Source organism: Carcharodon carcharias, chromosome 25 (assembly GCF_017639515.1).
Source record: "Carcharodon carcharias isolate sCarCar2 chromosome 25, sCarCar2.pri, whole genome shotgun sequence".
In the NCBI taxonomy this organism is placed as follows: Eukaryota; Metazoa; Chordata; class Chondrichthyes; order Lamniformes; family Lamnidae; genus Carcharodon; species Carcharodon carcharias.
Window position 1 is genome coordinate 33,232,468 of NC_054491.1, and position 576,716 is coordinate 33,809,183.

Consider the following 576,716-nt stretch of genomic DNA (forward strand, 5'->3'; position numbering starts at 1 on the left):
CCCACTTTCCAGCACCTGGTCCATAGCCTTGCAGGTTCCAGCACTTCAGATGCAGATCCAGGCACCTTTTAAATGAGTCGAGTGTTTCAGCTTCAACCACCAACTTAGGCAGTGAATTCCAGGTACCCAACATCCTCTGGGTGAAAACGTTTTTCCTCGTGTCCCCCCTAATCCTTCTAGCAATCACCTTAAATCTATGCCCCCTGGTAATTGACCCCTCAGCTAGGGGAAACAAGTCTTTCCTGTCTACCCTATCTAGACCCCTCATTTCAATTAGGTCACTCCTCAGCCTCCTCTGTTCTAAGAAAAACAACCCTAGCCTATCCAATCTCTCCTCATAGCTGCAATTTTCAAGCCCTGGCAACATTCTTGTAAATCTCTGCACTCTCTCCAGAGCAATTATGTCCTTCCTGTAATCTGGTAACCAGAACTGTACACAAAATTCCAGCTGTGGCCTAACCAGCACTTTATACAGTTTCATCTTACAGCCCTGCTTTTGTATTCAATACCTCACCCAATAAAGGACAACATTCCATATGCCTCTTGACCGCCTTATCCACCTGTCCTGCCACCCTCACAGATCTGTGGACATGAACTCCGAATTCTCTCACTTCCTCAACCCCTCTCAATAATTTCCCTTTATTGTATGTTCCCTTGCTTTGTTTGCCCTCCCCAAATGCATTCCCTCACACTTTTCCAGATTGAATTCTATTTGCCACTTCTCCGCTCACTCACCCAAACCATTGATATCATTCTGGAGTCGACAGCTATCCTCTTCATTATCAACTACATGGCAATTTTTGTGACATCCAAAACTTTCCCAATCATGCCTCCCACATTTAAGTCTAAATTATTAATAAGTACAACAAACAGCAAGGGCCCCAGCACTGAGTCCAGTGGAACACTACTGGAAGTCATTTTCCATTCGCAAAGACATCCATCGACCATTGTCCTTTGTTTCCTGTCACTGTAGACAACATCCACTGCACCACCCTCATCAATCCTCCTTGTTACTTCCTCAAAAAACTCTATTAAGTTAGTAAGACACGACCTTCCCCTAACAAAACCATGCTGACTATCCCTGATCAACCTGTGCCTTCCTAAGTGATGGTTTATCCTGTCAAATAAAACCCCCCTATTCAAGAAGGGAGGGAGGCAGAAAACAGGAAACTACAGGCCAGTTAGCTTGACATCTGTCGTGATGCTAGAGTCGATCATTAGTGAGGTTATAGGTGGGCAGTTTGGGTTCCGCCAGGGCCACTCAGCTCCTGACCTCATTACAGCCCTGAACAAAAGAGCTGAACTCCAGAGGTAAGGTGAGAGTGACTGCACTTGACATCAAGGCCACATTTGACAGAGTGTGGCATCAAGGAGCCCTAGCAAAACTGGAGTCAACAGGAATCGGGGAAATCACTGGTTGGAGTCATGCCTAGCACAAAGGAAGATGGTTGTGGTTGTTGGAGGTCAATCATCTCAACTCCAGGATATCACTGCAGTAGTTCCCCAGGGTAGTGTCCTTGGTCCAACCATCTTCAGCTGCTTCATCAATGACCTTCCTTCCATCATAAGGGCAAGTTCACTGATGATTGCACAATATTCAGCACCATTCGCAACTACTCAGGTCCTGAAGCAGGCTATGTCCAAATGCAGCAAGACTTGGACAATATCCAGGCTTGGGCTGACAAGTGGCAAGTAACGTTTGTGCCACACAAGTGTCAGGCAATAACCATCTCCAACAAGAGAGAATTCAGCTATTGCCCCTTGACGTTCAATGATGTTATCACTGCTGAACCCCCCACTATCAGTATCCTGGGGGTTATCATTGACCAGAAACTGAACCGGACTAGCCATATAAATCTGTGGCTAGAAGAGAAGGCCAGAGGCTAGGAATCCTGCAATAAGTAACTCACCTCCTGACTCCCCAAGGCCTGTCCATAATCTACAAGGCACAGGTCAGGAGTGTGATGGAATACTCTCCATTTACCTGGATGAGTGCAGTACCAACAACACTCAAGAAGCTTGGCACCATCCAAGACAAAGCAGCCCGCTTGATTGGCACCACATTCACAAACATTCACTTCCTCCACCACTGATGCACAGTGGCAGCAGTGTGTACCATCTACAAGATGCACTGCAGACATTCACCAAGGTTCCTTCAACAGAACCTTCCAAACCACTACCATCTAAAAAGACTAGGGCAGCAGATAGATGGAAACACCACCACCTGGAAGTTCCCCTCTAAGTCAATCACAAGCCTGACTTGGAAATATATCACCATTCCTTTACTGCCACTGGGCCAAAATCCTGGAACTCCCTCCTAACTGCACTGTGGGTGTACCTACACTACATGGACTGCAGCGGTTCAAGAAGGCAGCTCACCACCAACTTCTCAAGGGCAACTAGGGGTGGGCAATAAATGCTGGCCCAGCCAGAGAAGCCCACTTTCTATGATTGAATAAATGAAATGTGGAAAAGATATTTCTTCTTGTGAGTGCATCAAGAACAAGGGGGCACTGTTTTAATTTGGACAGAGATGAGGAGAATTTTTTTTCTCTCGGAGAGCTGTGCAACTTTGGAACTCTGTGCCTCAGTAGGTGGTGGAGACAGGGCCATTGAATATTTTTAAGACGGAGGTAGATACTTGTTAGGCAAGGGAATCAAAGGTTATCGGGGGTAGATGGGATTGTGGAACTCGAAACACAAACTCAGAAAGCAAAATAAAGTTTCAGACATAGAAATGGGATTATGGTAGAAGCTGAAATACCATAAACAAACTTGATTTTTAAAATTATTTTTTAAAAAACATGGAAGTTTTGTTATGACAATGAGAAATCTGGCATTCTGCAAGTATAAAATTTGTTTCAGGGCCAGAGAGGTTGTTCAACCATAATTATGGCTTAGCATACTATTAAAATCACAGCTACACCTCTTTCACTAAGGCATAATTTTTTCAATGATTTTTAAAGCAAGGACAATAGTGTAAATGTGTAAGTTCACATCAATTTAGTGATTTTAAACTGATGCCCATCTGCAAACACTTCAACAGTGCACTCTGTGGAGAGATGGGGAATCAATGACAACACCTACCAGCTTTCCAGGGTTCACTGTGCATGTTTGGATGCCAGAAGTTGCTGTCAGTTCCACAGAGTGATGGCCATAACGGCTGACAGTTTTGCTGTCATTACAACTGCAAAATCCGAGCCAAAATAAACAATGAATGCCCTGCTGAATTGGACTGGTGTTTTGTCAGGGCATAGATACATGCAGCTAGGCATCATCGTGTGCTATATCCAGAGGTCCTAGTCTTATTAGCACATTCCCCTTTTAAGGCCTGTTTTCATCCTTTGGCTGAAAGAGCCTGCTGAGTGCTTACACAGTGGGAGACCCAAAAATAAAATCTCTTGCAGATACTTCTGATCGAAAACATCCTCAATATGTCAAATGCAATTGTTCTGCTTTGCCTCCCACTGCTGATAATCTGATTTCCCTGTGATACCCACTATAATTTCATCAGAAACAATGAGCATGACAGTTTCTTCCCCTGACAGAGTGACATAAATAATTTATTGTGTGAAGTATTTTCAGATATTTTGACACGTTAAGGCACAGATACAGAGTATGTATATTCTTACCTGATCTCAACTGTTTGAATGAATACCCTCTCTGAGGATCACTTCTTTTTAGGCTGTAATTTCCTCCGGTGATAATCCAACCCAAATTCAAAGGTGAATCAAAGTGCTGGCCTCGTGTGTTAAACAGAAAGTTCACTTTTATTGAGCGTGAGAATTTACAGGCATGTGTTTGGAACATTTCATGAGCTCAAGACATCTCATAGCACCATACAGCCAATGAAGTACTTTTTGAAGTGGACTCACTGTTGCAGTCTGAGAAACATGGTATCCAATTTGTGGACAGCAAGGCTACATAAAGAGCAGTGAGATAATGATCAGATAATCTATTGTAGTGATGGTTGTTGAGGGATATGTATTGGTCAGGGCACTGTAGAGATCTCCCCTGCTCTTGCAAATGGTGATATAGGATCTTTTATGCCCACCTGAGATGGCAGGTAGGACTTTTGTTTTTAACATTGCATCTGAACAACAGCACCTCTGATAGTGCAGCACTCCCTCAGTACACCACTGGAGCATCAGGATTATGTGCTCACGTCTCTGGAGTGAGGCTTGAATCTACAATCTTTTAAACCAGAGGAGAACATGCTACCACTGAGCCATAGCAATTTATTTTAGAAGATGATGACTTTGTTCATTTATAAGAGAAACATTAAAATAACTTCCCTTTACAAATTAAAACGAGCCTCACTTCAAATGTGTGACATTTGACATTTCATGCGTAACATTTGACATTTAATTCCATTCTATTTTAATGCTGCAGTTTGTATCTTTAAACCACACACAGTGTGACTCTGTAGTAGACAATCCCTCAGTATTGTCAGTGGTACTCATGAGACTGTTACTCAGCATGAGTCCTGGTGAATTCTCTTGCCTTTCCAGGCCTATGTTTGCTGACATGTATTGACTCTTATTGGAAATTGTACACACATGAGTATCAGATAAGGACGGGCTCAGACTTCCTTGTGATGTCCTCATGATCGCACCCAGAATCAGAGATCACTCCAGGAAACATGGCAAATTGAGTCCGGTGGAGCCATGGTGTAGTGCATGCAGGAGCAGGGAGTAGAAAATTAGCAAAACTCACTAAAATAAAACTTAACGAGGAGTGAGACAAACAGAACAGTTATTCCCTATAGCAGTGCTCACTTGTGGCAAAGTTCAATAAAGAGTGCCAGATAGATTGAGCTGCACACCAGGAAGCCATTGTCTGATTGAAACAGTCTTCCATAGTAGCTCTGTCAGGAACTGTACTAGCCACTGGGGGCCTGGGCCACACGGGTTCAATTCCTACTCTATGCAGGAACTTTGATCAGTCAAGGAGGCAATAAGAATGCTACAATTAGGCTGGGGCTAGGGAGTGGAAAGCATAGCCTAGGATTTCTAATTCCTGTTGAAAGGTTTGTGGTGGATTCAGCTGCTTAGATCCTACTCTTTAGAATTCCCTTCCACCCATCTTTTGTTAAGATCCATCTTCATAATCGAGAATTTGGTCAACTTTTCCATTCTCTCCTTGTTTTACCACCAGCATCTGTGATGTGTCTTTGGAATTTTTTTTTATATGTAAAAGGTGCTGTATAAACGCAAGTTAATCTTAGTGTCTGCAGTGTGTTTCAATGGCCTGCTGATGTCCATTGTCTATGGTCAAATGTAATGACCTGACGTACCGGACAAGTTTCTACTTGAAACAGTTAACTTTCTCATAGAGAGCTTTTCAGACACTACTTGCTGAATCAGGTCCTCAACAAGAAAGTACTCCCCCTCCCAGATTATCCTTCCTTAGGGCTCATTGATCGGAGCCTCCAAGGACAATCACGTAACCCCTGACAGGCAGTAAGAAAGGCTATACCTTCAATTACTACAGCCACACATAGAATGAGGATTTGGAGGATGGTCCTTGTTAAGGGGACTATGTTACAGCACAATTAAGAGGTGGAAGGCAAAGTGATCAAACAAAACTGAAGTGCTACACGATGCCTAATGCCCTCCCTTGCCCACCTTCTCCTCAACCTTCCACCCCACCCCATCAACTCCTCACCTCCGTTTCTGCATTAAAAATATTGAAGAGAAATATAAAATGACTCTTCAAACAGTGGTACTGGAAGGCTCATGGGAGGCTTCAACTCCACTGCTTTTGGATATAGCCAAGCAAGTGGTTTACTTATGCTAGAAACCTGTAAATTATCAGATATATAAAAAAAAGACTTGCATTTATATGCTATCTTTCACAGCCAAAGTGCACTTGAAAATCTGTGGGATTTTTATCTTGTACTTGAAGTGTAGTCACTGATATGGTGAAGGAAACACAACAGCCAATTTGTACACAATAAGGTCCCACAAACAACAGTTAAATAAATGATGAGAATCTAGATCGAGAGATAAATATTGGCCAACACACCTGGTTATAAAACTCTCTAGCTCTTCTCCTTTGGGACGATGGTGGCATAGTGATAATGTACTAATACTAATAATCCAGGAGCTAATTCTCTGGGAACACAGTTCAAATCCCACCACAACAGTTAGAATTGAAAGCTAGTCTCAGTAATGGTAACCATGAAATTATCACGTTTTGTTATAAAAACCCATCTGGCTCACTCATGTCCTTTAGTGAGGAAGGAAATCTGCCGTCCTTACCCGGTCTGGCCTACATGTGATCCAGACCCACAGCAATGTGGTTGATTCTTAACTGCCCTTTCAAATGGCTTAGCAAGCCACTGAGTTCAAGGGCAATTAGGAATGGGCAACAAATTCCATCCACATTCCATGAAAGAATAACAAAAAGCACCATGAGACCTTTAATACCTACAAGAAAGAGCAAATGGAGCCTTGGATTAAAATCACATCTAAAAGCCAGCACCCCAAATGACTCTGTACTCCCTGGTGCCAGCCTAGATTGTTTGCACAAGTCTCTGGAGTGAAGTCTGAAAACAAAGCTTCTGACTCAGTGGTAAGGATGCTACCAACTGAGCCAACGCTCAGCCCCTATAAGTTTCTGTATTATGAGTCCTTCATTACTGGTTAAAGCTGGTAAACTTAAAAAGTAGTGTGAAAACATCTTGACGAGATGATGAAAAGGTCAATGACCGATGCCCTGATACCTCCCTCCTTGTGGATAGAAGATCCTGGGGGTTGGGCTGTTCAATGTATATTTATATATCCACTTTGACCTCCTCTGTACAGCATGTACTGCAGCATGGAAATTGAATTAGTAATGATAGCTTGAATAGAATGTTTGTAAGGACCTTGAGCAAGCTTGGACAGTACGAAGATGGTTAATAACGGGCTGGAATCCATGACAAAAAACTGCTCATAATTCAACTATAATTGCTTCTAATTTCACAATCTTAATCAAGCCACCATATTAGACTAATTCCTTAATTATATCAAAATAAACTTTAATCATCATGTAATATTTAATGATATTTTATAACATCTCATTCAAAGTTAGAAGAGGCAGTAGTGTAGTGATATTATCACTGGACTGGTAATCTCATGTTCGAATCCCACCATGGCAGATGGTGGAATTTGAATTCAACAAATATCTGGAATTAAAAGTCTAATGATGACCAGGACACCATTGTCGATTGTCGTAAAAACCCATCTGGTCCTTTAATGTCGTTTAGGGAAGGAAATCTGCCTACATGTGACTCCAGACCCCCAGCAATGTGGTTGACTCTTAAAAATGCCCTCTGAACAAGGGCAATTAGGGATGGGCAGTAAATGCTGGCCTAGACAGTGATGCTCACATCCCATGAATGAATAAAGAAAATTATTTCATTTCATAACCCTCTTTTGTAAGCTTTTAAAAAGACATTATTCAATCCTATTGTTCCTCTTGGCATCAATGGGCACTCATGCAGAGCGAAAGAAGAACGAGAATTACATAGTAAGTAGTTATGTTTTAATTTTTACACTATTGTAATATTCTGCATCTTTTATTGAGCAATATTATTGTGCACTGTGTGGGAGAGGGGCAGAAGCTAATGAAGACAGAATGCTAAATTACCAAGAAATTGTGTCGGTTACCATCGCTCAGAGAATAACTTTTTATATTGAGCAACTTGACATTGAGTGAATAACAGTTGGGTTTAACAGGCCACACCCTGTGAGCAGAGGTGGAAAGTTAGGGGGAGGTCAGGTGGGGGGGATGGTGGATTGTGGGTGGAGAAGGAAGGCCATCCCTCCTTACAACCTACCTCCTCGACAAAATGTTTTCTCATCTTTCTTATTACCTCCTGTAGGTGTATGGAAAGTATAAAGGTGCATTTCTTTATAACATATCTGAATTGACAGGATTTTTCCCTTAAATAAGATGACAGCTGCTGTGACAGTATTATATCTGAGTGCTGTGTCACATTATGTGACACTGATAAATTACCAAGTGTGCTATCAAATTCTGTGACTGTATTATAACACTGAGAGCAGATTCACATTCTGTAACAGTGTTATATCACTGAGAGCAGTATCACAATCTGTGACAAAGTTATGTCACTGAAAGATGCATCATATTCCGTGAGAATGTTAAATCAGTGAGAGCAGTATCACAATTCACAGTCTGTGACAGTGTTATATCACTGACAGCAGTATCACATTTTCAGTGTTATATCACTGACAGCAGTATCACATTTTCAGTGTTATATCGGAGAGCAGTATCACATTCTCAGTGTTATATCATTGAGAGTCGTATCATATTCTGTGATAAAAACAGAAAATGCTGGAAAAACTCAGCAGTCTGGCAGTAGCTGTGGAGAAGGAAACAGAGTTAACATTTCAAGTCCATATGAGTCTTCTTTTGAGCTGAAGAAATGTGATAGATTCTATATTGTTTAAGAAGAGGTGGAGCAGGTAGAACAAAATAGGTCAGGGATAGGTGAGAACTCAGGAGAAATTTGACAAAGATTCCATTGACACAGTATAAAGGGTGTGTTAATGGTGGTGTTAAAAATTAAAGAAGGTGCTGCTAGCAGGATAAAGGTAAGGTTGCAAAATGCGTTAATAACAGAACAAAGGTCAGTGCTCTATGAAAAGTAGTAAAGATGGAGGAGAGAGTACTTGGTATGAAGTTGGTGAACTCATGTGCCTAATCAGAAGATGAGGTTCTGTTCCTCAAGTTTGCATTGGGCTTCACTGGAACATTGCAGCAGGCCAAGGATGGAGATGTAGGCATGAGAGCAAGATGGTGAGTTGAAGTGACAAGCAACAGGAAAGCTTAGGTTTCGCTTGCACTGCTTCATCTGAAAGGAGTGTTTGGGCTCTTGGGTGGTGAGGGGGGAGGAGGTGAAGGGGCAGGTGTTGCACCTTCTGTGATTGCATGGGAAGGTGCCATGGGAAGGGGACGAGGAGTTGGGGGTGATGGAGGAGTCGACCATGGTGTCCCGGAGAGAATGGTTCCTACAGAATGCTGACAGTGGGGGTGGGAGGGTGGGCAGGGTAAGATGTGTTTAGTGGTGGCATCATGCTGCAGTTGGCAGAAATGGCAGAGGATGATCCTTTGAATGTGGAGGCTGGTGGGGTGAAATGTAAGGACAAGGGGGACCCTGTCATGGTTCTGGGAGGGAGAGGAAGGGGTGAGGGCAGAGATGCAGGACATGGGTTGGACATGGTTGAGGACCCTTCAGCCACAGTGGGTGGGGGGTGGGAGTGGTGGGGGGGGGGGGCGTGCGGGATCTATCAGTTAAAGGAAAAGGAAGACATATCAGAAGCGCTGTTTTGAAAGGTGGCATCATCTGAACAGGTCTGACGGAGGCAGAGAAACTGGGAGAATGGGATGAAGTCCTTCCAGGAAGCAGGGTGTGAGGAGCTATAGTCGAGATAGCTGTGGGAGTCAATGGGCTTGTAATGAATATTGGTGGACAGTCTATCATCAGAAATGGAGACAGAGAGGTTCAAGGAAGGGAAGGGAAGTGTCGGAGATGGACCATATGAAGGTGAGAAAAGGGTAGAAATTGGAAGCAAAATCGATAAATTTTTCTAGGTCCAGATGGGAGCATGAAGCGACACCGATAGGGTCATGGATGTATTGAAAAAAGACTTGTGTGAGGGAGCTACATACCCCAAAAAAGACTCTCCTCTGCCTGGATGAGATTGTTCTCTCATTGAAGAATTTCTCCCTTTATTTGTCCCACTTTATCTAAATAAAAGGTGTGACTATGGACAGTGGTGGTGGATGGGGAGTAAGCGGAGAGCCCTCAGACTATCCTGGTGAGGGATGGAGTTGGAGGGACTGGACGTCCATAATGAAGAGGAGAGAACTGAGTGCAACAAGTTTAGAAGGACATAGGTTAGAGTGAGTGAGAGGAGCAGAGCAATTAAGACAGCCAATGTCATGAAAAGATAAAGAGCAGGTAACAAGCCAGAGGGAGGGGTCCAGGTAGAGGCAGAACACTGGAGGTGGGTGAAAGGAGCCATTGAACTCCTGCCCAAAGAAGTGAGCACGGAGACAAAGGCAGCGGAAGAAGAGTTCAGCATCATGCTGAGCCCGAAATTCATTGTGTTGAGGGCGTAAGAGTATAAAACTGAGTCCTTTGTGGAGTACAGAACATTCAGCATCAGAGATGGGAAGGTCAGAGGGTATGGTAAATACATGACAAGGGTTGGAATTAGAAGAAGGGGTGGGGTCAGGGAGACTGGAAAGGATGGAGGGTCCCAGATAGGCGTTGGTATTAATAAGTTATTGAAGCTTGCGTTCCCTAATGCCTCAAAGATAGAGAAAAAGTTTATTGTTAAGGCGTCGGATGAGTCAAAGAATGAAATGGAACTTGAGACAAGACAGATTTGAGATAGGTTGAGTCAGTGCTGATGGACAGAGAGATCAAATATGTACATATGGCGGCGCATGGCACTGAGAGTGCATCTCAGGATACAGTGAGAATAGCAGTGCGAGGGATGTTGCATGCCCCAAAGATACATGTAATCCTGCGTGGATTCAAAACATGAGGGAAGAATCTTTTGTTGGAATTCTCGTGGGGTGCATTGTAGACAGAGGCAGTCACTAAGGAAGGAAATATGGCTGTGGAAGCAAGTTTTGGTCAACACCTTGTCAGACTCTGTGACAGTGTTATATCACTGAGAGCAGTATCACATTCTCAGTGTTATATCACTGAGAGCAGTGTCACATTCTCAGTGTTATATCACTGAGAGCAGTATCACATTCTCAGTGTTATATCACTGAGAGCAGTGTCACATTCTCAGTGTTATATCAATGAGAGCAATATCACATTCTAAGTGTTGTATCACTGAGAGCAGTGTCACATTCTCAGTGTTATATCAATGTGAGCAGTGTCACATTCTCAGTGTTATATCACTGAGAGCAGTATCACATTCTCAGTGTTATATCAATGAGAGCAATATCACATTCTAAGTGTTATATCACTGAGATCAGTGTCACATTCTCAGTGTTATATCAATGAGAGCAGTATCACATTCTAAGTGTTATATCACTGAGATCAGTGTCACATTCTCAGTGTTATATCAATGAGAGCAGTGTCACATTTTAAGTGTTATATCACTGAGATCAGTGTCACATTCTAAGTGTTATATCACTGAGAACAGTGTCACATTCTCAGTGTTATATCAATGAGAGCAGTGTCACATTCTCAGTGTTATATCAATGAGAGCAGTGTCACATTCTAAGTGTTATATCACTGAGATCAGTGTCACATTCTCAGTGTTATATCAATGAGAGCAGTATCACATTCTAAGTGTTATATCACTGAGAACAGTGTCACATTCTCAGTGTTATATCAACGAGAGCAGTATCAGATTCTCAGTGTTATATCAATGAGAGCAGTAATCACATTCTGTGTTATATCAATAAGAGCAGTGTCACATTCTCAGTGTTATATCAATGAGTGCAGTATCACATTTTCTGGACTTATCTTCCTTTCACCAGAACAGTTTCAAGTTTTGACAATCCGTAAGTGATACCTTAGTTCCTAACAGATTTGCAGTTAGAGAGCATATTCCAATCTCCGATTATATCTGATATTGGCCGAGAACGGTCACATATTTTTTTTAGCTCTTTCTCTGGCTGCGCTTTCCCTCCTCCTGCAGATGGTGCTGTCTGACGCTGAGGGGGTTATTCTCTGGTTACCGTCACGTTCAGGTATCTCATCAAGCGCAATCGGGCAGGTGTAACCGAGACAGTGAGTGGGAGTCGCTATTGGACTCTGAATTGTGGTGCTTCTCCAACTGCCCTGTCCATACAGACTGCCACCTACAGATAGATTCCGGCAGGGGCCGCCTGGATCATGCCCAGGAGCAGGAATACTGACTGCTTTACCTTGGTTTAAATCAGCTAACTCGACTTGTGAACCTAGAACCTGTGAACTCTCTGGGCTGAAGAGCTCAGTATCACATTGGGCACCTGGCGACCCAACTCGTGGCAGAATCCTGTTGTGTCTTCACTTGTACCCCAGTGACTTTACCCTGACATTTGTGGCATAACCGTCGATTTTACTGGGACCATCCTAAACATCCTCACACTGGCTGTAGTCAAGAGGGGAGCCGGGCGAAGCGTTCCCTGCCTCTTTATCCGCAGGGATCTTTCCCAGATTACTTGATCAACCTGATCCCAGAGGGGATGGGGACGGAGTGAGGGGTGGGGTTGCAAAGAAGGAGTGAGTCCCAAGAGTGAGGGACAGAATGTGCCGAGCTCTGGGCGGTGGAGGGAGGCGGGCTGGAGTGCGTGACGGAATCAGCTGGGAAGTTAGAACAAGTTAACAGGAGGCAACTCTGTGCTGCCGAGAGGTGGTGGGAGAGGGAGAGGGAGAGAGAGGGAGGGGGTGGGGGGCAACGAACGAACGAACGAATGAATGAATGAATGAATAAGTGAGTGAAGGAGTGAATGAGAGCGGCCTGGATACATTGAGAAGAGAGAGAGAGACAGGGAGATCGGAGACACAGCAATCGCTTCTTGCGTTCACGGGGATATGTGGGGATGACACTGGGGAAGGTTGCTGAACGCCTGTCGTCAGTCTCAGCCGGAGTTTGAGTGAATTTGACCGAGTAACCGGGAGTTCGGATCCTGGATGCGCCACTTCTTTTCTCGCTCCTCCTGTTGGGTTGGATCCAGAGAGGAGGATTCTTACCAGGAAATTGTTATACTTTTTTGTATTGTAACGATCTGGGACGGGCGTTTTGAGGAGATCCGCGATGCCGAGTGTGCCCGGGACACTGCACTTTCTCCTGCTGCTCATTATCGGCTGGACTGCGGGTAAGAGACAAGCAAATTTACAATAATGAGTTATTGTTTGTAAATGTTGGATTCAGACTAGAGGCAAAGCTGGGGCAAGCAGTGAAACTAATTCACCTTTGTGCCGATTTATCACTTTCAAATTCTCCTAAACCGGTTACTGACATATAAAACCGGGGCTGTAAAAATAAATCTAGAGGCCTTGCAAATATGAATTCCTACAGGACCGAACTGGACGAGCAATAATGGAATTCATTACAGGAAAGGAGCTTTGATTACTTTTCTATAGGTTCAGCGTTCACAGGGCGAGGTTGGGGGTAGAGAAAGGATGGAATATTTGATTCAATCAGAGGCAACATCAAAAAGTTGGTCAATGTGTAATACAGATGTGTGCGGTTTACTGGGGCTGCTTGAAAGGCAGCTGCCAGGGCTCTAGAATAAACTTTGCTTCTACAAAAACAGTGTGTGTGGAGAGGGTTTCTGGCAAATTTAACCACACAAATCTCTCCTCTCTCCCCCACACACATCTCTCTCTCACTCACACACGCATCTCTCTCTCACTTACACACACACATCTCTCTCTCACACACTCATCTCTCCTCACACACACATACTCCTCTCCTCTCTCCCCCATACACACATCTGTCCCCCCCACACACATCTCTTCCTCCCCACACAACTCTCCCCCCCGCACACACATCTCTTCCCCCCGACACATCTCTTCCACTCCACACATCTCCTCTCCCCCACACACACACATCTCCCCCCACATACACACATATCTTCTCCCCCCACACACACATCCCCCCCACACACACATCTCCCCCCACATACACACATATCTTCTCCCCCCACACACACATCTCTTCTCCCCCCACACACACGCATCTCTTCTTCCCCCCCACACACACATCTCTTCTCCCCCCCCACACACACATCTCTTCTCCCCCCCCCAACGCCCCCCCCCCCCCCACCACAGACACACACACATCTCTTCTCCCCGCTCCCCACACATACATCTCTCTCACACACACACACATAAACAAAGGGAATCGCACTTCATATTTTACGCTAAAGACAAGTTAAGCAAAAATCCGGGCAAAGAGTAAAGGAATATACCCTGCGTAAATCTGCCCAATAATTACCACCCCACCCCGGTACCCTTTAAAACTCGCTGCTACCCCGCCTGACCTGCTGAGGCTTATCGCTGCAAAGGGGGAGCTGAGACTGTACCAGGGATTGGAACGGAGTACACACACATTGCAAGAGGTAACACAGGGAAATCGACCCGTCACTCCGACATGAAGCATTTGGCCAAATGTATTAAAAAAATCGATAGCTTAAAATGCCTGATCTTAATTAGATGCCAAAAGTTTAATAAAATGTGTTGCCGAAGAACAGCTAGCAATCAGAGGAGGGATTTCAATATGTTGTGTTAACTCGCCGTAAAAAGAAGTGGTCCTATATTTTTTGGTGCGGCTGAGTTGCTGTCGGATCCCATCAGAGTGGGTGATGTTAGGCGGCTTTATGATATTTTACACAGAGCGAGCGGATGGGGCATCAATATTGAGAGTGAGGCGGGTCTGGGAGCACAAACACGTGGTGGAGCTGGGCAGACACGAAACCCAAACTGAGAAGTGTGTGTCACCGTGTGTGCTTTCAAATAATGCAATGTCCAGTCCACACAGGAGTCACAAAGGAGCTGTCATCTGGAGGAAATTTGAGACCCGAAGAAAGAGTGGAGTCTTGAGAAATGGCGAATTTATTTGTGATTTTGGTTAAAATTCTAAACTTGAGTGCTGCAATTACCTCTGGCTGACCAAGTGAATTGTGTTTTATTTAACTTTTTCACTCCCTTTGTGAGATGACTCGCCATGTAGCATTTTCTCTCCTCAGTTGTTTTTTCTATGTGTGTCAATACCGGCGGGGACGGGGGCGGGGGGGACGGGAATACAACCCGTGTCTATTCGGACAGTTCTGTAAGCATTTTTTTTTTAGATGATGCAGACCCCAGGGGTGACCCTGGATTTGATTCCCCCCCTCCCCATATTAGCTGACCACCCGTTCAGCCTGCTTTTGGAAGTGTCTGCTCAGTAATTTGGAGATATGCAAATTCTGGCCTTTTTTTCCTCTATAAAAGCGGTGCACTTGCAAAACAAGAGATCCAATCGCGTCTCCCCATCGGGAGTTCGAACTGGAGCGGCTACGATAGGAATTCAGATTGTGACAACTCGCATTTTCAGATCAAATCAACCTAGGACATAAATCCACAAATTCACCGCACGTTAGTTCAGGGTTAATCCTCCCAACTGCCTGCCCTGCCTCGACCTTTGAATAAAACGCTTAGGAGCGTTTTGTTTTGAAGTGCCCGTGTTGGTTAATTAGTGGGTGCAGATTATTTTTTGCCCCTTTGGCCTATTTCCTTGTTTACATGTTCTAGTGTTTTTTCCTTATTTGTCCAGGGGCTTAGTGAATAGAACGATAATAGCGCAGAACATTGCTTGCTGTGAATTCAGCAGGCAGCCATTAACACTTCAATTAAAATGTTCAACACAGGAACGGGCATTCTAATTATTTCACCAAAGACAGGATTACAAATTTAACCCTTGCAGAACTAGAGTTGATTGGGTACCACCCTCATTGTCAGTCAGTTTTCACATTCTTTAGAACAACCTCAGCATCATTATTAAACTCTGTTATAACACTGTCTTACACACCTCGCCTTCATTATCAGCCCCTTGGTAATAACACTCTATGTTACACCTCACTATCATCATCAGGCGCTCAGTTGTAATCTCCCTCTCTTACACACCTCCCACTCATTAACGGACCCTTGGTAATAATCCTCCCTCTGGCACACCCACTGTCATTATCAAGCTCTCTGTTACACACCAGACCCTCACTGCAAGGCTGTCTGTTCCACACATCCCACCCAGGTTCATTCTGCGACACCCAGGACCCTCCCCAAAGTCAAATCCTCCACAGAACATTTTGGAATTCGCCCATTGCCAGGAAGCAAGAGAGAGAGGACCTGAGAACCGGCTGCCAAAACACGCCAACAACTTTACAGTAACATTGGAGTTTGACTGTAAAACCTGACTGTTGTGTTAGTCGTTTCTCCCATTCTCGCCTGGGCTGAGCTCCCGATCTATTGCTGCTCTCACTTTCCCGCCTCCTTGGGGACTTCACGTTTCTGCTGAAATGACAATCTCTAAAAGTCAGCCCATTTTCATCAAAAAAAAAGAATTAATAAAGAAAGAAGGAAAGATTTGCATTTATATAGCGCCTTCCACGTCCTCAAGATGACCCAGAACCTTTTACAGCTAATGAAGTGCTTTCTGAAGCGTAGTCACTTTTAAGATGTAGGAAACAGGGCAGCCGATTTGTACACAGCAAGCTCCCACAAACAGCAAGGTGGTAATAACCAGATAATCTGTTTTTGTGATGTTGATTGAGGCATAAATATTAGCCAGGCTCCCAGGGGGAAAAAAAAATCTACATGAGGACAGTTATGTGTGTGGGATCCTTGTTAATGTCTTACTGAAATCACATTGTCTTGCCAGAGAATCTTGGTGGGTTTGGTGTAAAATACCTCCTAATGCAGTAGAATTGTAGGGATGCTGGTTACAGCATTCTGGTATTTACCCACTTTCCCTCTTAACCCCTTGGTTATGGTACTCTTTGACACAAGTTCTGCAATCGTTATAAGGTTTTTAGTCAGAACACATCTTAAGTTTAAGTTTTATACACACGCACACACACTTCCAGCCTCTTGCTCTCAGGCTTAATACTACTGGACACAGCTTCTATACTTTTGAGCTTGTTTTGTGTGCAACATCATGGGATGTTGATAATAGGGTTCACCTTCCTTTACTTGATTCCAACAGGCAACAATCTGGTGATAGTCGGTTGCAGGTTGGTTTTGGCAAGATCTCAGTCATTACCCATTCCCATCAGAGCTGCACTAAACTCCTCCAATTAATTGGAAATGAAATAATTGGGTCTGGTTGACAAGGTGCAGTGTTTTTTTTACAGATCTGTCCAGCAGCCCTCCCACCCATTTCTCCCCCTCCGAGACTGCTGATGGATGCCCATCTTTATTGCCCCATCTGGCCTTGTATGCCCTGCCTGACCATCTAGTTTGTCAATTGTACTTTGTTATGCTGTTTGCCAGTTAGCAAAATACGAGCGATCAATATCCAAAATGCCAAAAAAAAAATCACCAGTCAGTGCCTGGGGAATGATTGATGCTCTGTGGCAGCCATACAAAGGACAGAGTGACCCAGCAGAACTCCAGAATGTGTGAGGAAATATTTTAAGGCAAAGTGGTTGTCACAGAAAGTGATAGTGTCAATTATTGAAATGTTTGGATAGGAAAGCTGGAAGGGGAAGGTTGGTGGGGGTGGGGGGTGGTGGGGGGAGCATTTTAATTCCTTCCACAATTCAACTAGCTGATTCTTGGCATTTGCTCCTGGCAGCTGCTGTGTGCCTTGCCAGGGTCAGTACAGCCTGGATTTGCTTCTCTTAATCGGATGTCAGCTCAAAGCTGGAGACGGCCCCTTTCCTGATGTGAGCTTGAGCTGGCTCTCAATCTGCAGAGTGCTGAAAGAGTAGAGCGAGCACAGTTTTCAGTGCAGCCACCTAGTCGGCTGCTTCCGGAGCCTGGCATGGCTCCTACTTGTTGAGCAGATCTACTGGGAAAACACCTCAAAAGATCTCGAGTCAAATGTGGCAGCCGAGAGTCAAAGTGAACCTCTGACTCCATTGGATCACAATCAGGCCGGACTAACTCAACCTTCTGCTTGTGCCCTGGCATACAATGATAACAGCACAGAGAGAGACTGTTCAGCCCATCATGCCCATGCTGGCTCTTTGAAAGAGCTATCCAATTAGTCCCTTTCCCCATAGCAATGCAAATTTGTCCTTTGGTAGTATTTATGCAATATGCTTTTGAAAGCTACTGACCGAGTCTGGCTACCTATATGGAATGTCAAGCTGTTTTGTACATCCTGATAAAGTGACTACCAGGCTGGATGTGACGATTTCATCAATCCCCCCTCCCATGAGGTTAAATAACTGGATGAAAATAAAAGGCCTCCACATTAGTGACAGAGTTGGTCAGGATGCTGGACTCTGAGACCTGTATTCGAATGTAGACCTTTTGATTCAATGAAAGACTTCCCTTTTGTCAGCTGTCAGAATTCTAAGCAAATGACTATGGACAGTCACAACCCAGTCTCTGTCTACAATTTGCACAAGGTGACACCAAGTTGTCAATATAACTCAGGCCACTTGGATACCGAGTGTGGGGAATGAAAATATCACACAGGTATAGTAGCACCTCTCCCCTGGGGCTGGGGTTAAGGGAAAATGTAAGGCTTAGTATAGAGGGAACTTTACCATGCTTCTTGCTTGTACCAGATCTGACTGGAAGTGGCAGTAGGGAGAATGTCCAGGGACCTTTACTCTGTACCTAATCCATACTGGACTTAATGAAACCACTTGCCAATGAATGCCGCCTGAAATCCATCCAGCCGGTGGATGTTATGAACTGGTTATGCCATAACCTGAAAAATCTAATAAGGAGACATTTCTTTACTCAGGGAGTGGTGAGAATGTGGCACTCGTTATCACATGGAGAAGTTGAGGCGAGTAGCATAGATACAGTAAAGAGGAAGCTAGTTAAGTACATGAGGGAGAAAGGAATACAAGAATGTGCTGATAGGGTGAAATAAGGTGGGACGAAGCTTGTCTGCAAAAGGCCTTTTTCTGTGCTGTAAAATGCTACTTAATTCTGAGTGAATTTAATTTCAACAATATACTTCTAGGACACGTTATATGATTCCCAAAATCTTGCCTAATAATTAATAATTGAAATAAAAACAGAAAATGTTGGAAAACTCAGCAGGTCTGACAGCATCTGGGGAGAGAGGAATAGAGTTAATGTTTCGATTCCATTTGCCTCTTCTTCAAAACCTTGCTCAAATTAATAAATGAGTTGATCCAAAAACAATTGTGAGATATAGATGCCAGCGATTGAGTATACCAGCTGTAGTCAGCCTTTACATATTTATTTTGTACTGGAAGTTATGTTTACATGAAACTCTTGGCAGCATTCTTAACTTGTTTTACAGCTGTGATTACAACATAAGAACTAGGAGCAGGAGTAGGCAATTCAGCCCCTCGAGCCTGCCCCGCCATTCAATACAATCATGGCTGATCTCATTTCGGCCTCAACTCCAATTTCCCATCCTCTCCCCATAACCTTTCAACCTGTTACTAATTAAAAATCTGTCCATCTCCTCCTTAAAAATTTATTCATCGTCCCGGCATCCACTGCACTCTGAGGTAGTGAATTCCACAGATTCACGACCCTTTGAGAAAAATAATTCCTCCTCATCTCTGATTTAAATCTACCACCCCTTAGCCTAAAACTATGGCCTATCATTCTAGAATGCCCCACAAGGGGAAACATCTGTTGTCATTGTTAAGTGTTAACTGGGGATTGTTCCACCTTTACACAGTCTTGGCACAGGCTTAACACTTTGTGCCTCCTGAACTATTGAATGAATTACAGTTGAATGGTGGGACTTGCACAAACTCCGGCTGAGGTGTAAGTTCACTTGTGAAGAAAGGCCCAAAGATAGAGCATAAGTTCAAGGTTTTAAGGCTGAAGTTAGGAAGTATCAGAGGGTGGTCAACAACTGGAGCAGGTTACTAAAGAGGGTGGCTGAGACCAGGGCACTGGACCTATTTAAGAAGAATGTTCTAACAAGAGGATAGTAGGACTGAAGACTCTTCTTCATGCAAACGTACCTTGTAAACTTAACAGAATGAAACTCCCCTTATAGTGAAGCTACTGCACACTCACAGTGAATAATATATGTACATTCAATGTAATGGTGTACTTAATTTGAAAAGTTAAGAGACAATGACTTAGTTTAAAATTGCCAACAGATTTTACAAAAGGGGCAATAAACCTTGATGAAGCACTGGCTGGTGGCTTTGTTGATAAATGTAGTGACTGGTGTGGCACAGCAGCACTTGGAAGAGGTCCCCTTGCTCAATCCTTGGTCTGTACTTAGCTGATCTCACATTCAGAGCGACAGCGACTACAATGCCCCAGCACCTTTGGATGTGGGTCATTCAGAAACCCTGTTTCGAAACATTGGTATTAGAAGATGCGCAGAGTGACTGAGAACAGGATTGGGCTTAACTCTGCTGCCCCCAGGTTTGAAAAGTTCTTGGTAGACTATTCAACCATGGAAGCAACAAAGCCAATCACAATGCTGCTTACTGTGTAGGCTCTGACACAAATCGAGCAATTTTAACTGGACATATTTGTAAAGAAACTGATGGGATGGGGTGCTACACTCACTTTAAACACCTCCTGATTTTTAACTGTTCTTTGAAGAGGATGGAAAATAATATTGAGCGGCGTATGGAACCAGCAGTTCCCCCGAGCCCACTTAGAGGTTTCCCACTCAGAGAGTTCTGTTAAAATTAAACCCCAATGTTTCAGGCCTTGGTACTTGATAGATCTGTACCTCCTTTTAAAACGCAGGTTCTTCTATCTCTACAGATGAACCACTCCTCTCGGAGTCAATCCATAATTTTCAAACCCATTTAAAATGAAAGCTTCTTGGATGCTTTTTGCATAGGCAGAGCTGATCTTCCATCAGGCTGCTCTTCCACCAGTAGAATTCAGTGAGCTTTCTGCTCATTCACTGCAAGAAACTGTGGTGGAGGAGTCATACTTGTGACAATTGCCCAGGCTCTAAGTAAGATACAATAGAGAGGAAGCTTTCTCAGTGATGCATAAACTCCTTATAGATGCCTGGTTTATTTTTTGCTCTTTGTGTGAAAAATGTCAGAGATTCACACCCATTGCCTGTATTGTAAAGCTGTCCTCCACAGCCTCCAGTGAGGGATATTTGCAACTGAATTCCCATGCCTTGCTCTAAAGGGGTAGGTAAGGGGTGGGGGTGGGGGTGGTGAGGGGAGGAAGAATGCCCTTGGAAACCAAAGGAGTATTATTCAAGCTCCCTTCCATTAGAAAAGGAATTGGGATCAAGACTGATTAGCGTCTTAGGTGTTCTTTGATGCAAGAACTATAGCAACAGACGCAGGCAGGAGCAGAATGCGAAAGGTCCATGGGCAGAGTGAAAAAAACAGTGCCAAACAAATTGAAATTTACATGGGGCTGTGCCTGGGTCGAGTAATGAGTAAACTGGGCTTTTTGTTAGGGGCTGTTGTGTTTTATTGCTGTCCTTTTTAAAGAGAGTGCCCCATGATTCTCCTTTTGAATCTCTGCTCCATGTCACAACAGCAAGTGGGAGCTTCATTTGGACCTATCCTAAAAACCTGGGATAAAATAAAGTGCAATGTTTACTGTCTGAACTTTGGAAGTTGCTCAGTCTGACTAACTGCTCCCTGTCCGAATAAGTATTTGTGTTCAATACTTATGAACTGATAAACCCTTTTCAAAATGCAGCATAACTGTGAAATCTTCTTCACAGTCTCATTAGGATTTTCTTTGTCCCAGTGCACTTGGACATTTTAGGGCATATTTCCCACTTGTTCACTGTCTTTCTTGCTGGAACCTCCAATCTGGAAATAATTTAATTTCTTGGAAAACCAGAGGCCATCAACCCACTATTTTCCCAATATCTGCCCCATGTGGGAGGCTCCGTGCTGGGAGCACGTAATCGAAAAATATATCCTTTTGGTCACTGTATACTAATAGAGTGGGCATCATTTCATGAGACTATGAAGGCAGAAATGGGACTTGATTCTTCAACCTTTTCTCACCAATACTTCCACAGCAATGGCAAATTGGTTGAAATGGTCATACTAATAGGTTAAGTGGTGCATTTAGATTCAGATGTTCAGTTGGCAGTGGCAATGAATGGGAGCTAATTGGTAGTTACACATAGTTTTCACCCTCTAGGGTTATTATTGAGTTCAATGGCTCCTTACACCTACAGTGCATGACTACTCCCATTTACCTTTTTATTTTAGCATCACTGTTAGAGGGGGAATACTGTGAAGATGGTGGAAAAGGGATCTTGGATTGGCTTCCCTAAAGGGAAGTCCAGGTTGCCTGATGCTTTTCCAGTTCTTTGCTAAACTGAAAATCACTTGGTCTGACTTTTTCCATGTCCATGTGTGCTTTGTTCACATACTTAGGTAGGGTCACTTTGCCCAGTTTTGATACGACATCTTAATGCCACATATTTAGTTTAATGTTCTCCTCTTTTATTTGATGTCCCTGCTTCATTTGGAACTTACTGCTAGGCCTTTGTCAAAGGGTGGTGTGGGGATGGGGAGGTTTTAGATCCAGACAGAAAGTGGCTCAGGACAAAACCAGACCTCCCTTTGGGGAGGTTACTACTTCCATGGCAATCCACTGACACAGTACAGACCATAGAAATAGAACTTAAGAATTTGAATGAAATTACAGCCAAATCTCACTGTTGCAGATTTGTAGGAACTGTTTCTTTTTATTGAGAGTCAGGCTCCTCTGTTTACTGACAGTGCTTCTACTTGTATTTCATATAACACCTTTCCAACAGACTCTGAACCATGTGGACGAGTTAAAAGCAGTGGCCAACAGCTCAGGATGAAAAGATGGGTTTTTAGGTGGCTTTTGACGGCTGAGAAGGGAAATAGAAATGGTGCAAGTTGGGGACTAGGGGGCTGGAGCGGGGGTAGTTCTGAGGGTGTATGGCCAAACTTTCACCAAATTGTGCAATAGAAACTCATGGACACTGGGGCACTTACTGAGTTTCTGGCTGTGTCAGTGAATTGACTAGATGGTTAAAAGCAGTGATTTACCTATTATTACAATGGTCCATTTATTGACTGTGTTGAAATTAGCCTAAGCATGCTGCTTGTTAAATTTCAGCTTTGTGAAATTAGTTTATGATTAGCAAACTGATTGTTGAGAAAGGAAGTTCAGGGGATTCTTGTTTGTTATTTGTTGCCGTTATTTGACGGTATCCCAGACCCTGCACCGTGAGAGGCTTCTTCAAGAGAATGATGAATGACAATGGCCACCACCGGCAGCCTTTACCGTTTCCTCTCCCACTGATGTAGAGATGATGTTTCCAATTTCCAAAACTAGGGACCATACATAAAAGGCAGTCACCAATAAATCCATCAAGAAACTTCTTTCACCAGAGGACTGTTAGGATATGGAGTGGTTGAGGTAAATAGAATAGCTATAGGGAGGGGGAAATTATATAAGCATATGAGGGGAAAAAGGAATAGAAGGATAAGCTGATAGGGTTAGATGAAGGCAGGTGTAGGAGAAGGCTCATGTGGAGCATAAACAACTGTCTAGACCAATTGGGCCCAATGGCTTTTACTGCTGTGAATTCTATGTAATCCTGTGTCTCCTGACAGTGCTGATTCATGTTAGGTTATGGTTCCATTACCAGGGGAGCTGGTAATGTTCAAATACCTGTCAAAATGACCATTCCCAACAGGCTGTCCTAGACAATGAGTATTAGAGGATTGCTCAACTACATAGGCCATGATAGCCCAACCTGAAGTTGTTGTCATTCTCATGTGTGAACTATCTAACAAGGGCGTCATTTATTGTGTAAACCCTAGCTGAGGCTTTCCTTCTTCTCTGGCTCAGGGATACTCAAAGGCATTTGTAGCACAATAGCTATTAGCCCATTGAGATTACCCCAGTTGAGATTGGGCATACCACATTGAGCATTTCACCTTTCTCAATTAAATAGCTCAGTATTACACTGGATGGTGCCTTCACTATAAGTGAAGGAAGAGTGAACTTGCGTTTATATAGCACCGTATATCATCCCCAGGAATCTCAAAGTGCTTCACAGCCAATTAATTACTTTTCACATGAAGTCATTCTTGTTATTGTAGAAATAATGCAACCAATTGCAACACCCTGAATTACACAGAACTGTGTGCAATTTTGGTGTCTTTACCTGAGGAAGCATATACTCTCCATTGAGGGAGTGCAACAAAGGTTCAACAGACTGATCACTAGGATGGCAGGATTATCCTATGAGAAGAGATTGAGGACAGCGGGTCTATATTCTCTAGAGTTTATAAGAATGAGATGTGATCTCATTGAAGCATACCATATTCTTACAGGGCTCAACTGGGTAGATGCAGGAAGGATGTTTTCCCTGGTGAGGGGTGGGGGGAAGATTAGAACCAGGGGACACTGTCGCAAAGTAAGTGGTAGACCATTTAGGAATGAGATAGGAGGAATTTCTTCACTCAGCATGAATCATTGGCGTCCTCTACCACAGAGGGCTGTGGAGGCTCAGTTATTGAGTATATTCATGAAAGAGATCGATAGGTTTCAAGATATTAAAGATATCAAGGGACATGGTGATAGTGCAGGAAAATGGTGTTAAGGGAGAAGGTCAACCATGATCTAGCTGAATGGCTGAGCAGGCTCGAGGGGCTGAATGGCCTACTCCTGCTTCTAGCCCACAATAATGAATGAGTAGAATGAACAGTTAATATCTTTGGGTGGTGTATGAGGGATGTATATCGGCCAGGACACCAGGAGAAATCCCTTCAAATAGTGCCATAAGATAGAAAAGGCAGATAGGTCTCGACTTAATGCTTCATGTGAACCAGGGCACCTCCAGCAATTTAGTACTCTCTCAGTAGATACTAGATTGTCCGCCTAAATCATAGGTTTAAGTCCTAGAGTGGGTCTTGAACCCACAATTTTCTGACTCTGAGAATAAACTGTTATCACACAACCAAGCTAACACATAGCCATTGGTGAAACTCTGACCACCTGCCATCTCATTTCAACAATAGTGAGAAGCTGATACAAGTGTTAAGGAAGAACTCCCCCATTCCCTCAACTCATATTCACTTGTACCATGCCCACCTCCCTCACCCAATTCCCCTTGTCTTCAACAAAAGCAAAAATACCTAGAAAAACTTAGAAGGCCTGACAGCATCTGTGGAGAGGGATACAGTTAATGTTACGAGTCCAAATGACTCTTCATCAGAACTGTCGTCAGAGTTCTGATGAAGAGTCATTCAGACTCGAAACGTTAACTGTACCCCTCTCCATAGATGCTGTCAGACCTGCTGAGTTTTTCCAGATATTTTTGTTTTTGTTCTAGATTTCCAGCATCCGCAATATTTTGCTTTTACCCCCTTATCTTCAACTGGCTACCTTGCTTTGCCTTTGAACTTTGAGAGGGCACAACCAGGATTTGCACTGGGGGTGAAGAGGGGGAGCAGGAAGGGAGTCAATGGGAAAGCGCTTTTCAGTGCACTTTCCATAAACATTCCCAGTTTTCCCTGCTGGATTCCCATTCCTTTCATTACTGGCATAATGTAATTTTCTTGTCAATTTTCACCTATTGTCTCTTTTCAAACAACCTCTTCCACATTGACTTTATCATCATTGTCCTGTCAGAACCATCAGGTACAGCTGCTCTCAGCAGCACCTTATAAAGGGTCAGTTCAATCTGAGTCTCCATAAAACCAGGGCAAGGAGTGACGGGACTCATTTCACACAAATATTGTTTTGAAAAGTTTAATCTTCTACCTTCCCTCGGAGAAATGCATCAGTGTGCATGAGTGAAAACCTGGTTTTGTCCCTACATTATCTCATAAGGTGATTTCCATCTGTAAATTTCCTCACTCTCCTTTCCCCAATGTTGATCCATATCTTTGTCCCAGTGGTGAAGTTGGCTTGCTTGTCGACAGTCAGTCTCAATGCAGCCCTGTGTTACAACCCTACCACAAACGAACCAAGAAAACTTAAAAGCCACAGCAACGCAGCTTTAATTTAATTGTTTGCTATCTCCAGCTTTCTGTTCTCCTGTCCTGAACAACTTGCATTTATATAATGCTTTTCACGAACTCAGAACACCCCGAAGCAGTTTCCAGCCATGAAATACATTTTAAGTGTAGTCACTGCTGTATTGGGGGAAGTGTAAATGTAGTTCCCACAAACAGCAATTTGATACGTACCAGATGTCTTTGTGATTAGGGTTAAGGATTAAACATTGGCCAGGATACCAGCAAAAACCCCTCTGTTCTCCTTTGACTTGTCATGGGATCTTCTGTATCCACCTAAGAGGGCAGATCCTCAGTTTAACATCTCATCTCTATACAGTGCTGCACCCCCTCAGTACTGCACTGAAGCGCCAACTTAAATTTTGTGCTCAAATCTCTGCAATGGGGCTTTGACCCCAGAGCCTGCCGAGTGAGAGGTGAGAATGATACCCACGGACATCTCGGAGTTATGGTGCCTCGTCAAAGTTTTTTGTTATTTGACTAGACAATGAGCATTACCAGGGGATTGACATTCCTAATATCCCGAATATTCACTTTCCAGAAAAAGGCTGTTGGACAGTATTCCGGTGTGGAAACAGTGGCTGTGTGTTTTTTCTCCTTCACAACTTGGGTTGCGAAGTTGATTGGAGCACCTCTGTCTCCGCCCCTCTTGAGATCAACCTACTGGCAAATAGAGCCCTACCTGGTCTGTCGGATTTTGTGCTACCCATGAGAAGCATCTTCACTCATTGTTTAATCAGACGACCGGGTCCTCAGCTTCCCTTACAGTGTTTGCATGAAAGCAGCAGAGAAATGAGACTGGACTGAGAGCTCAGTACTGCAGTATTGACCAATTATTGAACGGTCTGCAGTTACTGTGCCATTAGAATCACTGCTGTGGCTACCAGGGTGAGAACAGCAAACACTATAACACATAGTGAAGCTATTTTGAAAGAGCTTTTAATATTTTCTCTACATACCCACACCCCATCAATATCATGCTCCAATTAATGCAGAAGATTCCTCAGATAAGTAGCACAGATGCACTTGAGCAGTTTTATCCGTCTCTTTACATTGCAAATTGTAGCTTGTGCCAGCATAAGAGAGAACTGAATCTTGAAGCAGGAACTAGCAAACACAGTGCTAGGCTGCCAGTGCAATTATCGGGTGCCATTTTTCACGAGCTTCCTGGTGTGGAGAACGTCAGCATTGTCAAGCAACGTTTTACTTAATTCAGGACAATCGATAGCACAATGTGCACATTTAGTCATTAATTCAAAGTGCGCAGTGTGACAACATGTGCCTTCACCCCTGAGGCCTGGGTTCAACTTAAACCAGACAGATGGGGTGAAAGCTGTTACTTTTTGCATTTAAATACTTTATTTATGCAGCCTCAGTCTAGTTTGCGTTGATAAAAATCTACGATATAAGTGCATTCCCTTCCCCCACCCCACTTCTCCTATTGACTATTCACAATAGAAGAGAGAAACAACAGAACTTAGGTTGCCAACCCTCCAGGATTGGCCTGGAGTCTCCATGAATTGAAGATCAATCTCCAGGACATTGTTGTGTGCAACCCTGGTGACAAATCTTTGAGACATTAAAAAAAAGATTGTTTTTTTTGTAAAATTTTCTTTGATCATTTCTCTTTACCAGATATAAAAATATTGAAAATGGGGAGAAAAAAAGACTGTTTGGCTGACAGTCAAGCATCATCCACTTGCATAATGAGTCTTTTTGCTTTCCAATTGGCGTAGGAAGGCCATACGTCACAAGGATAGATGTGATGGCCGACTAATGGCTGGAGCTCGGGGCAGGTCATGTGGGGAAACCTTCAGGAATACATTTAATCACAGTTGGCAACCCTAAGAATAATTCAGATTTCAACAAAGAGGTTTCGGCACTAAAATGTTAGCTGTGGATTATTGGTCGTGCCCTCACTGCTGAGCTGACAGACTGCAGGTTCAAGCCCTGATGCATATACTTGTGTATATTTTCTTGCTTCAGTGCAGTACTAGAGTGTTGAACTGTCGGAGGTGCTATCTTTCAGGTAAATAAAGGCCACTCTGCCCTTTCAACTGAAAGGGGAAGATCCAATGGCAATATTTGTGAGGAAGAGTAGGAGGCTCCCTCCTGGGAGCCCTCTGGCCAGTATTTACTCACAACCAACCCTTCCCCAAAAAAACGCAAAAGCAAAATGTTGCGGATGCTGGAAAATCGGAAATAAAGCAGAAAATTCTGGAAATATTCAGTTTGTCTGGCAGCATAAGAGATATAATTATCACATTGCTGTTTGTGAGATCTTGCTGTGTGCAAATTGACAGCAACATTTCCATACCTGACAATGACTGCACTTAAATGGCTGTAAAAAATGTTGGAACAGAAACACTCTGAAGTTGTGATTTACAGTGCAGAACGTTAGAGGACGAGGCCTTTAAAAGGTGGACCCTCAAATATTTATTTATGCGTTGCACCAGTACAGGAGTCATTTTTTGATCATCTGCTGCCATCAGGAAGCCCCGCTGCTGGGAATGAGTATCAGAAATTTGAGCATGCAATTTTCAAACCAATTGCTTGGAGAGTTATTCACAGCCAGTCCCTCCGCTTACAGAATGTGCAGCCAGTGCCTGGTGCACCCTGCCACCAGCACAAAGACAGAACGCTAGCTCTGCTGTGCAATGTTCTTGTCAATAGATGGCTCCACCACTGACAGCAGCCATTCTTCATTCTTCTTCAATGGACCATTTGGGAATGAGGGCCATAATCCTGATCTTCACTCACACTCACTCACTCACACGCACACACACACACACGCGCACACACACACACACACACACACACACACACACTCTCACACGTTAATAATCAGGAACACAGAGTCTTGGTTGAGTGTCTCACTACCCCATCTCTACTTTCAATAAACTCAGTTAATAAAGGATAAATCAGAGATGAGGCTTGGTAATGTGCTGGTCAGTATGGCTGTATACTACAAGTTGAGGACATGGGGTGGGTTCAGGCTACACTATCCACAATTTCCTGACTTCAGTTGTCTAGGCCAGAACTTCTGGGCTTCCTTCCTCTCTCTCCTCTCTTAAGACACCCCTTAAAACTAAGCACAACTTTTTAAACATGTTTTTGGTCACCTGTCCTTCAGTCTCCTTATTTGGCTCGGTATCGGTTATTTTAACTTGATTACTCTCCTGTGAATGCCTCAAGGCGTTTAACAGCACCAGAGGCGCTATATAAATGCACATTGCTGTATTTATTTGGGAAACAGCGGGCACTGTACTCCTGAGTTTCTGAAGAATGCTCATGATGCCAAGGATCCCCACTGGCAGTGCAAGTTTGTGACATTACTTTGAAGGTGAGCAGGCTGCTCGCTCCTCATAGCAGCTTACAGATAAAATATCCAAAGACACCTGGGAGAATGCGCTCAAGGCATGTGATAACCCTGTTGACATGAGGCTGCTGATGCTGCATGGCTACCTTTCCCCATGTGATAGCGTCTCTCATTTTATAAGTAAGTGCCGATATGAGTTGAGAAAGATAACATTAACAACCTGTAGAACCCGCACCTCAAATCCTGGTGACCATCCAACTCTGACCAGACCATTCTATGCTGGGGTCAGTGAGAAGCCAGTAGTTTGCTGGCCGATGGATTTAACAGGAGGATGGAGACATTTTTAATAAGCTAGCCATTCAATGTACGAAGGGCAAACTGCAAACATACTGCCAGCATGGAGCACCACAGGTACTACCACCACAGTCAAATTATTGAGTAATGTGCAGGATCCTTTCCGGCAGGGAGACTGACAACTCTGAAGATGATGAGCAGCGATGGCCTCAATAATTGGGAGTGACTTATATCTGGATCAGGAATGCCTGTAATTGGGAATGCTGAGACATGTGTGCCTTCCAGACTGGATTGCCTTGGGATGTGGCACTCATCGATCTGGATCAATAGAAGCTAAAACATGGGGGTGTTCGCTCTGTCCTGTTTGTGATTTGCCTTGAAAGCAAAAGCCCCGAATTGTTCCAGTTGTGAGGGGAAATTGCCAAGCAGCCGCACTACAAGCCGAGGAGCCCATAAATATTCTGGAGCTGTGTTCTTCGAGTATAGCTGTGGTTAACTTGGGGTGGGGAGGAACACTGTTTAATGCATATGTATTGTACTACACACAGCCAGTGTTCCTTGGGGAGTGTTTGTAGTGTTGAGGTCAGCTGCAAGCCTCTGATTTCCATTGAGATAATGAAGAGACAACGATACTCAAAATTTAATTTAGAGACAGAAAATCTGCTGAATCTGAAATATTTGTGTGGTTCATTTATGTTCTTAGGATTTAACCCCTTCACATTTTTACAGTTCTGAGTCTGATAAACAACAACTCGCATTTATATAGCACCTTTAACACTGCTATAAGTCCCAAGGTGCTTCACCGCAGCATCAGAGGACAAAATCAGAGATGGTACTGAGATTATATGTAAGATATTGGGAGAGATGATTGAAGGCCTGGTCAAAGGGGTAGGTTTTGAAGAGCCCCTTAAAAGGAGGAAAGCGAGAGGTTTAGTGGGAGAATTCAGACTTAGATCCTGTCAGATGAAGACACGGCTGCCAATGGTGTAGCAAAGGGAATCAAGGATGCTTAAGAGGCCAGAATTGCAAGTTCTTGGAGAGTATGTAGGACTGGAGGAGGGTACAGAGACAGGATGTGAACACCCCATTGTGAGAATTGTTAATCTGAAGCATTTCAGTGCCAGACTGGGTACGTGTTAGGGTACGGGTATCAGGGATTTGGATAAATTGAAGTTTACTAAGGATGGAAGGTGGGAATCCTACTTGAAGTGCATGGAAGAGTTGAATTTTGAGGTGATAAAAGCATGGATGAGGGTTTCAACAGCTGATGTGCAGAAGCCATTTCTAATGCCTTGGTGAGGTTGGAATACTTTTCTATGTTAAAGGGTAATGTATAAATGTGAGCTGTTACGACATTTCTACAGACATGCCTCTAAGTCGGGCTTCTCCCATTGTTGCCCAGAGTTAGCAGATCAGTGGCAGTTTCCTTACGGGGATTTTGGGATGCATTGCTGTCTGTTTTGTTAAACCTCCTTTCCTAGGAATTAAACAGCTTCTTCATGCCAGAAGTACAATTGATTCAGAATACTGTAATCATGAACAAAGCCAAGCAGGGCCCAGAGGGATGCTGTGCAGGCTGAGGTGCTTTTACTGATGAAACCTCCACGGATTAAAGAAATAAAGGGGTTATTAGGCAGCAGCCATGAATAGGTGTAACCAACTCATTAGTATGTGTTGGGCAATGCCACTTTTTCCTGTTATTTTGAACTGTTCCATTGCTTTGCCTTTGTTCATTCTTTGAGATTTCATGCTCATCAACATGATGAATATTATTGCTGTAGAATTTCTCACTTCAGGCATCCAGCACCAGTTTCTACTATTGCCAGGTTAGGAGGCAGAGGCTGGTTCAGTTGCGTAAAGACTAGTTGCTGTGTTTTCACCATGTCAAAGCGCCTTCCTCCCCCTACAGAGAGATCAGTAAGAATTTAATAGCTGACAATCTGTCCAGCTTGAGCCAACCCCATCCAGCAAAAAAAACTAAAGTAGCATTAGCATAGAATTCACAGCACAGAACAGACCACACGGCCCAACTGGCCTCAGCTGGTGAGTTTATACCACCTTACGTCATCCCACTCTATTGTCACATCCTATGACTTCTTTCTCCCTCATCATCTTATTGAGCTTCGCCTTGAAGGCATCTATGCTACATTCACCTCAACAGCTCCATGTGATGGTGAGTTCCAAATTCTCACCCCATAAAAGTGAATGGTGAGGTCCAATCCAAACACCCTCCTCATGGAGAGTGGCACCCAGGTAGTGGAAGACATCACCAATGATAGGGTGAAGGAGGAAGAACTACGAGTTAGTTTGCGGGGGATGGGGGGGGATGCGATTGGTGGTGGGAGGCGGGATGGTGCGCAGGGGGAGGATTTGTAAGGCTTTTGCAGGTTCGGTGGGAAGGGGACCAAGGCCATGGTGGGATGAGAGGATTTGAATTGAGGTATAGGGAGTTGTGAGCACAGTTGATTGGACATTATGCTCTCTTAACTCTGGTTCACTTGACTTAGTGCCATTGTGTAGGAATCAAACATCAGGAGAGATGTAAAATTCATCTTACGCTATGGCACTAATCTATCCCACTAAGTGCCTCAGCCCCAGTGACAGGAGAACTTCTACCAGCTTTAGTTATCACGTCAGCTAACCTGGGGTCTCTATGAAGCAGTCTCTTCTGTGGTCAGTGGGATGTTTGGACATTCAGTGCCAACCGCAAACCTTGTCCCACTGTCGACAGACCTGGTGACCACATGCAGCAGAGTCCATTTTTCACCAAGAGGGGAAAATGACTCTATGTTTTAAATTAGATGAAATTCAGAGAAACGCTCCCTTTTGGTAGCACAAAAGCAAAATGGATACATTTTGTTTATATTTAATTGCTTTTATTTTTCTAGTGCTCTTGACACAGCAGTAATTGGGAGGATGCAGATGAAATGTTTGTACTGTTGAGCTCCAGAGCTCTGAGTGAGCTCATACTCCTTGTTTAGTTCTGTCTGAGTGTGTGATTAAAGGCTGCTGGTGATCTTTGAAAGTTGGATTGCCGGCTGTTGCAGCTGCTGATTAATTATTCCCACTAATTTGTTTGTGTGTGAGCCAATCCCTAATGGCACTCTTGACAAGTAGTTTATTCTCTGTTATAGTTTTTGTGTTGATTCCTTCCTTCATTTCCAGGGGCCTCTGCAAAAGCATTGACCCAGAAAGCTGCCTCAAGTAGCCTGAGTGTCAGAATCCATGTCTACAGCTCTTAAAATAGCTTTTACACCAATGTCAGCCATGGCTCAGTGAGTAGCCCTCTTGCCTCTAAAGCAAAAGGTTGTGGGTACAATTCCCACTCCAGAGACTTGAGCACATGATCCAGACTGACACTCCAGTGCATTTACTGAGGGTGCAGTGTTGGAGGTACCATCTTTCAAATGGGGTATGAAACTAAAGTCCAGTAGATATAATTGATGTTGGATGTAAGTGATCCTATTACACTATTTGGAGCAGAAAGTTCTCCCTGGTGTCCATTGTTTTTTGCTGGTTGGTTGTGAATTGTATTTCAGAGCAATACAGAGATGACACTAGTTTCTATGTGTGTTACAGGTGTATTTATGAGTTTCAAAATATCTCTGCAATCACAAAATGTCTGCAACATGCTTCTCCCAGCTCTTGCAACTTTGAGCAGCTTTCTTTACTCATCTCTGAGTCAATGCCCAGGCTTAGCCAATCAAGCACAGTGAGGATAGGTCAGTTACCAGGCTCTCGTGATCAAACACAGAACAATTGAACACTATCCTGATCAATATTTATCTTTCAACCAACACCAATTAAAAACATATGGTTTTGCTATTATCACATTCCTCTTTGGGAGATCTTGCTCAGTGCAAATTGGCTTGCGTGTTCTACATTACAATATTGATTATAATTCAAAAGAGCTACACTGGCTGGAAAGCACTTTAGCACCTCAAGTGTCATGAGAGACACTTCATAAATGCAAAACGTTCTTCTATGTCTCCCTGACATAACATGAGAAGTCTATGTGAGAGTGAGTGGGCACCTCCATCCATGAATTCCCATCCCACCATGTGGGAAAATGCCTAGTTAAGGGATGACCGAAATTAGCAACTCGGAGGTCACCAAGGAAGCAACACACAATGTGCTTGGGGCTTCAGTGTGTGTTGTGCTATAATACTCTACGCCTTTTTAAATTGAGAAGCCTAGATGAAAGAACAAGACCCCAAAGTACAGCACACCACAAAGACTTAAAGAAGGCTCAAGTAGGTACTTGTCATGTAACTCACGTTTGTAAGATGTAAGTGGAGAGGAAGACCTGGGGAGTTGCACATGTTAGAGGTCCTGGGAAAGAATGCGCTGGAACTGATTCAATCGTAAGTCTTGATTTCAGTGCAGTAAAGTTACCAGAAAGAGGCAGAGCACGGAAGGTAGATTATTTAGAGATTAGCAAGAAGAAGAGAGGAAACATCAGAGAAGCAATAACTGTCCCTCCAGAGGAATAGGCACAACATCCGTTCATCTAAACAAAACAGAAACACAACGTAACCTTCCCTTAATGACTAGACTTGGAATTGTAACATTTATTTTAGCCTTGTAAGATGCAGGAACCAGAAGCAGACACTGCTGCAGCTTAAATAAAGTATTGAGCTGTGTATCGTGCTGTGCAATGCTGGCCCAAGCACCTCATGTAGTGGCACCTCTGTCGCCTTCAGTGAGCAGTGCATGGCTCACTGCCTCTCTCCCTATTAGAACTGTCATAACCTAGAAATTCAGATAAATTTTCACATTTGCGCTTTGCTGCCAATTAGTAACTTCTCCTGTTCTGCTCTGGTGATAGAGCAGGGGAAAAGGTGCAACACTAATCTCTCCCACACCGGAATCCAAACAAACCCCACTGCACTAGAATCTGATGATGAGGGAGTTTTTAACTGCATTTTAATCATACATTTTGTGACATTGGTTGAAATATCGGAATATAAATTTTAACAAAGGGAACATAGATGATTGATGGCCTCTTTCTTTCATCAAATCCCCTTTGAAATGCTCGTCCTCTGCTCTAACATGTTTTAGGAAGGTTGCTGTTTTAAACAGAGAGAGATTAGAATTTGATAGATAATATTATGTACAAAGCATGTCCTTGGAGGCCTCACAGAGAGGGTTTTGCAGTGAGGGGTATGTTATAGCATGTCCTTTTTACAGAGGAAGCCATAAGTATTGTGTGCCACATCGGTGGAACAAACATGAATATCATTAATAGAGTGTGCTATGTGGCTCTCTCTGACTGAAAGCAAATACAAATTATGTGTTTTATTATAATGCAGCTGTTAATGCATGCCAGGCTGATCAAATCCATGAGGGAAACTTGATCACGCTATCCACAACAATTTTGCAATTTGTATTTATTTCGAGATGCGGGCCCTGAATTCAGGAATAATAAGTCCACCAAGACTTCAGAGATCTTTTTAAAAAATTAATTAAACATTTATTAACAAAAGAAAAGATCCAGCACATACATGGGACTACAGATTACTACTATAATAACTCCTAAAACTCCTAATTAATTTGGTTCCAGTTACACCCCCGTTAAGGCAAAAAAATACATTTTAAACAGATCCAAGCAAGTCAACACAATGCCCTGGACTGTAGAATTCATAGTGGCTTTTCCCAGCTTCGGTTTCTGTAGCCAGCAGGCTTAATGCACAAGTACTGGAGGCTTCTCACACTTCTGGTAGATCGTACAATGCCTTCTCTAACATACAGCTTCATTCTCCTTTATACATGTATCTCTCTTTTAATGTAAATTCCATTGTTCCCATATGTCTTTGGAATTTTACCTTTCTCATAATATAAATATTTTCATGGTGCTAATATTGTCAGTAACCTTTGGGAAAAATAAACACACTGCTTGGCCTAGCTTCTCTGGCTAGGTGCAAACATCCTATCATCTCTTAGAAATTCAAACTGCCCTAATTTATCTAAATATGCAAAGTCTCCTCACCTCACATTCTAAGATTTCAGCCATGTTTACATATTTAGCATTTCAAACCTAGCTTCTTTTGATGACTCAAAAGCCTCCAGAACAGCTGTCTCCAATTCAATTAAATCCTCTCCCCCCACCACACCCCCCCCACACAAACACACACACATACACACACTATCCAAACCCAACTATTAACCTACTTTTACAATAAATCATAATAATTTTGAGAATTTCGTGACAGTTTGCTGAGATGTTACAGTGGGGTAGGACAGTGATCCTTTTTAAGGGGACAGGGAATATTAGGGAGAGTAAGAGGTGTATATTACACCGCACATGAGTTCAGGGGGCTATATGACCTTCTTACTCATACAGAACACTTAACGACCTACCTCTGACTACTTCTTGCTGTAGCAGAGAAATATACTAGGTAAACAGGGACATTAAATCCAGATAGAAAGTGGCAGGGGACATAGAATCATAGAATGGTAGTGAAGCTGTGGGGCATTGAAGCTTGTCAAAAGAGTTTGCTTCAGGTATTCCCATTAGATAATGCTCAGGGCGGGTCAACAGCAGCAACTTGCATTTATTTAGCACCATTAAAGTAGTAAAACACCCCAATGCACTTCACAGGAACATCATCAGACATCATTAGATGCCAAGCCAAAGAAGAAGACATTAGGAGGTGGTGATCAAATGCTTAGTCAAAGAGGGAGCTGCTAGTGTTATATGGTAGATATGAATGGTATCCTGAATTGTCTCTAGCCTAGATCCAGTACATAGAGCATGCACAGGTGCAGTCCCATTAACAGACTCAGCAAATGCCAAAGTCCCTGTTATATTTTGTATAACGCAGTGGATGAATGAAACTCAAGGTTGCAAAGGTCTCAGGTCTGTTTTGAGTTAGCTGATTTCATTACAAGCACTTATATTGTCTACAGTGTCCTGAGATAAGGAAGGGAAATGTCAGCCTGAGATCATGGTCCTGATCAATGATTGAAACAACCCACATTTGAATAACTGGTGACACTCATTGTCCTGCTATACATTTGTGGAATGGTTCCATAAGTGAGCACTGGAGAGCTGCTAACACCCGCTGAACAGTACAGATCTGTGCCAACCTGTAGCTATCACAAAGCAGCTTTTTACAATAGCTACAGTGTGGGCAGTTTGAAATGTGCCAATTGACACCAGCCACGTTGTTGCACAATGTTTACAGAGTCTGTGTAAAATTGCATCATCAGTGGATAAAAGCACTCAAAACCTTGCTTAGGAAGATAGGCTTTTTTTTTAGAACTCGTGTGTGCTGGCTTTTTGTGAAAAGCTAACCAACCAGAGAAAACACATCCTAACAGCAAATTCATGTCTGCTCCATTAATGACTCTGTTGTGTCGTGTGTTACTGATTGGGGGGGGGCTGTCATGGGTTTGGTGATTGGTTTCTTAGTTACTGTCAGCCAGGGCCATGGTAGGTGAACCGTAGATGACTGTTGTGCCCATAGGCTGGCGGCTGGGGGCCGGGGGTGGGTGGGGTGGGTGTGTGGGGGTTGGGGGGGGGGGTGGTGGTGGAGGGGCGCTAGTGGGGTGGGGGGGTGGGGGGGCAGAAATAAAAAAATATCAGCCAAGTTTCCCACTCCTGATCATGTCCCTGCCCCACCATCATCAGAAGCGGGTGCATTAGGGCAATAATAAGAACATGTAGGTATTTAGTGTATTTTATGTAGTAAACTGTCCCATAGTACTACACAGGAGCAGTGTCAGACAATATGTGACACCAGCTAAGGAGGTATTGGTACAGCTGACCAAAAGTTAAGAAGATACCTGAGGTTTTAAAGGTTGTCTTAAAGGAGGACTGAGATTCAGAGAGATTCAAGGAGGAATTCCAGAGCTTAGGGCCTAGCTAGCTGCCAATTGTTGGGGCAAACAATATTGGGGATGTGCAAGAGGCCCGAATGGGAGGAATGCAGCGTTCTTGGCGGACACTGGGTGAGGCTGGATCAGACTCGACTGTGATGCCATCCAATGTGATGCGGCCAATGCTCATTGTCTAGGCTCAACATGGAGAAGTGAGGGAATTGAAGGCTGTTGGACCGAAAGAAACGATATCCTAGTCTCAGTCAGTGCTGCAACAGGAGAGGGGAGAAAGGAGGAAAAGACAGGGAAGTCACTCCAGGCACTCTGAGGGGAACTGGATGGAGGGGTCAGGGGAAGCTGTGCCTAACAGATGGAGCCAGAACACAGAGAGGCAAGTGACAGCTGGAAATTGCCATCTGGCAAACCTGTGAGCTTATTCAGCCTCGCCAGGGCTCAGCAGTGTCTGAGTGGCACTTCCCAGTTCAACATCCCATCAGGCCAGTGCACATGCCCATAACCAAAACTGTACTCATGCATGGTGAGCTTTTGATGTTTCAACCAGACCCTTGTTAATTTCAAAACCGCAGAGTAGTTTGTAAAAGGAAACAGCATTGACTACTCAATATTTAATCATAGTGGGTGGTTGAGTGACCAGAGATAGCTCAGTGCACTCTGGTGAGTGTTTAATCAGGATGGCTGATTTATGATAATGCACTGAATGGATGACAGTGGCAATTTAAAAAAAATACACAGGTTGCTTCGGGCTTTAAAGAGCGAATGTCACCATCGGGACCCCTCGTAAAAAAGTCAAGCAGTTGCTAAGAATTATTATTGTTCACATCCTTTTTAGCTTATTTCTGTTTCTTTTAAAACAAATCTTAATAGTTTGAATAGTAGTGAGTGCTAATGGCGTAACTAATGGGAATGGATTGCAGGAGTTACACAGTCTGTTATTGTGGTGGAGTTAGATTAGCACCACTGAATATAGTTATTAGCAATGGTTGGAGGAGTTATTGGATCTGATTGCATGAATGAGTTAGATTCACATCATTAAATATATTTTGCAAATTCCAAGCTCCAAATGATTGAAAGGTCACATTGAAAGGTAGGAACAAGATAAAGATAGGCCATTCAACCTGTTCAACCGATCAGTTAGATCATGGTTGATTGATATTCCAATTCCATTGACTTTCCTTTGCTCTAAAGCCCTTGATCTCCTCAACTAACAAAAAATCCTATTTATTTCAGTCTTGAAACTTTTGGTTAACCCAGCATCCACAACCTTTTGGGGTAATAAAGGCTTTGGTCCACACTGGGGTCGTAAATTCAAAAAACTACCCTTCAGTCAGTAACTCAGAGCGCTCCCTAAGACAAGTTACTGAGCCCAATAGTGTGAGTGATTAACATTAGTAGGGATGCACATGGTGAGTGTAGATGTCCAGCAGTTCTTCAGAAGCACACTAGCAAAAAGTAGTTTAGGCTATAGAGGGTAAGACACGATGAGTGCGCTTCATGACTTACTGTGGTCTTCTCCATGTTGTTTCACTGCTTTACCAGGATGGAAAGGGACTGCCTAGTGTTTTCCCTAAATTGGCTTCAGGTTCCTCCCATTCTGGCCTCTTGCACATCCCCAATATAGTTTGCCCCAACAATTGGCAGCTATGCTTTCAGCTAGGCCCTAAGCTCTGGAATTCCTCCCTGAACCTCTCTGAATCTCTGTCCCCCTTTAAGACAATCTTTAAAACCTCAAGTATCTTCTTAACTCAGCTTTTGGTCAGCTGTACCAATACCTTCTTAGCTCAGGTCTTAAGGTGGAAGATTAGGGGGCTGGGGGAGGGTCAATGGCGCATGAGTGCCTCTAACATGTCTCTGTTGGGTAGACTGAATGGACCAAAGGGTCTTATCGATTTTCCTGTTCATTTGTATGAAATGTTGTCTTTCAGCTTCTTATTTCCACTTGACTGAGTAACTCCAATAATTAACAGCACTAACCAGTAGAACACCAGCATGCTGCAGCTCTGATTATTGCTCATATTGCTGAGTTTTACCAGGTAAATTCCAATGATTTACTGCTCCTGGGAGCCATAAATTGGCAATCCAGCTGTGGAAGACTACATGCCTGATACATTGCTTATGCCAACCTTATGGACAAATTCCAAAACCATGAGACTTTGTTCAGGAACGCAATATCATAAAATTACCCATTAGTAGACAAAACATCAAGCCAATCAGCAAATTAGCACACTGACCTCAGGCTTGAATTATTAATATTTGCTCCAATTGGGTAAAGCTCCATGTTGGGCTTGCAACACTGTATAATTTACTACAAGATAACAAGTTCAATGACTGCTGCTGTCAAGTGTGTTGGGCAGTAGCTTGGCACATCCCCAGAGGGCAAACAGGCATTTTCCCCAACCAGCATTTGTGTATCTCCTTTCAATTTGCTGAAAGTGGTGTTGGAAGTCTCTTGGCCATATTTAGCTATGGTGATCAAAAGACAATCGGAAAAATTGACCCATATATTTACAAACGTATGACAGTATCTACTGCCTTGTACAAAATGTTATTTCCTGTTGATATATTTTTATAGCACTTTTATGCCATTGTCATTTCCTATATCTGCATTCATAATGATAACTCCCTATGTAAACATTGGAGGTGATAGCATAGTTATATTGTTGTTGGACTAGTAATCCAGAGACCCATGTTAATGCTCTGGGGACAAGGGTTTGAATCCTGCCACGGCAGGTGGTGGAATTTGAATTCAATAAAAATCTGAAAGTATAATGATGATCATTGTCAATTGTTCACTAATGTCCTTTAGGGAAGGAAATCTGCCATCCTTACCTGGTCTGGCTTACATGTGACTCCAGACTCAGACCCACAGCAATGTGGTTGACTCTTAAATGCCCTCTGAAATGGCCTAGCAAGCCACCCAGTTGCAACAAACCACTGCAAAGTCTCAAAAAAGGAATGAAACCAGACGGACCACCCGGCATCGGCTTAGGCACCGGAAATGACATTGGCAATCTCAGCCCCGTCAACCCCGCAAAGTCCTCCTTACTAACATCTGGGGGCTAGTGCCAAAATTGGGAGAGTTGTCTCACAGACTAGTCAAGCAACAGCCTGACATAGTCATCCTCATGGAATCATACCTTACAGATAATGCCCCAGACACCACCATCACCATCCCTGGGTATGTCATGTCCTACTGGCAGGACAGACCCAGCAGGAGAGGCGGCACAGTGGTATACATTCGGGAGAGAGTCGCCCTGGGAGTCCTCAACGTCAAATCCAGATCCCATGAAGTCTCATGGCATCAGGTCAAACATGGGCAAGGAAACCTCCTGCTGATTACCACGTACCCTCAGCTGATGAATCAGTGCACCTCCATGTTGAACACCACTTGGAGGAAGCACTGAGAGCGCCAAGGGCACAGAATATACTCTGGGTGGAGGATTTCAACATCCATCGCCAAAAGTGGCTTGGTAGCACCACTACTGACCGAGTCCTAAATGCCATAGCTGCTAGGCTGGGTCTGCAACAGGTGGTGAGGGAAGCAACAAGAGGGAAAATCATACTTGACCTGATCCTCACCAACCTGCCTGTCGCAGATGCATCTGTCCATGACAGTATCAGTAGGAGTCACCACCGCACTGTCAGTGTGGAAACGAAGTTCCACCTTCACCTTGAGGATACCCTCCATCATGTTGTGTGGCACTAGCACTGCGCTAAATGGGATAGATTTTAAACAGATCTAGCAACTCAAGACTGGGCATGCGTGAGATGCTGTGGGCCATCAGCAGCAGCAGAATTGTACTCAAACACAATCTGTAACCTCATGGCCCGGAATATCCTCCACTCTATCCTTACCATCAAGCCAGAGGATCAACCCTGGTTCAATGAAGAGTGCAGGAAGGCATGCCAGAAGCAGCACCAGGCATACGTAAAAATGCATTGTCAACCTGGTGAAGCTATAACAGAGCACTACTTGTGTGCCAAACAGCATAAGCAGCAAGTGATAGACAGAGCTAAGTGATCCTGCAACCAACAGATCAGATCTAAGCTCTGCAGTCCTGCAACATCCAGTCGTGAATGGTGGTGGACAATTAAACAACTCACTGGAGGAGGAGGAGGCTCCACAAATATCCCCATCCTCAGTGATGGAGGAGCCCAGCACAACAGTGCAAAAGATAAGGCTGAAGCATTTGCTACAACCTTCAGCCAGAAATGCTGAGTGGATGATCCATCTTGGCCTCCTCCAGAGGTCCCCAGCATCACAGATGCCAGTCTTCAGCCAATTTGATCCACTCCACGTGATATCAAGAAATAGCTGAAGGCACCAGATTCTGCAAAGGCTACGGGCCCTGGCAATATTCAGGCAATTGTACTGAAGACTTGTGCTCCAGAACTTGCCATGCCGCTAGTCAAACTGTTCCATTACAACTACAACACTGGCATCTACCCAGCCATGTGGAAAATTGCCCAGGTATGTCCTGTACACAAAAAGCATCAGTCTACTCTCGATCATCAGGAAAGTAATGGAAGGGGTCTTCAATAATGCTGTCGAGCAGCACTTGCTTAGGAATAACCCGTTCACTGACACCCAGTTTTGGTTCTGCTAGGACCACTCAGCTCTTGACCTCATTACAGCCTTGGTTCAAACATGGACAAAAGAGCTGAACCCCAGAGGTGAGGTGAGAGTGACTGCCCGTGACATCAAGGCCACATTTGACTGAGTGTGACTGAGCCCTAGCAAAACTGGAGTCAATGGGAATTGGGGAAAAAGTCTCCACTGGTTGGAGTCATACCTCAGCACAAAGTAAGATGGTTGTGGTTGTTGGAGGTCAATCATCTCAGCTCCAGGACATCACTGCAGGAGTTCCTCAGGTTAATGTCGTCAGCCCAACCATCTTCAGCTGCTTCATCAATGACCTTCCTTCCATCATAAGGTCAGAAGTGGGGATGTTCGCTGATGATTGCACAATGTTCAGCACCATTCGTGACTCCTCAGGTACTGAAGCAGTCCATGTCCAAATGCAGCAATACCTGGACAATCTCCAGTCTTGGGCCGACAAGTGGCAAGTAACATTCATGCCACACAGTGCTAGGCAATGACCATCTCTAACAAGAGAGAATCTAACCATCGCCCCTTGACATTCACTGGAATCACCATCACTGAATTCCCCCACTATCAACATCCTAGGGTTTACCATTGACCAGAAACTGGATTGGACTGGACTAGCCATATAAATACTGTGGCTACAAGAGCAGGTTAGACCCTAGGAATCCTGTGTTGATTAACTCACCTCCTGACTCCCCAAAGCCTGTCCATTGCCTAAAGACACAAGTCAGGAGTGTGATGGAATACCCCCCACTTGCCTGGATGAGTGCAGTTCCCACAACACTCAATAAGCTTGACACCGTCCAGGACAAAGCAGTCCGCTTGATTGGCATCACATCCACAAACATTCATTCCCTCCACCACTGACACACAGTAGCAGCAGAGTGTACCATCTACAAGATGTACTGCAGGAATTCACCAAGGCTCCTTAGACATCATCTTCAAAACCTACGACCACTACCATCTAAAAGGACAATGGCAGCAGACAGATGGGAACACCACTGCCTGTAAGTTCCTCTCCAAGTCATTCACCATCTTGACTTGGAAATATATATCGCTGTTCCTTCATTGCCACTGGGTCAATATCCTGGAACTCCCTTCCTAACAATACTGTGGGTGTACCTACACACATTGACTGCAGTAGTTAAAGAAGGCAGCTCACCACCAACTTCTCAAGGGTAATTAGGGATGAGCAATAAATGCTGGCCCAGCCACAGAAGCATTCACCACCATGTAAATGAACAAAAAAAAATGGTCACACTGATGGGATCCTCCTACCACCAGTGGCATTGTAGTGTCTCAGTTTTGCATCTCTCAGATCAGTCTGTACAACAAAGATAGTCTTATCTAACTTCTCTAATTGCTGCAACACATATTATTTGATTATAAATAATGACACAAATTAAAAGTGTTATATAAGTAAGGCCAGAATGTATGAATGTAAAATGCAAACCAACCCCACTTCACTGGACGATTGTGTTTGCCTTTAACTGGCTATTGGCAATGCCACAGGTCATCAACTTGTATTAAATAATCAAGTCTTGCTTTGAAAATGATTTTTTATTCTAATATCAACCTTCATCATTCTTTAAGGTATGCCTAATGCATTAGTTATATATTCATTGAAGATCTTGGCTGTACAATTTGCCAGTCTATGCCATAAAGCTTAGTTTACGGGCAAAGAGGGTCAAGTTTAATTGTTTGGACCTAATACTGGGTGGTCACTTGTACAGCTGTGAAGTTAGCAGCGGAATGTATCTGTAAAATGAGCCTCTCCCAGTGGCTCTTTCAACATGCTGCAGTTTAGTCACACTAAACTGAAAGGATGAGGTAGGAAGATTTCCCGTATGATGCTTTGCAGTAAAATACTTTTTTCTCCTCTACTTATTCCTCCATCAAGCTTCTGGGTAAATGTATCAATGCTCACCCTGCAACCAGGTTGGCAATGGGAATGTCACAATTGGTTTCAGAGACCTAAGAAGGGGATGATTCAGTCAATGAATCCAACCACTGACTCTTGCTGGAATGTGAAGGTCAAGTAAAGATGTATCAGGCTCCAATGCAGCTACTTACCCCATCCCCCGCACCCCCCTGCCACCACCACCACCACCACCACCACCCCTCCCCTCCCCACCCCCCTGCCCCCACCCCCAGGGTGATCAGGACCCTCTCCCTTCATTAACCCAAGGGAAGTTAAACTTAGTGCCTTTTGTCCTTCCCCCAACTCTTCCTCCATTAATGAGATAAGGGAGACAGCCTTGCATTCCTATCGCAGTTTGACACATCTTTCACACACATCCTAAAGCTCCTGATTTAAGATAATTACTTTTGGAATTGTTGGAGTTGGAATGTTGCCACATTGATTAAATGTAGCAGCTATTTTGTACAAAGCAAGATCCCACGAGCAGTAGTTAGATGAGTGAGCACTTTGGTGATATTGGTTTAAGGGAAGAATTTTGGCCAGGTTCCCAGAACAAGTGCCTGCTGTCCTTCAGGTGATAATGAGCTGCCAGTTGTGTCTAAGTGGTAACACCCTTGTCTCTGAGTCAGATGGTTGTAGGTTCAAGTTTGAGTGCCAAATCTAGGCTGATAACCCAATATGGTACTGAGGGAGTGCAGACCTGTTGAAGGTACAGTCTTTCAGATGTGTTGCCAAACCAAGTCCCTGCCTGCCCTCTTAGGAGGATGTAAAATATTTCATGGTGTTATTTTGAAGTACAGCAGGGAAGCTCTCACTGGTGCCCTGGCCAATATTAATCCCTGAACCATCAACACTAAAATCAGGTGATCGGACCAACAATGATCCCTGTAAACTTTTGTTGTTGTGCACGACCAGTTTTTTTCAGCACGCGGTACCTGGTTTTTTTGTGTGCAACTGCTGTCGCCTGCACAGTATTGACCACAGAACAAGGCCTGGGTAGAACTTTTCAGGTGGTTGTGGAGCCATGCCCACACACAGCTTAGTGGGAGCATTGCTGGTCAATATTGCATTGTACACAGCAAGCTCCCACAAAAATCAAAGTGCCTGCCCCTTTTCCTACATTACAACAGTGACCACACCTGAAATGTACTTCCTTGGCTACAAAGTGCATTTGGACATCCTGAGGTTTTGAATGGCTCTATATTAATATAAGTCTTCTCTTTCTTTAGACCTTAATTTCCAGACAGACAATTTAACATCTCAATGAATGATGGCACCACAGGCCAAAAAGCACTCTTCCAGTGCCAGTCTAGATTGTGTGCTCAAGTCATGCAGTGGGATTTGAACCTGCAACTGAAAGGTGGTTAGGTAACTCGGCACAGAATGGGAATGAAACCTGGAATCTGCATAGTTGGCCTCCTCAGTCCATGAAACCGCAGGCTGACGCTTTAAGTAAGACAACAGTGCCCATTTTAAAATTTCCATTGAAATACAAGCACACATTTTATCCAGATACAACATAAAGGGACCAATGCTTTAGTTGCAGGTGGCTTGCCCCACTTTCCCCAAGGTTGTATAACAGGAATGCCAGGGGTGCACGTTCCAGGACTTTCCATCCATTACATCTCACGTTTCAATCTTCTCGACACTGATGTGATATCAATAACAAGAAAATCTGTCAGTTTCATCAATTTTACATCAATCAGCTAGACCGAAATTCACTGGAAATTTGGAAATGTATCTTTGCATCAGACAGAAAGCTGATAAAACTGTGATGCCAGCTGATTGTGTCCAACTTGACATTTGACCAGTGCAGATCACACACACACACGCGCGCACACACACACGTATATATGCACATGTGTGTGTGTGTAGGTGTATATACATATACACACACACTTTTTTTAATTCATTCATGGAAGTGGGCTTTGCTGGCTGGGCCAGCATTTATTGCCCATCCTTAACCGCCCTTGAGAAGGTGGTGGTGAGCTGCCTTCTTGAACCTCTGCAGTCCATGCAGCGTAAGTACACCCACAGTGTGTAGGGGTGGAAGTTCCAGGATGCACATGCAAATATATATGTACACACACACATTCTCACACACACACACACACACACATGTGCGCGTGCACACACATTCACACACACACTCACGATTACAATTCAGAACCTAGTTGTTTGTGATCAAGAACATATGCAAGCTGCTCACCCCCACCATCCCCTCCACTACTGCCCACTACCCCCTGTCTGCTGTCACCCTCTCCCTCCCATGGTTTATTGAGCATTAGTCAGTTTGGTTTTGAACCTCGCAGTTGATCACCGATTGATGCTGCTGGGAGTTGGGATTGTTCCAGTTAGTGACAGAATTGGGGCTAAGGAGAAATCAGCATCGACAAGGGCTTCTACATTTGTTATTCAGTGTGAACATGTGGGATCAGGCTGAACTTTGATGAGTTCACTCCCCTACCCCTACTTCCTTCACCCCATCATCCAATTGCCTGCAAACAGGCTCTAAGCTCACAATTGACCACTTTGGTATTGAAGTACAGTTGGCATCCACGTGACCAAATTTTACATGGCACAGAAAAGGACAACATTTGGGCCTCATACCTACAACTAGGCACCATAGCAGAATCCATCAATGGTGGATCAGTGTTGGTGACGGAATGGAGAGGGAATGAAAGGCTGGTAGAAATCTAAACTTCCCTTTCTCAAAAGACTGTGATTGCTGGTATAATTGGAGCTTTGAAGTGTGAGAGTGGTAGGTTTCTGTTAGTTAAGTGTATCAAACAATTTGGAGATAGGTGGGTAAATGGAGTCAAGGTGCAGATCCACCATTGTCAAGTTGAATGGCAGAATAGGCCTGAAGGGCTGAATGGCCTATTCCTGTTCCTGTGTTTCTGTAGCCATGTGAAATGCATGAAATGTTCAATTTCCGCGGTCTACCACGGCAGGCTTAGCTGCTCTGTCTAAGGTGCTGAAAGTACACTTGGCAATCTGCTGGAAATGAGACGTGCACTTCAAATATGAGGCGCAGAATCATTCACCACACTCAGTCAACTTGTACTTAAGCAGTTGATTAGGGAGTTGCTGCTTTTTCATTAATTACATTTTGAGAGGTGATTGTAAATGTCAATCACTGAATTGTTCCTGAGAGTACGCTGCAACATGAGTGTTTCTTGGTCATGCTACACCAGTCACGGAGAGACCCAAATTCCAAGGTATCTGGCATTCCTGGAATGTTTGAGCCATCCACATGCAGTTAAAGTTTACAATAGGAGCCAGTGTCATAACAAACACTGTCCAGCAAGACAAAATCTGGTCCTGCACCTCAACCTTCTGTGTCAACTCTGAAATGCCCCACACAAGCAAACAGCAAAGCACACCTGTAGTCTTTGCTGCCTGCGAAGCATTTCCCCATTCGGAAGGAACAGTGTCCCCTCACCCTCACCACTTTAAGATCAAAGGTGTTGGGTTTCCATTGGTTTCATCAACTCAATCTGGGCAGAATCTGTTGAAACAATGTGAAAGATTGAGGAATTTTAAATGGAAGTTACGCCAAATAAGCCACTTATATCTGTAACAAAAACTGAAAATGCTGGAAAAACTCAGCAAGGTCGAACCGCATCTGTGGAGAGAAAAACAGTTAACATCACAAGTCCTTATGACCCTTATTCAGAGCTCAAAAGGACTCATAAGTCATAAGGACTCTAAACGTTAACTCTGTTTTTTCTCTCCACAGATGCTGTTAGACCTGTTGAGTTTTTTCAGCATTTTCTGTTTTTGTTTCAGATTTCCAGCATCTGCAGCATTTTGCTTTTCCCCCCACTTACACCTGTGTTTTCTGCAATCATTTCCATTGCTTCAAGATATAGTTTGGCCACATCAGGCCCTGCCCACAAAACTGGCCATTTCCCTGGGTGAAATTGAAAGCTTCTGTGGATTGCTCTCTATTTTCTTTGGCATGTAGGTGCCAGGCTGTGGATCTTAAAAGTCTTTTCATAAAACAGTGCTTAATTTACTATAAGAAATTGACTAGTGTACCCCAACGAACCTATTAAATGGTTCAGTATTTTTTTTTAGTCACTTTCAGTGATTCTTGGTCCATGTTGCTCACAGTGGGAGGGCTGGACACCCTCATTAAAATAATTATTTTTGGTGATAAACCTGTTTCCAGCTCTATTAATTAGAATTGCACCAGGTTGCCACTCTTCAATACATCAAAGAATACTTTCTAATGGTAAGGGGAGAAAGGAAACCAATTATGTATTATTACACTACCCAATCGTACTGGTTCATTGAAGAATTTATGTTTGTAATTGTGCAAATGAATTTTAGTGGAAGTCTCATCCAACGGATGTAATTTCAAGCACATTTTGGGCGCAGTTTCCTGATTGGACTGAAAGTAGAAACTTTACCCACGACTCAGCCATCATGAGCAGAGACAGTGGCGGACTGGTAATATCACTGGACTAATAATCCAAAGGCCCAAATTAATGTTCTCAGGACATGGCTTCAAATCCCACCATCCATCTGGTGATGCTTAAATTCAAATAATTAATAAATCTGGAATTGAAAGCTAGTTTCAGTAATGGTGACCATGAAACTACCATTGATTGTCGTAAAACCCATCTGGTTCACTAATTTCTTTCAGGGAGGAAAATCTGCCATCCTTACCCATCTGGCCAACATGTGATTCCAGACCCACAGAAAAGTGGTTGACTCGTAAATGGCTGAGCAAGCCACTCAGTTGTACCAAACTGCTAGCACCGTGGGTGTGCCTGCATCACACAGACTGCAGTGGCTCACCGCCACCTTCTCAAGGGTAATTAGGGGTGGGCAGTAAATGTTGGCCTTACCAGTGACGTCCCACATCCCATGAAAGAATAAATTAAAAACAATTACTGGCTCAGCATTGCAGCTAAGGCACTATTATCTTCAGGAAACTGTGTCTTTTCAAGGTCAGTAGCTTCCACACTCCCTGAGAATTCCAGCTTCATCCTGTTGTGACTCTGTTTATTATAAAGCAGGAAAAATTGGTATAAATATATCCTATTCTCAACACAATCTTTCCTGAGAATCACACATGCCAAGGAGAAAACACCAAGGTAAATACTTGGGCTCCAAATAAGAGCACTATGTCCTGACAACACATGTTAGGAATGTGTCTGTTGTGCCCACGCCAATTTTTCCATTCAATTCTTTCAAATCACAGGGTATGCATGTGTTATGTGATCCAATGCATGGAGCTCTGCAGTGGGACCACTAAGCTGACAATGAGGGTGGAAGTGTAACAGAGTGACTCTTATTACTAAGTGTTTGACAATGACGGTGAGGTGTGCAACAGAGAGAATGTTGCAACCGAGCATCTGAAGTTGAGAGCAGGGTGCAACAGAGACGGTGTTATAACTGAAAGTCTGATATGACGGAGAGTGGGGGTAACATTGAATTATAACTGCAAGCCTGTTAATGAGGCTAGCTTGTGTTTTAGATTACAACTGTAAGCATCACCATGCACAGTCCATAATATACCGAATTGGGTACCGAATCCTCAGGAATCTTGGACCATACAGCCTAGACTTCTGTCCCAACAGTGCTGATTTTTCAATGGATGTTGAGCAGACAGATATTCAGTGGTGTAATCTGCTGTGCCCCTGCCATTTTCTGTGGTCAGATCCCAACAGCAGACCCTGATGTACACCCCACTGACACCCATTAATCAGATGAGGTGAACACAGTCTTTGCATTGGTTTGCCCTCAAAGCATAAAGTTGGGACATCTCGGAGTGTGATGGCACACAGGTTTCATCACTAACATTTAACATTTTCAGTCCAAAGTGAGTGTTCTCCACAGGAAGTTGGAAACCCGCCACCCATCACTGAGGATCACTAAAGGCTCTACCCGTAGACTGGCATGAAAAGTGGAGGCCAGAAATACAACCAGAACCAGGGGCATCTCCTGGACTTCACTCCCACAGGCAGCAAGCCTTGGCTTCCAGTGGTTGTCATGTTCTAGTATACATTTCAGAAGAAAATTGGATAAATACTTGAATGGGAGAAATTTGCAAGGCTTTAAGGAAAGAGTAGGACTGATTGACCAATTCTTTCAAGAACTGGCACAAGCACAACTGACTATGGGCCGGGGGCAGGAAGGTGGGATTAGAAAGGGCACCTGGGTGTCCTCGGGCTGGCATGGACATGATGGGCCGAATGGCCTCCTTCTGTGCTGTAACTTTTCTATGGCTCTAAGCACAATGGGCTGAATGACCTCTTTTTCTGTGCTGTAAAATTCTACCATTCCATATCTAAATCTCCCCTGGCCAGGATACACTGTGACCAAGTTTGATGGACTGCAGAGAAAGTACAGCTTGTTCTCCTTGCCTCAGTGCGCACAAAGCCACACAGACCAGAGTTGTCAACTCTGTTTGGATGTATTCCTGGAGATTTCTTCACATGACCTCCTGCCTCCCAATGCCCCACCCTCAAGCTCCCACCATTGGTTACTGGCTTCATCCATCCAAGTAGCACACCACCCTCCTACACCAATTGGAAAGCAAACAGGTTCTTAATTACACAATCGGATGGTGCCTGATAGTCAGTCAACCTTTCTATTCCAGATCCAATATTTTTACAACTAATAAATTAAAGAAAATGTTTAAGAGCAAAAGAGATACATGAAATTGTTTTTACTATCACTGTACTTTCTCTCCTACAGTTGTTTGCAGCAAAGTCCTGGAGAATAATCTTTAATTCTTGGAGATTCCAGGACCATTCTGTATCTGGTATTCCTAATACATAGTGGGTTTGAAAAGTTGCCCTCATTGTGACAGAGGTCAAGTTATAATGAGTATAGGGTCCATTAGATGGATAGTGTTATAACAAGGCTGAGATATGCAGTCTAACTCTTCACTTTCACAGTAATTGACTTTATGCACTGTTTGAAAAGGGCACATTGTGAGTGAATATGCTGCGTTCCGATATGATTAAATGGATAATATTAGCATAAAGATGTATTTGCGTGAAGGATTCAGGCTTGGGGAGATAAGGCGAACATTCCTGAGAACAGAATGCCCAGTTTCCTACTGTTGTACCTGTAAAACCTTTTGGGGTGGGGAGAGATAAGTGCAGCTGATTGTGAAATGATTAATCTGTCTAACCACAGAAATGGGATCCGCAGTAAGCGGAATATACATTGAAATTGCAGCTAGTCGCCCACGGACTGAGATAAACACACAGCAGCAGCCCCAGTTATACCAGGGGAAATGAAGCCATTTCCCACAGCCATGAACACGGTTTTGTCTCTCCATCTTGATTTAAAGTGATGATGTAGGGTAATTAGAGGGGCACAGTCTGGCTTAGCAAATGATTTTGTTTGGGGAAATAGTTAAACTGCCAGTTGACTCCATCGACTGTCACTGTGCCTGTGTTTAGCCAACCTTTTCCAATTTTCTTTTACGTAATCTTTCTATGATCGTAGTACTCCTTTAAAAGATGTCGAGGTGGGGGTTACACCAGTGAAAACAAGTTGACCTGCAGCTCCTCTTCTGGCACGCTTTGGCAAATGTACTCCCGCTGTGGTGCCGAACAGTGCAGCTTAGCAAGGCTCTCAGTTTGATGAGGGGCTGTGTAACGTTAGCTGATCCCAGTCAAGTTGTGGTCGACCTCCCGTCTTCCCCTTCCATAAACTCAAGCGCATCCTGAACTCTGTTGCCCTTCTCCTAACTTGCATCAAGTCCTGTTCACCATTGCCCCTTGCTCACTGACCACCTGACTCCTAGTCACTGTTTCCATTTTAAATTTCTCACTCTCATGTGTCTCCAAGGCCTCAGCCTTCCCTGCCATTTTAACCCTCCTCCAGCCTGACAACCCTTCAAAACCTCTAACCATCTGAGCACCCCATTGGCGACCATTCCTTTAGCTGCCAAGTCCACAGACTTTGAAATTCCCTCCCTATATCACCATGCCTCTTCATCTCTTTCCTCCTTTAAGGTATTCCCTAAAATCCACCCTTTGGCAACCGACATTTGGTCAATTGTTCTAAAGATTCCTTATGTGGCTCAGTATAGAGCAGAGAATATTGAGGAGAGATTTAAGAAAGATGCTCTTGTAGAATGATGCCATTGATGTCTGTAGCGTACAGTGGTGGGAAACAATCACCCATTGTTGCTACTCTTTATTGCTGTTATTGGAAAATACAAAATGGATGCATAGTTCCATTGGAAGGGACCTTGATAATTTTCTTCTGTTATAGCACCACTTGTAATGCCTGTTCTATCTGAGGTCTAAGGATATGGGCAATACTGCATCTCTAGACTATCCCTAGGAGTCCTGAGAAGGTATTGGTTGTGTCTCTCCTTAAATTGCTGCAGATCCTGCAGTAATGGTGTTCCTGAAATGCAGTTAGGTAGAGAATTCCAGCACTACCACCACATGATAAGTTACCCGCTGCTCCAAGACAGAGCCCAATATCTAATATAATGAGGTGATTGTTAACAAATCTTGCAGTGATGCCATTGGCTTAGTAATGGGGCTCACCAGACTGGGTAATCACAACGGCAAATCAATTTTTTTTCATATATATATAATTTTTCTTTTCAGGTTCCAGGTTGCGTCTGGAAGACTCTGCGCCCCGGGTCATCGAGCACCCCTCAGACTTGATTGTGTCGAAAGGAGAGCCAGCCACACTGAACTGCAAAGCAGAGGGGCGGCCCACCCCCATCATTGAATGGTACAAGGACGGAGAGCGAGTGGAGACGGACAAGGATGACCCTCGTTCCCATCGCATGCTGCTCCCCAGCGGATCGCTCTTCTTCCTGCGCATTGTGCACGGGCGCAGGAGCAAGCCAGACGAAGGCGTCTACGTGTGTCTAGCCAGGAATTACCTCGGGGAAGCGGTCAGTCGAAACGCATCGCTGGAAGTAGCAAGTAAGTGACCAGATGAAAAGAGCCCCTCGTCCCTCTTTGGTGATGCGCTGACCAACACCTACCCTCCTGGTCCAATAGGCCTAAGGCTAAACACATGCCTTCGTGAGCTGTCATTTGGGAATTGGGCAGCGCTGTCTCACTACATGGTGAGGCTAGAGAAGCTCTTCTCCTTAGAGCAGAGAATATTGAGGAGAGATTTAAGAGAGGTGTCCAAAATAATGACTGGTGTAAAGAGGGAGAAATAATTTTTAATGGCAAGTGAGCCAGCTTCCAAGGACACAGCTTTTAAAACAATTGACTAAAGAACCCAGGCTAAGAGGAGGAGAAATGTTTTTATTCAGCGATTTGATTTGCCTGAAAGGGAGGTGGAAGCAGATTCAGTAGCAACTTTCAAAGGAAATTGTGCAAATACTAGAAAAGGAAAGATTTGCAGGGTTACAGGGGAAAGAACAGGGGAGTAGAGAGCTAATTTGATAGTTGTTTCATAGAACCAGCACAGACATGATGGTCTCGTATGGTACAAGAATTCTATGATTCTGTGAATTCAGCACTATTTCTTTGTTCTGACCCCAGGAAATGTTTCTGGTCCCATCAGTTTGTTTAAACGTGGATAGGACGTGGACTTCAATCCCTCCATTTAGAAGAGGAATGCCATTCGCTGAAGGAAGCGATGCTCAATTTCCAATCCATTAGAGTTGGCAGTTATGAGCGATATAATTGGAGCCATCCCCTTACCCTGAGCACCCTCAAAACCCTTTTCATGCCGAGTGTTTATCAAATGTCGTTTGGTTGAGTTAAGCCATCGATCAGTCGATCAATGCTGCACGGCTGAGCATTGCAGCTTCCAGCTAGCAGATGCCAAAGGTCAACGCTCACAGAACATTAACACCCGAATTGCAATGTCAGTGTTTGCGAGGTATTACAGCCCTGTGGGCTGCGATTGACAGGCCTGTGTCATTAGGACAACCTCAAGTCACAGTTTCCCATTTTGCTGACAGCTCATGTCAAAACCCTTTAACTCTTTGAGGATTGCAATCTGTTTGCCTCAAATTGACAAGACGTGTCACATTTATATTTATTATATAAGCTGCTCAGAGCTGGACATTTGTCGGTGTGGACATGTATTGAGGGTCCCTTTGACAATGCTGCACCTCTACGCCCCTCAATTGATTTTCCAGGGTTGGAAGGTCAATGCTCAAGCACCAAGGGGGACACTACTGCAGCGCCCCGAGAGGCAGTGAAGAATCTTAAAGTAACACGAGCCTCTCTCTTGTTGGCCCTGGCAGAGATTCAAGGCTGAAGCAATTAATGGAATGGGAGCTATCTTGGAGGAAGCGTAGGCTCTCCCTGGGTGCTGTTCCTTCATTGCTGAACTTCAAGATACAAATGCTGCTACCGCACACCCACCATTACCTTCATCCCTAGAGAATGCTGGTAACCAGGACGGGCCACAGGGAAATGAGGTGGCAGGCTGCCCTTGCCCTTCCCCCCCCCCCCCACCCCCAACCCCCACACCCCTCACCCATTGGCTTTTAGATAGTAGGTGGGCAGAGAAGGGGCATCACAACAAGAAAGGGTAGTAAAGCCTTGGGCGCGGTGAGGAATTGGCAGCTGGCCTCAATGCTCAATTTTCCCATTACCTCCACCATTACCCATCGCAAGTGCCGGAACGGTAGCAGAAAATAAATTCAGTTCTCAGCGTCATAAGAGAGTCAGTAATCCCCAGTTAGTATGGAATCTTTGAATCCTACAAGCACAGCAGGTGGGGGGTGGCGGGGGTGGGGGGGGGTGGGGCCTTCAAACTGTGCTAGCTCCACAAAAGAGCAGATCCAAATGGTGTCATTCTCTTGCCCTTTCTTCAAGGCTTCCCAGTGATTTGGGATGTATAAGGCAGGAAGCCCTGAGCTGTTGTAATATTTATGCCACAGTCCTAGTGCAAGTTTGTTGCCTTGTATTATACTGCTCCCCATACCATGCACTCTTCTGGCCTTTATTATGAAAAGACCATGTTCATACCCAAAGACCTTCTGTACAGTGAACTGGCCACTGGGTCACTACCTCCTGGGTGAAAGGTGGCAGACGTTGACACTGACAACTGGGAGACAGTCGCTGAAGGCCGTGACCTCTGGAGACTGATTGCATGGAAAGGTATTGGGAGAGGCTAGCGGAAACGAGCAGCTCAGCTGGCCACAAAATGGGCCCAGAGAAAACAAGAGGCCAGTGAACCATGCACTTTCTCAGCCCACTTCGTCTGCAGCAAATGCGGCAGAGACTGACGTGCTAGAGCGGGGCTCGTGAGCCCCAACAGGTGATGCTTAGCATAGACCCCACCGTGGTGCCAATGTCTTTTGAGAGGGAAAGTTGCCACAGTTATCATCGAGGTACTGGAAAAAGCATACACAAGGATGACTGGAAAGGCTGAATGAAGTTGGGGGTCTTTCCCCCAGAAAATAGAAGGTTGAGGGGTGACCTGATAGAGGTCTTTAAAATTATGAAGGAACTTGAGAGGGTGCGGAAGATGGGCTGAATTTTCCCTGCACACTGGCATTGGGAAAGCATTGGGAGAGGAGTCAGGCCGCCACTTGAGCCACTCGAGGGCCCAATTAACGACCACTTCCCACCCCTTCGGGCACTTTGCCCGGTAAACCCTGGTAGCCTCACAGAGGGTACCTGGGGTGAGCCTTTTTTATGAGCACATTTCAAGGGCCCACTGGTGGCAAAAACACCACTGTTGCACCATGACTCTCACTACCTCCACCTCCTCCAATTGCCTTGTGCTGCTTCCAGAGAAAAACTCACCACTCTTCAAGAGTGGCCCACCATCAAGACACACTTATCCTTGTGCTGCAGCCTCAGCAGTGGCTACCACTAGTGGCGGTGGTGTCGAGGCTGCTGACTTCAGGCCGCCTGATTGGGCAGCCTGCTCCAGTGAGCGAGCTGCCATCTGTGACGGGACAGCAGCCTGTTTATTGGCCTCTTCTGGCAAAGTTCTGCCTCGGGATCCTGTTGCCTGCCAGAGCAGGGTCTGCTCCCACTTCTCTGGCCCCAGCAGCAGGTCCTCGGCCTCCCCTGAAAAAATCCACCCTGATGTTTCCATCGGAGGAGACCAAAGCCAGGGCCTTAAGTGTAAAAGCTACTAATAAACTCAATAGGGAGTTCAGGAGAAACTGAAAGAACTCCCTCGCACGTGGAGAGGTCAAGGAGAACAAAATAGATGCATTTAAGGGGAAACTAGCTGAGTTCACAAGTGAGAAAGGAACTGAGGGTTACACTGAGGGGGTGAGATGAGGAGGGCTGGGAGAAGGCTCAAGGGGAATATAATCTCCAGCATAGGCCAGTCGAGCTGAATGGCTGTTTCTGTGCTGTCTCCTTCATGTAGTTCTGTGTATACTGAGAGTGATTACTAATGTACAGAACTGATTGTGGCAGGAGGAAGGTAGGTTGGTTGGTTGCAATTGCTCCAGGAGTCTGAAGCTGCTGATTGTACATATTCAGACTGTGCTATAAATACAGAATCCTCCCTTGTGCCTGCACCTCGTGCTTTAGAATGTTCTAAGGAGTCAGCATTTGCTATTTTTATTTTTTTTTCCACTGAACATCATTTTTTAACTTCAATTTCAGAAAGGTTTAGCCTGAAAGTGACACTTTGCAACGTTAAGAACAAATGTGTTAGTCTGTTTGGGTGAAATTCTTCTGTCCACCATTTTAATCTAACCAGCCTTTAACATAAAGGAAGGAGGAACTTTTGAAGTGTAATTACTGTTTCAATATAGGAACCCTGGCAACTTATTTACACACAGCAAGATTCCACAAAGAGATAATAACCAAGTTATCTGTTTTTAGTGATGCTGGTTGAGGGATAAATGTTGGCCAAGTCACCAGGGAGAACTCCCCTGCTCCTCTTTGATATACTACCAGGATAACTTATACAACTGCCTGCGAGAGCAGATGGTGCTTTGATTTACGCAAAGGATGGCACTTGACAGTGCAGCACTCCCTCAGCACTGTACTGGAGTGTCAGCCTAGGTATGTGCTCTGGTCTTGGGAGTCGGACTTGAATCTAGGATTTTCTGACTGAGAGGTGACAGTGTTATCATTGAATCCCTTTATCTGGATAGTACTGATTACCGTGAGTCCCTTTATCTGGATAGTACTGATTACCGTGAGTCCCCTTATCTGGATAGTACTGATTACAGTGAGTCCCCTTATCTGGATAGTACTGATTACCGTGAGTCCTTTTACCTGCATATTACTGATTACCGTGAGTCCCTTTATTTGGATAGTACTAATTACCGTGAATCCCTTTATTTGGATAGTACTGATTACCATGAATCCCTTTATCTGGATAGTACTGATTACTGTGAGTCCTTTTCCCTGGATAGTACTACCCCCTGTGACTCCCATTACCTGGATTGTATATACCTATATATACCTATTATGGTGTATAATTGTTCCTGCTGAAATCGTGGCATTTTGTTTAAAACCATAAGTTGCAGTGAAACTTGCTCGGTTAAAGGAGACCATGGGACCCCACATGGACTAGCTGGCGCAATCCTTTGTAGCATTTGTCTTTTCAACAAATAGAAAAGCATCATTTACCTTTTGAACCTGTCTCTGACAATTCTTAAGGATAGGTGAGTGTATGTGCGTGAGAAAGAAGAAACACATATAAAGCAAGAGGCAGACTTTGCTGGGGATGAGGAGGGAATTCATGCACAAACTGACAGGGAAAGACCAAAAGAGAGAGATACAGTCATAATTAAGAGAAATAAATATCAGCATGGACAGGGCCTACAAGCAAGTTAGGGGTGAACAAGACTTCATTTTGTTAAATAGTATCACAATTTCCATACTATTCACTTGAGAAAGTCCAGTGGAAATGCCTCAGGGGTCACAACGGGCAGCCAGAAGTCAAAGGTCAGAAGTTGTTTAAACCAAGAGGTTTGCTATTTCCCTGACCCATCACCGCCTGACAGCTAAAATGTCCCTTCTGAGGTGACACATGTCACAGCTCCTTCAGAATGGAGGAGGTCAGTGATGGATAGGAACTGACGGATATGTTACAATAACACTGAGGATGGGTATAAAGTGAGCACGAATCGGATCATAGCTCTGGAGAGAAGCCATTTGAGCAAACAAAGAGTATTGAAGGTACAATGTAAAAGGGAAATAAACAGAGTGACTCTCAGAGTTAGTTTTAACATTTGCATAAAGGACAAATACAAAAGTTTCACTGTGATGGAACAGTTCTTTTGGCTCAGGGGTCTGTGCATTGCCAGGTCTGGAACTGAACCCCACAGGTCAAGAATCCTGGTCTGTGGTGGTTGGTCCCATTCAGGGTGATGGTTGGGATGACCTTAGCGGGTTAGGAAGCGGAAGATGTGGCCAGGATTCCTGCACTGGAGCATTATCCAGTAAACCCTGATTGCAAATAGGTTGTGTGTGCACGTTGGCAAGAAACAGGATCAGGCTCAGCTGTGATTCTTCTTGACCGGGCCCCACATTCACATAGTTGGAGAATGCACACGTGCAGGCTCACACAGGAAGAATAGTTATTTGGGCAATTTACCACAGAGCGGACAGCACTTACAGGAGAGGAAGGGGGTACTGGTCTGTGTTACCCGAGTGTGGATACATGTGTAATTTTGGAGGGGTGACAGTGTAAAATTTTACATACATAGCTCAAAATCAAGACGTGAATCGGGCAAGCTGAGTTCCCGATATGACTTCCCATGTGACAAAACTCTACTCTGGGAGCATTAAATCGTAAAATTTACCCCGATGCTTATTCCTCTAACATTTGGGGGGGAAAATTGATTAAATTCATTTTAACTACTTGGAAATGTAGCAATTAAAAGCTTTGTAGATCTGGGCCTAATTTTACTCGTGATAAATACCTGCTATTGTGGAAGCCTTATTAAACCTCTCCTTGCGCAGTCGATGGCTTGCATTCCCAAGGTTACTCAGCTGCTCCTTATCTGTCCTGCCCGAGTCCTGATTGCACTTCCAGAGTTGAATGAAGCTGTTAAGCCATTGTATCTGCTAATGGTTTTATGGAGGCTCAGCCTTGGCAAACACAGGAAAATTGGTCCTTATCACCTTTTAAGATAAATTGTTGTACACCTGTGACCTACGTCGGTGCCCAAGGCAGAAGCGCAGGGCTGAGTAGCGCAGGCACAGTCGGGTGGCACACAGCGGTCCAGCAATTTCTTTGTACCGAAGATAATACTGGAAACTCTCTTCCCTCGAAAGGTAACCCAATTGGGGTCCTTAAAATTCTAAAGGGGTATAAAGACAACAAGAACATATTTCCACTTGTGAGGAAGTCCAAAACTTGGAGTGGTAAATATAAGATACTGAAGTTGATGATAAGTGCAGTAACAATTTAGAACCGGCTTGTCCAACCTGTTCATGTGGTGTTGGGCGGGCACATTTCACATTTTCTCACACTCAAGCTAATGAGCAAATTTTGGAATGATAAGATTTGGCACAACATTAAACATGAATTTCAAAAAAATCCGACATATGAGAAGAAACAACTTGCTGAGGAAAACAAAAAGTCACAATAATATATTGATCATTTTTAAAAATGTGTATCAAGTAAAGACAACCATTAGTGTGTGAAAGGGTGAGAGTATGTGTCCAGCTCACTACCAGGCTCGGGGTATGTGAGATCAGGTGAGAGTGCCTGTTGGTGTGTGGTAGTGAGTGTGCGCAAGAACGCTGAGACTGGGAGTGAGCCAGACACACACACTCCCCTCTCTCTCAAGCATGCACACCCCTCTCTCACACACACCCATCTCTCTCACACACATACACGCACTTACCCCCTCTCTCACACAATCACCCCTCTCTCTCTCACACTCACCCCCTCCCTCTCTCTCACACACAAACCCCTCTCTCTCACACACACCCCCCTCTCTCACACACACGTATAGCACTCACCCCCTCTCTCACATAGTCACCCCTCTCTCACACATATACTCTCACCTCTCACACACACTCACCCCCTCTTTCTCACACACACTCACCCCCTCCCTCTCTCACACACAAACCCCTCTCTCTCACACACTCACCCCTCTCTCACACACACATATAGCACTCACCCCCTCTCATACAATCACCCCTCTCTCACACATGTACTCTCACCTCTCACACACACTCACCCCCTCTCTCTCACACACAAACCCCTCTCTCTCACACACAAACCCCTCTCTCTCACACACACACATACATGAACTCACCCCCTCTCTCACACAATCACCCCTCTCTCACACACACTCACCCCCTCTCTCTCACACACACAAACACATCTCTCTCTCTCGCACAATCACACACACACTCCCTCATCTCACTCACACACATAACTCCCACCTAACTCACGTACACACACACTCCCATCTCTCACACACACAAACTCCACTCTTTCTCTCACACATGCACACACTCCTCATGCACACACACAGTCAGCCCACACACCCCCCTCACACACACACACACACAGACACTCCCCCCTCACGTCACAGATACACACCCCCTCGTGTGACACACACACACACACACACACACACACACACACAGAGTCAACGCACACCCTCTCCTCCCTTTCTCACACACACACACACACACACACTTCTCTCTGACGCACACACACACTCCCCCCTCACACATACACCCCTCTCTCTTCACTCACACACACAGACACACACCCCCTCGTGTGTCTCTCACCCACACACACACACGCACACAAACACGCCCCCCTCTCACACGCACACTCCCCCATCTCTCTCACACACACAAACACACACGCACCTCTCTCTCTCGCATGCATAAATGAACTCCCTCATTTCACTCACACACACAACTCCTACCTCACTCATGCACACACGCTCCCATCTCTCACACACACACACTCCACCCTTTCTCTCACACACGTACATACACTCCCCATGCACACGCACACATACTCCCCCTCTCACACACAACCCCTCTCTCTTATACACACGCACACACACACAGTAAACCCACACTCTCCCCCTCCCTCTCTCTCACACACACACTCCACCCTCTCTCACACACACAGACACTTCCACCTTGCACACACACAACTCCCTCCCTCTCACACACGCACACTAAACACAGTCCCACCTCACTCACACACACGCACACATACAGACACACACACACCCTCTGTCACACATGTACACACACGTTCCCCCCTCAGACACACCCCCCTAGTCACACACGCATACACACACACACACTCTCCCCTCTCTCACTCGCACACACACTCCCACCGTGCGCTCTCTCTCACTTTGTCTCTCTCTCTCGCTCTCTCACACACGCACACACACACACACACACACACACACACACGCTCCCCCTCTCATGCACACACTCTGCATCTCTCTCACATGCACACAAACACAAACACATACATACACACACACACTCCTTTGTCTTATGCACACACACTCCTCCCTCTCTCTCACACACACATAATACCCTCTGTCTCATTCTCACTCACACACACCTCTCTCTTGCACACACACACCTCTCTCTCTCGCACACACACAAATACACACAAACACACACAGTCAACCCACACACACCCCTCACACACAGTCCCACTTCGCACACACACACAACCCCGTCTCTCTCTCACACACACACACATACACACACACATAGACATACACCTCTTCGTGTGATACACACACACAGTCAACGCACACTCTCCCCTCTCTCTCACATACACACACTCCCCCTTCTCACTCACACGCACAGCTCTCTCTCACACACACACACATACCCAACTCTCTCTAGCGTGCACACACTCCCTCCGTGCGCTCTCTCTGTCTCACACACATACACACACAAACACACACATTCCCCCCTCTCATGTACACACTCCCCACCTCTCTCACACACACACAAACACAAACACACACATACACACACAATCCCTTGTCTCACGCACTCTCACACTCACCTCTCTCCTCATGCATGCACGCACACACTGTCCCCTCACTCTCTCACTCACATACACACACCTCTCTCTTGCCCACACACAAACACACACACAGTCCCTTGTCTCACGCACTGTCACACTCTCCCCTCACTTGCACAAATACACCCCCACATACAGTCCCCCCTCACTCATACACACACATTCTCCACCCTCACTCACACAAACACACACCCCCCTCACACACACCCCTCACATACACACCCCTCTTGCACATGCACACATAGTCCCCTTTCACACACACACACACTCACTCACACCTCCACACACACACACACACACACACCCCACTCTCTCTCTCAAACAAATACACACACACCTCTCTCTTTCATTCCCTCATCTCCCTCACACACACAACTCCCACCTCACTCACATACAGACACTCCCATCTTTCTCTCACACACACACACTCACTCCTCATGCACACACACACGTACTCCCTCCTTCAGGCACACAACACCCCTCTCTTCTCCACACACACGCACACACACAGACAGCCAACCCCCATGCTCCCCTCTCTCAAACACAAACACAGTCCCCCCCTCACACACATAGACACTCCTCCCTCACACACAGACACCCGCCTCACTCACACACACACACACACACCCCATTGTGTGACACACACAAACACACACACAGTCAACCTACACTCTCCCCTCTCTCTCACACACACATCCCTCTCTCTTGCACATGCACACACACTTGTTCCCCTTCACTCACACACAGATACACACCCCCTCATGTGTCTCTTGCCCACACACATGCACACACTCCCCCCTCACACACACGCTCTCCCCACTCTCTCAAACACAAACACACACACAGTCAACCCACGCTCTCACCTCTCTCTCACACACACAGTCCCCTCTCTCACACACATAGACACTCCCCCCTCACACACACAGTCCCCCTTCAGACATACACACCCTCATCATGCACACACACACATGCACACTCTCCCCTCTCTCTCTCACACACACACTTCCCCCTCCTACACATGCACACACACTCCCCCCTCCTACTCACACAAACACACACATTCCCTCATCTCACACACACACTCCCACCTCACCCCTGCACACTCCCACCTCACTCACACACACCTCTATCTCTCATGCACACTCACATCTCCCTCTGTCTCTCTTGCACACACACACACACTCACATGCACATGCACTCCCCCCTCTCACGCAGACACAAACACTCCTCCCTCATTTGTATGTGTGCACACACTGCCCACCTCACGCACACACACTCTTCCCACTCTCATGCACACATGCTGTCCACTCACTCACACGCACATCCCTCTCTCTCTCTCACATACACACACACTTCTCATGCACACACACACACATGCTCCCTCATCTCACGCATACACACTCCCTCCTCACTCGCACATACACACTCCCCCTTCACTCCCACGCACACACACACTCTGCTCTCTCATGCACACACACTCCCCACTCTCTCACACACACAAACACACACACACCTCTCTCTCTCTCTCATTCCCTCATCTCACTCACACACACAACTCTCACCTCATTCACGTACAGACACTCCCATCTTTCTCTCACAGACGCACACTCACTCCTCATGCACACACACACATGCACCCTCCTCTCATGCACACAACCCCCCTTTCTTCTACACACACACACCCATACACACAATGAACCCCCATGCTCCCCTCTCACACACATGGACACTCCTCCCTCGCACACTGATACTCCCCCCTCTCTCTCACACACACACAGACACTCACCCCATCGTGTGACACACACGAACACACACAGTCAACCTACACTCACCCCCCTCTCTCACACACACTCCTCCCTCACACACACCCCTCTCTCTCACGCACACATACATTGCCCCCCTCATGCACACACATGCACACTCCCCACTCTCATCTGTGCGCGTGCACACACACACACACGCACAGACTCCTCAAGCGCACACACACACACTCCCAACTTTCATACACATGTATACACAGACATGCACACTCCCCACTCTATCTCACACAAACTTCTCCTTCTTACACAAACACACACTCCCCCCTCTCACACACACACCCTGACCCCCCCATGCACACACACGCACACTCACCACTCTCATCTGCGTGTGCACGCACACACACTCCCTTCCCTCTCACACTCATCCCTCACTCGCACAAATACACTCCCCCCTCACACGCACATACTATGCATGCGCACACACACACACACACACACACATCTCTCTCTCTCACATACACATGCCCTTGTCTCACATATACACACTCCTGCCTCAATCACACTCTGCACTCACACACACATACTCCGCATTCTCTCACACACACACACACCCTCATCTCACGTACACACACTCCTCCCTCAGTCACACACACTCCCCACTCTCACACACACTCCCTACCCACTCTCACACACACCTCACTCACACACACACACCCCTCACTTACTCACACACACACACACACACACACACACCCCCCTCACTCATACACACACACACACACACACACACCTCACTCTCTCACACACACACACCTCACTCTCACACACAAAGACACCCACCCCCGTGTCTCATACACACATTCCCACTCAATCAGACACACTCCCACCTCCCGTACATGCATCCTCCCCACTCTCTCTCACACACACACACTCACACACACACACCCCACTTTCACACACACAGACACACACACACAATCCCCACTCTCACACACACTCCACCCCTCCCACACATACAACACTCCCCTCTTCCCTCGAAACACCACAGACACATTTCCCCCCTCACACATGTGCATACACACATACACACACACACACACACACACACACAGACCCACACATACACTCTCCCCTCTCACGCACACACCAGTCCCCCCTCTCACGCGCACACACACAGAGAGTCCCCCCTCACACACACACAGGCTTTTACACACACTCACCCTCCTCACGCACACACACCCTACTCTCACACGCATACACCCCACTCGCACATACACACACACACTCCCCCTCTCTCACACACACACTCCCCACTCTCACATACATAGACACTCTCCCTCTCTCAGAAGCACACACTCCCCACTCTCACACACATTCCACCTCGCTCATATGTACAACACTCCCCCCTCGCAACATCACACACACTTCCCCCCTCACACGCAAACACACACACACTCCCCACTCTCTCTCACTCACACACACACACACGCACACACTTATCTCACGCACACACTCTCCCCTCACTTGCACATACACACTCCACCCCCTCACTCGTGCACACAGGCTCCCCCCTCTCACGTGCGCACACACACGCTTCCACCCTGACACTCACACACACACTCCCCCTCACACTCACTCTCTCTCTCTCTCTCTCTCACACACACACACAGTCGCCTCACATAGGCACACTCGCCCCTCAATTACACACATACTCCCCACTCTCTCTCTCACTCACACAATCAGACACACAATCTTTCACACACACTCCATCCCCTCACACACACACACTCTCCCACCACACACAACACACCCCAACCCCCACAGACATACACACACACTCACTCCACTCCCTCTCACACATACACTTCCCCTCTCATGCACATACCATGCACAGACACTCCCCCATCACACGTGCATGCTCACACACACACAGACACACACTACCCACTCTCATACATGTGCGCACACACCTCACTTGTCATGCACAGACACGATCCCTAATCTCGCACATGCACACACACTCCCCTCACTCGCACACATACACTCCCCCCTCACTCGTGCGCACACACATGCACACACACACACTCCTCACGCACATACACACACTGCGCCCTCTCATGCGTGTACACACACACCTCTATCTCTCACACACACTCACATGTCTCACATGCACACAATCCCTCACACACACACACACATACCTCACTCTCACACACAAAGACACCCTCCCCCCATGTCTCATACACACATTCCCACTCAATCACATACACTCCCACCTCCCGTACACGCATACTCCCCACTCTCTCACACACACGTGCACACTCTCACACACACTCCACCCCCTCACACTTACAACACTCCCCCCCTTCTCTCATAACACCACACACACTTCCTCCCTCACACACACATAAAACATACACTCCCCCCTCTCTCTCACACACACTCCCCCCTCTCATGCACACACACACACACACTCACCCCTCACACACACATACTTTTGCCTCTCACACATACACGCTTCCCCCCTTGCACTCAAAAGCTCCCTTCTCACACACGCACACTCACATCTCTCTCTCTCTGTCACTCACACACACAAATGCACGCAGGCATGCACAAACACACAACACACACTCTCCCCTTTCTCACACTCACTACCCCCTCTCACACACACATTCCCCCCTCTCTCTCTCACTCACTCACTCACCCTCTCACTCCCCCTTCTCACATGAACACACACACACTTCCCCCTTTCTTATGCATGCACACGTCCCCCTGACATGCACACATGTTCTCCCCTCTCTCATGCACACACAAGCCCCCCAACATGTGCTCATGACTCTCTCTCTCTTTCTCTCACACACACACACTCACAACCCTACCCCCTCTCACGCACGTGCTCAAACTCCCTCCCTCACCCACCCTGATGCTCACTATCGCCTACCCTTGCACTCGCACACCCACATTCAGCCGCCCACCCTCCCTCACCCTGCTACCTCCCACACCCACCCCCTTTCATGCACACACTCAAAGCTCCCTTCCTCCCTCACACTCTCAACCCTCCCTCTGTCACGCATGCGCTCAAACCTACCTTCCTCATGCACTCACCCCTCCGTCACACACTCACCCCTCCCTCACGAGCTCACCCCTCATGTGCTCACCCCTCCCCCATGTGCTCACCCCTCTCTCACGCACTCACCCCTCCCTCACGCATGTGCTCAACCCTCCCTCCCTCATGCACATGCTAACCCCTCCCTGCCTCCTGCACCCTCACACACACCCACCCTCCCTCACCCACCCTCCTTTCCACACCCACCCTCATTTTCCACACCCACCCTCACTCACCCTCAATCCCTCATCCACCCATCCTCACCCACCCACCCTCATTCCCTCACTCCCACCCATCCTCACTCCCTCACCCACCCACCCTCACTCCCACCCACCCTCACTCCCTCACTCCCACAGCCACCCACCCTCACTCCCACCCACCCTTACTCCCTCACTCCCACAGCCACCCACCCGCACTCCCTCACCCACCCACCCTCAGTCCCTCACCCACCCACCCTCATTCCCACAGCCACCCACCCTCACTTCCTCAGTCCCTCACCCACCTAACGTCATTGTGGGAGTACCTTCAACAGTGTGTTCAAGAAGGCAGTTAACCCCCCAACTTTCTCAAGGGCAACTCGATACTGGCAAGACTAGTGGGGCCCACATTCTAAGAATTAATTTTAGAATAAGGAGAGGAGATCACTGAAGGTTGGGCGATGGGAAACGGGAATTAATAAAGGGGATATGATGCAAAGCGTACTCCAGGAGGAACTTCTTGTGAGCTGTATTTATACAGTCGCAATCAAGACTGAGAAGCTTTGCACTGTGGATAGCACACAATCGGTGTCAGTGATGAGTAATTACTGTGCACAGTCAGTAACCATTGACTGGCAAGTGCTTTGTGAGCATTGGGAGAGAAACTGTATACTTTAGTATTGATTCCCTTAAATAGTTTAAAACTGCTTGAGTGCATTCTGTTTAGTTAAACCACACAGGAGCACTACTGGTAATTGATAGCTGGTCAACATTTTATCCAGATTTGTAAAAGATTTAAACCGAGCATTTTTAAATATGTGTGTGGAACTGTTGCTTTAAGCGAGCATTTTTAAATATGTGTGTGGAACTGTTGCTTTAAGCTGTGGTGTTGGGCTCTGATACTTCTCCATGGTTCCAATGTGCTGCATTCTGTCATTAAATGATAAGCTATACACTCCCAATCCACTACCACTCACACTGCAAGCTCCCAATCTTTGGGATCTAACGAAGGGATGTTCGACGCTGTCTCTAAAGGTAACAAAGGCAGAAAACAGCTGTGCCAGCATCTGTAAATGGCTGTTAAAAGTGTCTGCTGTGGCTCAATGGATAACACTATTGCCTCTGGCTCCGAGAATGGTAGGTTAATGTTCGACTTCATCTTCAGCACATAATTAATGGTGACACTTCAGTGCAGTACTGAGGGACTGTTGAACTTTTGGAAATGCTGTCTTTCCAATAGATGTTAAACCAAGCCACATCTTCCCTCTCAGATGGGAGGAAAAAGTTTGCCTTTAGATCATTTTATTTTCACGACCACAGGACGTCTCAAAGTTTTGCAGCCAATGAAACACTTTTTGAAGTGTATTCACTGTTGTAATTTAGGAAGCGTAATGTATGGATACAAAAGTACCTATGGCACAATTTGAATAAAAGATGAAGAGATCTCCCTGGTGTCCTGGCAAAATGGTTGTAAAACAGTGTGGGACATCCTGAGGATATGAAACGTGCTATATAGATGCAAGATTTTCCTTTCAGCTTCTGGTTTGAGTCGCGTGTCCCAACGTTTCCTGTTTTGATTTTAGATTTCTCAGTTTTACAAGTTTTTTTTTTCCCCTTAAACTCCTGAAATGAGAATATTTCTGAAAACCAGGCGGGTTTGTTCCTCTTGCACGCGTCATAGCACAGGAGGCCACTGGGGCTGATGTGTAGGACATTTAAACCCCCAAAGGGTCCGCAGAGGGGGATGTGGATGGTGGGGGAAGTAAGAAGTATATTTAAAATTATCAACGTGAGAGTCTACACTTTTATTTAATTTTATCCATATCAGTAGTAAACTACAAATATCAGCTTGGCTCAACTGATAGCCTTTTTGCCACTAAAGTCAGATGGTTGTAAGTACAGTGTAGTAGTTAAAATCACTGAATTTGTAATCCTGAAGTCTGGGTTAATAATCAGCTATCAATATCCTGGGGGTTACCATTGACCAGAAACTGAACTGGACTAGCCATATAAATACTGTGGCTACAAAAGCAGGTCAGAGGCTAGGAATCATGCGGCAAGTGACTCACTTCCTGACTCCACAAAGTCTGTTCACCATCTAAAAGGGACAAGTCAGGAGTGTGATGGAATACTCTCCACTTGCCTGGATGACTGCAGCTCCAGCAACACTCAAGAAGCTCAACATCACCCAGGATAAAGCAGCTCGCTTGACTGGCATCCCATTCACCACCTTCAACATTCACTCCCTCCACCACTGACGCACAGTAGCAGCAGTGTGTACCATCTACAAGATGCACTGCAGGAATTCACCAAGGCTCCTAAGACAGCGCCTTCCAAACCTGCAACCTGCACCAACTAGAAGGTCAAGGCAGTAGATACATGGGAATACCACTACCTGTGGGCTTCCCTTCAAGCCACACACCATCCTAACTTGGAAATATATTGCCGTTCCTTCACTGTGGCTGAGTCAAAATCCCTCCCTCACAGCACTGTGGGTGTACCTACACCACATGGACTGCAGCGGTTCAAGAAGGTAGCTCACCACCACCTTCTCAAGGGGACTTAGGGATGGGCAATAAATGCTGGGCCCAGCCAGTCGTGCCCACATTCTGTGAAAGAATTGAAAAAAATCCAGTAATTGAGTTCAAATCTCAACATGGTAGTTTGAGAATTTGAAAGTAATTGCAATAAAAAAAATAAAAATGACCATCTTTGTAAAAATCCAAATGGTTTATTGGTGTCCTTTAGTAAAGGGAAACTTGTCTTTCTTACACAAGCTGATTTATATTTGTTTCCAGTCCCACAACAAAATGGTTGCCTCTTTGGTGCCCTTTGAAGTGACCTAACAAGTTACTAGGTTGTCTCAATCTTCTACCAGCTTCTCAGGGCACCTAGGAATAGGCAATAAATGCCAGCATTGCCTCCAATGACCATATTCTGTTAACTCAGTTTTGAAAAAGCCCCAAATCAGTGCATGGCTGTAAGAGGTGTCTGAGGTGCCACCTTTTGCAAGAAGTGTTAAACTGAGGCCCTGGATGCTGTTTAGATGAATGCACAATCCCATGTGAGCAAGGAATTTTCCAAAACTGGATTAATTTGACCATTGACCATTTACCTCATGGGGTGTGTGCTAGTTGGTTTCTGCAGGTTCCTACATGGCAACTACCTGCAATTCAGAAGTGCTTCTTTGGTTGTAAAATGCTTTGGGACATTCTGGACTTATGATATATGTTTAGGCAAATTCTCTCTTTGTTAGTCGGAACTTGCCTGTCACTACCAAGAATGCAAAAGCTGTGCAGGTTGAACAGCACAAACATGCATGGTCAAGTGCGGGGCTTTTATGTTGGGGTGAACCCCATGCCAATAGACTCAGCAATTTCTAGGAATGTTGCAAGCGAAAGAGAAATGGGCGCTTGAATCCATCCAGGGCAACTGTCTGTTCAACCTCTAGTTTCAGAGCAGCCAGCTATGAGCAGGCTGTCATTATCCAGCCCGAAAGTTAGGGTCAAGGGGGCAGAGAGCTGAAATTTAACATTTTGGGGGGTGGAAAAAAAGCCAGCGGGAATGAACATTAAAATAATAGCTAATGTTCTGGTCAAAATGTGGGAGCTGGTGGGCTTAAAATTCAATTTTTAGCTGTTCGATGGGAAAGGGCTCAAATTATGATTGTTTTTTTCTTTTGTCTGATGCTCTTTGGTTTGACAATTATTATTGATTGGAGAAATGCTTCTGAGCGAAATGTACTTTTAATAAGTGTCGTCGGCTCTGCTTACACTGTGCACTCTAGAGAGCTGTCTCTTTCTGTCCACAGTCTGATGAATAACAAAAGCTCAAAATCTATTGATTCCAAGCTTTAAAAAGTGTTTCAGATCCTTCCACATGGGCCCAGTGTGACTGTGAGCCTTTCTGTCTTTGCTGAAGTGATTGAGGATGAACAGGTGTGTCGGGTTTCTCTTTAATCTCTTCGTATCATTCCAGGACAAATGTTTGCTTTGACCTATTCTGCTGACTGTAAAGACCTCTCTAGTGAATCAAGGCCACAATAAACGAGAGACATTTTACCAGGAGAGTTTTGTTCCCAGGACCCATTGTGTACACACATTCAGTGTATAAAACCACTCAACAATGTGGCATAAGGAATGCTGTTTCCGGGTTATGAGACATCAGATCAAGGCCAATCCTCTAATTGTTCTAGAAATTCATGGGGGGTGTCCAAGGCAGAACTCAAAGAACAGCACAGAGTCCTCCCTATGAAGTAATTCATAGGACACATGGCTCATTTGCTGCTAGAATGTTGTCCTTGGAATGTACGTAGCAGGCAAACACAAGGACTGGGGGCAGGAGTAGGCCCATTGAGCCAGATCTGCCATTCGATAATATCATGGTTGATCTGATTGTAGCCTCAGCTCCACTTTCCTGTCTTCCTCCCTCATCACCCTCGACTCCCTTGTCAATCAAAAATCTATCTAACTTGAATATATTCACTGACCCTGCCTCCACTGCTCTCTGGACAAGAGAGTGGGGAAGATGAGGATGCGCAAATATATACAGGCTTTTAATTTATGGCCCTTGGGATCAGGCGTGCTCTGATGCAGGTTTTTCTCAACAGAAGAAAAATCTGAAAAGAAAAGGATTGTACAGAGATCATGTTTGGCTGGATTATATATAGTCTAAAAGGAGGAGTATGCTTGACATGGCCATTCTTATTCTGGAGTTTCTGTCTATTGCTTAGAGATAAATGGACTTTGGTTCAGGATTCAGAGCAGTTATTTAGGCTGTGGCAGTGAAAAACAGCTCCCCTAGGTATTTTTTCTCCTACTTAAGTAGAGAAGAGGTCAAGTGGAGCCTAAACACCTGATCAATAGAGTCCAGCCAAGTCCATCACAAGGTTTTATACTGCATCTCAGGACTGATATCTGAGATTGAACCCACGGCTCCCACAGTGAGGTTAGACGTGCTCCACCACAGTGCAAGGCTGGACTATTGATATAAATTTTAAAATGCAGCAAACCTCTGTCCTCTTCCTCTATCACTAGTTATTATTCTGGGAGAAATCGTTCACACCTCACAAATGCAGCTGAAACTTTCTCTCCACATGTGGCAAACTGTCCACAAGATACTAAAGTTATGAGAAACATAAGATTAGATTTTCAACTTGCCCATTATAGAAACTGCTCACTTGTCCACACAATTGCCGGAATTTTCCAGCCCCGTGCCCCCTCGCCGTGGCAGACTTACCCGTGGTGCACCTGGCGAGCCATCCCAATCTCCGTTCACATTGGCGGGACCAGAAGATCCCGCCGGCGTGAGAGGCTGGAAAATTCCGGCCAATGTAACTGGCACTTCCTGGCGCTGAAGCAGAATTTCCTGCTCTCCTCGGTGGTGAGCTTGGAAGCAGGAAGGACATTTAATTAGGTGGTGTACCGGAACCCCGCTGCCTCCCTGCCCCTGCTTGAATTAAGCTCCAGGTGGGAAGGCCCATGGTCGACCTTCCTGACCTGTCATATGATGAAGCCGTTAACCGGCCAATTAACGACCGCATAAGGGCCCCGCCCCACCACCACTGGTATTAACTGAGTTGCAGGCACGCCTGTTGACATACAACAGGTAACACTGTATGGTCAGCTTGCCACCCCTGGGGATGGGAGTTGTGTACGGGGTGGGGGGGTTTGTGGGGGGCGGTGGGGTGGGGTGTGTGGTATCCCTCAATCAAAGGCACTCAATGCCTGATCGAGGGACTCGACATCAGGAAGTAGTTGGGTGGGCACAGAGAGCCAGATTCCCTCCCTGTTTAAACCTGTGATTAGGTTGAGCAGCTACCAAAGCAGTAAAGCGAAGATCATTTGCACACTTTGGCTTCATCAAAATGATTCCTGAGAATGTTGAATGACACAACAAGACTCGCCCTGCTCTTCACTCAGACCCTGTGCCTAGACGTACCCTGTTGGAGCTGCTCATTATTAAATAGTCTTGCTTTCTTCTGCTGGCCTGAAACGGTCACTTTGATTGATCCATCTGGCTATGGTGACAGCTGAGCCACCCATACAAGAACCATTGCTTTGGTAGCATGTAGACTTGTCTTTCCATTCAGGAGGACATGTGCCGTAAGTATTCAGGGCAGCTCAGTTTTGGGAAGGGGTCCTGAGACAGGCATTAGACCCCAAAGCAAAAAGGTTTAATGCCATGTTGCAGCCATGTTGTTTCTAGTGAAGAATGTGTGCGCATGCATTGCTCTCCATTTCGGACACAAAGTTGCTCATTTTATCTTGTAAAATAGGCATGGTGTCAGTGAATTTCTCAGTCCATGTGTCTTGGCAGCTCTTGACCTTTAATCTACACTTTGCCCACAGATGCTTTAGGCATTGATCTCTCATTGTAGCATCCTGGATCATTTACAGTAACCTAGCTAACCAATCTCTGTCCAAATTAAAGCCTTCAGTCGTAATCTCTTTCTCTCTGCCTGTGTTTCTCTAAAGTACCTGGAATGCCAACTGCTCTAGGTGGTATCAAATGTGTTGGATTGGACAGGATTTGGAGGGGTTTGTAGGGAGCTGCAGTCTGAGCACATCAGTAGTTGAGAGCTGAAGATAGTCTCAGTGGGACTCTCATTGCTCTTTTTCACCTGGGGAAATCAGAGTGAATTCAGGCACAGAGAGGCCAGGCATCGATTCTGAGGGATAGATGTTAAAAAGAACATCTGCCTTGATAAGAGTTGGCAGTGAGAGACATTGCGCGAAGTAATTGCGATGTCCTGACCGACGTGCAAGAATGCCACTGATATGAAAGAATGGATTCTGTATCGATTGCCATCACTGCAATTAGTAACTGTCAAGCCAGGGAAACATTAGTGTCATTTTAGAGAAAGATACTGACCGAAAAATTTCATCAAATATTTGATCATCCTCCTGTTATTTGTTACTCTCATGAATAGTGAGCTTGGTTACTGACCAAAGCGGGTGGTAAAGCGTCCTGTTACCGGATTACTGCCGGGTTGGTCAATAAGGTAACAAGGAGGGTCAGAAACATTCTTGACTTATCCTCTGCTTGACTTGGCAATATAAAGCAGCAAAAATGTGCAGGTCGAAGCCATATTCTGCCACTTCCCTGACGCAAAATAACAATGATCTTTACCTCAAGGCAACTTAAAAAATGATTAGGTTTTCAGATTTTAGACTCAGTTTGTTGTTTTTTTTCTCTCCTTTCCCCTCTCAAGCCGCGGTACAATTCCACAGCCGCTGGATGTTCTCTGGTACCTTTCCCTAGCGCCCATAGTTTACATATGGACCTAACCACTGTCACCAGGCTATTTTCAGTTAAGCCTGCTCCTGAGCTCGCTCGCAAATGTGAGATTGCCAGAGTATCATAAAATTCCTGGCGGATTATTTTTTCCCCCTTGTTCGCAGACCCCGAGAAGCTGAGGCCAGTTGGAGTGAGCCCAGTGCAACCCTAGCTGAGATCATCTGGCTCAACACAGACTAAGGACTGAATCTGGGATCTTCTTATCCACCACATTGACCAGTACAGTTATTAAGTGAGCCATCAGAGGAGCTTTTAACAAATGAACACAGATTGAAAAGATTTAGAGCCCAGCATAATTTTGAGCACTACTTTCCTCGTCAAATGCTTTGTATTTTTTTCTTCTATTGAAGCAAATTAAAACAGGAAATAAAAGGAAACACTGGGATAAAAACCACAAAATGCTGGAAATATGCAGCAGGTCTGGCAGCGTCTGTGGAGGGGGAAGTACAGTTAACGTTTCAGGTGCATGACCTTTCGTCAGAACTGGAAAAAGTCAGAGACATAACGATTCTTAAGTAAGCACAGAGGCAGGAGAAAAGGGCTAGAGAAGAACAAAAGGCAAGATCGATGGTGGGTGGAAGGAAGCCAGGCAAGATTGAATGACAAAAGGGATAATGGTGCAAGGCAAAAGGATACGGTAACAGAGCAAGACAAAAATACATCATAACATTCAAGGCTATGGGCCAAGTGCCGGTAAATGGGATTAGGTAGGTAGGTCAGGTGTTTCTCACATGTCGGTGCAGACCCGATGGGCCGAAGGGCCTCTTCTGCACTGTGTGATTCTGTGAAAAAGATGTCGCCAGAGGAAGTATAAACGGCAATAGCAAAATCGCCACCAATAGCTGTCATCTGAGAAAACACGTGTAGAGGTTAAATTCAGTCCTGAATGCTGTAAGGTGCTAATTGATAGCTCCACGTACAGCACCTCACCTTATAGTGAGCTTCATTGAAATAGTGCAGGAGGCCCAAGGACAGAGGGGTCAGAGTGGAAGTGGGGTGGAGAATTAAAATCCCCAGCAACAGGAAGCTCTAGGAGTCATGCTCTCGGACTGAATGGAGGTGTTCTGCAATGGGATCAGCACTCTGCATTTGGTCTCCTCAGTGCAGAGAAGATCACATTGTGAGCAGAGAATACGGTATACTAAATTGAAAGAAGTACAGGTAAGTTGCTGGTTGGAAGGAGTGTTTGGGGTCAGTGGAAAGGGAGGAGCTAAAAGTTGCATCACCTGCACAGGATGGTGCCATGAAAGGAGAGGGGAAATGCTAGACCTTGCTTCAATGGATTTTACACAATTAAGTAAACTGTTGAGGGTCTGTAGGGCTCGACGTTCCCACTTTGTGTGGACAAATGATGAATGACTTTGTGGTGAGCCGCAGCAGGCTTGTGATTCCTAATTGTAATGTTTCGGCTCTAATGAAATCCCAGGTTGAATTGGACTAATCATATTTGCCCTCCAGGTTCCTGTCAAGAATTTAATAATCCTCGAGTTGTATTAGAAATAGATTGTTCCATTAAATTTTGAGCAGATTGAGATGAATATCCTGTGAGGGAAATGTATTGAGTGAGAAGTGAAGGGAAGTGAATAAAATTTCCTCTTTTAAAAGGGATATACTATCTGGGACCTACAGTCAGGTGAGTGGGTTAAGGCTTAGCTGTCTATTAGAAAGAAGTCATGTATTCTGCCCTGTTTGTTTTCTGGCCAGGAAAGTACTGCCTTTATTTAAATATTCTCAATTGATGTTGGCTGTGTGTGGATGTTTAACTCACTCCTGAGAAATTGCATACTGGCCTAGTAACAGGACACAATCTGGAAATCTAATTTTGCTTTTTAAGAATGTCTAGATGTCCTCACATCCCTTTATGTGACCCAGACTGAAGCCTAGCAGACCGGCTGGGAATGCTCTTCCTGTTTATAAGGATCATTTCATCTCTTGAAAACCAAAAGTTATACAAAAAGAAGTGTTTTCTTCCTTCCTTTGTTCTGCACAACAACGTATGGCAGCTCTCTGGAACAGTCAGCCATTCTTTGCACACGAGCATCAGCAGTGACCAGACTCATCTATTGGTGTAGGCCGCATGGCCAAACTCGGTACCGCGCGCACATTCCAGCAAGCGTCACTGGCTGCAATCTGAGGTGGAAAGCCTGGTTGGTTTTTCAGAGGCCCTTGGGCCAATTGTAGTCCCACTGCTGCCATTCTGGCTGACCCAACACAAACTGAGGATCAAACTTTGGGCCCACCTGCACTAAATGATTCAGTTACACTGTGGGCATTGGTTTTGCCAGCTTGAGCCATTTCAGGTCCACCCCAACAGTGGTTCTCATTTCAGGCTGGAAAATTAAGAGTAGGGTGCCTACTTGTCCACAGCAGTGATGAACTATTACTGCTCCTTTGGGGGAAAAGAATGGCATGCAAACTGGTATAGCTACCGAGAAGCAGAGCAGTGATCAAACCATTCACCCGGGACTGCCGCTGACTCAACACATTTTTTTATTCATTCAGGGGATGTGGGCTTCGCTGGCTGGGCCAGCATTTATTGCCCATCCCTAGTTGCCCTTGAGAAGGTGGTGGTGAGCTGCAGTCCATGTAGTGTAGGTACATCCACAGTGCTGTTACGAAGGGAATTCCAGGATGATGAGTGTTCCCATCTATCTGCTGCCCTTGTCCTTCTAGGTAGTAGTGGTCGTGGGTTTGGTAGATGCTGTCTAAGGGGCCTTGGTGAATTCCTGCAGGGCATCCCGTAGACACTTACTCAGATATGGCTCAGGGGTAGCACATCTGTCTCAAAGTCAAAAATTGTGGGCTTGAATCCTCCATAGACTTGAGTACGTATTCCAGATTTACACTCCCAGTATGAGTGCTGCACTTTTGGGGATGTCATCTTTTGAATAGGATGTTAAACCAAGACCCTGTTTGCCCTCTCAAGAGGCAACACTGGCATTTTGAAAGGTAAAGTACAATGGAGAGTCCAAGAAGGTAGTAAGTTTTAAAACAATGGAATGTCAATTTTGTTCAGAGTATTGTCTTAATGGTTCAGTATCCTCTTTGATAGAGGCCCTGATGATGGTGATTCCTCCCAAATTATAGCACAATTCCTACAAAATAATGAACATTGTTTCCAATAGGGCAAGTGACAAACAATGGCTCAGTGGTCACTCAGTTGTCTCTAATTTAAAAGTTTGTGTGTTCAAGCCCCAGGGGTTTGAGCACAAAATTGATGATGGCAGTCCAGTGCAGTAATGATGGAGTCCAGCGCTATTGAAGCTGCTGACATTTGGGTGAAACGTTAAACCAAGACCTCATCTGTTTTCTTACGGAAATAGAAAAGATCCATCCCATGGCAAAACTGGAAGAAGAGCAGGCGATCTCTCCCAGTGTTCTGACTAACATTTATTTCTCAACCAACATTGAAAACAGATGATCCAGTCTGGTCTGGATCATCAACCATTGAACTTGTTGATTTTTACATTAGTGACCAGACTTCAGAAGTACGTAATTGGCTGTAAAACACTTGTAGGCACCCTGTGGTTGTGAAAGGTACAACAGAAATGCAAGTCTTTTCTATTTTATTGAAGATGCAGGTAATGGTAGGGCAGATAGCCATTTACTTCAGCAGTAATAGCGGCACTCACAGCTTCTCACTGCACACAAGGGACATTTGCTGGTTTGCGGCCAGTAGGAGAATGGTTTAAAAAAACGTTTTAAATCAGCCTGTACTAACATTGCAGATCTCTCCTTGGTGTCCCCCCCAGTAGCCTGTCTTTCTCACCAATATAGGAAGAAACTCGAGTCTTGCACTTCACAATCTACTGGGTGAATCTTTCAAGAAAGCTTCTTTCTTGGACTAAACGGCACATTTACTGCCTCTAGCCTCCACGCATTTTTGTGTTTTTCTCCGTTTGCATTAAGAGGTCACAGAATGGGCAGAGTTCATCAAGTGTCAATATGTCACTTCTCCAATTCATTGTAACTTTAATCAGGGACCAGTGGGTGTGGCTTTTAGGAGGAGGTAAAAGGCTGGCCAGAGAATGAGAATCAAAGGAACTGTTTCTAGGAGGAAGCGGGGGGGATAGGATTAGAGTTATACTTTGGCCAGCAGTCAGGAATACATGCTAATTGCATCATTCCAGTGTGTCTACTTTAGGGGCAGAATTTTCTGTTTGACATGTGGGGGGTTAGTAAAACGACGCGCGGTGATGTGGGGCGAGCGTCCTGATGTCACCGCGTGCCATCACGATATTTCGTGGGCCGCCGCACAACCATTAATTAACGGGCTATTTAAGGTCCTTAACTCGTCAATCGACACCAATTTTCAGGCGCCCGTGCGATCTTCAGCTCGGCACACGGGCGCAACAGGCAGGCAGGTAAGAGACATTTTAATCAAACTCATCCATGGACAGGATAAGAGGGCTGTGGGGTTGTCAATCTGGTCTGTCAGTATTTATTGCAGAAAGTGTTTTAAACTTGCCTGTGTGATCGGTAGCAGTTCAGAACGAATTCCAGCAGCTTTCTCTGTACTTTGAAGCTTCAGCTCACCAGTCTGCAGTCAGGAATCTTTATCGGGCCTGCAGCTTTCCGGAGGCCTCGATTTAGCCTGGGTATGGGTTCTGACATGTCCACTGGAGGCAGCTCCTCTGTGGAGGAAGGGAGGGATAGAATAAGGAGGAGGCCAGGAGTGCACAATCAGCCTCCAGGGGAGCCACTTTGGGAGGCCAGGCTCAGGCACAGGGGGCGCAGGGCCAAGAGGTAGTCCAAGGTGGAAGGGGCCGCAAAAGACTCCACTATCCTGCTGCCAGGGTATACAGGCGGCGAAGCAGCTACCTCGATATGTCTGAGGTGCAGTGCAGAAAGAGGCTCTGACTGTCAAGCGAGACAGTCAACTACATCTGTCAGATGATTAGTCCTGAGATCTCTCCTAACTGTGTGGGTGGACACCCCATGCCAGCGGCTCTGAAGTTCACAGTTGCCTTCAACTTCTATGCCTCTAGCTCCTTCCAGGGCTCAGTGGGTGAGCTTTGCGGTGTCTCCCAATCAGCTGCTTGTGTCAAGCAGGTTACAGACGCTCTGTTCAGACGGGCATTGACCTTCATCCACTTCCGCTGCGACCAGGCAAGTCAGGCACAGCGAGACAGAGGCTTCGCGGCCATTGTTGGCTTCCCCCATGTCCAGGGTGCTATAGACTGTACACATGTGGCCATCGAGGCGCCAGCAGGTGAGCCCGGTGTCTTTGTCAACAGGAAGGGCTTCCACTCCATGAACGTGCAGATAGTGTGTGATCACAGGATGCAGATTCTACAAGTCTGTGCAAGGTACCCAGGCAGCTCCCACGACGCCTACATCCTCAGACACTCCCTGGTGCCGGGGCTCTTCAGTGCTCCGACTCGACTGGATGGTTGGCTGCTGGGTGACAAGGGCTATCCCCTCAGAAGGTGGCTCATGACCCCTCTCCGCCGGCGAAGAACAGAAGCTGAGCAGCGGTACAATAGAAGCCACGTCTCCACAAGGGCTGTGGTGGAGAGAGCCATCGGTCTTCTCAAGATGTGCTTTCGATGCCTGGACCGCTCAGGGGGTGCACTCCAGTACCCCCCAGACTGTGTCTCTGTGATAGTGGTAGCATGCTGCACTCTGCACAATCTTGCACTGGAAAGGGGGGATGCAGTGGACGATGAAGAAGTTGACGCAGTGCTTGCGGCTGCACACGATGAGTCCAGCAGTGAGTCTGAGGATGAGGAAGCACAGGGCAATGATGAGGGGCTGAACGCTGACCTGGGACTACACCAAGGTGGCAGGGACACCTGGGAGACTTTAATCCAATGAACCTTCAGCTAGAGCCACACAAATGGATCAGGAGGACCGGCCTTGCCTGGCGCTTCCATACTCAGCACCTAAGTGCTAAATCTGCCACTTCATCAGCTGCAACTATGGGCTTTGGACATAAACCTCAATGTCCACTCAAACACTCATGATGTGTCTGTAAAACATACAAATGCAGCACAAGGGAGCCACCCTCAGCTATGGTAACACATCTGGTTTTAATTTTCACCAATATAAGGTCACACAAAGTGAAAGCAAAACATTTTTCAAGCATGAACAAATAATAATTTCCTAATCTCGGGCCAACACAGAAGCACCAGTGAGAAACCCGTGGAGTGCCTAAGGTGCCTTATGCTTATGTTTACAGGTGCTGTGTCTAGGTGCCGCCTCATCGCTCAGAATGGCGTGTGAGACAGCCTGCTGACTCTGCTGTCCTTTTGGTCTTGATGACCTTGGTGGATGTCCTCTGGCCTCTGGAGCCTGTGCTGGCCCCGCCTGGGAGGGAGCTGCCAGGTCCATAGCTGTCATCTCCCCAGTCATCGCAGCCTCACCCAATTATGTTCTGCCATGAGGCTCATTGCATCAGTGATGCTCCATGTGGACTCCTCCACCATGGACACCAAGTGAAGCATAGCCTCATGTATCACTCCCAGATGCTCCTGCACACCTGGCCGCATTTCTTGCAGCTGCTGCCTCGCAGACGACTCCAGAGGCCCATCATCAGGCACCGACTGAGCATGTTCCTGGTCCCCTGCAGTCCTCCGGTTGCTGGCACCATCGGCACTCTCTGTCCGTGCCATCTCCTCTAGCGATTGTGAAGAACCCTCTCCACTGTGCCCCGGGACACTAGCCGATGTTGCAGTGCCCACCGATATGCTAGTATCTGCGCTGGTGCCTGCCTCACAGAAATGGTGTGATACAGGTGACAGTTGAGGGCCCTCAGATGTGAGAGGGGGCATCTGGAATTCTGGTGGACAGGCTCTGGTGATGCTGAAATTAACAACAAGGACAGTGGATCAGTTAGTGTGCACACAGTGACACACTTCATCCCTTTCCCCCAGGCTCATTATGCGCTCAACCTTCCAGAACCTAAGGAGATGAATATTCGTCGAGTGGCAAATAGTCAGGAGGAGACCCAAACATTACAGGCGGATACGGACGGGCTGGTCAGATGGCCTGAGGAATGCCAAATGGAATGTTATGTGGATAAGTGTGAGGTGATGCACTTGGGCAGGACAAACAAGGTACGGGAATACACGAGGAATGGTAGGGCCGGGGAAAGTAGGAAGGATCAGAGGGACCTTGCTGGGCATGTCGACAGGCCCATTAAGGTAGCAGGACAGGTACATAAGATGTTTAAGAAGATAAATGCCATACTTGCCTTTATTAGCCGCGGAATAGAATATAGGAATAGTGAGGTCATATTGCAAGTGCAGAAAACGCTGCCTAGGCCACAGCTATAGCTCTGCGTGCAGTTGTGATATGAACTTCACGGGAGGGATGTGATTGGAGTGGAGAGAGTGCAGAGGTCGCTGACCAGGATGCTGGCTGGGCTGGAGAGTTGAAGTTATGAGGAGACACAGCATAGACTGGGGATATTTCCCCTGAAGCAGAGGAGATTGAGAGGTGACATGATTGAGCTTTATAACATTATGAAGGGCATAGATAGGGTCGACAGAAAGGAACGTTTCCCCTTGGCGGAGGGGTGAGTAACCTGGTGGCATTGATTTAAGGTAAGGGGCATGAGGTTGACAGGTGAGGTGATGAGCAACTTCTGCACACAGTAATGTGGGACACACTGGCTGTAAGGGTGGTGGATGCAGAAACCCCCCTAACAGGTAATAAGTATTTGGATGTGCAGTAGCGATGCCATGGCAGACAAGGCCAAGGGGATAGTGGTCAGAAATGAGATAAGGCGACTTTGGAAGGTGCTTGACATGCGCATCTTCGAAGGGCCGAGGGACCTTTGTCTATGACCCACACCCCTGACTCTATCAGTCTGAGCAATGTTGTAACAATAACGATTCCAACAATCATCAGCTCTATGAATGGTGGGAGAACAGAACGGATCTCACTGTTGACCTCAAATACCTGACCGTTCCACCCCAGCCTCACTGATACCAGTGGACCTGGGCACATGGCGCCTCTCAAGTTCCAGGGCCTCCTGCTTGAAGAGGCTTAAAATCATGAGCTGGGCCTGGCCGCCTCCAGTCTGCAAACACTCACATACATTGTGAGCATTTTTCCCCTGAAAAACAGAGAAGACCATTCATTACGGCTGATCGCACATGGACTCTGCACGCACACGCCACACCCCAACCACAGTGACCTATACCAGGCCTCCAGTGCCTCCTCTCCACACTACTGCTGATCAGTCACAAAAAGATAGTACGACTGCTCCCAACCTCCCCAACAGCCACCTTGGACACATTCTGCGTACATCACTTTAACACATGGTCTTTACTCCCATAACAAGGAGGCACAACTACGTGCAGCATTGAGGGCAGCAGATGGCTCTTGGCCACGAGACCTTGAGGCTCCTCTTCCACAATCTCATCACCGTGAATAGGACACGTGTTGGAGTTCTGAGTATGCGCCGAGCTACCTCTCCTGCAGGTTGCCCACAGACTAGTCATGTGCGACTAAGAGCAACGCATGGTGCAGGAAAGAACCCATCTCCTCAAGAACCACTCAGGCTGATGTAAGCATGGGCACTATCTGCTTGGCCATCCAGTGTACGAGAAATGGCCAACATGATTCAATGCAGCCACGACAGTAAGACTTGGGGAGTGGGGTTGGGGAGGTGGGGGGGGGGCCTCAAAGGCTAAGCTTATCTGCTGGTTAAATGGCCAAGGCCAACATTGTCTTCACACTTCCAGAGCACAACAAATCGTTGAAGCGCTTACGGCACTGGATCCAGGTGCACTGTACCACGTCACAGGAGCTCACCGCCTCCGTCACCTCCTCCCAGGCACGCTCATCATGTGGGGGGGGCCTCCTCCTCCCATCCTGGGGGACCAACTCTCCTGCTGTGCTGCCACCTCCTCGAGGAGGGCAGCAAAGCAATCATCAGAAAAGCGAGGGGCACATTGGCCCCCCCCCCCGGTGGCCTACCCTCCAGCCTGGCCTGCTCCTGGGGCAGACCCTGCAGCCTGGCCTGCTCCTGGGGCAGACCCTGCAGCCTGGCCTGCTCCTGGGGCAGACCCTGCAGCCTGGCCTGCTCCTGGGGCAGACCCTGCAGCCTGGCCTGCTCCTGGGGCAGACCCTGCAGCCTGGCCTGCTCCTGGGGCAGACCCTGCAGCCTGGCCTGCTCCTGGGGCAGACCCTGCAGCCTGGCCTGCTCCTGGGGCAGACCCTGCAGCCTGGCCTGCTCCTGGGGCAGACCCTGCAGCCTGGCCTGCTCCTGGGGCAGACCCTGCAGCCTGACCTACTCCTCTGCCTTTCCCTCCAGATTGCCCTGCTGAGCAGACCCCCTGCGGTTGGATCTCCAGGTGGCCATTGCGAGCAGCCTACAGGAGGCTGCCAGGCTTTCTTTTAAACAGACTGCCGGGTTGCCAATGGACCCAGTGGTCAGGGCACACCTGCTGCCACCTGTTATCCACGGGAGTCGGAAATGCGCTGGGCGGGCCTTAATTTGCCTGCCCACGCAAAATGGCGGCACGGCCCCGATTGTGGGTGCCAATCAGGTCCATGGTCGCTCTGCTCCGCCCGCCCACCAAATGGAAAATTTTGGCCTAGGAAACTGAAATAGAGGATTAGAAAACTGTTATTTAAAATAAACTGTCAACTGTCAAGCATTCATTAAAATGCAACTACTTGTACCTCCAACCTATATTTCCCCCTGATCTACTCTAGTCCCTGAATTTATTCTTCCTTTAAATTCAACATCCAGTTGAATACAAGCTCTCAAATATGCTTTGTGGGTTATTTTTAACATCAGGCTGTTGTCGCTCCTGTCTTCTGGTCTCCCTTAATGTCCAGTGTACCCATCAGGCTGTTACCTAATCAGGTTGACAGCGATGAAAAAGTGTGAAAGAGCAGAGTAAGTTCATGTTCCATGATTAGAAGCAGTGACACTCCCAAACCCAAACCAATCCCTTTTGAGTGAACTCCAACTTCAGAGATTCACTCATCTCATTCAGATGGTTCCAAATAAATTGGAACTTTAGCTCAGCAAGTTACTAAATTAATGCTAAATCTGTAATCATTATCTATATATTGTGTGTGTATAATGTGTCTGTGTATGTATGTATATATTTATATACATCTACCACAATAGTGTGTATTTTTTGGTAAGTGTCACATTTACTCCCTGTCACACTTTTCCTACAAGACTTTGCTGATTACAATTTATAATTGTGACTCATCATAACCAACATCAACTGATGTATTTTTATACATCAACTTGTATTTATACAACAGGTTTAATGTAGGAAAACATCCCAAAGTACTTCACCAAGGCCTAAGACCTATATATAGATATATAGAATTGGATAATTTGGCTTCAGAGAAAGGAAAATGGAAGTATTTGGCACAACAAAGGTTCACTAGATTGATTCCTGGATTGCTCTATTAGGAGAAATTGGGTAGAATGGGCCTATATTCTCTAAAGTTTCAAAGAACGTGAGGTCATCTCATCAAACCGTATAAAATTCTTAGAGGGGCTGACAGGTAGAAGCTGAAAAGCTGATTCTCTTGACTGGAGAGCCTAGAATTAGGGGTCATAGTCTCATGTTATGGGGTCAACCATTTACGACTGAGGTGAGGAGAATTTTTTTCTCTTAGATGATTGTGAATCTTTAAAATTCTCTATCCTAGAGGCCTATGGCTTCTCAGCCATTGAGTATATTCGAAACTGAGATTGATAGGACAGGAAGGTGTGGTTGATGTAGAAGTTTGAATAGCCATGTGAAAAGGCCTCATGGCCTAGCTCCTGCCCCTATTGCTTTATGTCCTTGGAAACAACTGAAAAAAATCTTCAAGTATCAGTCGCTGTGAAGAATATAAGAGGGGGCTAAGTCTGTCAGCTACGTTGAATTTCTGGTTCTTATCTGAAAACATATCATTTTCATTCCCACTCAAATCCCACCACTCCATGCTCAGTTTGATTCAGTAGTTGATTGAGCGGCATCGGTATTTTCCAAGTGATTTTTGAGTCAGGTTTGTTGTATTATTTCTTTCTCGGCTGATACAAATGAAGCAGAAGGCAGGCGTAAAGTTGGAACACAAATCTTTAGGGAGGCTTCTTTTTATACGGCTGCTATGTGCACTGCTCACTGTGAGACTAACTAAGATGGCTGCTGCATCACATGACATTCCAGTGATAACATAACTATTTACGTAATCATATGCTTAAATGAGTATAATATGCTTAAATGAGTATATTTTACATAATAGCAAGCACACTTTCACATCAAAGTTATTGGGGTGGTAAGTTTGGATTTGTGTTACTCTGATTCCATTACTGACAGCATAATGCCTGTCGGCCTGTTGCTTAGCAGTTGTTCCCTTGTTTGGATGAGACAATGTGAGCACCTGACTGGATACAATAGAGGCGGTGGCAGCAGGGAAGGGTTTGACTATTCATTCCCGTGTCATGGGATGTGAATAAATCCACCAGAGCATCAGCAGATGTCCATGCACGCCAGCACCAACATTACTCGGAATACAGGGCAGGATTTCCGAATTTATTACAGGCATGACCCAGGTTGGAATCTGGGTGTGCAGGAAATTGGAGAAATTTGCAAGGCCCTTAGTCGCAGTAGTCATTCAGCATGACTAGAGGTCAGACAGACTTGGGTTTAGATTAATCACTTCCTGTGCTTATTTGTTGCAGTTATTCATGGTCTCTGCTGAATGATTTCTCACTAGATAGTGCACTGTTTATATTAAAGGTTCCACACGTTCACACAGGACTCTTTCGTATCAAATGTAATTGTCACCTCACTCAGCCCACAATGTTGTATGGGATTAGTAGACCACATGTGATAAACTAGTGTTGATCCTCATTGATCTCATATCCCTGCACCACTGTGTTGATGCATTTAAGAATGTTAACACCTTGCCCACTGAATTATTTAATGCTATCAGTCACTGAAATATGAAAAAAAAGTGCCTGTTTTTTTTTTGCCTCCAATATTTTTCCTTCTTCCTGGTTCTCACTGGGACATAGTTCCACAGATTCTGTCCATGCTCAACTAAGTAGCCACACTTCTTATGGGAGCTCCGACAGACTATTTTGATCATGCTTCACAGCCAAGTCTCCTCCAACATGCTGGATTGTGATTGTGCAGGAAACCCTTCCGATTCCCGTGACTTACCCAGGATCTAATTATTGAGGTTTTGATTATTGATCTCCTACTGTTGCATCTCTCTCTCTCTCAGCACAGACCGGAAGCTGAACTTAGGACCTTTCATATAAATAGCTCAGTAACACACAAGGCAATGCAAGCCATTGTCAGAGACGGCTGCTTCTATTCATCAATATGTCAGGACTATCTGTGGTTAAGTCAGCCGTTAGATTTAGTTTGCATCGACACAAGTTGGGCTTGCAGCCTCCAAGCCTGGCTGTTGGATAGATTTCATAATTATTTGATATTTCAAGATTTGCTGTCAAAATTAATTGAGAAGAGATCAAGTGCCTATGAACAGACTGGATATGTTTGTTCATGAAGGATCTGACATTGTCAGTTTCATTAAGTCAGAATCATTATTTTGAATGGGTCACTGACACGCCAAGTGTCCAAACTACTTTTCAGGAGTGAAAACAAAATATGGAACTGATCATCGCCAAATAATAGAGGCTTTTGTGAATATGGATGTGGAGCATCCATTCATAGCAATGGGCCCAAACATTTCCATTAACTCTGGGTCTCCAGATAGAACGAAGGCTCTTCCCAATTACTGTCTGCCTCATGATTCCCTCAATTTGACCAAGCCAACCCCCCATTATAACAAAATGACTGGAACAGAATGTGTACCAGTTAGGTGTCAGATTGAGATGCAAGGGAGGAGGACTAAAGGATGACATCACAGCCAAAGTGGAGCTAACTCATGGTGAAGCCAAAAGAAGCATGGTTTGTTCTATAGCAGGATCAGAATTCAAGGAGGCATTATATATACAGTGGATCTTTGATTACCATACTCACATTATCCATACTCCAAATATTCTGCAAAAAATCTACTGGGAATTGCTTTAGCAATAAGCAGCTGACATGTAATTCAGTGCTTTCTAATTGATTTTTCACAGAATCTGGGTTCTTGATCCAGCATGATAGAGGCTGTACCTGGTAACAATTACTCTCCGTGCAGCTCTGATTTTAACAATGGGCTGGGAGAGCAGCAGTAATCGGATTGCCAACATTTTTCTAAGGATAGCAATTTTCATGCTTAAACTGGAGAAACGGGACTCATATCGGGCACTCGGTGAGTTCGATTAAAGAAAGACTTGCAGTTAGATTGCCCTTTTGTGACCTGAGGACTTCCCACTGTCAATTAAGTATTTTTGAAACATAGTCACTGTCATAATGAAGGAAAGGCAGCAACCATTTGACACACAGCAAGCTCCCACAAATAGCAATGAAATAAATGGCCAGACCATCTACTTTAGGTGTTGGATGAAGGACAACATTGGCCAGGGCACTGGGAAGAACTCCCTTAATCTTCTTTGAAATAGTGCCATGGAATCATTTAATTTCACTTGAGAGAACATATGGGGCCTCAGCTTAACATCGCATCTGAAAGATGCCACTTTGAACAGTGGAGCACTCCCTCAGTACTGACCTCAAGTGTCAGCTTTGATGATGTGCTCAAGTCCTTGGAGTGGGACTTCAACCCATGACCTTCTGACTCAGAAATCAGACACTAAAAGCTGTCTGCGTTTGATGAAGATACATTACTGGTTAGTTTCCATTGCCTTTCCCCTCCAACCACTCCCTACCGTTATGATTGATAATGAGGATTCCTTTGTAAAATGGAACTCATCACTCCCAAAATACCAGTTTTGTTGAGATTGTTAATGCTGAAATGACAACTTCAAGCAGTTGTCTGTTGATAAAGGGTCAATTTCCAATTCTTTTTTGTTTCTTGAGTTACTTGCAGCAAAAGCAGAATGCTATAAGCAAATAGTATTGGTGATGCCTTTGTCCACAGGCATTCAGATGAAGATGCCACTCAGTCTGTGTGAGGGAAAGCTCTTGATAGGCAGAACCTTCCCAGCCCTGTGGAGGTCGATTTGAAGCCAGGGTGGGAACAAACTTGCAGACCCGGGCATCAGACCGATGATCTGACGCAATCCTGCCTTTGGGCTATCTTGTAGAATGTGGGTGAGCAGTGTGGGGTGACTACCCTCCTGGCAGCAGCAGGTACCTGATAATTAGCAATAGGAGACTAAAGAGGGGAAGGGGAAGACTCTGCCAGAACCTTCCCGGATTTGGAGCGGACCCCCGCTGTGCTGTGCCAGCAGCTCTGTGAAGGCAACCTCCTAGTGGTAGGCCAGTGGGGCCTTCAGAGCCAGAGGCTTCATGCCCAATGACCTGCGGGCAGGCAGGCAATGCCACATCTGCGGCACAAATGAACCGTCTGGAAGGGTTTCCTGTCACTCCAAGGGATCTGCCTGCTTCAGCCCTCATCATTCATGAAGTTGTTGCATACTTTTGAGGGTGCCTCCATTTTGAAGCATCCTCACTCTCTCCTTACTGCCTGAGCAGCCCCCACCTCTCCCGGTGTGGCTGAGGGCCGTCTGACTGGGCCTACAGACTAGGGAGCCAGCCTGTCCTTAATTGGATGGGGCTTCCGGAAGTGGTCTCCTAATTGGCTGCATCCGGGAAGATTGCACAAGTGGGTGGGACTTGCCGACCATCAGGCCTCGGTAGCCAGATTTGTCCCCAAACGTTTTCAAAGATGGTAAGATTCCATCCACCGTGTTCAAATTCCAAAGCCTGCTTTCAGAATTCAGAGAAGTCTCCAGAGTGAAACTGTCAGGTGTCTGGCAGTGTCCTCCCCTTCCCCTCTTTAGCCTCCTATTGCTAATTATCAAATACCTGCTGCTGCCAAGAGGGTAGTCACCCCCACTGCTCACCTAAAAGATAGCCCAAAGGAGGGAACTGTCTGAAGTGGAGCAATTATAAATATAATACATACTTGTTAATTGAGAGACTTGGCGGAAAGGCCAAGGGTCAATGTGCAAGATGCCACCAAGATTGACAAGGTTCGATACAGTGAAAACACAGAAAGAAGTAAGAGCATCTAGGGTGCTGTACTTTCAGTGTAAGAGAAGAGAGGAAGAAAAGATCAGAGGCAATGACCAAAGTGGCATTGATGACACCGTGAGAGGCTGGGACAACATAAAAGAGGAGAAGATCACCCATTATTTAAGATTTTTATTGTATATTATCTGAGACTTTACGTTATAATTATGGAGTCTTGAGTTGATGGATGAGTGGATGCGCTGATAGGAGAGGAACCTCATCCAGGAAGCATATATGTAGTAGTGCACATGGCATATAATTCTAAACTAGTGACGATGCAGGAAATTCGTGTTGTCTGGTCAGTTGGATGATGGGTGGGGGAGAGGGGGTGGGCAGGGAGAGCTAAGTGGAGTTTTGGCAGGAGTAGGTCCAAGGATGGCAGAAACAATTGAAGATATTGACAGGATGTTTTAACGTGAACCCGGTGAAAATCTTTTAAGCGTTAATTTCCTCAGGAAAATAGAGCACAATTCTGCTGTTACGCCACAGCTATGCTGAAATGTTCCAGGAAATTCCTGGGCCATTCCTGCCTGTGGATGACCTATTTTGAAGGGTCATGAGGACTCGAAACGTCAACTCTTTTCTTCTCCGCCGATGCTGCCAGACCTGCTGAGTTTTTCCAGGTAATTCTGTTTTTGTGTAAGATATGTGGATGTTGGCTCTGTGACATCAATACTAATGGTTTGCTCGCTTGACTGTTCTATGATTCTGTGAAAAATGATGTCACTGTACAATGGGTTAACAGCTCCTTATCCCTGCCTGGTAACGTTGCCGGGCTGGGTACAGTGTATCTTTAAATTATAGAAACAATGTGGCCACTTAACGAGAGCTAACCATCTCACTGGCCATTTCATTACTCATTTCAGCAAACCGAGTGACCAACATCGAACTAGGAAATGCCTTGAAGTGTGCCCATTAATAACGCTGTCAATGGAGTTAGTCTCTGTGAAGACCCTGTCACCACCTCTCACATATTTGTTTTCTTTTCCCAATCTCTCTTGATTATTTTCTGGAAGGTACTTAACTGTCAACGGTGTTAAGGAAGGGAAGGCAGGGTGAGGGGGTGGTGGTTGGGGGGAGTGTGATTGTGGTGGCAGGGGGCTTTGCAGTTTGAGAGAGGGTCTTTGCCTGAGGCTGATATCACTTTTGTTCTGCTGGGATACAGAAGTCCACTCAGGCATCCTGTCAATATGAACATTTTTTTGAAGATAATTAAAATGAGTACTTAAGGAAGAATTTTCCTTTCCATTAGGTAAGGGCAAAATTATTGGATGATTAAAAAAGGATTCATTTATGATTTTTCTACACAGGGAAACCCTTCCCCCAAAGAGGTTGATTCCTGTTAATGATACTGATTCAATGAGTTATCATCTCATTTAAAACGCACCATCCTTGCCTTAAGCAGGCTTTTGTGGAAGTGACAGAGGAATATTGTGGATTATTTAAGAACCATCATCACATAACATTTGGGCTCATTTTGATATTTATCATGTACATTTGTGTTTGAAAACTTTCAGTATCCATTTACAAGTGCCTGGTGAGTGGTCTCACATTATAGGGAATGTTTTACACACCCACACTCCTAACATGGGGCTTTATCTGCTAAGAGACACTATGGGGAATTCAGATAGCAGCTCCTTCACAATTTCTGTCCATTTATCATCCCAATATTCTCACTCCAAGACTAGTCCCCTTGGAGTGGCTTCCACTGAGATGAGAGCTAGGGAGCAGAGTAAGTATCAGAAAGTGACACATGGATGTAGGAATAAAACTATTATGGAATCAAAATACTGCAGATGCTGGAAATCTGAAATAAAAACAGAAAATGCTGAAAATACTCCGACCATCGATTTAAAACGCCAACTCCTGTTTCTCTCTCCGCAGATGCTTCCTCATCTGCTGAGTATTTCCAGCGTTTTCTGTTTTTATTTAGGATGACAGCTGCCTTAATGTGTTTGCCCCTAGGGTCTTATCCAAATTAAATTATTTGTAAGCAGTGGGCACGGCTCTCAATGTGATTATTAATTCTACCAGAAATACCTTTGGGCTCTGCTGGCAGAAGTCAGATGTCAAAGAGCTACCTCGGGTTCACTCAAAACTAGAGGGGAATGTTGGGAAACAGGTGACTCCTTCTGCCCAACCAAGACAGCTGGCCATTGAGAATTCTGCTTGTAGACAGGTGCTGAAGTGAAGAGCACTCCCGGCTGTCGCTAGAAGATGAGCGATCACTCTCCCGAGCAGGGGCTCCCTATGGGGAGCAGATGATGGACCATTTGTAGAGTCCAAAGATTAATTTTGCAGCTGTCTTGGACCAAATTAAAGTTCAAATGTAAAAGATTAACCCCACCATTTCACAGCGGAAAAAAAATCAAGGAAAACAAATCCTTCACTGATACGCAAAGGTCACACTGAAAGCAGCTTGGGACCTAATTTGAGCTTTAGTTTCTTGTGGCAATTGTAGTTGGATTGTAATAACCCATTCCCTGATTCAAAATGCCATCTAAACTTTACTGGAGGAGGCTGCCTCTTTCGCCTGTAGTCATCCTGCCATAAGAATCCTAGAAGATCCCGTTGTTTTGGTCAGGAATTCGCCCATTTATTTTAAATGGGTTAAGATCAGTGTTCCATGCAAGCTGAGTGCATGCGAGGTTACACAGAAACATGTAAGGTACCAAGTCGGCCACTCACAAGTTGAGCTGTTTAAGAAAACATACATGCAGCAACGGAAAAAATATATATAGAGGTACCGTGCATTAAAATTAAAAGGTCGAGTAGAGGAAAAATAAATTACAGGGAACGTTGATGAACAGCTCTGCTAAAACAATGAACAGAGGAATGTCATATGAAAGTGTTAAACATTCGGTCCATAACTGTCAGCAACAGCATCTCCTGGGCTAAAAGTCAGTAATTTATGATGTTGGCGACATGAGCGATTAAAAGGCTTTCAACTGATTTATCATCAGCTTTAAAACAAGCATCAGAATTCAAGCTGTGATCCCAGCCTTTGACCTGTCCCTTATGTTGTCTTCTGTTCAGTTTTGAACTTGGCAAGAGCTGGCAATTCTGGTCATACCAACTGGATGATGGAATATGTCAGCTGTCTGGAGTATTGTTTCCAGACTGTGGAATAATAGTGAGTAGAGGAGCTTACTGCTCATGGAATTAACTTTTCATGCAGATATATGGATTGTCACTCGGTCCACTGCTTCTCATGGTGGTCTGGGTGGGATACGGAACACATTTAGATTCCTTTAGGACCAATGCCTGTACCAGACCCTTTAGAATTTTGAAACAACTTCCATATATATGATGCCCTTCATGACTTCAGGATGTCCCAAAGTGAGTGGTGCCAGTGAGTAGCTTTTGATGGACATTCGGTGTTGTTATGTATGCAAGCCCCACAGTCAGATTGCACACTCAAGGTCCCACAGCTGTGGAATAATCACCAGTTAATACACTTTTTGGTGGCATTGGTTGATAGATAAATGTTGGCCGGGACATCCAGAGATCTGCCTGGCTCTTACTGAACAAGTCCCATAGGATTTTTTTACATCCATCTAAACCAGCAGATGGGACTCGATTTGATGTCTTAACCTCTGATTATCATTAGAGAGCAGAGCAGAATTATTGATGCCTGTGGTTGATAGCTCCACGTTCTATCACCAAGATATAAGTCTTCAGGGTGGACATCACAATGGAAATGCCGTGCCTGGGAGAAGGTTTCCTCTGCTGACTGTTACTTGTCCCATGTTTTTATATTTAGTTTCACATCTTTAGTTTTACTGGAAAAAGCAAACACAGAAATCGTTTCTTGCTATTGGATGTCAGGCTTCAGTGATCATAATTATAGCACATCACTCTTAAGGCAATGTTACCCAAAGTCCCCCATCCTATTCAATGTCTTCATCAGTGATTGGACAGTATTGTAGGGGGTGGCTTTGGGACATCTGCTGCAGATATTTCTGAGTGTGTTCCACTAGAGGTTGCAGATTTGTCAAAGAAACGTTGATGAGTTGTTTCAGTGCATCTTGTAACTGGTACACACTGCAGCCATAACTTCCCGTGCTAATGGAACCATACCTCAGTTCATCACCACCTGCAGCAGAGGAATAACAGATATAAATCAGAGAGACCAGAGAAGCTTTTTTTCCATGTTCCCCATCTTGCATCTGGTAGCATAAAGGTTATTTAATTTAACATATTTAGTAGCTTTCAGTTGTGGTCAGGGCTTTCATGCCTGCACTTGCTGTCAGGAGATAGCAGACGAAAGGAACATCTCAGCATCTGAGAGGAGGCAAGATGTATATGACCACCATTTGGCAATGACAAATTAATTAATTAAATGTGCTTCCACTAATGAGCTCTCAGCTGGCTATGAACCGCCTTGCTGTGCCCTATATCAACAGTACAGTACTTTGGTGTGAATGTAAGGTAGTTGTATGTGTGGGGGGATGGTGAGTAAAGGTCGATAGGGAGTCCTCTACAACAGGCGCGAAGGATTTCAAGGAGGCCTCCTATGTAATTATCCATCACTTTCCTGTTGGTTGCATGCAATTGGCAGGAAGGGGATTGGTACGTTGCAGCTGATGACACACGATAGTGTAAACCAAGTGATCTTTGCACTTCCAATGTTAAACAAGAGTCTCTTTGGTGAGGAACCCGAAGCACACAGGAGCAGTAAAAAACTAAAGCATTATGTGGAGGTCATGGGTCTCTGAGTGCTGATTTCCCACTGCTACAATAGGTAGTGGCTTCACAGAGAGAATCTTTCCATCAGTAGCCATACGAAAAATTAGGATTATCATAGAACCATTAAATCATAGAATCATAAAACTGTGAAATCATTGGAGTTTTTAGAAAGGGAAGTGGGAGAGTTATATAATGGGTGGCAGATCTGCCGGTGCCAATTCTACACTAGCCCTAAAAATTAAAACAACTGCTACATGATCTAATAACACAAAAGAAGGCCATTCAGTATCTTGATCCTCTCTGTAGGCCAGATTCAGTCAGTGCCTTTGGAGAGGAGAAGATAAAGTGGCAAACCCCAGTGTTCATTGTTCACATAACAGGTAGGACAAAGGATTATGATTAGCTCCAAGATCTTCTCTTACCAACTTGATTCCATTGTTCCAGCAAGCCATGGGAATTTATTTGGCAGCAGGGAATAGCAGTGCAATGTTTCTGGCCTTGGTAAACACTCCATGGTCTTGGGCACTCAGTGCACAGAACCAAAACTGAAGTTCTGCCTTCAGTTTGCATTCAATGAGCAGTTACCAAATTGTACATGTTAGCTAAATGTTCATTAATAATTAGGTGTCAGCTATAGCTCACTTGGTAGAACTTTTCCTTTGAGTCAGAAGGTTTGTATGTTCAAGTCCCACTGCAATGACTTGTCATCTCAGTTGGGGATAAAAGATTGCAGTCTTATTTCGAAGAAGAGCAGGGTGTTCTCCCCAGTGTCTTGGCCAATCTTAGTCCCTCAAATAACATCTCAAAACAGATTATCTGGCCATTATTGAATTGCTGTTTGTGGAAGCTTGCTGTGCACAACTTGGCTGCCCTGTTTCCTACGTTACAACAGTGACTATGTTTCAAAAAGTACCTTATTGGCTGTGAAGCACTTTGGTACATCCTGATGTTGTGAAAGGCTCTATATAAATGTAAGTTTTTTTTTCTCTGATCTGGGTGCTAATGGCTCACTGTGCAGATTGTTGACTGGATGTAAGCCAGCGATGATGGGATAGAACACCTGTTGGCTTGTCTAATGCCCCTCAATATTTGCCGAATTAATTCAATGCATCATACTACATTTGGTTACTAAAAAGTCGTCAGTCGACAGAAGCTTAGGAACAAATGAGTTCGCTGAGCACAGATTGTAGCAGCAGCAGTTACAACAAGACTCAGACATCTGTCTATCATCAGCTTAATTGACCAGCGCTTGTTATTGTTTGAGTGAAAGAAGCTGTTTGAACAGCTCGCTCTTGCTCTGTCACTAACGATGATGGCAGGGTTTAAGCACACTGTGAAGGGGCAGATGTTCCGATATTTAGAGAGGCTTTGTTACCCTAACAAGGTTCTGTGCAAAATCTCGGAGGAGCTGTTTATAAACATCAATCTGAATGGGGGTTTTCTTCCACACCCTGCCTCTCCCCTCCTTATCATTTTTCCTGCATTCTCCTATAAGTATTAATAAGTAGTTGCCAGGTTCCCAATTCTACTGGGGCCAATGACCCTTTCATGCCTGGCCCATGTGATAATTTTTCACAAGACACCTTGGCATTGAGCATTGGCAACACTTGTTCAACTATAAACGGTATCACAATTAAGCCCAATCCTGCCCTTGCCCCAAAACCTACACCACCTACTTTCCAAGAAAAGCAAGATAGTTAGACCTGGCTTCCTCCCCTGCTCTCCCACCATCTTTCCTTAGCCTAAGTACCCTGCTTCTGAGTAGCAACACCCCCCTTCCTCCCCACCACCTCCCCTTCCTCCCCTCCAATTGTTGCCTGGACTGAGCTTGGCTAACAACACAGCATGGGTGTTGATTTTAGGGTGTTTTTGGACTATGTGGCTGATATTGTGTCTTTATCCTGTTGGCTACTTGAGGAGCTACAGGGGCCTGTGACCACACAATGGTACTTTTCATATTGCAATGGCATTGTTTGTGTTAAAAATGCCACTTCCATGTGATATTGTAACCAATCTGGTGACCAGTCTTTATATAAAAACAAAAAAACTGCGGATGCTGGAAATCCGAAACAAAAACAGAATTACCTGGAAAAACTCAGCAGGTCTGGCGGCATCGGCGGAGAAGAAAAGAGTTGACGTTTCGAGTCCTCATGACCCTTCGACAGAACTCAAGTTGCTGCCGATGCTGCCAGACCTGCTGAGTTTTTCCAGGTAATTCTGTTTTTGTTTTGACCAGTCTTTATGGTTGTTTTGAATGTTTGGTGCTTCAAGACAGTTTGTACTTATTTCCTCAGTTTATGGTTTCTGTAGTTAATTATGACTATTTGTGCACTTTGCTTTGATGCAGACAAAACCAGTAAAGCCTGAGGATTATTTAAGAAAAGCATATTCTGAATAGAATGGATATTATCTCTTGTTATGGGTCTGCTTATTCTGACAGCGCAGCACACTACAGGTCTTTTGGCACTGCCTTCCTCTTCGCTAAGAGCCATGCTGTGTGGAAGGCTTGCAGAAGGAAAGCCTGGCTTTTTTGAATGATTTGTCCAGAGTTGCCTGCACATCAGGATCCAAAAGAGCTGGAAGGTTTAAAAATAGCAGAATCCTTTCCAAGTGAACAGATTGAGGATTGGTGCTGTGAGACTGTGCTGCCTTCAGTCTGAGTGGGGGTCGGGGTGGTGGGGAGAGGCAGTGGAGTTGATGTTGCTGACCATAACCTTACACACAGCACAATGCTGTCGATTTGGTTTTCCGAGATTGCAATTACTGTGCCCCTCAGACACATTGACCAAGCACTGGCTCGGAATCTAGGCTCTTGAAGCATGCCAGCTGTTTGCTGTTAGTCTCTAGAAAATCACCATCAAATATCTATGGAATGAAAAACTACTTTAGGAGTTAGACAGAAATGAATAGGGCATCAGATAATGCAATTTCACCAATTGTATTTGATTGTTTAAGATTCTGTTGGACTTTCCCCACCTATATTATTGCAAGTATTGTTGCTTACTATTAGTGTGATTTAACTTAAACACTGCTCCTTGGTTCACCATATCTTTTTTCCAACTCTTTTGACGCCTTGGACAATGGGCTGTCATCCTTTATTAAGGTTTCTTCATTTCACTGTGAAGGAGTTGTCCAGGGTTGATATCTTACAACAGAAGTAATTCTACAAAGGTAGATTTCATCCAAGTAGCCAATGTGACTATGGCCTGCCTGTCAGCAAACAGAGAGCCCAAATATGGGGATGAGAGGGGTAATTTTAACCTAACTCGCTGGGTGAGAAACTCATGGGATTGAGTGGTATGCTGGGTGTTACTGCAGTTCACTGACTTTAATATTGGCGCTCACCACTACCTTCTCGAGGGCAATTAGGGATGGGCAATAAATGCCGGCCTGGCCAGCGACTTCCACACCCAGTTAAAGAATAAATTTTTAAAATGGAGAGGGAAATTGGAAAGGGTGTAAAACGTTGTTCCCTGCAGATGGGCTAAGTCAAAATTGCCCTCCATGCTCCAAGCTGACAAAGTCACTTCACATGAAAAAGTCATTAAACACGTGGTGTATGAATTTCCGCCCTTGCTTAATTCCACAGATTATGCCCAATTCACCTAGTTTATACCCAAGTTACCCAAGGGAAGCTTTCTGTCTGACCCATAAGTTAGCAAATACCAAGATGGATCATATCGAGTCTCCTTGCTGGCTGTGTTATGGAGGGACTTTTCTTTCTGTGACACATGCAGCAATCCACCATCATGCTTCAGATTCTTCAAACCAAGTGACTGAGAAATTCACACAGCTGGAGTTTTGGGTTATGGCTGATATAAAGTGCTCACTGTCTCTCAGTAGAGACATCCGTCACTTAAGTAATTCCATCAAAATTTGTCATGAGTTGTCAAGACCCAAGGGAACCTATGTGTCTGCAAAGCCACTACAGGAACCTGCACACTCTACCATCCCAGAGCACCGAATTTCTATACCATGTCCAACCAGGCCTGCCCATTAAAGCACTAGTTTGCACAATTCCCTGGAGCTGAGTGGGAAGACTTCCAGCCCATCTTCATAGGCCTAACCCTCCAGGTCTTATTAATGAGCCATGCTGACTTGCTAATTATCAACAGTACCCTGGAGTATTGCATACAGAAGGTTATGGGAGAATTCTCCATTAACAGAATCCTCTAGAAAAGGCAGATAAAAATGCTACAATGTGTAGTCTGAGGTAAACTTTCTCTTTCTGATGATGTATTTGCTTCTTTAATATTGGAATGGTTATTTCATGCTCTCAGTCTCAGTGCAGTGCAGGAATGCCTAAAGGTTTCAGGAGCACATCCTTGGAAACCTGCTGATGATATTAAATATATGCCTGGATTGTGCCTGCAACTTCCAAATACAGCTAACAATTACTTGTGTTTTTGCAACTCTCAAAGTTAAATTGCCTCTGTTAATAAGTAATGTGGAATGCCATCATAATGTGCCCTGCGAGGCCCTGAATATCACAAGCTTTAACTAGTCAATAAATGTGGAATTTGCATTGATCTCGCCTGTCTTTGCATGCTTTATTAATTTAACTTGGCACGTGCAAACTGCCAAGGAAAGTGCAAATTCTCCGGATTTTGATTAATTACACGTCTTATTCTTTCCCTTCCCTCTTTCCCAAGGGCACCGACTCATGTTGGGGTGGAGCTCCAGTGGCCTAGACAGTCAACTTTAGTAGGCTACTCCACCATGCCTCCCCACCACTCCCCTAGCTGAAATGAACTAAATCAGCAGAGTTCGGACTTGTGTGTGTGACCGAGCTCTGCACAGCCCACAACGTTTACCTAATGTGTATAACCATGTGCTTTTGATCCCTTGTGCACATTCTCTTACCATATTTCCAGGTATAGAACCTAAAGTGGCACACAGACTGATGAGATAAAACCCTCCCTTATTTCTGTCAGCTTCGAGGCTCCAACATGAAATATTTTTTAGGATATCGCAACCTAATTCCTAGTGCAAACCACTCTCAAGTTACCAACAATGGCACGAAATTGGCAGTGTCATTCATCAGTTATTGTGGGTTAATTTATTGGCTTCTTACTCTGGAAGAGATCTTGCTGGAGGCAATGGTCTTTTGTTCAAAAACATTTATTTACATGCTAACTATTTACAAAGGTTAAATAAGAGCAAGACATAGCAGGAGCTACTCTCCGAAATGCTTCACACTCACCTCCTTTTAGTGAGTGGCATCACTGTGACATAGCTCCTTACGCGCATGCTCATAGCTATCATTAGACTCAACACTTTACAATCCAGAGAAGCCATGGGAAGTGCAAATGTCAGACTGACACAGTGGAACTGGGTCTGAGGCTAAGATTATGACAATTCGAGGGGATTTATGCTTGACTATAACCCATGCTACATCTTACCTGGGTATAGTAATGGGGCTGTGCAGAGGGCGGTTTTCCCTGTGGCTAACAGGGATTAAGCTGTGTCTACTTGTGGCAGACCTACCTGGGGTTGATTCTCAACTTGCCTCCCAGGTATAAAAATCAGGATAAAATCAGTACAGAAGCTGCCAATTTTTATTTATCTCAACAGGAATTATTGGAGATGGTTTCAATTACAGCCATGGGATCTGCAATGTGAGGTTTACATGCGGGTGGCAAGTTGAAAATCTGATGCCAGTGTCGCAAAATAGAAAAGCAATGTTCAGTTTCCCAGCACTGACAACCCTCACCATGAGGAGCAAAAGAAGGGAAAGAAGCACAAAGCTTCTCAAAGGACGGCCAGTGGGTTCTTCGCTCCGCTGAATGACAGATGTCTTTCAGGCAATTTCTGTTTACCTGAGTTCAGCAGCTTCTATTAGCCCCTTTACCCTCCTCCCCAATAAAAGGCCAATTGGAAGATTAGCTTAATCCTCTTATTCCTGAGCAATTACACAGTTAGTGCTGATACTGGAGAGGGCCAACGCACAAACTTCCGAAAGCAGCAATAATAGGCTTAATGCTGCTTACACTCCGCACTCAGCGATGGGATACAGAAGCGAGGCAGGAGTTTGCTCACAGCTTAAGGTTCTGATCCAGAGCTGTCGGTCAGGATTACGTGAGGAATTTGCTTTCTAATCTGAAATAAACCTGGAGCAACCTGCTACTTCGAATTCCTCTCCCCTCCCATATCAAAGCAAGATGTACCAGCTTTTTCATTCTTGTCCCATAGCTGGTAAAATGGTAATAATTTGATCCCATTTCTATTTATTACAGCTTCTCAAGGTGTCTGCAGAACATAAGTAAAAGTGAAATCCTTTATAAGGCAAAATATCTGATGAACCAGTTTTAAAACCTCCTCCAATGCTCCATTTTTCAATTTAAAGTCAATTTTGCCATTTCATGGATGAGACAAATCAAATGGTAGTGTAAATCTGAAACTCTCTCCCAAAAAGGCTGGGGATGCAGGGTCAAGTGGAATTTTTAAGACGGAGAGCGATAGATTTTTATTAGTTCAGAGTATTAAGGGATAAGGAGCAACAGTGAGGAAATGGCGTTGAGATACCAATCAGCCATAATCTAATCGAATGGCAGAACTTGAGGCTTGAGGGGCTAAGCAGTCTACTCCTCGTCCTATGGTCCTAACCAAGTGAGGATGTTGTCCTACTTCTTTTTGATTAAAAAGCTAGTAGGTTAGGAAAAGGCAGTAGAGTCTAAACATTGCTTAAAAAGGAAGAGTTCAGTCTCAATAGCTCAGCTCGCTGACAAAAATGGGAGCTAAGCCTTGTAAAGAAGAAAGGTGCAAGGTTTGATTGCCACTCTGAGCTGAGGTCACTGGTTTCAGCTGGTAACGATGACTTATTTAGACTTGGTTCCTCTGGTCCAGTGGAGAATAACAGGCATCAGGACTTCACCACCGGCCCCGCTGCATCTCCATCGTAATCTCTTATGGCCCCGTTGTCTTCCGCCTGGTGGTCTACTGCCACTGTGGGGGAAGGGTGTTTTTCAGGTAGGCAAAACACATGTCCAGTCAGCCTCAGTCATTGCTCCTTCATGATGACCTGCAGGCACTTCTGACCAGTCCTCTAGCACTTCATTGGTAATGCTGTCTCTCCATGTATTGTCCAGGATCTTACACAGGCATGCACTGGTGAAAGACATCCAAATCGCATGATATTTGCTGTTCTCTTCCATGTCTCGCTGGCATAGATTGCGTTGGCAATGATGGTCAGGGTGGAATAATTAACCTCAGTACCCACGGCTTAGGGAGTTGAAAACTGACTAGGGCACCTGCTGCTGTTTACGATCAGTTGACTGTGGCTGGAACTCCTTGTAGCTGGACATCAGTTAATGAACACTGTGTGTAAATACACTTTGATAGCCACTGTCTTGGTTCATACGTTAGCGCTGAAAGGTCATGGTACCATATCCCAGCATGGAGTTAATGCCTTCAGTAAAGGAAAATAATTAAACATGATGCAACAGTAACTTAAGCGCTTGAACTTAATGATTATATATTTGAGCCTTTGCTCGCTGTCATTCTAGAAGATACATGTCTGCCATACAAATCTACCTGCAATCTATCACTCAATTTCCTGCAAGCCAGATAAACCACAGGTTAGAGACAGAACCAAGTTCCATCTACACTTTCCCATTAAACACTCCCAGATTAGGTACAGCACAGATTAGATGTAGAGCTAAACTCCCTCGTCACGTCCCATCTAACAATCCTAAGTCAGGTACAGTATGGGTTAAGTCCAGAGTAAAGCTCCTTCTACAATGCTTCATGAAGCACTATGATCAGTCTCATTGAATTTATTGAAACTTGACTGCAATTAGGAGAGTAATTTTGATTGTAATGAGGTTTAAATAAAGCAAACATTGATCTGCAATGATATCTTGGTGTTAAAAATTATTTTCTCACTGAATAAGTGTTGCTTTGTTCCAGTTCTAGCAAAGGAGTCAAAACTTTAATAAGATTAACAGGAAGAGTTTATATTGTTGACCCTCATGTGATGAAGCCTAGTTTTCTTTCGCCAAAAAGTAGGTTTGTGTAAGGATTGAAGAGAAGTGTCAGACTGGTTTGAATGGAAGACAAGAGGGTCATCAGAATTAACTCACTACAATTCTGAGTGTTATCTTGACGCAGGCTCTGACTGAGAAACTTGTGGGTTTAAGTCCCTTACTAAGGTTTGATCTTCTCACAATATGACACACTAGTGCAGTGTGAGTCAGTGTAACACTAATCAAGGTCTCAGCTACCTGTGCGAGTCAGTGCCAAAAATCTGGTGGGCCTAGTCAGAGGTCAGAAAGTTAGTTCTTATGTGTTCTTCCTTCAACCAAAATCAACACAAAGATTAATCGGTCATTCATCCTGTTGATGCTTGTGGAATGTTGTTGATGCAAAATAGCTGCTGTCTTTGTTTACATAACAATCCTGCAGTTTGAAATAAATCACTATGGGGTAATTATAATTAACCTGCCCACTTTGCAGCTGACAGGATGGGAACCAGTCCCCGTTTCATTCTCTGGAAGAGGAGAGATGTTTCATGGGTTGTGGGAAGTAGAGTTTATAAGGCTAGGTAGTGTTCAGGTGACACTTAGAGCTGGATTCCAGTGGAAACTCAGAAGCTGGGGTGGAATGAACAAATCATACAAGCAGGGTCCAGTACAGCTCCTAATTCACAGTTGTTTCTTTAAAATGAACTGACAGTTCAGTTTTTTAGCAATAGTTCTTTAAACTGCTCAATTCAAATTTGAATCCAAATCAATTCAAAATTGGACAATTCAATTTTCATAGTGTAATAAATGACTTTAAATTGTCAGTTCAAAGTAGAGCATATTGCATGTCAGTGCAGGGAACAGAGTGGCCAACATGGCAGTAATGAGGAGGTGTGGCCTGAGTACAATAACTGAGCACATACTAATGAGAAAACTGGAATGCCCGGAGCATATGTAAGTATAGCTGAAGCTCAGTGTCTTTGGAAAGTGATGGAATGAGTCCCAGCTGTTGCAAGCTGACAGGAAAGGCCAAAATTAAGATGATGAGATCTTATTTGAGAAGACTGGAATGAAACATTGTTAACCCAGGCTGACAATATAATACAGCACTGAAGAAGTGCCGCAGTGTCAAAGGTACTATCTTTCAGATGAGACCTGCACTGTCAGATGGAGGTAAAAGATCCCACAGCTCTATTCAAAGTAGAGCAGTGGAGTTCTTCTGGTGTTGTGGCCACCCTGCGCCCCTCAGTGAACACCAAAAAAAAGATTATCTGGTCATTTATTTAATTCCTGTTTGTGGGAGCTTGCTGTGCGCAAATTGGCTTTCAGCTTTTATACGTTACAACAAGAACTTTACTTCAGTAATGTACACCATCGGCCGTAAATCTCTTTGGGATGAGGTTGTGAAAGCCACTATAAGTGCAAGTCTTCCTTTCTAATGAACACAAAGGGCATGAGCTGGCAGCAGGAAGCGCCTAATAGCTTAGTCTTGTGACTATGCTAACTGATTTAGTGACTGCTGCTCTTTTATTGATAGTTCAGGAAACAATGAATTAGCATTTTTGCAGGAGAATAAATTGACTTCAGACACTGACCAAAATCATAGAGGATTAAATTATGGGGATAGGGTGCATTAATTTGACTTGTATTCACTTGAGTATAGAAGATTGACGGGGTGATCTGATTAAGCTGTTTAAAATGACGAAGGGATTCAAAAGGATAGATACTGAGAAACTGCGTACTCTAAAATAAAAGCAAAATAATGTGGATGCTGGAAATTTGAAACAAAACAAAGCTTTGTTCTGATGGAAGAGTTCTGAAGAAGAGTCATATCCAACACAAAACGTTATCTCTGTTTCCCTCTCCACAAATGCTGTCAGACTCGCTGACTATTTCCAGCACTTTCTGATTTTATTACAAACTATTCGCTCTGGTGGAGCAATCAAAAACAAAGGAGCGTAGTCTTAAAATTTAGGGCATGGCCTAAAGAGTGAAACTGGGAAGCACCTGTTCACACAAACGGGCAGCGGAAATCTAGAATTCTCTCACCAAAAGGCTGTAGATGTTGAATCAACATCTCAAAACAGAGACAGGAAGACTTTTGTTGGGTAAGAGACATGGAGCTAAGGTGGATATGTGGAGTTAAGATAGAGGTCAGCCAGGCTGAAGGGGCTGAATGACCTACTCTGTTGTATTTTGATGTACGTGTATCTTTAAGGGGACGTATCTTAATCTGCTAATCACTATCCACTATGAAACAGGATGTGATGTATAACCCCATTAATGGCTTTATTTGAATGGAATAGAATGATAGTGAAAGCTCAGCAACATGCAGGTCCAGCAGCTGGGACAAGTCCATTTGAATCCAATATTTTTGGACTGTAGCCTAAATAAGAAAGAAAAAAATCACTTGGAACCTTTCCACAAATTTTCCAAAACATTGCTTGAAGATCTTATTTGATTTTGAATCATGTGATAAGGACTGTGTTTTTCCATCCATAAAAGAGCGACTGTTGCAAAAATAATGTGCAATGAAATCTAGATGAAGCTTTTATTTGTTCTGAGCTGATGGTCTCGGTTTGTACTGCAGGAGTGGTAAAGGCTGGAAAACTGATTTCTGCAGCTATAAAGCCATAGCGTGAATCCTTTAATGGTACAAAATCATAAACAGAAAAGCATCACATCATTAACCCTTCAGTTACTGAATGACTACTGCTGGTACTGCAGATTTGCTGACTTCCAGGCTGCATCCAAAAAGGCAACTCTTGGACATACCTCCATAATACACCGAAAATTTTGAAATCTCATCTGTTAAAAACATATCTCTTTTCTCCCTATTTTGATAGAAGCGACATCCTAGGAGGCTTATTGGCTTAGTTGGTAAGAAATCCGATTTGAACTGAATTATTAGGGCATACAGAGGGCACTCCACAAGACAGATAAGAACATCATAACATCAGAAATGGGAGCAGGAGAAGACCAAATGGCCTGACAAGCCTGTTCCACCATTCAATACGATCAAGGCTAATTGCTGGCTTCAACACCATTTTCTTGCCCACTCCCTTCACTCCATGAGAGACCAAAAATCTGTCTATCCCAGATCTGCCTTAAATATAGTCAAAGATGAAGTGTCCACAACTCTCTAGGGTAGAGAATTCCAAAGATTCACAACCCTTTGAATGAAAGAATTTCTCCTCATCTCCGCCCTAAATGATTGGCTCCTCATTCTGAGACTGTACCCCCATGTTCTAGATTCCCCAGCCAGGGAAAGCAACCTTACATGTCTACCCTGTCAAGCCCCTTTAGAATGTTTCATTGAGATCACCTCGCATTCTTCTAGACTCCAGAGAAAATAGACCCAATTCTCTTATCAAAGGAAAACCCTCTCATCACAGAGGAAGGAGAAGGAAACCAACCCAGAGGCATGATTTCCACTCCCCTGTGCAACAATGTGCCCCCACTGCGGAAGGACATGTGGATCCAGAATTGGGCTCCTCAATCATCTAAAATCTCACCAAGACTGATGGACGTCACCCTCAATTCTGAGGGACCACCGTCGATGACGAGGGACCAATCTAATGAACCTTCACTTCACTGCCTCTAATGCAACTATATCCTTCTTTAATAAGGAGACTAAAATTACAGTCATTTAATCAGTAAAATAAAAATCTTAAAATGTAAAATCTTTTAATTTCATTCTTTCAGCTATTAACTGGAAATCTGCTTTTTAAAGTTATCCATCTCTATAAAATTCATAACATAAAACTTCTTTATCCTTGCACTCCAATCCCCTTGCAATAATGGCCAACATGTCATTTGCCTTCCTAATTGCTTGCCATACTTGCATGTTAACTTTTTATGTTTCTTGTACGAGGACACTCAAGTCTACTCCAAATGTCAACATTTACAAGTTTTACACCTTCTGAAAAATATTCTGCTTTTCTATTCTTATGACCAAAGTGAATACTCACTCTTTTCCAGATTATACTCCATCTGCTGCCTTGTTTTTCATTTATTCATTCAAGGGGTTGTGGACCTCACTGGCAGGGCCAGCATTTATTGCCCATCCCTATTTGCCCTTGAGAAGGTGGCGGTGAGCTGCCCTCTTGAATCGCTGCAGTCCATGTGGTGTAGGTCTACCCACAGTGCTGTTAGGAAGGGAGTTCCAGGGTTTTGACCCAGCAACAGTGAAGGAACGCAGATATATTTCCAAGTCAGGATGGTGAGTGACTTGGAGGGGAACTTCCAGGTGGTGGTGTTCCCATGAAACTGCTGCCCTTGTCCTTCTAGATGGTAGTGGTCATGGTTTGGAAGGTGCTGTTGAAGGAGCCTGGGTGAATTCCTGCAGTGCATCTTGTAGTTGGTGTACACTGCTGTGCGTCGGTGGTGGAGGGAGTGAATGTTTGTGGATGTGATGCCAATCAAGCGGGATGCTTTGTCTTGGATGGTGTCAAACGTCTTGAGTGTTGTGGGAGTTGCACTCATCCAGGCAAGTGGGGAGTATTGCACCACACTCCTGACTTGAGCCTCATAGATGATGGACAGGCTTTGGGGAGTCAGCAGGTGAGTTACTTGACTAATAGTTCCTAGCCTCTGACCTGCTCTGTAGCCACAGTATTTATATAGCTAGTCCAGTTCAGTTTCTGGTCAATGGTAACCCCCAGGATGTTGATAATGAGGGATTAAGTGATGGTCATGCCATTGAACATCAAGAGGTGATGATTGGATTCTCTCTTGTTAGAGATGGTCATTGCCTGACTTGTGTGTCAACCCTGGATGCCCACTGACTTAATTCAGTGGCTTTACAGCAAAGGCTCACAGGGTGCATGGCAGGACACAGAGCATGGAGAGACTGTTTACTGAGATGCACACAGACAACCATGATCTGAGACAAGGATGAGACGGTAGACAGAGAGAAGGAATTGGTGAGGCAGGCAAGAGAACAGAGGAAGGACAGAGAAAGCGAGTCAGACCGGAGCATGCAGGGATATGAGAAGGGTAAAAGAGGGTAATAGAGCTACTGGAGAATCCAAGTTGATGGAGGAGAAGGGTGAATACGGGGAGAGAGAGAAAGATTTAAGGGGACTATTGGAGATGAAAGAGGGAAGAGAGGAGAGATGTAAAAAATATCTGTGGGAATCACTGAAGACTGGCTGTATAACTATGAAGGAATCATTACTTGTGAGGAAACCTGTGGCTGTTTTTAGGGTTGCCAACTGTGATTAAATGTATTCCTGGAGGTTTCCTTTCATGGCTTACCCCACTCTCAGTTACCAGTCAGCCAACGCATCGATCCTTGTGGCACACTGCCTTCCGACACCGACACAAAAACAAAAAGACTCATTACCCAATTGGATAATGCTTGCCTGTCAGCCAAACAGCCTTTTTTGTTCAGAGCTCTGAAGAAGAGTCATACGGACTTGAAACATTAACTCTATTTCTCTCTCCACAGATGCTGTCAGACCTGCTCAGTTTTTCCAGCATTTTTTGTTTTTATTTCAGATTTCCAGCATAAGATAAAAGATACTGCTTTTATCTTAGCCTTGTTTTCCCCATTTTCAATATTTTTATATCTGGTAAAGAGAAATGTTCAAAGTAAGTGACAAAAATAAAAAACTTTTTTCATCCCCTGGTGATATTTCTTCAGCGTTCCACCCAGCAGTGTCCTGGAGATCGATCTTCAATTCCTGGAGACTCCAGGCCAGCCCTGGTCCGTGTGCCACAAAGGGAAACTAGCACCTTTCCATCCTATTTGTTTTAAGTGCAAAGGGATAGATATGAAAACTTAGGACAAGGTTGTAGCGTGAAGGAGTTGAAAAAATTGCAACTGTCCCAACAGGAGCAGTTGGCAACTGTCAGATTGAAGTCAGGCAGCTTGGCTAATGTTATCAGCGAAGCAGGGGCCTCTTCTTCCAATTCTTATCCAGATTAATGATACATGGAGCAACATTTCATCCATTCCAAATTATTCACATATACTTGGATGCTTCTGCTCACTGCTAATCAGTACTACAAGTGTCTTTGCTTTTGAATCGATGGTATACATATATCCAACAAACGGTAACAGTTGCTCCATCTGAATATTGTCAACTTGATCTATTCTTTGTCCTCATATTAATTGATTAACTTGGTAGTCCAGTATTGTGCACATTATTGATCAATTAATCACAAATTTAGATGCAGGAGTCTCCCTAGTATTTCCTGAGTAGAGCAGACAGTAAAATATAAAGGAAGAGAGAGATGAGGGAACAGACTGAGTGGGAGAATTGGGTAAGGAAAGACAAAGCAAGTCAACAGGAGGGAGAGGGAAGAAAGATTTATATGCAGATAATGGTACAGCATCCTATGATATGAAGTTAGGTAAATCAGAAGATCTCACTTTGGTTGTCAGGCTTGTATTGAGTTAACTGATCTTCACCAACTTATGGCACGGATACTACCATTAGTTTTAGCAAATCTATGGTAGGGAAGGGCAATCAGATAGGGTTTTCACTTCTGTTACAGGTAGAAAAAGCTCTAAGAAAAGCAAATGAGAATCTCATTTTCCATATGGGACTTTGAAAATGAAAACAAGGGAGTTATATTGAATCTGTACAAGATGTTAGTTAGACCATGTTCAGAGTTGGAACATTGCGTGCACTTTTGGGCACATCATGTGAGGAAAGATATCAGAGCCATAGAAAGGGGACAGTGAAGATTCACTAGAATGGTACCAGGAAATGAGAGGTTATAGTTATGAAGAAAAGGCTGAAATGGGCATTTTTTTCCCACTGCAACAGGGAATAATAAGGGGGTGTTTAAAAGAGGATTGCAAAACTGGGAGAATTTGAGAAGATAAATATTTGAAGCTTTTTCCCTCTGGCTGGTGCATTACTAACAAAACAAAATGGACAATTCTCACTAGAAGAACAATTAGTTTGTCCACAGTGAGAGTTATTGGGAGATCCTACTGCCAAGATACGTATAAACCGGAAGGGAATTGGCTAAGTATTTGAAAAGAGAGAATATAAAAGGATACTGGGAAAGGGCAGGGAAATTGAATGAGAGTAGAGAATTGCAACTAACGAACGAGCACCGGCACAGGCCTGATCGACCAAGTGACCTCCTTCTGTGCTGTAATTTTGATGATTATGATGACTGGTTCTTGTTGGAAATTGATCCATTATATGGGGACATCAGGTGAGGCTAGAGCCCAGCTCAGCTCTGATTGACCCAACTTAATTGGCCACTTGGGTGATGCACTGAAGAGCTGCTGTCTCTTGTGGAGTCACAGCCCAGTGTGAGTTGGTGCATTCAGGAAAGGAGGGGGGAAATCTAGAAACAGAAGTTCAGATAATACCACTCGGTCCTTTCCCACCTCCAGCACCAGCCCTAACCGTTGCACCCCTGGTCGATCCCACCCTGGCTGCTCCCCCATCACCCACCAAGGATTTAAAGGAGTGCAATGCCAAAACGGAGATGGCAGGATGGATTTGACATTGTCATCAGCAATTGGAAGCACTAGGTTGTGAAAAGTGTGAGCTGGCAGCAGGAGATACCCAGATGCTGAGAGACATTGGGTTGTGTTTTATGTGACCCCACAAGTGTTATCAACAGGGGGTGTCATGTAAAATAGGGCAGATGCCCACCCCACCACCTTTCCACCCACCCTTGAGCTCACCCCATAATACAAGGGAAGGGGCGGGCACCGAAATTGGCAGTCAGCCCACCATATTCACATATGTGATCGAGGGCCAATTAGGCTTGTTACCAAGCCAAATGACCCTGATAATGCACTGCCCATGCCATAAAACGACTGATGTGGGCAGTCGGGAGGGAGCAGGAAGCCCAACATTTTTAACGAAGTTCTTCCTTTCAAAGGGCAGGAAGGAAGGGAGTGTTCAATCTTCGGGGGAGTTCAATCTTCAGGAGAGACCCTTTGCCGATCAGGAGATGGGGGCCCAAAACCTTCCTGCTCAGGTCCCCAGACTTACCTGCTCTGGGGATCCATCGACCTTCCTCCTTCTTCTCTTGCAGTCCTGGCAGATGCCGGGGACGCACACTTGACGCTGCCGGGACTGATGGAGCTCCAGAGGGTGGAACTCCCTCCCCAGTGAGGGGCAGAAGCCCCATTTGGCCCTTGTTTAGCTGCCCAGCTGCGTTTTATAGCTGTAGGACAGGCCAGCATGGAGCATATCAGCTGACTTTGTTCCTGTGGGACTGAACCATCCAACCCCCCAGTGTTATTCAGCCCATTGGCTCAAACACCCTCAGGCCTGTTCTGAAACCAAGTTCATGTGAGGTGAGGAGAGAGGCCATTGGCCCCACTGATCATTTCGTCAGGGGTTCAAAAATTGTGCATCTAGTGCAAGAGACTAACATCAGAGTTTTATTATGCAGGGAACTGCAATTTTTAATTATTTTCTTTTATATTTTATGACACTTGGTGATGAGGTGGTAATTTTGGCTTTGTGTATAACGGTCTAGATTTCAGCTCAGCCATCAGTTTTACATCTCTTCCCATTGGCATCAATGTTGATGATAATCAGGAAGAATGTACAACGACAGCTGTTCTAATATTAATCATTTTACACTATCGAACAAGTCAATATTACCTCCTTGCTGTGATGATTAAGTCATTATTTGGTATGGTAAATCCTACAAATTACCACACTACTGACTACCACATGCATTCTGCCCTAGTACCTCAACTCTACATAGAAATTCTGAGTGAGATTGACAGTGCAGGTTTCTGAGTGATAGCAAAGCACTTTGTCCTAATATAAAAGCAAAAAAACTGTGGATGCTGGAAATCCAAAACAAAAACAAATCTCCACCTATCACTGGCCCCCTATCCAGCTCTACCTGTTCCACCCTCCCTCCCCCCCCCCCCCCCCCCCCCACCGGCCAAACCAGCTTATATTTCACCTCTCCTCTATTTTTCCTCAGTTCTGTTGAAGAGTCATACGGACTCGAAACGTTAACTGTGTTCCTCTCCGCAGATGCTGCCAGACCTGCTGAGTTTTTCCAGGTATTTTTTTTTTTGTTTTCACTTTGTCCTAATGATAGGAATCAACTGTATTAGATGAATAGGACCTGGGAAGGCTTCTGCAACAACACCACATAGTAAGGTTGCAAATGTAAGGCTTTTCTTTTTCGGGTTAAAACTAAGGTAGGACTTTTACATGCACGTTACTGGAGAGTGGGGATGTGTGTATCTCTGTGCAGTGAGCACTCGCTGACTGCTCTCCCAGCCTGTCTCAACTGTTTATCCTAAACTCTCCAGTGCATCTGCCTCTCTCCAGGCCCCACTCACCTGTCCCTTTGCCTGTTGCTCATTGCCTGTTCACAGCTGTGGGAGTACATGAAACAATCAGTGTGCATTAAAATCAACAATCAACATGCAATTGTTCTGGAAGCGGCAAAAATGGAGAGGGGTGGCCGGGGGGGAGGGGGTGATGTGGGTGTGGTGTAATTGGGCATAGTTTCTTTTCAGGATTTTTATCTAGAAAGTAGAGTGATTGTCGTGCAAGAGAATCCATATGATACCAGGAACATGCACTCACATTTGGATTGTCTTTGTGGAATGCATAGCCTATGTTTTCAGAAAACTTTAAAACAATTCACCCATTTTTAAAAAAATATAGGAAGTCATCAAACTATCCTTCATTCGCTCCAATTATATTATGTCTGTTAACAATCTACACTGTTGTTCTTTGTTAAGTGAATATTGGCTTCACTATATTCACTATGGTTTGCTATATGGAAGAAGTTTGCTAATGTCTGAGTGAAATTGTAAGTGAGCTTTTCGTCCATTTGTGTAACTGGAAACAAAGGAAATCTTGTACTCTCTACCTTGTATGCAATTCAATTTACTCTCTGCTATTTCAATTATCTACTAAACTATCAGTGACCCCTATGTTAGACGTAAAAGTATACAGGAAATTGTGCAGCAGATAATTTCCCCTGATGTTTTCGCGGTGTAAAATATTGTGGTGGCTGGGTTATTTATTGAACAGAAGAGAATGAAGATACCAGAAGCAGACAGCGCCATGCAGAATGTGCGCCCTTGTTCTGAGGAGATTTGTGACTCTGGAACTACAGACTGCGTTTCAGTGCAAAACCCTCAGGCAGTCTGAGGTGTTCTCTCCACTCAGTCCCGGTCTTCATAGACTCGATCCTCATTATTGATAATGCCTTTGATGTTCAGGGACAGGGTTGGGGGGTGGGGTGGGGGGTTCAGTACAAGGAGTAAGCGAGTCTTCAGTGTTAGGAGGAAGTGAATGGACAGATGCAGGGACTCACATACAGCGTGTGCCTTTTGTTTGGACGTGCTGTGCGATGCCTCAAATTTTGTTTGTTGTACTCTGTTGGAATGCCACTGTTTGTTCAAACCTTTATTGATGTCTGTCCTGTTAATTAAGGGTTCCATACCCTTGGGGATGGGGGTGGGTGGCAGGGTGGGGGAGGGGGCTAGAGCTTAGCTTCTATCTCGTAATGTGAAGCATGCCAGGTCCCAGGGGGCTGGGGGGGCCATCTGCCACTGTGTCCCCACTAATGAAGCCCTGTTGCTGGGACAAAGGCACATATTGATCCACGCCTAATATTCACACATAGAACGACCTTTCTTTCAAACAGCCTCACGCCTGCCTGCCTTAGGGCCTCAATGTAGTATCAGTGCTGCTTTATTTTAATTCCTAACATGGGCTTCTAAATTACAGCTGGCCGGTGACAGCAACTGGAAACTCTTAAATCTGAGAATATATCAAGTCAGCAAAGCCACAAAATGTCCCTTCTTCAGCATTCACCCCTTGCATCCTCCTGATCTGTTGCACCCTAAATGTTTTAAATTTATGCTGATTGGATGATTCGCTGATGGGATCAACGTGGTTGCTAGGACTTTGTAGTTGTCAGCAAGAACAGGACGCTGGGGACTTGTCAAGGGTCAGGGTTCACAGTCATAATCTGCCAATAACCAGAGGGTATTGTGGGTAATTGTAAGTACCTAATCGGGAGTTAGCCTAATATATTTTTGATTAGTACTCTCTCAATAGAAAATCTGCAGAGCATATGGTCGACATATTGTATGTGACAAGCGCGGGAGACATGACCTTCAACCTAGTGTTCCAACTATAAGATTTGATTAAGATAATTTTTATTGGAAGCGTACATAGTTGGATTGATGGCTTCAGGCATCTCAGTCCCAACAGTATGCAGACAACAGAGTCAACGAGTTTGTGACAAACAGATGCAGCTCCAAGCCTTTTGCTTTAATAATGCCCCTCTATCTCCCTCACCCTGTCTGCAATGTACAGTGATGATTAGATGTTGAAGAGGACACCCCTCCATCATTAAAGGTGTTAAAAATCAAATTGCTGCAAAGAATTCACACCTTTGTAATTTATTTCCCTCCTTTTGTTCCTCTAATTTATTTTATTGAAAAACTAAGTGCAGAATATCGTAAGTGCTACTGATTATCTGAGCAATTGAGCACAGTGATATGAGCGAGCTGGATTAACATCAGTAGAGGTACAGTTAGTAACATGGGGCAGAAAAGACTGGAAATTCCTGCCCAAAGTCAGCAGACATTTTGCTGGTCCGTCAAATTTTCCATCCTGCTTGCAACAATTCACGCAGCAGGCAGGATTGGAAAACTTGGGCCGTGGAGTGTATCAGTTTGAATAGTCGATGCTTATTCTGTAAAGTTATGAAATCCAGCAAACAACACCAACTTGCCAATAACCTGATCACCAACGCTCAGTTTGAGCTCTGCCAGAGCCACTGATTCCAGAGAGGTGAGCGCGCTAGTTTCAAGGCAACATTTGACCAAGTATGGCACCAAGGAGCCTTAACAAAACTGATGTCCATGGGGTCAAAAAGAATGCTCTCACATGGCTGGAGCTATATCTAGTACAAAGGAAGATGGTTGTGATTATCAAAGGCATAATCGCAACTTTAGGACTTTGTTACAGGATTTCGTAAGAATGAACGTAAGAAATACAAGCAGGAGTAGGCCACTCGGCCCCTCGAGACTCCTTGGCCCAGTTATCTTCAGCTGTTTCATCAATTACCTTCTTTCTAAGATCAGGAGTGAGGCTGAGGATTTCGTTGGTCCATTCACGACTCTTCCAATAATAGTGCAGCCTATGGCAAGACCTGTTCAACAGCCTGGCTTGGGCTGACAAATAGCAGCTAGCATGTTCGTTATGCCAGTGCCAGTCTAGAGGAAACCCTGACATCTTTGACCTCCATTGGCACTACTATTACCGAGTTCTCTGTTTTCTTCCTCCACCCCCACAACCGCTTTTGCCCATTCCATCAATGCCCTTGGGGCTACCTTTGGTCTGAGGTTTAAATGGATCAGTCATATCCACCTCGATTTTCAGGTAGCAGAAGTCGTGAAAATTCCTATCTTGACTTGCCTGCCTCAGGAGAAAGTGCCTGCAAACGGTGGGATCTTTGTTGCTGGGGAAGGGGGCGAGGGGGTGGACGCCTGCAGGTGTGGGCTGGAGTTGGGCCAGGTGAACCGGGAGGAAGTTTGGAGGCAGCCACAGAGGCTGCCGGGTGCAGAGGCGGGCTGTTTAAAAGTCCCACCTCTATGTTGTGGGACTTTGTCCCAGTTAAAATAAAAATGCAGGCCCCTCAACCCCCCCCACCTCTCACACCCACTCACCCACCAAACACTCCCCAGGCCCCATCCATGCCACTTCATGTACCCCACCCAACCCCCCCACCACGGTCTCTCATGCCCCCTATGCCAAGCTTTGCCCTTCCATCCACGTTCTACGGGCCCTCAAGCCCCCCATGTTAAACCATGGCACTTCCATGTCTATTGACATGTCTAGAACCCTGTAGTGGCAGTAGGATGTGTAAAAAAAAGTTTTTTTGCAAAAGGTAATTTATTCATAACGTTCTCTGTTGAAAAAAAAGCCATTTCACTACAAGCTAATAAAAGTGTCAATAACAAAACCCACAAACTCATGAAACCACTTAATCTTGTGTGAACAAACATTGTGAAATTAACAGCAGAGCTCAGAAGCCTGAGCTGTCAATCAAGCAATGTTTTCTCTGGGGCACAGGTGTTTTAGTGCTGTAATGGTTGTCTGGGCTCTCAGCCAAGCATACATAGTGAGGCTTGATCAAGAGTCCAGACATCATTGTGCTTGTGAAACAGCTATGCCCTCATGCAGACTAGAGTTCATGACTACTCTGAGGCACTGTGAACCACGACTCTTTAAAAACTTGGCCCGATTCCATGAAAATTGAGAAGGAATTGGCTATGCCTATCTCCGCAATGGAGCTGGCCTGGTTGGGAGTGCCAGATGCGGGCTTTTGATAAGAACCATCCCGCACCCTTTAAGGGCACTCCCAAGAACCAGAGCGTGGGAATGGGTTGGGAATCCCAGAATCAGGACCTGCCTGCCATTTTTAAAGGGCCCTTAATTCACCCTGACTCGGTGAAAACCCAGGCCATCAACACTGAGGTAGGATGGAAGCTGGGTGCACTGCAACAAGTGGCTCACCGCCTCATCCGTCACCACCTCATCCGTCACCACCTCATCCCTCAACACCTCACCTCTCACCACCTCGCCCCTCACCACCTCGCCCCTCACCACCTCGCCCCTCACCACCTCGCCCCTCACCACCTCGCCCCTCACCACCTCGCCCCTCACCACCTCATCCCTCACCACCTCATCCCTCACCACCTCATCCCTCACCTCGCACCACCTCATTTCTCATAGCTTTGCAAATTGTGGAGAGGCTCAAATCGGCTTGGATGGGTACAACTGCAATGACGTTTAAGAATACTGATACCATCCAAGGCAGAGCAGCTAACTTGATCAGCTCCTCAGTATCCGTCTGCACTGTGGCTGCCATGTGTATGATTTAGAGAATGTAAAAAAACACTAAGAAAGAATGAACTTGCATTTATATAGCACTTTTCACAATCTCAAAATATCTTAGTGATTTACAGCCAAGTAAGCATTTTTTGAAGTGTAGTCACTATTGTTCACCAAACTAATTCCTGGGATGGAGGGATTGTCCTTGTTCTCTGGAGTTTATAAGAATGAGAGGTGATCTCATTCAAACATACAAAATTCGTGCAGGGCTCGACAGGATTGATGCAGGAAGGATGGTTCCCTAGCCTGGGTGTTCTAGAACCAGGGAACACAATCTCAGAATAAGGGGCAGGCCATTTAGGACTGAGATGAGGAGGAATTTCTTCACCAGAGGGCAGTGAATCTTTGGAATTTCTTGACCCACAAGGCTGTGGAGGCTTAGCCATTGACTATGTTCAAGACAGAGATCAATAGATTTCTACATATTAAAACATCAGTGCACATGGGGGTAGTGCAGGAAAATGGTGCTGAAGAAGAAGATCTCTTTGAATATTGCCGTTCATTCAGTGTCACTGGATCAAAACCCTGGAACTCCCTCTCTAACAGCACTGTGGGTGTACTTACACCACAGGGACTGCAGCGCTTCAAGAAAGTAGCTCACCACCACCTTCTCAAGGGCAATTAGGGATGGGCAACAAATGCTGGCCTAGCCAGCGATACCCATATCCTGTAAATTAATTTTAAAAATAAATGTGGAGTTGGCTCAAAGGGCTGCTTGGCTTACTCCTGCTCCTATTTCTTATGTAATATGTATGCACGGCAAGGTTCCAGGAAAAGAGATATAAATGATCAGATCATGTTTTAGTTGTGATAGTTGCATAATAATTGCTGATTCAGAACCAGGAGAATTCTCCTGCTCTTCTTGGGATCTTTTACGTCCACCTAAGAGGACAAATTTGGCTTGGTGTCTCATCCAAAAGGCAGCACCTCCAATAATGCAGAGCACGATGAATACTGTCCGTGCAGATTATGTGCTTAAATCACTGGAGTGGGGTTTGGACCCATGAAGTACTGACTCAGGCAAAACTGCAATGATTTAGTGGTGGCTATCTGAGGTTATTTGAGTACCACTTCCCTCGCCTGTGATCTCTGGCACAGAGTGACAATGCTGTGGGAACATTATCACATACAAGCTGCCCTCTTAATTCACACAATATATATATTGTCATTTCTTCATTGTTGCTGGGTCAATATTCTCAGGGCAAGTTGGGAATAGACAATAAATGTGGTTTTGACAGCATGATCCACATTCTAAGCACAAAAATGTTTTTTTTAGTTCCATCTCGCTGTTGGGCGCAGTGTTCCAAGAAAGGCAGTTTCCTGAATTTTATTTATCAAACTTCTCCAAAAAAAATTAATTTAAAGCTGAAATAGACAAAAAGAAGTAAATGTTAATCAGAATTTTTTGGCGCAATTTGATTTCAGGATGTCTTGAGTTAAATAGTCTCCTTGGATGTCAACATATTTACATTACTTATTTATGTAATCGTGAACAGTGCATCTGCATCTTCCCGGATTTTCCTTCCCTCAGCCGGCTGGGTTTAATTTGTTCCCCTGTCACTTTAATGGATGGAGTACCAGCATGGAAATGGAGCATTGCATCATGAGGGTGGGGGCGCAATGGGAAGCTAAGCTTTTCAAATTGGCTCACCCTCTGATCGATCACTCGTGGTACTGTGTTGGTCATGGAGTGACACTGAGTCATCTGTTTCCGAGAATGAATGCATGTCCAGGAACTCTGTCTCGTTCTCCAACATGGGGCTGGATTTTATCCCCCCCCCCCCCCCCCCAACCAGCCAGGGGTGTTATCATCTCTGGTGGGGGTGCAGGAGGGGAAAAACGTAAAATATAATGGGGAGGGGTTAGTGTGGGAGGGGAGGGGGGGTTAGTGGGAGGGAACAGGTAAAGTATGATGGGTGACAAGCCCACTGCCTACCCACCTGCTCCTGAACCCAGGCCCCATAATACAGTGGGCGAGTAGGCATCGAAATCGGCAGCCCTCCCGCCATTTTTAAATAAATAATTAATGAGCAACTGAACTTGTTACCAAGCCAATTTCACGCTACCCACGCCATTGAAAGGTTGGCGTGGGGGTGTTGGGGGGGAGGGTGGGGTCGGGGGAATGGGGAGCCTGCTTTTGAAAATGCTTTGATAAGATATGAAGGAATGGGGGGGATTGCCCTTTGTGTGTTGGGGGCCCACCCTAAGATGTTACCCACCCACCCTCCACTTCCTTTGGCCAGGCAGGAAGAAACAAAACCTGCACCCACCTTGCTTGCCCTCCTCCCTAGTCTGCCCAATCCCTCCCCATCCAAAAACCAGGACTTACCTGAGTCTGAACACCACGTCCTCTTCATCCGTGGGCCTGTTTGCAATTCTGGTATTGCCCACTACTCAGTTCTGGCACTATTGGGTCTACTTAAGCTGCCAGCCAATCAAATTGGCCAGCAGCTCTGAACAGTGCGACTTCCGCCCACTGAGGGGCAGAGTCCCACTCTCAGCTTGATTAGCTCACCAGCAGCTAGTTATGGCTGTGAGGCGGGCTGTTTTTAAGTCCATCGACTGCCAACCAATTCTTGAAACGTCAATGGGGTAGAGGTGGTGGGGGGCCACAGCAATGCACCCCATCATGAAATCCATAAAGATGTGTGGACTGGTTAATGATATATTAGGCTTTGAAATGTCGGTTCCAAGATTCGCCCTTCACCCATGTGCTCACTGTTTTACATTGTTTTCCAATGGAGCAATGAATTGATTTATATGTCTCATGTTTGCATTCAAATCTCTCCATGTCCATGTCTTTTCCTATCTCTGCAACTGCGTAGAGCCCTACAATCCTCTGAGATCTCTACATTCCTCCAATTCTACCTTCTTGTGAATCCCTGATTTATTTTACTGCAGCAATGGTGGCCTTCAGCTGCATAGGCCCTCAACTCTGGAATTCCCTTCCTAAATCTCTCCTCCTTTTGCCTTCTCTCATCCTTTAAGACAATTCCTAAAACATATGTCTTTGTCAAAACTTCTGGTCACCTGTCCAAATACCTCCTTCGATGGTTTGCTGTCAAATTTTGTCTGATAACTTGGGATGTTCAAGTACCTTAAAGGCAAGAAATGAAAGCAAGTTGTTATTGATTTTTAAAAATTTGTTTATGGGATGCAGGAGTGCTGGCTAGGCCCATCCCTAATTGCCCATATTGCCCATCTCTAATTTCCCTTGAGAAGGTGGTGGTGAGCTGCCTTCTTGAGCCACTGCAGTCCATGTGGTGTAGGTGCTGTTAGGAAGGGAGTTCCAGGATTTTGACCCAGCAACAGTGAAGGAACGGCGATATATTTCCAAGTCAGGATGGTGAGTGGCTTGGAGGCGAACTTCCAGGTGGTGGTGTTCCCATGCGTCTGCTGCCCTTGTCCTTCTAGATGGTAGCAGTTGTGTGTTTGGAAGGTGCTGCCTAAGGAACCTTGGTGATTTTCTGCAGTGCATCTTGTAGATGGTTCACACTGCTGCCACTGTTCATTGGTGGTGGAAGGAGTGAATGTTTGTGGAAGGGCTGCTTAGTCCTGGATAGTGTCCAGCTTCTTGAGTGTTGTTGGAGCTGCACTCATCCAGGCAAGTGGAGAGTAGTCCTTCACGCACCTGACTTGTGCCTTGTAGATGTGAACAGGCTTTGGGGAATCAGGAGGTGAGTTATTCGACACAGGATTCCTCGCCTCTGACCTGCTCTTGTAGCCGCAGTATTTATATAGCTAGGGGTTCAGTTTCTGGTCAATGGTAACTCCCAGAATGCTGATAGTGGGGGATTCAGTGATGGTAATGCCATTGAATGTCAAGGGGCGATAATTTGATGTGCGAAGAAGTCTCCAATGGATGTGCGAAAAAGTCTCCAATGTTTTTTAATTTCAGTGTGTTTCCATTGCTCCTGACTTCTGAGTCACAACAGTATGTGACCCTTGGAAGTGTTGATGATATGCCTGATTAAAGTGAGAGCCTTGTTGCTCATTGTCCTACACAACTGTCATTCTCCGATTACTGCATAGGAAGACTGCACTCTTTGGCTCCCCTATATGCCTGTTTATTTTTTACTGAGTATCTCTTGTCCGTCACTATTGTGGAAACAGAGGGTTGGCCACTCACAATATTAATCTTGACTACATAACAGCAAATATGAATATTTTTGGTTCAATATTTGTTTCCCGCCATCTTTAAATTTTCTTCAATGAATTTTCGACTTGCCAAGATGTTGTGATCATTGCTGAGAATAGAACTCTTTTTGCAGTCTGTGTTGGTTCCATTTTCATGGAAGTTCAAGTGATAGCCACCATGTGCTTCTGTTATAATGATGTTTAATAAGATAAAGCTTCATCATCCTTGCTAACAGGCCCACATGGGGTGCTGGCCAATGGCCTCCATATGCTCATGTGCTTGTCCCAGCTGGTGTGAATCGGTCGCTCTTAATAACACAATGTCAGAAGATTGTGGGGTTGATTCCAAAACCTTGAGAACAAAATCAAATGCAGTAGTGTGGGAGTGCTGCACTGTTGGAGGTGCTGTCTTTCATTTGAAATATTAAGCCAACTGCCTTTTCAGGTGGATCCCACAGTGCTAGTTCAAAGAAGAGCAGAGGAGTTTTATTCTGTGTCGTGGCCAATATTTATTCCTCAACCAACATTGCGAAAAAGAACATTATCTGATCATTGTCATGTTCCTGTTAGTGGGAGCTTGCCGTGCGCAAATTGGTTGTCACAATTCCAATATTACAACAGTGACCACACTTAAAAATGTACTTAATTGGCTGTAAATGGCTTTGGGACATCCTGAGGTTGGGAAAAGTGCGGTATTAATGCAAGTCCTTTCATTTTGAATAAAGTCAGCTACTCAGAAGTGACCAAATCAGTGACAGGATAGAAAACTCAGGTTAAAGTGTAGGGAGGCTATTCTGTGGGATCCAAGTGATGGCGTCACTTGGCATTTTCAACATGTTCATGCTTTTGGTGTAAGGCGTGTATAACTGACTTATGGCTAAAATTCTCACACCTAGGATGGCAGCTCTGAGTAATACACAGATACAATCTATAATAGGTTCTTTTTTAGTAGTTTGCCTGAGGGCTACAAATATACATCTCAGACTGATTGTCACCTGTGGGTAATTTCCATCTGGGAAGCCTTATTAATTTGATGAGATCACATCAGGCGTCAACATCATTAGTCCAATTTGGGTTTCTCTGAATGAACAGCCCCAGAATACAACTAACAAAACTGAGAGGTTGAACCTGTAATCATGCCTCAGCTCGACTTGTATATTTACCTGTTCTCCAACTCTTCAGGAAGAAAACACTTGCTGATTATACATTCCATGTTCATCGCTGCAAGACTGACACAAAACAACATTACAATGACACCAGACCATTAAAAATTAAAATCATATTTCCCTGTCAGGTTACTTAAACCTTGTCGGATGCCTCTCACTCATTGAGAGAGGGAAGATTAATCAGGCAGAAGCGGATTTATCCTCAACACCACACTAGCAATTGCTCAGTTTACCATCTGTAATTCTTTGTAATGAACAATTAATTGCTGGTCGCAGTTATTTAACTGTTGACAGCTTGCACTTTCATTACACACACAGTGACTGTTCACAATTGGGTCGGCAGTCCGTGCAGAGTTATTTAATACACGTTGTGTGTGCACCGTTCCATTGCAGAAGCAGAACTATCAAAATACGTCCAGCACCTTTATCTCATTCTTTCAGGTTTCAGTTGACGCTAGCAATTCTCACATCTGCACTTGGTTGCTCCCTACCTACCTCCACCCCTACCCCCACCCCTACCTCTATCTCCACTCCTACCCCCACCCCTACCCCCACCCCACCCCCACCCCTACCCCTACCCCCACCCCCACCCCACCCTCACCCCCACCCCCATCCCTACCCCTACTCCCACCCCTACCCCTACCTCTACCCCCACTCCCACCCCTACCCCCACTCCCACCCCTACCCCCACCCCTACCCCACTCCCACTCCTTTTGCTGCCACAAATACTTGACCATATAGATGAGTATGGGTTCAAGCGTCTGATTGTTCGGGTAAAGTAACTGTATATGGGCTTTAGATGAGAATGGGATTGGGTCTAGTTGTGATTCTCACCACATTTGATGCTCACTGTTGACGATCAGACACATTAAGACTGGACATTTAGGAAGCTGGTCAGCATTTCTTGAACCATTGATCTCAATTATTTCTTCTGCCGCTGTTACCCTGTCTCCCCTTGAATGTAAGGGCTCGTGCTGTGAGCGTTGGCAGTAGTCACAGTGGGGAAATGGCAGCTGAACCAACCCTTATCTAACAGAGGTTGCCAACTGTGATTAAATGTGTTCCCTGGAGGTTTCATCACATGACCCCCCACCCCACCCCACCCCACCCCACCCCACCCCACCCCACCCATTAGTCAGCCAGTACATCCATTCCTGTGACACACTGCCTTTTTATTGGGAAGCAAAAAGAATCATTACCCAATTGGATGATGCTTGACTGTCAGCCAAACAGCCTTTTATCCCCATTTTCAATATTTTAAAATCTGATAAAGAGAAATATTCAAAGAAAATGACAAAAAAAAAGAAATTTTTAAATTTCCTGACTATTTTTCTTCAGGTTTGGACATAGCAGTGTCCCAGGGATTGATCCTCAATTCCTGGAGACTCTAGGCCAATCCTGGAGGGTTGGCAATCCTACATCTAACAGGGGCACTTTGCAGCAGGACGAAAGAACACAAGTATTAGGAGCAGGAGTCGGCCATCCTGCTCTTAGAGCCTGCTTTGCTATTCGATAAGATCATGGCTGATCTGATTGTGGCCTTAACTCCACTTTCCTGTCTTCCCCATATAACCCTTGACTCCCTTGCTGATCAAAAATCTGTCAAACTCAGCTTTGAATATGCTCCAGCTTCCACTGCTCTCTGGGGGAGAGAAATCCACAGACTAATGACCCTCTGAGAGAAAAAAAAATCTCCTCATCTTAATCTTAAATGGGTAACCCCTAATTTTTAAACTGTGTTCCCTATTCTAGACACCCCCAAAAGGGGAAACACCCTCTCAGCATCAGGGGTTACTAAGCTACAATAAGGAGCTGCTGATTGTTCTCTCTCGGAGACCTGTAGTGTCATTATCAGCCAATTGAAATCAAAACTCAGCGGAGAGCAAGGATCAGTATCTCTGCCTACCATGTCAGTGCTGGAGCAATCATTATTGTGACAAAAGCTTGTGAGTTCAAGTCCCACTTCAGACCTTTAAACATATAATCCAGGCTGAAGCTCAGTGTTAGTACTGAGGGAGCTCTGTCTTGCTGGAATTGCCATCTTTTGGATGAGACAATAAACCAAGGCCATTTGGTCGACCCTTTCAGATGGAAAAACAAGATTCCATAGTGCTATTCAAAGGAGAGTAGGGGAGTTCTCCTGGTGTCTTAGCCAACACTTATCCCTCAACCAACACCTAAAACAGATTATCTGCTTACTTAATTTGTTGCTGTTTGTGGGAGTTTTCTGCGCATAAATTGGCTTTCAGGTTTCCTGCATTATGACTGTGATTACTCTTGAGAGTATTTCATTGCCTAATTAAATACTTTGGGATGTTGTGAGGTCATGAAAGGTGCTATGCAAATACTGAATGCCTCAGATAGCCAATCTGGGTGGCCTCAGCAATTGGACATCAGGAATTTTCTCCTTCACAATATAGCCTGCTCCGTGGAAGACTTCTTGGCCAGAATCAGAACCATTCTCAGTTAAGCTAAAACAAAAGGCATTGTGGCTGTTTATGTCTTTACCACTTTCTTCATCACAGCACAGCTTGTACCTTAAAGGAAGTTACTTTCCAACCCAGGTGTTGACTATTCCCAAAAGGCTCTTTATGATCAGCTGGATTAATTCATATTCAGATCTGTGCTCCTGAAGTTCCTGGCCAGCACCACAGAAAGCAAAGTAGGTGGTGACTGTTAACAGATGGAGTTCATTTACGGCCTGTAAACCCTATTTGTTTACTGCAATCAGCTTCTTGTTTAGCGTACGCTCTGGAGTGTGTCCAGTTCCCCTCTAACCTCAGTCAGAGCAGCGACAGATGTTACAATCAGACTTTTTTCTGTGTCATCTAACCTTTGGTAATGCTCCTCCTGCCCCCCAAAATATCCTGACCACCCCCAACAAAGCCCCCTGCCACCCACCCGTTCCCAGTCTCCTTATTTACAGCTGTATCCTCACACACTTCCAAGTGGAAACATTCATTTACGGAATTTCCGGCTTGCATTTTAAGGACCAATACTATCAGTAATCTAAACAAATATCCAAGCAAGGGGAAGGGTGGGATGTGAAATGGAGCAAAACTGTGAACAGCTACACGGTAGAGCAGTGTTTCATTGCAGTGTCAAAAAATTTACAGCCTTCCCCCAGTCACAGAGATGAAAATAATACCCAACAACCCGAGGAAGAACCAAAAGCCTTTGAGGGACAGGGCAGAATTGTTCTGCTTCCACATCTGTAAACTCCATACATCTCCTTTTTGACTGCCCCCTTGATGCTTTTGCCTCTCCACACTCTAAAAGTACAAGAACTGCGAATACTCCTTGCCTGAGAGCGATAGTTAATCTCAATTGAGTTGGATTATAACAATAATCATTTGAACACGCTTACCATGACAGATATTGCATTAGTGCCATAGATTCTGAGTCCTATAAGCAGCAGAACTCTCAGTACCAGCCAGCATTTGTACTTTGTACCTTCCCCCACCTCCACCACTCCATTTCCCCTTTCTTCAGCCCTCCCCACTTCTCCACCCCTTGAAGGATACACACACTTTGCTAGGGTGCAAATCCAAAAGCATGAATTTACGCTAGCACTTCACCCAACTGGACATTGTCTATGTGTGTGTGTAGACAGTGAGTGCTGACTACCTGATATTTATGTAGAAGTTTGCTTCCTCCAAACCTCTCACCCGATAATAGTCCTGGTTTTGCTCTCAGATCTTCCTGTCCCTATCAGGTTTTTGGGGATCTGTTATAAGGCAGAAGAGACAAACCATGCCTCCTCTGTACTGGTAGGAATCCAATGTTCCTTTAACTACACAATGGCTAACAGAAAATGAGCTTGCGGTAACAGGTATTCTATTCCGACCATAATGAGACATCAAGGTACACTTTTCTGAGCCCCAAATTTCAGTAAATGCTAAGCTGCTCAACCGTATTTTGTAAATCACAGGTCCTCAAACCTCAAAATCCCACCATGGGCATTTGCTGAATGGAGACTTGGCACTGTCCTCCCCATAAGGGAAAGGAGCCTTGCAACTACAGGAGCAATGAATGTAATAGTTTTAATGGAAGTTTTTCTCTTGCAGCACTGGTAGTCGGAGAACTCAGTATCCTGCTAGCATTTCCTTGCATTCTCTTACTGCACTGGATTCCTGTCCTATTGACGTCATGTACCTGGTGGATGGGTGAGGAGGGGGTTGGTGGGGTGGGAAGTGTGTAGTGTAATGAATAAAGGCCCGCAGGTACACAATGAAACCTGCAGGAGGCTGAGCCCATATTATGAATATCAATAATTAGGATGAATTCCAAACTGTGAAAACATCGTCAAAAAGTACATTCATTCAGGATAGAATTATTTAAGTTGTTGAAAAAATATTAAAGAAAATATTTTCACCGAATATTTTCACCAAAGTCCACCTTTTTGTTGGAAACTGAAGTGAGTTGTTTGGTCACAGAATTTTGCAGTCAGTTTAACCTAACCTGCCCATTTTGTTTTTCACCCGGCCAAATTTTACCCTTCATTGATGTCATTGGAGAGTAATATTGGACAAGGAGTATGACTAAATCATGGGCTTCCTGTTGGGCAGGTCAGGTGAATATTACCCTCCATAATCCTGAATGTAACCAAACATCGGAAAATTAAATAATTGCTTGAAGGGGAAAAGATATACAGGGCTATGGCGAACGTCCAGGGGATTGGAAATAACTGGACAATTCTACCAAAGAGATGGACTGAATAGATTCCTTCTGTATTGTATCACTGTATGATTCTATGATAATTCCACAGATAAATATACACCCTGATTTAAAGGGAAGATAAAGGCACTCCCCTCCCTGACACAGTACAATTGGGCACCATCCAGCCTGCCTGTTGTTAATTTGAATGCCAGCTTTCCTAATAATCCTATCTCTCTGTAAAAAAGGTTAATGGGTTCCCAGACACAATGTCACATACAGTTTCTGTTGTTTTGTCCAGCTAACAGCATCTAGTTTCACTCTGTTAGGCCAGTTACACAAATAGGTAACACTGGGAAATTAGGGAGTGGTTGCAAGTCTCCTGCCAGTATGTCTCAGCCCTAAGGGTCCTCTTCAAGAGTTTCCTCTTGAAAAAAGATAGGTGGGATAAATGTATTTTATACCCTCTGCCAGCACGTGTATTAACTGATTCACCTCGCCATTAAAAAGTGTGTTCCCTTTGTCTTTAAGATAGTTCCACAGCTCTGTGCTCCTATTTTGTAGTTTCTTGAAGTGATTTTCAGTTGTGGTTTGCTTCATCCTACACTTAAGTTACAGCATTTTTAAAGGATGGGTCTGAGAGTTATTATAGAGGTGCATAAGGTGGTTAGGGGATGGAATAAGTAAGTCTCTAAAGTAAATTGTGAGAATAAGACAAGGGGACAACAACAACAACTTATATTTATGTAGCATCTTTCAGATACTAAAATATCCCAAGGTACTTCACAGGAACATTATAAAACAAAATATGGCATCAAACCACATAAGAAAATATTAGGTCAGGTGTCCCAAGCTTGATCCAAGAGAAGTTTTAAAGAGCATCTGAAAGGAGGAAGGTGAGGGTAGAGAGGAGGAGAGATGTAGGGAGAGTGGTCCTCGACATCTGAAAAGTGGCCACCAATGACAGAGCGATTAAGATCGGGGATGTTCAAAAGGCCGGAATGAGAGAAGTGCAGATATCTCAGAGGGTTGTGGGGCTAAAGGAGATTACAGAGATAGGGAGGGGCAAGACCATGAATGGATTTGAAACCACAGGTCCAAACTGGTAAAAGGCAAGTTAGGACAGATATCAAGAAATTCTTACACACACAGTGTGAAAATCCTCAGCCTTATTTACAAATGTCTCCATTGCCTCACTCCTCCCTACCTCTGTAACCTCCCCCACTCTATAATCCTCAGAGATATCTGTGCTTTTCCAATTCTAAAGCTTAGAGCCTGATGTGCACCCCCTATTTTAGTTGCTTCACCATTGGTGTCTGTCCCTTCAGCTGCTCAGGTCCTGAGCTCTAGAATTTCCTGCCTAACATCTCCACCTATCTACCTTTCTCTCCCTAAGATGCTCTCTGAAACCGACTTCTTTGACCAAACTTTTGGTTATCTGTCCTAATATCTCCTTAGGTGACTCTGATTTTTGTTTAATGCTCCTGTGAAATGCCATGGGATATTTAGCTGCATTAAAAATCAGTTGTTAATCAATGTGTGGAATAGACTTCCAGATAGAATAGTGGAAGCATTTAAGAAACAATTGGAAGCTGCAATAGGGAAGATCTAAGGATCTTGCCAGATAGGTGAGTTTAGATAGACTGAATGGCTTCCCTTGTCTGTAATGCCATTGGTGGCAGCATTTGAGCTGATTATGTAAATGAGGTGGCACTGGTGCCTGTAAAGAAAAAAGACTTTTACTTATATACCTTTCACAACATTTCAAAGTGCTTTACGGACAACTAAGTAATTTTGAAGCCAAGTTACTGTTACAATATAGGAAATGTGGCAGTCTATTTGTACAGAGCAAGATCTTACAAACAGCAATGTGTTAATGACCAGAGAATATGTTTTACCTAATGTGATTGAAGGATAAATATTGGCCAGGAGACCAGGAATAATTACCTTGCTATTCTTTGAAATAGCATCATGAGAGCTTTTACCTCAGACAGCAGATGGAGCTATGGTTTAGATCTTACCCGAAAGATAGCTCCTCCAACAGTGCAACACTCCCTCAGTACTGCATTGACATGCCTGCCTAGATTTTGTGCTCAAATCTCTGGAGTGGGGCTTGAACCCACAACCTTCTGGCTCAGATGTTAGACTGCTGCCAACTGATGCTGCTCACATTGTATCATGGAGTATTATCTGAAAATTAGTTCCCTATGCCACTGGAAGTACAGCATCAGGAGCTAACATATATCAAATTGCTTGGCAATTCTATTCAATATCAACAAGGACTATGGGCCATAGTGAGTGCATGTATACATATAAAGGATGGTGCGGTGACACACAGTGGTGCTTTGTATTATAGTTTTGGGTCCTCCCTGACAATTTTTAAAAATTTACTCTCTCATGGGATGTGGGCATAACTGGTCAGGCCAGCATTTGTTGCCCATCCCAAGTTGCCTATCCCCAATTGCCCTTGAATTGAGTGGCTTGGCCATTTCAGAGGGCAGTTAAGAGTCAAACACATTGCTGGTGGATCTGGAGTCACATGTAGGCCAGACCAGGTAAGGATGGCAGACTTCCTTCCCTAAAGGACATTCGTGAACCAGATGGGTTTTTACAACAATCGATGATAGTTTCATGTTCACCATTACTGAGGCTAGCTTTTCAATTCCATAGCTTTTATTAATTGAATACAACTTGTACCAACTGCTGTGGTGGGATTTGAAACCTTTATCACCAGAGCAGTAGCCCGGGCCTGTGGATTGTTAAGGTAAAAGCAGAATACTGCGGATGCTGGAAATCTGAAATAAAAACAGAAAATACTGGAAAAACTCAGCAGGTCTGGCAGCATCTGTGAAGAGAGAAACAGAATTAACATTTTGAGTTCATATGTCTCTCCTTCAAAGCTCTCAAAAAAGCTCTCATTCATAAATACGTATCCACTATATTTACTTTCCTTCAACTACATAATCCCCTATAAGAACAAACATTCATTCAAGTATATAATCCGTTATAAAAACAAGCATTGGAATTTATAGTCCCACTTCAGTATCACTGAGACAACGACATTACATCTTCAAGGAACCCACTTTTAATCCTTATTTAATTTAATCTGAAATTCCCTGCCTAAACCTGATATGCAATTATACTGAACATTATCCACACATAAGCACTTGTGAGAAATATGGGACAAAACCATTATCTTTTGTTTCCTTAGAAAGGTGTTGAGCTGATTTGAGATGGTCCATACCTCACTTCCCACTGGACCTTAGAACTGGCAAAGGCAGTTTCATCATATCGCTCCGAAATTCACTTCAAACAGATCTTCGAACTTTAAGGACAAGGACATGGATTTTCACTCTTAGGTCGGGAGCGCAGACTTGGGACCCACCTCCGCAAACCAGGAAAAAGTGCCTGGGAAGTTTGGATTTTCATTTCGGGGTGGCGGTGTTCTCTGGGAGTCGGGGCCCACCATCCCCGGAACAAGTGTGGAGGATGCTGGTTGCAGAGGCAGGCTTTGTCGAAGGCCTGCCTCTGTGCACCAGCGCTGTGTCCAGAATTTTAGAAAAAGCAATAAAGCAAAAGACAACTCTCACTCCTCACTACCCCCCACACAGTCCCCAAACCCCATCCATTCGGATCCATGTTACCTCATGCCCCTTACCCACCCCCATGGCCACTCATACCCTCCATATCAACCTATGCCCCTCTGCCCACTCTCCATGGCTCCTCATACCCTCCATGCCAACTCATGCCCCCACCTGCCCCATATGACCCTTCATACCCTCCATGTTAACCTATGCCACTCTGCCCACCCTCTATGGCCCTTTATAGCTCCCATTAGAACTAACTCATTCCAACCCCTGCCCCCACCCACCACCCTTTGCCCTTATTTACAAGACAACTCACCCAGTATCCACTATGGGCAGACATCAGGAGCCATGCTGAGATGAAATAATATAAAGTTCTAAGTGTCTGTTGCAGACTTTAAAAACATATACATTCCTAAATACCTATCTACTATATTTACATTGCTTCACCTACATAATCCTTTATAAGAACAAACATTTCATTCAAGTGCATAATCCCTTCTAAAAACAAGCATTTGAATTCATAGCCCCACTTCAAAGCCTGTAATGGCTTGGAGCTGTCAATCAAACTGAAATGGCAGGCACCCTACTGTGATAATGGAAGGTTGTGAAATCAGTCATACAACACTAATCCAGTAATGGTAGCTCTCAGGCTTATGTCAACAGACAGAGTGACATAGCAAGCAATGATTTTTTTCTGAACACTCCAGACGTTTTTTCAAAGATTTAAAGGGCAGGAGTTTTAAATTCTTTGACAGCTTGGCAGTCACCTTTAACCATTCAATTTGATACTTTTGACAGTTCATTTTGACAGTTATGACAGTTGCTCTGACAGTTCATTTTGATACCTTTGACAGTTCAAATGAGATTGACATTAAATTAGTTCATGCATATTTATGCACACACTACTTTTAACAATCCCAAGGAGCACCTTACCTCTCCCAAGGGAACCTGACCTCCCCCAAAGGGCAGTTGACCACCCCTAAAGTTGTCCCAGGACCATATCCAAAAGGCATTCCACAAAGTTCACACCTGCTCCTACCAGGCCTAACTTATGCCCACCATGTTTCACATACCTGAGACACCAAAATTTAACATGAGCAGAGGCAGCTGCTGTTTTATATGGGCAGCTGCCTCCACAAAATGAGCATGTGCAGATCCTGACCCAGGCCCTTTTCCACCCCTGTGAAAATGATAGGTGCTATTTTGGGAGTCGGGCTTCCAAGTTTTGGCCTCTTCCACCATTTTCATAACAGCGGACAGGCTGTCCATCATTACAATAATTCAGGCCAGTGTGCTGGCCCACTTGACCAACTTATTAATGCATAACCTGCTTAAGGGAACATTGCACCTTCAAGAATGTGCATATGTTTAATACAGGAGCTTGTTGGACAAACCACGTGATCCAGTCGGTCTGCCGCTCACTTGGAGTAGCAAGTATGATAGTGAGCCAGTTCTGAGGAACCATTGCCATGCACCCTCAGGAATAGGGGACCAAGCTGCTCTGGCCAAAAATTTCAGCCCTAGTTCCTAGTTATACAGTATGAGAAGCAAACCTGTTAGAAATTAATTAGTGTTGTGATACTAGAGTTGCAACATTGTTCATTCTACAACAACCCCAGTTAAGGCGCACAGATCCTTTAATAGCCTTCATCATCCTTTTGTTATCCCTGTCTATATAATCCACTTGATTGAGTGAATTCCAGCTATTTGAGCATTATGTTTTCATTATATAAACTTCAGGCATTTCAGTCTGTTTCATCTCCTTTCAGTCTCTGAATCTTGTCAGCGTAATGAAAAAATTGATCACCCTCCCTAATTCAGACGATAAATCCACTGTAATCAGCCACATAGCTCGGAAAAGTTAAGAGTTTAACCCAAGGCCTATGCTGAGTTAGGCGTGTGAGGCCAGGGGTACATCAACCAAACTTTCTACATCTGGTTGCTAACTGTGACTCTTGTTGGATAGTGCATGTGTGTGGATAAGGGACAAGGACAGGCTTGATGTAAACAGTGATGCCTCCGTAGTTCAATACAGTACCGGCTCTAACTGTCCGTGCCACATGTGCCACAAATGATCAATTTGGGCAAGATACCAGAAGGGAACTAGCAACAAGAATCCCAGGATGAGTGGGAATTTTCAGGAAAGCGGGGACAGTAAATCGGGGGTTAATGTCGTGGGTGCAAGAGGGAGCAGAACTAATGAGGCAGTATGGCGAGTTCAAGAAATATATCAAGAAGGCACTTAACCGATTTCCCCATGGTTTGGATCAGGGATACTTGACAATGAAGGAAGTGTCCCCACAACCTTTCAGGTCTTTTGAAAAATATGTTGCTGTTCAGTTTATTTTCACCATAAAGTGTAATCCCAAACCTTTGCTTAGTTCTCATATCACCAGCTCCTCATTATAATCAGCAATAGCTCCTCTCTTAATCAAAATTGGAGGAGTTCAGTCAAAGGTACTTTTATGATACCTAAAATAATTCTGGATCTCATATCTCTCGGCCCCTGTGCAGAAACAAGTCTCCCAGTTTCAACATGCACAGCGTGGGGGTACTTACTGGAGGTGTACCATGCTGGCTATGAAGCTGCTGCTTTTCCATTGTGTGCTGTGCAACAGCATTGAAGAATTTAAATAGGATTCAGAGCATTGCATTACATCTGGCAACAATAAAAAGATGTTTTGAAAAGGGGCAACTGTATGACATTAATACACACCAGTGTCAGACACACAAACCGGTGAGTGTCAGAGTCGGACTAGGGGGGAAAATTCCTTTATATAAAAATAAGGTGAGCGTGAAATTAGTCATTGATACTTCATAGTGTGCGTGCGTTTAAGGATATTGGGACCATTTGAGGGGTTACTTGGAGATAGCAGCTAATTTTTATGTATTCCCTCCATTTAAGCTGGGTAGTTTTCCCAATGCACAATATCTCCGCCCCAGAAAGGATCTATTTGTGTTGTTGTATAGGCATGAGATAGGTAATTGTGACCACACTGTCAGACCTCCTAACTGCAGGAGACCTGCTTAAATGACTCATCCAATGGGTCTCACTCCAGGTAGCTACTATTGACGGTCAATACTGAGCCGTTATTGTGCATCATGTAAAGGTAGGCATCAGCTCATAGAGCTTTCTGGAATAAATAGCCTTTTGTCCCTGTAATTATCTTGTGATCTAGTGTTGAAGAATTAGCTGCAGTGTAAAAGATGATCATTGGGGAGAACCTGTTGGAGCTTTTGTGTTGGAAATACGACTTTAATGACCATTACTTTATGCTTGTATTAACTGCAGCTTAATATCTGTTGAGCCACGAAGACATTGTCTTGGCTACTTTTGGTCTTTTGTCCCTGTCTTCCTCTTTTACACATAACCATGCACAGCATTGAAATATAACACTGTGAAGTGTGTTCATGATAGGCTCAAGGGAGTGGTTGCAGGCCAGTAATCGAATCAAAGGGTTCAGTGGTCATAACTGGTTATGGTTATAACTGTCATCAGAACCCCAAAATGACATTACAGTCCTGAAGTTACATCAGAACATAAGATATTTGATAATTCATACTATGAAACCCATTGGGTCATTTGTATTCAGTTTGCGACCTGCTTCTTTGTATATTTCGTGAATGTCAATGAAATGCTCACTGCACACAATGCAACCACATCAAGATATTAACAACTCCACTTGAATTTGTATTATTCTGAAAGAAATATTTTATAGTAAATAGCTAATAATGCAGAGTATCTGGGAAACATTGCATTAAATCGATGGCAGAGAATATTGGCTGAATAAGTGAATAGAAAACTGGAGAAAAGATTAGTGAAGAGTTTGGTATGGAATGCAGTGCTGTAAGGTGTAAACACGGACACTGAGGAGAGAGGAGGGCAGTTTTCTGGAAAATATTGAGATGTGGAGTGACTGAAGGCTAGTTTGAAGAAATGGGTTTTAGAGGTATTTGTAAAAGCAGAGAGAGACAGGAGGAGATGAAGAATTTTAAGAAAAGAGTTCAAAGTCTATGACCAAGTTGGCTATTTTACCAAAAATGAGATAAGGGGGTGGGGGGGGGGGGGCGGTGGCGCAGATGGATGGTGGTGTGTTGAATTGTTCTGTGTTTGATTATGTTAGTCTGTTTACTATTGATGCTTACTGTACTTGATTAGTTAAGTCTAGGTGTGGACTCCAATGAAAGTAAATAAAGCTGTAGAAAGAGCTGGAAGACTGAGCATGGAGTAGCCATTTTAAAGCACTGTGAACAAAATCTGCTACACTTGAGAAACTAGTGTCACCTCTTCATAGATCCAAGATGTAAAATATACAACAGATGGAAACTCAGAGTCACAGGAATGGGATGTTTGACAGGAATGTTAAGGCTAGATGACACTGCCCGAGGTAGGGCATGAAGTGATTTACAGATTAAGGCAAGGATTTAATACTGAATACACTGAGAGATGAAAAGTCAGTGCAGGTCAGCAAGAATAGGGATGATGGGTGAGATTCACAATGTGGGACAGGATACATTTGGCAGGGTTTCAGATGAGCTGGAGTGGGCTTTTGGTGGATTGGTTTGTGTCATGAAAGACAAATAGGGTAGAACTTTGAAGCTCTAATTTCAGTACAGACATGGGGAGATAAACATAAAACATTGTAGCCCTAATTCTGCAATATTTTTTCGTGCTCCTGTCTAGGGATGCTCCACTAATAATGCACCCTCACAATTTTTTGCCCAAATGTGTTGCCTGCCCTTTTAGGACTGTGTGCTTGGCAGCGTTCCTCTTTATTTTGTATATATTGCTTTAAAACTTATAACTTCAGTCCCGATCTTGCCCACTGGTGACTTTGAAAAGAATTCAGGATAAATACAGCGTAAGAAAACTGTTGTAGACATGCAGTCCTGGCCATAAAGCACCAGCAGAGCAGACATTTGAGACGATGCAGCAGCTCCAACATTGAACCTGTTGCTTTTTTCCATCGGGGCCTTTTCCATCAAGGCCACACAGAATTGATAATCCTCCTGTCCCCAGTGTGTTTCCGGAGCTCCCAGAGGAGATATTCAAAATACATTCTATGGATCTAATTAATTGCTGTGCTCTTCTGTTGCTGTAATATATGCTGGTTGGGAGCCATGAGTCCACTTTAGCTTTCTCAATTGTTTTTTGACTGACTGCAGGGTTAGCTGTTACTTTGGGTAATGGACATATCTTCCATCCATCTGACCGGGAATATTCATTAATTCAGATCAGTAGAGACCAAATTGAATTACTAAAGGAGGGAAAAATGAGCTGGTGTAATTTGGTGCAGTTTGCAGGCAGGAACTAATGCGTACGTAGATCAAGGGTGATGTGGGCCATTACAAGCTTTAATGGAACTGCTTGGAACTGAATAAATATAGGAATTACTTAGTAGATGCTGATTAGGCTGTTTTTAGTCAGATCATGTTGATAAAATGCAATCTCTACTTTTTATAAATTGTGGCTGTGTCATTCCTGCTAAAGTCTGCCGAAGGCTCTATCATACAATTCTGTCATTGTACAGAAGGTGCCAATAGTAAGACACTGGATAATTGCAGTGATGCCTAGGTAACGCTACTGTGATTGGGCTTGTGTATCCCACTGGTTCTTCATGAAGCATGAGAAGACAAGAATTTTGAAAAGCTTGGCAAGAATATTAGGTCCAATGAGACTATCACTTGTTCATGCATCAATGCCACTTGCCTTCTGTCTCCAGAAACGCTACTTGAACCTGTTTGTTCTGTCTGCTTCAGTGACCTTCCCCCTCTATCTTTCACCACAGCTTTGTTCCTCATTGCCTTATTAGGCGATAAACTTCTACCCAAGTGGCCTTCTTACTCATTTTAATTTGGGTCCCCTGGCATTGCAAGTCTTCACCGTAATGAACTATTTGCCTGGATTAATAGTAAGCAGTAGGAGTCGGATTTATGCATATGTGCATCACAAGTGGTGACATTGTTCGGGTTAATCGTGGACAGCGATTCCTTCTTTTAAAATCACCAATATTGTAAATTAATGAAAATGATTGCCTCCTCTGACTTATAAAGGTTCCCTCCTACGATCTCTTCACAGTCCTCCGTGACGATTTCCGTCAAACGCCCAGTGACGTGGTGGTTGCAGCTGGTGAGCCCACCGTCATGGAGTGCCTCCCACCCAGAGGGCATCCAGAACCAACCATCTCCTGGAAGAAAAACAATGTCCTCATTAACGACAAGGATGAGCGGATCACGGTAAGCAGGGTGCAGCGGCAGGGACTGCTCAACACGACAGCGAATGGACAGATGGTGCCGGGTTCAGAAATGCCGGTGGACCGCACAGAGACTCTGGAATCTTCACATGTGAAATTTTCAGCCGTGAGGGGCAAGACAGTCTCCTTTAAGTAAATCAACTGGCAGTCTGTTACAAAACTGCCCGAAACTTCTCCGATATGCTCTCTAGGGGAAAATCAGTATTAAACGACTTGTGCTTTACATGAGCCTATCCTGATTTTTATGTTTCATTTCCTGCACCTTTTGATATTCTTCCTCATTTTTGATTGCCCAACTCAAACCTGCACTGCAGGGTAAAATGTCAATAAAGGCAACATTCTGGACCCTTCAGCATTACACATTTTGAAATTCCTATTATCCTAATATGCCACAACCCAATATAACCTACCCTTTCAATGTGCCATGCTCCAATATACACAGTCCTTCAGCGTATCACACTCCAATATACACAGCCCCTCAGTATACCACACTCCAATATACACAGCCCCCTCAGTGTACCCCACTCCAATATAACCTGCCCTTTCAGTGTACTGCACTCCAATATACACAGCCTCCTGTGTGTACCACACTCCAATATACACAGGTCCCTCAGTGTAACACACTCCACTATACACAAATCCCTCAGTGTACCACACTCCACTATACACAAATCCCTCAATGTACCACACTCCATTATAACCTGCCCTTTCAGTGTACCACACTCCAATATACACAGCTTCCTCTGTGTACCACACTCCAATATACACAGCACCCTCAGTGTACCACACTCCAATATACACAGCACCCTCAGTGTACCACACTCCAATATACACAGCTCCCTCAGTGTAACACACTCCACTATACACAAATCCCTCAATGTACCACACTCCAATATACACAGCCCCCTCAGTCTACCACAATCCAATATAACCTGCCCTTTCAGTGTACCAAACTCCAATATACACAGCTCCCTCAGTGTACCACACTCCGGTACACCCTGTTCCTCAGCCTACTACAGTCCAGTATTTTTTCCAGATGAGCGAACCACACTGGGCACTTGGTGTTTATAACTGGATGTATCTGGTATTGTGGAATATATTACTGTTGTTTCCTCTTCTAGATTCGAGGGGGAAAACTGATGATCTCAAACACGAGGAAAGCTGACGCTGGCATGTACATCTGTGTGGCCACCAACATGGTGGGCGAAAGGGACAGTGAACCTGCAGATTTGGTCGTATTTGGTAAGCACCATATTTGTGACCCCTGTTTTCTCACCTCTGTCCATGTGGCAGAAACTGGCCTGTCAAAGGTGTAACTCACAAGCCTCTGTCAATGCTTGCTCTCCCCCTCCCACCTCCCATCAACAAATTTCTCCCCTCCTCACAGGAAGGCTGCTGACAATTTCTGTATAGCCCCAAAGGTACCAATCATCTCATGGTGCCTCATCCAACCTCATGCGTTAGTCAGCTGTTCGGCTATGAGAGGAATTACCACATTGAGCAGGGACCCCAGGCTCTCTCTAGTCTAGGTGGTTGATACCAATGGTAGCTCCAGAACTGCTGCCAGGCTGAGGTCTCTTTGCTTGTGTGGCTCAATGCTACGCTGGGTAGTGTCTTTTAGGCAGACCCTAAACGCACTCTTGAATCTGCCACGAGATTAATGGCCTGGTTTGTTTACTCACCAAGTGTTTTTTCAGTTGTTTTAAATTTTAGTTTACATTTTTTTTCACCAATTTTTACCCTTTTTGTTCAGGGCTGAAAGCCATGACCCCAGCTGGAATGGACAACCTTCATGCCCATTCAACAATTATTCATGCACCTCTTTTAACAGGCAGTGCTGGCAGACAATTTGGGTGGCAGGGAGAGGGGAATTGTGACTTGATCTTGACCTCACTGGACACCCACTCAATCCGCCCTTTCTAGCAAGGCTCCCTGGATAGTAATTGGGGCAATGAAGCTAAATGGATCATCTTGACTTCTATCTCTCACTAGACAATCCTGTTCAGCCATTGGGTGAGCCAGTTACCGTTGTCAGAAAAAAGTCTTCCCTTCCCATCCCTTTATGATGAGGCTTGACTGGAAAAATGAGTATCCCAGGACAGGAGCAGGAGCGCGTGTGATGACTTGAGACACTAATTAGTTTGCTGGCGCTCACCTTCTACCCTTGCACAGAACATTTATGGAGAGTACCTTCACCTATAGACTGGGATACGGTCAAGGTTCAACACCATCATGTGACAAGGAGGGTGGGGTGGTGGGTGTGGGCACCATAGCCAGGGTAAGCTGGGTCCCTTGTGGCTGTGGTTGTTAAATTTCTTACCTGCTGTGTAACAATAGAAAATATTGTGGATCCCAGTTCTATTCCTGGTGTTGCTGAGTTCAACTAGAGTCCTGAAAGGATACGGCCATTAGGCTTATTGTTCATTGAAGGGAAAAAAATAATTTGGAGGGTTTTTTTGTGCCTATTGTCCACTTGTGTCTTATTGTATGACATAGTATCATACAAGCCCAAAGACTCTGTAAGAAATGAAGTTAGCCAGAAAACATTGGACCTTGTCAACATTATAACTGCTCCTGTTCAGTAAAGCTCACTGTAGGTACTTGTTTTACAATTGCAGAGAGTGATGCCACAGCGATTTCTCCCCCCCTCCCACCCCCCCAATAACTGGAGAAGAACTGCAAGGCCTAACAAAAGGCAACTCAGGCACTCAGCCTAATGGTGATCCATTAAGGTGCTTAATATTTATGTACCTAAGGGATATTTATGCGTCAGAATTACCAAATCCAATGTTGCGTTCTACCTCACGGCTGGGGCTTGGTTTACCTTAGCAGTTTGATCGTGCCAAGTTGGCAGGCATGAGTTCTGTGCCTCTGACTCCACCCAGATACCAACTTTTCCTGGATTCTGAGAGGAGCAATGAGGCTTGTGGAAATGACACTTCCAATTTGCCAGTGAAACACTGAGAAGGTAAAAGGGGAGAGTGATGGTCCAAGATTGAAGGTCTGAGGAAGTGGATTCTCTTGCAACCTGGGGCAGAATTTTGCCTTTTGTTGGTTCAAATGTGGCTCACGGCTTCACACTGTAAAGGAAACAGTCACCCGGTAGTGCTTTCTCCCAAATTGGCCAATTAATGACAGCAGGCACACTCCCAAAAATACAGGACTAATAAGAGGCCATCCAACACTGAAGGAGCTGCAACCTGTGGTTCAAGTAAGAGAGATGGAGGGCGTCTCCATCTCTCCAGCTTTTGAAAGCTTTTAATTTTAAATTTAAAAATAGCCTCGGCAGCCGGGCAACCATTGTGGAGGGCAACAGGGCAGCCCCTAGTTACAGTTGGGGCCAGGCATTTGGGGAAGGCCTCAAAGCCTGCCTGGAGTACTGGCCCTCCAGGTTTGCCACCAGGAGACCAGCTTCAGTCAGCTGGATAGCTTTTGATGCCTCAGGGGTGGGGAGGTGAGTGGGCCCACATACCTCCAGGAAAATATCCCAGGGGTAGAATGGTGCTGGCAAACTGACACATGACTGGTTCTCCGCCGATGCTGCCAGACCTGCTGAGTTTTCCCAGGTAATTCTGCTTTTGTTTTGGAATTTTCATGCCTGCTCACCTGCACACTCATCCCCATAGGGTAGGGAAGATCCTGTCCCTGAGCCTTTGTACAAAGGCATCATAAATGTGCTATTGGAAGATTCTCGAAACAAGTCAAGAAAGCCCTCAGGCCAAACTTTATTGCTGGGGACGGTTACTGGTCACCGATGTGTTTCTTGCCTTTTTCTGTGTACGCTCTGCTGCTTGTGTACAGGTTCTCATTCTTCCCCTCACTAATCCCACAGAACGGCCCACCTTCATCAAACGCCCTATAAATCAGGTGGTCCTGGCAGACGACACTGTGGATTTTCACTGTGAAGTGCACGGGGACCCCGTACCGACTACTCATTGGCGCAAGGAAGAGGGCGAGCTGCCACGTGGAAGGTACTGGAATCTAAATATTTTAATATTTGTTAAATAAATTATTGTTTATATTATTCCCAATCAAGGGACTGTTCAGTCCCCAAGGAGATGCCATTAAAGTTGTTGCTAATTGTTGTGTTAAACCAGCTGGGTTTCAGGCCCTGTTCTCCATTGGAACTGGTCAGAGTGGGAACCATTCCCGCATCTAATTCTGTTATCACATAACATTACAGCCTTGAAGGTAATTTAAGCCATGAAAGTAACTCTGATGGTTTCAATGGCAAATGTCCTTTGTGATACTGAGGCAGAGAGATTTGGAAGTTTTTAGACTCCACCTCCTGTCTGTATTGATCTCCCCAATGGAAGGGGAAAGTATTTCCTTGGAACATCAGGGAGTTGGAGTGGAAACAAATCAATCGACATTCTTATTCCGCATCACTATACAGTGGCCTCCAGTGGAAATACAGATGTTGGGTCCAGGATCTGCATCTGTTGTGATGTCTTCCACACTCAAAGCTGTTGACATCCATTGTCTGAGCTGGATGCCTGAAGGATGGCCAAGAGCTGCTGGCATGTGGGAATCAGTCCCCCAACATAAATGGGCACTTTCCAGGCTGATAAGGGAGAAGGCAAACAGATTGGGGCAAGTGAGAAACAATGGGATAGTTTGGGATTCGTGCAACTGTGTCAAATGAGTAATAGTGAATCAGGAGCCCGTTTTACATCTTTACCAAATCAGTGGAAATAAAAATTGTGAGAAATGTGAAAAGGGTTGCCAATTCGCTATTGCCTACTTTACACTGATACACAGATCAAAATTACCCGCAAAGAGTGACCCAGTTTTGGAAATTGCATGGTTCATTTTGTTTTGCACCAAATTGTCCAACAAGTGGCCAAGAAAATCCTCTGTGTCTTCTACAGGTTTGAGATTCAGGCTGACAACACCCTGCGAGTAGCTCGGGTTGGTAGCGAGGATGAAGGAACGTACACCTGTATTGCAGAAAACAGTGTGGGTAAAGTTGAGTTCTCAGGCTCTCTGACTGTACACGGTAAGGAACTCTGAGTTGATGTTTTTGTACTGAAGGCAGGTGTATTTAGAGAATGTGCTCCTTTAGCGAAATAGAACCAGGTTTTAGTGGTCTGAGGTGTGATTTATGGAGTGATTCTCCATGATGCAACATTCCCAGTGGATAGCAGAATCGCCCCACAGGGAAAAGCAGTGTGGAAATGCAACCTCTTTGATCCAGGTTTGACTTGAGAGTGCTAACTTAATTAATGTCCTATAATGTTTCTGTATGCGGAGAACTTGCCTCTTGATTTACAAGCTTTGGCAGTGAGTGTCAAACTGCAGGTTCAACCTTTTGCTAAAGCAACTCAGTGAAATCTAACATAATCCTTACCAAATATTCCCAGGTGCAGCAGAAGACACCTGAGCACCCCTCAGCAGCCCTGGACCAGGGAGCAGAGAACACCAACAAGGAAACTTCCTCTTCTTACTTGACCCTTACCCCAGAATGTGTTGGGGTGGAGGTCAGAGGAGAGCAGGATGGGGTTTGGCTATGATTTCACTAACATCAGTTCGGCTCCTCCTGTGCTTTCAGTCTAGACCCCAAGTGAAGAACTCCAAAAGTGAATTAGACAGGGTACCTGGAAGCTACTGATGGAATCCTGTCCCATCAAAAATCAACCCTTTCGTGACAGACAAGGGGTTCAATCTTGGTTTTGTCCTACTCTGAAACAGCATCTGCAGCCTGTTAAACATCCCTCATGTTTTTTAACTTCCATTGAATTCACTTTAAAAAAATCTCTCTCCAATTGATTTGAATGGAGGTAGAATGATGAATACAAATGAATAGTTATGATAATTAAATATCACTCTTTATGCCTCTATGAGATTAGATTTCCAGTGCTGGGGAGATTTGGAAGTTGCTTTCTGTCAAAAAGGCTTTCGAGCGACTTTAGCTGAAAATGGAAAAGCTTTTCTGGTCTCTGGCAGGAGGCTAAATCTCTAAACGGCTCAGTTTCAGTCACTTATCAGGCCAGCACTATCCTAAATGTCCTTCTTGTTTAATGGCTTCTGCAAGGGAGCAATGTCTGAGAGCTTCATCTCATTTCCATCCACTGGAGAGTGAAATTCAGCTCCCACTCAAATCAAGCCTTAAAATTACCAGTGAACTTTCTCTGCTAAAGTGTGCAATTGTCAGGGAAAATGGGATGCTCCAGTGGTTTTATATTTTCTGATTGATTGTCACTCACTCACCAGCAGTGCACCACCTATTACAGTGTGCCTGGAGTGACAAATGGAGGCAAAAAATGGAAATAGCAAACTATGGAGCCAGACGTTATTTTATTATCTAGCTTGGTTCAGCATTTGAACTGGATTACTTTTTAAAATTACTTCTTGGGATGAGAACATTCCGAGCAAGGCCAGCATTTATTGCCTATCCCTAGTTGCCCTTGAGGACATGGGGCTGAGCTGCATTCTTGAACCACTACTGTCAGCATGATAAAGGTGCTCCTGCAGTGCTGTTAGGTAGGGAGTTCCAGCTTTTTGACCCAGTGACCATGAAGGAGCAGTGATATATGTCCAAGTAAGGATGGTGTGGAATTTGAAAGGGAACTTTTCGGTGATGGTGTTCCCTTACAGCTGCTGTACTTGCCCTGCCAGGTTGTCAGGGCTCGAGGTTTGGAAGTTGCTGCTCATTATTTGAGTGGGAGGAGGAGAATGAGTTTGATACTTGTTTAACCGAGAACAATGCTGATATTTTCTGTTAATTACTCCCAAAATGGCTGTTATATTGAAGACATAGCAGTGCAGTAGTCATGGAACTAGAACAGTAACTCAGAGTTTCCAAGTAAAAATCCTGCCATGATAAATTATGAAATTGAATTCAATAAATCTGGTCACTTGTAGACTAATATCAGAAACAAATGACCACTAGTTTGTTAAGGTTCTTCAGTGAAGAAGATCTCTATGCAAACCCACATTGACTCATAGTGCCAGCTGAAGTTGCTGAGCAAGGCCCACTAACTAATGTGATTGTGTCCTGAGAGCCAATAAAAATCAAGCAGGACTATCTGGTGATGTGACCAATCAGTGTATTGCTCTGTGTGTATGTAGGTCACACAGGCCAATCTGTGCTGAGAGAATCCCAGTAAGGGCTGCTACAATTGGGTGCCAAGGTCAGCAGGTGGGTATCAACTAACCAGGGTTCCTGCTTCTGATTACAATTTTGTGGCTGCTACCGTTGTGTACTTCAGTTCTGAGTGTACCTGGTGAGAGCTTGGATCAGGTCAAAGGGGAAACATGTAGAGACAGACAAACAGGCATAACAAAGCACATTGTATCATTGTTAAACTCGCACTGCGGTGTTTGTGTGGTTCAATCTTGATAAAAGCATAAACAACCTGGCAGAAAATAATCCCTGGGTGCAGAATTGCTATAAACTGCTGATAAAACCAGCCTAATAATAAAACTCTGTAGCACAGCCCATGAACACACACACAGCCAAATATTAATTCAATGTGACGATAATGATAAACAGAACACTGTACGTTATAAAATATATGGCTGTATCCAAATGCAGTTCAGTAGTGATTTGACCGTATATTTAGTGATAAATGGGGACACAACAACTTACATTCATTTAACACTTTTAACATAGTAAAACATCCCAAGGCTCTTCACAGGAACATTCTCATATAAAAGTTGACACTGAGCCAAAAAGGAGACATTTAAACAAGTGATCAATAGAACAGAGTTTGATGCAGGAACTCAGATGGTCTATTCACTAATTATGCTTTTGTTAAAATCCTGAGGCAGGAATAACACTGCTTAAGTCTACATTTACTCCCCATCCTTAGTTGCCCTTAAAGAGGATTGTTGGCACAACTGGGTTTTCTGCTAGGTCACTTCAGAGGACAAAGAGTTAATCAGAAAAAAAATCACATGTTAGTCAGTTGGGGTGACAGGTTCTGGAAGGATACTGGTAATACTGTTGCACTTATAAGACAGCCATTGGGTTTTAAGACAGTCTTCAGTATTTTATGAACATGTATTTATGGTGCTGGCACACAAATTATCATTTTTATTGAATTCAATTTTACAACTTGCCATTCTGGGATTGAAACATGGACTGCAGCGGTACAAGAAGACAGCTCACCACCACCTTCTCAAGGGCAGTTAGGGATGGGCAATAAATGCTGGCTTAGCCAGCGATGCCCACATCCCGTGAATGAATAAAAAAAGCCTCCAGTCTGCTAAGCTAACTCCATAAACGTGATAGTACCGCCCTGCTGAACACAGAGCAGATCACAGCACCTTTGGAGGTGAGCTGATTTTAAGGGGCTTAAAAGAGGTGACCTACCTCAAACCAACTGGTTTACCTACCTGTGATTTGCTGAGTTAGCTGAAAGCAAAGTATGTGATTTGCTGAGTTAGCTGAAAGCAAAGCATGTGATTGTTATGACATTACTGCTCATTTTTGTGCCTTTGTGCTTAATTGAGAGAGGAACAAATTAGTTCAGGTTCCTTGTTCTGATTGTTGACCTGTGACTCCTGGTGGACATTGGCTGAGAGCAAGTTCAAGCAGGGCTATAACACTCACCATTAGCTCCAGGATAAAATGGAAAGCATTATTCTACAAGGGCTATCTTGGTGACCACCACGAGTACACTGTATTTGCCTAGGTAAAAACTGGTTAGAGAAACTGAATAAATCACTGACAAGACTCACAAATGGTTGCAGCAGGTAAAGATTTCGATAAGTGTAACAGGTGAGCAATTCAGGTTATTTCACCACAGGGAGAGTTAGCTCAAAAGCAAAAATATTTTATTAACAAAACTGAATCCAAACCTCCAGTAAATGTGTGAACTCTTCACTTGAGATGCCCATCTTTAAAATGTTCTTAAGCTTCAGCACATAAAGGCTCTAAAAACCTTGATTTCCTTAACAAATTTCCCAGTGTTCCTATGCTAGCTGACACCTCAGTTGAGGAACTGTGGGGGCTGCGTATGGTTCAGTCAAACACCTAAATTCAGGATCTCCCCCGTATCTTACTTGTTAAGGAGGAGGTGCAGCTAAACTCCTTACAGAGCATTCAGTGCTATGTTTAATTCTCAGCATACAGAAGAACTGCACCTAATGTTATTGGAAATTGGGCAAAGTCGGCCAGATGTCTTCTCCCCCGATCACTAGCGAGGAACACCTTTCCTCCTCCATTCATCATGGCCAAGTGAGGGTAGAATAAGGTTCAGCCTTTAAGCCTGCTTTGATTGGACCATTTGCTGCACTCACTGTCTAAGCTCACAGATCAAAAATGGATGGTCGCTCGGGCACCAACCCCACAGCAAGAATCAGTGCCTTCAGGTGAGGAGGGGGTCAGAAACTGTCAAAAGAAATCTAACTTCAAACCCTGTATGTGTCCCCTATTCAAAGTGGGATTGATGGCTCAGGTGCAGGTCAAGCAGGGTCAAATGCCGACTCATGGATCTCCAGCTTCCAGTGTCATACCACACCCGCAATCTGGGAATGATAGAGATTTTTTTATCATTGCCCGACACTTGTGACGTTTTAAAAGCATAAATTTGCTAGATTATTATTTTAAGCGGCGAGTTATGAATAGAATGTGTCACAGGCAGCAATGAGGATGTGATAGATGTCTTCGCACGATGAGGCCAACTCAATTACTCATGAATGCGGAGACACGAGTGAATTAAACTCAGCCTGATTTGAGGAGATATTCATCACATCTCACTGCTGCCCTGACATATCCTTTATGTATTTGTAAAAGAAAATGATGACATATTTTAATGCACCGGGAATGTGGCAGTGAGTAGTTGAATAGTGATGGCAATTAAATCCTAACGATGACTTTGCATTTCGCTTCATGCTCAATATCTGGGTCAAGTGATTTGACACAACATTTCCACACATATCCCACAGAAGTGATCTGCTAGCAAATTATTGTAAGATTGTGTAAATAGTCCCGGAAGCAGTGATTCGACTAATTTTATTGGGAATGGATCCACATGTCAATTAATCACTTGCTGTGGCAAATCATTTTCCCCTTATCAATAGCTAAAGTTAACGTTTCCTACTGTTCTCCATGTTTGAACTGACATTAATGCTGTCATTTGTATATGAGTTCCTTCATGAATTTTCCTTAACATCTCATGTATGTTTTTTATTTTTTTTTTCTTTGTTTCAGTTGGTCCATTCAGTAAGTATCCATTTCACCTCATTTACTTACTGGTGCATGCTGGGTTAGGTGGAGGTTATAAGTGAATGGCTTTCATCAGAGGCATGTCCTAATCTTTAGACTGAACCTTCATCCATTACAGCAGCCGTTGTGGGTGAAAGATCCCATGCACCGCCTATTTCATGAACAGGATGTACAAGATCCAATTCTTTGGACAAAATTTCATTTTCTCATAATTTCATCTACACGCAGAGACTGAGTGGTGATTCCTGTCTACCTGGAAGCATTAACTCATCTTACGTTACTTGTTGATGATATCATGCTGCCTGCTTAAGTACATGGGAGACCAGAGATGTCAACATTGGTGCCTTTTTATTTAAGGTTAAGGGAATAAAAGTGTTTCTCTAGTGATTAAAATGAGAGAGTTAATGACAGATACATAAAACTCCAGGATTTTTAGCCATCAAGAGGGGTCCTCATCCTTTTAGTCATCATCAGAGGGGCAGCAGCCTATGTAAGATCTTTCAGTGGTAATCACATGACTGAATGACACAAACATTAACATTTGATTTTATATTCATTCAGACGGTGAAGTAATAGCAGGAGCTGGTTTGTGTGGGCGTCGTACTGTGTAAAAATAATTGGCATCCTAGCAGCTTTCTTCAAGAAGATGTACTTGAAGAAAAACATTTTTCCATAAGGTCTTCCTGTGGGTGATGTTTTACGGGCACCTGTTTTCTAATTTGGGATGTTGTAGAGTTGAGGGTTACTTATGTGCATCCCTGGTCGGGCAGGATTCAGCTCAGATGTGGTATCACCACCCCTCCCATTACCTCCACATACTCCTTGTGGTCAAACAACATTTGACATGCATTTTATCATCTCAGACATGAAGAATGGACCTTTAACAAGGTACAGCAGCACTGTCAGTGGCTGGGGAAAAGTATCACAGCAAGAGTCAGTGCCTTCAGAAGAGAGAGAATTGGGAGGGGGAGGGGAACAAGCAATGGATAGTTCCAGTGCTGCTATGAAGGCCAGCCAGAGTACTTCATCACTAGATTATTAGTTTAAATGGAAGAACTCTCAAATCTCTCTTAAATCACGAACATCTTACTGCTGCTACAGAGGAAGTGCCTTCCCACATTACTGTGTCAACTGAGCATGCTCAGAACATTAATGGGATAGTCCCTGTTGGAAGCTGTCTGGGTTGGATCCAAAAATAAACTAGCATGTTATCAGTCTAGCATCTAAAGTTAAGCAGGAAATGTATACCACTGAGGGATAGGGGATTAAACACTTACAGGAGCCAAGTCATTAGAAAACCACATACAGGGGATTCCTGTTAACAAAAGACCCTTGCACTAAACTGCCTGTTTGATAGGAAGGAATCTATTGGTGAACAGATCAAGGCTACAGTGGATAAAAAGTTTGTAAATGTTGGAAATCTGAAACAAAATGAAAAATGTTGGAAATACACAGTAGCGCTGTCAGAGCCTGTAGAGAAGAAGATGAGTTTAATGTTTTGGGTTTAATTCTTTGTCAGGAATTGTTCTTTATCGTCACAGACCGTGACAGGTGTCTTTCAGCATCTTCTGTTTTTGTTTCAAAACCATGACTGTTTTTCTAGTGATATACCTCTTACTTACAATCAACATAGCAAGTTCAGTCTCCAGCAAGATTTTCAGACCACATTTAACCTGTCAGAGCAGCATCAATGTAATAAGTTCAGAGCACCCGGTTAATATCTATGACTTTAATAAGTCTGGTAGCTATTCTGGTAATGTGTTGAACTCTAGACTGGAGGCAAATCCCAATTGCCACAAATGCACATTCTTGCTTAAGCTTCTGAAGAGTTGGCGGTGGAGGTGGGCTGGGTGAGCCGTTCTGGGAGAGAGGAAAAGTTTTGACAGGATGAAAGGTTTTTAACTGCATCATTGAAACATGCTTTCTGATGCCATGACTGAGGAGCAATGGTGACACCTTCATTGGGGAATGGTTGCTCCCTGCCAATCTCACACTTTCAACCAACAAGCACAATGTAGAGGGAGAGAAGCTTACCCAAAAATTGTGTTTCCATTTTCTGCCAGGATGTGATACTCCTGGAGAAGAGTCCTCACCAATGGGCTGATGTTGAGTCAAATAGCTTTGTTCTAACCTGGTCCTAATCAGCTGTGCTTAATAGGAACATTGAGGAAATATTTACGTTTCTTTGCCTCAACTTGCAGCAGTAATTTTAAGAGCACAACCAAAATTTTTCATAGACATGCACCTTTTCAACTGACTTTGTTTCCAAAGGAGTTTTAAGTGCACATCAAAATTAGCAGTATAACTCCAGATTCAGGTTGTGAACTGCAGTCATGGCAGGCTTCTGTGGAACATTGCTTCTTTGGAATTAACTCATAAGGCGTAGAGCACAAGGCAAAGTTGTTATGCTAAATCTGTATAAACCACTGATTAGGCCTCAGCTACAGGATTGTGTCCAGGTTTAGGCAGTACACTATAAGAACGATATGAAATCCTTGGAGAGGGTGTAGAGAAAATTTACTGGAATGGTAAGCGGGGTATGAGGGACTTCAGTTACATGGAGAGACTAGAGGAGCTGGAGTTGTTCCCTTTGGAAGATAGGAGATGAATGGGAGATTTAATGAAGGTGCTCAAAATTATGAAGGGTTTTGGTAGAGGTAATAGGGAGAGACTTTTACACTGACAGGAAGGTTGAACATAGATTTGAAGTAATTGGAGGAGACATAGTTACATAGTGATAATGTTACTGGACTGGTAATCCAGAGGCCCAGGATAATGCTCTGGGGACATGGGTTCAAATCCCACCATGGCAGCTGGTGGAATTCAAATTCAATTAAATAATCTGGGATTGAAAAGCTAGCCTCACATGACCATTATCAATTGCCGTAAAAGCCTGTCTGGTTCACTAATTTTCTTTTAGGGAAGGAAATCTGTCATCCTCACCTGGTCTGGCCTACATGTGACTCCAGACCCACAGCAAAGTGGTTGACTCTTAACTGACCTCTGAAATGGCCTAGCAAGCCACTCAGTTCAAGGGCAATTAGAGATGGACAACGAAGGTTGGCCTTGCCAGTGACACCCACCTCCCACGAAAGAATACATTAAAAAATAAATTAATCAGAGCAGAGAGAAGGATAGGAATACTCTGCCTAAAGGTTAGTGGATGCAGATTCAATAGTAGCTTTCAAAAGGGAATTGGATAAATACTTGAAAACGAAAAACGTGTGCGATTGTGAGGAAAGTATATGCAAGTGGAACCAATTGGATTGTTCTAACAAAAAGCTGGCTCAGGCAGAATGGGACAAAAGGCCTCCCCCTGTGCTATAAGATTCAATTATTTTCTAGGGATAATGTCATCTGTCAGTTTTCTACCTTGGATATTCATTGCTATTTCCTTGGATGTGCAGTACGGTTGAATAAAAATGAGATGTCAATGGTGAGCTTGTTTTAAAAGCATCTTGGGTGCATCTAATGGGAAAAGATGACTTGTGTGCGCCCTGGTTTGACTTGTCTTTCGGTAATCCAAATGCTACAGAGTTAATTGCAGCGTTTGTGTGTTCATCCTAGATCTGGTGCATTCCAGTTAAAGCCTGTGCCTCTTATGATGCCCATTAGCTCCAATAATAGAGAGCTGAACCTTGGGCTGGTAGACTGCAGTCAAATCCCAGTCACCATGTCTGTTCTTCCTTAGGTTTATTATTGACAATCAGAGATTAACATCTGGAGTAACTTTCTGGGAAGCAGCTGTGCAGCATTCCAGAAGGATGCTCAATAAGGCTTTTCCTGAGTGAATCAAGGCAGAGTAGCGCCCAGGAAAAGTGAATTCATCCAACTAGAATCTAATCCTTGAATTGCAAAGATGGATTGCAGTTCACATATTTCCTTTCCATTGTAAAAGCTCCATTTCAGCGGCCCTATTTCAGCTCCCTTTTCTTTTATCATTATATCTCAAGTGCTTCATTCATTAGGATTTTGATTTGTTCTGGGAATGTGGGAGGTGCTAGGTGTTACCCGGCCCCAGTTGAGGAAAGGAAGAACAAACTTGCATTTACTTAGCATCCCGCCTGACTTCAGAACTTCCCAGAGAACTTCATATTCAGAGAGTTGTTTTCAAAATGTTATCCCTGTTGTAATGTAGGGAAACATAGAAGCCAATCTATCTACTGCAAAGAAGCCAATCTGTCTACTGCAAAGCCCTGCAAACAGCAATGAGATAAATAACCAGATAATTTGTTCTTAGTGATGTTGATCAAAGTATAAGTGTTGGCCAGAATACTTTCCCTGCTTTTCTCCCAATAGTGCCATGGGATCTTTAATATCCAGCCGAGAGAGAAGAGAGAGCCTGGTGCGATATTTCATCCCAAAAGCAAAACCTCTCCCTCAGTACTTTACTGAAGTGTCAGATTAGCTATGTGCTCAATTCTATAGAGGGCCTTGAACCCAGGACATCCAGACTCATATTAGCATGCTAGCACTTAAGTCAAGGTTAGTAGCTTAAAGTTTCCCTGAGAAGATGGTGGTGGGCCTTCTTCTGTGTTTGAAAGCACTTTATAGTGGCTTGCCATACTGCTTCAGAAGGCATTAAGAACCAGACCCACAGAAATGGACTAGAGCCGCATTTAGTTTAGACCTCTCAGTGGTGGCAGGTCCCCTTCCCTGAAGGACGTAAGTGAATTAATTGGTGTTTTTTGACAAATCAGCAGACTTTATGGTAATTTTGTCCTGTCTCTGACCATGAAGTATCTAGGAACATAGGAACAGGAGTAGGCCATTCAGCCCCTCGAGTCTGTTCTGCCATTCAGTGAGGTCATTGCTGATATGCAATCTAGCTCCTTTGCCTCATATCGCTCAATATCTTTATTAAACAAAAATCTATCAAACTCAGATTTAAAGTGAACAATGCCTCAACATCAACTGCCATTTGTGGAAGATGGAGTTCCAAACTTTTTCCACACCTTGTGTGTGGTAATGTTTCTTAACTTCACTTAGATTTGGCTATAATTTTTAGACTATGTGCCCCTAGCCTGAGATTCTCCAGCCAGCAGGAATATTTTCTCTCAATTGACCCTGTCAGTTCCCCCCTAATATTGCAAAAACTTGATTTGAATCATCCTAAATCCCAGCGAATGTAACCCTGGATGCATTAAATTTACCGACACAACTTGAAGTAATGGGATTAGAGCTCTAAACCATTGGATTGGGAGTCCAGTACCAAACGCGTTCTGGAGACGCACTCCCAAATCACAAGGAGCCTTTTCCTTAGATGTTGACTTCACCTAGAGAGAAATGTTGCTTTTGTGCAGCGTGCATTCGGGCACCTGGCCTCTGCTGACTTACAACAGACAAAACTGGAGCGGCCCAGGGCACCACACAGTGAGATTGGAGAAATTCATGGATGGTTAGACTGTTGCCCTTAGGCTGTGTCCCTTCAAGTTGAAAGAGGAGGCATAGAGCAAAAAAATATGAACAAAGGACTGCGTGGAGAAATAGGACTAAACAGCGTTATTGGTAAACAGTGAAATCCTGACCTTTCGAAGCTCACTTAGCTGCTCAAGGTCTGTGAGAGTATTCATCCTAAAAGATTCAATCTGATCTGACAGCACTGTCTGAATTCAAAGGGCACTCTTCCTTGTGTCACCTTAATTTCCTGTGCACCACATTCTAATCTTCCTTATCATACTGTAACCATCTTTGACCAGAAATTTGAGGGGGGTTTTTTTGTCATATACACAGAGGCCACTCTTGTCAATTTTTTTTCCTCTGGTTTCTTTGAAGTGGAGAAGGCTGTGAGATAAACTGGAATATTGATAATCAGTAATTCAGACCTCCTGTGCTGGCTGCTCATTAGCATTTTATCAGATTGGGGCAGGTTTTTAACACAGCATGTTGAAATGTGAGAGGCAAGCCAGGTGGTATTGGTATCATGAACCCCCGACCTCTGGCCCCTCTTTGCAGTGACCGTGCAACTTCATTATTTTAAAATGTGTTTAGCGCTCTGTTTTATATTATAGGAAAGTCTCCCCTGGATCATAACATTAAAGCAAGGCATATGTAGCTTTGTGACATTAATTCTCATCTTTCGCCAATGCCTGCTGTATTGCTGGTCTGGACTGAGAGATTCAGAGCTCAGTCGACGAGCAATCAGAATAAGTCACAGGCAAGTGCTGCTGGAGCCATTTTATAAACACCCTTCTAAAATGTGCCTCAGTACCCTCAAAGTCATGTGCGCCACCCAATTAATGTTGCATGTGATGCAATATTTGTATCACAAAGCTGCTGGTTTGCTATAAACGTAAGAGGTTCCATTTTCAGAAAGAACCAGTGAGAAACACTAGATCAAAAGAATATTGATTTTGTTTTCGGACGGGTAGAAAATGATGATTTCTCCGTGACTGAGCTTTTAATATTTGTTCCCCCTGTGGTGTGTCAGGAGTGTTCCGTTTTAAACAGGCTCTTTTAGAGCTGCATGGTAGCCATTATTTATTTTCAGGCAGATTTGCAGGCCCCAAAATGCAAGTGGAGCCAAGTTGAGGCAAGTGACTTTTGAACATTGCCTGCCCCCCACCCACCCCCCCCCGGGCCTCTCTGTAACATCAGTCCCTGCTGGAAAGTCAATGTGAGGAAAGCTTTCAAATTACAGTGTGAATTCCGACAGCCACACTTGGGAGCGAGGATGAGTTGGAAATGAAGAGTTTGATTTCTTCATGCTTTACATGCCAGCATTGGGAGCTTGTTAACAACAGAACACGCTCCATGTAGAATTAGTTGTGAAATGCCTGGGATTAGTCTCAAAATTTAATGGTACAGGGCATCCAGAAGGTAGCACTGGAGGAGACTCAGCTCTTGCCATTGTCCAACAGGTTCGAGGTTCGTGCAGCTTGTGTGGACGAGTGCAGGGAGGAAGGATGTGCAAAGTCACCGTGGCACAATGGTGCAGGGAGCTATTCACATGGGGGCAGTTAAAAAGGAAGGTAGTTGTAAAAGGGAACAGTATAGTTAGGGGGTTAGAAGCAGTTCTCAGAAGTGAGAGCGTGAGTCCTGTAAGCGTATTGTCTGCCCAGTGACAGAGTTAAGGACATTGGAGTTTAGAAGAATTAACCTAATTGAAACATATAAGGTTCTGAGGGGTCTCGACAGGATGGATGCTGAGAGGATATTTCTCCTTGTGGGAGAATCTGAACTAGGGGGCACAGTTTATAAATAAGGGATGTCCCATTTAAGATGGAGATGAGGAGGAATTTCTCCTCTCAGAGGGTCATTAGTGTTTGGGATTCTCTTCCACAGAGAGCAGTGGAGGCAGAGCCATTAAATATATTTAAGCCTAAATTAGATAGAATTTTGATTGACAGTGGGGTCCAGGATTATGGTGGGTCAGGCAGGAAAGTGGAGTTAAGGCCACAATCAGATGAGCCATGATCTTATTAAATGGTAGAGCAGGCTTGATGGGCTGAATGGCTTGCTCCTGCTTCTATTTCACATGTTCAGCCTGGATAGGACGAGCTCCGAGCCCTGCACAAATCCGTGTACAAGGTTGATGCTTGACTCCTTCATGCTCCTTGACAGTGACTGCAGGCTCTCTGGCAGGTCTGCCAATGCACCAAGCATTTCCGTGTACATCATCCTCAGCATTTCCCTGAAGGCTGTCCCTTCACCGTCATCAGCTGAGTCTCCTGCAGCAGAATTCATGTGTGACCTTGCCCTCTGGCAAGCTGGCACTGCACTGCCCTTTTCCCCCATATTGGCTGCAGGCTACTCAAGCCCATTGTCTCTCCACTTGCAGCTGCCATCTCTGAGATAGCCTCTAATGCAAGCGCAGTGTCAGTGCCTGAGCTGGTGGCTGTGAGCGATGGTGTCTCTTCATCACCTGTTCTTCCTCTTCGTTTCTAGCTCCTGCATCACTGCCCAGCCAGGTTGCTGTTCCTGGGTATCTGAAAGGAGAAAGCCGAAAGAGCAGTGATGTGGTGAGCGATGGGGGCAGAAGCGAGAGGTGCATACTTACACCAACTGTAGCTTGTAAAATAAAAGAGATTGTGGGATGAGGGGGGAATTGAGATGTTGGACAGTGGTTTAGGCATACCAGGATCCTTGATGGTTCCAACTCTCCCCCTACACCCCCACAGACCATGGCCTCAGTAATGGCTACACCAATCATGGAAGGCCTCCGCTGGGGTGAGGACATGTAGCTGCGTCTGTCCCTCACTGGCTAGCTGCTGTTGCCTCCAGTAATACACCACCTTATCCTACAAGGGAGGGAGAAGTGTATCAGTGAGTGTGGTGCAATGTGTTTGGGTGATGTGGCATCCATAGTTGAATAAGTGGCAAGCGGTGAGATGTGGGATTGAGGCCTATAGCAGTGTCAATGCGTGAGGGTGAAGTGAAGCATATGAATGCGAGGGGTGAGCCATGGTTGTTAGAGATTGTTGGTAGGAGAGTGAAAGGGTTATGGTGAATTGAGCAGTGGCTAAGGTTACTGATGCAGTTGGTAGGATATGACATTTGAGCATGAATTTGCTGACCTTGATAGCTCATGTGAAGTCATTGAACTTCTTTTAGCACCGCATCCAGCCTCACAGGACTACACTACTGCCTTGACTTGCGTGACTATCTGCTCCCATTGCGTTCTCAGAGTTTGTCTGGGAGACCTCCTGGCCTCCTGGAAATAGAGCATCTCCTCCCCCCACCGGCTGTCCATTTTCCACATCAAAGACCCCAGTGGTGTGTCAGTAAACCTCAGAGCCTGCTCTCTGTCATGTTGGGCCATTCCTGTGTCTTTCCTAAGGTCAAACTGACTTCTAGCACCCAGTCCAGGTAAAATGTACCTCCCCTTTTTAACAGGTGCAGGCTGACTATAAGTAGTGCAGACTAGTTTGAACGGCACACTAGCCTCTCGATTTTGCACTGCTTCTCAGTGTAGCCAACATAGGGATATATTTCCAGGGGCACGATGTTCTCTGTAGGATTCTGTACCCCTTCGAAAGGTGTAGATGGGGGTCAGAAGCCCACACTGTGAGGGAAACAGTCACTCAGTTATTTTCCCCAATTTGGCCAACCAATGGCCAGACAATAGGCTCACCATCCAATTAAGAATGGTGTTTGGGTGCTTGAAGCTGAAGGGCCATTCAGAGGCCTTCCCACCTGAAAGGAGCAGCGGGCTGCAATGCAAGGTGGGTAAGGGAGGGGGTCACCCTTGAGTTTAAATTTGAAAATGGCTTTTGCAGCCAAGCCACCAGTGTGTGTGTGTGTGTGTGTGTGTGTGTGTGTGGTGGGGGGGGCGGTGGTGGGGATGAGAGTGGGGTGGAGACGGTGCTCCTTCCTGCGGCTATTGCTGCACTCAAGCAGGTAGAGAGGGGCCTTGAAGCCAGTGCTGGACCCCCACCCCCCCACCCCTCCCCCAACCAGGTCTGCCAGAGAGGAAGCTGCATGCAGACAGCTGAACTGATCCCTGCTACTTGTGGGAACCTTGGAAATACCAGTTCACCACCTTTAATTGGTCATAAATAGCCCTTAAAGAGGCGGATTAGTTACCCGCTCTGCTCCTCTCCCTTCCCAAACCCACCTTCACAAAGGTGGCCCAGGGGCAGGATGGAGCTAGGAACCAGTGAGCCAGCTGGTGGGGCTATCTTGGGCCCCAGCCAGGGCTAAAAATCAAAGCCATATATGTTCAGGAGTCCTGGTGCAGAGATTGTTCAGGAGCGCAGGCTTGTGAATTGGGCTGTGAATTAATTCAGGATCATGCTGAAATAACTAGAATATCATGACAATCGCTTGAGGAATATTTCAAACTCCTCTCCCTATTTAGGTGGGCATGATTGCTTTAGGAAAGTGAAAATAAGTTGGTACAGATGCGCAAAGTAGCAATTGCACATCATGAAGCATATATCTCTGTGTTATAAATCCTGAGAGACTCCACATCCCACTGCCCCCCCAAGCACCAAACCTCCTACATAGGCAGTTGAGAGATTTGACTTGCTCCTGTTGCTACCTGCTCCTGTTTACCTTAAGCAAGATGAGATGTTTAGGGTCTTTAAAAAATGGACGGACATAGATTTCAATTACTTAGGATGCGCTGCCTCAGCACAACAAAGAGACAGCTTATCCAACGTGAGGATAATAGCTGCCAAACCAACCAGCCACTTCTGGAAACAACACAATGAGAAATTGTACAGCAATGTGCTCTTTCTTTTATCCATCAGATTTACAGAGCAGAGCGAGGCTGGGTTTAATCTATCTTGATATTCTAATGTCCTGGGCCTGAGGCTGCCCTGCTTTACTCGGCACAGGCCAGGGACTGACTCTGGGCCCTGGTCATTAGGAGTCACTATGCACCATGCACAGAATGTACCCTCAGTCATCTGGAGGGCTCCTGAGCCATGTTTCTTGTTAACAGATATAATCAGAGTGGACTCCCATCTGTCTGCCAGTATCTTTCATATAACTAATCTGCCTATACAACCATCAGCAATGTCCTCAGGTACTAATTTAGCTATTGGGCAGCAAGGAGCACAGGGATGTTAATTGTATATTGTAACCACACACAGCAACTCAATACTGTCATTCACAGAGTGGGATTTGTTTTGTGTTGTGGGAGCAGGATTTTTGAATGCCCAGAGGATCCTGACTCAAAGAGGGACTATCTTCAAATCTATAGCTTCATTAACCCAAAGCCTCTGCTGATCAGCATCACATTCTAACACCTGACACTGCTACACATCCTCTCCTTATTTGCTGCCTCTCAGCTCTCACACATAGATGCTTATTGCTTGCTGTGCTCTTTAGGTGACTGTAGGTGGGGTAGTGTGTGACAGTCCGTTTGATTGGTTTCTGTGAGACTTTTTTTTATATATATCAAGCAGCACCATTTTTTGCACAAATAAAATGCATTGCAGAGAGAATGAGGACATGGCCTCACTTCTGGAACAGATATCACTACAGGACAGACTGTTGGGAGCTCAAAGTAAATCCATTTCGAACCTCAGAGAATGTCTTCCACTCATCTGTTTCATCAATGCAGACATGTATGAATACTCTGTCGATAATATGGTCTGTGGCCAGAATGAGATGTGACTTTGTACTAAGTACAGGCTGCTTTAAATTCGCATTGATACATTCACTGTACATTTCATCCTGAGCTATAAATGCTGCAAATTTGTATGGAAGCTGCTCTGTTATATAAATGAGTTGTTGGGTTCTCCCTCCAACCATTCCAGACCAGCCCCAAACTCAAAAGAACTCTGCGGCAGGGTGACATTTTTATTTCCTGGACGCAACTGGCTTTGCAGCAACTCTTGAATAAATTTGCAATTTTTGCCAAATTAGCAAGTTTTGTATTCTGGTGCCACACCAGTAGGAACCGAGTTGGCTCTGAACCCAAATCATTTCACTTTGGACCCTTATAGCTGTCAAGAGGCAGGAAACTTCCATCCCCCTCCCCCAACTGGAGCAGACCCAGGTGCCAAGTGTGAAACGGCAGTGGGCACTTACCCACCCTCTCACTCCACTTGCGGAATTACTCCTTTAAAAAGGCACTGGAACTCTATCACTTGACATGTGATGCCTTTTTTAAAAACGTGTGGTGCTGTGATGGAATCAGCTACAATAAAAGAGGTGTTCCGCATCCTACCCTCTGTAAACTCGAGTTCATCCTAAAACGCTGCTGCCCCTGTCCCAACTCACACCAGGACCTGTTCACCCATCACCCCTGTGCTCAATAATTGGCACCCAGTCAAACAACACCTCAACTTAAAAATTCTTGGGTGAAATGTTACAGTTTTACAGGGTTTGAAGGCAGCCTACAGCCAGCGGCCTCCCCGCTGCTTACCTGCCCACCTGACCTGTATCTCATTTAATGGGGGCGACAGAGGCATTGGGAAGCCCGCTCACCCTTGGGCCTATTGAGGCCCTTAAGTGGCCACTTAAATACCTCATCCTGCCCCTTCCGCTGTTTCACCTGCAGCTGGGGGAGGCCCACATCAAGTGTGTAGCCTGGCAGCTTTAGCTGCATGGACTGGTGTCGGGCAAGCAAAGTCCTTTGGGGTCCCCCATTCACACTGGAGGCAACCCGCCCAAGGTCATACTGTATTTTAACCTTCTCCCACTGGCCTCTCAAACCCGCCCCCACACCCACCCCCTTCGCTCCCCATGCTGAGGCCTGCCGGCCCCTCCGATAACTTGGACGTACATCAGTGTGGCCTCCATTAGTTCATCTTCTTTGGAAACTGACTGTAATTCCAGCAATGGCCACCTTGTGAACCTGGCGCTGCTGTGACTATAGGACTGCTGACCAATCAGATTGGCCAGCAACACTCTAACATGGAACTTCCTCCCCAGATTGGGGTGTAAATCTCACCCTGAGCCAATTGAAGCCTCACTGAATGGGACAGCCGACTCTTTGGGTGGCTGGTTAGGAAACCCCACTATCTGAAAAATCCTGCCCATCATCTTTGTTTTCAAGTCCTCCATGGCCTCACCCTCCAATCCCACAATCCTCCAGGATATCTGTGCTCATCTATTCTTGGTCACTGTTACCAATACTCTTACGGATGTGTGTCCGTGTTTCTCTGCTCTGGATGTTTGGCCCCTACTGGGGGCCGGAATCAGAGATGGGCAGGGCCAAAAATGCGCTCCACTGGTCCATGGCTCCATTATGCCCCCCCAGGCCATTTTCCTGGAGGCAGGATTAGAGCCAAAGGGCCCCCCGCCCACACATTTAATTGGGGCCATGGCAGCAGGCCATGGGCTGGGGGGTCAGGGCTCCAGGCCTGCTCTACCTGCCTGGGTGTAACTGTAGCCACATGCCGCTCTGTGGAGGAGCTCTCCACACCTGTCCCAACTCCCCTCCCTGCCCCTCACACTCTCCACTCCCCTCAGTGGTGGCCTGGCTGCTGAATCCAATTTGTGATTAAAGATTTGGAAAATGTTGGAGAGAGGATGTCTCCATGTTGAAGCTCCCTCTCTCTTACTTACTTTCCATTCCAGCCTGCTGTTCCTCTCGAGCTATTTTAACCTTCTCCCACTGGCCTCTCAAACCCGGACCCCACACCAACCCACTTCACTCCTCATGCTGAGGCCTGCCGGCCCCTCAGGTAACCTGGACGTACCTCAGTCCACCCTCCATTAGTTCCTCTTCTTTGGAAACTGACTCCAGCTTCAAGAGTCCTCCTGCCATCCTTAATTGGATAGAGGAACTGTCTCCATGCCAATTAAGGGGATGCCCCATGAAAATCCCAATGAGCGACTGCTTCCCCCCTGGGGTGGGTTTGAGGTCAGGATCCGGGAACTGTGCTGACCTCTGTTTCCTGCCTTGGATCTGAGGGAAGATTCAGCCCTTTGTCTATCACTCTATACCTATCTCTACGTGAGTAGATGTCTATGGCTGTTTGGCTGTGTGTGTCCATGTCTGCCTGAATCTATCTCTCTGTGAATAGGTGTCTCTGGTTGTTTGCCTGTGTAGACGTGTGTGTTTGTTTGTGTCTGTCTCTCTGCATCTATCTCTTTGAGTGATGTCTTTCTGTCTCCGGCTGTTTTTCTGTGCCTCTGTGTCTACCTGAATCTATAGCCAGCAGGAATCGGAGCCATGCCCACCATCAATTACGAGGCCAGTTAAGGCCATTAAAAAAGTAATTAAACTGTATTTCACATTCCCATGCGATTTTGTGCTCGTCGCAAGGGCAAAACAGGCAGCTGGGCAGCTGACAATTGGCTAAACCTCATCCAAGGGCTGGATAAGAAGAGTCATTCCTGGAGGATTCAGACTGTTTGGACCTTTCCAGGTATCAGACAGCCTTCCGTTACCCTGGTAATGGGGATTGTGGTCTCCACTGGTGGCACCTCCCCTGAGGAGGAAGAGAGGGGCAGAAGGCCCAATGCAGCCTCATGTGGCCCAATGCAGCCTCAGGGGAGGGACCTGTGGGAGGAGAAGCGCAGGCACAAGGGGCACAGGGCCAGCAGGCAGTCCAAGGTGGAAGGGGCCGCAAAAGACGCAACTTTCCTGCTGCCAGGGTTTACAGGCAGCGATGCAGCTACCTCAATATGTCTGAGGTGCAATGCCGAAGGAGGCACTGCCTCTTCAGGGAGACTGTGACCTCCATCTGTCAGATGATTGGCCCTGAGATCAGCTCCAGCTGTGTGGGTGGACACCCCATGTAAGTGGCTCTGAAGGTCACAGTGGCCCTCAACTTCTAGGCCTCTCGCTCTTTCCAACGCTCAGTGGGGGATTTGTGTGGAGTCTCCCAATCAGCTGTCCACAGTTGCATCAAGCTGGTGACAAACACTCTGTTCAGGTGGGTACTGACCTTTATTCTTTACTGTACAGATGAGGCCAGCCAGGCTGAGCGAGCCAGAGGGTTTGCAGCGATTGCTGGGTTCCCCCACATCCAGGGTGTAATCAACTGCACACACGTGGCCAGCAAGACACCAGCGGGTCAGCCGGGTGCCTTCGTCAACAGGAAGGGCTTCCACTCCATGAACGTGCAGATAGTGTGTGACCATAAGATGCAGATTCTGCAAGTCTGTGCAAGGCATCCTGGCAGCTCCCATGATGCTTACATCTTCAGACACTCCCAGGTGCCGGGGCTCTTCAGTGTTCCAGCACGAATGGATGGGTGGCTGCTGGGTGACTAGGGCTATCTGTTTAAAAAGTGGCTCATGATGCCTCTCCACCACCCAAGAACAGACTCAGAGCAGTGTTACAATAGGAGTCATGGCTCCACAAGGGCGGTGTTAGAGAGGACCATAGGCCTTCTCAGATGCTGTATCAATGCCTGAACCGTTCATGGCGAGCACTACAATACCCCCCAGAGCGGGTGTCATTGATTGTGGTCGTATGCTGCGCTCTCCACAATCTGGTTCTGGCAAGGGGGGACCCACTGCAGGAAGAGGATCTTGAGGCAGCTCCACAGGCCACAGAGGCTGAATCCAGTAGTGAAGCAGAAGAGAAGCCTGATGAGGAGAACACTGAGGGTGTGGAGGCAGACCTCAGTAACCGCCAGGGAGGCTGGGACACCAGGGACACCTTGCTCTTCTTCAACTAGGCTGCCAAAGATCTGCTTCCACCTCATGCCAGCGCTGCTGCCTCCATCTCGGATGTCTGAAATTACTCTTTCATTTGCCCCAAAGTCCACTCAGTGCCTGTGCAATAAAATATCCAGCCACTCACGTCCAGCATTACAGACTGGGGTACCCTACACCAGAAAGAAAAATGGTGAAACATACTCAGTCCGTCAGAACCAAAGCAAATTTAATGTTATTGTCACATTTAATGTATAATGACATTACCAATACTGGTGTCCACACCAGCAGACATATAAACCAAACATAAATGAACAAAAAAAATCACCTGTGAACTGTCCCTCTTGTGCTCATGGTGCCTTTACGTTTCCGAGTGCTACGTCTTGGTGCCCTGCCTGCACCGCCCTTCGCTGGCACCGGCATTGGAGGCAACCTGCTGACTCTGCTGTCTTGTTCGCCTTGATAACCTTGGCGGTGGTCCTCTGGCCCGTGGAGCCTGCTGGCCCCGCCTGGGAGGGAGTGGCCAGTGCCACGACTGGTATCTCCCCAGTCATCGCAGTGTCATCAGATGCCACAGTCACTGTCCGAGGGGCGGAGGAGCTGCTGCTGTCATCCAGAGCGCCCTGAGAGGAGCCCACAGAGATGACAAGCAGCTCATGCACCAATGTGAGGTCGCTCTGGACCTCCCTGCTCACCATTAATGGACGTCACCTAGCTGGGATACTGGGTGCTACATCCATCTCCCACACTGACACTGACCACCTGAGGTCAATGACTGTGTGAGGGCTTGCAGGTCCGAGAGCAGCCCCAGAAACCCTCATTCTGTTTCTGAAGCTGCTTCTCCATGAGAGTCACCACACTTTCAATGGAGGATGCAGTGCGCTTGGCCATAAGGGTCAACGCAGTGCTTACACTCTGCAGGGACTTCTTCACAATGGAGACCATGGCACGCAGACCCTAATGGATCTCCACCCATACATCCTGCTGGACATGCAGCATCTACCGCATAATGGATGACTCCAGAGGCTCATCATCTGCCTTTGTCTAAGCATCAGCCTGGTCCCCAGCAGTCCTCTGACTGCTGACACCCTGGGCACACTCTACCTCTGTTTGCACCTCAAGCAACTGTGAAGTGTCCTCACTAATGTGCATCGACATTCTAGCTGCCGATTTAATGCCCAACGAGGTGTTGGTAGCTGCACCAGTGCCTGGGTCAGAGAGCAGGTGTGACACAGGTGCAAATGAAGCCCAGTGGTCCTCTGGCGTCAGGAGTGGCCTTTTGGGGTCAAGAGAGCGACTGCGTGCTGGCGAATCGAAGGGAGAACAAGGACATGTCATTAGTTAAAGTCATCACTCTGTCACTGTGCAGGCCAGGCCCCCTGGTAATGAACAATGGAGCTCTGCATCACGGTGCTATTGTCTTTCAATGATCAATGGGGACTCCAGTTTTGAGGCTCCCATCAATGAAGAGACTACACTAGAATGGTTGCACATTCTGAAACTCTCACCTCTGTGCGCTGCCCATTTACCTTCATCTGGCAGCCCCGCCTCTCCCCACCTGGTTGCTCCAGCTCAAGGGCATCCTGCTCAAACCTGATGAGCAGCAGAGGGTTGGGCGGGTCTCTGCCTGTCCGTGACCTCTCCAATTGGTTATGGCTTGTCTTCTCCTGAAAGAACAGAGGAGCATTGGTTAATCTACTCTCTACCTGCAGCGCAATTGCAGCATGGCCAACCCCAGCTGAGGAACGCCTCACAGGACACATCCAAATCATAGCCCTCGAGCCACAAGGCACTCAGCCCAAGCAGTCAGGGCGCACTCCCTTGGCCAGCTACGGCGTCACTGACAGTTGGCACTCAGACTCTAGCACCCTTGAGCTCCACGGGGCGATGGCCACACCTTAACACTTCTGCACACTGACCCACGCCAACACGGTACTCACCCTTCCTGAGTGCAGCATGTCATTAAACCTCTTCCTGCACTGCACCCATGTGCGCTGCACTACATCATGGTTGCTAACCAGCGCTGCCACCTCCTCCCATGCCCTCTTTGTGAGGTGCGGTAGCTTCCTACTCCCACCTCTAGGGACAAGGTTGTCCCTCCTGGCAGTCACCTCCTCTCGGAGGACTGCAAGGCACTCATCGGGAAAGTGGTGGCAGTGGGGGGGGGGGGGGGGTTGGTGGGGCTGAGTGCCCACCCGACTTGTCCTCCCACCTGACGTGTCCAGTCGCACTCGACTTCCTAACTTGAACATTGAGGACACAGAGGAGACGTTCTTCTGTGGCAGCCTTCCAGGGGCTGCCTGGGCCGTTTTTAAACTGGGCACCAGGTCACCATTGGACCCGGCAGCTGACAGGCACCCGCCCCTTCCTGACCAGTCAGGAGCTGCGTTTCATGCTGGGTGGGCTTTAATTGGCCCACCAGCGTGAAATCGCGGACAGGGGTCGATCGCGGGTAGGTGGCCATTTCCCGGCTGTTCCTGGCCCCACCGACTGCACCCGCCCGACAACCTGAAAATTTTGCCCTTTGTATGAGGTATCCTCTGGCTGTATGTTTGTGTGTGTGTGTGAGTCTGTCTGAACCTTATCTCTCTGTGAGTAACTATCTTTGATTGTTCTGACCTGTATGTGTACGTCTGTGTGAGTGTGTCTGTATCTGTCTCTTGTTTGGAGTCCTTTAAGGAAACTCCATTAACCAACTCGAGTTGCTTAACATCAGCTGCTGTGTGCATCGTATAATCACTTTAAATTAATCGGTCAGCAAATCAATTCACATTTAAATCTTCTAACACCCTCCAGGCAGACACTTAAAATGCACAAAGCTTTAAAATGCACTTGCTAAACAATGGCCGTTTCTGCAACTAGATTCAACGGTCTGGATAGTTAATAAGAAAATGGTAGACGTATCTATTTTCTGGACTCTGTTCCCATCCTGGCCCATTCCAGTGGCATTTGTTGCTGTACAGCTCCCTGATACAAGTGCCAACTGTGGCTCAGTGGTAGCACACTTGCCTCGGAATCAGAGGATGTGGGTTTAAGTCCCACAGCATTGGGGCAATCTTGCTGAGGTGTTGGGGGTCTTGTCTGCTAGCTGGAGATTTGGTGAGAGCCTTGGGCTGCCTCTATTCAGTAGGCCCCCCCAAACCATATGCCAATTAGGCAATGGCGGGCCCTCCACTGGAATTTAAATCCTGGGAACAGAAGTCTTGTCTACTGAGAGCTGCCAGCCAATAAGAGCATGGGGTCACTAATTGGCCACCTAAGGGCCTTAATTGATGGTGGGTCAACGATGGGCCTTCTCGCCCAGAACTTATTTCTGGAAGAACCGGGAATGTGGCGGGGTTCCGGTACACAACCGTCCCGCCTAATTAAATGCCCTCCTCGCCTCCAAGCCCAAGGACCCAAACTGAAAACCTAGACTGACACTCCAGTGAATAGTGAGGGAGTGATACTGTCGGATCTGAGAAGTTAAGTCGAGGCTCCTTCTGCCCTCCCAGGTGGATATGAAAGATTCCAGGGCACTGTCTCAAAGAAGAACAGGGGAGTTCTTCCCAGTGTACTGGCCAATATTTATCCCTCAACCAACTTCACTAAAACAGATTATCTGGTCATTATCGCTTTGCTGTTTGAGGGAGTTTGTTAAAAACTCAAACTCAAAATGCATAAAATGGCTGCTGCATTTCTACATTACAACAGTAGCTACACTTGGAGAGTCCTCAAGTAATTGTAAAGCATTTTGAGACATCCTGAGGCTGTGAAAGGCACTGTGCAAACACTGGTCTTTTTTTCTTTATATTTGCACTTTACCCTTTTGCAAGGTAAGACTCACAGGAATTGCACGGCTGAGTGTCCTGAATACCTGTTCATGAAAATCTACCCTAGCCATTTTGTCTAAATATCTGGCTTTCATATCTTTTTGTAATTGTTCTTTGTTGGGTGTGATAATCTTAATATCGAATACTTTTAAAAGGCTTTTCTCTGGAAGCCTCTCGTGTTGAGTTGATGGATTAAAGCCTTTTCATTCAAGGACATCTCTCAGGAGCAGGCTCCTGATTACAGGGCTGCAGGTCCTGTCATTTCCTTTCAGCAGACGTTTACATCCAGCTCGAAAGTTATAAGCTCAGGGTAGACCAGATGTCAATATCTTTCAGCACCTTTTACTATGGTAGCTCTACTCGCTCAAAGGTATATTGAACTGCTTTGTCCGTGTATTGTATTTAGTATGACAGGCTAATAAAGAGATCGCTCTCATATCTTCCTTATTTATACCTTTCCCTTCACATTCTGTAATACTCTATATAATGTACTGCTCTCTAAACAGGAGGGCTAGTAGGAAGAGCTGCACACTATATCTTTCATGTTTCCAAATGAGCTCCAAACTAAGTGTGAGGATACTTACAGCTGGGTTCATACCCTTATTATCTTAATCTTCTTTCCTTAACTCCCCACTGCTGCCCAGGCCTAAATTGAGGGCAGTGTAGGGCTCTCACCCCTCACTGCAAGCAAGTCCCACCCTCAGGGGCTGCCAGCCAATCCCAGCAACGCCAAGATCTCCTTGGTGGGCACTCCTGGGACTGCAACAGGAGCAAGAAGAAGGATATGGACTCTGGAGCCAGGTTAGCCTCGCATCTTAGGCAGGGAGGGTTTGGGCAGATTAGTGAGGGGAGGGGGTGTGGCGTGTTTTATGGAACAAGCAGGTAGGAAGAAAGGGGGGGGATATCTTAGAGGGTTTGCCCCACGATCCAAAGGGCCCCTCACCCCCTCCCTTTTTTCCTGCTCTTTGAAAAGGCTTTTTAAAAAAGCTGCCTGACCACGGCAACTGCGTTATGGCGTCGACTGAATATTGTCGGGGTCAACTGGCTTCTTAACAAGTCCAGTTGAACCTTGAGAATTCATTTAAATATGGTGGCTAGGCTGGCAACCACCCTCCGTATTATGGGGGTGAGCTCAGAGATGGGTGGGAAGATGGTGGGGTGGTCTCCCAATCTTGTTTACATGACCCTCCCCACCAAAAACACAACCAATGGGGGCAGTAAAATGCAGCCTAGGGTCTTACTTCTTCGGTGTCTCTTCTGCTTCTTTTTGAGGCCTGGAGAAAAGTGGTTTCTTAAACACAAAAGATGGGGTTAGATGGCTGATCCCCTCTCACCAACTGGCCAGTTGCCCTAACATGGTCATAGCTAGTTGATTCTAGGTCCATGCTTTACATGATTAGATAATGGCTGAATGAATTCATTTCTCAGCCAGAGTTTGTTGTCCGAAGTGTTTATGTCCAATGCTTAGTTCCCACCCACTTGAGTACACAGGTTGGGTTTTTGTGAATGGGTCAGGAGATGGTCCATTCACACTCCTTCAAGGTGATTGTCTTTGACAGGTTCTTCCAGACAAGCTGGCTTCATTTTAATAGCTTTGGATTGTGTAAGGTACAATTATATAAATGTTCATCCATCTTAGAAGCTGCTGTTTTATGTCTCTGGAATGTTGATTCAGTCTTTTAAATCTCAAACTGGTGGTTTCAGCCCAATAATTAAATAAAGTAATTTTCAATATAAAGCATGGCTTTATCACACAAAGACACCAACACATGCTCACACACTATACATCATACATGCCCCATGGACACATGCTACTTTCCAACACGAGTGGGAACCTTGACTATTTTGCCCTCCCTGCTTTAGAACAATGATGGAAATTATAGCCCCAACTAAGATCAGCTAAAGGTGGGTTAGGGCTGTATCTGGTACCAACTCCTCTCTATAGATCAGTGCCACACAGAGCAACAAGGCACTTTAGTTCTACCCCTCATGCCTCTCTGTGCAGCCTGTTCAACGACCCTGACTGAGCTCACTGTGTGGTCTACTGAAGGCTTGACCCTACATTTAAGAGTCTGTTTTATGTTAGAACACCAAGGACCATGTGCTAAAGCCTCAATATCGACCCTCATTTTATTACCTCAAGCACTCCAAACTATAGTCGTCTTCCCTCCCAGGTGAATGTCAAAGATCCCATGGCACCATTCGAAGAAGAAGAGGGGAGTTCTCTCTGTTATGCTGACCAATATTTATCCCACAATCAACATTGCCAGCACAGATCATCTGGTTGTTATTTCATTGATGGTGAAGCACTTTGAGATGTCCTGAGATGGGGAAAATCACATCATTAAGAGAAGATCTTCCTCATTTTTTTCTGTCTTCGATCTATTGTTCTTCACTTAGGAGGATTTACATTTATCACCAGGGCTTAATCTTCAAACACTGCAAATTTGAGATTAAAAACAGAAAATGCTTCAATACATAATAGGCCAGTCAGCATCTGAGTACAGGAAAACCAGGGATGATGAAACATGAGGAAGAGATTAACTCATTTTGATGAAGGGTTCTCAAGCTTCAATTGAAAGTTTGGTAGGAGGGTATATAAAGTTGAAGGAGGTTCCAGAGATAGTTAGTAACTCAATAAAAGCACAAAGAAGAATAAATCATAACAAAATACTTTTCTCTAGGTTTCTATTGAATAACTAAACTCAATTTTCAAACTAGTTCCGTATGTGTGCGGAGTTGTAAAATGGCGAGTTTGTGGATAATCTGATAACGAAGACACAAGTGAACTTTGAATAATTCAACAACAACAGCAAATCAAATTCTCACCATTTAGCAACTGCCTCTATAAGATGTGGAAGCAGAAGTAGGCCATTCGGCCCATTGAGTCAGCTCCGTCAGTGAGATCCTGGCTGATCTGATAATCCTCAGTTCCAATTTCCTGCCTTTTTCCCAAAGCCCTTGATTCCCTTACTGATTAAAAATCTGTCTATCTCACCCTTGAATATACTTAACAACCCAGCCTCCACAGCCCTCTGTGGTAAATAATTCCACAGATTCACTACCTATCCTCTGAGAGAAGAAATTCTTCCTCATCTCTGCCTTAAATGAATGACCTCTTACTCTGAGATTATGTCCTCAGGTCTTAGACTCTCCCACAAGGGGAAACAACCTCTCAGCATCTATCTTATCAAGCTCTCTAAGAATCTTATATGTTTCAATAAGGTCACCTCTCATTCTTCTAAACTCCAATGAGTACAGGCTCAACCTACTCAGCCACTCCTCATAAGAAAATCCCTCCATACCCAGGATCAACCTACTGAACCTTCTCTGGACTGCCCCCAATGCCAGTATATCCTTCCTTAGATAAGGGGACCAAAACTGTCCACAGTATTCTAGGTGCAGTCAAACCAGTGCCTTGTATAATTTTAGCAAGACTTCCCTATTTTTATACTCCATTCCCTTTCAAATAAAGGGAACATTCCATTTGTCTTTCCTATTATTTGCTGAACTTGTATGCTAGCTTTTTGTGATTCTTGCACAAGGACCCCAAATCCCTCAGTGCTGCAGCTTTCTGCAGTCTTTCTCCATTTAAATAACATTCAGCTCCTCTATCCTTCCTGCCAAAGTGCATAACCTCACATTTTCCCGCATTATATCCCATCTGCCAAGTTTTTGCCCAGTCTCTTAACCTGTCTATATCCCTCTGTAGACTCTTTGCGTCATCCTCACCGCTTGCCTTCCCACCTATTTTTGTGTCATCCACAAACTTGGCGATAGTACACTCACTTCCCTCATCCAAGTCATTAATATGTGTTGTAAATAATTGTGGCCCATGCACTGATCCCTGTGGCACTCCTGTTGCCATCCTGAAAATGCCCCCCTTATCCCAACTCTCTTCCTCTATTAGTTAGCCAATCTTCTATCCATGCTAATATACTACCCCCAATAGCACGGACTCATCTTATTAAGTAGTCTTATGTGCGGTACCTTATCGAATGCCTTTTGGAAATCCAAATATATTACATCTACTGGTTCCCCTTTATCTATCCTGCTTGCTACCTCCTCAATAAATTTGTTACCTTCTAATGAATTTGTCAGGCATGATTTCTCCTTCATGAAGCAATGTTGACCATGCTTGATTATATTATGTATTTCTAAATGCTCTGTCATTACATCCTTTTTAATAGACCGTAACATTTTCCCAATTACAGATTTTAAGCTAACTGGCCTATAGATACCTATTTTTGTCTCTCTCCCTTTTTGAATAAGGGTTATACATTGGCAGTTTTCTAATCCTCTGGGACTTTTTCAGAATCTAAGGATTCTTGGAAGATTACTACCAGTGCATCTCGATAGCTACTTCCTTTAATATCCAAGGATGCAACTCATCAGGTCCAGGGGACTTATCAGCCTTTAGCCACACTAGTTTCCCTAATACTTTTTCTCTATTGACTTTTGCCCCATGATTATTTAGTATTTTTGGCATGCTATTCGTGTCTTCTACCGTGAAGACTGATGCAAAGTATTCATTCAACTCCTCTTCCATTTCCTGGCTCCCCATTATTATTTCCTCAGCCTCATTCTCTAAGGGGCCTATGTTCACTTTGGCCTCTCTCTTCCTTTTTATATATTTAAAGAAGATCTTACTGTGTGTTTTTATATTACTTGCTGGTTTACTCTCGAAGTTTATTTTCTCCCTTTTTTTTTGATCACCTTTTGTTGATCTTTAAAACTTCCCCAATCCTCTGGTTTAGCTCTAATCCTTGCCACGTTGTATGTTTTTTCTTTCAAGTTGGTACTATCTTTAACTCCTTTGGTTAACCATGGTTGGTTTATTCCCTTCCTAGAATCCATCTTTCTCACTGGGATATATCTTTGTTGTAAGCCATGAACTATTTTCTTAAAAGTCTGCCATTGTTCATCAGCCATCCTTTCTGCTAAATTCCTTTCCCAGTCCACTTCAGCCAACTCTGGCCTCATTCCTTTGTAATTACCCTTATTGAAGTTTAGCACAGTTGTTTCTGAACCAAGTTTCCCACTCTCAAACTGAATGCTAAATTCTTTCAAGTTATGGTCACTGTTTCCTAAGAGATCTTTTATTCTGAGATCATTTATTAAACCTGCCTCATTACACATTACCAGATCCAAAATAGCCGGATCCCTAATTGGATCCACAACATATTGTTCTCGGAAACTGTCCCGCATACACTCTATGAATTCTTGCTTGTGGCTTCCTCTGTCAATTTGATTTTCCCAATCTACATGAAGGTTAAAGTCACCCATGATTAATGTACTGCCTTTGTTACATGCCCTCATTATCTCCTGATTTGTTCTCTGTCCTACAGTATAGCTACTGTTCAGGTGCCTATAGACTACTCCCACCAGTGTCATCTTCCCCTTGTTATTTCTTACCTCCACCCATATAGATTCTACATCTTCCAATCCAAGATCATTTCTTGCTATCGTACTTATTCCATCTTGTACTAGCAAAGCTACCCCACCACCCTTTCCTTCCTGTCTGTCCTTTCGAAAAATCACATGCCCCTGAATATTTAGTTCCCAGTTTTGATCTTGTAACCATATCTCCAAAGTGGGTATAAGATCATACCCATTAGCCTCTTATTGTGCCATTAATTCAACTATTTTGTTCTGAATACTACTTGCATTTAAATAAAGAGCCATTAATTTTGCCTTTTTACCATTTTTTCCCCCTTTGCCCCTATTGCTGCTGCTTTTTTTATGTTTGTACACTCTGTTCCTTCCTGTCACACTCTAGGTATCATTACCTAAATAGCTGCCCTGCAAGGCTGCCATATCCTTCTGCTTTGTAAGCTTACATATCCCCTGTCCAGAACCTTCCCCCTGTGTATTTAGTTTAATGCCCTCTCTACAGCCCTAGTTATTCAATTCACCAAGACACTGGTCACAGCATGGTTCAAGTGAAGCCCATTCCAGCAGAACAATTCCATTCTACCCCAGTACTGGTGCCAGTGCCCCATGAACTGAAACCCTTTCCTCCCACACCAATCTTTGAGCTACACATTTAACTCCTTGAATTTAATTACCCTATGTCAGTTTGCCTGTGGCTCAGGTAATAATCCCAGATTATTATCTTAGAGGTTCTGCTTTTTAATTTAGCTCCAAACTGTTCAAATTCTTTCAGCGGAACCTCCTTTCTGGTCCTATCAATGTCGTTGGTACCAACATGGACGATGACAATGGGATTCCCCACTCCCCACTCCAAGCTCCTCTCCAGCCCTGAGGAGATGTCCTTAACCCTGGTATCAGGCAGGCAATACAGCCTTCGGGACTCACGCTCACAGACAGCAGCATCTATAATATCTAATTATATTGTCCCCTATCACTACTATGTTCCTATTTCCTCCCCCTACTTGAATGGCTCCCTGTACCACAGTGCCATGGTCAGTTCGTTCATCCTCCCAGCAGTCCCCACTCTCACCCACACAGCTTGCAAGAACCTCATAACTGCTGGGTGATTGCAGGGGCTGAGGCTCCTCGAATGCTACCCCCTGGATCTTCATACCTGCCTCACCTGCAGTCACACCCTCCTGCCCTTGATCACAGACCAAATTTGAGTTACCTAATCTGAGGGGTGTGACCGCCTCCTGGGCCAAAGTGTCCAGGTAACTTTCCCCCTCCCTGATATGGTGTAATGTTTGTACTCAGACTCCAGCTCCTCAACTTGGATCTGAAGTTCCTCGAGCTGCAAATAGTTACTACAGATGTGTTGTCTCTAGATCACCTTGGTGTCCAGCAGCTCCCACATGCTGCAACAGCAACACATCACCCATCCTGCCATCACTATTATATTTAATTTAATTTATTAATTAATTACCCTAGCATCCCTGCTCGTTAAAGTTGAAGAATCTCCCACTCTTTACACTTTGTTGTAATTAATTTTTTTATACACCAGTATCAATCTTGCTCTTAAATTATTTTTAAGAAAGAGAGAAAAGAGACTAGAGACATAAACACAAACTGAAGACCTTACTTTTACTTTAAAGACTAGAAATAATCACTAATCCTACTCACCAATCAGCTGCTTGCCCTGCAATTGCGTCACATTGTGGTTTGTGACGTCACTCTGTTGCTGGTCTCACTGCAGGTCGGCCTCTTGATCCAGGCCTTTTATCCCCTCCCACTCTCTTCTTGCTCACAATGTACTATTTTGAGCCTTAGGAATAGAATAAACTGTAATCACTTGCCAGGTACTCACCAAGTAACCAGCTTTTTCTAATGAAGCAGAACAGGAATCAATTCCTGAAGGCTGAAAATGTTTAGGCACAAGCAACCAAACACCTCTTTTCCTTCCTCCGCTTAACTCCCTGAAGCACTCAACTCCGGCACTCTATACCAAGTAATCACTGTATTTACTATAATATTTCCGTTGTAAAAATATGTGGGCCAGATTTTCCTCTGCTTAAGCTATCACCTGGACAGATGGGTTTGATGAATATCGTACAAGGAGAAATAAATTTCAGATTAAGTCCAGCCCTAGCTTCTGCTCATTAATTTAAATTGATGGTATTGTGGACAGTGTCTGATACAGACAAGCACTTTCCCACTCCCGATTCACTCCAGTACACTCTGCCCAACTGGTTATTTAAACTAAGACTAAAAGGAAAAAAAAACCTGTCCATTTGCTCTTTGGTACTTTTGAATGCTCTGATTGCTGGGAGCCCCAATTAGTTATGGTTAAATTGTGGGTGAATTGGTACGACAATAATGACATATCAAAGGAAACATGTATTCGACCTTGCATACACATAAACACATACAATCACTGACTCAGTTACCTGGATAGAAGTCACACAGGAATTTCTATGGGGTTCTCCCACTTATCCGTCATAACTTCAGTGTAGAAGCGGCAGAATCCCCAAAGTCACAACACTGAGGGCCTGTCTGTAGAGGAGGTCAGTGCAGGTCACTGAGCTCCGACGTGGAAAGATGTCTTTTCTTCCATCAGTGCTGGAAAGCTGTGGCACATTTTCAGTGGAATAATATTTAGTCTCAAAGACAAGTATTTATTAAATGTTCATCAAAGCTTACTCTTTATGACATAAAACTGCTGATAGTGTCTTGGGACATTGACATCAGTATTGATGGCATTCTTAAAAAGAAAAAACTCGAAGGTCAAGAGAGAATTTAATGGTGATTAGGCCTCATTTCTGCTATTTTAATCTGCGTAAAGCCTGAAACTCTTTGAACTCGTGGATTTTTTCAGTATCCTGGGAATGATCTGACTGAAATCTTTACTGGTTGTATAGACTGGGCTTTGTTGCTGGAGTTCCGTGTTTTTTTTAAAGTAATGCTCTTTTCTCTTTATGCTTTCCGCAGTGCCACCACAGATCGTCGTGCGACCTCGGGACCAGATTGTAGCTCAGGGCCGCTCCGTGACCTTCCTCTGTGAGACCAAGGGAAACCCTCCTCCAGCTGTCTTCTGGCAAAAGGAAGGAAGCCAGGTGGGATTTGTCCCAGTTACACTGCCACAGTAACAGAAACCCAAACTCATGTATAGTTCCTAACAAAAAAAGAGTTGGAGATCTTTCCAAGGCGAGTGGCTGGGGGTCGTGCAGACGGAGACTGAACAGGAGAACATGAGATATAATTCAGACCTCTCACCTGGTGGGCTTTGGTGGTTCAATCATTTCAATGCATATTTAAAATATAAATAAAAAGAGAAAATGCTGGAAATACTCAGTGGGTCAGGCAGCTTTTGCAGAAAGTGGAGCCATCAACATTTCAGGTCAAGGCACATAGTCAGAACAGAGTGGCCTGGGGAGAAGTTTCCATCTGCAACTAACCACCCTAACCTGAGCTGGGTGTGATTAATGCTGATGTTGGCCACCCAAAATGGGAGAGTATCCCCCCCACCTCACCAGCACAAAGATCCCTTTTCTTCAATGAACACATAAAATGACAAGTGACATACTTACAAACAGGGCAACTCTTCCCATGAGTTTCTTTGCTTGCAGACGATAAAGGCCCTTTTAAGAGATCCTAAGCTTTAGCGTGCAGAGACTGGTTTCCTGGGCTTTCAAGTGCCTTTCAGGAGCTGTTGGACTTCCACATGAGTGATCCTGTTAAGAATTTGAGTAGAGAAAGTGCCTCGGCAAATACTGTTCTGCAGAGCAGTTACTGTAACTACAAGGCCCTAAGCCCTTGGGGCATGGTCTCTGGGGTTAACTGTTACATTTAGACAATGAAGATATTACAATGTAAAGCTAGCCCAGCTGTCAGATGTATCCTGTTGCTGTTAATAGGATCACTCCCAGTGATTCAATAAAGCATCCTTTAAAGAATAAAATCCAGAGTCTTTTACCCATTTTACTTCTTCAACTTGTCCTGATAATTGACCCTGCTTTAAATACCTCGGAACTTTGACCATGCGCCCTGCTCTTCACTCACGTCTATGATTATTTGAAGCATTAACCATTCGAGGAGCTCGATCCTTCTGGTATTTCTAAATATAGGTTTCATCAGAAAATTATCATCCACATACTTGCATGTAGAGTTCCAAGCCTTGGTCATTCTGTTGTTGGAAGTGGAGCTTTGGAACAAAGGCAGGAATTACCTCTGCACCCTGAACCACTTCGTTCCTGGAGGATGCCTGAAGGTTGATTCATCCCTAAGGTGGAAAGCACCAAAGAGGAGATCATAAGGAAAATGTACATGGACCCATAAGAAGCAATGAAAATATCAGAACAACTTAATGTAATAAAGTAAATAATTAACACAAAATATTGGCCATAACTTAAGAAAAACCCTGTGTTGTGTTTTTTGGTCCCTGCCAGATTCATATCTGATTCACATTCCTGCTCTTCTGAAAATGTTCACATCTTGCTGGGGTATAGTTCCATGGGCACCCAGCTGCCCTCCCACACCTCAGCCAACCAGCCATTGGTCATGCACCAGCCCTGTTATTGGGAAGGGAAAAAGAAGGACTTACATGAGGATCTTTCCCAAAGCATTTTGTATTCAGTGAAATACATCTGAGCAGTAAGCATTATTGCAGTGTAAGAAATGCGACAACCAATATTCACAAAGCAAAGTTCGACAAACAATGAGATAAGCTGTTTTTGTGGTGCTGATTGAGTGATAAATATTGACCAGATCCTGGGGAGATCTTCCCCTGCTCTTCTTCAAAATACTGAGATCTTTGACCTCCACTTGAGAGGGCAGATGAGGCCTCAATTTAACATCTCATCTGAAAGATAGCACCCCAGAATGCAGCACACGCTCAGTACTGTGCTGGACTGTTACCATGGGTTATGTGCTCAGATCTCTGGAGTGAGACGATTTGATAGCTGGAGTGGGGCAGAACCGATCCGATGCTCAGCTCAAGTGTCATCCACATATACTCTTTCTAGCAAAGAAAAATTAGGATCAGCAGCACGGGTTGATTTCTTCTCTCCCACCCACCCTACTTCCCCTCCTCTTTCTGCTAAACTGCTCCTCCTTCACCCTGAGTGAGACCAGCCAAACCAGAGGTTCAACCTGGCATCTACCTGGTGCAGGTGGGGTCCATGAAGTTACCTAGTAAAACCATCTATGGAGCTTGTAGCTGCATCCTCGAGCATTCAATTCTACCTCAACAAGGTTAAATCTGTTGATTACCCTAAATGTAATGTACATTGCAATTTGTTTCATCCTGGAACATTGAACAGTCTGGTTAAAGTAAGAGGGATAACAAAGTGTTTCAGTCAGCTGGAGGGATCGTGCAATCGAGAATAAGGCAGGCGACTGTCAGAAGGATAGATACCTGATAACTTTGACCCTGATAGCTGCCGGGAGCTTAGCTGTTGCTGTGAAGCTTGTTTTAGCAGCAATGGTGTCCATTTTGAATCAGATGGAGTGCCATTGTGCATTTATAAATCTGATAGTCTTCAGGTTTATTTTCTTGGCCTCCAGTGCCTGTCTCTGTTAACATCCAACCTAACTAATTTTCTGTTGATTACAGCCAACTTAACTTGGGGCTGAGGAAAAGAGGTTAGAAACTGAAAATCGTGTTTTGTTGGTGCGTAGCGTTGTATAGGGCTGCAAGTCATTCTTTCAATGTTTAGCAAGTACCCCCTACTTAGTTCTGCCTTTCATGCACTCTATGTTAAACGTTGTGCGGATTGTGGGGTTTTTTTTAGGTAATTTAAGAGCCAGAGTGGAGATGAAGAGAATATAATTTACGTAGCAAATTGTTGTCATCTGGAATGCATTGCCTGGATAGGCGATGGAGGCGGATTAAATAGCAACATTCAAAAGGGAATTGGATAAATACGTGAAGGAGAGTAAATTTCAGGACTGTGGGGGAAGAGCAAGGGAAGTGGGACTAATTGGATAACTCTTACAGCACAGGAACGATGGGCTGAATGGTCTCCTTCTGTGCTGTGCAACTCCATGGGTGGAATTTTATGCTGCCGGGATTTTACGGTTCCCTGAAGTCAATGGACTATCGAATGACTTGCTGCATTTTACAGCCCCGGCCCTGCCACGACAGGGCCACAAAATTCCACCCTATGAAGTAAGAATTAGAAAAATGTCAGACTACATTGGGTTAACTGAACACCCAGCAATACAATTCTAAATGTAATTGCTCTATGCTAGGTGTGGCTCTGGCGAAAGGGGCCATAAGTTTTCTAACTCTGTGCTCATCAGCTCCCAAATTTAACTCCAGTGAAATGAATGAGTAGGAAACTCCATCATTGTGTTTAGTATAATCCCAAGATGAAGTAAGGGTGTTAATAGGTCTGTTTCAGGCAATAAGATAAAAGCAAAATACTGAGGATGCTGGAAAATTGAAACAAAAACAAAAATTGCTGGAAAAATTCATCAAGTCTGGCAGCATCCTTGGAGGGAAAGACGGAGTTAACCCTGTCTTTCCCTCCACAGATGCTGCCAGACCTGCTGAGTTTTTCCAGCAATTTTTGTTTTTGTTTCTGTTACAGGTAACGTTGTGGTGAGGGGCACATGAAGTCTCTTCAACAATGTTCAAGAATTTGGGGTTAAATGAGTTTTCTTATTGCATCTTGATGCCAATGCACAGGATAAACATGGTCAGAACACTGAACTAGTTTGTGGTTGAGCTCTTCGTTTCTTTAGTGTAGTCGAGACTGGAGCGGGACAGATTGTGTTTGTGTATGAAATATGAAATTCAGTTTGCATTGCCAGGGTGCAGTTCTTACTGTAATAAATTATACTTATGTTTCTTTGCTACAGATCCTGCTTTTTCCCAGCCAGCCTCAGCCTTTGGGGCGTTTCTCTGTTTCTCCGAAAGGTGAACTGACAATTACCGACGTCCGGTCAGGCGATTCAGGATATTACATGTGTCAGGCAATCAGTGTGGCTGGCAGCATCCTGTCCAAGGCACTCCTGGAGGTAGAAGATGGTAAGTCCAAGCACATTTGATATCCACTCCCCTGCTGCCTTTGTGCATTGGAATAAATGGATTGATTTTCAACAACAAATCTACAAAGTGAAAGACTGTAATAGTGCATTCACACAACGGTAGCAAAACAGAACTTAGAAATTATTGCACATATTTTAATTGGGAACGCCTTGTAAGTCTACAAACCAAACTAATTCTTTGGTCTCTCTGCTCCGTAATTATACTTCTCTTGAAAGTTAAAAAATTAATTCAGCACTGGGAAGTTGAATCTCAGCAATAAGAAAAACAGAAAATGCTGGAAAAACTCCACAAGTCTGACAGCATCTGTGGAGAGAAAAACAGAGTTGATGTTTTGAGTCCATATCACCCTTTTTCAGAGCTACAGAGAAGTAGAAATGTGATGAAATTTATACTGTTTAAGGTGGGCGGAGCAGGTGAAGCTGGATAGAAGGCCAGCAATAGGTGGTGGCAAAGGAGAGATTGACAAAGATGCCATGAACAAAAGGATAAAGGGAGTATTAATGGCAGTGGTAAGGGCTAAAAAAAGGTGCTGACAGTGGCAAAGGTATGAAAGCAGAATGTGATAATAGATGCCACTGCCACTACTCTTCCAGGAATACCTACCTTGAAGAAGTATTGCTCTTCTCTCTGACAGGATTTCGATTTGTCTCTTTTGCCCTGTTCACCTTCATTGCTTTCCAGTTCCCTCCTGGTGTTTGGCTTGAATCTCAGCAATATCTGGGCAACAATCATTCTGTAGTGAAATAGGTCATGCTGGAGTGCGAGTTAGCGCAGGCTAGATTTCTGCCTGCTAGGGAGGGGTAAGAGCCCAAATTAGACTCCTGATCATCATAAGACAGATTTAAATGAACATAACGTTAAGACATTTTTTTTCCAAGCGGAAGAGTGTGTCTAATTTTTCCACATAGCCCACCCACTAAACCTGGAGTCAGTCAGCGGGGTGGAGTCAAAAATTATTAATCACCTTCAAAGCCTGCTTTAAGCTCCCGCAGTGGCTCAGTGGTCCAGAGGAGCACCCAGTGCACCAGTGTGAAATTTCTATTGCTTTCACCAACGAACACTGACCTCTGTTTGAATAAAGTTTTTGGATCGGTATGAAATTTGCGACGGTTTTGTGTTATGGGCCCATGATCACTAAGAATGGCCTTCAGCAGACAGACTGGGCTGGTTTCAAACTCTGGTTGCAGAAGATGATGGGTTGTTCCTTGAATCGCTATGACATTCCATGCTGCTCCAGGTTGCCTGTTCAGTTCTTATTCCACCATTGACCGTCTAATTTGCTGTCACCAGGGCACAGTTACTGTGTAAATCAAGGTACATTGAAACGTACAGGACTCATTTCTGGAGGAGCTTTAGAAGCTTTCAGAAAACTCAGGCCCCAAAGAGGATGGGCTACCTACACTGTGAGCCATGCTGACAAAAACTAAAGTTTAAAACAGATTTTCTCCTCTTGAATTTCCATCAGAACAACAACTTCTATTTATATACAGCTATTAACTTAGTAAAATATAAGGCGCTTCACAGGAGCATTATCAACCAAACTTTGGCACTGAGCCACATAAGGAGAGATTGTAGCAGGGTGACCAAAAGTTTGGTCAAAGAGGTAGGATTTAAGGAGAGTCTTAAAAGAGGAAAGAGAGGTGGAGAGGTGTCGGAAAGAATTGTGGAGCTGAGAGCATTGGCAGTTGAAGGCATACCCGGCAAAAGAAAATGAGTTAAAAGGAAGGACAGCAGTGGAGTTTCTGACAGCGCTGCTCCTCCAGATACACCGACCATATCAGCTTCAGAAGCTATAATTGATGATGTCGAAATAAATTACCGCACCATTAAAGAAATACAACTGGGTATCAAACAGGATGCGCAGTTCAGAGGAATCACCTGGGTTCCCACAGCCCCATTTTAAAATGTTGTCAGTCTTGTGTCAGCCCGAATGATCTTGGGCTGACTTCCCCTGGCCCTGATAGAATAGTGAAACCCCCCCTGGCATTGTGAATGATGAGCACAGCCTGTGATAGCTGACAGGATGACAGGCCTCCCTTAGACGATCTCTGCCCAGAGTGAGCCACTAACAGTGATTGATTTTTTTTCTCTCTCCCCTTCCTGCAGATTGATGCTGGGAAATTCAATTGAGTGTGAGCTTTCATCGGCCCTGTCGCTGCTCCCAAATCGATGGGGAATAATTTGTGCTGTAAATAATGCAGGAAATAGAATTTGGGGAGAGTGTCTGTGTACTGTGCCCTCTTTCATTTTTACACCTCATCTGGCTTGCACAATAGGAAACACGATTGCTAGTATGTAGCTGCTAATATTACAGGAGGCTTGGGACATCCTTATAAGGCGTAATGTAAATGCAAGTTATTTCTTTATAATTAGCCTAAAGGTTACTGCTAATTAGAATGTTCAAGTTCAAGTTGAAGGCCCAGTGTCATCTTCCAGTGAAACAAGAGATGGCCAATAAGTGCAAGGTTTACTCATTTTACCTGCAAATATTTTCTTCACCCTTCACCATTCAGACTCCCATATGAAGAACATATGCTCCAGTATAATGGGCAGTCTACTGGAGGAGCTATGGAATGAGCTATGAGTTGCTGTCGGTGGTGTGGAAAGGAAAGAAAGTCTGAAAGAAAGTCAAGAGTGAATTTTAAAGGTTACATTCATAGAAGCATAAATGATGAAATGTAAGGAGTCAACGTGCAAATCTTCTGAGCAGTTGAAACATGGGTTTCATAGCTGGGGGAGCAGGCCCTGTTTCTGAAATCTTTCTCCTTGAAGGTTGTATAAAATACAGTGTGAGTGACATGTGCTGTGCTGAAAATCAGCACCTTTGATGCTTCATCCTGAGCCATTTCCTTGGCTCATCTTTTTCAATGGCGGTTTGTCATTGCCTTCGCTTATTACGAAGCAGGGCGAGGAGGCCCCAACACTGCCTCAGCCAGCACGGGAATGGAACCCCCACTGTTAGCGTTATTCTGAAACACAAGCTAGCCAAACAGCCAACTGATCTGACTTGTCCCCATGGGATACAGACCTGGCCTACATTTCAAACTTAGCTTTTATTACAATTCATACATGGTGGCTGTTTTTGACTTATAACATGAACCTCGGCTTCATTCTGCCTCTTGTAAATAAATCAACAGATCATATTCTAGTGTGTTGGGCTACCATGGTGATTGAGGCATTCATGTGCAAGCACCCTAATTTCAAGCACAAGCTTTAGCTACCAGAGCAAACTCTCTCCGTCAAACTGTGCTCTGCTTGTTTCATGAGCATCACGAGTCACAACTCTCACACAACTGGGGAGGAACGTCAGTGAATCGACCCAGTGAGTGGGTGGTCACGGCCTCAATTTCAAGGCTGGGACAGGAACCAGATCTCTCTCAAAGTAGCATTTATATTGACAGTGTGACTGAGTCACCAACCAGTGCCTGTCAGATAGTCATCTTATTATTTGATATGATTGTCGAGTATCAACATTTAAGATGCAAATATCCTCTCTTTTTAAAAAAAATTTTTTTTTCGGGAAATGGAAGTTGCTAGCAAGGCCAGCATTTATTATTGACCCTAGTTGCCCTTGAAAAGCTGCTGGTGAGCCACCTTCTTGAACTGCTGCAGTCTGTGGGTTAGGGGGGAGAATTTTCTCCCCGTCGGGCGGGTGGTTTGGGGGGCGGTCACGTAGCCAATTGCCACCTGAGATTGGCTGCACCCTGCCATTTTGCATGGACGTGCCAATTAAGATCCGCCCAGTGTGACGCGCACCAGGAAGCGCTTACCTGTGCGGGCGGGGGGAGGAGAGAGAGTCGGGGCCTGAGCTCTTTCGTTCTTGCGGGCAAAAGAGCGCAGAAACCTCCCTGAGGTGCGGAGCCGCCTCAGGGAGATTAGTTTAATAACAAAACATCACAAAAAAGAAGTAATAAAATTACTCAGGTGTGTCTCCTCATTGTCACATGAGCTAGGACATGTTTAGAAATTTTCAGAACACATTTTATTTAATTAATAAACACTTCATGAAACCTCATCCCTCCCGTGGATGAGGTTTCATGAGAAATACGAAGGCCGCCTGGGCTCTTCGCCTGCCCACCAACCCTAAGGTTGGACTGACAACCCTGACAATCAGTTTAATTAGTTAATTAATGGCCTTAACAGGCCTTTGACAGTTCGGCGAATGTGCAGCCGACTCCGGCGCGTGCCCGCCGAACTGAGGATGGGAATGACACGTGGTGACGTCTGGACGCACATCAGAACGGAAGACTCAGGGAGTTTCAGGATTTAGAATCAGTGATGATGAAGGGACAGTGATAGATGTCCAAGTCAGGATGGTGTGCGGATTAGAGGCAAACATGTAGTTGATGGTTTTCCCATGCGCCTTTATCCTTTTCAGCAGTAGGTTTGAGTGGTACTGTGGAAGAAGCCTTGGTGAGTTGCTGCAGTATACCCTGAAGGTCACAGTGCACTGATGCTGGAGGGAGTGGATGTTTCGTACACGCTCGTTCCTCTTCCTTACACTCTCACTTTATTGAAATCAGCACTTGCTGCGCATTCATAGCCTAAGTCATTCTCTCATAAGGTTTCGAAGTTGTAGAGTCCCATCACTCCCTTCAGCCTCTTCCTCATGTTACTACTTTCAAACATTTGAAACACCAGCCTGGCAGCACTCCACCCTCACCACCATCTTTCCTACTATTTTCAAATGTAATTGTTTGGTTCACTTTAATTCTTGACCTTTATCCTTTCACCTTAGATTCTCATTCTGTTTAAAAGAAAAAGCCCAAAACAAAATGCCAACAAGCCTGCACTAGCAGATTGCGCTTGTGGAAGAAGCTGTTCTTCCGGTGAGAGTAGGGGGCAGAGTTTAGAAATCATGTTCAGGAATATGTTGGCCATTCCCTTGGTCTAGCTATGATCGTAATATCCCTGCTCTATTGTTATGTTTACTGAGCCCAGCAGTGCAATCTTCCTTAACTACAATGTTCAAAATGTAGCTTATCCCAATGAGAGTCTTTTGAGGTCATTGAGTGCACCATTGACTATATATTGGTCTCTGCAATAACATCAACTACTGGTATGTCTGACCTCTAGAGGTTTAGTCTGGCACCTCCTTGTGCCCTTCCCGTACCCTCTGTTACACAGCTAATAATTCAGTTTTATCTTAGTCTAGTAATAAGTAATAATTTATCTTTTAAAAAGGTCTATTTATCAAATACAGTGGCGTGAAACATAACTGTTACTGGAGCCTATTAAGGGCCAAGTTAATCTTGTTATTTCTTGACTACCCTGCAGTTTAATGCCCGCTCGTTTTGCAGTTTCGCTGGCCTGAAATCAATTTGACACTTACTCCATCTCATTTCTCACCATGTCACTGCTCACCGCTGTACAATCAATTTCCATTGATTGCAACTAAATCTCTCCCAGAAGGATCCCACTGTGGGGCCCTTTCAGGAATTGAGGCCTTTCAGTTTTCAACCAGGCCGGAGTCTTGAATTTTTCAGGTAATCCTTGTCAAGTAGCACATGTGGCAGTTTAAGTTGCTATTGGCTTTCTGTCTTTGACTGGGGCCTTCTGAGGATATCCTTGTGGCACCCGCTGTAGAGGCCTTCTGTTGAAGGTCTTCAAAGGAATCCTTCCCTGTAAATAAAGAGAAATGGGAATGGCAGAACAAAGGTTTTCTTAAAGAACAACCACCTGACTGCAGGTGGCTCCTGGTGTCTCAGAAGATCACAAAATGTACTCACTGAAAGGTTAATATTTATGCCGTGTGGAAATCAAAGATCGCCCTCTCTGAAGAAACATAAAAGTGATTTTTTTTTGAAAGAGATGGACAGAGTTTTTGCATTTATGTTGCACCTTTCACAACGTCAGGACATCCCAAGGTGCTTTACATCCAGTGAAGCACTTTTGAAGTATGGTCACTGTTGTAATGCAAGGCATTCAATGAGTCTGTATGCTAGCTCTATGGTTCTGAGCCAGAGAGACCAGGAGAGTTTGAGGTTCTAACCCTGAGCTGTACTGAATTGGCTGGTCTCAGCAGGGCAGCTGTTGGGGATTCTAGAATTGATTTTGTCAACCAAGGGTAGGGTGGACAGGTGTTTGTGGAGGGAGGAGGGGATGTGAAATGTGTCTCTATGTTCTTACAGATTTCCCATTCATTATCGGTGAGGCTATTGAATTTGGTTGAAGGGATAAAGTATCTAGCAACAAGTGCAATAAGGTTGTTAATACCCCCAAATGAAAAAAAGATTATGGGGGAGTGCAGAATTAAAGCACATCATATCTTTCCTCCCAACTCTCATAACTCCACAATGAGGAATAACAGGAATAACATACAAAAAAAAGAGACTGAAGGATACAGGGGCTGCATGGAACACTCAAAGTTAAGAAGCCAGAGTAACCACAATGACTTGGCTCCATTGTGAGCACTCATTCCTCTGGGTCAGGAGGGTGTAAATTTGAGCCCCACATCAAAGGCATAATCCAGGATGAAACTTCAGTGTAGTAATGAGGGAGTCTTGCACAGTTAGAGGTTTTGTTCAAGACAGCAATTTAAGGTCTTGTCTTGGAGGTGATGGCATAGTGGTATTGTCACTGGACTAGTAATCCAGAGGACCCAGGGTATTGCAGATGGTGAGATTTGAATTCAATAAAAATCTGACGATGACCACAAAACCATTGCCGATTGTCATAAAAATCCATCTAGTCCACTAATGTAATATAGGGAAGGAAATGTGCTGTTCTTATCTGGCCTGGCCTACATGTGACTCCAGATCCACAGCAATGTGGTTGACTCTTAAATGCACATTGGCAATTAGGGATGGGCAATAAATGCTGGCCTAGCCAGCAACGCCTACATCCTATGAACGAATAAAAAACAAATACAGGTGGAACTGAAGAAAAGTAGATAGTTCACCCAGTATCCTGGGCTACCTTCCTCTTGCAACCAGCACTATCAGAAAAACAGATTAACTGGGAATTGTGTTGCTGGGAGGATGTTAAGGCCACAGACTGCCCATATTTGCCTATATAACAAGAGTCACTGCTCTTCAAACAGCTATTCATTGTGTGAGGATATTTATAATGTTTATATGATGTTTACACTCAGGAACTTCTTACAGCTTTGTTTCTCCTAAGCTTTAATGATATTGTCATGTGGAACCAAAAGCCTCACCAGAACGATACCTGAACTCCAAGAGTTAAATTAGGAGGAGAGATCACACACACTAAGATTATGTTTCTTGGAATTTAGAAAGGTTAAGCGCTGATTGGCCAAAGTTTTCAAGATATTAAGGAGAACATGTTAGGTAGAGAGAAACTGGTTGGGGAGTCTAGGTCTAATGGACATAGTGTAAACGTTAGAGCCAGATCTTTCAGGGTGAACTTAGGAAACACTTCAGCACAATGGGTGGTAGATGTTTAGAATTCTCTTCCACAAAATGGCAATTTATGCTAGCTCAATTGTTAATTTTAAATCTGATGTTGATAAATTTTTGTTGCCACAAGTCTAAAGGATATGAGGCACAGGTGGGTACATGGAGTTAGGTCACAGATCAGCCATAATCTCATTGAATGGTGGAATAAGCCCTCGGGGCTATATGGTCTACTCCTGTTCCTATGTTCTTGGTTGCCTATTTTTATGAGGTGTTTGCATTTCATTTAGACAAGAAAACAACTGTCAAGAAGTGACCATTAATTGCCTTAGAAATGCAAGTTGTTGTAATAATTTGTGTCAGAATCACTGTTGATGAATTGCTCAGCATAGTGTGACTGTAGTCTGGACACCCTTGTGAATGTGGTTGGTGTTAAATTGACTGGTCCTGTCTATCCTGTCTACCCCCTAAACTGGTTGTGGCATAGCGACATAACAGGAACTGTTACCCCTGCCACTTGGACGGACGTGAATGGAGATAGGCCTAGCTGGATAAGGGATGTAGTTGGCAATCTGCTGGAAAGTAATTCTAGGCTGAAGTTGGGTACAATTTGGGTACAATTTATTCTCATTTAGTATATAATAAAAAACACACACAATCAGTTTAATTTTTGTTTGAGTGTATCAGAATTAAGGAGTGATAGCGCTAGGCAATTAAACATTTCTGACACCCTGCGGTCAATTTTTAACCTTCCCCACACAGGGGTAACTGGAAAGGTGGGCAGTTCAAAGTGAGCAGGTTACTCCAATGGCAAACCTTTCTCACCATTTTAACCTGCAAGGTCCTGCAGGCACATGAGGTGCCCCTCTAAAGCAAGCAGGGATGGGAAGGATGGTTGATGGGAGGTGGGGATGGCAGGACTGAGGCCATCATTAATTTATACAAATTATGATCCTATTATATCATAGCCCATATTTCTTTTTAACCTGGTCTGGTGCGGAGAAACCGTTCTATAGTTCTAGCCTCCATCTTACAAAAAGGTGAAAGTTCTGTAGTAGGTGGAAAGAAAGATTTACAAGGATGATACCAGAACTGAAAGGTTGCAAATATCAAGAAAGACGGAACAGACTTTCGTTTCTCTAGAAACGAAAAGGATTAATGACCTAAAATTCTTTAGAATTATGAAAGGGTTTGATTGGGTAGGCGTAGAGAAAATGTTTCCATTTGTGAGGGAGTCAAAAATTGGGGAACTTAAATGTAAAATTGTCGATTAATCAACCCAATAAGGAATCCGGGAGAAATCACATTACTTAGATAATAGTTAGAAGGGCAGAGGTGATGATGTAGTAGCAATCCAGAGACCCAGGCTAATGATAGGTATTTGGTGCAATTTGAATTCTATTAATAAATAAATCAGGAATTGAAAGCTAGTCTCAGTAATGGTGACCATGAAACTATCATTGATCATCATAAAAACCCATCTGGTTCACTAATGCCCTTTAGGGAAGGAAATCTGCTGTCCTTACCTGGTCTGGCCTACATGTGACTCCAGACCCACAGCCCTCTGAAATGGCCTACAAGGCACTCAGTTCAAGGGTCGGTTAGTGATGGGTAACAAATGCTGGCCTTGCCAGCGATACTCACATCCCATAAAAGAATGAATTTTAAAAATGTGGAATTCAAAAGCACAAGGAGTAACTGAGGTGTGCAGCATAGCTTCATATAAGGGAAAGCTAGATAGGGGGTAAGGAATAAGAGATTGCGTGGGGATGGTTAGATGAAAAATGCTGGGAGCCACTGAATCATCGGACTGAATGGACTGTAATTCTATATAAGAGTAACGAGGGCCTCTCTGAGGTCAGTGTGAAAATATCCTTAATGGGACCAGGATGAGCCTCACAAAAGGCCTTACAAGGAGATTTTCAGTCTGCTCTGCCTAAAGTTCACCACCACCCCCTCCCCACCACCATTACTGTGAGACTATGCCAGACAGCTCTCCCTGAGGCTTAGTGAGACCAGGCCAGACACCTCTCCCTGGGGCTTACCCTGAGACAGCAAGTCTATCCATTAGTGTCAGAAGCTACCAACCCCACAGACTTCCTTTCCCACCTACTGGCCAGCTGCTTTGTTCACCTTTTTCGGCAGGTGCCAGTGAATCTTGGCAATTAAGACACTCTGGGTCCTGAAATTTAGGCCACTGAACTATATCACAATCGCTCCAGGACCGCCAATCCAAAGTGCACTCGGAATTAAAATTGGCACCGCAGCCCAATGAGGTCTGTAATGGTTTCTCCCAGGTCAAGTTTAGTATGATACAGAGTAAAGCTTCCCTTACTCTGACACAACAATACCCATCAGCCCTGCCTACACCAACGCAACAGTTTGGGTCCTTGCACTTTGCTGCATGCTGTTGTGGGTTTAGTGGTGATTGAAGCCGAGGTTTTGTAACTCTTTCGAGTATAAACATGTTTCCATCTGTTTCAGATGAAGTTACTTTGTTTCATAGTTTGCCATTGTGAGATTTGAACTCTTGATCTTGGGGTTACAAACCCAGTACCATAACTACTTGGCTATTTAGGCCAAGCCGCCGAGGTTTTGTAACTCTTTCGAGTCCGCCGAGATTTTGTAGCTCTTTCGAGTACAAACCCGTTTCCATCTGTTTCAGATGAAGTTACATTGTTTCATAGTTTGCCATTGTGAGATTTGAACTCACAAACCCAGTACCATAACCACTTGGCTATTTAGGCCAAGCCCGAGGTTTTGTAACTCTTTAAAGTACAAACCCGTTTCCATCTGTTTCAGATGAAGTTACATTGTTTCATAGTTTGCCATTGTGAGATTTGAACTCTTGATCTTGGGGTCTCGAGGTTTTGTAAGCTGACTGGAAGCGAGCCTGCAGTTAACTCATTTCACCTGCAGCGGACCCTTTTCCAGCCAGGGCTAGATTTGAAGCCAGGCTCCCAAAGGAAAAGAAAGTGTGTAACCCAGGACCACCCATTTCCTAAAAGGACCCACCACCCTCCAGAGAGACACTCGAGCTGCACATATATATCTGCCACTCACTGAAAACAGGCTGGTATCTGCACTGTGAGTGGGGAGAGATCAGAAAAGAGAGAAGGGGCTATTTTTATCCCCAGTTTTTTGTTTTATTGGACTACATCAGCAGTCCAAGTGTCCAGCCACAAGCGTCAGCCCTGACAGTAAGCCCTGGTAGGCTATACGACTGTAGGAACCATCACAGCTGAGCCTGATCCTGTCCTTATTTAGGATCTGCACTTTCCACCAAAATCTACTCGATGAGGCAGGGACCCAGCTGAAATGTTTACTCTGCTTATCCCAGGGTAATTGTAACCTCAAACCCAAATGCAAGCAGATTCAGCTAAATCAGCACAGACTAGGGCCTGAACACGGAAACTAATTGGTCAGCACCACCAATGACTGGTGGAATAAAGCATCAAGGCACTCTGGTAAAATAATTTAGTAACTGGGATATAATGAGGAGCAATTGGAGTCTCATATTAATTCTTAAATAAAATGACCTGGTGCAAAGCCCCAATGTATTTGACATTTAGACTTGTACTGAAGCAGCTTAATTAAAACTGGAACAAGGAACTTAACATATCTTACATAAAACAGATTAAAGGCGCATTTGAATTAAAACATATGTGCCAAGCCCGAAGACTGCTTATAAAATTGGTAACTTATTAAAGTGTCTATGCCTAAAATTTAGATACGATTGATGTCGGTCTAATTGGAGACATTTACTGACACTTCAACTGCCTATGGAAACAAGTCATATATTATGAGCAGCAAATTAATGTTCACCATTAATTGACTTTTTTAATTATTGCATGGGGGGTGGGGTCACACTGTCTTACCATGTGAAAGGGATCAAGTCTCTGCCTGTGGCTGTGTGACGGGAACAGGGGAAGACACCAATCCATCTCCCAAGCTTTTCAACCAATTGTGAAAAGTCGATTTGAAGAGTCAACACTCAGAGCAGCACAGCTGAGAACAGTCAATCAGCTTCACTACGATCCTGTCAGGCTGTCCTGTCTGTTTAGTGTTGCCTTGGGCTGACAAGCTGAAGCTACTAGCTACACTATTAGTTTGTCAAACAATCCTTTCATCGTGTAATGCACTATTCCAACAACACTGCTGCTCCTTCATGACTCACTCTACACTGTTCACCTGTATCATGTGGAATAGACTGGTACAGCTCCCCTGTGTTACACACCATTCAGTGAGTGCAGTTCCCCTGTCTAAAGCATTGTTCTATCCATTATATCTCCCTGTGTGACACACTGATCAGTCCACATCCTTGTGTAACACACTGTCCAGCACAGCTCACCCTGTCCAGTACACACAGCTCCCTGTATAACACATTGTTCAGTGTACACAGTTCCCTGTGTCACAAACTGTTCAGTACACACAGCTCCCTGTGTAACACATTGTTCAGTGTACACAGTTCCCTGTGTCACAAACTGTTCAGTACACACAGCTCCCTGTGTAACACACTGTTTAGTCTATACACCTCCCTGTGTAAAATACTGTACACTCCCTTTAGACAGTGTAATGCACTCCTCATTTTGAACACAGGTTCCTTGTCTAATCATTGTTCTGTCCATTATATCCACATGATACACTGTACGGCACATATATCTCCCTGGGTAGCACACTGTATAGTATACACATGTCGCTGTGTAACATATTGTTCAGTCTGTACAGCTCTCTGTGTACCACACATTTATTAACACCAGCTTTATAAATGCTTTGTCTTCACTTGTCTCCTTCTTGTGTCCCAGTCTCTTCAGATCGGATACCACCCATCATTCGCCAGGGACCCGCTAACCAGACACTCGCCGTTGATTCCACAGCGCAGCTTCAGTGTCATGTGATTGGGAATCCTCTTCCTAGCGTGCACTGGCTAAAGGATGGGCAGAGGATCCTGGGTAATGACCCTCGCATTAGCATGCTGGATAATGGGACACTCCAAATTACCAGTGTAAAGGTAGGACCTGGACACTGTCAGCACTTAATCAGCCTTTGGGGAACATCATGGGTTTTCTTTCATCATTCCCAATTCTTGGGAAATTGTTAGCGTAATGTTTTGTCTGCTATTCACTTTCTATACTTCAAAGTGAACACTACAAAGGCACAAAAGGGCTCTTTTTATGGAATGGCACCTGAGCTAATCAGAACCTCATATTCTGCATTTTAAAACTAAAAGATGGAAAATTTCAGCAAACCTGTCTATGATTTCACAATATGTGCTCCTAGTCATTAGGAATGTGCTCCTGGAGCCACACATTCATAAATTGGCTCTTAGATGTCAAGCCCAGGAGGTGAAAGTAGTCACTGATCTATCAAAGTATGAAGAATTAAAACTGTAAAACTGTATGGCTGTCTGTCAAATTTTGAAAACGCTTACATAACAAAATTCCAGCAGGTTGTTAGGCGTTTAAATGATTCCTATCCTTATACTCTTATAGCCCTTTTCATATCCTATTTTATTCAACTGTTTTTTGATCATTTTCATTAAAAAACCTCCACTTTTTATCTATAATTCCACAGATGATTGTCTTGCTCCCTATGCTGATATTATTCATAGTTGAGGGTGCTAAGTCATGTCAGAGCTCTACTCACACCTGAGTTAGCAGGCAACATGGACAATCTAGCAACTCTCCAAAATGGCCAATGCCTCAGCTAAAGATCAGCAAAGCATAGTTAGAATCATGGAATCATAGAATAGTTACAGTATTGCTAAGAAAAGAGACATGTTGAAGCTTTTCATCTTGCACTGATCAGGACACTTCGCAAGAACACCAATATAAGGGCAAAACAACAATTTATACAGTATGAAAAGAAAGTGCTGATTGGTTGGCAAGTGGACTGCGATTGGTAGAGGCGTTGCTATGGCAAGTGCACCAGTGATGGTGACTGACAGTTAACTGCCAAGCATTATTTGAAATTTAAATCAGGCAGCTTGACCCTGATTGATCAAGGCATTGCCCTGAGGAATGGGTCAGTGAATGGCTGCTGCTTATTTTGTTACACCACAGAAGGAGGCTATTTCTTCCATGCCAGCTCTTTGCAGGAGCAACTCAGCGAGTCCCACTCCCCCACCCTTTCCCCCGAGCTCTGCGACTTTTTTCTCTTTGGATAATTATCCAATTCTCTTCTGAAAACCACAATTGAATCTTCACCATATTCTCAGGCAGTGTATTCCAGATTCTAACCACTCGCTGCATAAAAAAAAGTTTTATCTTATGTTACCTTTGGTTCTTTTGCCAGTCACCTTAAATCGGTGTCCTTTGGTTCTTGACCCTTCTGCCAAGGGGAAATTGTTCCTCCCCATTTACTCTGCTCAGATCCCTCATGATTTTGAACACTTCTAAGAATTCTCTTCAACTTTCTCCTCTTTAAGGAACAACACCAGCTTCTCCAATCTATCCCCATAACTAAAGTTGTCTAGGTGTGCCTCTTTACCATTGTACAACCCCTCATGGTTGCCCACAACAAAGTTCCCAGAAAGGACCTTTTCTAGATCTTGCAACACTGGAAGGATATGGCGAATAAGAGGACTGGCTGTGGAAAGTAGTCTCTAGTTGTGTATTGTGGTGGGGAGGGGGATTCTGACTGTGGAGAGTATGGAGATTGGTTGTGGGGTGTGGGGTTTCTGATTGTGGAGAGTGCAGGCACTGGCTGTGGAGTGTAGGGGTTTCTGATTGTGGAGCTTATGGATACTGATTGTAAGGTGTGGGGGTTCTGACTGTGAAGCTTATGAACACTGGTTGTAGAGAGTATAAGCACTGTAAATGATACTGCCGGGCCACATTTATTGTCTATTCCGAGTTTCCCTGAGAAGGTGGTGATGGACCTTCTCCTTGTTGTGGTTGTGGTGAAAATGTTACAATAATGCTGTTAGGTAGAAAACTCCAGGATGTTGACCCAAGGAAAGTGAAGGATTTGTAAAATATGCCACCCCTAAAATGGTGTGCTTGACTTGGAGGGGTATTTGCATGTTCCCATGATACTATCCAAATCCTAGTGTAGGCTAGCAAAGGCTTATTCATTATTGGAGGAGTTAAATCCCTGGAATATCCATGGACTGTTGGGCACATGTCAGGATCACAGATTGTTTATTTTCACTGATATTATGAGTATCAGCAATGTCATCCTCAACTCTGAGTCAGATGGCTTTGGGTTCAAATCCCATTCCATAGACTTGGGCACAAAATCCAGGAAAGCATGCCTGTGCAGTGCTGAAGGTGTGCTTCACTGCTTTTCGTTATACTTGACAGCAGGCACTTTGATGTTAATCTTGATCATGTGCGATTTAAAATTGAGAAATAATCTGACTTGCTGTAATAGGGGGAGTTTAAATTTGTCTGGATGGATAAACTGAGATAGGCTTTCTTTATCTGTAACTATCTTTATCTGTAACTATCTTTATCTGTAACTTTATCTGTAACTATCGTCTGATGTGGCATAACAAAAAAATTAATTTTAATTATGTGATATTCAGCATCCAATTGAGCTTCATCCTTATTATGTAAGCCTGTCTTTTCAAGTGTGTAGAATAACTCCATGTACCTATCATTCTCTAGGTTAACATTACAGGGTGTGGGGGATTAGTATGTGCGATTTCTATGCAAGCATTAATTGTTACTTTTATAAAAATAGCACACAAAGGAATGCACTATTAGTGTATTATGTGATGACCCACTTATTTTTATGAACACAGGTTACCCCCAAAAGTATATCCTATGTCCCCTATAAGATGGAGTGGACCTTTACTAGCTCAATATCTTGACCCAGGGATCAATAAGACAATCATTGCTGTTGTTTGCTGGTTCATTTGGAATGCATCATATGTTTCTTGTTGTTTTCACTGACCAAATGGAACATGCATACAATCAAACTGAACTCCATGTACAAACTAACAGGTTATTTACCTGAGACAGAGTAATAATCAGCATGGTGTACAGTATTCAAGGTAATCTATCAATTTTGTTCTCCTTTCTGATTATATAGGTGCCTTTCTTTCCCTGAGCAATTTTTCGACATGCATTAATTGAGACTTGGAAATGAATGGTCATTTATACAGTGAACAATTGTCACACAGTCACACTACTTCAAGTTTCTTCAAACCAAAGCAAATTACTGTAGATGCTGGAGATCTGAAATAAAAACAGTAAATGCAGGAAACACTCAGCAGGTCAGGCAGCATCTGAGAAGAGGGAAACAAAGTTAGTGTTTCAGTCTGATGACCTCTCCCCAGCATGACAGGAAGTTCAAGGTGCAGCAGGATTTAAGCACATTTAGAGGCAGGGAAAGGGGGAGAGTGGGAAAAGAACAGAGGGAAGGCGTGTGAGAGGGTGGAAGACAGGAGAGATTAATTGACAAAAGAGATAATGGTGCAAGGCAAAAGGGGTGATAATGGGACAAATAAAGAAATGAAAGATGTGATGAGCAGAGGTGCAAGTGTAAATAGAAATGGCAGAAATGGAAATGAGAAGGTTGCTGACCTACAAAATGGGAGCAGTGGTAATGATCAGAAACTGTTGAACTTAATGTTACATTTGGAAGACTGTAAAGCGCCTAACTAAAGGATGAGGCGCTGTTCCTCGAGCTTCTGTTGAGCTTCATTAGCACAGAGTAGGAGGCTGAGGGCAGAGATGTCAGATTGAGAGTGGAATGGGGAATTAAAATTACACAATAAAAGCAGTTTCTTCAGCAGCTACAAATTGTAAATTGACTCACTGGAGTTTCAGATAAACCTGCAATTGGAAGCTCCTGGCCACAGAACGTTCATCAGAGGAACGGCAAGAAATCAGTGGCTCAGTCCACAGACACCCAAATCAGTCAAATCTGTCCTCTGCATGTTAATCACCTAGAATGTTTTAGAATTGAATGGGATGTCTTGCTTCCATAATCGGTGCAATGGCTGGTAATTAACAGTCAGCCATCAAAGATACTGTTTACCCAATAATCCCCTTAGATTCTGCATTCAATCTACATTAGCATATTAAACTACCCTTTGTTTTGATAAGATACAGTCACAGGAATCCCAACACTATTCATTTCCAATTGTTTGATAGAAAGCAAGACTTGACTGCAAATTAATTAACCTTCGCTTGCCAGATCAGGAGAGTGTAGCACTGTGCCAAGGCAGTTCACAGGAACCATGGGTAGCACTGCGAACATTTCTTTCATTCATTCATGGGATGAGTGAGTTGCTGGCAAGGCCAGCGTTTATTGCCCATCTCTAAATGCCCTTGAGAAGGGGTTGGGGGTGAGCTGCTGCCTTGTACCGCAGCTGTCTTTGCGGTGAAGGTACTCCCACAGTGTTGTTAGGTAGGATATTCCAGGATATTGATCCAGCAACAATGAAGGAGCAGTGATATATTTCCAAGTCAGAACAAAAACAGAATTACCTGGAAAAATTCAGCAGGTCTGGCAGCATCGGCAGAGAAGAAAAGAGTTGACGTTTCAAGTCCTCATGACCCTTCAACAGAACTGAGTGAATATCCTAATATGCAGTCAGTTCTGTTGAAGGGTCATGAGGACTCGAAACATCAACTCTTTTCTTCTCCGCCAATGCAACTAGACCTGCTGAGTTTTTCGATATAATTCTGTTTTTGTTTTGGATTTCCAGCATCCGCAGTTTTTTGTTTTTATTTCCAAGTCAGGTTGTCTGGTGGCTTAAGGAGGAGCTCGGAAATGATGATGTTCCTATGCACATGCTCCCCTTGCCCTTCTCCATGGAGAGGCTGTGTGTTTGGGAGCTTCTGTTAAAAATGATCTGAGGCTGCATCAAATTCAATGTGAGGGAGATTGTAAAACTTATTTCCGTTCAGCCCTTGTCTGCGACAGAAGTTGATTTTTAAATAAATGAACCTTTGATACTGGCAACAGGTGAACATCAGGAGATAGGAGGCCTCAGCCTGATAGAATTAGGGGGCACGAAGAGCAGGATTAGAAACACAATGGGCAGAATTTTCTGTTTTGGAGACTAAGTGCAGGAGGCCAATTGCTGCTTAAGGAACTCATATCAATACCTACTTTATCACGATTTCCCAGGAATACTCCAAAATGTCACACATTGATAGAAATAACTTTTATTATGTGGCCTCTTTCACAACCTCAGGATGCCCCAAAGTGCATCACAGCCATGAAAGTACTTTTGAAGTACAGTCAATGTTACAATATAGGAAATGCAGCACCAGTTTGTACACAGAAAGCTCCCAGAATAACCAATGGATTAATTAGTGGATATTGACTGGGAGATGAGCCTAGCAGGAAAGACAGTGGAACAGCAATGGCAGGAGTTTCTGAGAGTAATTTGGGAGACACAGCAAAAATTCATCCCTAGGAAGAAGAAGCATACTAAAGGGAGGCCGAGGCAACCATGGCTGACAAGGGAAGTTAGGGACAGCATAAAAGCTAAAGAGAAAGCATATGATGCGGCGAAGAGCAGTGGGAAACCAGGGGATTGGGAAGCCTACAAAGACCAGCAGAGGACTACTAAAAAAGAAATGAGAGAGAAGATTAAGTATGAGGGTAAGCTAGCCAGTAATATAAAAGATGATTACAAGAGTTTTTTGAATATATAAGAGAGAGGCAAAAGTGGACATTGGGCCGCTGGAAAATGACGCTGGAGAAGTAGTAGTGGAGAACAAAGAAATAGCAGAGGAACTGAATAGGTACTTTGCGTCAGTCTTCATGGTGGAAGACACAAGTAACATCCCCAAAGTTCAAGAGAGTCGGGGAGCAGAGATGAGTATGGTGGCCATTACCAAGGAGAAGGTGCTAGGAAAACAGAAAGGTCTGAAGGTGGATAAATCACCTGGGCCAGATGGATTACACCCCAGAGTTCTGAAGGAGATAGCTGAAGAGATAGTGGAGGCATTAGTGTGATCTTTCAGGAATCATTGGAGTCAGGGACGGTCCAAGAGGACTGGAAAATTGCTAATGTAACCCCCTTGTTTAAGAAGGGAGTGAGGCAAAAGATGGGAAATTACAGGCCGATTAGCCTGACCTCGGTCGTTGGTAAGATTTTAGAGTCCATTATTAAGGATGAGATTTCAGAATATTTGGAAGTGCATGGTAAAATAGGGCAAAGTCAGCATGGTTTCATCAAGGGGAGGTCATGCCTGACAAATCTGTTAGAATTCTTTGAGGAGGTAACGAGTAGGTTAGACAAAGGAGAGCCAATGGATGTTATCTACTTGGACTTCCAGAAGGCCTTTGACAAGGTGCCGCACAGGAGGCTGCTCAGTAAGATAAGAGCCCATGGTGTTAGAGGCAAGGTACTAGCATGGATAGAAGATTGGCTGTCTGGCAGGAGGCAGAGAGCGGGGCTAAGGGGGTCCTTCTCAGGATGGCGGCTAGTGACTAATGGAGTTCCGCAGGGGTCAGTGTTGGGACCACAACTTTTCACTTTATACATTAATGATCTAGATGAAGGAACTGAGGGCATCCTGGCTAAGTTTGCAGATGATACAAAGATAGGTGGAGGGACAGGTAGTATTGAGGAGGCGGGGAGGCTGCAGAAGGATTTGGACAGGTTAGGAGAATAGGAAAAGCAGTGGCAGATGGAATACAATGTGGGGAAGTGTGAGATCATGCATTTTGGTAGAAAGAATAGAGGCATAGACTATTTTCTAAATGGGGAGAGAATTCAGAAATCTGGAGTGCAAAGGGACTTGGGAATCCTAGTCCAGGATTCTCTTAAGGTTAACTTGCAGGTTAAGACGGTAGTTAGGAAGGCAAAGGCAATTTTTGCATTTATTTCGAGAGGACTAGAATATAAAAGCAGGGATGTGCTGCTGAGGCTTCATAAACCTCTGGTCGGACCACATTTAGAATATTGTGAGCAATTTTGGGCCCCGTATCTCAGGAAGGATGTGCTGGCCCTGGAGAGGGTCCAGAGGAGGTTCACGAGAATAATCCTAGGAATGAAAGGCTTAACATATGAGGAACGTTTGAGGACTTTCGGTCTATACTCGATGGAGTTTAGAAGGATGAGGGTAGATCTGATTGAAACTTACAGAATACTGAAAGGCCTGGATAGAGTGGATATGGGGAAGATGTTTCCATTAGTAGGAGAAACTAGAACCCGAGGGCACAGCCTCAGAGTAAAGGGAAGACCTTTTAGAACAGAGATGAGGAGAAACTTCTTTAGCCAGAAAGTGGTGAATCTATGGAATTCATTGCCACAGAATGCTGCGGAGGCCAGGTCATTGAGTGTATTTAAGACCGAGATAGATAGGTTCTTGAATGGTAAGGGGATCAAAGGTTACGGGGAGAAGGCGGGAGAATGGGGTTGAGAAACTTATCAGCCATGATTGAATGGTGGAGCAGACTCGATGGGCCAAATGGCCTAATTTCTGCTCCTATGTCTTATGATCTTATGGTCTTATGGATAATGTTTTTGGTGGTACTGGTTGAAAATAAATGGCTAGGACAACTCCCCAGACCTTTATTGAATAGTACATAAGATCATTTATATACACATGCAGATAGCACCTCAGTTTAACTTTTCACATGAAATATATCTCCAATAGTACAGCACAACCTCAGATCTCCAGAGACAGATAAAGAGAAACTACTTCCTGAGGTGTGGGAGTTCAGAACAAGAGGACATAATCTTAAAATTAGAGCTAGGTCACAGGGGGGTGATGGTTGGAAGCACTTCTTCATGCCAATAGTGGAAATCCGGAACTCTTCTCCCTCAAAAAGCTTTTGGTGCTGTGTCAATTGGAGCTACCAAAACTGAGGCTGGTAGATTTTTGACAGACAAGAGTATTGAGGATGATGCAACCGAGGTGGGTAATTGTAGCTGAGGTCCATAACAGCAATGATCTAACTGAATAACAGAACAAGCTCGAGAAGCTGAATGGCCCATTCCTGTTCCTGAATTCCATACTCCATCGACTAGTTTGTAAATTCCCTTTATTTGGTGTCCCCAAAAGACTGACTTACATTTTTGTCTGAATAGTTTCAAAGTTTCAAAGCAGTAAAAGGTGAACAAGAGCCTTTACAGCTTGCTATTGTAAGCTTGAGATTTCTCTCAGTGAAAACATGGGAATGCCTTGATTTGCTCCATAATAAAACTGTGAGTATGGTAGGCTCTCAACTATGATTTCTGAGAATGACGTTGTTTGTGTCGCTCTCATGCCTTCCATTAGCCCCTTCCTTCATGTTGAATTTGATGCAGCCTCAGATCATTTTTAACAGAAGTAAGCTTTAATAAACTGATCATTGAGATCACAAGATGGTTCCATTAAAACAAGACAGCCTTCGTGATATTGTGTCATTAAAATCCACAGCAACTGCAAGGAGTGTTTTGCAGATTAAGTTAATCTTTTACGCAAGTGCTTCCAGATGCAGTGATGCACATTTTCTTCAGCCAAATTGACCTACCCTTCTTCCTTTAACTTAAAGATCCTAATATAATGATCAATGCATTACTCTACTCTGCCCTTTCTATTTTCATACTTGGAATGATGGATTGTAAAATTTATTTCAGTTCAGCCCTTGCCTGCAACAGAAGTTGATTTTTAAATAAATTAACCTTTGATACTAATAATAAGTGTACATCAGAAGATAAGAGGCCTCAGCCTGATAGAACTCAGGGTCAGGAAGAGCAGGGTTAAAAACACAAGAGGCGGAATTTTCCATTTTGGAGATTAATTGCAGTGGCAGACAAGAAAACCGGCGTGATACCCGCTGGGCGGAGAGGCAGGTTTTTATGTCCGATCTTCTGCTTTTCAGCTCATTAACTTTGCATCAGCGAGGAGCTTATCGAATCTCACAGTGGGGCAGGCAGTTGAGGTTCGGCGCTGACAGCTTCATGGCCCCAAAAGGCCACTGATTTGGTGAAGTGAATAGGAATGGCCAGGAGGCTACCGGAATCGGCATCAATCTCCCGGTGGCCAAAGAAAGTATTCCGGGAGATTTTAAACCTTAACACTGGTGGCGGAGGGAGGCAGCGTGCAGACCCGACTTTGCCAAGGCCAAGTTTTTTCCCCCTCTTGGTTTGGTCTGCACCATCTTGAATGCAGGTAGCTGACACCGTATGTGTGGGGCCTACAGCTGCACCCTCAGTGGTGTCAACATTCGCAACCCAATGGAATGTTCAGACACTGCAGCCCATTGCTGATTGGACGTTTCCAAAGTGTAATATCCTCTGGCTTTCCGAGTGGTGGGTGCAACTTTGTAGCACTACGGCTCTGATTGGTTACAGCAGCTCCGGCCCACGGCTTTTAAACAATCCAGGGGCAACCAGAGCTGGAGTTGGGCGTTGTCAGGTGGGATACCCCTTTACCCAGGACCGCCCAAAACCAGGGGTGGGGCCTTATCTGCAGAGTAATGTACACTCCCCGTGTTAACTTCTTTAGGCAGGGAGATATTTCGGATGCTGTTGGTGGTGACTGTGGAGATGTGAAGCAGCTGTACGCAAGTGACTGTTGGTGAGTTTAAGCTTCCCAACTGACTAGTAATCCGATTTTGAATTCGGATTGCAAAACATTAGGTTTTATTTTCATAAAAAGAGTTTGGGCTGGAGCTTCCCTTGTTAAAATGGCAAAACAGTCGTCTCTTTCTCCCCCCATCGTCCAGATATTGCTGTTCTTCCAGCGTTTTCAGTCTACATTTGGGACACCCACATCCCATGAATGAAGCTTTTTTAAAAAAAACTGATGATCTTGGTAGGTTTTAAATCTCCTGGTTGCTTACAATAATCTGAAGAAGCTCTAATTAAATAAATTCAGCGTGGTTGAGTTATTATTTTTCTACAGTTGCTGCCCTTTTCGTTATTGATTTCCATTGCTTACTTTTGAAACTGTGGCTGGCCCCTGAACCGTTGGAAATCCAATGGAGTCCTCCAGCCCATGAGATTTGTTTATTTTTCTGTACCTGTTGACATCTAGCCTAATGTTTAGAGCAGAGATCCCCTGGGAATGTGTCAGCTTTCTGTGATGTCACTTCTGCCACTGTCTCCCGGATTATGTCCAGCCAGAGTTGGAAACCCTAGAAGTGAATGGAGCCAGGGGCTCATTCCCAGGCGTTTTGAATTCTGAGTCTTTAGGTAACCCAGCAGAATCCATTTGTAGGCAGTGTCTCCCAGCTCATATTGTAAGTATAGAAGGTCTGTCCCCTAATCAAGATCCCAGAATCTAGTGCCGAGGTGCATAAGTGAAAATGCATCAGCACAAAGGAAACAATTGCTCTGCGCTTGATTTTTGATTGAAAAATAAACTTGCGAAATTGTTTTTGCACCCAATAGAAAAACTGTGTAATATCTTCTGATTTTTCACAGGGGAGGGAAAGGCTGTTATCTTTCCTCACCTCTCCCCAGTTCCTTCTAGGGTTGTTCCTTTCCATTGAAGCTTACTCTATCCTCAGACCTGTGGTCACCTCCAACTCTGGTCTTTTCTGTATCCCCAGTTGCCCCACCATTGGTGGCCATGCCTGCACTTGCCCAGCCTATAAGCTCCAGAATTGCCTTCCGAAATCTTTCCACCCTTCTACCACTCTCTTCTTAAAACCTACTTCTTAGTCCAATCTTTTGATCACGTGTCCTAATATGTGGCTCGGTGTTGAATTTTGTTTTATAACACTCCTGTGAAGTGCTTTATACTGTACCGTGTTCAAGGAGCTAAATAAATGCAAGTTGTTGTTATTGTTGTACAGTAATGGTCCCTCGTCTACCGTTTTTTCTTTGATTTAAAGATCCTAATATAATCTGTACATTATTCTACTCTTCCTTCTAGTAATTTTTGTATTTTTGTACTTGGAATGATTGCTTATAAAATTACCTCAATTCAGTCCTTGGCTGAGACGCAAGTTGATTTTTAAATAAATAAACCTTCGATCATAATAATAAGTGTACATCAGGAGATAAGAGGTCGAGCTGCAGCCTGATAGAACTAGGTGGGGAGGAGCAGGGTTAAAAACACAATATTTAATCTTCAAATCTATGGTGAAACCATTTTTAAACAATTATCACAGTACAAAAAGAAGATGCTGTTTTAAATTCTTTCGCACCAATGATGCTCAAAATGGCTGCCACCTTGCTATTCCAGCTGCATAGTTAAAACTGGCATTCATGCAATAGAATCACATTCACCAACAAGGTAAAACAGAGGCCAGTCATACATTAGTCATAAAAGCTTGTGGTCATGCTGAACATTTAGTTAAAAATTGATGCTGAAGTCTGTTGGGAGTGAAATATTTAACGTTTTTGTGCTTTCGTTGTCCCGGAGTCATGGGGTTAATGCATCTTCCTTGTCCCTGTGCGGGTAATAGCATCATTTTATTGCTGTTGTGGCTGTTTGCCCAGAAAAAATTAGAGCTGTCAGGCAGTTTCTGAGACGACTATGAATTAATGGTCCGCTGGGAGACAGCCTCATCAGGTCAGAGTGATTCAGGGGGTACTAGGGGAGGTCATGTGACAGAGCTCAGAGAAAGGGACAATCTGCCACTGGAACACATTCAGAATTGGAAATACAGAGCCACTGAGTGGCAAGAGATCCTTCTGCCTAGGTTTTTATGCACAATTCCCATGGAAGTGAGCAGGCTCATTAACATCTCCCATACTGAGGCCTGTTGCTGATTGGTAATGTCAGGCTCCCATTCCAGTCTGTCACCTCTAAAGCCAACATATGTATGATAACATTGTCTTTTTAATTAACATTTCAAGAAACCAAACATTATAAAGAAACAGGAAATTAGGCAGATGTTTAAACAATTAAGGGATCAAGTTTAAAGCATTTTAATTTTAACATTTGTTTTACAAAAGAAATACATGTACATAGGTTTCCACATCTAAATAGGGGTGGTTTTCATTCACATTGCCTTTGATATCAATAGAACACATCAGGTTAATGTGGTATACATTAATATCAAAGTTATATATATTCCCACTGATTTAGGGTACATATATTTCAATGATATAGGGACGATATATATTACTGATATAGATGTAGTCTATGTTCTCACATTTAGGTATGGTAGAGATTCTTACTGACTTAATGTAGCGTTTTGGTTACTATTTCAGGCTGTGTACTATGATCTATGGTATTGCCTTCCATGGACAGGTTTCCTTTACTTTACTTCAGTTCAGTGCAGAGCTGGCACCATATTGTTAAATGCTAGGTGGATGTAAGTGACTCTTTGAAGAGGAACAAGCTATTCACTCATTTATCTCGCTGCTGTTTGTGGGATTTCCGTGCACAATTTGACTGTGCTTTTACCTCTAAGACCAATAATTGTGCACTTCACAAGTGACAGTTTTACTGTGAAGAGCATTGGAACAACCTTCCCTCTTTCATTATCATCCAAATGTTTTCCATTCCTTTACTAATGATGGTGGCAGAAGCTGCATTGATAGTCCTCCAGTTAGCCCAGACAGTGAGGGGAGGATTTTATGGCCCAACCATGGAGGGGAATAGAGACAGACAGGGTCTGGAAATGCAGGTAGCTGATTGATTGGGCTCTTTAAGAGCCTTGTTAAATGTCATTAAGGGAGGGCAACTGGAATTTTCCAATTGACCTTCAGTTTCTCGTGTCGGCGAGGGCCAGTTTAGGTGCCTGAAGGCAGGCACCCTGGCACAGGCTGGTGCAATCCAGGGCCTAGAAACTCTCCCTGATTGCCTGGGTGTCAAAGAAGCCACATGCCGCCCTATAGAGGGGCTGCACTTCCACTGCTATAATGTTGGCATGGCTGCAAGGACCATTTTTAAATTAACGTTTTAAAAGACTTGGTGAGAGGCCTTCTCCAAGTCAAAGCGTCCTCTGTTGCTCACCTGCCATCAGACCACTTGCTCCTCTCGTGTTGAAAGGCCCCTGACTGGTGCTCCAGCATCGTAGCCCACCCAATGTCCTTAATTAAACAGAGAACCTGTCTACAGGCCACGTAAGGGGGTGTAAACCCCATTTTGTGCTGGGGGTGGGTTTGGGAGCTGTAAACAGTCCCAACTTCTGTTTCCCACCCTCATAGGGAAAATCAAACTGCTAAAAAATCTAAAAGGAATGAAACTGGACGGACCAACTGTCATTGTCCTAGGCACTGGAAACCTGTCGACCCTGCAGAGTCCCCCTTCCCAACCTCCGGGATCTTGTGCCAAACTTGGGAGAGCTGTCTCACAGACTAGTCAAGCAATAGCCTGACATAGTCATCCTCAGGGAATCATACTTTACAGATAATATCCCAGATACCACAGAGATGGCGGTGGTACAGTGGTATACAATCGGGAGGGAGTTGCCCTTTAAGTGCTCAGCAGTGACCCGGACCCCATGAAGTCTCATGACGTCAGGTCAAACATGGGCAAAGAAACCTCCTGCTGACCGCCATGTACCAGCACTCCCACTGCCAACAACCACACCCCAGCCACCCCCCCCCACCTCCCCCACCTTCCCAAATAATCGCTCAGCTGATGAATTAGTGCTCCAATATGTTGAACACCACTTGGAGGAATCACTGAAGGTGGCAAGGGCACAGAATGTACTCTGGGTGGGGAACTTCAATGTCCATCACCAAGAGCAGCTTGGTAGCACCACAATAGACTGAGCTGGCCAAATCCTAAAGGATATAGCTGCTAGACTGGGTCTGTGGCAGGTGACGAGGGAATCAACAAAAGGGAAGAACATACTTGAACTCATCCTCACCAACCTGCCTGCTGCAGATGCATCTGCCTGTGACAGTATTGGTAGGAGTGACCACTACACAGTCGTTATGGAGACCAAGTCCTGTCTTCACATTGAGGATGCCCTCCAACATGTTGTGTTGCCACTCAGCTTCTGACCTCATTACAGCCTTGGTTCAAACATGGACAAAAGAGCTGAACTCCAGAGGTGAGATGAGAGTGACTGCCTTTGATGTCAAGGCAGCATTTGACTGAGTGTGACATCAAGGAGCCCTAACAAAAATGGAGTCAATGGGAATACGGGGGGGGGGGGGGGGAACTCTCCGCTGGTTGGAGTTATACCTAGCGCAAAGGAAGATGGTTGTGGTTGTTGGAGGTCAATCATCTCAGTTCTAGGACATCATTACAGGAGTTTCTCAAGATAGTGACCTCATCCAAAACATCTTCAGCTGCTTCATCAACGACCTTCCATCCAATATAAGGTCAGAAGTGGGGATGTTTGCTGATGATTGCACCATGTACAGCTCATTTGTGATCCTTCAGATATGGAAGTAGTCCACGTGCAAATGCAGATAGACCTGGACAATATCCAGGCTTGGGCTGACAAGTGGGAAGTAACATTTGTGCCCCACAAGTGCCAGGCAATGACCATCTCCCACAAGAGAGAATCTAACCATTGCCCCTTTAGATTCAATGGCATTACCATTGTTGAATCCCCCACTATTAACATCCTGAGGGTTACTATTGATCATAAACTGAATTGGACTAGCCATATAAATACTGTGGCTACAAGAACAGGTTGGAGGGTAGGAATCTATGGCGATGAACTCACCTCCTGACTCCCCAAAGCCTGTCCACCATCTACAAGGTACAAGTCAGGAGTGTGACGGAATATTCTCCACTTACTTGGATGAGTAGAGCTTCAACAACACTCAAGAAGCTTGACACCATCCAAGACAAAGCAGCCCACATGATTGACACCCCATCCACAAAGATTCAGTTCATCCACCACCAACGTAGAGTGGCAGCAGTGTGTACCATCTACAAGATGCACTGCAAGAACAGCCTCCTTAGGCAACACCGTTAAAACCCACAACCACTACCATCTAGAAGGACAAGAGCAGCAGATGCATGGGAACACCACCACATGTAAGTTCCCCTCCAAGCCAGTCACCAACCTGAATTGGAAATATATTACCTTTCCCTCATTGTCGCTGGGTCAAAATCCTGGAACTCCCTCTCTAACAGCACTGTGAATGTACCTGCACCACAAGGATTGCAGTGGTTCAAGAAGACAGCTCACCACCACCTTCTCAAGGGCAATTAGGGATGGACAATAAATGAATGAATAAAAAGACCCCTCTTCATTGTGTCACCAACTGTTTCAGGTCATATACAGTATCAGATAATTGCAAAGTAAAGCTACTTCTTCCGTGAAGTGTTTTCACATTAGATATAGGACAAGTTTTCCTTTCAAAATGGGTGGAAAAGCATCAAGGAAGAGTTAATCAAGGCTATCCCAGCAATTGGCTAGCAAACAGTATAGGAGAACAACGGGAGGGAAGAGGGAAAGGTACATAACATGCACCCTATAATTGTCACTCTATTTCCTTCCTTTGTTCGTGGATTAGGTGTCTTTATTTCCTGTTGACTGGGTGAATGGGGTATTGTTTTAAATGGTTGTTACTCACTTAAAGCAGTATTAATCATTGTCCAACCTTTAGCAGTTTGCCTTCTCTGTACCACTGAGATCATACGAATCATTATTTACAACTATCACAAGGAATTATCCACATTATCCTGGGATGCCTCTGTGACTTGAAGCCCCTTCAAATAGTAAATGAGATGAAAGGGTTGTTTTGTGTGTGTTCAGTTTCTTCTGCTGTTATACTGAATGAGGGACCTTCACACTTTGAATCAATCACTGTTTGGACTTGACATAGTTCAAGTCTTTATAAAATGATTCAATTTAATGTCCTTGGAGAGAGTATTTGTACAAACTTTGACCTTTTCTGGCAATATGGGCTGGCAGAATGATGCCACTGTCTTTGACTTTTAATCAGGCTCTGTAGCGAATGACATTTCCTTATGACAGATGCTAATTTGCAATGGGGGCTGGGTGCTTGCCTGTTTGGTGACCCCTTACACTAAATAACAAAGAATGCTAGGCAATCCTGTGGAGTGATGATCCCAGGATCTTGATCCAGAAACATGATGCAGAGATATGAGAAAAATAGGTGCCGTTGTAAGCAGACGCCATCCAATTCTTAGGCTATCACTGGTGACACTGATGACCCCTGCATATGATCTTGTACGTCATTCAGCCCTGGAGCATAATTTTTTGACTATGACTTTGCGTTTTTGTATCATGCTTGATTATTTCCCAAGAAATCCAGTTGAATTGCTAGATTGGAAAAATTGCAATTATATCGCACTTTTCATGACCTCAGGAGTCCCAATGTGCTTTATAGCCAATTAAGTATTTTTGAATTGTAGTCAATGTGATAATGTGGGAAACAGCCAATTTGTGCACAGCAAGCTCCCACATGCAGCAGTGAACAGCCTGAAGTATGGAGCACAGTGATTATGTTGCTGGACTAGTAATCCAGAGTAATGACCTGGAGACATGGGTTCATATTCCCACCATGGTTGCTGGAGAATTTTAATTCAATTAATTAAATAAAACATCTAATTTCAGTAGTAACCACTGGATGGTCATTAAAACCCACTTGGTTCAGTTGTCATATACTTTAGGGAAGAAAATCTGATTTGCTCCTAAATTTAATCTTTTCATGGGTTGTTGGCATCGCTGACAAAGCCAACATTTATTGCCCATCCCTAATCACCTTTGAACTGAATGGTTTGCTAGGCCATTTCAAAGGGCAGCTAAGAGTCAACCACATTGCTATGGGTCTGGAATCACATATAGGTCAGACCAGGTAAGGAAGGTAGATTTCCTTCCCTAAAGGACATTCGTGAACCAGATGGATTTTACAACAGTTGATGATATCTCCATAGTTTTATATTCCAGATTTATTAAGTAAATTTAAATCTAGCAGCTCCTGTGGTGGGATTTGAACCCATGTCCCCAGGACATTAGCCTGGGCCTCTGGATTACTAGTGTATATAACCACTAAGCTAACATCTCCCCTATATGGCCTGTATATGATCTCAGACCCACAGCAATATGGTTGACTCAGCTGCTTTCAAGGCTCACCAACACCTACGCAAGGGTAATTAAAGATGCTATGGCTAGGCTTGCCAGTAATGCGCACATCCCATTTTTTTTTTCATTTATGGGATGTGGGCATTGTTGCCTAGGCCAGTATTTATTGCTCATCCCTAATTGCTCTTGAGAAGGTGGTGGTTGCTGCTTTCTTGAACTGCTGCAGTAGGTATACTCAATGCTGTTAGGGAGGGTGTTCCAAGGTTTTGACCCAGCAACAGTGCAGGAACAGTGATATATTTCCAAGTCAGGATGGTGTGTGGCTGGGAGAGGGATTTCCAGATGGTGGTGTTCTCATGCATCAGCTGCCCTTGTCCTTCTAGGTGGTAGTGATCATGGATTTGAAAGGTGTCGCCGAAGGAACCTTGGTGGGATCCTGCAGTGCATTTTGTAGATGGTACACGCTGTTGCTACTGTAATGATCCCAGCTAATGTTACTGCTGGACAGGCCAGATCTCAAGATGGAAGCCAGCTTGATAGATCCTAACTTTTATTTTTTGTTTAGCTACATGGAGAGTGGTTACTGAACAGAGTCACAGGAATCAACTGATGAACTTATAACAATAAATCATTTATTAAACAAGAAAATATTAACTATGTTACAACACTCCTTTACCCAAAACTATACCTACACAGATATATATGGATTTGTAAGGATAACACAAGTTACATAAGTTATCTTGTACACTAATGTTCACAGTAAGTACACAGTCCATGCAAACCGATAGGCGACCTGTGGTTTCTCTGAAACCAATTGACAGATGTCACCCCAATCAAGTGCTATGGATCTCTCAACTTCCCCCCTCGCCCCGCACCGCCCCCCCCAGCCCCAAAGATGTTTGTCACACTGTGAGCCAGTTGGTCTCACTGAACTCCATCTTTCACACAAGGGTTTCCAATTTCCATTCTCGAAGAACTCACTTTGGAATATTCTCCCAAACAATGCTTTCCTCCAGACACCTTCCACAAGGATCCACCTCCAGGGTTTCAAACTCTCCTTCCAATGTTCCTCTCACCTGGATTGCCATGTCCATTCATTGCCATTTTTTCCATGCACTCTCACTGACTCAGCCGTGCCAACAGAACACCACTGCGTCACATGCCCATAGTAAAGAGTTACAGACCTTCAGCTGTCTCCTTGGACCTTCTGGATTCTCGCAATCTGTTTTTTCTGCTTTAATTCTGCTTCCTGCAGCTTTCCTCTCTTCAAGCTTGGAGTCTTCCTCTCTGCTTACTTTCACCTTCACAGAACAGGAACTTTTCCAGGTTCCTGTCCTTGTTCTTTGACTAGTCTGTCCTCTTTTGACCTTTCCTGTTCCACTATCCTGGATTTGGGGACTTTCATCTTTAGTTTCTGGACCCTGGTACTACAGTTCCTTCCCCTGTGTCCAGCTTCTCCTGGAAACTGGCTTCAACTTTTGTTTAGGACTGGCTGTCTGTCCCTCTGCTGCCCAGCCTCTTGGGAATCCTGGCTTCAACTGAACTGAAACTGCTTTCCTAGTTTTCTCTGTCTCCGTGGGTCCCTCTCTCTGGATCTCTTTTGCTAGGCAACAGCACAGTTTTTTTTTACCTTTGTTTATTTTTAACTTCCTGCAAGAGCTGTCAACCTTCATTAAAATGCATGTATCTTTTAAAGTGAAACTAAAATTCAACTCCCCCTTTTTCTTAACACACAAACACAGAAATACAAATTAAACTTAACTGAAAGATAAACCTTATTCTTAACACACCCAAATACTCATATAACTTACTTACACTATCTCTATTTCCTAACACCACTATGTGTCGGTGGTGGAGGGAGTAAACGTTTGTGCTTAGGGTGCCAATCAAGCAGGCTGCTTTGTTCTGGATGATGTTAAGCTTCTTGAGTGTTGTTGGAGCTGCACTCATCCAGGCAAGTGGAGAGTATTCCATCACAGTCCTGACTTGTGCCTTGTAGATGGTGGACAGGCTTTGGGGAGTCAGGAGGTGAGCTGTTTGCCTCAGGTTTCCACGCATGTGACCTGTTCTTGCAACCACAGTATCTATATGGCTGGTCCAGTTCGGTTTCTGGTCAATGGTAACCTCCAGGATATTGACATTGGGGGATTCAGCGATTGTAATACCATTGAATGTCCAGGGATGAAGGTTAGAATTTCTCTTGTTGGGAATGGTCATTGCCTGGCACTTGTGTGGTGCGAATATTACTTGCCACTTGTCAGCCCAAGCCTGGATATTGTTCAGGTCTTGTTGCATTTGGACATAGACTGCTTCAGTATCTGAGGGGTCACGAATGGTGCTGAACATTGTGCAATCATCAGCGAACATCCCCACTTCTGACCTTATGATGGAAGGAAAGTCATTGATGAAGCAGCTGAAGATGGCTGGGCCGAGGACACTACCCTGAGGAACTCCTGCAGTGATGTCCTGAAACTGAGATGATTGACTTCAAACAACCACAACCATCTTCCTTTCTGCTATGTAGGACTCTAACCATTGGAGAGTTTACCCCTGATCCTCACTGACTCATTTTACCAGGGCTCCTTGATGCCACACTCAGTCAAATGCTGCCTTGTAGTTAGGGGTAGTCACTGTCACCTCACCTCTGGTGTCTACCTCTTTTGCCCATGTTCGAACAAAGGCTGTAATGAGATCAGAAGCTGAGTGGCCCTGGCAGAACCCAAACTGGGCGTCAGAGAGCAGGTTATTGATAAGCAAGAACCGCTTGATAGCACTGTTGGTGACCCCCTCCATCACTGATGACCTGGGCTTCCCCCATCATTGAAGTTGGGGATATTTTCCTCTTCCAGTGAGTTGTTTAATTGTCCACCACCATTCGGGTCTTGATGTGGCCAGACTGCAAAACTTAGATCTGATCTGTTGGTTGTGGGATCGCTTAGCTCTATAGTATGCTGCTTATGCTGCTTGGCACGCAAGTAGTCCTAAATTGTAGCTTCACCAGGTTGACGCCTCATTTTTAGATATGCCTGGTGGTGCTCCTGGTATGCCCTCCTGCACTCTTAATTGAACCAGTGTTGATCCCCTGGCTTGGTGGTAATGGTAGAGTGGAGGATATACCGGGCCATGAGGTCACACATTGTGGTTGAATACATTTCTATGCTGTGATGCTCCCCAGTGCCTCACGGTTGCCCAATCTTAAGTTGCTAGATCTGCTTGAAATGTATGCCATTTAGCATGGTGGTAGCGTCACACAACACGATGGAGGGTATCCTCAATGTGAAGACGGGATTTGCCCTCCACAAGGACTGTGCGGTGGTCACTGCCACAGATACTGTCATGGACAGATGCATCTTCGGCAGGCTGGTTGGTGAGGATGAGGTCAAGTTTGTTTTTCCCTCTTGTTGGCCCCCTCAACACCTGCTGCAGACCCAGTCTTGCAGCTAAGGACTCAGCTAACTCTGTCAGTAGTGGTGCTGCTGAGTCACTCTTGGTGATGGACAATTCAAGTCTGCCTTCCTTATAGGCTGTGCTGCAGTTTGATACAACTGAGTGGCTTGCTAGGCCATTTCAGAGAGCATTTAAGTCAACCACATTGAGTTCAAATCCAGACCACGCTAGTGGAATAAAACTCTCTCCTTTTGCAATGATTTGCTTTTCATGGACTGCAATGCAAAAAACTTCATCCAGGATGTTTAATGGGTTGGCAGTGTAAACAGCAGGTGTGTAATGTGTTGGTGTGTAATGGATGGGTGTGCAATGTGTGGGCATGTAATGCATTCATTTGTAACAGGTGGGCTTGTTAAGGGTTGGGTGTGCAATGAGCGGGTGTGTAACAGGTGTATGTGTTATGGGCTGGGTGTCTAATGGTTGGGGTGTGTAACAGGTCGATGTGTGTGTGTGTGTGTGTGTGTGTGTGTAATGAGTGGGTGTGTAGTGGGCTGGGTGTACACCAGGCAAGGTGCATTATAAGCACAATATTTTGTGGGCAGGATGTAGCAAGGAGTGTATAATGAGCTGCAAATCTATTGACGCCTGATTTACACCCCATCAAAATTGTGTTTCACTCTCAGTGTCACTAATTCACACACAAGAGTGTCAGCTTTGCTCAGTTGGTAGCATAATTGCCTGTGACTCAGAAGTTAGATTAAGAAGCAGAACCTCAAAAGTAATAATTTCTGGATTATTACCTGAGCCACGTGCAAATTGGCATAGGACAAATAAGATTAGAGAAATGAATGCGTGGCGTGGGAGAAGTGGGTTCCGGTTTGTGGGGCACTGGCATTAGTATTAGGGAAAGTGGGATCTGTACCTGGGACAGTCTACACCTGAACCATGCTGGCGCTGGTGTCCTCGTGAGCCGCCTAACAAGAGAAGTAGAGAGAGTTTTAAACTGAATAGTGGGGGAAGGGATCAAATTTGGGAAGATGTGGTAAACTAAAGAGTAGAGACAAGGCAAGAGAGACAGGTATTAATATGTGAAATGATAAACAGACTGTGACAGGAAGGGATAGAGAGTACAAATCTAAGAGCAAATCAGCAGATAAGGCTAGATGCTACAAAAATAATAAAAGGACAAACAAAAGACTTTGTATCTAAACGCACATAGCATTCAAAACAAAACAGATGAACTGATAGTACAAATAGAAATAAATAAGTACAATCTGATAGCCATTACAGTCATGGCGACAGGATGTCATAGATTGGGACCTGAGTGTTGAAGGGTATGTGACATTTAGGAAGGACAGGAAATTAGGAAAAAGTGGAGGGGTGGCTCTGTTAATTAATGATGGTATTAGCACATAAGAGAGGGATGACCTAAGTTCAGGGAACCAGGATGCAGAAGCAGTTTGGACTGAGACGAGAAATGATAAAGGCAAAAAAATCACTTGTGGGAGTGGTGTACAGGCCCTCTAATTGTAACTACACAATAGGACAGAGTATAAAAGAAGAGATAATGGGAGTTTGCCAGAAAGGTACAGCAATAATCACAGGGGATTTTAATCTACATATAGACTGGAAAATCAGATGGGCAAAGATAGTGTAGATGAAGAGTTCATAGAATGTTTTCAGGATAGTTTCTTAGAACAGCACATTCTGGAGCCAACCAGAGAGCAGGCTATACTGGGCCTGGTATTGAGCAACAAGATGGGATTAATTGATAACTTCCTAATGAAGGCACCCCTAGGTAGCAGGATCATAATATGATTGAATTTTGCATTCTTTTTGAGGGGGAAACGAGTGCGTCCAAGACTAGTATTTTAAACTTAAATACGAGCAATTATGAGGTCATGAAAGTAGAGCTAGCTAAAGTGAACTGGCAAATTAGGTTAAGCGATAGGTCAATAGAGGTTCAGTGGCAGACATTTAAAGGGATATTTCAATACACAGGCTATGTACATTCCAATAAGAGAGAAAATTCCCAAGGCAAGGGCCAACTACCCATGGTTAACTAAAAGGGCTAAAGACAGTCTCAAACTTTTAGAAAATGCATATGATTACACCAAGACAGGTGGCAGGTCAGAAAATTGGAAAGAATATAAAGAACAGCAAAGAATGACAAAAAGATTAATAAGGAGGGAAAAATTAGAGTATGAGTGAAAGCTACCTAGTAATATAAAGACAGATAGTAAGAGTTTCTACAGACACTTAAATAAGAAAAGAGTTAACAAAGTAAGCATTGGTCCTCTAGAGAGTGCATCTGGGGAATTGATAATGGAAAGTAGGGGGATGGCAGATGAATTAAACAGGTATTTTGCTTTGGTCTTCACTATAGAGGACACACGTCACATCCAGGAAATAGCTGTAAATCAGGAAATATAAGGGAGGGAGGAATTCGGGGAAAATAACAATCACCAGGGAAGTGATGTTGAGCAAATTGTTGGGGCTGAGGGCTGACAAATCCCCAGGTCTGGATGGACTTCACCCTAAGGTCTTGAAAGAAATGACTAATGAGATAGTTGGTACACTGGTTTTAGTTTTCAAAAATTCCTTAGATTCTGGGAAAGTTCCATTAGATAGGAAAATAGCAAATATAACTCCTTTATTCAAAAAGGGAGACAGAAAGCAGGAAACTTGGCCAGTTGGCCTAACATCTGTCATAGAGAAAATGTTAGAAAGCATTATTAAAGATGTTACACCAGGGCACTTAGAAAAATTCAAGGCAATCAGGCAGAGTCAACGTGGTTTTGTAAAAGGGAAATCTTGTTTAACCAATTTATTGGAGCTCTTTGAAGGAGTCACATGTGCTGTGGATAAAGGGGAACCGGTGGATGTGCTGTACTTAGATTTCCAGAAGGCATTTGATAAAATGCCACATCAAAGGTAACTGCAGAAAATAAAAGCTTATGGTGTAGGGGGCAACAAATTGATATGGATAGAAGATTGGCTAGCTAACAGGAAGCAGAGTGTTGGCATAAACGGGTCTTTTTCTGGTTGGCTGGATGTAATGAACAGTGTGCCAGAGGGATCAGTACTGGGGCCTCAACTTTTTACAATTTATACAAATGACTTGGATGAAGGGACCAAAGGAATGATGGCTAAATTTGCTGACTACTCAAAGATAGGTAGGAAAGTAAATTGTGAAGAGAACATAGGCTACAAAGTAATGGACAGGTTAAGCAAGTAGATGAAAACAAAAAACTGCGGATGCTGGAAATCCAAAACAAAAACAGAATCACCAGGAAAAACTCAGCAGGTCTGGCAGCATCGGTGGAGAAGAAAAGAGTTGACGTTTCGAGTCCTCATGACCCTTCAACAGAACTGGGTGAATCCAAGGGGAGGAGTGAAATATAAGCTGGTTTAAGGTGGGGTGGGGGCTTTGGGTTGGGGGAGAGAAATGGAGGGGGGTGGTGTGTTTGTAGGGACAAGCAAGCAGTGATAGGAGCAGATAATCAAAAGATGTCACAGACAAAAGAACAAAAGAACACAGAGGTGTTGAAGTTGGTGATATTATCTAAACGAATGTGCTAATTAAGAATGGATGGTAGGGCACTCAAGGTACAGCTCTAGTGGGGGTGGGGTGGAAAGGCTAGCAGGGCATAAAAGATTTAAAAATAATGGAAATAGGTGAGAAAAGAAAAATCTATATAAATTATTGGAAAAAACAAAAGGAAGGGGGAAGAAACAGAAAGGGGGTGGGGATGGAGGAGGGAGTTCAAGATCTAAAGTTGTTGAATTCAATATTCAGTCCGGAAGGCTGTAAAGTGCTTAGTCGGAAGATGAGGTGCTTGCTGTTCCTCCAGTTTGCGTTGGGCTTCACTGGAACAATGCAGCAAGCTAAGGACAGACATGTGGGCAAGAGAGCAGGGTGGAGTGTTAAAATGGCAAGCGACAGGGAGGTTTGGGTCATTCTTGTGGACAGAGCCAACGCAAACTGGAGGAACAGCACCTCATCTTCCGACTAAGCACTTTACAGCCTTCTGGACTGAATATTGAATTCAACAACTTTAGATCTTGAACTCCCTCCTCCATCTCCACTCCCTTTCTGTTTCTTCCCCCTTCCTTTTGTTTTTTCCAATAATTTATATAGATTTTTTTTCCCACCTATTTCCATTATTTTTAAATCTTTTATGCCCTGCTAGCCTTTCCACCCCACCCCCACTAGAGCTGTACCTTGAGTACCCTACCATCCATTCTTAATTAGCACATTCGTTTAGATAATATCACCAACTTCAACACCTCTGTGTTCTTTTGTTCTTTTGTCTGTGACATCTTTTGATTATCTGCTCCTATCACTGCTTGCTTGTCCCTACAACCACACCACTCCCCTTCCACTTCTCTCCCCCCACCCAAAGCCCCCCTCCGCCCCCCACCTTAAACCAGCTTATATTTCACCCCTCTCCTTGGATTCACCCAGTTCTGTTGAAGGGTCATGAGGACTCGAAACGTCAAACTCTTTTCTTCTCCACCGATGCTGCCAGACCTGCTGAGTTTTTCCAGGTAATTCTGATTTTGTTTTAGGTTAAGCAAGTATCTGGGAAAAGGAGTATAATGTGGGCAAATGTGAAATCATTCATTTTGGAAGGAAAAATAAAAAAGAAGCCTATTATCTAAATGGTAAGAGATTGTAGAGCTCTGAGATTCAGAGGGACCTGGGTGTCACAGGGAATCACAAAAGGTTAGTATGCAGGTACAGCAGGCTATTAGGAAAGCTAATAGAATGTTATCATTTATTGTGAGGGGAATTGATTACAAAAGTAGGGAGCTTATGCGTCAGTTGTACAGGGCATTAGTGAGACCACATCTGCAGTGTTGTGTGCAGTACTGGTCTCATTATTTTAATAAATATGTAAATGTGTTAGAAGCAGTTCAGAGAAGGTTTACCAAACCAATACCAGGAATGGGTGGCCTCACTTATGAGGAAAGGCTGGACACGTTAGGCCTGTACCCACTGGAATTTGGAAGAGTTAATAAGAATAAGAATTAAGAAGCGACTTATTTGAAACCTTTAAGATCCTAAGAGGTCTTGGCAGGGTGGATGTGGAAAGGATGTTTCATTTTGTGGAGAATCTGAAACTAGCTGTCTAAAAATAAGGGGCCGCTCATTTAAGACCGAGGTGGGGAGAATTTTTTCTCTGATGGTCATGAGTCTTTGGAACTCTCTTCCTCAAAAGGCGGTGGAAGGAGAGTCTTTGAATATTTTGAAGGCAGAGCTGGGTATATTCTTGATTAACAAGGGAGTGAAGGGTTATCAGGGGTAGGCAGGAATGTGGGGTTGAGGTTACAATCAGATCAGCCATGATCTTATTGAAAGGTGGAGCAGGCTCGAGGGGCCAAATGGCCCACTCCACCTAATTAATATGTGCTTAAGTTTGTGAGTTCCAAACTTTTTCCAGAATTTGAGCACGTAATTAAGGACTTCCATTTCAATGCAGTATTGAGGGAGTGACATATTGTCAAAGCCATGAGCCTTTAGATGAGAGGTGGTCATTCTGAGTGTTTATTTAGCTCAGGTTTACGTTAATAATCTTCTGAGTAGTGATTTCCTCTGATGTGGCAAATATTCCTTCCTCAACGAACACTGGTTACTTGTTCCATTGCTGTTTGTGAGAGCTTGCTATGCTCTAAATAGAGGCCACATTTTCTTATTTACAATGGCGACCCACTTTAAAATAATACACTGGGCAGGACCTTCGTTCTCGGCAGGTGTCTCACCCGCTGCCTGAAAAAGTGGCAAGAGGCACGCACTGACTCTGCGGAGGAAGGCATACCATATCCTCTGCCCATTAGGCAGTTAAGTGGACATCAGTGGACCTTTCTCCAGACTGAGGGCCCCGAAAGCAACTTTCCACCAACCAAGAGCTGCCGGCCGATCAGAGGCCAGCAGCTCTTGCACTCGGCAGCGCCAAGGAGGAGGCAGTGGCTGCTGCCGGAACAACACCACCATCCCCGCCACCATCTCTGGAGATCCAGAAGAGTGACCCATGAAAACGGTAAGCGCAGTTGGAGGTGGAGGGGGAGGGGGTGGGATCTCACATGGTGCTAGGGGACCATGGGGAGAGCGGCCCATGGGAGTCAGCAGCAAGTCTAGGGGGGCGGCTGTCAGTGGCCACCCCCCTGCTCCATGTCCATGCTCTCAATCGTGCGCAGATTAATCTAAATTGAGGGACTACCCCCTCCTCCAGCCAACACAGTTTGACCAGTTCTGCCGGCCACATGTTGGCAAGCCTGCTTGGAACTGGGAAGGTTGTATCGGAGGCAGGAGGAGGCCCTTAAGTGGTCGCTAATTGGTCAGTAAAGGGACTCAAGTGGAGGCGGGATGGGAAGGTCGACCTTGGGTCTTCCCGTCCAGAACTTATCTCCAGTGGAGGTGGCAACAGGTCAGGTATTGGTCCCAATGCCAGCTGCCAAATTTTCAAGCCCATTCGCCTCTTCCCTCATCTCCTCAAAGACAGAAGTTTCCAGCCACCGCGTGCAAAACATTTCTCCATAGATGTAGCAACTTGCTAATTAAATTTATACCTTCCTTCTTGGGGCATACTCCTGTGAATGAATGTCTGATTTTGCCTAACCTGTAAGCCAAAGCCCAGCAAACTTTCAAAGTTTTAAGTATTGTTAAGTATTGAATGAATATTGTATACTCGGGATAATTTTGACTGTGCCGTAGTGTAAAACGAGTGATTGGGAATCCGGAACCCTCTTATGGGCAGAATTCTCTTGTGCCCCTGTCAGTGGGATCAATGGGGGGGTTGGGGGGGAGAATTCGTCGGGAGGTCCAAAAATCGGCTTCATGCCGGTATAAAATGAGGGTGTGATCTTCCGCTCCCGGCCGCCATGGTGGATCATGATTCCCACTGGAGGCTGACGTACAACTGATTTACTTCCCACTAATGGGATGCAGATGAAGGCTCAACCGGAATATTACCAACCACCCCCCCATGCCTGATTCTCCGCAGCGCCTGCGGGAAAACATGCTGGTCTGGAACACATCTGGACCAATGTGCCCCGTGGAAAAGTCAGACTTACCTTAAGGGCCTTGGTCAGCTCGCGGACATCCGAGGAGAAGATGGAGACCTCCAGCTACCAGACCCTGGAGCACCACAGGAACACCGGCAGGCGGAGATTCATCCGCGTGGCTTCTCCACCTATCAGCTTCCAGAAGGTGGGAGCTCTCTACGCAGCAGCCTCACTCAACCTTCAGACCTTCTTCCAGGGACTTAGCCATGGATCCGGAACTTCTAAGGGATCAGGCCCTCGAGCTGCAGGTGGAAGACAGCAGTAGGTACTGTTTGGCATGGTGGGGGACTTTTGGGGGTCGGGGGGATGGTTAGAAAAGGTTAGCACGGGACTGAAGAGGTGGTTTGGGGGGGGTGGAGGGTTGGAAGCTGGGGTTACTGGAAAGGGCTGTAGCAAGATGGCAGAGGGAATGGAGGGGGAGGGTGGGAAGGGCCTGTTGTTGCCGGGTAGGGGAGGGGGTTTATGGGGATTATGTCCAGCTGTGAAGGAGAAGGTAGGGAGTTAATTCCAGCTGTGAAGGGGAGGGGGGTTTTATGTTCAGGTGTAAAGTGTGAGGAGTTGCTCTGCTCAGGTGTGAAGTGGTGTCCAGGTGTGAAGAGGCTCACACCTGGGAGGGAGGAGTCAGAGTCAACTGTTGATTCCTGGGGAGCGAACTTGGGGTAGGTACGAGTGTTACAGGGGGCAGAGGGAGCAGTTAGGGTGGGAGGGTGAGGGTGCAACAGTATCACGTGAAGGGGCGTCAAGGGAAGGGTTGCTGGTGGGAACGCATAGATACAAATGGACTTGGGATGGATGGGCAGAAGGGCAGCAGATCAATATTTACGGGGTGGGATTCTCAGGAGGAAGGGAGCATGTATGTTTACTTGGACATTGTCAAAAGAAAAGAGTTTGGGTTGGAGGGTAACAATGGGGAGGTCGAAGGTAATGCTCGGGGTGTTACTAGTAATTGGGGAAAGGGCATGGGTGACTGACTGGGGGTGGGGAAACGGTGCCGGAGCGCAAGAAGAATGTCCCATTGAAACTAAGCAGAGCTTCATGTTGGAGATCCCGAGATGCTGCATGGGAGTTGGGTCAGTGGATGGGCGGAGATGAAGGTCATCTCGGCTGGACAGCTGAAAGGGATCCCCAGCAAGCAGTGTTGACAATGCTAGGGACCTGGGATATGAGAGGGAGAGTGCTTGCACGTGGCTTGCAAATGCCCTGTCACATACCCTTCTCCCTACAGATTCACTGGGTGTCTGCAGGGGGGTGAGGGGGTGGCACAGGGTGGCATTAAGCCTTAAGAACCTCGCTGAAACAAGACAGTCGACATTATTGCAACGAAAGTGATTATATTTCCATCACTTATAATTGTGACAATCATTTGTTCATTCGTATAACCAGTTGTGATCAAAATTTCTTTATTTTTCTTGGCCTACCACTTCTTCTAGGTGCTCCCCTGATATCTGCAGCAGGGGTGGAGGCAGCCTGCTGACTAGTTGGCCCTATTGCCTTGGATGACTTTGGCAGCCATCCTCTGGAGAGCTGAGGCCTGGAGGGCCCCGACTTGTTTTGGCTGTCCTCCTATAGGCCAGTTGTTCCCTGTGTGCTGACAGAGGACTAGATTGAAGAGGTCACAGGCAGAGGGGACCTGGAAGGGAATCTGAGATTCCTGAGTGGATGACCCTGAGATGCCCAGCTACCCCATGACTGCCGTGGTGGAGTGCAGGTCTGCGCGCATCACTGGCAGGGTCTGCTGAACCAGGGATCTCCATGGAGTCCGCCAACCTCCCCTTAGAGACCTCAATGCAAGCACAGGCTGGTGCCACTTTGTCAGCCAGGAGGTGGACGGACTCCTCCGACTCTCGTTCCAGCCTGTTGAGGGCCTCTACCACCTCTGCCTGATGTTCCCCTGTCTCTTGCTGACTCTCCACCATTAGTTGGAAGGCCAATTCCAGAAGCCCATCATCGGACTCGGACCTCGCAGACTCCTCTTTCCCAGCAGACTTCCGAGTGCTGGTGAGCTCTGCCTCCTCCTGCTGTGGATATGTGTCTGTGCAAAGACCACCAGAGTGCGAGACCCTTCCTATGCTAAAGCTCATAGCCACCCAGGTTTCTGGTCTCTAGGCTGGTGGAGGGTGCAGGCGTCTGCTGTGATGTCTCTACAGGTGAACATCTCTCCTCTTGTCCTCTCTCCTGGCTCGTCTCCAGGCTAGGGCTTCTGCTGAGGCCTGACAGAGAGTCCTCAGCCTTGGGACTTGGCCTGTTCCTGGTGGCTCATGTAACTGTGAGAGGAGAGAGCGAGTGACAGCTTGAGCTGCCTCCAACATAGAGGTACACTTAGCCCTCAGGTTTCTATACCATGGATAGATCCTTATTGAGTGGAGGCCCAAGTCCAAGCTCCCCATCATCAGTTGCCTGGTACTGCTCCACGCCAGCCAACAGGCCTGTCCTCTCTTCAAACTCCAGGAGAGCTCTCAGATGTGGGCCCCCCACCTCCCATTCGGACCCCCACCCCCCTCCCCCACCATCTTCACCTGGTCTTGCCAGTTGTGCCTCCACTTCTCCAGCTCAGAGCTTGTATGGGTGACCTGTGATGGACAGCCTGGGCACTTACAGCATCGGCCACCTGTGCCCATGCAGGGTTAGCTTCCTTGCTCGGCCACCTCCTCCCATCAGCTGGGTAGGATACATCCTGCCTGACCACGACATGGTTGAGGAGATGTGCAGATGTGACTGAGCTTGGGTGCTGGACCTTCACCGCCCCTTCCAGACACCTCAGTCAGTAGTATTGACAGTGAGGATGTCTGTGCACCTTTTAAATATGGCGGCCGGATATGATGGCGGGGCACGCATATCCAGCTAGATGCTGGGAAACTCCCGACTGCATAATTAATGGCACCTGGGATGCAAGATTCAGCGGGATTTTCAATCAGCCTCCACTACAGGGAAGACTCCCTGTCCCAGCCCCGCCACAGGATTTAGTCCCGGATGGGAGAATTCTGTCCCACATCCCCATTGAAGTCAGCTGATGTAAATGAGGCTGCTGACTCATGATCACCCTCGTCATCAGACAGGATAAAGCCAGAATGGCCCAGGTAAGTTGTTAAACAGATGAGAAAGTTTCATAGAATCAGAGAGGGAGGCCATTCAGCCCACTGTTCCTGTGCTGCCTCTTTGGAAGAGCTACTCAATTATTTGTAATGCACTTCGATAAATCAAGTCACGAAGGCTGTTAAGGGCTGTGGGCTGAATTTTACCACAGACTTCAGGGCCCCAAAGTTGGGCTGAAACAGAGGTCCCTAGTCTGCAATTGCTGGCAACAGGACATGCTTGTTGATTTTATTGCATTCAGCCTCCTAATTGCTGCTTGTGGGCTCATCGTCCGATTGAAGATGACAAATCTCCTGATGGTGCCATCCCAATTTGAGGGCCGGCAGTTCTGAATCTCCAGCAGCGGCACCGGGAGAGGTGGGTGCAGGCAGGGGACCCTGGGGATGCCTCAGGAGGGAGGCACAAGTTGCCGTTGAAGAGGTAAGTGCAAATGAAAATTCAGGTTCCCTGAGGAGGGAGGTGCCCACCATTTACAGGGCAAATCCCTCTGAGGAGGCGGGGGCGGGGCGGTGGGGGGGTGGTTGGTGTGGGGCGTGCTATCGTTGGGGCTACAAGAATTGCCTTTGCCTTTCCTGCTGTAGCCCTGTCTTTCAGCTAAGAAGTCTCCAGCTAAGTTCGGACACCACCCCCTCCCCGGCTGCCACAGAAAGGCCACCTCCATGAAGCTAGTGGCTCCCTCACGTGGCGGGGTCCACTCCGTTATCAACAAAATGATGGCGGCCCATAAAGCGGCCCTGAATCGGGCCTTTGGTAGTGCCAGTGCAATCAACGCCGCAGCCCACCGCTGGGAACCCTCCCAGCAACAGGGTTGTGCTGGGAAGCAATTCTGACATGGCTTCCCCCTCTATTTTACCAGCCCCTTCTGCCTTCTTCCCCATTACCCAGGGAGCCAGTAAGATTCTGCCCTCTATGCCTGGGTTCAGAAGTTGATTCTTTCCCTGTTTTATTTTTTTAAAACAAAATTAATTCCCTGCAGTTTCCTACTCGGTGGATCGGGCCTGCAGCCCTGAGCTGCATTAAAATTGCAGCAAGTTGGCTTTGCTTCCAGTCATGGTTTCCCCAAGTAGAAACATCGAGGTTACATTCTCAGATGCGCGAATGCTCCGTGTGAGTGCACTCCCCTGAACTGCCATCTGCTGTTTCCAGGAAATGGGTTCTTCTCAATACAGAGGGGGTGGGAGGATAGGGCCTCCTGCTGAGAGTTCTCCATATGCTGGCTCACAGACCATCACTCCATAAAAGGCAGGGAAATTGCTGGCCAGATCACCCCAGGCTGCTGCAGTGCACATCTGCACAATTTTAAGAGAGCCTGGCAGAAAAGCAAGTAGACCCTTGGCTGAGTGGCATTGGCCAGAAGGATTTCATATTAAAGGGATGACAGAGAAAAAGATGCAGGGATATGGGGATTGCTCTTCAGAATCATGGTACCTTTTCCCCTCCTTCTCCTTCTCTGTTGCCTATTCTATAGTGAGCTCTACTGACAGTTCAATGTTTAACTAGTGACTAACTGAGACATATGGATCTAGGTAGCCCCCAGTTCAATTCCTTGTCTTGTACCGAACCCATTGATCTCAGACAGGATGGCAGTAGAGACTGGATTAAATTTGGTGTCCCAGGTTAGGAAGGAGAAACTCTGCTTGAGTTCATCCTCTTGATTGCGAGCCAGCGACACCTACTGGAGATGGATGCCTGGTGAAGTCAGGATCAGGTTTGTCTTTGATGGAATGAAATGTAAGCCTGCTATTCAAGGAAGAAGGGAGAGAGGACACTAGCCTGGCATCAGTAGGAGGAAAAATGCTAGAATCTATTAAAGGGACATGATAACAGGGTACTTATGATCAGGCAGAGTCATCGTGGATCCATGAAAAGTAAACCATGTTTGACATACCTGAGTTTTTGAGGATCTAATTAATGGAGAGGATAAAGGAAAACTAATGGATGTGGTGCACTTGGATTTAAAAAGAAAACATTCAATAATGTGCAGGGCTCAATGGATTATATTAACAAGGATTGAGGATTGGTTAATGGACAGAAAACAAAAAGTAGAAATAAACATGCTATTTTTGAGTTGACAGTCTATAACCAGTGGAATACTGTAAGGATCAGTACTTGGACTTCAACTATTTACAATCTATTTCAGTGACTTAGATGAGTGTAAAGTACCCAAGTTTGCTGATAATACAAAGTTAGGCAGGAAAGTAAGCTGCGAGGAGGACACAAAAAGGTTGCAAAGAGATGTAGACAGGTTGGCTGAGTGGGCAAGAACATGGCTGGTGGAATATTGTGTGGAGGATATAGTGTGGAGGAATGTGAAGCTACCCAGTTTGGAAGAAAAAAGAAAAATGCTTTTTTAAATAATGAGAGACAGGGAATTGTTGGTATTCAGAGGGATCTGAATGCTCTGGTACGTTAATCACAGAAACTAGGTGTCATTAGGAAAGCAAATGGTATGTTAGCCTTTATTACAAAGAGATTTGAACATGAGAAAAGATTGTATAAGGCCTTATTGAGACCACACCTGAGGTACTGTGTACAGTTTTGATCTCCTTACTTAAGGAAAGATATACTTGTCTTAGAAGGAGTGCAACAAAGGTTCACTAGACTGAGTCCTGGAATGAGAAGATGAGGAGAGATTGAGTAGAAAGGTCTCTATTCCCTGGAATTTAGAAGAATTTGAGATTATCTCATTAAAACATAAAATTCTGAAAGGTCTTGACAGGATAGGTGCTGGGAGGTTCCCCCAGCTTGGGAGTTTAGAACTAGGGACTTACATCACAGAATAAGAGGTCAGTCATTTAGGACTGAAATGAGGAGAGTTTTTTTCAATCAAAAGGTTGTGAATCTTTGGAATTCTCTATCCCAGAGAGCAATGATTGCTCAGTCTTTGAGTATAGTCAAGTCCAAGATGAAAAGATTTTTGGAAATTAAAGGAATTAAAGGTTATGAGGATAGGGTGGGAAAGTGCAACTGAGGAAGAAGGTCAACTATGATTTCATTGAATGGCAGAGCAGGCTTGAGGGGCTAACTGGCCTACTCCTCCTGTTTATCTAGGTGTCAGCTATGGCTCAGTTGGTATCTCTGAATCATAAGGTTCCAGATTTAAATCCCACTCCTGGGCTGGAGCACAAAATTAAGGCTGACACTGCAGCACAGCGTGGAGGGATTGCTGGGCTGCCAGAGGTTCTCCCTTTTTTGATGAGACTTCAAATTGAGGCCCTGTCTGCCAGGAAAGAGGATGTAAAAGATCGCATGGTGCTATTTCGAAGAAGAGCAGTGTAGTTCCCCCTGTTGTCCTGGCCAATATTTATCCCTCAATCAGCACTGTTAACTGGTCATTATCACATTGCCCTTTGTGGGAGCGTGTTGTGCACTAATTGGCTTCTGCGTTTCCTACAATACAACAGTGACTGCACTTTGAAAGCGTTTTATTAGCTGTATAGTGACATCCAGTGGTTGTGAAAGATGCTATACAAATGCAAGTCTTTTTTTTCCCTTATTTTCTAACCCCTGTATTAAAGGCCTGCTGACATTCAATGCCAGAGTTCCCATATGAACAAACACTGAAGAGCAAGGAGTTGGGTGAGGAGAAGACAGAGAGGGAAGCAGGAAAAAGAGCTAAACAATGTTCAAAAATTCATAATGTGTTCCAGAAAAATGGGAAATGTTGTTAGAGTCTAACTGATGGTTTTTGGACAGGATACATTGAGTGGCATGATTGATCACACATCTGCCAGTGGCATTGTTGCTTGTAACAACAGAAGCTCAAGGGGCAGCAGTTCATCTTTCTACAAGGCACTTTTGGCCTTAACATTGAAGTTAACAACTTTAGACCTGAACCACTACTCTCATTTACAGCCAGGTAATAAGGGCTCATAATGGAGGATGCGGGACCAGAATGACTGGAAGTGGAGATGATGTAGGACAGTGCTTGGGGTGACCATCTCCTATGGGCACACACCTGGCGAAGTGGTCTGCACACCTGGGGTCTAGAGGTCTTTTTTCTGCCACATTCCTATGTGGCAGGAGCCTTCTGCTCTTTACCAAATTTTTCATGGTTCCTTCCCTCTCTGCTATTCTGCTGTAACTGCTTACACTTCCCTTAGACCCCTCTTTAGTTTCTATAATAAAAGCAGATTATTGTGGATACGGTCTATAGATCAGGCACAATCTGTGGAGTTTACATTTCAGGTCCCTGACATTTCATCAGAACTGGGAAATATTGTTTCTTTACTTGTCACATTCTTCTTCCTTGCACCATTATCCCTTTGGTCATTTAATTACTTCTGCCCTCTAACCTAGTGCAGAACTTGCCCTTTGGTTCGTTACCCTTTTCCCTGCACTGAATCCATTGATCTCAGACAGGATGGCAGTGTGCATCTGTACTCACTTAAAAGCTGTTCACCATCCCATTCTAAAGATAGGTCATCGACATAAAAACATCAGTTCTAGGAACAGGAGAAGGTCATTCAGCCCCTCAAGCCTGTTCAGGCATTCAATTAGGTCATGGCTGATCTCTATCCTTTGGTTCTGATCCTCACCTCCCCCCCTCAGCTCTGTTCCTTGCTCCACAGATGCTGCCTGACCTGCTGAGTTCAGCATTTTCTGTTTTTATGTCCCTCCATATCACGTTTGTTTTTGTAATTATAAAGGAGTTAAAACAGAATATTAATCTTGTACATTAGTCTTAAGGATGCTTCGAGCAATGCCCACTATTTAATTTACAGTGACCGGTACAAGCAAGGACAACATCCAATTGACTGCTTTTTGTTGCTAGGTAACCGATACTGGTATGTATGTCTGCGTCGCCACAGGATCAAGTGGGGAGACCACCTGGAGCGGCTATCTGGAAGTGCAAGGTAGGGTGCAATTAAATCACATTATGTCAACTAGGAAGCAAACAGTCGACAGGACAGGTCATCAGAATGGCCTGTTTAATTAGAACTAAATGGAAAGATAAAACTACAGGTACATACAGCCTAAATGCAAAGTACGAGAGATTATTTCACAAAATCACAGAATTTTAATGGCACGGAAGGAGACAATTGATGCATTCATGTCTGCATCGGCTCTCCAAATCAGCATTATGCCCTAGTACATTGCCCTGCCTTTTCCCTGTACTCCTGCACATTGTTTCTATTCAAATAATCATCTGATACCCTCTTGAATGCCCCGAATGAACCTGCCTCCACCACACTTCCAGGCAGTGCATTCCAGACCCGAACCACTCGTTGTGTGAAAAAAAATTTTCTTGTGTCACAATTACTAAATAAGCACAAGGACAATAAAGACCACCCACCATTCAAAGCAAAAGGGATATCAGCTGCCAATGCTGACATTAAGATTTATTCTCTCAGATTCTTTAGTGAATACTTTAGTGACACTCCACACAGGCGGTTATAAACTTGGGGGCAGTAGTGTAGTAGAATGGTAATCTCAGCAGAATCAAGTCCATCAGCAGTAGTTTATTCAGTTAGGAAAATGTGAACATAAAAAGCTGATGGCAAGTGTTGGGTTGTTTGAAAAGATCATGAAATGTTGTTTAGGGAAGGAAACCTGCCACCCTTACCTGGTCTGGCCTCTATGTCACACGCCAACATGGCTGATTCTCAACCACCCACTGATTGTTTAGCAATCCATCCTGTTACAGCGATCCAGAAAGAAGGCTCACCACCAGTAAACACAGGTCTTGCTAGTGATGCCAAAATCCTGCATGTTTTTTCAAAAACTTGTAGCTTGAACTTGAAGACTGAACTAAAATGCACCCACTGAAAGGGAGAGGGGATCTTAAGCAGAGGAGGGGGAGGAGACTGGAGAGGTGGGGGAAGGATGAAGGATGATCCTGGACAGTTACAAAGGAGAGCAGCTCAGAAGGGAGCTGCCAGCCCGTGAGCCATCTCTGACTGAAATATTAATAGAGCCCCTGATAAATGGCTGACTTTTCCTTATAATTGCTCTTAAATGAACTTGCCCTCCCGTACATCACTGACTGGTTTGATTTTCAGTGTCACAACCTGACCTAGAATGGAGGCAGGTCAGAGGTTAAACAAATATGTTTGATTGTGCAATGCATTACGGAACCTGATGGCCTTTGAAACAAAGAGTGAATAGGATAAGGCAGTGCAAGCCTGTGACGTAGTTGGAGCTTAAAGGGATGGCCTATAGCATTTTTGAGGGGGTTGCCGAGGGGGTGCACACGTGTGTGCTTTTGCTAGCTGGTGGGCACAAGTTGATTTTTGTGGTAGGCAGCTGGTGTCTTTTAGATTTTGTGAATGACTTCATAGCACAGTCTGACAAGACTCGCATCCATCCCAACAATCTGCAAACAGTTTCGAAGCCGGATGTATTTAAACTGGGGTCAACTGTGAAATGATGTCAGAGAGGAAAATTCAGTGGCAAAACTGGATGTCAGTAGTAAAACTACAGTCCAGGTTGTATTTGCTGAGCTCCCTTTCAGGTTTCTGTTTCTACTAATATTTGTTGTTTTATTAGCACGCTACTCCTGTTGTCTTTGAGTAGCCAACTCTGTCAATCGGAATGGGAGTGGAGTCCCAGGGATTGTGCCTACAGGAATGGTGGAGTGAAAAATACCACTGTTTCCACAGTATTCCTGGCTGTGTGTTTATAGTTACAGTTGGCCTCTGGGCATCCTTCAGACAGAAAAGCTTGACCTCACCTTTAAGGAGATAATAGTTTGGTGGCAATGTCACTGGAGCAGTAATCCAGAGGCCTGGACAAAAGCTCTGGAGGTATAAATTCAAATCCCATCCCGGTAATAGTACTGAAGAGTTGTGCTCCAGAATTAGCCGTGCCCCTAGCCAAGCTTTTCCAGTTCAGCTACAACACTGCCACTGGCTGGCAGTGTGAACAGTTGCCCAGCTGTGACCTACCCACAAAAAGCAAGACAAATCCAAACTGGCCAATTGCTGGCCCATGCCCAGAGGGAGTTCGGAGGCAAGGAGGGCATTTAATCAGTCAGGAAGGCGCTGTGTGAGCACCCCGCCAACTTCCCACCTCCACAGAAATTAAGCCCAGGGTGGGAAGGCTTGCGGTCAGACTTCCCATTCTGCTGCCGTTGAGGCCCTTAAGTGGCAATTAATGAACTTTTAAGCACCTTATCTCACTGCTGCCTGTATGAACCCAGTTGTGGGCCTGTCGCCATGCGATCTGCATGGCAAGCAAACCTGGGTGAGCTGATTGTGGTCTCCGGCGCTGGCGGAGGGCTGATCAATGACGCTCAGTGCCTGATCGAGGGACCTGGCATGCCAGCTAAGAGCCACTCCCCTGCCCTTGCTGCTGACACTGCCTCGCCCACCAAAGACCTCCTGCCTTGACTTACCCCAGGCCTGGGTCACTCTGGCAGCAGCCACCTGCTCCCTGGCGATGCTGCTGAATAAATGAGCTGTCAGCCTCTGATTGGCCGGCAGCTCTCAGGTGGCAGAGTTTCCACCCCCAGGGTCCTTGATCCTCGGGAAGGCCAGTGGCCACTTCAGAGCCTGAGAGGCACATAATACTGGTTGGTTTTCCAGGAGGAGGCAACACAGGTCTCTTGCTGGCTCTCCAATTGGCAAGCAAGACCCCGGATGCCTCCATAAATCCCCCTCTTCATTCTACCCTCATTAGCAAAGTGATGGAAGGTGTCATTTACAGTGCTATTAAGCAGCATTTACTCAATAACCTGCTCACCAATGTTTAGTATGGGTTCTGCCAGAGCTACTTAGCTGCAGACCTCCTTGCAGCCTTGGCCCAAATATAAGAGCTGAATTTCAGAAGTGAGATGAGAGTGACTGCTTTTCACAAAAAGGCAGCATTTGACAGAGTGTGGCATTAACTGAGCCCTAGCAAAATTAAAGTAAGTGAGAATCCAGGGAAAGCACTCCACGAGTTGGAGTCATACCCAGCACAAAGGAAGACGGTTGTGATTGTTGGAGTTCAATCATCTCAGTCCCAGGACATCACTGCAGGAGTTCCTCAGGATAATATCCTAGGCCCAACTATCTTTAGCTGCTTCATCAATAAACTTCACTCCATAATAAGATCAGAAGTGGGGATGTTCACTGGTGCTTGCACAATATTCTACAACATTCATAATTCCTCTGATCCTCAAAGTAGTCCAAGTAAATATGCAGCAAGACCTCGACAACATTCAGGCCAGTCTGATAAATGACAGGTAACATTCGCACCACACAAATGCCAGACAATGACCATCTCCGACATGAGAAAATCTAACATCTCCCCTTGGCATTTAATGGTACTATGATTAATGAAACCCCACCATCAACATCCTTGGGGTTACTATTGACCATCTATATAAATACTGTGGCTACAAGAGCAGATCAGAGGCTGGGAATTCTGCGGCAAGTAACTCACCTCGTGGCTCTCCAAGGTATGTCCAGCATCTATAAGAGACAAGCCAGGAATGTCTTAGAATGCTTTCCATTTGCATGGATGAGTGCAGCTCCAACAACACTTAAGAAGCTCAACACAGCCAAGACAAAGCAACCACTTGGTCAGCAGCCCATCCACCACCTAAAACATTCACTCTTTCTGCTAATAGCACACAGTGACAGCAGTGTGTATCATCTATAAAGTGCTCTGCAGCAACTCGCTAAGCCTTCTTTGGCAGTGCCTTCCAAACCCATGACCTTTACCCTTATAAGGACAAGGGCAGCAGATGCATGGGAACATCATCACTTGCAAGTTCCCCTACAAGTCACACACCATCATGATTGGAACTATATCACCATTCCTTTACTGTTGCTGAGTCAAAATCCTTCCTAATATCATGTGTACCTATAGCAGATAGACTGCAGTGGTTTAAGAAGGTGGGATCACTATCACCTTCTCAAGAACAAGGAGGGACTGTCAATAAATACTGGCCCTGACTTTGATGCCCACATCTAACAATGAATATGGAATAAATAAATAATTACTAGTGAGCTGGACAGACCAATCCACATCTTCTCATTCCTCTTCTCTATCAAAGTGCAGCCTGATCCTGGGCTACGGGCCACTCTGTTACCTCACCTATCCAACCCTTCTGTCTGTATAAGCCAGAACTGCCAGGTCTCAAAGATTGCACTGGCTGATTGACCACGAGGTGCATCACAATTGCATTTGATTGCTATGGCCATCTTATTGGCTGATTTGAAGTTTCAATGTCCAGTCAGGGAGTCAGAAGTCAAGCTCTACCATCTGAATGATTGTTTTCCGTTCTGCTCCCTCTTCTGCCAACTGAAGGTTGAATTGAGTGGCCCGATTTAAGCCCCATCTTTTCAGTCACAGAGTAATGCATGGACTGTGTGTGTTGTGTTTGCCTGTGATTAGATAAATAATGAAGACATACGTTGAAAAATACTACTTCCTTTCTTTCAGAAAATGGCAGCCCGACTCGCATCCTGTCAGCTGAACCGGACCTCCTACCTGGCCCTCCCTCGAAGCCACTGATCACTGATGTCACCCGTAATAGTGTCACCTTGACATGGCAGCCAAGCCAACACATCGGAGGTTCAGCAGTCACATCGTACATCATCGAAGCATTTAGGTAGGAAGAAGAAAGCAAGCAGCTGGGAAAACAGAGAATTAATATTGTTGCACAGAGGCTTCACGTCCCTGCAGACAGGGGCAGGGTGTTATTTAGCAAGAGGCAGCTCTCAGTGCCAATCTTTCGCAGATTTATGAGGCTCGCTCAGGTGGGGAATGTGTTTGTTCACAAAGAGAGATTTTCCTGTCACAGACATGACAGGAATGGCCTTGAATTACTGTCAGACATGCGCTGCACTAACAGGGAAAGGCTATGAGGCAGAACCAACATTGCTTTCCTGGGAGGCAATTGATGGCTGCATTAGAGGAGTCTTGAAACCCATCAGCAACATCGCTGAAGGAACAGCCGGTCCCTGTTTTATGGCTTGAGGTATTAAATCGGAGGAAGAGATAGTAGAATATTTGCACTGTTTGGGTAATTTACTTGTCTGTTTTTTTTTCACCACCACCACCACCTGCCCTCCACTGCTTCCCTCCCCGCCACTAGCCGCTAAACTCTTTCCATGCCTTGCACCTTTTCAGGTCCTGATGGCTGCTCCCAGGCTAGGGAGCCTCTGGCATTGGCTGGGACAGACTATCCATGTATAGCCTTTGCTCAGCTTCCGTCAACATCAATCAGGCCAACGTCGTGGAATGATCATGTGGTAGAGATCACCGCCAAAGCAGTTCTGTTGCACTGGAGTGCCAGAGAGCTGCACCCCCATTTACTTAGTGTACAGATTTTTTATTAACCCTTCATGTTCCACCTCTTCAGATGGTTCCTGAAAAGAGAGACGTGTTGCCGAAGTATTTTGTCTTGCACTCATCAGGGCAAATGCAAGGATGCCAAAATTCAGATGTTCACAATTTACACAACTTATGTCATTATATTTATAATATATATCATATCACATTTATATAATCATTTGAAATTTGACATTCTTATGTTTATCCTGATGAGTGCAAGATGAAAAGCTTTGGCAATGTGTCTCTCTTTTCAGCAGTGTTCACTTTCTGAAGGTACGGGCTCCTGCTGGAGTACGGCTTCTAGAACAAATCCCAGTATCTCACTCAAGCATCCATCCTTCATGCGTGAGGGGACAGTGAGTACCTGCGTGCTAATCTATCATGGAAATCATCACAGTTCAACTGAGCACTCTCCTCACCTAATGTCAGCACACCCTTTCCAGCAGAGATCACGGGGACCCATCTCCTTTTAAATCAAGACAACAACATATTTGAGCATTGCTTGTGGTGACCCTGGGAGGTATAAATCTGGATTAAGGATGCCTGCTCATGAATTCCCACCTGTGCCATGACAGCTACTCCTTCAGCTTCCTGGAATATTGAAGGAAGTCAAAAGAAGGCACTATGTGTCCCTGCAGTAAGGGAAAATGGGCTGCCAATAGAAATTATAACCAAACAAAAATTTCATGTGAACAGCTGAAAATATTGATAACACAAAAACAAAAATACCTGTAAAACCTCAGCAGGTCTGACAGCCTCTGCGGAGAGGAATACAGTCAATGTTTTGAGTCTGTATGACTCTTCATCAGAACTAAGAAATATAGAAATGAGGTGGAATATAATCTGGTTGAAGGCTGGTTGAACCAGCTTATATTCCACCTCATTTCTTTATTTCTTAGTTCTGATGAAGAGTCAGACGGACTCGAAACGTTGACTGTATTCCTCTCCGCAGATGCTGTCAGACCTGCTGAGTTTTTACAGATATTTTTGTTTTTGTTTTAGATTTCCAGCATCCGCAGTATTTTGCTTTTATGAAAATATTGATACCCTTGGCCAAATCTTTCACAAAATTTTATAAACAGCATTAAACAAAATAGAAACAGAAAGAGATTATTAATGTAAAAAGTAGACTACCACATTAAAATACTTTTTAATTGCAGCCAGAGTTAAAACATAGAGAGAGTTGTCACAAAAATGGAGCAAACTCAAGTTGCATGTGTACTTGGATGTATGAGTATACATGGACTGCAGCGGCTCAAGAAGGCAGCTCACCACCACCTTCTCAAGGGCAGTTAGGGGTCAGCAATCAATGCTGGCCCGGCCGGCAACACCCACATCCTGTGAATTAATTTTTAAAAAGGCATCTTTAATGTAGGCTAACATTCCAATGAGTCTAATCAGATCAAAAACTGGCAAGAGTCAAATAAGGAGATGAAGGCACAGGAGATGAGAAAATTTTGAACAGAGAGCCAGATTTTAAGGAGACACTTAAAGAAGGAAATGGAGGTGAAAGGATTGAAACGTCTAAGGAGTTGCAGACTTCATAGCCTAGAGAGTTGAACACACGGTCACCGATGGAGATGCGAATGGAGTGGGGGAATTGTCAAGAGACCAAAATTGGAGGAATGCGAGTTTTAAAAAAAAATCATGGGTGTTAGCGCCACAGTAGCAATCATTGTCCATCCCTAATTGCCCTTGGGACAACAGAGTAATTGGCTAGGCCACTTCACAGGGAAGTTAAGGGTGAACCAAATTGCTGTGGGTCTGGAGTCACCTTTAGGCCAGACCAGGTAATGACAACAGATTTCCTTCCCGAAAGGATATTAAGGAACCAGTTAGGTTTGGACGACAACTTGTTGGTTCCATGGTCACCATTACTGATGCTAGTATTTTTTTTAAAATCCATACTTTTTTAACTAATTTAATTTAAATCCCCAAGTTGCCATAATGGATGTGAACTCATGTCCATAGACTAGTAGTCCAGGTTTTGGGATTGCTAGTCTAGTAACATAAGCATTGTACCCACCTGGAGCTCTGTCGAAATAAAGGAAGGTACAGCGATAGAAAGGTCTAGGCTGTGAAGGAATTTGGGCACCGGGATGAAAATTTTAAAATTGAGTGATTGGTGGGTCATGAGCCAGATAAGTCAACAAGCACAGGGATGACGGTTTAGAATATGGGCAGAGAGCTTTGGATGGCCTCGAGCTTGTGGGGGTGGGTAGTTGGGGGGAGGCGGCGGAAGGCAGGAGGCTGGCCAGGAGAGTCTGCAGGTATAAAGGCATGGAGGGTGCATTCCAGACACATCTGTGTTTGCTGACATGGAAACAGGGTGGCCTCCCTATCCCAGGCTCTCAACCCTCATTGTCCGCTGTGTCTTCTGAAGTCAGGTAAAGAGTACTGAAATTGCCAAGGCTAGAGTGATGATTTGCGCTTTTAGCTTGTAAATCACCTTAACTGGAAGTTGATATAGCCCAGCCCAGTATTACAGATCAAACTTTCATTGTCTTTAATGCTTATCAGTATTTGATAGGCAGAAAAAAATCAGTAGCAGTAAACTGCAAATTGGAGAGTGGTGAGCTAGCTGTAGCCACTCAATTTTCTAGTTTTTTTTTCATTCATGGGATGTGGGTGTCACTGGCTAAACCAGCATTTTTTGACTGTCCCTAAATGCCCTTGAAAAGGTGATGGCCTCCTTGAACTGCCACGGTCTGTGTGTTGTAGGTACATCCACAGTGCTGTTAGGGAGAGAGTTCCAAGATTTTGACCCAGTGACAGTGAAGGAACGGCGGTATATTTCCAAATCGGGATGTGCGACTTGGAGGGAAACTTGCAGGTGATGCTGCTCCTGTGCTGCCCTTTTCCTACTAGGTGGTAGAGGCTAAATCCGGCCATGCAGATAATCAATGTAAGCAGTGAGGTCGTGCAGTCTACTGACTATAAGGGTCCTGCAAATGAGGTTGGACAGTCTCAGCCCAGCTCCTTTTTACGATTGAGCCACAGCACAAAACTGCTGCATATTGAGAGGAGGACATTGGTGGAGGGGCCTCCCCCTCCTCTCCCTTCCCACCTGAGGCCTGATCACTTTTTGAGCTTCCCCCCCACAGCTGCTAAATTCCTCCTGCCAGCCTGAAAATTGAGGCTGGGGGCAAAATGGTCATTGTGGCCACTTTAAGGGCCTCAATTGAGGCAGGGGCTGGCCAGCCAGCATGGGCCTCACCCAAAACAAAAACAGAATTACCTGGAAAAACTCAGCAGGTCTGGCAGCATCGGCGGAGAAGAAAAGAGTTGACGTTTCGAGTCCTCATGACCCTTCGACAGAACTTGCATTCGAGTCCAAGAAAGAGTTGAAATATAAGCTGGTTTAAGGTGTGTGTGTGGGGGGCGGAGAGATAGAGAGACAAAGAGGTGGAGGGGGGGGGGTGTGGTTGTAGGGACAAACAAGCAGTGATAGAAGCAGATCATCAAAAGATGTCAACGACAATAGTACAATAGAACACATAGGTGTTAAAATTAAAGTTGGTGATATTATCTAAACGAATGTGCTAATTAAGAATGGATGGTAGGGCACTCAAGGTATAGCTCTAGTGGGGTTTTTTTTATATAATGGAAATAGGTGGGAAAAGGAAAATCTTTATAATTTATTGGAAAAAAAAAAGGGAAGGGGGAAACAGAAAGGGGGTGGGGATGGGGGAGGCAGCTTACGACCTAAAGTTGTTGAATTCAATATTCAGTCCGGAAGGCTGTAAAGTGCCTAGTCGGAAGATGAGGTGCTGTTCCTCCAGTTTGCGTTGGGCTTCACTGGAACAATGCAGCAAGCCAAGGACAGACATGTGGGCAAGAGAGCAGGGTGAAGTGTTGAAATGGCAAGCGACAGGGAGGTTTGGGTCATTCTTGCGGACAGACCGCAGGTGTTCTGCAAAGCGGTCGCCCAGTTTACGTTTGGTCTCTCCAATGTAGAGGAGACCACATTGGGAGCAACGAATGCAGTAGACTAAGTTGGGGGAAATGCAAGTGAAATGCTGCTTCACTTGAAAGGAGTGTTTGGGTCCTTGGACGGTGAGGAGAGAGGAAGTGAAGGGGCAGGTGTTGCATCTTTTGCGTGGGCATGGGGTGGTGCCATAGGAGGGGGTTGAGGAGTAGGGGGTGATGGAGGAGTGGACCAGGGTGTCCCGGAGGGAGCGATCCCTATGGAATGCCGATAAGGGGGGTGAAGGGAAGATGTGTTTGGTGGTGGCATCATGCTGGAGTTAGCGGAAATGGCGGAGGATGATCCTTTGAATGCGGAGGCTGGTGGGGTGATAAGTGAGGACAAGGGGGACCCTATCATGTTTCTGGGAGGGAGGAGAAGGCGTGAGGGCGGATGCGCGGGAGATGGGCCGGACACGGTTGAGGGCCCTGTCAACGACCGTGGGTGGAAAACCTCGGTTAAGGAAGAAGGAGGACATGTCAGAGGAACTGTTTTTGAATGTAGCATCATCGGAACAGATGCGACGGAGGCGAAGGAACTGAGAGAATGGGATGGAGTCCTTACAGGAAGCGGGGCGTGAGGAGCTGTAGTCGAGATAGCTGTGGGAGTCGGTGGGTTTGTAATGGATATTGGTGGACAGTCTATCACCAGAGATTGAGACAGAGAGGTCAAGGAAGGGAAGGGAAGTGTCAGAGATGGACCACGTGAAAATGATGGAGGGGTGGAGATTGGAAGCAAAATTAATAAATTTTTCCAAGTCCTGACGAGAGCATGAAGCGGCACCGAAGTAATCATCGATGTACTGGAGAAAGAGTTGTGGAAGGGGGCCGGAGTAGGACTGCAACAAGGAATGTTCCACATACCCCATAAAGAGACAGGCATAGCTGGGGCCCATGCGGGTACCCATAGCCACACCTTTTATTTGGAGGAAGTGAGAGGAGTTGAAGGAGAAATTGTTCAGTGTGAGAACAAGTTCAGCCAGACGGAGGAGAGTAGTGGTGGATGGGGATTGTTCGGGCCTCTGTTCGAGGAAGAAGCTAAGGGCCCTCAGACCATCCTGGTGGGGGATGGAGATGTAGAGGGATTGGACGTCCATGGTGAAGAGTAAGCGGTTGGGGCCAGGGAACTGGAAATTGTTGATGTGACGTAAGGTGTCAGAGGAATCACGGATGTAGGTGGGAAGGGACTGGATAAGGGGAGAGAGAAGGGTGTCAAGATAACGAGAAATGAGTTCTGTGGGGCAGGAGCAAGCTGAGACGATCGGTCTACCGGGGCAGTTCTGTTTGTGGATTTTGGGTAGGAGATAGAAGCGGGCTGTCCGATGTTGTGCGACTATCAGGTTGGAAGCTGTGGGAGGGAGATCCCCAGAGGAGATGAGTTCAGTGACAGTCCTGGAAACAATGGCTTGATGTTCAGTGGTGGGGTCATGGTCCAGGGAGAGGTAGGAGGAAGTGTCTGCGAGTTGACGCTCAGCCTCCGCGAGGTAGAGGTCAGTGCGCCAGACAACAACAGCACCACCCTTATCAGCGGAGGCTGAGCGTCAACTCGCAGACACTTCCTCCTACCTCTCCCTGGACCATGACCCCACCACTGAACATCAAGCCATTGTTTCCAGGACTGTCACTGACCTCATCTCCTCTGGGGATCTCCCTCCCACAGCTTCCTACCTGATAGTCGCCCAACCTCGGACAGCCCGCTTCTATCTCCTACCCAAAATCCACAAACAGAACTGCCCCGGTAGACCGATCGTCTCAGCTTGCTCCTGCCCCACAGAACTCATTTCTCGTTATCTTGACTCCCTTCTCTCTCCCCTTGTCCAGTCCCTTCCCACCTACATCCGTGATTCCTCTGACACCTTACGTCACATCAACAATTTCCAGTTCCCTGGCCCCAACCGCTTACTCTTCACCATGGACGTCCAATCCCTCTACACCTCCATCCCTCACCAGGATGGTCTGAGGGCCCTTAGCTTCTTCCTCGAACAGAGGCCCGAACAATCCCCATCCACCACTACTCTCCTCCGTCTGGCTGAACTTGTTCTCACACTGAACAATTTCTCCTTCAACTCCTCTCACTTCCTCCAAATAAAAGGTGTGGCTATGGGTACCCGCATGGGCCCCAGCTATGCCTGTCTCTTTATGGGGTATGTGGAACATTCCTTGTTGCAGTCCTACTCCGGCCCCCTTCCACAACTCTTTCTCCGGTACATCGATGATTACTTCGGTGCCGCTTCATGCTCTCGTCAGGACGTAGAAAAATTTATTAATTTTGCTTCCAATCTCCACCCCTCCATCATTTTCATGTGGTCCATCTCTGACACTTCCCTTCCCTTCCTTGACCTCTCTGTCTCAATCTCTGGTGATAGACTGTCCACCAATATCCATTACAAACCCACCGACTCCCACAGCTATCTCGACTACAGCTCCTCACACCCCGCTTCCTGTAAGGACTCCATCCCATTCTCTCAGTTCCTTCGCCTCCGTCGCATCTGTTCCGATGATGCTACATTCAAAAACAGTTCCTCTGACATGTCCTCCTTCTTCCTTAACCGAGGTTTTCCACCCACGGTCGTTGACAGGGCCCTCAACCGTGTCCGGCCCATCTCTCGCGCATCCGCCCTCACGCCTTCTCCTCCCTCCCAGAAACATGATAGGGTCCCCCTTGTCCTCACTTATCACCCCACCAGCCTCCGCATTCAAAGGATCATCCTCCGCCATTTCCGCCAACTCCAGCATGATGCCACCACCAAACACATCTTCCCTTCACCCCCCTTATCGGCATTCCATAGGGATCGCTCCCTCCGGGACACCCTGGTCCACTCCTCCATCACCCCCTACTCCTCAACCCCCTCCTATGGCACCACCCCATGCCCACGCAAAAGATGCAACACCTGCCCCTTCACTTCCTCTCTCCTCACCGTCCAAGGACCCAAACACTCCTTTCAAGTGAAGCAGCATTTCACTTGCATTTCCCCCAACTTAGTCTACTGCATTCGTTGCTCCCAATGTGGTCTCCTCTACATTGGAGAGACCAAACGTAAACTGGGCGACCGCTTTGCAGAACACCTGCGGTCTGTCCGCAAGAATGACCCAAACCTCCCTGTCGCTTGCCATTTCAACACTTCACCCTGCTCTCTTGCCCACATGTCTGTCCTTGGCTTGCTGCATTGTTCCAGTGAAGCCTAACGCAAACTGGAGGAACAGCACCTCATCTTCCGACTAGGGACTTTACAGCCTTCCGGACTGAATATTGAATTCAACAACTTTAGGTCGTAAGCTGCCTCCCCCATCCCCACCCCCTTTCTGTTTCCCCCTTCCTTTTTTTTTCCAATAAATTATAAAGATTTTCCTTTTCCCACCTATTTCCATTATATAAAAAAAACCCCACTAGAGCTATACCTTGAGTGCCCTACCATCCATTCTTAATTAGCACATTCGTTTAGATAATATCACCAACTTTAATTTTAACACCTATGTGTTCTATTGTACTATTGTCGTTGACATCTTTTGATGATCTGCTTCTATCACTGCTTGTTTGTCCCTACAACCACACCCCCCCCCACCCCTCCACCTCTTTGTCTCTCTATCTCTCCGCCCCCCACACACACACCTTAAACCAGCTTATATTTCAACTCTTTCTTGGACTCGAATGCAAGTTCTGTCGAAGGGCCATGAGGACTCGAAAAGTCAACTCTTTTCTTCTCCGCTGATGCTGCCAGACCTGCTGAGTTTTTCCAGGTAATTCTGTTTTTGTTTTGGATTTCCAGCATCCGCAGTTTTTTTGTTTTTATCTATGGGCCTCACCCACTCTGATGTAAAATTGTGGAGGGGTCGGGGAGGGTGGGGGGCTGGTGGGAAGGCCATCTGAAGAATTTTACAGGCCCCCCCTCCCCTCACCTGCAAACCTGCCAGCAGGGGAATGTAAAATTCTGCCCTTGGTTTTCATGTGATTGATTAAAAGTAAAGTCACTTTAAGCTGTTCCTACAATCCTCTCTGTTATACTGAATTGCCTTAGTGTGTTGAGCTGCATTTCTACACATAACACTCCCAGCCTAAGTGCAACAGCACTGGTGTGCAACTAGGGCTTATTAGCAAAGTACCATTCAAAGTCTATTCTTAGCTTTGCTTTTCCTTCTTTTCATTCATTTTAATATAAATGTAAGGCTCAACTCTTCATTTCAGTTCACCAAGAGCCACATAATAATTGTGCAATATTTAAGTGTAGTAACGTGAAAGGTGAGCTCTATAGGTTCCTCAATATAGATTGGCCTCCAGTCATGTTTAACTGACCTCTTAGACACCCATAGATTTTGCCTCTGCACTGTGTGTGTATTGTGTAAAACTGATGTCTGTGTAGCAACACAAAGAGAACAGAGAGTCTGTGGGCATATAAAAGAGAAGCAGAAGGCTCCTTTGACTTTCAGTGGAATAATGGAATGCTCCCTTAACCATTCATTAATGTGGAATGTAATGTTCAAAAACATAAACCCAATAGTTCAGTCGCTGATTAGTTACAGGTTTTATATCATGTTTCAATTCCCGGTCAAGATTAACGTGCACCATAAAGGTTTGACCTAATCCTCTGAATACTAACTGAGTTGGAAATTCCAAAGAAGCAACCTCACACATTACAGTTGTAAAAGCTATATAAATGCAGAGCCTTGAGGTCTAAGAGACTCTCATTTTCTCTCCTGACACCCCAGGGCAACCTTCATCTTGATCATAGAACAAACGCATAGCAGAGGAACATCCATTAGCTTTAACCACTGAGGGGACCTTGTGTGATGGATTATGTGGCTTAGGTTCTGATTGGCTATAAGAATAGCAAATAAAAATATCACTGAGTGACAGAATGAATTTATTTCAAATTAAAACACTATTTAATATTCTGAATATCTGAGCAAAGACTGCTGATGAATAGAGGTGGGCAGCAGCCTACTGACATATCAAAATGCATCAAATATTCAAATTACAGCATCCAAGTTTTTATATTCTGAGCTTTGATTTGGCTGGGAAACTGGCCTCAAAGGTGATTTTCAATCAATGAAGTCTCTTTTCAGAACTGTAGCACCATATAACTGAATGCAAATAAGCTCATTGCATGACGTTAAAATGATGGAAAATGGCCAATAATTAATTGTTGGTTCCGTTTGAAGTTTTGAGTATGTACCAAATTCATAGAAAATTCTGCAATTAGTTCATCTTAGATCAATCCTCAAATTTCAGAACAGGCTTGACAGCAAAAAAATCAGAGAGCAAAATGGCTGTTAAAACTGTGATGCTTAATAATTTTCCTCCTTTAATCGATGCACTTGAGCTATTGCTTGGTTTGGAAAAGAGGAATTGTTTTAAAAACTCTAGCATGTGACCCACAAGGGATTTTCATCTTTTTTCTCTCAGTCAATCTGCAGGGAGCACATGGCAGACAGTGGCTGAGTATGTGAAAGTGGAAAAACACACAGTAACTGGTCTGAACCTCAACACCATCTACCTGTTCATCGTACGTGCAGTCAACATGTATGGCCTGGGAGACCCTAGCCCCATCTCTGAACCTGTCCGTACTCAAGGTAAGCTGTGCTTGACAAACGCTCCATTATGAACTTCTGAGCTTTTGTGACAGTCAATTATCTCCCACCCTCTTCAGGTTTTGCTATGCTGCTTACCATTTCATGGCTAGCTTGTCCGATGGCTTTGTCCAAATCTGCTCTGAAAATGGCTGGAAGAGGGAGGACAAGAGTGGCTTTGTTGCTTTGATGATAGCATTGCTTGATTGAGCTTTGGTTCAATGCTGGGATTCCCATTTCTGAGTTGCAAGGTTACAGGTTGAAGCCCCACTCCAACTAGTTTTGGTGACCAGTGATGAGAGCTTCGGTTTCAAAATACTGGTTGATACTGAGTTCGATTGCCACTCCATAATTTTCCACCTATTAAAATCCTAACATGCACTCTGCACTGAGAGAGTCAAATCATAAAGTTTACCCCACAGTCATCATCATGGGACACTGGCTGGGAGAAATTACTAAGGGTGGCAGTGTGAGGGAGCTGGATTAACACCTTTCGGAAAAGAATTGCCAACACAAAATGCTAGGAAATCCAGCTCAGGACTGTAGACTCATCTCTCAAATTGTGCCTGAGCAGTTTATTCCCCCTTTGATTAGATTACAACTAGTTACTCCATTATTCCATTTATAACATACATTGTATTAATTGTAAGAATGAATGATAATTAAAAAGTTAATGGATTTATGGATATTTACTTAAATGTGTGACTGATGCATACACCATTAATTTGAACTCCTAGACAGGATCTGTATTGCCGCAGTTGTTTCTATTGATTAATTAACCCTGCAATGGACCATTAAAGTGCTTAGCATAACTGTTAGTAGATACCGAGGCACTTAAAAGTATTAGCACAAATTTATTGCATCCCTTCTCCTTATTGTCCACAGATGTAAGTCCCACAGGACAAGGGGTGGACCATCGGCAAGTACAGCGTGAGCTTGGGGAGGTGGTAGTGCAGCTACAGACTCCTGTCACCTTGACATCCACAACCATCCAGGTCACCTGGGCGGTAAGTAGTGAATATAGCAGTGTCCCACAGCTACATTTACAGGAAAGGGCAAAGTGAGACCTAGTGTGTCAAGGGGAAGAATGAGTATCAGTATAATGTAAATTAACCTTGTATAATATCGTCTGATTGGCTTCAACTGGTGTCTGGTCAAAGAGGCATAAGCACAAGTAAGTCACGAGTGCTGTGCACACCTCTTGCATGCAAATCAGAAAATCACAATGAGCAGTGACCAACTTGATGCTGCTTTTGCTACATGTCATTTCCTCCCATGTGTGTCAGCCTAGCCCAGTGACTAGCTCCACACTCAATGCACCCCAGCTACAGAAGGCATTGTAGTGTCTATGTATTGATAGCAAGAATTGTAACAGCCCCTCACTCTGTTGTATGTATCACACTGAACTAACCATGCTGGAGATATACAATTAAATCTGTATAGCCTAAGGTCATTGGAACAAATCAAACTTTGCAGAAAATCAAGCAACATATCACTCTTCTGAAGATTTTACCATTGATTGTGGTAGTGGTCTAGACTCGAACCATTGAGAGTGCCATCTGGGTGACCATGAAGAGTAGAAATATGAACATATGGAGAAAGGTAAACATGGGGCAGAATTTTGTCCTTGACAGGAGGGTGGGCCCGACTGACTTGGTGGCGGGCGGGTAGCTGATCGCCACTGCTGAAACGGGCCCCGCCGCCATTTTAAGTGGGCGGGCCAATTAAGGCCCGCCCAGCGTGATGCCCAACAGGAAGCGATATATGCCTCCTGTGCGGGCAGCGGGGAATGGGGTGGGAATCCCCAACTGCCAGAGTGCGCTCTTTCACACATGCACGCAAAAGAGCGCAAATCTCCCTGAGGCTAAGTGCTGCTTCAGGGAGATCACTGAAAGGCAGTGAAAATTTAAAAATAGAAAAATTAAAAACTCATTAACATGTCTCCCTCGTGTGAAAATGTCACGCAAGATGGGACATGTTAAGGAAGTACACAAAAACTTTATTACAATATTTTAATTCCGATATCAAACCTCATCCCGCCACTGGATGAGGTTTGTAAAAAAATCACTTACCCGCCTGCCCATTGAGCCCGTGCGTCGAGCCGAAGTTCGCACGGGTCCCTCAAAATCCTGGTCGATTAGAGAGTTAATGGCCTTAACAAGGCCTTTAATTAATGGCGGGTGCGCATCGTGCTGCATAGCACACCTGCTGACCGAAACATCGCGATGCCGCGGGCTGACAAGCGCTGGTGTGTGGAGTCTGCCACCTGCATGCCAGCCAGAAGATTCAGACCCTGGAATCTCATTGACTCATGGCATGTTTCTGGAATATGTAAAGCTCAGACGCCTACACAAAACTCTAACACCTACATAGTCACCACTCATCTGGATGGTTCAGAGTCCTGTATATATTAGAACATAAGAACTAGGAGCAGGAGTAGGTAATTCAGCTCCTCGAGCCTGCCCCACCATTTAATACGATCATGGCTGATCTAATTTCGGCCTCAACTCCAATTTCCCGCCCTCTCCCTATCACCTTTCAACCTGTTACTAATTAAAAATCCGTCTATCTCCTCCTTATATTTATTCAGCATCCCGGCATCCACTGGACTCTGAGGTAGAGAATTCCATAGATTCACGACCCTTTGAGAAAAGTAATTCCTCCTCATATTTGATTTAAATCTATAGAGAGGTCCAACAAAAGACTCAGTTGCTCCCAGCTTTGTGTGTGTGTATAGAAAGCAGAGTGGCAGCATTTTGTCTTCCTGATTAATTGGAAACTAATACGGAAATAGGGTTAAGGTGCTTGATGCAGATCACAATGGTGTCCCAAGCATTATATGCCAAGAACATCAATGAATGCAGCACATTGCCTCTGCAGCAAGAGATATCTACAATGATTAAATGTATACCTTGCCTGCATTCTTTGGGAATGTTTCCAGAAATATAGGAACTTAGGAAATAGAAGAAGGCCTGTTGCGCCTGCTCCATCATTCAAACAGATGGTGGGTGATCATCTACTTGGTACACCATTTTTCCCATTATATCCATTCCTTGATGTCATTAGTATCCAGAAATCTATCGATTTCTCTCTTGAACATGCTCAATGATTGAGCATCCACAGCCCACTGGGGCAGAGAATTCCAAAGATTCACCATCCTCTGATTCAAGAAACTCCTCCTCATCTCAGTCTTAAGTAACCTATCCCTTATCCTGAGACTGTGTCCGCTGGTTCTAGACTATCCAGCCAAGAAGCTTACAGACAGTAGCTTATAGGAACAGGAGAGGCCATTCATCCCCTTAAACTTTTTCACCATTTAATGAATAACTTATTTGAATCCTAACTCTATTCTTCTGCCATGGCTCTAAACTCCTTAAAGCCCATGGCTAGTAAAGATCTGTTGATCTCAGGTTTAAAGTTATTAACTGAGCTAGTACCTATTGTTTTTTGTGGGTGCCAGTTCCACACTTCTATCACACTTTGTGTGAAGATGTGTTTTCTAACTCCAGAATGGCAAGGCTCTGATTTCAAGATTATGCCCCTCGCCCTCTCTCCTTGTGGTACCTTGCGGTAAAAGTTTCTCCCTATCTACCTTATCATCTTCATTTCAAAATCCTAAAATTCTCAACCAAATCACCCTTTAACCTCCTATATACTAGGGAGTGCAGCAAGTTTTATGTACTTTTCCTTAGAATTTAAGCCATAGAGCCCTGGTAATATTCTGGTGAATTTACACTGCATTTATTCCAAGACCAGTGGTGTATCATTTCTAAGATGTAGTGCCTCCTGAGGTGCAAAGGTATTAAATTTTTGGGTTATTTCTTGTGCCTGACCATGATATTTGACTGATCTATGGACATGGACCCCTAAATCTCTTTGAATTGCCACGGTTCTAAGCTTTTCACTATCTAAAATATACCAGAATCTATTCTTTCTTCATCCAAAGTGGATGACTTCATACCCATCCATGTTGAAATCCATCTGACTTAACCTATAAATAGTCTGATGCTTGTATTGCAGGTTGATCGCCAGGCCCAATTCATTCAGGGTTACCGGGTGATGTACCGAACCAAGACGAGTGCCTGGCTCATTCAGGACGTGAAATCTCCTGCTGAACGCACGGCCATTCTTGTCAACTTGAAAAAAGGCACCGAGTATGAGATTAAGATCCGCCCATATTTTGATGAGTTTCAAGGGATGGACAGTGAATCTGTCATTGTGCGGACACCAGAGGAAGGTACAAACGCATTAAAGTTTTTGGTTATTTTTTTGTGCATGACCATGACATTTGAGTGATCTGTGGACAGGTCAACAATTTATGACTTGATAATAACAATCTGAGAACCCAAGCTCTATCTTATAGATACACTGAGGATGAAATTGGTTTATGCCAGTATTGTGGAACAGGCTTATAGTGAATTAGCAACCCAGTTTATTCCATGCTCAATTTTCATCTCCATTGACCAGTGGAATAGAAAATTATGCACCGTATTTATGGGCTGCCAATGCACTGAGTCCATTCAGTGTTACTGGCACAAGCCACTTCCGTTTCCTTTAATGTATTCAAATGATGGCGTAATGTTTAAAGAGAATTCTGAACTTCCAGTTATTAGCTGAAAGAAGGACACATGACAAGATTTCACATTTTTAACAAACTTTTACTGTATCAAATGACTAAAAAACTATTGATTAAATACTGCTTCCTTTTTTGTAGGCGGCCTATTCTTTAAACGACCGAACAGAAATTTCCCCATCCACTTATACTGACAAGCAAAAACTGCAATTTGTTACACTACTCAGCCTCTTAAGTAGACATTCACATCTCCTGGAACCAATCCAAAATGTTTCACAGCTCCCAAAGGTTTTATCCCTGTTCTTTTTCCTTTCCCAACACTATCTTACATAGTTAGAGTTTTTGCTAGGGATTCTCCCTTACAGCTTCAGCTAGACAACCATGTTAACCTTGTTTCAATTCCTCATAAACTACATTTTCAAACTGGGCATGAGTTCCCACCTGCATTCCAAATAGTGCGTAGTCAGCATCTTTCTATTTAAGGTGCAGACCTAGCCAACATCTACCTATCTTGCTTCTCCCCTCACATTTGGCTGAAGATTAGCCAAGGCCAGTACTGCAACCCCCCTTCTGCCTGTGATACCTCTGAGTTTATAGGGAAGCCTGTAATCTGATCTCAAAATGGCTTCTTCTGCCCTCTATTCCATGGCAACGAAAAACACACTAGCCCTGTATCCAAGTAGAATGGGTAATCAGCTATCTCTAATCACCACTGCTTTTCATCTTAGAAACCACAGCACAAGTTCCAGGTCAATTTATGAGTTGATATCTGGGTTGTTGGAGACTTAGGGTCTTCTCATTGTGGACTTAAGAAACAGCTGTCGTTGTCCCCAGGTGTTAACATTTGGCACATCTCTTTCAGTAACAAATGTGACTCTCCTTTTGATCTGACAAGTAAACCACTCACATGACCCCTTTCATTTAACCTACATTTAAAGATGCAGGCTGGAACTTTCTGTCCCCATTGGCGTTGGGCGTCATGGCGGCGTGATCAGACAATATGGCGGGAAGGTCAAAATTGGTTTCATGGTGTCGTGAAACCAGTTTGCAATCATCCACTCCACCCGTCAATGGTGGGTTGCGTTTCCCACCGCCGGACGTTATTTTAATGTATCTACGTATCATTATAAGCCCAGCTCACTGGAATGATCGGCCCACCCTGCACCATCCGGGCACGTCAGCGTGATTTCACACCTATGTGCTTCGCAACAGTACACAAGCAATGTGGACCTGGTGAGCAGCACTTCACTCGGGACTCCATGGTTTGTTTGCCCACCTTGCTTCGGGCAGCACTCACAGTCATCAGCGCCAGGCTTCACAGGCAGCACCACATCACTGTTAGGGGGGCTCACGGGCAGGTCTCTACCTACCAGACCAGCCATAAGGTAGGGGTGGCTTTTCAACAACTACAGGGCGAGGGCTTGCTTTGGGAAGAGGGAGAAGAGGCTCAGGCAAGGGAAGAGGCTGCAGGGCGAGGGCAGTACTGGGGAAGGGGTGTGTGGGGGCACATGTTGATCTGTGCAAGTGGCCTCAAGATGGTGAGGGCTGAGGAGGCAGTCTCCAGAAGAGATGAGACCAGATGGAGATGTGAGGGTATGTGTGAGAGAGTGAGTGGTGATGTCCGTTGAGCTGGCAGTGAGTGAGATGCCACTGAATGTATGATGGGCTTATGAGTGTGAGAGTTTAGAGTGATGAAATGGTTGCCTTACCCTGGCTGCAAAGATGAGATCATTCATCCCCTTCCTGCACTGAATGGCTAACCTCTTCTGTGCAGCATTGCCATTGACCACCACTTCCCAAGCCGGAGTGGTGAAATTGCTGGACCACCTGCGGCCAGAACGGGGATGGAGGACATCATATCAGGCCTCCAAAAGGTATTCCAATGACAGGTCACTGAACTCTTCTTGGCTTTCAGGGCCATGTCTTCACTGGAGCAGTCCTGGGCTGCAAGCATTGAGAACTGTGTGCGCGGCTGCAGTTTAGATATGACAGCCAGAGTCAGGAAATGGTGAGGTAATGGTGTGGCAGGCAATTCAGAGGCTGCCCACCAGCGAGATGGCGCATTTCCTGTGGCTGCACAATTAACGAGGCGGAAAGCACATGATACAGCGTGAAAAGCTGCCATTGCAGCCGGCTGTGAAACGTTCTTTTTCCTACCCGCTACTGCACTTAGTGCAAATCTGTGTCGATTCCGCCCACAGTTCCGAACCATGATAATCTTATAAACCAAAAGGGATAGTCTGAAAACATAATAATCATTTAAACTTCACTTGTAATACTAGTCCTTAATTGACACCTTGACAGCGTCATGGCATAAGAGGTATTTAAAACGGAAGCAGTTCCTCTTTAAATTGAAATGAAAACCTTATTTGATGTACCGCAGAAAGGGCCTCAGAATGAAACAGCATCATTACATCAACAGATCTCAAGCTGCTGTGTGTCAGATTGGTTTCTAACATGCAAAAGCAAGGGGTTGATAGGACTGTGGAATCAAATAAGATCAAGTAAAGCATGACCTATTTACCTAGAAAATTTCATTCTATAGCCATATTTTCTTCATTCAATAACCTGAGATCAAGATAGTTGGAGGGGAGGGACTCGCACATCAGCTGAAGTCCATAACACAATGTGTGAATGATCACAGGGCACAGTGTCCAATAATCTACCATGCAATCTCCTGTTCCTTATTCTTTTCCGCTTTTTCCTCTTCAGATCTCCTTCTCACATCTGTTTTCAGATCAGTGTTTTAAAGGCTTTTGGAGGAAGCTGTCTGTCTGTCCAGTTTCCCAGCTGTGGAGTACACATAGCACAAGGAGACCAAAAGAAAGGAAGAAAGGGAGAGAGAGAGAGAGAGAAAGGGAATTCAATTTAATGCCAACAAGTAAATACCCTTTTTCAAGGAAAGTCCCCATTAGCAAAACTATGATTACAGACATTCATCAGTAATTCAGATCCAAGCTCTGCCCCAGTTAGAGTTTGTCTGATAGCTGGAGTGCAAAGATATGCTACAACTTAATTGGCGGATTGGCTTTATTTAATCTATGAAACAAAGACATTAGCTTGACTTGAAGTAATGGTGAAGGAGACTGGAATCCTGTCTGTTAATGTTATACTGGGCCCGAGGCTTTCCTCAAGAGGTTAAATGGTCTGGGTAAAGCGTGATACAATGGATTTCACATGGTCTGTGGAAGGAATGGACTTGATGGGCCATTAGGTTTCCCCGCCTGAAGTGAACTGTCCACATGTGAGGAGAGCAGCTCCATGTAATGGCTGCCCTCCGTCTCTGACAAGAAACAATGAGGGGATTGCACCCAGGGTCATTAATAAGCACAGCAAGCCGTTCATCACCTGGTTTTTTTGGGAGGAGATGCTCTGATCTTATTTGCTCGCCATGATCAAGGTTGCCCCGAGGTTACAAATATCCGTTTCTCAATCCTGGAATTGTTCATATGGAAAATGCAGTCACCTGCCAATACAGGGGGTGGAATTTTATGACCCCGTCATGGTAAGGGCGGGGCTGTAAACTGCGGCGAGCTGTTCAAAAGTGCATTGATTTTGGCAGGACTGTAAAATCCCACTAGCGTAAAACTCCGCCCATGGTGCATGGCAACGTTCTCGACTGATCTTGAATGTTGCATGATGTTGTTTCTCAATACAATACTATTTCTATGTTTCTTTAGTAAAAAGTCATTTTAAAAAATATTCAGGAATTAGTTATATTGCTGTAAACTATTGCCCAAGTCCTACTCGCCCAGTTTAACCTCCCACAGCAGGACCACTGTACAGCCTTGAACTCACTTTATCCCAAATATGTTCAGGCACTGGCTGCAGCAGGAGATGTTTCAGAGTCCTGCGGAGTGCTTTCTCTTCACTTAAACATTCTTTTCTTCTCTGCACAAAAAACAAAAACAGCCCCTGCTGCCGCACCACAAGCTGTTACCGTGGCGACAATTGGCTTGAGCAACAGCACCAGTATCAGTGTGTCCTGGGAGCCACCCCCTGCTGAGGAACAGAATGGAATCATCCAGGAGTACAGGGTAAGCTGGGACACATGAGGGATAAATCAAATGAACAGTGGGACAGGGGAAGCTAATGACCTGGGTCTGAAATATATTAGCCTAATTTCTCAACAGTTGGGACACGTTAATTAAAGAATTTAATCATAATTGTTCTGAGGTGAAGAATGAAAACAAAAGAAGTCTCGTAAATCCATGGGGACTTGGCATTTTTACAATAAGCCTTTAATCGTGCTAAGGTTACTGTTTACCATATGTTCATTACTTTAATTGATCTTTATTCTCTATACAGCTGGCCTGTCTTGGGCTGGGGGAGTGGTGGTGGGTCTTGTCATGCATACTCTTTTCAAAAGAATTGTGGGATATATTTAGCACTTAATTTCCGGTTGAATTGTTTCCTATCAGTATCTTTTTTTCTAGATTTAAACACTCACCAAACAAAATGTAGCTGGCATCAAATTTGCTAGTCTCAAATTGGAGAGACACCAATGTGATAGCAGACACAACAGAAAACTGGCCAAAACTCAGTGCACACATAATAATGCAGGCCTTGCTCTGCAGTCAGCCAACTTGCCTGTATAAATGCCATGGGTTTTGTTCAGCCACCTACATAGAATAGACCGTCAAGAACTAAACTTGTGTCTAACTTCGAGAAGACAGATTGACAGAGCGGAACATGAAGGCAATCATTGATGGTGTTCTTCAGGAGAGAAACAGCCTTTTCAGTCCGCTGGGAGCTCAATCGCCACACAGCGGAGAAGACAAGGATGGAGACTCATCTGCCAGTGTAAATTTACTAACCAGTTGAACAATCACCCACGTCTACTGATTTCAGTTCAGCTCCCTCAGATCCAGACTCAGTAACACGATCCATTCTCAGCTGGTGGGATTATCAACCTCACCGGCTGGATGAGTGTTCTGGCTGGACGCATCACTCGTCCTTTAAAGAAACTGCTGGATTTTCATTACATTGATCTCAAAGGAATGACAATTAAATGGGTTCTATACAGGTTGGTGTTTTCATCGCCCCACCCCCCTGTTCTACCCCCACCAGATAACCACCCAGCTGATGAAGAAAAAGTGAAGCCTTTGTGATACCAATTGTTTCTTCGCTAATGTTCATCCAGATCCCTAACCTCTCACCCAGCATCCTGTGTTACTGACTGTTTCTCTAATAATGGTCATCCAGCCCCCTCAAACTGTCACTCAGTAACTCCTCCCTCAGCATTCTGTGTTACTGACTGTATTTCCACTAATCTTAATCCAGCTCCCTCAGACTATCGCTCAGTAATATTCCCCCAGCATCCTGTGTTACTGATTCGCATCCCTACTGATGATAACCCAATTTCCTCATACCCACTCAATACACCCTTGCAATGTTGGGTCCAGTAACTCCCATCCTATCATTAGCACTCAATAATTATGAAAATATATTCAATTTTATAATTGGGATGGCAAAAGTGGAATTACAGTTCAATTCTGCTGTTATGACTAAATTCTGGATAGACCATTAAGTCCAAAAGCATTTTTAAACAGTGAGTATAGTGGGCCTGATTTAGCTGTGAGCAGGCATTAAGGGCTAATACAATTTATTGATTGATGTATCTTGCATTAGCAGTACAGGTGAGTAGAGATAGGATTATTACAAGTAAACCTCTTTGGTGCAAATGCTTCCTCTAAATAGTGTACGTAATCTTGGTTTAAACTTACAAGGAGTCTGCCTACAGCTGATATAATCATCATGTTGAGCGGTACCCCCACAAGCTGAGAAAGTCACTGAAAAGTTGGTGCATTTAAACTATTGGGGCTGCTTTTTATTGATAAGCGAACAACAGGTAGGAAGTGGGTGGAGCTACGGGACCACACACCCAGTATCCCTGGTGAGAGGCCAAGCCATTGTGGTGGACAGGCCTCATTTGCATCTGATTGGTGAGCTACAGATCAGCATTCAGGGACAGATTGTCAGTCAGGAGCAGGAGGTTGGGGGTGGGGTCTGGAAGGAAATCTGTTGGCTTCTCCACAGAGACAAGCCAGAGGTTGGAGCTTCAAGTGGGGCAGGTGTACCCGGGGGAGGGTGGGGGGAACAGTAAATGGAGGCAAAGATTTTTTCCAGGGCCTGATCCCACAATATCGTTTAAAAAAACATGGCATAGTTTAATTTTGTGTGGTTTACAAAGATCCTTTTAAGAACCCAGTATCATGGGTGAGACATGTACGATGCATTCTCCGCCCCATCAGTTTCTGACAATTGCATCACAGTCATATGTACTTCAGAGGACTCCAATTTGCATACTTGAATGAGGCAGCTGCTCTGACCACCCATTCCTAACACCAGTACAGGAGCAGGAACATGGTCATAAATTTAATGCCACAACCTTGAAGGTACTACCACACCAGTCTGACCCAAAGAAGGCAATTAAAACCAGTCATACTGTATTCTTCTCTGCATCTTTTGTCATTCTCACTCTTTCATGGGATGTGTTGCCCATCCCTAATTGCCCTTGAATTGAGTAGTTTGTTGGGCCATTTCAGAGGGCAGTTAAGAGTTGACCACATTACTGTGGATCTGGAGCCATATGTATGCCAGACCAGGTAAGGGTGGCCGATTTCCTTCTCTGAAGGACATTAGTGAACCAGACGGGCTTTTACAATAATTGATGATAGATTCATGGTCACCATTCCTGAGACTAGATTTCAATTCCAGATTTTATTAATTGAATTTAAATTCTATCAGCTGGACTTGAACTCATGACCCAAAACATTAGCCAGGGCTTCTGGATTACTTGTCCAGTGACATTACAACTATGCTTCAGTCCCCCCACAAAGTTATAAATGACAGTTCAGATGAGGCAGCTTTTCAGCAGATCTACGTCTTCCTCCAGTTTTGTTGAATCATTCAGAACTGATCATCATTTGAGGCTTTCAGCACTTGAATGTTTTTGGTCACTTGTGGATGGACAGAAAGTCCACTGTAAGGAAAGAGCTACAGTGTCTGCAGAAGACCAATGTCCCCTCCAAGTCTCTCAGTTTTTTTTAATTAATTCATGGGATGTGGGTGTCGCTGGTTAGGACAGCATTTATTGCCCATCCCTAATTGCCCTTGAGAAGGTGGTCATGAGCCGCCTTCATGAACCGCTGCAGTCCATGTAGTGTAGGTACACCTACAATGCTGTTAGGGAGGGTTCCAGGATTTTGACCAAGGAACGTTGAAGGAACGGCGATATATTTCCAAGTCAGAATGGTGAGCGGCTTGGAGGGGAACTTCCAGGTAATGGTGTTCTCATGTGTCTGCTGCGCTCATCCTTCTAGATGGTAGTGGGCATGGGTTTGGAAAGTGCTGTCTAAGGAGCCTGTCACAGTATCCTGATTTGGATGTATATCATCATTCCTTCATCACCACTGAGTCAAAATCCTGAAATTCTCTCTAACACCATTGTGGGACGACCATCAACATGTACTTGCAGGAGTTTACTGAGAAGGAGAACCATCTACTCACGGCAACAATGGCAATAAATGGAGTTTTGTTAATGTCCCCTATATCCCAAGAAAAAGAAAAATCAGTGAGCATTTCATCTCCAGACTTTCCTGTTTAGAGGGAAGGATATGGACATTAACCCAAAATATTGCTTCAGTGTAAACAAAATAAGTATAAAGCAAATCCGAAATTGATATGCCTAATGAAAACGGATATTCGAAGGTAAACACTCGCATTGAGGACCCTCGCCCATTGGGAGCACAGGACCAGAAATCACAGTTATTCTCCCCCACAAACTTTTGGCTGGAAAAATGAATTGATGGGATATTATGGGGAGGAGCCACTGTGTGCTCCCACTCGCAAGGCAGCACAGTCAGAAAAATGCCCCATATATTGATAGAGAGGGAGATTATTTATATTTGGACACACTGAGAATGGAGCTTCCACTGTGCCCCCCCCCCCCCCACCTCCGCTGTTGAGATCCCCGACCTGATTAGAACATAAGAACATAAGAAATAGGAGCAGGAGTAGGCCATTCAGCCCCTCAAGCCTGCCCTGCCATTCAATAAGATCATGGCTGATCTGCCCCAGGCCTCAAATCCTCTTTCGTGCCAGCTCCTCATAGCCCAAAACTCCCCGATATTACAAAAATCACTTCCTCTTTAAATACTTTCAGTAATCTAGCCTCCACAACTCTCTGGGGTAGTGAATTCCAGACATTCGCTATCCCCTGAGAGAAGAAATTCCTTTGCATCTCAGTTTTAAATGAGTGTCCCCTTATTCTGTAACTATGTCCCCTAGTTCAAGATTCCCCCACTTGTGGAAACACCTTCTCAACATCTACCCTGTCAAGCCCCCTCAGAATCTTGTATGTTTCAAAAAAGATCACCCCTCATTCTTCTAAACTCTAATGACTAAAGGCCTAACCTGTTTAGACATTCTTGATAAGTCAACCCCTTCATCCCAGGAATCAGTGTAGTGAATCTCTTTTGAACTGCCTCCAATGCCAGTATATCCTTTCTTAAATACAGGGACCAAAACTGTACGCAGTACTCCAGGTGCAGCCTCACCAACACCCTGTACAGTTGTAACAATTTTTAACAATATTTTTAAACTCCAGCCCCCTAGCAATACAGGCCAAAATTCCATTTGCCTTCTTAATTACTTGCTGCACCTGCATACTAACTTTTTCTGTTTCATGCACAAGAACACCCAGATCCCCCTGTGCTGCACTTTTTTGGAGTCTCTCTCCATTTAGATAATAATTTGCCTTTTGATTCTTCCCACCAAAGCACATGATTGATGGGCTTGGCTTCCAAGTCAGCGGGGAATACTTGAGAAGAGGGTGTGGGGGCATCCAATCGTGGAGTGGGGAGGGCAATCCAATTCCTGACTCCAGTGTAAGGTGGGGGTAGGAATCTGATCCCTGATGGGTGGAGAGAGATGTTCGGAGATCAAAGACCTGATGGACTGAGGAATCGGGGGCAGTGGGTCTGAGGGCTTGGAGCAGAGGTCAGATGCTCGAGTGGGAGATCTCAGAGGTTCAGTGGAAGGTCAGGGGTTGGGAATTGGAAGGGTTAGAAGGGGTTAGAATCACGGGGATGGGGATTGGCCAGGGCAGGTGTGCTGTATCCAGGAGCTTCATGGAAAGGCACATCCCCTCGATCTGTCCACGCCTTCCTCCAGCTGCTGGGTTAAATTTAAAATGGTGGAGAAACATGAGACGCGCAGCCTCATTATAATATTTAAATTGCCTACCTCCCTCCCCGCTACCCATCCCGCCTACATTAAAAGTGGATGTGGGTCGCTTGGGGTCGAGATTCAGATTTTTATCACTCCAACCTCCCACCCAACCCAAACCCACCCATTTTTGGTGGGGTCGGTGGGGATGGGGTTGGGGTTAAACTTCCACACAGAGTGATGGATGTTTAGAATAATCTCAGGCAGGCTAGGACAGACAAAAGCTGACTAAACTGGTAGGAATTAGAACGATGAGCTCCATAGGGCAAAATATCCTTTTTCTCTTCCTGTAATTGGTCTTTAAAAGAATCATCACAGCATCCAGTGTCCAATCAAATTGGCCGTCAGAGCCAATCCCAATGCTGTTGTCCCCTAAAGCAGGTTAATATAATTCAGGTCTGGACTTCCTAATAAACCCTAATCTTCAGGTATTAAGGCAGTTGGAGAACAATATCCGGCAATACATTATTTTTGTTACTATAAATAACTCTGTAATTATATAGTAGTAGATACGTGTACGTACACCATTAATATGGACTCACAGTAATATCTTTTATATCACAATGTTCTTGTGTTCATAGCAATTAATATCATTCTGATTACATTGTACTTGAAGCTTTGGTAATCCGCTGGTTGGTATAGATGGCAGTTACGCAGTCGCTCACTGCCTAATCGCTTAATCCCACATTAATAACTTTATAATTAAATTGTTGTTTCTAAAAAAAAAAGTCATTATCACAAAGCCTTGTTGCAGCTCACTGCCCACAGCTACACAGTGACCCATGTGGCTGAATGCTGAGTGCAAAGTAATTGAGATTTTCTAGATACTATAAGCCATTTCCAAAACAGACTAAGTTTAAAGAAAAGATCCCATTGATAGTGCCCAATGCAAAAGCAGATTTGTTTGTTGCTGCGCTGCTTTTATTTCTTTCAATCTTCACTCATGTTTTGTTCCTATGAGTGACGCTGGTCTTGATTTGATCTGTTTACTCTGGTAGATTTGGTGCCTGGGGAATGATACCCGTTTCCACGTCAACAAGTCCATTGATGGAACTGTCCATTCAACAGTTGTGCGGGGGCTGATAGCGGGCGTGCTGTACCGTGTGGAAGTGGCAGCAGCCACGAGTGCTGGAGTTGGGGTGCGAAGCCAACCAGCAACTGTCCTTATAAGTAAGTGAGGAAGACTTGAAAGGTAATTACAGAAATGGAGAGGATGGCTGTCATAGCTACAAAACATGTAAAAGCTGTGTATTAAGCATGTGCTTCCTGTCACACCTTGCAACACGTTCCATTTTGTGGCTAATATTCTAATTGCTATGAAACAGTTCCTATTTTTGCAATTACACTCTAGGTGACCTCAGGATGCACTGTTTACAACAATGCAACCGTGAAAGAAAGACTTGCATCTCTACAGCACCCTTCTTGAGACACAGCGTGTCCCAAAATGCTTTTTCAAGAGCAGTCACCATTGTAATGTAAGAAGTGTGGCAGCCAGTTTGTGGAAAGCAAGGACTGGCAAACAGAAATTTGATAATGACAAAATAAATTGGGGTTTTTTTTGCTGTTGGTTGAGGGATAAATGTGGGCCGAAACACCCCAGAGGAGAATTCCCCTGCTCTTCTTCACATAGTGCAATGGAATCCTTTACATCTAACTGAGAGGGAAGATGGGGCCCTTGTTTTAACCTTTCATCCTAAATGTGGCATCTCTGACAGTGCAGCTCTCTCTCAATACAGCACTGGACTATCAGCCTGGGTTATGGGCTCGAGTCCTTGGAGTGGAGTGCCATTTTTACGGGAGAGACCAAGTTATGCAAAGCTCCATCTTTGCAGCAGAATAATACGCAGGGAGTTACATCTAATAATTCTGCTGTGCACGTAAAACTTTTTTAAAAATTCATTTAAGGGATGTGGGCTTCGCTGGCTACGGCAGCATTTATTGCCCATCCCTAATTGCCCTTGAGAAGGTGGTAGTGAGCTGCCTTCTTGAACCACTGCAGTCCATCTGTTGTAGGTACACCCACAGAGCTGTTAGGGTATCTGACTTACTGTGGGCAATACTTGGGATATGATATGTATCAATGTATCATTAGAGAATACAAAAACTTCAAATCTCAACCACTAATAAAGGGTGTCTAAGACAATACAACATAAGCTATGATGTACTGTAAAAACAAGTCTTATTCAGCTCATTCCATCCTCCAAAGTCCTACTCCAGGTTCCAATCGGGCCATTTGTCATCTTCTCTCCTACCACAAGCCTTAATTCTCTATTCCTGACTGAATCATAAATTGATCCAGTTGTTTCTTGAATGCTTCAGTTTGTAATAATCATCCAGCAACTCAATACACGAAGAAGTTATGGGTCATTCCATGATCTGCTCCTGACAGAGAACACTGGATTGCCAATTACTCCTATTATTCATTGAAGGGAAATGCCTGGTCCCTCCTAGGCATGAGCTTTACAGTTCAGAACAGAAACTATAAGCCTTTAACCGCTTTCCTATAGAGCACGGGGGATTTAACAGAGGTGTTCAAAATTATGAAGGGTTTTGATTGTGTAGAGAGGGAAAAACTGCTCCAACTGTTAGGATGGTTAATAACCAGAAGACAAAGATTTACTGCAATTGGAAAAAGAATTAAGGGGTGGAAGTGGGATTTTTTTTTTAACGCACATGTAAGTTGTAATGATTTGCAATTTACACTGATTGATTGAAAGGACAGTGGATACAGGTGCAGTTGTATCTTTCAGAAGGGAATTGAATATATACTTAAAAAGAAAGAATTACAGTTCTGTAGAGGAAGAGCAGGAGGCACGGGATTAATTGGATAGCTTTTTCAAAGAGCAGGCACAGCTACGATGCACCAAATGGCCTCCTCCTGTGCAGTAAGATTCTCTGATTTTAGAAGATAAGATGTGTGTTTTGTTGCTCATTCTTCAAGGTCCCTGGGACTGCCATGGTTCAAACAATTGGTCAGATTGTAACTGAGCCAGCACCGTGGAGACCAATGGCAACTTGGAGACCAGTGAGGCCATAGCAACATCAAACACAAACAAACAATGAAATGTATTTTTAATGGTTGGTAAATTAGCTTATAAACACGATGCAGTGTGAATCAGTATTCAGCAGTATTCACCGCCCAGCTTGATGCATCACTTTACAGAACAATTATTCATCAAAGGCACATTAAACAATCATTTCATATAATTTCACCCTGACGCAGTGCACTGGGAAATGTCTCTAAGTCTGCCTGTAGCAGCATCGCTATAGGAATTAGTGAGTGAATATGGAGCGCTTCCTCACTGGGATAGGAAGCATTGGAACAGAAATAGGCCCTTCAACCCTATTCCAGTATTCAGTTAAATTGTGGCTTATCTATATCATAACTGTATCTAGCTGCCTTGTTCCTTTAATACGCTTGCCTAACAACATCTATTAGTTTTGATTTTTTTTTCTCTTTGTTTGGTGGAGAAAATTCAATTAACACCACTCTTCGTGTAAAGATGTGCTTCTTTACATCACCCCTGAGTGACCAAGCTCTAATTTTTATGTCTCCTTGTTCTGGACTCTCTCACCAGAGGAAATAGTTTCTCTCCATCCAGTGGTGTAGTGCTGGCAGAGCGCCAGTCCAGCGCCTTCTGTTTAAAGCTGATTGTCCAACTCACTGCAGCCCGTCAAACTTGTTGGACATTCATGTGACTTATTTTTTGAAAAATGCTGTAAAGCTGCTCATCCGATGACAGGCTGGTTCCTCTCCGCACTCTTTTTTTAGTCATTTACAGGATGTGGGAGTCGTTGGCTGGGCCAGCATTTATTGCCCATCCCTAATTGCCCTTGAGAAGGTGATGGTGAGCTGCCTTCTTGCATCGCTGCAGTCCATGTGGTGTAGGTACACCCACAGTGCTGTTAGGGAGTGAGTTCCAGGATTTTGACCCAGCGACAGTGAAGGAACGGTGATATATTTCCAAGTCAGGATGATGAGTAGCATGGAGGGGAACTTCCAAGTTGTGGTGTTCCCATGTGTCTGCTGCTGCTGTCCTTCTAGATCGTAACGGTCTAGAAGGTGCTGTGTCAGGAGCCTTGGTGAGTTTCTGCAGTGCATCTTGTAGGTGGTACACACTGCTGTTGCTGTTCACTGGTGATGGAGGGAGTGACTGTTTGTGGATGTGGTGCCAATCAAGTGGGCTGCTTTGTCCTGGATGGTGTCCAGCTTCTTGAGTGTTGTTGGATTTCCACTCATCCAGGCAAGTGGGGAGTATTCCATCACACTCCTGATTTGTGCCATGTAGATAGTGGACAAACTTTGGGGAGTCAGAAGGTAAGTTACTTGCTACAGGATTCTCTGTAATGCTCTTGTAGCCATAGTATTGATATGGCTAGTCCAGTTAAGTTGCTAGTCTAGCCATATAAGCCTGTCAGCAACAAATGTAGAGAGAAACCAGTATGTGATTGAATGAGCAGCAAACATTGGAATGTAAGTTTTGAAGGTAATTGGAGGGGCCAGAGCGTGAGGTAGGTGAAGCAGCAGGGCCCACCAGCATCTGAGTAAGGGAGTGACCAAATACTGTCTGAGAGAGTGTGTGAGGGGGTAGGGAGAGAGAGAGAGAGGCTAGTGTGGGAGAGAGAGAGGGGCGTGTGTGGGTGAGAGAGAGAGAGGCGTGTGTGGGGGAGAGAGAGAGGCTAGTGTGTGGGGAGAGAGGGGCGTGTGTGGGGGAGAGAGGGAGGGAGAGGGAGGGAGAGAGAGGGGCATGTGTGGGGGAGAGAGAGGGGTGTGTGTGGGAGAGAGAGAGGGGTGTGTGTGGGAGAGAGAGAGGCGTGTGTGGGGGACAGAGGTGTGTTGGGGAGAGAGAGAGGCATTTGTGGAGGAGAGAGAAGTATGTGTGGGGAGAGAGAGGGGCGTGTGGAGGGTAGAGAGGCGTCTGTGGCGGGGGAGAGAGAGAGGCATGTATGGGGGAGAGAGAGGCGTGTGTGGGGCAGAGAGAGAGAGAGACATGTGGCGGGGAGGGAGAGAGGGAAGCATGTGTGGGGGAGAGAGAGAGGGGGGCAAGTGGGGAGGAGAGAGTGTTGTGGGGAGAGAGGGAGAGGCAAGTGGGGAGGAGGGAGAGGTGTGTGGGGGAGAGAGAGAGAGTGAGGCGTGTGTGGGGGGGAGAGAGGCGTGTGGGGGTGAGAGAGAGAGTCATGTGTGGGGGGGAGAGAGAGAGAAGGCTTTTGTGAGGAAGAGGGTGAGAGAAAGAGAGGTGTGTGAGGGGGAGAGAGAGAGACATGTGGCAGGGAGGGAGAGAGGGAAGCATGTGTGTGGGGGAGAGAGAGAGGCAAGAAGGGAGGAGAGGTGTGTGGGGGGGAGAGAGAGTGAGGCATTTGAGGGAGAGAAAGAGAAGCGTGTGGGGGGAGAGTGAGAAAGGTGTGTCGGGAGGGAGAGAGAGAAGGAGGTGTGTGGGGGAGAGAATGAGTGTGTGGGGGCGCCAGAGAGAATTTTGGGGGAGAGTTTTGGGAAAGAGAGTGATTCACATTAATTCCTTGGTTGTGATGGCCTGAGGATGTAAAACACAGTGTAGTGTTTGTATTCCCTGCTGGTAGCTTTTCATGGAATTTACAGCATAGAAACAGGCCATTTGGCCCACCCCATCTATGTTGATGATTATGTTCTGCACGGTCTTCCTCCCACCTGCCTTGATTACACTATCATGGTAACCTTCAGCTTCTTTCTTCCTCGTGTTTATCAAGTTCCTTGAATATAATTAAACTAGAATCATTGAATGGTTACAGCACAGAAGGAAGCCATTCAGCACATTGTCTCTGTGTCAGTTCTCTGCAACAGCAACTCAGCTAATCCTATTCCTCAACCTTTCCCCATATAAACCCTATAAATCTTTTCTCTTCAGGTAATTATCCAGTTACCTTTTGAAAACTGCAATTGAATGTGCCTCCATCACACGCGCAGGTGGTGCATTCCAGATCCAAAGCATTTGCTGCATAAAAAGATTTTTCCTCATGTTGCTTCTAGTTCTTTTGTTAATCACCTTGGTTATCTCGACCTTTTGCTGATGGGAACAGTTCCTCCCCGTTAATGCTACCCGATCCCTCATGATTTTGAACACATCAAACAAATCTCTCAACCTTCTCTTCTCCAAGGAGGACAGCCCCAGCTTCACCAGTCTATCCACATAACTGAAGTCTCTCATCCTCAGAACCATTGTTGTAAATCTTTCCTGCACCCTTTCTAACACCTCACATACCTTCCACTGAGGCTGAACCACTGTTTTATGAAGGTTCATAACTAACTTGCTTTTGTACTCTGTGCCCCTATTTATAAAACCCAGGATTCAGTATAATTTATTAATTCTTTCCTCAACCCGCTGTGATACTTTCAATGATTTATGCACATATACACCCAGGTCCCTCTGCTGCTGCATTTCATTTATAATTGTACTCTTTATTTTATATCACTTCGCCTTGTTCTTCTGACCAAAATGTATCACTTCACACTACTCCAATTTAAATTTCATTGGCCATGAATCTGCCCATTCCACCAGCCTGTCTATATCTTGTTGAATTCTATCACTATCCTCCTCACAGCTCACAATACTTCCAAACCTTGCATCATCTTCGAGTTTTGAAATTATGCCCTGTCCACCTAGGCCTGAGTTATAATATAAATCAAGAAAAGCAGTGGTCCCTCTATATACCATTCCCCCCAGTCAGAAGTAAGTTAAGTTTTCTTTAAACATGTTTTTAATAGATTTGAATTAGATAATTAAACTGTTGCATAATTAAATTTTAGCTATGCTGAATACTAATGATTCAAAATACCACATAGTTCAAAATAAAATGCCTGCCGGCGGTAATACTTTTCACTTAAAAAGCATAGTTTTACTGACGTTTGGGACTCAAATGATTAATACATAGGAAAGCAGCATAATAATAGATTTAGAAATGATACCACCAACACATTTTCTTAGAGTTCCTGCACCTCAAAATTTGGCACTACACCCCTGTCTCCATCTGTCCTAGTAACTCTTTTAATCATCTCAAACATTTCATTTAGATCACCCCTCAATCTTCTACACTTGAGGAGTGGAGGAATCTCCTCACTCAGGTCAATGTTATATTCCTTCAAGCAAGCAACTCAGAGCAGCAGGGAGATTTGCTTGGGCTCATGTCACTTGTCCACACAGCTACACTTGACCCCAGATTTTCACAGAGCCAGAATAAAGCCATTTATAAATGACAGGCAGGACTCAATTTCAGGGTTTGTGCCCCCATTCCTGGTACCCCCAATTTTCACTGGCATGGGATATGGATGCAGGTAGCGAGGCTGTACCTTGCACTCCTGACCTGGTCAGCTCCAGTGCGGGAACACAGTACAAGTTTGTGTAACCTGCCTTCATAATTTAACTCTTTAAACCCTGTGGATGGCAGTGGGAGGGAATTATATTGATTCAAATGTTCAGCTTCACTATTGAAAGCTTTTCTTGATACTACTCCGATTTCCTTGGCTGTCCTGGAGGCTACTGGCAGCTCTCGACTACGCCAGGCTTCCTCTGGGCGTGTTAGCTGCCATCATTCATCTGAAAAATCCAATCAACCTGAGACCCAAAAATCCGCAGGGCTAAGAGGCATAATTCCCGCTTTGCCTGAGATGTGCCAAGATTTCACGAGCAAGGAAAGTCCCTCTCCAAATCTCGCCATTCCATTGCACTGAGTGCTGCATTTTAATCAATCTCATTGACAAATGATGGGAGCCATTTGTCTCACCCCTCACCCCTCCCCTGCGAGTAGCCGGTAGACATAGTGGAGATCAGGGACTCCTCCACAAGCCGGTAGGGGAGAATCAGAGGGTCAATCAGTTCTGAGCCTTTGTTTTTTTCCTCCTGTGGCTGGAATTAGGAATGGCCTGGCAGTAAGGAATATAGTAAGAGGGAGCATTGGACTGGGGCTGGAGTTCCGGTCCGGAGGTGGGTAGCTCGAGTTGGAACAATTCTCGGCTCAGTGCACTTGCCTTGGGATAAAGTGTCCAGAATGGCGCGATTTTTGCTCCGGGTGAGGGAGGGCCTATGGGTGCGGGTTGGAGTTGGGATGCAGATTGGAGGCAGCCACAAGGGCTGCCAGTGCCCAAACAGGTAGTTTAAAATGCCCACCTTGGTTTTCTGGGACCTGGTCCTGTTGTTTTGTTAAATATTACACCATGTAGAACTCACCCGTCAAACCCCTTAACCCCCGCTACCCCCACCCACTCCCGATGCCCCATCTGTGGCAACTCATGCCACCCACTCACCACCGCATAGCCTCCCATATTCTTCATGCCAAATCATGCACCCCACCTGATACCCATGGCCCCTTATAGTCCCCACTCCAACTCATGCCTCCCACCCACTACCTTTTCTCCTTACACGCTTCATAGCAAATCACCAAATATCCACCATGGGAAGATCTCAGGAGCCATGTTGAGGTGAAATAAAATAAATATCTAAGTATCGAATACAGCCTAAACATTCCTATTCACGGAAGCCCATTCATAACTTTTAAAGCCTCTAAAGCACACAATTCCTTATGAAACCAAACAGACTCGTATTCGTAACCTTCCCATGAGAGACAGCTAATCCTTTAATAACCTCTTTGAGCTGTCAACACCAAACTGTGAAGGTGCAAACCCCCCACCCCACCCACCGCCGCTTGCTGGGATATTTGCAGGTTGTGAAAAGCAGCCAACCATCAGTAATGATATAAAGATAGCCCGTAGGGTAATGTCAACATCTATTGTAGCTGCACAACAGGTTTTTTTTCAACTCTCACTAACACAGGCAGGCTTTTTTTTTTTAATTTTTAAAGGGTTGGGAATTGAAATAGCTTCACAGTTTAATAGTTCTGCATACATACCTTATCTGCCCTTCACATGCATTTATGTCGTCTCCATAAATTTGTAACTCCCACGCGACAGGATAAGGACCTTGCTACGGTGAAAATGGGGTCTCTTTGAACTCAGCACTGTGGAATTCAAATGGTCCTGCTAAGTTTGGGTTTCTTTCATGTGTGAATCACACCCTTTCCCTTACCGGCAAAAATGGGATCAGTTAAAAATTGGGGCAAGGCTTCCCAATCCGCGTCCCATCTGTTCATTTTTAAAGGCCCGTGGTGTCTCCACAACTCCGTGAAAATCCAGCCTAACATTTCCAGACAGAGGATTGGGCAAAAATTTCATCTCGGGCAGTAATGAAAAGCTGGTGGAGTGTGAAACGGGTGGACAATTTATTACTGCTCATTTCACGTTACTGACCAAGGCGAATTTCCAACCTGATTTTTTTTATTATATATATATATATATTAAAACTGCTTTATTTTTGTCAACCTTTTAAGCCTCTTCTAACCTGTTCAACTCTCCCCAGATCCAACTTCAGACCAGGAACCAGTTCCCGTCGAGGACAATGAAAACGTCAGCCTGGCAGAGCAGATAACGGATGTGGTGAAGCAACCAGCATTCATCGCTGGCATTGGAGGGGCGTGCTGGGTGATTCTGATGGGGTTCAGTGTGTGGCTCTACTGCCGAAGAAAGAAAAGGAAGGAACTCAGTCATTTCACTGGTGAGAAGGAAAGCCACAACAACGCCTTGTCTTTATGTAGCACCTGTAATATAGTAAATTGCCCCGAGGCACTTCACAGGAATGTTATCAGACATAATATAACATGAGGAGATATTAGGCATGCACTTATGGCATTAGGTTTCATGTCACATTTTAAAGGAAAGAGAGGTGGAGAGGTTTATGAAGGGAATTCCAGAACTCAGGGCCTTGGTAATTGAAAGCATGGCCATCAAGAGTGCAGCTACAAAAATCAGGGGCAAGAGGACAGGTTTGGAGGAGTGCAGGAATCTCACAAGATTGTAGGACTGGAGGAGGGTACAAATGCAGGGAGAAATAAGGCTTGGAGGGATACGAACACAATGATAAGAACTGTTAAAATCAAGACATTGCCAGAATGGGAGCCTGTGTGTGTTAGAGAGATCATGGAGAGGTGTAATGTCTCCTCCACATCTCCATTGTACGGTATAGACTTAATATGCCCACTGAACCTCGTCACAGGGGGCAGGTGCAATATTCCCACCCACCTGCCTCTACTACAGTGAGTACCCCCTTAGGCCCCCTTCATTATGTCTGATAACTTTCAGTGGTAGTAGGCTCTATATACAATATTTTGTTTGCTCTTATGTATCCCTCAGGTCTTTCCCTCCTTTCCTGAAGGCACTGATTCACGATGAGGTACCTCCCCATGGGCCATTTTCTGCCTCAACAGAGTCACCATTTTGTGTGTGTCAGTCTAAGCAGTGGCAGTAAGTGGCAGGCCTTTCGATCATGGAGGGTAAGAGGGCTATCCCTCAAGTTTGTCCTCATGTGGCTAGGGCCAACTGCACTGCCTCCCCAGCTAAGATCTATTAAGTAAGCAAAGACCACAAAACAATTTGATCAATGTGGTTTAATATCAGCACTGAGCTGAATGGGTTGCTGCTGTTGGAACTTATCTAAAGGTGTTTTGTAACTAGGGGAGGTTGCTGAACATGATCAGGGTCTCCTAGTGGCACAAGATGGAAAATCTGTCTGCTCTGGAGTCATAACTTCACTGTAAGCCTGGAGGAGATTTCGTTTTACGCTGGTAACTTGGATCACTGGTGCCTGTGGGTGCAGAGCTAGTTCCAGTGTCATCCACTTTAATTCCAGCATTTGATGGCAGGAGCAAGATGTCGAATGGGAGTCTTTCTGTGCACCATAGCAATGTCAATCTCACAATTATAATGCTTGAACAACATCTGTTCTTCCTCCTCCATTACAGCACTAACTAAACTCATCACCCTCCAGGTAAGTGGACCCATTCTTAAGACGCTGACTGTGAGCTGTTCAGCTGACCTTTGCTGCCACAGAATGGAACGCTGCAGTGAATTACTCCAACTTACTGAGTAACTCGGGCCACAAAGTCATGTGGCAGTTCCATGCATTTCTTACTTGTGCCTGTTTAAATTCAGCCACTTTTTGTTTAAAAAAATAGTTTTTGTTCCCTCTCAACCACCATGTTTCAGCTGAGTCAACGCATAACTGCTCAAACAGACTGTCTCAGGACACACCTGCTAAATTTCCCCTTCTAGTGGGGAAGGACTTTTCCCCTTCATGACACCTCTTAAAGTGCAGCTGAACTGGGGTCGTGAGGTATGGGAAATCTCAGGCACTGACCCACGGACTGTTTTCATCTGTGGCACAGGTCACTGCACAGCTTGGGTTGCAATTTCTTCCTGAAGTTGAAAAAAAATTGGATATCAGCAAATTTGTTTTCCCAATTTTGACCCTACCTTGGTCAGACAAGATATGTTCAGTAGTTTTTTTTTTCCCAAATTCAAATTCTGAGAGTCTTCACTCAGTCTATGGCACAGTAGTTTTATAAAGATTAGTACCTGATCCGGTCAAAATAGAGATCAGAGGCCATATTTGGGGATGACCATGATGCTCCATCATGAATATGGTCAATTAACAGCATGGCCTGGATGAGACAGAGAATGTAAAGTGTCAATTCCAACTGCTGACGATCCTCTTTCCTCTTTTCTTTACAGCTTCCTTTGCATACACACCAGCAGGTATGTTATGCAGCCATTATCTATTCTCTGATATTTTGAACTATTGCCTTGTGGTCCACAAAGGAACAAAGGCTATGATTGTGAAGGAAAGCAACAAAACTCCAAAGGACATAGCCATTCAATAAGGGCATTGCTCTGCCCAGCTTTTTACACAACCACATCCAGATGAGTTGTTTTGTTTGTAACAGACAGAAGAAAATTATCTCAACTGCAGAGGTTCAGTGCACTCCTATTAAAAGAGCTGCAAACTAATTCCTGGCTGTCTTTTTAAATTAAATGATTTATCTGGAATGGTAGCCCTCGGTCAGATCAATTTTATTCAGTGTATTGTACACCCTTGTGATGCTGCATTAAGTATACGCTGGGAGAGCTGAGCTGTTTGGAAATCTGATGAGAAAATGGCTGCCTGTCAACCTTGCAGAGAGAGCTGGTCAATAAAATGGATTTTCTTTTCAAAGAACTGCTGTAAGCAAAAAAAAAGAGAGAAATAAATTAACATAGATCAATCAGGCTGGGTCCAGACACTGAAAGAGCGGAAATGTAGTGATTTTCATTACATAAGATAACTCTTCTAAAAGACAGGGGAGTCCAAAATCTCAACCACGTCCAACTCATAAGCCCTGACAATTCAGCCCTGAAAGCACCTTGGCAGTCAGTTATAAATATCAAACACACAATAGGAAATATAAACACAAATTATACTATAATGTGGAAAAAAAGGTCTATGTAATATCTCAGCACTAGCTACCAGCTTTTTGTTGGTGTAAGAATAATTCACTGAATGCCATTCCCCCATCTTTTTCCTGCTGCCCTGTAAATCTTTAGATAATGATCCAATTCTCTTTTGAAAGCCACAATTGAACCTTCCTCCACCACACACTCAGGCAGTGCATTCCAGATCCTAACCACTCACTGTGTAAAGACGTTATTCCTCATGTCTCCTTTGTTTGTTTTGCCAATTACCTTAAATCTGTGTCCCCTGGTTCTCGCTGCTTTCAACCATGGGAACACGTTCTCCCTGTCTACTCTGTCCAGACCCCTCATGATGTTGAGTAACTCTTATCAAATCTTCCCTCAACCTTCTCATCTTCAAGGAGAACAGCCCCAGTTTCTCCAATCTAACTACTTAACTGAAGGTCCTCATCCCTGTAACCATTATTATTATGAGTGAGTTTAAGTCTTGATGTGCCATGGGTTAACATGGACTCCTTAACTTTCCTTAATTGCTCTTGGAAGTTGGAAAGACAATTCCCGGGGTTCTTCATGAATTGACCACAGGTTTTTCTTTCCCCTCTTTTTGCCTCTCCCAGAAAGCAGCAGTACTAGGGCTGAGAGGTCCATGTATAAGGTTGCAGTCAGTGCTATAATGAGGTGAACTTGATGTCCTTTTATCCATCCTATTGTTATACTGTAATGGTTTAAGGATGCAGTTTGTTGTAAAGGATTAACTGGTCTTTGCTTTCCTGCAGTAGCTTTTCCACACGCAGAGGCCTCAGGTATTACAAGCAGCAGGCAAGTCACAATCAACTCGTTTAAAAATATTTACATGCTGAAGTTTTTAATTTGTGACACTGAGCTGTGGTGATCACCTCCTGATGTGTCCTCCCAGGCCAGGAATCCTGAACGCAAATGTCACAAACTATCCCTGGCTGGCAGACTCATGGCCAGCCACCAACCTGATGCGGAACGGGAACGGAAAGGAAACCAATGCCAGCTCCTGTATGGCAAAGCATGAAGCTACGGAGCGATTCTACAATGGTGAGCGAGGCGCTGGAGTTTGTTGAATGCCCATGAGAGCAGACAAAGTATCTGTTGTCACCCAACTCTGTGTGTGTGTGTGTGTGTGTGTGTGTGGGTGTTGAAAGCAATATCCAGTAGACACTAGCCAATGTATTGGTGCTGTGTGCAATGCACCAGTGATGTCAGCGTTTTTAATTTTCCTAGTCACGCTCCCTATGCACACAGCCCCTCGCTGGGAGTGTGGCTTCATGGAATCACACCTCCATGTTTCTTTCTCAAGCAATTAATGAAATGTTGTACGCACATGTCAGTCAAGGGATGGATAGCTATTACTCAAATAGAAATGGTGTTACATGTTAGTGCATTTTGCTTTACCAAGCCTTTTAAAAAATGTCTTTTTGGGATATGGTTGTCATTGGCAAAACTGGTATTGATTCTCCATCTCTAGTTACCCTACGAAGGTGGTGGTGGGCTACATGTTTCCACAGTTTGATACAACTGAGTGGCTCTGAGGCCACTTCAGTGAGGAGCCAACTATTTTGGTGTGAGACACTGGGATCACATATAGGCCAGATCAGTTAAGAACTTAAGGTTACCTTCAAGAACAAGTCAATTGGTTGGGATTTAAGGGTCACTTTTACCAATACCAGCATTTTATTTCCCGATATTTTGATCTGAATCCCAATTCTCAAACCACTGCACTGGGTGTTCAACATTCTACTAGATTATTAGGTCATGTCTCTAGACTACTAGGTTAGTAAAATAACCGCTGCTCTACCAAAGCCAAGCGTATGTCATACCTGCAGCCCCATCTGTGCTGAGCTCTAACTCTTGGGTGTGATGCTATGGTGAGGCGCTGAGCAGAGGTCCTGGGTGAATATTTGCAGGGAGATTGGGAGGGTGCAGGAAAGCACATTAGCATGGGGAAAACACGGCAAGGCCAGGGGACAAGGGGGCACTTCCCTTCTATAGCTGGCAGCTCTTGCCTCCATTTCCCTGCTGGTTTTCACAAGAACAGGGCAACTTGGCCGGCAACTGTTAAATTCATTTAAGGCTCCCAATTGCACTGTGAGAGCCTGATTTAACCTTGCTCATGAACTATACCACCCTTTGAGGCTGAGTTGGGGACAAGTTCCCAATTTTAAAATTTTTAACCCTCTTCCCCCATGATCCTATCCTTCCCATCTCAAGCAGGTTTAATATCAAGGCCTAACTTTCTCAAGGAGAGCAGTAAATTGAAAGGTAAAGTCAACCTTTCGTATTGTATGTCAACATATTCATAATATTATTTGAGAACCAGAACCAGTTTTCAACAGATGCTGCTTATGATCCAAGGCTCTGTAGCCTGAAAAACCTGCATTTGTATACTGCCGTAAACTCTCATAGAGACACCTTAAACAGAGCTTCATGTAGACAAATTACATTAGAGTGGAGCTACTGTTGTTATGTGAATAAACATACCAGGCATTTTTGCTCACAGGAAACTTCGACAGTTACTGAGGTGGTTAGCCAGTGAATTTATCTTTCTGATAGCATTAGTTAAAGGAATAATGCTGATCAGAACATGAGTGAACTGCCCAGTGTTTTTCAAACAATGCCATGAGATCTTTAACATGCCACAGGAAATGTCAGAATGGAGAGATTTTGGATAGACCTTGATTAATGTTCACACACCTCCAACAATGCAGCACTCCCTGAGTATAGCATTGTAGGTTCTGTTAAACTTGTGTAGAACTTGGCAGACCACATTTGGATACTGTGCACAGTCCTTGTCGTCATATTATTGAAAAGATGATGCAAAAAGGATTTCAAAGATTAATACCAGTACTAAGGTTAAGATGATTGAATAGACTGGGGTGCTTTTCTCTAGAAAGGAAAAGATTTGGGGATGAACTGGTAGAAGATTTTAATATTATAAAAGTATTTGATAGGGTAGACATAGAGAAAATGTTTCTACTTGTTGGAAATCCAAAATTGGGAGCCATAAATATGAGATACTAACCAATAAGTTCAATAGGGAGTTCAGGAGGAACTTCTTTACCCAAGGCTTTGCACCTGCCACAGTATTAGAACAGCCCTCATCAAATTTGTAAATCAATTGCTGTGTGACTGTGACCCGGTTAACTATTCTCCATTATCCTTCTCAACTTGTCTGCAGCCTTAGGCACAGTATTAACCTCCAATGCCTCTCCACAATTGTCCAGCTGGATGGCCCATCTCCATTCTTATCTGTCCACTGGTAGCCAGAGAATCTGCAGTGTCTTCTCTTCCACTCCAATGCCATTACCTCCAGAGGCCTGCCCCCCCACCCCCTCCCCCCACCACCTCACCAGTATCTATCCTTGGCCTCCTCCTATTTCTGGATGAGCAGAAATTTCCTCCTACCATGGAGACCATTGTCTTCAGTCCTCGCCACAAACTCTGTTCCCCAGCCACTGACTCCATTGTCCTCGGTGAGCACAATCCAAGACTCAATAAGATTGATCACTACCTTGACTTTAACCATGAGATGATCACTTATCCACATCATTACCAAGACCACCTACCTTCACCTGCATAACATCACCAAGTCTCCACCTCTCCCTCAGCACTAAATTTTTCCATGTACCTTCCCTCTGTCATGTTCCCAGCATTAGGCCAATCATAAGCCTGGTATTTTCTACAAATGACTTTGAGGACCACACCCCAGGACATCAGCCTTGCATGAAATCCTGTACCATCAAGTAATCTGATATACTGACCTCCACTGATCTGATGGGTCCCAATGGTCTTGAACAGTTTTAGGTCATTCACATTAAGAAAAGCTGAGTGAATTATTGATCAGCACTTTCTGCTCTGTTAGCCTGAGATTCCTATGGGCCTTATTGACAAACCTCATTGTGCTTGAATGTTTTATCTGGTGTGTACCTCGATCCAGACGCTGGCATTTCCAACTACATTGCTCAGACAGAGAAGTTTGGAACGATGGTATCAGATGGGCCTATCTACAGCACCATTGATTCTGCCAGTGACGAGATGCGTACGTTCAATGCTCAGCAGACGACGTTATATGCCAGCACACCTGTGGTGCCACTCGGAGTCCAGAACCAATACACAGCAGACCCTGTCAATGGGCACTGGGGCCTCCAGCCTGGACCCTCCAATGCCCAGTACTCACAGCCTGAACGCGGCAGGCCAGAAGCTGGTAAGATGTTTGAAAATTGGCATCATTTAATCAAACTGATAACTAACTGAAATAAAAACTTGTTCAAACCGTCAGCATCTGAAGGAGAAAAAATGCCAACGTTTTGGATTAGAGAACCTGGGATTTTCTGCTCCTGCACTTGGTTGGTCCACAATTTGCTACCAGTGAATTTTAGTGATGAGAAAAATCAGGTTGTGATGAGTTCTGAAGCAGGCGATCCTGTTCAGGATGTTTTACTATTTAATATCCCTCCCACCATTTGCCATCCCCCTTGTGCCTTCTCAAATCATACACGCTAGAAGATTCTACCACTCGATTCTGTCGATGCAGCTTCGTAGTCAGGCTGTAGGGACATAGGAACAGGAGTAGGCTAATCAATCCCTCAAGCTGGTTCACCATTCAATGGCTGATCTGTATCGTAACTCCATCCACACACCCACCGTAGCTCACAATACCCTTGGAGAGTGAAAATCTATCAATCTTAGACTTAAAATTATTATTTGAAAAAACATTACTCCCTTTTGTGGGAGAGGGACCCTCCCAGCTGATTTGGCTTGGTTCAACCGAACCCTCTGAATTCAACTAAGGCTGGATTTTTGGTGCACATGCTTGAATTGGCTCCATAGACAGATGAACAGAGCGATGGTGAGGTCGGATTCCATGCACAGTCTCAAATAAAGGATGTGCTGACTCTTGAGAAACAAGGGTATCAAAATTCTCCAGGGCTGTTTACCTGCTCTAGGCCCCATGGCTTTGTGGAGTCTGGTACACGTACACTTCACCTAAACTGACCTACCAACCTCCACTGATATGATTGGTCCCAGTCCAGCCTAAGAAGCAGGAATTTCCACCAAGACAGTCCTGCCCCTGCCTCTTACCATCATTTCCTTTGGAAAGAGGTTCTCCCCTTGAAAAGCAACTGAGAAATGGTGGGAGACGGGCGAAACCCCAGGGAATTTTTGAGGGGACAATGTGAGTACATTCATTATGTATATGTTTATGGGTGCACTTGAGTGTTGTGTGTGCTTCCATGTCTGTTGTATCTGTGAGCTGCTTGTGCATGTTATGTGAGTGCATGTCTGTTGCGTCTGTGTGTTCTTTGTTATATGTATATATTGTGTTTGTGTGTGTGAGGACATCAGACTCTTGATAGTTAAATAATCTATTGCCCAATGAGAAGTGGCCACTTGGGTAGGGTGGCTGTCAGAGTGCTGAGCGCCAACCCAAGCATGGGTCAGCACCCACAGGAGAGAGAGAGGGAGAAAATAAGCCTTATCTAATTTCCAAAAAAAAATTGCCTTAATTTAGATAGTGCCTTGACATGTCAACGAAATACCTGAAAGTGATTAGAATGATAGGGTGGGATTTTCAGGTCTCTCCAGCAGCCATAGAATGGTTGCAGCACAGAAGGAGACGATTTGGTCCATCATGTCAGTACCACTACTGTGAAAGAGCAAATCAGTTAGCCCCATTCCCCATAGACCTTCAATTGTTTTTCTCTTTGGGTTCTTATCGATACTTTTTAGAAAGCCACAATTGAATCACCCTCTCAGGTAGACATACCAGATCCTAACCAATCATAGCGTAAAAACGTTTCTCCTCATGTCACCTTTGATTCCTTTGCCATTTTCCTTAAATTGCTGTTCTCTGGCTCTTGACCCCTCCACCAATGGCAACCGTTTCTGTCTATCTATTCTGTTTGAGCTCTCATGATTTTAAACACCCTTATCAAATCTGCATTCAACTTTCTGTCTTTGAAGGAGAACAACCACTGCTTCTCCAGCCAAACCATCCTTGTAAATGTTTTGGCACCCTCTCTGTTGCCCTCACATCCTTCCTAAAGTGTGGTGCCCAGAACTGGATGCAATATTCCAGTTGAGGCCAAACCAGTGTTTTAGAAAGATTCACCAAAACTTGCTTGCTCTATACCTCGCTTTATAAAGTCCTGGTTCCCACATGTCTTTTTAACCACTTTCTCAACCTGTCCTATCGCCTTCAATGATTTGTGCACTTTAACCTCCAAGTCTCTATGTTCTTGCACTTCTTTTAGAATTGTATTCTTTATTTTCTATTGCCTCTCCTCTTCTTCCTACCAAGATGTATCACTTCACACTTCTCTGAATTAAGTTTCACCTGCCATGTGTCCACCCATTCCACCAGCTGTCTATGACTTCTTGAAGTCTATTACTATCCTCCTCACAGCTCACTGTACTTCCAAGTTTTGTGTCATCCACAACTTTTAAAATTGTGCCCTATGCCTAGATCATGAATGGATATCAAGCAAAGCAGTGGTCCCAAAACTGGCCATGGGGAATCCCACAATATACCTTCTTCCAGTCCGAAAATAAAACTGATCGCCACCACTCTCTATGTCCTCTCACTCAGTCAATTTCATATCTATTCTGCCACCGTCCCTTTTATTCCATGCTTTTCAACTTTGCTGGCAAGCCTGTTCTGTGGCACTTTATCAAACATCTTTTGGAAGTTCATATACACCATGTCAACTGCAGTAAGCTCATCAATCTTCACTGTTATCTCAACAAAAAACTTGATCAAGTTAGTTAAACATGTGCTGCCTTGATCAAGTACTTGCTGGCTTTTCTTAATTAATCCATGCTTGTCAATTTGTCCAGGGTCATTGTTCCTAAAATCCCACCACCCAGTTTAAACTGACTGGCCTGTGGCTGCTGAGCTTATCCTTATTCTTTTCGGGACAAAGGTGCATCACTTTCAATTCTCCAGTCCTCTGGCACCTCCCCTGTGTCTAAGGAGGATTGGGAGATATTGGCTTCCACGATGTATTTTTGCCATGACTGTTTTGTAGGTAAACGCAGCAATCATTCTGCACCAGCAATATCCGATAATCAGGAACGAGACAGCTGGCTGGGTTACTCTATAATGTTAGATGAGGTATGTTGGTCAGTAACCAGAATCCACTTGCTCTTCTAATGGTGGCATCGGGGGTTTTTGACATCCACTGGTACAGGGATGTGGGACCTTTAAATGTCTCACCTGGAAATGTCAGTCTGGATATATTAACCTGCGTACTCCCTTCCACAGGTGGGAAATCTGGGAAGCAGAAACTAAATGCCAAGCCAGTGAAAGCCCCACCCATGAACTGGACAGATTTGCTACCACCCCCTCCACCCAGTGTTGATATTGACTCTTACGAGGACGACGAGGAATTGGAGTATGGGTATGTGGTGTGACACTGGCGTGTTCACTATAAATGCACTCAAATGTAGGACTCAGGAACCTCTAAGCATGTCAGGGCCTCTCGTCCCTGGGCCTTGTTATATGAACATATGAATTAGGAGCAGGAGTAGGCCATTTGGTCCCTTGAGCCTGCTCCACCATTCAGTAAGATCATGGCTGATCTAATTGTGGCCTCAATGCCACTATCCTAAATCTGAGAATTCTCCATGTTTTTGGTGCCAACTCAACCAAGTTTCCTCGGGTTGCAGGCCTAAAGCACAAAGTAGGCCAGAATTTGTTGCCGATTGGCCTCATGTTGGTAACTATAATTAGAGAGGTCGCCAGGGTGTGTTAGATCATGAGCACAAGATATCTGAAAAAGAAAGTAATTACAAAGACGATGAACAATGATGTCCAATTTCCATGTGCTACAATCCCAGCACTAACACTGGAATCAAGTCATAACCTTTGCATTTTATGTGGGATTACAGGAGCAACTACTCTTCAAAAATTACTTCATTGGCTGTTAAATACTTTGAGATGCTCTGAAACTGTGAAAGGTGCTACGTAAATACAAGTCCTTTTCTTTATAAGCCCCCACCTGCCATTAGTATGAATCTTAGTGATGACCCATATTGCCACTGTTTATATAATGATGGTGGGTTGGAATTGGGATCACGCTTTTCAACATTTTTTATCCCTTGATTAACACTTTTCTGCCTGTCTAGGGTGGGGAGAGGTAGCAGGGGTGGGAATGGATCAACAATCGGGTGTAGGCACAGGTCTGTGGCTCCAACAAGTCTGAGATCCCTGGCATACTACTACCCTTAAAGGGGTATACTCAGCAATGACAAGTGATTTCATAATCATATTGAATGAGTGAGAAACACTGCCCCTTCAGTTTTTTCCCTTGAGAGTAAGTTCTGCTCCCATCTTTTTGAAGCCCTGGCATTGATGAGTGGTGCCCGCCACTCCCTGAGAGGACCTACTTAGTGGAAGGTGCCCATGAGGAGGAAGGTCCACCTCCACCACCTCGTGGAGAGGCATCATCTCCTGCTACTTCATATGGGCAGCAATCCACAGCGACGCTAACACCATCACCTCGGGAAGAGGCACGATCAACGGGGCATGGGATGACTGAGGACATTCCAAGGCTGCATCAGTTCGAGATTCCACATTTACCCCGGTGAGTGGGTTTACAAGTTGGCCTGTGTAAATATTGCGTGCAATGTTGAACATTTACACTGCAATAATTAAGAGCTTAAGAATAAAATAGAGAAACAAAGGTTTGATTATCACACAAAATAGTTTAATGAATTAAATGCTGGCATTTCACTGTTCAAATCTCTCCATGGCCTAGTCCATCTATAACTCTGCTGTTGACTATTGATTCTCAATCCTGGACCAATCAAACCATTTTTGAATATCTTCTGTACATATAATGCAGAGGGGATTAAAGAGGTGATTTAATGGAGGGCTTCTAAAAGAGTAAATAAGGAGAAGCTATTTTCAGTGGCAGTATGGTCAGCAACCAGATGTTGCAGATTTAAGATAACTGACAAAATAATCGGGGGGTTGGGGGTGGGGGTGAACCTTTTTTATGATCTGAAATAAAATGGCTGAAAGAATTGTGGAAGCATTTTCAATAGCAACTCTTAAAAGGAAATTGTGTAGGAGAAAGGTGGGGGTGTGGTATTGGTGGGACTAACTGGGTAGCTTTACTAAAGCAAACACAGACATTGGGAGCTGAAGAGACTGTGTGATGTATGTTTTTAGGAATATTCTGTTAGTGAATATAGAGTAAAGGGTTAACTCTAATGATAGTTACTGAGCATGTGTGCATGGAGGTATGTCATAGTGATGCCACTCACTGAGAGGAGATGAGCATGAAGCATCTCAGAGAGTAGCTCCACCAATGTCTTGGTCTTATTTAACCGTTGTAAGTAGTCAGCATGTAAATAAATGGTGCTGAACAAAAGACCATTGCCTCCAGCAAGATATCTTCTCAAGTAAGAAGTCAATGAATCCTGAGATAATCCCACAATAACTGATGGTGACAGCAGTGACTACACCCACACAGGAACAGTAGCAAATAGCGGGAAAATCCTGACGTGAAGCCCAGCAACAGGGCAGAGCAGTGGGCGAAGAACTTTGAGGCCAACCCAGCAACCACACTGGAGACAACAAAACAATGAGGGCAGCCCAGCAACTGGCAAGACAAGCAGCATAGGAAAACAGAACTCCAACCTCAGATGAGAAATGGCTACCACTTTTCCCCTACCAGAATCCTTTCAAAATTTAGATAGGCTGAGCATGAGAAAATTGGCCAAGACGTTTTGCCTGGTAACACAATGCTTTATGCCGTGTGAATAAAGAGAACAAAGATCAAGGTAGCACTTTGTTATACACTGTTGGGAGCATAGCAGACGATGAAGCAGACTTCAGTCTTCATAAAATTATTGCCATAGAGAAGACAACATTTAATCAGTGTAGTCAAAAAGGGGGAAGGGATTGACTCATTCATTGATGAATTGTATCACCTAGCCAAAAATTGAGAGTATGGAACACCAAAAGATGACCTGATCAGAGATAAGCGTTGACAATTTAGATAAGAATCTCTCTGACTTCATACAATCTCAGGAAGATTTAAATTTAAGCAAAGCTGTACAACTGGCCAGACAGGCCGAAGAGCGAAGGCAGAATGAGATTTTTGTTAGAGATGCGAGGGAAATTTCCCAAGAACAGCCCAATGAAGTTGTTCAATTTGTGGGTTGTAAAATCGAAAGTCTAGCAAGGCAGCAACCAGGGAACCAGCCTGAAAAGGTGCCGACTGCTATTTTCCAACATCCTCACTGTGGCGGGACTTCCTGAATTGTGCAGTGCCATAGCTGTGGAAAGTTAGGCTATTTTAAAGTGGCCTGTCACGCCAGGAAATCTGTGTTTACAAAACAGAAGGATAAACCTGTTAAAGGAACCTCCATTCAAGAAATTCAGGTTGGCTAGGAATGCTGTGGATCAGTCTTCATAGATAAATTTTCATCTTTACAGTCACAGGAGGACATCATGGATCTTTTGTTTCTCTCCGAGGTGATGTTTGATGCAGTGGGAGACAGGTGCACCAAGGACAAAGTTGACAAGCTGCAAGGTGACATCCTGGACCTTAATTTGCTCTTTCAGGAAAGAGAGGAAGAGGATGATAACCACGATGCCACTGATATTGATGATTTGTCGCAGGAGAAGATCGTAAACCTTGCTTTTTGAAAACACATTATATTCTGATGAAACTCCAAAGATATTGAGGCCTGCTGAGGAGCAAGTTCACACCGAACAGACTGTGAGCTGAACCACTGCCTACAGAAAAATAAATTCCTACAGTATTAGCAGGACAATCATCAATTTTTCTTCAGAATATTCTTTGTCCATCTGATTCATTCATGGATGAGGCATTACATAATACTTAGTTTGTTGTAGCCGTAGAGGTTTGTAGTCCCTCTACAGCTGTACGTATCTTCACAGGAGCTGAGCGAGCTTCATTCTTTCAAGCAAGAGCAGCCAGCAGCCTAATCTTGCCCCAAAGTACCAAGAAGAAGGGAAAGAAAAAAAGAGAAGAAAAGTAAAATCTCTGTTCATCATATTTGATACTGCAGACCAGAAGCAGAAACCTTTGTCTGAGGAGGTGGTGCCTGGAGAGGATTCTGGAAAGCATATGTCCTATACGTCCTCAAAGAGAGTCGAGAACACAGCCTCTTGTGCTGGCGGCGTCAGTCTCTGTGAGGGGGAGGTTTAGGAGAATGTGTGTTTAATAATATGCGATAAAGAGTCAAAGATGTAGAGTAAAGGGTTAACTCTAATGATGGCTACTGAGCATATGCATAAGGAGCTTTGTCACAGTGATGTCACTTGCTGAGAGGAGATGAGTGGGAAGCATTTCGGAGAGTAGCTCCAGCTATGTCTTGGTCTTATTTAACCTTTGTAAATAGTCAACTTGTAAATAAATGTTTTTGAACAAAAAGCCATTGCCTCCAGCAAGATCTCTTCTAGAGTAAGAAGCCAACAAACCCTGAGATTAACCCACAATAACCGAGTGAACAGATGAAGACATAGACTTAAATTTTCTGTTAAATGGGGGTGAGTATTTTGTCAATCTCTTGCTGTAGCTCTGGCAGGAGACCACCGCAAAATGACAGGGGGCAGGCTGTGCCACGCCTGTTCACAGAACTGGTACATTTACCCGTTGTGGGGGAGGAGGAGGTGGGAACTTGGGGTTTGTGAAACTGCCATTTACTAATGCAAGTTGCACTCCTGTTTCAGGCGGCTCCCAGTGGGACCAGTCCCTCTGCCCAGACCCCCGACCCCTCCACCATCACAGAGCAACCAAAATGTGAACGGGAATGAAGACACTATCGTGGAATCCGCTGGCCCACATCGGCACGGGCACAAACGTAATCTGAGCCAAACACCGGCAATAAGCACCGAGAATATCAGTGTGCCCGGAGCAGGTGAGGCTTGACCACACATCCATGGGTAGGGGAAAAGAAGGAACTTTACACCAGTAGATGTCAGCAAATGGGCAAGTGCATGGGTGAAATGAAGGCACCTGCTTAACAGATGTTTCGCACGTGTGCATCATAGTTATTTAACAGATGTTTAAGTGACACTGATTGAATATAATCAAAAACAAAAACAGAATTACCTGGAAAAACTCAGCAGGTCTGGCAGCATCGGCGGAGAAGAAAAGAGTTGACGTTTCGAGTCCTCATGACCCTTCGACAGAACTTGATGCTGCCAGACCTGCTGAGTTTTTCCAGGTAATTCTGTTTTTGTTTTGGATTTCCAGCATCCGCAGTTTTTTTGTTTTTATCTCTTGAATATAATCACTTTGATTGGGGCAGGCAATGGTGGAGAATAACTGAGATGTAATATTACAACCACTTTTAGAAATGTTGCACCTTATTTAATATTGAGGATACTGTTTTGTGAGGACCTGGTGATCACTGCTCGATGTGGCTCTCTTTCTGCCAGGGTCAGTCCTGAGCTTTACTAGCCTGCAAATGAAGCCCCCCCACCCTAATGCTCAATTGCAGACTGGCACATCACGGACTAAGTTGGACTAAATCTTCTTTCCAGTCCCCTGAAAATTGTACGTCCCACCCTAAAACATGGTCCTATGCTGAATAGCCTTCCTCCAGGGCCTTACTCAAATGACCATTCTTCATGTGTGAGCTGAGATGGTGAGAGTTGGTAGACTATTCACCAATGGAAGGCATCACAGTTGAGCCAAAACCAATCCTCACCTCATCCCCACTTCTACACTTTCCTATGGGGATGTTTTTATAGCTGCTAACAGATATGCTCCTTGACATTTTTCTCCCTTTATAGCTTGGATTTCCTGAAACTAACTGAAGCATCCCAGCACTGAAGCAAGACCTTCCTGTTTGGCTCTGTGCTGCATCATGGATTGCATTTACTCACTGTGCAGCTGAGGGAAACCACTAAGCCCAGTGCTTCCACTCAAAAACTGAATTAAAGGATATTAAAAACAAAAACAGAATTACCTGGAAAAAACTCAGCAGGTCTGGCAGCATCGGCAGAGAAGAAAAGAGTTGACGTTTCGAATCCTCATGACCCTTCGACAGAACTAGGCGAATCCCAGGAAGGGGTGAAATATAAGCTGGTTTAAGGTGGTGGGGGCTGGGGTTGGGTGGGGGGAGAGAAGTGGAGGGGGGGTGTGGTTGTAGGCAAAAGCAGTGATAGAAGCAGATCATCAAAAGATGTCACAGACAACAGAACAAAAGAACACATAGGTGTTGAAGTTGGTGATATTATCTAAACGATGTGCTAATTAAGAATGGATGGTAGGGCACTCAAGGTATAGCTCTAGTGGGGGTGGGGGGAGCTTAAAGATTTGAAAATATTTTAAATATAGGTGGGAAAAAGAAATATCTATATAATGTATTGGAAAAAACAAAAGGAAGGGGGAAGAAACAGAAAGGGGGTGGGGATGGAGGGGGGAGGTCAAGACCTAAAGTCGTTGAATTCAATATTCAGTCCGGAAGGCTGTAAAGTGCCTAGTCGGAAGATGAGGTGTTGTTCCTCCAGTTTGCGTTGGGCTTCACTGGAACAATGCAGCAAGCCAAGGATAGACATGTGGGCAAGAGAGCAGGGTGGAGTGTTGAAATGGCAAGCGACAGGGAGGTTTGGGTCATTCTTGTGGACAGACCGCAGGTGTTCTGCAAAGTGGTCGCCCAGTTTACGTTTGGTCTCTCCAATGTAGAGGAGACCACATTGGGAGCAACGAATGCAGTAGACTAAGTTGGGGGAAATGCAAGTGAAATGTTGCTTCACTTGAAAGGAGTGTTTGGGCCCTTGGACGGTGAGGAGAGTGGAAGTGAAGGGGCAGGTGTTACAGCTTTTGCGTGGGCATGGGGTGGTGCCATAGGAGGGGGTTGGGGAGTAGGGGGTGATGGAGGAATGGACCAGGGTGGCCCGGAGGGAACGATCCCTACGGAATGCGGACAGTGGGGGTGAAGGGAAGATGTGTTTGGTAGTGGCATCATGCTGGAGTTGGCGGAAATGGCGGAGGATGATCCTTTGAATGCGGAGGCTGGTGGGGTGATAAGTGAGGACAAGGGGGACCCTATAATGTTTCTGGGAGGGAGGAGAAGGCGTGAGGGCGGATGCGCGGGAGATGAGCCGGACACGGTTGAGGGCCCTGTCAACGACCGTGGGTGGAAAACCTCGGTTAAGGAAGAAGGAGGACATGTCAGAGGAACTGTTTTTGAAGGTAGCATCATCGGAACAGATGTGATGGAGGCGAAGGAACTGAGAGAATGGGATGGAGTCCTTACAGGAAGCGGGGTGTGAGGAGCTGTAGTCAAGGTAGCTGTGGGAGTCGGTAGGCTTGTAATGGATATTGGTGGACAGTCCATCACCAGAGATTGAGACAGCGAGGTCAAGGAAGGGAAGGGAAGTGTCAGAGATGGACCATGTGAAAATGATGGAGGGGTGGAGATTGGAAGCAAAATTAACAAATTTTTCCAAGTCCTGACGCGAGCACGAAGCAGCACTGAAGTAATCATCGATGTACCGGAGAAAGAGTTGTGGAAGGGGGCCGGAGTAGGACTGGAACAAGGAATGTTCCACATACCCCATAAAGAGACAGGCATAGCTGGGGCCCATGTGGGTACCCATAGCCACACCTTTTATTTGGAGGAAGTGAGAGGAGTTGAAGGAGAAATTGTTCAGTGTGAGAACAAGTTCAGCCAGACGGAGGAGAGTAGTGGTGGATGGGGATTGTTCGGGCCTCTGTTTGAGGAAGAAGCTAAGGGCCCTCAGACCATCCTGGTGAGGGATGGAGGTGTAGAGGGATTGGACGTCCATGGTGAAGAGTAAGCGGTTGGGGCCAGGGAACTGGAAATTGTTGATGTGACTTAAGGTGTCAGAGGAATCACGGGTGTAGGTGGGGAGGGACTGGACAAGGGGAGAGAGAAGGGAGTCATGAGGACTCGAAACGTCAACTCTTTTCTTCTCCACCGATGCTGCCAGACCTGCTGAGTTTTTTTCCAGGTAATTCTGTTTTTGTTTTAGATTTCCAGCATCCGCAGTTTTTTGTTTTTTGTTTTTATCTAAAGGATATTAAAGGCAGTTCAAGTGGCCCTTCCCACTTCATAACCATTTAAAAGGCTTGCATCTTTGTTATCTAATTGCTGGTACAAACTAGATCTTGGGCATTCTTTAACATACACTCAAATCTCATTCACAGAAACTTGCAGCAGAGAAGGAGGCTATTCTGCCCATCATGACTGTGCTGGCTTTTTCACAGTCCAGTCGATCTTAGTCCCACACACCTTTTTGCCTATAATCCTGTAAATTCCTCATCCTCAAGTATTTGTCAATTTCAATTTAAAATTATTTATGGAATCATCTTCCACTGCCTTTTGAGGTGGAGTGTTCCAAATCCTGACATTATACCAATATTCCGGTTCTTTGCTTGTTATAACGAGATGTATGCGACTGGCCCAGAGTTGGAAACTGGCATGAAATATAACACAAGTTGATACTTGAGGTCTGATGATGTTATAGATCAGGTTCATCAGCTCCGTTCCGATCTCCAACCTTGTAATCAAGGTATCATGTGCAGTGCTTTCTGGATATTTAAACAACCTTCCAGCTCAACATTTTGCAGTGAAATATCTCTAACACCTTGTATTGGAAGAAAACATAGGGTTTTGGATAAAAGCAAAAAACTGCGGATGCTGGAAATCCAAAACAAAAATAAAAATACCTGGAAAAACTCAGCACATCTGGCAGCATCTGTGGAGAGGAACACAGTTAACATTTCGAGTCCATATGAGAGTCAGAAAAGTTAATTGTGTTCCTCTCCGCAGATGCTGCCAGACCTGCTGAGTTTTTCCAGGTATTTTTATTTTTGTATAGGATTTTGGATATTTAACAGAATCCAGTGTGAGGATAAATGAGAAAAATACTCAATAATTTGATAACCATTTCATTATCTTGACACGAAGTGACATTATTTAAATGCTACATTGGAAATAGCCATTTCAGATACTTCCAGTAAGTGGAGTGGTACTTACCTATGTGCTTAGAACACATTTCTGGTCATTTTCAACTGACCACAACCAAAGCAGCAACAGGATGACTATAACTGGCCTTAAGACCCTATGGTATTGGAAAGCGGGAATATCATCCAGGTGGCATAGTGGTTTTGTCACTGGACTAGTATTCTAAAGACCCAGGGTAATGCTCCGGGTTTGAATTCCACCATGGCAGATGGTGAAATTTAAATTCAATAAAAATCTGGAATTAAAAGTCTAATGATGACCATGAAACCACTGCCAATTGTTGTAAAAAAAAACTCATCTGGGTTCACTAATGTCCTTTAGGGAAGGAAATCTGCTGTCCTTACCTGGTCTGGCCTACATGTGACTCCAGACCCATAGCAATGTGGTCGGCTCTTAAAATGCCTTCTGAACAATTGGGGTTGGGCAATAAATTCTGGCCTAGCCAGTGACATCCACATAACATGAACGAATAAAAAAAAAATCCTGCTGCTGGTCCCTAACCAGTTTCTGCCTGAGTGTGGACCGTATCTGAGGACAGAGACAGACTTGACCACAATGCCCGCCATTGTTGAATACCCTTCTTGGACTCAGTGACATGAAGCATTGTGGGGAAAAGATGCTTGATTGAGGTACTGGAGGGCAGAGGCCTCCAGTAACAGGTCCAGCAAGAGTTAGCACCGTGAGGAGGGGAATGAAGGGGACAGAAAGGTGAAAGGATCCTCAGGGATCTGGCTTCTGGGATCATATTGTGTATGCAATGGCACTTTTGGGAATAAAATGCTTGCAGCCTATAACTTGCAGTGAAGCAACGTGCAATTTTAATCGACAACCTTCCAGTAATCCTGACAAATCTCACTCTCCATTCCAACTGCACATTCGCTCCTGGTGGACGTTTCCAGCCCGTAATTGTTTTTATCTGATTTACAGGAAAGACGAGACACACCCCGATGATGGGGAGCAGCAGTGTGAACACCCCACCCAGCCAGAAAGCCAGGGCCAAAAAGAAAGCCAAGCCGAATCAGTACCGCCGTGATCTCTCTCAGGGGGGTGAGTTCCATGCCAAGAAATGAGTTTGGAATACCAAAAACTAACAAGATCAACAGAGAAAATTTTCTCCTTCCATTCATTTTACACCCATACCAAATTTGGAAGTTTTACCTCATAGATTTTGTACATATTTTTACATAATTGCTACAACGCTAAGATAGGCCATTTGACCCAACTAAACTATGCTGATGTTTATGTTTCATTTGAGCCTCCTGACAGCTATATCCTCTCAGTTCTGGCACCATTTTTGTCAATCTTTTATGCTTCTTATGTGGTCCAACCTAGATTTGATACAGTTTTAACATAATTTCTCTGCTTTTCTATTGTATCTCTCAAAAATGAATTCCATTTCTTTTTATGCTCCTACCCAACTGTGGCACTAATTTTAATGCATCCATACCCCTAGATTCCTTTGCTCCTTTATCCCATTTAGGCTCTTGTTTTCCAAGGAGTATGTTAGTCCTTGTTCTTCCTACCAAACTGCACCTCCTCATATTTATCTACATAGTGATTATTTTGCCAATTACCTCTTCATTCTGCAGGTCTATTAATGTTCTCCTATAATTTGTCAGGTAATTGACTATACCTTCAACTCTTGTATCATCTATAGACTTTGAGACTGTACTTCTGATTTAAGTCCACGTCTACAATGGTAAATGGTGATCAGCAGTGGTCCCAGCACCTATCTCTGTGGAACCCAACTTCCCTCTTATTGCCAGTCTGAGTAGCTAGCCTTAACACCTACTCGCTGTTTTCTGCTTTGCTTGTATCCATTCTGCTCCTTGCTTCTTGATTCTACATGCTCTGATCTCAGTCATGATATTATTCAAAATTAAAATTTAGAAAGAAATATAATTAGTTGGAGCACAGGAGTTTCTCTGCAGTACAGGGCTAGCTGCCAAAAAACTTAAAACTGAAACACTACAGTGCCTTGACTGGTGAAATATTATAATAGAAACATGGGGCTAAATTTTCTGTTCAGCGCCTGGGCAGAGCTGAAGTTGTCGTGGGTGGCTGTGGACCCAATAGCCGCCGGCAATCAGGGCCACACCGCCATTTTGCGCAGGCGGGCCAATTAATGCTTGCCCAACGCATTTCACACTCCCGTGGAGAACGGGACTTTTAAAATTGCGGCGGGCGTGTACAGACCACCCGGTCCAATGGGGACCTGGCAGCCTGTATAAAAAAAAAGGCCTGGCAGCCTCCTTTAGGCTGTTCGCTATGGCCAGCTGCAGGTGGTACCACAGGGGGTCTACACAGCAGGCCATTGTTGAGGGAAGGCCAGAGGAGGAGGGCAGGCTGCAGGATCTGCCCCAGGAGCAGGGCAGGCTGCAGGGTAGGCCAGCAGGGGGTGCGGGGGCAATGTGCCCCTCGCTTCCCTGATGACTGGCTTGCTGCCCTTCTCGAGGAGGTGGTAGCGCGGCGAGAGGTCCTGTTTCCCCAGGATGGGAGGAGGAGGGCCCCCCATGTGACGAAGTGGGCCTGGGAGGAGGTGGTGAGCTCCAGGGACATGGCCGAACATGGATCCAGTGCTATAAGCATTTCAATGATTTGTTGCACTGTGGAATGGTGAGGACAATGTTGGCCTTGGCCATTTAACCCAACAGGTTGCCTTAGCCTTTGAGGGCCCCCCAGACGTCCTAGTGTCATTACTGCATTGACTTGTCTTGGGCATTTGGCGCACACTGGGTGATCAAGCAGATAGTCACCATGCTTACATTAGCCTTAGTGGTTGATGAGAAGATGGGTTCTCCCCGCACCATGTGTTGGTCTTCGTCGCACTTGAGTAGTCTGGGGGCAACCTGCAGGAGATGCAGCTAGGCACATACTCAGAACTCCAACACATGTCTTATTAATGGTGATGAGATGGTGGAAGGGGAGCCTCAATGTGTCTGGCCAAGAGCCATCTGCTGGCCTCAGCATCGCACCTACTTGCGCCTCCTTGCCATGGGCTCTAAGACCCATGTGTTACTGAAGGTGATGGATGCTGAATGTGTCCAAGGTGGCCGTTGTATGGGGGAGGGGGTTAGGAGCAGCCATACTATATTTTGGTGACCGATCACCAGTAGTGTGGACAGGAGGCGCTGGAGGTCTCAGATGAGCCACTGTGGTTGGAGTGCGGCGTGCCTTTGCAGAGTACATGAGTGATCAGCCCCAATAGACGGCGTTCTCTGTTCTGCAGGAGAACCATGCGCACAACATGTACAAGCTCGTCATCCTGAGCCGTTTCGAACGGCAGGCCCTGGAATTTGAAACCCGCCATATGCCCAGGTCCACATGTGTCGGTGAGGCTGGGGTGAAGCGGCCAGGTATTTGAGGCCCATCCACGTTGTTTCCCCACCACCTAAACCACTGATGGTTGCTGCAATCGTTAATGCAGCAACACTGCTCATTCACAGACTGATACAGTCAGACGTGTGGGTCATACACAAAGGTCCCTTGGCCCCTTGAGGATGCGCGTCTCTAGCACCTTCCAAAGTCGCCTTATCCTATGTGTGACCACTATCCCCATGGCCTAACATGCCATGGCATCGCTGCTGCACATCCAAATACTTATTGCCTCTGAGGAGGGTTTGTACCTCCACCACCTTTTCAGCCAGTACGTCCCACGTTACTCTGTCCAAAAGGTCCTCAGCACCTCACCTGTCAACCTCATGGCACGCAACTTAAATAATTGCCACCACATTAGTCATCCCTGCACCAAGGGGATCTGTCCACCTGTTCTCTGCCCCTCATAATGGTATGAAGGTCAATAATGTGACCTGTCAATCTCCTGTGCTCCACGGCAAATGTCACCAGTGTTTGCAATGTTTCCTCATCACTCCAACTCTCCAGGCCAGCATGCATCATGGTCAGGAACCTCTGCTCTCTCCCCACTCCAATCCCATCCCTCCCATGAAGTGCAGGTCACAACTGAATGCAGGAGTGTTGCTGTGGCCTCGCCAGTGTTTTCTGCACTTGCAACATGACCTCCCTTTTCCTACATTCTATTCCACGGCTAATAAAGGCAAGTCTGGCTTTTACCTTGATAAACGCCTTATGTTCCTGTTCTGCTACCTTAACAGGTCTGTCCAGCAAGGTCCCTGTAATTGTCCTGACTTTCCTCGGTCTTACCATTTCTCCTGTATTCCCGTACCTTGTTTGTCCTGCCCAAGTGTATAACCTCACACTTATCCACATAACATTCCAAGTGGCATTCCTTAGGCCGTCTGTATCTGCCAATAATGTTTGGGCCTCCTCCTGACTATTTACCACCCCACCAATGCTCGTCTCCTTAGGTTCTTGAAGGTTGAGCACATTACGAGCCTGGGGGGAAAGGGATGAAGTGTATTACTGAGTGAATGCTAACTGATCCACTGTCCTTGTTGTTAAGTTCAGCATCACCAGAGCATGGCCGCAATGAGGACATCCAGATGCACCCTTCCACACCTGGGGGGCATCAATTGTCACGAGTGTCACACCATTTCATCAAGGCAGGCACCAGCGCAGCGACTACCACATCAGTGGGAATTGTAACATCGGCTAGTGTTCCGGGTCACAGTAGAGAGGGCACGTCACAATTGCTGGAGGAGATGGGACCGTCAGAGAGTGCCAATGGCGCCAGCAGGAGGACTGCAGGGGACCAGGCACATGCTGAGTCGGGCAGTGATGATGTGCCTCTGGAGATGTCTGCCATGCAGCAGCTGCAGGACAAGCGGCCGGGTGCGCGGGAGCATCTGGCAGGGTTGCATGAGGGTGTGCTTCACTTGGTCTCTGTGGTGGAGGAATCCAGGCAGAGTGTCAGTGATGGCATGAACCTTAGGAAAGAGCTTCAGTCTTCCTCCATTGAGAGATTGGCGACTCTCTCGGAGATGGGCTTCAATTGGATTGAGAATCTTCTGCTGGGGTTATGCTCGGACCTGCAAGCCCTCACAGTGCTACTGGCCACAGGTGGTCATTCGCAATGTGGGAGATGTTCTGGGAACCAAGTGTCGCCGCTCGGTGCCCATCCATCTGCGGTGATCAGGGAGGTCCAATGTGACCTCAGGTCAGTGCAGCAGCTGCCTGTCGTCGCTGTGAGCTCCTCTCAGGGCGCTCCGGATGAGGGCAGCAGCTCCTCTGCCCCTCTGCCAGTGACCGTTGCATCTGTTGAGGCTGCGACAACTGGGGAGGTGTCAGTTCTGGAACTGGCCACTCCCTCCCAGGCAGGGCCATCACAGGCTCCACGGGCCAGAGGACGCCCGCCAAGGTCATCGAGGCCAACAGGACAGCAGAGTCAGCAGGCTGTCTCACAAACCACTCCGAGTGATGGGGCAACACCAAGACGTAGCACCCGCAAACATAAGCATAAGGCACGTTAGGCACTCCATGGGTTTGTCACTGGTGCTTCTGTGTTGGCCCGAGATTAGGGAATTTATATTTTTTAATGTTGGAACAACATTTTGATTTGATCTTGTGGCACCATGTGATGAATGGGAATAAACTCCACATTTCTGACCATGGCTGAGGGTGGCTCCTTTGTGCTGCATTTGTCTGTTTCACATACATATCATGAGTGTTTGAGTGGACATTGATGTTTCTGTACTAAGCCCTTAGTTGCAGCTGATGAGGTGGAAGATGTAACACCTAAATGCCACATGTCGACGCACCAGGCAATGCTGGTCCTGCTGATCCATGTGTGTGGAGCCAGCTGAAGGTTTGTTGGATTAAAGTGTCCCGGGTGTCCCTGCCTCCTTGGTGTAGTAGCGGGTCAGCGTGCTGCCCCTCATCATTGCCCTGTGCTTCCTCATTCTCTGAGGCACTGCTGGATTCATCATGTGCAGCCTCATCCACTGCATCAAGGTCTTCATCGTCAACTGCATCCCCCCTTTCCAGCGCAAGATTGTGCAGAGTGCAGCATGCTACCTCTATCACAAATTCGCGGTCTGGAGGGTACAGGATTGCGCCCCCTTAGAGGTCCAGGCATCAGAAGCACATCTTGAGAAGACCGATGGCTCTCTCCACCACAGCCCTTGTGGAGACGTGGCTCCTATTGTACCGCTGCTCAGCTTCTGCTCTTGGATGGCGGAGAGGCGTCATGAGCCACCTTCTGAGGAGAGAGCCCTTGTCACCCAGCAGCCATCCATCCAGCCGAGCTGGAGCACTGAAGAGCCCCGGCACCTGGGAGTGTCTGAGGATGTAGGCATTGTGGGAGCTGCCGGGTATCTTGCACAGACTTGTAGAATCTGTATCCTGTGATTACACACTATCTGCACGTTCATGGAGTGGAAGCCCTTTTTGTTGACAAAGGCACCGGACTCACCTGCTGGCGCCTTGATGGTCACATATGTACAGTCTATAGCACCCTGGACACGGGGGAAGCCAGCAATGGCCACGGGGCCTCTGGCTCACTGTGCCTGACTTGCCTCGTCGCAGTGGAAGTGGATGAAGGTCAACACCCATCTGAACAGAGCGTCTGTGACCTGCTTGACACAAGTGTGGACAGCTGATTGGGAGGCACCACAAAGATCACCCACCAAACCCTGGAAGGAGCCAGAGGCATAGAGGTGGAGGGCAACTGTGACCTTCAGAGCAACTGGCATGGGGTGTCCGCCCTGAGGGGATATCTCAGGGCCATTCATCTGACTGATATAGTTGACTGTCTCCCTTGACAAACAGAGCCTCCTTCTGCACTGCACCTCAGTCATATTGAGGTAGCTGCTTCACCGCCTGTTTACCCTGGCAGCAGGATAGTGGCATCTTCTGCAGCCCCTTCCACCTTGGACTACCTCTTGGCCCTGCGCCCCTTGTGCCTGCGCCTGGCCTCCCAAAGGTGGCTCCCCTGGAGGCTGATTGTCCATTCCTGGCCTCCTCCCTATTCTAGCCCTCCCTTCCTCCTCAGAAGAACTGCCTCCACTGGAGATGTCAGAACCCATACCCAGGCTAAATGGAGGCCTCCAGAAAGCTGCAGGCCCGATAAAGATTCCTGACTGCAGACTGGTGAGCTGAAGCTTCAAAGTACAGAGAAAGCTGCTGGAAATCGACCTGAACTGCTACCGATCACACAGGCAAGTTTAAAACACTTTCTGCAATAAATACTTCACATAAAATGTTGATAACCCCTCTGAGTCACATATCCCGCCCATGGATGAGTTTTGCTAAAAAGCCACTTATCCGCCTGCCAGTGCGCTGAGTCGAAGATCGCACGGGCGCCTCAAAATCGGTGTCGATTACCGAGTTAAGGGCCTTAACAAGCCCCTTAATTAACGGCGGGCGCGCGGCGCGCTTCAACGTGCACCCGCCCAGCTAAATATCGCGATGGTGAACGGTGACGTCGGGACACTCGCCTGATGTCACTGCGCTTCATTTTAAGCACTGACATGTGGGACCCACCCTCCCGCACGTCAAACGGAAAATTCTGCCCATGATGCATTTACATGGGAAGTTGGGCATCCTCAATTATAATTGAAAGCTTGACATGTAGTTTAACCATAGCCATATGGGGAGAGAAAATCAGAAGCAACCAATTTGTGTCCTGGAGAAGGGCACCTAATTAATATTTAACACAATTTGGATTTGAATGGTTCAGTCAGTTTTTGCTTGGCCCTTTCAGTTTTTCCCCTTCTCTCTCAAATGCACTGTATCCTTTGGAAGTGTGGTTTTGAAGGCATGAGCATAGGGTGTAGATATTGGTCCTCGTTGTGTCTGTTTTCTCAGCAGAGAAAAGAGGCAAAAAAGGACCATCTTCAGGGTGCAACATCTCCCCCGATGTGCAGCTGCATTATCGGTGCTGCCTTGTTGATTAAAGGAAGTTTGCAGGCATCCAGGATGGACGCCTAAGGCAGGTAGTAGGTCCCCCCCACTATGTAAATGATAGTTCCAGTTTTAGGCCTCAGTTGTTCCAATAGGCTTGGGTTGAGAGGAGCAGAAGCTGGGTTTACGTTCCCCCCCCTTCCCTTCCACCCATCATGTTCCTTAAACTGTTGTGTTCCAATCAGTGACCAACAAATAAGTAAGGTTTGTTTTTAAGTCTTTAAAAATGACAGTGACATCATCCCCCACCATATTGTCACTTCTCCCATACCCCATTCTCCCACTTTCCACCAGAATTTAATTTGCCAGCAAGGCTGGTATTCATTTGTTGCAGACAGGAATCTGCTTGACAACAGAGCCAGATTGCCGCTTTAATATTAATGAGGCTCAGTTTTTGGTTGCTCTCCGGTCTCCTGGCTGTGGAGTGATGCCCATCCAAGGCACAATAAAAAGCCTGAAGGAATGACAACCCGCAGCACCGGGCAACTGTTCTATCCTTGACCTGAGTGTTTCTCAATAAGCTGGCACCAGACATGATCTCGATCCTCACTCAATCTGTAATTTGGATGCAAGACTATTGAGTTAGACAACTGAAAGGATGAGATATCCAAAGGCCAAATGATTTTATCTCATCTTGACTTTTCTTATGAAGTGTGTATATGTGGCAAGACCTCAGCATTTTGTTTTTTTTTTATTTCATTCCTTCTTGGGATGTGGGTGGCTCTGGCTGGCCCAGCATTTGTTGCCCGTCCCTAACTGCCCTTGAAGCCTTCTTGAACCACTGCAGTCCATGTGATGTGGGTACACCCACAGTGCTGTTAGAAAGGGAATTCCAGGATTTTGACCCTGCGACAGTGAAGGAATGACGATTTATTTCCACGTCAGGCTGGTGTATGGTTTGATGGGGTACTTGCAGGTGGTGGTGTTCCCATGCATCTGCTGCACTTGCCGTTCTAGGTGGTAGAGGTCATGGGTTTAGAAGGTGCTGTCAAAGGAGCTTTGATGAGTTGCTGCAATGCATCTTGTAGTTGGTACACACTGCTGCTACTGTGCGTCGATGGTGGAGGGAGTGAATGTTTATTGTGGTGGATGGGATGCCAATCAAGCGGGCTGCTTTGTCGTGAATGGTGTTGAGTTTCTCGAGTGTTGTTGGAGCTGCCCTCATCCAGACAAGTGGAGAGTATTCCATCACACTCCTGACTTGTGCCGTGTAGATGATGGACAGACTTTGGTGAGTCAGGAGATGAGTTACTCTCTGCAGAGTAACTCAGCCTCTGACCTGTTCTTGTAGCCACTGTATTTATATGGCTGATCTAGTTTAGTTGCTGATTAGTAACTCCCAAAATGTTGATAATGGGGGATTCAGTGATGGTAACGCCATTGAATGTCAGGGAGATGGTTAGATTCTGTCTTGTTGGAAATGGCCATTGCCTTTTCTGCTACCCTCTATATTGGAGAGGTGTTAATAAAGTTAGTTCAATAATGTTTGCTTGTCTGCCTGCAGTTGATCATGTGTTAATCTTACTCAGCGCAATGCACAACAGAAAGATGTTGACAAGTGTGGGAGGGGATTTTCTTTTATATTTCATTTGAGAAATTAAGGACTGAAGAACATTGTGACACATTTTTGAAAGTTCTAAAGTTGATTTTGAGCAAGTTTGAACAATTTGAAAGAATTCTCCCTGTGTACATTGTATTAAGGTACACAGTGAGTCAGGACATACATAATTGAAAAGTTGGCACTGAAGACATATTTGTGGACAATCGGGGAATTCAACCTAACAACGAGGACTGGTGTAATTACGAACAAAGGTTACACTTGGCTGAAAGAGAATAAAGTAGGAGATGAGGATAAAGTAAATGTTTTCCTTACCATGATGGAGCCAGATGCTTTTGAGGTTGTTTTACCCAATTTTGCCCATGAGACCCTAGATCAATGGAATATGCAGAAATTAATGATATTCTGGACTCATATTATGGCACAACTAAGAATGAGGTTGCACTGAGAGTTGCATTCCATTAAAGGAAATAGTTGCCAAATGAGACTGTTGCAGACTACATTCTCGAACTAAAGAAACTCTCTCATCACTGTGGGTATAGCACAAACTTAGAAATTGACCTTGGAGCCACAATAAAACCCAGGCCAAGCTTTTTAGCAAGGCAATAAACTGACGGGGAAGGAGGCTATTTAAAAGCCCCCATTTCCGGTCAATCACACTAATGAAATAAGAATATGTAATTTCATTTTAAATTACTGAGGGTGCATAAGCTCCAATTCCTAAAACTCATCCAAATGACATAAGTATCAAAGTTTTTGTCTATGTGGAACGCTATGGGTCACATAAGTTATGTTGATTTTGCCGAGCGAAAGATACTACCACCTTGGTGACTGATTTACAACCAACTATTTAGAAGTCCCCATTTCCAGTCAAATGCCTGTTGGAGAGTCGATCATATCCAGCTGGCCCACGGGAGTAGAGGAAACTGGAATGCTCCAGGTTGCAGTCATGCACCAGGTTGAGGTCGTGGTAGACCTAAAGCTAGTTCAGCAATCTGAAAGTCCTCGATTGCACGTGTGGTAGATATGGAAACAGAAGTTGATGTTATCGAGCATAAAGACAATGAGTTGGACTCAGTCGGAGAGCAAGAAAACAGCACACAGAAGATGAGAGTGATGAGACTGAAGATGTAATTCCAGCGCCCACGATAAAAATGAAAGTTAGAGATTCACAACTTACTTTCACCACTGGTACAGCTGCAGCAGTGTCAGTTATCTTGGAAGGAGAGTACAAGAATCCTTAAGTCATATACCCTTAAGTACAACTAGTGTGAAACTGACTGATTATTCCAATAACGTATTAGGTGAAATTAGTGTTAGAGTGGAATACAGTGATATATCCTATTAGTGGAGGTCTTGTGGTGCAGTGGTCATGTCCCCACCTCTAGGTTCAAGTCCCACTTCAGGACTTGATGGCCACAGAAGGCAGGTTCATAATGTGGCCAAACATGTTGACTATCAGCTGTAAATCCTTCCAGCATGCCTGATGACAGGCTGTAAGAGTGGGGGAATTTCCTGGTCAGCAATATTGCAGAAGACAACGGCAAATCACTGCAGTACTTTGTCAAGCATAATCATGGACCAATCCAATGGGAGCCCATAGTCACCAATGCCCTCACAGGGTATTGTACCTGAAGGAGGAGGAGGATCTAGCCTGGAGAAATGTCTGCCAGAGAAATTAGTGAAGAAACTCGCAAGGACGTGGTGCTCAGTAAAATGCTCAATTATGTAATGAATGGCTGCCTGAAAGAGTGCACTGATGAGTAATTGCAGGAGTGTTTCGCCATTGAAATGAACTGTGTAGATCAAGGCTGTCTCCTAAGGGGATTATGAGTCATTATTCTGCCAAGGATCAGACATTGTTAGAGGAACTTCACCAAGAGCACACAGGGATAGTCTATATGAAAGCAGTAGCAAGAAGCTATTTTTGGTGTGCATAGGTAGATAAAGATATTGAAGAGTTGGTGAAAAGTTGTGAAGTGTGTCTCAGAATGAGAAATGATCCAAGCAAGTTTTCTTTCATTCCATGGTAAGACACAAGAAATCCATGGGAATGAGTACAGAATCAGAATCACACAGTGCAGACGGCCCATCGAGTCTGCACCGACACATGAAAAACACCTGACCTACTTACCTAATCCCATTTACCAGCACTTGGCCCATAGCCTTGAATGTTATGATGTACCAAGTGCTCATCCAGATACTTTTTAAAAGATGTGAGGCAACCCGCCTCCACCACCCTCCCAGGCAGTGCATTCCAGACCGTCACCACCCTCTGGGTAAAAAAGTTTTTCCTCACATTCCCCCTAAACCTCCTGCCTCTACATTTTGATTTTTTTGAAGCGGAAGGGAAAGAGTACCTTGTTTTGGTTGATAACTATAGCAAGTAGATAAATGTTGAGTCTATACCCAATAGCACAAGTGCCAAAACTATTTGAGATTTTGAGAAGTTGGTTTGCAGTTTATGGGTTGCCAGAGGTATTGTTGTCAGATAATGGTCCACAGTTTATGCCAGAAGAGTTTGAAATATTTATGAGTAAGATGGAGTCAAACACATTCTAATAGCACCAGAAGACACATCATTGAACAGTGCTGGAGAAAAAAATGTACAGATAGTGAAGAGGTCTTTGCAGAAGTATTTGGTAGTAGCTGGGCTGTAATTTCCATGTATCCTTTTGACACAGGCTAGACAATTTTCTGCCCTCTTACAGAATAACCTTACAATCTACAACAGGTTGCTCACCTTACAAATTAGTGTTTAAACATGTTCCTAGGACAAGGTTTAGTTTGCTTCAGCCTGCCATCAATAGCAAAGTAGGAGAAAAGCAAGACAAGGTGAAGATGAGTCATGACATACAAGATATGAAACTTAGAGTTCAGTGCTGGCCAGAAAGTCATTGTGAAAATCTACCATGGTGATTGGAGTTGTTGTAAAGATGCTAGGTGGATTCACATATCTAGTGAAGTTTTGAGAGACACTCCATCAGTGTCATGTAGATCATTTGCTTGAAAGAGAAAATCTGACAAAGGGAGAGCATGAGAAACCTCCTATATTCCAAATTCCTCCTGTAGCCTAACTGAAAGTCAGAAGAAAGTGAAAATTAAAAAAAATTGAAAGTTTACCACAATTACAGACTCCACCTGTATAGCAAAGTGATTCAAGGTGTTTGATGAAGATAAATCAATCAATATCACAGTCCCAACCATTAAGTGAAGTTGGTAGTCAAAGTCAAAGGTTTGACGCAGTCAGAGATGTTGAGAGAACAGAGTCAACCAGTGAAATGAGATACCCAGACGGAAAGAGAAAGAAGCCAGAGAGAATAATTGAAGGTGTATAGAAAGAAGAAGAAAATGGTTGTCCTTTTCATTACTAATTGTCAAATTATATTTTTGTTAAACATGTACTAATGTTAAGGAAAAATATTATTTTTACTTGTTAATTACTCTGGCAATATCAATATCTGGTTGTGATTGCAGTAAAAACAAATATGCAACCCAATCTGTTAAATTTTCAGATATTGTTGATGTTGGGTTAGTTATATTGTATTCATGGAACTTATCTACATGTAATATTTTACATTTAAGCTTTAAATGTTTTTTTTTAAGTGGGGAGAGAATGTAGGATATTTCAAAATCTGAGCACTTTGTTATATTGCCCCCAGTGCTGCCCTCTCTGTTGGGGAGATGTAAATAAAGTTAGTTTAATAATGGCTGCCTGCAGCTGAACTTGTGTTAGTCTTACTGATTTCAATACACAACAGTGTCGACACATGCACACTCTCCAAAAAGAGTCACCGGTTAGGGATCAGGAATCCTGCTTGATTTATCGCCCCTCTCTCTAGCCCAGGGGTGCTATAAGGACGCTGACTTAGCCACTTTTTTTTACTTACTCTATCTCTGCCTTGGACAGACCTGCCACCACCACCTGAACCTCCCCCAGCTGATGGAATTGTGGAGACACCTTACCTGCAGCCCACTGGATTGGAGAGCAGCCTGACCTCGCTGGACCATGACGGCAGTGCTTCATCCATAGAAAGGAGGCAGTCAGCCGATCAGCGAACAGAGAGTGCGCATTCTCACAACAGAGCAGCTTCATCGCGACACAAAAATGGTGAGAGGAATAAGCAGTTAGGACAGTGGAGGAGGTCAATTTGACTTGAAGAATAACAGAGCCGAATTCTGGCATGTAGTTATTTCAATTCAGTCAGGCTCTCTAGAAATTAAGCTTACTTCTCTTCAAAAATCAGACAGGCAGAGACCAAATGGTCCAACTAGCTTGTCCTATATGGCTGTGATGCCTCTCTAACCCATAGATCGCATGTAATCTCTTGGGAAATCTTGATCAAAATTTCCATTAGGATGGAAAAAAAATCCAGAAAATTCCTCTCTGATCTCTCTAGGTGATTGAACCTAGTCCAGGAGACCACAATGACCATGACCTGTCCCTTGTGCTGTGCAATCTCCATCCCAGACAGGAACTAGTCCAATTCTCTGCTTTAAGCATAGTTTGGATGGTCACTGTTAAATAGTCTTCTTCCTTGGTAAACCCATATCCCTGTGATGCCAATTCATCTGAGCAACACAAGCGATTTCTCACCAGCTACCCATTCCATCCAAAGTTGTTCTCTTTTTCATTTAAACAGCTCCACTATAGCTCAGCTCATAAAGACGCTTCCTGGAAAGCCAGATTTGATCCATGATTTGCATTGGATCTGCAGCAGGTGCTCAAATTGGCCTCAGCACCCCTTGACTCAGAAGGGAAACATTCATCCAGATGCCTCCATTCCTGATTGCTTATCAATGATCCTGGTAGATCATTGGAAGACCTAGAATGAGCATCTTGCCAGACATCTGGTGAGGATAGGACCAGGCTCAGTAGTGACACTGTAACTCCCAATCCAGCTTGTTGATACTGACTTAAAGAATAGCCACGTAGATTAGGCACCTGAGGGTGGTCATTACCTGTAATACCATACCCCAGCAATTAGCAGCTCCAGGAGCACACCGCAGGAACAAGAGTGTTTGGCTCTATATTCAACAGTGTGCGTGCACATCAGGAAAACAAGTCCCTCTGCCACTGTTTAGGACCATTTTCCATTCCTGGCACATGTGTTTTTTGTAACTGGAACAACAAAAGACACGTTTTCTTTTTAAAATGATCGCTTGTAATTGCAGAAATACTTCTGATCCCTTCTGACATGTGGGTGTCCATGTCTGAGGAGAGAGCTGCTAGTTCCCGTGGGTTGTATTTACTGGTCTGAGGTGGGTAGTCACTTGCTGCATTATTAGAAGTGAAAATGTTTCCCTACTAGGTCAGCTGTAGCTCAGTAGTAGTTCTTGTAGATCTGAGTCTGAAGGTTGTGGGTTCATGCCTCACTTCAGAGACTTGAGCACAAAACCTACTGAGAGAGTGCTGCACTGTTGGAGGTGCCGGCTTTCAGATGAGACTGAAGCCCCATCTGTCCTTTGTAAAAGAACCAATGGCACTAGTCCAAAGGACAGCAGCAATGTTTTCTCAGTAGCTTAGCCAAAATTTATCCTTCAGCCATACCCAAAATAACACTGGTGATTATCTCATTGCTGTTTGTGGAACCTTAGTTTCCTACATTACCACACTGGCTTCACTCCATTGGCTGTAATCTGTTTTGAGATGTCCTAAGGTTCTGAAAGGTCGGTATAATTGCTTGTATTTCTTTTTATTTAATATTCCTTGGTGATCCACTGAAATGGAGCACCCAATGTTGGCTATTGCGCATAGTTAAACCTGAAAAGCATGTATCAAGTCCATTCTTTCTACAAACCCTATGCAATCTAACCTTTCATGAGCTCTTCATGCAGCCCCTTGAGGGAACTTGCTAAATAAATACTGTACGATCCCTGGTGATAAGCGAGGCAAAACTTTATTAACCCATCACCCCTACTCAATCTAGCCCACTGCTCTCCACAGGCAGCATTCCAACCCCCCCACCCCACCACAACCTCAGTAGTTGACCACCATCATGTTTGTGGAATGTTTTGATACCCCAAATGATACCAGGCTTAGAGGGTTAAACTATTGAGCATATGGGCAGGGTATTCCAGCCCTGCCCACCGCCTGGATCATCCAGTCCCACCAAAAGTCTATGGACTTTTGGCTGGGCAGCCAAATCTCCCACGGCAGCTCCCACCGTGACGGGACTGGAAAATCCAGGCCTAAGTTGCATCAACTTGGCTTATGTTTCCCTGAGACTAGATGGTTGAGGGATGGTCTGATTGAAGTGGTCAATGTGATTCATATGCATCAAAGAGTAGATGCAGGGAAACCATTTCCTCTGTTGGTAGAACCTGAGACTAGATGGTTGAGGGATGGTCTGATTGAAGTGGTCAATGTGATTAATATGCATCAAAGAGTAGATGCAGGGAAACCATTTCCTCTGTTGGTAGAACCAAGAGCTTAAACTTATAGCTTAATGCTAGGCCACTTAGGAGGGAAACCAGGGAGCACCCTTTCATGCAACAGGTGATTGAAATCTGCAATTCTTTCCAGGAAAAGATGTGGATGTTGGATTAATTGGGGCTTTTAAGATCAAAATTGATGGATTTTCCTTAAATGATGTCAAGTGATATGGAACTAAGGAGGGTAAGTTGAGGTACAGAGCATCCATGATCTAGTTGAGCGGCAGAGGGGCTCATTAGCCCACTCCTGTTTATCTGTTCCCATATAGTAACCCACTAAACTCTGGCTGTGATGGCCTTTGATGCTGAAGTTCAGTTTATTCCCACACTATTGAGGCTCATCCTAACCATTTGTCCCCACCCTCCAGCAGCACTGGCCTCTTTTGGAGTTGCTTAAACCTATCATGCTGTTTCGGAGATGCCTGCCCCTTTAAATTTATTTATGGTGGAAGAAAATCAATTGTTATAAAATTGCACAATTCATAACCTTTTATCCTAGATGGGAGAATAAATCATAATCAAAATGGCAACAAAATTCTTTTAACAAGGTTGAGGTCCAATTAGTTCCTTTCCAACAATTTCTCAATACTTGGCACAGTGGGTCTGAGGTGCTTATAGCAGATTGATTGGGTCAACATTAAACTTCAACAGAAACCTTAAATTAGCTGCTATATGAAAAGTGCAGTAACTGTGGTGTGACATTCCATCAGAGCAGGAGTTAATTGATTGCATTAATTCTAACCCTGCGCTGATGTTTGTTCAAGTGCTTTATGTATATTAAAATTCTGCCGAATTATTAAGAGCGCTGAGACAGCAAGGCAATGGGATGTTAAGCTCAGGCAAATCTAGTATTCAAATGCTCACTTTATTAATGAAACAGAGAAAAACAGACACAGCGAGTGTTCTGAATTCCATTTCATTGTTACAGGGTGCATCAATTATTTGTTCTTTCCATCTGTGCCACTGACAGGATCTGCACTGTTCCACTCTCCAGGCAGTTCTCTGACATTCCCGTGCACTGCACCCTCTCCTCCAATGGAAAAGTTTTAAGTAATAAGTGCTGACAGTAGCATAATGGATGGAGTTTTTGAATCTGACAGTGTGGGAGATCTTACTAACATCAGTGGGGATGTAGTCAGTAATACTGTGCTGGACAGGAGAGTTAACAAGCTCAATGTTGTTAGTGAGCTGGTCTGTCAGTAAGTAATGCATTGTAGTGGCTGGGTGGAGTTACTGAGCCCCCGGGGGCAGAACTTTATGGCCCCATCGCAGCAGGTTGGGGCCGTAAAATGCAGCAAGCCGTTCAAATGTCCATTGACTTCGGCAAATTCCACCCTGAGTTTGAGGGACGTGGACTGACATCAGGAGAGATGCAGTCCATAATGGAGGGTGCTGATTGAGAAGAGTTACTGAGCTGACAGTGTGACAGAGCTGGATTACCATCAGTAGAAATACAGAGAGTGGCACATGGTGCAGGGACGTGTTACCGTTCCCCACAGTGTGAGGGAACCCTGCAGTGCTTTAGTCTTTTTAGCTCCAAGCGGGAGCTCCTTTTATCTCAATCCCTGTCCCCCTCACTCAGGCGTCATGATGGTGTTATTTTCCAGTAAGAGGCCAGAATGGCATCCCAACATGCTTCTGCCAATGTGAAACGATGAAGCTGTCACCACATTGTCACAAGGTGACAAAGGACTCCTCCTCCTTTGCACCAGTCGGCTTGGTGGGCTGGGACCTTTAAGTACCAAATTAGATAGTCGTCCTTTTCTTCCCCTCCTGCAGCATCTGCTCCGGTGCAGCCCCAGTAAACCTGCTGTTGAATGGTTAAGGAGCCTGCATTATCCAGGAATTTTCAGGCACAAAATTTACATTAGTCTCAGCAGATAACCTTGAGTGGACATTAGATTAGGCAGCCCACTGTTCAGGGCAAAATCCTGGTGAATGAATGGAAGATTGATTGGAGTGCATAAAGTATCCAAATTTCACACATTGAAAATAAGTGGCCGTGCAAGTGAGGTCACAGAAATCACACAACATGTTGTTTATTCTCTATTTCTATATAGGGTTTCCACATTATATTTACTTAACAGACAGGAAAAGATCATTTATCAAGCGACTCTGCCTTTTTCAGAGAGCAGCCACACCTACCAACCATCTCACTTAGAGTCATCAATCCCACACTTGGAGCATGCAGCCACATTAGATGGGAGTACATGCCAGAGATTTGACACCACAGTGTTGTACCTCTGACCTGTGTTTTTTTCACAATTGCAACTATTCATTCACCCTCAATGCCTTCGCTTGCTGGGACCTTGGGGGCAGACTTTCAACTTGCTGTCCTGGTATATAACTGGTGTTATGTGTCAGCTGCACATGAAAGGAACCACCTGGCTTTCAGATCCCTAATGGAAACTGGACAGATTCTAGAGCAGGTGCCAACCCACAATGGCAGTTTTATGTCCATGCAACAAGCTGAAACTGTACCTCTTGGTGCCAGTCTATGAACAATGCTCCTTGGCTCGACCAAACCACGTCATCCTTCTAATGGTAGTATTATCACCTTATATTAGCTGAAGAGCAATTTCAATTTGCTGAGGGCATGAAAGATCCCATGACATCGTTTGAAGATCAAGAAATTAATCTGGTGTCCTCCTTCAACCATCACTACCAACTATGAATTAAGTGGTCATTCAATTCATTAGCTGTTTGTGGGAGCTTTGCACCAATTAGTTGCTGAATTTGTATATATAACAAAGTGACCATACATGCATTTACTTGATTGTGAGACAGGGGTAACATTGGCAAAGCACTAACTCCTAAGGAAACCAAGAACCAACCACATAATCTATATATACGGCTGACTATGTGAGGTTGTCAGGTTCATTTTCTGGAGGATGTTCACAAAATTATTTTGTTCATAAAACAAGCTTTCATAGCCATTTTTTTCTGATGTTAGTAACGCACAAATAGATGCTTTTAACCTCCGATTCACATCTTACCACAGTGGGGGATTTGAACTCATGACCTCAGCATTGTTAAACCAGTGTTATGATCATGAAATGCTGTAGGGCCTTTATTGGCTGTGAAGTGTTTTGAAATGTGAAAGGTTCCATACAAGTGAAAGTGCTTTCTAATCGTTTTCGGCAGATGGATTAACTCTTCAGTTTTCTTTACTTGCTCTTCCAGAAGATGACTTGATACCATACAGTAAACCCACCTTCCTGCAACGGGGTCAAATGTCAAGTAATTGCTCCACGACAGGAAGTTCATCATCCAGAGGTTCAACAGGGTCACGGGGTCATGTAGCAGGGCGGAGCAGAGGAGTTGGAGCAGACCGTAGTGAGGTAAGAGGTAGTACGAGCATCTGAGGCCTGAGGTACTGTAACACACACACACACACACACAGATCTGTTCCTGAAAAGCATTATTGGACCTATTAAGTTTACTGAAGAGATCTGTCTGCCCCTTCCCCAGTTTATTTGCATTTCTCTCTCCCCTTTGAGATTGCCATCATTTCACACCCCACATCCAAGGGCAGGAATGTAATTGACTTTCTGGCATTTAACTAGTCACCGAAAAGTGTGCAACAGGAGTCTCACCTAACTGGCACACAGTGCCATTGGTGTGGGCAAGACTGGCCACATGGTAGTTTGCAGAATCAGCAGTTTACTGACCAGTAGTGCACTGTGTCCAACAAACGCCTCTCAGAACATCTCCACCAGTTTTAGCCTCAGTTCATGTAAACAGCAAAGTCTGTGCTAAGAATGAAACATAGGGTTATTCTCTTCAACACCATGGCTCCTGAGGTAGAGGACACCAAAATTCCACAGGACTATATCAGTTTCCCTGTGTAACTCTGGTGGAAAGCCTAGTGACACAGCTATTGTCAGAATTATATAGAATTTACACTAAAGAAACCAGTCATTCAGGTGATTCAACCTGACTGGTCCGTGACTGTGTTTATGCAGCCTTCTCCCAACTCTCAATCAGCATAACCTTGTATTCTTTTTTACCCTCTGTGTTTTTCTTGCTACTCCTTTAAAAACATCTATACAATTCACCTCAGCTACTCCCTGTGACGCAAGATGCACATTCTTGCTAATTTCTGGGTAAAGACATCTATCCTGAATTCCCCACTGTATTTCTTAAAGACTACTTTATATTTAGATAAGAATTCCTATGGAATTCCAGGGCAGTATATCCTATATATCCACATATACCTTCAGCAGTGACGATACTTCAAAAGTGACTCATTACCTGTAACATGCTTTGGAATGTCCTATGGATGTGAAAGGTGCAATATAAATGCAAGTTTTTCTTTAACTTTACTGGGCCGCCCTTTCAGCTGAGAGAACTTGGTCCATCATTTGAAACAAATACGTATTTCCCTAGATGAAAGGGGCAGAAAGATTGTCCAACCACATGTTGCAAAATAACATAAGTTTAAAGAAGGTGAATTATAAGTTTGATTCCTTCTTAAGATGAGGCAGTGTTTTGTGCTAATTGAGATGAGGGATAGTAGTGATTAAAATTGCTATCCAAAGGTTAGCATCAAACGCTCCCAGCTCAAATAAAGCACAACCAAATGCAGAGGAAAGCTTGCTTCTACTGGGTGTACTGCATGTACCAGGTTCTATATTGGTGTAGGTATGAGTATAGCATATACTGATTCTGGTAGTATGTTGGTACAGGTACTGTACTTATTACCTGATCACATACCATTGCAGGATCAGCACTATTATGAACAGCAGCTTGAACCAAGACAGAACTGGGTTCAACATCTATTTCTGTACAGAACTGGGTCAGTTCAGTGACACCTGTACCTGTACAGGACTAGGTCAATACAGCAATACCTGGGTTTATTTACTACCTGGGTTGGTACAGCGATAACTGGATCTCTATAGGACTGGGTCATTTCAGCAATTCCTGTATCTGTGCAGATTGGGTCAGTACAGTAACATTATATCTGTGCAGATTGTTTTTTCAATTCATTCGTGGGACCTGGGCATCACTGGCTAGGCCAGCATATATTGCCCATCCCTATTTGCCCTTAAGAATAGTGAGCTGCATCTTTGAACTGCTGCAGTACATATGGACGTGGACTGCTTCAGTACTTGAGGAGTCGTGAATGGTGCTGAACGTTGTGCAATCATCAGCGAACCTCTCCATTTCTGACCTTAGGGTGGAAGGAATGTCATTGATGAAGTAATTGAAGATGGTTGAGCCTAGGGCACCACCCTGAGGAACTCCTGCAGTGATGTCTTGGTATTGAGAAGATTGACCTCCAACAACCACAACCATCTTCCTTTGTGCTAGGCATGACTCCAACCAGCGGAGAATTTTCCACCTGATTCCCATTGACTCCAGTTTTGCTAGGGCTCCCTGATGCCACACTTCATCAAACACTGCCTTGAAGTCAAGGGCAGTCACTCTCACCTCATCTCTGGAGTTCAGCTCTTTCATCCATGTTTGAACCAAGGCTGTAATGAAGTCAGGAGCTGAGTGGCCCTCGTGGAACCCAAACTGAGCATCAGTGGGCAGGTTATTGCTAAACAAGTGCCACTTGATAGCACTGTTGATGACCTCTTCCATTACTTTACTGATGATTGAGAGTAGACTGGTGGGGTGATAATTGGCCGGGTTATATTTGTCCACATAGCTGGGTAGATTGCCAGTGTTGTAGCTGTACCGGAACAGTTTGGCTAGGGACGCAACAAGCTCTGGAGCGCAAGTCTTCAGTACTATTGCTGGAATGTTATCAGGGCCATAGCCTTTGCAGTATCCAGTGCCTTCAGTCGTTTCTTGATATCACATTGTGTGAATCAAATTTGCTGAAGGCTGGCATCTGAGATGCTGGAGACCTCTGGAGTAGGCTGAGATGGATCATCCACTTGGCACTTCTGGCTGAAGATTGTTGCGAATGCTTCAACCTTATCTGTTGCACTAATGTGCTGGGCTCCCCCATCATTGAGGATGGAATATTTCTGGAGCCTCCTCCTCCAGTGAGTTGTTCAATTTCCACCATCATTCACGACTGAATGTGACAGGACTGCAGAACTTAGACGTTATCTGTTGGTTGTGGATTTGCTTAGCTCCATCTATCACTTGCTGCTTATGCTGTTTAGCACACAAGTTGTAGCTTCAGCAGGTTGATACCTCATTTTTAGGTACGCTTGGTGTTGCTGCTGGTATGCCCCCCTGCACTCTTCATTAAACCAGGGTTGATCCCCTGGCTTCATGGTGACAGTAGAGTGGGGAATATGCCGGACCGTGAGTTTATGGATTGTGATAGAGTATAGTTCTGCTGCTGCTGCTGATGGCCCACAGCGCATGGATGCCCAGTCTTGAGTTGCTAAATCTGTTCAAAATCTATGCCATTTAGCACGGTGGTAGTGCCACACATGATGGAAGATGGGATTTTGGCCGGGATTTTCTGTGCCCACTGGCGTCAGGCGTGTTCAGTGGCATAAGTGGACAATATGGCGAGAAGACCAAAAAATCGGTTTTACCACATTGTGAAACCAGTTTGCGATTGTCCGCTCTGTCTGCCGATGGCAGGCCGTGTTCCCATCCATCAGACGTTGGGAACCTCACTGTAATACATCAGCGTATCATTATAAGGCCTGCCCACTGGAATCGTCCCTCCCTACCCAGCTGGATCGTCCACCCATGTCGGCAGGAAAACACGCTGGCGTGTTTCACAACAGCATCTATGAGGCATGCACCTGGCAGGCTGCACTTTGCTTGGGACTTCGAGGTTTGTTTGCCCACCTTGCTTCAGTCAGCACTCACAGTCATCAGCGCCAGGCTTCACAAATAGCACCACATCACTTTTAGGGGGGATCACGGGCAGGTCTCTACCTACCGGGTCAGCCATATGTGGGTGGCTTTTCAACGGCTGCAGGGCTAGGACTTGCTTGGAGAAGGGGGAAAAGTGACCTTAGGCAAGGGAAGAGGCTGCAGGACGAGAGCTGTACTGGAGAAGGAGTGTATCCCAGGATTTGCATGAGGGCACGTGTTGATCTGTGTAAGTGTCCTCAAGATGGTTAAGGCTGAGGAGGCAGTTTCCAGAGGAGATGAGGTCAGATAGAGATGTGAGGGTGTGTATGTGAGAATTGGTGGTGATGTCCCTTGAGCTGGCAGTGATTGAGATGCCAGTGAATGTGTGATGGGCTTGAGTGTGTGAGTTTAGAGTGATGAGATGGTTGCCATACCCTGGCTGTGCGGATGAGATCATTCATCCCCTGTCTGCACTGGATGACTTACCTCTTCTCTGCGACATTGGCACTGCTCACCACTGCCATTGCCCGTAGCCAGAGTGGTAATGTAACTGCCCTTCCAGTGGCCAGAGCGGTGATAGAGGACATCGCAGCGGGGCCTCCACAGTGTCCAAAAGGTGCTTGAGCGCTGCAGTCTTCTTGCCTTTCGGGTCCATTTTGTCTTTACGCGGTCCTGGGCTGGAAGCACTTTAAATGTGGTGCTTGGCATGATGAAGTGGCGAGGTGATAGCATGGCAGGCGAATCGGAGTCCGCATGCCATCGAAACAGCGCATATCCTGGGAATATACACTTAACGTGGCAGGTTTGGGATGATACGGCGTGAAAAGTTGCCACTGCAGCCAGGGTCATTTTACTCGCCCACTACTGCATTTAATGCAAAAACAGAATTACCTGGAAAAACTCAGCAGGTCTGGCAGCATCGGCGGAGAAGAAAAGAGTTGACGTTTCGAGTCCTCATGACCCTTCGACAGAACTTGAGTTCGAGTCCAAGAAAGAGTTGAAATATAAGCTGGTTTAAGGTGTGTGTGTGTGTGTGTGTGTGTGTGTGTGTGTGTGTGTGAGGGGGGGCGGTGGGGGGAGAGAGAGAGAGAAGTGGAGGGGGGGTGTGGTTGTAGGGACAAAAAAGCAGTGATAGAAGCAGATCATCAAAAGATGTCACCAACAATAGAACAAAAGAACACATAGGTGTTAAAGTTGGTGATATATCTAAACGAATGTGCTAATTAAGAATGGATGGTAGGGCACTCAAGGTATAGCTCTAGTGGGGGTGGGGAGAGCATAAAAGATTTTAAATATTTAAAAATAATGGAAATAGGTGGGAAAATCTATATAATTTATTGGAAAAAAACAAAAGGAAGGGGGAAGCAGAAAGGGGGTGGGGATGGGGGAGGGAGCTCAAGACCTAAAGTTGTTGAATTCAATATTCAGTCCGGAAGGCTGTAAAGTGCCTAGTCGGAAGATGAGGTGTTGTTCCTCCAGTTTGCGTTGGGCTTCACTGGAACAATGCAGCAAGCCAAGGACAGACATGTGGGCAAGAGAGCAGGGTGGAGTGTTAAAATGGCAAGCGACAGGGAGGTTTGGGTCATTCTTGCAGACAGACCGCAGGTGTTCTGCAAAGCAGTCGCCCAGTTTACGTTTGGTCTCTCCAATGTAGAGGAGACCACATTGGGAGCAACGAATGCATTAGACTAAGTTGGAGGAAATGCAAGTGAAATGCTGCTTCACTTGAAAGGAGTGTTTGGGCCCTTGGACGGTGAGGAGAGAGGAAGTGAAGGGGCAGGTGTTGCATCTTTTGGGTGGGCATGGGGTGGTGCCATAGGAGGGGGTTGAGGAGTAGGGGGTGATGGAGGAGTGGACCAGGGTGTCCCGGAGGGAGCGATCCCTACGGAATGCCGATAGAGGGGGGTGAAGGGAAGATGTTTGGTGGTGGCATCATGCTGGAATTGTCGGAAATGGCGGAGGATGATCCTTTGAATGCGGAGGCTGGTGGGGTGATAAGTGAGGACAAGGGGGACCCTATCATGTTTCTGGGAGGGAGGAGAAAGCGTGAGGGCGGATGGGCGGGAGATGGGCCGGACACGGTTGAGGGCCCTGTCAACGACCGTGGGTGGAAAACCTCAGTTAAAGAAGAAGGAGGACATGTCAGAGGAACTGTTTTTGAAGGTAGCATCATCGGAACAGATGCAACGGAGGCGAAGGAACTGAGAGAATGGGATGGAGTCCTTACAGGAAGCGGGGTGTGAGGAGCTGTAGTCGAGGTAGCTGTGGGAGTCGGTGGGTTTGTAATGGATATTGGTGGACAGTCTATCACCAGAGATTGAGACAGAGAGGTCAAGGAAGGGAAGGGAAGTGTCAGAGATGGACCACGTGAAAATGATGGAGGGGTAGAGATTGGAAGCAAAATTAATAAATTTTTCCAAGTCCCGATGAGAGCATGAAGCAGCACCGAAGTAATCTTCGATGTACCGGAGAAAGAGTTGTGGAAGGGGGCCGGAGTAGGACTGGAACAAGGAATGTTCCACATACCCCATAAAGAGACAGGCATAGCTGGGGCCCATGTGGGTACCCATAGCCACACCTTTTATTTGGAGGAAGTGAGAGGAGTTGAAGGAGAAATTGTTCAGCGTGAGAACAAGTTCAGCCAGACGGAGGAGAGTAGTGGTGGATGGGGATTGATCGGGCCTCTGTTCGAGGAAGAAGCTAAGGGCCCTCAGACCATCCTGCTGAGGGATGGAGGTGTCGAGGGATTGGACGTCCATGGTGAAGAGCAAGCGGTTGGGGCCAGGGAACTGGAAATTGTTGATGTGACGTAAGGGGTCAGAGGAATCACGGATGTAGGTGGGAAGGGACTGGACAAGGGGAGAGAGAAGGGAGTCAAGATAACGAGAAATGAGTTCTGTGGGGCAGGAGCAAGCTGACACGATCGGTCTACTGGGGCAGTTCTGTTTGTGGATTTTGTGTAGGAGATAGAAGTGGGCCGTCCGAGGTTGGGCGACTATCAGGTTGGAAGCTGTGGGAGGAAGATCCCCAGAGGAGATGAGGTCAGTGACAGTCCTGGCTTGATGTTCAGTGGTGGGGTCATGGTCCAGGGAGAGGTAGGAGTGTCTGTGAGTTGACACTCAGCCTCCGCGAGATAGAGGTCAGTGCACCAGACAACAACAGCACCACCCTTGTCAGCAGGTTTGATGACAATGTCAGGGTTGGACCTGAGAGAATGGAGTGCAGTAAGTTCAGAGAGAGACAGGTTAGAATGGGTGAGAGGAGCAGAGAAATTGAGACGACTAATGTCGCGCCAACAGTTTTCAATGAAAAGATCAAGAGAAGGTAAGAATCCAGAGGGAGGGGTCCAGGTGGAGGGAGAATATTGGAGGTGGGTGAAAGGATCCGTTGAATGGGGAGAGGACTCCTGCCCAAAGAAGTGAGCCCGGAGATGAAGACGGCGGAAGAAGAGTTCAGCATCATGCCAAGCCCGAAATTCATTGAGACGAGGGCGTAAGGGTATGAAACTAAGTCCTTTGCTGAGCACTGAACGTTCAGCATCGGAGAGGGGAAGGTCAGGGGGTATAGTGAATACACGGCTGGGGCTGGGATTGGAAGATGGGGTGGGGACGGAGGGACAGGCAGGGGTGGAGGGTTCTAGATGGGTGTTGGCGTCGATGAGTTGTTGGAGCTTGCGTTCCTTAGCACTTGAGAGAAAGAGAAAAAGTTTCTTGTTGAGGCGTCGGATGAGCCGAAGAATAAAATGAAACTGGGGGCACGCGCAGCTTTGAAAAAGGGTACGGCGGTGCTGCTGGAGGGAGAGGTCGAGTGTGTTCATATGGCGGCGCATGGCACTGAGTGTGGATTTCAGAATGTGACTGCATTTAATGCAAATCTGGGATGATTCCGCCCTTTGTCTTCACAAGGACTGTGCGGTGGTCACTCCTACTGATACTGCCATGGACCAGTGCATCTGCAGGTCAGTACAGTGATACTGTATCTGTACAGATTGGGTTGGTACAGCAATACCTGTACGTGTACAAGTCTGGGTCAGTATAGCAGTCACTGTATCTGTAGAGCTCTGATTTTTGCAGTTCTGTAAGATATTGCAAAATGGAAACTTGATCTTTAGGTACGGAGACCTTCCAATCCAGGAGAAGAAAATAGGCAGCATATCTCTTAATGAGGTGTTGAAAACTAGCTTTACAAGCTATTGTATTTTAAGAGTTAAATTATTACTTGTTGCAAAGAGCGATGAAAATTCTCTCCATAGAGCTCCTGCTGGAGGGTAAGGATTTACAGATGTCTATGTTAGGTATCCTGTAGAGGTGTATTGTGTGTCTTAGATTACAAAGCTAATCACTGTATTAACATCCACTGAGCCCTTCTGCACCTTATCTACCTGATACTCCCTAATGTGACTGCCACTGGAATGAAAAGAATAGCTTGTGAGATGGCTCTTGGCTTTGAGGCCTGCACAGACCTGTCAAGCCTTACCTTGTGCAAAGGGCTAGCTTCAGCCTCAATTCCTTTCAACAATTTTTTCTTTTGTTGTGTCTTTTGGCTTCTCCACAAAGGCTCTTTCATCTTGTATGAAGATTCCAGTGGTGTATCTGTCACAGGAATGCTGTCAGTCGAGATGTGATGGGACTGTGCTTTGTTCAATGGGAACCCTCCAGACTGCTTCCACAAGCCATTATGGAGAAAATAAAATGGAAAGTCTTCGTTTGAGATTTAATCTATGTCCTGTCTCAATCAGATTTACAATTAGTCTGAGGCATCGCTTGTTGAATGATGCTTCTCATCAGCGGAACTTGCTCTCAGAGTCAACCTACTGGCTTGCAAGGTCACCAGGTGGAGTCTTGGCTCATTATTGAGTGACATTTTGTAGATGGGATGCAACAGCTGCTGTACATAATGATCCCTGTCTGTGCTGACATTCCTCAATCAAATGTAGCACAACCAATTAATGCGTTTGGTTCCTTCTGCCCTATGTGTCAGCCTTGGCACGGTGGTGGTATTCGCACCTCTCTGTTAGATGGTTGTGGTTTCATGCCTTGTGCCGCAATTTTGGGCACGTTTTCTAGGTTACTACTTCAATCCAGTACTGGGGGAATGCTGCACTTTTGGAGGTGCCGTCTTTCAGATGAGACATTCAACCCAGGTCCCATCTTCCCATTTGGCCAGATGTGAAAAAGAGCCCATGGCATTATTAGAAGAGCAGGGGGCTTTTCCCTGTGAACTGGCCAATGTTTACCCCTCAACCAATATCACTAAAATAGATCAGATGACAATTTATTTCCTTATTGTTTACTAGACCTTTCTGTGGGCAGATTGGTTGCTGTGTTTCCTTACATTCCATGGCTGACTACATTTCATTGGCTGTAAAGCACTTTAGGACATCCTGGTGTCAGAAACGGCATGATAAGAATGTAAGTTCTTTCTTTGTATTACCGTTGGCCCAGCTCAGATTAAGAGATCCTTGCTTAACAACTGTGACATTTCCATTTCACACACCAGCTATTCCTGCAGCTGCTGAGACTGACGGTGCCAAAATGGGGGCAGTTCTGTAGCCCTCTAGCTACTCAAAACTGGATCAGGATTTCTCAAATGTGTGTCGCCTACAGCTAGCAGAGAGAGACAACTTACATCCCAACGGTCCTGGCTGGATTTCAACCCAGTGCATCAGATTAATATAACTCTGCATTGTTGAATCCAACTCCTATACCTTGTAAGAAAGCCTTCCCACATGTTGCATAACCTCTAAAAGCAGAGCACAAGAATGCAACTGGCAGGCACAATAAATCGCATGGCCTAATGCAATATACTGTTTCATTTGTCTTCGAGGATTTCTGTCGTGGAAACGATCAACAAAATAAATAAAGACACTTAAGAAGAACGTTAAGCAAGTTAAACACAAATGAAAGTTTTTCAGACGATTGGTGTAATAATAAAGACCTCTCCAAGCAACTTCAGTTCTTTCAAGACTAGTGACAAGTTTTACGGAGTATTCGCAGCATGAAAACAGGCCATTCTCTCTAATAGGTCTTTGCCAGTATTTATGCTTCACACGAGCCTCCTCCCACTTGATGAGTTTTTCACTCACTAATGGAAACTATCTGGGCTGTTCTAGATCTTGTATAATTACCCGGAGTGACTTTGGGCCTTTTACAAGGTGTACTTTTCAAGTGAGCTGGAGACAGTCTTCAACTCGGATACCTCCCTGAAACATTAAGCTGAGATAGACTGGGCTTCAGATGTGAGGCACTATCTCTGTGATCTGCAAGGGTTTTTGCTTTCAGCAAGAAGAACAAAGTGCTGTGTTTTGTTGCCTGTGGACGTCATTCCATGTTACATGCATTTCCTGTCATTGTTTCAGTAGGCACTCTAATGCTCACAACCTGCACTGGTTTGATAAATCTGTCAGCTTGGCTCAACGGCTGGTATTCTTACCTCAGAGACAGACGATACTGAACTCCAATATATTGCAGTACTGCAGGCATGCTGTATTTTCAGAGTTGTCCTCCCGGTGATGCATTATTCAAATCCCCTCCCTACCTGTTAGTTCAGGTGTAAAAACAAAAAAAAAACTGCGGATGCTGGAAATCCAAAACAAAAACAGAATTACCTGGAAAAACTCAGCAGGTCTGGCAGCATCGGCGGAGAAGAAAAGAGTTGACGTTTCGAGTCCTCATGACCCTTCGACAGAACTTGAGTGAGTCCAAGAAAGGGGTGAAATATTTCACCCCTTTCTTGGACTCACTCAAGTTCTGTCGAAGGGTCATGAGGACTCGAAACGTCAACTCTTTTCTTCTCCGCCGATGCTGCCAGACCTGCTGAGTTTTTCCAGGTAATTCTGTTTTTGTGTTAGTTCAGGTAGTTGGTGGTAGCTTGGGTCAAATCATTTAATGATGCATCTTCAGGCAGGCTGCCCTCCTCTTCCTGCAGTTTGTCATGTAGTGTGTGTATGGTCAATTAGCAATTGGAAGAGAAAAGAGGATATGGTGTAAACCCTCATCCCCCCCCTCCCCCCATGTAACATCTCCTCCAGCTTTGCCACTGTCTGTGGCCATGACTGTCCCCTACCTGTGGTGACCGGGATGTGCAGGTGGGCTCAGCCTCCTCCGCCATCAGCTTTCTTAAGTTGTGTGTGACCTTCTCCTGCAAGAAAGAAAGGAGTGCATTAGTAACAGTCTGGTGAAGTGTGTGGAGAATGTGCTTGTTATGGCTGAAGCAGCTGTAAGATATGAGCTGTGGAGAAGTGAGGATTGTAACAGCGAGGACGGAAGGAGAAGGAGGTGTAATGAAATGTGGTGCAGCGTTTGCAGGATAGCGAAGGGAAGTAGGAGAAAAGTATGGTGAATTGTGAGGCTGGAAGTGGTAGATGTGCGCAGAGGTTAAGAAAGCAGAATTCCTACCCTGACAACTCTGGTGAGGTCATTAGACTTTCTGCAGCATTACAGCCATGACCTGGGAGCTAAGCTCCTGGCCTTGTTCTCTTCTGTAACCTCTTTATTCATGGAAAAGGAGGGGTTTCTGCCCCTCAAGGGGATGTGGAGGGTGAGCAGAACATGGGATCTCCTGCCCATCGTCTAGCCCTGGGACCCTCCAACAATACATCAGAAACCTGGGTGCCCTATCTGGAACACTACCAGTGTTTTAGTTTGGATCTAAAATGGTTGACCTCCTATCTGGAGCCAGAAAACACCTCTCCTTTAAGAGGTGGTGGCTGCCTTTATGTGGCATTAGAGACGGTTGATCACAAACCAGTTTAGCAGGGGTGTAGCCAGTAAGTAGCGTAGGTGGTGTAGGCTGCATGCCTGATGCATTTTACTGAGGTCCTTGTACCAAGTTAAAGTGCTGCTTGGGATCACAGAACAGACATGTGTAGCGTGCACCCCACCCTGAGGACCCGTTCTCCGGCATGATGGAATTTCAAGGCCACAAGGAGTCAGCGGTTAAATTTTAACCTCTAATGTGACGATCCAAAGTTGGACTACCTGTGGCTCTGATGTCACTTCGTTCACAGTTTCCAAATTGTAAAATATGCCTTGTTCTTACAAAGACATGGGGACCATTAAAGTGAAGTATCTCATCACAGCCTGAAGCAAGGGAAGGACCAAACATCACCTCAGGTCTGAGTAGCACATTAATAAGAAAAGCAAATAGCCTACTTAGAATTTGTTGGACACTAGTATCCCAGGTACTTTTTGAGATTATGATCACATTTTGGGGGTGAGTTCATTACCTCTTAGTGATTTTTCTAAAGTACATGTTTATGCTCATGTGGTATGTAAGCCCTGACAGCGTTAGGCAGGAGACTGGGCTTATTGAGTTGTGACTGAGATCAGAGTTTTCCAAGTTAGGTGGATACAGTGGCATAGTGGTGATATCACCGGACTAGTAATTCAGATAGGCCCAGGCTAATGCTTGGGGACCTGAGTTCAAATCCCACCATGGCAATTCAATTAATAAAGTCTGCAATATAAAGCTAGTCTCAGTAATGGTGACTATCACTGATTGTTGTAAAGAACCATCTGGTTCGCTGATGTCTCTTAGGGAATGCTAATTGACAATACACACAATGTCCTTATCTGGTTGGGTGACTCCTGACCCTCTGAAATATTCAGTTCAAGGGCAAATGCTGGCTTTACCTGTGCTGCCCACATCCTATGAAAGAATAAAGGGAAAAAAGTGACTGGCTGAAGCGAAGTCAGTGACCGAGGTTTTCACTAATGGCAGTGGATGAAAATAAGGTGGTGGCATCGCTAAAATGCAGTCAACTAATTCTGGCATCTTGAGTATCCCTGATTTTAATTGCTATGCTGTTGGTGGCCATGCCTTCAGCTTTCTAGGCCCTAAGCTCTGGAATCCCCTCCCTAAACCTCTGTCTGTCTACCTCTCTTTCTGCCTTTTAAAATGCACTTTAAAACTTAGCTCTTTGACCAAGCTTTAGGTCATCTAACCCATTATCTCCTCATACGCTTCAACATCAAACTTTGTTTGGGGAAATGGTGGCATAGTGTTAATGTCACTGGACTCGTAATCCAGAGGCTCAGACTAATGCATAAGTTAAGGGATATGGGGAGCGGGCAGGAAAATGGAGTTGAAATCCAAGATCAGCCATGATCATATTGAATGGCGAGTAGGCTCAACAGGCCATATGGTCTTTTCCTGCTCCTGTTTTTTGTTCTCATGTTGTTGCTAGGAAAATGTTCACTGCCTCATTCGTGCTCCCATTTCAACCAGCATTTCCTGCTGCTCAATTGCCGGAATACCTGCTTGTTTGAAGCCATGGACTTTTTTTGTACAGGGACACAACTGGACAGAGCTGCTGGTCCTGCCAAAGTGGGGGCCAAAAAGCCAAGCTTTCAATTATGGGGCCAGGAGGAGCGGGAATACATCTTTAGGTTTCACACAAATAACCTAGGCCTGCCACGCTGGATTCTCCCCCACTTCTTAACTTCAAACTCATTTACCTTTATACCAGCTGGGTTGGCCTCTAGGTGGTCCAGTATTGCACTGGCCATACGGCAGTGAGACATGACCCTCCAACTCACATGTCATCCTGACTTAGACATATACCTCTGTTAAACCATCATCACTGGGTGCATATCTGACACTATCATGGGAGCACCATCACCACAAGGATGGCAAAGATTCAAGGAGAAGTCCCAGCCCAACCTTGTCAGGACAATGAATGTGGACTTTCCAACATTGCCACATTCTGAAAACAATGTGTTAAAACACCATAGCAGAGCCTGTATCTTGAAGAGCAAGAGTGGAAAATCACAGTCACATGCAGAATGTAGGAGCATTGATAGTCGAATCTCAGGAAGATGAACAAAGCCCATTTTTCCCCTAGGCTAAGTAACTAATCCTAATCTTGCTGTTTGTGCATCTATTAGAATGTTCTCACAGGAAAGACGTCATGTCACTTGAAGTTTCTTGGTTGTATTGCTAAATTTTCACCATGTGCTAACAAAAAAAATAGCCTTTTCAGGAATATAAAATGCTGCAGGAAACAGACCAAATCTGCCATAATTCTTCTATTAAAACTTTAGGACAAGGATTCTTGGCATATATTGGGGCTACTATGAGGTCATGTGTAGATGCTGTGACAGAACCTGTAAACCAAGATAAATTTAATGCATATCGTTCACTTACAAGTTTCCTGAAACCCCTGGCGGCATCTTTGTGTTCAGATCTGCTCTAACGTTAATGATTTTCAGCAATGTTTGCATCTAGGCTTTTACAGCCTTTTAGGCCTCAGCCATAAATGGCAGGATTTTCTCTGTCAAAATATTATTTTTCTGCAGCAAAAACTTGCCAAACCCAACAGTCGATCATAATTATTTTATATTCATTTATTCAATTTATCTGAAAATATCCAGCCTGTTATGTTCCACTCAGTCTGTACTCTGAAGCATCTATGTTTGATAAATGTCTCCCATTTCTTTACAGACAGTTCGTACCCTAAAGGGAAAGAGATTGTATTAAGCTATCTTGGTCTAATGAATTGAACATGCTTTTAATATATGAATTACATACGTAAGGATAGACTTCAAAGTGTGTGCTGTGTCTGCATATTTTCTTCACTGCCTAAGGTCAGAATATTAGAAAAATGTGAAACGGAATCAAATATCAGAGATTGTGCAACTCGATCGCCTAATGACCCTAAGGAAACCTGTTCCTATTTTTTGGATCTCCCGTGGGAAACTGTTGCTTTAACAAAATTTTATTTTTGCAATGCATAACAGACATCTTTAAAGGATTTATTTAAGCCTGTAATCACATCCCCTCCCCCACCACCACCCCCACCCTGAACTGGGAACCAGGGTTCCTGGTTTCTGAGCAGGTGTCCTGGGGATCCAATGACCGTAACTATCTCCCAGAAGCTGTATGTCGAGTCTAGTAGGTTTGTGCGCTGGGGGCGGTGAAGGAGACATGGAGGAAGTACCGTGTGGTGAGTTTAAGAGCACTGGGCTGTAAATCCCCCTGACGAATCATCATTCTGTTCTACTCAATATAATAAACACATTCAGTGGGGGAGTGACAGCCACAAAATTGATTGACTCGAAAGTTCAAAAGTTGAAGTCCGTTCTTTCCCAGCCAGACAACTGTTACAAATGAAATAAGAAAACTCTCTGATATGATACCCTTGGCTACTCCCCCAAAGATCAGCTGAACAAAGTCTCAGCTATTGAGCATAAATGAAGATGATTGGGGAAATGTAAACAGAAAATGCTGGAAATACTCAGCAGACCAGGCAGCATCTGTGGAGAGAAAAGGACGATCTTTCATCAATGCTGAAAAAAGTTAAAGGTGTAAGAGGTTTTAATCAAGTGCTGAGGCAGAGAGGGGTGAGTGGGGGATAACCAAAGAGAAGGTCTGTAATAGGGTGGAAGGCAGGAGAGATTGAATGCCAAAAGGGGAGATGGTGTAAGACAAAAGGACATGGTAATGAGGCAAGAGAAGCAACAGAAGAAGGGTCTCAGAGGTGAAAATGGCAGTAGCAGAATCATTACCGACAGCTGCTGCCTGAGAAAATGGAGAAAGAGGACAGATCTGAAATTGTTGAACTCAATTTTGAATCTGGAAGGCAATAAAGCATCTATTCGAAAGATGCTCCTCGAGCTTATGTTGAAACTCATCGGAATATTTAGGAGGCCAGGGTTAGGTGACAATGGGAGTGGAGCAGAGAATTAAAATGAGAGGTGCCTGGAAACTCAGGGTCATGTTTACAGACTGAATGAAAGTGTTCTACAAAGTGATTACCCAATCTGCATTTGTTCTCCTAGCGTAGCTGAAGCCTCTCTGCGTGCAGCAAATACAGTGTAGTAAGTTGACAGAAGTACAACTAAATCGCTGTTTCACTTGGAAGGACTGTTTGATGCCCTGTATTGTGGTGCAAGTGCGGCATCTCCTGCACTTGCACGGGCAAGTGTCTTGGGAAGGAAATGAGGTGTTGAGGTGACTGAGGAGTGGACCTGGGTGTGACGAAGGCAAGGCTCCTTTGGAAGATATGTTTGCTGTTGAGCATTATGCTGGAGGTGGCAGAAATGGAGGAGGGTTGAGTGTAGAGGCTGGTATGGGTGAAAGGTCAGGATAAGGGGAACTCTCCATGGTACTGGAAGGGAGGGGCAATGGCGAGAGTTGAAGTGTGGAAAATGGAGTGTATACAAAAAAGCAGAGAGCTGGAGGTGTAAAGGGATTGAACATCCATGGCAAAAAGTGCATTTTTAGGGCCAGGAGATATGGCAGAGGGTGTTGGAAGAGTCACAGATTTGATAGGAAAAAATTGGGCAGCGGGAAATTAATTAAGTTGAGACAAGAATTATCAGTTCAGTGGGGCAAGAATCATCTCTGGTTACGTTCTGTTGCACCAGTAGAACAAACACACGAGAGGTGGCGGCACAGTGGTATACAGTCAGGAGGGACTTGCACTGGGAGTCCCTCAACATTGACTCCAGAACCCATGAAGTTTCATGGTATCAGGTCAAACATGGGCATGGAAACCTCCTGAAGATTACCACCTACCCCCACCCCCATCCTCCTTCCTCCATGTTGAACACCACTTTGGAGAAGCATTGAGGGTAGCAAGGATATTTAATAAGCTCTGGAAGGGGCATTTCAATGCCAATCATCAAGAGTGGCTTGGTAGTGCCACTACTGATTGAGCTGACCAAGTCCTGAAGGTCATATCTGCCAGACTGAGCCAGCAGCAGTTGGTGAGGGAAGAATTTACCTTACCTCTTCCTCACCAATCTACTTGTCGTAGTATTGAGTAAGTAAGTAAGTCATTTGTTGGGAATGACCATTGCACAGTCCTTGTGGAGATGAAGTCCCATCTTCACACTGAGGATATCATCCATTGTGTTGTGTGAAATTACTACCATGCTAAATGGAATAGATTCAGAACATATCTAGCAACTCAAAACTGGGCATTCATGAGGTGCTGTGGGCCATTAACAGCAGCAAAGTTGTATTCAACCACAACCTGTAACCTCATGGCCCAGCATAACCTTCATTCTGCAATAAATATCAAGCCAGAGGATCAACCCTGGTTCAACGAAGAGCGCAGGCAAGCATGTCAGGAGCAGCACCAGGCATGTCTAAAAATGAGGTGTTAACCTGGTGATGCTACAACATACGTGGCTCAGAATCTGTATGCTTTTGTGTTGAATAGCATTTCTTAACTGTGGTTGGAAAGGAATAACAAAGCAAAGGCTGTTTATTAAAAAATATGTGGAGGGAGTTAATAAGTTGAGTGGTCTGTCTGATCAAAAAGTGATGGTTTACTGAGGGTGGAGTATGAGAGCGAAACAAAGGTACAACATTGAGAAACCAGCATGTGGTGTAATTAAAAGAGGCTGATTTTGAAGTCTGTATCAGGAATGGATTAGAAAGGTGTCAAAAGCCATTTCTACTCCCAGCAGTTTCTGTTCCCCACACACCCCATTTAAACGCAGACTAGTAATGCAATCCAGAATCAGCAATGGCAGATTAAAATGTCTTTATTGGAGGAGACAGCTTCATATTTAAAACATCAGACTTGCTGGGTCGGCCTGGAGTCTCCAGGAATAGAAAGATTGGAAAAGAATGGTGATCAACACTCAGGATGGTTGATAAATAGTCTGTGTTCTTTCTGATTGGCCGTGGGAAGGCAGTACCCCTGGCAAATAGACCAATGGCAGGAATGGTTTGAGACTCAGGGAGATCATGTGATGAAATCTCTAGGAACATAACCATCTTGAGTTGGCAATTCTAATGTTGGCATAGCTTAATGACAATTGCTGTGCGAGTTCAAGGGAGGAATTGAGTTTTCCTTTTTTAATTCGCTGGTCCTGTCATGATGGAATCAGAGGGGGCAGCCCAGGAGCTATGGAAGGAGCCAAACCAACACTTACAAGCAGGCTGACAATTGACTGATGGGACTTAATGCAGCCAAGTGTAAAATGCTGCAGGCATTGGACAAGAATGCTCTGGAAAAAGCTGAGGATGAAGCAGATTCAATCATACTGTTCAACAGGGAATTGGATATATATTTATGAAGGGAAATGTGGAAAATTGTCCAGGTATGGCGTGTCCACAAAAAAAAGGACAGATTTAATCTGGCCAATTACCAACCCATCAGTCTATTCTCGAATCATCAGTGAAGTCACGGAAGGTGTTGATGAAGTGTTACCAAGTGGCACTTACAGAGCAATAAGCTGCTCAATGATGCTTAGTTTGGATTCTAATGGGGCTATTGGGGTCCAGATCTCCAAACAAGGACAAAAGAGCGGAATTCAAAAGGTGAGGTGTGAGTGACTGTCCTTGACATCAAGGCAGCATTTGGCTGTGTGTTGAGGCATCAAGGTGCCCTAAAAAATTGAAGTCAATGGGATAATTTTAACAAAGGAAGATGGCTGTGGTTGTTAGAGGCCAATCATCTCAGTTCTAGGATATCACTGCAGACATTCCTCAGGGTAGTGTCCTCGGCCCAACCAACTTCAGCTGCTTCACCATCTCATTTAAGGATGGGCAACAAATGCTGACCTTGGAACGCTCCCTGAAAGAATAAAAAACAAGCGCTCAGACACAACAAGGTTGAAAAGAGCTGGAGAAAAGATGAGGTAAATCAGGAAAAAAAACAAGTAGGTGACCTTAAGCTTGGATTTTCGAAGCCTGTAGTTGTGGGAGACAAGGAAAAGGGAGGGAAGTGAAGGAGCCAACAAACAATGCAATATCACAATTTCAGCACTTTGAAGATGCAGTGGAGAGGAAGAGGACCGGATGGCATATTAGAAACAAGCTTTCAGAGGAGCACTGACCATAGGAATGTTGATGAAACATTTTGAGCAGTTATGCCACATGATCATGATAACGTGTTGTCCATAGGGACTAGAAGAGGCCACTCAGCCCCTTGAGCCTATTCCACCATTCAGTTCGATCATGGCTGGTCTGTATCTGAACTCGATTTAACTGACTTGGTTCCACACCCTTACTTAACAAAAATCCATCAATCTCAATTTTGAAATGTTCAGTTGACTCCTAGCCTTTACAGCCTTTTGGGGAGTGCTTTCCATGTTCCCAGTAGCCTTGGTGTGAAGAAGCTCTTCCAGATATCCTAACTCTAATTTTAAAGTTACGCCCCCTTGTTCTGCACTTTCCCATTAGAGGAAACAGTTTCTCTCTCTTTACCCTATTGAAGTCCTTTAGTCATCTTAACATCTCAACAAGCTCACCCCTTAATCTCCCACACTCAAGGAAATACATACCTTGTCTGTGCAAACTGTCCTCTCTTGGCCTCGATTTCATTCTGTAGTGTTGGATTCTGTTGATGTTGATGGTAAAATACTTATAACGTGTGTTTTTGGGGGTTTGCAGGACAAGAGATGAACTGAAGACAAGGGTGTACAGAAGAACCAGGCAGTAGGTGAGGTGTCTGGCAGAGGCACCACCCGCTTTCCTCTCACTCAGCCCTGTACAGAATGATTTGCCTTTTACGAAAAAGTTCAAGTTTTGAAATTTGAGAAAGAAACGTTTTACATTTAATTTATGACATGTCGCTGGATATCAGGAAAATCCATGTTAACTTTGTAAATAATTGGGAATTATTTTGTTTTTGTTTGTTTCTAAGCATTTCCTGGCCTTCTGGTGAACGTATTTATAAATGATAAAAAAGATAATGTTGGATATTATAAGGTTATTGTCTGAATGTGCCAATCTTTTACAATAGCAAGTATGCGTCTAACAGACTGAACTAAAAATATATATATATTTGCACTCTGTGAAACACAAGCACAACGCATTCTGGATCTGCCTATCAGGATCCCAAAGGCCGCAGGGCAGCCATATCGGAAAATACTGCTGCGCTTCCTCTGAATGGATAGGGTAACCGCTGCCTGCATGTCCTATGAATGTTCCCATCTGTGCACCAAGATGATGCTTTGATAGCGGACCGCAATACTGAAGTGAATATGCTTTGGAACAAGCTGTTAGTTAGTGCCCACTCCGTGAGAACAGTTCTGTTTGAAAAGTCATGATGGAAGGGCAGTGGCTGCTGGTATAAAGTTTAAATGAGAATGAATGTAGCCTGATATTTTGTTGTATTAAAAACATTTCGTACAAATGTTCATTAGATAAAATATGAGTGGTTATTTATCTAGAGATATATAGATACATGTATGGTCTGACACTCAAGGAAGGAAACTGCCCTTTGCCTGAAATTTTTTAAAATGAAGACGCGTCTCGGTTGGAGGTTTGTCCATTCTAAATTGAATTGTGACATCTTGATCGAAAGGTGGTGATGGGGTGAATTACAGAGGTAGGTTTTGCAATTTAACTCTCCTGCTAGAGAGTATCATACTGGGAATATTAATTAGAAAATCAGGCACAAAGGTGAAGACCACCATTTTGTGGTCAACTCAATTTTCTGCCCTTTATTAAACAGAAAAAGGCGGCTGGGTCATGGAATGGCTTGAGAAAATATCATGGCCTGATATTCCAATCAGTGCTGCAGTGCGTGGATCTCTATGTCCAGTGCACTCATTTGTAAAATTAGTTGGTTTGAGGTGCCACTTGAGATTATTCAAGCTCCTTCCCCCAGCAAGTTTTTTACACATCATTGAATTGGGTCCTGGCCTCTGTCAGATGCTTCTTTGTTAAAGATAGTTCACAATATACCAACTAACATGATTGCACATTTGAAGAATAGGGGTGTAATTATAGGAGAACTCTGGTTCCCACAATGTTTCGACTAGTTAATGGACTGTCCAGGGTTGAACCAAACCAGACAGAACAAGGATGTCACAGGACTGTTCTCTAGTCTGTCTTGAGTAGGCTGATTGCCCGGATGGAGATGATAGCCCTACAGCTGATCCCATTGCCTTAGGGAGAGGAAAAATCCACCTCTGCTAAACACTATTAGCAAACTCCTGCTCTGAAGTGTATGAATTCAAAGCAGGATAGGATTGGGATTAGCTTGGCTTGACACTGCTCGCCCACCACAGTGTTTGAATAGCCCTCTGATGCCTGTGGAACAGTATCCCAGCATATCAAGGTTTCAGGCGAAGGAGGGAGGATATTTAAGAAAATAAGAAATTCAGTGGTTGGACTTTTGAATTAAATATTTGGAGTATCAAAGTGTGAGAAAATAACCTCCACGTTCACACATAAAAACTAACATATCGGAAAGCCCATGCTTTGAGCAGGGAACCACGATCACTATAATATTGGAGTCGAACCTCTAGCCCATGTTCTTTGCAAGCATGGATTCCTGATGGAAATGTAGAATCATACAGCTCTCCTTAGAAGATAAGGAAAATCCACCAATATAGAGGACAGTCATTTTAATAGTGAGCCTTCACTACTACTTGGAATCCTGGGATAGACCCTCCTCCATTGTGCCTGTTTTACTCAGTCTCCATGAGAGAAAGTAGCAGGAATCCCATGACATATACAGGTGTCTGACTGTAACCCTGATAGACTGCAAGAATATTGATAGGAAGGCACACACCTCAAGAGCTCCAAAATTGTCTATATTCCAACACAACCGTTGCTATGTACAAAATAAAGTGGCTGTGCAAGATTTTTCTAGGGGCAGTGTTGCATTATTTGTGGTGGTATTTGGAATTTGTCACAAGCAGAGGGAATAGCGACACAAAGACCTGAGGTGCTTTGCTAACATACATGATGGCTCAACAATTTGTCTTTAGGACCCTAACAACCACTGTGCAGTGCCATCGCTGCTTTATGGAGGTAAAGCAAAAGGAATGAGCTTGAGAAATGACATTCCATAGAACTATGGGTCTTACGGAGTCATGAATGAGAAAGCTCAAAAGCCCAATGGTAAGATTGGTCAATTTTCAATTATTTCTTCAGCAATCACAGTCCCTCTGAAACAGTTGAAAGCGTTCTCGTGTTTTCTGTTATTCATTTACAGTGTAAAGTCAAATTGTACCAAAAATAATGTTATTGTTAGACCTGACCAAAAATATTCTGGTTTTCTCTAACCCGAAGACTATAATTTTTTTAAAGAATTAAACATTTTAAAGAAGCAAAACAAAAATGCCTTTGTTCCTTTTCAGTCTCTGATACATGTCAATCTATGTGTTCATGTAAACGTGAGAGCCCAGGTGCCCATTGGTGAGTTATGAGTGTTTGGTACCATATGTGTGTGTGTACAAGTGTGTATATGTCAATGTATTGAAACAGGGAAAGATCTGTGGCACAGAAAGAGGCCAATTGGCCCATCTTGTCTGTGCCGGCCAAAAAATAGCTTTCCTGCCTAATCCTACCTTCCAGCTCTTGGTCCATAGCCCTGGAGGTTATGACAACTCAAGTGTATACCCATTTTTTAAAAATGGGATAAGGATTTCTGCCTCACCATCCTTTCAGGCGGTGAATTCCAGACCGCCATCAACCTCTGGATGAAAGAAATACTCAACTCTCCCCTAATTCTACCAATTGCTTTCAATCTATGCCCCTGATTAGTGACCCCGCTGCTTACAGAAATAGGCTCCACTCTATCTCAGTCCCTCAATAAATCTCCCCTCAGCCTCCACTATTCCAAAGAAATCACATCCAGCCAATATAGTCTTTCCTCATTGCTAAATTTCTCCGTTCTTGTAAAGTTAAAGACTGCATATACACTGCCACTGCCATAAGCAACATCCTTGTAAATTTCTTCTATACTCTTTCTAGTGTGATCACATTATTCCTGTGGTAACTCTAGTTGCAGTCTAACTAATATTCTAGCATAACCTTCCTGCTCTTACACTCTAGGCCTTGGTCAATGGACAAAAGTATCCTGTATACCTTCTTGACCACCTTATCTATCCATCTTCATGGATCTGTAGACATGTACTCCCAAGGTCTCTCAATTTCTCTACACTTTTCAGAACCCAACTTTTGTCTCAGTGAGTGTGTCAGTGTCTATACATATCATTGTGAGTGTGCATGTATCAATGTGATTTGATCAGTATGAGTGTGTGCAACACTGCACATCAGTTTGAGTGTTCCTGTTTGTGTGCATATCAGTTTGGGTCTGCATGTGTTAATGTGAGTGTACATGAATGCCGGTCAGTGTGTGTGTCAGATTGAGTGCATGCATCAATGTGAATTGTGTGCCAGTGTGACTGCATCACTAAGTTAGCGCCGCTAAATTTGGAGAGGGAACAAGATTCCAGTGTGTTTGCCTTTAAATGAGCATTCATGAGATACATATGAGGTTCCGGACATAGCTCTGCAGGACACGGGACCTGTGTATTCCTAATGTGTATAAGCATACATGTGTCAGTTCAAATGCATGTGTCAGTATGAAATGTAAGTATGCCTGTATGTCAGTGTGAGTGAACATGTGGCAGTGTATGTGTTACAGTATGCACTGTGTAAGTTTACAGTTATGTCAGTAAAATGTGCATATATTATATGTGAGATTAGATTGGCCAGCTATTCTACAATAACCTGACCCACGGCAATGTTTGAATAACGTGTCTCAAAACAGGATGTTCTGCAGTTTCCTACATCTGGATATCTACCCTTTAAATGTTAAATACTACTAAACACCATCATAAAGTCCAAATCTGCAACATTTATACTGAATTTCCCATTCTGAATACAGATACTGCTTTTGAGTTGTTTATTCTGGATTAACTTCACTGAGTGACTGATACTGAATTGTTTCAACTGAATTACTTATATTGAGTTACGCTATTACCAAGTTACCATAACCTCAGGATGACCCATCACGATTCACAGACAGTGAAGTACTTTTTGAAGTGTAATTACTTGTAATATATGAACCACAGCAGCTAATTTGCGCACAGCAAGCTCCCACAAACAGAGATGAGACGTGACCAGATAAAAAGGCTAAATTTGGCCGCAAACAACAGCGAATTGATCGCGTGTTTTACACACCACCCCCCACCTTCGATTTCTTTCTGGAAGAATAAACTGAATTAGTGTACATCAGACTCCTGAGTTACTGATCACTGCCCATTCAACAATACCAAGGGCAATCCCAACCCCAATCATTTTTATTGATGTTGGTTGAGGAAATTGAGAAAACTCTTCCAGTATATTAAGCCTGATGATAAATTACTTATACTCAGTTACACATTTGAAGTTGTGGTATTGAGCTACTTAAATTTAAATGGAGTTACACTTGCTTACTTATATTGACTGCTGATATTGAGTTACTGATTTTGAGTGACTTATACTGAAACTTATGTGACACCGCGTTAGATATGCTGAGTTATTAACACTAAGGGTGGAATTTTCCGACCCGGAGTCCAAGTCCGGTGGCAGAAGGAAAAGTCAGAGTGATTTTCGCTGGAGTGTGGGGCTGCTGAACATGCGAGATCTTATGCTGTTCAGGTCATTCATTATGCAGCTGTTAGGAGGATGTTGAATCTCATTGTGGAGTGGGCAGGAAAGGGCCCACCCCGCTGTCATCTCATAGGCTCCAACATCTGGGCGCCATACTTGAAAGGCACCCGGACAGCTATTCACTCTTCCACTCTGTTCCTTGACTCCACCCCTTCAGCCCTGGCTCAGTCTCACTGCTCCCCCCTTGGCACAATGTGTGTGTGAGACAGGCAGCCGATATCTCTCAGTGACAGTGTGAAAGGAAGGCAAAAACAGCATCTACTGACCTGAAAGTCCAGGAAGAAATCTAACTCGCGGGGTGCACGCCACTTACGTACAGTCGTGAAACAAGATGTTCCAAATTCCCAACGGCGGGGTGCTAAATTTGGAAGTGGAACAAGATTCTGGTGTGTTGGCCTTTTAATGAGCATTCACGAGATGCAAGTGGGGTTCCCAACATAGCTCCACCACGAAAGTCGGGACAAAAAGACTCCAAACCAACTCCCAACATCGGGAAACTGATTTTTGGCCTCCTACCAAGTGTTACTCCCCTGCCTGCCATGTTTCCCACGCTAAGTTGTGTTTACTTCATTGACACTGAGTTAGTTTGTTCTTTGCTGGTAATAATTTGGAATATATGGAATATGTAAGTACTGATTCTGAGACTGAACTCGTACTGATTTATTCATACTAAGTCATGTATAGGGAAACCCTCATTCCCCCCCATTCATTACCTCTAGACTTGACGATTCCAATGCACTCCTGGCCAGGCTCCCATATTTACCCTCTGTAAACTTGACATCATCCAAACCTCTGCTGCCTCTGTCCTAACAGCAAGTCTCGTTCACCCATCCGCCTGTGCTTGCTGACCTACATCGGATTCCCAGTTAAGCAATGCATTGATTTTAAAACCCTTCTGCTTCTTTACAACCCCCTCTCTGGCCTCTCCCCTCCCTAGCTCCGTAATCTCCTCTCGCCTCTCAACCCTCTAAGATATCTGTCCCCTCCAATTTCACCTTCTTGTGCATCCCTGATTTTAATTCCCCATCATTGCTGGCCATATTTTCAGTTGTCTAGGCCATGAACTCTGGAATTCCCTCCCTAAGCCTCTTCACGTCTCTTTCCTCCTCAAAAGATGCTCGATAAAACCCACTTTTTGATCAAATTTTTGGCCATCTGACTTGATAGCATCCAAATTTGCAGATGACACAAAGCTGGGTGGAATGGGTGAGCTGTGAGGAGGATACAGAGACGCTTCAGTGTAATTTGGACAAGCTGAGTGAGTGGGAAAATGCATGGCAGATGCAGTATAATGTGGATAACTGTGAGGCTATCCACTTTGGTAGCAAAAACAGGAAGGCAGATTATTATCTGAATGGCTATAAATTGAGAGAGGGGAATGTGCAACAAGACCTGGGTGTCCTCGTACACCAGTCGCTGAAGGTAAGCATGCAGGTGCAGCAGGCGGTAAAGAAGGCAAATGGCCTTCATAGCGAGAGGATTCAAGTGCAGGAGCAGGGATATCTTGCTGCAATTATACAGGGCCTTGGTGAGACCACACCTGGAATATTGTGTGCAGTTTTGGTCTCCTTATCTGAGGAAGGATGTTCTTGCTAATAGACGGAGTGCAACGAAGGTTTACCATACTGATTCCTGAGATGGCGGAGAGATGAGGAGAGATTGAGTAGGTTAGGATTATATTCGCTGGAGTTCAGAAGAATGAGGGGAGATCTCATAGGAACCTATAAAATTCTAACAGGACTAGACAGGGTAGATGCAGGAAGGATGTTCCCGATGGTGGGGGAGTCCAGAACCAGGGGTCACAGTTTGAGGATATGGGGTAGACCATTTAGGACTGAGACAAGGAGAAATTTCTTCACCCAGAGAGTGGTGAGCCTGTGGAATTCGTTACCACAGAAAGTAGTTGAGGCCAAAACATTGCATGTTTTCAAGAAGGAGTTAGATATAGCTCTTGGGGTGAAAGGGATCAAAGAATATGGGGAAAAAGTGGGAGCAGGCCATTGAGCTGGATGATCAGCCATGATCATAATGAATGGCAGAGCAGGCTCAAAGGGCCAAATGGCCTATTCCTGCTCCTAGTTTCTATGGGCAGAATTTTATGGCAGCGGGATTTTACGTTCCCGCTGAAGTCAATGGGGTTTAGAATGTCTCGCCACATTTTACAACCCTGTCCCCACTGAAACAGGGCCGTAAAATTCTGCCCTATGTTTCTATGTGGCTTGGTGTCAAAGTTTGCTATATGACGCTCCTGTGAAGTAACTTGAGAGATTTTATCCTGTTAAAGGAGCATAAATGCAGGCTGTTGTTGTTGGGAGTTACTTATGCTGTTTTTTTAATTGATCAGGTTATCCGTTACTCCCAAGTATGTTAACCAACAGTGGCACAATCATGTGGCAATGCCAATATTGAACTCACACACCTTCCTTTGACATTAAAATTAAGTACCCGTCAACAGCAATAGTTTCATGTATTCAATGCACACAAAAAACAAACTGCTCAGCTGAGTTGTTCAAGGAAGAGGCTGGAGGTTTGAACCGATTGCCCACAGATTAGGTCTCCATTATCCACTGCAATCCACATCAAATGACGACACTGCAGTTGATGGAACTGCAATCCCTTCGGACGACTTAGGGGGAAACCACTTGTATTTTGATAACAGGAAGAGCCCAGAAGTCTGAATAAAGCAAACAGAAAGCAGAATAGAGAGGCTACTTCTGAATAGGTCAGAATGAGTCACTTTACTTATCCATGCAAAAAGAGATAAACCCACTCCCACACTCAGCCACAGCAACTTCAATTTATATTGTCACAGCTGTGTCACAAGGAATGTTTTTTGTCATGACACAGGATTTTTTTTTTAGGTGCCAGGAGTCATCATTAGTCAGAAAGAGTCAATCTAATTGAACGGAAGCTCAGAAAACTCAAATCTGCCAATAAAGGAGGCCTGATCACTGAGCGGCTGAGTTAGGCTGGAACGGGACCTATAACTGGAGCAGATTCAGAGCCACAGAGTCCATTTTATACTGATATTTCTTTTCACACGAGAATATGTTTAGCTGGGCCTGACTGGAGTCAGATTTCCTTTATCCTTAGGAAAGTTCCAGACACCTTTAAGCCCTGGAAGCTGCGGAACCGATTCAGGCACTGGCTGCTTCATCTCCGGCTAATTCAGCGAACCAAAGCATGAGTGAAGTTTGATACCTACTGTCTGTGAATGGAATCACGTCATTCTACAACTGGAACTTCAGAGCATGTAGGATAAAGCCTCCACACCCATAGCATGATGCCATTACCCATACAGCGGGAATAAATTATCTAACCATTACCTAAACACATACGTTCACTAGGCACAATGGTCAGGAAAAGTCAGGTAGAGATCTGATGCCTTGGGATCTCAACTGATGAGAATAGAAGGTTAGACATGGAGAAGCGGGGGAGGGGAGCAGAGCAGGGTGCGTGCCCAGTCCTCCCAATTTCTTTTTCTCTGGCTGGTTAAGCAGACATACACAGGGAGGCCTTTCCCAATGACTCCTTTTGAAGCTGGAGGGCCAATCAGACATCTTGCAGATTGAGACGCTGAAAGAAAGAGTAAGTAACTGAGAGGGTGCTTCAACATGGAGGTCATCAGCTTCTTCAATAATCAGTAAAAAAAACAGCCAGGCATCCACTTTTGTGTTGGGGGGTGTCAGGAGTGGAAGTGTGCGTGGGGAAATTAGTCCCTCTACAGGGTGGCCTTTGGCAGCACCACAGCTAGGCCGGGGATGGCTCTGATGCAGTTTGACAGCAATACTAAAAGGCATGGGGCAACTTTATTTTAGGTAGGCCTAGGCCTGGAGACTACTGTCTCCCAGAGACTGTCAGCGGTGGCAAAGGGTGGACCTACACTGTGTTTGGCTAACACTAGATTATTTATACCGAGTTAATTATGCTAGATTATTTATGTTGACCTCTAAAATTGAATCAATGAATCTGAGCTATTTAAACTGAAACTCACCCCATGTTGCCTAAACTGAGTTAAGTCTACAAAATAGTTGATGCTTAATGGCCGAATTTCCAGGTCCCAACAAGATCGGGAAGAGAGGCGCCAGCCAGTGTACCAATTAAACAATACCGTTCCTGGTGCTGGCTAGAGGCTACCCATCCCCCATGAGGTGGGCAGCCAATTAGTTGTATTAGGATTTTTGTTAAGCATAGTCAAAAGAGGCTGACGAGGGTTTTCTAATCAGCCTCCAGTGTCCTGGCATTACAGGAGACAGTTTAACTGCCTGAAGGCAGACACTCAGTAGCAGGCCAGGTGCCAACACTCCAGGCAAGCCTACAGGCCCTCCTGCCTAAGGTGCAGGTTCAGCCAAATGTTGCCCTATAGAGGGACTCATCACCCCCTCCCCACCCCCAACACAAATGTGGTGGCCTGGCTGTTTTTTGCTGATTTTAGCAGCTTGTGTGTTGTAATACAAGGCATTTCAAAATGTTTATTCTAGTCACATGACACTTCCCCCCTTAATTATTTCAGAATCTATCTGCTGACAGACTGTGGCCATTCTTTCATGGCCAAGGTGATTAGATTCTGTAATGTCCCAACCAATTAACTTCTGAATGATCCATTATCCATCCTGATGAGATAGGGAGAACACTTTTCCATATAGCTATTATCCTGATAGACTTTCTGTCTCTGCTTGAGAGGTAGCCTTGTAGAAACATAAATTTGAGGTCTAACACAGTTTTCATAAATCTTTTGAAGTAGTTTTTGACATCAACAGGTGCAAAATTCTATAGGAGGATATCTGGGCATGTCGTAATTGTATTCCACATTGGGACGTTCCAGAAAATGAGCCAGCTTGTAATACCAGACATCAGGTGACTTGTGGCAGCTAGCTTAAGTCAGTGTCTGCTTCTTTTTAAATGTCCTTTCTATAGCAGTTTCATATATGTGTGATCATCTGACAAAATTAAAGATTAATATCACTCATGCGCAATTCACATCATTGTGACACTGGGGCCTCAGCTATTTACAATCTATATTAATGACTTAGATAAACAGAGAGTAATGTATCTAAGTTCACTTATTCAACAAAGCTAGGTGAGAATGCAAGCTGTGAGGAGGACACAAAGAGGCTGCAAAGACATAAATAGTTTAAGTGAGTGGGCAACAAGATGGCCAATGGAATATAATGTGGGGAAGTATGAGGTTATTTGTTCTTGGTCGTAAGAATAAAAAGGAATTTTTTTTGAAAGGCCTGAAACTTGTTAATGTTAATGTTGAGAGGGACTTGGGTCAGAAAGTTAGCATCTAGGTACAGCAAGCATATAGGAAAGCAAGTACCAATTTAGCCTTTATTGTAAGGGGATTAGAATACAAGAATAAAATAAGTCTTGTTACAATTGTCCAGAGCTTTGGCAAGACTACACCTGGATATTGTGTGGAATTTTGGTCTCCATGTTTAAGCAAGGATACATTTGCACTGGAGGTGGTACAGTGAGGTTCACTAGATTAGTCCCTGGGATGAGGGGGGGGTGTCCTCTGAATAAATTGGGTCTATATTCTCTGGAGTTTAGAAGAATGAGAGGTGCTTTCATTGAAATATTTAGTATTATGAAGGGGCTTGACAGCTTCCCTCTGGCTGGGGAATCTAGAACATGGGGCTGATCAATCAGGACTGTGACGAGGAGAAATTTCTTCACTCAAAGGGTTGTGAATCTTTGGAATTCTTGACTTGAGGGTCGTGGATGCTCCATCATTGAATATATTTCAGGCTGTGATGGATAGATATTTGGTCTCTTAGGGAACCAAGGGATATGGGGAGCGGGCAGGAGAATGGAATTGAGGCCCAAAATCAGCCATTATATTGAACAGTGCAGCACGGTCGATGGGCCATAATATCTTCTCCAACTATTTTTTATGTCCACCCTATCTGCCCAGAACCTGAATAATGATGAGGCCAGAAAAATTCAGTCCATTTGTTATCCCTGCTTTAAACTGGAATAAACAGGGATTGTGTGTGTGTGTGTGCGTCTGTGTGCATGCATATGTGTGGTGATCAGCAATTGCATCCAATTTGTCAACGTAGTGCAATATCTCTTCTATTGCATGCAAATTAACTGGTGTCAGCCCCTAAGTTAGAAGATTGTGGATTCAAGTCCCATTCCAGGAAAGTTCTGTTGGAGGGTCATGAGGACTCGAAACGTCAACTCTTTTCTTCTCCGCCGATGCTGCCAGACCCGCTGAGTTTTTCCAGGTAATTCTGTTTTTGATCTAGACTGCCACTTCAGTGCAGTGCTGAGGGAATGCTGCACTGTCTGGGATGGAAACATAGGATGGGGTTTGAAGGTAGTTACTCAGACTGCCAAAAATTGGGAAGTGGAATTCTGCAAAGATCGATGCTGGGATTGCTGATGCTCACTCTTTAGGTAAATGATTTGCACCTGGGAATCAGAAGTCCAAAGTCAAGATTTGTAGACGCACACCAATCTGGGGTTTAAGTTAGTGCAGGAGGAGGGCTGTGATATAGAAAGACATTAATAAACTTGCATGGCAAATTAATTTCAATATGTGTGTGTGAGGTGGTACATTTTGGAGGAATAATGAGGCCACACACACCTCAGAAAATAAGTGTCCAAATGGGGTAGATGAGCAGAGGGATCGGTGCAGATACACAAATCACAAGTAACAATGCAGGTTAAAAAAGACCATTAAAAAGCAAACAAGGCACTGAGGTTCTTTTTGAGGGGGATAAAATTGAAAAGCAGGGAAGTTATGTTAAACCTGTTTACAACTTATGGGGAGACGGTGGTGTGGTGATAATGTCATTAACCTAGTAATCCTCTAGTACAACTAGAGGTCCATACTAATTCTCCAGGGACATAGGGTCAAATCCCACCTCAGCATTTGGTGGGATTTAAATTCAGTTAACAAAATCTGGAATTGAAAGCTTGTCTCAGTAATGGTGACCTTGAAACTATTGTCGATTGTCGCAAAAGCCTGCCTGGTTCACGGAAGTGTTTTCGGGGAGGAAATTTGCCACCCTTACCTGATTTGGCCTGTGTGTGACTCCAGATCCACAGAAATGTGGCTGACTCTTAACTGACCTCTGAAATTGCTCAGTTCAAGGGCAATTTGGCGTGGGCAACAAATGTTGGTCTTTCCGGTGACATCCACATCCCATAAAATGAATAAACTTAAAAAACAGTTGGTTAGACGAGTACAGTGAACAAGTTCTGATCTCTATATTATACAATGGACATAGAGGCACTCATGGATAAAGTGAAAAACAGATTTACTGGAATGATATTAGAATCAAGAGGTTATGGCTGGGGCTCATTTCTCTAGAAAAATCAAGATATTTCCAACTGCAGGCGATACCTAAAGTGGATGCAATAAGCGAGTCACTAATAAATTCAATGTGGAGTTTAGGGGAAACTTCTTTAAACAGGGATTGATTAGAATCTGGAACCCATTGCCACAAGGCAATTAGCATAGCCACATTTAGGAGGAGGCTAGATAAACACAAGGGAGAAAGGAATAGTGACAAATATTCATATATAAATTTTGTTAGTTAAAGAGCAGGGAGGAAACTCAAGTGGAACATAAACACCAGAATGGACCAGATGTGCCAAATGGCCTGATTCTGCGCTGTGTAAGACTAGGTAGGATCTTAAACCAAGGCCCAGTCTGCCTTCTCAAGTGGACATAAATGATCCCATGCCACTGTTCTAAGATAACCCATAACCGATATTATTCCCACAATTAACATCACTATAAAACAAATTATCTGGGCATTATCACTATGTTGTTTGTATGATCTTGCTGAATGCAAATTGGCTGCCACATATTCCTGCACTAACTATAATTCGAAAGTACTTCATTAACTGTAAAACATGTCTATGTTCATGAAAGGAGCTATATAAATATGTCTTTCTTGCTTAAATGCCCTGGGAGCACCAAGGCCTGAGGGAGGCCTCTATGGATTGAGGTTAAAAAGCGCTCCCCCTTAAGTAAAGGAATTTACTGCACACTCAAAGTGACTGGAAATTGTAAGAACTGGAAAGATAAGACTTCCAGCTGTTCCATACCATTTCCCATCGGCACAGGAATGGATCCAGTGACTGAGCAGGAATTTGCTCAATTTCCTTTTTTTAGTGGAGGAGGGAGGTCAGGAAATCAGTTTCTGTTATTGAAGTCACAAGAATAATTTTACAGAAAGTGTTTCTGCACTGATCAAGACCAAGCCCCAATGGAGAATGAGAGCAGCAAAGGGCCCCTCCCTCTCTGAGCTACTGTCTCTTTGTTCTCCAGTCTGTGACTAATCTCCACTCTCTTCACAATTACGCGCAGGCCTTCCAGCCACAGTCACACTGGCAAAGAAAAGCTGTTAAAAATCAAAAGAAATTATGAATACAAGGCCCTGACTGTCCCTCTGCGAGTTTACACAGTTTCTATTTGTCTTTCCATTTGTCAGCTGTGGCTCAATTGGTAGCAGACTCACTGCTTCAGAGGCATTAAGGTTCTCGGTTCACATCCCACTCCAGGGCTTGAGCACAACAATTAAGGCTGGCACACCAGTGCAAAGCTGAGGAAGTCAGAGTTTCTGTCTTTTAGATCAGATGTTAACTGAAGTCCCGTGTGCCTGCACAGGTGGTTGTAAAAGATCCCATGGTACTATTTTGAAGATGAGCAGGAGAGTTACCCCCTGGTGACTTGGCCGATATTTATCCCTCAAATTGACACCACAAAAACAGATTATTTGGTCATTATCACATTGCTGTTTATGGGATCTTACCGTGTACAATTTGTACCATGTTTCTTACATTTACAGCAGTGACGACCTTACAAAAAATTACTTAATTGGCTGTGAGGTGCTTTGAGATGTGCAGTGGTCATGAAAAGTCCTAGACAAATGCAAGTCTTTCTTTCTTTGATAAAAGCTGCTACAGGCAACTCATTGATTCCCTCCAATTGTATGTCAAGTTCAAATCATTAATATAGATCAGGAAAAGCAGTAGTCATGTTACCAACCCCTGGGGAGCTCCACTGTTTCCCCTCCTCCAGTCTGAAAAACAGCCATTCACCATACTACTCCGTTTCCTGTCACTCAGCCAACTTGCACCCACACTGCCACTGTCCCTTTTATATAGTCTCATAGAAACCATGGGCAGAAAGTTTTCCTCAGCGGATGGGCGCACACCCGACCCGATCGAGCACGAAATGATGCGCGATGACGTCGGCTGAGCGCGCTGACATCAACGTGCAACCATGCAATAGTTCGGTCAGCGGGCACCCACCAACAATTAAGAGGCCTGTTAAGGCCATTAAGTAATCAATTAATAAATGTTTCACTGCCCTTCCAACCTAAGGGTAGGCAGACAGGCAAAAAGGCCACGGGCGGGCTGAGGTTTCCAAAAGCAAATAAATTTTTAGTTTTTAAATTTTATTTTTAAGTAATAACATGTACCTGCTCACATGACAGAGCCACATGAGGGGGCATGTTTTGTTACATTTTTATTTTCTTCATTTCTCTTTTGTTAAAAGCACTTCTTCATTTCCCTGAGGTTCATCCGTACTTCAGGGAGATTATGAAGTGCTCACTCGTGCGCGTGAGTGAAGTTCATGATCGGCCAGCTCACCCTCCCCCCACCCCCGCACAGGCAGCGCTCAGTGCTGCTGCTTGCATTTCACGCCGGATGGTCCTTAATTGGCCCGCCAGTGTGAAATCGCGGTCTGGTGCTGTTCGCAGGTGGTGGTTGGCTTCCCGACTGCTCCCACCGAGTCCGCCCGCCAAGGACAAAATTCTGCTCCTTTTTTCTATATAATAAAAGCAAGATACTGCAGATGCTGGAAATCTGAAATAAAAATGCAAAGTGCTAGAAAAACTCAGCAAGTCTGGCAGCATCTGTGAGGAGAGAAACAGAGGCAACATTTCGAATCCAATATGACTTCTTCGGAATTTTTTTTTGTATATTTCCTTTGCAGAATCTAAGTTTCTTTTTAGTCTCTTTTCCTTTTCTTGAGATGTGGGGAGACCGATCTCTCAGTGAGGAGTTGGAATCTCGTGGGCCTTTAGAAATGATGCACTCATTGAAACTGCTCCTTAAGAGGTGAACGAGATTAATCCCAGCAGTTTAGGTGAACAGATGAACGTACATACAGCTGAAGCCCTGGGTTAAATGATGAGTTAAGTTAACACCTCCCTGCTGTCAGAATCAATAAGTCCAGCTTTCCCACTGCTTGCTTCAAAATTCACTGCCTAAATAACATTCAAAAGTTAATGGTTTAAAGTGCAATCGCAGCCCATGGAGTTGTTGCTGTACTGAGTCATTCACATCAAAATAGATCGAAAGTAAAATCCTTGGTTTATATTGAGTTGACAGAGAAGAAAGAAAAGTAGAACTTACATAGAAACATAGAAAATAGGAGTAGGTTATTTGGCCCTTCGAGCCTGCTCCAGTATTCAATATGATCATGGCTGATCCTCTATCACAACGCCATGTTTCTGCTTTCTCTCCATACCCCTTGATGCCTTTAGAGTCCAGAAATCTATTTCCTTCTTGAAATATATTCAGCGACTTGGCCTTCACAGCCTTTTGTGGTAGAAAATTCCATAGGTTCACCAGCCTCTCAGTGAAGAAGTTTCTCTTCATCTCAGTCCTAAATAGCCTTGAGGCTGTGACCCTTGTTCTAGACACCTCCCCCGCCCCCCCACCCCTCACCAAACCAGAGGAAATATCATCCCTGAATCCAGTCTGTCCATCCCTGTCAAAATTTTATATGTTTTAATGAGATCTCCTCTCATTCTTCCAAACTCCAGTGAATACAGGCCTAGTCAGCCCAATCTCTCCTCATGCGACAATCCTGCCATCCCAGGAATCAGTCTGGTGAACCTTCGCTGCACTCCATCTATGGCAAGTATATACTTTCTTAGGTAAGGAGACCAAAGCTACACATAATATTCCAGGTGTGGTCTCAGAAAGACCCTGTACAGCTGCAGTAAGCCATCCATGCTCCTGTTCTCAAGTCCTCTCACAATGAAGGCCAACATATCATTTGCCTTCTTAACTGCTTGCTGCATCTGCATGCTTGCTTTCAGTGATTGGTGTACAAGGACACTCAGGTCTCTTTTTACACCAACATTTCCCAATCTATCACCGTTTAAATAATTCTCTGCCATTCTGTTTTTCCTTCAAAGTGGGTAACTCAACTCTTATCTATGTTATACTGCATCTGCCATGTATTTGCCCACTCACTCAACCTGTCTACATCACCTTGGAGCCTCTTAACATCCTCCTCATCACTCACATTCCCACCAATTTTTGTGTAATCAGCAAATGTGAAATATTACGTTTGGTTCCCTCATCCAAATCATTGATATATATTGTGAATAGCTGGGGTCCAAGCACTGAACCCTGCAGATCAATCCATGCCGATATATTACCCCCATCCCGTGTGCTTTAATTTTACACACTAACCTCTTATGTGGAACTTTATCAAAAGCTTTCTGAAAATCCAAATATACCACATCCACTGGCTCTCCCTTATCCATTCTGCTAGTTACCTACTTGCATTTATATAGTGCCTTTTGTAACTTCAGGAAATCTAAAACTGCTTTACAACCAATTAAGTACTTTTCAAATATAGTCATGGCTGGACTGTAGGAAATATGGCAACCAATTTTCACTTGGATAGGTCTCACAAACAGCAATGTAATAATGACCAGATAATGGATCAGGATTTGCTGTCTTAATAATGAGGCTAATGGTGCTTGACATTATTTATGCACAAATGCTACAGTAACTTCAGACAAATGCAGATCCACATTTAAATATGGAATCCAAAGGTTGCTGTCTGGGATACATTGTTTCACGAAAATGGCATTTCACTGCCTACCTCACCATTGAAATGCATAGAAAGGCATGAAGTTGCTGTATTTATGTGGTGGTTAAAAATTAAACTCACCCCTGTTATGACGTGGCAGATGATGCGTACCAGGTGGATCAAACCCATGAAGGAAACTTGATCACGTGGTCATAACTGTTTTGCAATTTGTATTTTATTTCGAGATGCGTGCCCTGAATTCAGAAGTAATAAAACTGCTATGACTTCAGAGGTTTTAGAAAACTAAATTAAACATTTAATAAAAGAAAAGATTTCAAGCAGATAACATAGGTCTACAAATTACTACTATAATAACTTCTAAAACCCCTAATTAATCTGGCTTCCAGTTACACTCCCATTAAAGCAACAGTAAAAAACAAATAGATTTAAAAATATATCCAGACAAAGTTACCCAATAACCTGCACGGCAGAATTTAAAGCAAGTTTTCTCAGCTTCATTTCCTGTAGACAGCAACTTGATGCATAGATGCTGGAGGCTTTTCACACTTGTGTTAGATCTTAGAATGCCTTCCTCTCTTGCACATAGCCTTTTCTCCTTTATGCATGTTTTCCTTTTTTAATGCAAATTTTGTTGTTCTAATATGTCTTTGGAACTTTACCTTTCTCATAATATAAATCTTTTCATATAGTGTTCATATTATCAGTAACCTTTGGGGATGTTTGTCTTAGCTTCCTCTGGCTAGGTGTAACACTCTATCATGTCTTTGAAATTTAAACTAACCTAATTTATCTAAAAATGCAAATTTTCCTCACATTCTAAAACTTCAGCCATGTTTATGTATTTATCATTCCAAACGCAGCTTCTTTTTGATGATTCAAAGCCTCCAAGCCAGCTGTCTTCAATTCAAATAACCCCCCCCCCCCACACACACACATATACACAGAGAAACTATCCAAACCCCACTATTAACCTACTTTTACAATAAATCACAATAATATTGAGAATTATTATATTTGCATGACACCCCAGAAAGTTAGATTTTGTACATTTCAATTTCAGCAACTTTTTAACTATGTTAATTACTACCAGCTAACCTCTGGCACTGAAGATTAACTGTTACACATGTGCAGTCACATTCCTTCAGATTTCTACTGTTAAGCATGTTAAAAATATGAAATATTAAAATCCTTTTTTACTTTTCCTCTCCTTGTCTTCTATCTCCCTCCATTCTAATCTTTCTTTCCCTCTCATTATTTCTATACCTGACTTGACATTGAATTCACCCCCTCTCATTTACACTTCTTTCATAGTTGTTAATTTCACAATCCTTCAATCTGATTGGTTAAGGAGATGCAGTTGCTTACTCTGTTCATTCAAGTCCCAGATGTCCTGTTTCTCTCACCCTCTCCTTTCAGCTTACACTGGCAACTTGCCATGTAAATGTTTGGAAATATCAAAAGTACAAGGGCAATTCTAACTAATGGTAGATGCGATTAGATGTCCAGCCACAGCAAATTATGGCCCAGCCAGTTTGAAGTGGAGGTTGAAAGATAAATTCTGTCCAGGACACCAAGAAGACATCTCTTCAAAATAGTCCTATGGGATGTGATAGATCTACAGAGAGGTCTGAGATGGAACCTCTGACAGCACAGCACTCCTTCAATACTGCATCGGAGTGTCAACTTTCATTTTGAACTCAAATCCTTGGAGTGTGACTTTGAATTCACAGCTTGCTACCACTGAATTAAGCTGATGGTTAATTCATAGTTTGCTATTGTGAGATTTGAACTCTTGATCTTGGGGTTACAAACCCAGTTCCATAACCACTTGGCTATTTAGGCCAAGCCTAAGCTGATGGTTAATAGTGGAGGGCATCATCCAGTTGAGGGGAAACCTCAATCAGGAGCCCACCCAATTATGACTCCTTTCCAATAATCGTTGCACGATGTGGGTGTTAAGTGAGGGCATTATTGCTTGTGTTTCTTTATGGTCCAATGAGTGTTGGCGTTAACATATTCTCTAGGAGGCAGTGACTATCGCCCTCCAGAATGAATCACCACCTTCAAAAGGAAGATGCATATGAGAACTTTATAAGCAAACGTAGGAAACTAAATGAAACTACCCAAGTTAATAATGGTTCGGGAGAGTTCTGAATGATATAAGTCTCCCTTTCACGTGCAGCTGTCGGTCTGGAGCAGAGGGCAGCCGCATTGCCACGCTCAGATGTTACTCAATCGCAAGTGTCAAATATGAAATGTAACCACCGGGAGCTGCGTAATCACGGTCCGCGCCCTCCCCTGATGCAACATAACCCGTGGACTACACCATTCAGTGCGAAATCCCACTGCTCACTTCAAACCTCCGCTAAAACCATGAGTTAGGAACTTAATCGGCACCGATCCCAAGAAAATGGGCAACAAGTGAGGCAGGCCTGGCATTTAACGGGAATGTTCTGCTAACTTTGAAGCAAACTGGAAATGAGTGACCTGACAGCAAACTTGTGTGCTCATGTCAGCTCAGCTCTGTACCCCCACAAGGGATTCGTCAGAACAATCTCGAGAATAATTGGCCAGCTGTAAATGTACATATGGTTTCTATCAAATAAGAGCTTCAGACATGACTGGTCAAAGCTATTGTTCCGCGAGAATTGTATTCCATGCTTTTCAGTTTAATTGTGGTACGCGGCACTAAATTTGAAAAATATTCCTCAGCAGTTACGTTTCATCAATAAAAACAACAAAACTAACATTTCACGAAGTGATATTGTTAGTACTTCAAAGGTTTAAGTTCCCCTGCATGTTGTTTTGTCATACACTGGTTAAGGCGATTGCTTAAAATCAGTTTAAGAAATGGGTTAAAACAGCACTGACAGGAATATAATGTGAATGTGTTAACAGATGAGTTGAAAACTATACACAAGGGAAATGAAACCATTGCATTGCCAAATAGAATTGGAGAAACATGAACTTGGAAATAATTTTACGATATTAGCATGTGAAATTTAACTTAGAAAATTGTTTTTAATGGAGAGGTTAACCATTGGGCTAATGTTTCCTTTGATTTGTAAAAGAGGATTGAGTGAACAATTCATAGTCATAATGTCATAGACTAATTGCTAAGCCAGACTCAAATGAGCATGTTTAAGCTTAGTATTTTCTAAGAAAGAAACTGCATTTATATAGCACCCTTCATGACCCCAGGTCATCTTAAAGTGCTCTGCAGCCTAATAAAGTTCATATGGCATGTGGTTCAATTAAGTAATGTAGGCAAATGTGGCAACTGGTTTCCACACAAGGTCCCACAAATAAATAAATGACCAATTAATTTGTTTTAACAATGTTGATTGAGGAATAAATATTGGCCAGGATACCAGGGAGAATTTTCCCACTCCTCCTCCAACAGGCCAATGAAATCTTTCACGTCTGAATAAGAGATCAGACTAAGAAATTCTACACCCAGTATAACATCAGGAAAATGTTCTTGATTTAAAATTCATCTGAAGAGGTACCTCTAACAGTGCAGCATTTCTTTAGTATGTAACTGCATGGGAATGTTAGCCTAGAACATGAGCTCAGCACCTGGAGCAGAAGTTGAACTTACAACCTTGTAATTCAGAATGTAAGTGAACTGACCTGTGAATGTACTTTCTTGAGAATTCAATATTAATTGTAATAAAGGTTGATTTGAAAATGCAGCTGGGTTAAGAAATTTTTCTGCTGCTTTAGAATTAAACCCTGCTCTTGCTCCTCAATCATTCTTTAGAAGCAACAGAGAAAGCTTGGTGAGTAAATTGGAATGGCATTTGCGAGTCATCCCAGACCCAGGTAGGGTTTCGAGTCATAGTCAAAGAGGGGGACCAGTTAATTTCCAATAGTGAGCTAGAATTGTGAGGGACAATGACTGCTTACAGGCAGTGATCGTTTGTGATGAGGACTTGTGTTTAAGCACGTGTGAGAAGGCAATGGGAAACCACCTCATGTTGTCCTTCCCCTATTCATAACGCTCCTTGAAATTGAAAATGGGAAGATCCTATGAGCAGCCTTAGAGGAAAGCACATCTTGTCGCCCAAACACTCCTTTCAAGTGAAGCAGCATTTCACTTGCACTTCCCTCAATTTGGTCTACTGCATTCGCTGCTCCCAATGTGGTTTCCTCTACACTGGAGAGACCAAACGTAGACTGACCCAGACCTTCCTGTCACTTGCTATTTCAACACACCGCCTTGCTCTCGTGCCCACATGTCCGTCCTTGGCCTGCTGCAATGCAAACTGGAGGAACAGCGCCTCATCTTCCGACTAGGCACTTTACAGCTTTCCGGACTTAATGTTGAGTTCAACAACTTCTGATCATGAACTCTCTCCTCCATCCTCACCCCATTTTGATCCTCTTTTTCTAATAATTATTATATATATTTTTATATATATATTTTTCTTTCCCACCTATTTCTATTATTATTTTAAAAATTTATTTCCATCCATTGTTTTATCTCCACCTTTTAGCCTATTTCGATCACCCCACCCCACCACCACTAGGGCCATCTGTCACTTGTTCATCCTGCTTTCTACCCTTAATGTCCCCATTAGCACATCCTTTAGCTAATATCACCACCGTCAACACCTTTTGACCTTTTGTTTATGACATCTTTTGCAATCTCTCCTTTGCCTCCACCTATCACTGGCCCTCTATCCAGCTTCACCTGTCCAACCCCCCCTAAAACAGCCTATATTTCACCACATTTCTATTTCTCTTTAGTTCTGATGAAGAGTCATACGGACTCGAAATGTTAACTCTGTCTTCCTCTCCACAGATGCTGTCAGACCTGCTGAGTTTTTCCAGCAATTTTTGTTTTTGTCTCAGGGAGATACTGTTCCCTACTGATGGAAGGAATAGACCTGCTAGTGAAATGAAGACAAAGTGGCTGGAGATAGCTGAGGAGGTCAGCAACAGGAGTGTGACACCATGCTCATGGATTCAAATGCTGAAAGCAATTTAATGAACTAAGCAGGGCAGGAAAAGTGAGTACAGTGGCACATTCAAATACACCCTGATGTGTGTATCACACCAATCCCCTCACACTGCCTTCTCAAGCCTGCTCCATTGCATCACTTCTCACAAACGTATCTTACAGCTGCATCCATCCCTCTCTGAAAAAAACAAAGACTTGCATTTCTAGAGTGCTTTCCACACCCACCTTATGTCTCAAATCTCTTCACAATCATTGAAGTTTTTGAGGTGTAGTCACTGTTGTAATGTAGGAAAGTCTATGCAGCTACATCCATCCGTCTCTGTCTCGGCACTTCCTCATATCCCCATCTTTCATCCATCGTTGACACTCACCCTCATCCTTATGCAATGTCATGCCTCTCCCTCATAATCACAGCAAATGATCTTGATCCATCTGTTCAACACATATAACTACTCTTACTCAGGTCTCCCCTTCCCTTCTTGGCAGCAGGAGAGGGCACAGAACACCAGGGAGAGGCTGAGAATGGGAGGTGGTCCTCCAGCCTTCATACAATTGATGGTTGCAGAGGAAGAGACACTGGATATCAGTGGAGTCTTGGCATGCCTGACTGAAATGGGAGCCTCCCAGCCATTTCCTAACAGACAGCCACATAACATACAGTACTCACTCATGTTTACCTGATGTCAGTAGTGAGTGGCAATAAGGATGACTTTGACATTCTTACCTTGACAATTCTAATTCATGCCTTTAATTTCCCAAAGGACTTTTAAGCATCCGACAGGAGATGGCTCAAGAGGATGATGATGACCCCCTCAGTGGAGGTTACCCTCTGGTACATACTGGTGCAGACCATGCACCAGGTATTCACACTTCAGTGCGACTGGGAAGGCAGGTAGTTGGGTGATTCACCTGGTGATTCACACATCGCAAGTGAGCTAGAGGAGATTGCGGGACAGGGGCAGCAGTAGAGAGTCTGAATAGGCGGCCACAGGGCACTCTAAGCTCTGCTCAACTAAATGCAGCATGTCAGGGCCATTGGTGAAGAGGAAACTTCAGGGTCTGTAGCAATGAGTGTGATGTAAGAATATAAGAAAGGGACATAGGGACATAGATTACAAAAGCAAGGAGGTTGTGTTGAACTTATATAAGTCACTAGTTCAGACTTAGCTAGAATATTGCATTCTGTTCTGGGTCCTGCACATTATGGAGGATGTGAAGGCATTAGACAGGGTGCAGAAAATACTCACAAGAATGGTTCCAGAGATGAGGAACTTCAGTTATGAAGAGAGACTGGAAAAGTTAGGACTGTTTTCATTAGAGAAAAGAAGGCTGAGAGGAGGTTTGATAGAGGCATTCAAAATCATGAGGGCTCTGGACAGAGTAGAAAGGGAGAAACTGTTCCCACTCGTGAAAGGGTTAAGAACAAGAGGGCAGTGAAAGAAGCAAAAGTGGTATGAGGAAAAACTTTTTAATGCAATGAATGATTAGGGCCTGAGAGAGTGGTGGAGGCAGGTTCAATTGAAGCATTCAAAAGGGAATTAAACTGTTATCTGAAAAGGAAGAATGTGCAGGGTTACGGGGAGAAGGCGGGAAAATGGCACTCGGTGAGTTGCTCATTCGGAGAGCTGATGCAGATAGGATGGACCAAATGGCTTCCTTCTGCATTGAAACAATTCTGTCTAAATAAGTGCAGGAGCTATTATCCCTCAAGCCTGCCCCTCAAAATTCCCTAGCTTTTGGAAAGATCCCAACAGCGAATGTAACTCCTCCATTCAGAAAGGGGGGAGACAGAAAATAGGAAGATACAGGCCATTTAGTCTAACATTTGTCATCTGGAAAATGCTAGAATCTAATATTAAGCCGATAATAGCAGGGCACTTAGAAAATCTTAATGCAATCAGGCAGAGTCTACATGGTTTTGTGAAAGGAAAATCATCTTAGACTAATTTATTAGAGTTCTTTGAGGAAGTAACAAGCAACATGAATAAAGGAGAACCTGTAGATGTGGTGTACTTGGATATCCAAAAGGCGTTTGATAAAGTATCACATCAAAAGTTACTACACAAAACTCATGGTATAGGGGGTAAAATATTAGCATGGATAAAGGATTGGTAAGCAGGAAGCAGACAGTAGGGATAAATGGGTCATTTTCAGATTGGCAAGCTGTCATTAGTGGAGTGCCACAGTGCTAAGACCTCAACTATTTACAATCTATAACAATGACTTGGATGAAGGGACCAAATGTATGATTGCTAAGTTTGCTGATGACAACAAGATAGATAGGACAATAGGTTGTGAAGAGAAGACAAAGGCCTGGATTTCATCCTTGAGGTGGGTAGGAGGGAGTCGGGGAGATTCCCAGCTCAGCACTTCTGCCTTGGGAGAAAGCATTCACAAAGGCTTCATTGCTGAGGCGGGGTGGGGGTGGGGGTGGGGGTGGGGGGGTGCAGGCTGGAGTCAGGCCAGCCAACCCTGGAAGAAATATGGAGGCAGCCACCGGCTGCTGGGTGCAGAGGCAGGCTGTTTAAAAGGCTTGCTTCAGTGCTGTGGGAGTTTGTCCAATCAAAACACAAAGGCCCTCTATCCCTCAGCCCTCACATCCCCTTCACCTTCCCCATGCTCCATCCATGCCACCTTATGTGCCCCGACAATTCCAATGGCAACTGTTCTAATACTGTCTGGGCTCTCAGCTAAATGTACATAAGGTCACCTTGTAGCCCTCTCACCTTAAGCAGTCTACATCTCTTTATATCTTCACAGCTTGCTATATATTGTCAGTAAACTTAGGTATATTATTCTCAATCTCTTGGTTTATGTCATTAATATAGATTATAAATAGCTGAGGCCCCAGCTTTGATCCTTGTGACACTCCAATTGTTTCAGCTACCAACTTGAAAATGTCCCATTTATCCCTGCCTGGAACCCAACCTTCTATCCATGCTAATATGTTGCCCCAAACTCCATGTGCCCTTATCTTGCATATTAGCTTTTGTATGGTACCTTTATAGAATGCCTTTTGAAAATCCAAGTATACTACATCTACTGGTTCCCTTTTATCTAACCTATTAGGTGCATCCTCAAAAAGCTCTTAACAAATATGTCAAACACAATTTCCCTTTCATAAAACCACATTGACTCCTGGATGTCTGCCAAGAGCATCGTTAGCAGTCAGAGCAGGTTCTGAGCAAGCTGACTCTGCCTCTGCTGAAGCATCATGTAGAACAGCTAAGAGGAAGAGTAAGGATTTGTAAATGCACATGGCTGTGTTGCACAATGTTGGGTTACTAAGTTACTGTTTAATTTTTGAGTTGTAAGAAGATTACTTGTTTCCACCACTTTTCCATGTTGTCCATTTTTCTGTGCCACTCCTGATGCACTGGTCATATTATGTTCCTCCTCATCCATTAACTCCTTGGAGCTGCTTGAAGAGGTACTCTCTGCCTTGTTGCTCCTGCATGTCCAAATCCAGTGCGGTGCAATGTTGAGCACACCATGACCATCCTGGAGACCACGGCTGGTGTATACGAAAGGTGCTTCCAGACCTGTGCAGGTATCTTTAGCATGCTGATGGCTTTCTCATTGATATATCCCATTGTCTTATGACTTTCATAGTATGGCTTTGGACTTCATTGATTGGGTTCCTCAAAGGTCTCATTAGGTACATTTTAATTGGGTATCTCTTGTTTTTGAGCAGCCAGTAGATCTACTTTGAAGTGTGAAGAGATTAGGAGGAGTGCCACGAGCCAAAAGCACCATGGCAGGTGCCCAGAAATCTTGTGCACACTTGCATAAAGGTCTATTTATGGTTGCACATCACATTGAAAGAGTGAAAGCACTTACGGTTGATGAATACTGCTGGGTGATTTGGGAATGCCCAGATTGTCCCATTCGTGAAGATGATGCCCCAGCTTGTGGGAAGACAGAGAACCACAAACCTGAGTGCATGCTCAACCTGACTGCCATCATCAATGGCAAAGAGGATTTAAGTGCCCTGCCCTAGCCAAAAAAAAAACCTTCACTCATCTCCCTTATAATTTGTCAGCTGCTGACTGTACGATCCTGCAGACAACTCCAGCAGAGGCCTGGAAGAAGCCAAAAGAAGTTGAGGCTGATGAGGAATTTGACAGCCATTGGTAATGTGTGGCCAGCAAGGCCTCTTGGTAGCAAGTTTTGTTCCAGCAGAAAGCACATAGCTGTTATCTAACACCAGATCTTGAGCCTCCTGAGCAATGCTCCCTTTAAGTTGCACACATGCATGTTTATGCAAAGATGTTTATAGGATCTGTAAAGCCAAATAAATTAGTCATTGGCCCTAGGACTCTGGTGTTTTGACATGTTGAGGAAGCTTACCTTCTGCCTGTACACCTTGTATTGTGGATATAGACTCCTGTGAGCTGGATATTAGTGACCATATCATTTGTTCTTTTTTAACCATCGTAAACAAGGGGTTTGGTCTACTGTTGGGCAGGGAGCAGTGTGCGCTGACTGACCCCCTGAGAGCAAGGCCCAGACTGCTCAGTGTTTATCTAGTTGAAGGCAGAGCCCAAACACCACCCTTTCTGACTGGCAATTATCCTACATGTTTTTCAGCCGTGTGGTTATGGGGAGAGCTGTAACTCCATGGTGGGGGGATGGGGGAATGCTCCTTCTTGGTTTGGTGGTGCGCTGCATGAAACTGAACGAAAAATATATCACAGGGTTACGTTTCAAACTTTGATTTCACCAATAAAACCACTGAAGCTAACGTTTCATGAAGGTAAAGTATTATGTGTTGGCACTTCAAAGATTTAAGTTCCCATGCATGCTGTTTTATGGTGTACTGGTTAAGGTGTTTGCTGAGGTATACTGGGTTTAGAAATGGATTAATGTAGTACTAACAAATATAATATGACTGTGTTAACAGATGTGTTAACAACTGTACACAGAGGAAATGAAACCATTAATATTGTAATGTAGAATTGGAGAAATATGAGCTTGGGGGTGACTTTATGATATTAGCGCACAAAATTTAACTTATAAAATCGCTTTTGATGGAGGTGAATGTATCTTTTTGCAGCAGGTGGCAAGAGTTTTGCCAGCAAGATGGTACATTGGGAACCAAATAAATCACCCTGAGGGTAGTGTCACCATCACTTCACATAAACAGCCTCACAGCACTCCCATATAAAGGTATCCTGGTGTGATTGCCAGATTTTATTTTCATCATGTCTTCCTTTTATCATCTTTTCTAATCACTGTCTTGAATTTCCATCTCCCCGCAGTTTGGCTTCTTGATTTCTCCTTTCAGTTAATGTCCTGCTCTTTTTTTCCATCTCCATTCCCATCGCAAACTGAAGCAATCAGAGGCCTGTATGTATTAGAATAGATCATGATCAAACACTGCCCCATAGTGTGCCCCTCTGATTGATTTTGACCATGCTGATGTCCTACATTGTGGGCCATACCCTTCAGCTTGGTTCTTCAATTAAAATAAACATTAAACTCAATCGTTGTGTAGCATTATGACCAGATTCCAGTTCCTATCGACAGTGACTGATCAATGATGATGCATCTCAGCCCAGTTAATCAATATTCCTGAAATTTAAAGGGCCCTGTCTTCATGAAGAAGCCTTTGCAAAAATTAGTTATGTTTGGGCGCAAGCACATGACCACAGTGGCAAATTATGTAAGTTAGCTCTGGATCATCAGCAGGTAGATCGCACAGTCCGCTCAGGGCATCTAAGCTGCGCCCCAAAGAAGGTCTGTGAGTTGAGCATGCTCATTAAGGTCGGAGTGTGCCAGTAAAATGTCATGTAAACTATGAAACTTGTGATGTTTCTGGAACTGTGGATGCAGCAACTGAAATAACAATCTGATTAAATTCAGAGTTACAGTAAGCCTACAGTACAGAGAGCTCCAAGCTCTGCTTAGTCAAGAATCCTTGTAGATTAAACATAGTTTTGGGTAAAATAATTATAAGCAGCCTTCAGGTTGTCAGTATGACACTTGCAGTCAGGCACACAAGCATCTGATGATTCAATAATTTAATCATTATACGGCATAAAACTGTCAGCAGTCATGGCATCCCAGTAAAATTAACCCTAAAATCTCACCAGAGATTATAATTCTCCATGAGCTCAAAGGTGATTATGTGGCTTGCTCTGTTTTCTTAAAGGATTTTGCCAGTGTTCTGTTGATTCCTTGCTCCCCACTGGGGGCTTCCAGTAACATGAACAGGGCACAGGGAGAATGGTAGGGAAAGAAAAGCATTTGGAAAATACCAGAGAAGTCTTGTTTAGAGAAGGGAGACTCTTAGTTATCTTCTTTTAATGGTTCATTTTTCCTGAGGACGAGTGTCAGAAATTAAATCCATTTACCACAACAATTTATCTTCGAACAGCATTGTTTTCTCTCTGATGTTTATGGTTTCCAGACTATGTTAGGAAGGAGGGGCAATAGCTTGGGGGCAAGATGGTCAAACTTCATTTGGTGACTTGGGTCAATCAAGAAACACAAGGTGCTCAATGTTAGCTCAGAGACGGGAAAGGAGTGAGAATCAAAAACAAAGTGCTGGAAAACCTCAGCACGTCAGGCAGCATCTGTGTAGAGAGAAAAACAGAGTCAACATTTCGAATCCAATATGACTCTTCTTCGGTTTTGAAGAGAGGTAAGAATTATAATGGGTTTTATGCTGTTGAAAAAGGAGGGAGGGAGCAAATGGAGCAAAAGAGAAGGTCAGGTATCAGTTAGAGGGCGGGGAAATTAAATGACAAAGATGTCATGGAACACAAGGCAAAGGGAGTAATACTGATAGTATTAAAGACACAAAGCATTGGTCCAGAGTAGGTGTTAACAGCAAAATAAAGGCCAGCACTGTTTGAAAGCAACAGTATGAGAACAAGTTACAGACTGGTGCTTAGGAGAAAAAATCAAAATGGAGGACAGAGTTCATGGCCTGTTGAACTCAATGTTGAGTTCAGAAGACTGTAAAACCTAATCGGAAGATGGGATGCTATTCTTTCAGCTTGCATTGGGCCTCATTGGAACGTTGTAGCAGGCTGAGGGCAGAAATGTGAGCATGATGGTGAATTGAAAGGAGTAAGAGAGTTGTTTTTGAGGTTAAGAAACTTGGAAGTGTGGTTCCCCGAACATCTTACAGCCTTTAAGTGCAGGACATCTTTAATTAATTTCCCCTGCGGATTTCCTGCCCACAGCCAACTTGATTGACAGACTGGCTGCTTAACAGGAGGGAAATTCTGCAGCACTAAGCCACAGTCGAACTGAGGGCTGGTGGGGAGTTGGGAGTGGTCACTGGTGACTGAAAGGGGCATCTGACTGAGGGACTGTCCAATTGCGGGAGTGGGATTCAATCCTGGGGAAGGTCATATGGTGGTCCTGGGGCCAAGTGGTTGTTGGGGTGGTTCAATCATGAGGAGGTGGAGCAGATGGATCATGGGGGGGATGAAGTTTACTGTGTTTGCTCACTGGACTTGGAAGAATTACTCCTGCTCCAAAGCCCACAAGCACTGAGATAAAGGCACTTAGCTGATGGATCCAACCCTTCTCCTGTGGTTAAAAATAGAATATGAAGGCATGCAGCCTCATTAAAATCTTTAAATGACTAAACTTCTTCCTGGTTGCCTGCCCTTCTTGCTTTTGCTGAAACTAGAAGTGGGTGAGTGTGAGATGGTTGGTTTCCTGTATCAGAGATCTGGGGCAGGATTTTTCAGTCTACACGCAGGGGTAAGCCTGATGCATAAAATGACACACTATGATGTTGGCCGTGTGTCGGACGTCATTGCGCTGTCTCGCGATGTTTCGTTCGGCGGGCGAGTGTCAGGGTCAGCAGCGCACCCATCGATTATTTAAATGGCCTATTAAGACCATTAAGTAAGTCATTAATGTAATTGTTAAAGCTGCCCATCCAAACTTAAGGTTGACGGGCAGGCAGAAAGGTCAAGCGGCCTTTGCAATTTTAGGAAACCTCATCCACCGATCAGGTTTCCTAAAGCTTTTATTAAATAAATAAAATTTTCCAAGATATATAAAAACAAGTCCCATCTCATGTGACTGTGTTTAGTTAATATTTTCCTCCATTTATTTAATTATTTCAATATTGATTCAATCATCCCCGAGGCAACTTTGTGCCTCAGGGAGATTGGAGTGCTCTTTCGTGCACATGCGCAAAAGAGCACTGGCCCCGACTCTCCCTCCTTGCCCCCCCAGCCCCCCCCACCTCCACCCGCACAGGCAGCGCTGAGCATTATGGCTCGCGTCATCTGCTGGGCGGGCCTTAATTGGCCCGCCCGTGTAAAATGGCGACGCGGAGCCAATCGCGGGTGGCAATCGGCTCCAAGACCACTCCCACCCACTCCTGCCAAGCCTGCCCACCGCCTGGAAAATTCAGACCCTGGTTTTCAACCCTTCATTTTTCAGGTTAAAATTCCCCCCAATATCACTGTTTTTAAATGCTATTATGATTTACTTTACAAAACCAATGCTTTGATATTTTATATTTGAAGTACAGAAGCAAAAGAACTTGAATTTACTTTTCACTCCCAATCTCACAAAGCAATTTACAGCCAATAATTTACATCAGCATTTAGTTGTTGTTACAGAGGCAAGCACACAATTTTATGTTCAGCAAGATCCCACAACCAGCGACAGAGTCAAATGGCCAGTTAACATGTTTTTGCTGGTGCTGGTTAAGGGATGAATGATGACCAAGGCAGCTCTTTGCTCTTACTCGAACAGTCCCATGAAAAGGCCACATATGACACCTCACGTAAAACACAGACGGTGTTGGCAGTTCAGGGTTCCCAGGGACTGCACTGAAGCTACAACCTGAGTTACGTGGTCACGCCTTGTAGTCGGACAGAACTTGCAACTTTCTGACTCGGAAGTGAGAATGAGCCAAGCTGACACAGGAGAGAAGAGAAAATTTAACTTCGTTTAAGACCTGAAAATTCTGCTGTCTCTGAGTTGTCCAGATTCAATGCGCTGTTAAGAGGATTACAGTGGGTGAGATGAAATCTGGCTAATAAGATGAAAGTCATAAGATGACTGTTGTTCATGATCTTAATTTAATGAAGTGTGGATAATTTTCATCCAATGACTGGCAGCCACAGTACCAAACTGGTAAAATGTAGCAGTGACCATTGCTTACAGCAATGCTCAGCAAAACAGTATGGATAGATGAAGAGTAAAATGGAAATATTTGACTAATGTAGTAGGTGGTGTTATTCTAAAATAGGGCACGGCTGGTGTGTGTATTGTAGCCGTGCAGGGAAACTTCATTCCATCTGGCCCATGCTGTACCTACCTTTGGAGACCTTACTGCTGACACTGATATCCTTCATCAGATAAGCGCAAAGAAACCAAGAAATAAAATATTGGAGGGGCGGAGAGTGAAAGGAGGGCTCAGGAAAACGACCAGGGATCTTTTATTTTCTCACAGCCACGGATTCTAACGAGGCCGGAGAGGAGGGCAGCCACGCAGCTGCAAGTAATTTTTGTGTCACAATAATGCCACATGCAGGCATCCCAGTTCTGTTTCTTACCAAGTAACTCAGCGTTATGCTATGAACTGGGTCACTGTAGTTGAGAGGGGGAAAAAAAATTGCCAAACGTTTTTCATAAGAGACCGGACTCAGGAGCAGCTTCCAAGAGCTCACAGAGTACGTGTGATCGACAGTTTGCCCACATAATAGGGCCTTTTTTAATTATTTCATCCAACTCCTTGCAACCTCCAGGGGCTGTAAGCAGAGAAAAACCATGATCAATTTTTCACAGTGACATGTAATTGCTGTGGTACCGAATCTGAACCTCTATCTGCAGGTGCTGTTCTGGCTGTATGATTGACTGGCTGACTCAACAGGTCATTAACCCTTTGCCCTCACCAGAATAAGATCTTTATTAGCGTTTGTGACTCATGGATACAGCATCTCTTTTTGCAATACCCTCGACTGGTCAATTCTTAATGGAATCATAGGGCAAGTTGATGGTGGCTTGGGACATTGGATGGGGTTTCCTTTGATCATTATCAATGCAAGGTTCAATGGCTTTGCACATAGCCTCAGGAGAATACGATGTAGCCTCACCTAACTTCTAGCCACTCCTGCAGACAATTGGAATGACCAGTTTATCCCAATTTTCCTACAGGTTTTTTTTCAGGAAAGCCAGGGAAAAGAATGACCATGCAGCCCACTAAAGCTCAGCCAGGTTCTCTAGGTGTGCTTTCTTATCTGGTGAATTTTCACTCTGAAAGTTCAATTTATACTGAAGAGAAATCACATTGTTTGTAAAGTCAACTAGCTGTTCTCTGTTGACTATACCCTGAATTGTTGATACTCTGCATCCCAACCAGGAATATAGCAAATTAATTAACAGTATCACTTCCAGGTCCTCGTGTCCTCTGTTGGATGCAATTATAGTTTCATAATATACACTATGCCGACTTATCATGATTAGCTGCAAAAGAGTTGTGGTGTGTGACCTTTTTTTGGGCTAGAGAGAGGTATACGGTGGAGTTCCTCAAGGTGGTGGTGTAGGATCGCTGCTGTTTTATGATATTCATCAATGACTTGGACTTCTGGCGCTACGGAACATAATTTCAAAATTTGCAGATTACAAGAAACTTTGAAGTGTAGTAAGCAGTGAGGAATAAACTTCAAGAGGACATAGACAGGCTGGTGGAATGGACAGACACATGACAGACAGGATTCAACACAGAAAAGCGTGCGGTGATACATTTTGGCAGGAAGAACAAGATACAAAGCTAAATGGTACAGTTCTAAAGGGAGTTTTTGAGTACAATCTTCGAAGGTGACAGTACAAAACAATTTATAAAATATATGCTAGGCTTTACAAATAGAGGCATTTGGTCCAATAAACTAAAGTACAAATGGAAGTTATGTTCATGCTAAATAAGATACTAGTTCAGCCCCAGATGGAGGATTGGGTCCAATTCTGAGCAAATAAAAACAATGCTGGAAAAACTTAGCAGGTCTGGCAGCATCTATGGAGAGAAAAATAGGGTTAACATTTTGAGTCCAATGTGACTCTTCTTTGGAACGCAGTTCTGGGCATCTAACCTTAGGAAAGACATGAAACTTTGGAGAGGGTTCAGAAGAGATTCACTAAAATGTTTTTGAGGGATGAGAGAGTGGATAACCTAGAAAAGCTTAGAAGGCTCAGAGGAGATTTGAGTTTGGTGTTTAAAAGTTTTGTTAGAGTAAATAAAGAGCATCTACTTTCAATGGCTGAAGAGTTGTTAACCAGAGGGCACAAACTTAAGGTAATTGGCAAAAGAACCAGAGGCAACATGAGGAAAAGACATTTTGTATGCAACAGGTGACTAGGATTTGGAATGCACTGCCTGATAGGGTAGTGGACACAGGTTCAATAATAACCTTCACAGGGAAATTCAATAACCATTTGAAGGAAAAACCAATGCAGATATAAGGGGAAAGAGGAGGAGGAGTCGAACTCGCTGAATTGCTCTTCGAGAAAGCTACCACATTCAATGGGCTGAATGATCTCCTTCTGTGTTCAACTATTCTATAACTCTATAATAAACAATTTGGCAACTGGTAGTGACCAAAAGAAATCATTCCTTTTACCCCTTACCTTCAGAAGAATATCCCCTATTGCACCAATGTAATATTTATTTTCTACGCCAGCAATTTTGAGATTTCTCAAAGGCAGATTGTCACTTTAATGTCAATATGTATTTCTACCAGAATAGCTCATAGTCAAGAGCCTAAAGAACAAATTAATCAGCTATAAAAGATCCTTAGCATCATTCTGTGTCCCTCAAAATATTGCTGAGGAGCAGAAATGCACAAATACCTTCCTTGTGACTGCATTAACTAACATCTTAATCCATTCATTTTAACTAGTTTAATGTCTCTGTTAAAATATAGAGGAAATCCAATCACATTATGCATTCATCCCTGAGTGTAATTTCAAGACTCCGCCATGCTGTTATTAATTTCAGTACATTTTTAAAGGGATGTGGCTGTCATTGGCAACCCTTAATTTTCTTTCAGTTGCCAGATGCAGAATAATAATCAACATCGAAGCAGATTACTGTGTTGCAAAACATTATTTGGTTGCTCCTTCATGAAGTTAGTGTGGCAAGTGTGATTGGCTTTATATCCTTCCCCTATTGCTCTTTACATAAGGAGTAATGAAAGCGGAGAGCTTCCTGGTATCTGGTTCAGCTTCACAGGGCATGGCAAACACCTTTACCAAATGAACTGTCAGGATGGTTATGAATACAGAATGAGGGTATTATCACAAAAAGGTGAGGTAGAGACTTGAAATATCACCGTCCCAATCGAACTGGGCAATCAGGTTGCAGAATATAATTTGCCTTTTTACAGCACATTTAATGTAGCCAACCAACTTAAATCATTTCACAGGAACAATAACAGACAATATTTGACATGAAGAGATAGTAGGATGAGTGATCAAAAGCTTGGTCGAAGTAGATAAATTTCAAGGAGGGTCTTAGAGGAAGAGAGAGAGGTGGAGAGATCTAGCAAGAGAATTTCAAAGCAGAGGGCTTAGACAGCAGAAGGCATGGCTGCCAATGGTGGGATGAAGAAAACTGGGGATAAATAAGAGGGCAAAATTGGAGGAACTCAGATATCTCAGAGCTGTTGGGCTGGAGGAGGTTCCAGAGGTTGAGAGGAGATGATGCCATAGAAGCATTGCTGGACCGGGGACCAATGTAGATCAGAAAGGACAGGTTGATGGATGAAAAGTACCTGGTGCAAGATAGGAAAGGGGCAATACAGTATTGGATGAAGGAGTTCATGTTGGGAATGTTTGAAGGAGCTTGAAGCTGTATCTGAGCTGTGCCCCACCATAGCTGAGAGTTTGATAGCGGGATGCGAAGGAACATTGCTCTGGACTTGACTTGTACTGCACTGACCCAGGAGCGATTGAGGGGATGATGGTTAAAAGTTGCAACACCTTTACTCAATGTGAATAAAATTCAGCAAAAAGATGAAAACATTTGAAGAGCTAAAATGTCTAGCGAACAACCAGCACTGATATCAGTTCAGTATTAGTTTGATACTTGGGAATAAATGCAATAAACTGATTTTCACTTCGCATCATTAGCACTTGCTGAAGTGCAAAACAGCAATTCATCCTCACTGAATCTCTGAGGTTGCACAGGAGGGAGCTGTTTCACCATTTTCATGTTGTTCACACATCATTAAACTAGTTCACCAAAAAATATCAGGTCCAGTTATTTGGGGTCAAATTGGAAGCTAGTGCTGACATCTCCAGACTGTGTTTTATCTACTTCTTGCTAGTAGCTGTGTTTAGCAAATCCAGCAGGTTTACTTTGAAGGTGTTGGTGATTATGTGAGTCCAATGCATTAAGAGCCAAAAGCACCACCATACCTTTAAATCCAAGTTCAGAGCAGCTTACATTCTTTGAAAGAGATAACGTGAGACCCTCCATAGGCAGATGGATCAGTAGCCAAAGGACATAGATTTAAGATCATTGGCAAAAGAACCAGGGGCAACATGAGGAGAAATGTTTTTATTTAGCATATTGTTATAACCTGGGATGCACTGTCTAAAAGCGGAAGTACGTTCAATACACTGCATATTAAAAAGCAACAATTGCAGAGCTTTTGGGGAAGAGCAGGGGTGTGGACTATTTGGACAGCTTTTCTTTTTAGATTCGATTAAGCTATGATGGACTGAACGGGCTCCTTCTGCGCAAAATGATTCTATGTCTTCCTCATGATGTTGTCAGTATTGCCTCTAGGTAAGACTTTGTAAAGGATCGGTAAGGATTCTTTTACCTTAAAATATGAAAAATTTTAATCATTTTGAAGAAGTTTTCTTTTCAGAATATTATCAGCTACTTACCTAAATGTTACACTGAATTGTATAGAATGTAGAGCACAGAAACAGGCCATTCGGCTCATGCTGATGTTTATGCTCCACATGAGCCTCCTCATCTAACTCTTTCAGCATAACCTTATATTCCTTTCTCATTCATGTACTTATCTTAAATGTATCGATGCCAGCCGCCTTAATGACTCCTTGTGTATTTTTGGGTTTACTTCATTCAGATTTTATTGTTCGCCGTTTTAGAAATTCAGTTAGTGACTGGGTATATATCGAAACAATTAAAACACTAGCTTCAAGTTAAAGTACAGTAATAATACAGTTTCATTTCAATTTTAATTGGTCGCAGACTTTTCTGTAAAACTCAAAGTTAAAGTTTGTATCCATCTCTTCTATATCTTTTGCAGTTTCTCTTCAGGAATGTAAAAACCATGGCCTCAAAAATGGCGTTTTTAAAGTGGCCTTACAAATATTTTACACAGTGCTGCACTTTGGAAAAATCCCAGTGAGTTAATTCTAAGCAATCTGGAAAGTTGGAAGGAAGATTGTTCCATCTTGCAGCTTCAATTAATGATAACAATTAGTGACAGTGATTATACACTCACAAGCCTATGTCACATTATCTGGGTGAGACCAAGTTGTGGCCAAAAGAAACCTTAATTTTATTTGGTGCTGCTTGCTGTTATTTAAGGCTGAGAAGCAAAAGGTAATAACAGTTTATTAGCAACCTAACTTTTGTCAGATAATTAAAATGCACTCATTATAAATCTGTGAAATGTCTGCATAAGGACAGAAGATCCAGAGGTGAGAGGCAGAGAATTCTTTTAGGCAATGAAATGTAATGTGCTGCACAATGGAAGCAGATTTAATAGCAACTTGCAAAAGGGAATTGAAAAGGCAAAATTTGCAGGGTTATTGAAAAAGCATAGGGGAGTGGGACTAATTGGATAGTTCATTTAAAGACCTGGCACAGACAACATGGACCAAAATGGACCTCCGTCTGTGCTGTATGATTCTATGATTTTGTGATAAGGTAATTAGCACCCACGGGCAACTCATTGCAATAAAAAAGTGCGAGCCAGCACAGATTTGTTATTAGAGATATTACAGGGTGGATACTGAGAGAGTGTTCCCCCTTATGGAGGAGTCTAGAACTAGGAGACAGAGTTTAAAAATCAAGGGCCTCCCATTTAAGACTGAGATGAGAATGTTTTTTACTCAGAGGGTCGTTGGCGGAATGCTCTTTCAAGCAATAGAGGCTGGTTTATTGAATATATTCAAAACTGAATTAGATAGATTTTTGATTGTCAAGGGCTATGGGGACAGTCAGGCGTGTGGAGTTGACAGCATAATCAGATCAGCCCTGATCTTACAAAATGGTGGTGCAGACTTGAGGGGCCAAATGGCCTACTCCTGCTCCTAATCCTTGTGTTCTTGTGAAATGTCAAAAATTGCAGTTGATGAAAATGACAGGTCAGTCCGTATCTGAAGGAAACAGCCAGACTAACAGGATTTCCGAAAGACTAATATGTCGGGTATAAATCTTTCAGCAGAACTAGATGAAATTACAGATAAACAGCATTTAAGAAGGAACGGAAGCAAAGAAATGGGGTAGGGCAATAGGCATAAGAAGTAGAAAGACCTATAAAGTAGTTAAATGGAAAACAGAAGATGGTTAACTGGCTGAAGGAGTATTAATATAAGACAGTCTTCGGTTACTCGTGCTAGACTGTGTCTCAAATTCCATAGTTCAGCATGTTCTCTTCTCGTCCCTGCGCCTTTCAGAGGCTGACATTCCCCCCCCCCAACACCCCCAACATTGTAGTGGCAAATGATGGAGGGAATGGTAGGTAGGTAGGCAGGTAGCCATAGTCCACAAGGGGCAATAGTTCTCGCTCTCTCTTTCTCTCTCTCTGACTTGGTTATATAGCTTGAGGGGCACCACTCAGCAAGCATGGGGCAAGGTAACGAGGCAGGCCTCTATCATCTACCACAGTAAGGGGACTGAAACCATGTTGTCTGCATCACACTTTAGCTAACTGACCCCCTATAAACAAAAAAATAAGATAATATGAGGTATAATGAGAGAAATTATAGACAATTTTGAGACACAGGGAATGGCTGAACAGCTGAGATGGAATGGAGTCAAGGTAGATAGAAATGGGATTTTCCAGCATTTTCTGTTTTAATTTCAGATTTCCAGTGTTTGCAATGTTTTGCTTTTATCTTAGCTAGGAATGGGAATAGGAAACACTAGCAAAATGGAGCAATCTCCAACAACTGAAGGATCTAAGAGAGGAAAACAGCAGGTTGATAAGAAGGAAACAAACAGGCTCCCTATTTGGTGTTCTGCTGGAGGATTCCTAATTAAACAGCAACCTGCCCCTCCCCAGAGATACCATCACATCTATGTTCTACTCCAGAAAGCCAGTTAGTCAAAGATAGAATCTTTACACACTTTTATATTTATTTACAGAGTTACACATTACAAACATATGCCTCCCAACTCAACAACCACCATTTTAGTTTGTGTATATTTTTCTAGGGGTTCAATCTGAATGGCTATAAATTGAGAGAGGGGAATGTGCAACGAGACCTGGGTGTCCTTGTACACCAGTCGCTGAAGGTAAGCATGCAGGTGCAGCAGGCGGTAAAGAAGGCAAATGGTATGTTGGTCTTCATAGCCAGACGATTCAAGTACAGGAACAGGGATGTCTTGCTGCAATTGTACAGAGCCTTGATGAGACCACACCTGGAATATTGTGTGCAGTTTTGGTATCCTTATCTGAGGAAGGATGTACTTGCTACAGAGGGAGTGCAGCGAAGATTTACCCAACTGATTCCTGGGATGGTGGGACTGACATATGAGGAGACATATTCAATGAACGGCATGACACTAGGAAGTTCTGAGGAACAAAGGGACCTTGGCGTGTGTGTCCATAGATCTCTGAAGGTAGAGGGGCATGTTAGTGGGGTGGTGAAAATGGCATTTGGGACACTTGCCTTTATCAATCGAGGCATAGATTACAAAAGTAGGGAGGTCATGTTGGAGTTGTATAGAACCTTGGTGAGCCACAGCTGGAGTACTGTGTGCAGTTCTGGTCGCCACATTAAAGGAAGGATGTGATTGCACTGGAGGGGGTGCAGAGGAGATTCACCAGGACATTGCCTGGGATGAAACGTTTAAGTTATGAAGAGAGGTTGGATAGACTTGGTTTGTTTTTGTTGGAGCAGAGAAGACTGAGGGGCGACCTGATCAAACTGTACAAAATTATGAGGGGCATGGATAGTTTGGATAGGGAGCAGCTGTCCCCCTTAGTTGAAGGGTCAGTCACAAGGTGGCATAAGTTCAAGGTGAGGGGCAGGAGGTTTAGGGGGGATGTGAGGAAAAACTTTTTTACCCAGAGGGTGGTGACGGTCTGGAATGCACTGCCTGGGAGGGTGGTGGAGACGGGTTGCCTCACATCCTTTAAAAAGTACCTGGATGAGCACTTGGCACATCATAACATTCAAGGCTATGGGCCAACTACTTGTAAATGGGATTAGGTAGGTAGGTCAGGTTTTTCTCACGTGTCAGTGCAGACTCGATGGGCCAAAGGGCCTCTTCTGCACTGTGATTCTGTAATTCTGATTCTGTGAGAGATTGAGTCGATTAAGATTATTCGCTGGAGTTCAGAAGAATGAAGGGGGATCTCATAGAAACCTATAAAATTCTAACAGGATTAGACAAGGTAGATGCTGGAAGGATATTCCCGATGGTGGGGGAGTCCAGAACCAGGGGTAACAGTCTGAGGATATGGGGTAGACCATTTAGGACTGAGATGAGGAGAAATTTCTTCACCCAGAGAGTGGTGAGCCTGTGGAATTTGTTACCACAGAAAGTAGTTGAAACCAAAACATTGTATGTTTTCAAGAAGGAGTTAGATATAGCTCTTGGGACGAAAGAGATCAAAGAGTATGGGGAGAAAGCGGGAGCAGGCTATTGAGTTGGATGATCAGCCAAAATCATAATGAATGGCGGAGCAGGCTCAAAGGGCCAAATGGCCTATTCCTGCTCCTAGTTTCTTTGTTTCTATGTTTCTAAATGAATCCCCAGTTAATGCCTGGCACCTGCATACAATTTAAAATACTGAATATACAATTAACAACCTAGTACATAGAACCAACACTTCATACTGAAGACAAAGTAAGAATTATAGTTAGGTTTGAAACCTCATTGGGCCAGTGTACGAGGTCAGCAACAGGAAGGTCAGAATCACCTCCAGTAAATTGGAGTGTCAGACACCACAGGTCACATTGTAGACAGAAGACATCTGGCAGAGTGGTCAGCTAACCTGTGTTTGATCTCCCTCAGTGTGGAGGGCACCAAGCCACAAACAGCAGCTGGAGTGTAAATGGCTGGAAGAAGTAGCTGCAAATTATTGATTCACTCAGTAGGATTGTCTGGAGCTCTAGGCAGGTGCAGAAGGAGATGGATGGACATGTTGCATTATCTGCATTTGCACGAGAAGTCGCCTGTCGGGATGGTTGGTGATGGTGGTGGAAGGGTGAAGTAGGGGAGAGCGGAGAGGACGAGAAGATGTGTTTGATGATGAGGTCAGATTGGTGGTGGGGAAAATGGCAGAAGGTGATCTGTTGAATATAGAGGGTGGTGGAAATATAGAACGGGAATGATGGAGACCTTTTCAGAGAGAAAGAGGTGACAGAAAACTAAAGGAAAAGGGACAGACCCCATTGAGGATCCTCCCTTCCATGGTGGAGGGGCATCTTCAGCTGAAGCAAAAGGAGACATTGCAGAAGCTCTGGTGCGGAAGGCAGAATCATCAAAGCAGTTAGATTTCACATGGAGGCAGAGGTCCCAACCACTGGCCGGAAAATAGGGAGCAAGCCCTGGAAGCTGAGATTTAATTTTATTTTGTCCAGGCCCCTCTGAGGCCTCAAAGAGCTGCTGGTCAATCAGAGGGCTGGCAGATCTTCAGCCCCCAACTGTGTCACCAGGAGCAGGTTCCAGACCAATGACAATGGAGCAAGAGTGAAGTGCAGTCAGGCCTCACTGGGGCCAATCTGGTAGTACCGGGCAGGTGGGTTGGGGAGGGGGTAGTTGTTCCATCACAAGGGCATGGGGGTCTTCCAGCAGGGGCAAACCTTGCTGCTGAAGTGGCTCTCCATGGACCAATGGGTGTCCAAGCAGGAGGGCCAGTCCCTTCTACGAGCATAGAAGGAGGCCACAAGCTTTCACTGAGTAGCCTCTCAGTGATGAGGTGCCCTCCGTGACTGCTAGCAAAATAGTAGCGGCAGCAAGAAGAGGCCCTTAGGTGGCCATTAGTTGTCCACTTAAAGGCCCCAATTGGCTTAAGAATGGGCTGGCTGCCCACCACCTACCCAACCACTGGAAAAATACCAGTGGAGGCTGGAAGGCAATGGACACAACACCCCTCTGCCATCCTACTCAATTTGAGCCCTTCCCCCAACCCAGCTGCCAGCCCATTCCCAACAGGGGGTATACAATTCCAAAAGAGTGCAGATCGTCAAAGAGACGTACAAATTCCAAATGTGCAGTTCCAAATCTTTTGAAAGAATAAATCTTTTGAAAAGTGGTATGTAACTGGAGATGTCCTGGTTTTGGAACTTTGGGGCTTAAAGGGGTGATCTGGGGGGTGTGGGTGTGGAGTGGAGTGGCGGTGGTAGTGGTAGTGCAATGGTAATGTCACTGGATTTGAAATCCAGAGGCCCCAGGCTAGTGTTCTAGGGCCATGGGTTAAAATCCCACCTCCGCAGCTGGTGGACTTTACATTCAATTAATAAATCTGGAATATAAAGTTAGGCCCAATAATGGTGACCATGAAACAATTGTCGTAAAAAACCCGCCTGGTTCACAAATGCCCTTTAGAGAAGAAAATCTGCCATCATTACCCAGTCAGGCATACATGTGACTCCAGACCCACAGCAATGTGGTTGACTCTCTCCCATCTGCCGAGTGTGCCCCTCAGTTCAAGGACAATTAGGGATGGGCAACAAATGTTGGCCTTGCCAGTGATGCCCACAACCCATGAACGAATTCTTTAAAAAAAATTGTAAAGCAAGCAAGATCCTTTACACCAATCGGTTTTCCAGTTCCTGCTGTGCCAGGTGATCCAGGGCAGGCAGACTTTGGAATGTTTCCCTCTATATGAACACTCGGAAGGAGTTAAATTAAGTTGTTCTGAGGAAGCTTACACGACAATTTAAGGCTCATTAATATCAGAGAAAATGGAGCAACATTGATGGGAATGTCAGCATCGGCGGAGAAGAAAAGAGTTGACGTTTCGAGTCCTCATGACCCTTCGACAGAACTTGAGTTCGAGTCCAAGAAAGAGCTGAAATATAAGTTGGTTTAAGGTGTGTGTGGGGGGCGGAGAGATAGAGAGACAGAGAGGTGGAGTGGGGGGGGTGTGGTTGTAGGGACAAACAAGCAGTGATAGAAGCAGATCATCAAAAGATGTCAACGACAATAGTACAATAGAACACATAGGTGTTAAAGTTAAAGTTGGTGATATTATCTAAACGAATGTGCTATTTAAGAATGGATGGTAAGGCACTCAAGGTATAGCTCTAGTGGGGTTTTTTTTAATAATGGAAATAGGTGGGAAAAGGAAAATCTTTATAATTTATTGGAAAAAAAAAGGGAAGGGTGAAACAGAAAGGGGGTGGGGATGGGGGAGGGAGCTCACGACCTAAAGTTGTTGAATTCAATATTCAGTCCGGAAGGCTGTAAAGTCTCTGTCTCTCTATCTCTCCGCCCCCCACACACACACCTTAATCCAACTTATATTTCAACTCTTTCTTGGACTCGAACTCAAGTTCTGTCGAAGGGTCATGAGGACTCGAAACGTCAACTCTTTTCTTCTCCGCCGATGCTGCCAGACCTGCTGAGTTTTTCCAGGTAATTCTGTTTTTGTTTTGGATTTCCGGCATCCGCAGTTTTTTTGTTTTTAATATTGATGGGAATGTGTTACTCTTCGGGGAACCAAGGGCGAGGGTAAATGGATTTTGCTTGGTTTGAGAAAGATTGGAAATGGTTTGGCTTACCCCATGGGATCAGTGGTGATTTGAGTTTGGTATTGGTTAGGGAATCCAGTCTCAAACTTTTGCTGGAGACACAGAATTAGGGGTTTTGCAGCTGGGCCACTTTAAAGACTTCCAAAAAGACAGAGGGTGGAATTGTGCTGGATTTGCACTAAGTGCAGGAGCAGGTGGGAGAAAGGACGTTTTAGCCGCTGGCCACAATGGCAGCTTCTTGCGCCGTTCGTCCCATTCCCGATGAGCCCTGTCTCATTAATAATGCATTCCCGGGAAATGTGTGGGGTCACTGGCGGGGTGGCCTCTGATTCACTCACCCCGCCATCACTTCGGGCCTTCAGAAATCCGGGCATCATGTTTAAAGGCCACCCCAGCACAGGGCTAGCTCTCTCTAAAGCATCGGAAAATGCTGGAAAGTCATGACTAACAAAGGGAGGAAATGTGCTGCCCCCAAATTTAGCAACGGCCCCCTCAAGCACTCAATGAAGTCCTCTACCCCGCTCTGGATGAAGTCCAGCAAGCAAGGTTGCCAATCCAGCATGGGAGGCGGTAGCAGTGATGGTCAGCACCAATGCCCTACAAAAGAGGACAGCCACCCAGTACCGAAAGAGGATGAATGATCTCCTACCTTCCACCAGGTTAAGTCACTCTTCTCATCGCTCTCAACTCACACACTCCCAAGTCCATCACTCATCCACAGGAATGTCGCTCACTGCCAGTTCATCAGCATTCACTCTCTCACACGCACCTTCATCTACCCTGTGGATCGTGTCCTCATCCCATCTGTGGCACTACTCGCCATCCACATGCCAGGCATTCTTATCACCTGACTTGGCAGATGTACTGCTTACACTCTCTCTATCTGTATTCATGCAGGACAAACTGGCACACAACAAAAAGGAGAGGTCACAGACTGGTGGAGGAATGCCTGCCGTCAAGGTGCTAGTGCCGGCATGCCAACCCACTGAGGTCAACACGGGTAGGATGGTGGCCACCATAGAGATGTTGCTCCAGGACATCGGTCCTGCACTGCTACGCGGGCTGAACTCCATTACTGATGCCATTGTTGATCAACAGGTGCACCCCTCAGGGCCATCCACCCCGGGGTCTCCAGGAGTGTCCGGTCCATCCAAATCCCCTCTTCCTGTGACCCCAGCACCTCCAGCTCCACAGGCCGAGGAGGGTGCCACTGCCACATGTCTGGACCTTGAAAACAGGCCGGGATCCTCCAAGTCTTGGCACTCCAAAGAATGCCCATCAAAGTCATCACAGACAGGGCATAGCAGTCAATAGGCTGCCTCCACCTCCGCTGTGGATGGCCAGGTCGCACCGAGATGTAGCAGCAGGTTTAGGAAAGTTAAGAAGATGTAATTGCACAGCCTGACATGAATCTCACATACTTAATGTTCAATATTGTAAATGAACTTCCAAGAATGTTTCCTTGCCTACAGTCCTTGTTATAATGACAGTGTTCTTGTCACTCAGATGTGAAAGCTGCATAAGATAAAGGCAGGTGTCTCAGTCCAGGGCCTCTTCCCTATGCAGTGTGTAACTTCAGACCAAAGTGATGGTCTGGCTTCACACTCACTGGACACATCAGTGATACCTGCACCTTGGCAGTGCTAGTTCTTGCTGCCAGAATGTGGTGGCCAGGTGTCACAGAATTCCATCATTCTCTTCGTGTGCTCTCAGCACCTTTTGAGGTGGGGCTGGCCACCCCCCCAGCTCTTCAGCCTCTGTGACCGGTGACACTGTGCTCCTGATGGGGTCAGATGCTGAAGGCTGACAAAGGATCAGGTGCATTTAAAGTTTCACGGCTGCGTCTACATGATGTGACCCTGATGACAGCGCAAGCGAGCTGCCCTCAGCCAGACAGGAGTCAGACATTCACAGAGACTACGTGAATATCTATGGAGTGTCCTCACTGCATGTCATCATCATTCCTCCTGGAACCTAGCAACTATTAGGGCCTCTGTTGCATCTCCATGACACGAGCCTGAGCACTGAGGGTATGTGTGCTGCTATCAGCCACACAGGAGTCAAACATTCACAGGTGTAAGATGAGGATATCAGGACTGTCCTCACTGAATCTCCTCATCATTCTCCATGAATCTTGTGGCTATGAGATGTCCCCCAGTTCTCCTACCTCATCTGGTCAGTGCAATGGCCTCATCGCCGGCATCGTCACCTTCGAGGACCTTGTCACCATCATTCCTTTCAACGTCCTCCTCATCGGAGGTTACGTACAGCTCCTCCATCTCCTCCTTAGCCAGATGTTTCTCTTTTGCAGTCCCAGGTTGTAGAGCGCACATTAAGCAGCAATGATGTGCAACACCCTCTGGGGCCTGTATTGCAGTGCTCTACCAGATCTATTGAGGCACCAGAACCTCATTTTCAAAATGCCTATCGTTTGTTCCACCAAAGTCCATGTTGAGGCATGAGCCACTTTGTTCTGTCGCTCTGCTGCAGCATGAGGCTGCTGCATCATCAGCCATGTCCTCTATGAGTAGCCCTTGTCCCCAAGGAGCCAGCCCTGCAGCATCTCTGAACGCTGGAAGATGTCAGGGATTTGAGACCTGCTAAGGATGTAGGAGTCATGGACACTCCCTGAGAATCATGCTCAGACCTACAGGATATGTTTGTGGTGGTTGCATACTAGCTGAACATTTAGTGAGCGGAAGCCCTTATGGTTGACGTAGTTGACTGCTTGTTGCCCTAGAGATCTAAGCACCACATAAGTGCACTCAATGGCACCCTGCACTTGTGGAAATTGTGCAAGTACTAGCGCTTTTGCTTCATTGCTTTGCTGATCCCGGGCGAAGTGCTCAAAGTTCTGTGTCTTCACGAAGATGGTGTCCTTGACACCCTGGAGGCCTGCATAGGAAGCTTGAATACATCAGCAGCAGAGGTGTGTGCGCAAGCATGTGCATGCGTGCATGTGTGTGTGTGTGTGCGCATCCACACGTGTGTGCGTGTTTTCTGTTCAAAAGAAAAAGTGAAACTGAGATTGGATCACATAACACACTTCCCTTCAAGTGATGGCATGCTGTTATCCCTTAAAAGGCATAGTACAAGTAGCCTAGCAGGACAAGATTTTGGTTGCATTCTGACCTTGGCAGATAAATCCACTTTTGCATCGTCAGACTGGGTATACAACGCAGTAAGTCCTAACTTAAAGTTGTAGTTGCGTTCCTGAAAATTGCAACTTTACATGAAATGACTTTAAAGAATCACAATTTCCCATTTAAAAGCAATATAGAATCTGTGGTTAGACTCTATAAGACCTGCTTTCATCAGAAAAAAAAACATTAAAACATTATACCCTTTAGTTGAAAAACTTTACATTGCTAAATGAAATTATAAATGAAATTTGGTAACTTTCTACTTACCGTATCTCCCACTTGCTGCCAATCCTGCTCGCTGCACATCCTGCTCTCTGACACTCCTCATCGCTCTGGACAATTCCCCTCGCTGACCCTCCAGTTTGCAGCCCCTGCCACTCCCTGACTTACCTCCTTGTCAACCCTCAGACTTGTGGCCTCTCTGGCTCCCTAACCCACCTTCTCGCTGCCAACCCTCTAAACCCAAGGGCTCTCCTGCTCCCTCTCGCTGCCTCACCCCCTCCCTAACCCATCAACTACTCTTGCTATTCCTCCCTCGTGACGAACCTCCAGTTCCCCAACTCTGCATTCCTCTCCTGAACTCTCGCTGTGAGTGTGGGCTCTGGAGATGAGCAGCGAGTGGCAGGGGGAATCAGCTCCGACTTGCTGGAAGTAAATTCTTTACGGGTGGGTTTGTGATCAGCTTCACCTTCTTTGATCAGAAATCTCCCTTTCCACCCCTGCCCAGGCTTTAAAGACACCTGCTCGTGGTTCCCATGCCCATAACGTGGGTGAAGGTGGAGTAAGTGAGGCCGTTTTACCACAGTGGAGAAGATTCACATCCCGGCCTGGGTCCTGAACATATTCAATCCATTGTTGAGTAAATTGTCTCATTGTCGAGGTCAGGGGTCTGTTACAGAATCACAGGATTGTTACAGCGCAGAGGAGGCCATTCGGCCCATCATGTCTGCACCAGCTCTCTGAATGAGCAAATTACTTAGTGCCATTCTCCCATCTTCTCCCCATAACCCTGCACGATGTCTATTTTCAAATACCAGTCTAGTTCCCTTTTGAATGTCTCGATTGAACCTGCTTCCACCATACTCTCAAACAGTACATTCCTGAGCTTATTCTGTAGCTAACATGATAGTTGCAAGTGGTTAAGTCCATATGTATGTGGAGACACATCCATGAAGCTGCCACCCAGTGATTCCTGATCAAAAAGGGGTGAAGCTGATCGCAAACCCATTTGAAAAGAGCTTATTTTCTGCAAGTCAAAGCTTCCCCCTCCTGCCTCTTGCCGCTCATCTCCAGAGCCTGCACTCACAGTGAGGGTCCAGGAGAGGGAAGTCAAGCGGGAAATTCAGAGAGCAGGAAAGCAAGAACAATGAGGGGGTGGGTCAGGAGAGTGGGGCTGAAAACCAATGCAGAGTGTCGGCAGCGAGAGTTAGGGTCACGGAGCCAGAAAGGCAGCTCCAAAATGACCCCAATCCCGCAGCTCTACGTCAGACCAGTGGAAAACAGTGTTAAAACGAATCTAGCGGCACTAAACGAGAATGCAGACCCCTATTAACCGACCGACGTTAAAGCAAAACAACGTTAACTGGGGCAACATTAAACAGGGACTTACTAATCCTACACATTGCCAGGAGAAAATAGGAGAAGCATATGAAGATACTTTGTGCTTTTCAAAATTCAGGATATCTCCATGAACGTGACAATCAAGAGATTACTTTTGAAGTGTTCTACTTTGAATTTCATGTTTCTCTGTTCATTTTTAGTAACTAGTTAAATTAATTAATTTAGATTAATGTATGTCTTGATTGCAGGAAGTGAAACACTACGGGTAGAATTTTGAGTTTGATGGGCGGATGCGGTGGGCGGGTCTGGGATTGGCTGGGAAACAGGGCGCCGCCCGACTGTGATTTCATGCCTGGCGGACCAATTAAGGCCCGTCCAGAGTGGCAAGCAGCTCCCCATTGGTCGGGAAGGGCCGGGTGCTTGTCGGCCACCGGGTCCAATGGCGACCCGGCGGCTGGTTTAAAAACATCCCAGGCAGCCCCCCCCCAAAGGCTCCTCACAAAGAGGGCATGGGAGGTGGTGGCAGCACTGGTTAGCAGCTATGACATGGTGCGGCACACATGGGTGCAGTGCCGGAAGAGGTTCAATGGCCTGCTGCACTCAGGAAGGCCAAGTATCATTTTGGCATAGGTCAGTGTGCAGAAGTGTTAAAGTGTGGCCACGCCCCCTTGATGGACCTCCAGGGTGCTAGAGTCTGAGTGCCAACTGTCAATCACGCCGGAGCTGGCTAAGGGGGTAAGCCCTGGCTGCTTGGACTGAGTGCCTTGAGGCTCGAGGTCCACGATTCAGATGTGCCCAGCGAGGTTTTTCTCAGCTGGGGTTGGCCAGGCTGCAATGGTGCTGCAGGTAGAGAGTGGAGTCCGTGGTCCTCTGCCCTTTTGGGAGAAGATAAGCCATAACCAATCAGGCGGAGACCTGCTCAACCTGCTACTGTTAACCAGGTTCGAGCAGGAAGCCCTTGATCTGGAGAGCCAGGATGCTGTCTGTGCAACCGGGCATGGAGAGCCAGGGGTGCCAGATGAAGGTAAGAGTGCAATGCATAAAGGTGAAAGTTTCAGATTGTGCAAACATTCTAATGTTGTCTCTTCATTGATCGGAGCTTCAAACCTGGATTCCCCATTGATCCTTGGAAGATCGTGGCACCATGTTGCAGATCGCCATTGTCTCACCAGGGTGCCTGGCATGCACAGTGACAATGTGATGACTTCAACTAATGATGTGTCCATCTTCTCCCTCTTAGATTTGCCAGCAGGCGTTCGCTCTCTGGGCCCTGAAGAGCCACCCCTGAAGTCAGAGGACCACCGACTCATTTGCATCTGTGTCACACCTGCTCTCTGAGCGAGGTGCCGGCGCAGATACCAGTACCTTGGTGGGCATCAGATCGGCAGCTAGAATGCCGGTACCCATTAGTGAGGGCACTTCACACTCACTTGAGGTGCAGGCAGAAGCAGAGTGCCCAGGGTGTCGGCAGTTGGAGGACTGCTGGAGACCAGGACGATGCTCAGTCGAAGGCAGATGATGAGCCTCTGGAGTCAACCATTAGACAGCAGATGCTGAATGTCCAGCGGGATGTGCGGGAGAATCTGATGGAGATCCATGAGGGTATGCATGCCATGGTCTCCTTTGTGGAGCAGTCCATGCGGAGTGTGAGCACTGCATTGACACTTATGGCCAAGTGCAATCCCTCCTCCACTGAGAGAGTGGAAATTCTCTTGGAGAGGCAGCTCCAGGGACAGAATCAGAAGTTCCTGGGATTGCGTTCAGACCTGCAAGCCCTCATATAGGCGCTGACCTCAGGCTGGTTGGGCTGGGTGGTGTGGTGATGCAAGGGAGGGTTCACCAGGACGTAGCACTCGTAAGTTAAGGGCACCATGAGCACAAGAGGGACAGTTCACAGTGGATTTTCTGTTCATTTATGTTTACTTTATATGTCTGCTGGTGTGGACACCAGTAATGGTAATGTCATTATGTTTTCAACGTGACAATAACATTAACTTTGCTTTGGTTCTGATGGCCTGAGTATGCTTCACCATTTTTCTTTCTGGTGCAGGGTATGCCAGTCTGTAATGCTGGATGTGAGTGGCTGGATACTTTATAGCACAGGCACTAAGTGGACTTTGGTTGGAAAGGAAAGAGTCATTTCAGACACGCGGGATGGAGGTGGCAGCCCTGGCATGAGGTGGAAGCAGATCTTTGGTAGCCCAGCTGAAGGAGCGTTGGATCAAGGTGTGTTTGGTGTCCCTGCCTCTCTGGAGATTGCCAAGGTTTGCCTCCATGTGCTTGGCGTTCTCCTCACCAGGCTCCTCTTCTGACTCAATACTCGATTCATCATCTGTGGCCTGTGCAGCTACATCAACACCCTCTTCCTCCAATGGATCTCCCCTTGCCATTGCCAGATTATGGAGAGCACAGCATGCAACCACATGTTGACCCCCGCTCTGGAGAGTATTATTGTGCACCCCCTGAATGTCCAGGCATCGGAAGCACATCTTGGGAAGATCTATGGTCTTTTCTACCACTACCCTTGTGGAGGCATAACTCCTATTGTAATGCTTCTCTGCCTCTGTTTATGGGTCGGGGATAGGCATCATAAGCCACCTCTTCAACAGATAGCCCTTGTAACCCAACAGACAACCATCCAGTTGGGTTGGAACAATGAAGAGCCTCGGCACCTGGGAATGCCTCAGGATGTAAGCGTCATGAGAGCTGCCAGACTTGCAGAATATACATCTTGTGGTCACACACTATCTGCACGTTCGTAGAGTGGAAGCCCTTCCTGTTGATGAAGGCACCCAGCTGACCTGCTGGTGCCTTGGTGGCCACTTGTATGTAGTCGATGGCACCCTGGATGCAGGGGAACTCAGCAATCACTGCAAAGCCTCTGGCTCACTCAGCCTGACTGGCCTCATCTGTGCAGTAAAGAATAAAGGTCAGAACCTGCTTGAACAAACCTTCTGTCACCATCTTGATTGTGGACAGCTGATTGGGAGACTCCACACAGATCCCCCACTGACCCCTGGAAAGAGCTAGAGGCATAGGAGTTGAGGGCCGCTGTGATCTTCAGAGAAACTGGCATGGGGTGTCCATCCACACAGCTGGAGCTGATCTTAGCCCCAATCATCTGACAAATGGAGATCACGGTCTCCCTGGAGAGGTGGGGCCTCCTTCTGCATTGCACCTCAGACATATTGAGGTAGCTGCGTTGCCGCCTGTAAATCCTGGCAGCAGGATAGTGACGTCTTTTGTGGCCCCTTCCACTTTGGACTTCCTGCTGGCCCTGTGCCCCTTGTGCCTGCGCCTTTCCTCACATAGATCCCTCCCCTGGAAGCTGCTCTCTGCCCTGGACACCTGGCCTCCTCTCTCTCTTCTGCTCCTCTCTTTCTCCTCAGTGGAGGTGCCTCCTGTGGAGACCACAATCCCCATTACTAGAGTAACGGAAGGCTATCTGATACCTCGAAGGGTCCACATGGTCTGAATTTTCTGGGGACCTTGGAGACACCAATAAGTCCTGAAATGAAGCCTGGAAGTACTAACAATGAAGCCCCAAACAGAGATGAAGCTGCCAATACCAATAAGCAACCAAACTATCTCCAAAACCCCTCATTACTCACACTGGCAATGCTGTTGACCCTTTTTATCCCACCCTTGGATGAGGTTTAGCAAATTGTCGATTGCCTGCCTGTTTTACACACGCAACGATCGTGAAATCGCACGGCAATATAAAATCCGGCTTCATTGACTTTTTAATGGCCTTAACTGGCCTCGTAATTGATGGCGGGTGCAGCTCTGACTCCTGTGCATGCCCGCCAACTGAAATATCGCCCTGGTGTGGACGCTCACCTGATGTCATCACACGCTATTTTACATGAAAAATTCTGCCCCATTACTATTTGGCTCGCTTCATCTCTTAAAGAAATAGCAAATTTGAAGACTAATCCTTTGTAAATGTATCACTTAATGAGAGTGAGTGTGATTCATTGAAAAGATGAAAATGGTGTAAAATTCCAAGACACACAGGGGAAAAAATAATTTTAAATGTTGGGAAACATTATACTAAAATGTTGCACAGAAGTGAGAGCAATATTCAGAGCTATGTAGCTAACAATTATTAACTCACAAGCCCAGGGGATACATCGGCATGATATTACACACTCTGCCAATGTTATTGTCGAGTTGTTTACTGGGGAGTTGATCACTTCGGATTTTATACTTAGCTTGACTACCACAGTGAGATTAGTAGTTCACCATCTGCAGTGTTCATGGCTGAAGACATTCATATATCACCATACTGCATGAATGGCTCACTCCACAGAATATTTTTAGTAAATATACTTCCACTAGTGCAATAAATCTCTGAAAATAAGCAAGTGAAGTTTTCCTTAGCTCTTTGTTCAAGTTCCCAATTCTTCTGTGCCCTTCCACAGTCAGTCAAAAAAAACATTTGGGCCTTAGAAACATAGGAACATATAATAACTGAAGGTATAGCCTCTCCTGCTGTCTATTAGGGGTCACACGATGTTCTTGGAGGCTCCGACCAATAAGCCCTAAGCACGGGTAATCCAGGGGGAACAGGGCTTCCTGACGAGAGTCCTGATCAATCATGTAGCATCTTCAAAAGCTCTCGGAAATAAAGTTTATCTGTGTCTTGTTGAAACCTGTCTGGTCCGTCATGTCATTACATTTAGCAATGAGGGTAAAATAGCTCCGATGCTGCCCCTCACCTTGTTAACATGAGTGCATCGAATCTCAAGAAAAGAAAAAGACTATTCACCAGTCATGCCACTCTTCAGCAGAATCGACTCTTACGATGCGACTATGGAAGATTGGAGCCAGTATGTAGAGCGCCTTGGTTTTTATTTTGTAGCGAACAAAATTGCCTTGGAGGAAAAGCAGAAAGCAATCCTTCTGAGTGTATGTGATAGCAAGACATACAATCTCATCCACAGCCTGACAGCCCCAACACACCCAATTCTAAATGCTTTAATGAATTAGTGGACCTCCTGAAACACATTTCCAGCCAAAGTCATCCACAATAATGCAGAGGTTTAAAATTAATCCCAGAGAGTTGGGACCCCGGGAGAGTTCATCACAACCAGTTGACAGAACACTGCGACTTCGTGGACACGTTAAGTGATACGCTGCAGGACCGACTAGCTTGTGGAGTTCAGGAAGATGCCATACAGCGCCGTTTACTCGCAGAGGCCAACATCGACTTGAAGCGCGCCCTGGAAATGTCCCTCACCATGGAAAGTGCTGTGAGAGATTCTCAGGCTTTGCAAAACGTCCAATATGAAGCTGTTATTTATTTGGGGTGGGAACCTACCGCTGGGCATGGCACGAAAAACACAGCAGCAAAGGGAGAGGTAATGTCCACTATTGGAAACATGTAAAGGCCGAAACACTTCAGCAGCAACTCCAAGGTTAATTTGTTATAGATGTGGAGGTGACCATGGACCAAGCACCTGCAGATTCAAGGAGGCAGAATGCCATTACTGCCATAAGAAAGCTCACGTAGTAAGGCAATGCAGGGTGAGATTGAAACAGCCCATAAGGCAGCAAACCAACACGACTGAGTTAAAAAATACAGCAGAACCTGAAGCTGCCAATACCGGCATTTATTCCCTGTTTGACATAACCGGTGTCACAATCCAAGTTAATGAGAAGCCACTAATAATGGAGGTGGATACAGGAGCCTCAATCACAGTGGTGGGAGAGCACACATTTAAATCTCTAAATGAAGGTACCCAGTCACTAAACTGATGACATACCCTGGAGAATCTAATCAGGTAAAGGGCATCACCACAGCACCAGCGTCATCTAGGCACCAGGCAGCTCAGCTTCCAGTGATCATAGGGACAGGTCTTCTGGGCCGAAACTGGTCACAGAAAATTGAGCTTGGCTAGACTGAAGTATTTCAGCTGAAAACAGGAGGAGTTCCTGAACAGCTAAGGAAATATGATAGTATATTTCAGGATGAATTAGGGATGTTAAAAGGCTTGCAAGCAAAAATATACATGGATCCTCAGGCGACATCACGGTTCTCTTGGACCAGACCTCTGCCTTACGCGTTGAAGGAGAGGGTGTACAGAACTGTGCCAGTTAGAAAAGCCGGGCATCATCCAACCTGCCCAATTCTCGGAATGGGCAGCACCCGTAGTCCCAGTGGTTAAGCCTGCCCATTGAAATCAGTGTGATTTGGTCAAGCTGAGTGAGTGGGGAAATGCATGGCAGTTGCAGTATAATGTGGATAAATGTGAGGTTATCCACCTTGGTAGCAAAAGCAGGAAAGCAGATTATCTGAATAAATTGAGAGAGGGGAATGTGCAATGAGACCTGGGTGTCCTCGTACACCAATCGCTGAAGGTAAGCATGCAGGTGCAGCAGGCGGTAAAGAAGGCAAATGGTATGTTGACCTTCATTGCGAGAGGATTCAAGTACAGGAGCAGGGATGTCTTGCTGCAATTATACAGGGCCTTGGTGAGACCACACCTGGAATATTGTATGAGTTTTGGTCCCATCTGAGGAAGGATATACTTGCTATAGAGGGAGTGCAACAAAAGTTTACCAGACTGATTCCTGGGATGGCAGGACTGACATATGAGGAGAGATTGAATCGGTTAGGATTATGTTTGCTGGAGTTCAGAAGAATGAGGGGGGATCCTATAAAAACCTATAAAATTCTAACAGGACTAAACAGGGTAGATGCAGGAAGGATGTTCCCGATGGAGGGGGAGTCCAGAACCAGGGGTCACAGTCTGAGGGTAAGGGGTAGACCATTTAGGACTGAGACGAGGAGAAATTGTTTCACCCAGAGGGTTGTGAGCCTCTGGAATTCGCTACCACAGAAAGTAGTTGAGGCCAAAACATTGCATGTTTTCAAGAAGGAGTTAGATATAGCTCTTGGGGTGAAAGGGATCAAAGGATATGGGGAGAAAACGGGAGCAGGTTATTGAGTTGGATGATCAGACGTGATCATGATGAATGGTGGAGCAGGCTCGAAGGGCCAAATGGCCTGCTCCTGCTTCTATTTTCTAAGTTTCTATGTTAAACCATATGCATTTGTGGGGACTATAAATTGACCATAAACAAAGAGGCCAAACTTGATAAGTACCTCATCCCAAGGATAGACAACTTATATGCAAACATAAAAACAAAAAACTGCGGATGCTGGAAATCCAAAAAAAACCAGAATTACCTGGAAAAACTCAGCAGGTCTGGCAGCATCGGCGGAGAAGAAAAGAGTTGACGTTTTGAGTCCTCATGACCCTTCGCCAGAACAGTTCTGTCGAAGGGTCATGAGCACTCGAAACGTCAACTCTTTTCTTCTCCGCCGATGCTGCCAGACCTGCTGAGTTTTTCCAGGTAATTCTGTTTTTGTTTTTAACTTATATGCAAAGCTGGCTGGAGGCAAATCTTGTGCAAAATTGGATATGAGCCACGCTTACCAACAATTAGAGCTGGTTAGCACATCCAGAGGATATGTGACCTTCAACATACACAAGTACACTCACCTACCCTTTGGAGTATTGTCTGCATGAGCAATTTACCAAAGGACACTGGAGAGTCTTATGAAGGACTTCCCCAAGTGGTAGTATATCTAGATGATGTTCTGATCACAGGGTCAACTGAGACTGAACATTTGGCCAACCTGGAGGAGGTGCTAAGAAAATTCTTGGAAGCTGGTGTATGACTAAAGAAAGAAAAATGTACATTCCAAGTGCCAAAAGTTATTTACCTGGTTCAGAGGGCAAAAGCCATAGGTTTGCATCTGGTAGAAGAGAAAGTTCAGGCAATAAAAGATGACCCTCACCGTCCAATGTAACCGAACTCAAGTCTTTCCTGGGTATGGCGATTTCTTGATAAACTTATCAATTATTTTAGCACCATTACACTTGTTAAAAAAAGAATCACCATTGGTTGTCGAATTCAGAACAGGAAAAGCCTTTGCAAATGTAAAAGAACTGTTACACTTGTCATGTGTATTGGTACACTACAACCCATCAAAAGAGTTGATATTAACATTTGATGACTCTCCTTGTGGTGGGGGAGCTGTGTTATCAGATAGAATGAAAAATGGATCAGAAAGGCCCTTTGACTATGTCTCGAGAACCTTCACCAAGGTCGAGAAGGGTCATTCCCAACCATAAAAGGAAGGTTTATTGGTGGTATTCTGAGTGAAGAAATTCCACCAGTACCTTCAGGGATGACATTTTACTATTGTGTCGGACCATAAACCATTAATGGGTTTATTCAGTGATGATAAGACGATTCCACCAATAGTATCAACTGGAATATGTTGGGCTTTGATATTATCTGCGTATGAATATACCTTTATGTACCGTCCTGACTTACATATCGCAAATGCAGATGCACTCAATCATCCCCCACCAGATAGCATTGTAAATGCTCCAGTGCCACAAGAAGTTGTGCTAGTACTGAATTTCTTGGTTTCTACACCTGTGTGTGCGAAGAACAGTGATCCAATTTTGTCCAAAGTCAGAGACTTTGTTTTGCAAGGGTAGTCACATTCACCAGTGTCTGAAGAGATTAGACCATTCCATGCCGATAAACAGAATTAAGTTATCAAGATGGAATTTTGTTGTGGGGATCAAGAGTTATTATCCCTTCAGCCCTTGACAGAGCTTCACAGTGCGCATCCAGGCATATCAAAGATGAAAATACTTGTGCAATATCTGGTGGCCAAGCATTGACAGTGTCATTGAAAGCATGGCCAAGCACTGTCTCCATTGTCAGCAACAAGAGAAGTTGCCTGTTTCAGCTCCACTGCATCCGTGGGAGTGGCCTGGTCGACCCTGGGTTGGTCTATATATTGATTATGTTGGTCCGTTCTTAGGTACCATGTTTTTGTTGATCATAGATGCACATTCTAAATGGATAGATATATACGAAGTCAGAGCACCAACACTGAATGCAACAATCGAGAAGCTGCATCATTGTTTTAGTATACATGGCCTAGAGGAAATCATTGTTTCTGATAATAGTACATTCTTTACCTGCACAGAATTTCAGAGATTCATGAATTTAAATGGAACCAGACCCATACCATTAAAACAGCCCCATACCATTCCTCACCAAATGGTTTATCTGAGAAAGCCGTGCAAACTTTCAAATTTGGAATGAAGAGGTTATCAGGAGGTGCCCTGGAAACTCGACTTTCCTGCTTTCTCCTCAGTTATCGTACAACACCTCATTTCGACTACCGGTTCAACACTGTATGAACTATTGATGAAACACCGCTTATATACAAGGTTAACTCTGGTGTTTCAAAACTTAGAGGGGAAGGTAGAGAGGAATCAGCATAATCAAAAATTGAATCATGATATTCATAGCACATTCATTATAGGAGACATGGTATTTGTGCAGAATTTCAGAAGTGGACCTTGTTGGGTTCCTGGAATCATTGTCTCAGATACTGGTCCCTTATCCTTCCAGGTGAAAGTGGGAGACAGAATCTTTTGAAAACACGTGGACAACATTCATAATAGAGAGACATTCCAGCAACTAACTATTCTGCCTGTGATTAACAACAAACCATCAATCCCTGAGGTAACAGATTGACTTGGAATAGACATGTCCAATTTCTCTGTAGAGTTGCCTAACACAGAGCTTCCACTTTCTAATGATATATCTCATACTTCTATCCCTCGCACCCCCCCCCCAACACCTTAAACCAGCTTATATTTCACCCCTCTCCTATTTTTACTTAGTTCTGTTGAAGGGTCATGAGGACTCAAAACGTCAACTTTGTTCTTCTCCGCTGATGCTGCCAGACCTGCTGAGTTTTTCCAGGTAATTTTGTTTTTGTTTTGGATTTCCAGCATCCGCAGTTTTTTGTTTTTATCTCGTACTGCAGTTCCTGATCATGTCGATCCTGTGAGGGAACCTCAATTGGTAGAACTACGCCGCTCCAACAAAATAAGGAAAGCACCTCAGAAACATAATCTTTAATCACCTGAGGTTGTAAATATGTATATGTATATGTTGTTGGATATTCATATGTTCTCTGTAAATAGAAACTAAAAAACTAAAGAGGGACGAAATGAAATAACTGAAGGTATAGCCTCTCCTACTGTCTATTAGGGGTCACGTGATGTTCTTGGAGGCTCTGACCAATGAGCACTAAGGGCAGGGACATGGCTTCCTGACAAGAGTCCTGATCGAGCATGTAGCATCTGAAATGCTCTCGGTAATAAAGTTTATCTGTTTCTTCTTGAAACCTGTCTGGTCCGTCAAGTTATTACAGAACAGCAGGAAACCATGTAGCCCCTCGAGCCTATTGTAAGATTCTATTAGATCATAACCGATCTGAACCTCAATTCCATTTGTCCACCTATTTTTTGATATCATTACCCAACAAGAAATTAGTGATTTCAGCCTTGAAAGCTCCAACTGGCCCTCAGCCTTTTGGTGGAGAGAATTCCAGATTTCTACTATCCTTAACGTGAACCTGGGATTTTCCAAAGCCAGTGCCGCATTGTTGAACGGTGAAGATGTCTAGGTGGGATGAGGCTCGTTCTCCTACAAATTAGTCCACTAACCATGTTAATATAGCAGGACTTGCGCAATGCAACCCAAATGCCATTAGAGATGAGGATTCAAATCTCAGTCTCTGTTGTTGGGAAGCTGACTCTGAGGCACTGAAAAGTGGTGCTAACAGTCTTTTATAAGAAATGCACTAGTTTATTTTTATTTCACTGCAGACCCGGTTGCAGATGGATAGGCTTGGAAGGGCTATAGCTGAAACATTTCAAATGGGTCATTCTTATTTATACATTACATCGGTGTCAAGATAAGCCTCAAATGTAGGTCACCTCAGACAGATGATTCAGTAAACAGTCTACTTTAATGAAAATGAATGAGGACAGCTGCCCACAACAGAGTTTTAATGTTAACTGTGGGTTGTGTGCATGATTTGTGGGACATTTGGTTTTCTTTGGGTCTTTAGAGATCCATATGCAGTCATAACATTCACTGGAAAAGCAGTTCTGTGTTAATCAGGATTCAACTACACTTGTTTATCATCAAGAATATCCAGGTCAGGAGAGGATTTCAGAGGGGGGAAAAGAAAAACAGGACAAGTGTTTACAATCCTTAGACATATCCGTCATTGTTTCTCTCCTGACAAGAAAGGAAATAGAAATGGTATACGTAGGACATTTGAAATAGGAATAAAAGCTGCTGAGGACATATAGAACCTGAAAAAAGAAAGGGCCAATATTTCATCAGAACTGGGAGGTAAAAGATAAAGGAGCCCCTTAATATTATTGAACAAAACAAAGAGGAGAGGGGAGTACAGCAGATGAAGGTTATGAATTCAGAACAGGGACCGCTATTACAGTAAATGGGTAAGAGTTCAAAACCTGGGAACTGGCATTTTTCAGCGGCTGATAAGAGGTAACAAAGTGTTGACTGATGTATAAAGACGAGATTAGGTCATTTTATATAGGCAAAATATTGAAGAAATGGATGTTGTGCTGCCCTTGGGAAAAGATAGCGACCAGCAGAATGATCAAGTTTTGCCTAAGCACGGGATTTAGAAGCCAGCTCTATCATTATACAAGGGCTAATTTGAAGGAACTGAGAGAAGTTTAAGAAAATTGAAGGCATTTGTTGTTAAACATTTCAATCGGGAACAAGTAGAACACCTTTAAAGGCATAATGCTGAGCGTGCAGGATAAGGACCTGCCTGAGATCAAGGAGCTTAAAAAAACCCGAAATGGATTAATAAGTTAATTAGAAGTGAAATAAGGAGGGAAAAATAAATCTGAGAAAGATGAACGGCTTTGCCAAAATGAATATATGAAAGAACATGCAGAACATATTAAAAAGTAGTTCAAACAGGCAAAGAGTAATGGAAAAAAGCATCAGATTCAAAATATAACAAGGTGAAACTATTTCAGTACTATAACAGAGAGAGGGTCATCAGATAAAAGAAAAACCCTAAAAAAGGTTACAAAATATGACCATAAACTGTTAATACAGTGGATAACACTTCCTCCATCTATTCACAAGGGATGTGGGAATGGCATGTTCTCTATAAATCATGATAATCCCAGTGAAGTTAATAGCTTCTATATCAATGATGGAAGCCATATAGATTATAAAGCCTGAAAACAAATAAATCTCCAGGGATGGATGATATTTATCCTCGAGTACTAACAGAGACAAGGGATGAGATTTGCAAAGTATTGTTAGTGATTATGGAGGAGTCATGAACATTAGAGGAATCCTCGGAAACAGGTTTATTTGGTGCCCATTGTCTAAAAAGGTGTCAAAACAAGCCCAGACATATGCAGACCAATCTGTTCTGTATCAAAAATTTTCTGGATTAATCTTTCAGATGATCTATATGATATAGCCAAGCCAACATAGGTTCAAAAGACGATGATCCTATTCGAGCAACTCCTTGTTAAATAATGGTTTTAAAAACTTCAGCAAACCATTTGACAAAGTCTCCATTGGCAGCCCATCCGCCACATTAAACATCCACTTCCTCCTTTCTGTTTGTAGCGGCTGCCATCTACAAGATGCACAGTTGCAACTTGCAATGGCTTCTTCACTTTCTAAACCCTCAACCATCACCACTGAGAAGGAGAAGGGCAGTAGGTACATAGGTACAATACCACCTCCAAGTTCCCCTCCAAATCATGCACTATCCCACCTTACTCATATATTGCTCTTGTTTCGTCATCATTGGATCAGTTTGCATGCAGCAAGGTTCCACAGGCAGCAATGTGATCATAACCTGGTGATTTACATTAGTGATGTTGGGAGAGGGCTAAATGTTGGCCAGGAAATCATAGTAAGCTCCCTGCTCTTCTTCAAAATAGTCAGATGCAATTTTTTTACACCAACTGGAGAGCGCAGAGGGGGCCAATGTCTCACATCTCATCTGAAAGATGGCATCTCCAACAGTGCAGCACTTCCCTTTACAGAGTTACATCCTGGACTTTGTGCACATGTTTCAGGAATGGGACTTGAACCTTCTGATTCAGATGACTGAGAACCGGTGTCGCCAATGACTGCGCATGTCTAGGCATCTGGTCGCTCACATCTGCCACTTACTGCTGGACTTGCACCAAGGGGTCATGAGGGCATCCATTGCCAGTGGTTGTGAAAGCTTAATTTCTATGCCAGTAGTTCCTTTCAGGGCTCCATAGGTGACCTCTGTGGGGTATCACAAGTCTCCAACCACAAATACATCCATGAGGTCAGGGATGCCATCTTCTCCATCGCACACAACTTTGTGCATTTCGCACAGGACTGGGACAGTCAGGATGCAAGGGCCATTGGGTTCACCCTGATCTCGAGATTCACACAGGTGCAGGGTGCGATTGACCACCAGGGTGGCACTCAGGTCTCCATCGCTACACATGATGGGCTACATCAACCACAAGGGATTCCACTCATTGAATGTGTAGCTGGTATGCGACTGCCAGAAACGCAAGCTGCAGGTGTGTGCATGGTTTCCAGGGACTGTGCACGACACCTACATCCTCAGTAGGTCACAGATCCCTCAGGGTCCACAGAAGCTGCAGAGATGACTCCTGGGGGACAAAGGCTACCTCAGACTGCAGCAGAGTGATGCTATAATGAGGCTCATGCTGCAGCTCGCAACTTGGTGGAGCAAACCATTGGGATGCTGAAGGTGAGTTCTGGTGCCTGGACCAGTCTGGTGAAGCCCTACAGCCCAGTCCACAGAGTATCACACATCATCGTCGTCTGCTGTATCCTTTACAACCTGGCACTGCAAAGGGGAGATGAGCTGGCAGAGGAGGAGCTGCACGTCTCCTCCAATGAGGAGCATGCCGATGTGGATAAGGCGGAGGAGGTTCTCGGAGGCAATGATGACGGAGATGAGGCCGTCGCACTGGCTAGATGAGGCAGGTGCGCTCGGGAAGTCCTCATAGCTGCTAGACTTGTGGAGGATGAGGATGACATAATATGAGGTGACCCATAGATCCTCACATTGCATTTGTGAACGTTTGACTCCAGTCTGGCTTATGGCAGTGCGAATACCCTCGATGAGAATGCTCCTGTGATGGACAGGCGATGGAGGCCCTAACAGTCACTCAGTTGTAGGAGGATAATGACAATATGCAGTGAGGAAATTCCATAAATCTTCACACAGCCTCTGAGAATGTCTGATTCCTGTCTGGCTGAGTGCAGCTCACTTGCACTTCGTGATTAGGGTCATATCATAGAGACGCAACCATGAAACTTTAGAAGTTCTGATGCTTTGTCAGCCTTTAGCACCTGAGCCCTTCAGGAGCACAAAGTCACTGGTCACTGATGCTGCAGAGATGGGGCCAGCCCCTCCTCAAAGGTGCTGAGAGCACACAGAGAGAATGAGAGAACTCTGTGGCCCCTGCCCTCTACATTCTGGCAGCAATGACCAGCACCGCCGAGGTGCAGGCATCAGAAATGTCTCCAGGGAGTGTGAGGCTGGACCATCACTGTGGTCTGAAGGCTGCATAGAGCAAGAATATGCCCTGGACTGAAACAGCTGCTTTTATCTTGTGCGGAAAGGTTTCATGTTTAAGTGATAAGAACACTGTTCATCAGAACAAGGAGACATAGGCAGAGACACATTCTTGGGAGTTTATTGACAATAGTGAGCAGTATGTTCAAGTGATTAGCATCTGTGCCTAAGGCTGTGCAACTGATTCTCCTTAACTTTCCTAATCCTGCCACTACGTCTTGTTACTCCACGGGCATCCACACTGGAGGTGGAGGCAGTCTGCTGACTGCGACACCATGTCTGCGATGACCTTGGCATGTGTCCTCTGGAGGGCTGAGACTTGGAAGGCCTTGGTCTGCTTTCGGGGTCCTGCTGTGTGGCAGTGGCACACTCCTCGGCCTGTGGAGCTGGAGCTGGCGAGGTCACAGCAAGAGGGGAGTTGGGTTGGCTGGACATTCTCGGAGTCACCCGGATGTATGGGTCCGGAGTGTGCAGCTGCTGATCTGCCTCCCTATGGGTGCTCAAGGGCCTCAGGCTGACTCCATGAGCAGAAGGAGTAGCTGGACTGAGATCAAGCTGCCCGGCACCCCTCTCGTGTACACACTATTGGGAAGCCAACTATGGCATCAGCGATAGAGTTGAGCCCGCACTGCAGCGCAGGAGTAAATTCCTAGACCAAACGTCTCCATGGCAGCCGCCATCCTACCAGCATTGATCTTAGTGCATTGTCATGCCAGCGCTATCACCTCAGCCTGAAGGCAGACAGGCTCCTCCATTGTGCTTTGCAACCTAAGAAGTTCAGCAGACACCCCTTCCTGATGTTCCCAAGCTTCCCCTTGCAGCTCTAGCAACTGTGGTATGACCGAGTCCAGAGGCTCATCATCTGACTCAGACTAAAGCAATGTTCTGGCCTCCAGCAGTCGTCCGAGTGCCGGACACCAGGGAAGTCCATACTGCCACCTGCTCTAGATCAGAAAGTGCGATGTGCTCACTAGAATGTGATCCCAAGGCTACTCTAAAGCTAGGTTCCACCGAAGTGTGTGTCTCTGCACTGGTGGAGGGTGTGGGTGAGCGCTGTGATGGGACTTCAGGAGGGTGCCTCCAGATTCCTCTTCAGAGGTTTCTTCAGGGTTTGATTGGAAGCCCCTGGGTCATAGACTCTGTCGGCTGTTTGGCATATGTGCCTGTGAAAGCAAGGGGAGATAAGCAGAGCATGGCAGTGGCCTGTGAAACAGGGCACATCACTCACAGCATCGTTTTCTGATGGATGTTGCACTGCTGGATCTTCACTTTGTAGACACCGTCGACCTCAACATCAGCCCAGGACTGGTCCAGATCGTGGGTGGCCAGCTGGATGGCCTGTTTTCAAAGTCCATGAGCACCTTGATTTTGGGCGTTCTGCCACCGGTCTGCGACCTCTCCCTGTTGTTGTGTGCCAGCTTGCCCTGTATGGATAGAGATGGAGGAAGAGCAAGCAAGACGCCTGCCAGACCAGATGATGTGTGCCTGACCAGTGTGGGTGATGAGTGATCCCAAGGATGGGATGAGGACAATGACGGTGTGTGTGTGAGTGAATGGTGATGTCCGTTGAACTGGAAGTGAGTGAGGGCCCTATGTATGTGTGATGGTTTGAGTGTGTGAGATGGGAAGGATGACTTACCCTGGTGGAATGGAGATCATTTACCCTCTTGCAGCACTGGGTGGCTGTCCTCTTCTGAAGGGCGTTGGCACTGACCACCTCCCAAGCTGGATTGGTCAAGTCACTACCAGTCCTGTGGCCAGAGCGTGGGTACAGGACATCCCGGTGGGCCTCCATGGCATTCAGCAGTCACTCGGGAGACTCATCGTTGAAGTGTGGGGCTGCAGTCTTTTTTCTTTTGCTGGCCATGTCTTCCATGCAGCAGTGGTGAGCTGGAAGCAATGAGCTCTGCGCTTGCAGCTGGACTTTAAACATGGCGCCCAGCGTGATCCGGCGATGGGGTGATGGCGGGCAGGTGAATAAGAGTCCGCCCTCCATGGAAATGAAGAATTTCCCAGGAGTGCATAAATAATGAGGCGGGTTTGGGACGGTATGGTTGAAAGCCCTCCATCGCAGCCGGTAGGTAAAGTGTCGTTTTACCCGCCCACTACTGCGCTTAGTGCAAATCTGGGAAAATACCTCCCATGGTATCAAGAGGAGGTAAAATTAATGTGGCCAGTTTACCATCCCATTTGGAAACCATTTGAACTCAGGCCAGTCCAGGAGCTTACCTAAATCAGGCAGGAACATTATTAATCCATACATATTGAGGTTTTAGGACATACATAGGTCTCTGATACAACTTTAAGAGATAGTTGGGTGGACACCCTGCTTGGTATAACCTGAAAAGCAAGAAGAAGAGGGCTTAAAAGGTAAGGGCTAACATTTTTTTTTGAAGACCAGGGGGAAGAGAGGTCTCCAAAACCAGCAGCCCCTACCCCATTCCCCCAAACCCCCAGCCCCACCAGACAGTTAAGCCACTCCCTGAATCTACCTCTTTGTCAGACTGACCAGCCTCTGGACAATCCAATATCGTGTATGACCTGGAACTGGCATGGAATGCCCATTCAGGTAGGATATATTTTGTAATGAAGGTCGGCTCTCAGCAGGACTGACCTCCCACTCACCCACCTCCCTGTACCATGGGAAGCCTTGGTCAGTGTACTCCTCTAGGCAACCATTAGGAGGAGGTGGTGGTGTAGTGGTATTGTCACTGGATGAGTAATCCAGAGACCCAGGGTAACGCTCTGGTTTCCTTTGTTCAAATGCTACCATGGCATTTGGTGAAATTTGAATTCAGATATTGAAGCAGTCCATGTCCAAATACAGCGAGACTTATTATCCAGCTTGGACAATATCCAGGCTTGGGCTGATAAAGTGGCAGGAAAGATTCGCGCCAAACATAAGCCAGGCAATGAGCAACTCCAACAAGAAAGATTTTAACCATAACCTCTTGACATTCAATGGCATTACCATCGCCGAATCCCTTATTATCAACATCCTGGAGGTTACCATTGACCTGAAACTGAACTGGACTAGCCACATAAATACTGTACCTACAAGAGCGGGTCAGTGGCTAGGAATCCTGTAGCGAGTAACTCACCTCCTAACTCTCCGAAGCCTGTCCACCATCTACAAGTCAGGAGTGTGATGGAATGATCTCCACTTGCCTGGATGAGTGCAACTCCTAGCTTGACACCACTTAAGACAAAGCAGCCCACTTGATTGGCACCCCATTTACAAACATTCACTCCCTCCACCACCGATGCACAGTGGCAGCAGTGTGTACCATCTCCAAGATGCACTGCAGGAACTAAGGCTCCTTAGACAGCACCCATTACTGCTACCATCGAGGAAGTCAAGGACAGCAGATGCATGGGAACACCACCACTGGAAGATCCCCTCTAAGCCACCCACCATCCTGACTTGGAAATATATCGCTGTTCTTTCACTGTCACTGGGTCAAAATCCAGGAATTCCCTCCTTAACAGCACTGTGAGGATACCTACACCACAGGGACTGCAGTGGTTCAAGAAGGCAGCTCACCACCACCTTCTCAAGGGCAATTAGGCATGGGCAATAAATGCTGGCCTAGCCAGTGATGCCCACAAGCCATGAAGGAATAAAAAAAGATGCTGAAGATGCCAGGGCTCTTATTGCTATGTTTTAGAAATATGTAATCAAACTCAGGTTCCCGAGTCTCGCAACAGGGACTCCGGCATACAGTACGGCTGAATGAGCTTGTCATATTTATTCCCAAGCTTATGCAGAACCGTCCATCAAAAGCAGAACAAAAGACACAATGATAACATACCATGTAAATGCACTCAGCACTTGGGATACCCAGTTATATAAAACTCTGGCAAACCCCATCTAGAGTACTGCGTTCAGTTCTGAGCACCATACCTCAGGAAGGATTTCTTGACCTTGGAGGATGTACAGCAGGGATTCACCAGGATGATACTGGGACTAAGAGGATTAGATTCTGAGCGCAAACCATTTCCTCAAGTACACAAAATTAAGGGGTGATCTAATTGAGGTGTTTTAGATGGCTGAAGAAGTTAATAGGCAAACGGAGAGAAACTATTTCCTTGGTGGGGAGTCCAAGCAAGGAGGTATCATTTTAAAATTGGAGATTGGCCATTCAGGGGTGATGCACTATCAGGAAGAACTTGTTCACATAACCAATATAACGGAATTCTGGAACTCTCTCCCCGAAAAGATGTTGAGGTAGGAGCTCCATTGACGATTTCAAAGCTGAGGTTGATAGATTTTTGACAAAGTGGGTCACAAGGTTCCTCCCCACCCCACATCCAGCCCTCCCATTCAGAACCAGGCACAAGCTATGTCATCAGTGGGCAAGTTGAGGTTCTGCTCACCTTAGATCCAGATCCCTCTCCTTGCTGGGCCCTGCCCATGATATCTCAGGATCTGCATCTCCGTATTTGATGAATGAGCAGATCAAATGTTTTAGTTTACTTTCCCACAAACACCAAGGGATGGATCTAATAATTTTTTACAAAGTGAGGAAGGCGGAATGGAAATTGAGTGGTCCACACGTTCCTGCCCTCGCCGTCTCAGCTTGGCGAGTCAAGTATCTGGTGGGAAGGCAGCAAACTAACACTGAGAAGGGGGCTCTCTGCCCATTCGGGAGTCTAGTTCGGGTCATCGTGCGGCAGAGGGGTTATGCAGTGAACAGGAAGTCAGTCACAGCTACAAATTTAAAGGCCCCCTTCTCTCTGAATCTGTCTATATCCTGAATGGAAAGCTCAAAAAGGTCAATGAATAAATTCAGAAATCATACAGATACTGCCACCTTCACCAGCAGAATCTGCTGCTACATTCAGCCATTGTCCCAGTGGCAGGCCTTCTCTTCCACCCTTGTTGCCACCTCAACATTCCTACTGTAAAGCACTTACAAACATTTTCCTGTCTGATGCCAAAAATGTAATGGACAACGAGAAATGGTGTACAAATGGCTCTTTAACAAGCTCAATAGCTTGTTGGTAATTTCAAATTGGTGGCAGTCTTCCAACTTGAGTACCTGCTCACCTTCTGTAATTTCTGAGACTGGCCTTATGACATTGTATTGTCGACTCAATGTCATCACACCATATTTTACATTCACATGAAGGGGGTTGACCACTCTTCCCAATTTGTAGCCATAAAATCCAGCACCATGATTCTATTCTCAACTCTTCAGCTTGAGAGAAGGAACAGCTTCCATCTTATTAGTAGTCAATTGAAAAGGATTGTTCATCCACTCCTCGTATTTGGAATGAAAGTAGAAAGGAATAAGTATAGAATACAATCCTGTTATCAACTGGATGGGTTAGTGAGGACCAGGGGTAATGAGTACATGTCATGGATGCTTGGTGATTCTTCCCATCAAATAATGGACATGTGGAGCACTGATGCATTGTATACCTTCAAGAGAAAGCTGGACCTGTTTCTGGAGGAAATGATGTTGTACAAGCTGTAGATTCTCTGTAATATTAGTCAGGTGGTCTCCTGCACTAAAATGTTCTCCTTTCATGGTCTAAAAAAGTTGGCGAGAAATTTTTCATATTTTTATTTACTAACTGTCCTGAGTTTTCCTCCAGTCACTTGCCTCTCCTAAGAATTTATATGACTTTGGATGGGTAGAGAGCGCTCTTTCCTCTCACATCTGTTGGCAGTGCGCGGCCAACTTGTTGTGTGGTCCCTTTAAGATTGACATGCGGTCATGCAACACATCTCAAAGGAAACCTTGTTTGTCACTGTGCGCCACATTCCCATGTCCTGCATGACAATGCAACTATGCAGTTTAGAGGGAATTTTCAGCAAGAGGGCCCGTATCATGGTTCATGAGGCATCACCACTTCTTAGGATAGGCTGGTTGGACTAGTTGGTCTTTTCCTTTCTCACATTTTCGTATGTTTCTTTGTAAAACAGAATGGACTTCAGTTTGTCACAATGAATATCCTATAAGTGATGCCATATTAGCTAAGGGCAAAGTTGAGAAAGATTTCAGTGCTTTAAGTTGACTTAAAGCTCGACACAGCTAGTCTCTGAAGAGCAATAATCAACAATCTAAACAGAATGCAGAGGCATATTACCAAATAATGGAGTTGAAACCAGAGAGAATTCTTTTTGAACTATATACTGTTCCAATTAGACCACACCTTCAGTACAATGCCAAGTTGTGATCACTCAGAGATAAGAACGTTTCTGAGGTCACAAGGCATAGAATTGAGCAAAGACTGGAGAAATGTGGCCCTTAGTGACACTGAAAAGAGGAAATGGAGACGTGGTCTTCCAAAGGTAAATAAACTAATAAATGATAGAACAAAAGAAAATCAGGCTTTTTGACTGCTGGGTGGAGTAATGGAGGTGAAAATCACAGTACCATTGGAGAAGTAGCTGGGAAGATTATTGGGTCTTCTAAGGTAGGATAATATAACCTTCTTTATCATTTCAAGCAGAGTGTGAAAAATCATTAGAAAAATAAAAGAGCTCCAAATGGAAGGGAACAAAGTAATAAGGGATGTTAAATTTAGCAAAAGATACTGTGAACTGAAGTTGCCAAACTTAATGATCTAACCAAAAGACAATAGAATGTCAAAGAAGAAACTGTTCCTAACCTTTGTGCTGAGCTTCATTAGAACTATATAAGTGGCCAAAGACAGAAAGGCCCAAATCAGATTTGAATAGGAGTTAGTTGAAATGATGCACCACAAGGCTGTCAGGATTATACATGGACAGAATGGAAATGCTTTGTGTTTGGTCTTCCCATTGTAGAGGAACACAGAAGATTGTATTGGAAGGGGTACATTTAAATTGCTGTCCTACTGCAGCAATTTATTGAAGAATTCATATGGACTCGAAACATTAACTCTGTTTCTCTCTCCATAGATGCTGTCAGACCGGCTGAATTTTTCCAGCATTTTCTGTTTTTATCTCCAAAATTTTAATCGTTTCTCCCTCCAGACACTGCCAGGGCAGCTGAGTATTTTCAGCATCTTTTAGATCAGATATTTCAGGTTTCCAACGTCTGTAGTATTTTGCTTTTGTATTTCAGATATTCTGTTACTGGTTCAGGGCAGAAACAATGAAGACAAAAAAACAGGGATAAGGGAATAGTTTTTGTAGGAATGGAATGGGAAAAAACATAATCCAATGATTTTGGGAGTCTACAGGTTTGTAAAAGATAGTTGTGGAATGTCCATAGTCAGGGATGAAGGGAAGGGAATCAACAAACAGAAATGGACCATGTAAATGTGACTGAGCAATTAAAGAAAAACATAATCGATTATATCCTCCAGATTTGAGCAAGTGATATCAACAAAACTGTCAATGTGGTGACAAATGTCCCCATAGTGACTCCTGTATTTAGACACAGTGTGTGGTGCTGAAAGTTGAGAGTAGGTTCAGCCAAGGAGGGCAGTCTGAGGTTATCTTTATTTATGTGTCTTCACTATTGTTTTTCTCCTGTCTAATTAGAACAGGAAGTTTTCTCGTGTTTGTTTAATCCAGGTGGGTGAATTTGTGACAAAATGTAGGCTAAAATCGGGTGATGCAAAATGATGAAAAACGTTTTGTAGTATGTCGCTGTTCCACAGCACAATCAGTGTGCAATTAAAAACTAATGAACGCCATGAACTAATTAGTGCTTCCTGTCAGGAGGAGCTCCACTTCCTGTTTCTATTGTGTCTACAGCTCATTCTTATTTTCTATTATGACGCACAACTGCATTGACAATTCATTCTTTGTAATTTGTCACTTCCTTTGGGCCCCAAGGGGAAGGGGCATAGAGGTCAACTCTTGTGTCAGACATTTATTAGCAATTTAATTATGTAAGTTAGTTAATTGGATCTTTTATTCAAAATGTTTGGCTGTAATTGCCTGATTTCAACTAAACGTCTCTTTCAGTAACTCTATGAAAACTGAGCTAGAAATTGTCAGCAGATTATTTTTCTCAAGATTGTTTTGCACCTGCATCAATGTGTGATTAACATGCACTAGATACAAGGATTTTTTTTACATTTATTATTGGATCTTCTGCGGCACTGCTTCTGGCAAGTCAAGCAGTTTTATAAGGAACGTTGTGCTATAGAAATATTAGAAGTTAACTAGAAGTTAACGGATGGTATCCTCCACAACCACAAGATACCCCAAAGCACTTTACTTTTTGAAGTGTACTCACTGTTGTAATGTGGGAAACACGGCAGTCAATTTGTGCATGGCAAACAGCAAAGATAATAAACAGTAAATCTGGGAATTCTTTTGGTGATGTTGCTTGAAGGATAAATATTGTCCAGGACACCAGAACTCCCCTACTCTTCTTCAAATAGTGCCAGAGGATCTTGTATATGCACCTCAGGGGGAAGATGGGGCTTTGGTTTGACCTTGCATCTGAAAGACAGAACCTCTGACTGTGCAGCACTTCCACCGTACAGCAATGGAGTGTCAGCTTAGATTTTGAGCTCAAGTCAATGGAGTAGGGCTTGAATCTCTGCTTCCTCCTTCTGATACTGCTACCCCAAAGCCAAGCCTGAATTGCCGTCTTACTTTTCTGCTGAACTGCAGTTAAGTGCAACTCAGTTCATTCCTTTGCTGCTAAATTGACAAAGTTGATAGCCTTCTTACACGTAAATGAGGACTGGTGCATTCAAGCACCATTAAGGGAGCACCTAATGCGATGGCAGTACAGTGAGTGCTGCATTGTTGGGGGCGCAGTTTCTGATGAGAAGTTACGTCAAGGCCCTGTCTTATTTGTTTAACTTTCTGGAGATGATCTGGGTGTTCTCCTTGTATTATGGTTAAAATTCCTCCCTCAGTCAGCATTAGTCACCAACAGCATGCAAACCATGCATTCATCTCAGCTGCTGCATGTGGGATCTTGTGTGGATCTTGTATGAATTATATCATGTTCAACCTGTACAACAACAAAGACCCAAGTTAGCTCTCTGGTAATAAGGTGCTTTGGCTCGTCCCAAGGGATGGGATAAGGTGTACTATAAATGCCAGTTCTTTCTGAATGCTGCCACCAGCTACTCTGGTGCCTTTTGAGGTCTTAGTTTAATTAATGGACTGAGTGAGTTTGTTTCCTTTCATCTTTTCAGCTCCTGAATGTGAAATTAGGTTTGGCTACAGGAAATTGAAGATTTCTCTGCCGATTGGGAACACCTGATTTCTGTTTTTCTTTCAAAGTTTAAAATGTATGTTACACACATGAGGTTGTTTTGGATAATTTATAGTCACCATTGTGAAAACTTATCATGGGCAACCATTTTCATAGGGCAAATGACGTAAATCACTTGCCATTCCTACTGAAGGCAATGCCAAAGTTGTTACTTATAATATGTTAAGGGCACCAGCTAGTTCAGGTCATTCGAAGTGTGATTAAGTACTCCTTGGGCACCCAGCAGTGAAGGTGAGGCAGGAGCTGCCAGCTCCACAAGATAAATGTTCATTTAAGAGCATACATGGTGGGCCAGGAGTAGCAGGAGTCCCTCCCCACTCAGGCCCTCATGTAAGTGATTGGTTTACCTTCTACCAATCACACTCTCTCATTGCTGATGTGATTGCCCCTCTTCACCATCAACCATTACCTCCCCATTAGTTTGCAACAACCCAATGACCAAGCCCCGGAATTTCCCAATTGCTCCCCAAACGTTCCCGGATGCCATCTTCTAATGCTAGCTTCCCTATCCGCCAGCCCATCATTCTTACCGGTGCTGGGAGGAAAATGGAAGATAGGAAACAAAAATTGGGTTCTGCTGTTAAATTTGACAGGACACCCAGATCCCTGGGATTTTTGGGTCCCCCTCCTTTCCGTAACTGTACTCCCTGCCACCCCCACCTCTCAGTAAATATTTAGGCCAAAGTTTTTATTTGACGTTTTGATACTTTTATCATCCACCGGGTAGAATGGGTGAGCATCAGTGCCCCTGATAATAAATGGTGGAGACTGCAGCAGACTCTCACATCACATCCCATCTTAATGGCACAATATTGGCATGGCAATCAAAGATATCCTGAATATATACACATACAATGCTGTGGCAAGAAACTCAGAACAATTATTTGAAAAAAGTGAACAATATAACATTTGTGTTCAGTTATTCTTCACTGGGTTCTATCCTTGACTTGTACAGATGTAGCCCGATTTGTTTGCAGCCCTGAGGTTCAAAATTGGAATTAACCTTTTAAGCAACTTCAACTCACAGAAGATACTTTTTGTCTCCACACAATGATCTACACACACCTTTTCTTTTTAAAATGTCATTTGTTTATCATGAAAATAATAAGTACAGTTAGACTCGGGATGAAGTAACTTATTGCCAATACTAGGTCTTCAGAGAAAAGGGCCCCTTAAGTATGTTAAGTGATGATTCTTTTCAACCAAGCTGTTTATGTGCTTTGATCTCTTTCCATGTTTGACCAGCAATAGGCAATGGATATTGATGTGCTGTCATCCAACACCGTCGTTTCCAATGATCTTATGTCATTGACATTTCAGGCTTCCTTGATGTTTTTGTTGAGTTTTTAATGTCACTCCAGACTGGCTTTCAAGGTCAGTTTTATTTACATACATCTGTTAGATTAATTAGTAATGAGATAAGTTAAAAGCTGATGTATGCTGGTGGGGTGTCTGTGTACACGTACTCAGAAACTCCAAGAACACAGCCTTGCTTTTGAATTTAATCCCGCCTCCCCCATTCAGACCCATCTACACAATCTACAAGCCAATGTTTATATTCAGTCAGTCAGTCAACCGGCTGTCACTGGTTTCTAACATCTGGATGTACACGTTGACTTTTGTTTGCTGCCCTGGATTTCGAATAGATTGCAAGTTTAGAAATAGCTTTCTGATCCCTTTGGGGTTCAAAACTACCGAGTTTCCTATAAAAGCTACACAGACTACACGCAGAACCATCCTCCAGTTTGCCACATACAGACCTGCCCAAGTGGAACTGAAGATGATTAAGTACACATGCAGCCCATCAATAACCACTGGAATGTCTGCGCCCTATAAACATCCTTCTCTCCCTTCCTCATGGATCTGGATCCTTGATGTCCATGGATTTCTGTGTATACAGGGATGGGTCGGGTGTTCCAATCCACTCATGTTCTTAGACCTTAACCATGGTGAGACCATTGGTGTCCACTGGAAAGTTCATCAATCCAACTTTCTCCACCTTCCTCCTAACCGCGAAACTCTTGTGTACTGGGGCTCCAACTGTTGCAAAAGATACATGTACTGCACTGAGGGCAGGGTTCACCTGGATGTCCGATTTAGAGCTGTGCATGTCTGGAAAACAGAAGTTATATTGGATTTAACTCCACTAGTGTACACCTCCACCAATCCCAATTAAAATGCATCTTCCTACAGAAAGTTGCAACACTTGCAGTCCATTATTTGGCCTCAATTTTCTCCCTTCTTCCCCCAATTTTAGTTGGAAAATGGTGCCATAGATAGCCGCAGTCTCTCACTATCTTGTTCCTGCATAACCCTGCATAGTGACTGCAGGGAGGCTGACAGCTCAGTGCATTCTGAGGGACTGCTGTTCTGGTTTTCAGTTCAGACATTAAATCACAGCCACAATTGTGCAAGTTAGATGTTCCAGTGACTACACTACATAAGTATTAAATTGACCGTGACACATTTTAGGACATCCCAAGGTCATAAAAGGTACTATATAAATGCAGCTTCTTTCTTGCTTTCTTATTATTGCATTCATGACAAAGGGTCTACAGGACTCACTGTGGCTGTATCCATTAGTATTTCTGAAGCCAAAAATCAATATCATATTTGCCATAATCTTTTACCTCCTCATAACCCATTTAATGCTAGTGAAGTGTTTTCTCCTAGTGCAGTAGAAATCAATAAATATTATTTCAGTTGAATTATCTGAACCAAAGCTTCTATTGCGAAACCTGCACTGGGTAATCGAGCCAATGTAACTAAGTTAAAACCAGCTTCAGTCTACATTGTATTTTGGCCAGATCAAGTCACGCTTGTCACTCTCTCTTCCATAGAAAAAAACAAATGCAATCTCTATAAGCTTTCATGGTGAAGAGTTTCTTATAGGCAGCCTAAACTGCCTTAACAGCCAGCTTAGCTAACTTAAACATACCATTTTGGCCTGTCTAACAATTCATATCACACCCTTTCTGAGGAGCACCAAACTTATAAAAAGCTGAATACTACATTGGTAGGTCAAAGAGTGAAGGGGAGAAGAAAATTGGCAGGTCAGAGGTGGAACATTACCACTGCAATACAGTATTATTCATAAGCTCAACCTACCTGATATCTTATGATACTTGATGTTAAGAGAGTTACAGGTGGAAATGCCTTTAATCTAAAGTACTCTCCAGCTGATAGTTTTGGCTGTCGAGAGGATTATGGTGTAACATTTCATAGTGAAAAAGCAACTTGCTTGCTTTTGTTCATGTCAGACAGGAATTTCTTGGGTTGCTCCTAGTTGGTCATGGAGGGATTGATGTTCTTCATGATATTGGATACCAACCAACCAATTATTTTTTTTAATTACACTGGATTTGTTTTCTCCCTCCAAAAGCAGTTGGGAAAATTGTGAATGAGAGTTCCTATAAATGCGCTTAAAAAACAATAACAAATGTAATCTCAATTGTTGCCTCCCACTACTTCTTGATGTACCTCAACTCTGAACAAGGGCAATTAGGGATGGGCAATAAATGCTGGCCTAGCCAGCGATGCCCACATTTCATGAATGAATAAAAAAAAAAATGCTTCTATCCTCCTCTTTTCAACTTTGGTGATGTCTAGCACTTTGTCACTTTTAAATGAAGGAAGGGTCATTTTATATATGTGGTGTGATGATGCTGAGCAGGCAACCTGAGTTAATGTCTTCTTCCAGCCACCGGTCAGCCATGAGTGTAAATTCCCAGACAGTGCTGCTCTAAGATCCAACCAAGATCCCACCCTTCCTTGACCTGCTTTTTTACCTTTATATTAGATGTATTTCTAAGCTAGGTGGTGGGCACCAGATTGGGTTGCCACTTTGCTCCTTCTACTGTAGAAGGAGCCAGGACCTTCACCCCAATGTTAAGATGGAGCAGTCTGCTGGCACCAGGCTTTCTGATTAGTGTCATTGGTCAAACTCACTACTGGAGAGTCAGTAAGATCAAAACTGAGCCAGACTCGATTTAAACTCTTGACATTCTACCTCAGATCATGCAGCCTGTGCTCTCTGACCATACCCAAACTAAACTAATGAATTAGGTTTTACTTTATTAGTGAATATATTGTACCGGTGATGCATTTGGCCTGTTGTTGCTGCTCTGAGCGCTTGCTGAAGGGTCCATTGGAGTTTTTTCCAGTAGCCATCTGGTTCCTTGCTGCAATTCCCACCTTCTGTGTGATCTTGTCTTCTATCTCATCAGCCCAAGACATATTCCAATCCCAAATCTGACCAGGTTCAGATTCTGGACACCCACTCGTGATCTCTGATCCTTCTGAGGGATTGTGGGATACAACAGCATCAGGGAAGGCAGTGGGCAGAAAGGAGGTTGTAGAGAGAGCTGGGATTAGAGAAATAAATGTGTTATAATCATGCAAATCAATCTCATTTTATATCATAGAAGATCTCAATGTGTATTGAAAACTAAAGCAACAAACTAAAGATGCAATAAATTAAGAGAACACGAAAAGGTACGGCAACGGATTCAACTTCCAGGGACACGCTAAAAATCAGGAGGTTAGCTGGAATGGAACCTCAGAAAGCTAATGGTGCACAGTATAAATGGCTCAAGAGGCAGTCAGGTGTATTGCTGAAGGCAGCAGGAATGGTTAGATCCATCATCAAGAGGTTGGTTGTGCCTTCTGGCCATCTCCTGTTCCTAAAAATACTTACATTCTTAACACATCATGTGCGTGTATGTGTAAGGTACACTGACAAAGAAAGAGAGACAGACAGGGAAACAGGCAGACATAGAGAGAGAAAGAGAGAGACAGACAGACAGAGACACAGAAGGAGAGACAGAGGTAGAGATACAGACAGGGAGGGACAGAAAGAGAAAAAGACAAAGAGAGATAGAGAGAAAAAGACAGAGACAGAGCAAAGGAAGGAGATGAAGATGGAGGAGGGATCGAGAAAGTGAGAGTATAGAAGTTTGTAAACATTTTTAGTGTATGGTTTTTCATAGTTTGCCAGACTACATATGACTCGTGACACTTACATCCACACGTGCGCCAATCTCATTATGTTTCACAGCGATAAAGACACGTATGTGTTTCACAACACTGATTTCTTCTTCTCCTCCCAATTATCTCACTCCTTTACTGGCCTCGTCCTCTTGTATTTATGCAGCAAATATGTATTTGTCAAGGGCAAGCCAGGATAGTTTCAGCAGATGAATGTTCCATAAAGGGCATCACAGCTAAAGCATGAGTCTATTCTCATGTGACATTAACAACCAGAACTCTTAGATGGTTAGCTGGAGTGGGAGATCCAAGCTATGCCTGCCTTTATCACCTAATACAGCTGCAAAAAAGGCCAATCTCAGCATCTAAAATGCTATCCAGGCTGAGGTCAACTAACAGTATCAATGAGGAATCTCAGCCTCTCTTCTCTATGTGATCTAATATGGTGCTGCTTGGGGAAGAGCCCAAGTAGGCCTTAGGGAAACTAAGGAATCCTCTCTCCAGTCAATGCCATTTTATTTGTAAAACAGTTCCTGTAAACTAGACAGAGTGGCTTGAAGCACATGCGACTCCTATGAGAATTGTATCATCACTTTGTTCAAGTATAAAGTTGAACACGATGGGACAGATTTAAGATACAGAAGCAGATAAATTAATTGAAGTAGTGTCTTCTGCTCAATCAGCATTCCTACAGCCTGAGATGCTGGACCAAGCCATAAATATCACATCTTCGGAGACACAAAAAACCCAGTAAACACTGACCCCAATTTAAATGCATTTTACAATTACCCAGTAAATGAGCAGACAAGCAATCCAATAAAACATGACTTTACGTTTCATTTAATCCATGTAGTGCACCACTCAGAAAACAGAGCTGCTACAAAGGTCAGGAGAATAGATGTTTATCATTGTGACATGTGCGCCATACGGTCCATTTACAAGGATCTTTAAAGCAGAATTGAACGGTTAGCTATCAACAATGTAGTGTATTCATCCAGGCACTAGGGGGAAAGCTAAGAATGTTTTGAGAGAATGAAGACCATGCTGATCTACATCACTTGCACAAAGCAAGGACTCTTGCTGTCAATAAATAATCAGGGATGAAATTCCACTGAGGTTCATCCGGTCTCTGGTCACAATTCCAGCTGGTGGCCAGCTTGATTCAGGATGGGAGCGACACATGCAGAACACATTAGATGGACTTTGTGACATTAAAAATAAAGATCTAGGGAGTTTTCAGAGACAGACTAAATGTTATTCAGTGGGACAGCCAATCGCTTACATTGGCAACAACGTTTAAAAATAACATCTATTTTGTTGCCTGACACTGAGTAGCCCCAAATCACCAAATAGGTATGCAGTCTGTCATTCTTACTGATCACTAAAGTCATTTCAAACGCCTCTTACATTTTGACAGCCATACAAAGGACTGTGCCGTGGCTGCAGTGTGTTGTACACATGAGAATACCTACCCTGGGCCTATATCTTGTCCTCACCAGGTCTCAGACTGAACGTATAGGGACTCTAGACCACTTTCTGGCTCACCAGGGGGCTCAGGTACATAGTCTCACCTCAGGCACCTGAAACTCCATGTTATAACCACCAGTGAGTTAGTGGGCAATAAAAACAGAAAATGTTCTGATGTAGGGTCATCATCGACCTGAAATGTTAACTCTATTGCTCGTCGCAGATGCTGCCATTCCTGCTGGGTATTTCCAGCATTTTCTCTTTTTATTTCAGAATTCCAGCATCTGCAGTATTTTATTTTTGTGAAGTGGGTAATTTCGTGAATTTGGAAGGATGTGATCTCAGGTTATGGAGTTAGGAGCTTTGCTTCATGTTGAGGAGGATTCTTGGGTTGCAAGCGGTCTGGTTCAATCTTAGACCTTTTTATTCATTCCTGGAGTGTGGGCATCGATGGCCTTTCATGACAACCAGGCATGTCAAAGCACTTTACAGCCAATTAAATACTTTTGAAGTGTAATCATTGTTCTAACATAAGAAACATGGTAGACAATTTGTACACAGTAAGTTCCCACAAACAGCAAACATGGTAATAACAAGATAATCTGCTCTTTGTGATGTTGACTGAGGAATAAATGTTGGCCAAGACACCAGGGATAACTCACCTGCTCTTTTTTGAAATAATGCCATGGGATCTTTTACTGTCCACGTGAGGGGGCAGATAGGACCTCAGTTTAAGGCCTCTTCTGATAGACGACACCTCTGACAATGCAGTATTCCCTCAGCATTGCGCTGAGGTGTCTGTCTAGATTGTTGTGTTCAAATTCTGGAACTTGAGTCCACAACCTTCTGACTCAGAGGCAAGAATGCTATGAATTGAGAGTTCCAGGCTTTTGACCCAGCGAGCTGCCCGAGAGCAGGATGGAGTTGGGAGAAAGGTGTAGCAGTTTTGGCAGGAGTTCATTAAGGTGACCTCAACTTTCACTGTTTTCAACTCATCCAGAACATCCAACTGAACAAGTAGACTGGGCTTTTAATCTGAAGGATCTCACCTCATTTCCAATCCTCCAATTGTAATGCACTGGAGTCTCATGGTTTAATTAGCTCAAACTCCTGGTATTGTACTAAAGACATAATTGTCTAATCCAGGGGTGGGTGCGTTAGTAACTGAGCCAGTTTTTCATCAGAAAGACCTCTGTCTCAATTAGCTGAGCTAGATGGAATTGAGAGGCATAGGCAAAACATGCAACATTAGTTGGACACTCCAGCTACTTCACCACACTGCACAGCCTCTAATAGCTTTTGCAAATAAGATTACCAGGATTATAGATAACTGCCTTACATCGTCTGGCTTGGCTCAATGGGATAACACTTCCAATGCTGGGATACTTGCCTTTATTAGCTGAGGCACAGAATATAAGAGCAGGGAGGTTATGCTGGAACTGTATAAAACTCTGGTTAGGCCACAGCTAGATTATTGTGTGCAGTTCTGGAATCCGCATTATAGGAAAGATGTGATTGCACTAGAAAGAGCGCAGAGGAGATTTACCAGGATGTTACCTGGGCTGGAGAATTTTAGTTATGAGGAGAGATTTGATAGACTGGGGTTATTTTCCCTGGAGCAGAGGAGACTGAGGGGGGGCATGATTAAGGTGTATAAAATTATGAGGGACATAAATAGGGTAGACAGGAAGGAACTTTTCCCCTTGGTGGAGGGATCAATAACCAGGGGGCATGGTTTTAAGATAAATGGCAGGAGGTTTGGAAGAGATGTGAGGAAGAATTTTTTCACCCAGAGGGTGGAGGGAATCTGGAACTCATTGCCTGAAAGGGTGGTAGAGGCAGAAACTCTCACAACATTTAAGAAGTATTTGGATGTGCACTTGCGATGCCATGGCATACAAGGCTATGGGCCTAGTGCTGGAAAATGGGGTTAGAATAGTTAGGCACTTGTTTGACCGGCGCAGACTTGATGGGCCGAAGGGCCTTTTTCTATGCTGTAGACCTTTATGTCTGGGTCACCCCATAGACTTCAACACATTAGCCAAAATTTTACGGCAGCAGGATTTTATGTTTTTGCCAAAGTCAATGGAGTTTAGAATGTCTCGCCACATTTTACAGCCCAGCAGTCCCTATCATAACGCGACCATAAAATTCCGGCCATTATGTAGGCTGACACTTCAGTGCAGGGAGCGCACAGTTGGCGGCAGGTGAGACACTAAACTCAAGCCCCCTCATGCAGAGGTAAAACATCTCATCATATTGTTCAGTGAGGAGCAGGGAAGCTTTCCAACCACCCTGTTTAATATTTACAGCTCAGCCAACATCACTCAAACAGATTATCTGGCTAATTACCTCACTGCTGTTTGTGGGAGATTGTTAGGTGAAACAGTTCCTACAATAATGACTACACTTCAAAAGTATTTCTTTGGCTGTAAGGCACTTTGCAGCATTTTGATGTAATGAATGATGCTATATAAATGCAAGTTTTTTCATTCTTTCCTGCTCAAAACAAGTTAGAGCACAATCCATAAATAAAAGCAAAGAGATGCTGTGCCAGAGATACGGATTTACAACGAAGTGTTCCATCTGGGCCTAGTCTCTTTTCCCAGACACAAATTCATTTACCAGGATTTGATGTTTAATGCCTGATCAGACACAGGTTTATTAAATTGCCTCAAAGTAGGGTATTAAAACTCACTGGTGATTGTCTGTGGGCTATTTATAGCAATTTCAAAATGCTTGGATTATTTAGAACAATTGTTAGCAGAGGTTACCATTTGGGAAAGTAAGAATAGCAGCTCAATTGTAAGTACGCTTTTTAAATCAGACCATGTAGTTAATGCAAAAGAAACATCTGCTATAAATGGCGCTGATTGTATGAGTTTTAAAATTATTTTTGCCACCTGCTTCTTCATCCAGGAATAATTACAGACCAATGGTCTGGTGCAATGGCCTCTGTCTACACGCTTTATTACAAATACGCAGTGCCGATACAAATCAAGCTGAAATGCACTTGTTACCAAAACTAAAAGGACACACTGTTCTTCTAGCTTCTCTGCTGCACCTGTCCTGCCTGATGGGACAGTGTAGAAGCAGCTTTACTCTTTATCGAATCAATTCTACACCTGCTGTGGGAGTTTTTGATTGGTAAGAGTGTAGGAGGAGCTTTATTCAGGACCTCACCCATGATGTATGTGCCTGGAGAGATAGGAAGTGTAGGCCAATCATTACTCTGTATCTAACCGATGCTGTACAGATGGATAGTTCTGCCCAATCAGCACTGAGGGCAAGTGGGAGGTGGTTCCTGGTTACGACAGGTTGCAAGATGCCAGGTAGCAGGTGTGTAGGCCAAGGTGGTGCAATGAGCTTGTCACTGAGGTGGCTGCTCTGTTGCTATGAACTTGATTTTCCAGACAGGTTTCTCATAAGAACCAGTGAACTTTATGTACAGGGCTTCAGCAGCAGTTACATGCTTCCATCAAGAACCACAACTAGACACAAACTCCACCCCTAAAGTTCTCCATGCTTTGGGCTGATTCGTTCACACTGTCACAGGATACTGCACAGTACAATAAGTCTTAAAGCTACTGTCACTACTTTCCTTAAAGCTACAGTTACTATACCTGTGCTACCTAAGGTTATAGACACTGAATCAATCAATTGGGGGGAAACAGTGGCATAATGGTAATGTCGCTGGACTAGTAATCCAGAGGCCCATGGCAGCTCGTGGAATTTGAATTCGATTAATAAAATCTGGCATATAAATCTAGTGTCAGTAATTGTGACAGTGAAACTCTTCTTATCTTTCTTAACTCACACACTCACAAACCCATCACACCTCCACAGGGATCTCAACTCAAGGGACAACACCACCAACTCTCACACACACCCTCACATTTCCATCAATCTCATATAATCTTGAGCTCGTATCCTCATTCTGCCCATGGCTCTGCTCACCACACAGACATGCCACACAGTGCCATGTGTCCTGCTCACACTCTCTCCACCTGTTTTCATGCAGGGGAAAAGCTGGCTCAAAGCAACAGGGAGAGGTCCAAAACTGGGGGTGAAGTGATCCACATTAGGCCCCTCATTCACTTTGAAGAGCATGTCATCACGCTAACCGGTAAAGACGTGGGCTGTGACAGCGGCAACGATGAGGTCAGCAACGAATACCCACGTGAGGATCCTGAAACACATCATCCCTCTCTCAACACAAATGTGAAAGCTCTCTCTCCTGTTTTTGACTAAGGTGCCATGCATTAATCATCTTGGCTCACAGGGAGCTCTGCCAGGCGATCAACACCCTCAGCCAGCCAGTCCCTCAGCTCCATCCAAGGCACACCTCCAGCCAAAAGGACACATCCTCCACTGAAGAGCTGGGAATAAACAGACTGGAAGACCCATCGCAGTGCTTACCCACACCTTCCACCAATGCAGAGAGACACACCTCGGTGCAGCCTAGACCTAGAGCAGGCTCGGCTTCACAATCTAGTGGACACCGCAAGGACATGTGTCAGTAGCAGGAGGAGGCAAGTTCAGCCAGGCTCCCTGGCACTTGGAGGACTGCTGGGGAAGAGGCATCTGTGAGGTCCAAGTCAGACATTGACCCTCTGGATTCGCCTACCAATTCATCGCGGAGAGTCAGCAGAAGGCGAGGGGGGGGGAGCATCATGCAGAGCTGTTGGAAGCTCTTAACAGAGTGGCACACAAGTCGGAAGAGTACATTCACCTGCTTTCTGATAAAGTGGTGCTCTCGCGTGCGCTAATGGAGATCTCCATGGGAAGAATGGCATACACCATGGAGACTCTGGTCCAACAGAACATGGAGATGCGCACGGATCTGAACTCCATCGTGGTAGCCATGGGTGACCATGCAGTGCCAATGCGAAAAGGAAACAGGGCACCTTGACGTCCCTCCCAGGTGCTCCTTCCCCTCAAAGAGTCAGGCCGGGGGCCCCGGGTACCTGAAGGTAGTACGAGCAGCAGTTGGACACCCCTGGGTCAACCATTCAGGAATCTCAGAGGCTGTCAGCTCCCTCTGAGTTCCCTTTGCTTGTGACCCCCTCAATCTCGTCCTCTGTCACCACAGAGGGAACAGCTGGCTCACAGCAGAACAGCTGAAGCAAACCGGTGCTCCCAAGGCCTCAGCTCTCCAGAGGATCCATGCCAAAGTCATCACAGGCAACAGGGCTGTCTCCACCCCTGCTGTGGATGTCAGGGCAGCATCTGAAGTGTTAGGCCCAAAAAAGGTAAGAAATTCTGATCAGCGTTGGTTGCAAGGGTGAACACATTTTGTCAATTTATAAACTGAAAATGTATTCACTTGCACTGAATAATGTGTAACAGTGTCATTCAGCTTCATTCACAGGCTTTGCAGGCGCTCGTCCTGCATTCCCCCCACCCCCAACTTACTAGCAGTTAGTTGCACATAACCGGGCCACGAGTGATTCTGGAGGGAGAAGTGAATGTGTGACAGGGCCTTTCAGAGCCTTGTGCAAGCACCGTCCCACTCACGTGGATCCTATCCCCATCACACTCATCTCAATGTCCTGAGCATTTCCAATCCTGCCTGCTGGGGTTCTCTTTCAGTTGTCCATCTGAGCTGACCTGCATCTCCGTCCATCCACTGGTCACACTCCCATGCAGCACCTGTTCCCGCCCACCATGAGTCTCCTTTTGCTTTTGGATTTGCAAGCATGGTGCATTTAACATTCTTCTTCAGCCACCCTGACCTTTCCCCGATCACTGTTGACCCTCCCCGGCATCACCTTCCAACCATCACCTACCAGCCAGAACCCTTTTCTTTTGTGGATGCCCAGGTGAATGTGCATCATCTCTAACTTCCCATAAATCCCAACCCCATCCACATTAACCTCCCCAACATCCCCCTTCCCATGCTCATGGTCCACGTCTGCTTCTGAGTCCCCACCAACCACCCTAGCCAACCCTTCTACAATACTGACACACCCTCACCCTCCCACCCTACTGCCTCTGCTCTCTCTCATTCTCACCATTCCCTCCTACCATGCTCACCCTCATTTCGTTCCCCTGGAGGCAGTCATTGACTCCACAGAGCCCTCCCTTGCATGTTCACCTGGATATCGTCCTCCCCCAGCCTTGGAACTCCATCTCTCATTGGAACTCTGTAGTAATTATGGTTTTATTTAGTGTGTAATGTACCTTTAAGAATAATACTTGTTAAGGAAGATCACATGATCTGTATTAACCAATAGGAGAGTAACACGAGCTACCTCAGCAGTCAGTGTCGAGTTTGCATTAGAATTGAAAGTACACTTGTTGTTGCTGCTGAGTATATTGTAAATCAACTTAGCTTCCACCCAAGAAGTGTCTGCAGATCAACTCTATCATTAATAGTACAACTCAGTCACCATACAACAAACTCCGTCCCCCCACCCTCCACCTTGGGACTCTTCCCCCTTCCCCAGACTCCTTCCCCCTGCTTCCTCCACCCTTGCCTCTTCTTCCACTCTTACTCCTTACCCCCTCTGGAATCCTTGCCCCAGCCTTACTCCTTACCCCCTCCAGACTCCTCCTTCCAGGGTCCCGACGCTGTCGGAGTCCAGCATCGTATGCTCTTGGGATGCCGCAATGTGAGCAAGGCCCTGACGATAAACCCGACTTCTTCCTGTCAAGATGTTTTCATGTGCTTTCCCACTGATGTGGGTGGTAAATTTGACATGGTGGGGGGTGGATTCGGAGAGCTGGGCTTAGAATGATATTCAGATATATTACAATAAAGTTCCCAACATCCGACGGTAGGGAAACGTGGTCCACCACTGAAGGACAGAGCGGACGGTTGCAAACATGTTTCACGATGGTGAGAGACCGAATTTTGGCCTTCCTGCCATATTGTCCGCTCAGGCCCGCTGCGACACCCAACACCAGCAGGAATGGAAAATTCCACCAAATGAGTCCCACTTAAAGCAGAGGGGAAGTGGGGAACATTGGGTCTCGTTTCCGGGGTCACCGCTGATTCTACTCGCAGGGGGGGGTCACTAACTAGAGGACACAGAGTTAAGATAATTGACAAAAGAACTGGACAGGAGATAAGAATTTTCTTTGTTTTAATCTGGAATTCACAGACTCTTAATGGTGGTGAGGGCAAATTCAATAGTAACTTCCAAGAAGTGAATTAGATTATACAATCCAAAAAAGATAAATCTGCAGGGTAATGGGGAAAGAGCAGGAATTGGGACCAATTACCAGCTCTTTCAAATAGCCAGACACAAGGGGCTGAATTCTCTCCTTCTGTATAATATTATTCTAAACTTTGGAACGAGGCATGAATCCATAGCCTTCTGAGTGAGAGGTGAAACAGCTACCCATTGCGCCATGGCTGACACCTATCAGCCTGTCCCTAATCTATTTGCCTCCACTACTGGCTGAACCATGAGTCTAAGATGAAACTGGAATTCTTATTCCACTGCCTCATTCCGTTCTATCATCATGTTGAGATTTACCTGTGTAAGGAGTCTCCATCTCTGTTTGTTTCAGACCGAAGCAGAAACTGTCAACTGCCACAGCGAGGGCCTGGGCAAAGTTGGCATCCATGAGGAAGGAGCCATCAGAAGAGCTGACCATGCTGCAGCGGGCACTGGTGAAATTTTCTTCGGAGACCGAGCCCCAGCCATTGGCCAATGATCCGGCGAGGGAGCTATCGCACTCACTGAGGCTAGAGGTTGGAGTGTGGCAGAGTCTGTGGAAGAACCTGTGAGAGTTCATACGGGCCACCTCGACGTCCAGGTCATCATCCTCATCATCATAGTCCGCAGCATCCGTTTCCAGGTCAGAGGGCAATGGCCCACAGATGTACCCGTATGTATGGGGAGGTGAGAAAGGTCTTTGAAAGGAGGGCGATCTGTCTGTGAAGTGCCTGTAAAGAAAAAAAGTTAATTCCCATCATTGTGAGCTTCATATACAAACAACATCAACTTGCATTTAGTAAAATGCTCCAAGATTCTTCACAATAAAGATATCGATCAGAATTTGATACCAAACCACATAAGTATAGATGACCAAATGCTTGGTCAAGGAGGTAGTTTTTAACAGTGTCTTGAAAGAAGAAAGAGCGGGGGAGAGGTTTAGGGAATTCCAGATCTTAGGACCTAGCCAGCAGAAGGCAAAGCCACCAAAGGTGGCATAACGGGAATCACTGATGTGCAAGAAGCCAGAATTGGAGGAGTGCAGCAATAACATTGGAACAGGTTACAGAAATAGGGAGGGAGTTGAACGCTGGATGAAAATTTTAAAATCGAAGTGTCGCCAGACCGGGAGTCAATGTGGGCCAGCAAACATTGGTACGATGGGTGAACAGGACTCAGCATGGGTTAGGACATGAGCAGCAGAGTTTGGATGAATGGAAGTTTATGGAAGATGAGAGATGGAAGACTAGTGAATAAAACATTGCAATGATGCAATGATTGTGTCTGGATGAAGGCATGGACGAGGGTATCAGCAAGTGACAAGAGGGAAAAACAAATGAGGTGGAAGTAGGTGGTCTTTAGCAAGGGACAAATCACAGAAATCCCCCACACCTCAAATCTGTGATATCAGTTGCCCCCCCTTGCCTCCCCCCCAGAGCATTATTCAAGTGTGAAGCTCAATACTGGAGCATCAACAAGCTATTCAAATACAAGGGGGTCACTGCAACTCATCTGAACTATGTCCCCTTCCAACAACTATTCACAAACACTTTTTGGCAGGGATAAATGGAGAGCAGAGAACTACTGGCTTTGCCCCTCCCCAGACCTGATTGTAGCATAGGAATAAGAGTAGTAGGTCATTCAGCCCTTGAGCCTGTTCCTCTGTTCAATTAGATCATGTCATCAACGTCACAATCTAAAAAAAGGATTGCACTTTTCATGACTTCAGGAAGTCCCAAAGTGCTTTAAAGCCAATAAAGTACTCCAGAAGTGTAAACATGATTCCGTGATAAGGAACAACCAATTTCTACACAGCAAGGTTGAGCTGTTGAACAGATAATGAAGCTATGTCACAGTGCTCACAGAGAGAGGATATCTGAGTAGCATCTCAGAGTGCAGCTCCAGCTATACGTTAGTCTTATTCAACCTTTGTAAATAGCTAGCATATAAATACATGTTTTTTGAACAAAGACCATTGCCTCGAGTGAGATCTCAAGAAGAAGAAGCTGATTGGTTGTCAAGTCGAATCTGATTGGCTGAGTCATTGCCATGGAGAAAGCAATGGGGAATTATAGTTTCCCCAAGCTTCCGGGTAATTCAAAAAAGATGAAAAGCTTAAACATATTTGTTTTGTTTGCAGAGAACTGGTCCCTGCATATGAATGTATGTAGCTTCCAGCTCAACTGATTATCTTAAATTGGTTGTTAGCTATTTTTTTAATCCAATGGAATTCATTAAGTTACAACTTTACAGTCTCAGGAAACATGAATGAAGAACAGACAGTCCCTTCCTTTCTGTAGATCCTAATCACTTGCTGATTACATTAAATTTCAATTCCTCAAATTTAAAATCTGGGAATTTGGTGAGGTCTCCACCCCCATAGAGCTGTTGCAGTTTGGCAATCTCCTCATCCATATTTTTCTGGTATTCTGGACCAGCATCAACAGGACCAGCCGCTTTCTTGCTCTTAGTGTCATAGTCATGGATGTTAACTATAAAGAGTTTTTGGATTGGGTCAAGGCTCTTGGTCTTGTTAAACACCACTGCTGTGAACAAGATGTTTCGCTGGAGCTCAACAGCAAGGGAAGATCGCAGGATGGTGGAAAACCGGAAAAAGTGTTGCAGGATCATGGTGGCCTGGCTAAACAGATCAAAGCTAACACCTCGAGCCCCTGCTCCACTCTCTCCCCCTCCAGACTCAGCTATTAGAGCACTCAGGATTATTCAGCAAGTACTGCCCAATTGTGGAATCACATTTTGGGGGGTTTTGTAAGCGTGGAGCATGGTCTGTACTCTGCCTATTATGAACAGTCAAAAGAACATTGTTTGATTCTATCAGCCAATCATTGGGATGTATGGCCTATGTACCTGGCATTGCACTGGCCCTGAAATTCACACACAACGTTGCTCAATTGTGTGGTATGGCAGGCAGAATGTCTTTTTTTTCACTAATGGCCAACATTGCAGTTTGTGGGAGATTTCTGTGAGTAAACCAACTGCTGTATTTTCTTCATTACCACAGTGAATACTCTACAAAAAGTACTTACAGGCTGTAAATTGCTTTGGATGACTTGGATTGAGATTGTGAAAGGTGCTTTATAAATACTTTTTGTTGCAAGAAAGAAATTTGAATTCTCTGATTTAAATGTAAATACAGAAGTAGCCAGCTAAATTCAGTAACTCAAGTGAAGTGAAGGTAATCATCATGTTGTTAGTAACATTATAGAGAATATAACTCAAAGTGGAGTTGAGACAGAGACTAGTCACGATCATATTAAATGGCAGAGCAGGCTCGAGGGGTCATATGGTCTACTTTTTTATGTTCCTGCACAGCATCAAAATAAGTCACTCAGCCCAACTGGTTTATGCCAGTGTTTCTGATCCATCAAGCCTCCTCTTACCCTAAGTCAGCATATATTTCCATTTCTGTCTCCCTCATGTGTTAATCTAACTTGCCCTTAAATGCATTATTGCTATTCACCTCAATTATTCCTTATTCTTAACACTATAGGTATCTCCTGAATTCCCTGCTGGATTTATTCATGACTGTCTTATATTCATGACCCTGAGCTTTTGACCTAACCCAACGGCCCAATCTTCCCTACATCTACCTTATCAAAACCCTTCACCGTTTTCAAGATCTCTGTTAGGCCAACCCACCACCACCCCCTCCCCCTCCCCACCCCTGCTCATCCCAGACTTCTCTTTGATAGAGATTTTGATAGAGATGGTCTAGTGGAAAGTAGCAGAGAATTTAGGAAAACTCATCCTCAAACCTTAGGTTATCCTCATTTGTCAGCTCCAAGTACTGAGAGACTTGCTCTGGCTGATGGCCGTTTTCAGGGTCATCGTTTGCTGACAGTGAGAGGGTGGCAGTGGACAGACGGCTGTAGCATGTAGTCTGATAGGACATCTCGTCATCTTCCAGAGGAGAGCAGCTTTCCATCCTCATTGCTCCTGGTGTGACCGTGCTTGATTCTGAAAGCTTATTAGATTTACTTGGTCTGAAAGAAAACAGAAATACAAGTTCAATCTTCCCAGAACGACCCTTCCAGAAAAATAGGTGCCTGTAGTCCTTATAGGTGACGGAACAGCAGTAGGTCTCTCTAAACCTCTCCAACTCTACCTCTCTCTCTCTCTCCTCCCTTAACAATGTTCTTAAAACCTACCTAACTGACCAAGAACTTTTAGCCAACTGTCCTAATATTTCCTTATATGGCTTGGTGTCAAGTTCGTTTGATATTCTTTCTATTCTCTACATTAAAGATGCCACATAAATTCAAGTTGTGATTTTTGTTGTTCAGCCCCCTCAATCCTCTTCTCTCATTCAGTTAGGTCGTAGTTAATCAGTACCTCAACTCCATTTATCTGCCCTTCATTCAGATCCCTTGATAGCCTCATCTAACAAACAACTATCGATGTCGGTCTTGAAAATTTCAGTTGAACCAGTATCCACAGCCTTTTGTGGGGTGCAGGTGACAGGGAAGCTGGGGGTGTTCTAGATTTCCATCCCCCATTGTGTGAGAAAGGACTGCCTGACTTCATTCCGAAATATCTCAGCCAAAAAACAAACACACCACACCCCAACTCCATTCCTATTCTCACCTAATATACAGAGGCTTACAACTTTTAGTAATGTTGATTGGATAGGCATCAGAAATGATCTATCCTCTTTGTAGCTCATATTGAGGCAAATTATAGCACCATCACCAACCTTCCCCCTAAATCTCTAATGGTGACAGAGCTGGGGTTGCTGTAGTCAGTTGCATCAGTTTTTTAAACCATTTGGTTCATGAGGTGTAAATATGGTTCCTCTTCCTTTTTTCCCCCCATTTTTCTCAGTAATACAGAACAGTCCTTACCCTTCCTGTGTGTCCCGGATTTGCCCAGCTTCCTCTACAGGGAGAGGCGGAGGAGGTGGGAGAGCATCCACCAGTCTGAGCCCAAAAGTGTGATGCTGGATCTTTGGAGAACAAAAAGTCTTCATCACCTTCCTCCCATCACCTGCCGATGAAACAGAGAGGTTAGAAACACAGGATAGGAGTAGACAATGGCATTTTGATACCAATCCAGGCATATCTTTTCAGTTTGGTCTTCTCATTATAATATACAGACCCAGTTGACATTATGTCACTTCCTTAGCAATGTTGCTATCTGCCATGTAGGGTGTCAACACAATATTATGATGCTGATAAAAACAAAATACTGCGGATGCTGGAAATCTGAAATAAAAACTGAAATTGCTGGAAAAACTCAGCAGGTCTGACAGCATCTGTGGATAAACAGGGTTATTGTTTCGAGTCCGTAAGATTCTTTTTCAGAGCAAAAAAGTAGAAATGTGATGAAATTTATACTGTTTAAGTGGGTTGGAGGAGGTGAAGTTGGATAGTAGGTCAGGGATAGGTGGGGGCTAAGGAGAGATTGACAAAGATGTCATGGACACAAGACAAAGGGAATATTAATGTCAGTGGTTAGGGTTAAAAAAGGTGCTGATAATGGCATAAAGATAAGAAATCAGAATGTCTGAATAGTAGAACAAGGGTCAGCGCTCTGTGAAATCCCTTCCTCTAATCTCAGCCCTTGCCGTGTATTCACTATACCCTCTGACCTTCCCCTCTCTGTTGCTGAACATCCTATACTCAGCAAAGGACTCAGTTTCATACCCTTATGCCCTCACCTCAACTAATTTTGGACTTGGCACGATGCTGAACTCTTCTTCCGTTGCCTTCATCTCCATGCTCACTTCTTTGGGCAGGAGTCCTGCCCCTGTTCAATGAATCCTTTCACCCACTTCCCGCCTCCACCGGAACCTCTCCTTATGGTCTCTTACCTGATACTGATCTTTTCACTGAGAACGGTAGGCGTGACATTGGCCGTCTCAATTTCTCTGCTCCCCTCACCCACTCTGACCTCTCTCCTTCTGAACTTGCTGCACTTTGTTCTCTCAGGTCCAACCCTAACTTTGTTATTAAATCTGCTGACAAGGGTGGTGCTGTTACTGTTTGTTTCTGTTTTTATTACAATGTTGATGCCAGGCTAAATATTGAAGAGCAATTTTATTTTCAAATTGTACAAAGGTGAGGCAAAAATCACACAGTATAAATAATCTATAACATTCTAGACTAATGATGATAAGTATTGATTACTGCAAAAGGGAAAAAACCCTTTCGTCGACTTTCCTAGGATCTGGGATTCCTTTCCTGTGCTTCTCTCCAGCTCAGCCTCACTTTCCTCCTTTAAGACACTCCTTAAAACCTACCTCTGACCAACCTTCTGATCAGACCTAATAGTTGCTTATGTGGCTCGGTGTCATATTTTGTTTTATAATAAAGTTATCCCTTGTTTAACGCTTCTAATATGTTTCTAAAAGACAAAGTGTTAAACAAAAATATAAGAAAACATGTAAAAATGACTTGTAATTTTTACATAAAAACCAATTGGCTAGCTTGAACCTAACTGGCTCAAAAATCCTCATTAACTCTACCAACTTACTCTTACATTACAGACCGGAAGGGGATTAATTTAAACAGCCTTGACTTCTTCTCTCACGACCTGCCTGTAAACAGAAAAGTGTTTTTGATTTCCTGATTTCCCCCTTTATAAGTGCTGGTGTATTTTCTCTAACCCTTCAGTTTGGAGTGATCCAATCCTCTACTAATAACCCCACAACAAACTCAAGATAAGGTAAAATACGAGGATTGGTTTATTTGCGGGAAGGGGTTTTTGCAACATCCACCATTTTTTGCAAGCGGGATAGAGAAAGAAAATGGTACACAGAAAGCCCATGATATAATTAAGAGTTGTGGTTTCACTTGAATCCCGAGTCCAGAATCAAAAGTCCAGTTGTGTATTCCTTCAGAGGTTAGCAAGATGAAACTGTTGCAGAATGATCCGTCTTTCGAGAAGCAAGGACTTCCACAATGGGAAAAGGCACGTAGACATGAATTAGTCTTGAAGGCACAGTTACAGGAGTTCCAATGTTCTAGTAGTTCACAGTGTAGATAAGAGTCAGGCAATTTACCTGGACAGAATTCTTTCTGGTGCTACCTGTTAGATGGTTAAAATGTTACACTGCCTGGGTTCAGTTCAATTCAGCAATATCGCAGGTTCTGGCAGCTTGGGGGAGATCATGTGACATATCCCCCACTACTTCTCCTGAGTGTTGGACAAAAGATGTATTTTCCCAGGTCTGGGATCTTCATGTGTTTAACAGAGGAGTCAAGGTCCCTTTTGGCCGGAGCTCTGCCTTAGAAATGCAAAGGATGGTGGTGCATTTCTTTGGAATTTGATTTTCTGTAGTCATCAAGGGCATTAGCACCTCTTTAAAGGTAGCTCTCTGCTGGTTTCTGAAGGTTAGAAATTCCTCTGGTATGAATCATAGCTAGTCAGGATAAAGCCTTAGTCCATTTAAAAATGGACATAATAATAATTTTATAAAGTAGCCATGTTGACATAGATATACATATATATTTTCCTTCCTGTCTTCTGGCCAGGACACTTAAAATCTTACAATACTAAATTCTTTAACTTACCTCTTGTTCGCCGTTTCCCATCTCCAGCTCACCACCTCTCTCACACTCCACCTCCCTCCCTGACTGTCCCGCTTGCCACCTCTCCTTGTTCTCCACCTCGCCACTACTCCTGCTTGCCATCTCCTTCCAGTTCACCAACCCTCCCGCTTGCTGCCTTTCCCAACTTACTGCTTCTGTCTTCAACCCTTCCACTCAGCATTTCCCTCCCCGACCCTTGCTATGAATGAGGGCTCAGGAAAGGAGCAGTGAGAGGCAGCAAAGGAGCAAGAGAGTGTGGGGAAATGTTGAGCGGAAGGGTTGGGAGGAAGGCAGCGAGCGAGAAGAAGGCAGTAAGCTGGAGGGTTGGCGAGCGGGAGGGTTGGCGAGCGGGAGGGTTGGCGAGCGGGAGGGTTGGCGAGCGGGAGGGTTGGCGAGCGGGAGGGTTGGTGAGCGGGAGGGTTGGCGAGCGGGAGGGTTGGCGAGCGGGAGGGTTGGCAAGCGGGAGGGAAGTGGAAAACATGAGGGTCAGGAGAAGTGGCAAACGGGAGGGTTGGTGAGTGGAAGGGAAGCATTGAACAGGAGGGTCAGGGAGGAAGCCAGTGAAGTGGCAGATTGTTTGTTTAAAAGACTGAGCATGCTCAGTAACCGTGCTAGGCAGCAATATTGGGGGAACATCCCTAAACTACCAATCATGCTAAAGTGAAAACACTGTTAGAAAACACATCGAACGAAAGATACCTGATTTCCTTCACAACCTCAGGATCTGCCAAATTATGTTAAAGCCAATAATTACTTTTTAAAGTGTAGTCACAGTTGTAATATAGGAAACACAGCAGCCAATTAGGGCACATCAAGGTCCCAGAAATAGCAATGTGAAAATGGTCAGATAATCTGTTTTGTTGATGTTAGTTAAGGGATAAATACTGACCAGCAGATACCTGGGGATAACTCCTCTGCTCTTTTCCAAATAGCACCATAGGGTATTTCACTGGAAGGCTTTAATGTTTCATCTGAAAGACAGCACCTACATTCTACACTGAGATTGGCACAGACTTTCCACCCAGGTCTCTTTAGAGTGTGACCTAAGACTCAGGATCAAGAGTGCTACCCACTGAACCAAAATTGACACTGCAGTGATCTTACTGTGTCTTTAACAGAGGGAGAATAAGCAAAGTCAGTCTCTCTCTCTCTTCCTTCTCCCACCATCCATTGAACTGTTGAACAGCAATCAAAACTGAATACATTACTTTATTTCTTCTTAGGTGAATGGAACATTATCCAAATGCTGGGCAGAATCATCCCAGATTTGCAATAAGTGCAGTAGTAGGCGTGAAAAATGTTTTACCCGCCGGCCGCAATGGCAGGTTTTCACGCCATATCGTCCCATTCCCGGCTTGTCCCACCTTATTACTAATGCATTCATGAGAAGCATACTGGATCGCTGGCGGGTGGGCTCGGAGTGCCTGCCAGTCCGTGACCTCAGTGCTTCCTCACTCCGGGCGCCATATTTAAAGTGCTCCAGAGCGCAGCCTACTTCATGTCTTCAGGCCAGGACTACTCCAGATGGCCCTGAAAGCAAAGACGGCAGCCCCCAAATTTAGTGACGCCTCTCTGGGGCGCCTGCCGGATTCATTGGAAGGTAGCCATAATGTCCAATAACCCACTTTGGCCGCCGGAGACCCACAAGAGTCACCAATCCGGCCTGGGAGGCAGTCAGTGCCACCTGAGCACGAGGAGGTCAGCCATCCAGTGCAGGAAGAGAATTAATGCTCTCCTCGTTCTACAAGGATAAGTCAACCACCTCATCACTCTCAACTCACATGCTTCCATACCCATCACATATCCACACCTCAAGGGACAATGCTAGCTCCCTCACACACCCTCACATCTCCATCAGGCTATCCTCTGGAACTTGCATCCTCGCCCCATCTATGGCTGCACTCACCACACAAACATTCCACGCAGTGCCCTGCGTCTTGCTCACGCTCTCTCCATCTGTTTTCATGCAGGAGAAGCTGGCTCAAAGCAACAGGGAGAGGTCACAGACCGGGGACGGAGTGGTCCACATTAGGCCCTTCACTCACTTTGAGGAGCGTGCCATCGCTCTGACTGGTGAGGACATGGACCGTAACTGTGGTGACAGTGAGGTCAGCAGCAAATACCAACCTGAGGATCCTGCACCACATCATCCCTCTCTCAGCGCAAATCTGTGCTTTCTCTCCTGCTTTTGAATCTGCTGCCATGCACTAATCATCTCTATTTTGGTTCACAGGGATTTCTGCCAAGCAACTGACACCCTCAACCAGCCAGGCCCCCAGCTCCATCCAGGTCCTCACCTCCAGTGAAGAGGGTGCCTCCTCCATTGAAGAGCTGGAAATAAGCAGCTTGGAAGAGCTGTCACAGCGCTTACCCACACCCTGCACCAGCGCAGAGACACACACCTCAGTGGGACCTAGATCTAGAGCAGGCTCAGGTTCACAATCTGGTGGTCACCACATGAATACATGTCTGCAGCAGGAGGAGGAGGCAGATGCAGCCGAGCTCCCTGGCACCCGGAGATTTGGCTATCCAACTCATTGTGGAGAGTCAGCAGGAGGGGGACAATTACGTAGAGCTGTTGGAAGCCCTCAACAGAATGACAGTGAGTTGGAGGAGTGTGTCCGCCTGCTCTCTGATGAAGTGGTGCCCACATGATGCATGGAGGTCTCCATGGGAAGGATGGCAAATACCATGGAGACCCTAGTCCAGCAGTATGTAGAGATGTGCGCAAACCTGCACTCCATCATGGTAGCCATGGGCGAGTTCCTGCAGTGCCAACTCAAGAGGGGAACAAGGCATCTCGATGTCCCTCCAGGTGCTCCTTCCCCTCAGGCCAGGGCCCTCGGGTACCTGAAGGCAGGAGGAGCAGCTGATGGACAACCCTAGGTCATCCACTCAGGAATCTCAGAGGCTGTCCTCTTCCTCTGAGTCCCCTTTGCCTGTGACCCCCTCAACCTCATCGTCTGCCATCACAGAGGGAGCAGCTGGCCCACAGCAGGACAGCTGAAACAAACTGGGGCCCTCAAGGCCCTGGCGGCTTGAGGATGAACACCAAAGTCATCAGAGGCAACAGGCAACCCTTGCACAGGCTGTCTCCACCCTTGCTTTGGGGCAGCACCTAGAAAAATTGGTAGGCCTAGAAAAGTAGACAGATTCTGAACACACGTGATTGCATGTGAACACATTTTGTCACTTTATAATATGAAAATATATTCACTTTCACTGTGAATAATGTGTAATGTTGTCTTTCAGCTTCATTGACACTACATCCACCCCCACAGCAGTTCAGCTGCATGAGTCATTCTGGAAGGAGAAATGTGTGTGGCAAGGCCTTTCGGAACCTCATGCAAGCTCTCTCCCACACCTTCATCCATCACACTCATCTCACTGTCCCAAGCATTTTCAATGCTGCCTGCTGGGGTTCTCTTTCAGTTGTCCATCTGAGCTGACCTGCATCTCCGCCCCCACCCGCTGATCACACTCCCATGCAGCACCTGTCACCATCTAACACAAGGATCCACTCACTTTTCATTTCTGCGAAATGGTAGTTGTTGAGTTTCTCATTAGCTCCCCTGTCCTTTCCCTTCCCTCAGTCACCCATGTCCTTTCCCTCATCACTGTCAGCCCCGCTGGCATCACCTGCTACCTTCCCACTGTCACCTACCAACCTGAACCCTTGTGTTTCCAAGATATCCAGGTGAATGTGCATGTTCCCTACCTTCCTGAGAATCGCATCCCCATTCACATTGACCTCCCCAGCCTCCTCCTTTCCACGCCCAGGGTCCATCTCTACCCCCGAGTCCCCACCAATCACCCTCGTTGCCCCTTCTGCCACAGTGGTATCAGCCTCACCATCCCAGCTCCCTCTGCCCCCTCTTATACTCATTATTCCCTCCTACTACGCTGACCCCGAGTTTGCTCCCCAGGAGGCAGTCATTCACTCCACAGACCCCTCCCTTGCACAATCACCTGGCAACCACCCCCTTACTCCCTCCTCCCCTCCAAACTCCCTCCTCCCCTGGACACTTTCCTCCCACTGGACACCTTCCCCCCATCCAAACCCATTCCTCTCCTTGATATTTTCCTCCCCCTGGACACCATGCCCCTCTGAACTCCCTACCTTGCTCTCCCCTTACACCTACTACCCTACTAGCTTCAGCCTCCCCCGTCACAACCTGCTCCCCCCCCGTACTCCCTCTCCCCTCCCCACTTCACCCCTCCTGACACCTTCCTCTGCCCACCACCCAACTTCACCCCTCCTGACATCTTCATTCCCCCCACCTCTAAACCTCACCCCCGACACCATCACCCCCCACCCAACATCAACCCCCTGACACCTTCATCCCCCTAATCTCACCCAGGACGCCTTCGTCCTCCCTCCCAATCTCACTCCCCAGACACCTTTGTCCTCCCCTCCCAACTTCACCCCTCCTGACACCTTCGTCTCCCCCTCCCAACCTCTCATCCTCTGGCACCTTCGTTCCCCACCTTCCAACCTCTCACCCCCTGACACCTTCATTCTCCACCTCCCAACCTCTCACCCCCTGACACCTTCATTCCCCACCTCCCAACCTCACACCCCCTGACACCTTCATTCTCCACCTCCCAACCTCTCACCCCCGACACCTTCATTCCCTCCCTTCCAACCTCACTTGGTACACCTTCACCCCTCCGAAATCCCTGCCTTACACCTTCCTCCCCCCCCCCTTACACCCACCTCTTCACTGGCTGTATTCTCCCCCATTACACACTCCTTCCTCTGTACTCCCTCCTCCCCACTCCCAATCTCACAACCCCGACACCTTTGTTTCCCCCCCCCTCACCCCATCCCACTCCCAACCTCACATCCCCACTTGGTACACCTTCCTCTCCAGTCAAACCTAGACCTTCCTCTCCCACTCACAGCTGGACCTTCCTCTCTTCCCCCACCATGGCAATCATCTATAGCAGCCCATGGCCAAGATCATGATGTCCTGAAGCAGATCTGAAGCATCAATGGAGACCTCCCACCTTCCATGAGCTGCTTCACGGTGAAGCCATATCCATGAGAATCCACCCAGCATGCAGTGCATGTGTTCTTCCAGGGTCCGGTGGCTATAGGACTCCAGCATCACCTTCTCCTTGGATGTCCACGATATGAGCAAGGCCCCAACGGTAAGTCCCGACTCCTGCACATCATACTTGTGCACTTGTTCTGGGCTGGCATTTTTCCTGCCGGTTTAATGGTAGATTAGGATGGGCCTTACTTGCATCCTATTACCAGTATGCAAATAGGGTTCACGCCGGCCTCAGGCGGGGTTCACATTCTGCAATGGTGGACACCATCGGGTGAGTCCGCTGTGCTTTCACACCAGCGTGAAACCGATTTCTGCTCCTCGTGATGAGCTGTTCCTCCCCGCCCACCATGACACCTGACGCCAAAGGGAACGGACGATTCCGCCCGTTGTTTCTGTTCATTTCCTTTTTCCCAGGAATACAAACACAACATACTTCTTTGTGCCAACTTGTCACTACAGGTAATGATCATCTTAACCAGAGTTTGTAAATAGGCACAAGTATAATCCTGAGTGGCTTGAGGCTTTTGACTAGAGACTCTATTCCATCTACATTCTTAGGCACAGTCCACAGCACCATAGCAACCGCCAAATGACTGAGAAGGCCTATCCCATTTAGTACTTGCCAAACAAACCGTTGACCAGAACATATGGTGGCTCCACCCTCTGGTGGGTGTGTTTATATTTGCCATTGGATACCTGTGGAGACACATCTCAGCATGGCACACAGCAATGCCAGAGGGAGCAGGGAAACCTCATATCTTACAGTGCCAACACCAGAATTAGGGTTGGTGCCAATGGTAGTTTTATAACAAGAAGGAACACTTATAAAGATAGTTAATAGCTCCATCTGTCTGTCTGGAACGATTAATTCCCTGTTTGTATGCAGATTAAAATAAATCACTTGTTTTGTACAGTTTTTGTACAGTTGTATACACTGTCCTACATATTGTACTAAATAACCATATAATCCAAGAACCATATATAACTATAGGCTTCATATATAACTAAATGCTGCACTTTATGCAGTGATCTAATTACTGCCTTGGCAACAATGTACTGCTCAACGTGCAGCACTATATATATATATATATATATGCTATCTTAAAAACAACCAAGTATACTATATACTGCTCATTACACTGTATGAGTCTGTTCTGTATACTGCCCTCAACACTACATACTGCTGTAAACATTGTGGCGTAGAGTTCCTGCTTGGACCTAATCTGAGAGTCCGACACAAACTGCACCCAAAATTGCATCAGTGTTGTAAAGCATCCCCCTCCCAATCCATGTCTCCTCTCAAAATTCATTTGCTTATCACCGAAAACAGAATCTGCCATGAATTGGTGCAATTGAGTGACATTTTAAAACACAATGTAAAATGAAACTAACAGAAAATGCTCAGCAGGTCTGTGAAGATTAAAACAGAGTTAATTCAATGACCTTTCATAACCACCCACACACACAGGCAGGGACACACATGCACACACAGGCAGGGACACACACGCACACACACAGAGGCAGGGACACACACACAGAGGCAGGGACACACACACAGAGGCAGGGACACACACACACACACACACACACACACACACACAGAGGCAGGGACACACACACACACACACACACACACACACACACACAGGCAGGGACACACAGACAGAGGCAGGGACACACACACACACACACACACACACACACACACACACACACACACACACACACACACAGAGGCAGGGACACACACACACACAGTATATATAACTGCCCTGTACAATGCACATTTGTCTACATATAGATCCATAACGTCCGAGCTCCCCAGCATCAGATCTGGGGGTGAGGGGAGCAGGGTGCAGGGGTGTACCCTAAAGATGTGCTGGGGAATCCCACTCGGAACTTCACAGGTAAGCATTTACAAGGCAATTGCCTAGAACTGCAAACTTCCTCTAGGCAATTGCCCTGCACTGTGAAATAAAATGCAAACTTCAGATGCTTCTGAAGGGTTTCACCAATAGTTAATCTGAAAAGTTAGGAGAATTAAAACCTCTTCTAGCTTCTGGGTAACTATTGTAAATACCCAGGCCAATCCCCCCATGGCACTCCCCCAACACCCCCAACCATCCAGGGACATCCCCACCCGACTAACCACCCCACCACAGCTCTCTCCACCCCCCGACACCCCATGGGATCCACCCCACCCGTATGGGACTCCTCACAAGACTCCCTCCTTCCCTTGGGCCCAACTCTCACTCCCCAACCCGACCAGACCACCCCCCAACAGCCAGCACGTCCAATCCTCACCCCAACCCGACCCGAACTTCCACCTCACAGGCCCAATCTGACACATCCTCAACCCCGAGGTGCGACCAAACCCCCACCCTTCCTGATGTTCAACCCACCAACCCCCCCAGAAATTCCAACCCCCTACATATCTGACCCTCACACCTCCTCCAAATGTCCGACACCCCCATCCCACCTGAATGTTCAACCTCCCAACCGCCTCCCAAATGTCTGACACCCTCGTCCCCTCCCCACGTCTGTTGTCCGCAGCCCTCCACCCTCCCGAATGACCGGCTTGTTCCACCTCCTCCCAATGTCCGAACCCACTCAAATGTCTGAGCCCCCCCCAATATTGGCCTCCTCCCACAGCCCCCTGATCTCCAACTGTTGTAGGGTGGCTGAGTTACACTATTAATTATAGAGTTGATCAGCAGACACTTCTTGGGTGGAAACTTTAAGTTTATTTACAATATATTCAGCAGCAACTACATGTGTGCTTTCAACTCCAAGTCTAACTCTACACTGACTGCTGAGGTAGCCCACGCTACTCTCTTACTCGTGACTACAGATCATGTGATCTTCCTTAAAAAGTATTATTCTTAAAGATACATTAACACACTAAATAAAACCATAATTACTACATTCCTCCCCCTTTACCTCAGCTATCCATATTATATTTACAAGCACATATTTTTCAAGACAATATAATATTTACACTGTGTAAGGAATTTACAACTTCAGTCTTCCAGGTGGTTTCCTAGTACATGTGGAATGTCGCAGCTCCACAATTTCAGATTCGTCAGGGACCTTCTTTCCTTGAATTGCCTGAACATCAGGAGCTTCAGTGGGCACTTGCAGTTCTGTATCCTCAACTCTTACAGGAACATCAGACATGTCAGTCAGTCCAGGGTTGAGTATCCTCAACAGGAAATGCAGACATGATCACTGGTGGAACCAAATCTTGATGATTTGTCTCTGTCTTTCTTAAATGGTCCACATGTTTACAGATGATTTGGCCTTCCACCTCCATGTGGTAAGATAGCGGTCCAGTCACTGCACTTATTTCACTCGGTAACCACTTCGGTCCTTCCCCAAGGTTCTTCACATATACCGGCTCTACCACGGTAAATTTCCTCTCACGACTATGCCAGTCACATCTAGTTTTCTGGCTTCCCTGACTCCTTTCCACCTTCCCCTCTAAACTCAGCATTATTAAGCTCAATCTCGTCCTGAGACGGCGTTTCAACAATAACTCCGCAGATGTGACACCTGTTGTTGTGTGAGGGGTAGTCCTGTAATGAAAAAGAAAGCTTGCTAGCTTGGTTGCCAAGGAATCACCAGTTAGCTTTATCATGCCTGCCTTGAGTGTTTGAACCACCCTTTCGGCCAGTCCATTTGAGAAAGGGTGGGACGGTGCAGTTTTTACGAGTGATGCCATTGAGGCTGATAAAGCATTGAAAATCAGCACTCGTAAATGCCGTGCTGTTATTGGAAACAACTGCTTCTAGCGGTCTGTGAATGGAAAACTCTGACATAGTTTCTCAACTGTAGCGCCCCATGTTGGTGACTTCACCTCACAGTACTTTACCGCATTTTCAATGTCGCCATCCATCCCCAGCCACCATAGGTAGCTGCCGTGCTATGGTCTTTATTAGGGAGGTCCTTGGATGGGCACTAAATCCAGATTTATACAGTCCATGTTCCGGTTCAATTAAAAATGGCTCCCTTCCCTTTGGAGGAACTATCACTCATGCTCCCCACAGTAAGATGCCAGCCTGGCTGCTTATTTCATGTCTTCTGTTGAAGTACGGTTTCATTTAATCAGAAACAGGTTCCTGTGACCAACCATGTAGCACTTGTTCTTTTACTTGAGATAGGACTGGATCCCGACTTGTCTAATCTATCGAGCACATGCCGGCAAGGAATCTAAGAAATTTAACAGCAAAACAAGTTCCTGTGGAACTGGAACATGCTCATCATTTTCTTGTAAAGCAAACGGCTAAGGGCACCAGTGTTTGCGATGTGATTACCAGGCCTATGTATGAAAGTGTATTTATATGCTGCCAGGATTAGGCCCTATTAGTATTTCTGTATCTTCTTCCTATGTGCTGCCTTCTTTCTAGCACAAACTTTAATCTCGACCTTCTTTTTAACTTCATGGTTAGCCAAACTTCTCTCAGGTGCAAGCTCAACTTGTCTGAGCTCAGTGGCTGAGGCTCCCAAAATTTCATTATCTGTCTGCTTCTTGGGAAACTCTGCAACTTTTGCTTCCAAAGCCTCTTTGGCTTCATTTAGCTGATTCTTCAGCTCTTCCATCTCTTTTTTTGTATTTGTTTGCTGCCTCCTGGAAAATTGAACATTGTTGTGTCTTCTCTGCCAACTGACGCTTCAATTCTTCTGGCTCTTTTTTATATTTGTTTACTGCCTCCTGGAAAATTGAACATTGTTGTGTCCCTCTGCCAACTCATTCTTCAGTTTGTCCATAGAGATGCTGAATTCTTTCTGTTTCTCTTCATACTTTTCCAGAGGTACAAACTTTGACTTGAGGGCATCTTGTAGTGTGTGAAGGTCTGTCAACAGGTTTTCTTTTTCCCTTTGAAGGTTGCTCACCTCATCTCAAATTGTGTCATCAAGCAAGGTCTCTTCAAGTTTCTTCTGCAGTTCTTCCAGGTTTTGGCTTAAGAAAGCCAGCATTTCTTCAGGTTGTTGAGTCCTTGCACACTTCTTTTTCAAAACAGGAAAACTTCCAGCTTCCTTTTGGAATCTCAGTGACCAATCAAGGTGGATTGTTCTCTGTCTCTCAATGCCAACACTTCTTCTAAACTTAATTGACGTTCACCATTATTAAAATATCTGAAAGTATGTTACCCTACTACTGTAGTGGAAGCTCCCATGTCTACTTCCAGTCTAACATGTTTGCCATTTACTTTCACCGTGACAAATATTGGTTCTGTCTTTCCAACTTTCAGATTAAACAATGAGTAAATGTCTGAATTTGTTGTTTCAGGCTCTTCTACATTGTAGATTTCATTGGGCTTCTTCTTTTGTTTACAAGCCTGCTTGAATCTTTCCTTGCATTGCTTCATTATATGTCCATTTCAATGATAATAATAGCATTCGATTTTTTAAAATTGCCAATCGCTAAAAGACTGATTGTTTCCACCTCTATTAAAAATTTTCTTCACCATCACTGCTAAGTTATTTTTCTTTATTCTTTGGCTAGCTGTTTCCCACTTCTCGGTGGAGTCTTGCTTTCTCACGTCTCTTTCGGCTAAGGTTTCCCACCCAATGTGGAATACTACGCCATTTTGCACACCCTGTGTTGCTTTTGAATGTCTTACTGCACTTTCCACAGCCAGCGCCATCTCTACTGTCTTCTTGAAATCCAGATTCACTTCGGACAATAATCTTTTCTGAATAGTGTCCTCTTTCACACCACACACTAAACGATCTCTGAGCATCTTGTTCAGAGTCGTATTGAACTCACAATATTCCGTTAACTGCTTGTCTCACCCATGGCTCTATTTTGGGAATTAAATCTGAACCTCTGTACCGTGACTGAGGGTTTGGGTTTGAAATGACCCTTCATGAGGTCCACAATTCAAAATGTCTTTGAACCTGGGGCAATGGGTGCTATCAAACTTCGATCAAACTGTAGGCTTTGCTCTCACAAGTGCTCAAGAGGATCACGCGCATCTTCTCTTTACCCGTAATCTCGTTCGCTCAAAAAAAGAACTTGAGGCATTCTATGCACTGAGGCCAATCATCTGTGGCTGGTTCAAAAGGATCAATTCTCCCAAACTGTGGCATTCTGAGAGAGGATAATTTCTTCAATTCTAAAAGAGCGTGCTACTTACAATCACTGGGCGAGGTACAGTGTCGATTTCTTTTTAACTTCTGTTCAATATTGTTTTATCCTCATCGCCAGTTTGTTGTAGGGTGGACAAGTTGTGCTATTAATGATAGAGTTGATCAGCAGATACTTCTTGGGTAAAAACTTTAAGTTTATTTACAACATACTCAGCAGCAACTACACGTGTGCTTTCAACTCCAACTCTACACTGGCTGCTGAGGTAACCTGGGCTACTCTCCTGTTGTTTGCTACAGATAATGTGATCTTCCTTAACAAGTATTATTCTTAAAGGTACATTACACACTAAATAAAGCCATAATTACTACACCGACCCCCTCCCCTTCAATCCTATCCACTCATCTTAGGCACTTACCTTCTACCTGGCCTGTCAATTTCAATCAGGCCTTTAAGCTTACCTGGTTTACAACAGCTAATGCCATAAAAAAAGGGGGCATGTACTCCTTCAATCCGACTCTGCTGGACTGCAACGCTGGATATCAGAGACAGCTGCGCTGCCTGGATCTCGCCCGGCCTGAGTCGGAAAGTCGGCCGAGACAGGCAAGGAATAGATTTGGCATAGGTAAGTTGACACAGGGTGGCAATCTGATGCTGGTTGGTACTCCAAGTGAGTTATGGCTCATATGGTTTACTATATATAAAATCCTACAAATCATACAGCATCAGCCAGATATATGGATTGTAAAAATCTGGATTGAGCACCCCAATTTAAAAATTGTATACTCCATTAGAACTATCTCTAATAAAAGCGGAGTTCAGATCCAGATCAGCCATGACATAATTGAATGCCATACCAGACTAGAGGAGCGAATCACATTCTGTTACTCTGTTCCTTTTTCAATGTTTAAACTCTTACCGAGGCACTGTGATACCTCACAACACAAAAGCAAAATTTTGCAGAAGTCAGAGATCTGAAATTAAGATAGAAAATGCTGGAAATGTTCAGGTCTGCCAGCATCCATGGAGAAGGAAACAGAGTTAATGTTTCCGGTTGATGACTTTCAGCAGGATGTTAACTCTGCCTCTCTCTCTAACGCCACAGATGCTGCCAGATGTGCTAAGTATTTCCAGCACTTTTGGTGACACCCAAGTTGGCAAATGAAACTGAACGAGGCAAAACTGGAGAAAAATGGCTACTGTTTCCAGCAAAATATATCAAAATGAAAGCAAGTACAGACTCACCCTATCTACTTCAATAGCACTGCAGAGAAGTTTATGCTGTAGTCACTGAATAGTACCAGGCTTTAGGATAACAAATAATTACTGATAAAATATTACCTATTTATATACATTATTTATATAATTAACTATTTATATACACAAGTTATACATCAGTGAGCTATTGTATTACAGCTGGCCATGGGTGAAAACTTAGTGTTACCAATGTTAGTTATCAGTGAGCTCCTGTTAGTTACTGGTGGAATCAAAGCTCCCCCCTCTGGTTTCCCTGTGAATCCCACCCCTACACTAAGACTGGAATCTTCCTCTCCAAAGTCTCAATTTCGGTGGCATACGCAGAAGTGGGAGTGTGGATAGCTGAACAGAGCCCTATTCAGCTCATCATTTATTCATCAGTGCAGAGCATGGCGAATCTTGTGGTGGGCCCAGGCGGTTAGCTTGGGGTTGAAGATCCAGGTACCATATTTAAAGGGCACACGGACAGCCATTCACTCACTGCAAACCAGGGGCTCTGAATTCTACATCCACAAACATGTTGAAGAAAAGAGAGCAACCTTCATTTGCAGGCCATCCAGGAGAGGCGGAAAGTGCTGTATCCCTGGTATGGCAGCAGGAGGCCTGGGAGGAGGGGTGGTTAACACCAGGGGGCCCAGAAAAAAACCAGGCAGCAGTGCCAGAAGAGAATTAATGATCTGTTCAGCTCCGCCTGGACAAGTACACCATCTACTCACTGACACTCTTATAAAGGCATCAGGCAGTCTAAAGGTTGGAGTGCACAGGGATGTCACACACTACCAGCAGATGGGACATCAGCACTGAACATGTGCCTACCACTTTAAGCTCTCAATCTCATATCAGTTGCAGGACTTACGGCTTCTAAATCACTTACTGGGGAGGTCTCAGCAGCTGCCACAGGCATGCATGCTCCTGAACTGCTCATGCATCCATTGGGATCACAATCAATCTGCTGTGAGTGGTGGCCGAGTTGGTACTATTGATAGAGTTGATCAGCAGACACTTCTTGGGTGGAAACTTAAAGTTTATTCGCAAGGAACTCAGCAGCAACTACTTGTGTGCTTTCAACTCAAACTCTACCTCTACACTACTAACTACTGAGGTTGCCTGCACTACTCTCCTATTGGATACTAAAGATCATGTGATATACCTTAATGAGCATTATTCTTAAAGGTATATTACACACTAAATAAATCCATAATTACTATACAATCCTATTGGCTTTCTGCAGGAGAAAAATGCCCACAAGAGAAGGGAGCGGGCCAAGACCTGAGGGGCATGCCAGAGATCTGGGTCCCCCCCCTTTTTGAGGAGCAGGCCGCTGAGCTAGCTGGGGAACAGCAGGACCATGCCTGTGCTAAAGATGAGATAGAACTCTCCCCAGAAGCCAGTGATGGTGCGTCCAGTCTCCAGTTGTCACATGCATGCACTGACTGAGTTCTCTTTAATTTACGAGTCTGCTTAATGAATCCCAAAGTCTTTCTTTCTTCCATTCCAAGTACCAGCAAGAAACAGAGGGGTACTGCCACTTGGACATGCCCCTGCCCCAATTCCACCTCTGATGAGGATGCCTCAGAATCCTCAGAGGATGCACCATCATTTGGCTCACCTGCAGTGTCCACCAGCACAGACACAGTCACCTCAGTGGCTACATGTTCTAGAATACGCTCAGGGTCACAATCTGGTGAGCGCATCACTGACGCGGGTCCACAGCTGGCAGAGGCAGTGACAGCTGGAGGGCTGCTGGAGACCAAGCACCTGATTAGCCCCATGCTGATCTTCTGGAGTTGGCCATAAGAGACCTGGTGAAGATGCAGAGACAGGCAGGGGAAGATCAGGCAGAGCTGTCAGAGGCCATTAGCAGACTGGACTGAAGGCTGGAGGAGTCCATCCATGTTCTGTCTCGGCCATGGCTCCAGCATGCGAGCGCGTGGCTGCCTCCTTGGAAAGGGTGGTGGCTACCTTGGAGACCCAGGTCCAGCAGAACGTGCTGGGACCTGCTCTCCGTCACTCTAGCCATGGGCGCAGTGCAGCAGTGGATAGGTGAGAGGGGGATGGGGCACCCTGACCTCCCTCCAGGTGCCCCTTCTTCTCAAAGAGGTGCCATCAGGCACCTGAAGGGTGGGGGAACATCAGTCAGGTGCCCCGGGGGCTTCGTCCCAGGACACTCCAAGGGTACCCTGACCGTGCACCTACCCATCGTCTCCAGCAGGTCAAGCTGAGGAGGGTGTACCTACACCTGAGCAGGAGACCTTAACAGGCCAAGCCCCTCTATGCCTCGGGCTACAAGAGGATGCACTAAACTCATCGCAGTTAGCAGGGCAGTCAGGAGGCTGCATCCACTTCAGCGGGAGTGTCGGGGCTGTACCTAGATGTAGCAATAGGCAACAAAAAAATGAGGAAGTCTTAAAATCACAAAGGTGGCACAGGTGTACAGCCATTGTAAATATGTTGCACAATTGTAAATATATTTTCACTTTCGTTGTTTGGAAGTCTCCTGGATTCCATCTTGCTGGTAGTTGCTTCAATGTCTGCAGTGTTAAGACTCTGGAATGTGGGCCCGCATCGGAGTCCGATCAGGAACTTCAATAGATTCAGTTCCCCCACATTAACAGCATAGTGGTTACTCATTAATCCCACACATGAATGATGAAGCACTGGCCATCAGTTGTCACTATGCTGCCGGCCACTCCTCATGCAAGCCATTACTTGCAGCTCCCCATGTTCTGCTCTCTGTTCATCGAGGTCATTGCATCTCCTGCTGCTGTTACCCTAATATCAGATGTGGGTGAATGGCATGAGTAATTAAGGGGAGTGCTCACTGTTCATTGGGAAGTTCGACCCACCTTTAACTTGCCTTCAAAGTCCAGAGAACAAAATTCTGGCCTCTCATCGGGAAACAGATTTTTGGCCTCTGTTGTAGTGTGGCCAAGTCGCCTATTTGTAATAGGATTGCAGACAACTTTCCAAGTGGAAACATTAGGTTTATTTACAATACAACCAGCAGCATTTACACGTGTGCTTTCAACTCCATCTCTATCTCTACACTGACCGTGGAAGTACCCTGCGCTACTAACACATTGGGTTACACAGATCATGTGATCTTACATCACAGGACTATCCTTAAAAGTACAGTCCAACATTTAACAAAACTGTAATTATTACATTCCTCCCCCTTCAACTTTGCTGTCCTTAACGCATTTACAAGTATATTTATCTCATGACATTATAATATGTATACAGGTCATGAAATTTATAAGTTCAGTCTTTCAGGTGGTTTCCTGATTCATGTAGAATGTTGCAGCTCCACAACTTCAGATTCTTTCTCAGGAACCATATTCAGGAACTGCATGAACATCAGGTACCTCAGTGGGCACTTGCAGTTCAGTGTCTTCCATTCTGATAGAGACATCGGGCATGTCAGTCCTTGGTTGAGCATCTTCAACAGGAAACACTGGTTCAGTGATGGTTACAGGTGGAACCATATCTTGGTTGTGGTATCTCTTTTTCTTAAATGGTCCACATGCTTGTGGGTGATCTGGCCCTCCACTTCCACGTGGTATGATAATAGTCCAGTCATTGAACTTATTTTACCCAGTAACCAATTCGGTCCTCCACCGAAGTTCTTCGGATATACTGCTTCTCCAACGGTAAATTGTCTCTCACAACTATGCAAACCATGTGCAGGTACCTGATGTTCATGCAGTTCCTGAATATGGTTCTTGAGAAAGAATCTGAAGTTGTGGAGCTGCAACATTCTACATGAATCAGGAAACCACCTGAAAGACTGAACTTGTAAATTTCATGACCTGTGTACATATTATAATGTCATGAGATAAATATACTTGTAAATGCAATACGTACAGCAAAGTTGAAGGGGGAGGAATGTAATAATTACAGTTTTGTTAAATGTTGGACTGTTCTTTTTTGTTTCCTTGACTCTTCTTCACCTTACCCTCCAAATTTGGAAATATTAGGTTCAGTCTTGTCCTAAGATGGCAGCTCATCAACAATTCTGCAGGTGTTGCTCCTGTCATCATGTTGGGAGGTTGTTCTGTCAAAGAGGAAGCGTGCAAGCTTGGCCTCCAATGAATAGTCTGTTAACTTCTTCATTCCCGCCTTAAAAGTTTGAACTTCCCTTTCCACCAGTCCATCTGATGACAGATGGTACGGTGCAGTCTTCACATGGGTAATACTGTTGAAGATGATAAATTGTTGGAACTCAACACTCGTGAATGCAGTACCATTATCGGATATGACTACTTCTGATAGCTTGTGGATGGCAAAGCTGTGGAGTAGTTTCTCTATTGTAGCACCTGAGTTTGGTGATTTCACCTTATAAACATCTAACCACTTGGAATGGGCATCTATACTCAGTAGAAACATGGTTCCAAGGAAGGGTCCGACATAGTCAATGTGTAACCACACCCAGGCCACTCCCATGGGTGCAATGCAGCTGCCACCACCAACTTTTACAACTGTTGACATTGCACACAGTGCTTTATCACATTTTCAGTACTGCCATCCATCCCTGGCCACCACAGATAACTGTGCACCATGGTCTTCATTCAGGAGATCCCTGGTTGGGCACTGTGTAGTTCGACTATAAGTGCCTCTCTTCAATTTGGAGGAACTATCACTCACGCACCCCACCAAGAATGTCACCTTGACTGCTCATCTCGTGTCTTCGGCTGAAGAACGGTTTTCATTTCATCAGAGATTGGCTCCTGGAACTAACCATGTAACACTTGGTCTCGCACTTGAGATAGGATTGGGACCTGAATTGTCCAGTCTCAGGTCTGTCTGGCACATACTGGCAAGGAATCTAGAAAATTTAATGGTAAAACGAGTTCCTGTGGAACTGGGGCATGTTCGTCATTCTCTTCTAAGGGCAGGCGATTCAGTGCATCGGCATTTGCAATGTGAATGCCAGGTCTATGCACAGAGGTGTAACCATAAGCCACTAAAACTAGACCCATTGTTGTATTTTTGCTGAGGCTACAGGTGGCATAGCCTTACCCTCGCTAAACAAACCCAATATTGGTTTGTGGTCTGATACAATCGTGAAATGCCGGCTGTACACGTATTGCTGAAATTCTTTTACACCAAAAATGATCAACAGACTTTCCTTTTCAATCTGGGAATATCCTTTTTCAGCTGTGGTAAGCATCCTGGGTACATAGACTATTGGCCGCTCTGTGCCATCGTCCATTCTATGAGATAGTACTGCTCCTATTCTTTAGGGAGACGCATCACATATTAGCACCAAGTCTTTAACTGGTCATAATGCATTAACAGGTTGGATGAGTGTAACAGTTGTTCCACTTTCATGAAAGCTTCTTTTTGCGGTGCCTCCCAAGCCCAACATTGGTTCTTTCTTAGCACTGAATACAGAGGAACAGAACTGTAGATAAATTAGATAAAAAATCACCCATAATAATTTATCAACCCTAAAAATGATTTAAGTTCAGAGGTGTTCTTGGATGTTCTCTTTAGCTGGGTGTAACCCCTGAGAATCTACCCGGTGGCCCAAATAGATTGCTTCCTTTGCTTGAAAAATACAGTTTTTCTTTTTCAGTCTCACTCCTGCTTGTAAAAATGTTTTAGGGCTCCCTCTAAGTTAGCCAAATGTTCCTTTTCAGTGCATCCGGTTATCAACACATTGTCTAAGCAGGCTACCTGGGGTAGTCCCTGCAGTAAGCTTTCTATTGTTCTCTGAAAGATGGCACAGGCTGAGAAAACACCGAAAGGCAATCATGTATATTGGTACAACCCTTTGTATTAATTGTGATGAATTTCCAGGAGGCATCATCCAACTCTAATTGTTGACATGCATGACTCATGTCAAGCTTTGTATACGTTGTCCCTCCTGCTAGCTTGGCATATAGGTCTTTTTTGGAATGGGGTGCCTGTCTAATTTGGCTACTCTGTTGACCATTAGTTTGTAGTCCCCACAAATTCAGACGCTTTGGTCTGGTCTAAGGACAGGGACAATGGGTGCTGAACCGCTTTTATGACACCCAGCCTCTCTAACCGGTTCAGGTCAGCGTCCACCTTCTCTCTCAGGGCATTTGGCACTGGTCTTCCTTTCATGAAGCAAAGGGTTGCTTCTGGATCTATGTAAATCTTGGCCTGCAGGCCTTGGATTTTTTCCTTGAAGACAGTGGCATACTTTTTAAGCAGCTCTGGTAGCCCACTCACTCTCAACTGGAAGATTTTGGACCAGATTAATTTAATCTCCTTTAACCAATCTCACTCAAGGCGGCTTGGCCCATCATGGGTAGCTGTGCTGACTGGTTTCAATTATTCTGCTGACACCTTTTCATTGGATTTCTTTGCCTGTATATATGTTTTCAGCTTGGCAGATGTTTGTTCCACATTTAATTGATGCTCACCATTATTTAAATATCTGAAAGGGTGTTCTCCAATTACAGTAGTGAAGTTCCGTGTCTACTTCCATTTTTACTGGTTTACTATTCACTTGTGCTGTAAAAATTATAGGCTCTGTCTTCCCAACTTTCACGTTAAACAATGAATAGATGCCAAAATTTGTTGTTTCAGGCTCTTCTACATTGTAGATTTCATTGGGCTTCTTCTGTTGTTTGCAAGCCTGTTTAAATCTCTCTGCTCTGTCTCATTAAATGTCCACTTATATGACAAAAGAAACATTCTAATTTTTTTAAACTGCCAATCGCTCCAAGACTGATTGTTTCCACATCGATTAAAGTTGTCCTTCTATTAGCTGTTAAATTAGTCCTTCTTATTTTTTGGTTAGCTATAGATATGTTTCTGTTTCCCACTCTGCGGCAGAGTCTTGCTTTTTCGCGCCACTTTCGGCTGATTGTTCATGCCCAATTTGGAGTATGGCGCCATTTTGCGTCCCTTGTGTTGCTTGTGAATCTCTTACAGCGCTTTCCATTGCCAGCGCTATTTCTGCCATCTTCTTTCACACCACAAACTAAACGATCTCTGAGCATGACATTCAAATTCACCACGTGGCTAGCAATTGTCTCACCTGGGGCTCTATTTTGCGAATTGAATTGGAACCTCTGCTACGTGACTGAATGCTTAGGTTGAAAATGTCCCTTCACGAGGTCCACCATTTCTCCAAAATTCTTCGAATCTGGGGCACTAGGTGCCATCAAACTTCAGATCACACTGTAGGTTTTGCTCCCACAAGTACTCAAGAGGATCGCCCACCTCTTTTCTTCGCCCATGATTTTGTTTCCTTGAAAGAAGGACACGAGGTGTTTAATAAACTGAGACCAATCGTCTGTGGCTGGCTCAAAAGGAGATCGATTCTACCAAATTTGTGGCATTTTGGGTGAGTGTATCTTCTGTTATTTTAAACAGGCATTGATACTCCAATTGCTGGGCGAGGTACAGTACCGATTCCGATCTATCCTGATTTATCCTCATCACCAGTTTGTTGTAGTGTGGCCAAGTCGTCTATTTGTAATAGGATTGATCTGCAGACCTCTTTCTAAGTGGGAATATTAGGTTTATTTACAATACAGTCAGCAGCATCTACATGCATGTTTTCAACTCCATCTCAATCTCTACACTGACTGTGGAGGTAGCCCATGCAGATAATACATTGGTTTACACAGATCATGTGAACTTACTTCCCAGGACTATTCTTAAAGATACAGTCCAACATTTAACAAAACCATAATTACTACAGCCTCCCACCAAATTTAAGTTCCCCCGTCCACCACTATTGATGCTGCTGGTGAGACCAGATGATTCTTCTTCTCCCCCATCCTCGGTCTCTCCTCTGCACCCCAGCCCTCGGTTTTTTCTTCCCCTTTGCCTAACCCCTGCCCTCGGCTTCCCTTCCTCTCCTCCATTGTCACTTTCCCCCCTTTGGTTACTACACCTCTTCCTCCGTCCTCAGTTTCCCCTCTTCCCTTGCACCCTCGGTCCTGCTTCTTAAAGTTTCTCATGCAACTGATGATGTGAAACAAGCAATGATACTCAAACACAAGGGGCCCAATAGAACCACATTGGGAGATCTCAGGTGACCAAACCTCACGTGACCAGATGATCCAACAACACAGGTTCAGGTAAGTTGACAACTCCAAACCAAACAGCTGCAGGTAGCCAGGTTTATTTTTAAGCCAAACATAATGAATGAGTTACATTTAGATAGGTTAAATATTTAAACCACAGCGAGTGACATGTGGTAGCTCTGAGTGAAAAAAGGGAAAAATGAGGTAGCATCCAAACTCCAGGTTATAATTCACTCAGACTGGACACTGGCTGACATCAGGTCAGGCTCAGCTGTGATACCATGGTCAAATATCCTGCTGGCATTCACTGTCTCACTTACAGACGACTACAGAGCTACTTTTTTTCTGCGGAACTATAGTACAGTCACATTTGGACACTGCAGAATCAGGCTAAAAGAACAACTGTGAATTGGTGCTGCTCTCTAGGGGCAGAACGCAGTAACTGCTTGGGATGAAGAAATTTGAAAGACTGACACCTATCACATCTCAGAAACATCCCATAAAGCAGCAGCAATGAAAATCTTTGGTGCTGTTAATTTCAGGACAAACCCCTGCATATAGTACACACAAGCATAGCTCATTTAATGTGTCATCGAAAAGACAATGCCCTTCAATAGCACAGTGCTGCCTTAGAACTGCACTGGAGCGTTAGTCTAGATTGTGTGCTTAAATCATGAACTGGAGATCTACGCTGACTCTGAGGTGAGAACACAGCCAACTGACTCAGAAAGAAAACCAAGCAGTTTCAAACGTGGGGATCCTACAAGACTGGGGCTCAGGCAGGACTGATACCTCCCAAGACAAATGTGAGCAGGGGGCAGGATCAGGGGCTAAGACTTCCTAAACTAGTAGTTCCTGGTCCTTTGGCAGGACCCAGTTTTGTCATGCTGGCTGGTAGGTTGAGCGAGTAGAGGCACATCAGCTTCCTCAGAGGGTCTAGCAGGTAATTTGGGGCCGAGCGCCAATCACTGTTAGTGTTGTATATTTATATCTCAGAGCAATGCAGAAATGACACTAGTTTCTACAGGTGTAACAGGTTTTATTCACAGTGCTTTAAAACGTGTGCTCCATGCTTCAGCTCTGGTCTCCAGCTCTTTCTACAGTTTGTTTACTTTTCACTGAGTCCACACCAAGAGTTAACCAATCAAACACAGGGAGCATATATCAATTACCAGACTCTCAAAATCAAACACAGAACAACAGAACACTACAATTAAGTGGGACCACTCACTTCGTGATGTGCTTCTTGAAAGAGGAGTGCATGTGTAAGTGATTGTCCAGTTAACCTTGGGGTTTACATTTGAAACTGTGCTTTCAGCCCAGATGAGAAAGGTTCTGCTTTGGATAGAGGGAAAACCTCATCAGCAGTGCATGTCCTAATCAGTTTCCAGTGACCCTTCTCGAAAGCAAGAGCTGGGAGAGGACACAATTGGTTCATGTTGCATATCAAATGACTCACACACGAAGAATGACTATCTTGGGTGAAATATTGAGAGTGGGTAGCATCTATGAGTCAACGCCTCAGGAGGTGAACAAGTATGAGAACATATTGAAATGATATTAAATCTAAAATTCTGTGCCATGTTAAGTAAGACTCCGAGCAGAGTATGGTCAGTGCTGTGAACATGGACATGATGGACATTTCACTTTTGTTCCTAGGTCTTTACCTTGATGTTGGGCAGATGAGATGAGGGGTTCAGTTAGCAGCAAATGGTAAATGTACCTTTGTTCTCTCAGACCACTCCTAAGTCAGGTATATTGGACGCTGGATACAGCATTAGTCCCTATCTGCACTGTCAACTCAAAACTCAAAAGACACTGATTGCTCTCATTTGACAGATAACAGAGAAATGAGGTGCTTGTTCATAGGCCATGCAAGTTTTGAATGAGTTGACAACATTATCCACTCCCCATTTTATTAACTTTCGGCTTAATCAATGTTTCTTTTAATAAATATTTTATAAATTTTCCCGCCTCCACAATCTCTGCATCCTCTAATAGTATAATTCTAACTAATGATGTGGAAGGAGTCATCAAGCAGTTGGAACAACTCGTCTTCTAACTGTCCCCACCGAATCTTATTCAGTAATGTCTATCACAGTATATCCCCCCCTACCCAATGACAAATGGAGAGTGAGAAACTGCAGCTATGAATCCATATCCTACATAAACATGGCACCAAACTTTCTGGATACTTCCACTTCTAGAGTAAGACCTCAACTGTATACCCTTCCAAGGGGTATCCGAGCCCCATTCAGCCAAGATCACCAAAATCAAAATCAACTTCATCATGTTAAAGACAGTGTTTTTACCTTTGCGGCTGGATCGGGGGCTGGTGATTGGGTTCCGACTGACAGTAATTACAGATCCATTATTTCCTGGAAATGGAATCAAAAGGACTCAGTGAAAAGATGTAAAAGTGCCTCATTGTTCTTGCTTCCACAGAACATGTACAACCCAGCCACTCATAGAATTTACCCCAGCACATTTAACTTTCTGAAGATAGGCTGCATAGTTTGTCTCGTGGATTAAGCATCTACAAAAGCTCCTAAACCTAGTTCTCCAAGGATCTATAAAGCTTTTCCTCAACCCATAAGTAACATTCACAAGGTAAATCAAGCAAAACCCCAGAGTAACTGGCTTTACATCCTATACACTAGATTCTGGAAAGAAAAGGTTTAGAAATTTAGAAGATTGGGCCACCTCACAAATCTTCTTTGAATGGTTCCATATGTGGTTTTAATGGTGTCCTCATCCTCCCTTCTTTTTCTCTGAGAAACCCAAGGAATCCCATGCTTTCTCCACCATGACAATATGCTATAGACTGCAACTCAGGCAAAGAGCTTCCAGCTCAGAAATTGAGCTCATAGAACCAGGAGACTGGTAACTGCGAGAAGGCAGTTCAAATCCTGTAATTTTTGGATTAGCTAGTGTGTTCATATGAAAGTCCTCCACCCAGTCTTAACAAGGGCATTGAAAAGAACCAGTTAAATAAACAAGTTATAGTAAATGGGTTATGATAAGTTAAAATTAATGGATTAAAATAAACATTTTAAAGTAACCAGATTAAAATAAACAAAAGTTTAAAATAAAATGAGTTAAAAAGATAAACAGATTAAAATAAAGAAGTTTAAAAGATTAAACATACAAAGCAAAATAAACTGGTCAAACAGGTTAAAGTAAACAGATTCAATAAACGGATCAACATAAATAGCTTAACAGAATGGGTTAAGATGAACGATTAAAACAAGCTAAAATAAATTGGTTAAAATAATTGTAATGTAAGGTGAAAATAATTGATTAATGCTTAAGTTAACTGTAGGCTAGCGTGTTAATGGTTTTGTATTCTGTCACACACTGTGATTCCAGCTGGCTCCATTAATAATCTAATCTTCGTAATTCAGGGTAACTATTACCATGGAAACACAAGCAAACAAATTAGGAATTTTTCTTGGAAGGGAGAAGGGTTTGAAATGGAGCCATCGACTCCATCAGCTCTGACTTCTGGACTCCAACGATAGGAAAGGCAGGGTTCAGTTGTATAAACTGCTGTTGGTTCAAACAAAAGAAATGTATAAACAATCTCCTTGACCTCTCAGAGTATTTTCCCACCTTATTCCGTTAGTCTTTCCTCATTTTCCTTTTCTGAAAATATTGACTCTGTGCCTGTGGGGGATTGCTCACCCCCACCACCCTACCAGCCACCCCTCCCACAAACGTGAGGGAAAAGCTGGATGATTTGTGACCCTAAACATCGAGTGCAGGAGGTTTCGCAACCCTGACAGGCATCACAGCCGAGCCTCTCCTCATCCGACATCCAATCATATGCACTCCCAGAATTGTATAGTGATCAGGAACAGGAACCAGAAACTCGAGACAATTCTTCACTTTCTTAATCAGTACTGGCCAAATATAAGGCCACTGCCACTGCTGAAACACTGGCTCCGATCAGCTACCTCAGTGCAGACCAATGATTAAACTTGGGGCCTTTCTTGTTCGGTACAGCTCAGTATCTCTCTCTACCTTAAGTGTTCTGTTTTCTTCAACATTTGCCACATTCCCCAGATTGAATTTTTTAGAAGAAAGATTCTTGCTTTTTATTTTCCAGTTTCTTTTCTCTTCTCCTTTCCTAAAGGAATTACATCACTCATCTAACAGGCACCTCTGGTGCCTCATCAAAATGTCCATTATAGTGACTAAGCTCAGATATGATACTCTAGAGAACATAACAGCAGAGTTTGATCTTTCCCTCATCCACTGAAACCAGAGTCATTAGATAGCAATCAGGACAAGGAGCCTCATGCTTATACTGTCCATCTAAATTGGTCCTGATTATTTTGTTTCCCCTAGTGGTTCATTACACGGAAGGTTCTAGATTCCATTCTAGTTAACTGAGCGCGGCTGTTTTTTCTTCTTTATTCTTTCATGGGATGTGGGTGTTGCTGACAAAGCCAGCATTTGTTGCTCATCCTTGAACTGAACATTTCAGAGGGCAGTTACGAGTCAATCACAGTGATGTGGATCTGGAGTCACGTGTAGGCCAGACCAAGAACGGTGAAAGACATTAGGGAACCTGATGGGTCTTTACAAGAATTGATGATAGTTTCATGGTCACCATTACTGAGACTAGCTTTACATTCCAGGTTTATTAACTGAATTTAAATTCCACCAGCAGCCATGGTAGGATTTGAACTCATGACCCCAGAGCTGTAGCATGGGCCTCTGGATTACTAGTCTAGTGAATAGTATTACCATTACCTCCCCTATAAGGGACACAGTTGAGGGGGGGGGGAGAGCGGGGAGGGGGGGATGGGGATTCATCCAAATTTACTGCTTCTCATCTGTAAACTAATTTTTGCTGCAACTTCTTGTGTGGTTGCTTTGGAGTGGAAAAGGAATTGTGATTAGGCTCTGCGGTGAGATCTCCATTAGTTGAATGACCTGCTGCCTGCTAACATTCACTGGCAAGACTCAAAACATGGAAATGGTCAACCGGGTAAAATACCAGAAGACAATGACCACACATGGAACCAAATCACAGTGACGATGCCAACAGTTTCAGCAAAGGAAGCATTATTGATAGATTTTATTTTAAACTAGAATTTTCCAGACCTAATGGTGATTGAAACTCTCACCGTTATTGCAGTTTTTGTCCCACAAGTCTGGATTTGGCTGTAGGTATTGTGCTTGTTTCCAAGGTAACTTTGTAACCTGGCCAAAGCTGTTGATGTTGTTTCTATTCGTGTTGTTTTTCAGCAGTGGCAAAGGGCTTTGGTCTGGAGTCAGCTGAACAGTGTAGTTGGAATTCATAGACCTCTGCGAAAGCGGAGTACTAAACGTCTTCAAATCTTTTCCTTCTTCGCTGAACGTCCCGTACAGGCTGTTATCGGGCACTATAAAGGTGTTGTGGTCTCTCAAACCCTGGGCCTTCTCAACTGATGAACCTATGAACAAAAGAGGGAGATTCAGATAAGAGGGGCCTAGGCTTCTTTTCACTCATCCTGGTAGCATAAGTGACATTGAGAGGAACTTAGGTATTTTGGGCCAGCATTCTAATTGGCTTGGCCTAGGCATCAGATGATGATAGCTCGGCGACGCTGTTTTGATAGTGAACAAACGTTGTAATGCTGGATCTTGAGCAAAAAAATCAACATTCATGACCGCTGCCTGGTACCCATTACTTCATTTGGATGGTCTTTACTGGTTAATCAATGAGAAAGTAAGCTAATTAGAGCTAAAATCTAAGGAACTGTGATTAATCATTGTAGCAGCCTTCATGAAGAACTTACTTTCACATCTTAAATAAATCTGCTCAGGCATCTATCAAGAAATTAAACAATTAACATTGTGAGTTACATAGGTTTGTTCTCTAATTCTGAGATCTATCAAATACATGGAAACAGGAGTAGAACATTCAGCCCGTCGAGCCTGCTCCACCATTCAATTAGATCATGGCTGATCATCTAACCTAACGCCACTATCCCGCGCTATCTCCATATCCCTTGATGTCATTAGTATCCAGAACTCTATTGATTTCCGTCTTGAACATGCTCAATGATTGAGCTTCCACAGCCCTCTGGGCTGGAGATTTCCAAAGATTCACCACCTTCTGAGTGAAGAAATTCCTCCTCATCTCGGTGTTAAATGGCCTACCTCTTATTCTGAGACTGAGTCCCGTGGTTCTAGACTCACCAGCCAGGGGAAACATCCTACCGACATCCACTGTCATGCCCTGTAAAAATGTTGTAAGTTCCAATGAGGTCACCTCTCATTCTTGAAAACTCTAGAGAATACAGGGCCAGTTTCCTCAATCTCTCCTCCTAAAACAATCCCAGGGATTAGTCTGGTGATCGTCCGTTGTACTTGTGGTGAGGGATGTTAGCGATGGAAAATGGGGTGCTTCCCACTTATGCATCCAGTCCAAAAACAAAGTATCAAGTCCAATAAATGCCAGATTGAACATATAGTAAAACCCCAACTAACTGCTGTATCCCCAATCTTGGAGGATTTCCATAGCATTTTCACTTCTATTACCTTTAGCAGCCAATCTCTGGCAATATGTTAGGTTGTCACCCCAATGGGTTGAACCATTTACCTTCACAGGTGCAACTGACACCAGGGATAGCAGATGGAGCTCACTATTGATTTTTCATTTGGCTGAGATATCAACCTGTACCTAATTCAAAGCCAGGTCTCAGAGGTGGGAGGTGAGAATGGTCCATCACCGAAAACCTGAATTACAACTCTTCAGTGTAGCCTAGATCTCATTCATATAATTGTGGGAGCAGCATCACCACAAGGACACAAGTGATGCACAGTTTCATACAGCACAAGAGGAGGCCATTCAGTCCATCGTGCTTGTGCAGTCTCTTTGAAATTCGTCTCACCTGCTTACGCTTTCTCCATGGCACTACAGATTGTTCCTATTCAAGTGCACATCCAGTTCACTTTTCATAATTACTATTGAATCTGCATCCTCTGCCCTTTAGGCTCCAGGTCACGATAATGTGCTACACCAAAAAAAAAAAATTCTCATCACCTCTGGTTCTCTTTTGCTAGTTACTCTAAATTTGTGTTCTCTGGTTACTGACCCTCCTGCCAGTGGAAACAGTTTCTCCCTATCTGCCACTCTATCAAAACCCTTCATTATTGTGAGCACAACTGTTGATTTCCCCTTCTCTGCTGCAAGGAGAACAGGAAAAGGCCCAATATCAACTTCTTTTTGGGTCAACCAGATGATAAAGGCAGCCTGGTTTGGAACACATTTCAGCCATTAGCTTTGTGCCACTCAGTCACTTCCAATTCACCTGTTTTCCAGTATGTCTGCTTCTCCTGGCTGCGGAGCCAGAGGGGCTGACTATTCCCAGGATTGAAGTTCTTGGAGCAGCTGCTGGATTTCCAGGAATTTGACAGCCAGGGAGAATCGGTCAGGTTCATCCTGGAACAGAGCAAAATGGCATCAGACCAGCTCTCCCATGATTAACCAGTGCAAACGCTCACTTCATCTTGCCTCAGCTTACCTGTGTTTGATAACAATGTCTTCATTAGCCAGTCTGTACAAGCCTACAGTGCATAAAATAACATGAATTAATAAGACAGAAATGAGGCCTCTGCATTCTGGGGTGTCTCAGATGTTCTGGTGATTCATGCGGTTCAATCAGGTTTGCACATGTATCATTGAAGACAGGGCAAATAATAAACGTGACAACTAAATGTTGGAAAAATTGCACAGCGATACATTCTGGGTGCAGTACCTTGCTCCAGGAGAACAAATCAGCCAGTATTGGAAAGTGCTTTGTGGATGGAGGTTCCCAGCACTTGCTGACTCTGCATCAGGAGCAGGAAGTTCTAAATTTACCTGGTTGCCCCATCTTGAATTGGTAGAACAATTCTTTCATTTCTAATGTCCAATATACAGGTGAAACATGGTGCGTTCACTGAAAAGCAAAAGTCTCATCCTACTATCTGAAGCCACCACTATAATTCATGATTTCTTATACCATGCAAACAGGACTAACATTGCTCCCCATAGGGTGACTAATATGTAGAATAGATTCCTAACAAAGGCAGTTAATGCTCTGATAATTAATTCCTTTAAAAGCAGTTGGATACCTATCTAGTCAGGATCAGCAATGAGGCTCATAGGATACTAGTGAATATTGATCAGTGGGTCTCAGAGGTTCTTGGGTCAAGTCTCTCAAAAATTCAGTTACCTTCTTCTGCTCCATTAGCTATGGCACTGGCGAAGTGTTCAAAAAAAGGCAAGGCTTTTATTCTCTTCATCTCTTGTCTTTCTTTTTCCCCACTTCTCCTTCACTTCTCTCTCTCTCCTTTCCCCCACCTCTCCCTCTTTTCAATTCTGTCAATCTCCCTCAACTTCCACTACAATAAGAACACAGAAACAGCTAGACTACTGCATACAGTAAGGATGTGACTGCATTAGAGATGGTGTAGAGGAGATTTACAAGGGTCGTGCCAGAAATGGAGAATTTCAGCAATGAGGAAAGATTGTATAGGCTGGGGTTGTTTTCTTTGAAACAGAGGAGACTGGGGGAAGATTTAATTGAGGTGTATAAAATTATGTTACAGTGGATTGAAAGGACCTATTTCCATTAGCAGAGAGGTCATCAACCAGAGGATATAGAAATAAAGTAATAGGTAGAACGGATTAGAATCATACAAATTTACAGCACGTATCCAAAATTGGAGGGAAGTTTTTTTTAATGTTCATGGGATGTGGGCGTCGCTGGCTGGTCCAGCATTTATTACCCATCCCTAGTTGCCCCCTAGTTCAGAGGGCATTTAAGAGTCAAACTGTGGGCCTGGAGCGTGGTTTCTGCTTCCACCCTTCCCTGAGGCAGGAATTCCCGCCTCCAAGAGCTGCCAGCAGCGTGTCAGTCCCAGCAGCGCCGCTTGGAGCAGTGGTCACTTCCTGGACTGCAGCAGTCCCTGACCAGAAGCATTGCTGGAGGCCTGGAAGAGAGTGAGTGAGACGGGCTCCCCGGGGCCAGTCAGGCAGGTCCCAATGTTTGGGGATGCTGTGTTGTTATAATGATATAAAAGCACCAATCACTTATAAGGGATTAGGTAAACACTTTGTGGGTTCATTTATTTAGGCTAGGCACATGAGAACAGGTATACATGGATAGAAAAATTAAAACACCCAAGCTCGGTATGTGTGCGGGTGTGTGTGCAGATGTGTGTGCAGGTGTGCGTGCAGGTGTGCGTGCAGGTGTGCGTGCAATCTGTTCAAAAGCAAATGTGAAAACTAAAACTGGATCACATGACACACATCCCTTCTAGTGATGTTATGCTGATAACCCTTAAAGACATATTACAATGGGTGGGGGTTGGTGGGTCATTTGAGAGGTCTTTTTTTTTTAATTCATTCATGGGATGTGGGCTTCGCTGGCTGGGCAAACATTTATTGCCCATCCCTAGTTGCCTTGAGGTGGTGGTGGTGAGCTGCCTTCTTGAAACACTGCAGTCCATGTCTTGTATGTACACCCACAGTGCTGTTAGGAAGGGAGTTCCAGGATTGTGACCCAGCGACAGTAAAGGATTGGCAATATATTTCCAAGTCAGGAGTGACTTGGAGGGGAACTTCCAGATGGTGGTGTTCACATGTATCTTCTGCCCTTGTCCTTCTAGATAGTAGTGGTCATGGGTTTGGAAGGTGCTGCCTAAGGAGCCTTGGTGAAGTCCTGCAGTACATCTTATAGATGGTACACACTGCTGCTACTGTGCATCAGTTCTGGAGGATGTTTGTGGGTGTGGTGCCAATCAAGTGGGCTGCTTTGTCCTGGATGGCGTCAAGTTTTTTCAGTGTTGTGGGAGCTACACTCATCCAGCTAAGTGGGGAGTATTCCATCACACTCCTGACTTGTGCCTTGTAGATGGTGGACAGGCTTCGGGGAGTCAGGAGGTGAGTTACCCGTTGCAGGATTCCTAGCCTCTGACCTGCTCTTTTAGCTACTCTATTTATGTGGCTAGTCCAGTTGAGTTTCTGGTCAATGGTAACCCCCAGGATGTTGATAGTGGGGGATTCAGTGATGGTAATGCCATTGAACATCAAGGGGCAATAGTTAGATTTTCTCTTGGAGATGGTCACTGCCTGGCACTTGTGTGGCATGAATGTTACTTGCCACTTGTCAACCCAAGTCTGGATATTGTTCACATCTCGCTGCATTTGGACATGGACTGCTTCAGTATCTGATGAGTCACGAATGGTGCTGAACCTTGTGCAATCATAAGTGAACATCCCTGCTTCTGACCTTATGATGGAAGGAAGGTTGTTGACGAAGCAGCTAAAGATGGTTGGGTTGAGGACACTACACTGAGGAACACCTGCAGTGATGTCCTGGAGCTGAGATCCATCTCCCTTTGTGCTAGGTATGAATCCAATGAGCGGAGAGTTTTTCCCCCGATTCCCATTGACTCCAGGTTTGCTGGGCTCCTTGATGCCACACTCTGTCAAAATGCTGCCTTGATGTCAAGGGCAGTCACTCTCACCTCACCTTGGGAGTTCAGCTCTTTTGTCCATGTTTGAACCAAGTCTCTAATCAGGTCAGGAGCTGAGTGAAACCCAAACTGGGCATCAGTGAGCAGGTTATTGCTAAGCAAGTGCTGCTTGATAGCACTGTCAATGACCCCTTCCACTACTTTACTGATGATCGAGAGTAGACTGATGGAGCGATAATTGGCCGGGTTTGATTTGTCCTGTGTTTTGTGTACAAGACATACCAGGGCAATTTTCCACATAGCCGGGTAGATGCTAGTGTGGTAGCTTACTGGAGCAGCTTGGCTACGAGTGCAAGTTCTGCAGCACAGGTGCTATTGCCGGAATATTGTTAGGAATATTGTTAGGGCCTTCCAGTGCCTTCAGCTGTTTCTTGATATCACGTGGCGTGAATCAAATTGGCTGAAGACTGATACTGGGTTCCTCCGGAGGAAGCCGAGATGGATCATCACTCAGCACTTCTGGCTGAAGATTGTTACAAATGCAACTGGGCTCCTTCATCATTGGGGATGGGAATATTTATGGAGCTTCCTCCTCCTCCAGTGAGTTGTTTAATTGTCCACCAACATTCACGATTGGTGGACTTTGCAGGGCTGAGTTTGCTGTTATCTTTTCTGGTGCCTAGGTCGATGCCAGGTGGTCTGTCTGGTTTCATTCCTTTTTTGTGATTTTTTTAGTGGTTTGATACATCTGAGTGGCTTGCTTCACTGCTGTGGGTCTGTGGTCACACATAGGCCAGACCAGGTAAGAACGGCAGATTGGGCATGAGTGAACTACAACAATTGACAATGGTGTCATGGTCATCATTAGACATTTAAATCCAGATTTTTATTGAATTCAAATTCCACCATCTGGTGTGGCAGGATTCGAACCCGGGTTAGCCCCTGGGAGTCTGGATTAGTCCAGCAACAATACCAGTATGCCATCGCCTCGCCTCGTGTAGTAACGAGCAGGGGCCTCTTCAAAAGGGGCTGCTATAGCCATTAGGCAGGCCCCCCATGGGGCACAAGCAGGCTGCCAGGGTATAACTCTTGCTCCCCCCCCACTGCCACTGGTAAAATACTCGTAGTGGCTGAAAGAAACCCTTAAATGGGGGAAGGGGTAAAGTTCTGGTCTGGAAGTGCCACAATGTGGGCTTTGGATCAAGAACTGGAAAATGGGATTCAGCTGGATAACCACTTTCCAACCAGAGACACAGGATGGACTGAAGGGCCTCATTCTTTGCCACATATTCCCTAGGACCGGGATTTTACAGCCGCCGGGATCTTTCAGTCCTGCTGAAAGTCAATGGACTATTGGCTAACCCACTGCATCCCCTGCAGCGGGTCCCACCACATGACGGGACTGGAAAATCCCAGCCTATGTTTCCATTACTATCTCCCTCCCTTCTCTTCCACTCCTACCTCTGTCTGTTCTGCTGCTGTTACATCTCTTCCTGTCCTCCATTACTATCACACTCTCCTTCCTTCAGTATTCCATTTCTCTTCCTTCTCTTTCATTTCAATCATCACACACCCTATCCCACTTTTCAGTAAATACTGCTCTGTGACAAATGGAATATGAGACTAACTGATGTTATGTAGTTTCCAAAACTGAGGGGGTCCCTGGTCTTTCTTCAAAGATAATTCTGACACTATATCCTAGATAAACAATTCCTTGTGGGTAGAATTATGCCCAACCCCATACACCTATCCAATTAGGGCAGGTAGCAAACACTGGACTCCTTCAATAAACAGCTCCATGGGTGAGTAGCATCAACCTGCTTGCCCTCAGCTCCATGTTACTACTTTGCCAAGTCTCCAAACTTCTTAAAGGGTCCCGTGGTTTTGATAACTTGTCACAAGGTTTCTCTCACCTTTGCTTAGTCTGTGTTTCTTTTGGATATTACAGCGTTTTGTCCGGTGGCGACAGTACAAACACACACTGAGCACCATCAGGACAGCCCAGATCACACTCCCAGCACTCGCAATGAAAACTGGCTGCCTCACAAACTCCAGCACCAGTCCAAGGATCGAGGACTTCATTGACTTTTCTTGAGTTGAAGGATCTGAAATTTAAAGGTTCCCAGCAAATGAATACTTAACACCCTAAACAGTTAAAGCACGAGTCATTATGTAGAGTGGAGACACTTATCCCTTAAAAAAAAGCATGCAAGCGTATGAAAATGATGGGCAGGAAAAGACCAACTGGTCCATCCAGTTTGTTCCACACAGTTGTAGTGTCTCACCATCATTACAGCACAGGAGGCGGCCATTCAGCCCATCAAGACCATGGCAGTTCTCTCTTGTGTATCATTCCCCACCCACTGAAGCCATGGACTCTCCTGATAGGGGTGAAAGAACAGAAAATGGCTTCCTTATAAGAAATTAAACCACAGAAGCTGCTGCTCATTGGTAAGGTTCCTGGCAAGGGATTTCTTGGCCACTGCGTAGTAAGAATCTGTCTAACCATTCATATACTGACCCCATTTTATTTCTTGTTTCGGAGTCAACTTAATTCACATCACATGAGTAGATTCCTAATCTATAGTGGCTTATTGTGGGAAAGTGTGTTTGTGTATGCAGGAGGGGGTGTGTGTGCATACATGTGCATATGTGTGAGCATGTGCCTGTATTCAGGGGGTGGCCAGTGGTGCAAAATCAGGTGTAAAAGGTCTGCGTCTGTGTCTGCATGTCTGTGTGTGTGTCAGCGTGTGTGTGCGTACACACACATATGCGTTGGTTCAAGGAGGCGACCAGTGTTGGAAATCAGGTGTAAAAGGTGATGGGCAAATTTAATGATCAGGCCATTTAAAGGGTTAAGTGGCTGCATGTGTGGGGATAAAATGCTCATAACAATAGAAAAGACAGCTAATTTTTTCACCGTGTATTTCATCTTCTGCAAAGTCTCTTTGGGCAACAAAAATGGCTGATAAAACTCAATGATACATGATAAATTCAGAGAGTAGCAATTAAGTTTCTTGGTGCAAGTGGCTTAGAACAAGGTAGCACGAAGTGTGTCCACACTCTCCCAAACAGACAGCAGAGAAGCAATCAGAAAAGGGTGCAGAGGAAGAGGACTGGAGGTCACAAGTAACTGTTACCAGCAGTGGCAGCTCTATACTGCTTTTTTAGGTACAGGTATTCTTGCAGTAGATGGTACAGTTCTGTGTCTGATTGCCTAGTGACCTCAAGCCTGACTGGCTACTTTTGGGCAGTAATTGGGTGGGTAGATAAATGTAGTGTGTGGAAAGATCATGTTATGAATATAGAGCCTGTTTCCGGTACATCCCAAACATCCTAACGTTTCTCTATTCCTCATGGTATTCTTCCTCATGAAATCATAACTATGGTGGATTTCCCATTGGGAAACCATTTGTTCCAACATCCTGGACGCACCAAATAAACAGCAGAACACTTGGCACAATGCTCCTTGATGAACTAAACAAAAAGGCAAAAAGATTTGAAAATACAATAAAAAATATCACAAATTTCAATACTGGACCCTTTCAGGCACCAGTATAGAGCCTGACCAGAAAACCAGGTGAGGTGCTAATGTGCAGAAATCCAGCAGAATGGATCATTTTTCCCAAGTTATGTCCAACTTACACACTGATCAGGCAAACAATTATGAAGTCATTTACTGAACAGAGCCCTGCATTCATTGCCACAGACCATGATGTCATTCCCAATTGTTGCACCAAGAAATCCACACTGATTCTACAGGGTTGACTGGATCACAGGCAGCAGCCTACCCAGAAGGCCTTCAGCCGTGTAATGGGGTCATTCCTCTGATTAAGAGCTGGAAAGGCCAGAGGAAGAGTTACAGGTCCAAAGTCGGAAACTGGGTCCCTCCCCTTGTCCCAGAAGTCCCCGTGTCAAGGGTTTCACTTAAAAAGTTTCAAAATTAAAATTTTTCTGCTTTTGTTTGGGGGGGGGCGGGGTGAGACCCTGGCTCCAGCTTGGAGCAGCACCCCCCACCCCCACCACCCACCTTTCATGGGAACACTTTGAGCCCTTCTCATTGTGATTCTTTCATTGTCCCAGAGATCGAAGGCCTAATGATAAATGGAGCACCAAGTGAAAGGGGCAGGGTTGGAGGGTTGGTGATGTAGTATATAAGGCACACAATATACTCCAATGACCACTACAACTAGAAGCCCCTGTCCTGCAGTACTGAGGAAGTGCTGATCTGTCAGCGGTGCCACATTTCAGGCGGGCCCTATCTGCTCTCTAAAGTGGATGTAAAAGATCCCATGGCATTGTTACAAAGAGGAGCAGAGAAGTTCTCCTGAGAGCCCCGGTCAACTTTTAATTACTAAATCAACATCACTGAAACAGTTTATCTGGTCATTATCACATTAGAATTAGGGGTCACTGTTTAAAAATAAGGGGTTGCCCATTTAAAACAGAGATGAGGAGAATTTCTTTTCTCTGAGGGACATGAGTCTTTGGAGCTCTCTTGCTCAAAAGATGGTAGAAGCAGAATCTTTGAATATTTTTAAGGCAGAGCTAAGTAGATTCTTGATAAGCAAGCGTGTGAAAGGTTATCGGAGGTAGGCAGGAATGTGGCATTGAGGTTACAGTTGGAGCAGCCATGGTCTTATTGAATGGCAGAGAAGGCTCGAGGGGCTGAGTGGCCTACTCCTGCTCCTAATTCGTATGTTCATATTACTGTTCGTGGGAGATTGCTATGTGAAAATTGGTTGCTGTGTTTCCTACAATTACAACAGTGACTACACTTTAAAAGTACTTCATTGGGCAATAATTGCTTCGGGATGTCTTAAGTGCCATAACAATGCAACTTTTTAATTTTTTTTCATTTTAAAGCAGCCCAGACTCTCTTAGCTGGAAAAGCGATTTTGTCATCCTAGTAAAGTACCATAATTTTTCCTGACTGGTTTCATAAAATAATTTTATGGCTGCCAACTTCATAAAAATCTCCTATCTCTGAAATTACTCTGTCCTTCTGTTGTGTTGCTTTTACTGTGTTGTGTTTATAACTGGGCTGCATGTGTAAAAGGGGCTGGGGTCTGTTGGCCTCTAACCCTAGGTGATTGATGGGGATGAATGAGGGAACTGAGCATGTAATGTACACAATTCCTGTTTTCCTGTTTCCAATCAAGTACCCGACATGATGTGAAATAACTCTGTCTCAATCCTACAGCGCAGGGCGAATGATAAATGATTGTTTTCTGTTCAACTCATTATAACACAGCACAGAAAGAATCTACAATGGATAAATGAATAGATTTTTCATTATTTAAAAAAAATGAGTTTGTTGTATTTCATAATCACACAAGATAACCTTTGTGTGACTTGTACAGAGCTACAATCTATCCCATATGAGATCCAAATTATTTACTTAGGATGCTTCATGTCTGTTGAGCAGGTAGTGTTTAATATCCAGGGCAAGAGGCTGAATAGATCAGAGATAAAGAAAGACTGCAGCATCTTACTAAATATCTTCGAAACACCTCCAGGTATTTCACATACAATGAACTGCTTTATTGCAGGCAAAAATGGCAACTGTTCCATTGCACAGCAAGATGGGGTGCAGCTGACTAACTGAGTGAAGACTTGGAGTTTGGTCTGAGGAGAGTTTTAACTGCTAACTTTGTTCTTAAATTTTGCTCTTAAAATCTAATCTAGTCTGTAATTAGCAGTAACTGGAAAATACCGTGTAAGCAGGCTAAGTTCTTTCTTTCTTGCAGTTTAGACAGGGTAAACTCACTCTCAGCTGTAGGAGCTGCATAGTTAATTAGTTAACTGGCTGAGTCTGGTTTTAGTAGCCCAAGTTCAGTTTACTAAGTTCTTTAGTGCAGCCTTAGAAAATGGAGTGCAGCTGACTAACTGAGTGAAGACTTGGAAGTTGACGAGAGGGCAGTTCGGTGAAGTTAGGGGCAAGAAATTGTTCATTTCCTCTTTCTATCTTTCTCACCCCATAGAAATTGGTGCTTGATCTACTACAGGGAAAGGAGCTAGCTGTTTGGTGAGTATCTGGTAAGTGGGTAAGTTCTATTCGATCCCTTAGGTTTAATATAGTACACAAATTGGTGCTTAAGTTAATAAGATATGCAAGAAAGCAACATAAATAAGTGATTAATATAATTAAGTAATTATTTAAAACATTGTGGTTAAGTCTGTGGCTTGAGGAACTTAGGCTCAGAGTCATTGAGCTGCAGACTCTGCGACACATCAGGGAGGGGGAAAGTTACCGGGATGCTTTCACACCATTTAGGATAGGGTCTTCTGATTTGGTCAGTGGCCAGGGACAGGGGGTTGTGACTGCAAGTGAGGCAGGTAAGGGGACCCATAGGGCAGGAGCACAAGAATGTCAGCCTCTGCAATTATCCAACAGGTTTGAGGTTTTCTCAGCTTGTCTGGATGAGAGTAGAGGCTACAGGGTGGATGAGCAAACGGACCATGGTACAAGAGACCATCCAAGTGGGAAGAGCAAAAAGGAATGTAATGGTAGTAGGGGACAGTATAGTGAGGAGGGTTGACACTGTTCTCTGTAGCAGAGTGAGAGTCCAGGCAGCTTAGTTGCTTGCCCTGTGCTAGAGTTTGGGACATCTGCTCGGGGCTGGAGAGGTACTTGCAGCGGGAGTGGGTGAATTCAGTAGTCATGGTCCATGCAGGTATGAAGGACATAGGCAGGATGAGGAAGGAGGCTCTGCATAGTCAGTATGATGAGCTAGGCACAAAATTAAGCAGAAACTCAAAATGTAATAATTTCTGGATTATTACCTGAGCCACAATGCAAATTGGCATAGGACAACTAAGATTAGAGAAGTGAATGTGTGACTCAAAGAGTGGTGTGGGAGAAGTGGGTTCCAATTTGCGGGGCACTGGCAACAGTATTGGAGAAAATGGGATTTGTACCATTGGGAGTGTCTACACCTGAACGATGATGAGGCTGGTGGTGTTGTTTAAATAGGCAAGTAGAGAGGGTTTTAAACTGACTAGTGGGGGCAAGGGATCAAATTTGGAAAGATGTGGTAAACCAAAGAGTAGAGACATGGCAAGAGAGACAGGTATTATTATGGGAAATGATAAACAGACTGTGATAGGAAGAGACAGAGAATACAAATCTAAGAGTAAGTCAGCAGATAAGGCTCAACGCTACAAAAATAATAAAAGGACAAAACTAAAGACTTTATCTAAATGCACATAGCATTCGAAACAAAACAGATGAATTGATAGTGCAAATAGAAATAAATATGATCTGATAGCCATTACAGAGACATGGCAACAGGATGTCACAGATTTGGACCTGAATATTGAAGAGTATGTGACATTTAGGAAGGACAGGAAGTTAGGAAGAGGTGGAGGGATGGCTCTGTTAATTAATGATGCTATTAACACATTAGAGAGGGATGACCTAAGTTCAGGAAACCAGGATGTGCAAGTGGTTTGGGTTGAGATGAGGAATGATAAAGGCAGGAAGTCACTTGTGGGAGTGGTGTACAGGCACCCTAATTGTAACTAAACAGTAGGACAGAGTGTAAAGGAAGAAATAATGGGAGCTTGCCAGAAAGGTACAGCAATATCATGGGAGATTTTAATCTATACATAGACTGGAAAAATCAGATGGGCGAAGATAGCGTAGATGAGAAGTTCATTGAAGGTTTTTGGGGTAGTTTCTTAGAACAGCATGTTCTGGAGCCAACCAGAGAGCAGGCTATACTGGGCCTGGTACTGAGCAACGAGATAGGATTAATTGACAACCTCCTAGTGAAGGCACCCCTAGGTAGCAGCCATCATAATTTGATTGAATTTTACATTCATTTTGAGGGGGAAATTAGTGTGTCCAAGACTAGTATTTTAAACTTAAATAAGGGTAATTAGGGAGGCATGAAAGCAAAGCTAGCTAAAGTGAACTGGCAAATAAGGTTAAGGGGAAGGTCAATAAACATCTGCTACTGAGTTTCTAAAGGGATATTTCAGAATACACAGAACATATACATTCCAATGAGAAGAAAAATTCCAAGGGGAGGGCCCATTATCCGTGATTAACTAAAAAAGTTAAAGACAGTAACAAACTTAAAGGAAAAGTATGTAATTACGCAAAGACAGGTGGCAGGTCCGGAGATTCAAAAGAATATAAAGAACAGCAAAGAATGACAAAAAGAGAGTATGAGAGAAAGCTAGCTAGTAATTTAAAGATGGATAGTAAGAGTTTCTATAGATATTAAAATAAGAAGAGTTAACAAAGTGAACATTGGTCCTACAGAAAGTGCATCAGGGGAATTGATAATGAAAAGTAGGGAGATGTCAGATGAATTATTTTGCAAGTATTTTGCTTCAGTCTTCACTACAGGGGACACAAGCAACATCCTGGAAATAGCTGGAAATCAGGAAATGGAGGGAAGGGAGGATCTTGGGAAAATTACAATCACCAGAGAAGTGGTGTTAGGTAAATTGTTGGGGCTGTGGGCTGACAAATCCCCACATCCATATGGACTTCACTCTAACGTCTCGAAAGAAGTGGCTAGTGAGATAGTTGGTGCACCAGTTTTAATTTTCCAAAATTCCCTAGATTCGGGGGAGGTTCCATTAGATTAGAAAATAGTAACTGTAACTTCTTTATTCAAAAAGGGAGGGAGACAGAAAGCAGGAAACTATAGACCAGTTAGCCTAACATCTGTAATAGGGAAAACGTTAGAAGCCATTATTAAAGATTTCATTGCAGGGCACTTAGAAAAATTCAAGGCATTCAGACCGAGTCAATATGGTTTTGTAAAAGGGAAATCATGTTTAACCAATTTATTGGGGTTCTTTGAAGGAGTCACATGTGCTGTGAATAAAGGGGAACTGGTGGATGTACTGTGCTTAGATTTCCAGGGACATTTGATAAAATGCCACATCAAAGGTTATTGCAGAAAATAAAAGCTCATAGTGTAGGGGGTAACATATTGGCATGGATAGAAGATTGGCTAGCTAACAGGAAGCAGAGAGTTGGCATAAATAGGTCTTTTTCTGGTTGGCAGGATGTGATGAGTGGTGTGCCAGAGGGATCAGTGTTGGGGCCTCAACTTTTCCACAATTTATATAAATGACGTGGATGAAGGAACCGAAGGAATGGTTGCTAAATTTGCTGACGACACAAAGATAGGTGGGAAAGTAAATTGTGAAGAGGACATAAGGAGGTTACAAAGTAACGTACATAAGTTAAGTTGAGTGGGCAAAGATCTGGGAAATGTAGAATAATGCGGGCAAATGCGAAATAGTTCATTTTGGCTGGAAGATTAAAAAATAAACTTATTATCTAAATGGTGAAAGACTGTAGAGCTCTGAGATTTAGAGGGGTCTGGGTGTCCTAGTGCATGAATCATAAAGGTTTAGTACTCAGGTACAGCAGGTAATTAGGAAAACTAATATAATGTAATCATTTATTGTGAGGGGAATTGATTACAAAAGTAGGGAGGTTATGCTTCAGTTATACGGGGCACTGTTGAGACCACATCTCAAGTATTGTGTACAATACTGGTCTCCTTATTTAAAGAAAGATGTAAATGCATTAGAAGCAGTTCAGAGGTTTACTAGACTAATACCAGGAATGGGTGGGTTTCTTTTGAGGAATGGCTGGGCAGGTTAGACTGGAATTTGGAAAAGTAAGAGGTGACTTAATTGAAGCCTTTAAGATCCTGAGGGGTCTTGGCAGGGTGAATGTGGAGAGGCTGTTTCCTCTTGTGGGAGAATATAGAACTAGGGGTCACTGTTTAAAAATAAGGGGTCGCTCATTTGAGACAGAGATGAGGAGAAATTTTCTCTCTCAGAGGGCTGTGAATCTTTGGAACTCTTTTCCTCAAAAGGCGGTGGAAGCAGAGTCTTTGAATATTTTTAAGGCAGAGCTAGATAGATTCTTGATTAACAAGGGGGTGAAAGGTTATTCAGGGTAGGTAGGAATGTGGGGTTGAGGTTACATTCAGATCAGCCATGATCTTATTGAATGGTGGAGCAGGCTCGAGGGGCCAAGTGGTCTATGCCTGCTCCTAGTTCATATTCGTATCATAAGATTCCATAAATAGACATTAGCAAGCAATTAATTGGTTTTTGTGCTGGTTGCCAAGGGGAGGAGTGTTGATTGAGAGAGGGGCTGTGAGAGGGGGTGCTTATGGCCGAATGGGCTTAAGCAGGCCAAAGGAGAAGGAGAGTTGGCAGAGAATTGGGGGGGTTGCACAGGCTAAGAGAGGGAGCTGCACTGGCCAAGGGAGGGAGGAGGAGGGAATGGGCCAAGGTATGTGAAAGGAGCATGGGCCAAGGGAGAAGGGTGGGGCTTGTTGGTCAAACATTCCGAGAATGGCCTGTTGCCATGGGATCTATGGCACCCACCTGAACCACTGAAACAAGCAGATGGGACCATAATATAACACCTCGCCTAGAGAGTGGCACCTCTGCTAATGCAGCACTTGTTCAATATGCATTAAAGCATTAGCCTGGACTGTGAACTCAAAGCACATGATTTGGGCTCTAGTTCGCAACTCCCTGACTGAATTCTGTGAAAGGCCCCAACAGAAACAAGTGGGGAACAAACCAGGCAACTAAATGGACAGAATTCCAAAGTAAATGAAAAGTTCTACACAAAACCTCAACCCATTGTTCGTTCTGAAGCTAAAATCTGTGTATTATTCCAATTGAGAGAGCATTGGGTTCATGTGCTGGAGTTTTTCTCTCCCCAATTTTCCTGAAGGCACTGATTGCATTCTTCCCCTTTAAGCATTGACAGCAAGGCCATTCAACCATAGGAGATGGTAGATAAGCTGTAGCTAGTGGAGTGCTACAGGCATCAGTGCTCAACTATTTACAATTTATCACAATGATCCCTGGGTAAAGGGACCGAATGTTTGGTCGCTTAAATTTGCTGATGACACAAATATAGATAGGAAAGTAAGTTGTCAAGAGGACTTAAAGAGTCTACAGAATGATTTAGATAGGTTAAGAGAGTGAGCAAAGATCTGGCAGATGGAGTATAATGTGGGAAAATGTGAACTTGTCCACTTTGGCACAAAGAATAGAAAAGCAATATATTATTTAAATGGAGAGAGGGAGACTGCAGAACTTTATGGTACAGAGGGATTGCAAAGGGAATCGAGCATAAAAGTAGGAAAGCGTTGCTACAGCTGCACAGGGCCTTACGTGAGACCACATCTGGAATACTGTGTACAGTTTTGGTCTCCTTACTTTAAAAAAGGATACAATTGCATTAAAGTACTTCAGAGAAGACTCACTTGACTAATTTCTGGGATGAAGGTGTTAGCTTATGAGGAAAGGTTGAACAGGTTGGACCTTTACCCATTAGAGCTTAGAAGAATGAGAGGTGATCTTATTGAAACATGAGATCTTGAGGGGATTTAACAGAGAGGATGCTTCCCTTTGTGGGGGAGTCTGGAACCAGGGCGAACACAGTTTAAAAATTAGGGGTCTCCCATTTAAGATGAAGAATTTTTTTCTCTCAGAGGATTGTGAGTCTGTGGAATTTTCTTTTAGAGAGCAGTGGAGGCAGGGTCGATAAATGCTTTCAAGGTTGAGTTAGATAGATTTTTGAACAATAAGAGAATTAAGGGTTATGGGGAACAGACCCGGAAAGCATAATTGAGGCCACAATCAGATCTGCCGTGATTTTATAAAATGGCAGAGCAGGCTTGAGGGGCTGAATGGCCTGCTCCTGCTCCTAGTTCTTTTGTTCTTATCATCATTGAGCCTGAGCCTGTCCTCACCCAATATGTATATCTCCGAGCTGTGATCACTGGATAACATTCAGCTTTAGGAATGCTAGCTGATTGTTCTTCCTCACTTCCCTGGCACAGGGTCCCAACCAATACCAGCTAACTCAGGCTGGACTTCCAGCCTGCATTCTCCATGGTCTGCCCGGTTTTGTGCTAAACCAAGCAAAGCAATCATTTAGAAAAAGATTTGGGGCAAGGGGGCTTTGTCCATGCACTTTACAGCAATGGAAAGGTGGAATGTTATACCTACCCAATAGCACAGTGAGAAATTCAGTTGCCTGAGTCACACTCCAGTAACTTAAGCACATAATCAAAGCTTATTCCAATGCAGTGCAGTACTGAGGAAGTGCCGCACTGGCAGAGGTGCCATCTTTCTGAGAAGACATTAAACTCAGACTCTCCTGCCAGTCGAGATATTAAAGAAACACACATTTGTTCCTCCTTTCCAGATGTCTGTCTGTACAGGCTGTAATAGCTGATTCAATATCGTGCAGGTTCAGCGCATTTCTGCCAAAGGATAAACCATCACCTTGTTTTTGAGTGCTCCTTGTCTCACTAAAAGTGCCCTCTTCCTTCACGGAGTCAGCTGATGGAGAAAAAGCAGCACGGGCAAGTGACACTCTCACCTTGTAAAGCATGGAGCAGATTCTGTACAGTATCAGTCTTTCAGGAAGTGAAGCAGCACAAAACCATCACAAGGGCCTTTATCACCTCAATTATAGAGTGCTCAACATCAGCAACACAGAGGCTTGGCTGGGAGAAATTACTGATCTACAGATAACCATTCTTGGAGATGCAGCAGCTGAAATTCCACTTAGCAATATTTTAATGCACTTATATATTCCTGGCACGCTATTTTAAAGAGGTCATTAATCTGTTTACTTTCATTTAAATGGCTCATTGGGGGATTGTAGACAAATTCATTAACAACTACAGTAAAGATGGCACTCAGTGGAATTTTAAGCACAGGCTGCTGGCTGGCAGGAGTTACTGAGCTGGATTCACATCAATAGAGATACAGTCGGTGACACGGGTTGCCGGAGTGAGGTGGGGGGGCAGGATTTTCACCTCCATTTGGAGGTGGCCGGCAAGCTGGTTTGCAGTGCCATCCCACCCCTGAGCTATTTTCCTCGAGGCAGGATGGGGGTGAACAAGTGGCTGGTTGTCAATTAAGCAGGATAAATGGCTTGTTAAGGCCTACTGTCCAAGGCCGACTGGAATTTCTAGTCAGTCTGTGGGCCCCCTGAGGCATCGGAAGACTAGGCCAGTAACCTGAAGGTATCTTCTGGCAGCAGGCCAGCAGGCCAGTGCTCTGGGCAGGCTTTGGGGTCCATCCTGCCTCTCTGGTTCAGCTGCAGCCATACGGAGGGACCAGAACTGCAGGCCTCACCTCTTTCTGAGTATTCTCTTAGTCCTCCAGCTTTGGGAGTCTGCCCATCATCCTTAATTGGTTGACAATCCTACCCTCTGGCCACTAATTGGCCAATTCGAGGAAAATCACTGCCAGGTGACTGTTCCCCACACAGGGTTGTTGCCGCCATTTGAGCTTAATGTCAGGATCCTGACCCAAACCCAAAATCCTGCTCAGGGCGTTGGCTGGAAGGGATTACTGAGACTAAAAGTGTGGAGTAATTGGATTAACAACAGAAATGCAGCTGGCAGCACACGTGGGTCTTCTGTGGGTCTATAATTTCGCCCCCCCCCCCCCCAACCCCCATTTTAGCAGAAGGAAGCTGGCTTGACACACCTCAACCTGATTTAAACAAGTCACAATACTAAAGAGACTTCTGAGAACCCACAGAACTGGAGGGAATATGAAATAGAACTGGGTGCAATATGAACATGAATTAGGAACAGGAGTCGGCCACTCGGCCCCCCCAAGCCTGCTCTGCAATTCAATAAGATCATGGTAAAATTGATGATAGTTGCATGGTCACCATTAACTGGGACTAACTTTCAATTTCAGATTTTTTTTAAATTAAATTTAAATTCCACCAACTACAGTGGTGAGCTTTGAACCTGTGCCCCCAGAGCATTAGCTTAGGCCTCTGGATTATTAGGGCAGTGACATTACCCCTACTCTACCATCACCCCGTGGCCTATGGCCTTCTCTTTCCCTCATTTCCACTGACTTCTTACTGACCTAGATAGACGGATTGTGGTTTGGTGTGTACCCCGACTCCAGCACCATTGATCGCTGCAATCTGCACACGGTATTCAATCCCAGAATTCAGTGCGGGTATCTCCAGCCGGTGTGTGCTGCCATCCACTGTCCAATTTCTGTGATGTTGCTTCTCATTCCCATAACACCAGACCTGACATTTGACCAGGCAGAAAAGGAGAGAAAACACTTTATATCACATAAATATGTATTTTGACCTCGAAAAGGGCCGACAGTGCAATGCCAAAAGGTAAACGGTATTACTGGATACGGAGGCCTATGGTCTATAACTCAATCGAGGTAGACATCTTGCCCACACACGGGGTGGTTATGACTCTAAGCCTTTCATTATTCTCTGTAAACACCAATCTCAATTCCTATTTACCTGTGACCAGAAAGCCTAAACATTGCTCCAAGTGCCCATTTGGAGTGTCTGCTTAGGGGCAGCTTGCATTGCCATTCAGTAATTCCTCACTTAACATTGTAGTTGCATTTCCGAAAATTGCAGCTTTAAATGAATCGAATTAGATTTTCCCATTACAACCAATGTAAAAGCTGGCGTTAGGTTGTGTAGGATCTTTCTCATCAGAAAAACATATTAAAACACTATACTCAGTAAATTCCTACATCCACAAATGAAATAACTTTCAAAATAAAATACATTTAAAAATATAAAGGAAATATGCTAATTCTTTCTACTCACCTCTTGCCACCTCTCCTGCGCACTGCTTCCCTCTCCCCAGAGGGGTGTGAGAGGGAGGAAGCGAAAGAAAGAACGAGAGGACCTTCAAGCGGGAGGGTTGGGGAGGAAAGCAGCGAGTGGGAGGGTGGCAAGTGGGAGAGAGTCTAGGAGCAAAAGAGAGTCGAGAAGCAGGAGAGAGTCAAGGAACAGGAGTGTCGGGGAAAGGGAGAGTTGGTGAATGGGAGAGACTTGGCTAGTGGAAGGGAGCGGTAAGTAGGAGGATCAGGGAACGGAAGGGAGTCGGGGAGCAGGGGAGGATTGGCAAGCAGGAGAGAGTCTGGGAGCTCGAAAGAGTGCTCCAAAATGGCGCCCAACAGGTCATGCATGCTACATCAGCCCTGGTGCAAAACAATACTAAAGTGGATGGTAAATGCTCATACCAGCCCCATTAAATCCTCAACGTTAAATTGGAACAACGCTAAATGAGGCTGTTTAAAATGGGGGCTTACTGTACACAGAAAAACAGCTGATATCCCTAGCCCAGTAAACACCGCCCCCCCTTCCCCTCAAGAGCCCAGCACCCAATGTGAGAGAATCACCCAGAATAGATCAGGCAGCCTGATATCCTTTCACTGGTTGCCATCACCTAACACTTGTCCTGGTACTCTCAGTGTACCATGAATAAATCGCCTGGTCCACCAAAACATGAAATAAATAAGCTGACCTCCTGCAAGGACCTGAGCTCATTTGGCCAAACTGCGTGCTTTATCGCATTACTTATCCCAATATATCCCACGGTCATAGGGGTGGAGAGGTCACTGAAACACTTACACATAGGAATCAGCATAGGAACATACTTAAAGCACAAAAACACCAGACAGGAGCCAAATGACTACTTATTAAACATTGAAATATTCATAGTTTTATATAAGCAACAGTTTGGATCCACATTTTCTTCATATTTGCATCAAATATTTGATGTGAACTGTGTTGAAAAGCTGAAAAATTTTTGGGGGTCCATTCTTCTCCTCATGTGGAGACACACCCAAAGCCTACAGTGATCAATAAGTAACCAGAAGCTGCAGGCACAGAGGGGGATAATAGCAGGGGGGCAATTCTGGGATTTAGAGGGCAAAGATGAGAGGGTGAAGAAAAGGGAGGAAATCCTCCTAGAAAATATTTTGGAAGAGATGCAGTGCTTCTGTCATCCAGGGATTGCAACTCACATCTACTACATATATCATGGTTCAACTAATCGCACTTTGACTGCCTCTCCCTAGCCTGACCTTACAAAATCAAGGCACACACAATAACGCGCAGTTACCTTCTAAATTTAGAATCTACACTCACTGAGTGATTTGTTTATGAAATCCAGCATTGAAACCCTGGGACTCAAACTATAAATGGAACACAATAGGAGAAATCTTAGGAATTTAGAAATGTTGGCAACAAACTTAGCCAATCAGAAATTTGGCCACAATTTTACAATGGTTGTGAGTGGAATGTGGCTGAATTGCCAAAAAGCACCCCTAGAAGATAAGGTTCCTTGCAAAAATGCTAGCTCATAGGCCAAGAGTCAAAGATACTCCCTGCTCAGCAACAATAACTTTGCTGGAAATGAGGCACAAGGCCTCAGGTCTTTGACCAAATGGGGGGACTGAACACTGTGCCACCGCCAGAACTGGAAACAGAGGAAGCTGGGGCTCCCCCACTCCAGCCCCTCCCCCTCCCTGACCACTTTCCAGGAGGCAGGTCGCAGGAAGTGTAGGGGTGTGGGCAGGTAGCTGATTAAACTTATTAAGGGCCTATTAAGGCCAACTGCGGTTTTCCACATCCTCCAGGTTCCTGGAGATAGCAGTAGCCTGGTTAGCTGCCAGGAAGCAGCTTCCCAACTGCAAACCATGGGACTAGCACTCCTGGCAGACTTAGAGGCCACCTCTGCCTGACTGGGGACAGCAGCAGACTTAGGCCGCCATGTAGAGGGGTTCACCCCACCGCCACCACCCCCTGCATCCCCTAGCCCAGCTGCTAGGCCATTTTTTATTTAACTCCATTTAAATTGTGAAAAGTTGGAGAGAAGGCGCCTCCATTTTGAAGTGACCTCTCCCTCACTTACCTGCCTTGGCATCCTGCCGTTGTTTCCAAGTTGGAAGGCCATTGATTGGCTTTCCAGCTTCGAGAGCCCAACCACCGTGTTAACCAGACGATGAGCAGCCCTCTGGCTGTTGAGTGACTGTTTCCCACACAATGCAGGCTTCTGATTACATTTCAACCTGACTGTGGGGTTCAGAAACCCACAGGGAAAATCCAGCCCGGCGTCTCCCACTGCCGGCACTGCTGCCACTCATGGCAGTGAGCGGAAAATCCTGGTGACAGAGTTGTCCCTAATGGGTGAGTGCTCAGATACTGGGGCCCTCGACTTGTGATTGAAGAGGGCTAATTTTTCAAGTTTGCACTATTGATGGAGCTGCAACTGCTGATTGCACAGATCGGAATTCCAGGCTCTTGCCCATGGTTCTCTATTCAATAAATGGGCAGAAGTCCGTGGACGTTGTGCCCATGATTTCCACATACTTGCAGGCAACAGGAAGGGGATATTGTCCCTATGAGGTTCTCCAGATTGGTGAAATCGCTGCACTAGAGCCAAAAGGAAAAGTTGGGATCTGAGATTGAAGCACAAACTACTGTAAGCTCCAGTTATCTGGGAGAAGGTGGGTTAATGGTGTGGGAGTGCTCTAACATGATCATTAATTTTGATGAAGACCTAAGAGGTTGGCCTATCTCTCTTTGTGACTCCTGCAGTGGTTTTGAGTCAAGTTTATCCAGTGACTGGTGGAAACAGTCAGTCTATAGGAAGGTCCCAGTCTGTGCCGAGTAGTTGAGCAGTGGGAGGAGGTGCTACAATTGGGCTTGGTGGGCCTGGAAGAAGTGAAAAGAAAATCAGACGTGGTTCCTGATGACTATTCAGTAATGATCGAACCAATTCCCAGCCTCGATCTTTTTCACTGCAGATGATGATTGAACTGCACTGCAGTTCCAGTATTTTCAATTAACATGAATATCAACATCCATCTTCTCAACAACTCATGTACTAATTGTACTGATTAAAATATGTATGCATCGATCCTTCCCCTCACCTCAAAGAATTCTGGAAATATTTAACAAAAATTCAGTCATTGAAATACCTGCATATTAAGTATGAGGGCATGCTACCAGCAGTCACCTGGCATGGAACCATTCAGGGATTGGCAGACACTTGCTATGGAAGGTAGGTCTGCTCATTGTTGATCACTATTCCACACTGTGCTGAAATCAAGATTCATGGCATAGGCTCTATTCTAGTTCATTGCTTCACAGGATGTCAGAATGGTGGATTAAAGCACCTCCCTTTCTTTCCATCTTTTAAAACACAAGCTTGATTTCACTAATTTCTCATTAATCACATTACTGCATCTTCTTCATTATGCCTTTCAGCCCCAGGGTGGTTCTGAAACATGGCCCTTGACCCTTAATTATATCATTGGCCCAATATAATTATGTTTTTTCACTTTGGTTTCCTGGAATGTTGTCTGCCAAGGGTGTGTGCCAACATTCAATGAGGTTCAAAGCAAGGCATCAGCCATGCTGTTCATACAGTACTGATGGCATTGCCACAGATATACCTAGCAGGATTTAAATGAGGTGGCAAACGTTCAACATTGTGTACTGTTCAAGTACAAAGACAATGCCGCGCCAGCACTTGGGACCATATGGGAATCTTTCACAAGCAACTTATGCTTCACACAAGCACACATTACACAGCTTTCTGGTGAGGTGGAGTGGTTTTTGTATGTTAATGTGATGCGTATTGTGGGGGACAGGCTAGGGGAACCAGTGTGCCACTGTCATTATCACGTGTTAGACTGTATACCATTTTCCAACAGTTTCATGCCTGATGTGATTCAGGGGAATGTCCTATGAGATTGTTGAACCAAAGCACCATTGCTCAGTCAAGGTCCATTATACAACCCCAGAAAATGAACTCTCTCTCTCTCAAGATATAAGCAGCAAGTTACAAATTACATACCCAAAGGCCAATTGTTTTCTGCTGATGTACTCTGGCCAAATAGATGTGCATCCACTTGTAAGTGGGTGGAATAAGCTTTCTTCTCGCTATTTTTAATAACAAGTGTTTAGAAATAACAGCCAGGATTTTCCGGTCCCGCCTGCAAAAGGAATTGTCGCAGGTGGGACCAGAAAATTTGGAAAGCAGCCAAAAGTCTGTTGCCTTTGGATGGGAATTTCCAGTCCTGCCAGCAATCCTGTCTGTTATGTTCCTTCTGCCGGGTCACTTCGCTCACGAACACGTTTGCACAGTTATCTACAGGGGGGTGAGTTGGCAAGCAATATACTACAGATGCAGAGACCAATAAGCTGAAGCACATGCTGTTTATTTACACAAGTAACACAGCACTAACACAATGTGTGCTTCTTCAACCAAGCACTATTCTAAACTACTGATTAACATTGTAGCACCCGCTACACAACCATTGGATATTACAGTTACGCGGTCAATCAGGTCACATTCTCTTAAAGGTATATTGCACCTCAGATTACTACATCCCTCCCCCTTTACTCAAAAGTACAATTTACAATCTTTGCAATGTATTCATTATTTACACAATAAACTACTTACAAATTCAGTCTCTCTGGAGGCTTCTTCAAACGTGTCGAATGTCATAGTCCTATGACTTCAGACGGTTTATCCAAGGCCTCCCTCTCAGGAGTCATCTGTCCACTTGGCTCTCCAGTAGGTACCGGTAAGTTTGTCTCTTCAAATCTCTCAGGCCCAACAGATCCTACAGGTACTTCCAAACCAAGGGGAGTTCCTTTCGCCCTCTTTCGGGCCCAATCACATGCACTCCTGCTGTCCCTCCCCTCCAAGTGCAACAATTTGAAGGTCAACTGTCAGGAAGGTTCTCAAAAACAGAATGTGGACAAGGCTAAATTCAACGTGGTCTGATCAGCTTGCCGTATGTAAAATAAAATTTTGGTGCCTTGTCAATAATTCCACTTTTTCTTCCTATGTATCTTCTTTTGATGGGTTTTCTTCTTAGCAGCGCTGACTTTAATCTTGGCCTTCTTTTCAATTTCCCTATTGGCCAGATTAGGCTCAGGTTTAAGCTCAACTTGAGTGAGCTCAAGTGGTTGAGCCTTCCAGCATTTCTTCATCTGTCAGCTCCTTTGAAAACTCAGGGGTCTCTATTTTTAAAGCTTCTTGGTTTTCATGTAGGTGATACTTCATCTCTTCTTTAAATTTGTTAGTTGTTTCCTGGAGAATTAAGCATTGTTGTGGTTTCTGGGCTAATTTATTCTTCATCTTGGCCAGAGATATGCTGAATTTTTTCTGTTCTTTCTCATACCTTTTTAGTGGTCCAAATTGGGATCTGAGGGCATCGGTCCTGAAGCACCTACGAGTTCCTTTTGTTGAGTCTCAACGTACTCCTTTTCCCAAACAGTAACATTTCCTGCTTCTGATTGAGATCTCAGTAGTTTCTCAAGCTTAACCTCTCTTAACCAGTTTCTTCCGAGGACACTCAGTCCTCTGCCTGCTATCACTATTAGGGGTAAAGTAACAGACAGATTTCCATACTGTACTGGTATCTTGCATATACCTCTTACTCGTATGTCCTCACCAGTATATGTCTTTAATTTAGCATCTGAATTTTCCAGTTTTAGTGAGTGGTCTCTTCCGTGCAGATATTTATATGTATGTTCCCTTATAACTGTCATGGATGCCCCTGTATCCACCTCTATTTGGATAGGTTTTCCGTTGACTTCCACTGTCACGTGGATTGGCTCTGTTTTACCCATTTTTAAGTTGTGTAGTGAGTAAATATCTGACTGTTTCTTCCGGTTCCTCTATTATGTGGATTTCATAATTCCTACCTTTTTGTTTAAAATTTTGTCTCAATCTGTCTTTACAATATCACATAATGTGCCCATTATGATGGCGGTAGAAACACTCAATTCTTTTAAATTTCCATTCATTTGCAGGCTGTCTGGTTCCATTTCTGCCATTATTAATGTGTATTTTATCCGTTAAACCATTGTTTTTTGCTGGTCTGTTAATTGTGGCTGTTTCCGTATTTTCGCGGAGCCCTGCGCTTCTGTACCATTTCTAACCGATGCTTCCCTCCCAACGTGAAGGACAGCACCATTTTGTACTCCCTTGATTGCTTATGAATCCCTAACTGCGCTTTTCATTGCAAGCGCCAACTCCAGCGCCTTGCTGAAGTCTAAATTCATTTCTCACAACAATCTTTTTTAACTCGCATCTTCATTAATTCCACATACTAATCGGTCTCTTAACATGTTATTGATCGACGCGGCAAACTCTCAATACTCTCTCAGTTGTTTTAAGGCTGCTACACAGGAAGTGATTGTCTCTCTCTAGGGGCGCAACACCACAAATTAAATTTAAAACGCTGCGTGGTTACCGAGGATTTCGACTGAAAGTGGCTTTTCACAAGGTTTGCCAATTCATCAAAGCTCTTGGAATCTGGGGCTTTGGGTGCTGTTAGACCACGAATTAGGCCGTATGTTTTACTGCCGCACGTCGATAAAAGGATCCCCGTCTCTTCTCCATCCCTGATATGTTCTTGGCCAAAAAGAAAAATGCGAGGCATTCAATATAATGTGACCAGTCATCGATGGTCTGATCAAACGATTCAATACGGCCAAACTGTGGCATACTAAAGGGAGGTAACTTTGACGACTATGGTGAGGACTGTACTTACAATTGGCCTGTAAGGGACAGCCTGTTCACTTCAGTGGAATTGTTGCATCTTTCCTTGGTGTAGTCGACTGGTCGCACTTTGCCTCGTTGCTAGTTGCTACGTTCCGTGCTCGCGAACACGGTAGCATGCCTATCTACTAGTGGGTGAGTTGGCAAATATACTGCAGATACAGAGACCAATATAAGATGAAGCACATGCTGCTTATTTACACAAGTAACAGAGCATTAACACGATGTGTAAACTTGCCGGGTGAGCAGGAAAATTTGTGCTGGTGTGGAGAAAGCGATTGGACTTATTGGGCCAGATTTTCACTCCCGAGGCAGATGGCACGAGTCAGGAAATTTCCAGGAAGTATGATCTTCTTCAGTCCGAGCTCACAGAAAACCATGAGCTGAATTTAGTGTTGGCAGTGGGAGTCTCACTGATGGGTCTGAAAGCGATGGGCAGCCCTGCTTCAATGGTCAGCGGTACCTAGGGCTGCAGCTGACAAGATGTGGCCAAGCGTTAGTTTAGCAGAAAAAATGGCCACTGCTGGGGCTGGCCCTGGAGGGGGGAGGGCACAGGAATGGAATTGCACCATCACAACCGCCTAAGGGATAAAATGCCAGCAGAAGCAGCAGGAGGCCCTTAATTGCCACTTAAGTAGCTCAATAGGACTCTGGGCGGGGGGGTGGGGGGGTGGGGGGAGTTGGCCATTTTCCCGTGGCTGGCAAGATGGCAAGGTAGTGGAACAATGACAGGGACACCAACCCTGTCCTCAGATACCAATTCATGACTCCTCTTCCACTTCACAGCTCATCTCAAGGGGGCTGATAAAATCCATTGTTGCATCGCCATCACCACACAGCCCTTGCAAAACTGTGACAACCTCTACACTTCTTAAACTGCTAGATGAAGACATTTACTTTAGATCAGGCCATATTATGCCAAACCGAAGTGATCTTGTCCTGATGCAGCAACGCTAAGATAGAATTTACGGTAGGGACTCTAGTTTACATTGCAGACGCTCTAAAGTTGACTTAAAGGCCTCATCAAACCATAGCAAGCGAACACAAACTTTTTTAAAACATTGAATATTTAAATCCGGTTAGCAAAACAGCCTCCAAAAGGGGGATTCAGGCTAAATTCTCATTGTTACCATCTCAGTAAGATATAGTTCAGTCGTTAGTATCATTAATTTATGTTTTACTTCATCTTTATTCAATCCTGATGTCGATCTGATACCTTAATCCAAATAAATTTTATCGAAAACCTGAATGGCAAATTAAATACCTGGTACTCTTCCTGTTACATATTTGGTGAACTCTTCAATGAGTCCACTTTACAAATGCTGTGCAGGTGTTATAAGCCTGAGTACTGTACAGTCCTACTCATCAATTTGCCTAGAATTGAGGTGCAGGCCAGACAAACACAGAAAGTTTTCTCAGAGACTCACAGATTAAATTTCACATGGAAAAGGTTTTTTTTATTCTTTCATGGAATATAGGCAACTCTGGCAGGACCAGCATTTACCACCATCCCATAATTGCCCTTGAGAAGTTGATGGTAAGCCGCTTTCTTGGATAAGGCTAAGTAGCTTGTTCAGTCGCCTTAGACAGCAGTTAAGAGTCTGGAGTCAGGTATAGGCCAGACTGGATAAGGACATGGATGGGTTTTACGATGAGCTGGTAGTTCATGGTCACAATCATGCTCTCCTTAAGGAAGGATACACTTGCACTGGAAGCAGTTCAGAGAAGATTCACTTGACTGATTTCTGGGGTGAAGGGGTTGTCTTATGAGGAAAGGTTGAGCAAGTTGGGCATTTGCTCATTGGAGTTTGGAAGAACGAGAGGTGATCTTATTGGTACATATGAGATTCTGAGACTGCTGGACAGGATAGATGCTGAGATGATGTTTCCTCTTGCTGAGGTATCTAGAACTAGGGGACACAGTTTAAAAAGAATGAGATGGAGATGAGGAGGAATTTCCTCTCTCAAGACGGTCATTAATCTTTGGAATTCTCTTCCACAGAGAGCAGTGGAGGCTGAGTCATTGAATATATTCCAGGCTGAGTTAGACAGATTTTTGATTGACAAGGGAGTTGAGGGCTATGCGAGACAGGCAGGTGAGTGGAGTTGAAGCCACAATCAGATCAGTCATGATCTTATTGAATAGCCAGATGGCCTTCTCCTAGTTCTTATGACAATTATTGGCACTAGCATTTTTCAAATCCCAGGTTTATTAATTGAATTGAAATTCCTGAGCTACCATGGTGGGATTTGAACTCATGTCTCCAGATCATTGCTCTAGGTCTTTGGGTTACTAGTCCAGTTATGTAGCCACTATGCTATGGTACCTTATTTGAGCTTAGCTTTCAGTTTTTCAGGACTATTCCCAGAAACACTGTATACCTTTCATTCTTATCTGTTTGTAATCATACCTTGTAACCTTTAATGATGCCGTTGTGGGACTCGGGAGGAGGGGGTTCCCAGCTGACCACGACGCTGCCATTCCTACTTTCTGTCGTTGCAACGATAACACTGTGAGGGGCAGCATCTGGCACTAAGCATGAAGCACAAGAGAGAGAAGATTAAGAGCAAATACCAAATAAACACTCACATCAAAGCCACTCTGCATTAGAGATCTCACAACCTTCTTCTGTCCACAAAATCTTGTAACATTTAAGGAAAGGAACTCCAGGCTCATTTGATAGAATAACATTCTAGTCCAGGACTTCTCTAACATTTACTCAGAGGCCGGAATATTGAACAATACTACAACCTTCTTGAGGGCAGAGGTTGGCAAGAAATGCCCACCTGGCCAGCAATGGATGGCTTCTCAAGAATAAATCATTTTTAAAAATGCAATGTATGTGGCTCCCTTTTAGGAAGGCTCCAAAACACTAACATTGAATATGTGCCTGCACTCAAAGCTCACCACATGCTGAGTTCCTGATATCAGTCACTGAGTGCATGCCGACAGCCTGCCCACAGAAAAGGGAAACAAATCATTTAGGAGTAACATTTCTGGGTTTTTTTTATTCTTTCATAGGGTATGGGTGTCACTGGGTAGGCCAGCATTTGTTGCCCATCCCTAATTACCCTTGAGAAGATGGTGGTGAGCCACCCTCTTGAACTACTGCAGTCCATGTAGTGTAGTTACACCCACAGTGCTGTTAGGAAGGGAATTCCAAGATTTTGACCCAGCGACAGTGAAGGAACAGCAATATATTTCCAAGTCAGAATGGCGAGTGGCTTGGAGGGGAAATTGCAGGTGGTGTGTTCTTCTAGGTGGCAGAGGTCACAGGTTTAGAAGATGCTATCGAAAGAAGCTGGAATAGTTGCTGCAGTGGGTCTTGTAGATGGTACACACTGTTGCCACTGTGTTTCACTGGTCAGGGAAGTGAACGTTGAAGGTGGCGGATGGGGTGCCAATCAAGCGGGCTGCTTTTGTCCTAGGTGGTATTGAGCTCTCTGTGTGTTGTTGGATCTGCACTCATCCAGGCAAGCAGAGAGTATCACACTCCTGATTTGTGCCTTGTAGATGCTGGACAGGCTTTGGGAGTCAGGAGGAGAGTTACTCTCTGCATAATTCCCAGCCTTCGGCTATTTAAGTTATAGGTCCTGTACCTTTGACCTTCACTCACTCTTTCAATATTGGTATAACACCACTCTGTAACAGGACTCTCTCACATTCTCTCACTCAACTGCAAGAGAAGTAAAATGAACAGCACTGAATGACAACTCTAGTGACATCCCAGAACAATGAGTAGAAAGCCAGACCCATGGAAAGAAAGAACTTACAGCAATTCACAAGGAAAAAATTCAAGTGTTATGTGATGATGATTAGATAATCAGTTTTTGTGATGTTGGTTGAGGGAGAACTATCGTGTTCTACTTTGTATAGTGGAAAGGAATCTTTTACCAGTGAGTGGCTAAGTTGCTAGCACAGTTGCCTCTGATTCACAAGGCAATGGGTTCAGTCCCACTCTAGAGCTTGAGCCTAAAAATCTAGGCAGATGCTCCAGTATAGCACTGAGGAAGCAGTGCATTGTTGGAGGTGAAGGCTTTCAGCTGAGATCTTCAACCAAGGCTCCATTTCCCTGCTTTTTATTTATTCTTTCATAGGACATAGGCATCACTGGCTAGGCCAGCATTTTTACTGCCCATCTCTAATTGCCCTTGAGAAGGTGGTGGTGAGCTTGGGTGGATTTACAAGATCCCATGGTGCTATTTTGATTTAAAAAAAAGCAGCGGAGTTCACCCAGGCCCTGGTCAATATTTATCACTCACAAAAAAAACAGAATATCTGGTCATTATCACATTGCTGCTTGCAGGAGTTTGCTGAATGTAAAATGGCTGAGTGTATTCTACATTGCAAGAGAGCCGATCCTTCAAAAAAGTACTTCATTGACTATAACATGCTCAGAGGCGTCCAGTGGTCGAGAAAGGTGCGATATAAACGCAAGCCTTCCTTTCTTTAAGTCGACTTGAGATGGACAATACGGCCTCAGTTTAACTTCTCATCTGAAAAAGGCACCTCTGACAATGCAGAATGCCCAACACTGCTGCATTGAGGAGTTAGCCTCAATTTTGTACACAGATATCTGGAATGGGATTTAAACACGCAACCTTCTGAATCAGAGCCAGCATTGCTACCACGTAGCCACTTTATAGCAGCAGGATCTGTAAAGGGCCACAGGACATAGTCCACCCTGGCCTACGTTACAAGTACCAGCCCAGACACTGCTGAGCTTCATCCCTTCCAATAAGTGAAGCCTATCAGAGGGAGCAATCTACTGCCTTCATCTCTCACCTTCCTCGGGAATCCTCCCATGTTTTGTGTTGCTGTCTGGACTGTAGAACTTTCCGCTGTACGCCTGAACCTTGAACTCATATTTATAGCCCCTTCTCAGTGTGGTCAGCACTGTGTTCCGCTCAAGGGGGTGGGCAACCTGCTGCCCCATCCATTCCGCACTCGGGGGCATCAAAGAACGAAAGAAAACATGAAATCCATCAATGTATTGAGACGGCGAAATAACCTGCAGGTGCCAGAAAAGAGACAAAATTGAGTGAGTTTTGTGCAGATGAGTGAGTTCACCTTTGATCACTGGCCTAAACATGTTGCATCATAGGGGAAAATTCAAGCAGAAAGACTGGGATTAGCAAAACTGAGTTGACCTTGCTAAAGGCAGTGACACGAGTGCTAAAGTTCCAAGTCCTGTTCCTTATCCTGCAACTCCTACCGGAATTGGTCCATGTGTGAACACCATCTGATGTTAGAGTCTAACTGATCCAACAGAACTGGATATTACACGATGGTCGGTTTAAGTATCGCTTCAGACCTCAATACTAAACCCCTCTGAACCTGCTTCAGAAGGATGTGAGTGTCCTGAACAACTGTTGGCAGAACACAAGAACTTTCAGAAGATCAATGCAAGGTATTCTCAAGGCAGTGGCTGCCATTGTTGGGCACTGGCCTTCTCACTGTTGGCATCAAGAGGTAAATTTTACTAATGGGGCTCCTGGCGCAGATGGCAGGGCATCTACTTCAAATATCAAAAATCTGTAGACACGCCTCCCATGATATCCCCATTATCAATCCCAAATAAAATTTGGGGCTCCATGCCAGGGATATACTTAATAATGTCAATGTTAAACATCAGGTTTGATATGGTTGCACTACTAAGTTAATAACAGTATGAAATAAATGTAGAGCTAAGATCCTGAAACACCGTTTTAATTATTTGCCTAACAATCAGTCTCTTACATCAGTTCCCCCAAACACTTAATATGTTAATGTACATTTTACTCTGCCATTGAATCATTCTCATTTATTTAATCTCTTGAGGGAGCTGATTAACTGCAGGTATAGTCATTTGGTAGTATAGAACTTGAGTATTGCTGAAAAAAAGACATATCAAAGCTTTTTAACTTGCACTCATCAGGACACTTCACAAGAATACAAATATAAGGGGGAAACAACAATTATACTGTATGAGAAGAGTATGCTGATTGGTTGGCAAGCGGACTCTGATTGGTAGAGGCATTGGCATGGAGAATGCACCAGTGATGGTGACTGACAGTTAACTGCCAAGCATTGTTAGAAATTTAAACCAGGGAACTTGACCCTGACTGATCAAGGCATTGCCTTGAGGAATGAGTCAGTGAATGGCTATCACTTATTTTGTTTAGCTGAAGCAGGCACAATGTGCGTACGTGTTCTTTCTGTCTACAAAGAATAGGGCCCCATGTACTAATATATGTAGCTTCCGGTACACGCAAATATGGAACACTATGAGGACTGAAAATCTTAAATTGGTTATCAGCATAATTCTTAGCAGACTGAGGATTATTTAGCAAATGTTGTCCAATCACAGAATCAAATCTAATGTCGGACACTGTGTTTTGAGTTTTGCAAGCATGGGCTGGTTGGGTCTGTACCTAGCCCATTGCGAACAGCGGCTGGGACATGCTGTTTGATATGATCCACCAATCTTTGGGACATACAGCCTACATACCTAGCACCACACTGGCACTGAAATACTGAAATTCATATGCCACATTGCTCATTTGTGTGATAGGCAGAACGTCTTTTTTGGCTTGGCAGCAGCATCCTGTTAGTAGCGAACACCACTCGTGTTGCTACTGCATAGTAGCAGCATGAAATGGCTGGCTTCACCTGTGGCTCAAATTTTTGAGATACCTTGCCCTTCCAGGGAAATCTGAGGGAGACTGGGCACTTTTCAGGGCTGACAGTGATGGCCTTAAAGCTGTTCTTGAGTTTGCGTGACATACAGCGCAAGGCGAAAAGTTTCGATATAACTTTTTTTCAGCAAAATTACAGATATAATCCTCTAAATTAGAAAAAAAACTCTCCAAAATGTTAAATAATTTCCAAACAATTGAGGATACACTTCAGGAAATCAGCCGAGCATTATATCAAAACAACTATGGAACGAGCCTAGTGGCAATCATTTATAGGATAAAATAGTAACTGCTTGAAAATTAGGGAGAAGGACCAGACACCTACCTTCCAATGGAGATAAACATGTGAAGATGTTGGAAGGACAGTAACGTTATCAAGGTAGATCCTAACATCCAACAGTTCCTGGTGAGTATCCTTCTGCCTGTCTCCCTGACCAGTGTCAAGAGCATCTGAAAGTAAGAAAAACAAATCATGAACCAGTAAGAGCAGTGGGGTCCATTGCAGGCATGATAATCTATATTTCTTTTCCAAATGCTGACCAATTTTCAGTTTTGTCTTTTTCTATTTCATATTCCCTTATTGCCTATTGAACGAGGGATCATCCATTTTAAACATACAAAATGGAGGACTGGAAAAGACTAACTGCTAAATCAATCCTATCTCATGATATTACAACGGACCATGACCCCCATTTGTCATTCTCCCCTCCCCATCAACTAACCAGTCATACAATTTCCTGGGAGCTAAAAAGAAATGGAAAAAAACCCGAGAATAATTCAGAGGAAAACAAATTCTGACAAACTCCTGTCCAATCCCTGACAGCAATCAAGTTGAGTTCTAGGAGACTACAGTCATTGGAAGATATATCCAAAACACCTAATCTCTATATACTGTTTTGTCAGCCACAGTCGGTACCCTGTCCAGCTTCCTTTTTAAGGTTTATAGCAATTCTCAACTCATTGCACAAGCCAGCAACTTGTTCCAATGGACAGTGGCACTTTCATGAAATGAAAAATCTGACATCTAACCTTGTTCTATGCTCACATAATTTATACATTCCCTTGGTCCTCCCTAATCTATTAAATTAATTATCCTACCCAAATGGAACTAAATCTAATAATTTCAATATTTTAAAGATCCTAATCAAATATGCTCAAAGGTTATGTTTTACTAAAGACAAAAAAAAGCTCTTCAAGACTACCATGCTAATTAAGGACCTTTAAACTGGCATTAATCTAATGACCTAGTTTTGAAACTTTTGCATTGCCTCTAAGTCACCCATGTGAGGGGACCAAAAGCGGACACAATATTTTAAATGAGGCCTGACCAAGGTCTTATAAAAGGATAGTATAATCATACTAGCAAAACACCCCAGCACCGTACTTGCTTTTGCAACAACTTCAGCACAGGTTGCTTCAGAGAGATGTACCATAACATCTAGATATTTCTCCAATCATGAACTAGCAGTGCTGAATAATTACATGTGCATAATGTTGGCTATACCAATGTGCATAACATTATGTTTATCTGCGTTAACACAGCTATATTCCCATGTCAAATCTAGATTTATTTATTACCGGTTTTTCTCATCAAATGTCCTAACAACACCCGCACAAGTTTTTGTACCATCTGCAAACTTGTGAATTGTTCCCCTAATGCACTGATCTAATCATTTATAAAGATCGTGAAGGACACTGACCCTTGTGGGATTCCAATAGTAACTGGTCCCCACATAAAACCACCACCATGAATACCAATAATGTTTTTCCTTTCAAACAGCTATTCATTATTCTGCCATTAACACTTACTCTGGACCAACGTTTTGTTTCTTTACTATAACTATTACCATTCCGTTTGCCTTTTGTTCCATTATATCCTTGTTATTTAATCTCTCCCACCCTCTACCTATCCTTTTTGTTCTACCTCTCACTTCCCCCTTTCACCAGTATAAAACCCATCACATTTCTGTCTCTCCTCCTTCGAAGAGTCATATTCAACTCAAAATGTTAACTCTGTTTCTCTCTCCACAGATAATGCTAGACCTGCTGAGTTTTTCCAGCACTTTCTGGTTCTCAAATTTCCAATATCTGCAATATTTCACTTTATATCACACAGCCTTCTGGTTATGAGAATACAAATAATACTTTATTCAACCCAACATCTGTTTGTAAATCTCACAAGACTATCAAGTAGCCTTTTGTGTGGCAAAGGTTTTCCTAAATCAACTAAAACAATGTCAATCAGGCTATGTATATCCAAGAACCTACTAACTTCTTTGAACAAATACAACCAAGTTGGTGAGACATGCCCACCTTTCCCAAAAGCCACAGGGGAGTCTCTGATAAATCATTCATTGTGAGGACTATTTAAACTGTACCTCAGCCATGGCTCAGTGAGTCGCACTCTTGCCTCTAATTCAGAAGCTTGTGGGTTCAAGTTTTGCTCCAGGTACAAGCATAAAATCTAGACTGATAAAGCTCGAGGTCCTCACCTTTGGCTGAGATATTAAATGGGGGCCTGGACTGCCCTCTCAGGTGGATGTAAAAGATTCCATGACATTATTTTGAAGAAGTTGGTTTTGATGTCTATTTTTTAAAGTTTGTTTTGCTTCTGTGGAATTTCTTCACACAATAAATTAAATTCTTAATTTTAGGAACATAGGGGAGAAATTTCTCCCCGACGGGCAGGCTGGTCAGGAGTGGGCACAGGCGGGCGTGGAGCCAATCGCCACCCACAATCGGCTGCGTGCCGCCATTTTATGTGGGCGGGCCAATTAAGGCCCACCAGCGTGACGCGAACCCGGTAGCTCTCAACTGTGTGGGTGGGGGGAGGAAGAAGAGTTGGGGCCGATGCTCTTTCACGCATGCACACGAAAGAGCGCAGTAATCTCCCTGAGACAGCTCCGTGCAGTTGCAAAGTTGTAAAGAAAAAAGAAAATTATTCAGACATGTCCCCCCATGTGACAGTGTCACAGGAGCTGGGACATGTTTATGAATTTTGATTTAAAAAATTTATTTCATTAATAAATCCTTGATGGAGCGTTATCCTGCTGGTGGAAGCGGTTTCATGAAAAATGCGTGTGCTCTTCGCCTGCCCCCCCCAATCTTAAGGTTGGATGGGCAGCTTTCTCAAATGGGTTAATTGTTTTATTAATGTCCTTAATAGGCCTTTGACAGTTTGGCAGGTACGCAGCCGACTCCAGTGCGCGCCTGCCGAATGGAAGATCAGAATGACGCACGGTGACATTGGTACGCACGCCCGACATCACCGCGCATCATTTTACGTGTCAGCGTGTAGGGCCCACCCCCGCACACCAAACAGAAGATTCCGCCCATAGAGACATAGGAGCAGAAATAGGCCATTCGGCCCTTCGAGCTTGCTCCACCATTCAATAAGATCATGGCTGATCTGGCTGTGGCCTCAGCTTCGCTTTCCTGTCTGCCCCCCATAACCCTTGACTCACTTGCTTATGAATGGATAATATAAGTGGACAGTAAGGTCAAGTTAGCACCTTCCAAAGCGGACAGAAAAACATGATGGAAATGCCACATAATCTCCAGTGCATCATTACCGAGATAGAAGGATCGTCATTATTCTGGGGCAGGGTATCCCATTCACATCATGTAAAAGAAAGCAAGCTCTGGTTCATAGATGTGGGTCTGATTATATGTTTATAATTACAAATACATGATCATAAAGAACTGTAACAGCAAAGATCCAGAAATAACTGTCACCAATATAACTAAAAGCATAATCCCTCTCTCCCCACCATTTTAATAACATCTTCAACACTCACTTTTACCCTCTAATTGAGTTCATTATTTTTAATATTTTTAAACTTAAAAAGATTTATGCTATCTTTCCACCACTACCTCTGGTTGATGTGGTTTCAGGTTACTCCACTGTCGGATTTTTCCACTTACCAGACCTCCTCCTTGTTCTCAGTCAAGCATTTCAAACTCAAAACTAACCTCGTACAATGAGGGAGACGGAGGCAGCAGCTGAACCCAGCACATTCTCAGCCAGGCAGGTATAACGGCCTGCATCATTGAGAGTTGTGTAATGAATCTTTATCGTGTTATCAGAGTTCACCTCGTACCTGTTGAATCAAACTATAGTCAGAGCACAAAGAGTAAAATCAATGTTCTTCCCCCCCCCCCCCTCGCCTTAATGCTGTGGTGTCAGACATTGGGGCCTAGCAGCTTTAAAGCAACTCCTCATTTTTTGTGAAACAAAATAGAATTTAGAAGATAAATGAAGGAAACGACATATTTGAAAGTCTGACATTAAGAGTAATGGTTTGTATTTCAGTGCAGCTACTGAGTGCTGCACTGTCAAATGGGATGTTAAACCTTGGCCATATATACCCTCCCAGGTGAGCAAAAAGATTCCGTGGTCAGTTTGGAAAAGGAGCAGGGAAGTTCTCCCTGGTGTGCTAGCCACTATTTATCCCTTCATAATTCTGTCTGCCTTGTTTCGTACATTACAGCTTTGACTACACTTCAAAAACACTTCATTGACTGTACAGCCTTTTGGGATGTCCTGAGGATGTAGAAGAAACATAAATGCAATTTCCTTCTTTGTTTCTTTTCCAAACACTTTCTCTGGAGAGACAGTCAGAAAAGAATGTTTTGGTTCCAGGAGAATGTTGCAGTTGGTAAAGTTACTGTACAGATTATTCAGCTGCCCTCAAAAGCCACTTTTTACTCACCTCCCTGTGGGAAGGTCTCCATTTTCCTTCTGCCAGTGCACACGTGGCATTGGATCACCACGGACATCACAGGAAAACTTCACTGTATCCCCAGCTGTTACTGTCGCATCACTCGGCCTCTGGACAAAGGTTGGCTTTTCTAGAATAAGATAGAAACAGTTAGAGCTATGTCATTGCCAGCAGAAGGAAGATAATCATCATTGGGAGCCGCACCTTGTGGCTTCCCCCATTTCACCATCCTACACTGAATGACTGGGACAGTAATTCAAATTTCTGAAATGTGAGCTACAGCAGACTGCAGTGCCAATAGCAAGTCCAGACACTGGATGAATTACAGAATCACAGAATGCAGAAGAGGCCCTTCGGCCCATCGAGTCTGCACCAACATGTGAGAAACACCTGACCGACCTACCTGATCCCATTTACCTGCACTTGGCCAATAGCCTTGAAAGTTATGATGTGCCGAGTGCTCATTCAGGTACTTTTTAAAGGATGTGAGGCAAATTGCCTCCACCACCCTCCCAGGCAGTGCATTCCAGACTGTCACCACCCTCTGGGTAAAAAAGTTTTTCCTCATCTCCTCCCTAAACCTCCTGCCCCTCACCTTGAACTTGTGCCCTCTCATGACTGACCCTTCAACTAAGGGGAACAGCTGCTCCCTATCCGCCCTGTCCATGCCCCTCATAATCTTGTACAGCTCGATCAGGTCGCTCCTCAGTCTTCTCTGCTCCAACGAAAATGACCCAAGTCTATCCAACCTCTCTTCATAATTTAAATGTTTCATCCCAGGCAACATCCCGGTGAATATCCTCTGCACCCCCTCCAGTGCAATCATATCCTTCCTATAATGTGGCAACCAGAGCTGCACACAGTACTCCAGCTGTAGCCTCACCAAGGTTCTATACAACTCGAACATGACCTCCCTACTTTTGTAATCTATGCCTTGACTGATAAAGGCAAGTGTCCCATGTGCCATTTTCACCACCCGACTAAAATGCCCCTCTGCCTTCAGAGATCTATGCCAAGGCCCCTTTGTTCCTCAGAACTTCCTAGTGTCATGCTGTTCATTGAATACTTCCTTGTCATATTACTCCTTCCAAAGTGTATCACCTCACATTTTTCAGGATTAAATTCCATCTGCCACTTATCTGCCCATTTGACCATCCCATCTATATCTTCCTGTAGTCCAAGGCACTCAACCTCACTGTTAACCACCTGGCCAATCTTTGTGTCATCAGCAAATTTACTAATCCTACCTCCCACATGGTCATCTATGTTGATTATATAAATGACGAATAATAGGGGACCCAGCACAGATCCCAGTGCTTTGCCACTGGACATTGACTTCCAGTCACTAAAGCATCCTTCTGTCATCACCCTCTGTCTTCTACAACTAAGCCCATTTTGAATCCAGCTTATCAAATTACCCTGTATCCCATGTGCATTTGCCTTCTTTATAAGTCTCCCATGTGGGACCTTGTCAAAGGCTTTGCTGAAATCCATATAAACTACATCAACTGCACTACCCTCATCTACACACCTGGTCACCTCCTCAAAAAATTCAATCAAATTTGTTAGGCATGACCTTCCTCTAACAAAACCATGCTGACTATCCCTGATCAAACCTTGCCTCTCCAAATGGAGATAGATTCTCTCCTTCAGAATTTTCTCCAATAGTTTCCCTACATGAGACTTACTGGTCTGTAGTTCCCTGGCTTATCTCTACAACCCTTCTTAAATAGCGGAACATTAGCTGTTCTCCAGTCCTCTGGCACCTCCCCCATCCCATGGCCAGAGAGGAATTAAAAATTTGGGTCAGAGCCCCTGCGATCTCCTCCCTTGTCTCCCTCAGCATTCTGGGACACAAATCATCCGGACCTGGATATTTGTCCACTTTTAAGCCTGCCAACACCTCCAATACCTTGTCATTCCCTAAGAACCTCACAGTCTCGCTCCCTGAGTTCCATACCTTCATCCTCATTCTCTTGGGTGAAGACAGATGTGAAGTATTCATTCAACACTCTACCAATGTCCTCTGGCTCCACCCATAGATTTTCCCCTTGGTCCCTAATGGGCCCTACTCTTTCTCTGGTTATCCTCTTCCCATTGATATAATTATTGAATATTTTGGGATTTGCCCTACTTTTACCAGCCAGAGCTTTCTCATATACCCTCTTTGCTCTCCTAATTGCTTTCTTAAGCTCCACACTGCACTTTCTGTACTCCACTAATGCCTCCACTGATTTGCTCCCCTTGTACCTGCTAAAAGTCTCTCTTTTCCTTCTCACTGTCTCCTGAATATCTCTGGTCATCCATGGTTCTCTGGGCTTGTTACTCCTTCCTATCATCCTAGAGGGAACATGTTGAGCCTGTATCACCACCACCCCCCCGCCACTCCCCCTCGCCTCCCCCCGCCCATTTCCTTTTTGAATGTTCCCCACTGCTCTTCTGTAGATTTCCCCACAAGTAGCTGTTCCACAGCTGTTCATCTACCACAAGTATATGACAGAATTAGAAGTGGCCCTGAAATCTTATCTGCATTCATAACAGCAGAACATGGGTTTGTCCCACTGGATTGTAGAGAAGCACTCAAAAGGTAGTAATGAGGTAGTGTTACATTGTCAGAGATGCACCATTAGAAAGAGGCGACATCCAATTGCTCAAATGGATATTCACAGAATCATTACAACATAGGCCATCCGGCCCATCGTGTTTGAACCAGCTCTAAGAATGAGCATTTCACCTTGTGCCATTCTCCTGCCATCTCCCTATACTTGCACATTTTTTCTTTTCAAATAATCATCTGAAATTATATAATTGACCCCGCTGCATTACTGAAGGTTGAGCAAGGAATTTTCCTGGGGTTCTGACCAACATTCCACCAAAGTACCAAAAACAGATTAACTAGTCATTCATCTCATGTTCCATGGAGTATTTCATCAACACAGACTCGACATGTCCTTGTAATCTCCAATTCTGTTTTCAGCCTTTAGTGAGGGAGTTTTGTACTCTGGTAATAATTGTAAGGTTTCTCTCACCTAGTACGGACAAACGGGCAGCCTTGCTCTCCCGCCGTCCCACTTTATTCATTGCTACACAGATGTACACTCCCGAATCACTCCATTGAGTTTGGGAAATGATGAGTTTGCCAACAGTGACCTGCAGGAAAAGATAAAGCACAGTGCTGAAACAAATCCAAATAGATAAAGGCTTTCTTAATAATGTTCCCTTGCTAAACAGACAGAGCACAAGATTTGTTTAAAAAAAAAGACAGAGCTTCACAATATAATGGTTATACAATAGTGGAACAGTCAATTTATTCATCAGTTCAAGTCATTTTTGCTGGGAGTCCCAGAATATAAGTCAGGATATCACATTCCATTGTTAGAAGCCCAGCTGTCTATTTCCTACTTTCAAGAAGACAATGTTCTTTCTGACAAATCTTTCCCACGGTCTCAATACGTCTTTAAAAACAAGACGTAAGTCAAAATTTTACCCGTTATGGGGAAAAGTGGATGTTCGTAGTTGTGAACACAAGAAAATAAGAATTAGGAGCTTGAGTAGACCATACAGCCCGTTGAGCCTGCTCCATCATTCAATAATTAAATTATCAAACAAAATTGCTAGAATCCACTATTAAGGAAGTTATTAAGGATACTTGGAAAATCATAATTTGATCAGGCAGAGTCAACAGGGCTTTGTGAAAGGGGAATCATGTTTAACTAATTTATTAGAGTTTTTTGAGGAAGTTACAAACAAGTTAGACAAAGGGAAACTTGTAGATGTGTATTTGGATTTCCAGAAAGCATTGGAGAAGGTGCCACATCAAAGCTTACCACACAAGGCAAGATTACATGGTGTAGGGGTAACATAATTGCATGGATAAAGGGTTGGTTAGCTAACAGGAAGCAGAGAGTAGGAATAAATGGGTCTTTCTCAGGTTGGCAAGCTGAAGCTAGTGGAGTGCCACAGGGATCAGTGCTGGGCCCTCAATTATTTACAATCTACATCAATGACATGATGAGGGAACTGAATTTAGTTAATTTGACAATGATACCAAGATATATAGAAAAGTAAGTTGTCAAGGGAAGATAGAGAATCTGCAAAGGGATAAAGACAGATTAAAGACAGGATGGACAACAATTTGGCAGATGGAGCATAACGTTGGAAAATGTGAACTTGCCCACTTTGGCAAGAATAATGGAAAAGCAGCATACTATTTAAATGGAGTGTGTTTGCAAAAGTCAGTGGTACAGAGGAATCTGGGTGTCCTGGTACATGAATCACAAAAAATTAGTATGCAGGTACAGTAAGTGATTAGGAAGGCAAATGGAATGCTGGTATTTATTGCAAGGGGAATGGAATATGAATGTAGGGAAGTTTCACTTTCTGAAAAGGGCCTTAATGAGACCACATCTGGAATGTTTGTACAGTTTTGGTCTCCATATTTGAAAAAAGATATAATTGCATTAGCAGTTCAGAGAATGTTCATTTGTCTTATTCTTGGGATGAGGTGCTTATCTTATGAAGAAAGGTTGAACATGTGTTAGGAAATAGGGATCGTTTAAGTAACTTATATTTATATTTGTGGGTATTAGGAATGCACTTTAGCTTTAAAGTTTATGTTTGATTGTATTTCTGTATCTGTGTACTAAGGAAGGTCAAATGGAGTTTTAGTTTCACTTTAAAAAGGTGCTTGCATTTCTAATGAGGAGTTTTACAACTCCTATAAAGTAAAGGTAAATATACAAGGGTAGAAGGATTGGACTGTTGCTTACCAACAGAGGCCCAGAGAGGCAGGTCCCTCCCACAGAGACACAGATAGAAGAAGAGAAACAGCAGTTTGCTTTAGAAGCTGTTGGAGTTCAGTTGAAGACAGCTGTGAAGCAGAAGCAGTCCAGAAGGGACAGATAGCAGTTCCAGGTTAAGAAAAACCCCAAAAATCCAGGATAATGGCAGAGGGGAAAGTCCAAAGAAGATCTTCTGGTCAAATGAAGGACAGGGACCTGGGATAAGGTCCTGTTAAGTGAAGTTAAGAGTGAGGGGCAGAGAGAAAGGCTCTAAGCTTCAGATTTAAAGAGTCAAAAGATGCAGAAAGATTTAAAGCAAGAACAGCTTCCAAGAGGCAAGAAGATCCAAAGAGACAACTGAAGGTCTGCAACTCTTGCCATGGGCATGTGAAGCAGTGGTGTACTGTTGACAGCTGAGTCAGAGAGATAGAGTGTGTGTGGAAGATAGCTTGACTGCATGTGGTGACCCAGGGAAGAGGAACATCAGAAGGAGAGTTTGAAACCCTGGAGGTGAACCCTTGGGGAAGGCGTTTGAAAGAAAGCATCAGTTTAGGAGAAGATTCCAAGGTGAGGAGAGTGGAGATTGTAAACCCCCATGTGAAAGACGGAGTGCAGTGAGACCGGTTGGCTCACGATGTGACAAGCATCTGGGGGAAGTTGAGGAGAGATCCATAGCATCTGGTTGAGGTGGCATCTGTTACTTGATTTCAGAGTGTGGTGTGTCTGACCAGAGGGTGCCATAGATTTACATGGACTGTGTACTTATTGTATAAATTAAAGTATAAGATAGCTTTTGTAACTTGTGTTATCCTTACAAAACTATAAACATCTGTAAAGGCATCGTTGTGGGTGGAGGAGTATTATAATATAGTTTATTTCTTGTTGAATAAATGTATTATTCTTTTGTTAAAATTCCATCAGCTGACTCCTATGCCTCTGTTCAGTAGCCACTCTCCACATATCTAAACAAACAAATAAAAGTTAGAATCTATCAAGCTGGGTTCCACTCTGGGTCAGGTTGGGCCTATACCCATTGGAGTTTAGAAGAGTGAGAGGTGATCTTAATGAAACATGACAGGTTCATGATGGGGTGGATACCAGGAGGATGTTTCCACTTTGGGAAAGACTAGAACCATTGGACAGAGTTTAAGAATAAGAGGTTTCCCTTTTAAGACGTGGACAAGAGAATTTTTTTCTCTCAGAGGATTGTTAGTCTGTGGAATACTCCTCCCCAAAGAGCAATAGAGGTTGGGTCATTAAGTTTAGTCAAGGCAGAGTTAGACAGATTTTTGATAGACAAGGGAGTCAAGGGTTATGAGTGGAAGAAGGTGAAGCAGCCTCGAAGGGCCTAAATCTTCCCTGTACCGCCTCCAACGAAAGTATATCCTTCCTTAAATACAGAGACCAAAACTGCACCACAGTATTCCAGGTGTGGTATCACCAAACCAGGGACAATTGTAGCAAGACTTCTTTATTCTTGTACTCCAATCCCCTTGCAATAAAGGCCAAGATGCCATTTGATTTCCTAATTGCTTGCTGTACCCGAATGCTAACTTTCTCTGTTCCTTTTATGAGCATACGCAAGTCCTATTGTTAGGAAATAGAGATAGTTTCAGTAAGTTATATTAGTATTTGTAGGTGTTAAGGAATTAGTTTTAGCTTTAGTGTTTAAGTTTGATTTGTATTCCATTATCTGTGTGTTAAGAAAAGGTCAAATGGAATTTTAGTTTAATTTATAAAAGGTGCTTGATTTCAATGAGAGTTTTACGACATAAGCTAAGTTAAGCAAACAAGAGAAAAGAATTGGGCTGTTGCCTAGCAACAGGGGCCCAGAGAGGCAGGTCCCTCCCACAGACAAGCCAAAGGAGTGAGAGTGAAACAGGGGAAAGTCCAAAGCAAACCTTCTAGTCCAAGGAAGAACAGGAACCTGGAAAAGGTCCTGTTAAGTGAAATTAAGAGTGAGGGGCAGAGAAAGGCTCCTAGCTTCAAGTTGAAAGCTTCAGACTTAGAGAGACAAAAACTGTAGAAAGCAGGTTTAAAGTGAGAACAGCTTGCAAGGTCCAAGGAGTCAACTGAAGGTCTGTAACTCTTTGCTATGGGCATGTAACGCAGTGTACTGTTAACGCTGAGTCGGTGAGAGTGTGTGGAAGATATTTCAAATGCATGCAGTGACCCAGGGAAGAGGAACATCAGAAGAAGAGTTAAAACCCTGGAGGTAAACCCTTGTGGAAGGTGTTTGAGAGAAAACATTGGTTTCAGAAAAGATTCCAAGGCGAGGTCTTGGAGAGTAGAAATTGGAAACCATCGTGTGAAAAATGGAGTGCCGTGAGACCGGTTGACTCATGGTGTAGCAAGCATCTGGGGGGGCGGGGGCAGGAGTTGAGGAGAGATCCATAGCATCTGTTTGGGTGGCATCTGTCACTTGGTTTTAGAGTCTGGTGCACCTGACCACCACAGGTCACCATAGGTTTACACAGATTGTGTATTTACTGTGAACATTAAAGTACAAGATAGCTTTTGTAACTTGTGTTATCCTTACAAATCTGTATATATCTGTAAAAATAAGATTGTGGGTGAAGGAGTATTGTAATATAGTTAATCTTTTCTTGTTGAATAAATGTTTTATTCTTTTGTTAATAGTTCATCAGCTGGCTCCTGTAAATCTGGAGCTACTCTCCACACATCTAAACAACAAATAAAAGCTAGGATCTATCAAGCTGGATCAAGTTTGTCCAGTAGTAACCTCATCTGGGGATTGTAACACTATGAACACTAACATTTATAAATTTCACACCTTGGAAAATATATTCTGTTTTTCTATTCTTACGATCAATGTAAATAATCTCACACTTCCCATATTATACTCCATCTGCCACCTTGTTGCCCACTCGCTTAACCAGCCTATATCTCTTTGCAACCTCTTTGTGTCCTCCTCATAGCTTATATTCTCACCTAGCAGTTGCTTGGTAGTACAGAACTTGAGTATTGCTGAAAAGAGAGATATTGCCAAAGCTTTCCACCTTACACTCATCAGGACAAACACAAGAATGCCAGATTGCAAACAATCACAATAATTTATGCTCCAGGAGAAAAGGGTGCTGATTGGTTGGCAAGTCATCTCTGTTTGGCCAAAGCGTTGCCATGGAGAAAGCCACAGGGAACTACAGACTCCCCAAACTTTTGGGTAATTAAAAAAGGTACAAGATTGAAAATATTCCATTTGTTTGCAGAGAATGGACCCTGAGTATGAACTTATGTCACTTCTAGAAATGTATATGGGCCACGTTATGAGCTTGACTGATTATCTTAAATTGATTGTTGGTTTTCTATGAGTGCACTCAGGATTTTTCAGCCAGTGCTGCCCAAACTTGGAATCACATCTAACAGTAGACATTTTATTTTAGGTTTTACAAGTGCGGGCTGGTTGGGTATGGTCTGTGCTCTGCAAATTTCCCTGGTTTAACTAAGTGAGGATGTTATTCTATGGAGACAGTGTGTGCACCCCATATCAGGCAAAGGAAATGCTCCTCAACTGGCCTCCTCAGTAGTTTAGTTTGGAGAATCTTAAGCATTATGGATTCCCATACACACCAGCTAATGAACTGACTAATATTTCTTTAAAAAGTCTTACTGTTGTCTACAATTGGTACGGGTCAGGTACGAAAGTGATGGACTCACTCTGTAACGTTCGTCCTTTTCATTTAGAGGTGCCCCATCTTTCTTCCACGTGACGGTTGGCTCTGGATGTCCTCGAGGTGGCAAGCATTCCATTTCTGCCTGTTCACCCAATACCACCACCACATTGCTCGGCTGCTGTCTGAACTCCTCCCGCAAGGCTGAAATGGAACAAGATCGTTAGCATAAGTGTACTTAACCTCCAGGTATACCTGGCGAATTTCTTCTGAGAGAGAGACAATGCACAAGACTGTGTTACACAATGACATGTAGCGACCATCAGCCTTCCAATGACAGAATATCTGAATTAACTATTAAAATGGGTCCTTAGGTCCCAGCCATGACAAGAAAAGACCAATTATATTTTTCAGTGTTTCAGTCTTTGGACAGCACAGCACACTCATAAGGCATGATTGTAACCAAACCCATCCACCCATGCAACAGGCTTCATTTGCCCCAGACCCTCCCTTACCAATCTCCCATCCGACCTTCCACACCCACAGAACAGTGACCGTTTCTATGGGTGACTCCCCACTTCCACCGTTCTGATTTTCAACTCTCACTCGCCATCAGTAACATGATTCCAACCAACTTCAGGTGGGAGTTAGCATCCAGACATGCAAATGAGGCCCAAGGAACTATAAAGGCCCAGGCCTCACACTGAATTTTTCATGGGGAAATTCCCTTCCACCCTGTACCCATACAGCCTGAATGTGACCTGTGTTAAAATTGGAACTCTGAAGCTTGTGCATTTGATTTCCGTCCAGCAATTGGGTTGATCTAGGTTGACTCTCCAGGGCTGTATTGAGAGGGTGCTGCCTTTTCAGAGATGCTGTCCTTCTGATATTGAGCTGAGATCCGCCCTTAGATAATTCAAGGTCAGGATGATTACACAACCTGCCATGCCATTTGAAGCTGAACAGGAAATTCATTTGGTGTTTCCTCCAACACTCCTTATCTGCCCTATCAGGTGGATATAAAAGATCCCACAGCACTATTTCAAGGACGAGCTACGCCACGGGTAGCGGGACTGCCGATGTATCATCGCTGGAGGGCCTCCTATTGGCCTTCTAGCATCAGAAGCCCACCCACCACCCTTAATTGGACAGCAAGTGTGCCCCCAGCCACTAACTGGCCAATCATAAATCACAACCAGGGGATAATTCCCAACACAACACAGGGTTGTGACCTGCATTTGATCCTGATAATGGAATCCCGGCCCCAAGCAGAAAATCCAGCCCCGGGTAAGGATTTCACCAGCACTCGAGCAACATTTATTCTGGAAACTCCCTGAGGAGAGCTAACAGTGTTGCTGCTGTACCTTACAGGAGTCAACAGGAGAAAAATATTATTCAATCATGGGCACCTTACTAGGGCTCCCCTATGATCTGGATGAGAGATGGGAGGACGACAATTCAGGCCAAGTGTAGCAGCACCAGTGGCTGCAGGTGGGAGGAACAGGAGGGTATGGTGGCATACTTTTGACCCCTGCAGGTAAAGGATATCCCTGCTCCTCTGGGCCTGCACCAGTGACACAGTGACTCAGCCCCCTCTCCTTTTGAGTCATCCTGCAATGGGCCACTGCATGCCAGCCAGGGCAGTCCACACCTACAGTGGAAACGGGTGTAGAAAACTATGTCTAATCTGCAGCTTCAAGCGCTAAAGCTCCAGATTTCTGATTCAGCACCTCCAGGCAAAATAAACTGATGGCAATCAGCAGTTAGGACCAAAATGTTGTGCTAAATCCAGACTTTAAAGAAAACCAAGCTACTCTTATTGGGGCTTGTTTTCACGCTTTGGACAAAAGAACCCCCCTTTTCCTTTCATTTCTGTGTTAAGGTGCAATGAGTGCTGTGAACCAGCAGAGGGATTCTGAGTCCTGATAAATGGTGACAGTTCTCAGGCCTCGAAAAACTATTTCAACAACTAATACGTTCTCCAGAACAGATGATGTCTCATAGGCAGTTGTGATATACAGTAAATACCTCCACTGCTGATTACACTGCAATACAGTGGCAATTGTACCCCTATTTACATTTTCAAACAGGAAGTAACTCTGTAATATGATCCATAGTTTCCAGTGTTCATATTGTAACTTGGACTTGGAGTTTGATGCCAACAAGCAAATAACTTCAGTACAGAACCAAACAGCAGCCCTGCAGTAAGAAGCAAAAATCACGCTTTCTCTGTGCTCTTGCCAGCTGTACTCCCTCAACCAACCTCATCATTTATTGTTTGTGGGGCCTCACTGTGCACAAATTGGCCCTAGGTTCATCTTCAAGACAGTTGACTGCATTTCAAAAGTAATTCACTGAGTGGAATTTAATGCCCTTTCCTGTGCTGGGTTGGTTGTGGGGGTGCATTTAGTCGGGTTGAGGGTGGGTAGATGGTGGGGACCCCTCCGCCTTCCCATCTCCCCCCTGATTAAGTCTGTGGCTGGAAGTTTCTAGGACAGACTTCCCACCACAAAGCCAATTCATTCCTTCAACATGAATACCTTTCATGTGCCAAGCAGTTGCATGGTTAGCTTATCCTGAAGCCTATATTCCTGTTACTTGCCCACTTCCCATCCATGTTTGGATTTGGATTCAATAAACGTGTCTGCTTCATCTGTGGCCGCCAGGAGATAGGAAGGCCAGGTAAAGTAAACAATCTCTACTAAATTCAACAGGTTTGATGATCAGTTAGAGAGGACCATGAGGGGCAGGGAGAGTTTCAATGAACTTATCAGTGCCATCTTTTCTTTAACCATGCTGATCGGTCGGCATGCTCAAGCATTTACTGAGGTAAGGCTGGGCACAGCATAACCAAGCATTCCTCTGATAGTTTCAGAGGCTAACCACAGTTACAGAATGAGATGGCCAGCAGCAGATCTTCAGGATTCTGCTGCCGAGAGGTTAAGGCCACCTCAGCCCCAAGGTACTACTCTGAATACACAGCAGCCAAAATGTTCATGTATTGGAAGAAAACTCTGACATTCATACAAGACATGCCTGGTAATAATAAATCTAGAAGCATAGGATATTCATGCACCTGGGATGCATGTTGTGATTTCATCAAGGGTCACACCAGTTGGATGGCAGATGTAAAGTTTTGGTAACTGAAGGCGTATTTGTAGCGAGCAATGGGAAAATTCAGAGATATCTTGTGAGAGAATTTCCTGGATGGCTCTTGCTGCCCAGATTTGGTTTAATTATTGGCCTGATGAAATAATACCCTTCCTCCATTCAGGCCTTTAAAATGATACCTCTTTGCAGGGCAAAATTGAGTAGCATGCAACAACAAACCATGAAGCCCGTGCCAGGTTGTACTGCAGGACACTTCCAGATCAATCCAGCCAATCAACTTGTCAATAGTGTGCTCAGTGGTGAGTGCTGGATGTTATAACTATGCTCAAATGGTGCTTTTCAACGTTGCGTAGACAGCATGACCAATGGCACCAGGGAATAGCCTTGATTGACCAGGAACCACTTGGCTATGTCTTTGTGGGTCTGATAATGGTTTGATCATAGATTTCCTTAAAGTAAGGACATTTGTGCAAGCTGCCGTGGAGGTGAACATTACTTTGTATAATTCAGTGTTGATGGTCAGAAACAAACCGCACATTGGGAGAGATGAATAAATTCTCTATTCCTGTGGGTAGTCATTGTGTAGTGGAATTGTGTAATGAAATACATGGGGACATAGGGCCCAGGGGTACAATCTATAATGCTTTTCTGTTGGACATTCTGCTACTATATAAAATGATATAAACCCTCTAATGCTGCTGTCAATTGTCCATGGCGAAGGCAATATAATAGCTTGCTCATGCAAACAACATGTTGTCACCTTAGCTCACCTTCACTTGATCCATCTCCAACATTCCCCTTCCCTTACTTGACTTCTCAGTCTCCATTTCTGGGGGTAGACTATCTGCAAATATTCATTACAAGCCTTCAGCTACCTCAACTACACCTAACCCTGCTTCTTGTGAGGACTCCATACCATTCTTCCAGTTTTTCAGTCTCCAGCATGTCTATTCTGATGATTTTTTTTAATTTATTTGTTCATGGGATGCAGGCGTCTCTGGCTGGACCAGCATTTATTGCCCTTGAGAAGGTAGTGGTGAGCTGCCTTCTTGAGCCGCTGCAGTCTATTTGGTGTTAGGTAGGGAGTTCCACGGTTCTGACCCAGTGACAGTGAAGGAACGGTGATATATTTCCAATTCAGGATGGTGTGTGGTTTGGAGGGGAACTTGCAGGTGGTGTTGTCCCCATGCATCTGATGCCCCTGTCTTTCTAAGTGATAGAGGTCGCAGGTTTAGAATGTGCTGTTGAAGGAGCCTTGGGGAGTTGCTGCAGTGCATCTTGTAGATGGCACACACAGCTGCCACTGTGTGTCAGTGGTGGAGGGAGTGAATGTTTGTGGATGGGGTGTCAGTCAAGTGGGCTGTCCTGGATGGCAACGAGCTTAAGCGTTGTTGGAGCTGCACTCATCCACGTAAGTGGGAATTATTCCATCACACTCCTGATTTGTGCCTTGTAGCTTGTGAACAGTCTTTGGGGAGTCAGGAGTTGAGTCAATCTCTGCAGAATTCCCAGACTCTGACCTGATCTTCTAGCCACAGTGTTTATGTGGTTGGTCCATATGCTCCCTTCACAACAGCACTTCAGACATGTCTTCCTTTTTCCTCAACCAAGGATTCCTCTCAACCTCCATCCCACTGTGGTTGACAGGGCCCTCAACCTTGTCTGGCCCATTCCCTGCACTTCTACCCTCACCCCTTTCCCTCCCTCCCAGAACCATGATAGGGTTCCCACTATCCTCACTTTCCACTCCATCAGCCTCAGCATTCAAAGAATTATCCTCAGTTGTTTCTGCCAACTTCAGCATGATGCCACCACAAAACACATCTTCTACTCCCCTCCCTTGTCAGCATTCTGAAGGGACCATTCCCACCGTGACACCCTGGGTCCACTCCTCTGTCATCCCCAACACCTCATTCACTTCACACAGCACATTTCCATGCAATTGCAGGATGTGTAACACCTGTCCCTTTACCTCCTCCTTCCTCTGTCCAAGACTCCAAACACTCCTTCCATGTGAAGCAGTGATTTACTTGTACCTCTTTCAATTTAAGTCTATTGTATTTGCTGCTTACAATGTGGTCTCTTCTACACTGGGGAGACCAAATGCAGACCTGGGTGACCGCTTTGCAGAACAGCTCCATTCAGTGCGAAAACATGACCCTGACCTTCTGGTCACTTGCCATATCAATTCTCCATCTTGCTCTCATGTTCACGTTTCTGTCCTCGGCCTACTGCAATGTTCCAGTGAAGCCCAACACAAGCTGGAGGAACAGCACCTCATCTTTCGATTAAGCACTTTACATCCTTCTGGACTCAATGTTGAGTTCAGCAACTTCAGACCATGAACTCTGTGCTCCAGTTTGTATTTTTTTCCCCTAGTGCCAGTCTGTACCTTGCTCTCATATTTTGTTTTCAGACAGCACTAACCTTTATTCTACTATTAACACCGGCTCTAGACCAATTGTTTGTTCCTTTACTGCTACCGTTCCCACTATCTCTGCCTTTTGTTCCATGACATCTTTGTAATTTAATCTCCCCCACCGTCTAACCTATCATGACCTTCCCATTTGACCCTCCACCCTTTCTGAACAGCATAAAATCCATCACATTTCTGCCTCTCTTCAGTTCTGAAGAAGCCAGATTGGACTTGAAATATTAACTCGGTTTCTCCCTCCACAGACGTTGCCAGATGTGCTGAGTTTTTCCAGCACTTTTTGTTTTTAATAACACATTAGTCATTCGCTTTATACATCCAAGGGCAGCCGGTTGCCTTAGTGTTTACAACCCCAAAAGAAGCTTCAAACAATCCTGGGGAGGGTGTGTAATTTTGATTTTGGACAACAGTATAAAATGTGCAATATCAAAATTTTGGAGAATGTTTTAAGGGTGGATGAGCCAATATTGGATATTTTGCCCTGTCTGGTCTGGTTGATTCATGCTCAGCATGGCATCTCTTGTAAATAACAGCCTCTTCATGCAGTGCTCTACTGACGATCATAGATAGGTTAAACCCTGCCTATGGATGCTGGTGTGGAAGTACCAGAGAGCGTGGAGTGCCTGGTGTGTGTGGCATCCTCTTTTTCTGCCAAGTTGTAAAGGAATACCCAAGGGGCAACCCAATGTGCTTCTATTGGAATTGATGCAGAAAAGGTTCGCAATACATAAATCACCACAAAACCTCTTTAAAACTAAAGTGACAACAGAAAATAATCAAATAAAACACTGAGTAATGGCCTTACAAAGTAATCACCTTTGTACTGAGCTCTTTAAACGTAATCCTGTACACAACATAGCATAGGGCAACACTGGAAGCCCTGTTTATATGATCAAGTACTGAAAGGGGATTGCCATTAATAAGTCAGGAATTATGGTGAGCATATTACACTTACTTGCAGGCATCCAGCCACAAGCTGGTGAGTGTGTCAGACTTGGCTAAAGGTCTCTGGAGCCAGGTGAGGACATGAGACACGAGAGACAGAGGAGAGAGAAGATATAGACTGACAGATAAACAGAAGTAATTTTTTTAAATAATAAAAAAGCTACTGGAGTAGCTTTTCTGTACAGATTTGGACCCTCATGGGTGTGCGTTCTGCCCATCAAATTCCCTTGTGTCCAGGCAATCCAATGCACCTAAATAGGTGACAGGACAATCTTCCTAATTAAGGCCGGTATTTTCCAGTGCCCTCATGGCAGGTTTCCCCACGGAGGGGCTGGCAAGCCATTGAAATCTCCATTCACATCGGCGGGACCAAAAAAATCCTGCTGACGTGAGGGACTGACAAATTCCGGCCTAAGTTCCACTGGCCTAGGCTAAATCATCACCACAGCTAGAATTTGATGCTCCCCCACCAACAGGTTTTTAGGTGAAAGGTCGGGGGGGCGAGTGTGAAATTGAACCCTCCGGGTTCCCGCCTGCTCCAACCACACAGCAACTTTATGCTGGGGAGGGCAAGGTCTCGGACGGGAAGCCTGTCCTTGCCCCAATTAAGGCCCTTAATTTTTAGGCTGATGGGAGGATTGAACTTCCATTGGGGATACTCGAAAAAAACAAGTTACATCTTGGGCGGGAAGGTGGGGAGGGGCGTGGGATGCCTCCATCAGGAGGCTCCTTCTAAAGTCAGGCACCCCTCCCATCCCATTAAGTGGCCTCCGGACCTCCCTTCCTCCCCAGCCCAGATGCCTCCTTCATGCACCTCCAGGCCTTCCCTACCCTCCCTGCCCTGGGACCCCTTGAACTTAACTGGGCCTCCAGTGCCCAGACCTAGGCTCAGACGCCCTCCTGCGTTGTTTCTTCTGTCCACTGCGGTGCTGTCACTGCAAGGACTGGAGAGTTGCCAACTGGGGTTGGAGGGGGGGGAAGGAAATGCCACCTGCAGCCATTTAACGCTCATTCGAGCATGAAATGGCTGTGGAGCACTTTGGGTGGCAGGAAGTGAGATCCAACCATCCAAAAAATTCAGGCCCATATTGTTTTACAGGAATACAACTAAAATGGTAAAGATCCCTGCATATTTGCTTAACCCATCAATGTTCATTACCTCCATGTCTTCATTGCGATTTCCCACCATGTATAATTGTTTTAAAATTATTTAAAAGGCTCCCTGGTGCAATATTACATAGAATTTAAAGCACAAAAGCAACTAATTCAGCTGGTGTTTAAGTTCCACAGATGCCTCCTCTAACTCTATCTGTTTCATTGCATCCTATTGGCATGTCCTTCTATTCCTTTCTCCTTTATCAAGTTTCCTCTTAAATGCGTCCATGCTATTCACTTCAACCACTTTGTGGTAACAAGTTCCACATACTCAAAGCTTCTCCTCAATTTCTGACTGAATTTATCAGTGACCATCTTATATCTATTGGCCCTAATTTTGGACTCCCCACAAGCAAAAACATCTTCTCTATGTCGACCATATTTAAACCCTTAACAATTATAAACAAAAGGAACTGAAATCCGTTCAGTCTTTCAATAATTGAAGATCAGTGAAAGTTTAATAATAAACTCTCTTCTGGAGGCAGTTTAAAATCTTCAAAGACAGCTTGACTGAAATGAGGATCAGTGGATTTGCAGTCCACCACATTGTTGGATGAAACCTGTGCAGTACAGGCCGTTACGGTGACTCTCACCTCCCACCTTCTCAGTGGGACAACAACAGCTCCTCTGTATTTAATTAAAGTCCTGACTGATTATTGCACCTTCCAGACCTCCTGCCCCGCACTCTCAAATGTCACCATAGTACGATTTGCCGCCTCAGTTAACAGACAGGGCCTCTCTCTGTCCCACAATTCTTCTGGACAATCTGGCTGACACAGTAAATGACTAACAAGGCCTCTGGGAAGCTGTAATGTTAATGAGGGCCTTGTAGCCTCTTCAGAGCTGCGATCACTAACATATTGTTCATTTGAAGGCCTGCTCATGCATACCGGATGCTGTTTAATTGCAACACAATTTAAGTATAAATTATTTTTCTTAATGAGCACAGTTGGCAGCAACACTCTGTCACCATGCACCTCAGGGAAAAGAAAGTGCAAGCACAGAGTGTTCTGAAGATGGTGAAAAGACAATACTGGTTGGGCAGTAAATTTTCAGTATTAAGAACACTTGAAAAGCAGTTAAATGAAGGCCTTGGAACAAGCATCTCTATAAATAACACTAACAGTCTTCACTCTCTTTACAGACTGCACTGCTCTTGGTAAATATAGTTTTCTTGAATTATTAAAGGATGTGCACTCAAATATATTTATATGAAATTAAAACCTTATGCAATCAGTGGGCACAAAGCTCTCCAGGGACCACCACAGGGTTGTCAACTGTGAATAAATGTATTCCTGGAGGTTTCATAACATGACTTGCCCCAAGCTCTAGCTATTTGTTACCGAACACATCCATCCTTGTGATGTACGGCTTTCCTATGCCAACTGAAAAGCAAAAAGACTCACTACCCAATTGGATAATGCTTGTCAAACAGCCTTTTTCCGCCATTTTCAATATTTTTATATCTGGTAAAGAGAAAAACTCAAAGAAACTGACAAAACAAAAACAAACTTTTTTAATGTCTTGGCAATTTTTCTCCAGCATTGCACACAGCAGCATCCTGGAGTTTGATCTTCGATTCCTGGAGGGTTGGCAACACTAGACCACTACAAATCAATGACTCAGGTTCTTCTCTCCATCATTTCAACCACCAAGGGAAGAGAGATAGAACCCCCACCACCGGGAATATCTAAACACCACTCCCGTGTCTTCTTGCTATTGATGTTGACACTAAAATACATTCAGCTTTCCAGTTTGTATAGCAGTAATGGTGCCTGCTGCTATACCAAAGAGAAAGGGACCTTTGCGATGCTAAAAGTTGGTGATTGTATATCTGTGTTGCCTGTAGTGCTTCAGTAAAAGTTCATGATTGGTATAATTTTTTTTCTATTGGGCCCATTGGAACTGTGGAAAACACCAGCAGCGTGATTAGAAATGTTCTGCTTCCCAAACTTAGGTTGTAGTCCACAGAGTTTTTGAACCATTACCAAAAGGTGTATTATTTTTCATCAACAGTGTGGTCAAGTTGAGCTGATGAAGTAAGAGTTTCATCTTTTAACGTTTATTGGCTGATTTCCTTCCCCCAATAGTGTACTGACGTGCCCTAAAGAGAAAAGCAGCCAAAGCCTGTGGTGAGACCATCAAACCATTCTTTTCCAAATATGATGGAAATGGATTCAAAAGCCCAACCCATGCCAATCATTCCACCTTGCCAGCTGAGAAATGGATGCAGGAAACCCCAGAGTATAGACTCCTTGGACAGACATGAAGCTTGAATGTGGAACCAATTGTGAGTTTTGCGAGTATGATGCTTATCAAATAGATTAGCTTGGCCACAACTGTGGTCAAAAGCACCGGCATGGCTGCAGTTGGCTCTTCCCTACCTTGAAGAAGTTGGAAGCTGTCATGTTTAATCCCACCTCGCGATCCCGGCAAAGTTCAATGAGAAACTTGCTGAGCCTACTTGAGGCAAAGTGAATGTCACCCTCTCTACCTGATGTCCTTGTCACTAACAAGACACAGCCTCAAATCATCAGGCCCAGACATTTCCGAAAGAATTGCAGATGTTTAGTAGAAAGAGTCACTTGAAGATACAGGGATGAATTTCTGCTGGGATTCTGCTCCCCCACCAGCAAACAATCCCCCTTTTCCACCAACCAATGGAGATTCCCCAACATAATGTCCTGAGTTTGCTCTCGATATTGATAAACAGCAGGATATTAGGCCTGATTCTGCCCTCTGGGATTGAGACAATAACCCTGCGATGCACAGCTTCACAATACACCATGATGGTGCTGCTAATGTGACCAGCCTAGCCTGATAGGATTTGGAGAGGTAAATCTGTTATGGCAAATCTGTAACTAAAGGTCAGAATGCTTCCCATATTGTTCCTGATAATCCTCTGGGCCAATGGCCCAATAGGTAAGGTGACCCAAGACAGACTGGCAGTGCAAAGCTTACCAATGATGTATGTTACTAAACCAGTACCATTTTTGCCAGTTAAACTGGGTGAGCTTTGGCTCTTGCCAGCCTCTACCTGAGATCTCAAAGATTGAGTAAGTGAGGTGTGCAACTGTAGGGAGAAGCTGTGAACTTCATAACAGACAAGCTGAAATTCGATTGATGTGCATTGCTCAGTAAATTGTTTAATAGCTTCTTCAGCACCATAATGGGTTTCCGCAAACCCAAATAACCAAAACCCAGAAAAACATTACAGGATGGCTTCACCCTAATTCCTAGCTGAAAGGCGTAAACAAGCAATCCTTCCAGTGATTTGTTACATCTTTTTATGTGACTATTAGTTCCTAATGCCAAATAATTAACAAAACAAATTGAGTCAGTCACCTGACGCCATTCTTGTGATCTCAATTCTGTGAAAGGGGAGACCATATTAAAGATTATCATTGATTGTCAGAACAGACAGTTTAGTTCTTCAAACAATAAAAGCAGCATATTATTTAAATGGGGAGAGATTGCATTACTCAAGGTACAGAGGGATCTGGGTGTCCTGGTACATGAATCAGAAAAAGTTAGCATGCAGGTACAGCAAGGGAGGCAAATGGAAAGTTGTCATTTATTGCAAAGGAAATAGAACATAAAAGTAGAAGTTTTGCAACAGTTGCATAGGGTACTCATGAGACTACATCTGGAGTACTGTGTACAGTTTTGGTCTCCTTATTTAAGAAAGGATATAGTTTCTTTAGAAGCAGTTCAGAGATTCGCTCGATTGATTCCTGGGATGGAGGGAGATTATCATATGGGGAAAGGTTGGATAGGTTGGGCCTGTGTCCATTGAGGTTTAGAAGAATAAGAGGTGATCTTATTGAAACATACAAGATCCCAAGGGGACTGACAGAGTGGATGCAGAAAGGATGTTTCCCCTTGTAGGAGAGACTAGAACTAGGGGACACAGTTTAAAAATAAGCGGTCTCCCATTTAAGACGGAGATGAGAATTTTTTTTCTCTCAGAGAGTGGCGAGTCTGTGGAACTCCCTTCCCCAGAGAGTGGTGGAGGCAGGATCATTGAATATTTTTAAAGGTTGAATTAGATTGACCCCTTTGCCATTCAAGAATCTAAGGGTATAGGGGGTAGACAGGAAATTGGAGTTGAGGCCACAATCAGATCTTATTGAATGGTGGAGCAGGCTTGAGAAGCTGAATGGTCTACTCCTGCTCCTATTTTGTATGTTCATATGCATTTCTTGAGCCTAGCTAGGATTCAACCTAAATTTTATGGGCCCTTGGCCATCTTTAAAAGACCAATTCCATGCCTTCAGCAGAAAGTCCTGCTCAATATTGTCACTGTATAGAGATATAACAACAACACATAACCCCAATTCTCAGACTCCCACATCTGTTAGATGAGGAGAAAATAATTATTTTTTTCCATTGTGCAAGGCACTGTTGAAAAGCTGTCCTGGTTATTTATTTTCAACTTATCTACGCTCCTTTCCTAAGATATTTAACTCATCTGATGTGTAAAGTGCTTTCATATTGTTAAATAAACATTAGACAGTCCCTAGATTGGAGTAAGCACATTGTAGAAATTACATTAAGATTTTTTTTTTTTGGATACTTTTAGACAGGAATGTTCCAGAAGGTTCAAAGATAAAAAGTTAGTTGTTATGCGAGTGTTTATTCAGACCGCACTCCAGCCACCTGACTGAATGAGGTAAGAAAGGGGCTGAAGAAATCAAGAAGAATAAAGCTGCCCCCAAATCCTGACACTAGTTTGTCCTATTGCAACTCCTCCGAAAACAAAATGAGAGGCTTGGGGAGTCAAAATGGCTCTCTGACAACATGAAAACAAAAAAAAAAACATAGCCTGGACCACAGATAAATTACACAGGTGGCCAAGAGAAAGTCGAGTTCATTCTAGAACATTCCACTGAGGGTGCGGAGTACAAAGGATTGTGGGACCAAATCAGTCAGCATGACCTCCATGCACCAGCAGTTGTTTGACAGAGATTTATGAGCACTACCTGGTCACTCATTTAAAGGACAAGGGCTTGTTTTATAGGGAAATCCTAAACAATGAAACATGAAAAAGATTAGAATCAAATCTGGCAGGGAAAAAAAAAACCTTTTGATGTGATTAATCAAGTGCTTAACATATGGAGAACAAACATTGGGCCCATATAAAAACTAAAGCAGATCAAAAGATTTATTAACTGCTTCAAGCTGCTGGCGATCAGATTTCCTGACAGCTTGTATTATAGTTTGTGAATTTTAATCAAACGCCGCCTTGTGCTTTGATTTTCTTTCACTAAATGAGAAATCTAGGCAGTTTTGTGCTGGTGCAGTATTTGCAATTGCACACCTGGACTACCTGTACTCAGGCAACACTGACCAGATCCTAATCACAGAATTTACAGCACAGAACAGGACTTTCTGCCCCACACTGTGTTTATGTCCACACAAGCCTATACACAAGATATTCGACAAGGCATTAGGTAACGCCTTCTACTGAATGAGGCTAGCTATTTTGAACTGCATTTAACGACCAAACCTGAGATTAATGCTAACTCTTCTCATCTCTTTGTGTTGGTTCCCCAGGCGCTAGTGTTGGTGGGGTGGGGAGGGGCGTTGGGGACGGGGCCTGGGGGGGGATGCTGCAGTTAGAAAATGTTTGCACGCTTTAGCCACAAGTAAAAGATTTACAAACATATACGACCTGTAATTTTGGTACAGTGCTTTCACTAGGAGGATAGTAAATGCTGGCTGGGATGCTGCTACTCAAGACCTGGAGAAATTGAATCATTTTATAAAGCTGAAGGTCAGTGGAAATATGGGAATGGAAAATAGGCAACAGATTAGCTCTGGTATGACTAATTGGAAGAAATGCAATCAATTGTTGTGTGATTTGATTTTATTCTCAGCAGCAGGTAGGTTTAGCATTTATAAACCTTTCGGGTTGGTTGGATCCTCACAATAATGGTTTGCAAATCTCCTTTCATTCACCATGACACAGCCCTTAATGTGGATACAGATAAAAGCTGTTCAGACTCACAGAACTGTGACCAACTCTGGCAGGATTTCGATCCACCTGTTTATCCTCCAGAAGCACGGATTCTTCCGGAACATGGTATCTGGACTACAGCCATAGGAAGGAGCTGCCCCTACTATTGTAAAGTACAGTGGGGGGAGAAATTTGTTCATGTAGCATCATTTCTAGTGGTGCTATGCAGAGTTGCATTGATTCCCCATAAACAAGCAGTGCTACAAGCAAAGCTGCATGGTCTGCAGTCCTGCCTGCCCACTGAATCAAGGTAAGTCTGTGTAGCATTGCTAGAAGAGACACAGTCCAAGCAAATTTCTCCCCCAGTAAATATTCAGCATCAGGGACAAGTACTCAGTTATTTCAGAGTAGTGTGCACCACTACTCTTTTTTTATTCTTTCATGGGATGTGGGCATCACTGACTAGGCCAGCATTTGTTGGCCATCCCTATTGTCCCTAAAAGGCGATGGTGAGCTGCCTTGAACTGTTGTAGTCCATCTGGTATGGGTACGTTTACAACATTTGTAAAGGTGGTTGGGGGGTTGGGTGGGTGCCAGGGTTCCAGGATTTTGACCCAGTGACAGTGAAGGAACACGATATAGTTCCAAGTCAGGAATGGTGTGTGGCTTGGAGGGGACCTTGCAAGTGGTGGTGGTGTTCCCATGCATCTGCTTGCCCTTGTCCTTTTAGGTGGTAGAGGTCGCAAGTTTGAAAGGTGCTCTCGAAGGAAACTAGGTGAGTTGCTGCAGTGCATCTTGTGGATGGTACACACTGCTGCCACTGTGCTTCATTGGTGGAGGGATCTGGTGGATGGGGTGCCAATCAGTGGGCTTTGTCCTGGTTGGTATCAAGCTTCTCGAGTGTTGTTGAAGCTGCACTCATCCAGGCAAGTGGAGAATATTCCATCACATTCCTGACTTGTGCCCTGTAGATGGTGGACAGGTATTGGGGAGTAACTCGCTGCAAACTTCCCAGCATCTGATCTACTCTTGTAGCGACAGTATTTATATGTCTGTTCCAGTTAATTTTCTGGTCAATGGTGATCTCCAAGATGGTGACGGTGGGGAATTTGGCAATTGTAATGCCATCGAATGTCATGGGGAGACGGTTTGATTGTCTCAAGTTGAAGATTGGAACTTGAGTGGTGCAAATGTTGCTTGCTACCTATCAGCCCAAGCCTGAATATCGTCCACATCTTGCTGCATACAGCATGAGCTGCTTCAGTATCTGAGGGGTTGCAAATGATACTGAACACACAAGTGTGTTAGTTAGTGAACATTCCCACTTGCAATCCTATGTTGGAGGGAAGGTCATTGATAGTTGGGCATCTGAGGAACTCCTGCAGCAACATCCTAAGCCTGTGATGATTATCCATCTTTTGTAATAAGAACAATTCCAACCAGTGGAAAGTTTCCCCTGATCCCTCTTGCCTTCAATTTAGCTCCTGGCATATGATTAAAGTAAAAACTCCATCCAATTCCTTTCATTTATTTTCACTCATTCCATTTGGATATAATTTTCAAATGGCACTTTGACAAAGAATGAAAGAGAGACTGGCATCTAGGTAGTGCCTTTCACAATGTCAGGACTTCCCAAAGCTTTTTACAGCCAAAGTATTTCTGAAGTGCAGTCACTGTTGTAATCGAGGAAACACAGCAGTCAGTTTGCACACAATGAACTGTAACAATGCGATAATGACCAGATAATCTATGTCGTGATGTTGATTTAAGGATAAATATTAGCCAGGAACCAGAGATAACCCAAACCCCCACCACTCTTCTTCAAAATATTGTTATTGGATCTTTTACGTCTCTTGGAGCAGGCAGATGGAGTCACAGGTTAATGAGTCATCTGAAAGACTGTGCCTCTTACAGTGCAGCACTCCCTGGGTACTGGCACTTGGGTATCAGCTTGTATGCCCTGGAGTGGGAACCTTGTGGCAAGGGTATTACAGTATTTTAAGAAAGTGCATTTCTTGGTCAGTGGACTTTTGAAGATTTCTATCTTGTGCTGGAAAGCTCACTGACCTTTTGAAAAACATACCAAAAGCTACACAACATGTAAACAGCTAACTCCAGTCCCTCCACACCCCTTACTCCCTGATTGCTCTCCCTCGTCTGTAACACATCTCTACCAGATTAACAGCAATGATGTTTCTCAATTCTCAGCGAAAGAATGACCTTGAAGTATGAAATTGTAAGATTTTGAGTACCCCAGTTCAAAAAGTGAGAGATAAACAAAAAAAAAATGTACAAAGCAGACACCATGATCAAACAAGTTGCTTCAAACTGCCTGAACTACCTCATCCCCAATACAAGCACAGTCCTGGTTGGATCAGGAAACTCCTCCTAAATGCACCATGTGATCAGTTTTGGGTTCCCAACTTTCCAGCATTGTCCTGGAGTATCTCCAGGAATTCTCTCCAAGGCACCACTGAGAGAAACTCCCAGGGAGAAATCAGAAAGGCATTTAAAAAAAAGTGCATCTTTTTTTCATTTTCCTTGATCCCATTTGTTTGTTAGCTCTAAAGATATTGGAGATGGGAGAATATAGGTGCTGGCTGACTGACAGTCAAGAGTTATACAATCGAGTATTGAACTCTGCTTTCCAGATGGCGCAGGAATGCAATGTGGTGAGGATAGATGTGTCCCAATGGCGATGACACGAGGCCATTTGGGAAGACCTCAAGCAATCCCTCCAACCAATGCTAGCAACCTTAGATCAGTATGTACACTGGATTTATAATATATACAATGTACCTTTAATGGTGCAATGGTTTCATAATACATATCTATGTAGTGTGACTTCAGAAATGCACGTGCATGAGTACTTCAAGGATCCAGATGCAAAGGAGAATGCTAATATGTGTCAGCAACAGTTCCTATACCAGCTGGTAACCTCCTCCCAAATTAGAGACAGTGCAAGGCAGAGTCGTAACACTTTAAAAGTGCTGTTACAATTAAAAGCTATTGTGTTTTGAGACTATGTCTTTAATTTAAGATAAAATTAAAGGGGGTCATGTGATTTGTTCTTAAGTCTGCTTGACAGCAAGCCTGGGTGGTTTGATAGTTAGAGATTAAAGGGAGCCCAGATTGTTTCACTGCAAAGAAGGTGTAACATGTTTACATTTGGAGACAATGGCAGCAGCCTGTGTGCTAACTGTAGATAGATCGTAAGTCTCCAAAGTCCCAGAGAAATGTTGAGAATGTTGGGTTTTAAACAGTTTAAACTGTCCATTTACATCCAAGATCAAAGAGGATTGGGGTCTCAGGGATAGCATTTATACCTGGATGCAAGGCCCATGTAATCCACATTGCCATGGAGACCAGCTTTCAGAAAGGAAGGGTCTAAGAAATCACCAAAAACTCATGGACAAGGTTAGGAATTCCATCGACAATCAGTTTAAGACTATCAGTTCGGGAGAGAGGGAGCAACTAGAGGCCGAAAGTCTCTAACATTCACCACGCAAGAATGTGGGTGGGAGCTCAAGCTCGAATTGGAAAGACCAAATTCATGAGGAGCTAAAATGAGGCTGGAAGATTTCCTTGGATTCACCTAATTCTGTTGAAGGGTCATGAGGACTCGAAACGTCAACTCTTTTCTTCTCCGCCGATGCTGCCAGACCTGCTGAGTTTTTCCAGGTAATTCTGTTTTTGTTTTGGATTTCCAGTATCCGCAGTTTTTGTTTTTATCTCTGGATTTACTTAGCTTATCTAGAGCAAGAATCTCTGGGGGAAAAATCTCACTGTGAAAGACAGTTCTGAGATTAAAAGTTCCTAGGCTAAAATAGGAAAAGAACAGAAAAAAAAAACCTTTGGGTGCTCAGAATCACCTTGGAATGGTTCTGGGAGAATTGAAGTCTACTTAAAGGACAGTGCGACGTATATCTGTAAAGTGTGTTTTCAATTATGCTAAAAGAAAAAGAAAACATTCTGTTTTGTGATTTAAAGTATAATTTGCTTACAAAGATAGTGTTTAGTCAATAGTGCTTTTAGTTTGTGTGGAATATTGTATCATCCTTTCTATTAACCGGAAGTTCAAATTTCTTTTTAAATGTTATCGAAGTCTACAAGGATCATAACAGTACTCCCTCTGTCTCTGCACTTCAGGTGACAGAACCTTAAACTACCTCATTCCTAATCTCAAAAACACTTACCATAATTTGCACTGCCTTTTAAAATCTTATAAAAAAAAACCTATTGCTTCGACAGTCTTCAGTCATCTCTCTCCCTTCCCTGGGAAACACAGCATCTACTGTTACTTGATGTGCCTTGGAACAACTTTCTATGTTAAAGTTATTGTGTAAAGCTGATACCTGATAGAAGTCTTTAAGAGTGTGGCGGGGGTTTGATAGATTAGTTGTAGAGGATATGTTTCCACTTATGGGGTATCTAAAATTAGGGGCCATATAAGATAGCCATTAATAAATACAATAGGGAATTTAGAAGAAACTTGCTAATCCAGAGTGTGGTTACAATGTGGAACTCACTGCCGTAAGAATTGTTGAGCTGAATAGCATAGATGCATTTAAAGGGAAGCTAGATTGGCAGCTTAATGGAATATTAAGTTTTATAACTAGGGGGCTACAACATTAAGGGACGAAGTTTTGCCATAGCAGTTCTGTTTAGACCACATCTAGAGTATTGTGTACAGTTCTGGACACCGCAACTTAGAAAGGATATGGGCTTGTAAGGGAGTGCAGTTTATTTTCACCAGGACTCCAAGGGTCAGATTATGAGGAGAGATTGTATAAACAAGGTTTGTATTCTCTGGAATATAGAGATTAAGGGGTGAGTTGATTGAGATATCTAGCATTTTGAGGTTAGAGAGGAACTTGTTAGTTGGTGAATGAGTCCAATAGGAAATTAAAAGGCCAAAGCAAGTCCCTGAGGTTTGGTTGATTGAGATGATCACTAGCTATACATATTTCCTTTTCCTGGAACTTGTTCTCACACACTGTCCAGCAGAAGTTATTGAACACCATTGTGAATAGAAGCCCTGGCTTTTTTTACCAGTTCCTAGCCCAGGGATAGTGGTGGTATCTCACCCCATTGTTGCATCAGTAGACTGGCTACAAACTAATGATTCAAGCTGGAACTTTCCTGGTCCATACTTTTAGAATCTTTCAGCACAGAAGTTGACCATTCAGCCCACTGTGCTAATGCTGCTGTTTTGAAAGAACTATCCAGTTGGACCCACTCCCATGCTCTTTCCCTATAGTCAAGCAATATTTTCCTTTTCAAGTATCTAACCAATTTTCTTTTCAATGATACTAATGAATCTGGTTCCACCATCCTGTCTGGCAGTGCATTTCAGATCATAATATCTCACTGTATAAAAGACATTTGACCTACCGCGCAAACGAGTAATGTGGTATATAAACTTTGGTGCCAGTGCGATGCCCGGTACGAAACCCGTTATGTCCCAACGACTAGTGAACCATATGCAACAACCATGGCTGTTTGCAATAGGCAGGGTACTGACTGTACTCAACCGACCCGTGCTTGCAAAACTCAGAACAATGTTTAACATCAGATGTGATTCGCAATTGGGTAGCATTTGCTGAACAATCCCGAGGGGAAGAACAAAAGGGTAATCTGGTCTAGGTTAGAGACTGAGATTTAAACCAGCACTTGGCAAAAAATTCAAAATAGTGGAAGTAGTACAAGTAAATCACTGCTTCATCTGGAAGGAATATTTGGGGCCTTGGACAGTGAGGAGGTGAAAGGGCAGGTGCTACACCTCCTGTGATTGCATGGGAAGATGCTGCAGAAAGGGGACCGGGTGTTGGGATGAGGAGCGGGCCAGGGTGCCATGGAGAAATGACCTCTTTGGCATGCTGACAGAGGAGGGGTGGGGGAAAATGTATTGTTGGTGGCATCGTGCAGGAGGTGGCAGAGTCTGATCCTTTGAATGTGGAGGCCAGCGGGAGTGAAAAGAGGCAACAGCAGAAATGCAGGAAATGGATTTGACACGGTGGACGGCTGTCAACCACAGTGGGTTTAAATGAAGGAAAAGGAAGACATAACAAAAAGTGTTATTGTGGAGGGTTCCATCATCAGAACAGATACAATGGAGAAAATCGCAGTCCATACAGGATACAGAGTGTGAGGAAGTGTAATCAAGATTTCCGTGGGAGTCAGGTTATAATGGTTATTAGTAATCAGCCCATCCCTAGAAATGGAGGCAGAATTAGAGCAAGTGTCAGAGATGGACCATCCAAAGGTGAGAGAAAGGTGGTACAGCACTGTTACAGTCACCAGGATACTAGAAAGAGTTGCAAGAATGGGGGCTTAGAAGGACTGGAACAAGAAATGTTCCACACACCCCACAAAAAAGAGAACTAGATCCTATGCGGTTACCATAGCAGCACTCCCCTCTTCAGGAAGTGAGGCAGCTTGAGAGAAATTAGGCAGAATAAGTTCAGCCAAGCAGAGGGTGGTGAATGGGGATTGGGGTTAGGCTGCAGTTCGAGGATGTAGTAGAAGGTCCTCAGACCATGCTGATTGGAGATGGAGGCATTAAAAACAAGATGAAAGTCTGAAATAATGTAACATATCCAGTCACTAACTGGCATCAAACTAAAATTTGTTTACTAGAATGAGGAGGCAATGCCACAAGTATAACAGGGGGCTCTTCCAAAGAATTATTTCCCCATGTCAAAAATATTTTAGTTGTTCCAATAACCTCAACTGTGGAGGTTTTGCATTTGTCTAATACAGCCACACACACATTTACCTATGGGCAATGAAAGTGGGGCATATCCTATACAAAGCCTTAACCTTAAATCATTCCCAACAAATATGAAATTTAAACTATACTTAGTCCCACTCGCCTCTCACTGCTCAGTGATTAAGTCTCTGATTTTGCACTTGTCCACATATGTAACTGCACAAGCAATGCACTTGTCCTGTAAATGTCATTTAACTGCAAATAGTAAAGCAATTCTCTGTTGTAACGTTAACTCATTTACCATTCTTGAAACATCATCCTCACCCTAAAGCAGCAAGTGGAAGCACAAACACCTTGGGGCTAGAAAACTTCCAGCGCGTGTTGCTTTTAAAGAGCAGTGGATGCTTTTGTTTTGACAGGTTGTTTATAAATTGGACTCAACTGTTCACTTCATGTTACCTATGTCATTTACCACTTCCATCGAGCATTAAATAGTTATTGCTATTTATTCTATTGACACTACCCCTTGTATTTTCACTGCCTTACCTGTGTGCTGATTCAGTCAAAAAGCCTGCCAATTATAAATAGTGACACATCTAGAATATTTTCATATGTATCGTAGTTTTTAAGGATAATTTTCATTTGATGCAGGCTATAAATCATCTCAGGTAGCTTCTGAGACACACTAACTACCTGCGTAACCCCGCTTGCTCTGCCACCACCCAAACCCTTTTTCTCTTAAATATCTTGCTTTGGCCGAACATCCAGTTTACCTTGGAAGGATTTTGGGGACACTTCAAAGAAAAAGATGTTAACATCCAGAGGCTCAGTGAGGAGCTAACATCCTTTCTGGTGCTAAATTTGCTCTGCGGCACGAGTTGTATTTTAGCATCTCCAAAATATAATCAGAGATATTGATCATAAGGGTATTAAATCAGAGATGGAGGTTAAATTCAAATCCCATCCCCCCCCCCCCCCAACCAAAAATATAAAAAACCACAAAGCAAAACGTGGGCGAAGCAAAAAGCACCTGGAGGATGAAACCCAGCCACCATGAAGCAAATGGAGCGGAAATACCTCAGAACCAGTGACAGACAAGGATCGCAAATTATTCATCAGAACAGCAGCAAATTAACCACCCAGTCTGGACAGGCACTTCAGCTGGAGGCTGACGGGAAAAAAAAACCCCGTTGGCCGGGGGAGGGAGAGGGGAGATGGGAAAGGGAGAGGGGAGAGGGGGAAGGGAGAGGGAGAGGGGGAAGGGAGAGGGAGAGGGAGAGAGGGAGAGGGAGAGGGAGAGAGGGAGAGGGAGAGGGGGAAGGGAGAGGGAGAGGGGGAAGGGAGAGGGAGAGGGGGAAGGGAGAGGGAGAGGGGGAAGGGAGAGGGAGAGGGGGAAGGGAGAGGGAGAGGGGGAAGGGAGAGGGAGAGGGGGAAGGGAGAGGGAGAGGGGGAAGGGAGAGGGAGAGGGGGAAGGGAGAGGGAGAGGGGGAAGGGAGAGGGAGAGGGGGAAGGGAGAGGGAGAGGGGGAAGGGAGAGGGAGAGGGGGAAGGGAGAGGGAGAGGGGGAAGGGAGAGGGAGAGGGGGAAGGGAGAAGGAGAGGGGGAAGGGAGAGGGAGAGGGGGAAGGGAGAGGGAGAGGGGGAAGGGAGAGGGGGAAGGGGAAGGGAGAGGGGGAAGGGGAAGGGAGAGGGAGAGGGGGAAGGGAGAGGGGTAAGGGAGAGGGAGAGGGAGAGGGGGAAGGGAGAGGGGGAAGGGAGAAGGGAGAGGGAGAGGGGGAAGGGAGAGGGAGAGGGGGAAGGGAGAGGGGGAAGGGGAAGGGAGAGGGAGAGGGGGAAGGGAGAGGGGGAAGGGGAAGGGAGAGGGAGAGGGGGAAGGGAGAGGGGTAAGGGGAAGGGAGAGGGAGAGGGGGAAGGGAGAGGGGTAAGGGGAAGGGAGAGGGAGAGGGGGAAGGGGAAGGGGAAGGGAGAGGGGGAAGGGGAAGGGAGAGGGAGAGGGAGAGGGGGAAGGGGAAGGGGAAGGGAGAGGGGGAAGGGAGAGGGAGAGGGGGAAGGGAGAGGGGGAAGGGGAAGGGAGAGGGAGAGGGGGAAGGGAGAGGGGGAAGGGGAAGGGAGAGGGAGAGGGGGAAGGGAGAGGGGTAAGGGGAAGGGAGAGGGAGAGGGGGAAGGGGAAGGGGAAGGGAGAGGGAGAGGGGGAAGGGGAAGGGAGAGGGAGAGGGGGAAGGGGAAGGGAGAGGGAGAGGGGGAAGGGGAAGGGAGAGGGAGAGGGGGAAGGGGAAGGGAGAGGGAGAGGGGGAAGGGGAAGGGGCAGGGAGAGGGGGAAGGGGAAGGGAGAGGGAGAGGGGGAAGGGAGAGGGAGAGGGGGAAGGGAGAGGGAGAGGGGGAAGGGAGAGGGAGAGGGGGAAGGGAGAGGGAGAGGGGGAAGGGAGAGGGAGAGGGGGAAGGGAGAGGGGGAAGGGAGAGGGGGAAGGGAGAGGAAGAAGGGAGAGGGGGAAGGGAGAGGGGGAAGGGAGAGGGGGAAGGGAGAGGGAGAGGGGGAAGGGAGAGGGGGAAGGGGAAGGGAGAGGGAGAGGGGGAAGGGGAAGGGGAAGGAGAGGGGGAAGGGGAAGGGAGAGGGAGAGGGGGAAGGGAGAGGGAGAGGGGGAAGGGAGAAGGGAGAGGGGGAAGGGAGAGGGAGAGGGGGAAGGGGGGAGGGAGAGGGGGAAGGGGAAGGGAGAGGGGGAAGGGGAAGGGAGAGGGAGAGGGGGAAGGGAGAGGGGGAAGGGAGAGGGGGAAGGGAGAGGGGGAAGGGAGAGGGGGAAGGGAGAGGGGGAAGGGAGAGGGGGAAGGGGAAGGGAGAGGGGGAAGGGGAAGGGAGAGGGGGAAGGGGAAGGGAGAGGGGAAGGGGAAGGGAGAGGGGGAAGGGGAAGGGAGAGGGGGAAGGGGAAGGGAGAGGGGGAAGGGGAAGGGAGAGGGGGAAGGGGAAGGGAGAGGGGGAAGGGGAAGGGAGAGGGGGAAGGGGAAGGAGAGGGAGAGGGGGAAGGGAGAGGGGGAAGGGAGAAGGGAGAGGGGGAAGGGGAAGGGAGAGGGAGAGGGGGAAGGGAGAGGGAGAGGGGGAAGGGGAAGGGGAAGGGAGAGGGAGAGGGGGAAGGGGAAGGGGAAGGGAGAGGGGGAAGGGGAAGGGAGAGGGAGAGGGAGAGGGGGAAGGGGAAGGGGAAGGGAGAGGGGGAAGGGAGAGGGAGAGGGGGAAGGGAGAGGGGGAAGGGGAAGGGAGAGGGAGAGGGGAAGGGAGAGGGGGAAGGGGAAGGGAGAGGGAGAGGGGGAAGGGAGAGGGGTAAGGGGAAGGGAGAGGGAGAGGGGGAAGGGGAAGGGGAAGGGAGAGGGAGAGGGGGAAGGGGAAGGGAGAGGGGGAAGGGGAAGGGAGAGGGAGAGGGGGAAGGGGAAGGGAGAGGGAGAGGGGGAAGGGGAAGGGAGAGGGAGAGGGGGAAGGGGAAGGGAGAGGGAGAGGGGGAAGGGGAAGGGGCAGGGAGAGGGGGAAGGGGAAGGGAGAGGGAGAGGGGGAAGGGAGAGGGAGAGGGGGAAGGGAGAGGGGGAAGGGAGAGGGGGAAGGGAGAGGGGGAAGGGAGAGGGGGAAGGGAGAGGGGGAAGGGAGAGGGGAAGGGAGAGGGGGAAGGGAGAGGGGGAAGGGAGAGGGGGAAGGGAGAGGGAGAGGGGGAAGGGAGAGGGGGAAGGGGAAGGGAGAGGGAGAGGGGGAAGGGGAAGGGGAAGGAGAGGGGGAAGGGGAAGGGAGAGGGAGAGGGGGAAGGGAGAGGGAGAGGGGGAAGGGAGAAGGGAGAGGGGGAAGGGAGAGGGAGAGGGGGAAGGGGGGAGGGAGAGGGGGAAGGGGAAGGGAGAGGGGGAAGGGGAAGGGAGAGGGAGAGGGGGAAGGGAGAGGGGGAAGGGAGAGGGGGAAGGGAGAGGGGGAAGGGAGAGGGGGAAGGGAGAGGGGGAAGGGAGAGGGGGAAGGGGAAGGGAGAGGGGGAAGGGGAAGGGAGAGGGGGAAGGGGAAGGGAGAGGGGGAAGGGGAAGGGAGAGGGGGAAGGGGAAGGGAGAGGGGGAAGGGGAAGGGAGAGGGGGAAGGGGAAGGGAGAGGGGGAAGGGGAAGGGAGAGGGAGAGGGGGAAGGGAGAGGGGAAGGGAGAAGGGAGAGGGGGAAGGGGAAGGGAGAGGGAGAGGGGGAAGGGAGAGGGAGAGGGGGAAGGGAGAGGGAGAGGGGGAAGGGGAAGGGGAAGGGAGAGGGGGAAGGGGAAGGGAGAGGGAGAGGGGGAAGGGGAAGGGGAAGGGAGAGGGGGAAGGGGAAGGGAGAGGGAGAGGGGGAAGGGAGAGGGAGAGGGGGAAGGGGAAGGGGAAGGGAGAGGGAGAGGGGGAAGGGAGAGGGGTAAGGGAGAGGGAGAGGGAGAGGGGGAAGGGAGAGGGGGAAGGGAGAAGGGAGAGGGAGAGGGGGAAGGGAGAGGGAGAGGGGGAAGGGAGAGGGGGAAGGGGAAGGAGAGGGAGAGGGGGAAGGGAGAGGGGGAAGGGGAAGGGAGAGGGAGAGGGGGAAGGGAGAGGGGTAAGGGGAAGGGAGAGGGAGAGGGGGAAGGGAGAGGGGTAAGGGAAGGGAGAGGGAGAGGGGGAAGGGGAAGGGGAAGGGAGAGGGGGAAGGGGAAGGGAGAGGGAGAGGGAGAGGGGGAAGGGGAAGGGGAAGGGAGAGGGGGAAGGGAGAGGGAGAGGGGGAAGGGAGAGGGGGAAGGGGAAGGGAGAGGGAGAGGGGGAAGGGAGAGGGGGAAGGGGAAGGGAGAGGGAGAGGGGGAAGGGAGAGGGGTAAGGGAAGGGAGAGGGAGAGGGGGAAGGGGAAGGGGAAGGGAGAGGGAGAGGGGGAAGGGGAAGGGAGAGGGAGAGGGGGAAGGGGAAGGGGAAGGGAGAGGGAGAGGGGGAAGGGGAAGGGAGAGGGAGAGGGGGAAGGGGAAGGGGCAGGGAGAGGGGGAAGGGGAAGGGAGAGGGAGAGGGGGAAGGGAGAAGGGAGAGGGGGAAGGGAGAGAGAGAGGGGGAAGGGAGAGAGAGAGGGGGAAGGGAGAGGGAGAGGGGGAAGGGAGAGGGGGAAGGGAGAGGGGGAAGGGAGAGGGGGAAGGGAGAGGGGGAAGGGAGAGGGGGAAGGGAGAGGGGGAAGGGAGAGGGGGAAGGGAGAGGGGGAAGGGAGAGGGGGAAGGGAGAGGGAGAGGGGGAAGGGAGAGGGGGAAGGGGAAGGGAGAGGGAGAGGGGGAAGGGGAAGGGGAAGGAGAGGGGGAAGGGGAAGGGAGAGGGAGAGGGGGAAGGGAGAGGGAGAGGGGGAAGGGAGAAGGGAGAGGGGGAAGGGAGAGGGAGAGGGGGAAGGGGGGAGGGAGAGGGGGAAGGGGAAGGGAGAGGGGGAAGGGGAAGGGAGAGGGAGAGGGGGAAGGGAGAGGGGGAAGGGAGAGGGGGAAGGGAGAGGGGGAAGGGAGAGGGGGAAGGGGAAGGGAGAGGGGGAAGGGGAAGGGAGAGGGGGAAGGGGAAGGGAGAGGGGGAAGGGGAAGGGAGAGGGGGAAGGGGAAGGGAGAGGGGGAAGGGGAAGGGAGAGGGGGAAGGGGAAGGGAGAGGGGGAAGGGGAAGGGAGAGGGGGAAGGGGAAGGGAGAGGGGGAAGGGGAAGGGAGAGGGAGAGGGGGAAGGGAGAGGGGGAAGGGAGAAGGGAGAGGGGGAAGGGGAAGGGAGAGGGAGAGGGGGAAGGGAGAGGGAGAGGGGGAAGGGAGAGGGAGAGGGGGAAGGGGAAGGGGAAGGGAGAGGGGGAAGGGGAAGGGAGAGGGAGAGGGGGAAGGGAGAGGGAGAGGGGGAAGGGGAAGGGGAAGGGAGAGGGGGAAGGGGAAGGGAGAGGGAGAGGGGGAAGGGAGAGGGAGAGGGGGAAGGGGAAGGGGAAGGGAGAGGGGGAAGGGGAAGGGAGAGGGGGAAGGGGAAGGGAGAGGGAGAGGGGGAAGGGAGAGGGAGAGGGGGAAGGGGAAGGGGAAGGGAGAGGGGGAAGGGGAAGGGAGAGGGAGAGGGGGAAGGGGAAGGGGAAGGGAGAGGGGGGAAGGGGAAGGGAGAGGGAGAGGGGGAAGGGAGAGGGAGAGGGGGAAGGGGAAGGGGAAGGGAGAGGGGGAAGGGGAAGGGAGAGGGAGAGGGGGAAGGGGAAGGGGAAGGGAGAGGGGGAAGGGGAAGGGAGAGGGAGAGGGGGAAGGGGAAGGGGAAGGGAGAGGGGGAAGGGGAAGGGAGAGGGAGAGGGGGAAGGGGAAGGGAGAGGGAGAAGGGGAAGGGGAAGGGGAAGGGAGAGGGGGAAGGGGAAGGGAGAGGGGGAAGGGGAAGGGAGAGGGAGAGGGGGAAGGGGAAGGGGAAGGGAGAGGGGGAAGGGGAAGGGAGAGGGAGAGGGAGAGGGGGAAGGGAGAGGGGGAAGGGGAAGGGAGAGGGGGAAGGGAGAGGGAGAGGGGGAAGGGAGAGGGAGAGGGGGAAGGGAGAGGGGAAGGGGAAGGGAGAGGGGGAAGGGGAAGGGAGAGGGAGAGGGGGAAGGGAGAGGGAGAGGGGGAAGGGGAAGGGGAAGGGAGAGGGGGAAGGGGAAGGGAGAGGGAGAGGGGGAAGGGAGAGGGGGAAGGGGAAGGGAGAGGGGGAAGGGGAAGGGAGAAGGGAGAGGGGGAAGGGAGAGGGAGAGGGGGAAGGGAGAGGGAGAGGGGGAAGGGAGAAGGGAGAGGGAGAGGGGAAGGGAGAGGGGGAAGGGGAAGGGAGAAGGGAGAGGGGGAAGGGAGAGGGAGAGGGGGAAGGGGAAGGGGAAGGGAGAGGGGGAAGGGGAAGGGAGAGGGAGAGGGAGAGGGGGAAGGGGAAGGGAGAGGGGGAAGGGGAAGGGAGAGGGAGAGGGGGAAGGGAGAGGGAGAGGGGGAAGGGGAAGGGGAAGGGAGAGGGGGAAGGGGAAGGGAGAGGGAGAGGGGGAAGGGGAAGGGGAAGGGAGAGGGGGAAGGGGAAGGGAGAGGGAGAGGGAGAGGGGGAAGGGGAAGGGAGAGGGAGAAGGGGAAGGGGAAGGGGAAGGGAGAGGGGGAAGGGGAAGGGAGAGGGGGAAGGGGAAGGGAGAGGGAGAGGGGGAAGGGGAAGGGAGAGGGAGAGGGGGAAGGGGAAGGGGAAGGGAGAGGGGGAAGGGGAAGGGAGAGGGAGAGGGGGAAGGGAGAGGGGGAAGGGGAAGGGAGAGGGGGAAGGGAGAGGGAGAGGGGGAAGGGAGAGGGGGAAGGGGAAGGGAGAGGGGAAGGGGAAGGGAGAGGGAGAGGGGGAAGGGAGAGGGAGAGGGGGAAGGGGAAGGGGAAGGGAGAGGGGGAAGGGGAAGGGAGAGGGAGAGGGGGAAGGGAGAGGGGGAAGGGGAAGGGAGAGGGGGAAGGGGAAGGGAGAAGGGAGAGGGGGAAGGGAGAGGGAGAGGGGGAAGGGAGAGGGAGAGGGGGAAGGGAGAAGGGAGAGGGAGAGGGGGAAGGGAGAGGGGGAAGGGGAAGGGAGAAGGGAGAGGGGGAAGGGAGAGGGAGAGGGGGAAGGGAGAGGGAGAGGGGGAAGGGAGAGGGAGAGGGGGAAGGGAGAGGGGGAAGGGAGAGGGAGAGGGGGAAGGGAGAGGGAGAGGGGGAAGGGAGAGGGAGAGGGGGAAGGGAGAGGGAGAGGGGGAAGGGAGAGGGGAAGGGGAAGGGAGAGGGAGAGGGGGAAGGGAGAGGGGGAAGGGGAAGGGGGAGAGGGGAAGGGAGAGGGAGAGGGGGAAGGGAGAGGGAGAGGGGGAAGGGAGAGGGGGAAGGGAGAGGGAGAGGGGGAAGGGAGAGGGAGAGGGGGAAGGGAGAGGGAGAGGGGGAAGGGAGAGGGAGAGGGGGAAGGGAGAGGGAGAGGGGGAAGGGAGAGGGAGAGGGGGAAGGGAGAGGGGGAAGGGGAAGGGAGAGGGAGAGGGGGAAGGGAGAGGGGGAAGGGGAAGGGAGAGGGAGAGGGGGAAGGGAGAGGGAGAGGGGGAAGGGGAAGGGGAAGGGAGAGGGGGAAGGGGAAGGGAGAGGGAGAGGAGGAAGGGAGAGGGGGAAGGGGAAGGGAGAAGGGGAAGGGAGAGGGAGAGGGGGAAGGGGGAAGGGAGAGGGGGAAGGGGAAGGGAGAGGGGGAAGGGGAAGGGAGAGGGAGAGGGGGAAGGGAGAGGGGGAAGGGGAAGGGAGAGGGAGAGGGGGAAGGGAGAGGGGGAAGGGGAAGGGGGAGAGGGGGAAGGGAGAGGGAGAGGGGGAAGGGAGAGGGAGAGGGGGAAGGGAGAGGGGGAAGGGAGAGGGAGAGGGGGAAGGGAGAGGGAGAGGGGGAAGGGAGAGGGAGAGGGGGAAGGGAGAGGGAGAGGGGGAAGGGAGAGGGGGAAGGGGAAGGGAGAGGGAGAGGGGGAAGGGAGAGGGGGAAGGGGAAGGGAGAGGGAGAGGGGGAAGGGGAAGGGGAAGGGAGAGGGGGAAGGGGAAGGGAGAGGGAGAGGAGGAAGGGAGAGGGGGAAGGGGAAGGGAGAAGGGGAAGGGAGAGGGAGAGGGGGAAGGGGGAAGGGAGAGGGGGAAGGGGAAGGGAGAGGGGGAAGGGGAAGGGAGAGGGAGAGGGGGAAGGGAGAGGGGGAAGGGGAAGGGAGAGGGAGAGGGGGAAGGGAGAGGGGGAAGGGGAAGGGAGAAGGGGAAGGGAGAGGGAGAGGGGGAAGGGGGAAGGGAGAGGGGGAAGGGGAAGGGAGAGGGGGAAGGGGAAGGGAGAGGGAGAGGGGGAAGGGAGAGGGAGAGGGGGAAGGGGAAGGGGAAGGGAGAGGGGGAAGGGGAAGGGAGAGGGGAAGGGAGAGGGGGAAGGGGAAGGGAGAGGGAGAGGGGGAAGGGAGAGGGGGAAGGGGAAGGGAGAAGGGAGAGGGGGAAGGGAGAGGGAGAGGGGGAAGGGGAAGGGGAAGGGGAAGGGAGAGGGGGAAGGGGAAGGGAGAGGGGGAAGGGGAAGGGAGAGGGGGAAGGGGAAGGGAGAGGGGGAAGGGGAAGGGAGAGGGAGAGGGGGAAGGGGAAGGGGAAGGGAGAGGGGGAAGGGAGAGGGAGAGGGGGAAGGGGAAGGGGAAGGGGAAGGGAGAGGGGGAAGGGGAAGGGAGAGGGGGAAGGGGAAGGGAGAGGGGGAAGGGGAAGGGAGAAGGGAGAGGGGGAAGGGAGAGGGAGAGGGGGAAGGGGAAGGGGAAGGGGAAGGGAGAGGGGGAAGGGGAAGGGAGAGGGGGAAGGGGAAGGGAGAGGGGGAAGGGGAAGGGAGAGGGGGAAGGGGAAGGGAGAGGGAGAGGGGGAAGGGGAAGGGGAAGGGAGAGGGGGAAGGGGAAGGGAGAGGGAGAGGGGGAAGGGAGAGGGAGAGGGGGAAGGGAGAGGGGGAAGGGGAAGGGAGAAGGGAGAGGGGGAAGGGAGAGGGAGAGGGGGAAGGGAGAAGGGAGAGGGAGAGGGGGAAGGGAGAGGGGGAAGGGGAAGGGAGAGGGAGAGGGGGAAGGGAGAGGGGGAAGGGGAAGGGAGAGGGGGAAGGGGAAGGGAGAGGGGGAAGGGGAAGGGGAAGGGAGAGGGAGGGTGGGGTCAATGCTGCGCCTCCGACATTACAGGCCCTGGCTGGGGGACAGCGTTGGCAGATGTCCACTAAATAACCCTGCAGCTGCCGACCGCAACGGAGCTACTTTTAAAGGCGAAGAAATAAATGGTATTGCCGCCCAATACCACGTGCTCTCTCTCCACCCACCGCCCGCCCCCCCCCCCCGCCGTCCATCAAAAAAAACAACCTCCTCAGGTTGTTCTGCTCAAAGATTAACATGTCGATGTTCTCGCACACAGTTTAAAATGGTATCGTTCCCCACTATCGCATGGGGGCGGGGGGGGGGGGGGGGCTACCTTTTAACTAACAGAAGCTAAAAATTGCTGGAAAAACTCGGCAGGCCTGACAGCATCTGTGGAGAGAAAGACAGAGTTAAGGTTTCGAGTCCCGAGCAGACCTTCCAACCCGACTGCGTCACTGGGAAACTGCACGGCCGTCAAAAGGAGCAGACTACTCACATGCCACATAGAGCGACGCGTTCCTGCTTACGACGTATCCCAGGTGGTTGCGCGCCACACACGTGTACACGCCCTCGTCGGACTTCCCCTTGCGCCCCTGGCTCAGCTGGTAGAAGAAGAGCGAGCCATGCGGCAGGAGGGTGCGCTGGGACTGAGGGTCATCCTCGCTGGTCTCCACGCGCTCACCGTTCCTGTACCACTCAATGACCGGCTGTGGCCTCCCCTCCGCCCGGCAGTTCAGGGTAGCCGGCTCCCCCCTGCAGACCGCCAGGTCGGTAGGATGTTCGATTATCAGAGGGGGATATTCGTCCAGCCGCGGCCTGAAACCTGAATGATAAATTCCAGTTATCAGCAACGGTTGAGGTATGACCCGCCTCCACACCTGGCCTATTTCATCAGTCGAATCTTAAAAATCCCACAAGAGCTACACGAACAGACAAAAGCAAAATACTGCGGATGCTGGAAATCTGACACAAAAACAGAAAATGCTGGAAAACTCAGCAGGTCTAGCAACATCTGTGGGGAGAGAAACAGAGTTAATGTTTGGAGTCTGTATGACCATTCTTCAGAGCTAGATGAACAGGTTTGGTGGTGTGGGAGTGGTTGTCACTGAACCAATAGTAACCTAGAGGGAGCAAGTGTTCAAATTCCACGTCAGTTTTGAGAAATTAGAAAATCTGAATTCATCTTCGAGAAATACCTGGAAATAAAAAGCTGGTATCAGTAAAAATGACCACAAAGATCAAATGACCACAAAGCTGTTGGAAAAGCACAGCTGGTTTATTAGTGTTTGCTAGAGAAGGAAATCTGGCCTAGATGTGACTTCAGTCCCACATCAACTGGGTTAGCTCTAAAGTGGCCCAGACAAGTAATAAATACCAGCCTTGTCGGCAACAATTCCACAAATTACTTATTTTTTTTTTTAAAAAGTGCTGCCATACAGTTTCAGAGCCACTAAATCAGCCTAGTACCTCACTGAAGTGGATGTGCTTCATGTAGGACTATGCACAACAAGATTTGGAGGACATCGCAGATCGGTGTAATCTTACTTTCACCCAATGCCCACCACACTGCTGCAAATGTGCAGCTGGGGTTATCCCAGCAGGAATGGGAACCCTGGCCAATTTTCCTCTCTAACCCAGGGGTATCCTCCTGCTGCCCACGCTGAGATCAGCCAACTCATCTTATCTCAGTGACTAATTTTCTAGTTTCACTCTGTTGAGGGCATCCAAAACACCACTCGTTTCTTTTTGACTTTGTTAATGAATAATTGTTTTTCAGTTTTTGCCCCAGCATCTAACTTGCATTCTACCCAACCAAAGATTACCTGGTGTAGCAGTGAAAAGTTGTTCTCTTTTGCACCTAACCTTGGCCGCACCCAATTTGGAGCACTGGATGGTAAGAGTACAGATTGACTTCCTTGGCATTAAATCTAGGAGTACTCATAGATTAATTGCCAAAAGCATAAAGCATTGCACTCGTTGTCCCCCTTATATAAATGAGAGTAAATTCCACCTTTGTCACTGTTAAATCAAATCCTGTCGCTGAATTTAATTTATGAGCTAGCTGTCCCAAATCCCTTCATGGCCACTTTTAGCCTGTCTGTAACTGATGCTGTCCAAAGTGCAAGAATAAAATGGCTTTGGGAATATGGCTGATTTGTTGTTGCTTAACGGCCTTTGAATGAGAGAATGAACATGGCCCATCATGAGCACGTGAGTGCATACAGCCCATGACTGCGCGAGTGAGTGTGGCCCATGGGCGTGCCCGCGAACGTAGCCTCTAAGCCTGCGAGTGAGTACAGCCTGTGAGCGTGCATGCTCAGGGACTGCACTGTTGAATAATACTTTTTCTGTGCAAGGCCACGCTCAGACAGAAAGGATGAAAAACATCCACACTGCTTCCCTCGCATAGCTAACAAAACAGGAAATCTTTTCAAACCGTACATCACGTACACTGAGATCTTGTTATTCTGATCACCTTTGGCCCAAGCCCGAACATCATGCTGGACAGTGCTGAGTTCCAGTATGACTCACTGCAATGTCATGCAGGAAAGCAGTCCTTTGTACTCCTTATATCAACAAAAGTCTTGATACATCTGTTCTAGATCCGAATTTATTATAAATTGGGAGCAAGAGATAAGTGTAATTCCAAGTTTCTACATTATCCAACAGTTAAGTTGCACCAGTTTATAAGGAAATCATATTAGTGTTCACTCCCTCACTAGATAATTAATTGGCAAGGTTTAGAATTTGTATAGTTAACCATGAATGCTGGGACATAACCACCTGAACTGTACATTGCAAGTCTCCATAGTTGGAGCTTCTCAATACCCCACTTGGAGTGGTGCCCTGGTCATCAAGCCACAGAAAGTGTACACCATGTTTTGGTGATAATGAAAAGGGAACCTGCAACTTCCTAAAAAACACAAAGGGCAATACCAAGTGGGTGAGATCTCATTCACAAAAGCGCAGCAATATACAAGAAAGTTGATCTGAATCTCTCCTTTCACTGCAGGACATCCCAGAGCATTTTACACTTTTGAAGTGTAGTCACTGTTGTAGGAAACGTGGAAGCCAAATTATTCACAGCAAGGTCACACAAACTGTAATATGATAGTGAGCAGATAATCTGTTTTTTTCCCATGTTGAGTTAGGGATAAATATTGACCGGGACATCAGGGAGAACTGTCCTGCCATTCTTTGAAATACTGCCATGGAATCTTTTACACCCATCCAAGAGGGCAGCTGCAGCCTCAGTTTCACTTCCTATCTTAAAGATTGACTAGCGTAGCACATGGCCATAGCACAATCTGCCAAGGTCTTTCTTTGGGAAGCTCTTGGGTTGAAATGTCAAACGTACATACAAGAGCTAGACCTAGACTAAAAGGATTATCCATCAAGCTATAAAGGGAACATTTCATTGCTGCAGTTTTTGAAGGGAGAGGTTGTGAATTTTCATCCCCTCCCTTTCTCTCCTGAAGCTGCTGACTGTCGGTGGGATATGGATCAATAGATGCCAACAAACCTCCAAATGCACATGTAAAAGTGCAGCGGCCTTCAAATATATTCAATTTTCGTAACTGAGATGCCCAAAATATGACTTGTAGGCTTTAGACCTTTCAGGAGTAGGTCCAATATCTGCCAGAGTTCTTTGGAGAGGTAGGATACCTTTTTGGGGAGGTAAGGGAACCTTTTGGATAGGTCCAGGGACACCTTTGTGAGAGGTCAAGTACCCTTTGGGATTGTTAAAAGTAGACATGAATGTGTATAAAAAGTGAATAAACTCGATGGAATGGTCAAGCTGTAAAGGCATTTAAATCTGCCCTTTAATCTTTTTAAAATGCTGCAATTTGAAAATACAGTGCTTGCTATTTGCTCTGTCTGTTGACATAAGCCTATCATCATAGGATTTGTGCTGCATGACTGATTTCACAACATATCATTATCACAGTGGGGTGCCTATCAGTTCAGTTTGACAGCTCCTAGTGGTTATGAAGTCTTTGATGTGGGGCTATAAATACAAATATTTGTTTTATAATAGATTAAGCACTTGAATGTAATATTTGTTTTTATAAGGGATGTATTGAAGGAATGTAAGTGTAGTGAATGAGCTTTTTGAATGAGTTTTGTTTTTATAAAAAAAAGTCTGCAATAGACACTTAGAACTTTATTGTACTTCATTTCAGCATGATCCTGAGGCCCGCCAATGGTGGATACTGTGCGAATTGGGATGGAGGGTATAAGGACAAAGGGTGGTGAGTGGGGGCATGGGATGACATGAGTTGGCATGAAGTTGACATAGGGTTATAAAGGACCATGGGGATTGTTAGAGGGGCATAGGTTGCCATAGAGGGTATGAGGGGCCATGGTTTGGCATGGATGAGACATGGAGAGTGTGTGGTGGATAAAGGTTGAGGACTGGAGGGCTGTTTTTTTTTTAAAAACAGCTGGGATGAAGTCCAGGAGAACTTTCAGTGAGCCTGCATCTTCATCTGGCAGCCCCTATGGCTGCCTCCACACTGTTTCAGGGGACGGGGAGGTCCTACTCCTGTTAACAACTTCCCCCAGCCCTGAAACGAAAATCTGACTGTTTGGGGCACTTTTCCCCGGAATCAGGTTTGCAGAGCAGGGAATTTTCCCGACACCACATTCCAGATTCAGGAGCCAAAATTCAGGCCTAAATCTTGAACTCGGAGACTGATTTAGTCACAGGGGCTCCCATAAGCTTTTGTCATGAAACCTCTGGTAGATTATCGGGAAACTGGAGTGTAGACAAAGGATTTTCCATTCTATTCACTTATCAGGTGCTGACTTTGTTGGAATTTCCTGTAGTTTGACACAGCCCCGGCCTCAGACATCCTGCATCAGGATGGCAGTTCCCCAACTTCCTTTTTTATTAATTTTGACTTGAACGCTCTTTCCATGTTCAGTCACTGCAATGGTGGGGGGTGCTGAGGGTGGGAAATAGGTCAATATGAAAATTGGGTTATTTCTACCACAGACAGGAAGTCAGAGGGTGTAAGTGTGGAGCCGATGGCTGGCTATGGATACAGCATCAGCTCCATTCTGAGCAACTATTGAGGCTTGATGTCAGGATGCCTGCATTTTTATTCCATAGGGATTATAAAGGAGTGATGTTTGTGTTAGGATATTGTCACTGGTGTCTTTGTATGTGAGGCAACGCGGACCATTTAATCTGGTTTATTGATGCCAGATTGTGCTTCAATGTGGTACATGAATCTGTCACTGGTAACACTAGGTGAAAAGATATTTAAAGGATATGGTTGGCAGGTTATCAGGATCGCTGGAAAAAGGCTTCACTAGTGAAGCTGCAGAATTTCTAACTTGATACAGTGCCAATACTTGTTTGTGCATCGCATTCTCATGAACAGTGCCAGCAACAAGTGGTTTGTTGAAATTGTTGTTGGAATAGAGGGCAGGGCAATGTTTATTCCCCCTTCCCTTCCTGAGGGAACCAATGAGCAGGCCAAGTAGAGGTGGCAGTTTCTCTTCCTTGAAGGGTATCAGTGGACCAGTTGGATTTTCACAACAATCCATAGTAGCTCAACTGGACCAGTTCCAATTTCCGTTGATAACTGGTCCAGTCGATAACTGACTTTTCTTCCTGGGCAGTCACTGCCATTGTCATTTTCCTTTCCTTGTGCTCGTCCATAAATTACCAGATCACTGAAATCAGTTCCACAACTTGTTTCGGTGAGATTTGAATGAGTTGCCACCATTGCTACATGACCATCCAGCTCCTCCCCTGTTTGATTGGTTTAGAAATACTACCTTTAGAGATGAATTCCTGTCCTCAGTAGATGCCTGATGCAACTTTCGAGCATGGATTATAGCAGCACGGGTAACAGGAAAACAATCAGGAGCAGGAATCTTGACTGGCATTACCTTCCCAGCCCAGGGCACCAAAATCAGCTGGAATATAGCCACCCTGGCTGGGATCAAACAACTCAGCTCAGACTAAGTAGCATTAGTTAGATTAAACTTGTGTGTTTCAGATCCCTCACACACACTGGTTCTTTTTGGTTAGTTGTGTTGCTTGTTTGTTTATTTTTGCATATTTTCTTTCCCACAATTAAACCTTGCTTTACCTTTTTTTTTCCAGCTTTGCTTTCTCATGATGGTCAAAGTGGACAAGGAACAAAAGGTGGCTATTCAGCCTGTGAAGCTTTGTCCCCCTTTCAATTAGATAATGACTGCTCTGTGTCTCATTTCTGTTTAACCACCTTGCTTCCATAACCCTTTGGGGACACACATTCAGGACCTCAAAAGAAGCAAGGAAATGTTGCCTAGAACACACAGGTTTAATGTTGATGTAAAGAGGCAGAGGGTGGAATTTTCCATGCCCGCTGGTGGTGGGCAATATGGCGGGAAGGCCAAAAATGGGTTTCATGCTATTGTGAAAGGGGGCAGCAACCGTCCGTTCTGCCCGTCAATGGTCGCTGTGTTTCCCACCACCGCACAACAGGAACTTTACTGTAATACATCTGCATATCATTATAAGCCCAGCTCACCAGAACCATCCCTCCACGCTGGATCATCCGAGCATGTCGGCATGATTGCATGTGTTTCACAACTAAACATAAGCGACGTGCACTCGGCAAGCTGCATTTTGCTCGGGACTTGAGATTTGTTTGCGTATCTTGCTTCAGGCAGCACTCAGCACCAGGTTTCCCAGGCAGCACCACATCACTTTTTGTGGGGGGGCGGGGGGGGCCTTACGGGCAGGTCTCTACTTACGAGACCAGCCGCAAGGCGGGGGTGGCTTTCCAATGGCTGCAGGGCTACGGCTTGTTTGTGGAAGGGGGAGAATGGCCTCAGGCAAGGGAAGAGTCTGCAGGGCCAGGGAATTACTGGGGAATGGGGGTGGTGTGAGGGTTATACCAGGATGTGTGTGGGAACACATTTTGATCTGTGGCCTCAAGAGGATGAGGGCCAGTGAGGCAGTCTCCAGAGGAGATGAGGACAGATGGAGATGTGAGGGTTTGTGTGAGAGTGAGTGGTGATGTCTGTTAAGCTGGCAGTGAGTGAGGTGCCAGTGAATGTGTGATGGGCTTGTGAGTGTGAGAGTTTAGAGTGATGAGATGGTTGCCTTACCCTGGCGGTATGGATGAGATCTTTCATCCTCTTTCAGCACTGGTTGGTTGACCTCTTTTATGCAGCATTGGCACTGACCAGCTCTGCCACTGCCTCCCAAGCTTGAATGGTGACAATGATGGGCCTCCTGCAGCCAGAGCAGGGGTAGAGGATATCATGGCGTACTCCAGTGGTGTCCAGAAGGCACCCCAGGGAAGCGTCACTGATTCGGGAGGCTGCAGTCTTCTTGGTTTCCGAGGCCATGTCTGCTGTACAGCAGTCCTGGGCTGGAAGCACTAAGAGGTGGGCGCGCAGTTGTACTTTATATATGGCGCCCGGCATAAGGAAGTGGTGAGGTAATGGCGTGCCCGGCGAATGACAGCCTGCCTCTATCCAAACGGCATGTTTCCTGGGAATGCATAATTAATGAGACGGGATTGGGATGATACGGCCTGAAAAGTCGCCATTGAGGCCAGCAGGAGAAAGGTTCTTTTTCCCGCCTGCTACTGGACTTAGTGCAAATCTGGGATGATTCCAAGAGACTATAAAGTATCATTTGTTTTACTTTATGTTGTGTTTTTTTTAAAAAAACTTTATCTCTCATGTGGCTCACAGGCTTTTCTTAATTATTTTGATGACTATTGGTGAGTGGGGCAGGAGAGAACTCAACTCAGGGGAGCAAGACAAAATCCAAATGTAAACTGGGGTGTTTTTATTTTATTCATTCACAGGATGTGGGCTTCGCTGGCTGGGCCAGCATTAATTTCCCATCCCTGGCTGCCCTTGGTGGTGGTGCGCTGCCTTCTTGAACCACTGCAGTGCATGTGGTGTAGGTACATCCTTTAGGGTGTTCCAGGATTTTGACCCAGCGACAGTGACAGAATGGCAATATATTTCCAAGTCAGGATGGTGAGTGACTTGGAGGGGAACTTCCAGGTGATGTTCCCATCTATCTGCTGCCCTTGCCCTAATAGGTGGTAGTGATCGTGGGTTTGAAAAGTGCTGTCTAAGGAGCCTTGGTGAATTCCTGCAGTGCACCTTGTAGATGGTACACACTGCTGCTACTGTGCGTCGGTGGTGGAGGGAGTGAATGTTTGTGGATGTGGTGCCAATCAAACGGAGTGCTTTGTCCTGGATGGTGTTTAGCTTCTTGTGTTGTAGGAGCTGCACTCATCCAGGCAAGAGGGGAGCATTCCATCACACTCCTGACTTGTGCCTTGTAGATGGTGGACAGACTTTAGGGAGTCAGGAGGTGAGTTACTCACTGCAAGATTCCTAGCCTCTGACCTGCTCTCGTAGCCACAGTGTTTATATGGCTAGTCCAGTTGAGTTTCTGGTCAAAGGTAACCCCTAGGATGTTGATGGTGGGGGATTCAGTGATTGTAATGCCATTGAACATAAAGGGGCAATGGTTGGATTCTCTCTTGTTGGAGATGGTCATTGCCTGACACTTGTGTGGCGTGAATGTTACTTGCCACTTGTCAGCCCAAGCCTGGATATTGCCCAGGTCTTGCTGCATTTGGACATGGACTGCTTCAGTAACTGAGGAGCTGCGAATAGAAATATAAATTTCTGAAGGAGAGAATCTATCTCCACTTGGAGAGGCATGGTTTGATCAGGGATAGTCAGCATGGCTTTGTCAGAGGAAGGTCATGCCTAACAAATTTGATTGAATTTTTTGAGGAGGTGACCAGGTGTGTAGATGAGGGTAGTGTATTGATGTAGTTTATATGGATTTCAGCTAAACCTTTGACAAGGTTCCACATGGAAGACTTATAAAGAAGGCAAAGGAACATGGGACACAGGGTAATTTGATAAGGTGGATTCAAAATTGGCTTAGTTGGAGGAGGCAGAGGGTGATGACAGAAGGATGCTTTAGTGACTGGAAGTCAGTGTCCAGTGGCGTACGGCAGGGATCTGTGCTCGGTCCCCTATTATTTTGACTCCAGTTTTGCTAGGGCTCCTTGATGCCACACTCAGTCAAAATGCTGCCTTGATGTCAAGGGCAGTCACTCTCACCTCACCTTGGGAGTTCAGCTCTTTTGTCCATGCTTGAACCAAATATGTAACAAGGTCAGGAGCTGAGTAGCCCTGGCGGAACCCAAACTAGGCAGGTTATTGCTGAGCAAGTGCTGCTTGTTAGCACTCTTGATGACCCCTTCCATTACTTTACTGATTATCAAGAATAGACTGATGGGGTGGTAATTGGCCGGGTTGGGTTTGTCCTGCTTTTTGTGTACAGGTTATACCTGAGCAATCTTCCACATAGCCGGGTCGATGCCAGTGTTGTAGCTGTACTGGAACAGCTTGGCTAGGGGCATGGCAAGTTCTGGAGCACAAGTCTTCAGTACTATTGCCGGAATATTGACAAGGCCCATTGCCTTTACAGTATCTAGTGCCTTCAGCCATTTCTTGATATCATGTGGAGTGAATCGAATTGGCTGAAGACTGACAGCTGTGATACTGGGGACCTCCGGAGGAGGCCAAGATGGATTATCCACTCGGCACTTCTGGCAGAAGATTGTTACGAACGCTTCAGCCTTATCTTTTGCACTGATGTGCTGGGCTCCTCCATCATTGAGGATGGGGATATTTGTGGAGCCACCTCCTCCCGTAAGTTGTTTAATTGTCCACCACCATTAACGACTGGATGTGGCAGGACTGCAGAGCTTAGATTTGATCCGTTGGTTGTGGGATTGCTTAGCTCTTTCTATCACTTGCTGCTTACGCTGTTTGGCATGCAATTAGTCCTAATTTATAGCTTCAACAGGTTGACATCTCATTTTTAGGTATGCCTGGTGCTGCTCCTGGCATGCCCTCCTGCACACTTCATTGAACCAGGGTTGATCCCCTGGCTTGTTGGTAATGGTAGAGTGGGGGATATACCAGGCCATGAGGTTACAGGTTGTGTTCGAGCACAATTCTGCTGCTGCTGATGGTCCACAGCACCTCATGGATGCCCAGTCTTGAGTTGCTAGATCTGTTTGAAATCTATTCTATTTAGCACAGTGGTAGTGCCACACAACACGATGGAGGGTATCCTCAATGTGAAGGTGGGACTTCGTCTCCACATTGACTGTCTGGTGGTCACTCCTGCTGTTACTGTCATGGACAGATGCATCTGTGGCAGGCAGGTTGGTGAGGATGAGGTCAAGTATACTTTTCCCCCTTGTTGGTTCCTTCACCACCTGCAACAGACCCAGCCTAGCCACTATGTCATTTAGGACTAGGCCAGCTCGGTCAGTAGTGATGCTACCAAGCCAGTCTCGGTGACGAACCTTGAAGTCCCCCAACCAGAGTACATTCTTGCCATCCTCAGTGCTTCTTCCAAGTGATGTTCAACACGGAGGAGCACTGATTCATCAGCTAAGGGTACGTGGTAATCAGCAGGAGGTTTCTTTGCCCATGTTTGACCTGATGCCATGAGACTTCATGGGGTCCAGAGTCGATGTTGAGGACTCCCAGGGCAACTCCCTCCCGACTGTATACAACTGTGCTGCCACCTCTGCTGGGTCTGTCCTGCTGGTGGGACAGGACTTACCCAGGGATGGTGATGGTGGAGTCTGGGACATTATCTGTAAGGTATGATTCCATGAGAATGACTATGTCTGGCAGTTGCTTGACTAGTCTGTGAGACAGCTGTCCCAATTTTGGCACTAGCCCCCAGATGTTAGTAAGGAGACTTTACGGGCACGACAGGGCTGCGAATGCTGTTGTCGTTTCCGGTGCCAAGGTCGATGCCGGGTGGTCCATCTGGTTTCATTCTTTTTTTGTGCCTTTGTAGTGGTTTGTTACAACTGAGTGGCTTGCTAGGCCATTTCAGAGGGCGTTTAAGAGTCAACCACATTGCTGTGAGCCTGGAGTCACATATAGGCCAGACCTGGTAAGGACGACAGATTTCTTTCCCTAAAGGACTTTAGTGAACCAGATGGGTTTTTACAACAATCGACAATGGTAAAGGGAGAGAAGCCAGCTCCAAGACATCGCCATACCCATATTGTTTGCCAAATCTGAGTGTTAAGCTATTTATTGAGAGTGCCCGTGCTTTCAGCTGCCCAAGCCCTAAGGTCTGGAATTCCCTCCCTACCTCTCCACCTTGCTTTCCTTTTATGAGATGCTTTGTAAAACCTACCTCTTTTGGTCATCTAACCCAATATCTTTATAATGTGGCTCAGTGTCAAATTTTGTTTCATAATGCTCCTATGAAGTGACTTGGGATGTTTTGCTATGCAAGAGAACTATATAAATACAAGTTATTGTTATTTTGAGAGTAGCAGAGGCCCCAGTGAATGAAAATGGCAAAAAAATGAACCAGACCCTGACTCTTGCAACAGGGCAAAAACTTTACTAAAAGTTACTTTGTCAAATTGATGCGCCTTGATTGCGATTATTCACTGATCAAGTCTGTTCAGATGTCTGTACGCGTGTGTATGTTCCAGCGGGCATCACTGGCCTTGGCCTAGACAAGAGTCAAAATCCTAACTAATTCTTATCTTTCCAACCAAGATGTGCCGAAGCCAATGCTTCGATAGCAACTTTGCTATTGCTGATTGGCACTCAGTTACCTAGGCAGCCAGTGAGAAAGGAGAATTTATCTAGGGACCAGATTGGCTGCCAAGGTAACCGAATGCAAATGGGAAAGGCGAATTTATCTAGAGACCAGATTGGCACTTGGTTACCTGGGCAGCAGTGGAAAATGAGAATTTAACTAGGGACCATATTAGTACTTAGTTACCCGGGCAGCCGGTGGGAAATGAGAATTTATCAAGGGAGCAGTGGGACCCTAGTAGCCTCATGGGCAGCAATCAGGTTTGCACACCCTGATGATAGTTTCTTTCTCTTCTCTCCCGAAGCTAGGAATTCCCATGCCAAGCTGCGCTGCTGGATCCATTGAGTTGAACTAACGCAGGACCAGGAACCAAACCTGGCACCTCCCTGGGCTATACCACTTGACCACACTCCAACCAACACTGTATTTTGAAATATTTTCTAAAGATGTCCATCTTGGGCATACAAAGGATAGTCTTCCTGAAAATGTGAGGGTACAATTCCCTTCCCTGTTGGCGCCACAAGATGAGTGAAGTTACTCTGTGTCACCTTCATGCCAGTCATCTCACAGCATAAGGCTAAGTAATGCATTAAGCTCCTGGTGCAAAATGATGGGGAATTCAATGTTGCCAAAGCATTTGTGCCTGCAAGATCACATTAACATTCATATGAAATGGAAAGTAACATTGGTACTAAGCTAAGCAAAACAGGCCTTATTTCAGCCCCCAGGGCTTTATGAACACAATTGTTGCACTAGTGGTTTATGCACTGCATCCAACACAGGGAAGATAGATCAATTCTTCCCATAGGACAACTAAACAGCCGTGGTGTAAAATACCTGAGACCATTAAAACTGGCTTTATTTTAACAACATCAAAGGTGTAAATTTAGCTCCTGGCTCAGGGTCCCATGGGATGGAAGTGCCGGTCAGAGGTTGGGTAGTGATACTAAGGCCCAATTTTTCATTTCAAGCTACCGACTGAGGGTCGGTGCCTCGAAAAATGATACAGGTGACCTTTGACCTGCAGCTAATGCTTGAATTTCCCAAAAATGTGTCAGAACAATGTGACAGCTGTAAACACAAGTACATTTTCAGGAGAGGAAGAGAAAAAGCAGAGACTCCAAAGGAATTTTGGGGTTGCCAAGTAAAGAATCTTATGTTTCAATAATGGCACCATATTCTGCACTCACTTCACTGAAATAACCTTACCATGTTACTAGTTATTCCATTTTTTCAACCCTTCTGACAAGATACAATCTACTTGTGTCAGCTGTGGCTCAGTCCTGCCACTGAGTCAGAAGGTCAGGGTTTGAAGTCTCCCTCCAGAATCTTGGGAGCAAGCTAGCCTTTCAGTACAGCACTGGAGATGACTTCAGACAGATGAGACTGAAGTCCCATTCACCCTCTCAGGTGGACATAAAACATCCCATGCCACTAATTTGAAGACAATCAGGGGAGTTCCACCTGGTGCCGGAGCCAATATTTATCTCACAACCAACGCCAAATCACAGATTAACTGGTCATTATCACATTGCTGTTTGTGAGAGCATGCCATGCACACACTGGCTACCATGTTTCCTATATTACAACAGAGACTACAGGTGGCTGAAAAGTTCTTTGGTACGTTCTGAAAGGTGCTATATAAATGCAAGTCCTTCTTTGTTCTTTGTCCAACATTTAGCACCTCCCCCAAATACCAAGCCCTGACAGCAACCATCACTGGGGCTGTTTGAGTGGTTGGCGAGTCACTGCAAGCAGTCACTCAATAACAGTCATGGCAGGCACCTATCCACCCACTCTGATATCAACTAACATTCTTTCTGCCACAGTGCACCGAGGGGCTGGGAACTGTTGAGACCCCCTCGGGCTGTATAGCTCACAATGAATATCTGCATTGAATACTAATTGTATTATAATTGTATTGAAGCACCTCAGAGTGCAACATGATGTAGGTTGATAACTCCAATCCCATTGTCTGATTGTCTGCATTGACCATATTGAAATGATTGTAATATTCATTGATTGTATTGATGCACCTTGTGATCCATGTGTAAAGTTGAATCTGATTGTACTTTTGTGATGGTGATTTTGAAATGTTTTGGAATGTTCTTCCAGATATTTTATGAATAAAGTATATTTTTCAAAAAAAAACTAACAGAGCACAACTCAGAGTTGGACTGGAGATCTTCCTTGTCTTAATTCCTCAGTACCACACATGGCATTTAACCACCAAACAATCAGGGGTTGCTGTTTCATCTTAGCTTGGTTCTCCCCCCAGCTTGTACAGTAATAACTGTTTACTGGCACCGGAGACGGATTGTTGCTCAGGTGTACACATGATTACTGCATTCCAAAACAGAACAGAAATCACAAGACAGCATTAAAATAACAATTACTATTGAACTGAGAAAAATGCAATCAAGTAAATGTTTGTTAGTATTTCTGGAATGTGTGGTTAACATTGGATCTCAGAGGGGAAAAGCGGATGTAATGAGATATGCTTTAGGAGACCAACATCCCACATCCAAACAGCATTAAAAACACATCAGACTCTATAACAGTTTGATGGGTTGTAAGGGCCTCCTTGGTGACTACTTAAAATAGAGGTTAGCCCCGTTGGGTATATCAAGGGGGTTGGCAAATACATTTAGGATATTGGTTTCTGCTAAATGCAGCTGACATCATGCTGCATTTGGATTACCTGGTCTCTATGCAGCCTAACCAATAGCCCTTAAAGGACAATCAAAATTGTTCTCAGTTTGGGAGATCTTCTACAGACAAAACTTCCAGAATAAGAAATTTCTCCTTGAACTATGATGCTACTTGAAGGAATATTAATATTAATCCAGAATATTAATCTACACCTTATTTATGTGCACCTTCCAATCCTGCAACCCTCACCTCTAAGTAGCTGCATTACACGATCCCTTAATTATCATCTATCAGATCATTTCAGCATCAGAGTCTATCTTTATACTTAAGAACATTTAACAAACAGATAATTAACCATCTCTTTGCTGCCTGTGGTGCCAATGACGTGTTAATTAATTCTTGCTGGCAGCCATTCCATGGCTCCATGAGAGAAATACTTTTTCCAATTTCTTGTCTCAATACATATTCCTACCTTTACATTTACATCTGCAATCACATAGCTTGCTTGATCTACGTTAGGAGGACCAGGCTCAGGCTCCCTCAATTACTCAGTTGTTAACAATATTGAACAATATAGACCCAGACAAAAACAGAATTACCTGGAAAAACTCAGCAGGTCTGGCAGCATCGGCGGAGAAGAAAAGAGTTGACGTTTCGAGTCCTCATGACCCTTCGACAGAACTTGAGTTCGAGTACAAGAAAGAGTTGAAATATAAGCTGGTTTAAGGTGTGTTGGGGGGTGGGGGGGGTGCGGAGAGAGAGAGAGAGAGAGAGAAGTGGAGGGGGTTGGTGTGGTTGTAGGGACAAAAAAGCAGTGATAGAAGCAGATCATCAAAAGATGTCAACAACAATAGAACAAAAGAACACATAGGTGTTAAAGTTGGTGATATTATCTAAACGAATGTGCTAATTAAGAATGGATGGTAGGGCACTCAAGGTATAGCTCTAGTGGGGGTGGGGAGAGCATAAAAGATTTTAAAATATTTAAAAATAATGGAAATAGGTGGGAAAAGAAAAATCTATATAATTTATTGGAAAATATAAAGGAAGGGGGAAACAGAAAGGGGGTGGGGATGGGAGAGGGAGCTCAAGACCTAAAGTTGTTGAATTCAATATTCAGTCCGGAAGGCTGTAAAGTGCCTAGTCGGAAGATGAGGTGTTGTTCCTCCAGTTTGCGTTGGGCTTCACTGGAACAATGCAGCAAGCCAAGGACAGACATGTGGGCAAGAGAGCAGGGTGGAGTGTTAAAATGGCAAGCGACAGGGAGGTTTGGGTCATTCTTGCGGACAGACCACAGGTGTTCTGCAAAGCGGTCGCCCAGTTTACGTTTGGTCTCTCCAATGTAGAGGAGACCACATTGGGAGCAACGAATGCAGTAGACGAAATTGGGGGAAATGCAAGTGAAATGCTGCTTCACTTGAAAGGAGTGTTTGGGCCCTTGGACGGTGAGGAGGGCCCTTGTTCCAGTCCTACTCCGGCCCCCTTCCACAACTCTTTCTCCGGTACATCGATGATTACTTCGGTGCTGCTTCATGCTCTCGTCGGGACTTGGAAAAATTTATTAATTTTGCTTCCAATCTCCACCCCTCCATCATTTTCACGTGGTCCATCTCTGACACTTCCCTTCCCTTCCTTGACCTCTCTGTCTCAATCTCTGGTGATAGACTGTCCACCAATATCCATTACAAACCCACCGACTCCCACAGCCACCTCGACTACAGCTCCTTACACTCCGCTTCCTGTAAGGACTCCATCCCATTCTCTCAGTTCCTTCACCTCCGTCGCATCTGTTCTGATGATGCTACCTTCAAAAACAGTTCCTCTGACATGTCCTCCTTCTTCCTTAACCGAGGTTTTCCACCCACGGTCGTTGACAGGGCCCTCAACCGTGTCCGGCCCATCTCCCGCGCATCCGCCCTCACGCCTTCTCCTCCCTCTCAGAAACATGAGAGGGTCCCTCTTGTCCTCAATTATCACCCCACCAGCCTCCGCATTCAAAGGATCATCCTCCGCCATTTCCGCCAACTCCAGCATGATGCCACCATCAAACACATCTTCCCTTCACCCCCCCTATCGGCATTCCGTAGGGATCGCTCCCTCTGGGACACCCTGGTCCACTCCTCCATCACCCCCTACTCCTCAACCCCCTCCTATGGCACCACCCCATGCCCACACAAAAGATGCAACACCTGCCCCTTCACTTCCTCTCTCCTCACCGTCCAAGGGCCCAAACACTCCTTTCAAGTGAAGCAGCATTTCACTTGCATTTCCCCCAACTTAGTCTACTGCATTCGTTGCTCCCAATGTGGTCTCCTCTACATTGGAGAGACCAAACGTAAACTGAGCGACTGCTTTGCAGAACACCTGCGATCTGTCCGCAAGAATGACCCAAACCTCCCTGTCGCTTGCCATTTTAACACTCCACCCTGCTCTCTTGCCCACATGTCTGTCCTTAGCTTGCTGCATTGTTCCAGTGAAGCCCAACGAAAACTGGAGGAACAACACCTCATCTTCCGACTAGGCACTTTACAGCCTTCCAGACTGAATATTGAATTCAACAACTTTAGGTCTTGAGCTCCCTCTCCCATCCCCACCCCCTTTCTGTTTCCCCCTTCCTTTATATTTTCCAATAAATTATATAGATTTTTCTTTTTCCACCTATTTCCATTATTTTTAAATATTTTAAAATCTTTTATGCTCTCCCCACCCCCACTAGAGCTATACCTTGAGTGCCCTACCATCCATTCTTAATTAGCACATTCGTTTAGATAATATCACCAACTTTAACACCTATGTGTTCTTTTGTTCTATTGTTGTTGACATCTTTTGATGATCTGCTTCTATCACTGCTTTTTTGTCCCTACAACCACACCAACCCCCTTCACTTCTCTCTCTCTCTCTCCGCCCCACCCCACACACACACACACACACACACACACACACACACACACACACACACACACACACACACACCTTAAACCAGCTTATATTTCAACTCTTTCTTATACTCGAACTCAAGTTCTGTCGAAGGGACATGAGGACTCGAAACGTCAACTCTTTTCTTCTCCGCCGATGCTGCCAGACCTGCTGAGTTTTTCCAGGTAATTCTGTTTTTGTTTTGGATTTCCAGCATCCGCAGTTTTTTTGTTTTTATAGACCCAGACGTTCAGGTTCAAGCCTCCAGTCTGGGCTAAGTCCTCAGCCTAAGTTGCAGTGGCTGTCAAAGTTAGCTCCAGTGTCAACAGTACCACAGGCTATGGGAGAGAGTATAAAAGTAACCAGGTGTCCCATTATTCTTCACTGAACTCTCCCCCCAGTTAGCAAATATAAATATCAAATATGGGGTGCAATCCCTGAGCCAGCTATTACTGACTCTATCCCTCGGCTGACATCAGCAATCAGGTAAATAATGATGCTGCAGCAAAAGATCTCTAAACATAACCAAGACCATTCTCCGATGAAGAACCTATCTTTTGAAGTAATTCGGAGATCTCTGCACACATTGGATGATTAATAACCTCTTCAAAAGCATCTATAGTCCCTTCCCTCTCCTTCACCCACACTTGGTGTCCACCATTTCCTTCTCTCCTTATTGTAAAGTGCAGGCAATCAATCCTTCTGCAGGCAAGGATTGCAAGTTATTATTGCCTCTTTGAATGACACCAAAATTATTGTCCTCCGCAGAAATATCGTGAGCAATGTGATTTGAATTTCTCTGCACTGCTGCTGAGACAACAGTGTGTGTATAATTGTACACCACATATTTTCCAGTGGCCATATTTCCCTTCATCCCCGCAAGAACAGGTGTGGCTTATACATTGAATCATTCTCTGGCAATGAATAAAGGCTCATCATATGCATCACCTTGATTCTACATGCAAGTTAGATTTTGCAAGCAAACTCATTGGATGAGACAGGACAAGATATCTCTGATCTGATCCTGCCATTTTTAATTTTGCATCAGGAATCCTGGCGCTTGCAATCTGTGTAACCTGGCTTTGCCTCCAATGACAGAGCAGAGCACTAGCTGTGTGTACCCATGGAGAGTACAGTGAGCTGAATGGGTGAGCATAACCATTAAGGCTCATACTGCATCTCACACGACACCTGGGGTAGAATATTACTGGGGGAGCGAGAGGGAGGTGGGAAGGAGGGGTGAGTGGCGGACAGCTCACTACCCACCTGGAAGCAAAATGCAATGGAGCCAACCCACCCCACCCCCCCGCTTCCACCACCCTCTCAAGCAGTGCATTCCAGACCGTCAACACCCTCTGGGTAAAAAAAAGTTTTTCCTCTTATCCCTCCTAAATCTCCTGCCTCTCACCTTGAACCTATGCCCCCTTGTGACTGACCCTTCAACTAAGGGGAACAACTGCTCCCTATCCACCCTGTCCATGCCCCTCATAATCTTGTACACCTTGATCAGGTCGCCCCTCAGTCTTCTCTGCTCCAACAAAAACAACCCAAGTCTATCCAACCTCTCTTCATAACTTAAATGTTTCATCCTAGGCAACATCCTGGTGAATCTCCTCTGCACCCCTCCAGTGCAATCACACCCTTCCTATAATGTGGCGACCAGAACTGCACACAGTACTCCAGCTGTGGCCTCACCAAGGTTCCATACAACTCCAACATGACCTCCCTACTTTTGTAATCTATGCCTCGATTGATAAAGACAAGTGTTCTATATGCCTTTTTCACCATCTCTCATTGGAGAGGAGGTCCTGCGCTTAGGAGCTGCTAGCCAATCCGATTGACCAGCAGTTCCATCTGTCCCAGCAGCACCAAGAACACCTTAGTGGGCACTGTCAAGACTACAATGAAGAAGCAGAAGGCGGCCTATGGATCCCCAGGAACAAGTAATTCCAGGGCAGGGAGGGTTTTTGGGCAGGTAAGGGAGGCTGGGGGGAGGCACTGGGGGTGGGGTGGTGGGTTTAAGGTAGCAGGTAGGTAGAAAAAAAAAGAGGGGTTCTTTCTTAAGGGAGCTTCACCCCCACTGATCTTCAAAGGGCAGCCCTCAATGCTAGAACCTCCCCTCCCATCCCACCCTTTGAAAATTTTCTTTTTTAAAATCAGGCTGTCCATCTTGCCTGATTGCTCATGCCAACCATTTTATGGTGTAGTCAGTATATTGTTGGGGTCAATTGGCTTGGTAACCAGCCTGACTGACCCTTGATTATCTATTTAAATATGGGGATGGCCAGCCAATTTTGGCACCCACCACCGATTGTATTATGGGATGAGTTTGGGGATGGGTGGGATGGTGGTAGAGTGTATGACGAGATCCTCCCCTACCCCACAGAAAACATGCCCAGGGATGGGGGGGGAAAAGGGTGAGAGGTGAGGGGTGGGGCACATAAAATGCAGCCCCTGATTTCAGTAGCAGGTAGGCCCATTCATTTGAGTCTCAGCCAAACCTTCAATCATAATTGAGAAATGTGTTAATAGAAGTTCTCTCTCTCACTTTCTGGGATAAAAATCCTATACACATGAACTAGGCATGGACACCAAGGACAGATGCATTATTGGGTCATTAAAATAATGTCCTATCACTGTTTGATGGATGTATAAGGCCCTATGGCACACTTAATAGAGGAGCAAGGGGTTCTTCCAAAGTCCTAGACAATATCCCTCGTTCAACCAACAGATTACCTGGTCATTCATCTCATTGTTGCAGGTGCTATGTTCTTGGCACAGAATTGCCATTTAATTTGCATGTATCACTAAGATATTTTAATACTATGGTAGGGAGCTATACTCATAGAATCATACAGTGCAGTAGGAGGCCATTCTGTCCTTTGGTTATTGGAAAGAGTTATTTAATCTTCCCCAATTTGGCCCATCAGCCTTTTCAATTGTCTAATTCCCTTCAAAAATTACTATTGAATCTGATTCCATATGACTCTATGTCACCAAAATATTTTTAGTAATCTACTTTAGAAGTGCAGCCACTATTGGTAAGTAGGTAAAAGCAAAATACTGCAGATGTTGAAGACCTGAAATAAAACAAAAAGTGCTCAAAAAGCTCAACTGGGTTGGTAAGTAGGTTACATACCAATCCTCACCAGTTAGAGTTATGGAGTAATTTACAGCACAGAAGGAGGTCATTCAGCCCATCCATTCTATGCCATTAATCTGTTTTCTTTGAGATTTCTATTAGGGGGAGGTGATGGAATAGTGGTATTGTCATTGGACTAGTATTTTAGAGACCCAGGGTTTGAATCACACCACAGCAGATGGTGAAATTGGAATTCAATAAAAATTTGGAATTAAAAGTCCGATGATGATCACAAAACCATTGCTGATGGTCGTAAAAACCCATCTGGTTCACTAATGTCCTTTAGCGGAGGAAATCTGCTGACCTTATCTGGTCTGGCCTACATGTGACTCCACACCCACACACAGCAATGTGGGACTCTTAACTACCCTCTGAACAAGGACAATTAGGGATGGGCAATAAATGCTGGCCTAGCCAGTGATGCCCAAATCCCATGAATGAATAATATAAACTTTTCTATTCTGGCCTCTTGTATACCCCAATTTTCATTGTTTCTACCTTTAGCAGCCTTGCTTTCAACTGCCTAGGTAATAAACTCTGGAATTTTCTTCCAAAACTGTTCTACCTCTCTCTCCTCCTATAATAGGTTCTTCAAAGTCTACTTCTTTGACCAAGATATCCTTAATGCTAATGTCTCCTTCTGTGGCTGTCAACATTTGTTTGATGGCAATCTGTGAAGGATGTTTTATTGTGTCATGGGTGCTGTATAAATGCAAGCAATTGTTATTCAGAATTGGAGCAAGAGACTCAGCGTCTCCAAGCACTTCCAAGCAGAATTGAACAAGAATGGGGAACATGGCTATAATAAAAGCAAAAAACTGCGGATGCTGGAAATCCAAAACAAAAACAAAAATACCTGGAAAAACTCAGTAGGTCTGGCAGCAACGGCGGAGAGGAGCACAGTTAATGTTTCAAGTCCGAATGAGCCTTCAACAGAACTAAGTAAAAATAGAAGAGAGGTGAAATATAAACTGGTTTAAGGGGGGGTGGGGGGGACAAAGAGCTGGATGATAGGTGGAGATATCCAAAAGATGTCACAGACTAAAGGACAAAGAGGTGTTGAAGGTGACGATATTAACTAAGGAATGTGCTAATTAAGGGTAGAAAGCAAGACAAGCGAGGTACAGATAGCTCTAGTGGGGGTGGGGTGGGGTGAAGGAATCAAAAAAGGCTAAAAGTGTGTTATTTCCATCCATTGTTTTATCTCTACCTTTTAGCCTTTTTTGATTCCTTCACCCCACCCCACTAGGGCTATCTGTACCTTGCTTGTCTTGCTTTCTACCCTTAATTAGCACATTCCTTAGATAATATCACCACCTTCAACAACTCTTTGTCCTTTTGTCTGTGACATCTTTTAGTTATCTCCACCTATCACTGGCCCTCTATCCAGCTCTACTTGTCCCACCACCGCCCCCCACCACCCCCCACCCCCCACCCCCTCCTTAAACCAGCTTAAATTTCACTTTTCTATTTTTACTTAGTTCTGTTGAAGGGTCATTCGGACTCGAAACGTTAACTGTGTTCCTCTCCCCAGATGCTGCCAGACCTGCTGAGTTTTTCCAGGTATTTTTGTTTTTGTGTTGGGGGATCTGGCTGACCTCTCCTCTCCGCAGATGGTGCTGAGGACAATTCTCGTGGCCCAATAACAACTAAGTCAGAGACCAGCACAAAGAGGATTGAACCCAACTCCCATTTGTATATTGAACCATTGGAAGAGGCTAACTACAAAGCACCAATAATGAGAGATTGACTCCTTTACGCAGAACAGAGGAAAAATTCATAATGTTGCCAAGAAATAGTGTTTTTTTTGGGGGGTGGGGGGTGGATTGGGGCGGTGCGAAATAAAGAAGGCACTGATTAAATTCTAACTAAATGTGTAACTTGTTTCCAAAATTGTAAAGGCAATTAAACAAAATAACATGTTCCTTTTAAAATGTAAATTGACTTAATTACAGGTTAGTTTGGGCTCCTGTTAGCGCCTGTATTTGTGTGTGTGGAATTTGTTGTGTCGGGACGAGCATGCTAAACAGAAATCATTTCAAACGGACCTGTTAAAGCTGGCCGTGCCTCCTTTTTAGAAGTTCTGTGGCTAGACGCTATTGTATTTATGAATCACGGCCATGCAATACATACTTAAACTATTCCACCCTCGTCACAAAGAGTTACAGAAAGAACACACCAAAGGCTCATTCCAACCGCTTCAAAGCAATGTTTACAGAACCTGAGATTTGTTGACACCAACTAGTTATTTTTTTGCTCAACACAGCCTTAACAACAATCCCTTAAAACAGACTGCGATGTAGGAATGGGATCTACAGCAGACATCAAATGATTTAAAGGGCAGATTCTCCAGTAAACAAATGGAGTGATATGGCTTCATAAATTCATCTCCTGATACGCAAGGATTTCATTTTTTCCCATTCCTGATAAAGTTCAAGGGGAAGTTGGAACACAAAATGAATAGGAATTCTCCTATGAAAATATTAAACAAGCGTTAAAATACCACAGAAATACCTTCCCCGCTAGTTGAGAGAGGGTGAATCTCTAACCTACCACACAGTGAATTTACCTGAATCCCAACTATAACGAGATACATTTTATAAATAATTAAATGGGCTTTAGCTGACAATTGACTCAAATAGCAAATTAGACCTTAAAACATTTGCATGCAGTGTTTTAAAATCAGTGTTTTCTACATAACTCAAATACAAAATTGCATGTTTTTAAAGAAATGTTTTCTTCTCTAATTCCCTGAATTGTATTAAAGTTTTAAACATGTCTGAAATAGCAACCAGACATGTCACATTGAGGGCAAAAGTCAGAATAAAGTTTCCAAACTTACCTTCCAAGGATAGAAAAAGTTTCGAAATGAGCAGGACCCTGAGAAGCAGAGCTGCTCTGGGCTCCATTCACTCTCCTCACTGAGCATCCGAGAGAGAAACTCCGTCGCCTGTCCCGCTTTCAGCCAAAGTCCTACAAACTCAACAAACTGCCAGGAAACTTCCACAAACCCCCGGGAAACTTTCCTAAGCTCTCAAACTCTCAGAAAATATGTCAGTGCAGCCCCCACCCTTCAAATCTCTAGCATTCTTTTGGAAAAATCTGTATAAATCCCGGTTCCTGCTTTGCTGTGGTTTGTTTGAAGTTTCCAGCTCAGCTTTTTGCTCTGCCCATGTTTTGCCTTCCCTCCTCCCCTTTGCTTGGAGAATTACATTTCTTTAACTGTCTGGTGCAGGTGCTGGGATCTGCTTCCACAGACCCCTATCACACTATTCCCTTCACCACCATCGTCCCTCCCACCCTGGCATTTAACTCTTTCAAGGCGGCAGGTGTCTATTACAATCGTATGTCTATTACTGTTCAGGTCAAAAGGATGCAGTTAGCTCTTCCTTTAGGTGAAGTCTCCACGGTGGGGGAGTCCAGGTTTCAGTACTGAACAATTAAGAGAAACTGGCAGCTAATATGAAAGTGAATACAAAGTCTTCTATAGACATCTAAATAGTAAAAGGGTGGTGAAAGGAGCAGCAGGGCTGATTAGGGACGATTGAGAGGATTTACAAATGGAGGCTGAGGTATTAAATTAAACTTTGCATCTGTCTTTACCACGGAAGAAGCTGCTACCCAGGTCATGGTGAAAGATGAGGTAATTCAGACATTAGAAGGGTTAAAAATTAATAAGGAGGAAGTATTAGATAGAATGTATATACTTGTTGATAAGACACCAGGACCAGATGAGATGCATCCAAGGATACTGAGGGTATAGAGAATGGAAATTGTGGAGGCACTGGCCATGATTTTTCAGTCTTCCTTAGACTCTGTGGTGGGGCCAGAAGACTGAGCATTGCAAATGTTACACCATTGTTCAAAAGAGGGTGTAAAGATAAGCCCAGCAACTACAGACCAGTAATTTTAACTTTGGTGGCAGGGAATGTTCTACAAACAAGAATTCAATACAAAATTAATAGTCACATTGACAAATGCAGATTAACTGAGGAAAGCCAGCATGGATTTGTTAATGAAAAATTGTGTTTAACTAACTTGCTGGAGTTTTTTGAAGAGGTATTGATGAGGACAATGCTATTGATGTGGTGTACATGGACTTCCAAAAGGCATTTGATATAGTGCTGTACAACAGGACTTATGAGCAAAGTTATAGCTCATGGAATAAAAGGGACAGTAGCAACATGGATATAAAATTGACTGAGTGACATGAAACAGAGTAATGGTTAATGAATGTTTTTCAGGCTGGAGGAAGGCTTGTAGTGGAGTTCCCCAGAGGCCAATGTTGGGACCCTTACTCTTCCTGATATATATTAATAACCTAGGCCTTGGTGTATGGGGCACAATTTCAAAATTTGTGGATAATACAACATTTTGAAGCAGTGTGAACTGTGAAGAGGATGGCGTAGACAAGAAGGACATAGACAAGTTGGTGGAATGGAGGGGACAAGTGGCAGATGACGCTCAATGCAGAGAAATGTGAAGTGATTCATTTTGGTAGCAAGAACATGGAGATACAATATAAGATGAAGGGTATAGCTCTTAAGGCGGTACAGGAGCATAGAGACCAGGATATATATGTGCACAAGGTATTGAAGATGGCAGGAGATGTCGAGAGAGTGGTTAATAAAGCATTCAATATCCTAGGCTTTATTGATTGGGCATCGAGTACAAGAGCAAGGAGGTTTTGTTGAACTTGTATAAGTCACTAATTTCGCCTCAGCTGGAGTACTATGTCCAGTTCCGGGTGCCGCACTTTAGGAAGAATGTTAAAGTATTGGAGAGAGTGCAGAAAAGATTCACAAGAATGGTTCCAGGGATCAGGAACTTCAGTTGTGATAATAGATTGGAGAAGTTGGCACTGTTTTCCTTGAAGAAGAGAAGGCTGAGGGAAGTTTTGATCGAGGAATTGAAAATAATTCAGGGTCCGGACAGAGATATGCAGAAACTGTTCTCACTCGTGAAAGAATCGAGAATGAAAGGGTACAGATTTAAATTGATTTAAAGTAATTTGCAAAAGAAGCAAAAGTGACATGAGGAAAAACTTTTTCACATAGCGTGTGTTTTTTTTAATATTTATTCATGGGATGTGGGCATCATTGGCTTGGCCAGCATTTGTTGCCCACCCTAATTGCCCTTGAGAAGGTGGTGGTGAGCTGCCTTCTTGTACTGCTGCTGACCATGTGGTGTGGGCACACCCACAATGCTGTTAGGAAGGGAGTACCAGGATTTTGACCCAGCAACAAGGAAGGAACAGCGATATATTTCCAAGTCAAGATGGTGTGGGGCTAGGAGGAGAAATTGCAGGTGGTGGTGTTCCCATGCATCTGCTGCCCATATCCTTCACGGTGGTAATAGTTGTGGGTTTGAAAGGTGTTGTCAAAGGAACCTTGGTGAGTTGCTGCAGTGCATCTTGTAGATAGTACACACTGCTGCCACTTTGCTTTGTTGGTGAATGGAATGGATATTGGTGGATGGGGTGCCAATCAAGCAGGCTGCTTTGTCCTGGATGGTGTCAAGCTTCTTGAGCATTATTGGAGCTGCACTTATCCAGGCAAGTGGGGAGTATTCCATCACATCCCTGACTTGTGCGTTGTAGGTGGTGGACAGGCTTTGGGAAGTCAGGAAGTGAGTTACTGTCTGCAGAATTCCCAGCCTCTGACCTGCTCATGTAACCACAGTATTAATACGGCTGGTCCAGTTCACTTTCTGGTCAATGGTCACACCCAGGATGTTGATAGTGGGGGATTTAGTGATGTCAAGGGACTATGGTTAGATTCCCTCTCATTGGAGATGGTCATTGCCTGACACTTTTGTAGCACAAATGTTATTTGCCACTTATCAGCCCAAGCCTGAATATTTTTTCCAGGTTTTGCTGCATGTGAAAATGGACTGCTTCAGTAGCTGAGGAGTCGTGAATGTTGCTGAATGGTGTGTAATCATCCACAAACATCCCCATTTCTGACCTTATGATGGAAGGAAGGTCATTTAAGAACAGCTGAAGATGGTTGCGCCGAAGACACTACCCTGAGGAACTCCTGCAGTGATGTCCTGAAGCTGAAATGATTGAGCTCCAACAACCACAACCATCTTCTTTTATGCTAGGTTTACTCCAACCAATGGAGAGTTTTCCCCCTGATTCCCATTGACTCCAGTTTTGCAAGGGCTCCTTGATGCCACACTCAATCAAATGCTGCCTTGGTGTCAAAGACAGTTACTGTCACCTCACCTCTTGAGTTCAGCACTTTGTTCCATGTTTGGACCATGGCTGTAATGAGGTCAAGAGCTGAGTGGCCCTGGCAGATCACAAACTGAGCATCAGTGAGCAAGTTATTGCTGTGTAAGTGCCACTTGATAGCACTATCGATGACACTTTCCATCATATTGCTGATGATTGAGAGTAGACTGATGGGGCAGTAATTGGCCAGGTTGGATTTGTCCTGCTTTTTGTGGACAGGACATACCTAGGCAATTTTGCACATTGCCATGTAGATGTCAGTCTTGTAGCTCTTTCGGAGTCAACCAAATAAACTAAATTAACAAAATCAGGGACAAAATAAACACAGCCTCTAAATTAGGGAACTGTAAAACCAAAGACAACATTTAAAGGAAACTTACAAACATCAAACCAAAATGTGATTAAGGGGGTCAATAAAACATGCCAGTCCCCGCACCGGGCACAGGAGACCTTGATGGTGCTGGCAGACACTGCGTGCTCCCTCTCCAGGGACACCCAGCCGTGAACGTAGCCGCAAAAGAGGGGCAGACAGTCAGGTTGGACAACCCCCTCGATCGCCCACTGCCTGTCAGTCTTGTAGCTGTACTGGAACACCTTAGCTAGGGACACAGTTCTGGAGCACAAGTCTTCAGTACTTTTGCTGGAATGTCTGTTAAGGTCTGCAGTACACTACCTAAGAGTGCAGTGGAGGCAGGTTCAACTGAAGGTTCAAAAGGGAATTAGACTGTTATCTGAAAAGGAAGAATGTGCAGGGTTACGGGGAGAAGGTGGGGAAGTAGCACAAGGTGAATTGCTGATTCAGAGACCCGATGCAGACACGAAGGACTGAATAGCCTCCTTCTATGCAATAGCAATTCTGTGATTCTGTGAATCCAGGCTAACACTTAAGTCCAGTACTAAGGGATTGTTGCATTGTCAGAAGTGTAGAATATACATGAGGGGATAAAAGGAACTCTATCATCAGCTGTGTTATTAAGAACTAGAACAGGGCACTATGTGAAGGATAGCAGTGAGTTCTCTGCATTTCTTCCTCAATGAATGCCACCGAAAATAGATTAACTAGTTCATCATTTGTTTGTAGTATCTTGCTGTTTACAAATTAGCTGCTACATTTGCCTGCAGAACAACAGGTGACTGCACTACAATAATAATTTATTGAGTACGAAGTACTTTGGGATAATTGAGAATATGACAATGTACTATGTAAATATAAGCTCTTTTCATCATTATCCTTAAAGAAGACATCTCATCAAGCGAATTTTCCTAATTGTGCTGCCTCAGGAGTAGATATTAGCACCAATATCAACTATTCCCTATTCATAGCCCTTAACAGGTATTTTTTAAGTTAAAGGCACTTTAAGATTTGTCAATTGCAGCCAAAGATGGATACATGGTCCAGTTACAGTTAGCTACACTGGGAAATGGAAATTGTTGCACTAGCACAAACCAACCATATTGTTCAATCATGAAAATGTGGCTCTGAGCAAACCAATATTGGCCTCCTGTCTGATAACATTTCTATGAAGCACTTTGGTATATTCTTACTACATCGAAGTTGCTCTATAAATAGAGTTCCAAGTGAGGCAACCATCTACAATCTGATCTCGGCATTTCACACAAGAGCTCAGAAAATCCATGGAGACTGGTGTGCAATGACAAATATAGATAGAAAGGGCAATGCACAAAGGTCACTCAACCCAGCAGGGTCAATTTCAGGAGTCATCTGTCCTCTTTATCACTCTGCTGCTGTAATGTCACTCACAGTTGCTGGAAAAAGTGTGTCTCACCATCAGTATCTGATTTATACATTGGTTACAAAGAAGGGAGATGTAATCGGGTCCTGTTGGGAAGGATGCAATCGCGCATCATTCATCTCCACACCCAACCACTCCAAACCCCTATCCCACCATCTACATATAGTAACACTTTACATTAGGATTCTAATGAATCTGCTTTATATTCTGTCATTCTGCAAAGCTTTGCTATTAAGGAGGTGTTAACCTTAGCTGAGTGGTAGCACTCATGTCTCATGGGCATCGAGTGGTGACCAATGTCAGCTCCCCGCCCCACCCACCAACCCCCCACAACCCACACTCTTTGACAACATGCCACTTGGTCATAGGTATCATACCACCAAGTTTAGTTGAGATTGGCCCAAGGACTGCAGAGGAGTTTGCCAACAGTCAGACATTTGGCTTTTATCTATATAGATGTTGGTTGGCAGAGGGATATTGGCCCAGGATCCAGGAAACTTCCTGTTCATTCACCTGAACAGGCTGATGGAACCTTAAACTTGTTTCTTATCCAAAGGATAACATCTTGAAAAATGCAGCTGTCACTCACAGTACTGAGCTTGAATATAATAACCTACCTCGATTCTTTTAGTCATTTTGTGCATTTGTACTTCCAAATCCTGTTGCTCCTCTTTCGCATTTAGATTTTTTTTCTCCAACATGTAGCTTCCTTATTTTTCCTACCAAAATTCAATGCATCACACCCAACTATATGGAAATTAATTGACTAATTATATCCCCATTCTCCAAGGTTATTAATGCTTTCTTATTATTTGTAGTTGTTGCAGTTCTTCTTCTCAGTACTGACTATGTGTGCACCATCCCAGTCCCCCGTGCTAATTTGGTGTCAGGAAAGATTGCAACAGCTACAGGGGAATCTCACTCCTTAGCATCAATGCAAAGGCTTACACCAGGATTATTCTTAAATGACTCTATCTACTTACAGACCAAGTATACCCCAAAGCATAGTGTGGTTTCCATGCTAGCAGATCTACAGAGGACATGATCTACTTGATACACCAGCTGCAAGATAAGTATAGAGGACAGGATACCTCTCTTTACCTCAATTTTGTAGATCTCAGTAAAGCATTCAAAACCAACTGATATACAGCATAACTCTACAACATTTTGGGGAAAATTGGCTGCCCACCAAAGCTCCTCAGTCTCTTTGTTTCTTCATAACATGTACTGCACTGTACAGTTTGACAGCACCACTTCCTACAGTCTCGGGCTGAAGAATGGAGAGAAACAGGGCTGTGTCCTAGCCCCCACTTTGTTGGCATCTACTTTTTCATGGTCCTGACCTTTAACTTTCCTGCAGGTATGGAAGGCATTTACCTGCATACGAGCTCAGATGGCAGGGTCTACAATCTATCCAGCCTGAAAATGAAGACAAAAATATAGCAAGTCCTGACCAGAGAACTCTTCAATGGATGAATCCACATTATTCGCTTACAAGGAAACTCAGCAACAAAGACTCATGGACTGTCTCTCCCATGCCTGCAACTTGTTTTCCCTGACTGTAAGCACCAAAGAAAACCATGGTCATGGGACTGGGTGTCAAATCTCCACCCTTGACTACACTAAATAACACCCCACTGGAAGTGATTAGAAAATTCTGCTGCCTTGAGTCCCCGGTGACAAACAATCTGTCCCTTGATGCAGGATTTCATGCGTGCATAGGGAAAGTAGTTACCACCTTTGCCTTATGAAGCATGCATGAAGCTCATGCTTAGGACCATGATGTGGGTTTATGAGGCCTGTGTTCTCCACACCTTGTTGAATGGCTGTGAAATATGGACGACTTACAGCTATCACGAAAGGACGTTCAACAACTTTCATCTTTGCTGTTTGTGGTGCTTTCTGGACATCTCATGGAAGGAGATGCAAAGATCCCAAGTATGTTGACACCCATCAAGCAGAGGCAACTTTGCTGACTTGGGCACATTCAAAGGATGGTCACATAGCCAAGAACTATGCATATGATGAGATAGCCAGAGCTAGGAGACCAGTCGGAGACCCAAAACTCTGCTTCAAGGATGCTTAAAAGTGTATTTTTAAGGCCCTATTGCCAATTCTTGCATCTGGGAGACACTGGCTGACAACAAGAGAAAAATTGGTGACGTCACCTGTGGGCTCACGTGCATCACCGCAATAACCAGAGACCACATTGGCTTGGCAACAAGCGCCAACACCAAAAACCCACAACGACACCTGATAACCAATTCATATTCCACATTTGTGGCAGTACCTGCCTGTCACAGACTCTTCAGCTATCAGCAAAATTGCACCACATGAAGTTACTTCATTAAAAAAGGATTTGAGTTGCTTCATGTCCCTCATCTTACGTAGATGGAAGGGTGCTGGTGATAGTGATGATGAATGTTGTTGAGGGCAGTTCCTGACTATGTCAGCCCTAATTTTGTGGCTGGAGATACTAAAACCCATTTGAAGAGGTGTTTTACCCCAGAGCCCCTGGAGGTAGCCTTGTCAGAGCAGTGATGTAGACACTTCCAGTTTCAGGAGAATTTTCTGTTTTCTGAACAGTCTGCCTGCACAGGTTAGAAATGCAGGTTCCCTTTCATTGGCCTGAGTTGACCTTTCTCGGGTATCACTGGACACCAGTTGCAAGAGATAAAATTCATCACTCATAACTTTTCAACCAACTGGCTGTGTAGGCTGAAGCTTTGGCAAAGCATTTTGCCTGTTGTACTGGCACCATGGCATCTATTCAACAATGGAGACACATTCATAGCACTGGGAGCAAGGCCAAGAGAACAAGTTCAAGACTAAAGGAGAACTTGTTCAGAATAAAACAGAACTAGTTTGAAGATTAAAAGGCACCAGTTCAAGGCCTGGACTATTTTTAAAGCCTCTGGGGACTCAATTTAAGGTCTATAATAAGGTCTATAGAGATCAAGGTGTAAAATACCCTAATCATATATATATATGTTATAAAGATTTTAGAAGAGAGAAAACCAGGAATTGTAAGATATAGAAGCTCAGGAAGAGGAAATTCTGAAACTGGAAAATGACGTTGATGATCAATAAGGAGCAGTGGTTTGTTCAGGAGCATTTAAAGTTTCTGTAAAAAGGGACCATCACTAAACTGAGAGCAAAAGAAGTCAATTAATGCTTTTGCACCAAATAAAGATGGGATATTCCGGCCCTGCCTGCCGTCGGGATCATCCAGTTCTACTGAAAGTTGAAGAAAAGTAGTTTGGTACAAATTCCTTTGTTACGTAGACAGAGAGCAAAAACAGATTTAGGGAGGAAAAGAAATGGAAAGCCCATTGTGAATATCAGAGCTTGAAACTGTTGTGAGAAAATAGGATTGAAATAACAGACTAACAAAATTTCTTTTGGGTGGAATTTTACAGCCCCTCCTGCAGGCGGGATTTTCCAGTCCCGCCGAAGTTGATGGACTTTTGAATGGCTCGCTGCATTTTATGGCCCCACCCCCGCCACGACAGGACTGTAAAATTCCACCCTTTGTGTTTCATGTACTTTAAATGTACTTTGTTTAAAAGTGTGTTTTTTCCCTACAGCACAAAAAGTTACAATAACAATTTATAATAAGTTGTTTTATATATATATATATATATATATATATATATATGGTATCCCTTTGTAGGTGGTTGTTGCTATTGGTAGCAATACATTCTCGATGAACATATACTGACTACCATTTGTTAATTATTTTCCCTTGTACACAGATACAAATATGTTTTTGCAATTTTGCGACCTTTTGATTTTGGATTTGAAAACTTAAATTAACAGACTGAGTGATCACATGATCAAATCATAAATGCTGCTTTTTCCTTCTGGGATGGCTACTATGGACAGCTAGTTAATTAAACTACGTTGATATTCCTTATTCTTACAACTTGGGATTGTTGCATTAAATTTTGCATGTTTGGGTTAATCAATCCACAAGAAGGAATCAATATATTAAGGCGGATGAGAGCAATTAAGACTGTAATCATTAAGCATGATTAAGGCACTAGGATCATTTTAATTTAAGATTGTGTACACAAATAATTGGGAGCTTTAAGGAGGCCTTTGTGCTTTCATATGAGTGTTCAGTTGTATGCTTTTTGGATTAAAGTCATGAGGTCTAGATTTATTTTGATTGTAATTTAGTTTATATCACTGCTCAAATGCACAGATCGGTCTTTTTGAAAAAGTAAAAGCATCTCTGGAGCATTGCAAAGTTATAGTCTGAACATTTACTAAGGTTTTTTTTGTTGACTTATTAGCTTGCCTGAAACTACTATTGTGCTGAACGACTCCTCCACCCAATGGATTTTTTTTGTAATGAAGGAGTTATTCACCCCTTACCGTTGTTCTCCACATTACACTGCTGAATGAAAGACATTAGTTCTGTGATAAGTATCATCTTAAAGTGGCACCAGTATTTTACTGCTGCAAAGTACTTTGGTACAAGTTCTTTCGAGAAGGGGATAATAGAGCATCATTTGTTGACTCAGTTATGAATGAAATGTGAATTAAGAACAAGTAGAATGGTTAAAACTGTTTAAGAAAATGATCAGTGGGTCTAGTTAGGTTGAGATCTTAAACTGCCTTGAATATTGATGGTTGCTAGAGGAATTGTGTACAAAAGAAATGTTTTTTGAATTTTAAAGCAGGCCACAAAAGACTATCTTTGAAACACCTCTATGCTGCCTCAGTGACTGAGGTAGGAGGTACCAGGTAACCTGAATACTTCTCTAACTAATGAAAATAGAGTGTTCAAGATTGGTTGAAATTTCTTAGTCAGAATGAGCCATCCAACACTTTACATTTTTCAGACAACATCAAGGTGAATAACTTAACATTCAGCAATTGTGGTAACAGTTTGAACTGTTAAAAGACAAAGATCCCAAAGATAACAAAACTAAATTGAATCAGGCTGAATCAATGAAATGTCTGAGCCAAGCAGGATCAAGTACTGGACAGATAGTAATTTGCAATATCAGGCTTTTTCTTACTAATAACTTTTCCTTTTGTGTACCTTTGCCTTCCAATTTATATCATTGTATTTATGTAAAATATAATCATACTCTGCTAAGAGAAATGCTACATCATTTTAATAAGAGCAATTTGAGAAGAAAATCTGGTGAATAGATGTGCTGACAAATGATAAATCAATGTGCAAATAATTAAAGGGATTTAAAAGAATAGGTAGGCAGGGATGTTATATCAGAACAACAAACACTATTAAGAAAAACTAATCTCAAGGCAAGAATGTATGAAAGGTTTTCTACAAAAAGGGATTAAATGGTATAGAAATAACTCTATTTCAAAATTTATATTAGATATATCAATGAAAATCTGTCAATCAGATGGAAATATGAATTAGTCTGGGGTGAGAAAGTTTGAATTGGTGTGTTATGTTAAGAGGCCTTACAAACAAAGTGATGTGATTGTTCCTGTGATAATGGCAATATATTGAGAGAAGCAGAGAGATAGAGGAGATAGAATGAAGGAGATAGGATGAGAGAGAAAGAGACAGAGATATGGGGAGAGAGAAAGGGATGATGTGGAACCACTTAGTAAACTAGTTTTTCTTTATTCATTCATGGTATGTGGGCTACACTGGCTGGGCCAGCATTTAATGTCCATCCGTAGTTGCCCTTGAGAAGGTGGTAGTGAGCTGCCTTCTTGAATCGCTACAGTCCATGTGGTGTAGGTGCACCCACAATGATGTTAAGAAGAGAGTTCCAGGATTTTGACCCAGCGACAGTGAAGGAACAGCGATATATTTCCAAGTCAGGATGGTGAGTGACTTAGAGGGGAATTTCCAGGTGGTGGTGTTCCATCTATCTGCTGCCCTTGTCCTTCTACATGGTAGTGGTCATGGGTTTGGGAGGTGCTGTTTAAGGAGCCTTGGTGAATTCCTGCAGTGCATCTTGTAGATGGTACACACTGCTGCCACTGTGTGTCGGTGGTGGAGGGAGTGAATGTGGTACCAATCAAGCGGGCTGCTTTGTCCTGGATGGTGTCAAGTTTCTTGAGTATGGTAGTTGCACTCATCCAGGCAAGTGGGCAGTATTCCATCACACTCCTGACTTGTGCCTTGTGGATGGTGGACAAGCTTTGGGGAGACAGGAGGTGAGTTACTCGTTGCAGGATTCCTAGCCTCTGACCTGCTCTTCTAGCCAGAGTATTTATATGGCTGGTCCAGTTTAGCTTCTGGTCAACCGTAACCCCCAGGATGTTGATGGTGGGGGATTCATGATGGTAATGCCATTGAACATCAAGGGGCTATGGTTAGATTCTCTCTTGTTGGAGATGGTCATTGCCTGGTATGAATGTTACTTGCCTCTTGTCAGCCCAAGCCTGGATATTGTCCAGGTCTTGCTGCATTTGGACATGGACTGCTTCAGTATCTGAGGAGCCACAAATGGTGCCGAACATTGTGCAATCATCAGTGAACATCCCCACTTCTGACTTTATGATGGAAGGAAGGTCATAGATGAAGCAGCTGAAGCTGGTTGGGCCGAGGACACTACCCTAAGGAACTCCTGCAGTGGTGTCCTGGAGCTGAGATGACTGACCTCCAACAAGCACAACCAAGTTCAAGGCCAATAGTGAAATTATTTCAAACACAGGCTATGGCATTGTGGAAGGATCTGAATAATACAGTGACACAGTAACTTACAGTAACTGGAAGTCTCCATATGGCTTGAAATCACCAATTAGTATTGTATTTTTATAAAAATGAAATGCTTGGACAATTATAAAGCATTTGCACTTTCATCTCATTTGAGATCTGTTCCCATTGTCTGTGTTTACTATCAGTAAACGTGTTTGCAAAATGGTGTCCAATGACAGAGTTTGCAATTTTTTGACTCTTTTCCTGAGGGCCCATTGAGTTTTGGCGGATGGTCTATAGAACCAGCTAATGGAGGAGACAGTTCAGTGCTTCAGCTTCATTTTCAGTGCAAGATTGCACAACATCTGTTAGATAATTTTTAAAAAGTAACCAATATTTGGATGTATATTGGAAATTCCATGCCTGAATAATGCTCTGCTTGCCTGGCCAGGTGGCAATGCAGAGTTAGAGTTAACTGAATACATTGCTAAGCACAGGCACGGTTTGTAATTGCTACCAGAACTGTAACTACATTGTGAGTTAAAGCTGGGGAGTAACCTGTAGAACTCATGCATGTCATCACCCGATCAAGAGACTTCAGCATTTTTAAAATTTGTTTATGGGATGTGGGTGCCACTGCTAGACCAGCCTTTATTGTCCATTCCTAATTGCCATCATTCAGAGGGTATTTTTAAGAGTCAACCACATTGCTGTGGGTCTGCCAGACCAGGTAAGGGACCATAAGACCATAAGACATAGGAGCAGAAATTAGGCCAATCAGCCCATCGAGTCTGCTCCGCCATTCAATCATGGCTGATAAGTTTCTCAACCCCATTTTCCTGCCTTCTCCCCGAAACCTTTGATCCCCTTACCAATCAAGAACCTATCTATCTCGGTCTTAAATACACTCAATGACCTGGCTTCCACAGCCTTCTGTGGCAATGAATTCCATAGATTCACCACTCTCTGGCTAAAGAAGTTTCTCCTCAACTCTGTTCTAAAAGGTCTTCCCTTTACTCTGAGGCGGTGCCCTAGGGTCCTAGTCTCTCCTACTAATGGAAACATCTTCCCCACGTCCACTCTATTCAGGTCTTTCAGTATTCTGTAAGTTTCAATCAGATCCCACCTCATCCTTCTAAACTCCATCGAATATAGACCCAGAGTCCTCAAACGTTCCTCATATGTTAAGCCTTTCATTCCTGGGATCATTCTCTGGACCCTCTCCAGGGCCAGCACATCCTTCCTGAGATAAGGGGCCCAAAATTGCTCACAATATTCTAAATGCGGTCTGACCAGAGCCTTATAAAGCCTCAGCAGCACATTCCTGCTTTTATATTCTAGTCCTCTTGAAATAAATGCCAACATTGCATTTGCCTTCCTAACTACCGACTCAACCTGCAAGTTAACCTTAAAAGAATCCTGGACTAGGACTCCCAAGTCCCTTTGCACTCCAGATTTCTTTGCTGAAAAGGCATTAGTGAACCAGATGGGGAGATGAGTTTTTAACAACAAGCAGCAATGATTTCATCATAATGATGATGATTTCATGGTCATCATTAGACTTTTTATTCCAGATTTTTATTGAATTCAAATGGGATTCAGTCCCAGGTCCCCAAAGCATTACTCTAGAATACTAGTCTAGTGACAATACCACTATGCCACCTCCTCCCACTATCTTTTCATTAAAAATACTTTGAAGTGATTTATTACAAATGGAACAAATTCCAGCACCACTGTATAATTTCTGACTCAGTAGCCCAGGAAAGTCATGACCCATGATCTGATTAATTATAGCAACAACATATATTTACATAACACCTTTAACTTAATTAAATGTCCCAAGATGCTTCTCAGGAGCATTATAAAACAAAATATGACACCAAATTATTAGGTTAGATTGCCAAAAGCTTGGTCAAAGAAGTAGGTTTTAAGGGGTCTCTTAAAGGAGGAAAGCTAGGTAGAGAGGCGGAGAAGTGTAAGGAGGGAATTCTAGAGCTTGGGGCCTAGACAACTGAAGGCAGAGTCACAAGGGTAGAGCAATTATAATTGGAAATACACAATAGGCCAGAATTAGAGGAACACATATATACCAGAGGGTTGTGGGGCTGGAGAAAATTACAGGGAGAGGGAGGGGCAAGGCCATAGAGGAATTTGAAAACAAGGATGAGAATTTTACAGTCAAGGAGGTGTTTGACTGGGACCCAGTGTAGGTCAGCGAGCACAGGAACGATAGCAGAACCAGACTAGCTATAGTTAGGAATGGGAAGCAGAATTTTGAACGACCTCAAGTTTACGGAGGGTAGAATGTGGGAGAACAGCCAGGAGTGCATTCGGTATCATGCCCAGTGCTTAGCCCCAGTTCCAAAGAACAGTCATATTGGACTCAAAACGTTAACTCTATTTCTCTCTCCAAAGATGCTGCCAGACCTGCTGAGCTTTTCCAGCACTTCCTGTTTTTATTCCAGTGCTAGTTCTGCCAGAGCTTGCAGGACCAGTGGGAGGGCACTTAACTTCCATGGTGCTAGCCAGTGCCCTTGCCATCGATGGTGCCCATACAATTGAAAAGTCTCGCGCCTGTCTGCCTTTGATGGGGTTGGGAGGTGGTGGTTTGGGCCCAAAGCCCTGTTCAGTGTCCCGTTAGCCCTCTAGGAAATCCACTGTTGTTTTTTAAAGTCTTCAGGAGTCCATGCTGCTTCCTTCCACCAGGCTTCCCACAGGTAAAGTCCGATTCTGTCCACGTGGATGTTCAACCTTGTCACATCAGTGTACTGACTCCTAGTCTGCCATCAGATCCTGACTGAACTGAGGAGATGCCAGTGGAGGGAATTCTCTCCTCCAGTTCTGCCCTTGAGGATAAAGCTCTCAATCCTCCAGGATTCCCCTGGTGTCTTCAAGACTTGAAGCTCAATCTCCAGGAGACTGCTGAAAACAGCCCAGGAGGAAAATTATAGCTTTAGGAAAAAATTGTGCTTTAGTATTACTGTAAAAAGTGACATGGTGTTGAAGCTTTTCACCTTGCACTCATCAGAACAGACGCAAGAATACCAAATTCTAAAGGGAGCAACAATTTATACTGTATGAGGAAAGGGTGCTGATTGATTGGCAAGTTGATTCTAATTGGTCAAGGCATCACCATGGAGGATGACCAGGGAACAATTATCCCTCATACTTTTGTTTAATTCAAAAATGGTGCAATGCCTGGGCATATTCCTTTTGCCTGAAGAGGACTGTTCCTTGTATATGAATATATGTAACTTCTAGCAAGTACAAGTGAACTATATTGCAAGCCCAGCTGATAATCTTTAATTGGTTGTTAGTGTAATTCTTAGCACACCCAGGATTGTTCGGCAAGTGCTGTCCAATTGTGGAATCACACCTAAGCTTAGACATTGCGTGCTTTTTGTAAACTGTGATTTTTAGAAGATTTTCCTAGGACTCTATTTCTTACTAGTTTATAAAATTTATTGGATATGGGGAAAAAGATTGGTTGACAGTCATGAATCATCCAATCAGCTAATCAACAGTCTATTTACTTTCCAATGGGTGTGAGATGGTGGGGCACCATGAGTATGATTGTATAAAAGCAAAATACTGCAGATGTTGGAAATCTGAAATTAAAAACAGAAAATGCTAGAAAAACTCAGGTCTGGCAGCATCTGTGGAAAAAGAAACAGACTTAACATTTCAAGCCCATATGACTCTTCTTCAGAGTATGACTGTGCTGTACGACCAATGGTAGGAGTGTGGGGGTGGGGGAATGGTGGATGCAGAAGCACATGTGATGATGTCCAACCAGAGTTTGTAACCATACCCAGCCTTGCAAGAGGGCAGAGAAGATTCCTCTCCATACAAAGCTATCCAAAGCATCTGGAAAATAGCACAACCAATTCCTCTGCTGCTTTCCAGGGGATTCTGCTGCTGTTATTGTGTGAGACCTGTACACGGAGAAAAATATAATTGCCAGACAAAAATGACCAAAGTCCATGCAGTTCACCTTCCACCATATTAGTAGGTGCATGATACATTGATAATGTAGCTGTTGACTTACGATAGCAATAAATCGCTATCAACTAGTCTATGACCAACCAAGGCACGAGGCAAGGAAAAGTTTAGGAACCACAAGCCCAAAGTTACTCTGTTCTTCCTGAGCCTGCTGCAATGAAGAATTCCTGAAGAAATTTGGAGCTTACATAATTATAATAGCTCTAGCTGGTGGCTTTCATCGGAAACAAAGGAGATTCCCATGGGATTCTCAGGTGGGAGACTGGTAGAACTTTGAAAGAAACAGGATGACTAAAAATATTATTTCTCCTTAGATTTGAACACTCCAATGCAAGCATTTGTTTATTCACGAGCTGGGATGAAGACTCAGGGTTCCTAGTGAAGGACATTGCCAAGGTTAAATTGTGTAGCAGAGAAGAAGATGAGATGGTGGTTAAATAATTCTGAGGCTGTAAGAGGAAGGGAAAACTGAAAGAGGAAAGAGTTTAAGAAGCATATTTTCCTGTTCTTGCACCTGCAATTGTCAGAGTGCGGCAAATACAGGGATATAGGCGACCCTAATGGAGCCCCTGCAGTTTCCCTCTATGCTCTTTTTCCAGAAGATCGGAAAGCCTCACGCACAGGAACAGGAAAATCTATCCTTGGAGTCTACATAATACCAAGGAAGAAATAGCCAGGCCATCAGAATGTAACAATAAGCCTTAGAATATCTATAAATATGTAGGACAGCACCATAGGATAACTATATTTAACTACATAATGTGGCCATGAAAATTCATGACCTGTGACCTCAGTGGTCATTAATGTTATAATGCACACTGCATATTGAAAACCCAGTAATCATTGGTAGCTTCTTTCGATAACCAGGCAGCATTGAAGTAATTAGTGAAACATCAGTAAATGGCTTTCCTCCAAAGTAATGCTTAAACATAATTGATTTGGAACTGCTTCTGGTGGCTCAGTAGCGACATGCATCCATTACAGCAGTTGCAACAATACCTACAGATCATGAAGATCCTAGATTCCATCCTTAATTGTTGCCAACATATCTACAGGGAAGTGATGGGACATTATGAATGCCCATGTATTATGATGCCTGCTGCAGTCGAATACCTGCTGAAAATCACACCCTATGAAGAATGGCCAATGGACCAGAGGGCTGTTATCACCAGTGGAATGTAACTGGGGCACTTTCAAGGTCAGGTGAAAGGAAATTGGGCTAATATTTGGGATTGGGCCGCAAGTTTTTGACATTAATTGTGTTTGTATATTTAAGTCTTTGTATTTTCTACTGAAAAAAGAGTTCTGGGATGAAGACAAAGTAAAAAATCTCCCTCAGAAAGCTGGACAGGAAGACTTTTATTTATGTAGTACCTTTCAATACCTCATGGCATTCCAAAGTCATTGAATTACTTTTGAAATCATTGTCCTCCTATTAAAATTTAATGGATAAAAATTCATGGGTTGAGGCATATGATATCCCACAGTTCTAATGGAGGAAACATGCAGCAAATTTACACACAGCAAGCTCCCACAAACAGTAATGACCAGAAAGTGATGTTAGTTCTGCTCTTCTTTGAAATAGTGCTGTGGGATCCTTTATGTCAAGCTGAGAGGGCAGACAGAACCTTGGTTAAATTTCTTATCCAAAAGACAGCACCTCTGGGACTGCTCTGGTGTCAGCTTCATATATTTGCTCAAGTGCCTGAAGTGGGGCTTGAATCCACAAGAGGTGAGATTGCTATGACTGAGCTACAGCTGACACCTGAATGAGGGCCTGCATCGATCACAGTGCCTCTTTATGCTGCAAACTCATTTTCTGTAGAACAGCGTCACACTGCACACTTCTGCAAACAATATCCTTCCAGCTTGTTTGTCAAGCGGAATTAGACTTTTTTTATATAAAGAAAATAATTAATTCAATTAATTTTAAGGTCTGGAGCCTTTGACTGGTTAATTAGCCAATTAAAGGAAATAAGGGACTGATTAATGAATAATAATTGTTTGGACTGAAAGGAATTACTGCACTTGTTTGAATGTGCAAGTTGCTATTTGTCTTTTATGGAAATATCAAAGGATTATAGTAAAATATAGATATTTTTCACCTCATTTTACTTTCATTAATTTCCTCATCATGTTGAGTTGGGGGAGGGCCGATTTGTTCCCAGGCTCTGGCACCGCTTCGCAATCCCTGTGGGAGAGAGGCCCGCGTTTGACTCTTATTGTCCCTCCTTTCATCCCCGTGATCAATGCTTATCCCTTGCACCAAGGACGTGCAAGTTTATAGGTGGGGGCCACAGCAGTATAAGCATATAGGGTACATTCTTTGACATGTTATGTATCAATTGAGATGTGCAGTAGCACGGACAGCAACCTTGATGTATTCGAAGAAATATAAGATGGTTGACTGGTAGCTATAATGGGTTTGATGCAACCAAGGTGAATCTATGATTCTGTGATCTCTCCCCTAATGAAAATTTAACAGATGGAAAATCAGGGGTTGTGTCCGTATGACCCACAAAATACATTGTCTATTGGAAGCATTAGATTCAAACATCAGCCCAAAGTCCTTTCATTATGAGTTTGACGTCACAGGCCAGAAGAAAATGCACCCTCTCCCCTGCAGTTGGGGCCTTACGTGAAATGTGTTTCATGCAGCCTCAAGTCAGAGCACAGAATCGCTGCACAAAACTATTTGTCATTCATTATTAGCATTGATAATCTCACCAGAGATCACCGGAATGGCTGGAATGAAAAATGATTCTAAATTTGGGATTAAATTATATTTTTAGAGACAAAGTAGAGGAAGCTTATTTTAAACTAGCTGAGTCAGCATGGGCTTGATGGGCCAAATGGCCTCCTTCTTTTCCATTAGGGCTCTTAAAAAATTGGATTTGAGGAATCTTGTGTTCACAAGTTTTCTCCCAATTCGTATGCTGTTAAATCTGGTTTCCAAAACCAGCTTGTAGACTCAGGTAAATGCCAAGCTCCTGGATTGTGACTGAAAACTCTCCCACAAAAGACCTTTAACTGAGTTATAACCAACTAGGAAGGATCTGTTGCTGATAACCATGAACTCAGAAAGTTCAAGTGTTCATGCCTTACCTTGAGGAGCGGAAAATTAAAAAGGTACAAACACTTTTATTGCGCTACCGCCAGACATCTGAGTATTTACTGCTTACACATAATAGCCAGCTAAACCAATACTGATGTTTGTTATTTTCTTCCTTGTTTTGCTTCAAAATTCAAAGCTTGATCCTTGCATTCTAACTCCATTGCCTCACCCATGCCTGTCTCTGTAACCTCCTTCAATTCTAAAACCCTCTGAGAGCTCTGCACTCACCAGGCTCCGGCATCTTGAGCATTCCCAGTTTCATTCACTCATTATTGGCAGCTGTGCAACTGGCAAGGCCCCAAGTTCTGGGATTCCTCCCCTGAACCCCTCCTCCTCTCTACCTCACTCTCCTCCTTTAAGACACCCCTTAAAACTGTTCTCTTTGTCCAAGCTTTTGGTGACCTGTCCTAATTTGTCCTTTCGTGAGTCCTCCTTCCCTCTCATTTTCCCTTGTTTTCTTCCCTTTCCCCCTGCTACTCGACGGTAACTCATTATCCATTCTGAAATGCCTCTCTGAGATGAGGTACCATACAAAAATATAAGTAAATGCATTATTGCAAACTTTAAAACTGGGAGTGTATCAGGGGCCAGGACAAACAGAAATCTCCTATAATTCTAAATACACAGCATAGTTTTAATAAACATCTGTAATCGCAAAATTCCAGTCTCCTTAACCTGTGCTAGCTATTGCTCATTGCAACATCCCCCAGCATCATGAATGATTTTAATAAATGCTCAAGTCTCCAGTACAGTCCACTCCTGAAAATTCAAAACCATTTTATGCATGAAAAATAATTTTGAATTATGCAACCATTTGAATGAAGCAATTTTGAATTAGGAGGCATATAAACTGTATACGATTAAAGGGACAGATTTATTTTCCCACATTAAATGAACTGCAGCATCTATTATTTTATGTTATTTCTAGATAGTCCGTCATATAGTAATAAGCATCACAAAAGAATTGAAATCTCCCAGTTCCACCAATGAAGCATTGAGCCTTTCATTGAGACAATGCTATAAAAAAGTCACACAAGATTCATTGCAGTCAACATAAATTCACTTGCTTTCAGCTCTCCCTCTGGTAGCACACTGGTGATACTTTTTGCCCTATTTTAATGCAATTGTTAACCTTGTTTATTAATGAACTAACAATTATGTTAAAATGTAATGGAAATGTATGAGAATGCATTAGCCAGTAAACTGGCAGAGAAATTATTTAAAAACACATTCTCAGGATGTGTGCACTGCCAGCAAGGATAGCATTTATTGTCCATCCTTATTTGCCCCATTTCTTGCAACTGATTTGTTTATGAGACAACTGTAGATGGCAATTAATAGTCAACCACACCGGTGTGGGACTGGAGTCACGTATCAGCCAGACTGGGTAAGGATGGCAGGTTTCTGTCCCTAAATGACATTAATTAAAATCCTAAATTCTTAGTCTGATGAACAACCATACATAAAATAGATGGAATCCAGCGCAAGTTATACTTGGAACAAGCATAATCTCATGGGGATTTAACACAAGACAAACCTATTGGAGGTTTGACATGAAATAAGAGTAACCCAGTGGGAATACCCATGAAATGAACATGACCCAATGGGAATTTAATATAATCAAACACAATCCAATAGAACGCACATGAACCAAGCATTGCTCAATGATAGAACAATTTCAGAAATTAACAGACAAAATTAACATTGAAAGACAATTTCAAATGCAGCTGAGACAGGCACTTGACACATAGATAAGTGACCTTGGGAGGGTTCATTCTGTTCATCAACCAAGAGAATTTGAATCTTTAACTATTTGTTAACTTATGACCATGACATACATTTCCCTGCTAGTGATAGTTATACTGTTTAGTGTTTTATTTAAAAACGAAACAAACTTTCAATTAAAACTGCCTGGAAAATTAACTGACCCAGAAAATAGATCAATAAGTTCAGAACGATTGTTTTCTGGAACTCTCGGAAGCGCAGTTGATTAGTGAAAGAATGTATCACAGTAAAAGATTTCAGGAAACAGTTTCTAAAAGAAAGCTTTCTGATGATGGGTCATTGTTACTTTTTTGGAGTAATTTGTAGGGCTGAGCGCAAAGTGTTATTTTCGAGGGTTGAGTCGCTGATTTGATGGGTGGGATCATGTATCATTGTGCTTGCCTGTAGGAAGTAAACATTTCATAGATCGGTAATCTGCCTTTTTTGAAGAAACATTCATTCAGATCTGGATTTCCAGCCTGCACAGGAAACCCAGAGTCTGATCTGAGCCATTGTCCTTTCAACTTTTCATGCTTCCTTCAATTCTTCCAATACTTTTAGAGAGGGAATTAAGTACCAATTCATGCAAGCATGCACACCTATGGATAAATACATCTGTACATACACACATTCATATTTGAACATATTTTACACACAATCATACATACGCTCATTATATCTTACTTAAGCGTTGCTCTATGCTTGTTCCCTTCGTATTTGCAAAAAATATAAACCAATTAATGAATGTATCCCTTGAGATCTATAAATGGGACATTTAGAAAGTTGAAACCGAGCGACCTTAAACTTTCCTCAGACAGAAACACGCCGAATATGCTATTTCTGACCGAATATTTATAATTAATATTTATAATAGTTCAATTTATTCCAACTCCTTAATAAAACTATTTCACCCCCCCTTTTCCCCGGTTATGCAAAATTACTTAAACCGGCGTCTGGCTGTTAAAAGAGAAAAAAACATAATTTGCCAAAAAGCTTTCAGAGAGTCACTTTAGTCTGCGTTATGCAGTGCGATAGAAATTTGCAGTATTATCGAAACGAAAGACAACTGTAACTGGTTCCGTGGAAATTTGGTCAGTTACGCCAACTGAGACAGGTTTAAGTTTGTGTGGAAAAGGTGGCAAAAGACTCTGATGAGAAATAGTTCCACCATATCCCTTACATTTAATAACAACTTTAAAAATTGAATATTTTGGGGGAAAAATCTCTCTTTTTAGGAACGAAATGTTTTGACAACTAAAATATTTTTTGCTGATGGAAGGTATTGTGTTAACTTCAAGTTGAGGGCGTTCGATGAACGATATATATGAAAGAAAAGAGCACTCATAGTTTCCTCACTCCTTATTTTGTTTCAATAAAGTAAATTCAGTAGTAATAATTTTCAATTTTAAAGACTAATTTAGTTTAAATAAAACTTAATTGGAATTCTATTTGTTTTTCTCTCTGAAACGCTGCAGTCTGGGATTTGACCCTTGCCTGTATTTCAATGGTAAATAAATAGAATGGGCTTTGCCCAAGAGCTATCTCTATACAGGATGCTCCAATGGTTCGACAAAGAGACACTTAACTAGTTTTACATATTTCTTTTAACGGGGAAAGAAGACAGACGCTGTTAACTCAACTCAAGAGAGAAAAGGCGGAATTGCATATCAAAAAGGTCATTAAAATTTGTAATCAGCCCCATTGTATCGAAGTTAAAAGTGTTTATTTGAGAACAGAAAGAGAGAGAGAGAGATGCTTGGTGTCTGCCTCTTGTTAACCCAATCTTGATTGTTACAGAAAAAGCAATAAAAAAAGGGATATTTTTGAAGAAGGTTTGCTACTTACTTCGAGATCTGTAGCTGGGCTTGAAGGAGTGCAGATGTCTTGACCCTCTCATAGGCTTGTCTAGTGGACAGGTACATTGACATTGGCAGACTTTAGAACTCTCTGCTCCGGCAAAAAGGGCAAGGTAAAGCAAAAGAGAAGCAAGGAAAGGCATCATATAGGGAATGAGTCTGGAAGTAAAGCCTATCCCGTGGCTGGTAACAACACCAACATCAGCAGCAACCGACTTAGTCTGTGTGTCTGCCTGGTGCCTGCCTGATTCAGGCTCCTTGGTAAATTATTGGAATTTGTTATCATGCATGTTTGCAACTGCTTTTGTGCTTTTCCTCTTCTTTTTCTAAGTTGTTGAACAATGGGGGAGAAAAGCTTGATGGCACCATGCTGAGACGAGGACTGAGCAGGGGACCAGAGCTGACTGCAACATCTGTGACATCCAGAGAGGGGGAAATAGGGGAGGGGGGGAAGGCGGATTTTCTAACATAATTTAAAACAACACTGTCAGAAGAGAAACATTCCCAACACAAGGATATCCTCTGCATTTTGTTTTTACTTGTGGAATTTTGCGGGAGTAAATATGTTTTGTGTCCAGATTAATGTTTTTTCCCCCCTCTCCAGGATCAGGGAGGTGTAAGTTTGCCATCCTTGAAAGATTGTCACATAAAGGATGTCAGCCCTTTAGAAATTCTGTTTTCAAACAGTATTGACTATCCTGTGATAGATTTTACCGCCTGTCTGCGCTGCCTTTGTGAGGCTGCTGTCCGGATTTAGGAAGCTGAGAAGCAAAAGTGAAACATGTTCTGTTTGTTGACAATGACAAAATATAAATCGAAAACAGTAACAGTTATTATGACTCCCAGCTATCCTAATGAGTCGAGGCTTCCAACAAAGTTGTTTTTTCTTTATATTTGAGTTGTATTTGTTTCCAGGAATTGCACCATCCTGCCTGAAGAACCAGTTTGAGCTCAAATCAATCTGCATTAGCTATGTAGGACCCACACTGTTACTAAACACTTCCAACTAGCCAGAAATGGATTGTGTTTTCAAGGTGTGTTTGGTGTTACTCAGTTTTAATTTCTGGAGCCATACAGTTTCCAATTACCTGGGGAGAAATTATCTTGGCGGTAATGTTAAACAGGAGATATCAAATTTCCCACTTGTTCTTCAAGTGAAGGCAACAATGTTAATGTAGCTGAATATCAGGTGGGGAATATAACAGACAATCCAATGAATGCCGCTCACGATGAATTTCTATCCAATATTTTAAGCCCACGCTCAATCAACACTGGCATTCTGAAGTCCTGTGAGAGACATATATGTCAAGAACTCCATCTCCAGGTGCAAATCCTGCATTTTCAATGGAACTCGTCCGCCGAGGCCATTTCAGGATTGGCACTGTTAGTCAGGGTGGGCACTGTTAGTCAGGATTGGCACTGTTAGTCTGGATTGGCACTGTTAGTCAGGATTGGCACTGTTAGTCTGGATCGGCACTGTTTGTCAGGATCCGTCTCTCGACCGCCATCCAGTCACCCCCTATTAGATGTTGGTGTGTGTGAACAGTTGACATATCCAATCTGAGCCCACTTCAATGTCTGTCACAACTGTTCCCTAGAATTTAAGGTCAAACTCAGCAAACCTGTGCTCCCAAAGCAGACCCTCATTATACAGCAGTGGTGCAGGGAATGTGTGGAGTATCAGGACTACTGTTGTAGCTCCATCCTTGAGATCACATCTAATGAGAGAAGCAAAAAAACCCCAGTCAATGGGGAAAAAAACCTCGGAAGTTCCTTGTTGACTCCCTTCAAGTGACTGAAATTACAAGATTACATATGTACATTATTGTATGAGTCCAGGTAGCAAGTGACAATAGGTCATTCGACCATAAGGGGTTTCACAGCTGAGCCTAATCCTGTTGTCACAGGTGCACTTTCTTTTTAAGCAAGAATCCCTGGATAGTAAGTAGGAGTTAGACTCTTGGCTGAGTTTTCCCATTCCTAGTCCACGAGGGCAGCCTCAACGCTGTACCAATTAAGATTAGCTAGCTCTTCTGAGAGTCAAACCTGGGACAATGCTGATTGTTATGCTTTAATTCTGTATTGCTGTCCTTTGGTGGAGTCCAGAGAGCACAGCAGTGTGGGAATAGGGGAGATGGTGGCAGTGGTAGTGTCACTGGACTAGTAATCCAGGTTCAAATCCCACCACAGTAGCTGGTGGAATTTAAATTCAACTAAATAATAAACCTGGAATTAAAAGCTAGTCCCAGTAATGGTGACCATGAAAATGCATCTGGTTCACAAATGCCCTTTAAGGAAGGAAATTTGCTATCCTTGCCTGACCTACACATGACTCCAGATCCTCAGCAATGTGATTGACTCATAACTGCTTTCTGAAGTGGCCCAGCAAACCACTCAGTTCAAGGGCAATTAAGGTTGGGCAACAAATGCTTGCCTTGTGATGTACACATCCCATGAAAGAATAAATAAAATGGACCATGGACCTGCTTAAACATGTAAAGCACTCAGCTGAACATATATCAACCATTCCACCATTACCACAGGTTCAACATTCTGGAACTACTGCCTATGGAAGAGCACCATTGGAGTACCTTTAGCACACAGATTGCAGCAGTTCAAGAAGGGGGGAACTATCACTGGCCGTCACTGGCAACTAGGAATAAGTAATAAATGTTGGCCTTGTCAGAAGCACCCATATCCCAAGAATGAATAAAAACAAGCTAGCAAGTTCTCAATTGGTATTTAATTGAATAGAAATAGTCATTATTCAGGGAATCAATTTATATACTCATGATATGGGACTTTATAAACTCCTGGTGCCAGTTCTTTACAGAGAATTAATCGTGATGGTCAAGCCCTTATCTAATATCCTGGTTATGTTGGCTCCAGTTGCCTGGAATTTCAGCTGGTTCCAGTTGCCTTTTTGGCAGAAATATATGGGGAAGATCTGTAATCCACATGGTATTGACAACAAAAGAGCTCAAATGATTTCAAATTTCAATGCCTATGTTCTGAAAAACAAACAGGAAAATTTTCAGGACTACGGGAAATTAGCAGGAGAATGGGACTAACTGGATAGCTGTTTCAGAGAGGTAGCACTATCACGATGGGCTTAATGGCCTTCAGTGCAACATGACTGTTTGATTCTATATCCTGATTGGCAAAGGTCACAACATATAACACTGCAGTGCTGTCATCTTCATCAGATGCCTTACACATTCAGTGAAATTCCTTGCAACTTAGGTCACAGTTATATTATGGCAAGACTAGGTTGGATGTTAGAAGAGAGAATAGTGGACCTGTGGAACAAATTGCCAGCTTCATGCATTGAATTCCTTTACATGAGAGCTGGATTTGCTTCTGGTTGGATGGATGTCACCCTGTACAAAGCTAGATATCCTGTACAAAAACAGAATTACCTGGAAAAACTCAGCAGGTCTGGCAGCATCGGCGGAGAATAAAAGAGGTAATGTTTCGAGTCCGTATGACTCTCCAACAGAATTAAGGAAAAAAAGAAAAGAGGTGAAATATAAGCTGGTTTAATGTGGGGTGGAAGCTGGATAGAGGGCCAGTGATAGGTGGAGATAGCCAAAAGATGTCATAGACAGAAGGACAAAGAGGTGTAAAAGGTGGTGATAGTATCTAAGAAATGTGCTAATTAAGGGTAGAAAGCAGGACAAGCAATGTACAGATAGCCCTAGTGGGTGTGGGGTGAAGGAATCGAAATAGGCTAAAAGGTAGAGATAAAACAATGGATAGAAATACATTTAAAAATAATGGAAATAGGTGGGAAAAGAAAAGTCTATATAAATTATTGGAAAAAAAGGGGGGGATTGGAAAGGGGGTGGGGATGGAGGAGAGAATTCATGATCTAAAATTGTTAAACTCAATATTCAGTCCAGAAGGCTGTAAAATGCCTAGTTGGAAGATGAGGTGCTGTTCTTCCAGTTTGCTTTGAGCTTCACTGGAACAATGCAGCAGGCCAAGGACGGACATACGGGCATGAGAGCAGTGTGGAGTGTTGAAATGGCAAGCGACAGGGAGGTCTAGGTCATGCTTGTGGACAGACCGAAGGTGTTCGGCAAAGTGGTCACCCAGTCTGCGTTTGGTCTCTCCAATGTAGAGGAAACCGCATTGGGAACAACGAATGCAGTGGACTAAATTGAGGGAAGTGCAAGTGAAATGCTGCTTCACTTGAAAGGAGTGTTTGAGCCCTCGGACGGTGAAGAGAAGGGAAGTAAAGGGGCAGGTGTTGCACCTTCTGCGGTTGCATGGGAAGGTGCTGTGGGAGGAGGTTGAGGTGTAATTGTTGATGGAGGAGTGGACCAGGGTGTCCTGTTGTAAATGACTTGGGTTTTGACTTTGTTTATGTGTCACAGCAAATTGTGTTCTAGGTACGATGAGGTGTAAAACAAAAACAGAATTACCTGGAAAAACTCAGCTGGTCTGGCAGCATCGGCGGAGAAGAAAAGAGTTGACGTTTCGAGTCCTCATGACCCTTCAACAGAACTGAGTGAATATTAGGAGAGGGGTGAAATATAAGCTGGTTTAAGGTGGGGGGGGTGGTGGTGGGGTGGGGGGGGGAGGCAGGGAGAGAAGTGGGGGGTGGGGTAGTGTGCTTGTAGGGACAAGCAAGCAGTGATAGGAGCAGATAATCAAAAGATGTCACAGACAAAGGAACAAAGAGGTGTTGAAGGTGGTGATATTATCTTAACGAATGTGCTAATTAAGCATGGATGGCAGGACACCCAAGGTACAGCTGTAGTGGGGGTGGGGTGAAAAGACTAGCAGGGCATACAAGATTTAAAAATAATGGAAATAGGTAGGAAAAGAAAAATCTATATAAATTATTGGAAAAAACAAAAGGAAGGGGGAAGAAATGGAAAGGGGGGTGGGGATGGAGGAGGGAGTTCAAGATCTAAAGTTGTTGAATTCAATATTCAGTCCGGAAGGCTGTAAAGTGCCTAGTCGGAAGATGAGGTGTTGTTCCTCCAGTTTGCGTTGGGCTTCACTGGAACAATGCAGCAAGCCAAGGACAGACATGTGGGCAAGAGAGCAGGGTGGAGTGTTAAAATGGCAAGCGACAGGGAGGTTTGGGTCATTCTTGCAGACAGACCGCAGGTGTTCTGCAAAGCGGCCGCCCAGTTTACGTTTGGTCTCTCCAATGTAGAGGAGACCGCAATGGGAGCAACAAATGCAGTAGACTAAGTTGGGGGAAATGCAAGTGAAATGTTGCTTCACTTGAAAGGAGTGTTTGGGCCCCTGGACAGTGAGGAGAGAGGAAGTGAAGGGGCAGGTGTTACATTTTTTGTGTGGGCACAGGGTGGTGCCATAGGTGGGGGTTGAGGAGTAGGGGGTGATGGAGGAGCGGACCAGGGTGTCCTGGAGGGAACGATCTCCACGGAATGCTGCCAGTGGGGTGAAGGGAAGATGTGTTTGGTGGTGGCATCATGCTGGAGTTGGTGGAAATGGCAGAGGATGATCCTTGGAATGCGGAGGCTGGTGGGGTGATAAGTGAGAACAAGGGGGACCCTATCATGTTTCTGGGAAGGAGGAGAAGGCATGAGGGCGGATGCGCGGGAGATGGGCCGGACACGGTTGAGGGCCCTGTCAACGACTGTGGGTGGAAAACCTCGGTTAAGGAAGAAGGAGGACATGTCAGAGGAACTGTTTTTGAAGGTAGCATCATCAGAACAGATGCGACGGAGGTGAAGGAACTGAGAGAATGGGATGGAGTCCTTACAGGAAGCGGGGTGTGAGGAGCTGTAGTCGAGATAGCTGTGGGAGTCGGTGGGTTTGTAATGGATATTGGTGAACAGTCTATCACCAGAAATTGAGACAGAGAGGTCAAGGAAGGGAAGGGAAGTGTCAGAGATGGACCATGTGAAAATGATAGAGGGATGGAGATTGGAAGCAAAATTAATAAATTTTTCCAAGCCCCGACGAGAGCATGAAGCAGCACCGAAGTAATCATCGATGTACCGCAGAAAGATATCCTGTGATATAAATCAGAGCCAATGTAATCTCCTTGACTAGTTTCAATCTCTCAGCAGACTGGAGAGGAATTTTTTAGCTTTCTTTCACCATAATTGGCATGGGTCTTTAATCTGTTTTTCATCTCTCCCAGATTACTTGGCTCCAAGTGGGTGGGAAGTATATATATATGCGCAAGATTGTGTGGGACAGGCTGGGTGGAAAGGTAATATTTTTGCATAATTTTATATCTTCTGGCCAGTATCCAAAGCCAAGCCTAGTACACTCATGATGCTAGTTTTTGTTTGTCTTGGAATGCTTAAACTACACATCAGGGATTACACATCAATATTTCAGATAAATTCAGCTATTCCTATTCTATCCATACCATATAACTAGGGAGTTGATCAACACTAAATAGAAACCAAAGTCTGTTCTTCAAGGTTCATTGCAGACTGAAGTAAGGACACATTCTTCTGTGCACAAGTTGGGGATTGTATTCAACTCAGTCCTGGATCAATCTAGTTCTTCATGTTAGGGTGAACCTACTCATGTATCCTGTATTGAATCTGTAAGGAAGTGCAGTAACTCCACCGTCAATCAGTGACTCATTCTAGTATGGTTTATATGGACTGAATCAGGCATGTAGCCCAGTACACGGCAGTCTAGAATGCCATCAATCATCATCACTTAGCTTCAGTGAAGTAATTATTGGGAATTTTCATACAAGTACCTTAAATTTTATGAAAAGCATCCCACAGGATAATGATGGGTTTGGAGCTCTGAAACTTAGACTGAGGTTGCATATGACAAAAGTGGATATCTGGCTGGGTATAGGACTGAGGTGATACAGATAAGTACAGATTGAATATAGTAGAAATACAGAGGCTGAGCTACTTGGGCCATGGAAAATCATGGATCCATTATGTGTGATGCAACAGACCCATCGGCACACCCTCATGCCAAGGATGACATATTGCTGAATAACCACTCACAAAGTGACAGTGGCATTGTGGTAATGTCACTGGACTAGTAGCCAGAAGGCCCAAACTAATGGCCTGGGGACCTGGGTTCAAATCCCACCACAATCAATTAGTAGGTTGTCAAAAAATCTAGAATTGAAATTAGTCTCGACAATGGTAACCATGAAACTATCATCATTCGTTGTAAAAGCCCGTCTGGTTCACTAATGTCCTTTAAGGAAGGGAATCTACCATCCTTACCTGGTCTGACTCCAGCACCACAGCAATTGTCCTCTGAAATGCCTAGCAAGCCACTCAGTTCAAGGGTAATTAGGGATGGGCAACAAATGCTGGCTTTGCCAGTGATGCCCACAGAATAAAAAAAAGCAGAAACTGATTTTAGTAGACTGGCATTTTAAGCATCAGTCAAAATGAATTAAGCCCAAAGATTTTTTTAGCGTCTGAAGCAGCCCCTGAAACCTCAGTAAATATAACCACTTTTCTTACCTGTTGCATTTTGCTGAGCCTTCCCCAGTATAACATGTTGCTTTGGCAGAAGCAAGCAGGATCGAAGGCTAAAAAAGTCTGGAGTTTTAGTTATCTTTGGGAACAAGAAACAGCTTTGCAAAAACGTTTTCAATACATTAAAATTAATTGACCAATTAATTCCCTAATGGTGCAGGTCAAAATATGTTTCTGGAAAAGAATGGTCTAATGAGCCAGTGGTGGTTTCTTGTGGTGTCCACTAGTTTTCCTCCTCCTTCCTCCCTTGTGTGTTAATGCCCATACTCCACTCTGTGACCATTCATGTCTTACCTCCTTTGTAGAAAAAAGGGACAAAGCAGGATCATCTACTCTATCAGACCCATTCTGTAGTGACATCTATAGAGATATCCTCCAAGTATCCCTGAAGAGGTCAAACATGCCCGCCAACTCATGGGAGACCCTGCCATCTGACAGACCAAAATGGAGAAGGTTCATTCAGAAAGGCACCAAACGCACCGAGAGACTTCGTCGGGAACATGTAGAGGTGAAGTCAAGGCATCAGAGAGAGTGCATAAACCTACAAACAACCCATCTATCCATCCTTTCAATCACACGTGTGGCAGCGTCTGCAGATCGGGCAAGACATCCCCAATCCCAAAGGACTGCCTAAGAAGGAGAAGAAGGTAGTAAGAAAGAATTGTCACAGGCACTGTTGGTCACAATGGGGAAGTCAGTGAGAAGTGTAGATGTGTAAGAGATGGCCAAGATAGTATTCCTTGGTTATTAATGCAAGCTCTCACTTCTGTGTGGGAGGAGAGATAGTTAAATCCATCCAACTGCCTTGGTGTCCACCATCCTGCAGTGTGTTGCAATTGGTGATTTATTTTGTCAACATCCCTGTGACACATGGCATGAGAGTTTTTGTGATGTTACTTAGGTTACATAAAGTAGTTCATTTTGATGATTCAAAGCATAGATCATTCTTGAACCATAATATGGGTCCCTGGCATCAGAAGGCTGTGCTATGAAGGAAGCTGGGGAAACTTGAGCTGTGCAGCTGAGAAAGAGGGCAAGTTCAAACTTGCCTCATGGAGATATATATATCAGTAAATGGTGTAGAAAAAAGATATCGCTTTAGACTAAACCAAGACAAAGAGTCACGGATACAAACTGACTAAAGGCATAATATGATATTAATATAGAGAAACCTTCCAAAGCGCAAAGCTTCCAGAGGCACAATCAATAAAATGTATGCTGAGATAAGAAAGGAGATATTCAGATGGATGGCCAGAGGCTCAGTTAAAGAAGTGGGTTTTAAGGAAAGGTGTTAAATGAGGAGAGGGAGCTGGATGGCTTAGGGGAAGGAAATTTAGAGCGTTGGACCTAGGAAGTTGTGAGTATTGCTGCCAATCGTGGGTGAAAGGTCATAAAAAGAAGAAAGGCTTGCATTTAATAGCACTTTTCACCAAGTATCTCAAAAAGCTTCACAGCCAATGAAGTACTTTTTGAAGTCCAGTCACTCTTGTAGTCTAGGAACACAGCAGCCAAATCGTGCACCACAAACTCCCAGAAATGTGATAATGACCAGATAATCTGTTTTTGTGATGTTGTTTGAGGGATAATATTGATCAAGACACCGGGGATAATACCCCCCTGCTGTTCTTCAAGAGCATGGGGCTGTATCTTCCAGTCGCCGAGCGGGGGGTATGGCCTGCTCACCAACATGTAAAATGACACGTGGTGACGTCGGGCGTGCGTCACGATGTCACCCTGCATCATTTAGATTTTCATTTCAGCTGGCGTGCAGCCGAATCGGCTGTGAGCCCACTGCACTGTCAGAGGCCTATTAAGGCCTTTAAAAAAGTAATTAAAATGATTAATGGGCCTGCGGGCAGGATGAGGTTTCATGAGGTTAGTAAAATTTGTATGAAATCTCTAAATAAAAGAATTTGACAAGTCCCACCCCATGTGACAGTGGCACATGAGGGGACATGTCAGTAAATTTTTTTCTCATCTTTATTTAATGTTTCAAAGGTGAGCCGATCTTCCTGAGGCAGCACTTTGCCTCAGGGACATCGGTGTGCTCTTTCAAACACTTAAGCGAAAGAGTGTAATCCCGGCTCAGGGAATCCTCCGTGCTGCCTGCACTGGGAGCACATAGCGCTTCCTGGCGCACGTCACATTGGGCCGGCCTTAATTGGCCCGCCCACGTAAAATGGCAGCGTGCCCCTAATTGGGGGCGCCAAAGTCCGCCCCGCACCCACTCCCACACATCACCCCCCCGACAGGAGAACAATGTTGCCCATGGGAACTATTACAAGCAGATGGGGCTTCAGTTTAACATTTCATCTGAAAGACAACACTACCTAATGGTGGCCATTGCTGAGGCTGCAGGTCCAAGGAACAGGCTCCTCAGTGGTCAAGCATCCTCGAGGCCAGGTAAGTTGGCTTGGGGAATGTTGGAGCCAGGCAGGCCAGGAGTTCGAGGGCAGGGGATGGGGGGCTGCTGAGCACTGGTGGCATGTCACCATGAGGGTGGTTATTGCCACTGGGGGACCCCTCCATTGATCATGGAGTGCCTGGAATAGAGGCCCCCCCCCCTCCTCAGGAACCTGCTAGGCGGTTGCCATCTCCCCTTGCAGTGTCGATGTCGCCACTGTCATGGGCAAAATACCCACAGAGGCAGGAAGTGACCCTTAATTGGTCAAACATGGCTTAATTGGCCACCCAGTGGGCATCTAAACTGCCAACTTCCCCACTGCTGACAATATGACATGGCGGCAGCAAGATGTTGAGCTCTGCTCCTGCCTCCCAACCTGTCCCCAAAGGGTCCAGGAAATTCCAGCTGACCTCTCTCCTGATCTCTGTCTCTCTATCTCAATTTCGCTCTCATATCTCTCTCACCCTCTCTCCTTGTTTCTCTCTCTAGGAGTCCCACAGAGTCTCACCAGTTTATTCTCTTGCACCCTCCTTTGATGCTCCATCCTCACACCAGCACTCTCCTCCATGCTTTCGCTCGTTTGTTCCCAGGCTGTCACATAGACTGGCCAATTACTCCCCTACACATGTACAGCTCCTCTTCCTTTCCTTGATTCACGCAGAATAAATGCCCAATTATTAATGATCATTATGCTCAGCACATGAGAAATAATGTCAGTTCAGCACTTCTCAGTCGTCTTCCACAGAATGTCAGCAGAGTTTAATTGTGAGTCAGCTGCAGGCAACGATTAAAAGAGCTGAGTTAAAAATATTACAAATTCCTCATTTATATCTTTTTTATAAGCAGTCACTTAAAAATCTGAGTTAAGCATAAATTCTCAAGTTCATTATTAAAATGCAGCTATGCAGCAAGTATTCGAATAAACACAGGGAGCTGTTTATTTTCCAATTGTTTATGAGGTGGGAGGCAACATCAGCAATTTATTACCAGTTTCCTTCCTTCGCCACTCTCCCATTTGCGTACTGACTGTCACTAAAGTAAGAAAGAACCGACATTTCAGTAACACCTTTCACAACCTCAGGACACCCTAAATTGCTTTACAGCCAATGAAGCCGAGTATCCCTTACCTGTTAATCCGAAAACCGAACACATCCAAAAATCGCACTCTTTTTGAACCTCATTGACCTTTAGCATGGGAGGTCTAGTTGTTTGATTGCATTGTTTATCTTGCTATTTTTGTGGTGAACAAAAAAAACTTATTACAGGTACCCTGCGTTTATTATTCAGTGATACACCTTACTTTTCTAGCTATATTATTTACTTCAGACTATAGCTAGCCTACGCTTAGGTTATTGTAATGTACGTTCATATGCGTTATCCGAAAACCGAAATTATCTGAAATCCAAAATGCAATCAGCCCTGAGGTTTTTGGATCAAGGATACTCGACCTGTACTTATTGAAATGCAGCCCAAGTTGTAAAGTAGGAAGTATGGTGCCTAAGTTGCACACAGAAAGGTCACACAAACCACCACAAGATAAGAACCAGATAATCTGCTGTAGTGATGCTGCTTGAGGGATAAAGATTGGACTCCAAGGAGAACTCTCTTGCTTTTCTTCAAAATGGCATTATGGGATCTTTTACTCCACCTGAGAGAGAAGACAGGAATCGGCTTAATGTCTCATCTGAAATGTGGCATTTTTGACAGTGCTGCACTCTCTCAGTACTGCACTACAGTGTCAGCCAGGGTTATTTATTAAAATCTTTGGAGTGGGACTGGAGCCCATGATGTTCTCATTCAGAGAGGAGAGCCCTACCACCGAACCTAAGTCAGATTGCCAACTGTGATTAAATGTTTTGCTAGAGGTTTCATCACATGACTTGCCCCCACACTCCAACCATTAGTTGGCTAGCACATCCATCCCCGTGACATACTGCCTTCCCAGGCCAATTGGAAAGCAAAAAGACGCATTACCCAATTGAATGATGCTTGACTGTCAGTCAAACAGCCTTTTTCCTCACATTTTCAATATTCTTATAGATGGTAAAGGGAAATTTTCAAAGTAATGATAAAATAAAGCACAATCTTTTTTAATGTCCCAATGATTTTTCTCCAGGGTTGCACATAGCAGTGTCCTGGAGATTGATGTTCAATTCCTGGAGACTCTAGGCCAATCCTGGAGTGTTGTCAACGTACACCTAAGGCGCCCGCATCTGATACTTCACCTAAGGGTTATCCATCATGAGTGAGTCCAGATGAGTGTCAGCTTCCAATGTGATAGCACCACAGCTAAGCCCAACCTGTGCTGACAACCTCATCTGACATCCAAAACTGTACAGGTTAGGCAAAATATTGAATGCAATAATCAGTTCTGGTCACCGAGTGACTCAGGAGACTTTCAACTCTTTAATTAATTAAGAGAGAAAACACAAGGCTGATCTCTACTACCAGAGAACTGCATCTTGAGGAAAAACTGGGGAACTTGGGATTTTTGAGATAATTGCGCCAAGCCTTCAGCTGCCAGGACTCACTTCTAGAATTCTCATTCTAAGTCTTTGCTCCTCTCCCTCTCATTAACTCAGTTCTTTAACCAAGGTTATTGTCATGCCTCCTAATGCCTCCTAGTTTGGCTGATATTAGAAACAGTTCTGCTTCTTTTAGTTCATGCTGACTTCCATGTAATAGATATAGGCCGGGATTTTCTGGCCCCGTCGTGGGCAGGACCCACCATGGGTAAGGCGGTGCCCCCAGCCAGAAGTCCATTGGCTTGTGGCCTGACCGGAAGATCCCAGTGGTGGGCGGGTGCGGGAAATCATAGAAACGTAGAAACTAGGAGCAGGAATAGGCCATTTGGCCCTTCGAGCCTGCTCCACCATTCATTATGATCATGGCTGATCATCCAACTCAATAGCCTACTCCCGCTTTCTCCCCATATCTTTCGCCCTAAGAGCTATATCTAACTCCTTCTTGAAAACATACAATATTTTGGCCTCAACTACTTTCTGTGGTAGCGAATTCCACAGGCTCACCACTCTCTGGGTGAAGAAATTTCTCCTCATCTCAGTCCTAAGTGGTCTACCCCATATCCTCAGATTGTGACCCCTGGTTCTGGACTCCCCCACCATCGGGAACATCCTTCCTGCATCTACCCTGTCTAGTCCTGTTAGAATTTTATACGTTTCTATGAGATCCCCCCTTATTCTTCTGAACTCCAGTGAATATAATCCTAACCAACTCAATCTCTCCTCATATGTCAGTCCCACCATCTCAGGAATCAGTCTGGTAAACCTTTGCTGCACTCCCTCTATAGCAAGAACATCCTTCCTCAGAAAAGGAGACCAAAAGTGCACACAATATTCCAGGTGTGGTCTCACTAAGGCCCTGTATAATTGCAGCAAGACCCTGTTCCTGTATTCAAATCTTCTGGCTATGAAGGCCAACAAACCATTTGCCTTCTTTACCGCCTGCTGCACCTGCATGCTTACCTTCAGCGACTGGTGTACGAGGACACCCAGGTCTCGTTGCACATTCCCCTCTCTCAATTTATAGCCATTCAGATAATAATCTGCCTTCCTGCTTTTGCTACCAAAGTGGATAACCTCACATTTATCCACATTATACTGCATCTGCCATGCATTTGCCGACTCACTCAGCTTGTCCAAATCACACTGAAACATCTCTGCATCCTCCTCACAGCTCACTCTCCCACCCAGCTTTGTGTCATCTGCAAATTTGGATATATTACATTTAGTTCCCTTATCTAAATCATTAATATATATTGTGAATAGCTGGGGTCCCACTATCGATCCCTGCAGTACCCTACTAGTCACTGCCTGCCATTCGGAAAAAGACCCGTTTATTCCTACTCTTTGTTTCCTATCTGCCAACCAGTTTTCTATCCATCTAAATACACTACCCCCAATCCCATGCGCTTTAATTTTACACACTAATCTCTCATGTGGGACTTTGTCAAAAGTCTTCTGAAAGTCCAGGTAAACCACATCCACTGGCTCCCCCTCATCAACTCTACTAGTTACATTCTCAAAAAATTCCAGTAGATTTGTCAAGCATGATTTCCCTTTCATAAATCCATGCTGACTCTGTCCAATTCTGCCACTGTTTTCCACGTGCTCAGCTATTAAATCTTTTATAATGGACTACCAATGTCAGGCTGACCGGTCTATAATTCCCTGCTTTCTCTATATCTCCCTTTTTAAATAGTGGGGTTACATTAGCTCCCCTCCAATCTGTAGGAACTGTTCCAGAGTCTATAGAATCTCGGAAGATGACCACCAATGCATCCACTATTTCTAGGGCCACTTCTTTAAGTACTCTGGGATGTAGATTATCAGTCCCTGGGGATTTATCAGCCTTCAATGCCATCAATTTCTCCAGCACCATTTCCCTACTTATACTGATTTCTTTCACTTCCTCCTCTCACTAAACCCTGTGTTCCCCCACATTTCTATATGTTATTTGTGTCCTCCTTTGTGAAGACAGAACCAAAGTATGTATTTAGTTGGTCAGCCATTTCTTTGTTCCCTATTATAAATTTCCCTGTTTCTGACTGTAAGGACGTACATTTGTTTTCATCAATTTTTTTTTCTTCACATACCTATAGAAACTTTTACAGTTAGTTTTTATGTTCCCTACAAGCTTACTTTCATACTCTATTTTCCCCTTCTAAATCAATTCCTTGGTCCTCCTTTGCTGAATTCTAAAGTGCTCTCAATGCTCAGGTCTGTTGTTTTTTTCTGGCCAACTTGTATGCCTCGTCCTTGGATCTAATATTATCTCTAATTTCCCTTGTAAGCCATGGTTTGGCCACCATTCCTATTTTACTTTTACGCCAGACAGGAATAAATAATTGTTGCGGTTCACCCATGCACTCTTTGAACGTTTGCCATTGCCTATCCACCATCGTCCCTTTACTTAACGTTTCCTAATCCATCATAGCCAACTCACGCCTCATACCATCGTAGTTTCCTTTATTAAGATTCAGGATCCCAGTCTCAGAGTCAACTACGTCACTCTCCATCTTGATGAAGAATTCTATCATATTATGGTCGCTCATCCCCAAGGGGCCTTGCACAACTAGATTGCCAATTATTCCTTTCACATAACACAATACCCAGTCGAGGATGGCCTGCTCTCTAGTTAGTTCCTCAATGTATTGGTCCAGAAAACCATCCCATATACACTCCAGGAATTCCTCCTCTATGGTACTGTAACTAATCTGATTTTCCCAATCTATACACAGATTAAAATCACCCATAATTACAGATGTTCCTTTACTGCAAGCTTCTTTAATTTCCTGTTTAATGCCATTCCCAACATCACCACTACAGTTTGGGGGTCTATATACAACCCCCACTAACGTTTTTTGCTCCTTAGTGTTTCTCAGCTCTACCCATACAGATTCCACATCATCGGAGCTAATATCTTTCTTCACTGTTTCTTTAATTTCCTCTTTAACCAGCAATGCAACTCCACCACCTTTTCCTTTTTGTCTGTCCTTCCTAAATACTGAATACCCCTGGAAGTTCAGTTCCCATCCCTGGTCACACTGCAGCCATGTCTCCGTAATCCCGACTATATCATACCTGTTTACATCTATTTGTATGGCTAATTCATCCACTTCAGTGTGAATGCTCCTTGCGTTAAGGTATAAAGCCTTAAGGCTTGTCTTTTTAACATTACTTGTCCCGTCCCCACTTTTTTCACTGAGGCCCTGTTTGAATCTTGCCCTTGATTTCTCTGCCTATCACTTTTCTTCTTCCCCTTTCTGTCTTTTGTTCTTGTCCTTGATTCCCCCTCCTCTGACTCCTTCCATAGGTTCCCATCCCCCTGCATTTTAGTTTAAACCCTCCCCAACCACTCTAGCAAATATTCCCCATAGGACATCAGTCCTGGTCCTGCCCTGGTGTAACCCGTCCAGTTTGTACTGATCCCACCTCCCCCAATGTCCCAGGAATCTGAAATCCTCCTCCTCACACCATCTCTTCAGCCACGTATCCTATATATCCTGTGATTTCTATTCTGATTAGCACGTGGCACTGGTAGTAAGCCTGAGATCACTACCTTTGAGGTCCTACTTTTCAACTTACTTCCTAACTCCCTATATTCTGCTTTTAGGACCTCATCCCTTTTTTTAACCTATGTCATTTGCACCAGTATGTACTACGATCACTGTTCACCCTCCTCCTTCAGAATGTCCTGCAGCCACTCTGAGACATCCTTGACCCTAGCACCAGGGAGGCAACATGCCATCCTGGAGTCTCATTTGCAGCCACAGAAATGCCTATCTATTCCCCTTACAATTGAATCCCCTATAACTATTGTATTCCCACGATTTTTACTCCTCCCCTGTTCAGCAGAGCCAACAATGGTGCAACAAATTTGGCTGTTGCTGCTTTCCCCTGAGAGGCTATTCCCTACAACAGTATCCAAAGTGGTATATCTGTTTTGCAAGGGAATAACCACAAAAGATTCCTGCACTGCCTGCCTAGTCCTCTTGCTCTGCCTGGTGGTCAGCCATTCCCTTCCTGCCTGTGGACTCTTAGCCTGCGGTGTGACCACCTCTCTATACATGCTATCCATGATGTTCTCCACCTCACGGATGCTCCACAGTGTTCCCAGACGCCGCTCCAGCTCCGAAACCCGGGCTTCCAGGAGCTGCAGCTGGAGACACTTCCTGCACATATGCTGGCCCCAGGCACTGGAAATGTTCCCGGTTTCCTGCCCAATATGTGCATTAAGTAACATTCACGCCACACAAGGGCCAAGCAATGAACATAAAACAAACATACATCTTCAACAAAAAAGATCTTATCCACATAACCTTGACATTCAGTGGCACTACCATGACTTAATCGCTTATTATCAACATCCTGGGTGTCACCATTGACCAGAAACTCAACTGGACCAGCCACATAAACACTGTGGCTACAAGAGCAGGTCAAGAGCTGGGTGTTCCCCAGAGCCTTTGCACCATTTAAAAGGCACAAATCAAGATTGTGATGGGATACTGTTTACCTACCTGGATGAGAGAAACTGTAACAACACTCAAGAAGCATTCATTCAGGCAAAGCAGTCCACCTGATTGGCGACCCAAAACTCACCTTAAACATTCATCCACCATCACCTTACAGAACAATTAGAGCACAATTATAGAAAGACAAGAGCAACAGTTGCATAGGATCACCAACACTTCCAAGTTCCCCTCCAAGACACACCCCGTCCTAATTTGGACATATACCATTGTTAATTCATTATCGCTAGGCCAAAATCCTGCAAGCCCCTACCAGACAGTATCTTCACAACATGGACTGCAGTGGTCTAAGAAGAAGGCTCACCACAAACTTCTCAAGGGCAACTAGGAATAGACAAATAATCTGGCCTTTCCATAATTTCCCATATCTCAAGACTGAATTAAAAATCCTTGGTTAAAGAGGAGCACATGGGCGTTCTAATTTTGTTCCACCTCATTGGAATTTAAGGTAATAAGTTCGCAGCAGCATCAATGCGCACACAAATCCCGGATGGAGTCACAGGTAACAGCGCAGACACTACAGGGTGTTAAACTCTGAGGAAATAGGCTCTGACCTGGAACCCAGTTCCAAAGAAGCCTGCCCAC

The 576,716-nt window shown here is 44.7% G+C and overlaps 3 protein-coding genes across 7 annotated transcripts; 1 reads left to right on the forward strand and 2 right to left on the reverse strand.

Annotated features, from left to right (window-relative positions):
* The first annotated feature begins 12,498 nt into the window (after window positions 1-12,498).
* robo3 (roundabout, axon guidance receptor, homolog 3 (Drosophila)) lies at window positions 12,499-321,904 on the forward strand. 4 transcript variants are annotated; one of them, XM_041174412.1, is made up of 29 exons: window positions 12,499-12,843; window positions 52,218-52,544; window positions 135,134-135,291; window positions 136,430-136,550; window positions 139,141-139,279; window positions 140,180-140,307; window positions 145,468-145,479; window positions 172,662-172,786; window positions 176,535-176,703; window positions 188,888-189,093; window positions 224,227-224,308; window positions 228,825-228,993; window positions 239,086-239,252; window positions 240,135-240,256; window positions 243,270-243,486; window positions 247,735-247,859; window positions 254,052-254,223; window positions 262,437-262,631; window positions 264,644-264,667; window positions 266,137-266,179; window positions 266,277-266,425; window positions 269,325-269,591; window positions 272,652-272,787; window positions 273,730-273,972; window positions 277,098-277,285; window positions 282,296-282,415; window positions 294,655-294,855; window positions 300,363-300,520; window positions 319,308-321,904. In XM_041174412.1, the coding sequence occupies exons 1-29, from the start codon at window positions 12,783-12,785 to the stop codon at window positions 319,317-319,319; spliced, it is 4,236 nt and encodes a 1,411-aa protein (XP_041030346.1). In that variant the 5' UTR covers window positions 12,499-12,782; the 3' UTR covers window positions 319,320-321,904. The 4 variants fall into 4 exon arrangements, with proteins under 4 accessions (XP_041030346.1, XP_041030348.1, XP_041030349.1 ...); XM_041174414.1 differs by having other exon boundaries at window positions 266,140-266,179; XM_041174415.1 differs by lacking the exon at window positions 145,468-145,479.
* Window positions 321,905-391,453: 69,549 nt separating this feature from the next.
* robo4 (roundabout, axon guidance receptor, homolog 4 (Drosophila)) lies at window positions 391,454-537,065 on the reverse strand. 2 transcript variants are annotated; one of them, XM_041174559.1, is made up of 20 exons: window positions 536,696-537,065; window positions 513,999-514,325; window positions 483,691-483,848; window positions 478,261-478,381; window positions 475,223-475,361; window positions 474,483-474,610; window positions 470,836-470,960; window positions 468,619-468,844; window positions 466,244-466,365; window positions 456,346-456,517; window positions 444,348-444,539; window positions 439,494-439,536; window positions 439,281-439,411; window positions 437,109-437,417; window positions 434,286-434,351; window positions 408,869-409,010; window positions 407,783-408,010; window positions 404,325-404,737; window positions 394,482-394,751; window positions 391,454-392,499 (listed from the first exon to the last, which is right to left on the reverse strand). In XM_041174559.1, the coding sequence occupies exons 1-20, from the start codon at window positions 536,760-536,762 to the stop codon at window positions 392,321-392,323; spliced, it is 3,558 nt and encodes a 1,185-aa protein (XP_041030493.1). In that variant the 5' UTR covers window positions 536,763-537,065; the 3' UTR covers window positions 391,454-392,320. The 2 variants fall into 2 exon arrangements, with proteins under 2 accessions (XP_041030493.1, XP_041030495.1); XM_041174561.1 differs by lacking the exon at window positions 513,999-514,325 and having other exon boundaries at window positions 536,696-537,064.
* LOC121269716 (ATP synthase-coupling factor 6, mitochondrial-like) lies at window positions 406,314-406,637 on the reverse strand. The gene has a single exon (XM_041174562.1). It carries the CDS (start codon window positions 406,635-406,637, stop codon window positions 406,314-406,316), a length of 324 nt encoding a protein of 107 aa, XP_041030496.1.
* Window positions 537,066-576,716: the final 39,651 nt, after the last annotated feature.

Excerpts from the sequence above, each read along its gene's own strand:
- robo3 (XM_041174412.1), top strand. The coding sequence starts at position 12,783 with ATGCCGAGTGTGCCCGGGACACTGCACTTTCTCCTGCTGCTCATTATC. Across the intron at positions 172,787-176,534 it reads GGCAAAAGGAAGGAAGCCAG|ATCCTGCTTTTTCCCAGCCA; the intron begins GTGGGATTTGTC and ends TCTTTGCTACAG. Across the intron at positions 266,180-266,276 it reads TCAGGTATTACAAGCAGCAG|GCCAGGAATCCTGAACGCAA; the intron begins GCAAGTCACAAT and ends GTGTCCTCCCAG.
- LOC121269716 (XM_041174562.1), bottom strand. The coding sequence starts at position 406,637 with ATGATCCTGCAACACTTTTTCCGGTTTTCCACCATCCTGCGATCTTCC.
- robo4 (XM_041174559.1), bottom strand. The coding sequence starts at position 536,762 with ATGGAGCCCAGAGCAGCTCTGCTTCTCAGGGTCCTGCTCATTTCGAAA. Across the intron at positions 478,382-483,690 it reads AAAAGGACGAACGTTACAGA|GTCACTGTTGGCAAACTCAT; the intron begins GTGAGTCCATCA and ends CTTTTCCTGCAG. Across the intron at positions 456,518-466,243 it reads GCATCATTAAAGGTTACAAG|GTCTGGTGTTATGGGAATGA; the intron begins GTATGATTACAA and ends GTCAAATGTCAG.